This window comes from Acanthaster planci, linkage group LG16 (assembly GCF_054643075.1).
Source record: "Acanthaster planci isolate LZ-2023a linkage group LG16, COTS_SCS, whole genome shotgun sequence".
Lineage (NCBI taxonomy): Eukaryota > Metazoa > Echinodermata > Asteroidea > Valvatida > Acanthasteridae > Acanthaster > Acanthaster planci.
In genome coordinates this window covers 12,290,565-12,755,901 of record NC_141792.1, presented here as the reverse complement: position 1 = coordinate 12,755,901, position 465,337 = coordinate 12,290,565, and the positions used below count along the sequence as shown (strand labels likewise).

The 465,337-nt window shown below is 41.2% G+C and overlaps 26 protein-coding genes, 2 long non-coding RNA genes and 2 other non-coding genes across 71 annotated transcripts in view; 13 read left to right on the top strand and 17 right to left on the bottom strand.

Annotated features, from left to right (window-relative positions):
* The first annotated feature begins 9,788 nt into the window (after nt 1-9,788).
* Nucleotides 9,789-33,677, top strand: LOC110978964 (uncharacterized). 5 transcript variants are annotated; one of them, XR_002598163.2, is made up of 8 exons: nt 9,789-11,701; nt 16,814-16,895; nt 17,292-17,352; nt 23,721-23,864; nt 24,183-25,458; nt 25,864-25,932; nt 29,308-29,378; nt 31,478-31,974. XR_002598163.2 is itself a non-coding variant. In XM_022234355.2 (6 exons), the coding sequence occupies exons 1-6, from the start codon at nt 11,293-11,295 to the stop codon at nt 25,866-25,868; spliced, it is 1,977 nt and encodes a 658-aa protein (XP_022090047.2). In that variant the 5' UTR covers nt 9,789-11,292; the 3' UTR covers nt 25,869-27,090. The 5 variants fall into 5 exon arrangements, 2 of the variants coding, with proteins under 2 accessions (XP_022090047.2, XP_022090046.2); XR_015427981.1 differs by adding an exon at nt 33,541-33,677 and having other exon boundaries at nt 9,792-11,701; nt 24,183-25,932; nt 31,478-31,583; XR_015427980.1 differs by having other exon boundaries at nt 9,792-11,701; nt 24,183-25,932.
* Nucleotides 27,419-36,734, bottom strand: LOC110978965 (alpha-enolase-like). The gene is made up of 13 exons (XM_022234356.2): nt 36,615-36,734; nt 35,315-35,429; nt 34,698-34,852; nt 34,035-34,104; nt 33,570-33,703; nt 33,154-33,229; nt 32,754-32,843; nt 32,429-32,485; nt 31,972-32,117; nt 31,289-31,343; nt 30,335-30,536; nt 29,566-29,733; nt 27,419-28,991 (listed from the first exon to the last, which is right to left on the bottom strand). Exons 2-13 carry the CDS (start codon nt 35,397-35,399, stop codon nt 28,925-28,927), a joined length of 1,305 nt encoding a protein of 434 aa, XP_022090048.1. The 5' UTR covers nt 35,400-35,429; nt 36,615-36,734; the 3' UTR covers nt 27,419-28,924.
* A 163-nt stretch (nt 36,735-36,897) lies between these two features.
* Nucleotides 36,898-42,951, top strand: LOC110978966 (protein RER1-like). 2 transcript variants are annotated; one of them, XM_022234357.2, is made up of 7 exons: nt 36,898-37,066; nt 38,386-38,489; nt 39,308-39,436; nt 39,998-40,097; nt 40,183-40,261; nt 40,626-40,761; nt 41,098-42,951. In XM_022234357.2, exons 2-7 carry the CDS (start codon nt 38,403-38,405, stop codon nt 41,182-41,184), a joined length of 618 nt encoding a protein of 205 aa, XP_022090049.1. In that variant the 5' UTR covers nt 36,898-37,066; nt 38,386-38,402; the 3' UTR covers nt 41,185-42,951. The 2 variants fall into 2 exon arrangements, with proteins under 2 accessions (XP_022090049.1, XP_022090050.1); XM_022234358.2 differs by having other exon boundaries at nt 36,900-37,066; nt 39,332-39,436.
* A 481-nt stretch (nt 42,952-43,432) lies between these two features.
* Trnap-agg (transfer RNA proline (anticodon AGG)) lies at nt 43,433-43,504 on the bottom strand. The gene has a single exon. It is a non-coding gene; the product is annotated as a tRNA-Pro (tRNA).
* Nucleotides 43,505-43,761: 257 nt separating this feature from the next.
* Nucleotides 43,762-52,456, top strand: slc35f6 (solute carrier family 35 member F6). Of its 3 annotated transcripts, none has more exons than XM_087147227.1 (8): nt 43,762-43,859; nt 44,042-44,198; nt 45,122-45,232; nt 46,122-46,200; nt 48,058-48,229; nt 48,778-48,990; nt 49,707-49,817; nt 50,377-52,456. In XM_087147227.1, the coding sequence occupies exons 3-8, from the start codon at nt 45,156-45,158 to the stop codon at nt 50,886-50,888; spliced, it is 1,164 nt and encodes a 387-aa protein (XP_087003353.1). In that variant the 5' UTR covers nt 43,762-43,859; nt 44,042-44,198; nt 45,122-45,155; the 3' UTR covers nt 50,889-52,456. The 3 variants fall into 3 exon arrangements, with proteins under 3 accessions (XP_087003353.1, XP_087003354.1, XP_022090437.1); XM_087147228.1 differs by having other exon boundaries at nt 43,779-43,796; XM_022234745.2 differs by having other exon boundaries at nt 43,803-44,198.
* A 2,276-nt stretch (nt 52,457-54,732) lies between these two features.
* Nucleotides 54,733-61,708, bottom strand: LOC110979122 (triosephosphate isomerase-like). Its single transcript, XM_022234672.2, has 6 exons — nt 61,469-61,708; nt 60,253-60,461; nt 59,814-59,946; nt 57,464-57,549; nt 57,080-57,167; nt 54,733-56,157 (listed from the first exon to the last, which is right to left on the bottom strand). Exons 1-6 carry the CDS (start codon nt 61,581-61,583, stop codon nt 56,039-56,041), a joined length of 750 nt encoding a protein of 249 aa, XP_022090364.1. The 5' UTR covers nt 61,584-61,708; the 3' UTR covers nt 54,733-56,038.
* Nucleotides 61,709-62,111: 403 nt separating this feature from the next.
* On the top strand, nt 62,112-70,284 carry LOC110979161 (DNA damage-binding protein 2-like). Of its 2 annotated transcripts, none has more exons than XM_022234726.2 (11): nt 62,112-62,315; nt 63,577-63,728; nt 64,079-64,279; nt 64,644-64,835; nt 65,582-65,730; nt 66,137-66,236; nt 67,278-67,458; nt 67,625-67,767; nt 68,038-68,202; nt 68,365-68,410; nt 68,810-70,284. In XM_022234726.2, the coding sequence occupies exons 2-11, from the start codon at nt 63,585-63,587 to the stop codon at nt 69,025-69,027; spliced, it is 1,539 nt and encodes a 512-aa protein (XP_022090418.2). In that variant the 5' UTR covers nt 62,112-62,315; nt 63,577-63,584; the 3' UTR covers nt 69,028-70,284. The 2 variants fall into 2 exon arrangements, with proteins under 2 accessions (XP_022090418.2, XP_022090417.2); XM_022234725.2 differs by lacking the exon at nt 65,582-65,730 and adding an exon at nt 65,344-65,495 and having other exon boundaries at nt 62,114-62,315.
* LOC110979162 (uncharacterized) lies at nt 67,353-73,183 on the bottom strand. The gene is made up of 3 exons (XR_002598181.2): nt 72,865-73,183; nt 67,666-67,759; nt 67,353-67,490 (listed from the first exon to the last, which is right to left on the bottom strand). It is a non-coding gene; the product is annotated as an uncharacterized LOC110979162 (long non-coding RNA).
* A 460-nt stretch (nt 73,184-73,643) lies between these two features.
* LOC110979186 (carotenoid-cleaving dioxygenase, mitochondrial-like) lies at nt 73,644-95,419 on the bottom strand. The gene is made up of 8 exons (XM_022234780.2): nt 95,039-95,419; nt 79,804-80,204; nt 79,509-79,650; nt 78,751-79,214; nt 78,271-78,382; nt 77,861-77,958; nt 77,517-77,628; nt 73,644-77,260 (listed from the first exon to the last, which is right to left on the bottom strand). The coding sequence occupies exons 1-8, from the start codon at nt 95,127-95,129 to the stop codon at nt 77,112-77,114; spliced, it is 1,569 nt and encodes a 522-aa protein (XP_022090472.1). The 5' UTR covers nt 95,130-95,419; the 3' UTR covers nt 73,644-77,111.
* An 11,026-nt stretch (nt 95,420-106,445) lies between these two features.
* LOC110979210 (uncharacterized) lies at nt 106,446-109,981 on the top strand. The gene has a single exon (XM_022234817.2). It carries the CDS (start codon nt 107,026-107,028, stop codon nt 108,139-108,141), a length of 1,116 nt encoding a protein of 371 aa, XP_022090509.2. The 5' UTR covers nt 106,446-107,025; the 3' UTR covers nt 108,142-109,981.
* Nucleotides 109,982-112,602: 2,621 nt separating this feature from the next.
* On the bottom strand, nt 112,603-123,555 carry copb2 (COPI coat complex subunit beta 2). The gene is made up of 22 exons (XM_022234563.2): nt 123,452-123,555; nt 122,597-122,617; nt 122,248-122,364; nt 122,035-122,121; nt 121,610-121,736; nt 120,956-121,104; nt 120,459-120,605; nt 119,931-120,030; nt 119,528-119,670; nt 119,024-119,123; nt 118,690-118,789; nt 118,473-118,583; nt 118,082-118,170; nt 117,832-117,938; nt 117,437-117,580; nt 117,000-117,130; nt 116,398-116,716; nt 115,725-115,939; nt 115,411-115,503; nt 114,862-115,039; nt 114,341-114,406; nt 112,603-114,046 (listed from the first exon to the last, which is right to left on the bottom strand). Exons 1-22 carry the CDS (start codon nt 123,452-123,454, stop codon nt 113,807-113,809), a joined length of 2,787 nt encoding a protein of 928 aa, XP_022090255.1. The 5' UTR covers nt 123,455-123,555; the 3' UTR covers nt 112,603-113,806.
* A 169-nt stretch (nt 123,556-123,724) lies between these two features.
* On the top strand, nt 123,725-129,744 carry tmem107 (transmembrane protein 107). The gene is made up of 6 exons (XM_022234562.2): nt 123,725-123,834; nt 124,485-124,598; nt 124,722-124,789; nt 125,077-125,177; nt 125,558-125,654; nt 128,687-129,744. The coding sequence occupies exons 2-6, from the start codon at nt 124,512-124,514 to the stop codon at nt 128,751-128,753; spliced, it is 420 nt and encodes a 139-aa protein (XP_022090254.1). The 5' UTR covers nt 123,725-123,834; nt 124,485-124,511; the 3' UTR covers nt 128,754-129,744.
* casz1 (castor zinc finger 1) lies at nt 129,481-192,861 on the bottom strand. 7 transcript variants are annotated; one of them, XR_015427928.1, is made up of 15 exons: nt 192,689-192,858; nt 166,318-166,379; nt 156,799-158,107; nt 152,224-152,685; nt 150,112-150,721; nt 149,257-149,347; nt 143,597-143,761; nt 141,956-142,246; nt 141,005-141,521; nt 140,517-140,712; nt 139,136-139,258; nt 137,543-137,666; nt 136,672-137,235; nt 135,096-136,555; nt 129,481-135,041 (listed from the first exon to the last, which is right to left on the bottom strand). XR_015427928.1 is itself a non-coding variant. In XM_022234558.2 (14 exons), the coding sequence occupies exons 3-14, from the start codon at nt 158,057-158,059 to the stop codon at nt 135,422-135,424; spliced, it is 5,538 nt and encodes a 1,845-aa protein (XP_022090250.1). In that variant the 5' UTR covers nt 158,060-158,107; nt 166,318-166,379; nt 192,723-192,861; the 3' UTR covers nt 129,481-135,421. The 7 variants fall into 7 exon arrangements, 5 of the variants coding, with proteins under 5 accessions (XP_022090250.1, XP_022090248.1, XP_022090249.1 ...); XR_002598176.2 differs by having other exon boundaries at nt 129,481-135,023; nt 135,114-136,555; XM_022234558.2 differs by having other exon boundaries at nt 129,481-136,555; nt 192,723-192,861.
* Nucleotides 192,862-193,156: 295 nt separating this feature from the next.
* lrrc23 (leucine rich repeat containing 23) lies at nt 193,157-203,770 on the top strand. The gene is made up of 7 exons (XM_022234427.2): nt 193,157-193,390; nt 195,350-195,462; nt 195,716-195,969; nt 197,185-197,315; nt 201,416-201,629; nt 202,243-202,397; nt 202,774-203,770. The coding sequence occupies exons 1-7, from the start codon at nt 193,277-193,279 to the stop codon at nt 202,813-202,815; spliced, it is 1,023 nt and encodes a 340-aa protein (XP_022090119.2). The 5' UTR covers nt 193,157-193,276; the 3' UTR covers nt 202,816-203,770.
* Nucleotides 203,771-204,844: 1,074 nt separating this feature from the next.
* Nucleotides 204,845-223,715, bottom strand: LOC110978996 (type-1 angiotensin II receptor-associated protein-like). The gene is made up of 6 exons (XM_022234426.2): nt 223,522-223,715; nt 214,306-214,340; nt 210,401-210,512; nt 209,742-209,823; nt 209,055-209,103; nt 204,845-208,749 (listed from the first exon to the last, which is right to left on the bottom strand). The coding sequence occupies exons 1-6, from the start codon at nt 223,582-223,584 to the stop codon at nt 208,539-208,541; spliced, it is 552 nt and encodes a 183-aa protein (XP_022090118.1). The 5' UTR covers nt 223,585-223,715; the 3' UTR covers nt 204,845-208,538.
* A 1,003-nt stretch (nt 223,716-224,718) lies between these two features.
* nadk (NAD kinase) lies at nt 224,719-246,282 on the top strand. Of its 6 annotated transcripts, none has more exons than XM_022234348.2 (11): nt 228,823-230,732; nt 231,852-232,390; nt 240,040-240,126; nt 240,366-240,495; nt 240,962-241,070; nt 241,296-241,381; nt 241,538-241,640; nt 241,924-242,078; nt 242,560-242,817; nt 243,128-243,210; nt 243,626-246,282. In XM_022234348.2, exons 2-11 carry the CDS (start codon nt 232,284-232,286, stop codon nt 243,795-243,797), a joined length of 1,290 nt encoding a protein of 429 aa, XP_022090040.1. In that variant the 5' UTR covers nt 228,823-230,732; nt 231,852-232,283; the 3' UTR covers nt 243,798-246,282. The 6 variants fall into 6 exon arrangements, with proteins under 6 accessions (XP_022090038.2, XP_022090041.1, XP_087003318.1 ...); XM_022234347.2 differs by having other exon boundaries at nt 231,755-232,390; XM_022234346.2 differs by lacking the exons at nt 228,823-230,732; nt 231,852-232,390 and adding an exon at nt 224,719-225,201.
* Nucleotides 246,283-246,831: 549 nt separating this feature from the next.
* On the bottom strand, nt 246,832-264,807 carry ahctf1 (AT-hook containing transcription factor 1). Of its 3 annotated transcripts, none has more exons than XM_022234344.2 (37): nt 264,713-264,807; nt 263,404-263,554; nt 262,761-262,899; nt 262,473-262,590; nt 262,004-262,274; nt 261,379-261,559; nt 261,137-261,262; nt 260,673-260,757; nt 260,129-260,294; nt 259,602-259,743; nt 259,403-259,490; nt 259,047-259,202; nt 258,673-258,804; nt 258,192-258,282; nt 257,927-258,013; nt 257,644-257,784; nt 257,220-257,324; nt 256,654-256,750; nt 256,214-256,343; nt 255,924-256,043; nt 255,627-255,728; nt 255,288-255,478; nt 254,991-255,085; nt 254,657-254,841; nt 254,195-254,342; nt 253,898-254,045; nt 253,682-253,768; nt 253,151-253,294; nt 252,674-252,746; nt 252,366-252,495; nt 252,179-252,235; nt 251,614-251,719; nt 250,768-251,270; nt 249,935-250,654; nt 249,549-249,641; nt 248,960-249,356; nt 246,832-248,780 (listed from the first exon to the last, which is right to left on the bottom strand). In XM_022234344.2, exons 2-37 carry the CDS (start codon nt 263,525-263,527, stop codon nt 248,576-248,578), a joined length of 5,883 nt encoding a protein of 1,960 aa, XP_022090036.2. In that variant the 5' UTR covers nt 263,528-263,554; nt 264,713-264,807; the 3' UTR covers nt 246,832-248,575. The 3 variants fall into 3 exon arrangements, with proteins under 3 accessions (XP_022090036.2, XP_022090037.2, XP_087003316.1); XM_022234345.2 differs by having other exon boundaries at nt 263,404-263,557; nt 264,713-264,804; XM_087147190.1 differs by having other exon boundaries at nt 264,680-264,769.
* Nucleotides 264,808-265,426: 619 nt separating this feature from the next.
* LOC110979118 (uncharacterized) lies at nt 265,427-307,079 on the top strand. Of its 9 annotated transcripts, none has more exons than XM_087147050.1 (22): nt 265,427-265,659; nt 281,469-281,636; nt 282,208-282,296; nt 283,133-283,188; nt 283,821-283,877; nt 284,691-284,796; nt 285,281-285,452; nt 285,744-285,819; nt 286,251-286,644; nt 287,114-287,222; nt 287,448-287,531; nt 287,837-288,063; nt 288,577-288,726; nt 289,864-289,944; nt 291,145-291,204; nt 293,979-294,122; nt 297,617-297,866; nt 298,609-298,741; nt 299,412-299,583; nt 300,086-300,190; nt 301,343-301,465; nt 302,308-307,079. In XM_087147050.1, exons 1-22 carry the CDS (start codon nt 265,644-265,646, stop codon nt 302,320-302,322), a joined length of 2,787 nt encoding a protein of 928 aa, XP_087003176.1. In that variant the 5' UTR covers nt 265,427-265,643; the 3' UTR covers nt 302,323-307,079. The 9 variants fall into 9 exon arrangements, with proteins under 9 accessions (XP_087003176.1, XP_087003175.1, XP_087003181.1 ...); XM_087147049.1 differs by having other exon boundaries at nt 291,118-291,204; XM_087147051.1 differs by lacking the exon at nt 283,821-283,877 and having other exon boundaries at nt 265,428-265,659; nt 291,118-291,204.
* LOC110979117 (uncharacterized) lies at nt 307,080-333,760 on the bottom strand. 4 transcript variants are annotated; one of them, XM_022234660.2, is made up of 9 exons: nt 333,623-333,760; nt 315,308-317,400; nt 314,725-314,808; nt 313,498-313,724; nt 312,332-312,503; nt 311,743-311,893; nt 310,158-310,282; nt 308,668-310,059; nt 307,080-308,380 (listed from the first exon to the last, which is right to left on the bottom strand). In XM_022234660.2, the coding sequence occupies exons 2-9, from the start codon at nt 316,931-316,933 to the stop codon at nt 308,321-308,323; spliced, it is 3,837 nt and encodes a 1,278-aa protein (XP_022090352.2). In that variant the 5' UTR covers nt 316,934-317,400; nt 333,623-333,760; the 3' UTR covers nt 307,080-308,320. The 4 variants fall into 4 exon arrangements, with proteins under 4 accessions (XP_022090352.2, XP_022090350.2, XP_022090353.2 ...); XM_022234658.2 differs by having other exon boundaries at nt 333,457-333,674; XM_022234661.2 differs by having other exon boundaries at nt 314,743-314,808; nt 333,457-333,673.
* A 1,165-nt stretch (nt 333,761-334,925) lies between these two features.
* Nucleotides 334,926-348,416, top strand: LOC110979088 (high affinity cationic amino acid transporter 1-like). 3 transcript variants are annotated; one of them, XM_022234609.2, is made up of 4 exons: nt 334,926-336,237; nt 340,997-341,454; nt 342,907-344,167; nt 345,684-348,416. In XM_022234609.2, the coding sequence occupies exons 1-4, from the start codon at nt 335,949-335,951 to the stop codon at nt 345,872-345,874; spliced, it is 2,199 nt and encodes a 732-aa protein (XP_022090301.2). In that variant the 5' UTR covers nt 334,926-335,948; the 3' UTR covers nt 345,875-348,416. The 3 variants fall into 3 exon arrangements, with proteins under 3 accessions (XP_022090301.2, XP_022090302.2, XP_087003558.1); XM_022234610.2 differs by lacking the exon at nt 334,926-336,237 and adding an exon at nt 340,266-340,370; XM_087147432.1 differs by lacking the exon at nt 334,926-336,237 and adding an exon at nt 340,402-340,534.
* A 1,387-nt stretch (nt 348,417-349,803) lies between these two features.
* On the top strand, nt 349,804-366,874 carry slc7a14 (solute carrier family 7 member 14). The gene is made up of 9 exons (XM_022234446.2): nt 349,804-350,327; nt 353,286-353,666; nt 360,021-360,257; nt 360,678-360,886; nt 361,418-361,553; nt 361,863-362,082; nt 362,378-363,216; nt 363,595-363,716; nt 363,839-366,874. Exons 2-9 carry the CDS (start codon nt 353,402-353,404, stop codon nt 363,932-363,934), a joined length of 2,124 nt encoding a protein of 707 aa, XP_022090138.1. The 5' UTR covers nt 349,804-350,327; nt 353,286-353,401; the 3' UTR covers nt 363,935-366,874.
* Nucleotides 351,078-351,160, bottom strand: Trnal-uaa (transfer RNA leucine (anticodon UAA)). The gene has a single exon. It is a non-coding gene; the product is annotated as a tRNA-Leu (tRNA).
* Nucleotides 364,503-375,738, top strand: LOC110979020 (sperm-associated antigen 7-like). 3 transcript variants are annotated; one of them, XM_087147111.1, is made up of 6 exons: nt 364,524-364,635; nt 369,809-369,965; nt 370,230-370,314; nt 370,514-370,603; nt 371,212-371,368; nt 372,097-375,738. In XM_087147111.1, the coding sequence occupies exons 1-6, from the start codon at nt 364,614-364,616 to the stop codon at nt 372,210-372,212; spliced, it is 627 nt and encodes a 208-aa protein (XP_087003237.1). In that variant the 5' UTR covers nt 364,524-364,613; the 3' UTR covers nt 372,213-375,738. The 3 variants fall into 3 exon arrangements, with proteins under 3 accessions (XP_087003238.1, XP_087003237.1, XP_022090154.1); XM_022234462.2 differs by lacking the exon at nt 364,524-364,635 and adding an exon at nt 368,762-369,051; XM_087147112.1 differs by lacking the exon at nt 369,809-369,965 and having other exon boundaries at nt 364,503-364,635.
* On the bottom strand, nt 366,221-368,569 carry polr2d (RNA polymerase II subunit D). The gene is made up of 4 exons (XM_022234448.2): nt 368,399-368,569; nt 367,438-367,618; nt 367,009-367,104; nt 366,221-366,646 (listed from the first exon to the last, which is right to left on the bottom strand). The coding sequence occupies exons 1-4, from the start codon at nt 368,475-368,477 to the stop codon at nt 366,568-366,570; spliced, it is 435 nt and encodes a 144-aa protein (XP_022090140.1). The 5' UTR covers nt 368,478-368,569; the 3' UTR covers nt 366,221-366,567.
* LOC110979180 (uncharacterized) lies at nt 373,219-390,081 on the bottom strand. Its single transcript, XM_022234767.2, has 4 exons — nt 389,755-390,081; nt 385,361-385,462; nt 376,514-383,340; nt 373,219-376,233 (listed from the first exon to the last, which is right to left on the bottom strand). Exons 2-4 carry the CDS (start codon nt 385,410-385,412, stop codon nt 375,895-375,897), a joined length of 7,218 nt encoding a protein of 2,405 aa, XP_022090459.2. The 5' UTR covers nt 385,413-385,462; nt 389,755-390,081; the 3' UTR covers nt 373,219-375,894.
* Nucleotides 390,082-395,688: 5,607 nt separating this feature from the next.
* Nucleotides 395,689-420,595, top strand: LOC147796516 (uncharacterized). The gene is made up of 2 exons (XR_015427954.1): nt 395,689-396,181; nt 419,706-420,595. It is a non-coding gene; the product is annotated as an uncharacterized LOC147796516 (long non-coding RNA).
* On the bottom strand, nt 399,196-414,835 carry LOC110978942 (uncharacterized). Its single transcript, XM_022234303.2, has 4 exons — nt 414,682-414,835; nt 410,022-410,181; nt 402,063-408,937; nt 399,196-401,798 (listed from the first exon to the last, which is right to left on the bottom strand). The coding sequence occupies exons 2-4, from the start codon at nt 410,071-410,073 to the stop codon at nt 401,463-401,465; spliced, it is 7,263 nt and encodes a 2,420-aa protein (XP_022089995.2). The 5' UTR covers nt 410,074-410,181; nt 414,682-414,835; the 3' UTR covers nt 399,196-401,462.
* Nucleotides 416,633-426,994, bottom strand: LOC110978943 (uncharacterized). Of its 5 annotated transcripts, none has more exons than XR_015427951.1 (5): nt 426,814-426,974; nt 424,883-425,167; nt 422,991-423,142; nt 420,297-422,640; nt 416,633-420,014 (listed from the first exon to the last, which is right to left on the bottom strand). XR_015427951.1 is itself a non-coding variant. In XM_087147079.1 (5 exons), the coding sequence occupies exons 2-4, from the start codon at nt 425,138-425,140 to the stop codon at nt 422,536-422,538; spliced, it is 378 nt and encodes a 125-aa protein (XP_087003205.1). In that variant the 5' UTR covers nt 425,141-425,167; nt 426,814-426,994; the 3' UTR covers nt 416,633-420,014; nt 420,297-422,535. The 5 variants fall into 5 exon arrangements, 1 of the variants encoding a protein (XP_087003205.1); XR_015427952.1 differs by having other exon boundaries at nt 424,997-425,167; nt 426,814-426,972; XM_087147079.1 differs by having other exon boundaries at nt 425,020-425,167; nt 426,814-426,994.
* A 6,475-nt stretch (nt 426,995-433,469) lies between these two features.
* LOC110978950 (uncharacterized) lies at nt 433,470-457,529 on the bottom strand. 2 transcript variants are annotated; one of them, XM_022234312.2, is made up of 4 exons: nt 457,371-457,529; nt 446,174-446,386; nt 436,703-443,577; nt 433,470-436,340 (listed from the first exon to the last, which is right to left on the bottom strand). In XM_022234312.2, the coding sequence occupies exons 2-4, from the start codon at nt 446,223-446,225 to the stop codon at nt 436,005-436,007; spliced, it is 7,263 nt and encodes a 2,420-aa protein (XP_022090004.2). In that variant the 5' UTR covers nt 446,226-446,386; nt 457,371-457,529; the 3' UTR covers nt 433,470-436,004. The 2 variants fall into 2 exon arrangements, with proteins under 2 accessions (XP_022090004.2, XP_022090005.2); XM_022234313.2 differs by lacking the exon at nt 446,174-446,386 and having other exon boundaries at nt 457,371-457,515.
* Nucleotides 457,530-460,116: 2,587 nt separating this feature from the next.
* LOC110978949 (putative polyketide synthase 1) overlaps nt 460,117-465,337 on the bottom strand; it is a 15,953-nt gene continuing 10,732 nt past the window's right edge. The window contains exons 3-4 of the mRNA XM_022234311.2: nt 461,974-465,337; nt 460,117-461,455 (exon numbers count right to left, since the gene is read on the bottom strand). The exon at nt 461,974-465,337 is cut by the window's right edge and continues 3,508 nt beyond it. Coding sequence (XP_022090003.2) covers nt 461,120-461,455; nt 461,974-465,337 — 3,700 coding nt within the window. The 3' untranslated portion in view covers nt 460,117-461,119. The remainder of the gene's footprint in view (nt 461,456-461,973) is intronic.

Sequence of the window (465,337 nt, the reverse complement as noted above, 5' to 3'; positions counted from 1 at the left end):
AGAGAATAAAACATGTACTTCAGAAATCAAACAAGTACTTTTCCTCCAAATTGACTTGATGAGATGAGAAAACTTTTTTCATAACCATACTGACTGGAAAGATTCACACAGTCAGTTTGTACAAGCCTGCAAGAAACAGTCAACAAAGTGAAAAGGGGAAGGAAGATCACCCCAACCAGTCTGCAACTTGAAATAGATAAAGCCGTGTAACAGTGAAGGTATGTCTCGTGTACAGCGCCACCTACCGTCGCCTGGTGGTGTCCCAGCCCCTACACTTGCTCCTTAGCTCGTCGAATTTTCAACATCCGGGAAAATGTCATAACAACCCACGACGCACAAAATACGTACTTCAGGACATTTACATTTTCGATAATACTTCTTCAAAAGTACTCGAAAGATTCATCAAGATTGCAGAGACAGTTTTCCAATTTTCCCGATGATCTTGATTTCTTCTTCTGGGATGTCATTTAACTAGTGTTGTTCAAAGACAAAACCGGCGATTTTTAATCAAGTAATTGCGCCGCAAGAGTCCTACAGGTAGAGGTTTTTATGGACAGTGTGTCCCTATAGGCAAGCTGATCGTAACAAAGACCTCCACCTCATTTTGGCTGATTGAAGTCTGAAGCTGTTATTTTCCGAATCGGATGGCTACTTCTGCATGCAAACTTTCATCGTCTGAACTTCCCTTGACAAAGTAACAAACATCGCTTTCAAACTGCCATTCAAAAAAAAAAATTGCCTCCGCGATTCAAGATGTGACTTTTGCTGAAGTTCACTAAAGGATCTCGTTTGTGATATCACTGATTAGTTTTTATTTTCTGACTCTACTTCATTCTTCTTTGCCCTTTATCAAAAAGTGCGCGGACAGACCAAATGTCAATGACCGACGAACATAAGCACTTGTCACTGGAGAACTGTTACTATTATTTTTCAAATTTCATTGTTCTCAATGGTGTTCTCAATTTACAACTTAACATTTAAAGAGGCCTATTTTGATGTTGGCGTTTCTTAATACATGTATGTAAATTGGGTAGATATTCAAGGCAGACTGTGACTAAGTGATACATTTTCAATTTCCCCCTCCGTCTTTTAGAAATAGTTTCTTCCTATAACCCGTGGCCTTGTCATTGCATAAGATACTCAACATGTATGGACCTTCACTAAAGTAAAGTATAGAGCTTTGTGGTACTGAGAAAACTGACAACTGTTTTTCACCACACTTACTAACTTTCGATTTCACCGGCAAAAAAATTGCATTTGATCAGGGTTTTGTTTCCGGAGAAATGTGTCTATCACGCTTCTCTGGTGTTTATTAGTGTAGATTTCTTTCAATATCACTTTTGCTTTATCGCATTCGCTGCCCCAGTAGTTTACTTTTATCCCGATGTCCCTCCGGTCTTACTGTTTCCTGAAGTTCTTCTGAGAAAAAATGCTTTTATCCAAAATGCTACAAAGAAAAAACTTCAATTATTTATCCCTGCTGGGAAATGAGGATTTTCAGAATTGGCATAATTGAAAAGGAGGTTAACTTTCTTCATTTTGGCAACCTGGTGATAAAAATAGAACAGCATAAAAGTTAATTACAAATGAATACTAATTTACTCTGAAGAATGATTAAAACTTGTGATTAATGTTTTCAGCCACATAAAAAAATGATCGGGAGGTCACGTGACGTGTAGGATATAAAAGGAGACTGCGAATTTATAACCTGAATGGTTACTCGGGCTGTGTCCGAAATGGGCTTTCAGAGTTACGGCCACGTGTATTGTCTACGCGCCTCCGCGTATGTCCAGTGAGCGAAGACTTAGACCTAGCCCAAGACAACAGATCTGGATGCGACACTTCTTGGTTCTTGATATGGCTTGACTTGGCCTCGAGTTTGAGCGGGAACGTTTCTTTCATTTTTGGCTCATTTTAAAGTTCACATTTTATACCACGCTGCTCATGGGAACCAGCGAAGTCTCTGTGGCAGTGTTTTCAATGCTGACTGAAGAGGGACATTGGTCTGGATGTGTCGCGGGATCTTGGCAGGAGTCCACAGAGAAGTTGCGCTCTCTTTTTATGCATGTTATAAGCATGGAGAATGGCTTAGGCTTTAGCACTTTCGTCTGTTGTTTTGTTAATCTCTCCTGCTCGTGGCGTTATGAACTATTTTTGGTGGATGTCACGGTATGCGTTATACGTGTTCATGATGGCTATGGTGAGGTGTGGTTGTGAAGGCTGTGGTGAAGATGATAATGGCCTTGATGGCCTCTTCAAATCTTCTCTGGTAATCAGGTTAGTTCAGTCTCTTGGTCTGCCAAGATCCTCTCTGATGAAAAGCTGATGGAGATGGTCTGCGTCTTGTACGTCGCTCTCTTGCTGATATCTTGCAACTATCTATCTGTTCCTTCTGATCAGAGATCCTCTGTCCACGGCAGCACTGCCCAACACGCGATATACAGAATGCCCTCTCGAAGGCCTTGCAAAAGACGCAAAGATCGAGAGTGCTGTAGACGAGGGGGTCAAGGGTAGATCGAATCAATGTCATGACGGACGAAGCGAGATACACGTCGAGGAAGCTACTCCGGAGGGATTCTGGCAAGGTAAGCTCAACCTGAAGATGATCATCCCTAGGATGGTTCCAACCGGCTGTGCGAAGTTGATAACGAAGTAAGTACCTGCCGTAAGCAGCAGGAAAGAGACTACCCGATTCACCAGCTGTCGACGCTTCATAGACGCCCCACATTATCGCTGCAACAGTTGCTGTGCAATCCAGGAGTACAAGCAAGAGATGGACAACAATGTGACTACTTCAACGATGCCAAGGAAGATATAAACAGCTAATTTAAAGCTCCGTCCCTCGACAAAGCCCCAGACACCCCCACAGTTACTGCTACTGTCCAAATTCCTGTCGACAGAGCAGTGGCGGCCCTGACGTTGCTGGCTCCAGCCTCGTACGCTAGCGGTCGACGGACGGTTAGAAACCTTCTGAAGGCAGCAGCAGTCTGGAAGCAAGGCGAATCCATTACAGTCACCGTGGCAAATGCCGCAGCAACCTTGTGTGCTTTGTGGCTGAAAATTTCGTTTTTTTTAGGCCGCAAATGACAGGGATATCACTAGCTATGTGATATCTGCTAACGCTGCTTTGGAGATATAGATGCTAGAGGTATACGTCCGAAACGAAGAGGTAAACAGCATTGGTCATAAGACCAAAGGGCGCCACATACTTAACAATCTCTTGAAAAATGGAGTAGTTTGTCTGTGCGTGTCTGGGTAGCAGATTGATGTTTTCCTCCGAACAGTTGGACATCAAGTAGCTTGCCATTTGGTATGCCAAAAAAATTATAATAACTAAGCTTTGTGTGTTATAGAATAGAGGTCCTTTGCTGTAGGCAAAATTGCCGTATACAGCTTTTGCGCGTCCTTTTATATGCTAGCATCCGGTGCTATTTGTTCTATAGCAACAAAACAGAACTATTTCATGTCAAGACATTTAATATTCAGATATCCTTCACGAAACTGAAAATAAAAACGACAAAAGTCTGTGGAACTTCCCTGCCTGAAAATAATTTGTCCTAAATTTATTTGTAATAGAACTGGGGAGGGTGAATGCGCGAGGAAATGGTCAGAAATTTGACGAGAAAGTTGTCAAATTTATCAAGGGAAGCAGCTGTTCCATGAACCTGTCGTGAGATGCGAAACAGTATCGTGGCTTACACCAAAGTCAGGAAAACTTGAATTACGATTGAGTTTTCTGCTTTTGTTTTTACGGGGATTAAGGCCTCGTTTTCAGGAGGGGTCACTCAGTGGGATTGGACTTTGCATCAAATAATGCAACATTTCCGCTAAGATTCCGAGCGAGTCACAGCTTCCTAGCGAGACCCTTTTATATTAATCCCAAACCCGTCTTGTTCCAGGCCAGTCCAACAGAGCGCATGCTAGTGAGGGCGCTCCTTCTCGTCACTGCAGACAAACAGCCGGGGGGGGCGTCCACACCATACGTCCTTTGTGCACGAGCGGCGCTGTTCGGTTCGACACTACGGTCGAGTTCGGGCGGCGTGTTCTTGACACGGGTTTCTTGTACTCACGCTCGAACGGCGGGAAAACGACTCAAGAACACTGTTCTCGGAACAGGATCACACACCACCTCCTCGTCAGGGTTTTACGGGAACACACAGAAAAACTCGTGGGATTTTGGAATTTTTGAACAGCTGCAAAAAGTAGAGAGATGGCCTCCAAAGCCATAGACTATGTAGACAATGGGAAGTTTTGCAAAATTAACATTTATTATTTTCCGCAACACAGAAATGAATGTTCCTGTTTATATAGAAAAGATATCAGCCCATCCCAACCTTAAGTCTCAAATAACGTATATGGACGCCGCCATGTTGCATGTTGCTTGTGATAACCGGTTGTTTGTTACCGGCGTTCGAGCGGCCGACCCATGAACAACAAATCGAGCTGTTCGTGAACATACGGAACAAGCCGCCCGAACTCAGCCTATGGTAGCAGTTGTCTTCGCTTTTCGAGGACAGGTCACTAACATTTCCAGGAGGGGGTTAGGGAACCAGTCCCGGCGATTTCATATTTTCGGAACAAGTACTTCACATTTGGTAGTGAAGCATTCACAACCCAACTGTTGAAAACTATGGATGTGATTTTTAGGGTTAATTTTCGGGGGAAAAACTTCATTTTTGTCCAGCTTCAACCCACCAAACGCCCCTATACTAGCTTGACATTGGCGTGTGCAAATATCAATATGTTACTTTTCAGTATAAAAGCTACGAGGTTCAACGCTTTCCCCAAATCACCGCTCTTTAGTGCACACTTTCGAACAAAACAATACCCGTTCGCAAAACTGATTTGTCCTCAAATAAGCCCTCAATTACAAGGCTGTGACCGCACCGATTACCCGAGTTGTCCAAAGCATTTTCCTCAAAACGCTATAAATCTCCTTGATCTAAGTGAGTGTGTTGAGGCCTTCGAGGGCGCTGTCACCTCCACCTTATTAATTAATGGGGATTGCAGGTCCTTGCATCACTCGGTGGCAGTTCTCTCTTCTCGAGGTAATAAACCCAAGAGTAGTGATGTGATAGGATTTTATGATGATGCAGCCATGCTTGTTCCATGTAGAGCCATTGCCAACAGTACTGCAGCTTCGCATAATGATAAAAGAAAACAGACTATGTTCCCTTCCAGCCTCAGTTTGGTTACATTGCTTTAAATAGTAGGAAAGCAAGATGGCTTCCCCGGTGATTAAGGTCTATAGTTTGCTGTCCTTGATTCTACACACTGCGACAAATGATTTCCAAGCCGTAACGACCTCATTATTCAGAGCTCCATAGGTCGTGCGGTCATACACGCTGTGTTTAATGACACCATTTTCGTGGTACAATTCTTGCTATTAAAGTAACTCAACCAAAACGTAGTATAATTAATTTGTTTATACTGATTGCTTTCTGCAACCACACCGATTCTGAGCACAAGGTTAAACAAGTAACGTACCCAGCGGAAGGTGGGGGTAGGGCACCTGAAGACATGTAATGGTACTGTCACGTTTTGGGGGTGGGGTAATGACGATTCTTTTACGGAAGAAGATTTTAGAAAGCAAATTTTGAAAACAAAACCCATACCTTTAAGATGCTTTAACTCGCAAGATATTGTCAAAACTGAGGATTAATTTTATCAGCCCTGAATGACATGTTGGAGGGATTTTTCTTTTCCGAATGGTTTAAAGCATATCCTCCCGACCCATGTTGACGTCGCTCAAGACGTCATTACCTCATACTTTAGTTTGAGTATTTTCTACCCAAAATGATACTTCTATATTTTCCTTTTAAAAGCGCTCACAACCTAACGAGCACACAGTTCATATCGTAACTGAAACGCTGCTTAGATTTTTCCAGGGATTCAAGTTGGTGTGGGGAACAAACTAATCGAACGCGCCACGTGATAGGCAGAAGAGAATCTTTGATGACACTTTTATCTGATTGGTCGGCGTCCGGTTGTCGCTGTAAACACAAGCTATATACGTCAAATATGTAGAATTCGCGCAAAACTTGTTTTACTTCACGGGTTATCTTCCGTAAAGAATAAATAACCTACCAAACATCTTCATTATGCACCACTGACAGGTGTGAAGCTTAAGCTAAATTTGAAACTTCCTTGCGTTATTTGGGTAATTTAACAAAACATATAATTATGGAAGTGTATGCTTTCTTGAAAATAGCTTTACTTTAAGTAAATGTTTTATTCATTGGCAATGCTTGAATGTTGTAAATAAACTTATGGTGTACTCCGCATAGTTTCATCTTCGTCCACTCCTGGATGCTTGTTCTGAAATAATGGAGTCATTCTAATTTTCGTAGACATTTAGGCCTTTGTTGCGGCCCTGTGAACAAGATTTTAACTAAGGGGGGAACGTCTGGCTTGTAAATCTTGACAGAGGCTCCCATTTGCCGAAATACTTCAGAAACTACATTTGCTGATTAATTTATCCTACTCTGACGTTATAACAACATTCCACATCCACCTTGACATACAGCGATGTTTGCATTGGCTTGTTAAATCTGTGGATGAATTTACAAGCCCAATGTGACATTACTTATTCCAGTCTAAAGCTGTGAAATTTAACCGCGAATGTGTTTTTAGGATACAAATGATAACATAGAATGACCTTTCTTGGGTTAGTCAACAATTAGGTCCTCGCATCCTTATTGGTTGAGCTAAGGCTTAGCGCGTAGAGCGCACCTCTTCTCACCCATCCATAAAAGCTTGTCGGTCGCAGGTTGCGGTCATAATGGATTTGACATTTAACAAACAGGGATATCGTCTTGCGCCTGAACATCACGCCTGATACTCCAGCAGTACCTGTTTACCATGATGACATCAGACCACCGTCCGGGTGACGTCATGGTGCGCTAGTTTCTGTTGGAGCCGTTGTCTTGGAAACGCACGGTAATGCAAACAGTGGTCCCGTTTCTAAGGCCGTTTTGGACCTTGCCTTCGCTTGTTCTCATGGTTAATGCACGGTGAAAAGGGTCCCAACGGCATGCGATCTTAAAGGGCGAGTGTCGAATATGGTTAGAGGCGTCGCGTGCGTGACAATAAAGGAACCAATTAGCAATTAGGCAGCGCCCCCAACGACAAACTTACATATCTTGGAAACTCTAAAGCATTGAATGGTACGCTGCAAAAACTCTTTTGTTTAAAACAACACTTTTTGGTGTTATCAGATGACCGCACCAAAATGCGTTACTGTAACACCGCTGATGTTACTTTATACTCCTATACGTGTTACAAATGCAATGGGGGTGTTTGTTCGTTTGTTGGGGTGTTTGTTGGGTTGGTTGTTTGTTTGTTGGGGTGTTTGTTTGTTTTTTTGTAGTGTATTAAACAGACCTTCACTCGAGTCGGATAGCCTTTGTTTCTTCTTTGTGTTGATAGAGGGCGCAGCGAGTGTTCATGTGACACCAGGCTCCTTCGACGATGATCTGTGATGTGACAGAAGCACGATGTTGGACCCCACACCAATTACCAAAATCCCCAGGAGATCTTTCAACTGCAAAAGCATCACGCGATGACGAGTATATGGGGCATTTCAGATTTGACGGCCATTTTTGTTTCTTCCAGGCTACAATCCTCTCATACAGTTTCTTCGAGAAAATCGCATATGCAAGCAGGCAATCGCCAAACTTTGAAAAGTTCGACACATCTCTTTTCTAACGATGCCGTCGCCATGAAATATTGCTCACGTCCTTTCGGTCCAAGTTCAGGCCTGAATAAAACTTCCCCGAAATGAAAGAAATACTTATGCCCAGAGCGCACCTGTGACCAATTAATCAGCATAGCAAATATCTTTTCATCAGCTGCGCCCGTGTCTGGGGGATTGTTGTCAAGTTTCTTAGTCGAGATGGCCAGAGCATGCGGGAAAGACCCGACAGTTAATCATCCGGCTAATTGGCAGGTAGCTTGTATATGCACGACCCACGGGTCTTTCCGTTAATCTCGCTCCGACAATCCCAATGCTCTGCCAGAGTGTACTTTTGTGTCACCTTGGCTACCGAAAGACAAAAACCGCGCAGTTCAAAGTGAGGCGACGAAGGTAAGTCTCCTCCTAGCAAAAGGGCAAGAGTAGAAACCCTCATCAATGGAAGCTTTTCGGAGAAAAGTGCGTTAGTGAAGTGATTAAGTTTTCTAAGCTGCTTTTATGTCATCCCAGAGATGTGTTGGCAACATTCCCCCGTTGTTATGGAGATTTATCTCGGAACACGTTAAGTTTTGGGCACGCATGTACATGTATGTTATTTAATTCCCGTCGCTCGTGATACTTACAAGCCTCCACTGCACCGTGCAAGTGTTTGGGTTCCCTCAATAATATACTTGCGACAACTGGTCACAATTCTAGAAGATAAATTTGCCGCTTGCAGCATTTTGTTGCTTTGTAATTTGCTGATGACGGTTTCCGTTGCTGAAAATTAGCCTTCCTTTCTATAATTTTACCAGGAGGATGAATGTATTATTAAGCTTCCTAAACTATGTAAACCTCTGAGGTCATGTCATCAGAATGGAAACTTGTTACTCCCGACTGTAAACCTTCTTCAGGCGGCTTACTCGTCATGAAACTGGACTCGTGTTGGAAAAGAGACCTGTCCGGCGTGATTGAAGCTGCCTCGGAGAAGCGGATGAAGTCCATCCAGGGCACTGGATTTGTCGTTGGGTATCAATCCCAGGGTCCCAAACTATTTTGTGCAGACAAGTGTTACTGCATCCCAAATGGGGGATGTTGTCAGCGGAGATCTGCCAGGACTTCAAAGGGAGAAAATCCACCAGTCCTCGAGACTTTCATTTTCTTGACCTTTTGCATTTCGTCTCCAGCATCAACCTCTTCTTATATCCGGCATTATTTTGTTCAATCATCTGTCATAATCCTTTTTCTGTTCTCTTATGTCTTTAGTGTCAGTCTTTTTCTGTTGCCCCCTTTTTAATTCATTCACTGCAGTTATTGCTTGACTCATTTTGTTTGGTCGTTGGCTCCAGTACTACGTCTCTGGCTTCCACTGATCCGTGCTCCTTCTTCCGTGGATTTCCAGGCGACGTATTCCCTACATCATTTGAAACAAAAGTAATCCTTGAAGGGCAAAGCAACGGACGCGTTGTGCAACCATATTGTTTGTGGAAATGCGTCAGTTACGAAAGAGCTTTAAATCAGCAGATCACCTGAGAATAAATTACCGTTTCCTTCTCCAACTCCTTTTCTGTTTGGAGGCAAGCGTCACATCGTTTCCATTTTGAGTTTTTAATTAGTCATTTTGAAGACCCAAGAGGATAGTTAATGGGATCTGTGGTTTGGCGTGCTCGCTCACTAATCGTAAATACTAATACCATAGCTGTGTGTTTTTTGCACCCTAAAAATAGACAGTACAGGTGCCTGCTTGCTTGAAAAAAAAACTGTACCTAATTTCCTGAGTTTGTTTTATTCATTTCACTGCGGTATCCCTGTATTGCTAATTTTTCTCCAACAGACAAAATAAATTAAAATCAACTGCAAACACAGTGTTTTAATATGCATGCGATAGATTGCTTCTTCTAACACTAATCATTTTATCATCAATTTGTTGACGTCATTATTGCCAGCTCCATTCATCCTCCTCGTCGACGTCGTTTCCCCGTCACTATTAAACACGACATGGTCATCGCTTCCTAGCCCTCTGATTGGTCCACTTTCGCAAGCGATACCGTCTTTCCATGTTTCCTAGCCCTCTGATTGGTCCACTTTCGCAAGCGATACCGTCTTTCCATGTTTCCTAGCCCTCTGATTGGTCCACTTTCGCAAGCGATACCGTCTTTCCATGTTTCCTAGCCCTCTGATTGGTCCACTTTCGCAAGTGATACCGTCTTTCCATTCCTCCTCAAACTCTATACTTCCTTCCGTTTTAGTCTTCATTCGAAAAGTTTATTCATTCTTTAATGTCTTTTTTTTTTACTCCAACTTAAGTCCACTTACTTAAACTCACTAAATCATGCACTTTGTGTCAAGTCAGCTCTGACAGTGCCTTCGCTTATTTGCAAAGACCTTAGGCTTAACTAGTTCTGCTTCTGGTAAATTAGACGGAGGATTTTGAAATATGAGGCCCTGCGCGTTTGTTAATGGCGTTTTCAGCTACCTTCTCAGGCTTATCTGCACCAATAACTATACGTTTATTCATAACCTTTATTAATCAGCATCACATTACAGAGTTACGAAGAAGGTCCAGTTTGAAAGGCAAGAGGAAACCGGAGTATCCGGGTAAAACCTGCGAGAGCTCGGGGCCTCATTGGTGCATAGTCAGGAAAGAACCGCTACGCTAACCCGCTCCCCCGGCCCTGCGGTTTTTCACACCAGTTCCACTCACGCAATACTGCTTCAGTTCATGGCGCTGATTACACGCAAGCACGTCATACAATGACCCACCAAACGTTTTGGTAGCCAATTCGATACGACAAGGGATGATGTTACGTTGAAGCACTCACCATCTAGAATGTTTCCCAGCCTTGCTGGGTTTCATCCGGACCACACCTACAGTGAAGTGGCTGGAGGCCGTCAATGCTGAATGGTAAAGATGCTGAACAACGATGTCGCTTTGAGCTGCGTCACGCAACGGATCAAATCATTGGATCACCGAGAGCCACGTGCGATCGCAGCAGTCTTGCATTTGTAAACATTGCAGCTCTCTCGCGATCATGCGCAGTGCGCCACCAGATCAGGAACACGAACATCAATCCTGCTGACCAGCAAGCCGCGTGCGCTACTCATCACGCGGACGACTTCGAGGCCTTAATGGTTCTCCTTATTTTCCCAATTCACGTGTGTTTCACCCTCGTGGAGACTACCCTCGGGCAGATAACTACAGTTTCGACAAGATTGAGAGTCTCGGTGTAGTTGTCATGTTTTCTTTTCCTGTCGTGAAGTGGATTGGTTTTCGACTTTAACGCGTCTCAAACTCTGCACGTTGAGGCAACTCCATAAAGACTCGGCTTACGTGAATACGTGCCATACCACTCGTGCTGTAGGCAAGCAAGTCTACTGCGCACAGGTGAATATCACCATGGCCTGACGAAACAACTCATGACCAGGTAATTGCCATTTCGATTCACTCCATGTCTTGCTCGTTTGATTTTCTGGAAAATGAACAGTCAGTAATGGTCTATTACTTAAATCTGCGACGGATGGGCCTAGAGGATTGAATACCTTAATGAGTCAGTCTTCTGTGATCGACCCGGAGGTCAATGCTTGCATAGGGCTGGGGACGTAATACGTGCATAACGGGGATGTGGACACCATCACCTGTGACTTCTACAAATCAGAATGATCCGGAATCGCAACCATCAACATCTCAGGAACCAGTGGCCACAGCCCATACAATGTTATCATCTACCGAGGGTATCGACACCCTCCAGCCGACCCCAACAACTCCTAGTGTCGACCCCGAGTCCCAGTTCGACGAACACTGGACCGGCACGACGACTCCTTACATGGCGACCGACGCTGTTGAAGACACGTCCAACTTTCCAGCCTCGACGACGTTGTACAGATCGCGAGCAGACGACATATTTACCAGCCAGCAGGAATTTGGACGGAGCTCCGTCATCGCATCGTCCGTCGTCACGGCAACTGTTTCTGAGATCATAACCGAAAAGGAAGCTTCCACCACAACAGCAGGATATTTTACACCTTACGGTAATCGCTCTTATAATATTAAGATAAGCAATCAAACATAGAACAAAAAATACACTGCAAATTTTCAATAAAAGCAAAAACAGATGATTAATTATTAATAGGAAATTGTCATTGTAGGCCTGTAGTTCTGTGCTGTGATTTTTTTAATGTGCCTCTTGGTTTAGTTTGGGTTTAAGGGACTATCTAACCCGTTCTAATTCACTGCTTCTTAAGGTTATCTCCGTAGAGAGTTTGCCATCTCAGCGCTGTCAGGACTGCTTATTGACACAGATCTCCATGATGGGACAGGAAAAAGCAATACTTTACCCTTTTCCCTTTTCGCCCGATGATAAAGACTTGTTTTAATCAATCTTTTCCCTTGATCCGGCGCGAAAGTCCAAGTAGAATATTAACGCCCAGCGTACCATTCGAACAGCGCTGTAAGCAATATTACGAGACAACGCGACGGATGGGGAATCAGAAATAAAGAAACTGCTGAAATTTGATCGATTCATTTCCGCAGCACCTAATTTAGTTCTTCTTGTTTTTCGTATTAAAAAAGTGGCGATCACCTTGTCGCGATAACATATTAACCTGAGGGTACGTTCGACGCAGCCGTTGAATGTTACCCTACCGGTAAGGACGATAATTGATGATAGACTCAGTATTGTAGCGAGCAGTGCTTTGAACAGTGTGGTTTAATAACATGGCGGATTCTTATCCCAGAACTCATTTACATACGTCAATAATGTTTTAGTAAAACTGAAAGTAGATGCGTCTCGGTGTTGGCATTGTATTATTCTGTAATGTTTGGGGACCAAACTATCCAGGTCAAGGTCACCTTTCCTATGACAAACTCATACCTGTTTTGAAACCGGCAATTTTTCATCATCATTCAAAACTCTCAGAGAAACATGAATGCTTAAGTTGCCCCAGGAAATTGACATGCTAAAGAGAAACTTACCAACTATAATTGTCCGCTGGTACTCTGCTTGTTTAACGCTCACTTCTCGTGATCGTTGAATTTTAACCCATAAAAGCACCCGCACGCAAAATTTCACTTCTTCGTCGATTTGTTGGATGATTCGGCATTATTGCGGTATGATTTCAGGCAATAACTCAAACTTTCAAATGTTGAGACTGTGTAACCATTAGTAACAGCTCTGGGGAATAATTAAGACTGGATTTCAAGGAGACACAGCAGGTTGATGGATGAGACATTGGTAAATACGGCAAGACCTTCACTATAGTGATAAGCTACCCTGGATTCTTGCATTAGTTATGATAGTTTCCCACGCGTACGTATATTAAAAAGTCACTTGAGATTTAGATGAGACTAGAATATGGAAACTCTTGCATCGTCTCTCTGATGATGTCCTTACCCACACGTATAGTAGTTCACATTTCCATTAGAAGTGGTCGTGTTGTTTATCGTCCTTGGGCGTGTTTTCAATATCTCTTGTAATCAACCCGGATGACCTGTTACAATGACCAACGATCATCCTTCGCACACGCCTGTTATGGAATACATCCTCTGAGGGCGTCCGTTGGGACGCCATTATAGGGGGGCACTAATATCTCCATGATCGCAGATCATTTCTGCGTGACATCTTGCACACACTCAGTTGAACTTGCATTTACAGTGACGTAAGAATGACGTGGGAAAAATAGGACTTTGAAATCTAATGAGTACCTTGATGGTCGTTAAGTGGTACCTAGTGATAGAAACGATCACAATGTCAATGAAGTTATTGTATATTCAATACAGTAAAAATAATCAAACTCAAATCAAAACAAAGAGGGCAAAATAAATTCAAATTAAACACTGAAAACCGACACAGGAGAAACAACCATATGGACCATAGCTCTTAAGATCCTAAACGAGGACAGATAGCGGTGATGAGCCAAGCAACCTTGCCCCCCCCCAATCGGAGAGTTTCTAGTAAGAGAAATCACTCGCCCATGGGTATTGAAATTCTGATATTCGGTTATGAATTTGGTTATCAGTTTGTGCGCGTACTTGCAGGGTGATTATTTCCACGAGTAAGATCTCTGAATGCGATTTTTTCCCACTGCATAAGCAAGCATGCCTGTATATAGTGATTTTTTTTCTCGGTATGGCCAATTTTCCCAGAACACCTGTTTGGTAAGATTATGCCTTGAAGTAGTTTCTAAGTAATGCTTTTACGTATAACTTAAAATAAATTAAGACAAATTACAACATGTAAAAATTTTGAATGACTTACAATAAAATTGCCGAATCGTGTTCCTAGAATTACTGTCATGGTACTTTACTTATTACCACTTAGCTCAGTCGACAGGCTAGCAAATGACCATATAGTGCCCTCATAATCTGCTTCATTCAATTTATTATCTGTTCAACGGGATTCTATCAAGAAAGCGAAACCCTTTTCGCCGTAACGATGGGGAGAATGGATGAAATTTGCTTGGATGCATGTCCGGCGTAAATCTTGGTAATGCGTGCGAGCATTTTATAATGCACGACGTTGAGTTTGATATAACCGTCAGCTATTTTTCGACTCACCACATCTCGTTAAAAGATGACCTGTGAGAATTTAGGGTGGAGTGTCAATACGTTACTCCTCGCTTTGGTTTATGTTTGCAAAGCGCGATTCTTCGGAAGATTAAAGTCAGGTATGATCAAACGTGCATTATTCTCCATTTCAGCATTGGCAAATCTCATTGGACTTGCGCTGCATGTCTTTTGTTATCTACAGCGTCAGGGGCCTCCGTGCCTTTTGATTCCAGAGATTAGACGTTTACAAGCGAAATCTCTGTGTAGAATTATACGAGAAACGGTGCCAAATAATTAGTCAGTAACCACCAAATACGGAATGAGGTTCAAATGGCTTGAACTTGAAAAAAAACCCAGGGTGTTGTCGTTTTGAGACGTTAACATCCATTTCACTAAAAAGCCTTGGTTAAGAGTAGCGGCATATCCAGCTTCTGGTGTGGCGGGGGTACATTCAACAGCGAGTGTCGCTTTGGGCTCATTCAACATGATGTCGGGAGAGGAAACAATATCAGATGACTTATTCAGTGCCGGCATCCTTTCCATTCTTTCATGGTGTTGTTTTTTAAGGTTCTGATGGTACTAATATTTGACAAATACGTATATCGATTACTTTCTTTCCAATGAAGTAGTCTTTGTTTAAAAAATAAAATCTGTGGGGGGGGGCTTGCTAGATATGCCACTGGTAAAGAGTTTTCACGCACATTGTAAACTGTGTACATACATGTACACTGTACGCACATCCTGGACGCTCATAATTATGACGCTATGAATAAACATGAGTTCAGCTGACGACATTGCTATTGCGTGTGCTCTCCAGAATGTTTATTGATGAAGTTTTAATTACACTGCCAACGCTTAATCTATGATGTCATTTACATTTTGACAATCCATTATGAGTCGGACAGGGGAAAATTGAACCCGCATCTCTAAAAGGCCATATTTGCCCAAAACCGGGTGGGGTACAGTTTTTTTTTTTCAGTGTTCAGGTTGGATCCGTGCCGCCGTGCATTGATAGTTGTCCCTTTAATCATAATTGATTGGCCAAGGCGAATGCTAAATTAGATTTCTTTTCAAAGACCAAACGACGCCCTCAGGATTGCTGTCGTCGGCTCAATATGGTGGGCCTGCTCTTTTTTACTGAATGCAACTGAGCCTTTAAATGCCACAAACTGGTGTCCAAGATTGTTGTGACGTTGGTTTGGTATTTGGCAAACTGAGGGGGTAACATCGCATCGTCCCCCCAACATTGAACCTTGCTACACAGTGCGGGAACATGAATTTATTACGGGAAATAACATTTTCATAGGATAGTCGGCGCCACGCCATAGCAGCAGGCATATTAGGTATCATTCGTCGGTATCTTTTTTTTTAGAGACGCCCTGTTATGAAAAGGTGAGAAATATGGTGATAGGTGATGATAACAGACAGGTGGCCAAATTGATAATTGGCCCAAGATGAAAGATGCTGTGTATTACATTAACATAGTCGCTGCAGGATTTTTTTTTCACCGCATAGAGTATAGGGAACAGAATGAGCCAAAGGGTTTTTATTTCAAGTGACCGGAGAAGTGCAAACCTGTCGAGCAAAGCCTTCATGACAAGCCAGCTTTTTTGTTTCTGTGCTTACGCAGCTATTTTGAAAGGTTTAAGTCCCCCCCCCCCGGGCCTGAGACACATAGGCTTATGTTATGTTTGAGTCTACATCTAAATTTGACACGGCGGGCATGACTGGGAAAGGCAAAAGAGTTTAACTGTTGCGTGGCATTGCACATAATGCAAACCAAGCACGTACGACGAGGCTGCACCTTTGCGCAAACAACCGTGCCTGGAGACTCAGACATTGTGCGAGGAATGCCGCGCGATTCGTCAAATTGGACAGGAGAAAAATGAATTCCTGGATGCATGCAGGCAGTGGGACACTGCTGTGAGTGCAGTCTGCTGGGTTTTTTGTGCTACGTCGCAGTATATAGTCGGACTGGACTCACCAGACCCGGCAATGAAGGGGCGAACTGAAATTTTGTTGAAGACATTCTCTGGGGATTTAATGTCCGTTCTTGCAATGACGTCATGTTCCTTTTGGTCTTCAAGGGCTTTGTAGAGACATATCATTCTAAATCAGAAACACAGCCTGTTATTCAAATTTATTTGTTTCCAAATGAATAAAATGGCTTTCTTTCATAGTTGACCGTGCAGCTTTTACGCGCTGACTCGTACATAATCCGCCATGTTTTGTCCAGAGTTGATGCCTTGTCCCATTTACGGGAAAACTTTTTTGACTTGTGGAATGTGAATGTCGTGGTTTTAATCGTCTTTTCCTGTTTTCTTTCACACGCGGTTTGAACCTTTAATAATTACAAAGGAAATTGATCTTTACAGTTGACATCAAAGCGTCTTTCTTGGTTACCAAGGCCAGGTGAAAGCACAGGTGCACGGCTGATGCGAGACATGAAGAGCGACATCCTTCATTTTATAAATTGATTCGGTCTTTTGAGAATATCAATATTTCAGAAATTAGTCATGTCCAAGAATGTATCGTGCATGCCCTCTCTCGTGGTTTTATGATTGACGAGTTTTCGTTTCTTTCTTTGAATTTCACAGAACAATTTAAATTAGGCCTCATTGTGACGCTGTCGATTGTCATCGGTTGTTTTGCCATCACAGCGATTTCACTCCGCATCAGGTGAGGAACATAAGCCGAAGCATTCGTCATGGAATATTGGTTAATGCGCTCGTTTCTATCAATACAGTGTATTCCATTTCATCAGCCCTAAGACAGTTAACATAATATTATTACCCCTTGTGACTGTAATTTGACCATTAATCTCTAACGCCCAAGGGTGTGTGTAAAGTCACACTAAAATCGGAGGATTTCCCTGGGCTTAGTCTCGAATTATAGATACAGATAGGTGCAGTTCCATGTACAAGGGTATGTTTCATTCCATTCCTTCCAAAAGCCAGTAAAAACCATAAATGGTTTCCGTGGAAACATTTCCAATGTTTGCCTGGCAACAAATCCCCCCATAATTTGGCTCTGAATCTGCCCTTCTCCATATACCAACTCTTGTTACTTCTTCAGGAGCAGAATAAAGAAGAGGCGACAGGAACTCGAGTTAACGAGAAAAAGAAGGAAGAATGTGGTGAGAATTTGTGGAATATTTTAGGTTCCTAAATTTGCCGAAACCGAGGCTATGCCTGAATTCTTTGGATATATGCATAGCCCTAAACCCCGGGCGATGCAGGTATCCCCTTCACGTTTTGAGCAGAGGGATTGGCTATTGACTTATCTCCGTCTTTTTCGTGATGAGAAAAATTAAGGCAGATTGTAAAGAATTCTTCGGACTTCCCAACAACCAAAATATATTCAATCGCTCTCAAAGAGAGAGAACAATTGTTAAAAAGCCGTAAGTAGGCCCTACGCCGTTTTGAGGCAGTTGGGCGGCAAGAACGGATGTACATCTGTGTCATGAACATCGTCCTTTAGTGTCATATGGGGTCGTCACTCTCCCCCCCTTCCCACTTTCAAATTCCCATGTCCAACAAGTCACCCCACAATATCGCCAGTTCCTAACACCAAGTTACGCCACTGGCTATCCGCGGCTACAAATGATACGTGTACCTAGGGAAACCGCTAGCTGGCAACAGCCTTTTTCTCGTGTGAGGTACATGTACTTGCATTTACGTGGGTATTACCGTGCAGATGTTGGGAGTTTAACTTGCCAAAGATATTTGTGCGTTTAAGCAAGACTTATAGATAACTATAGGTTCAGGTGTACGAATGGATTAAACATTTCATTTTTGTTTTTCTGATTACACTGACACTCACTATACCCGCCTGTGGGTACTGGCGGGCATTGTCTTTGGCTTTTTTCAACCTACAAGTAAAGTTGTAGGTTGACAACATAAAGGGCACAGGGGAAAAGTTTTCGAGATGGCACTAGTTCTTTTCTCCAAGTAAGTATTTTCCCCTTGGCCATTCTGAGACCTTTATGGCGTTCACCTCTGGTCAGAAAGTTCCTGCGTATCTGTGAAGCAGGTGTCAACTCAGGGTGTAGTTTGCAAGCGCGTGACCTGCATAGCTACTGAATCTTGGGCCGCCATGCATCATGTAAGCACTCAGGAAAGAAGTCTTAGATTCTAAATTTTAGTTTAGGACGTTTGTCAACTCAGGCACCCACGAAGTATGGAACCAGCTTGAGGAGGCTTTGCTGTGATCCGCCTTGAGTAGAGGCACCCCCTTATCGGTGGAAATAAGCCATATGGGTAGGGACAATTCGTTTTATTGGTGGCCACGCGACCGTAACGTGTGCATTTCATACCCAGTCATGAACCGGCGATCACAATTCCCACCAAAGGAGCCTCTGTCGCTAGGAAAATTGCGCCCTCTCTTGGTCCAGCTCGGGGCGGATTATGGCCAGTATTCGTAACTAACCCAATCCTTTTCCAGACTATATTGGCCGTTTCGAAAACAAACCAGGTATGGGTGTGCAGTGAGTCGTTCGCAATCATAGCAGTGGCGTATCCAGCAAGGGGGGGGGAGGAGTTACTCCCCTGGAGACATACTGCCAATTGTTATTCATTCTCTTTTCATGAATTAAAAGCATTAGTGTTTCAGAAACAGTACTACCATCCACCGGGGGAGAGAAGTAAAGTTTACTATGGATGAAAAACAATTCGACAGTCATTCTTCGATAAATTTCCATTTGTTCCACTCCCCACCTAAGACCTACTCTGCCCTACCGACAAGCGCAAGAGGTAAACCAGTTCATAACGTAGAAAGCCGTGCTAGAAGCTCAAAATCGTTGATTATCAACCAGATACACCCATGTCCCTTAGGTCTCATTATAGCGGTGTCTTGGGAACCAGTGCATCCGCTTGTGGTTTCATTGACGTCATCCTGACGTCAGAAAATATAATTTCTGTTATCCGTTGATTTCTCCAGACCTTTTTAGTTTCGGTTTGGGGGTTGTACATAACCACCGGGTGTGCCAGTTAATGCTCAATAATAATGATAGCGTTCGTTGAACTTTTAGGTTGAAACGTGAATCTTATTAACGTTAGGAAGGAACTTTCCTAAGATTTAAGCCGTTGGATATTTTGCCAACTTCAAACATCGCATTTGGGGTGAGTGACGTCTGAATGTTTTCCCTGGACTAAGGAAAACCGTGTATTTTGATATGTAGTTTTTATCATAAATCAACCTTGAATGAAATGGATGTTTTGGTAGAGGCTAAAGCTACTTCCTTTTATTTCTTCACTCTCCTCCACAAATAAATTCGAATCTGAAGAGAAGACGAATGGGGTTCCAAACCTTGGCTTGGTCATCGGACAACATAGCACTGAGCCTCTCAAGTAAAAAGTACATGCAATGTTAAATCTGCCAGAGGATTCGTACGCACTAGTGGCCTTGAGATTTGTGGCCCATGCTTGATGAGTGTGAACCGAATTTACGACAAGAAAAAAAATGCTCCAACAGTCACATGCAACAAAGATCCGTCCCTCGAACCGATGCCGTGGCACAACCTAAACCAATCACCATGGTGACATCTTGTACAAACCGGGCTCCGTAATTAAAACAGTAAATCATAGCCATTACTTCTCTCTGTCCAGCCGCGTGGGGACATTTGATGAAGTTGCGTCATGGTTTTGACTCCTTGGTTTTGCGAAATGTTATTTTCTGTAAACCATTGAGTAAAATGTCCCTCATGCAGGCCAAGCGCTCTTCTTTCTGTGTGTAAGCGTACACCTAAGGTAAATGAAAGCATCATTTCAAAACACTGTTAGGACCTACCAAGCCTGAGTCGATGACTTTTCTTCAGTCAATGCATAAATTGTAGAAGATTAGATTTCAAGTCCTAGACAGCCAGCACTAAATGGCCATAAATATACCAATAACTCGCAGAGGACATGAACTTCAGAAAGAAATCAAACGCAATGGGCCTTGGTTCCAAGTACCTTTATAATATTCAATACCCCGACATTTTCTCTCAAGGTTGTCCAAAACTAATGCATGTACCAAGAAAGCGTATGTTAAAATATTTTGATAGGGGAATTTCTCACTTTCTCGCCACCAACTTGAGTCTATCTTTGGTGTTTAGATGAAAGTTGGCCCAGCTCAAATTTGACATTAAATGGCTATGTTTTTGTCGCCAGCCGTTGAAAATGTCATAGATCAGGAAGTGGCCATTATGCGTGTCTGTGTGATCAGACGAGGGTGTTTAGCGCTCATGATAGCAATTACAGTTGCTGTAACCATTGTGTAGCGTACGTGTGTTCATTGTGGCAGAGTGGACCTGCCTACTCAATCGGTGTTTGCTCACCCATATTCTAAACTTTATCCTGCCATTTCAGTTCGCTTTGATCCAGAACCTCTCGACTAATGCATTAGCGGTCTCTCTGATGTGCCGTCCCTTCGGGTGTTTTAACATTAGACCATAGAGCCATAGGATCAGACGAGGGCATATTTGGTTCTCAGTAGCATCTCGCCGAAAAGGGGCACATTGTATTCATGTAGGTTGCCGGGAAGCAATCAGGCCGGCCGAGGCAAGTCCGATAGGGGAAATAATGGAAGCATCATGTCGGGTTGAAGTAGTGTGACCCAATATGGACGGCTCCGCGAGTGGTAGCTCATCTCCCGTTGCCATAGCAGTTTTACTGACGAGGGACTCGCCTTTGCTTTTATCGGACAGCAACATCACGGTGGCTGCTCTGATGAGAATTTTCGTGATTAAATTTTGAGGATCATGTGAGAAAAAACGAGGCAAGATAGGATGGTTATTTTTCTATGACGAGGTTCTGACATTTCTTCACTCCTGCAACCTTTGACGAAATACTTTTAGATGAGTTTCCATTCACAAAGTCCAATTGAGCTTATTGGAAAACCAATAAACAGATAAAATTAGTTAATAGACGTGTACAGAAATTCAAAAAAAGAAAAGGAAAACACCCTCATTTGTCACAGGGAAGGACCCTGAATCACTGTTGAGAGGGTCAAACATAAGATTTAGTGACATCATTAGCCAATTACGATAGTGTTACTATGGCAACCAGAGGGGGGTTTCGTCTCAAGAGTTTTGAAATGAGATTGGGTGTGGGTTCAGAAAAGGAAGGCTCCAATCTGAATCCGGCTAATGATGTCAATGCACACTTCACTCATATAGTTTAATGTGTTGTTTCGAGGCCATGCTTGAGTTCTCGCTTCCACCCACCCTGTGAATGAGCCAATTCGGTATTCCAATTGCGCATGCCCCAAATGAAGCGCGTCCAGGGTCATTCCGATGCGCTTGCGAGGTTTGCCCTATCAGCGTGGCCCTTCAAGGACTTGCGCGCGTGCTCTGTTCCCGAATGACCTTGCTAGTTTTGAAATACCGAATGGGCTCCTTTTTTGTCAAAATATTCAGATTCCTGGTAGTCTTTTCACACAGAACACGCATCAGAAGGTACCGGAAGTGTATTTTCCTGGGAAATTTGTACCCCAAAATGTCCTAGTAAATGGCAAAACGAAAGTTGAAAATAAGTTTAACACGGGACATAAGAGATGCACTTACGAGGACTTTAAATTACATTGCATTGCCCTTTAAAGAAATCTTCCCGAGGTACCCAGGCATACTTTGTCCAGCAATAAAAAGTACACAGCTTTTAAGACTGAAAATCCAGCTCGTTACAGTTTGGTTCTAGTGGGGGTTGTCTAATCGAACAATAGTGCATGTTTCTCAGCGTAACTTGGCTTGAGTTAATGCAGCACCAGACACATCAATTTCAGTTAGTGTGGAGAGAGACAGGATACAATACCCGAAACCTGTGTCCAACCAACCCGTGGCACCACATCCCTCCTGATAAGAGTGATTTTATGCCAGATCAATCACGCCAAACCTGGCAAAATCACCACTCACGCACCACACAGACCGTCTTCCCGTGCCGCCCCGTCATCAAAATTCTCTTTCCTCCGTGTTAAGCGGGAGTTGCCATGGCAGCCGAGTGGGTCTCGTGTTTGAGAGCTATAGCTGAAGCATACTCGCACTGCGGAAGTGATTCCCCGTTCCCTTTAGCCAGTGGGTGCGTTTTTCCTTCAGCAAGGCCGCATTGTCGGTTTTAATCACACGTAATTCCCTGCGGCCCTTTCGCTAATGACAAAATGTTTTCTAATTCTTCGCACGCGAGCCTCCCTTTTGTTTTTAGCTACGTTTTTTATGGCAGAGCGTCAACGATTTTCCGCAGACGGACAATCAAGAGAGAAAAAGAAGTGTCATATTTTTGTCTTCTTTCCACGGGTTGTCCGAAGCTCTCTAAATTAAAGAAATATAAACACGAGAAGTCTGCAGCGTTTCGAAGAACTATGACGTAAACCAGCTCGGGCGCTTTCGTTAGCAATCAAAATATTCCATGAAGCGTGTTTACAAGCACTCTACATTGGTGTAGCTTATCCTTGGGTAGTAAATTTTGCATGCTGCACAAACGTTTTTGTCAACTTGGCATTTAGTACAGTCTCAATATTTGATCAGACCTTCTTCTGCTTCGGATTTTTTTGAAAGTTTATTATTGTCTTTATATCTGCCTTAATTTCAGTGAGTAGTTTCAACCGTACTGAAAATTCGGACTGAACCCCACCCGTGATTTTCCTTTAACTCAGTTGAGATGGTTGATATTATGTCGGTAATAATCTGGCCGCAAAATGACAGATTATCTCCGCTGGTAGCTTTCCCGTATCTTGAATTGTCCTTTTATTTCCTCACCCACTGCGCTCCGTGTTAGCTCTATTAGCTAGAGAAACTCATCCTTGTGTCCTGCCCCCCCCCCCATGGACGGGGATGCTGTTTCTCCAAAGGAAGCTGGGAGCACATGATGATATAAAAGGGGTGGCAGTTACGTGGAAGAAGAAGACATTATCTCCGATATCATACCTTATAATCTATCCAATCACAATGCCCTCTGGACATCCTCAACGAATGATTAACTTGTATATACAGTCCTCGAGAACATAAGGTGCCTGGAACAAAAAGGCATCCACAATTTGTGTGTATTCAGATTTGGAATTATTTTCATTCCTGGGGAGCCTTGTGTGCGCGCTGTGCAAAATTTATGTCATCCAGTTTCGAGGATGGTAAAAAATCGGCAGGATATACAGTCTTCTTGAATAGCTGTGATCATTGTTCACCATTATTGGTTGGCTGTTGGTCATCGATTTTGTTAATGGTTTAATAAGAGATAAGAAGCAACGTAATGATTCTTTCCTATGTTTAAGAGTATTTGGGGCCTTACAATGTTTCTCATCGTTAAAGTTTGTGGATCCATGTAAAAAGACACGCCAATAACAGACGGGTGTGACTAGATACAGGACCATCGCTGTGTGGACCCATGCAGAGAGACATGCCAGTAACATAGGCGTGTAACTAAATACATGATCATCACTGAGTTTGTGTGCGTGGACCGGTGTAAAAAGACATATCCACGTGATGGTTGGCTGTCGTAGTAGGTTGATTGTACCTGTCTTCTGTCGTGTGTCCCGCAGGCTGGCAACACCAACACCAAGCCAGCGGTGAAGAGAGTCACCATCCAGATGGGCAGGGACTCCAGCTCCAGCACCAAGAGGAGCAACAAGCGACCACGGAGAGGTCACAGTCCCTCCTTGCAATCCAGGGCCAAGATACCGGAGGTACGCCTTAGGAAGATTACTGGGATTATCAAAGATTTATCAGTGACGGCTGGGAGAAAGCTTTGATTCCCTCCCACGCAGTAATACTGTAAAATTATACTTCCCTTGAGATTTCTCTAGAAAAAGAAAAACACTCGCTAAAAAAAAAACCTTCACCACAAGATGACCTGTTGTTGTCATTTGAGGAGGATTTCAGGTTTCGTCGGTTTCCTCATGCAGTTGCACCGAGGCTCTAAAATCAGAAATTTACCTTTTTTTTAGCGTAAAAAGTAAGGATGGTGTGCCTTAGAATTAACTTAAATTTTTTTCCATCTAAAGGTTCACAGTGGGGGTGGTATGGACCGCAGTCGAACTTTGGACGCCCTCCTGGATGCAGGGACCTACGCCCCTAGTACCCCACTCCCTCTACAGCTGACACGAAATCGCACCAGGAGCGACGTCTCGTCCAGGACCGGTCTTGTCATGGGAAGCAAGTCTTATGACGTAAGTGAGCATGCCTACGATAACCCTGCAATCTCTTCGGCCGAGGAGATGACAACTGAGGTGTCTGTGCTCAGCGAAGACACCTGTCCGCCCTTGCAGATGAAAATTGATGCGGATGTTCATTGCAGTCACACGGATGCCTTGACGCAGAATGCGTCCGATTCAGAAGAGGGTTCTGTGGAGAAGGGCAACTTCATCGAGGGCTCTGAGACGGAAAGCCTCGGTGACGCCAGAAAACGATTCAAATTCAATCACTACTTCGGGATGCGGTCCAACCAGCGGAATGATTCCAAGGATTCTGGGTACGTTGAGAGCTTCATCTCTCAGGACAGCTTGCGTCTCAGGGCCATGGCGTCCCTAGAAGAAGGAAGGGCCTTATCAGAGGGGTTGAGCTTCGCTGCTGGGCAAGAGAGAATATTACCCAGGCTTGCTAACATTGAACCGTCCTTCTTCATGGCAAGTGTTGACGAGACATCGAACCTCAACTTGAACAGATCTAGCTCCATAAAGTCTGAGAACGATGGAAGAGCTCACCCCAAAGCCTACCAAGGCGGCAATGTTATGACAATGAGACAGTCCCGATACAGTGTTCCATCATTTCCAACCCAGTACCCACAATGCTATCCACGGAGCAAGCAGGTGAACCCAAGTCTGTACCATGAGCTCTACGGTGCCCCGTATCTACCTTTCAAAGCCACCATGCAGAGATACCCAAGCAGTGAAAGCAGTGCATACGATTACCCTTCTAACCAAAGCGACTATGGCCTGACGTCGCTAAGGAGCAGCACCGCCAACCGCGTCCTGCCGAAGAGCCTGAGCTACGAAACCACGGTGTTCAGAAGCCGGGACTTCGTCTCGCCCCAGCACAAACCCAGGACTCAAGACTACGCTCACCAGAAACGTATCAAACGCTTCGTGAAGCGCCGGAGCTTGGGCACACAAACCGGCGACAGCGATGACTTGAAGACAAATGTGCAGCCAATAGTGCAGTGGGATTTTGACGGCACGGGGAACCTTGTTGCCAAGCCTCGAGAAAACATAGGGGTCGACTTCATTGGGCCAATATACATGGCCGAGGAACTTGAAGAAATGGGTGTACCCAAGGCACAGTGTATCCTTAATATGGAAACCACCACAAGCACAACCTCCCTCTAACAACTGCTTTGTCAACTTTCAAACTCCAAAGAGCTCATTTAGTGAAAAATTAATTATCGGAGGTATCAGCAGTCAGAAAACTGATTGAAATTTTTCTCCACATTCACTCGCTAGCTTGAAAGAAAATCTCCCACATGAGATTGTCAAAAATTAAAAGTTAACTGAATAAGACTGAAATAATGCAGCGAGTCACTTTGCAATCGGATCGCGACACACAGGATGATTTGAAATAGAATTTCTCAGTCAATTCTGAGATCCACAAAATTTAAGGAAAATGTGTCTTTTGATGACATCACTTCTCCACCTTTTATCCTTCTTGCCCAGTTTACAAAGCATAAATTTTCCCTACTATCAAGGACAGTATAAGTATGAAGATTTGGTCGAGTCCAACCAAACCTACACTGCTTCTAAAATGCCTGTATAATCCGAGGTATGTATATTGCCTGGTTTTGATTTTCCTTTCGAGTTTGGTTTCATTTTGGATTAAACCGAGTTCCCACGAGACCCAAGGAAGACATTTCACCCAGAAAGCAGGGATATGAATCTAAAATCCTGCTTGGCAATTCTACGCCAGTGTTCTTCGTTCGTTTTGGAGATGTACGCAAGTCGGAGTGTTTATGACTCCATCGCTTTACCACAAAACCAATCTCAGACCAATTTTATGTCAACACTTCCATTCCGGCCCAAATCAGTTGCTGTGAAATGGTCTTTCCACATAAAAGGGACAGGAAATAAGTGAGAGTCAGAAATCTTACATGGCGAGTTTTCTTCAAGAGCAAAAGAAAGCAGGTGTGAAATTACCATCTCTAGATATCTGCAACTATGCACAAGAATTACAAAAACGGGCAGTTGACGGGAAGCTTAAATGTTCTTCAAGTCGCCTTTATAAATTGGTCTTCGATTTACAGTAATCCAGAATTCGTCTAACCAAATCAACATTTTGTTAACGATGTTGATGTGTATTTCCCATATTAATGTTGTCATATTTAGAAAGTTGTCTTTCTTTTTTCAAATTTTCAGATTAATTTTCTTTTCATGGGGAAGTTTCCCCAAATAACCCATTTTTAGTTTGACTAATAAGTACTAAGCATATGTGTTACTAATTCTGTCCACAATGCGCCAACATTCTGTTTAAACAAGTCTGTCTAAAGATTTCGGTAAAAAGATGTCACAGCTCTGTCGCTTTCAAAAAAACATTGATTTTCAGGAGTCATTTTCAAAGTAGGGAACTAACATTTTAATCACAGTCATAGAAATATGACAATACGCTTTAAACTCGGTTGCCTGTTAATGAAAAGTGAAAGTGCCTAGTGTTAATTTTACACATAATGTTCACTGTGCAATGAAAAATGTAACACCGTGTGTACTGCTTATCACATTCTGTATTTCAAACCTCGGTGTAAAGTGTCTAAAACGTGTCCGTGTACATATTTTACCTCATGTACAAATATGTAAGATAACTGAAAGTGTCCTTTAATTAATATATTTGGTAAAGAATCTTTCCATTTATTCCATTTGAAGTATTTCCAGTTCTATAATTTCTGCATCTTTCGATTATCAAAAATTAAAGAAACCAAATGATGAATCATTCAATGAGTCACACACAGTCCATTAATGCCTTTAACCCTAACAGTCCCAAATCCTCCAATTTCAATACGATTTTACATACACCCTAGGGGGTAAGGGTTAATGCACTCACTGTTGGAACTAATTGCGAACAGCGTGGCATCAGGGATCAGTGAACGTTTTCAGCACCGTGACGATATTTCTTGGATAATATCACACCTCCAGAGCCGGCTGCATATTTCATTTTCTGCATCGTTCCGAATGTCTTCCACCAGAATTCCTCCAGGCTAACCGGGCATAAAACTTTATCAAACGACAGCTTTTGAAATCACACAATCGCATGAGGTTAATCACTGTACATGGAGAAGGTGTTTATTAAGCTATTAGTCACAGTATGCAAAACATACATTGTCACTTCCACACAGACCAGATCAATGGTTTTCAAACTGGAAATGTGAATAACTCTATGCATTTGTGGCTAGACTTTTCCAACAATTTCACAGCAGATGTAAGACCAAAGAGGGTCTCCACGCATTCTATTTGCACTCTGTAGCAAATCTGTACCAGAATTCACATTCAACAAAAACTTCCCTTCAGAGTTTCAGACATTATTTCATCCATCCATCTAATTTATTTTCTGTTCAAATATTTCTGTTTTGGCTTTAGTAGAGGGAACAAAAATCTGCAAAATCCTACGTTGTGAAGGAAGATCACAGTATTAGACAGAATTCCAAAGTAAACAGATTATTAAGACTTTTAACCAGACCTTCACATTCCATTTGGAATCATAAGCCCAATTCCAAATTTGGCGGTCAATTATTGGTACAGCAATCATTGTTTCCAGCCTCTTTCATGATTATTTCAATACTTCACACATTTTTTAGAATGCAGAATCATTCTCAACTTTACACTAAAGTAAGTTTCAAATACTTCTACTATTTCTAACGACCTGTGGTATCAAAACTCCAGAGGTGGCAGCAAATTTACTCATTTTAACTAATCCCACTAACTTTCTAACACTTTTCCAATCACTAAACTGGATGTTAGCTTGCTTAACTGTCACACAAGACTTAAGTTACCAGTTACAGTGGAAAACAAAATACTTGTAGCTTTCTTTTCAACCAGGTTGTGAGAGTAAAGCAACGTACGTTAATAACAGCCTTCTCGGCAACCTTGTGGAACAGTGGTACTGTAGGACGATGAACTTCAATTGCACTCTGGTGCCCTACAGGGTTACTGACATAATCTAGCACTAAGTACAATCATGTGATTTACAGACATTCACATAGCTGCAATTTTGACTGCCTTGAGTGACATGCATGTCTATGGGAAGAGGCTCAACTGCTTGCCAGTGGCTGCCATTAGCACATGTGTTATTAATAGCTGTAGCCGTAACAGTTGCAGCCAATGACTGAGCTGTTTCCACAGTACTGATCCATCTCAGCTTTGACCTCGTCCCTGGCCCTGGAAAAGTTCCTAGTTGTTGCCAAGAGAATTGACTCATAATTTCAGTTTTATAATGTAGAATCTGATATTCCTTGTGGCGTAACAAGCTCACTGAGCAAAAACACAGAAATAATACAGAAATATGTGACCAAACAGCCTATCTTTAAGGCAATGGCCCGAAGTTCGCTTATCCCCACTCAGGAAGCCTGACAAAATTACTGCCATGAGATAAGTCCAACAAGAAATTTTTACTACCTTTCAATCATATATATAATTTTTAGGGTGGGATCTAATTTTTACCTCCTATCTCACCTTTATAGTGGTACAACCCAAATACCTTTCTGTAGATTCGAAATCCAAATACCTTTCAGTCTGGACTGAACCAATCCTCTTGGAGAGTGGTTTCATTTTTACTTCAGAGGGTGCCGGAACTTTGCACCAGCATAAACAGCGCCGGCTCCTAGCTCCTCTTCAATCCTACAAGGAAAGTGAACTTACTGTAAAAACTACATTTTACCGTTCATTTTACTGTTCGGGCATTTCACAAAAGTGCGCCACCAAGAGTTTGCGAGACGTTGGCCAATCACAATGCTCAAAATGCTTCAACCCTTCCAAAACACGTATTGCCGGTAGACATGCCCGGACGTGTCAACCCATTCAAATGTGAATTGCATACAGCGGCCACTGAGTTGCAAACTCGTGGCGGCGCACTATTGTGAAATGCCTGTATTCCACACTTTCACATGAGAAATGAAAGTAAATTGCTCTAACAACAATGTAACAACATTTTCAGAAATGCTGTAAGTGGAGGGACTGAAAGCAGTTTCCAAGTCAATCCATTTTGGAGTCAGATATGAATTAAAGGTAAGCGGACAAAAGCGTAGGGCGCAGCAAATGAAAGGATAATTCAGACATTTCTTGTATTCAGAACATCACAGCAAAGAAAGGCTTTCCAGACAAAGATCTTTGTATTCTTTGTTTAAAGTCGGACTAAACTAAACAAATGACTGACTTCAGACTGATTTGCTTCGAGTCAGATAAGAATTTGTACCTCAGCATCTGGTTGTATTTAGCCAGACGTTCAGAGCGACACGGGGCACCAGTCTTAATCTGGCCGGTGCACAGCCCAACCACAAGGTCAGCAATAAAGGTGTCTTCGGTCTCTCCGCTGCGATGACTAACCATCACACCCCATCCATTGGCCTGAGCAAGCTTACACCTGTATCAAAACGAACAGCAAAATTGGGGTGTCTAAGTACACAATCTTGCTAAGCACAGACAAATTCAGCTTAGCCAAAAAATGTTATCAGCTAAGATGTCATCTGATGTATAATGCTTGTGACCGATATTTCCCCTTTTTTGGCTCAGTGTGGAAATTCTGCTAGCAATATTATAACGCAGCTGCATCAAATCAGCCCTAATCAAACACATCTGATCAGAACAAACAGAATATCAAATCAATTGCTAACGGCAACAGTTGTCACATTCAAGATAAAAATATTCTCCATGCAACCAACGGACCGAGGAACTCAACAGGAATACCGAGAGCAGTCAAAACTTAAAAACCGGAGAAAAATGACCGAAAACGAATATGAGAAATAAAAATCACCACTGTCAAGTACTCTTACTAACCAAGCAAGACACTGTTTTTGTGGAATCCAATTCCTCAAATATTTAAAATACACTGAAAAACTACCAAGAAAATGAAAGCATAGAAACAAGTGAAACAAAATCTGAAGGAATGAGAACATTATACAGTGGAAAGTTGATAATCATGTGCAGTGTTGATACGTTTTGCCTGAATGAACATTAAGACTTACGCTTCAATGGACTCAGTCACGGATCCAATCTGATTAACCTTCAGCAAGAGACAATTACATGCCTTCTTCTCAACGGCGGTCTTGATTCGCTTAGGGTTAGTGACTGTGAGATCATCACCAACTACCTGGATGTCCACAGAGCCAGTGAATGCGCTCCAAGAATCCCAGTCGTCTTGGTCGTGACAATCCTCAATAGACACAACTATCCAATCAAAACAATGCAAAATAGAGCTGGTAACTATGATAGAAACAGCTGTAGGACTAATAACTAACCAATCCAAACAGGGGCTCATGACTGGGGCAGATCGAGGATTTACCAAAGGGGGGGTGTGATCCAGGATTTTCCACGGAGGGGAGCCGTAAAGCAGCAATGGTAACATGTCTGCGAGCGCGTAGCATGAAGCCCTTATGGCATAGGGTCTAGGGTCTGCTTAAGGAATTCTAGGATTGATTGGATTCTAGGCGCTCTGTGGTGTAATTTCAGACCCTCATTTCTCTTCTCCCTCTCTTTTTTTCTTCTTTTTTTAAAACTAATTAAGTTATTTGGTGAAAAAGTAGGGTGTAACCCCCCCCCGATCCATCCCTGTATGAAGAAATTGTCTAATCAAAACACGGCAAGTAATGGATAGAGACAACTATCCAATGAAATAGGGGCGATTCACAATAGTGTGCCACCATGTGTTTGCAATGCGTTGGCCAATCACAGCGCACGAAATTTGTCGACCCTTTCCGAACGCGCATGGGGTCGACTAATTTCGCGCATTGTGATTGGTGGCGCACTATTGTGAAACGCCCGTATTGGGGCAAACACAAAAGGCAAATTTGTCTAATTCAAACAAAGCAAAAATCACTTTACAAGGATAACTTTTTATGGAGACATCTAGAAGTAAATGTCCAGTTAAAACATGGATTAAATGAGCTTTGAAATTAGGAATTCACTGACAAGTGTCTCACCTGGGTAGTTTTTGATGAAGTCGCGGTACACGTCAGACAGCTGACCACCTGTCAACTGTGAACAAGAATAAGCACGGAGGTCAGGTACTAGCCCAAATCATCAGCATCAATACATGACCTACATTCCAAGTTCCCACTCAGCCTGTGATGATTTGTAACTAACCGAGAAATTTACCACTCTCTTTTCAGGTCATTTTCTAAAGCAGCAAGTGAGCCGACCAGTTAATGACCGACCAGCTGGGGAGTATTGGCAAAGCCAGCTTGACAGCCTGCCAGTAAAAAAACTAACAAGAAGGTGGGAACCAAGACCAGTCCACTCAGCTAGCCGACATGTTAAACACAGAAACGTATCTGACATTAAAACCACGAGTCTATCATATAGCAGCTATCTGCCCCGAGCTGAAGTGCACCCCCAATTGGCAAAAGAAAGACGTGATTACAGGTCATTAAAGGTGATTACAAGTGGTTCTTGCATGCGTTCTGCGTGTACGCAATAACCATACATGCCGGAATAAACTCAGTTACACGTACTCAGCATGCTCCATGTAAAGCGCACATACACTTGCGCGCCTCAAGGTGCGCCCATGCGGTGAGTACCAAAAAAACCACGCCCTCTATTGTTCCACTCGGAGTGGATGCTCTCGTACTTGCCCATCAACTGAATGAAAGCACAGCACACTCACAAGTTTGCTGGGGTCAGGGTTGGGGCTCTTGAAATCCAAGTCATATTTCCCATCTCGATAGAACTCCGACGCAGCAACATCCATGCCGATTTTCACCTTGTCAGTGTAGCCCGCCTTCTCAATGGCTACCTTCAACAGTTCAAGACCTAATGAGAAGCACACAAGAAACTGCCTGAATGGGACTTGAACCCAAGAATTCTGGATTGCAATTCAAGTGTACTACCAATCAGCTATCATGAAATAAGTGGTACAAACTCGTATTTGGCCACCACTTGATGTTGGCAGCATCCTCTCAGTGAGAATAACGTGTAATCTTACAACCACCCGTATTCCTAGCTAACGTCAAAGGTCCCCCTCTTGTTTTAAGATGCTTAGTAAGCAGACACATAAATAACTAAATGCTCAATCATTTAATAAAGAACTTTTTAAAAAGTTCTACAGATTATGCAGCACAAACCTTCACGATTGTCCTGGATATTCGGTGCAAATCCTCCCTCGTCACCAACATTGGTAGCTGAAAAACAAATAGTACAAGTCCTTGTTAATGCACAATTGCCTTGCAGACCTTAATATCAATTAACATAATCTCATCTATTCAATCTAATCTCATCTATTCAATCTAATCTCATCTATTCAATCTAATCTCATCTATTCAATCTAATCTCATCTATTTAATCTAATCTCATCTATTCAATCTAAAGTAACAGGATGAGAGGCCTTTACTGTTAAATCTCAGTGTACAGACAAACCATTGCGTGTACGTTTGTGGACTTCTTGCTTACCATCCTGTCCATATTTCTTCTTGATGACAGCTTTCAGGTTCTGATAGATCTCAGCGCCAATTCTCATGGCTTCCTTGAAGGAACTCGCACCTGCAGGAACGAATGAGTCGCAGAAATCACAAAACTGTAGCAAGACAGGCAGCTTAGCTTTTTTAAACCAATTATCTTTCCTGGATAGTAAATTTTACGTCTCACAATAAATAACAATCATCACAAAACAGTAAACTCTGGACCCCTCCCCAAGAAAAATTCCAATTAACTTTTATCTTGCTGCGAGATAGCAATGCCACAGTGAGGGTTAACCCTTCATTCCAAAACTCTGTCACAAAATAAAAATCAGAACCCACAGGCCGAAGAGACACTACGACAAAACAAACTCTGGAAAAAAAAACCCACCAACCTGTAGGGAGCAGCATGAACTCCTGCATAGCCAGTTTATTACCAGCATGGCTGCCTCCATTGATCACATTGAAAGCCTAGCAACAAAAGCAAATCATGAACTGTGATCCGTAACTTGTCACAATTTCTAGTTTTCAACCCACAGACATTAATGTGAGTTTGACTGATGGGACCTTTACACTCAAATGCTAAATAGCTAGGATTGCCCTGGCCGATCAAAATTCCCTATTTATCACAACAATGGAATTGTCATCCAGAAATACATAAAAATGTATGTTCTTCGGCAGTGCTAGTGGCTTTTTGAAAATTTCAGTGCAGTTGACAGTGGCAGTCTGCACATATTTACAAGTACTCCAATTTCCTCCCAAATTTTTTTTGTTTTTGATAGCACAAGTCCACTTTTAAAAGCAATCTCACCGGTACAGGCAGGATGACGCGATCATTTCCAGCCAGTTTAGCAATCCACTGGTAGAGAGGGACCCCAGCGTGTGCTGCTCCAGCCTTGCATACAGCAAGAGAGACACCCAGGATGGCATTCGCTCCAAGCTTGGCTAAAGTGAACCGCGAGTTGAGGAACAAATGAACAAGACTTCAAGACAACAACTATCTACTTTGGAGAGCTCTAAGTCCTTGTAGAAACAGGGACTTAGAGGGAGTTACTCATGAAGTTTATACCTTCAATATATAAGAGGAAAGAAACATAAAGCCTATTTTGTAGTACAAAAGAGAAGAGAAATAGAGAAGCTAAGAGAATTATCAAAAAAACATGTGTCCTAAAACAGAGTCTGTGTACACTTTGCAAAACTTCATTTAATCAAATAATATGTCTAGAAAAGAAAACACTTTTCAGAGATGTGAAAAAATCTGATGTTTTTAACTCACATTTATTTTCTGTGCCATCCAGATCAAGCATGATCTTGTCCACCTCTGTTTGTTTGGTGACATCTGGATTCTAAATAATAGGACAAAAATGAAACCAACCAAAGGTGTCAATTCAAATAATGAAGTTCTTTGGTCTGGTCTACCAGCCAAGGGAATATGCTCAGGGTTTGGTACAATGTCTAAAGGGCTAGCACTGACTTCTGATTAAGGATGGGAATTTATGTTTCATTTGAAAAAAATGTTCAGGGAACTTTCCTATACCATTTAAATGTTTAAATGTGTAAACGGCCCATCCTTACCACAGTGCCATTGGAAACTTTAAACACAACAAATTGTATACAATGTAGATAGTTGACACAAAGTTCTGGTGATAAATTCATGGAGTTCCTTTGATGTGACCGAGCAGTAAAGTGTTCTGAAAATCAGATTATCTTTTGCAAGCATTGTTTACAATATTGTGTCAATCAAAACGTCAATCCTCCAAAAGGGGTGGTTCCATTTAAATGTTTGGGAAAATCTGTGAACAGATTTGGAATATTTTTTGTTCGAATGTGTAAACGTTTCACCCTTAGAGCTGATCTGGAGTACAGAATTTTGTGGTAAGTAAAGCCTTGACAATGGGTTCCTATGACAATGGGTTCCTGTGACATTGCCCGATCTGACCTTCGCAATCAGGGCTGGCCCGATGATGTCGTTGACATTGGAGATGGCCTTGTCCACACCTTTGCCCAGGAATCGACTCGGGTCCTTGTCACGGAGTTCCAAGGCCTCATAGATGCCAGTGGAAGCACCACTCGGAACTGCTGCTCGGAACACTCCTGAGAAAAGCAACCAATGTCACAAACCTTTTATTATTTCAAGCCTCATATTTACTTAGTTTGAAAATGATATCACTCTGCCAAAACTGAAAATATACACATATATTATTATTCAATCTTAGACAAACACCAATAAGCATTACTAATCTCCTACAAGTACCCACAACATATAAAATACGTTTTCGACACTACTTGATAAGAAAGAAATGAACAGTTAAAGATGTCTGGCAACATCATTGCTCATATTTTCTGTATCTTTCTGTATTCATTAGAACTCTCCTTACAAAGATGCATTCTCAACATACATGTAGCTGTCCTGTCAGTCAAAACCAGTCAAATGACCCCTATGTGTCTGTGTACTGGGGCAAATCAAGTGGAAGGAATTTTGGACTGTCAGTGACTGTTACAGCAAAAGGAGGGCTAAATTAGTCTTTCTGTACTATTTGTTAGAATTGCTTTTACCCTTCTCAGTTGTTAGTTCAACTTCCACAGTTGGGTTGCCCCGACTGTCAAAGATCTGACGAGCAAAAATCTTGGAAATCGGCATGATGTTTCACTGGTACCTGATACTGAAGCTCTGCAAAGAGTGAATTATGGCATATTTAATTTTTATCAAATGGTAATAGCAAGAGACCAATCACCATGCACGTTACTCTTATTTTCCTTTCTTCTACCCAAAGGCTGTTTGTGAGAACTGTTCAAACATACTTTTTTCTGGAGAAAGCTCAGTTGTTTTTGTTTTTTTTAGAGGAAGGGGAGTGGGTTGGTTTTTTTGTTTTAGGAATGATTGTTCTTGATAACAGTTCCTGTTTTGTTGGGTTTTAATTATTTCTAAGAAATCTGGAACATCACCACCTCACGAGACATAGGCCCCACCCTAGCAACAGACCAAGGGCCTAATCAGAACACACAGTGGAGTTTGAAGAAACTTATAAGTACTGAAAGCAGAATGTTGTTTTTGTATGGGGTCCGACATTCACCCCGTGGGAGCGGGGCAGGCGTCAGACCCCACAGTTCTAGGGGTAACGTAATCCTACACAACAAATTAAACTGCACTGTAAATTACAATTTTGCACTTTGTATGGGCCTCACCTACTAAAAGCCCAAATAAATACTTGTTACGCATCAAGCATCAAATGACTGAACTAAAAATTACAGGCTTTATAACATGTATATAATACCATTCCATCATGTCCATTAAGCATGTCATGTTAAGCCTGTAAAACCACTAAAAAAGCCTGAATGAGTACGACCAGAGATTGTCCTGATATCGGGAAACAAAACTAGCAATTTAAACGTTAGAAAGTATGTCCACTGTGTCTTGAGTCTTGTCCTCAAATTTACGAACAGTCGCTGGAAAGATGTAAAACGCTCCACTTTTGAGGTACATGTAGCCTTGGCCTCAGGCTAGGACTACAACTTGAACAACTTCAGATTAAAATAGAACAATTTTCTAGAGTTATTGTCCTTCAATTTGCGGACAAGTATTAGGCATGAACAGTCCGCCTGTTCGTGCGTGCGCCCGTCATGCCCGTACTGATGATCTGGCGAGTGACGGCGTCCGCACGTCAAGCACGTACGCATGAAATCCGACGCGTCCACGGCCCATCCCCCATCAAAAACTTAGTCACGGCAGGCGCTGCCAAGTCACAAGGCCTATTTCTTGTAAATGCCGACCTAAACCTACAAATTTTGCACATCGTCTTACAAAAACACTGTCGCATCATGGTCGCACAACCTGTTTAAAGATAACGAAACTTACGCCGCCTCACACTGCAGAAAACCTGTAAGAATGTGAGCTATTCCGAGCAGCGATCATCCGATTTTGGGCAGTCAGAAACCGGCAGGTCACGATCTTTCAACTGTAACCTGTAAATTAATTTCGTGAAAATAGTGTGAAATACACAAAGACCATTAAACTAAATACTTTAATTTACATTTCAGATTAAGTTAAATATTAACATATATCTAGGGAATAGTTTGAAAAAGCTAGAGATAAAAATGAAGTCAAAATTTTCAGTTTTGCTGATTACAAGATTTAATTTACTGGAACGAGGTCACGACGTGGAACTGACGGACTGTGTGATAACCTTGGGTGCGATAAACCACTACAACCCCGATAAATCCAGATTTTGCCGGGTCATTTTCATTTACTTCAAATCATTCGGACATAGGACTGAAGTAAATCGGAGGATTTCTTGTGTTTTGGTGTTGGTAGGTGTAAAGTATTCTCGTTAGCACGTTATTCATCGTAGAAAAGGTGAATCAGATATAGTCGATACTACATGAAGTTATGGATCTTGGGAAAGCACGCCCTCCATCCATTGCTCTTTACCTTTCATGCCTTTTAACTTAAGTTTAAGATTAAATGACCAGGCCAAAAAAGTTGAATTGGTTCAGTATTTCTCCCAGAAATATAAGGTCATTGTAAACCTTAAACGTGGGAGCCGGGCGGATGTCAGACCCCACAGTTCTGGGGTAGGCCTATGTCTAGCATGTCTATGCTCTCTCTAGCCCCACTACTACTACTACTGTGTGGCACGGACTCTCACTCCTGCTCTATCCTTAACCACACATCCGTATAGGCAATTTTGTGTCGGCGTACTGAACATTTTCAGCGCACCCACTTATCCTTGTGGGCGCAATTTTTTTTGCATACAGAGATGATCCTTAGCCTCTCCACTTTCTTAACGCCATTTATTGAATTATTTCACTCACGTTGTTCTGGTATTTTCCAGTCTTTTTGCCTTCACCCATTCAATCTCACGGGCTCGCTCTCACAGTCGCCATCTTTAAAATAAGGTCGTTGAACATTATGTCACTTGACCCCTCATCGTCTCGACGGCTGTTCCATGTCAAGACATATCTAAACTGCTGCCCAAGTTTTGAAAGAGCCCATTGGTACATGTAGTATCTTATCGCTCAGATTTATATGCTGACCGTGGGCAGCACCATTTGAAAAACGAAGTCAGCGCTTTGTGCTTTTGGATTTCAAGGCACCCGACAGGCGCTCTGGTATAGGTTGTACCATACAAAACTGGTACCCCGTCACATCTTGCATGACAGATGAACAAGGAACCGGTGAAATTAAATTTAAATAACATTAATATGCATGTCACTGTACCATGCTACATGTGCTGTGGGCGTTCTGTCTATGCGCAACTTAGCTGTACTGTGACAACATGAATTATTCATCCACGACACCTGTCGGGTGCCTTGACTTTCTGCGCACAAAGCACTGCCTTCGTTTTTCAGAATGGCGCATATAAATATCACAGGCCCAGTTTTTCGAGGTGCAATACATCAGAAAATATGCAGTTTTGGAAAGCTTTAGGGTGCTCATATAAAAGTCCAAACTCTGACAAATATGTCAGTGTAAGTAAAATTGTCGAGTCATTCTCATTTCGGAAGATATTAGAATTCAAAGTCTGTGACAATCCTGCAGTTTGGATTTCAGGCATTAATTAAAGACATGCCTTGAACACGTTAAAGTATTCATTGTGTAATGCTGTAGTCTTTTTGCTTGTATCTAGTCACATCATCATTCTTCATGGATGGGACACCAAACAATGTGCCTGGCAACTCGGTCAGCAGTCAGCCAGGGTTTTTGGTCAGACTTTACAGAGGTATTGGCATGGTAAGTACACGTAGCTGGAGTGATCTGATCTACATTGTAATGTTGAACACTGTAAGTGTATACCTGATACATGTACCCAATTGTTAACACTGTAGGAGTCGCCATACCTTGGAACTTGAAGGGATAAATCTGTTATTCAAGCCCGACAGCAATTATTATGCTGCTGAGTCTGCTGAATCCAACCATATGATAGGAAAGCTTGTTATATGACGGAATGGTATTCTGTGGAAATTGATGTCAAGAAAGAAGTTCATTGTATTTTACTTTTAAAAATCAAAGCAAACAAGATAAATTTGTGAATATTGACAAGAATATAACGTACAATCAGTGCTCTGAAACATGTAATTGCTGAGCTTTCAGTAACTGAGTACCTTCTTCTGGGCAAGCAGATTCAGTTTTGAATGAACGCAGAAAAATCTACGGTCATTCCCCCTGGATTGCAGCGTTCTAAGTTAGAAAATGACGCGCTGCTCCAGTTCCTTACGCTGTACATCCGATGACGCTTTCCGCAGGATGCAGACGCTTACGTCACCAAGGGTATGTGGCGGCGCGCAAAAGTGCTGCGCAAGAGTGAGACCAGATGCTTGTTGGCGCACACTGCCCAAGTGTTCCGCGACACTGTGCTATGCAGCACGTCCATATTTCAAAGATAAATTTGGAACTTAGCGAGGTTAATGTACATCTAGTTTCATTTTCAAGTATTTAGAGAGGTTCTACCAACATGTAACTGCAAAATGTATGGACTTCCAAAACTGTCAGCATAATGGATTTTCTTGGTTTTTTGCTTTGGTTTGTGGATGCATGACTCTCCTATGCAGATTCTGTTTAATATTCCATTGCAGAGATATCAAATAATACTGGACAAGTCAGTGCCTCATCCCGTGGCCCGATGGTCACTGACGGTCATCCTGTGTCTTCTCTACGTCCTGAGAGTGATGCTTCTGCAGGTCAGCTCTCAATCTGTCACTCAACACCCTCAGCATTCAGATGTGGATGCAAGAAAATTACAGAAGTTTAAGGCCTTGATATGGCAGGCGCTCCTTAATTAGGTGGATTTGTAAGGGAGGCTGTCATTGTCTTTAACATGTGGACTGCTGCGCATAATTTCACAGGGCGTTCCTATTTGCTGAGTATTGTATACATGCGCGCACATTTAATAGGTGCCTTTCAGGTGTCTGTGTGAACATGAGCATTTTATAGATGTATTTCAACACTGCCAACAGCGCTGATGCCTGTGTGTTCAATACATTACAATAGCCTTTCATTTCCCACAAGTGCACTCGTAGCGGCAGAATCCGGTTCACCTGTTAGTATGAGTATACTTGTAGTCTGCAATCAACTTGTTAAACAAGTCATGTGGCAAACTATAAATTCCAATACATCCTTCCGGAGAAAAAAATTGTAAACATTGTTTTCAATTGTAGAAAGTTTGTTTGAAAACCTATTGGTCCCTTTTGATCGGTTGTGATGATTTTCTGTTCTTTTGGTTTGTGTATTTTTCTGCACAGGGCTGGTATATAGTCACCTATGCGCTCGGCATTTACCATCTCAACCTCTTCATTGCTTTCCTATCACCCAAAATCGATCCAGCACTGACAGACGACTCAGGTAATTGTATTTATGAGTTCACCCTGATACCGTCCTCTCAGCTTCACCTGAACAAGTTAAATAATCTGAGTTTTTCCTCTTGCAGAGGATGGCCCTGAGTTACCAACAAAATCCAATGAAGAGTTCAGACCGTTCATCAGAAGATTACCTGAGTTTAAATTTTGGTAAGCTGAAACCCAGAACATCTCGGCCTTAACAGTTATCAATCTGTCAACAGTTCATGGATTTGATTAGAGACTGTTAGGATTACATATTTAAGATTTTTTCTTTCAAAATGGAAGGATTTTTAGAAGGAGGTACAGATGATTTCTGATTCCAATCTTTACTGTTTGGTGAATGTTTTCTTGCTCAAAAATGCATCTGTAACAGTAAGTGTGTTGTACCAATTCATTGTATTTCTGAATTGTAAGATGTGAAATAAACCATATCTCGTCGTGTCTGGTGCGTGGCAGTTTACCCTCTAAATGAGACTTATAAAGATGTTAGAAATTCAAGTAATGTATCTTCTTATCTTTGATTGTCCTCTAGGTTGTCTGCTACCAAAGCTGTCCTGGTTGCTACCTTTTGTACATTCTTTGAAGTCTTTGATGTTCCCGTCTTCTGGCCCATCTTGGTCATGTATTTCATCATTCTCTTCTGTCTAACAATGAAGCGACAAATTAAGGTCAGTACTTTGTGGGACCCCGTCACCCCTAACAGTGTTCTGGTACTATTATTATTCTTATTTGAACTTGTTTTCTGTATTATACTTGCGCTGATGCTCATGGCAGTATACTTAACTATAGCACAGTTTTGTAGTACTTATTGCTCATAGTTGAGTACTTATTCCACACTCGTACTTGCACTCATGGAAGTATACTCAACTTCAACATAGTGTTGTAGTATTGTTGCTTGTAATTGGGTTAGGAAAAAAAATTGACCCCTGATTTATAGAATAACCCAAGTACTCTGAAGAACTTTTAGTTCCAAACTGTCTTCATTTTCTTGCTCTTTCCTGCAGCATATGGTCAAGTATAAGTATCTTCCATGGACCCGAGGCAAAGCCAAGTATCGTGGCAAGGAAGATTCAGGAGATGTCATTCGCTAAGAGTTTCAGCAACACCCATCCATACTTTAGAGCTCACTAGAGATGTTTTTATAGGGGTTAATAGTAGAATGGTAAAAATCCTGGGCGGCAAAATAAAGCATTTGTGATTGGTCATTAAAAATGCTGGACATCTCGGCAACATTCCATGACCACACTTCATTTAGACACTGTATGATTGGAGTATATGTGCACTTGTATTGTCAAATTGTGAAACTTTTCATGGGATGTTTAGAAATTAGAAGTTGGAAATTGTTGGCCATCAATTGTGACCAGAGGGGGTTTGCAATTCTGGTCTCTTCTGGCCAAAGTGGTCACTGAAATGTTAGTCTCAAAGACAGGTCCTCCAATATCATTGATTCTTTCCTTAGATTTACTCTCTGTCTTGATATTGTCCCTGCCAACCAACCATGTTGGATTTTGTTGCTGAGATTTTCTTGATAGAAGTCTGGCACTCATTAAATGCATTTCTGTTTAACTTTTAATGCGTTTTGTCCAGAAACACTTCTTGTGACTGCAAAGTCGCAAAGTTTAATTTTGTCACATTTCATGACTTTTGATCAGTCCTCTCGCAAAGCTGCAACAACTTATTTATTCCCGGAACCTATCTTCAATTCAGTTGTGTTGTATTATCCTTTTATAATTATTACTGTAAATACTTGTAAAAAAAACGGAGCACAATACATTGAAATTTGTCTTCAAGATTTCTTCTCATAAATGTATATTCTCTGAAAATACATATACGTATGTGAGAGTTTCAGTGAATCATACTTCTCATTAGAATCGTGTTGTTTCTTTGCAAATGCTTGAAATTTTCTCAAGAATGCTTACAGTATACATGTTTCAGAGGTAAGGAGGAAAGGGAAATTTAATTTGGGTTTATTTTGAGGGAGAGAAAATGCTCTTTTTCTGTGCTAATTCACAAACTTTTTCAACGTAATTCGTTTCTCAGATGTACTTCTGTATCAGCTTGAACTTCAAATTAGGAATATCACCCATGTGGTTCAGCACACATTGTTTTGGTGTTTTCTGCATACATGTGTGTAGAGAGGTATTCTTTTTATAAGGGGTAAGGGTCGATGAGTTGAGCTTCTTTTATGATTGGCACTGACATATTTTACTGATGTAAATCTTTGTGAACACACAAAGCTGAATTTACCTGTGAAATAACTGTAGGTTAAAGATCTTTAAAGTATGTAGTGCCATGTGAATGGCCCACCCCCAAAAGGGGAATGCTCAGTTTTTCTAAGCCTTGGGGTTTAGGTAAAAGCTTTCAAAGATTAGTTTGCATTTGGTATAAGTACCATTGTATCCCGTTGTTAAATCAAAGACCGATGCTGTGCATTTAGTGCATGGTGACAGACCGGCAGTTTTGTGTAAACATCGTTTTTTTCTAAGTAATATCTTGTTCTGAAGACCTGGGTGTTTTGTTGCCATCTACCTAACAGAAAAAAACTTGTGCTGAAAGATTTGTTGACACCTGTTATTGACATTTTGAATGCAAGCTGTCAGATTATTTATGCAAATTGATCTCCTTCATTCAGTGTGGTTGTGGAATGAAAAACTGTTGGTATATTTTGCGCTGAGGGGGGGCACTTAAAAAGTTTGTATATGTGAATAGAAATTGAAAATATGTATGTAGAAACTCGAGACCTGACGAATTTGATTAAAACGGATGAAACAGTGGGTTGCATTTCTTTAACTTTCTTGTGTAGTACTTTGAATAATTACAAAAGTATTGGTTTTTCAATAAACACTGTTACATATGTACATGTTGTTGATACCTAGCTTTAGTTTTTCTGCACGTCTGGTTTCCAATGTACTGCTTGTGTGGGAGAATTGTTAGGATAGGATGGCTCAACACTTCTTTCTGACGAGCATAAATAGGATTTTTTCCTGTGCAGATTTACTTATTTAAAGCCACAGCTTCCCCCAGAAAGACACGAGTCATGTCTTTTCCAGTGCGTAGTATGATATGGACCTAGATTTCAGTTGTCATGCTAATGAAAAGGGATAAAGCTTACAAATTTATAATTTGGTATGCGAAAAAGATTTCCTACCCAAAACCTGTTCAAGAATGTATTTTTTTTTGGTAACAGAGTATATATTATCTATGGAAGTACAAAAGTGTTTTTCCATGGAAACAAAAATCGTATAAAGGGAACAGTATGACGCAAATAAAGCAATTTCATAATGTTGCGCATTTTAAATACTGTTTTATAAAAAAAAAAAAAGGGACCAAAAGAAGACCGGGCCTGTCCGGGAATTGAACCCGGGACCTCTCGCACCCTAAGCGAGAATCATACCACTAGACCAACAGGCCAGTTGAAAAAGTGGTGGCTTCACATAATCTATATAGAATTGAATGGCGTATTGTTAACGTTTGTCGTGGAAATTTTGCCGTAAAATTTTTATTTTTGGTACAGTAGATTGTTTGTTCACATTTCAAATGAATTTTTAATCCATAGAGAATAATGGTTTGATTCTGTCAATCGATCGAGTTCACAATGGGAGTCACGTGATTTTCTAATCACATGGCACTGACTAGCGTGCAGCGCAGGCACGTTCGGAGGCCAGCCGAAGACAGAAATATTATTGCCACATCGCCGGTGCAGGTGACACAGGACACACGACGTGTTTGCATATGATACTGATATGTGATAGTGCGGTTATCACTGGTCATTAATATTCTTATATCTCGTTTCAGTCTGATATCTGGTCATTAAAATCGTTTTCGCTGCCTGTCCTGCCAGACAGCCTCTGGAGACTCCAAAAATCGGAGAGTTCTGCTGTAAACTAACGTTATTCGTATTAATCGTAATTCAGTCATGCCAATAAGTTAACTTTTTTGTATCGTTAGGCTGCCCGTGGAGTAAGAAAACTGGAAGACTCAAGCGAAATTATTAGCAAAAAAACGGAGCTGGAACTTTGCCATTGACAGATTGGAGAGCCGGACTTGCAAAAGTGACATTGCCAAACAACGCAAGTTTCCAAGCCGTCAGTTGTCATTTTCACTGGTGAGTGCAAGCTCGTGGTCGTTTTAGTGCTACGCTGTAGCCCCTTCTGCCGCTGCCGTGACTGCATCACTACCACGTGGCCTTCATACATGTACACTGTACATGTACATACATGTATGTACCTGTATGTACAGTGAGAGTAAACCTGTCAGGTTAAGGTAAACTTGCTGAAAATTTGCATCAGATGACAGGACACCCTTAAACGCATTGGGCGTGACAAACCCCATTCTCCTACAGGTTATGACAGGAGGCTTTTTTGCTTTAAATTCCTAAGGCCCTAACTTAAGGAAGAATTTACTTGCCTCTACCAAAATCTATTAGGAACAGCAACATCTTCGAAATAACTGTCCAGTTGTGTTCAGAATTAAACAAATGCTTGGCTGCACCTTCACAGGTAGGCTAGGCCTTCGTTTTGCCCAATTTTCCCTGGTTTTGCTTAAATAAATCTGGAAATGACAGATTTTGCCAAGCATTCAAGCCTGTAATGATTCTGAATACAACTGGATAGTAGTTTTTCTCAGCAATTCTGGTGGGTATTGAAGTGAAATATTCCCAGGCTTGAAGTTGTATACTCTCTGTATACTTCATACACTGACAAGTGTACCTAACAATTCAAAATTTCCTGTTTTTAACAAGTTACTGTATGTTGGTGTGTGCAAGTAAAGCCCTGAATGATCGGGCAATTTTTCTGCAAACTTGAAGTTCAGTTTTTACCATTTTAGTTCTGTATTGTAACTGTAACTGTTTGGGTTGGTTGGTTCTAGGTGAGGTTCCCAGGGAAAATAGGTTGTTGTGATTTAGTTTCTTGGCAAGCTTCTATTTACTCCAAATGACAGTTTTTCTTTGTTCATCTTCAATAATTTTGCACAGCTTTTAACTAATTATTCGTATTGTAATGAGAACTAATGACCTTGTATCTCCAGCCAAGAAACAAGACGTGTCAACACACCTGTCACTATGGGCTGGACTCCGTATCAATTCTTCTTGGCTGGTATGATGTTGGTTACCGGCTCAATCAACACACTCAGCACCAAGTAAGCCCATTGATTGCCATTTTCTTTATTGTGGACAATAACAGCCTGGCTTTTTACAATTATAATCCTTGCTCTTTCAAGGACTGTTGACTTTTCGCTCTCAAGTTGCAAATGTTGATGTGGAAGTTGTACAAGGGCAAGAGGTGTGAAGGAAAGACTTTTGCTGATTGTTAATTGAGGCATTTTATAAGCTTAGTTACTTTTCTAAGCTGTAGGCCTACATATACATTGGCATAGTGCCCATCTCTTGCAACACAAACCCGCATTCTTCCACCACCCCTCTTGGCCACCCAAAATAAGAAGGCAAAAATCATCCAGAAACAATCATATATCCTTCTGCTCACCCTTCCCTGGGCCCTGCGACAAAACCTGCATTTCCCATTAGCATACAGTAAAGTACTTTTTTACTTTGGGGCAGGAATTGGGAGAAGGGAGGTTGATGCGTCCCATCCAAAAAGACCAAGGGCTTTGGTTATGTCATTTACATTTATGGCTAGTTTATGGCTCTCTTACATGTACATGAACACTTACTTCCGTTGTTATGTACAAATGTGTATCTAAATAGTCAATGCCACAACATTCAGTATTTCCTGTCATTTCATATCATCTGGCCATTGCAACAATAGAGGCTTTGCATGGTAGCCATCTTGCAAGGTAGTTCTTTTGTTCCACAGGGAATCCTCTGTGCATACTCTGTAACAAAAGCACTGGCCTGCAAGATGGCAGCCATGCAGACCCTCTATTGCCCTGGAAATGTATGTGTACCAACCCTTGACATGTCCTGTTATCACAAAACTGACAACAGGTGTCCAACAGGTGTCTGACCTCCCTCATGATTTCACACTCATCACAGTCTAAACATGACCTCTGTCTGTCATTGTTACTCCAGATGGGCTGACCTTCAGAGTGCTGTGGGAGATCCCAAGTATGGGAATAATCCTCATTCATTCTACCATCCATTCTTTCAAGTAAGATGCTTTGTTATACAGTTGACTCTCATAAAATTCTGAGAGTTTGGATTTCTTGATTTCATGTGTTTTCTTTGCTTTTCTACTCTTTTTTGTCATGAAATCCTGGTTTTAACTTAGTAATTTGCCCCTCAACTTGTTATGATGAGATTCTAGTCGACAAAGTGTAATTCAGTGGTGACAAGGACAGGACAGGACAGGTGTTTTATTTAGCTGTCATTCCATCGCTTGCATTCATTTTAACATGAGTACATATACTGATGTGTGCTTCTCAGAGTTGTAAAGTTTGCGACTTGAGTCAAGTCATTTTAATGCAGTGACTTGAGTCATTCGGTAAAGAAATCTGGGTCGAGTATTAAACTAAAAACTGTGAAGTCAAGTCACTGACCCAAGTCATTACATCTCTTGATTCATCGGAGACATTCATATACCGATGGCTGCAGTAATCCAAGATGACATACTCTAATGAAGACCTTGTATTCATAATGGCTTAACCTTAACCGTTCCAAATCCTTCAAAGTTCTCCCGGCGGATTTGGAGGATTTTGGAGGATTGAGGCTGCATGGCAAAATTACATTGCTGGTGGCGAAGAATGCATTGTCACAAGGTTGTGGGTTAGACCTAGTGTTGTTTAGGTTCAGCCAGACATCAATTCATGCCCACATGTGAAATCCTCCTGTACTGCTGTAGGATGCCATTCACACTGCCCCAACATAATGAGAGGAATTGCCTAAGGATTTTAGAGGATTGAAGTTGTACCCGATTTTTTCATGGGGGCAGTTGGAGGATTTTGAAGGATTGAGGGTGTATCCTAGCCAAAAGGGCTTGGGTAGTTTTAATTTCACTTTGAAGTATACAAAGACATGCTCGGAGATTTCTCCTTTCATCTTGAAATCCTTCGTAATGACTGAATGAGAAAGAAGCAGCAAGAAACAAAGAGACGGAATCTTGTTGATTTTTCAAACTATCAAGCTACACTGGACAGCAAAAGAAACTTGCCACTTCTGTCAAAGGCCACACATAAAAATTCACTCCATAGAAATAAACAATTTTTGTACGCAGGTATGCTGCAATACCCCTAACTAATCAATGACTAAAATCATAAATCTATTAAAAGCTCCAGCGAGTAGGAATCACATTGAATGGCGCTCTTTATCAGTTATCTAAACTTTTTAGATTTCATACATGTACCTAAGCCTCAAAAATGAGCATCAAGTTAACACACATTCCTCAGAAGGTCAACAAGTGCATTGTGGGCCATCAAGAATGACTTTTCTGAATACACAGTGATAAATGTATTCTACCGTGAGTTTACTTGGATGTTTACAGTGGCTCGTTAGAACTGAATGTGCACCTGTCTGTAGTCTGAAAAAATTGTCCAAACACGGCAACATATTTCTTCACGTTTCCATACCACCTTAGAGGTGTGGCTTTACGCAGGTAAACGATAATGATGAGGTGATTTGCAGCCCTCACGTTTGAATTTCAATCACTCTTTCTTCTTTCTTTCTTTCTTTCTTTATGTCTGATGAAACAAACTAGTCCGTTCCCATTTGCGTTATTCTAACTTGTTTAATTTAATTATGCAAATATTGAAAAGCTCTCAAGTGGTAGCTGCAAGGATTCCCTCCTCCCATCTCCCCCCAAAGATCAAGATTTCAAATCTATGATACATTAGGAAAAAGACAACTCTTCGTTTTGAACTGTAAATATGAACTTCAGTTCATTCCTTTCTGATAATCAAAGATTTGTACTCATGGATATTCACCAGGAAGTATTTTTTTCATTGTGTCACCAGATTTACTATTGCGTTTTCAAAAGAGCAATGCTGATCAATACTGATACCTCCCATTTTAGGCCTCGTGCATGTTCCTGGGAGAGATGACGTGTCTCCTGGCATTCAAGATCATTTTCTACTACAACAAGTACAAGAAGACCAACAAAGATTTTGGCCCACAGACATTCAGTCCATTTCTGATGCTTCCTCCAGCCATGTGCGACATGTGTGCAACATCTCTTATGTACATTGGCAAGTATCAACAGTACTTTATTGACAAATGTTATATCCTCAGGGATGTTAGCTGTATGCATGAACTGTAGAGGGCAGTATATACATGTAGCTTAAGAGTGAGAGAAGTCAAGCCACTTCTGTTTTTGTGTAGAATAATCTATTAGTGGCATGCATTTATGGAGAGTGCAGAAACCAGGTACCCTGTTTAAATAAAAAACACCATAAATTTTGCAGAAAAAATAAGAGAAAAATAAAGATAAGAAATGGTGTTCAAATCGCCAACTATGTCATGCCCAGCAAACTCATCAACAACCTTTGGGCATACAGTGTTCATGTGAATTCTGTATTATTTTCCATTAAGCCAGGTTTTTATTTCAAAATTTCCTATAAAAAACTTTCAACCTTTTTTTCTTTGTCGTGACAGTTACAGAGTGGTTTGTACAGTGGGTTCTTGGTACCCAGATCAGTAATTTGGAACCTGTTACAGACATAATTGGTCAGATACTCAGACGCTGAACTCCAGTGCACAACTCTTCAAGTTCTTTTTCTTTTTGCGCTCTTGGCAGGTCTTAATCTGACATATGCGTCAAGCTTCCAAATGCTGCGTGGGGCCGTCGTCATTTTCACCGGTCTGCTCTCTGTGGCTTTTCTGAAGCGCAGGCTGGTCCTTCACCAATGGCTGGGCATGTTTGCCATTTTGGTGGGATTGGTGCTCGTGGGTACAGCAGACTTGACGGAAATTCAGTCAGGAAAGCGTGGCCTCAACAGCATCATTACAGGTGAACTCATGTCATAAATGTAACCAGCCAAACATCCACTTAAGCATCACTCTCCACCTGTTGCCTTGTCAGTAAGTTGCATTGGCATGGAGGAAGGGGTCAAGGAATGTACCTAACCCCCCCGGGGGAAAAAACTTGAAAACTGAAAAAAGAAAAAAGCGGGAAAGTGAAAGAAATTAAAAAGAGAGATGGAAAGCGGGTGAAGATCATCACTTTGCTTAAAAAGAACCTTCCAAGTGACCCTCACCCGTTGTTAATAGTTGATTATTTCATAGCTGATGAGTGCTTTTACCTTCTTGAATCCCTCTCCCCCGGAAAAGAACTGGGCAGGTTGTCAGCCCTGTCCTGATTTTTTCCTCTGACTTGTTCTGGTACATGTATATAGAAAGGTCTGTACATGTGCATTTAAACCAGGTGAAACGATTTTGTTCTGTTTTGCATTTGCAAGATAACTTGACATATTTGTTTTTTTAAATCTAGAGTCTGGGGTTCAGTTTCGTAACGAGAGCAACACTTCACATTACATATATGCTCAATTTCCCAGGGATCAGTACCAGTTTCAAGAAATAACATTAGCCTTACAATCAGGGGTAAAAGTAACTCCTTCGGAGCAACATGAAAACATGAACGCCAATGTGGTCACAAGCTGAGCTTAAGAAATGTCGGAGGAAAAGGGCAGTATAATAATTGGCCCAATAAATGTTCATTTTTCCCAGGTGATTTGCTGATCATCATGGCCCAGATCATCACGGCAACTCAGATGGTTGTTGAAGAAGCTTTTCTCTATAAGCACAAGATTCCAGCCCTGCAAGCTGTAGGTTGGGAAGGTAAGAGAAGGCCAGATTATTGGTAACGGAAAGGATGAGCTATTGGCTCAATGCAGGACAGTACGTGGACCTGTGTGATCTTTCATGAAAGGCCTTGGAGGAATGGCTTGGATCTGACTGGAATTAATCACACAGTAGCCATAGAGGACCAAAGCGAGACGTCACTCTGAAGTGTAGTACACATGAATAGAGCAGGTGTGGGCTAGTTCATGCGCAGGTTCTCGCGCGGTCTTTTACACACTTAATTGTGCATTTGACTTTGTCACTTTGGTATGAAGTCAGTGTCTGCCTTGCCCACATGTGTTAGTCTCAGCTGCAGTGAAATAATTCCGTTGCAGTAAAAACCCAAGCTAAGTTACACTGGTTTGCACACATGTGGCACAAAGTGTGTGAGAATAACTTCCCAATGATTTCTTACAAATTCATTGATTCCTTGGATTGGTAGTAAACCAACTTGTTTATACGATCTTGATCTGTGCACAAAGTCTGTGGCAGTTAAGTGCTTCTTAATTTCACCTGTTCTCTTAATTTTTGGGTTGTCGTTTTTCCTTTCTTGCAGGTGTCTTTGGCTTCTGTGCCCTCTCTCTCCTCCTGATTCCATTTTATTACATCGATGCCGGTGACTTCAGTGAGCTACCTGACCATGCCCTGGAAAATGCAATTGATGCCTTCCTGCAGATCAAGAACAATACCATCATCCTGGTGGGCACGCTAGGCACGATCATCTCCATCGCCTTCTTCAACTTCTCGGGGATCAGTGTGACCAAGCAGATGAGCGCCACCACGCGGATGGTGCTAGACAGTCTGCGCACGATGGTGATCTGGGCGGTGTCACTCCTCACCCAGTGGGAGACTTTTGCTTGGCGAGAGCTCCTAGGATTCCTCTTCCTCATCATAGGGACCTTCATCTACAATGATGCACTCTTTGCACCATTGTTACGAAGATACAAAATCCTCCCTCCCCTGGTCACGGAAGATACAGATCTTCGCGAGCCCCTGCTTGCAGAGGATGACATCAATTACAGTTCCACCAGTGAGAGAGTGCTAGATAAGTATCAGCCAATCAATTAGGAGCCGACAGGTGAGTTCAGAATGTCCAACTGCAAGCAGGTGCTCAGCTGAAGAACTTGTCAGCGGGACATTTTACATCTCAGGAGAGCTGTGGAATTTTTTGGCCTAGAAACTTTTGACAAGCATTTAGTTGGCTTGTTAAAACTCGTCATTGCACATTTTCTACACATTTTAATTCCACTTCTCTCGGTATGATATTAATTTTACCTAAATGTCAGCTTTTTCTCCTTTTTTTTTTTGGAGGGGACGTAGGCCCATGGGGCCAAATTAAAGATCTGAAATTTTGTTTTGTTATTAATTTGAATAGTCATTCCACTCATTTGCAGTCAGAACGTTGGGGTCCTTCATTTGTTTGTAATAGTATTGAATTTTAAAAAGGTATGAACAATGTACTCTGCATTTGTAAACCCAAAATGTGCTTAGATTCCATCTAAATTTGATGGTATTTATAAGTGGCAATTTTAAAATCAAACTTGATTGATGTTTTATTTTTATTGTGTGTTTGGAAAGTTGTCACAAAAGCTAAAGTCAAATCGAAGATTTGAGAACAAATCCGTATAGAAATGAAATGTATGCCAACTCCAAATTGTGTAACATTACAGTAATGTTCTCTGGATTGCGGTTTTCTGTACTCGATCATCTCTTTGACCCTAACCCTCCTCAATCCTCTAAAATCCTTCAGGTGGTTTGGGAGGATTTGGGAGGATTGAGGGTGAACGGCAGAAGTGTTTGGCTTATTGTGAAGGATGCCATGCATAAAGGTCGTGGGTTAGACCTTGTGTTGTTCTTGCCCATTTATGCATAAATTCAGCCCGATATTTCTTTTGAATCAACCGCACTGCTCAAGAATGCCATTTGCACTGCCTCAACATAATGACAGGAATTGCCGGAGGATTTTGAAGGATTGAGGCAGTAGGCACACCTCCAAGTAACATTTTCAAGAAATTTTGGAGGATTGAATCCAATTTTTTCCACCCCCAAATTGGAAGATTGAGGGCAAAACGGGCCTAGGGGTTAGGGTAACAGTATGATTTCACTTTACCTTGTGTTTGTTTTTTCTTTTTTTAAATGAATTTAGTACATACAAACAGGATTTGGTCCTTAAATAAGCATGTCTTACCTATGTCACATTTCAGATCATCAACTCCTGCATTTATTGACTCCAGCCAAATTTGCAACAAATTAAAACACAGTTGTGAACTCTACCCCACGACCAGGATTACACAAGAAAACTACAATTGTCTGATTATTAGTTGTGGGATCTTTTAGAGTTTCGTCAGGACATAAAAATCCACCTGGTGAATGTTTTCTTTGCATATTTTCTTGGATATAGAAATCCACCTCTTTGCATACAGTGGGCATTGCAAGGATTAAGCATGCTTTTTATATCAGCATCTGGTTTTAATGCATTTGTCTCTCGGAGTATCCAGTAAATAAGTTTTTACATGTGTTTATGGGAGAAATCTTGTAACTTAAAGCACATCAGAACCATACTTGAAAGCTGATTGATTTCATTGTAGTTAGTGAATTCATATTTTTAACTGATAATTAAAGTTGCTCAAGCCAAATACTGCCTGCATCATTGTTTTTGTGTGGATGCAAATTTTGTGACAACCAGAAAAATTCTCTGTACTGAATGGTATGCGGAAAATGAACATAAAGACATTTGATTTTGCACAAAAACCCTCTCTGGAAAGCAAATTGTTTTTGTCTGTAGAGGGCGCTACATGGACATGGAATTCACTAGACGATGCTTGATTGCACAAGGTCAAAGTTTACAGCAACAGAGAAGGCCTTCTAACTACCTTGCTAGAAGACCCTTGCTCTGAGGCTTCTATGGTCACACTGAGTTAACAAAAAAGAGAGGGCATACTCCTACCCAAAGTCAGCCAATGGGTTAAATGTTTTCCACATTCCTCCATCTGTATAGCAACTCCTGCCAACCTTTAAGTTTACCCTGCAACAAACCCCAGATGACTTGCTGCCCCCAAACCCTCTACACCCAGACCCTAATCTGAGTTTACCAGGATATTCCTCATTCTAGTCCTAGAATCCTTTCCCAGAGATTCAAGCACCATCTCTGCACTCTACATCTTATCTCCAATAGCTTTTCCCCCACCCACAGTAGATCAGACTTAAGACCCAGCATCAAACTGCAACATACTATCCAAGTCCCATCATTTACTCCAACCAAGAGTCCCAGCCCTCAATGTTCCACCTGACAGTCCTAATACCTCAACCATCCCAAGCCCTTGGCAACTCTCCACTCTTCTCATCAGATCTCAACCTCCCAGCCTTAGATTTTGGCTGAAAAATATTCTAAGTCCAAACAATGGAAGGTTTAACATTTAGAAACGAGCACATTTTTTCAAGAAAGTGCCATGGCATAGCGGTTAAGGACACTAACTGCAATGCACAAGGACCTGGGTTCAATCCCAGGTGGGCATGCACAATTTTGCTAAAAAACTTAGTAAAAAAAAAAAAAAAAAAAAAAAAACTTCCTTTTCCGGGAACCCCAGGTTTTGAACCGGGGTCCCCTCGGCCTGGCAGCCAGCAAGCTAACCACCAGGCCACAGGCCTCTTCAAGAATTTGTGTTCGGAACTTATATTTAAAGTTTAGATTGCGCAACTAAAATAAAAATGACCTCTGCCCTCATTTGAATAACAAATGTAGAAGTACAAATACCTACATATACTGTAGCTTTCGAATAGTAAAGTGTTTTTACAGCAAATGGAACTAGGAAGTCTCATATTTGTATTTTATGGGGTTTTTTCAATTTTTTTTTAAGCAAGCCACAATACCACGTTACTAAGCATTTGGTGTAAAAAATAGACCACTTTTCAGCTGTGTAGTTGGCATCTTGTATACATTTATGAGTAAATTTTGTTGATTGTAACAGCACATATGAACTAAAGACCTCAAATGCCAACTGAATTTTTTTTTTTTCAAATTCCAACTGATAGAATGTGAAAAACAAAACTGGAGAGGGAGCATCCTTGCCGAGCGTAAAATGTACAAATAACGACTACTTCAATGAACTAAACTTTAGTAACTGACCATATTGTGAATCAATCCATCGTTGACTATTATGATGTCACACTTTGACAAAACAGTAAAGTCTGCCAGTAAGCATGGCAGAAACACAAAATTTGTGTACAGGTCTTATTTTTTAAAAAATTAGCATGTTGCCTTAAATCATTCATACATGTACACGTATGTGTTCTCACTATTCCATTGATATCTTTTTTTAAGTATACATGTAACTTTTTAAGCAGTTTCAACTGTAAACAAAAATCAGTGCAAAGAAACTGAGCAAATGTAGTACTGCCCTTCAGCATTAACCTGATTGAAGTATTTAAGTTATCTTGTTCCGTAAATTGTATTTTTTTTATCTTCGGAAGCTGATAATGCACTTCCATGTACATGTGCTTCATTTCCTTGGATGTCAAATTGAGTAAGGGGGCATTAATCTATAAATTCAGTCGGTTAATACCTCATGGCTAAGATGATTATTCAGATAGAAGGGGCATTTGGCGTAAGTTTCATTGAGAAACATTTTGATTTTTACTTATTTGGGTTGTTTTTTCAACTTCCATTATCCTGTGTTCTGAGGCTACGGTATTTTGTATGGCCGTAAACCAATGTGCAGTCAATTTTTGCATAAAGATTTTGTGGCAGGAAATATCTAGTCTGGAATTGGACATTTGTATAAGGAATATTTTTGTACTTTTTGCAGGTCTGATGTGAAACTGAAAACTTTATGAAATCAATGTATCTTTACTGTTATATTTTAAAATTCTTTCTGCTTTCTGTTGGTTTACTGAATACATGAACTCAGAATAATTGAACAACAGGCTCTGTCGGTGTTTATTGCATGTTTGATTTTTTGGAACTGTTTTCAGTTTTCAGTATACTTTACCCAGAGTAGACGGGATACCGTACTTGCCACCTGTACAGTGTTTTGAGACATCGTTGGTACTGGGAAATATTTCCGCTCCTGTTAAAAAGACCCTTAAAAGATTAAATGTCTATGACAACAGTCTCGCAAGTCCAAAGTTTTACTCTTTAACTTTTCAATAGCTACTCTTATTTCCAGACATCAAGGAAGGAGTTCTGAACACGGTATAAGAGGGCATGAACTCTCAATCCAACTACATGAATTAGTTGCTAATAGCATTTTTGAACTACAAAATGTCACATTTTCATTTTTACAAAGAAAAGGAAATTAAAAATTTCAACTGAAATGAAATCACGGTTAAGCCTAAACTGGTAGTTTTTTACTATTCCTTTTGAGTACATGTACCTGTATTTCTGATTTTGTCAGAAATGTCAAAATGAATGTTGCAAGCCAATTTTGCATCTTGGGCTTTGTATCAAATGGTCATTTTATAGTGTACATGCACAAAGCTTGCTCTGCGGTCTTTTGAAGTACAGCCGAGGAAAATATGAAATGGGCAACTTTTCCACTTCCAGACCCTCGTTGTCTCCACTCGTTTAAGTCCAGAGATTTATCGCTCGTACACAAAATCTTTCACCAAGTTTTCACAAGTGAGAAAAAGAAAACAACACAGCCTCAGCTTACATAAATGCAAAACATGACCATTTGTTTTAACGCCAGATTCGTACACTTTGACTAATTCATACATTTCACTGTCATCTGTAACTCAACAGCATGAATATTTCATGTCCAACTGCTAACCTCAGTCCACAAAATGGTTTAAAATGTCTACATCAAACATTGGCAAAAAAGGTTGGCAGTGGAAACGATTTACCAATTGCCTGATTATTTTCCAAGTATTCACAAACCTAAGCCAACTGTTACAAATTCCACTCCAAATAGCTGCATTTCATTTTCACTACATGCAATTTGAAAAAGCAGCTGTCTTTATGTTGTCAAAAGTACAACTTTCATCTAGGCAGCATTTCCATTTAATGTCAAGTCCATCATAAATACCATGGTTATACATAGACCTACTCTCCAACTTTCTTGCGTACCATTCAAGAATTCCAAATTGGTTTCTACCTCACTAAGGTTTGACCTCTGGTTGATTTCACTCCTTATAAAACTCTGGGGATTCTATCACCACAAATATCACAGTATTTGTCTTACTCATGTCCAGCGAAGGGTGAGCGAAACTTTTATTCTAATTCAATTCTTGGCATTGATGATCTTGACAAAATCAGGTTTCAATGAGGCCCCGCCCACCAGAAATCCATCCACGTCTGTCTTGGCAGCCAGTTCCTGGCAGTTGCCCGCATTGACAGAGCCTGGAATGACAGGTCAAAGGTTACAGGTCAAATCTCATCAGAAAAGAGGACCTGATGGACATAAGCTATCCACCTTGAGCGGGAGCACTCCCTCATCAGTAGAAAAGAGCTTTGTTGGTTGGGAATGTTCATTTTGTTGGCAATGATGCGACCATAACAAATGCGTTTGGTAGTCCTTCATGAACCAGTGAAGTTTAGTGCCGACCAAAGGAACCTGTTGCCAAGAAAACAGCGCCCTCTCTTGGTCCAGCTCAAGGTACATAAAACCAGACAATTTGTATTACCCTTTTTCTGACCATTTGTCCATGGATATCGCTGACCTTTTGTAATTTGAGCGGAATGCACCTCATACAATGCTGGCGATTCACAGTAGTGCACCACCAAGAGTTTGCAACACGGCCAATCAAAACACACGAAATTTGTCGACCCTTTCCAAACGCGCACTGGGTCGACAAATTTCGTGCACTGTGACTGGCCAATGCGTTGCAAACTCTTGGTGGCGCACTACTGTGAAACGGCCGTATTGAAGACAATCAACTGTACCACCTTACCTTGCTCAGTGCTCTTGGAAGGAGCACTGAATCTATTTCAGACAGACTAAGTCAGCAGGTGTGTTTATAACATTCGCAAAGAGCTCCATGTATGGATGCCGCTTGACACCCTGTGCACAAACCCTATGAGACTGGTCTGAAAATTCGAAGCACTTTCTTAGTGAATACATGTACATCCATATTTTCACTGCTAAATTGGACTTTTGAGGACAAAAACATTGACATCAGATGGCTAATAGATCATTACAGGGACAAATTGGTGGCGTCCATATATGGAATTCTTTCCACATCTATGCTGTCACTGATTTTGGAAGTCTAAGTAAGAGACAAAAATAAGGCTATTCATAAGAACATTTGCAACTACTTCTTACCTCCGTAGATGATCCTGGTCTTTTTAGCCACTGCTGCGGAGACATTTTCAGCAAGCCAGCCCCGAAGCTGTTCATGGACCTCTTGTGCCTTCAAATAGACAAACAATTCAATACGGTTTCTATCACTCTTCAAAATAATCTTTGAATGGAAGGTAACATGGGCACCCTAAGCTTCAAGGAATTGAGTAGAAACCTTCCAGATTTAGGTAGTTTAAACTCAGCAACGATCTCCCTAGTGATTTCACACAACTCTAGAAGCTTAGTGTGGTCACCAGGCACAGGATACCAGTGGCATCTGAGCGTCACCCAAGCCTTTCTCTCTTTGTAATCAGTGAAGGGTTCTCGTACACAACGCAGTTTATACCAGTAGATTTGACTGGTTACCTGAGCTGGAGTGGCGGTAACACCTGTTCCGATGGCCCACACCGGTTCATAGGCAATCACGACTTGATCCCAATCAGCTACGTTATCTAGAAAAAAATGACATGATAAGGTAAGCTTCTAAAATACAGCGATCCCTGAGGCTGCATTATTGAAATTTTACAACAGTCCTATTGCACCAAGTATGAAATGTTTATGCAGGGTTTCTCCTTAGCGGTCGCCCGCTCAAAACAGTCATGGGCGAGTCAAAACACTTCCCTCAGTCGTCCGGTAGGCGAGTTAAAATACGTACACTTTCCTTGTTTTTCTGATGTGATTAAACAAACTAAAACAAAGTCTTGATTTCAAAGCCTTACCTTTTGTCTGTCATGAATGTAACTTTATTTAATTGGAATCAAATAAACCCCAACATCGCTTCTGACTCGCACCTGGAATCCTGTATTGTTTGCTGGGACTACGTGTACATTGTACCTAGTACCTATCATCAAGGCATCAACGATAGTTTCTCCAGTAGTCAGTGACCTCTATACATGACCAATATAATTAACATACAATTCGTACTGGGAACCAGATACCAAAAACCGATACTGCGTCCATAAACTGGTGCAATCCGGTTCGTAAGTGACTTTGTTGTACCACTGATCGCAAGCCCCTCATTGGACAATCATGCCGGGTGAGTGAGTAGGGAACGGGAACCAGTCTACCCACGAACCGCTATCATCCCACGTACGTGATAGCAGTTGATAGAAACGTCTTGGTGGACCAAACCTCTTAAGTCAAAAGCCTGCTTTAATTGTTATTTTTTTTCACACATTTCATGGGCTAGTAAAAATCTCTGTGGGCTAGTAAAAATCACAATTTACTAGCCCGGCGGGCTACTGTCAGAAAAAATAAAGGGCAAGCCCTGTTTATGGGTGTAACTTCCAGGAACTGGGAACAGTAGAGCACCCCTTAATCAAGTCCTTCAACAAGTCAATGGGGTCAAACAACGAAGGAGTGTCTTTGCCACTGGGTGAACAACACTGCGGTGATTGACAAGTCTTGATAGGATTGGTCAGTTCCACAAATGGGATTAGACTTAGAATACAAGTTTGATTTCATGCAACAGACTTTATTTACAGGGAAGCCATTTTGATTGTGTTCCCAGAATCTATCTTATTCCATGTAAATTATTAAATGAGGCGGTGCCAGACTAGTTTTGCTTCCATGCCTCATTTTCATTATTTTAGATGTGGCTATTAATGAACAGATAAAATTAATCCCGAAATTAAATTTAAATTGTTCTTCAGTATAAATGACAGTAATTTGGACTGAAATTTATTTTAGTGATTTCATTTGTATTTTCAGATGCCAAAATAAAATGGTAACCTCACTTTCAATTCAATACGGCCAACTGAAGAATAAGGCCAATTATGGGTAGTGAAAGGGGGGTCAAGGCAGAGTGGTGGGTGAGGGCAAGGCGGAGTGGTGGGTGGGGGGTAAGGTGGAGTGGTGGGTGGGGGGTAAGGTGGAGTGGTGGGTGAGGGGTAAGGCGGAGTGGTGGGTGAGGGGTAAGGCAGAGTGGTGGGTGAGGGGTAAGGCGGAGTGGTGGGTGAGGGGTAAGGTGGAGTGGTGGGTGAGGGGTAAGGCGGAGTGGTGGGTGGGGGTAAGGCGGAGTGGTGGGTGGGGGTAAGGCAGAGTGGTGGGTGGGGGTAAGGCAGAGTGGTGGGTGAGGGGTAAGGCGGAGTGGTGGGTGGGGGTAAGGTGGAGTGGTGGGTGAGGGGTAAGGTGGAGTGGTGGGTGGGGGTAAGGCAGAGTGGTGGGTGGGGGTAAGGTGGAGTGGTGGGTGAGGGGTAAGGTGGAGTGGTGGGTGGGGGTAAGGCGGAGTGGTGGGTGGGGGTAAGGCGGAGTGGTGGGTGAGGGGTAAGACGGAGTGGTGGGTGGGGGTAAGGCGGAGTGGTGGGTGAGGGGTAAGGTGGAGTGGTGGGTGAGGGGTAAGGCGGAGTGGTGGGTGAGGGGTAAGGTGGAGTGGTGGGTGGGGGTAAGGCAGAGTGGTGGGTGAGGGGTAAGGTGGAGTGGTGGGTGGGGGTAAGGCAGAGTGGTGGGTGGGGGGGTAAGGTGGAGTGGTGGGTGGGGGTAAGGCGGAGTGGTGGGTGGGGGTAAGGCGGAGTGGTGGGTGGGGGGTAAGGTGGAGTGGTGGGTGGGGGTAAGGCGGAGTGGTGGGTGAGGGGTAAGGTGGAGTGGTGGGTGAGGGGTAAGGCGGAGTGGTGGGTGGGGGGTAAGGCGGAGTGGTGGGTGGGGGTAAGGCAGAGTGGTGAGGGGGTAAAATATTTTCATAAAGGATTAGAGGTAGTGGACAGTTCATACCACATACCAGCAATGGCCTTCGTCTGGTGATATACAACATCCTGAGTTTGTCCCTTTTGCCTCTGGTCCAGGGTTTCGCCAATGCAAGCGATGACCTTTAACCCTTTACTCAGTGCATGCTGAACCTTTTCTCCAATGAGCTGCAACAAACCAAGTGATTGACATGTCTACAGCCTTCATCGTGATACTTTACTCAAATGTTGATTAGAGGTTGACTGTTTTTGAAACAAAAGGACTCAAATTTGATCTCTAACTGCTTCAATATCTGAAGACAAATGATTTCTATATTAAGCAGATGCACTGGAAATGTCCCCTGGGGAAGATCTTTTTTCTTTCTTGGGGGGGGCATGTTAAAAACATTGACAAGAATTTCTGTCTTCATGAAAGACAAACACTTTCCATACATTCTGAAAATGACAAATTCTCAGCACTTCACATCATCTCACTTGGTCAGATTCTCCAAAGACATGCCGCCTCTCTGAGTGACCCAAGATAACCCAGCTCAGGCCCAGGTCCAGCAGCATGGCAGGACTGATCTCCCCAGTGAACGCACCCTTGTCCACCTTGTAGCAGTTCTGTGCTGCCGTAGAAATTTTGGCCGGCAGGCGTTCCTGGACATAACTGAGGTACACAGCAGGAGGTGCAACAACAACATCTGAAACAAGTGGACATGAAACATTTTATGGGCTTTACGGAGAGGCAGAATTTTTTTAAAAAGCATGCAATCTTTGGCACAGGTAAGATGTTACTACTCCTACCAAAGAAGCTTGGAAAGAATCCAAAACACCTCCACTTTGATGCAAAAAAAGACACGTGGAACACCAGCAATTCACAATAGTGTGCCTCCAAGAGTTGGCAATGCATCGGCCAATCACAATGTGTGAAATCTGTCGACCCTTTCAATGCACATTGGGTTGACAGATTTCGCGAAATGTCATTGGCCAGTGCGTTGCAAACTCTTGGAAGAGCACTACTGTGAAATTCCCATATTGAAAAGCCTGATCTTTATTCATCAATTTAAAATGACCTATTGGGAATTGCTACAATCTGCTAGTTCTGACTGAGTTCAATTAGGCCTAATTATAGGCATTTAACTTTACAACTTGACTACATTCAGTCTAAATAACCACTCTAACTCTGAGAAGAGTGACGTAAAAGTTGTGACAGGACCCTGGGAAGAGTTCCATATGTGATCTATTAGCCATCAGAAAGCAAAACATGTCCAGAAAAGTTCATTTTAGGAGGGAAAAAACAAGTTGTTTACTTAAAAAAACACTACTTTGAATTGTTCAGACCAGTCTCCTAGGGTTTGCTCACAGGGTGTCAAGCTGCACGGCATATATGAAACTCCTTCTGGCCCCTGCTTACCATGCCAACACTAAAATGACCACAATGAACATGATGAAGCCTCCCAGTTTATGAAAAATGCCTAGAGCCTAAAGGATACACTCTGTAGACATTACAAACTCTGACTTTTTTGCCCTAGCCGCACACCCAAAGTACAGCGTGCCTCAGCAGCTCAGGTGGAGCCGACGGCAAGCCGACTTGTGTACAGGCACCACTGTTCAACAAGATACACGTAGGCCTACGTACGTACATGTACATGTATGATGTGTATCATGTACTGTACACTGTACATGTCTGCATGTAGGCCCTACATACCTGTATTTTCAGGGACCTCAGCTTCTTTCAAGAAATGCAATATTTCATTGATGCTGTCCTTGCTCCCGTTCATCTTCCAGTTCCCACCGACAAAGAAATCCCTGCTGCTTGCCATGATTAACAAAACTAGCTACTTATGCCCCCAAAAGAAGCTGTAAAAAGTTGGCACAAAAGCACCGTTTTTGTCACGTTCTGCTCGTAGAATGCCGCTCTGAAACGGTGTCTTGTATCCAGGCATTCTTAACCTTAGAGCAAAGGCATTTTTAGTCCTGCTAGAGAGCCAGTCTTAAAAAATAATTAACTCTTTCATGACTTCTTTTTATACTAAATAAGCGTTTGGATAAAACTTTGAAAAAAGGAAATCAAACGTTCTTTATTCTTTAAGTTTACTCATTGAAAACTACACATAATTCTTGTATTATACAAGAATTAAAACAAAAGACAACAGGCAAGTTATGCGCATATTAATGTCTCACAATACAAAACAGTCGTCGTTTATTACGATTATTTCCCTTGAGTTCGGAGGTCAATTAAATGTCCACAGCAATGATTTCACCCCAGCGTATAACGTCGAGCAGTATACATTATCACAAGACGGTGCTTAATGAAAACGAGGTTGAACCCGCGGGAACTTTTAGAAAACATTAGTCAGATACCTAAAATTCTTTTCAACTGGAGCTTAGACAAGAAGTGCAAGACGTCTAGGTGTCCTGCTCCCTCGTGGCATACTTTTACGTAACCCAAACAGCTACTTTGTGAGGGTGGTTGTGATTATGTCATTCCGTGATGAGTAGATAAAACTATAACCTGAAGAGTGGAAAACAACCTCAGAAACATCCGAACCCCGGTAAGTCACATGCGTATATCTGCTCTTGTTGTATTATAAAGTGCGACCGGTTGGCTCGCTAAGTAGATTAAGAGGCTTGGCCTTTAGCTTTGCACTGTTTTTTATGTTTGTTATAATAGGCCTATGTTGCTTGTCATGCATGTTGATCAAACTATAGAGGAAGAACACAGAAGGAGCTGCAACTCTGGCACTTCAGAATGTTCAATGATGGTCGCCGCCGAGTCAGACGAATAATAGAAAACATTCCAAAAATGCCTGATTACTGCCTGCATCTTAGCCGGATAAGCGGGGCCAGTAACTTCCTAGCAATACTTGTAGTTTTTTGCTGGCAATTAGGTACAAATTATTGCTGTGACCAGGAAATAAAGAGAAAAACCCCTGATATTAGACCAACGTTTGCCATCGTAAATAAAATTTTTTAATGTTGATACACTGTTCCATTATCCATGCAAAGCTTGTAATTTTATTCTCCTCCCTCCAATACATCAGTGTTCAAAGACTTGGTATGAATTTGGCTAAGACTGGCCAACAAAATGTTGACTTTTACTGGAAAGCTAAGTTCATAAAAACAAAATGTGCTATTTCATCACTGGGAGTGATCGTGAAATCTCATAAAATACGCTTTAGTACAAATAACATTAAAAAAAATGATTCAACCAAGACACAAAATCTTGTAAACAACCGGGCTATTTTTTCCCAAGTTAACTCCAGAAGAAGAGCTCATTAATGGCAATGACTGCACATATAGATTAAGGGCACGCAGCGTAATGCAAGCAACTGCACAAGCATTAAATGTGATGTTGTCATGAGAACATACCAAGCTCCAACAAAGGCATGAATATTCAATTCCCTATACCTCAGTGCACAAAGTTTTAAGGATGCAGATTACCGCAACAAATTGCGGTGACGATCATAGATACAAAGGGGTTTCGTGGTTGTGAAACAGATGGTGCATAGCAAGCGTTCGCTGCGCTCTGGCTAGGGACATACCAGGCATGCCAGAAAGCAGTAATTGGCCAGATGTTACAGCCCGGACAGTTCAAACTCCTTCTGTGTCCTTCCTCTATGATCAGACAGACATGTCAGTAATGGCCTACTTCCACTGACTATCCTAAATTCATCTGTCATTCATCTGTTAATGTTATCACTATCCGTTATGTCAGTGACTGAAAACGTGACTCTCACAGATGACAAAACACTCCCAAAAGTACTTGGACATGGCTTCAACCTGTTAATTGTTGCCAACCAAATTTTCCCCTAGCCCTTATCATGAAAGAAGATAGCCAGAAACCCAAAGAAAACACCATGTGCAAGCGTGTGCTTCGGCCTCGCACAGCAGCATTGACAAATCCCTCCCAGAAAACCAGTCATGGCAGAGGAAAGATGCCTACAGAAATATTTCCAGAGAATAAGGTATGTCAGAAGTTACTTATCTTACACAGATAAAAAGGGAAGAGTAGAATAATCTACTGAAATCTACTTGTAACTGAACAACTAAATGGTATAATTTTTCAAAACACTCAGACGTTATATTGCATGGTCAAGGTTAACTTTGAAAAGGTCAACTAAGGAGAAACTTACATTTCAGTGTAACTACCCAACTTTGAGATTTATGTACTAAGGTAACACATTGGTCTTCGTGTGTATATGTATAATGGAGTGAAATTCCACTCTAAAATTTTGTAGCTTGTTTTAACTAATTACTAGAAGAATGGAACACAGCTATTGTCCGTAAACTAAAAAATGATTCCATTTCCCTTTAGCCAACTCTAGAAACCTCAACCAATAAGCACCGCCTACAGAAGCCAGCAACAGATGTAAATGACACTGTTTGGAAGTTGCCAGAAGGGATGAAATCACCAAGCATTCCAGCTGTGAACCCATTTGGTCTTAGGAGTTGTAACATGGTACATAGGCTGTATCATGCTTCTTTGAGTATTTCGCAAGGCAGCAGGCTTAAGCAGGTATATAATAGACAAGGATTCGTTCATTGCTTAGGTGCTGTGTTGTCATTTAACTCTCTAAATTTAAGAACTGTTCTGTTTATGAGAGAGGTCTAGGAGTTTGGTAAGGAGATTGTATAAGTTCCTGGATATTCAGTGTGCACCTAAATTAAAAAAACAAACAAACATGCAAACAGAATAAGTTTAGGAGTAAACTTTTATCAATCAGTCAGCTCTTCATACAATGTCCCAGTTTTGGTTGTGTGATCACTTATTGTAAACCTAGTGTATCCCCATCAGTGTGTTTGAAATATCTCTACCTTTATTACAGTTTGAGTTACTGGGTTATTTCATTTCCTTTTTTTCTTCCAAACCCCCATTCTAGGCAGTGGTTCAGCCCTACATTCAGCAGCTCAGAAACTTCAGGATACAACACACAACAAGTCCATTTGACCGGCGGGTGACTGCCTTGGAGTGGCACCCAACGCTGCCAAAGACCCTGGCTGTTGCGTCAAAGAGTGGTGATTTGATCATGTGGAACTACGAGAATACTGCCAAGTTTGACCTGAGTAAAGGGGTAAGTTGAACTGGGATATCTGGTTAAGATCCACACCGGTACCTTGAAATCCAACAACTGGGGTATTTTGGGCTATGTAGATATGTCAGCAGGTTCTAGAGCTCAGCCTGGTGTAAACTCTTCAGAATGATTGGTTGAGCAGATCTTTACTTTTAATGATGAAAAAGGAACTCATGACCTTCCTTGACAAATACAATATCAGAACTTGTAAACTGTAGCAGGTAAATAAAATAACTTTATTTTTAGAATTGAGAGGAAAGGCTACAGGCCATTGAGTGATTGAAGCCAAACTGCAGCATAATTGACCCGATTGTATTGCATTTTAAAGAATTTCTGCAGCGATTACAGTGTTGAATTCATGAAATAAATTTAATTAATCAATTAAAAAGAGTATGTAGGACAATTATACCTGGGTATTTGCCATTGAAGTGGATCAGTTCTGTCTTGATTGTTATATTTTAGCTTTACACTGTATGTTATATGACAATGAATTTCATTCAATGATCAGATGGGCAAAGGGGGATCAGTGACCACCCTAACCTTTGACCTGGAAGACCCCAGCGGTATCTACACTTCCTCTATTGATGGAACTGTTTGCCGACAGTGCATCAGGGAATCTCAAAGCTGCCACCGTGTTTTCCTCAACACAGCTGACTGGAGGTAGGACAGAAAAAGCTCATGCTCCTCCCCTTTCATTCAAGAAATTTTTTTTTTCTTTCAACACATTGGACTACATGACTCACCAGGTCGGTAAAGGGGGAGCCATCACCAACATGACCTTTGACCTGATGGATCCAAGCGGTGTCTACACATCATCCAATGAGGGGACAGTATGCAGGCATTGCTTGGGCAAAGATGGCGATCGGCATATTTTTCTTGATACTCACAGCATGGAGTAAGTCCCTGCAAGAAATTGGACAGAAAAGACCTCTCCTTGGGGCTCAAGGTGTTTTCATTGATACAAAACTGAAACATTTAACATTAGATCAATTCCAACGTTTTTTAAATGCGTCGCTCCAATGAGCTTAGAGATATGTCACCCAAGAGTTTAAAACAAACTCTCACAGAAGTTTCTTATGGTGGCTCAGAATGGCCATCACATTCAGGAGCTGAAGGTTACTTTTTCTCTTTTTGTCACTTTTGTTACATTTTCTCACATTAAATTCTTGCCAAGATTTCTGTTCAAACTGTTTGGAATTTCCCTCTCCTTCCAGAGAACAAACATTTTGCATCCATAGAAGATCTGAAGATCCCCAATCCCGACCCATTTTCCTGAGTTCTATTCATCTATTTTGTTCTAGTCGATGGTACTGCAGCTTGAGTGCCAACTATGCAAGAAACCTGCTGATTGCTGGTGATAACTCTGGGAATTTGACCCTGATGGAAAGAAAGAGTGGAAAGGTAAGGAAATGATGAAGCTTGTTGCCAGAGGTGGTAACAAGTCAATTTTTGCAGTCCAAGTCAAATCACAAGTCATTTGGTCCAGTCACAAGTCAAGTTATAATTCATTTGATCACAGGTCAAGTCAAGTCACAAGTCAATTTGGTCCAAGCACAAGCCAGTCACTAGTATTTTGTCCAAGTGCAAGTCAAGTTGCGTGATCTGTGTGATTTCAAGTCACATTTCTGATTTCTAGTCTTGGTTTCATTGTTATTCCACAATCCGCAACACGAACCACACAGGAAGGTCTTGAATATTTTGTTTGACTGGGGGTAGCAACAGACTATTTTGGTAATAATTGTAAGATATGCATTATTCATATCACTTAAGCATATGCATTATTCTTATCACCTGTTATCACTTAAGTGATAACAGGTGGAAGTTTTTTCAGAACCACATGCACACATGCTCAGACAAAGATCCTAGCATGGTGCTACCGCAATTCTCTGTAACTAATTATGCAAATTACCTTCAACTTTTCAACACACTTTACATTCATGAACAACGTTTTCAAACTAAAACATCAGCCATAATGTGCGAGTCCAAGTCAAGTCACAAGTCAAAAACTGATAGGTACAAGTCAAGTCACGAGTATGTTGCTTCCATGAAATTGAAGTTTGTTTCATTAGCAAAAGCAGCACGGACTGCAAATTCCAGTCGCAGTCGGTCTGAGGACATACTTCTTGATGTAAAATTGAGAAACTTGTTGTCAAACTTTTGCTAAGCTGTTACATTGCACTTGAGAATCATTGGCAAAGGAAAAGAGCTTTCTGCATTTGTGTTTTCTGCAAACCTCAGCCCTCAAACATTTTCAACAAGAGGGTGCTTCACTGACAAAGGAGATATTTAAAGAAACTCAGAAGAATGCAGAACACAAGCTTAAGAGCTTGTTGTCTTTAATCACGTGAAACCAGAGATTTCAATCAATTTGTAGAATTCGCAGACTGGTCTTGATTGGTCAACTTGACACACCTGGCAACTTCCTTTTTTTCCCCTGTGAAGCGCCTGTGGACTCGGAGACTTCACAAGAGCAAAGCCACCCACTGTGAATTCAACAGCCGATGTGATTGGCTCCTGGCCACTGCCTCCACTGACAAGATGGTCAAGATGTGGGATGTAAGAATGATGTCAGACCGAAAGAGCGCCCTCTATATACTTCATCACAACAGACCTATCAACTCTGGTAGGTTGTAGCGTTTGCAGAGGTGAAGTCACCTGAAAATATTTGTCAGATGGTCCCAAAAGTCTACATCATCATACGTAATCATTGCCAAGAGGATGACAAGTCAGGTTACTAATTATGTAAGACAACAAAGTTCTGAAAAGTAAAAGATAATTTTTTCTTGCAGCATATTTCAGTCCTGACTGTACAAGATTACTCACAACTGACCAGTATGGGGAGTTGAGGATCTATGCAGGACCCCTGTGGGACAGAATGGAACGGTCCATCTCTCACCCACACCGATTCTTCCAGCACTTGACTCCTATCAAGGTAAGAAAAAAAATAAACAAACAAACATCAAGTTGATTTCAATCAGTCTCGTAAGCGTCTGTTCAAATCCAAAATGGAACTCTACCATCATTGAGATTAATGGATTTTCAGATCTCTTGTGGAAAGGGCAGGGTTTGCAATTTAAAAAGACTCAAGTCATTCCCAAGTAATATGCTACTGGCTACATCCTTGTTCTTAACACACTGTTGTGATTAGCCATAGCCACATACAAATTGTTTAGTCATCAGTGTTTCCAATTCTTTCCTGTAGGCAACGTGGCATCCTCTTTATGACTTGGTGGTTGTTGGTCGTTACCCAGACGAAAACTTTCCTAGTTACCAGGAAGAGGAAAGCAGGACCATTGATGTATTTGATGCCAATTCCGGTGACATGGTTTGCCAGTTACTGGACCCCAGTGTTTCTGGTATCATATCCGTGAGTGAAATCTTGGACATCTCCATGAAAAGTTTTTTAATTGAATATCATACAAGGCAATTCAACCAGTCAGGTTAAATAAGATGAGATTATTCTGAATTCATGAATACGAATAAAATGACAAATTATCAGCTGGATTTTTTAATTTCCCCCCCCCCCCAGTTGAATAAGTTCAGTGCATCTGGAGATAGCCTAGCATCGGGAATGGGTAAGTGTGACTTTTATTCTACTGACTATTGGAGCTGATCTCCCCTGTAGATTCCCTTTGATTATTGGTTTGGTTGTTTTGAAAGTCCAGTTTTACTCACAACCAGTTTTTTTGAATTCCTTTCTGCCTCTTGATGGAAGTCAAAGGGCTGATTGACGATCAAATCAACTTCAGCTTTAGATTTCATAGACATTCAGAACAGCGTAATTGTGTATTGTGACTCCGACACCTCCCTTACCGTTCAAAAGCTGTATTATATTTTCTGGTGTATTAAAGTGTCAGGCGTATTTGGAGAACACAAAAATAAAATGACGGATTCCAAAGCTTGGAAATAAGGCACATATAGTTACATGTATAGCATAGATAGAAAATGTACACTTGTTGTGGTATTTATACCAGGTTACAGTATGCTCATCTGGACGGATGTGGTGAGACTCCAACAAATCCAGAGCGAGAAACTGCAGAAAACCCCTCAAGAGAATGGTTCAGACTCTAGGGTCTCTAGACTGCCCTTCTCTAACCCAGCTCCAAGGAGACGGAGGAGGCGAAGAAGGGACGAGGATGACGACATTGGTGCCATGAAGCAGAGACTGAAAGGGAAGATGGCCAAGCGATAGCGAGAGACAGGAAATAAGGATCAGCCAAGACCTAGAGACAGACTACTGCGTCTTATTTTTCTGGCTGAATGACACAAGGTGCTGTTCTCGGCAAGTCTTTGGAATAGGCACAAGATGTTTTGTATTAATCTTCAGAATTTTTTGGAAGGTTTTTTCTTTCTGCCTTCAGTTTGGGAGGTACCTGACTTTCTCCCACAACTTTAAACTTGTTCTTGAGTCTCTCTTCCCTCTTGTGTCCTCTAGCTCCTCCTCTAAGAACTGTGTCAGTAGATTGACACTCGCAATCGGGGTACAAGCATTCAAGTGAGGTTACGCATATGAATGGTTGGAATACAAACCAGAATGATGACCTAAGTTTCTGTAGGAGAAATCAAGAGGGATATTCAGAAATGAGTCTGACACAGTTTGTCGACATAGCAACAATCATTGGGGGAATTAGGTACTTCGAGAAAAGTAGATATTTGGTAAGCCATTGTTGCTGAAACAATTTGTGCTATTTCAATCGTTTCCAAATCAAGTTAGTGAGTTATATCTCACTCTTTTTTTGACAACGTTCTGTATGAAGAAAGTATTAATGGAGCAAGGTGTAAAACGTATTCACTTGTATCTAATTAAACAATAGAATGAAGTGTACTTAAAGTTTAAAGGAAAGTCTGTCAAGCATTGAGTATTAAAGAGATACTAGGGAATGTATTTGCCTCACAGTCTGCATTTTTCCTAATTTTCTACATTTTTCTACCTGTGAGGTTTTGGGTAAAAACATTCCTAAAAGTTATATTTGAAGAAAAAATCATAGAGGGTCTTATTGTAATTAAACAAAAAATAAAGTGTCTTGTTCTTCTGGGTTATTTTGCAAATGTGGGACCAAAAAGTGTGACCCTTTTGGTGTCCCTGTTACACCTGACCTGTGGAAGTTGACATGGTAAAATCATCGTCATTGACTTACAGCTTCGTGTTTTTCTTTGGCAAGATATTTTGCGTTATTTAATCACTCTTAGAAATTAAAGACTGTCTTCTAAACTTACACAATCAGTTGTCAGATGTGACAGGGACACGAAAATCATTGGACCCCAGATAAATGGAATGACCCTTCTACAAGTAGTAATGTTTGTATTCGTTTGGTTATCTCTAAAGAGCAACGTTGTGACAAAACAATACTTGTACCTTACAAAAGTGCCAAAAATGTAAGGCTCACAAGCCTACAATGAGGCGTGTGTCCATTGTGGTTTGTTAATTTCAAATACAAATGCAAAAGTTGCCAGGCAGTGAAAACAATGTTTGCCTTATTTGGTGACGTGAGGGAATATCTTTTTTAATATCGTAAGCCCCTTTATTAGATTGCCTCCATATCCGAATCGCAACCCATCAAGATTGGTTAGTCATTCTCATAAACTTAGCAACACATTAACCTATTTCCTAAGGCAATCTAGATCAAGTCACTTGGTGATAATTGATTTGAATTGGAAGAAAAGGCAAGAGGAGGGATCGACTGAAACCAAGCCGGACAGCCAAAAGACGCTCGCTGCATTCAAAGCAAAAGGAGATGAAATCAACGCCGCTTTTATTACTCACTGCGTTACAAAATTTCTGTATTTCGTAACACAGTGACGGAAACGCTGTGCCCTCCTTGCAGATTTCATTGACAGCTAACCTTGAAAATAACGAAACACGGCTATCAGGAATGAAGTGACGCGACTCCAAGTTTTAGATAAGTTTCCGAGTTGGACAGTTGATAAATGACACAGGCGTGTCTATTCATATCCTCTAAACCTCGATTAGATTTTTTTCTGTACGTCTTGAAAGTATGAAGTAACAGGCACTTTGTTAGATAAGCCACGCGTGAGGCAGTTGATAAACGTCTATTCATGAAACGTTTTATTCCGGACCAGAGACTGACGTCCAGTGTTTTATTCCGGACCAGAGACTGACGTCCAGTGTTTGTGTGACTAAAGTCGTTGCGGTTCGCGTTTTTGTCGCCTATCATTCCCTACACGATTTCAGCGAATCTGCAAAAGGTTAGAAATACGGAAATCCACGGATTCCCACCCCTCTCAATTGCAGGCCTGTTTCTTGCCCACTGTTTCAGCAGATTTACTTGCATATACGGAACGACCAGGTTTAAATAAATGACTGAACATGTACAATCGGGGAAAACCCCATCGCTCTAATTCCGTGCACATGATGTGTGCACCAGGGGTGTGGCAAGGCTCGGTGGAGGGCAAGAGTTTCCACATGGGGTAGTTGTCCCCATGCGCCTCCCCCCGGCTACGTTTCTGACTTTTTACAATGAACAAATTTGCGATACAGATCAATGCTTACACTAAAGTAGGCTAATGCTTCTCAACACACTACAGATAACGTGTGACGCCCCCATCTCAATTTTCCGGGGGGGGGCACTGGGGGACATTTCCGGGGAGAGTTGCCTCCTTACCCTTCCCCTTCCCGCCTGGACTACGCCACTGCTGTGCATGGGACATCAGGTAAATGGTCAAGTGGACCTAAGGAGCGACTTCTATCATGCACCAACAACGTCAATTTGTTACGCATGGTGAGTGAAGTCATAAAGGACGGGTTGGCGTAACAGGGGTACATTTTCAGTTGCCGGGGACTGACATTTTGGGGCTCCAGGCTCGCGTTCTGGAGGGGACACTCAATGGGTTCGGACACGGCTAACAACTGACAAAGGCGGAATTTCACTAGATCTTTCCTTCTGTAAATTCAGGGGGGGCAGGCCACGTGCGGGGAGTGGGGCGTGCACCTGTGCCCCCTTAACCACGCCACTGCCTGTATATTTTGACTGGAAAGGATATATCTTGACGTGTTAGGAATTCGCATCCGCTCCTTCACGCCTGCCTCCCCTTTGTGACTACCCTGGATTTCCCATACGACAAAGAGCAAACCCACCCGAAGCCCACACGCGTAGAGACCTACAGCAACAGGTGCTTGTCGACTGACGCTCTTGCCGTCAAACTTGACACCCAGTAGTCATAAACAACACACATTAAAACACCTCAGTGTTTCTCCTGTCCTAAATTCCTGCACATGCTTCATGTAAGAAGACTTACTGCTCTGTTGATAATGAGTACATTCCTCAATAAATCTGACTGTTTCGTCATTTCTGGAATCTAAGGAAAGCCCCCCCCCTCCACCACCCTGAAAAATCTCACAGATCGGCAATCCCACGAGAGGAGCGGTTTTTGCTGACCAGACACTAGACTGGCTCTACTTTACCTCAAAACATCCGAGTATCCTGTGTCTAAATGAATGAAGAAAGTTTGAAAAAAAAAAGCCAATCGGCTTAATTATTCAGCAGGTTTTAGGCCTACTTACGCGCCACAATTTATCTTAAGAAACCAGTCGATAATGTATATAATACAAGGTAGAGAAAATGGTGCCCGTTTTAGTGTTGCATGTTGAAATGTCAAATATTTTCTTAATTCAACCTCCACTGTACCCAACAAGTAACGACCAAGTCCATCGTGTGACGTGTGGTTTTGCGCCATGACCCAATTTGACCTCTGAACTCAAATAAATCCAACAACAAGGACCCTTAACCTTGGCACTGAAACTTTGCAATGCTTACCTTTTAATGTCTTGACTGACAATGAAGCAGAGCTGTACTTGCGAAGTTGTGCGCCGGGAATTTTGCTTGGACAATGTACATATGCTTTTACACGATGTATGAATCCTGAGGCTATTCCTCAGGGCGATGCCCAATTAAGTAGGGTGATTTTGAATTTCTCGAAGTATACGTCTCACAGACACTTCAAGTCGCAACATTGACCAAGATGTCACGATTCACATTGCACTTTTACGAAACATGAGAGAATGGCTTACCGTACCGTTGCGGGCTCTGGTTTTCAAAATGGCGCGCTCTCTGCAGCAGGTCTCGCTCCCCGATACAGTCAGTGCAAAATGCAGTACAAAAGGCAAGTCTCCAGTCTCAACATTACAACACGTGCGGGTTGTTCTTTGGACATACAACTCATTTGGCGAATATTTTACTTACAATAGAATCCCATTCAGACTTAAGTGGTGGGAGTCAGTTGTGGCAACCGATTCAGAAGAATTAAGCTATGCGAGTAACCACAAAGTGGGAAGAAAAGGTATTGTTAGATTGGAATTCTGATTAAGTGAGATTGGTTAAGAATTGCTGTGTCTTCAATCAGGACTGGTAAACAAATTTACGCCCCAAACAGCGGGTATTTGGCGATTCCACACACAAAAAGGCGTAAATCTTCCCTCCATCTGCCGTATAAAGAGATTTACACCGCCATCCAACCTTGAAATCTAATAGCCATCCCGGGCTCCGCCCTTTGTAGTCTCGAACTTGACCTTTGACACGCGTTGGCCTTGACGGCGTTATGTGACGGTAATCTGGTGTATGTGGCGGGAGCTATCGGAACACTTGCGGAATTGTGAAAAAAAGGAAGCACACATGTTGAGGTTAGAGTAAAGATAACTTTGTGGCTTTCTTCGGGGAGGGGAAAGTACAGTAAAAGGCTTGGTTTCATGACAGTAAATCACTTACTGGTGACACTTTTTACGAACTACATGAAGTTTGCTAGTGAAGTGGTAGGCCTAGAACTGGCTAGGAAGCAGACAACGGACGCAAGTTTCTATTTGGTTTCGATACAAATTTATTGATAATATATCGACAAAAAAGCATGTAAATAATTTAAAGTGTTTATATACAAGACGCATTGAGACACCTTTTCAAAACTCAGATTCTACCGAATGAAACAACGTTGGTCACCGGTGGTCGAATTTTGCATAAAGTCCTTTTGAAATGCTATACCAATAAAGTTAATTCACAAATTCATATTATTGTCCAACTATATCAATGACGGTATCGATAAAAATAAAAATGTCCGCTCATTCTTACTGCGGGCATTAATTAGATATTGAGGCAGTGTTATTTCAGAATAATAAATAGCTTTAATTATTTACCTACAGTTTCTCCGAATTTATAAGGCACGTGGATCTTTGCCTGTTCCAATTCATTAAAAGGCCTTCAGTTAGGAATCTGTAAAATATGGCGTAATAGTTTGTCTTTATTGACACCTCTACAGAACTAATTTCTGTTTTTCAAAAGTGCCGTCTGCAAAAACCACCCGAATTAACTTCAAAAGTTGAAAATTCCGGTTTCTTTTTGACACAACAATGGTGTTCTTTAATGTGTACTGGCAAAGTTCAGTGACATATTTTTCATCGAGCACATCGATTTTGCCCAGTCTTCTTGTGATGAACTTGAACTTTGTTCTTCTAAACTTTACAGAAAACAATGACGAATAAATTACCGTTTCTCAGAGAGAAGAAATAAAAGACCTCTGCAATACAGAGTCATTATCAATGGCAATTAATCAACGCTATCGGAAAAGTAAATACAGATGTTGGACGCAAAAAGTTTTGCATTATTTTGTAGCTTCCTCAATGGAGCGATTAACATTCAGTTTTTTCACGATTTCTCTACATATTAAAGAAAATATTTAAGGCTAGTCCACGATGAATGAGTTGCTCGACCTATGAAATAAAAAAATGCTCGAATTTCTGTCACTACATCGAAGCCTTGGAAATCAACCTTTCCCATCAAATTAATAATACTTCTCCTGTAAAGTGGGGTTTCGCAAAGTAAGACACGATTTGGTAATTACCCTGGCAACACTAGGACCGTAAGTCGTACCGTGTCGACAATATTTCTGCAAAAAGACACAAATTAACGGACATCACCGTTGATAACCTATGGCTATAATTATATGCAGCATGTTACATGATTAGTAAAACAGGAAGACATAATTATACAACTATTTTATCGTGGACATGCTATAACCAATCACTATCCGTTCCCCATTCGCAGCATAAAAGTTCATCAAGTGTTGTATATTTTTGAAATAAATAACACAAAATAAGCACTCCGCATGTATACTGGCCTATATACGAGAGTTCTCTTAGCTAGCTTCTGAATGACTCCTTTTCTCCTTCGCCCTAATCCTACGTCACACAGATTTCATATTCCACCGGACGTGGAATGATCAATGAAGGAAAAGAAACAAAATCGTGGGGCAAATTTCGTTAGGCAACTCTGCCTTGTCTGAAAAAGTACTTCCAAAGCAGAACTTTAGTTGGGAACCGCCAGGACTAATACGTGAGATCTTAATGAGATTTATAAAAACATTTATGACCTGCTTTTTTCGAATCGCAATTCAGCCCCAACCCCTAGGTTGTATGTAAAAATCATTGAAACTGAAAAGATTGACGACTGTTAGGGTTAAAATCTGCCCCGTTTAACAAAAAAGGACAGATCTTGAAAATCAACTTTTCATTGGTTGTTTTCAATAACCCTTTCAAAAGAATAAACACTTGAAAGCAGTGTTTACATATTGTGTCACCATGTTCTTGTACACGTAGTTTTAAACTTTGCCTTACTGGTAAATATGTTATATCTGCAAATAAATAAGATAAGGCTCCATGTAGTAGTTTATACACAACCTAAGGAGGTATTCCACTGCTGAACATTTTGATAACCTCATGCTTAGGCAAGAAGCTTGCAAAGCTAACAGCACAATACAAGACAAACCTCAGAAAATTCATACTTCGAATTACACTGGAGACAGTGGAGAGCGCTCTGAAATTTGCTCTAGTGTCTTCCCGAATACACAAGCTCAGTTCTGTTGGAAGGGGTAGTGTGCAGGCGCCCTCCTCGCAGAAAAGGAATTGGACAACATTCAACCAACCTAAAAAAAATTTGGGCGAGGCCAAAATGAACTGATACCAGTGAGCTTTGCTGCAAAACCTCAGAACAAAGCTCCAAAGCATTATCGCTTGGCTAGTTCATCATAAGCATTTATAGCATTCTGTACATCGTTAAAGGGCCGATACCCTGCTTAACAATTTTATTTTAAAATAATTTCGTCGTTTGACTAACGACATAGCTGATAACCACTTTCCTAATTGAATTTATGTGTTTTGGCAGTGATATTTAAAAACAGTTCACTAATTAAAACGAATATTGCACATGACTAAAAAGCAATTCTGCAGCAGCAAAATGATAGTATTTGCTGTTATACACTATGTTTTTGCAATCCACAAATTTTGTGGAATTACACCCGTTGGTTTTGTTGTAGGAATATCAAAACGACTGAATAATATCTTTTCACGTTTCGTAGACCGAAACTATTAGGTGCTGAGCACCGCAGGGCATATTCCGTTGGTGTTGACTATTTCAGAGTAGAGTCTATGACCCACAGACTGGTTGCTCCCTTGCTGGTAGTACACAAAGCGGTGGTTTTCATTGCTATGATCAAGGGAACAAGACCCAGCAGGACACTACGCAAGTAGTGGATTACTGGAATCAATTTCATGGAGCTGTTCAACGGAAATATCCAGCTCAGAAATGACGGTGGCAAGTCGCAAGCTGCAGACACTATAGCTGGTCATTTTTGCCAAGCCACACTTTTCTTTGCCGTTTTATTTTCTGCGCTCAGAAACTCCAAAACATTGGTTCCTGGTGCGGTTGAGGTACACGTGTTTCGAGTCAAAGTCCACCGCGATCAGAAGCAGCGGGCTGGTGCGGGAATGATGGGCGGTGAATAGCGCCTGCCAACCCTGGCACGGTGAGTGGCGAGGCCCAGCGGTGCCTACCCCCATGACACCGACTATTTCAGTGAAAGTCACAATTTCTTGTGGTCAGTAGACCTATTTCAGAAGTGTTTGTCATCCTGCTCTGGGCGACAGGGGCACCTCATGGCACGGCACGACACGACACGACACAGTCCGATACTCTGGTCACTTACGGTTTTAGGAAAAGTGTAGTCGGGTTACTCGTCTCAGAAAACCCCCGTCAGTCGTTAACTGTCTTTCAGACCAAACCGTAGCTCGTGCTAAACAGTTTGTCCCAAATTATCCTATATTTCAGGGCTTATCACTTGCTCTGAACAAAGCACGAGGAGGCATTCCATCATTCCGGCAGAAGAGATGGAAGTTTGTACGGACAGCCAAGTAGTACAAAAACACCCCGCAGGTGGACACTTCGAATCGGTGATCATTTGCTGAGGCAGTACCGAGAATAGACGTGAGTGGGGTCCTCAGTGTATGAACTGGCCGTGGAATGATAGGGGACACTCGACATCCGCGGGTAGATTGGCACGAGCAAGTTCCTTAAAGTCTTTGGCATCAAGAACAAGTAGGAAGGCTCTGCCCGTTTGCGAATTGAGAACGCTTGAAAGAATGACACCTGAGGAAAAAGGGGAATATACACAAAAAAAGTTCTCAATTTGGACGTAACTGAAACTGGGCTGAAACGACAGTCAACTATGGCATCTTTAAACGTGGTAAGAGAAGTGAAATGAAGGACTCAATTTAATTTGAATGACAAGTTGCAAACTCAGTAATGCACAGACACTGGATAGTGCAATCAAACACGAAACCAACAAAACAAATTGTGTCGAGAAGCTATTTTGACAAAAGTGTCTTCGGTCAGAAATATTTACCGTCATCTTCCTTCACTGCGTTGGGAGCTTCGACAAAAACAGGCTCGGACGGATAGCAAAATTCCTCATGCCATACTAGGGTCTTTCTCGTCTTGACATCTGCCTTAACAATCTGAAAAATAAAACAAAGAAAGAGAGAAAGATTAGCGTAAACTATCATTTTAACTTTAACAAAGGCCTTCTATATTCATATAGTCCAATTTATACTGGCGGAACATTTAATACCAATATGAAATCAGGCTCTATATTAACCATTAATTGTTAGCCACTTCCTTTACTTTGGTTCCTTAAATATCAGTAACACAAATCGAAAATCACAAGAAAAGATAAGATTCTGGACTTACGGTGTTTACAAACTCCCCAATTTCCCTGTTACAGTTCCCGTAGGCATATCTGTACGGTCGCCCGTTGACACGTTGGTTAATATTTGGCATGTCAAAGCCTGTACATAAAATAAAAGACAGCAAGTTTTGTTCAGCATTTTCAACGATCAATGCACCTGACCAGCTGCAGACACATTTCATTTGTGGTGAGAGTTTGACCCAGGTCAATTAGACTATTAACACTGGTAAAATCTTCACACTGCAACCGACTCGGTTCATCATGATGAGCTATTTTCAACATGAACACCATTAGATTTTCTGTGTTGATTGAATTGTGCAACGTCTGCATGCGCCAAAATCTTGCATGTGGTTTCTGAGGTCTTAGGCAAGACGAAAGTGCTCAATTGTAAAGCGCGGGACTGACTACTCACCTACTGGCGAAATAATGTCGTATTTACAGAAGATGACGCCATCGTCTTGGAGTACTGCTGTTGCTGATGTGTTTGGAAGAGATACAAGGTTAACTCCGCGAGGGGTTGTCTTCTGTAAATACAAACAACCGTTTCAGAAAGTTGTGCACAAGTGGACAAAATCATTCTACCATTCAAACCACAGGATAGCAAACCCAGATGCAACCTCGTCGCACAGCTATTTTTACAACTCCGGGATATTTTTTGAGTGCTACTGTGCATGATTGGCCCCACTCCATGCTCTGTGGCCTGGCAAAGATCCAAGCCAGAGGGCTCTTCCAAGAAGAGAATTACAACTGCTTCCGAACATACCGTGTTGAGAGATTTTAGAGATCAAAATCGGCTGACATTAATCATGAATTGGCACGAATAACGGTTGCATAAATCCTCCAATACGGAATTGGCACCACTTGTCGTTCAGCATTCAACCTTCGTTCTCACCTGGTCGATGTTTATCGGCAAGACGAACCTCCGCACCTGGGCACGAGGAAAGTTTCTCTTCCCTTGCTGGTCTCCGTATCTCAGATACTCCAGATAGAACTTCTTGATGAGCGAGTCATCCGGGAAGCAGCAGATATCAAAGACAATCTGCCCGTCCTGCTCGTAAGAGTTGACGATGTGCATGCCGAAGAGCGGGCCAGCCGCAAACTTGATAGGGAGAATCTCCCCGGTTGTCTTCTGGATGACGTGGAAGAGAGACGTGTCTGTCGGGTCGTACTCCAGGGTCTGACAAACGGGGATCTTACGGAGCACTGAGGTGGCCAGTTTGGGAACGTTGATGAAAAGGGTCTGCTCCAGGAAGACGAAGTAGTTTTCCGTCATGCCGAAGCTGTGGTAGTAGGAAGGACGGGTCTTATAGCGGGCTGGGATGGTGCATACGATCTTGGCAGACCTGGTGGGATCCTCTGTCAGCAGAGAGAAACAGAGTTGTTGCCATGAGTTACATGTACGTACTGTATATGAAAACTTTTCAGACAGTACGGAAGTTACACCAGGAATTTCATTACTTCTAACATTATATAATTTGCTCCACATTTGTGACGAGCGAAATTACCTAATCAAATACATGTACGCAGTATAATACATGTCTTGTTTTCTTTCGATGGGATTTCTTGATTATGAAAAAATATATTACAATAAACACCTTTGTAATAAAGACCCTGACAACTGATTTAATAGGAATTTTACGAGACACTCACCTTTACATTTGTGGTTGAACTTAATAATGTTATAATTACATCCAGTGAAATATGACGTGCCTACATTGTACGTGGTCCCGTCGTGATCGACCTGCCCATGCGCAGTAGCGGTCATGGTCCAAAACGCACCAAACAAATCAATCTGCGATACAAAGATAAAAAAGGCGAAAACATTTTGTTTATGTCACCGGCTAAGGACAAAATGATCATTACTGTTCTATGCACAAAGTTCAAGGAATGGAAGACTGGAAAGATCGTCGCCTATTTTCAAGTTTTGGTCTACGGTCAAGCGTACCTTTGGGCCTGTACTGAGATCTTTGACATTGATTCTGATCGGCGTGTTGGTCTCAGAAGCGGTGTACAGTTCGTCTCCGATCCAGTAGAGGTTGATCAGATTGTTGTCGGTAGTACTAACGGGGATGAAGTGACTGACGAACCTCTCGAGGATGTTTTTGCAAGGGTCTGGGATGCCCATGGTGCCGAATTCTCCGTAGATGATCTTGTTGTACTTTTTGGCTTTGGTGTAGGCATCGCTACGGAGGAAACGGTTCTGGTAGGTGACCTTGCCCTTTTCGAAGCTGAATCGGTGGAGGAGGGACAGGCCGTCGAACCAGTGTTGGTAGGAGGTGTCACCGACTTCGAAGAGACCAGGTCCGTTCCGGATAAGGCTACCTTGTAGCCATTTTGGTAGTTTGCCTGGATAGGGAGTTGAAAAAAGGTTGTATTTCACATGCATGTGCAAAATGCGTGCATTGTATACTGAACTCCCTTCATGTCTATACTGCAGTCAATACGTCATGGTATAGACAACGGTGTACATAAAATGAAATAACTTGAGGGCATTTTAAGTTCTTTTTTTCAAAAATACTAAAAATTAAGGAATATTTACAAAGACAGTTCTGCAGCCATTATGCCTCGGGCTTGTCCTTTCCGAATATTAGATTTAATGGGACAGAAGTTAGCAAACATTAACAGTTTATATTTGACCTTTCATCAACAGGTATAACGACAAAATATTTGGCGGGAAATTCAAATTAGTGCAATAGGTTGCTAAATGCCAAAGCCCCCATCAAAACCTCCTTTTGATGTCAGCCACTCAGGCCACTCGGCACCCTGGTTTTTAACTTGTTTTCGGGTTACTGTGGCAGGACACCATCAGACGTTAAAGCTATCAAGCTGTCCAGACAACGAGAGCGGACAATCACCGTGCAAAGCCCCAAACCCTCCGGTAAAATGTCTGAGTCAGACGGCCTGGCTGCCTCTGGAAAACTAGGTAAAGAAGCCGGTGCCCGTAACTAGACTAGGTAACCCTCTGGACTCGGTGAGGAGGGAGATTAGGCCACCGAAGGGACAGGCCTGTCGACGGCCTAAATTTAGTGGATTTTCGTCGGATCCGGGAACTATAGCAGAGGTCTGCTGTGCTCCGCGGCCCGCAGGGTATGTCCTACATTGGACGGCCCGGTTACTGAGCTAAAATTGGGGCTTAGGCATGGTGTGTCAATGCACCCGGCCTTTAGCCTCTTGTTGGCCAACATTCATGGGTCTCCGTCACATGGCTCTGCGTAAGAACTTATCAGCTTTGGTAAAAACAGGAAGGCCTCATTTGATGGGAAATAAACCCAAAACGCAGAAAGCAGAGTTATCGGGGGGGGGAATGCAGTATCTCAAAGATGTCATGTTCAATAAATATGCTCATTTATACAGAAATCAGAAAAGCACACTATGTACAAGATCCAGGGTAAAGGGGATGTGTTGAGACTTAGCGGTTTTCAAATTGTAGCTAACACTTTTTAAGACTTCATCCTCTTTTGAAAATGGCGTTCCCTAGGGTTTACTTCACACCACCGTACTGAATTATTACAAAAGTCAAAAGGTAATTCCAATGCCACACCCCCGTAATTCAAGCAAAACATTTCAGTGACTGCCAACAAATATCCAAAAAGTGCATCTTCATTCAGACAATAAAAAAATGATAGCCTGGGAATGAGAAGTCACTAACTGAACCAAGACTCCGAGTGCATTGACCCAAATTGTCCGGATCCAGCAGTGAGGACCTTAACTTCATTAGCCCGCTTCTCAGGTCTTCATCTGTCCTCCTCAAATAGCATTTCAGACTCGGGCAACCAACTCCCGCCATCCTAACAAGAAAAAAAAATTGGTAGGAAAAAAAAACCCACTACCATGTGGGGCTTAAGTGCCATTTGATTATCACATAATATCCCAAATGAACGTCGCGACCCCTTAATCGTTCTACAAGTCTGGTTTCTGAGGGGTTGGGGGACCTCACATGTCGACCCGTCCAGGGTTGTTGCAAGTCTGGTATCTAGCGATCATCAACTAGGGTGTGTGAAGCTATATTTCAATATCAGTTTTCACTCTTCTTAAAGGGGCACTGATCATCAATACACCGCGGTTTAGTTTAGTAAGTTCAGGCTGCATCCGGATCTGTTGTCTAGAGCTAGGTCTAGGTCTTTACTCCGTTGAAAGTACGTGGAGACGCCCAGACAATACACCTAGCCGTAGCTCTGGAAGCCCGTTTCGGGTACGGCCTTAGTTAGTTATACATTTTTTAATACCATAAAAAGCCATTTAAATTTGCCTAGGTAGAACGATGAATGGTGTTGAATGAGATGTAAATTGCAAAGCGCACCTGTACTATGGGACAATATCGTTTTTTATATTCAAAACAACGACTCAAAAACCGGACTCTTATGGCTGCGTGAGATTTTGAACATCGAACCATATGAAACTAGGTCTTTCATGAACACTTGGCGGTATTTGAGGAATGGTGATCAGCTCAGTTTCACTACCCTTACATTGGGAAAATCAATCACGCCACATTTGAAACATCTTTCGTCCTACATTCTCTCCCACGGATCATAGATTTCTTCACAGAATTCATTGTCCACGTTTCTCTTGCATTGCTGCTTCCAACCCTACCCAAGGTTAGTGAATAAAAATAAAATGGGCTGAGTTTTGCCTAAATCCTTTAAGAGTAACCGCGGCGGGCCTGCCGCTGCCTAACCCGTCCCAAATCTCCCTCGTGATCACTTTACTCACCAGCGATACGCGCACGTACACTCAAAGTAGTCCTCCTGACCATTACCCGTAAAGCACAAGCGCACTATTTGTCACAGGCACGAATCATGCACACAAGACAGCGGGTTCCGAGGGAGCCGGCCGCCGAGGTCAATAGCACTTGCGGGTCCCGGGAGTTCCCAGCGAGCTCGCGGTGGCTCGACGGTAACTTATTACGAACTGGCGTCTACGAGACTTCGGCAGAGTGAGGTCTCAACGGGCCTATTAACGCGGACGGGTACTGCTGTGTCCTTGAAGTCAGTCAGCTGAACATGGTCTTGACTCATTCCAGCTAGTTCTGTACAAGTTCAAGTTCTTTTTCCATTGGCTGGTTACTAATAATTGATGACGCTACAGTGCTTGTGTAATCATACATTTCCTCAATTTGGACTTGGAATTTTTTTACTGCAACGGGACCGCTTTCAAATTACAAACTGCAAGCCATGGCAGCAAGGGGTGGGTTTATCAACTTCTTAAAAGCTTCCTCTGTGATTCCACGGCCAATTCATAATTTCTGAGCCAATGAGACAATTGTGAGGACCTAACTCTTATCTCGCCTTGACGATTTTCATCAAGCCAAGGATATGGCAACGATCTGTAGCAAAGATGACAAGTGCATGATTCACCGTCGCATGCTTACCATTGTCTGATGTGGGAGACAGGTGCACTAGGCCTATCAGCAGTAAAATGCTGCGGATAAATTTCTCTCCTGGTTACCAAACTATATGTACCGGTAACAGGTAATATGAAAAACCGAAATTACGACGGCGTCCACTAAGTGCCAAGGAAATTAAAGCAGCGATTTCAAGATTCAAGATTCAAATTTATTATTGTCCATGCAAAAATTCACATAGAAATTTAGTTTCCATTGGCCTGCTGCAAACAGTAAGTTATTGCATTCATCAATATAACAATTACACTCAATAACAAAGCAACAAGATTGCATAGTAATATAAATGGCAACCACAGTCTACAAAGATAATAATTTCCTGCGTGATATTGCATATTCTCACCCTTTTGGCCAATGAAAGTGTGTCGAGGGGTATCCAAATAAATAGTTAGCGTCTCACATTTGCATTATAACAGTGGACTTAATTTGGAAGAAATGACTGTCTGTATCGAAGCCGACGTGTGAGTGGGGGTGCAGACGAATCCCAGAAGGAGTGAACCTGTAACATTTGTTATGTGGATGGGGTATGTCTGACATTATCTCTTTTACTTTGGCCAGAAGACAAATGGAAAGGAGAGGTCTCCCACTGTAGTCTTCATAGCACACCATGAGCAACAGGACAACCCTGAAGCTAAATGGCCTTTAGCAAGGTCACCGATGTGTTCAAGTTGGGGAAAATAGCCATCAAAATGAGTCTGGGCAACAGTGACGTAACTGGGGTTGGGGTTGGGGTGGGGGGCGCTACGCTCCCCAATCCAGGCCTGTGTCTCCCCGTATGTCCCACTCAGACATTGGCAATGGAAACAATCTGGTGATCTGCCTTGGTCGGTGTTCTAACTGTGAGCCCATTGAGTGCCCCCTCCAGAAAATGGGGGTCCCCAAGTGCTCCCCTCCCTGCAAAATATATCCCAGATACGTCACTGCTGGGCATTTATCTAAAAAATGGCTCATTGTGAAAGAACCGTGAAGTGGCACTCTGGTGCGGAATTATAGCAGAACGAACTCATATTGCCAATACCAATCTCAACGCCAAACGGGGTTTTTGGATATCCTTACAGCAAATTCCTTGAACATCAAATTGGCGTCGTCAAAGTCACGCCACTGGTCCTACACTTATGAAGGCCGAAGGGGCCACTAGAGAGAGAAAGACCACGAGCGTGAATTGGCAACAGGGAGCCACGGGGTGGAACACTCTCAAACCTGGCCGGAAACTATGGCGGTTGGGCCACGGCGGGGCGGCTTTGTCCCGGGGAACAACTGCTCTTCGGGCGGTCGTTATTGCCGGCACAGAGCCAGGGAAGGTATCACGCAGCGAGCGACAAAAGGCGCAACCTGTCCACCGATTGATAAACATGAATCACCTGTGTATTTATACGGCGGAGTGCGCCAAAAATACCCGCACATCACAGGCACGCCGCCCACATTACAGCGAACCTTAAAACTTGAAGGTTATTCATTCGTCAACTGCTCCTATCCTGAGCCACGGCGTTAGGCCTACACATTCTGCTGGAGGATCACATGACAATTACATGTGTATGTTAATTATCGGACCTGTTTAAAAGTCAAGTGATTTCTACACCTTTACAGGCCGTCAGTGGAAGTCGATTTAATCCACATTTCAAATCCCTGGACGTCGCTTCTCACAAGCCTGAGTGATTAGACCCAGCCACGGTATAGGAAAGGCCCCTCGTCATGTCAGACCTTTTATACGGTACATGAATGTGAAATCACGCGGGTAAATGTGATACTCGGCGAGACTGCCCACATTCCCTGGGACTGCAGCACACAACAGCCAGACCGTCAGACTTAATCCGCAAGGTCTAGGTCACCGTTCAGGGTTGAAATTCTTACGTCTGCTTCCTGGCCACAAAGATTTATTGCTGACAAGTGACGGACAAGAACCACCTCATTCCTCGCTGTTCTTGAGAAATGTTCACAATGATTTGAAGAAAAAAATCAAAACAATGCCATGACTATTGACAATGTTACGATGACAAGCATTGGATCTGTTTTCTCTTCTGGAAAATGTTACTACAACAGTACGGACAGTTTGCACTGTTACCGTTTCATCCCCAAAATTGACCTGAATCTTCAGCATTTGAAAAACAATCAAGCTTGCGGCACAGTGGGTTTACGAGGCTTGTAACTTGAAGAGGAAAAAGTCTCGGGCCTTGGAAATCGATGACCAAAAGAATACATTTCCCTGTGCTTAATGATTTTGTTGGCCGAGTATTTAAAGAGGGCCTTGCTCTCTCTGTATATACATATAAAAATCACTTACACACCGGTTACAAATAAGATATGTAGTTCTGGATCTCAGCCAAAGTGGGTTTTTAGGTTTCGAGTCTTTTAACTTCCCGGCCTTTTGGGGTATTTCGACAAACCAACAGCAGAGAAAAATAAAGTAGGACGGTCGGGGTGCAAACCCCGAGAGAAAATGGGCTGGCCGCATTTAAAAACGCCGACCTAGACCAGGGGGATATGGGTAACTTTGCCTCTCTAACTCCCTTAGGGACTGTCGCCGGCAAAGCTCATAACCACCAAAATGTACGTGCCAGTCTGGCCTGCTCTGAATCTGTTTTGTTCATACGAAAGTGTTCGATGTGAGACAGGGAGGAGGATAGGGGAATGGGAGTCTAATAAATCTCACAGGACGTATCAACTTCTTAGAGGGACTGTGACTTGTGAGGTATCATGTTGGTTGTCTGATCTATGGATTTATGAGACACATGTTCAAGGGAAACGGACTGCATTTAAGCAACACAAAGAACGTTCAGTACACGTCAAAGGGAAACTTTAGATGATTTTTATGATAGTGTTTTAAGCACGCCAGCTGCCAACAAGAAACTTCTCAAAATATGTTCTCTTAGGCTCTTCTCAGGGAGTGGGGTTGTTACGGGGACAAAACTTTATTCAGTGTAGACCAATGCCATTCAAAATCAAACGCTGGGCATAAATCCACATCACAGAAGGCACATTTTATTCCAAAAGCCCCAGGCTCTAGACACTTGAAGCGTTCCACATTAACGGACAGAACTGTTGCCAGTAGAAAAGGTAAACCTCACAGGTAGAAAGCCACACAAAAAAAAAACGAAAGCGCAGAACTGGAACTCGGACAATGGCCATCCGTCAAATCCTGCTTCATTTTGCTCGAGGTCTGCATGATGACCGCGCGGTCAGACACCCAAGAAATTCTAGGCCTACTGCATTTCAAGTTCCAGAGTGGTTGAAAAAAAAATGTTTCGAGGGGAGACTAAGTAGGTCTGGAGGTTGACATTTAGGTTATTCACTAATGAATAGGGACCTGCTCTATCAACTCCCTGCCTGTTTGTTTCCTATCTGTAATCCTGGCGCCTTCCCTCCAAAAACTTAACCACGCCCCCGCGTGAGTTACCGTTCCTACCATTAAAACCCAAACCACACTCACCGCTCAAACACGAATCACAGGCTATAACTGTACAGCGTTCCTGGCAAGCTTTGACTGCAGGATAAGACTTGTTTTTTGTTCAGTGCACGAGTTCTTTCTTTATTTTGTTCACTGGTATATATGCAACAAATAGGTCACTTTGATTCTGCTGGGTAATGGACAAGGAATCTGTGATTGAAATCACAGTAACGTTACAACTAAAGCCAGACATCTGAAAGCCAAAATAATAGGAAGAAGGTCTGGAAATAAAAAAAATGCAAACCATTACTACTTTTCAGTGGCTCCACAAGACATTTGTTGACACTTTTTCGCCTTCGACAAAAAGAAACCTTCGCGGCGCAAAATTATGTAGGACAAAAACGTGCAGGAGAGCGCATACGTCCTTACGACAAAGGTCCTTCAATCGTCTAGACTCACTCAAGCTCATCGCCATCTCGGCTATTAACAACAAGCCATTGTGCGGCCAAAATATACTCCGATGTGCAGTTGCCGGACCCCCTGCCTTTGCAAGCTTTGTCAAAATACACAATTCCTCCAAATAGAAGGTTGGGCCGCAGTTATTCGGAGGCTAGGCATACGGGCAATTATTGTAGCCTTGCCATTTCAATCACTACATCGCGGCGCGTAAATCATTATTTTGATACCACAGAAAAGAAGGAGAACCCGGAAGTGATTTATTTTGTCGGAGGCACGTTCGCTGTGCGAAAATATGCGATAACTGGAACCAGAACATCTAGTGGCGATCTTACATTAAAGATTCTGGTACTTAGAGTGGAGAGAAGGTTAAATTTGGTTCAAAACAAGAACATTATTTCATTTAAAATTGGGAATGTGAATTACCTGAATGATAAAAGCGAAACATGCTAGCCCAACTTTTGAGGGTTATGAAGAGCTTGAGAACACATCTCAAACACGCAATCGATTACCCTATTTTGTGTCAACATCTTTCTTCCGGTTCTCAGATATAAATTTTCAAGAAGTGATTACCACTGCAGTGGAGCGGGCCGAAAACTTTGATTATTAATTCTGTACGTCAACCGCTGGAGACATCACGCTATGATGTAAAATGCAGGCATGTCTGCGTTCACTGCATGTTCCTATTTTTCCATTAGGAAAAGAATATAGGCCCTATCTAGGTATTTTGAATTGAAATTTTTGCCCAAAGTCATTTCATGACCAACAAGCAATCAAACTTGGCTTTTACAAGCCTCTTTCCCCTGATCTATATGTTCTTTGTGCCACCGCATGATTGCGGTGTCCACGTCGAAGATTTTTTTTTCTGTCGAACAAGTAACCTCTCCCCGCGGAGCGGGAAATGGCATGACTCTGCGCCGAATCAATCGACAATTTAACGGCGTCCATTCGCTCCCCGGAGATGGCTAGTCTGCGAGGTGCCAACTGGTGGCAAGGGGGAACCAAATCTGGGTTTTCCTTGACAGTACCTGGGATTTTTTTCTCCTCACTTTCACTTGCCAGTATGTAAAGCTTATCGCACCGATTAACAACTTATACGCAAGTTTTTTAAGAGTGTGCTATAGACACAAATACGTGTATATCAAGAAAAGTCAAGGTCGTTTACCTTTTTGCCCTAAAAAGTCTTGGCAAACATTGCGAGAAATTGCACACATCAATGTAGGATGCACATTTTTTAATCTGCTGTTAACAAGTGAATGCACTTTCCACGACACAAGAAAAACACGCGATATGTCTCGGGCCCACGTACGCACCCAACGGACCCCTAGCCACAGATGTTCGAATTGCAACATGCATCAGGGTCACAACAGTGTGGAATTACAATACATTCTGAAAATGTGCGATAGGGACTAGGGAAAAAAATTCTTGTCCTAACAGCACACCTTATGCAATGAAGGTTACCTTGGCAAGTGCAAAGGTCGGCATTGGAATTCTTCCATTTGAAGTTTTGATATCGATAAACTGCAAAACCTGCGATGTTAAAATTCACACATTTTGGTGTTATCAGATAACCACACCATACATAGTGTTACTTTAACACTTCTGGTGTTACTTTGCACACCTATAAGTGTTAAAGCGCACTGGAGGGTGTTAAAAGTAACACCAAATAACACCAACTTTTTTAACACCATAAAAAATGTTTTGTAGTCCTCTGATAACATCAGGGGTGTTAAATTTAACACCCCAATTTTGCAGTGTATCAACGGATCTCAGAGTCATATTCCGTTCCACTTAAAGTTAAGATTTTCTCGTCTTGCTTTGGGTACAGTTTCCCAGCACAATCTTGGTGTTGGCCTACATTACCGTAGCAAAGATATCAAGCGATAAACGTGATGAAAACTAAATACAAGTGGACATCGGAATTACATCACAGCCCAAATTTACAATCCCACTAGTAAAAGTCCCACTGAAGGTCAAGGAATGCTCTGGTCTTTTTTTTTCTCATAGCACTCTAGCAGTATGTGTGAATTGCAGAGTTTTTCGTCAAAATTGTAAACTTCTCTAGCGAATTCCATTTCTGAACGGGTTGATGACGTATTCAATTTATTCTCTGAAGCGCTCTCTGGAGAGACAAAAAAATCAAATGGTGACGTTGAAGATGTGAGGAATCATATTAAATGCAGACAGGAATTAAAAAAAAAGTTTATAGGGATATCGACGTCTGAGAGCTTGATCTTTGGGTCAGTGACGGCGCCCAATAAACCCGCACTGGGTGGTAACGAGACTCAGCTAGTATCAATTTTATGAAATTCTCACCGGCAAAATATATCATCGTAAAACTTGTACCAAAATGACTATGTTCGCCTGGTGAAACACTGTACCAAGGACTGGTGCATATGCATGTACAATTGGCCTATTTCGAGTTAACCGCAAGCTTGGTCTAGGTATAAGGTTATCACTGGTGATAAATCTGTGTGGATTCGGTTCACTCCCGTCAAGTATATTCAAACAAATTTCACACACAAGAGAAACACAGGACGTGTGTGTTTTTTAAATCGAGCGTAAATTCAGAAATTGAGCCTCGCTATACAATAATAAAAATAGTCTTATTAAATGCAGGAATTATCGCAAATCCTTGGTCGTCTACAACCGCAGGGAAAAGACCGATCCCAGTTTTTTCCCCACATTATATCGATAAAGCACGGACTGTATCCGACAGATTCTGTCCCCTTAAGGATGTCCCATGAGCGCTACACACCGGGATCTCCATAAGAGACACAATGTGCACAGAGGCAAGCAACATGCTCTCGTTCACTTGCAGGGTCACTAGAAGTCACGCAGGTATTGCGCAAACGAACAGCTCACAATTTGTTTCCTCTGGTTTTTCTGGGCTTTGTGGTTTCCAGACGTTATACTTTTTTCTGTGTTTCCTTCGAGCTTCCCCGGGGGGATTTTGGGAGATCTGGCTTATGACCAAGCCCCTTTTTCTTCGGTAAAGATGTGGCATACTTTTGGGTGAGCTGTTTCGTCTCCCCAAACCTAAGGATAATCCTTCCCGCGTCATGTTGCACTAGGGCTAGGCATGTCCCAGATCTATACCCAAGGCCCCATAGCGGTATCAGCCCCGTCTGGATACCGCCAAACACGACCACACAACGCGCCATAAGCCCAAACTCTTCCGCGCCAACCTCTCCGTTCGTGTGTGATTGAATTCATTTCCTTAGTCCGGACCGCAGAACATGTGCTCATTTTTATGGTGTACCAAGCCTGACACGAATAGCAATTTAAATGATGCTGCTTTGGTGATCCCCGTTGAATAATGCATTCAGTATAAAAGCTGTGCCAACATGTGCTGTATTTAAATTTCTTCAAATTTCTAAATCTAGCTGCTTGGCGTGTATTCCTTGTAAGCTTCCGAGTCCAACCGGTTAGATTATTCAGCCACACACCTCAAGCAAAGATACTTCAATCTACAGTACAAGACTTACTACGCGTTTTTCTAAACAATTCTACGCTCGAATCGAAACAAGTTGTGAGTCCAAAATTACAAATTCTGAATGCATGTCGTCCCTCTCCAGTCTCCACCCACCCTCCTTCGCCTTCCACTGCACTTCCAGGCCCCGCGTTCTTGTTTCACCAGCTGGCGCCAAATTGAATCTGAAAGACCCCAATCGCTGGCGCTGGGCTCGCGGGCGTAGTGACACCATTTCGCTGGATGGGCTAGCAGGGAGCGATCAAAGACCTTCGCTTGCTCAAAGAACGGACATCTCGCTCGCCATCTCCGTACTCCTAGTGGGCCTGCTTAGGTCTTAAAGGTGACGCAGTGGGAAGGAACGATGCCAAATTCTGTTGTCGATAAAAAAGGTTGTCAAGGCAAGTCTCCATAACCCAAACCGTCTGCACCGTCTAAGACTCATCAAGCAACTTGGCCCAAGTTATTTTCATGAAAATTTGACAAGATGGCTTCACAGTCAAACACAACAGCAAATCTCAGACAACAAAGGCTCTTTAAGGAAAACCGTAATTCTATTACATTCTCCGCAGAAGTGAGTAGGCTGGCACTTGAACTGTGATTGGCCGAACGCACATTATCCCGTTTTTTTTATCTGTTTTCTGTTATCAGCATAGCGGGAACCTACCAAAACGCCCACGAAAACTCCTCATAACACAATCCTCAAGCCCCTCATTCTGTTATAACTTGTCCACTTCTCTGTGATTGTCTCTTTGGATAAAAACTGCTTCAAGGGCGTACCGAGACCGACCTAGACGGGGGTATGGGTAGCACGAAGGGGTGCAAGTTGTTTTTGGTCGTAGAGCGCAATATTCACAAAACTAGAGGTTAAAGCTATAACATAAAACGAATGTTTCTGTTTAAAGCTTGCAACGCAATACGACCCTCACGCAGACAATTTTTGAGAACAGTTTACAAGTATAGCACATCACCGTAAGGTGGTCGGGTCTGAAAAATAGTGAGTTTTGCAGAAACTCATCGTTATCTTTCTGACGGAGATAAATTTAGGGGTTTCCCTCCTTTATACCGAGAGGTAAACCGCACAATTCGCCCAGCCGATCGTAATCTATATCCGTCTTTTCTTCCCACAGTAAGTAAACAGAGAGACAAACGTAGTAGCACTGAAAATGGCGGTACGTATGACCAAGGCGCGCTAACGATGAATGAATACATACAGATAACACAGAAATGAAGCACCAATACAATCAAAGCGCATTCCACAACTCGGGACGAAATCGTACCATCCTTAAATTAAAGACAGCCATTTATCGATATTGGTACATGCAGACCCGAGCAAACAATCCACGTATAGAGCAAATGTCACTGTTGGTGTCAGGCCACATGGTACACATAAGACGCTCCTACCTACGCTGATGGGTAGGGCCCCAGCTAAATATGGAGAGGGAAAAGTGTACATGATAAAGTGTCAACCGGTGTTGATGTCCAAGTGTGGTCAATTGTTGATTGGAGTTGCATACCAGAAGTGCCTACAGTACAGTACGCACTGGTCCAGCCCTTCAGTTTTGTCTGACACGAGTGTCTGTAGGATTGATGTTTTCAATCAGGTAGGCCTATATAGGGCGTAGTCCACAAACAAATCCTTAAAACAATGGTGATTGTGCTTCAATTTTATCAAAACGTCCGAAGCTGGAAATAATCTGTAGGCCCACCCATAGATAGAAAGAGTTGCGACATGAGGCCATGTCTAAATTTGGAACCAAAATGGTGGATTGTGTGTCAGTGCTTCGGAAAATAGAAGCATGCTGTATACTGCGAACACAATGAACAGCCATGTTGGTTCCCAAGTCTGAAATTGGCGTTTCTCTCCAATTAACAGCTCTGGGCCCACCGTGTTCCTTTAACGTCTGTCGATTAGGTGTATACGACCCCTCCCCACCCCTCTCACTTCACTGGCTTATTCATGAATGATCGAGTGCTGTCGTATGAAGCGCACCGGATGCTAGGTTCAAGTTCATTACTACGTTTCTTGGACTAGCTCCAAACCATATGGCAGCATAGGTCAGACAATATTTACTTTAAAGAGGCCACCTGTGCTACCCCTAGAAAGGTGACAACCCTTCGGTCAATGAAATGACGACAAAAATGAACGTCACATAAATTTACACACTCCACGTTGCACTGGCGAAATTCTTGTAATGGACGCTAATCTTAACGGATACAAACGTATTCAAGTTTGCAATGAGAAAAATGTCGTATGCAAAATACAAGCTTCACATTATTCAAATGTGATTATCTGGCATATCGTCGTTCAATTTGTGTGGGTGTTAGAAATGCACGTTTCAATCAGTACATGTATGATGCTTGTCTAGCACGTGTACCGTATATGCAAACAAGCCCCCACAACTCTTGATGAGAGCTGCATGTTTCGAGTATATACAGCGTCAAGTGCGACGTGCGACAACAGTCAACTCTGTCGCAACGAGATTAAAAAGTGTGTTGATACTATTTAAGTTCATCGAATAACTGAATGAAACCCTGCTTTAAGAATCTGTATCCAAATTTCGGTGTTAGTAGGAAATCGAAAAAAACTGTTCTCTGCATGAGCTACTTTACACGAGTGGGGTTAACATTTTTGGTTCTAAGTTCCCACAGATGCCCGAGGTTCTAAGGTGCATAATCCTACAGCTCAACTGAGGGTTTTGCTGGGGTCTCCCCTCCAACACTCTCAGACCCTGAACCGTGTGGAGTGGGAGAGGGAGTCGTAAATTCTCACTTCTCCAGGCTTCCTGGCCACATCCATAGGGGTAAAGGCGACGGCTCACCTCGGGCTGAGGTCAGCTACGTAATCTCGTCACCTTGGTTTTTTTTTTTTCACCCGTTATGTGAAACGGCGAGTCCAGCCCCCTACCCCACAAATCACGAGGTGATTCGGTTATCCGTAGATGGGTTTGAAGCGACCTACAAAATCTTGCAGGTCTTTTTGTTCCGCCGGGTAAAACTCAAGTCTGGTTGTTGAAGTTCAGAGATTTAAATGCAACCAATTTATCGAAACGACTGTCATTCTATTTCTATGTATCATGGAGGTAGGATGCCACAGGTAAGTGCTCCCCTTTCCTAGGGACACCATTAGAAGCCATTACTATCTTCCTGAAAATCTTGAAGTACATCAATCCTACAAAGTTTCAACTTAGGAGTTTGAAAGATCACAGAAATCAAGCGATTCCAAGCGAGTTTTACTATTGAAGCTTACATGCTATAAATAAAGCTGAACTATACGTATACTATAGTATAAATGCCCATTCAGTGAGTTCTCCCCGTTAACTTCATCACGTGCAACTTCTTTACAACCAACACAGAACTTAGTCTGAGAAGGTTGAGACCTTCCACCTCCTGAAATTAGAATTCATGATCACCTCAACCGAGGTGCCACAGAACCTTTCCTGGTTAATTATCAACGCTGATACCCCGCTGTGCACAAAAACCTTCAAATTCTGCCGTGTTTATTAGTTTGTGCTTTTTATAGACTGGCTTTATTGTATATCTGGAACGAAGTCCAAGATTACAGCTTATGAAAAAGGTCGAGGTCAACGTTAATGACTTCGACACTCTAAGCCACCCGGGGCCCACTTTCACGGTTTATTCGCGGTCAAGGTCAACCGCAGTCTAAAAATGAATGTTTCAAGATTCCTTCGGTGACCACTAAACTAGAACAAGTTGGACAAGTCAAGTTGCGCTGTGATACACATAACACGGCCGGAGTCATGAAGTACACCCGTTGTAACGCAAGTGGGCAAAACGAACTGAAGAAAAGATATCCTGTATATTATGATCCACAGAAAAGACGTAAACGAATACAGAACTACTCTCGAGTAGTATTCCTCCCTATACCGTCATAAATCGAGGGAGTAAATCAAACTGGTGTTTAATTAACAATTAGCCATGTCCTGACCTAGCTAGCTCCGGGCAGAAAACATCATTACCGCTTATGCAGCGGTAAATGTCAGGAATTTAAAATGGCTCACTTCACAAAAAGAAGTTACATAAGTCTTGTTCTTTTATGTTCTATAAATGGGGGGCCGACCACATTTGAAATCTCTTTCACAAGACGCAGACGCTTGTAGAAACAAACAAAATCTCACAGCCGCGTCCCAAGCGCGGATAGAAAAATGGTCAACTGTTCTCTCTATTGATTTTGGGCTATTATGTGGTTTTGTGTTTTGTACAAGTGGCTTTCAACCGCACCAAGAGCCCTCCGGAAGCAGCCACAATACATAAACGTTCACTCTATACCCACATGCTGCCATTCAACAAGCCAGTATTTGGCTATTAACAGACTGTGGTGAATTCTGATCATTGGTTGATGAAATAACTGCAAAAATAGAAACTTAAAATGATATTTCCACATGCTTTATGCAGACATATATTATACAAAAATCGTTTCCCTAGAAGTGACAGAGAGAGATCCCTACCTTTGATTGTCGCCTCGACCGGGTCTGGGTACTCCCTTTGTACAGACTGGAAAAGCTTGGCTATGTTAGGATCGTCCGCCTTACCGGCCATTTTTGGGTGAAACTATTACACAAAATCTATAGTATCCGAAAAAACAGAAAGCCGGTCGTAGGCAGAGGCTTGGGTGGGTGATGTGGTTTCTGCTGAACTTGACGGGGTGGGATGTGTGGTGTGCGGGCCGCTTGCTAGGCCTACTGACAGCAGTGTCGAGTTAGCGATGCTATTTATACACGTCGACGGAGGGTGACTCGCATCGCACGTGGGATTGCCCGTACGCATAGGATGGGATACCCCCAGCTGCCAAACGCACGCATTTCATAAGGCCGCGGTTGACAATGTGATTCACCATGACGAGACTCACGCGCGTGTACTTCAGTCTTGTGATAGGGATGGAGCGCGCTGATTGGCCAATCGGCACGACATCGGTGTCCTTGAAAGAACGTAGCCATGGCAAGGTACGCATTATGGATTCTACACTGGCAATCACAATGAAGGTATTGTGTGTGATTATCGCTCAGTAACCCAATTCAAGTGCAGTTAAGCGGGCCCGAGTTTGATGACCTTGCGACAGCTCAAGCACGCGACAATCTTTTTTTTCTTCTTACACAAAAAGAACAAAATTGGCTGCAGTGTTAGGGATTGCCCGCCGTTAGGATATCTTCACCGATTATCCGTCTCTGCAAATATTAAAGTCCAAATCGAAGTGCGCACGGCACACACCACTCTATGATGTAATGATGATATCACCACGCATCCAGCAGATGTCGGACATTTTGTTCCGCTGTTTTTACAGGTAGGCCTGTTTAAATTTTAAAAATACGTGCAGATGGTTATTTCTCCTGGCATGAAGACTGAATCACTAAAATTACGACCTCTACATACCTGTCAAATTTCGTTCTGGAAAAAACGCCCGGTACTCAGTTTTATCGTTTCCCTAAACAAATACATAGTTACAAGCTTGCTACCCTGCAATTCCTTCCATTGCAATTAAAAGAAAAGCAATTTTTAGAACTTAAAGTTCATCAAAGTTACAATCTAAAACTTTCATTGAGAAATATTAACTCGAAATATGACTAAAATATGACTCAGACTTGAATAGAACCCGGTGCCTTCAATAATGACCGTGTTGCGCGTTTATTAATAAGAGTACTTTGTTAGGGTTGTTAGATGTGGAGGCACAAACTATATTGAAACTCGCGAAATTTTGATAACTATCTCGAGGAACTTAAGTGGGTGTTCTGTACATGAATGACCTATACTGATGTGTAACTGAGATCATACCAAATGTTTGGAAATCATTTATTACGTCTCGTCTTTTCACGGATTGGCATTTCAATTTTTCTTTACTTAAGGCACCGACTGGAGGTTGCTCACAACCGACCAATGTTTGTGATGCAGAAACTGTAAATTTGAGATTCCTCGTCAGTAACCTGCAACGTGTAAGCAATCCTTGCTCATTATAAGATGAATGAGTGGTTCTTACGCTTGCGAAGATGTTGGCTTTGTGCACGGTGGTGTGACTGTCGAGGAGGAGTGAGGCACGAATTGACACCCCCGCGCGCTCCTTGCTCGAGGGCCATGCCTCCCACGCGCATGGTCAGAATTGGAGGAGGCGAAATCAGACCTTGCCTCGCTTCAATTCAGTTCCAGTAATGCACTGATTTTGTAGGCACTGTAACTATTAGCCACAATTTTAGAAAATGGGGTTGGGGTGGGGGGAGATTAACGAACTGTAGCAGAAAGGAAAATATACGGACTGAGCAATACAGGACAGGGATCCGAACTGGGATCAACTTTGAATGCTTAATCCATCATCATACAGTGAACCCCTACCATTTTGGGTATACATGCACTAAAGATATACGAGATGTAAGGTTTTACCTTAGAACTATGGCAACGTCCCTCAATGTAGGCTGAGAGACGGGTTTAAAAAGAATTTTTAATGGGTCAAGTTAAGAGAGAGACTATAGCCGTCGCTGCTGATTAACGTTATGTGATCTATCATTTTAAATTTCTGTTTGGAATCAGCAGAGTGCGTGATATATATAGTTTAGACTTGACAGAAAAAAACGGTCACTGACCAAGATATCACTCAGTGCAAACTGAGAACCGAAGACTGCTTTAGCAACGATTTGTAATTGGCCGCCACTCCTCTGCCAAATTTGACCCTATACTGAATCCCTAGAGTATGATAGGACTAAAGGATTTGGCTATGATATGCTTTTGTCGCTACACCCAACCTTCTCTACAAGTTAGCGGAACTAAGTGCTGATCTAACAGGATTTCGGCTAGTTTCTGCCGTGCCAGCTCGCAGGCCAAAATTTGATTTGTTCTCAAGAGCGTACCGTAAGCTTTAACGCAAACACCAACGGCTTAAAGAAGTCCAAACTGTGTCCCAAACTGGCCATATTCTCTGGTCAGATGTCATAATGGTCATAGGCCTAAGGCCCAAAATACCAGACTCAGAAGTTGACAGCAATTTGTCCTATCTACATTCTGTGTTCCTTTTCCTGTACTAAAATGCCCGAATTAAGCTGATGTGAAGCGTCTTTAGTTTTGATGTATCGATTCCGTTTCACATATTATTCTCAGATTACTAATCGTCCCAAACCTGATTCGCAGAAAACAATGCAGTGAATCACAGACTGAAATGAACTTAAAACATAAACTGTGTAGCTTGGTTAAAAAAAAAATCGCTATAAATTCAATTCCATTTAAAGTACAGTCATGTACAAATGACTGCAATCCCAGGCCCAGTTCTTTCTTGAATAATTCACCAAAGATGGATTAGAATTTAAAGGGGGGGGTCACTTGCCACTCAATCCAACAAAGTGGAGGAAATCTCGAATATCCGAGTTCCGTCACACTGTCTTGGGGAAACATTAACAGGTTATCTTGGATTTGTCGCGGGGCCACTGTCTTCTGATTCATGGATCTTTCTCGTGCCTAGAATTATTTTTATGAGGTTTATCAGCAGGCCTGCCAGAAATATTTGGTTACACAACCGTGCAAAAAACACCAAATGAAGTGAGACAGTCGTGAGGGCTCACACTATTTTTCGGACGGACTTGAAAACGTGCGGTCGATGACGGCTATGAAGGCGGTTTCCGTGCCTTAGTCACAAAGCAGTTATTATGAGTCCTGGTGAGTCGGTTTGAATTTCCAACAGAGGGACGACAGTTAAAGTGGAGAAGAAAAGAGTTTTTATACCCGAGATGGATTGTGTTTTAGGCGGGAAAAAGACATAATACTGGGGTAACGGTTTTGGGAGCTCTTTTATTTGCGACACGACGAGAGAAGTAATCAGTACACGAAAGTGTTGGATTCGAGCTCAATGGCGTCTAAGTTTTGTACAATACAGTCTTATTGTCATCCTGTGACACAGAACACCGGCAATCGGTGAAGTTTACGATTGGGTTACGACGGGCCACTTCCGTTCCCGCTCGAAACATAGAGTCATCGCCAGCAAAACACACAACAAAAGCGCGGACTTCTGCAAAGATAAACAGTGCGGTAACGAATGTAGGTCAATGTCTAATGCACGGCACCGTGCATATTTCTAAGCTGTTGCAGTTGGCCGCGTTTCACGAGCCAGGAACCCATCATGGGTGTCGTTGACCGTGGAACTTGGCCGGGCGCGCACAGACTAAGAAACGGGGATCGGCCGGGCCGTTTATTTGTGAAGGACGGGATTTCTCCAACAGCTCAAGTTAAGCCGTTAGAAAAGACCACCATAAAAGAGAGACCAAGCAGATGCGGTAGACTAAACTTAGCAGTGATCTGACAGTCTGCTTTCATCAGTGCAATTGGGCGCGACACACAATCTGTTACTGCGGCCCCCAAGTACAAACAATCAATTTCAATTTAGCTTGAGTAAAAGAGCCTACGGAAATCAGACTTGTACCTTGGCGTGAATCTCGACTCTTGACTTCAGGCCCCTCATAATCCTTTGGACTTTTAATAAGAGGGTGTTGGTGTCTTGCCAGGGAACTTTTCAGGCAGTCATGAATGCATATTAAAGGGAAAACGTGGAACTATAATATGATCAAACTTCAGTTCCAGTAGCGCAGCCTTCGCATGAGGTCGAACTAATAAACATGCTTTAAGTTGGATTTTTAGACACCTTTAACCTGATGTACAATGAACATAAATGACCATCAAACCAACAAGTTTGAAATCTATTTCGAATACAACGCAATAAAAGAAATGAGTTTTCAATCAAATCAAATCAAACAAAATCAACGGAACAAAGTCTGTCGATTTCGTTTCTTCCTATATCATTTCCGTATATAGGCGTCAACGTACAACCGTTTTTTTTCTTCGAAATGAAGACAGACCCATTCCGAACATTACGTCACGCACACACTACCAACGTCATTGGAGGTTCGGTATCTGGTTTAATTAATGGAGTGGGCTCCCTTATCTTGGGAGACAAAATTTGTACGTGAAAGCTTCCGGTTGGCAAGGTATTCATTGAATGTAACCATGAACAGAAATACAAAAAAAAACCCGCAAGCTGAGAAGGTGTCTGTGTGTATTGACTGAGGCCAAGCATAACAAACACACCAGACGAGTCCCCATTATGAACTATAGTTTATATTTGACGACAACCGGCGGTGGCTTCACGACCCTTGACACGAGGGCAGCCGAGTTTAGTGGGGTACCAAAACAGTACAGGTGTAAAACAGGAATTTTGGACTCATGATGGACCGCAGTTTTATTAGTTTTTTTTACGGGGGTGGGGCATTAGGGAGAGGTGTATGATTGAAGGACCTCCGACCGTACAGTTTTTAGACACCTCCAAAACTAACATTTCAAAGAACAGCCTTCGTAAGTGAGGGGTACGTCTACATGGAAACTCGTCTACAACGCTTCCGACCGAATTCTTGCACCGTACTTCCTTTAAAAAAATCATGGAGGTTTCAACCTTATGTAACTGAATTTGTCCTTTGTTCAGTTAAATAGTACGCAGTCAAATAACTTAATAAAAAAAGTCGGGTTTATTTATTTTTTCTTATTTATCATCAAAACCCAGGCCGTAATTAACGTTTGCCAGAAAGTATTGTGATTGCTGTGGCAACCGTTCACTTGTGGACTGACCTTGCTTTAAACCAAACACTGGTTTAACAGTGCTAAACAGAACTTACTATAGGAATATTGAAACTGAAGGTATATTTTAGAACTTTAGAACTCCAAGAGATATGCTCTTTGAAGCAGCTTCCGTTTTTTGGGGTAAAAGCGACGTGGCATTACTTAAACTTCAAAAATTACAATGGTGATCTGGGTTTTTTTTTTAGAAATTAATTTTGAATGGGACTTACTTGTCATAACCCTGTCATTGAAATGAAAGGTCACTCTTAAAAACCCACACCTTTTCCTGACAATAAGCATCCCCACCCCCTCTTCCTAACAATAAGCATCCCCGCCCCCTCTTCCTTACAATCAGCATCTCTGTTTTTTCCTTTTTATGACACGTGGTTGTTAATATATACAACGAAATGTACGACAGTATACGTCGTGAGAATTCTTCCAATAAGTGCCACTTAATTTGATTGATGATGATTAATAACATTGTGCACTTTGTATAGCAGCATTTGGAACACGAATATAATGCATTTAGGGCCTAGTACCAGTAAGTATTCAATGTTGGGTCATATCCCAAGCATTTAATCACAAATTTCTTTTTAGGCGTTACCACGGGTACATTAGTTTATGTCCGACTAAAAATGCGGGATCTTAATGCTGGACTTATCCGTTACGTAACTACGGAAACTATGCGGAAAAATGATCTCAGTGCAATTAAATGAATCGTCTGAAATTTAATTCAGTTCTTTTTATGTGTCTTTGCCCTTTTGAAAGTTTTCAAATGATTTTTGTTTGGAACTAATCACGTGTCATGAATTCAACAACACTTCACACTGACTTGTTTCAAATAAATTGATTATCATCTATAAGAACATTTTGTATTCAATTATTCAAATCCTGATTTCGAATTTCGAACATTTTGAATTTTAGCACTGACATTTAGACCGAAGTTTGGAGCAATACACCATACATATAATGGGCCCAAAACAAACAACTATCTTCCTTTGAATTTTTTACGAAATTTGCGAGAACAAATTGCAAGTCTATTTCTTCCATTCAATTTATTTAAGCTCGGCCCCATGTGGTTTTGAGGCCGAGGCAGGCTCCCCTGCATGTAGGGAATCAAACCCCCCTGGCAGGACAAGAATTCCGACTTCCACAAAAAATTTAAATCCAGAACTGGCCAATCAGAATATGCAGATAGTGCCGCAATATGCACATGTTAATCTATCGTGCTCAATTGCACAATACATCTGGATAGCCCCATCCCCGTTGGAAAGGCCAAATTTTGCGCCCGGATTGATGATAGAATTCTATCCTTGTCAAGAAGAAACTCTACATCTTTTATGGTGTTAACTGCAACAGACTTATTACTGGTGCGCCACTCACACTATTTCCTACGAAGTTTTGGTCTGCTCATTTTTCACGTCACTCAATCATGAATGAAACAGCCGTCTGTCTTTGTCAGTAATCCGACCCAAAAAAATTCATTTTGAAAGCAAGAGTTGTCGCACGACCTTGCAACAAGGACGAGTTTGTTTGGATCTCGAAGACCTTGCCAGAACCACCGGAAGCCGTTTCATTTTATCCACTGACGAGGTTTTTGTTATTGGACAACTTTCAAGGCAGCAAACTACGAGGTTCTTGAAGTCTTGCATAATCGGTGGAATGTTGGAGTCAATGCCGTGCAATCCGTCAATGGGTCGGACACGCCAGGCACTGCATGACGTCACATTTGACCACCTGTTTTTTGACAGGCACAAAAAATAATCAGTTTGAGTTCAAGTTCGTCACAAAGTTCATTTTTTAAAACTCTTTCATGATCTATTAATTTGTATAAAGTTGAATTTGGGGTTGGGGGGTGGGGGAGTTAATCTGTTAATTGAACAGTCAATTAGTCCATTACCTAAAATCGGTTTAATTAAGCCCAGAATCTTAGTTTCTAGAGACGATACTAAAACACTGAGACAAGCATTACAAAAAGTGATGAGGGACCTGTAGCTACCATCGCTCAAACCTTGTCAGTTGTCACAAGTTTTTGCACAGTTTTAACAGGCGTTTTCGGGACTCATCCTCGAATCATCAGGAAAACCTTTACGTACTTTCTCAAACAGTGATTCAAGCAAAGAACCAGGTGCATTTGACAGCGAGCCATGTTGCTCAGACAACTGCTGGAAAACATTCGATTCCGGTCAGGAAAAACGATCCATCAAAGTTTGCTTCGAACTTTCAGATCGAAAAAACGAGTGCATGAGACACTGCGACAACTCTGAACAAAGAAACACCTGTACGTTTCCACGAAGACTAGGAAATAAGCCTGATCGATTGAGTCAAAGATCTAGGCGTTCTTCAAGGCTTGAAGAATGCGCTCTTGCAGTAGATCGCCCTCTCGGACTAGTCTCACAGGCGAGTATTTTTCATCCACGAAAATCAGTTGGAAGAAGTACAAGAAGATCTTCTTCACTTCTTAAGAAAAGAACTGTTCAGAATTGTAACTAATGAACTGTGACGAATGAGCTACATTTTGCACTTTGGCCGCCAGCCAAACGGAATCTGGATGTTTTGATTGTTGACACAATGTGCGGAGAAAAAAATGTTCTTTTCACTGCATCTGTCATTCCCGAAAATCCTGCAATCCCCCAACCAGAGTACAATCACTTCCCTGCGGTACAGATGTTTGCCTACCTTGAAATTACGAATTACTTTCGCAGTTGGCGAGAGTCGGGACTGACGGCTGGGTAGCGAATCACTGTTCCGCTCGTCAATACGGGTACTGTTCCCAAGGGGGCGCTCTTTACGCCAAGGGAATAAACCTTGAAGTTACCCAAGCAGTGTCTGTGTACACTTTAAAAAAAAAAACAACCTTGACATTTCAGAACCCTTGATTGGATCTGCTGAGCGATATACCAGTTTTGGGGGGTGTTGAAATCTGCCGGGTATGTACACTGGCCACCCAAGAATTTTTAATCCTTCTATGTTTTTCTCCATAAATGAAACAGAGATCTCTTACGAAATCCAGTTTGGTTCGAGTCCAAGTTGCACAAAGTTGACACGATACCTGGTCATACACCTTCAGATTGTTATTCCAAATGCCATGTTCCAAAGTCACGCCAGACCATGGTAAATCTACTGAGGTGACCCATGGATAGCTCTCATCGTATGCTCCAAATGCAGTGCGTCTGGGGTCATTCGGGAACAGCAATACGCGTGCGTAAGGTCTGCCCTATCAGTGCGGCCATACGCCGAATCGCACGCGATCTTCGTTCTCGAATGATCTTACCTTTCTGCAGTACCAAACTGGCTCTTTGGCAGGGCTTGCTACCAAGAACCTCTTTCTGATATCTTACCAGTGTGGTAACAAGTCACTAAAGTTGGTGACTCGAGTCGAGTCATTTTAACATTGTGACTCAAGTCGAGTCATTAGGTCAAGAAGTCGGGTCGAGTTACTTTCTGTAGTCGAGTGGAGTCAAGTACTGAGCTCGAGTCAATTTGAGTCACAGTAAGAAAATACATGTACAATAAAAACACAACTATATTTGGTGTTTTTATTTTCATTTAGACATACTGAAAATAAATTAAGGTGACAGGTATCTAACCAACTACAATTTTACTTTTAATTTTTTTGAGACTCAAGTCTTTTAAGCTTGTACTCGAGTCGAGTCGAGATGGGAGATTCGAGTCGAGTCATTTGGTCGCAGACCCGAGTCAAGTCATTTACCTATGAGTGCTCAAGTCGAGCGCCAAAAATTGTGACACATGTCACACTCGAGTCGAGTCATTGACTCGAGTCACGACAACTCTGTATCTTACTCATAATGTGATTAAGGATTTGCATTATCATTGCACCCGCTAGCAACGTTGATGGCCTGCTCAAAGGCTTCTTTTCAGTTGTTCCCGCACTGATATATAATTCAGGTGAGACTTACGTATAAGCCTACAGTATTAAGGTTTTACTTTTTAAGTTCCTTTAAGTACATATGCACGTTCTTTTGGTAAATATAATTGCAGGTCCAATAAGATGGAAAACTGGAATTGAAGACTGGCCAAGGTCATCTTTATCCTTCTTGGAAACATGACTTTGAACATCCATAAGCGTTGGGGTAAATCCAGGTTGAGCCCAAGAGTGGTTTATAGGCTTAGTCGTTAAGTCATGTGTTTAACAGGCTCTGGAAGTAGTTTTTCTTTCCATTTTGCTATATTTGTTGGCCCAGGAGGTTAAATATAAAGGCCTTCCTTCGCGTAGATCACCCAGTGATCTCATTGCATAAATGGCCTTGAGAGCTGCAGTTATGAGCTGGTTTTTGATTCAGATGACTACCTGTGTCAACACCAGGGAGTAAAGACGGGTTCCCCCAACTTTCAAGGAGCTTTCATTGACAGGAATTTAGATGCAAGCTCCAAAATGGAGGACATCTAAATCCCATTTGGGAACGAGACGCGTGCTGACCTAGCTAATGCAAATTTTCAAATGTGGCGGCTCTTTCCTGGCATGATCTAATCAGTGGACGGTTTAAATCCGTGGGTCAGGCCTCGGTAAACAGCGCCCTCGTTTGAAAATAGAATTTAAACCTCTCAGGGAGGCATTCTTTCCCGACACTACCGAAACCGAGGAGTATTTGTGAATCTGTGTGCCCAGATCAACTGAAACAATTATTAATGACCACAAGTACATATATTCGGATTCTTCTACTGACCACTTTACCTGGGTTAGTTGTGTTGCCTGTCACATGGAGCATTATTCCTCCATGCACGGACAGTGTTGCCAGCTGGCAGATTGATGCTGCCCTCTGGCGGGGGATTATTGTCATAGCTCGACTGAAGATCGGAATGCTCACCATTATAAATTCCTGTTAAGACTTCCCTGCAGCGGTCAAAATTAAGGATCTGAAGGATGTAAAGGTGACGGAAGGCAAAGTGTGAAATAGACAACGTTTACGGCAAATGTATTCTGAATTTTTGCTTAATGTCTCAAAAAACAATAAAATGTGAAAACTTCTTCACTTGTTGCTTGTGGGCCCTGGATGTACATGCGAACTTACATTACAAGCTCAGTTTCACGTTAATTTGAAGAATTGCCCTTTCTACCTTAATTCCATGATCAGGCAGGTATTTTGCTTCCACACATCTTTTGTTATTTTTGAGGGGTGAAAAGGCATCACGCAGGCACGTGACCCAACAAAATGTTGTTAAACGCAGAGCTACCTGCGAAGGAATGCAATTTAAGCATAACCCCAATTTTCACAGATGACCCAAGTGGAATGCTTTTACCGAGGCCTCGTACATGCATTGGGATTTTGAAACCTAGCATTTAAATTTCAGCAACGACTCAGGCGGGGCCTCAACAACCTGTGCAGAATAGGGAATCGTGTGAGAAAAGGAATAGAAGTGAATTGAAGAAAGGAGAATAAAATTAAATGCTCGAATGTGTCCTACTTGGCGTGATACCTACACAGTAATGCACTATCTATTAAATTTAATTATTTATTTGTATTTAAATGTACAAATAAATACAGATTTCAAGCACTTTGAAGGCTCGCAGAGCCATTAACAGTTAGGGCCTACACAAATATAAACTCCAAAAGGCTCACTTGCATGCTTGCACGTTGCTAACCAACCAACCAACCAACCAACCAACCAACCACCAAACCACCAAACCACCCACCCACCCACCCACCAACCAACCAACCAACCAACCAACCAACCAACCAACCAACCAACCAACCATTTATTTTAAGTACATGTAAATTGATAGGAAGCACGGCAGAGTGTAATAAATTCTTTCTGCACCCTTCTCATTGTTAGAATTTACAAGTTGGGAACGTCAAGTCTATGCCAATGTTTATTCTATAGATTACTTATTTTGTTCCAAAAACCTTTAAATATTGTTCTTGCTTTATTTAGTCTGAAGTAAACGCTCCATCGACTTTGCAAAACAAGGTCCGGCGATCCACATCCCCGAAATTATCTGGTTCTAATTTTGGAGAGAAGTTCACATAGCTAGCCATCGGCTTCGATAAAACCATCGCAGCTTTGCAAAACAGTATTCTGTTTCCCAAACACAAACCGCAGAATGGAGAGCTTTAGCCGTGGGAAGAGCTTTTCCGTGGAGTCGATTGGTGGGTCCTAGCCGCTTAGAATGTGCGTGGCCAGATTTTTGTTTGAAAACAACAAATTGGGTTGGTTTAGTAACAATGCAAAATATTCCAGAATACTGGAAAACAAAACGTTAAAGTATAACGTGCCAAAAAAGTGCAGCAAAGAAAAGGTACCTCAACAGATTGGATCACTGAGGCGGGGCCTATGAGATTGGCTTATTACACAGAAAAATAAACTCAAAGGCCAAATTCAGTGATGGAGCATGACGCCATGATAGTGACCTGTGCCTTTGATGAAATAGAAAAGCCACACGAGATGGGAGATAATTTCGTGGTTGGCGGTAACGCTAAGACATCAAATTTCTAGGCGGGTTTCTGGTCATAGCCCCAGTCTTATGGAAGAGATGAAACATTTCGCGCGTCTTGTTCCCTGGTAGCAGGTAACAACTCTTCACAAGCAACTTGACACTTGACAGAGTTATCTTGATCGAAATCGGTGTGCCACTCAGCAGGCCATTAGTCTGTGGTGATACGTTTACTTCGGGTGCATGTGATTTTTGAATGAAGTAAAACATAGGGTCTCGCGGAGTGGTGTGGCTATTGTTCAGCTAATAACTGCAGGATTTTTTACGGAAACCAGCTAGTCACATGATCTGTTGACGCCAAGGTGAACTTTCCAGAGCCACCATTTTGGACGGCGTTTCGAACTAGGAAACAAAGAAATCTTGGCAAGAAATCCACACAGGCGACTTCAGAGTTTGCTAAAGATGGACCTGTATCATCATCATCATCACCTCCACCACGAGACTAGCAGGCCCTCCTTGCTTCGCACCGTGCCGCAGACGGCGAGTTACCCATCAGGGTGCGGCCCGTCAATTAAAACCGAACCCCGGGAGACCGTACCAGAAGCAGCGGCCGGTAATTGCAGCTCGCGTGGCGGCGGTGAGCAGAGATCGGACGTTCCGCAGAATAGCCGTGCGAGCGTCATGGAGGATTTGACCGTTAAAGAAGGCAAGGACACAGTGAAGCGAGAACAGGTTGAAGAAGTAGATGATAAACCAGACCCAGCCGATAAACCTCCCTACTCCTACGTTGCGCTGATCGCCATGGCTATAAAGGAGTCTCCGGACAGACGCCGAACTCTTAGCCAAATCTACCAGTACATCATCAACAAATTTCCCTACTACGAGAAGAACAAGAAGGGCTGGCAAAACTCCATTAGACACAACTTGAGCCTGAACGAATGCTTCATCAAGATACCGAGAGAAGGAGGAGGCGAAAGAAAGGGTAATTTTTGGACTTTGGACCCAGCCTACGATGACATGTTTGAGAAGGGCAACTACAGGAGAAGACGCAGGATGAGGCGGCCCCACCGAAGCCTGGACCTGGCCATGCTGGACAAGCCGTACATTGGCCCCGATCCGCAATATCCGTACCACCTTACCACGAAATACTTGCACCCTTCCTATACCAACTGGGGAATGTCTCATCACCAGCCACCTGTCAGTCAGTCTCCTCCGCACTACACCTACACGTCTTGCCAGGTAGCTGCAGCGGCTGCAGCGGCAGCCGCGGCAAACGCTCCCCGGGGAATGCCACTCAGCCACGGCGTCGCTTCGCCGCAGCTCCCGGTGACCGTTCCTGCCATCCAGCCGACTCATCATTACGGGCAGATCCACCACCAGCCGGTAGCGTTTCCAAACCCCGTGGGATCGCCATATTCAACGGGGACGCAGGTGGCTCCGATGCCGGCCATGGGACCGGGCAGTCCAGGGCCGAATCCCGTTAGTTTTGAAGACAATGGACTAGCTGTAAGTTACTCAACATCTTTCGCTAGCTATACTCCATGCAGACGACAACCCGATGGATTACCCTATTACTGAGAGAAAAATCACCCCCAATATGTTACTCTCAAAATAAAGAGGAAAAACTAACTTGTACTCAAAAGATACAAAACCAAACTAAAACAACGACTTTGCCATTAACTTGACGTTCATCGGTACAGTGGTACTAACATATACATGTAGCAGCAACAATGGTGACGCATTTTTAGAAATATGGATCGAAAGATTTGGAAATTTTTAGATATCGGGACAGGAGCCTTTTTTTGTGAATTAAGGAAATTTCTGAATTTGAGTTCAAGTACCAGAACTTGTGCGTTTCAAGGCAAACGCTTATTTTATTTCACATTTTTCAGATTGATGCTTTTAGAGTGTACTGACATGCATAATGCATTCATCAACGAGACACATTTGAAGTCGGTAAATTATTTTCTAAACTGGATGATGAATTAGTTTGTCTAGAAAGGCATCTACAATATAAGTTGTAAATGCTATACTCAAATGATTGCAAAACATCCAAAATTTGAAAATATAATCAGGTATTTTTGCTCAATAACTTGTACATTGGTTGGAATCAGTGCAGCATAACGGTTTGTGAAATGTTTTGGTTTTTATGAATCTTCAGGCATCGAACTGTGGCTGGATTTGATTTTTGGTTTTGATTTTGTGGAGCAAACCTCTGTATGAAAATGTATTGTACTTTTTCGTATTGAATGACAATTTCTTTTATGAAAGCAGAGAACACTTATGACACCTTTGTTTCACCTTATTTTTGCTATTTCGCACAACATTTGTTCCGATTTAACACCAAATTTTTATAAATCCTCATTGTTTTCAAGTTAATGAAGTTTCAAGTTACAAACACAGGTACTGATGAAAGGAAGCACCCAAACTATATGCGATTTTCAAATGCATCGTAAACTAAAAATATTTACGGTCAGTACTCCAACTTATATAGTAGTATTGTTTTTCTGCAAGTATCAACATTTTGTAACATAGCCTTAATCAAAATATGTTTTGCTATGATCTTTAGCATTCTGCATGAAAAAATATAATGGGATTAAATTGGATTGTTGTAAAAGATGAGTTTTAGACACTGTATACATGTTTTAGTCGGCAAATAATGTTTTGTCATCCGCTCCCTTTTTTTTCCAACGAAGTGGTGAATTCCACCCTCGTAATCCTATTCGTAGTCACTTTATACACGTATTTTTGGGAACCCTGCGTGCATTGTTTCGAGAAATTTGGCTTACTTTGGACGACAATTAACCAAATGCTTAAGCCATGTGCTAATCGCCTCTTAAGGGTACAATATTACAACTCAGCTTTATTTTATGAGCAGTACTTCCGCATGAAAATGGCCATTGTTCTATCAGTGTGGAATCCTCATGCGCATTGTACGATCAACATCTGTATATCTGATCCTTGAGTTTTGTAAGACCTTTTATGGAAAACATCGAAAATGTGGATCACAACAAACACAAACTGCCTCCATATGCTCAAGAATTACGAATGTTTTGATTGTTTCATTTTTGTGAAAAGTGTATTTTGAAAGGCCAAATGCTGCTGGTTACAATTAATAAAGTAGACACTGTTTTGTAATCTCTTTAACACTCAGTTAGTCCATGCACCGCCATTTATTCACAAAAAGCTGATTTTACACATAGGTAAAGCCGATCCCTGGTTAAGGGTTCGTTTTACCATGACTTTATAATCGTCAAAAAAGCAAGTCGATTCTAATCATTAAGTTGGTATAATTATACTTTTTAATGATGTTTGTAATCCAATATTCAGGTTGCGTTGTAGGTCTCCATTTTAAGATGTTAATAAATGCTTATCTTCAAAATTGTCACCTTATAAACTTGCCATTTTCGAAAGATAACACTGGAAAATATATGTGTCGTTTTTTTGTTGGAACGGATTGCACTCAGTTACAGGTGTGGTGTTGATGTGATGCGATGTGACAATGCCAATATGTCACCTGATGTGGCTTCCTTGAATTGCTTTCAGGACGCTTTTCTAGCTTTCCTGTCTGCAAAGACGTTACAACTTCACTCAGAATGTTGCTGATGCTCACTGTTTATGCCTCAGGTTTAGTGATTAAAAGTTTAGAAACCCACTGGTAAACCTTCGAGTTGATTTTTAAAGGTTACCCAGCATGGATGAAATCTACATGTAGCCACGACAAATTTGGCACTCTGTAAGTCATGGAGAAATGCATTTATTATTCACATAAAAATTAGACCAAGAGCTTAGCCACTGAAGACACCTTCAATTCCCCACACTGAATTCATTCAAACCAAATATTCCAATCACTTTGGCATACGCAGTCGATGTTTGCTTTCCTTTAAATCAGCCACACAATCAAACCATCAATATCAATAATTAGGACCAACGAACCGACGGGAGAGTGCACCCTGCTGGTCAGTATGTGATCTCCTGTGACCATAGGTCGTGTTTGAGATACCAAGAGTGTGGTCATGCATGGGAAAAAACCTTGATAACTCCAGGATAAATGGTTACTGACAGAAACTCGGCACAAGACCTACACTTTTTATTCAACACTTATAGGCCTGTAATGAAATTTTACTTTGGGCCACGCGAAACTCGGATTGTCAGTGATGTAGCCGACTGTTTGATCCTCTGGACTATGATACATAGGCCTATTAAGAGCCTTTACCTTACTAAACACCAAAAGAGAGTCCATTGTTGGCAGGCCCGGTTTCTTCATATCAGTTCAGCAGTCACTGATTTGAAACTTTGACGACATGCAGGGAGCTATCTGCCGTGTACCCCGAGACAGTCAAGATGCGGGCAAGAGCTGTGCATCTCAATTGCACCCTTGTTAGTCCTATATACCTCCATGGTTAGTCTGTCCAGTGTCCACATGGTCTGTGCGATTTGAGTGGTGTTTTAAATCAGTCCTTGGTTTTTTCCGAATGGTGCGAGTTACCAAGAATGTAGGCCTACATGTATTTGAGGATTAGAGATTGAACACAAAATTCATAATGAAATCAAAGTCTTACAAATTTGGTTCCCCGGAGTTTTTTGGCGCAAATCAACAAACTATAGGCCTAGGCCTATTTTGAAATCAGTAACAATGACGATGTGATGCCGATACCAAGTGAAATGTAGCACTTTTCGCACAGACACGGCTTACTTGCTACACTTCAATAATTACACAAGCACCACCAATCTTAAATTTCGTCCGCAATTTCGTAAAGAGACAACAACCATTACAGGGCCAACAACCAGGAATTTCCGATTTTCTTTGTTAAAGCTTTCTGAAATAAGGAAACGAGGGATACGCTTTGGATGAGAAAAATAACACTTAAACAGTGGAAGAGTATGAAGGCCTAATAAAAAAGAAAAAAAACGTCGTAGGAACCACCTATCAACGTAGGCCTACTACAGTGATGTTGAATGTTTACCTTTAACTTGAAATCCGCAGAGTTTGGAGCTCCAACAAATTCCCTTTAAAGACAGGTTCGTCGACGAGTGGGCACGTGCCCCACCCTTCCACAGCTTCATTTTTCACCCGTGAACAATTGTTTTGAGAGTTTAGCCAAAACAATCTCCAGTTTGAAAATTGGCGGTTTCGACGGGTCGACGGGGTCACTGAATCTTATCAGCAGACGTAATCGCTGGTACTTGTTTTTTACGTGCACAGAATGGCAAATGCACGGAACGGGTTCCCTGACGACTTTCATCAGAAACGAGCTCTGACCATGTGAGGCAACAAACTGAAGTCACCACGACCTATAAAAACGACCAATCACAATGGAAAGATTTGTCTTTGATAGTTTCTAGTGATCTGACTGGTCAATCTAGTTGGAATGCGTTTTACCGTGTTATGTGGGCTTAATTAATAATTATACGCAGCAAGAAGAAAGGTTCGAGAGGGAATTTGACAGATCAAGTTAATATCGGTAGCCCATTAATGACAGTTGGAATAATTTCCCGTGATAGACTATCAATTTGTATATTTAAAATTTAACTCTCTACGTCTCCCATCTTTTCAACCTCAAATTACACCACCGCTAAGTCCTCGCAAAACCTTAAGTATTTTATCATTAAACCAAACATACCAGGTTGACACGAATAACGGTTTGTTTTCTGGTGGAAGGTAAACATTTCCAGTGGTTCTCAAAAACAGCCCCTTCTTAGATATGTCAAACAAGACCTTTATCGTTTTGGTTTTCACAATCTAAATTCGATTAATCTTATATGTTCCAAGGTAGAGGAATATGTTTTGAAACATTTTAGTGTAACAAAATATCCGTGCGTAAATACTTCACATACTGGGCAGGGGAACAAATAGAACTTTAATACGTGTAATTTGAAAACCGGGGAATTTGAACTAAAATCAACATTTAAGACGGAATGACTGTCACCTAACAAGCCAAGTTTCAGATATAGCTGAAATAATTCCCAGACTAAACAAAAGAATTAATCTCCTTAGAACTGACCAATACTCAACTTCAAAAGGTGAACACCTGGAAGTCTGCTGTTTTCCTTTTTATTGACGGACATTTCAAGCATTTTCAATTTCATGATTGGAACAAAAACAGTCTTGTGATAAATTCTCCCGTTCTGTACACACGAGATCCAAAGAACTACCTTGATTCGCCAGGTAAAAGACCTTGAAACCTAAACTGAAAGCAAAAACATAGACATACATGTACAGGTTCACTGTATTTTTTTCATACAGCGTAACAGTCATTCAACACTTTTAACTTTGGGTTCCCTTGTCACCAAGTAATATTCGGAATAGAGCAGTATATCAATGCATCATACTTGAATTCAACTAGGCTACATATAAGACATTTTTGTCAGTTTTAAATATTAAACGATATCTTTAGCCTTGCTGTCATTTCAATGTTCCCTACTCATTTAACAAAAGTGGGTTCAAATTGCAAGAACTGTCTATCATCACATGTAATTCTTGGTACCATTTCGATATTTGTCCATTCTTCAGTACACCAGTTTCGATGAACAACCTCTTACAGCATTTATTTTAAAATCTCAATTGATTACTTTTTCCCCTTATGTGATAAGACAGTCCCAAACTGCTGAACAAAAATCAAACAAAAGAAAAGGGACGGGCAGAATGTGAAAGTTTTTAGCTCATGAGAAAGATTAAGAAATTCACGGAAACTAACTCGCCAGTTAAAGTTACATGTAATAAAATTTCCATTTATTGGGGGGAGGTGGGCTGCCACTTAGGCATAGCAGAAGTGCAAAAAAAAAAAGGATTATTTGAGATTAGTGACAAATTCAGCATCCTTTTTCCCCAGTAAGAATTTCTGTAAAAAAAAAAATCTGCGGAAAATCCTCTTAACTCTAACAATGAGTATGGAACATCAAATTTTGAAACTGCTGGGCAACGTAGAATGTACTGTACAGGTGGCGACAGCTAGATAACCGTGATCCAAAGGAAGTAGACTTCTTTTTACCTTCGTGAATTTTCTTTAAAATTCAGATTCTTGGAATGCATTGATACGTGTATGTATGTATGAATGGATTCCTGTACTGAAAATGTTTACAGGATGACGGCTCAGCTACAGGAAGTGCTGTCTGGACGAACATGGGAAGTCAATTTCAATTTCTCTCGAGCTGGTTGTGGGAGAGAAGAGAGCATTTGATGACATTCCTCTGGACACCTTTGAGAAGATCACCGTCTGTCAAGAAGCATTAGGAAATCTACTTAGGCATCTAAGAAGTCATCATCTAGGTTGATGTCCCCTGTGTCTAAATTATCATCGATGTTGAGGTCATCCAGGTCTAGATCCAGGTCATCGTCGGGGGTCCTGGGGCGTGGAGCTTTGGTAGGCGGGGCTGCGGGTGGGTCTGCTGCTGGGGGTTGCTTTGTCGCAGCTGGCTCTGCTGCTGCTGGTTGGTCAGCCTCCAGTTCGGCCATCTCTGGTTCGTCCGGCAATACTTGGTCCTGAGGGAATTCACAGACAAAATATTTCTTTACGGGTTCTTTCTTGTAACATTCTTTGACGACCCTCTTCCCCCAGATGTGATTTTGGGTTGAATACAGAAAAACTGCCTCAAGTGAGATTCTAACCACTGACCCTTGCAATGCAATACATGGGCTCTACCAACTAGGCCATCCAGTGCGGCACTGATGGAACTCCAGTTTGTACATAGGCCGTCAATGTAGGATTGGATAGCTCAGGTGGTACATTTATGGGTTATTCCTTCAATGGTTGAAGGAATATATCTCATTTCTGACCTCTGAAAATGTTCCACTTGCTGTGGCCTCTTCCATTTCATCCAAGATATCTCTATCTGAGTTGCTCTGCAAAATACGAGAAAAAAGAACAGTTGAAAGAAACCGTGTTCTCCAACCTCTTCCAAAACATGTCATCATTTGCATAAAGTACAGGAGTTGTTAAAGCGTCAGCTAAGACTGTCTATTTTACATGCCTGTCAAACAATTCCTGAGAACTAAAACTGAAAATGTCTTAATCTGATTTGATATACATTTTAGCATACATTAAGCATACATTGTAGGAATTTAATTTTAAGAAGTCATTTTCAGGTGGAAATTTTGAGTTTACATTTTGAGCATCTCTCTGTTACATAATAAGAATGAGGTAATGGCTTTAAACTGTCAAGCTGTAACGCAAAATCAAAGGTCTTCACACTTAAAACTGATTTTCAAACCCTAACTGGTTACAAGTAAAGGTTGTAGACGCACAACTGGTAACAGATTGATGAAGATTTGAAAGACTGCTCAAGTTGCTGACTTACAGGGAGCTTTGGGTAGGCTCTGGCTGGGTAGTTTTTCTTGGTTGCCTTGAGGTACTCTTCTCCCTTGAATGCCTCCTTGAGACCAACAAACAGGTTCTCATACTGGGTGGGGTCTGCCAAGGCATCAGCGGCTTTCTTGTTGACTTTCCCCAGACTTTCCTTCCACGATGTCACGATCCTAGGAGAAGTAAAAGAGAGAAAAAAAAATATTGGTGATGCTTTTGTAAAGGAAAAGAGACTCAGCTTGCGGGACTGGATTACGATGTCAGTCCAAATTATTACTCGGTTCAATTTTCACCCACACAAAAAAAATCCTTTTGGAGAACTCTAAACTGCATTAACCTTATGAAATGAAACTTGTTCTTTGAATTTTTCAAAACATGAAAATATCCTAAACATACAGAATTCTGGCAATAATTGAAGAGAATTGATGAACTTTTTCATAAACAAAACTTATATTTCCAAAAGAAGAGAGCTTTTGATGGGAAATGTTTAAGTCCTTGATGTCTTTTAAGTGGATGGACCATGGACAACTAATCTTATGCTTACTCTGAGATCTTGCTTGGCATGTAAGTCCTGGCAAAGAAAGCTGCCTCTGGGTACCTCCCCGACTTACAGAGTAGAGCCAAACACTCCTCAAGTCTGAAATAAAAAACAACTCGTCAGGTTTTTTTTAAAAAAAAAATCTACACCAACAAATGACACTTTGACACAAGAATGAAAAATGCACATTTGGGTTTCAATGGCTGGAGAGTGAGCAAATGGGAAATAACAGTGGTTCATGATTCATAAACCCCGACGACTAGTCCACACTCCCCTCATTTACACTTTGCCATCTAACTGTCACAGCTCATTTTGCTTACTTTCCCTGCATGAAATAGGCCAAGAATCCAACGTTGTTTTTATCCTTCTCGTCGGCGGTGTCGGCAAGCTTGCCGACCATGTCGGCATCTCCAGCACAGCTAGCCAATAGCAGCAGGCCGCCAAAGTCCTGCGCCTTGTGAAGGCATTCCTGGGCAAGACGGAACTCGCATTTGGTTGTCGCTAGTTCGGCGAGCTGTTTCCATTTCGTTTCAGCCTGTGAAGATGAACACCAATCACTCGATAAAAAAGGTGTAAATCAAAGTTGATATTTACTCAATTTGTAACAGCTTACTACTTGGCAAACTTTTTCAGTTTTTGTCATGTAGCTCCACAAATAATCAATATTTTCAAGGAAAAGTCTTTTCGGCTTCTGCCCATCTTCCGTCATCTCTCTACCTTCTGTGCAAAAAACCTCCTATCTTGATTGACCTGTGACACTTACCCGTGCAAATATTAGCTGGTTTGACTTCACAGCCAAGATAAGAGAATATATTCAAGTCCAGATGCTCCATAGTTAAGTCTAATATTTCCTGAGCTACATTTGTGAGCAAAATTTTAGTGAAACTTCCAAAACCTACAAATTCTGGGGGAAAATGGGCAAATCTCATTCCGGTTAAGGATCTTGAAAGGTGTTTTAATGGATTTAAGGAATTGGGTATCAACAGGACAAACCTCGGACTCCAAGGCAAGGTCATAGGCAATCTTCAGCTCTCCCAGCTGCAGGGCCAACTCGAACCGGTGCTCAGGGTCACATGACACCGCAAGGGCCTGTGACTTGAAACCTTGCTTCTCCAGGAAGTGAGCCACGCGCGTCCGCTGCTCCCGGGGCACTGTTGGTAGGACCTTGTCAGCCGTCTCAAAGTCGCGCCGCATGACGGCCGTCTGGTACTCCAGTACCGACAGGAGGACAGAGTAGCTGATGATGTTCAGCTCCTTGTCGCCAAGGTAGAGGCGGTTGTCCTTGGCGATGTAACCAAGGAGATACATCACTCTGAAATAGATAATAGCCTTCTGTTAAAGCCTTTGGTACATTCAGCTATTTAATCATCCCACAGCACAGAAACTATGCACCATCAAAGCTCTTACATTTAATCCATTTCTGAAAAAAAGTAAACTTAGCACCAAAGCCATAGCTCTAAGTGCTAAGCTATCAAAAGTAATTAAAGATCTCCACTGCTCAAGTCTTCTTACAAAAGAACCACTGAGGTCTACAGTTTGATGACAATATGACATTTAACTTTAATTGAGAAATACAAAACTTGAAGTCCACCAACCTGTCTAGATGCGAGATGGTGACAATCTCCCCTCCCACGTAGTAATTGAGCCTGTTGAGTGAGTTGGTGTAGATGAAGCAATCACCCACCCACAGACCTGTCTTGACAATCTCTTCAATCTCACCAACCACCTGTTGGGAAAGGGGGGGGGGTTGAAAGCCTCAATGAAGTATGGTTTACTTGAATTGTGTGAAAAACAATCAACTTCCTGTCAATCCGAGAGACCTTTGTGTAGCATTTGTCAGTAGAGGGGTCAGTTGGAATTGGAAGATAGATGGAAATCATTAAATTGGACTGTTTTTATTTATCTTTTTCATGTTCTGCTTGCCTTCCAACCAGTTTCTTTTTGCAAAACCAATTCTTGTCAAAATCAGAGAACTAGAATGGCAAACTTTCCAGAAAGTATTAATTTCTCTCATGCCAATTTAAAAACTCACGTCAAACGCTTCCTCTACGCCATCTTCTGTCACCCCTTCGTTTGTTTCCTGTGCCTTGGCCACGGCTTCTGAGCTGTACTTGAGAATGAAGTACGACTCGTCCGTTGCTATGCAGAGGAGATCGCCATTCTCTGACCAGTACACCTGATAATGGAATGATCCAACCAAATGTCATTAAGACTGTAAGCAGAACAAGTCACAAACCTACAGGAACAATTATGTCTGATTCTAGGGGTTCTGCCTAGGGGCGCCGACAGAACAGGTGCGAAAATGGCCCAGTCCCAAATCTTAACCAGGCACACTTGCCATTACCACTATGTCCTTTTTTATGCCCAAGTCTAAATACAATGGTTGCAACTGGTTTGCAAACTTCTTGAGAAATTAGGGGGGTTTACCTGTCTTGGAATGATTTCAATTCTTCGGATGAGCTCAGTGGAGTCCCAGTCATAGAATGCAAGACCACTACTTGAACGGACACCTAACAAGTAGCCTCCATAAATTCCTGCATAAGTTAGTGTAGATTTGCATATTAAAGCAAATTTGCATTTGAATAGCATTATGTAATCACATTTATGAATTTGCAATTCGCAAACTTCCTTCAGCAAAATAGGTCTTTGTGGATATTCTGGAAGTGTGAAAGCCTACCTTCAGCGCCAAAATCTGGCTTGAAAGATTTCTTTTCTTTGAAGTTCTTGTAGATCTTAACAAGAGTGTTGCTTTCTCGAGTCGCATATCTTCAGAGATAAAAGAATCAGCACCATTTTCAAGTGGATATGTTAAGAAATTCTGATCCATAAATCATTTCATATGGAGTACTTCCAGTTCTAAGCACACAGCCTCTACCTCAATAAAAATGTTCACTGACTTTAAAATACAGAGGCTTTACCAAAGTTTTGCTGACGCTGTGGATCATGAAGATTTCCTTTCCACCTAAATCTGACATATTGGTCATATCGATGCTACTTTGCTGAATCCTGCTAGACAGGGATTGCTCAAATGAAATTATTTTTCTTCCTCAAAGAAAAGTCAAACTTACTCAGATGAGTCATGTGACCAGACAAACTCCAGTGCAGAGCCAAAGCTCTTGTTACGGAGGGCCATCGCTGTGTAAATGATGTACTCTCCATCGCCACAAACAACCACAAACCTAGATAAAGGAACATCAACAATTCATCAACTGGAGACATGAATCGCACACACCAAGTCACTAAAACCAGCTTTGGGCATTGCTCTGTCAGAAGTTCTTTACCTACCTGCCGTTGGGATTGTGGCTGACTGTTTGTGGGTAGACATCGCAGCTGCCCATATCTTTGATGGCCAGAGGCAAACGTTCTCCATCCTTGATCTCCAAATCTACAGCACGAGATCAAAGAAAAGTTATGCACACTCACAAATTCAGAAAGAGCACTTTCTTTGAAAGAATTCTGTTTACATCCAACAAAGTGGGTGATTGTACCTTCCCTACTCTTCAAGTGCAATGTGCTTTAAAACAAAAAAGGAGCACCACATGAAATTATCAGAATCATTCATGTTGAGGGAAACTGCGGGAAAAGTGTGAGGTAAGACACTCTGTAAGATGCTCTTTACCTCCCATGGTCTTGAGGTTAGCCTGCTGTATCTCTGCGTGCTTGGCCCACAAGATCTTGCCACTGGAATCCATGGACATAGCTGGCTCCTCCCGACCGAGCTAAGACAAAGAACAAACACAAGTACTTCCATCACAGAACAAAAGAACTTTAGGAAAAACAAAAGGTCACAGTCGACATTTCCGAAAAATAAATAAGTCTGATCATTCTTGATGCTTAGATAAATTCAATTTTTAGTACAAGACAACTTTCCCCCAATCTTCCACTTCTATGATTTGAACTGAAATGGGGTTCACCTCACCAAATCTTAACATTAAGGTGACTGAGCTGCAGTAATTGAAGATTTTTTTTACTTTTGTGCATCTGAAAGTCTCTTGCATTGCAAAGGCTTCCCAAAAGCCCCCTGATTCATTAAACAAAACCCATGACTGTATTTCCTATAAACTTTTGAGAAAGAGAAAGCAGGCCGACGTCACTTGGAAAATTTCATTCTCTTTCCGCGCACCTTAATGATGATGCTTCCTTCGTCGTAGCCAAGTGCTATGTTGTTACTTCCCTTCATGTTGGCAATGGTCCATACTCTTTCCATTCCATAATTCAGTGTTGTCTCCAAACGATAAGTGTTGGCATGCCAGATACGCACGGTGCCTGCCAAAAAAACAAGTAGCAATACTTTCTGATAACGTGGACCACTTCAACAAGCAAAACGTGTACGATTAAAATTCCCAGATGAAGAAACTTGTAGGTGAATAATCCTGACATCTGGGAAATAGTCTGAGAAGCAACCCTGCCAAACCTGTGCAGCAGTTTTAAGAGCTTGAATGGCATATGTGGTCATCATGGAAATTAGCTTAAGGGAAGAAACGCTAAACCCTTGCTCATCGAAGCATGAAATTCAAAAGTCTCACCATCTTCCGATCCGGTCATAATGATTGGCAGCTCTGGGTGGTAGCTGACACAGGAGATGTTCTGAGCATGACCCTCCAATGTCTGGACACAAGTCTTGTTCTGAAAACGGATACGGCAAAATGATAAATGAAGTCAACAGTGGGGACTGATCTTTCTTGAGCATTTGGCAGGGTATCTAGGAAGGGACAAATGACAGATGGACTGAATAAGGAGAAATATATTCAAACCTGGAAAACTTATTTACAAGTCACCGGTGCCACTTTTGAGTTTAAAGCCTTTAAAGTAATTTTAAACCACACAAATCACTCAGAACTCTAAACAGTTTGTATCCATTTAAACGCCTTTTTTGTTACCTGGAAGTCAAACTGAGTCATATCTATACATCAAAACCAAAACTCAGTATGCTCTGAGAAATACTGAAACACAATTACTGCCCAAATGGACTTAAACTCATTTTGTAAGATCTAGTCACAGATGGTCTTTTGCTTTGGAAGGGGGGGGAGAGGGTAGGTCAGGAGAAGGCTTACCTGATAATCCCATATCTTGACCAACCTGTCGTCAGCCCCTGACACCAAGTATGGTTTATCTCCCCCGCAGTAGTAATCCACACAGTTCACACCCTTCTCATGGCCTTCCAGGGTGAAGTTGGGAGTGCTGGACCCAAGCTGCCACACCTGGTGTAACAAATGGTACAGTCTTGGGTCATGACCTAGGTCAACTTCAGAGTGGACTAGTTCTGCAATGCTTTACCTACGCTACCCAACAGGATAGAATTCTGGGATTTCCACGCAATGTCTGCTGACCAGGGTAAAAAAATATAAAAATTTGGCAACAATGCTGAATAAAATTTAACAAACTCTAACTTCCCTCCAGATTCCAACATTAAAGGAATCTTTTGCAAGTGAGTAGGCAGTTGTGGTGTAGGGATATCACATCTGTAGACTTTTGATGACTAACTCTGAATCTTCTGTAATACTTTGATGACAAAATACAGCAACTGCATCATCTTGGGACCAACCCTTACCTTGACTGTTCTGTCCAGGGAGGCACTGGCAAAGGTGTTGTTATCCTTGGGGTTGATGACAATCTGCATGACGTAGTGGGTGTGGCCATCAAAGACCTGGGCACAGTTCCATTTCTTGTCCCAATCCCAGAGCTTGATCAACATGTCATCTGCATAACAAAGTCAGACATTCTTGTCACACTTCTGTTGTTACGCAGGAGGCAGGCATGTCTCTCAGAAACAGCTCACTGAGAATAAATCCTTCCCAACAGCAGAGTTGAATCAAAATATTGCCTTCATTGTTGGCCAACATTTGCATATATTCTGAGATTCTTTATTAGCCAGATAAAATTGGCCAGAGCCAGATAAAATAAAGCCATGATAATTCAAAGATACAATTTCTTATGTAAGACTTACTTAAGGGATCATGTTACTCTTCAGGATCTGGTAGCTTTAGCTTAGGGGAATTTCAATTCAAATTGCATTTATTTCACAAGGCCAAATGGCTGATTAGTTTGTTAAGCTTTAAAACCAATCACTATTTCTTGCTTCATCATTCCAGAAATTTCATCTAACCCGTAGCTGGTTGAACACATCTTAAATCCGTTGATGGGCACATAAACAGATGTCAAATACGACTTCTGTTTTGCTGTGCCATGAGTTCATTAGACTCACCGCTGCTTGTAAGTATGTAGGGCTGGGTTGGGTGAACACAAATAGATCGGATGTAATCCGAGTGTGCCTCAAATGCGTGAACTCGCTCTAAGGTGTTGTAGTTGAAGACCCGGATCTGCATGTCATCCTGCAGTCAAAAAACCAAAGATGGCAAAAACATTAGTATGAATGACTCCTACTGAACAGCAATTGGCAATCCTTCAAAGAACCGTCTCTATTTTCAGGAAATGTGCTTATAGATTAATCTTGGTATTTACTCAAGTGGGCTACCAACTGTATATGTCATTTCAAATCAACAATTCCAACAAGTTTTGTGAGTGTGTTTCAAGTATATTGCTACCACTTCCAAGACTGATGATTTCCAAAATCTCAAAATGTAATCTACCACTACAAGAAATAACACAGCTGATTAACACTTTACTTACCGAACCAGCCACAACCCAATTTTTCCGGGGAACAAACTTTGCAGCCCGGACAGGCAAGTCACAAACTTCAAAGGACTTGACAAGTGTCTGTTAAAAGAAACATGTTCAATTTGGCATCAGAGGTAAATTATGTTAAGTCATGCACAACTGATCTTGTTGAAGTCAATGTTCGTTACCTTCAATATTTATGTGATCTAGGACCCTATTACCAACCTGGGATTCATGATTCCATACATGGACATTCCCATTGTATAAGCTAGCCAGCATCCACGGCTCTGTTGGGTGTAGATCGACACACTTGACACGGTCAGACCGTGCCGACAGTCTGCGCTGTAGGTGGAAAAGTTCAGTCGAGTTCATATTGTCTTCAGAGTGAAAGTTTTGCCAATAACTGCAATAATACTTAGCCTCTCTATACAGCGAAATGGTGGCAACAATGATGTGGGACATGTGGAAAAGGCATTCTAAAGAGATTATCTTTCTTATGCCTACTTACAAATTTACTTTGAACAAACATGCACGGAGTGATAACTGATTAACAAATAGTCGAACACTGTCTTACCTTTATATCTAGTCTGAGAGGCTGAAAGAAAAGAAGAGAAATATGTTTACACTGAAAAAATCCATAAATACTTGCAGAAATTCACTGGCCTTGCTTTATAGTTAGGCCTATCTATAGTTCGGGACCCTGTTCCTATAATAGAACAGAAACTTACTTTTTAACTTTTAAAAGTCACCTTACTAGATTACGCTGTCTTCATGCTGAATAATTGCACGATTAATTTTATGGAAGGAGGGCAGTGTTTGGATTTATGAAGGAAATTTTGGAGTAAAAAATGGTGGTGTGTCAGAGTTGGGAAAAAAGGTAAGAAAGACACATATTCTAATTTATTGATCAAAATTCACAAAAATACGGTCAGAATCATTAAAAGAACTTTACCCGAGGTTGTACTCTTTTGCAGACGGACCTCTTGTACAAATGACAAAGAACAGGGGGGTCCCAAAACTTACAAATGCTTTAACGTTAGTTAGGGCTAAAACTTTACAGTTTAAAGTTGCTCAACAACTCATGAACCAAAAACTCTAGGTACAATAATCATTAATTGTTTATACAGTACAAACTCTGCAATAAAAGTGGAATAATTTCACATTTAATCTCCCATTCAACATGTTCAACCGCTCAACATATAGTGTCGGAAATACACGCTTTTTAAAAGCATCAAAGTACTCTGCCACGTCTGAATAATAGCCTCGGTATCTTCCAGGTCGATTCACGGTAACTTCAAAATCACAATCGATGATCAACTTATAGACGATAACTTGAAATTATACAAACCATTTAGACAGAACAAACTCTTTAAAAGTTTGGGGATGTCAAGAATCGCAAAATGACATTTAATCGAGCTCAATTTCTTACCATCGTGTCCTACCGGTGTGTTGGTTGAACTGACGTGTCAAGTCTCGTAAAGGGATGCAAATCTCGCGTATTTTTCTTGATTTCAGAAAAGGAGCGCTCCATTTTATTAAAGGTGCCGTAGTTAACTATAGGCCTGGAAATAAATCAGTATGGAGATATTCAGGAAATCATATTATAGAACAAATTTGAAAACTGCATTATTTCATTTAATCTATCATTTTATTTGAAGTCCTAGTAGAACTACTTTTTTAAAAGGAAGTACGGGGGGGATTTCAAATATTTCCCCCTACGAGTTAATTCTTCTGGTCCAAAACATTCATCCACCATTTTCGAGTTGCATTCCATTTGGAGAACAGGAGAAAGCGCAGAAGTCATCGAATATTGTAAGAATTTTAATTTGAATAAAATTGAGAATTGTTGACATACGTCTTGAGAACACACCAGTTCTTGTATGGTTCACAATAGGTGCCTATAGCCAAATAAATGGTTTTAAGCAGTGGTGAAATGTGAGCCGAGTGTTAACTGCTGGGGACCAAACTATTTCAGTAATAATATTATTTACTGTCATAGACGTCGAGAATGCAGACATATTTCAGGGTATATGGGCCTGGCAACATTTATCAATAATAGGCCCCTAGGCCCTACTTGTTTTTTGTTTTAAAAAGTATTGCTAAAAATAGTTAAGCACTTAAATTCTGAATCATTAGCACAGGGAGACAATGTAAAGATAGAATGAAACTGTATAAAGTCTTTCATGTATCTTTGGCCTGGCTTGTAATATTTGTGACCACACACTGGTGACATGGGGCCTACATTTGTGACATGTTGGAATTTGCTTTAAAATGATTAAACCTCATTAACATAAAGTATGTGAAAATCCCTTCAGCTGTTATTTGGTTTTGCCATGGTCCTTGCCCATAGTCTGCTAACCCTTGGTTGACATGGTTGACATAAAGTGCATTTGTACATGTACCTCAGCAAAAGAAAGGTCTTTCCTAAGACCTACTTTTGTTTTTACCGTGTTTGTGAATAGAGAAGTTCAAGTGGATGAAGTTACAAGATGGCAGGTCTCACACACCTTATTCCAGCCAGATTCCTGTGTATCATTGCCCACATGGTAGTTAGCATAACCATTCTGTGGTCCCGGGTAAGTTGGTTATTTTGTTCAAGGTCCTCTTTTGTGATGCGAAGGTAGAAGTTTGTTGTCTTTTGATTGAAGAAAGGTATCAATTTCAGGGTTCAGTTCATTTCATATTATTTGTTCAAACAGGATGCCAACTTGAAAGCATGTTTGCCAGCATCTTATTCTCAAGAGCAATATGACAGTGCTGATAGGGGGTGAGTTTTGCCTTCTGAATCTGCCTGGAGGTGTGGAGAATTTGGCAGGGTTGAGGAATACGGAGCTTAGCCACTGTGACTTTAATGTTGGCTTGATTCTCCCTAGAGATCAATTTGCAAATAACATTTCACCGGTTTCTTTCAAAGTGGGAAACTTTGGAGGATTTGGAAAGAGTGTTGAGGGAGTCAGGGTTGAATTTGCAGCTGGTTGTGTTAATTCGTTGTCATGAGGGTCAGTTTCCATCGTTTGTGACATGAAAGTGTACTTTGTCTTTATTTTTTTACAGGTTTCTAGCGGGATTAATTCTGTCACTCATCTTCATCGTCATGGAGCTGGCTGGCTTCATGTCAGGGGTCACCATATTTGTCAACATGGAGTCGCTGTTCTGTATCCTTTTAAAGATTATTCATTGAGCTTGGATTGGTTGAAGGCTGGTACATGGTCAGATTTCGAACTTTTTATCCAAACGTGGTCACATTTAAAGTTTGGTTCTCTAGTACTTTCACTGTTTGAAGTCCCTGTAACATCGTTTTGCCAATCTCATGATTGTACAAAGAAGTGTTGAAATGTCAGTGGCAACTCAGTAGATAAAAATGAAAGATTTTTCCTTTTTTGCATCAACCCAAAGTAATTTTTGCGTATTTCAAAGCACCACCTTACCCTCAAATTAAAAATTATACTTGTGCTTCTCTTCTTTGATTGGCTTAATGCTTGCTGGTAGCAACAATCTACGCTTTTCTGTGTGTTCTTAACTTGGACCACTCTAGCCATCACTGCTCATTCCGTGGGAGCCGTATTTTTGTCCTACTTTCTCTTTGAAGTGTGGCCCTGTAACACTTACTGGTACATGTTTGGATGCTGCAGGTGAGTTACTGAATGGTCAAACTGCTGTGTGACTACATTCACTGTCTTGTTTAAAGTCGTCTGTCTTCGTTGTTTATGGGCCTTGAACTGGACCAAGAGAGGGCACGAATTTCTTAGCAACGGAGGCTCTTTTGGTGAGAACCTCACTTCGCTGGTTCACAAAGGAATATGAAATGCAGGCGTTGCGTAAGCATTGCTACCAACAAAACTTACACTTCTGACCAGCAAGGCTCTTTTCAACTGAAGAGGGGGTGCTTCTGCTCAAGGCTATCCGTCTGTCGGTGGTCATGTCACTGATAGCCAGATTTTCTCCATTCCGTTCAGTTCTGTGCCAGGTTTGCATTGATCTGTAGATACAAAAAAACCACAGAGTCAAATACGGTATTGTAACAGGAAATGGTATGGAATGTAGGGGTGTGCATTTGCGGGTATTTTTAGAACCGGGTACCCGTTTTTTGTTAACATCGGGTACCCGGGTACCCGGAAAAGAGATCGCCTGATAATGGCATTGCGCGCAACCCGGTGGATCATGTGCCCGAAACACAGTTCTTTTTGGTACCTAGGAAGCAAGCAGAACATTGTTTTAAACGTCGGAGATAATCTCTCCTACCTTTTTATCAAACGAAATTGTTACCTTCAGTTTTCAAATTTTGTGTGGGTGTATGAAACAGAAAAACAAATCTTCACGGGAAACGTCAGAAAAAAGAACAGGGCTGCAAACCACGTACATGATATACGCACCTGCAAACGCTCAAAGGAAATGTCCCGGATGCTGCATGACCACGGACACGCGGAACGCATGTGGCGTGCACGAATGGTGAGCGCTGGTCGTGTCACGTGCGGACCAGATCAGTGCTATGTACGTCACGGGTTAAAAGGCTCAAAGTTTTATGTACAAAAATACCACCGTAAGTCGAACAATGCCCACACCATTACATCCACTTATTTTGAAGTTTCTGATTCAAAAAACCGCCACCAAAATGCTTCAAACGGCGTTGAAAGAATCGGAAGTCTAGATAGGGTCAGGAGTCATCGCAAGTTCATTTCTTTCCTGACGAGGACCAGCACGTTGCATAAATCAACGTAGCTGCAACTGTGTAATGCTGGCTTTCAAGACGCTGAAACTAACCTGATTGTAACGCGGGCCCAATTGTAGTCCCCTTCAGGCAGTCCAATCGCTGACACAGCAGCAGCCATGTGACCGTAAAAAGAAAGGTCATGTGACCACACATAAGGAAGCCCAAGTGAAAAAAAATAGCAGCGCTCCACGTTGTTAAATGACTAAGCGATACGAAAGTTTTGCCACACGAAGGTACGTACCACGATGAAGTGGTTTAGTTTTATAAATACTTTTTCAGGATAACTCCATTCCCCTGAGGTTCAAATTGTCGAGATTTTAATGCATAAGTACTTCGACAAGTGATATTTGATTGGCCGACTGTATTATGACTTGCACCTGTCAACATTTCCTTTTTTTTCGAATGAAAAAATACTTGGATTTGAAATGCTTTAGTACATACAGAAAAAATCATTCCTGCTTTTTTGGTCAATTCCTCATCCACAGTTCCGCTGAATCACTGAGGAATTCAAGTTGCTTTAATTTAAAAATAATTTTGAAACGGAATATTTCTTAGTATAAAACTTAACTAAACTGGTTCTCTGACTCTTTGGGTTTGTAGCGCACATTTAGTGCTTTGATTACAAAAGAGGCCGATCAACCGCACAATTTGTGCGTGATCACTACTTACCGCACGCCGTGTGGAGTCCCAGTACCGCAGGAATATTACACAATCCGCTCTCGCTTCGTCGTCAATCCCGACATAAAGTAATTTTCATTCATATTGTTTTATTTGACAAAAATACTCTTAATTCAAACAGTAAGCACTACTTATTCTGCACAAAAGTCATTTAGGCCGACAGGGTTTGATAGTTACAAATACAGTCATGCAAGTGTACATCAACAGCGCTCCCCCCTCATAAGACAAAACTCCTTCGGTCTCTTGTTCATATAGGTTTGGTACAGTCATTTTCCTGCAGCTAAAAAATCCTCAAATTCGAGTGAAATATGGTCAGAAGTCAACTTTGTGTTTTGGATATACTTCAATTTTTTTTTTCGAAATCTAAGCTTTTATATTTGGATTCACAGGATCGATCGACGAAAGTGATGATGACACCTTTCCTAGTTCTGGATCGGTTTAGGATCGAGACAAAAACGTCTTCACAAATAAAAAGTAACCACACGAAAAATCCATTTTCAGCCAAAACCATTGTAAAAAGTTGCTTTTCTAATAGAGAATCTTTTAATTTTGAGAAAATTAGATGAAAAATAAGAATTCTAATGAATTAAAAAGGTAGAAATTGCGTACGGTTTGACTCGACTTTTAAACTGAACAGTGAGCTATCAACGTTATCCTCCCCGCGCCGCACAGTTGACGAACCCATTACGTCACATACATTTCTGCTGCGCCCGTGTAGTTGAGTTCGCAACGACTTTGCGTGGTAACGCCGCGCGAGCCGAGAGTGGGGAAAAGCTTGCAGTTTTCGCTAAATTAACAAAAACGGAAACTCTAAAAAAGTCATTTTGATTAAGCGGACATTAGATGCAAAGGTTTATATGACTATTCAATTTAAAGAAATCTTTAAAATCACACGTAGCGAGTGACCTATCGCCCGTGAATTTTAGTGTTTTTTTCGCTCTTGTGAACTAGGAAATTCCGGAACTAGGAAAACGACTTGCGGTGGAATGGGCGGAGTGGGTAAAAAAATTAGCTGTCGATCTCCAAATTCAAGTTTCATGTATGACTGCGGGACCGGATTTTCATCGGCACGGTGGTTTTCTATGAAGTCTGTCCTTCAGTAAGAAATTTCACAGACATTTTATGCATGAATGTTTGTTCCGAATTTATTTACTTTTTTACGGATACCCGGCCCGGAAAAATGGAACCGGGTTTTGAAATCGACGGGCGGGTACCCGGGTACCCGGCACAGGCCTAGTGGAATGTTTTTTTAAGTGTCTATTTGTATCTCTGCAGTGCCTTTCCTGCTGTGATAGATACTGGTGTGATCATTTCCAAGATCTTCTTCAACAAGTCAAGCTGATGAACCCAGGAACTCCAATTTCCCCCAAACAACCAAATGTACAGAAAGGTTATAAATATTATTCTCAGTTGTTTTCAACTCGCAGAAATTGCAGAACCGAAATGGTAGTTATCTTCATTTGCTTTGTAATTAGTCATGGCTGAAAGTGATCAATCTTGATGACAAAGTTGCCACTGAAACTCATTTGCAGCCGGTAGACTTGAAGAATTCAATTCCTTGCAGGGCAAACCAGCAAATTCCGTCCATATTCTTTTTTAGACCAGAAAACTGTATCATAGTTAATTCTCCCATTTTTGAAGTTTTGCTATAGTGCATAGTGTGCAAGTATTTTACAGTGTATAGTGTTTTGAAATACTTCATTGATAACCTTCATGTATAATTGAAAAACCTGTAAATAACTAATGCTAATTGCTTACTATTTATTGAAGTTAAATAATGTAAATAATTTGCTGTGTGAAACTTTGATCTTGGATTATATTGGTGTTTGCAAATGTTAAAAAGGGTGTTCTGAAAGGGGAGGGGCCAATGAAGCCATTGATTAGTCGATAAAAATTACTCTGTGAATTTCAGCAGTTTTGATAGCTGCAAGTAACGAGTTGAGAGTGCAGAGCAAAGGGGCACTGGCAGCAAAAGACGCAGTCCTTTTCCAAGAGACTTGAGGTATAATCAACACACTTGGATAGGGCTCACCCAGGGATAGATGACACAGTTATTAACACACTGAACATTTCTTGGTTTCTATGGTTTATTCAACTTAAAAAAAATCGACTGGGAAGACATTCAATTAAATATAGGAGAGATTTAAAGAGAAATATCAATTATGGTTCACTCTGAAAAGGAAATAGCAATGTTAGTATTCTGTACTTTTAGTTTATTAAAAACAAATACACCTGTTGCTAGAAGTGTTCCATGTGCATACCAATAATTTTATATGTATTTTACAGTCTTGTGCAGCTATTAAATAAAATTGTCCCTTCAGAGAAAAACATAATCTTGTCAGAGTCTAATTTTTTCAATTTGAATTTTTCATTCACAGATATAAACCAGAACAATCCAGCGTTAATTCACTTCAGAAATGTGAAATCAGTGCTCCGCCAGCCAGGCAACACTTTAGCTTGGGTCTCTTAATGCTAATGGCTTCAACAGAAAGTAAGCCCTATGCTTTGACAGAACAAGGCTGGCATGGTGCTGTATGCACAACACATGAAGTATCTGCTACTTCTGCCTACCTAAATCATATACATGTACATACATTCATTCAAAATCAAAATCAAGTCTCATCAAACTGGTCTCATACATGAGGAATATCGAAAGTACTGACATCACTACTCCTATGACACGTAGAAAAGAATTGGATAAAGTAATTTGCACTTCCAACAAAAAAAAAACTCATACAATTGACTCATATTTTTTCAAGCACTACTAAAACAGAAAAGAAAAGGGAAACATTTATTTTAAAATGTCCCTTTCATGATTGCCACTCACTTTTCAAATAAATTTCAAGCAGAAAAATCACATTAAAAACACATTCAACACTGCATACACAGACGTAAACTACAACTCGGCTACAGATAACGTACTACTGGAATGCACACCTTGTAAATCATTTTTGCACACTTTTTTTAACAAATTCCTCTGTGATTATTAAGGATAAATACTTGCTAGCACTGCAATAAACAGACGTCACACCTGCCAGGCCTTTTCCTAACAGGCAGCAAAATTGGAGGTCTCAAAAAAAAAGCTGCAACTGGTGCAGAAAAAACTAAATGCTGACTTTGTGCTCAACTTATTAAGCGCAACAGCAGATTAACATCAGTGTATTTTTCTTTTCTTTGTTTTCCTGTAAATAAGGTAAAAATCTGATTGAAAATTCTGAGAAAGTGACTGTGACATCCTTTACACTTCAACCAATCACAACCCTGTTTTGTTAACCCCATGCCTTGCTAGCCAATAGCAGGATTTGGTTTCTGACACTAATGACATCATCATACATTCCACCAATTGTCACAACCTTAGTTCGTGATGTCATCAAAGCTCTGGCCAATCACTATGGGCAACAATGTGCATTTACATATTAACTACAGGTATATATGAGGAAGTTCACAACAAAATCCTCTATATTAAAATCACACACGCCACAGTTATAATGGATTATAGTAAACAAAAACACCGAATACATACTTAACAGTCCAACTGGTGATGATTATGATAATTTTCAGAGAAATCTCTCTTGTACACTGTTAATTCTTATCACTCATGCAATTTGTGGAGAAACTGGGGAAAAAATTACATATTTTACAAATTCACAGAGTACGGTACAACTAGAATCTGTCGGAAGCTGCTATCATAACTTTACAACTTTTGTTTCCTTTATAAAATAATTCACAAATTTGTTGACCATACCTACAATAAATTACACATCATAGCAAAAGCAATATCCAGTATGTCTACGGGAAGTTATACAATGAAAATTGTCAACACTATGTATTTGAAACTTTATGCTATATGGTGTATTTTCATGTAAACAATTCTAAAATTCAAAACTTTACAAATATGTAAGAAACTTCATCTATTCATTATGTTACGCTCTACAGAAATATTCCAATGAAAGCACAGTGTTAACTTCATTTCACAGCAATTAACTTCGCATTCCACATCACGTACTGGGCAACTTCCACACGGGTATACAATATCGTCACCAATGCAAAGTATTTCTGGAAGATATGCCAAAATGAAGGGTACTAGGGGAAGGGCAATCTAATAGTCAGGGAGGGCGATTGGATGTAGTCTAGACAAAACCTCCACAACATTAAACTAGAGTGTGGAAATACTGACCTATCACGGACCACAACAGGGTGCTAGTTTTTGTGTCTGAACCCTCACAGCAAAGGTTGACGTTCAGCAATCTGTAGTTATGTGCACTTCAGTCCGAGGCCATTTTTTGACCAAAAACTCACAAAGTGAAAATGATCGAGGCAGTAACACATTCCATTACAATGGTTCTTTCACTGGCTAAACACACTTTCTCACCAACAAAAAACCCACATGGTTCCAAACCATATCAAACTGCCTTTTGGGATCTAACCTAAACAGTCCAAAAATGCTGCAAAGGAACTGAGTTCTTCCCCTACTATCAAATCCGGTTGCGTTTGTTTAACATACCCTGGTTGGATAAAACTTTTTCTTAAAAAGAAAGTTTACACATTTGATAATAATCAAAGCAGAATGCCCAAACCCTTGAGTATAAATCCAAATTGTTTTTGAAAGTGCCTGCATTTTTGCACAAGGTTCAGGAAGCATTCATGAGATCATCATCTTTTCCGTGGTGGTCTCTAACCTGGATCATAAATATCACCAATGAGTCAGATTAGCATCCACATTTCAATAGAAATGACACACTACAGGATCAAAGGAAATCAAAGGAAGTTGTGATAGCAAATCCAAAAATATTCTACCTTAAACAGCTGGTGCTGGCATTCCACTTGATTCAACTGGTATTTCTAATCAGTATAAGAAAAATGAAAGTGGTATTTGGGCCCTAGATTTTTTTTTTATTTTGAACTATTTTCCTCTTTTTTTTTGCAAATTTTCAAAAATATTCATTAGTAGTGTGTTACATAATGGTGTAAACAATGTCAAGTAATGACACATACACGTACAAAAACACCCTGGGAAAGTTGGTTTACAACAGTCACACTGCCAGAAATCGAATGGAGAACAAATTCACCAAACATTGCATAGAGATACATTAACTACGGTACAAAATGATAGGCTCTGTTTTGGTCAACAATAGTCTAACTTTAGTTTTCAATTCTCAAATTTTGATTGATGAAAATGTTTCTTTCGGGGATTTAAGTACTTGTGGTTTATCTTTCCATCCAAAGAGTAGAAAGATCACTACATCATTGATCAGTGTGAATGTCTACTTGGAGGGGAATATTCTTAGACTTTTGGTGAATATATTCCTTGAAATTTGATTAGTTTTCTGGAAGCCAGAACGGCACAACACAAAGGAAGACTAAACTATGTGTACTACAATGCTGTGTCTAAACTACGCATACACAATGTCTCAGTATGTTATGAGTTATTTAAAAGGAACAAGAAAGTGTACAAGTATTGATAGTTGGAAGAAAATATTACTACTAAGGTTTCAATGACAATGATTGCCAACAGTTCACAAAATATGCATTGATTAATGAATAAGGTGGAAGAGAGAGTTACTTTACAGATTTTTTGATAGATAGAATTTTGAGTTATTAATTACAGATGACACTGATAAAGAGAAAATTAGATTCAGATATTTGGAGAAGATTTACAATTTATACAAGGGTTATTGCTTTGAAGAAATAGTATTTAATGTTTTGATTTGCTCTTTCTGGCAAATGCCATAAATATTCAATACAAACAGTAAGTTGAGTTATCGCTTAAAGATTACATGCATGTATGTGTCTGCGATTAAATGCTGTCAGCTGAAACCAAATACACAGCATGATGTACTTTTGGATTTAAATTTGAAAGTAGACCAGCTCTTGCAGCAAAGCTATCTGCCCACAGACCAATTGCTAGAAAAATTTTGGAAGCTAACCACTTCCTTGATAACCTCTGGACCCACAGAAAACCAAATGTCTGATGCAAGCAAACTGTTGTGGCTGGAAAGTCTGGTAGTATTCAGAGACAGCTGGGAAGATGCTTCAGCAATGCAGTTTCAAAACATTGTCACAATATGCAGGAAAACTGGGTAACTTTAAATTAAATGCAACCTATTCTTGCATACCAGGTTTGAGGGGAAATTGTTCCAAGTCTAATAATAGGCATAACTCTTAAAACTTTTCTTCTCTCCAATGTTGGTTATAATTTTTGTTTCAGAATAATTAGATTTTGATAAAACAATAAAATCACTCTTTAATACTGTTATTTTTCTTCAACTTTTCCAGCTAACACTATTTACAATCGGTCTACAGTTTCGCCTTGATAATCCTCTGTACAATGTTATTGCTAAGATAAGCATTATCCATTCACATTTAATTCACATGACACTTATTTGTACATATTGCTCTATGTTAAAAGACTTCAAGAAGTACAACAGCATAATCATCACTGAAGATACAGAGACAAGAACAAGTCAATTATAATTTTTTTTTTCGATTCGTTGTTTGTCTACTACAGTTGAACAATCATTTAGACAATCTTTTTCGTTTCCAGTGAAGCCATAATTTCTGACACATCATAAGGGCCAATCATTCTGTCAAATATCACATGATGCATCACATAGATTCGTCGTGTGATGCCGGTATCAGTCACATGACCTGTTTTTCAGGAATTTACATGCTCATGATTAAGTTTTCACATAGAAAAAGGGAAAGTAAGACAGCTAAAGTAATGTCTCCATTTTGAGAGCTCATCAAATATAGTTTACCAAGTGTTGCTTGCCTTGAGATATGTACACTCCCGCAAGTAATTAAAAAACTGTCTCATATTTTTGGGTTTTTTGTAGGAAGGCCTTTCGGTTGGCACTTTGGATGTTTCTAAAATAATAAAAGCCATAAAATAAAACATTCTGGTGCAGAAGGAAGACAAGCACAGTTATGCTCAGTGCAACGATGCGAAATAAAAAAGTCTCTTTGTTTGTCAAAATATATTGTGACTTTATTTCTCTTTCTATCGGATAGACATGAAACTTAAACATATTGCTGGAATCTTCCTGTGTCAGAACTGGAACAAATCTTGAGTTTGTATTACTTCAAAATAAGCTGCCACAATGTGGAAACACTTTTAAGGGCATTATAACTTTACAAACTACTTGCATATACGACTTTCTAATTTAAGGTTGTATTAACTGGAGAAGACATTTTTGTACTATAGGTCATCTTCTCGTGCATATTTTATAAAACTTTATGGCAGTAGGGAGTTGTTAATATGCTGCTTCTGGGACCCCTTAAATTACTATAATTCATCGTTTTTCTGCGGAGGTTACATGGCATATCCAATGAGCTGGGGAGGTACTTCTAAATGAACCAGTCAAATGTTCAACCTTGCACCTGTGGCACACCTGTGATGCACCCGAGACTTGCCACTAACAAGCTTGTTCCACCTGTGCTTTTGAGGGACCACCTATGCAGCGAATGCCACCCCAGGCTACCATCTTGCCTGTCCTGCTTCATTTCAACACAACCCTGCTGAATCTTGATGCACCTTAAAGGCACCAAGTGAGAAGAGTGATTTATCTTTCTGCACCTACTAGGCTGCATGCACCTACTAGGCTGCATGCACCTACTAGGCTGCATGCACCTACTAGGCTGCACGCACCTACTAGGCTGCATGCACCTACTAGGCTGCACGCACCTACTAGGCTGCATGCACCTACTTTGTGATAGAACATCGACCGGTCATGCACACTGCATTATACTGCATCTGTGACTTACATTCCCCTACAATAAAACCAAACTATGCACCTAAGATACAACGCAAATGCTTCTGAAGAGTGCCTACTATGCAACTGAAGTGTACCTAAGATGGGCCTTAGGGATGCACCTATGATGCACCTATGATTCACAGGGAACAAACCAAAGTATCTAGGTATCTATGATGCACAGGGGTGACCAATGAGAAATGCGACTCGTGCCAGTTGACTTCACCTTGGATTGCACATGATCTGCCATCCCGACTCACTAGACGCGTACATTGAGCATGTGTCTCCGTCTGTGGGTCTCCATCTGAGTCATCCCGATCACACCTTGCGTGCACCCGTCTCTATTGCAGTGGAAGTGGGAGTACCTCAGGGTGTACTTGCAACCCATGAAGCCGCAGGGCTCGGCGCTGCTGTACTGCTTGAAGCCTGCCGCTGAGATGGTGTCCGTCTTGGCGTGCTGCTTGCGATGCACCGCCACCTTGCCCGAGTCCGTGCAGACGAAGGTGCAGCGTAGGCAGTGGAAGTGGGTGCTGTTGCCCTGGTAGGGACAGCTGTCCTGCTCACACTCGTGGTTGGCCTTGAAGCGCCGGAAGTCGTTCTGGATGATGCTGTTGACCCGGTCGTGGTGCTGGGCATGCTTGTACATCATGGTCTTGCCGGCGAAGCGGTAGGTGCAATCCTCATGGAGGCAGTGGTAGTGAGTGGTGGTCATGTTGAACTGACAGGCGTCCTCACCACAGGACTCGCTGCGGTCGAAGCGGCGGAACCGGTCCATCATCATAGAATCTAAAGGTCCCCGTTTATAGCGCTTGTATCCCGAAGGGGCTCCTGGGTCCTCCTCGATCAAATTTAGAGACCGCTTACGAGATGTCGGCACCATTCCGGCATACGCTGCCTCCGGATTCTTCAGAGCCAGAGATTGGTACTTGAGCTGAACCAGGTCGTCGTAATTCTGGCTGGTGCTTGGCTGTGCTTGGTTACCATTGACATCTTCGTCGTCAAGTGGTGACAGTGGGATCATGAATGGCGGCAATGGCTTGGAGGAACTGGTCGGAACTGTGGGATTGATCATTTGGATTGGTACTCCGACCTGATTGACCACCCCCATGTTTCCGACACTCATCAACCCAAGACTGCCGGCATTCATGATGGCTGCATTAGTTGATGACATACTGGGCACCACGCTCGGTGTCAATGAGGGTAGCGTAAGGATGGGCGCGGCACTGGAGAACATAATCTGGTTGGACACAGCTGACGAGAAGGGTACTGAGCTGGCCGAAACCATGGGTATGACAAGCTGCTGTGGACCTATCAGAGAGCCTCCGGGCTTGTTGAAGTGCTTGCCGTAGATGCGTCTCATGTGTTTCCGGCCATGGCTCTCCATCTGCTGAATCTACAAAGAGAAAAGATACAACAAGAAATGATGTCAATAAAACAGGTGGAGTGGAAACTTCACAAAATGTCCAATGTGTTTCATGGTGTAATGTAAGAGTATAATGTAATGCGCACCTGTAAGAAGGAGAAATTGCATCCCTGATGAAGACAGTGATAGTGCTTGTTGAGGAGGTTGTATTTACAGCCTGGTCGGCGACAGTCCATCTTACGACTCATTTGCCGGAAGCTCTGGAAGATGACGCTCTCGTTGACCTTGTGGTCTCTCAGCATGTCCTGGTTCTCAGTGGCAAACTGGCAATCTCCCCGGGTACAGTGGTAGTGGTGCTTGGCTCGGTGTGGGCAGTCTTCCACCGTGCAGACGTCGGGCTCGCAGGTGATGAAGCCTTCACCTGATGCCACCCCCGGGGAGGAAGTACTCGGAAGTAGATCGGTCACCGGCACCGAACCGGGGACCTCGTTAGCATCGCAGCTCTGGGTGTGAGTCGCGGTGGATTTGGAAGCTGGAGCTAGGGTGGTCGGGGCCTTGAGTGTGCTCTGGGCTTGGGCCTCGGAGAAGCTGACTGCTGAGATGTGAATGGATTCCAGCTCAGGGTTCATCTTGTGTTTCTCATAGTGAGGTTTCATGAGCGAGCTACCAGTGTGGACGACCTCGCCACAGTAGATGCCAGGTTTTAAGCTCTGTAAGACGAAAAGTTGAGTTTATTAAAAGTGCAAGAAACTTTGAACTACGGGTCACTGGGGTAAAAGTCTTACTCGGGACTGTTTATTGAAGCTTTGAATCAAGCCCTTCTGCAACTGATCCAGCTGCGGGTGTTTTGAGTTGTCAGCTTGCAGACGATTCAGCTCCAACAATCAACCCTGCTGTTGATGACGCTGCAGCTGATGTTGTTACCACTACCACCACGTATGATCTTGCTGGTACCCTGCTGCCATTACGACAACTGTTATTTTGTTAACTTTGCTACTGGTCGTCATGCACACTCACCCACATGCAGTGGTAGTGAGCCAGCGGACTGAATGAGCATCCTGGAAACAGCTCCTCGCAGCTCTCTCCTTGCTGGAAGTACTGGAACCCCAAATCACTGGCTTCGTCTGATAGCATGTGGTATCTGGGACCAATATGAAAGAATTACACTGCTGACAATGTCAAAAGGAGCACTTGGTACACAGCCAAAATAACTGCACCTATTCTTGTAAACCAATATCTATAAATGGCGTAGGGCGCCCTCTTTTGCTCTATGGTCAGCCAAAAAACCAAAGTTTGGTAAATATCATACACACACTGCATACCAAACTGAGATTACTTCTTTCCAGCACCGATTTGTGTACATGACAGCAATTTCTTCTAAATCTTTCCAAACAAGAGCTGGAGATTACTGCCAGTCAACAGAGGGTGCTCTGTAACGTTACAGGTGCGGGCAGCAAAGGTCAAGTTCAATCTGCAGCCACTTGCCAATCCCCAAAACAATTTTGCCACGTTTAAACCAGTACATAAAATAAATCCTGGGTACAAGGGAAAATCAACAGGCGATTGATTACTGGGCACTAATTGAACATGGCTGAACAGCCATGTCTACATAAAACGACACAGAATTCTACCGGGTTTTGGTAGAATTAATATATCAAACAAACTTAGTGCTCCAACGGTTCTACTGCAATTTTGGACATTGTAAAGATTCACAACAATCGAACAACCATGCAAGTGAAAGGAGATAAGAACTCACAAGACCACAAAACCATGAGAAACACTAGTTTGTTCGAAGACAAATTTCCCGATTTCCAGTTGACCTTCCTTGTCTTGTTTGGCCTTTATCAAGAGTTGCCAGGGTACTCTGCAAGCGTCCTTCTTCCGTGGACTCTGGTCTGAAGTCACATACGGAACACACACTCATGCAATTCACAATCTCACATCGTCCTACAAGACCACTTCAGTGCAACTGTGCTGTCTGTATCATCCTTTTTCATTTGTTGAAAGCACTCAATTTTAGCCGATTTATTTGTACACTTTTCATATCAAGTACTTCATGGTTACTTGTACTCTTGTTTGTTAATGCAGCTTGAAAGTTTGAGCTCCTATGCAGCGTGTTAGTTACATGTACATGCAGCTTGCTTGGCTTGTACATTGCCTATCATCTCCAGTTTATGCATAGCATGCTTGTTAGAGTCTGTACTTTCTTCTAAATACATGTTCATCTGCTCTGTGCATAACTGCAACTTAATAGGAGCTGGATCAATGATTTGGCTTCCTGCTTTGGCAACAGCACCATACTGGATCAGTTTTCGGTATAGTGAAGTCAACCACAGTACATGTGCAAAGCAATTCTAGCCCAAGACACATCTGCAAAAGTTTGGTATGATGGTTATGCTAGAAAGCAGGAGTTCCGTCTTTGCAGTTTGCATCTAATCTCATGTGGTGAAAATTTTGCAGTCCATCCATTAACAGCATACTGCAAGAAAATCCCCCTGGATTAAGAACAGCATTTCTTGACCTGTGATACTGACAGAAATCCCCTTTTATACACAAAGCAGATAAAGCATGGCTGATTATCTTTAGCCCCTTGTCTTTTTTTTTTTTTACCTAGCATGCTTGTTAACGCCCTCTTTGGACTTGTAGACTGCCCCACAATCCTCCACCTTGCAGTGGTAGTGATCTTTGTATAGCAGCTCACAGCGAGGTCGGCAGGGGTCATTGGCTGTGAACCTGTACGGACCAAACCAAATGCCGGGAGAGGGGGAGATTTCAAAGCAAATGCAATTTTCTTTTCGGCGTGATGTCTCTTTCTCCCCCCATGGTGGTGCATGTAGTTACAAACAACAATCCAACAAGGTACATGAAAGTAAAAGAATGGATTTCGCGATGTCTGGAATGAAGAAAATACGACAGAATTCCCCCCAAAAAGCTGGCGGTCTCTTTCACTAATGTATGCGGAGACAAGAATTCCATTGATGGACAAAATTGGGGGAATGATTTTGAAAAGCACCACTACATTGCAACTGGCTGTCCCACCAATAGTAAGCAACGAGTAGAAGCCATCTAATTTAAAAAAAAGTATCTATTCGTGACGGTTTTCAAGCTGACTACATGTTGGTTAGAGTTCGTTCTGTGCACCATGCAAAACATAAAAACAAATAATATGGCACTACCAAAAGACAACGAAATACACTACACTGACCATGAGCCTTTTATAATCCTCTTTACAGAAGAAGGCAATCTAACTGCATTATACGCTACAATGTGTCAGTTGAACGGAGCAATTTTAGCCAATAATGCAGACCAGCATTGACTCTATGGCCACCTAAAGAGAAAATACCATAGGCCCCAAGCTGGACCAAGACAGGGTACATTTCCTGGCAACAGAGAGGTCCTTTGGTGGGAACTGCACTTCACTGGTTCACAAACGACTATGAAAGCATGCACTGCGTGCGTGTCGATACCAACAAAATGAACACTCCCTGACCAGCATGGCTCTTTTCAACCGATGAGGGGGTGCTTCTGCTCAAAACAGCTGCATTTTGATTTAGTTGGCTCACTGGACATTCAAAGCCAAGTTAAAAACCAGCAACTGCAACAATGACTGATAAAGTTGGCGTTGAGGTCAGGCCATCCGGTGTTTTGAGTTGACTTGGCACTGTCTTTATGCACAATACGCAGCCGCAATGACCGGTGCAGTGATCACTAGCCAATGCTACGAAAATGCAGAAAAACTACAGTGTCAGAGCTGAGTGTCTCCAAAAAATGCACAAAGGATTATAAATGGCTCGTGGCAGGGTAAAAGTTATAGTGGTATAGACTTTATGAAGACATGTTACAGTGTTAGACCAATATTCTAGCCATGCAACTGTGAAACAAAATGAATCACATGACATTAAACTGCGGTACAACAGAATCAAATGAACGAACTCAATGATGAAGGGTGTAGGTCACTGCTCATCCAAGTTGTCGGCGACACCCTGCTTACCTCTTGAGGTACTTCTGCCAGGGTTCTTCCGGTTTACCCTCCTTGGTACCCGAGCTGCTGAAGGTGTTGCTAGCGGCACGGCCGGGAGCTGCATTGCTCTGACTGGCCGCTGTGGCCAGGGCGATGCATGCTGCTGCTGCTGCCGCTGGCGGGGCTGGGGACGAAGAGGTAACTGACTCCCTGCCCATTCCAGGATCTGTCAGTGTAAGGATGACATTTTGTGCCTGGATAATGGAGGGTTTTCATCGGGTGCCATGTTGGAGTACAGGAGTGGGTAATTGTTGGCCGTCATAGCTGCTCTTTAGAATTCTCTCAGTACACACAAACATGCATGTTACTTTGGGCAATGATGAACATTTCAAGAAAAAAAATTATCCACATCAAGCAAGTTCAAGCCAAAAATGGACCTCAGTTGTGACGAAAGATTTTCTGGGAATTCTGTTCAGCAAGGAAAACAGAAAAACCACCAAAATATGTAATTTTTTTACCTATTTGTGGAGGAGAAATGTGAGAGGCAACCGGCAAATTAAGGGAGTCACTCAGTCCTTCCTCTTCAGCCATTCCTCCTGAGCTGATGCTGACAAAAGCCGATGGAAGCTTGTCCGTCTCTGCAGTCGTCGTGGTTGTTGGATTACCGGCCACAGTGATGGGGGTGAGGGCTGACTGGGAGGTAGACGCCACCATGGAGGGAGACGAGAGGTAGTCCAGGGGCTTGACTCGCTGGGGCAACACCGATCCGTCCGCCTGTATCAGCACGGTCTCAGGGACGTCTCGGAGGCGCTTCAGGGCGGACATGCTCGGGGTTGGCTTGGGACGGATCAGCCGAAGCGAGAACCCTCGCTGGTGGCGGGCTGCCTCGTACTCCAGGATGCGCTGGCGCCGGTCGTGCTTACGCTTGTGGGACTGCATCTGGTTGGCCGCAGTGAAGACAAAGCCACAGTTCTTGCGGATGCAGTGGAAGTGGTTGGTGTTGTTGGAGTATTTGCACCAGTTATACTTGCATTTCTGAAGTGATGCAAAAAAGGGCAAATAACATCCAATAAACAGAAGTGCCACTTGTTTCCAGTGTAGAAACTGAACACACAATAAAGCTGGGGTTTGAAGCTAGACTAGAAAAGCAGTTGGAACATTACCGTCAAAGGTGGCAGATCTATGAAAATTTGAATGGATGCCAGAAAATTAGTCTTGAGCCTATCTTTCAGTAAGTTTGTTTCAGTTTGCATGAAAAAGAACAAGTTGAGGTCTCAGCTTCTGTTTATTATTCAGTTTGGTATGCTGATGGAAATGGACATTGTGTAGGAGAAAAATATGGAAGGTTCCTGACGATTTCCATTTACTAGGATTCTTTTTAAAGCCTGTACAACATAAAAGTGGCTCTGGCATCTTTTCACTCATTTTATTGGGCTGGCTCGAATAGGTGAAAACATTGGAAAACCAACCTCGTGTTTGCTGAATTTCTTGAACCCATCCTTGCGGTAGATGTCATCCTTGATGTGGTAGGTCTTGTGCTTCTCGATGTCGCACTTATTCTTGAAGACAAAGTCGCAGCCTGGGCGGCGGCAGTGGAAGTGTGTGGTCTTGTGGCCGTAGAAGGTGCAGGTGGGCACGCCGCAGTCCTCCGTGGCCCGGAAGCGCTGGAAGCCCTCATTGATGAGGGACATGTTCTTCTTGTGGAAGTTCTCGTGGGTCAGGACATCGGAGGTGCTAGTGTAGACCTTGTTGCAGCCACTCTGATTGTTTGTGGAGGTTGAAAAACAAAATTTAATAATATGCCTCAAACAAATTCTCAGATTATCTAATGCCATGAGACTTGAGTTCCACCACTTTGGACCAAGTGTAAGTCCAACCTAGCCTGACATGCATCAATGACATGCTTTCCATCATGACTCCATGTATTTCACTCTGTGGTTAGTTTTCAGGAAATACTTTTATCAGGTTTTCTTTGAAAGTCTAAAAGCAGACATTCTTTCCAGTCCAGGTATTTGTAAATGTATACATGTAGGAATGCCAGCTACACACTGGTTCATAACACCAATTGGTGTTATGAAGATCTTTAATTTCAGTACAGGAAATGAATAATAATAGATATATCAGTCCATTCCAGGAAAAAAAATGCAGGTGGTATTGTAACTAATCCTCCAACTTAACAAATAACTGGTGGTGACAAATATTTTCCTGGACTAAATGTTCCTGAAATTAGACTTAAACTTTGCTCTTTGAAGGGCAAGACAATTTTTCAGGGTCAAGGGCACCTCTGTTAGAAAATGAAATAATAGGGAGCCACTTCAAAAGGCTCCCAGGCAAACATCATTGGCAATGACGAGGCAGTCAAATGTAATGCCTCATTACAGTTCTACAAATGATCAATCTCAGCTGTTAAGCACCAGATACATATACCTTGCATGATGTTAACTCTTCAGGCTGCATGGTACCCTTTAAACACGAGGTACATTTCCGAGTTTGTGAAGGACAAACTCAACTCCCACGCCCAGTCAAGACTCCCTAGATGTATCTGTACCATGTCAGACAGCTGTTTACACAAATCATGTGATGCGTATGTGCCATGAGGTCAAAAATAGGGTTAAGGACCATGCCCCAACATAATATCATGGCAAAGCCGATGTGAACTGTTTGACTTGTTTTTTTTTTTACAAAAAAACCTTTGATCCTGACAGTATACTATAAAAAACCTCTAGTAACAGAAATTTATGCACAAAACACCCAATTAGTATTTAACAGGCATACAATGTACATGTACCGTATGTGAGCATCAGGTAATGTGACTTGTCATGGATATCAATGCACATGTAAATGAAGACTTTTAGATACAGGTGCAAATTGGAGAAAATACTTGCTGAGCAAAAACAGGTTACCAGCCAAAATGACATGCACACTACTTGTAGCTGCAGGTTCAAAGCTGATACTTACCACATACTGTAGGCCATGTCTGAATTAGCTTGGCTATAGCTTGAAAGTACACATGGCTATCATATACTCAGTGTAATTTCAAGCTGCAGCCAAGTGATACGGACAAGGCCATAAACTAGGTTTTTTGTTTTCACAAACTGTGATGAGCTTACCTGTAAGCAATGGTAGTGGGTATGCTTGAGGTTGATGGTGCAATCTGGGTAGTAAGGACTGCAGTTATCTGAGGGGCTGAAACGCATGAAGCCATGCTGGAGGGAATTATCGCGTCTCTTGTGCCAGTTATAATGACGGACGACATCCTCCTTACGTGTGAATCTCTGGAACAATGACCAATGAATAGTGCTGCAGCTTAGAATGATGTCCCAACATCTTCAATCGTACCTTCTTGATCAATGCTAATAAGTGCATGTACCGTATGGCGATTTGGTGCAATACATGACTTAGATTGGGTCTTGGTTTGGAGTCCATTTTGGATTAAAAAAGCCTGTACACCATCAGTTAAACAGTGAATTAATATTCTTGATTTTTGGTACTAATCACTTCAAACTGAAACTGTCTACGTGCAACTGGACATTATAAGCTTGGTTTATACATGTGAACAAGAATTGAATAAGAACTGATGTCATTCATCCTGAAGTGAAACGAAACCATTTCTATTTTGTATCTTGGACTGAAACTTGACTACAACCTGAGCCTTCACTTGTAACCTGTAACCTGACCAATGCTACTTGTGACTGTTGGAGACGAGACAGACACCAGAGGACTCACTGTTACAGGACTTGTACTGTGAAAATTTTTGACTACAAGCCCCCCCCTCCCCAAACTGACAATAGAGAGACCCATGTGGATAGGTTAATGTTGACAGTCACCTTTCATTCTCAAACGTTTTCTGATTTGGAAATACGTATCATTGTTTTCTTGTTTTTCTTGCTGTTTGTTTCTTTTCGAGGTAAGTTTTATGGCTTGGGTACGTGTGTATCCATGTACATGTGTTATGAATGAATCATTGATGACTCAATAATGGGTGATCTTTACTTAAATTTGAAAGCACGTTGTCCTTATTTTTAAAATTTACTTGAACATGAAATAACAGAGAAGAAATATGAAGCTCATGACCTACAAAATCACATGGTTTTGAAGTGTTCTTTCCTGAGGCATCGACTATTTTTGTTGCGATTGAAATCTGGCCAGAGACTGTTCAGCAAGAAATCGTTTGACTTCATCAAGAATCATTTTGTCTTTGGATCTGGGACACTGCTGAGCATGTGTAGATGTACATGTACATGTATGTCAGTATATATGCGTTCCTCATTACGGTTCTCAGCCTTTCTGGCCAAGATAACAAACTGGGCAGAGTTGTCTTGGGTTCCTAGCACAAGTCGCAATTCACAGGCGATGAACAAGAACAAAACAACGGGTGCCATTTTAAGGAAATGGACTTTCCACCAAATAATCACCACAGATTTTGAGGGCTGTAAGTAGCTTAGGGTCTGTGGTAAACAGTTGTGTTTGCCTCAAGGCACCCCCTAAATTAACTCTTATACAATGTACATAAAAACACCTTAATGGTAAACTCATACTTTTCCAGATGTAGGTTTGAAAAATCACGAAAGCTAGAAAATCCTGATGAAAAAAGCCTGAAATCAGGAAAATCCTAAAAAATCTCACGCCTTCCTTAACTACCTCTGTCACAGTTCTTCTGGACAGCTTGTGACTTGGATTCATCATTGGCTCATGGTGAGCTTTGGGAGGACTCGATTTGAAACCTCCAAAAAGATAATGTTTCTCATTTTCTCTGAATTCCTTATTTACAAAAACTAACTGAGGAAATTGTTTCAATTGACAAATAGCTACTGTTATCCATGCAAAGGAAGAATTCTTCGGACTTTGAAATAAGATCCACTTCCAGCTTTTTTTTATCAGGCTGGATACAACACCAAATATGGGGAAGCCATGGGGTTTTTGCAGATAGCACATTTCCTACTCGGTGATCCGCTTGACTGTGTAGCATTTCTAGATCCTGTTGGCATGCGGGCATGTTTTGAATTTTAGCTGAAGTTTTGGGTTACAATGTAACAATGGAATCTGCTCTGTTTCCTGAAGTCTAAGCTTGAACTTTAATCTTTGTCAAATACTTGCCAAGATGTCAAACGAGAGGTTAGATCAACAATGTTTTCATGTAGCAAAATTTGGTTTCAAGATTCGGATTTGTTAAATAGCACACTGGGCATTTTTCAAAGTTTACTGAGTATATGTCTTATTCCAAAATGGGCTTTTTTCCTTACTTGTAAACGCTCCAAAAGATTTGTTTTCCATTTATTTGAGTAAATACTGACAAAAACAACAAATACATAAGGTTTGATTCCTAAAGTCAAACTTTTACCTGTGCTTCTTGCATACAGGCAATGTACATGCATGTGTAAGCATGTCTTACATGGGCATGTACCTAAAGTCACTCTCATTCCCAGAAGTAAAAACAACTTAACAAACTCTAATCTTTCATGATCCTTCAGACTCCACCAGGAAATTTGGAGGATTTTGCAGGAAAGTATAAAGAACATGTCACTGGTTTTCCTGAACGTTGAATAATTTGGATGTTTTAAGAAGGTTTCAACAACAAATGTTCAGGAAATTACATGCAGATTTCACAGGGTTTTCACTTAGGAAGTATTCAAAATAAAATTCTAGCAAAGTTCACTTCCCTGTTTAAGAACATTGCAACACTTTTCAAAAGATGACTGCACAAATCACATGCTCACCGTCTCAGAACAAAACTAAGAACAGAAACTTATCTTAAAGAAAAATGTATCAAGGCTGGAGACTTTCTTTAAAATCACAACTACAGTGTGTGTATATGTACATGCCATTTGACACAAAAACATCTGGAGTTTTGTTGTAAGATTAGGCCTGGCAATTATTATCATTTCAACCAGACGTTCAGGCAGTGAAAGACAAGTTCCATCGAAGAATAAGTCCTAATTCAAACAGGAATTTAACTAAATGGCAAACAACGGCAGAACAAAAACAGGAAAAAGACTTAATTTCCTAAGCTGGAGAATCATAGAAACCAGACTCTCACTTTCACTACTGCTCTTTTTTTGCTCATATTATTTCGTTCCAAATCGTGTGGGAAGTCGACAATTTCCCGTCATTGTGCAGCCGCTTCCTTTCTTTCAATTTCCCCACAAAGCTACTCAAAAATCTGGCTCCACTCTCCAATCGCATTATTTGGTCTTGTTTTTTTCTGCCGAGTTGCACAGCAATCAGAGCTTCTGCTTTGATACTGGGAGGAAGTGGTATTAAAGGGGATAATCACTACTGGAAGTGACTGATGAAAAGCTGGCCTTTTTTGTCTAATTCCTCGGCAAAAAAAAAATAATAAATTAACGAACAATCCCCGAGAGGAAGATGAGGCATTCTGTGATTCATCTTTAAAAGTTTCTTATTTTTATGATGAACACTGAGAGTGCCTATTGTTCTCGGAGTGAAAATGAATGATAACACTGTTGACTCCAAGCAGGCCCTGTAAGTGGTGCAACTGAGCCTTCTTGCAAGAACCATTCAGTGCAGATCACAGTGCATTCACATACTAGTTTATCGCTACATGATGCAGAGAGCCAACAGCTATGGCTATGTCTAAATGCTATGGCTGTGGATGTACACTGTATATGCACCTATGGAAGCCCCATGGCTACCGACTGGGGGTGCTTCCCATGTACATACATGTATGTGTAGGAACCTGTACATGTACAGGGGGCATGACTATTTGAATGAGGCCTTAAGAGACACAGCAATATTTTTAGTTTCTTCGCACAAGTAAGACCTCAGTGTGAATGTACATGTCAAGTACAGTACAGTATATGTTCCAAATTCAAGACTTCTACTATCCGCTCCGAGCGGAACAAAAGAGGGCGTGTTTTTATTGGTGCTCACCGCATGGCGTGCCATGAAGCGCACAAATACCGGTACATGCGTGTTTGATGCAGAGCACGCGTAACTAATTCATTCCGGCATGTACAATATTGGTCTTTGCGTACACGCAGAACGCGTGCAAGAACCCGCTTGTAATCACCTGTCTTTCTTTTGCTGATTGGGGGCGCACTTCAGCTCAGAGCGGATACCACTACTTGCCACACAAAACTTTCTTTAGCTCTACCAGTAAATGTATTTAAAACCTACAAAAAATGATCACTCCATTTCCCAAGTTGTCTGTTGTATGCTTTTAAAATCCTCCATCTTTTCCATGCCAACTTCCCTGTCCCGAGGCATTTGGATTCTACTCAAGTCCCTTCCTGAATTTTTCCTATCAATATATCTGCACACTGTGCAAGGGGAAATCAAGCCATCTTATAAATGTAACTGCTGGTTTTAAACTTTTTTGTCTTGTGATTGGGTAATGTATAAGTTTCAAGTGTTTTATTGGTTTATTGTATTTTACTGGTATAATGGAAGTTTTATTTGTTTAATTGGTAAGCGCATTTGACCATAATTATGGAATTTGCACCCTACACGTTATTATTATTAATTCAATAGCTTGGGACTGAATCCTTTGAATGCTGAAATTCACGGGAGGGTTTTAGGTGAATTTTGGGCTACTTGGGCTGAAAAATGTCTAGTTCCTGGGACAGTTTGATATACCGGTACATTCACGTAAGTTAGCAACTTCTGGAGTTTTTGCAGCAACTTTATCCTCTCTTCTGATGGTTTCTGTTCACATCTACATGTAAGTTGTCCAAGGGCAATCGACTTGGAAGATGGACATGGGTAATTCCAGAAATTAGGGGTCCATTTTTTTTCATGTCCCTGTCACATCTGACATATGATTCTGTAAGTTCAGAACACAATTTCTAAGAGTGGTGAATTAATGCAAATTAGCTACCAAACAAATAGTAACAGTTTGAAATCAATTCTGGTGGTATTTCCATGTCAAATAACAAAGGCCAGATGTAACAGGGACACAAAAATGTCCCATTTTTGGACCTTTAATTTCTGGAATTACCCACATTTATTGCACATACAAAAATTTGAATAAGATATGCACCTAAATGTATAGGTTCTTTTTTCCCTTTTTAACACTACAACCTGCTGCATTTTGATAGCTATAAATGAGCCAAATAAATATTCCCAGTGAACACTAACAACCAATTGTCCAGCACTGTTGATATAAAACATGTCAACAAATATATATAACAGATGTCACACAATGTAAACCTCCATTAATCGTCCTATTTTCAAGTGAAAAAAAAAATCACGTAGCCTGTGGCAAAGGCAAAATGGGTGAGAAGCAGACAAAAACTGAAAGTTCCTTCCTAAGTGAAAGACAAATTTCAAGATCAGAATTACAAAACAGAGCTTTGTTTAAAGAAAATACCAGAGATGTTCCAGATAGTAGTCACGGAATGTGTTGTAAGAAGCAGATAATTGGTAGAACAAGTACCTGTGGTTGAGAGTGAGACTAAAGAGAGTGGACAAGAATAATTTGAAATGAAATATCTTGGATCAGAATTGAGCTTTTTCTTTTGATTTCAAGTGGTCGTATTTCAAGAGTAAGACAGGGACTCGGGGTAACATAGATTCGTGTGAAACACATTTGAGGTCCGCCTGTGAAACTTGCACTTTTCTTTCTTTGTTTTCAACTCAACTTTTGCGATAAGGAAAGTGAAAGCCTTAGATTTATTTTTGTCTAAAAGTTCTAGGAATGAATAAGGCACCCTGGAAGTTGAATACATTTGGTATAAAAAAAATAAAACAAAAGAAATCCAACGGACTGATAGTTGGTGTAAAAAGGAAATTTCCAACCGATGGTACTTACAGCAAAATTGCAGCCTTCATCGTTGCAATGGTAATGTTCTTTGTATTGGTAGACACAATGCAGATGGCCACAATGCGCTGAACCAGAGTATCTGCCAAAGGCCACAAGAGAAGGGTTACCAGTTGGAAGTAAAGCAGTGGTGTAGCTAGGATTTTACTAGTGGGAGGGAGGTACTGTACAAGGGGGGGCACCAGCGTCTTATGGGGGGCACCAGCGTCTTATGGGGGGTACCCGTGTCTTATGGGGGGTACCAGTGTCTTATGGGGGGGCACCAGTGTCTTATGGGGGGTACCAGTGTCTTATGGGGGGGGCACCAGTGTCTTATGGGAGGTACCAGTGTCTTATGGAGGGGCACCAGCGTCTTATGGAGGGGCACCAGTGTCTTATGGGGGGCACCAGCTTTCAGTGGTGTGCTTTTTGAGGGGCAAGTTTATGTCAGCCTTGTTCAATATCCATTCATCCGGTTTTTTTTTGGGGGGGGGGACCTGGGAGGCACCGGAATTTGTGGCGGGGACACGTGCACCCCCCCCACCGGCTACATCAATGGAGTAAAGTACCAGTGTTTTACAGAGCCAGTGATGAAGTAAACCCAAATGGCCATCCATACGTGAAGTTATTCTCAACCATCAAATTCAAAGGGACTTTGGATTAAAATTGATTTGGTGAACTAAAAAATTTCCTAATTGAGAATACTGTAAAACATTGAAATCAATGCACACATCATCAAATACCGGTATGATAATTTAAATTAAAATTCAAAAATTTCACCTGGCTGACACAATTTTTTAACAAATTCAACAATGGACTTAAAGCTTCACTTTGCATACATCAAAAACTGTGCCAACATACATGTACCTTGAGATGTACTTGCTGAAGACATTCATCTCTCCCGGCGTGATCTCATCTTTGACCATCTTGGCCAGGCCATTGGAGATGTTCCTCTTGCCTGTCCCTTCTGCAAAGGATAGCTCGCGCTGCTCTGGTTCCTCAGTAATGACCAGATTTCCCTGGTCCCCCGCTTGGCCAGTGTAGTCCAGCAGTGCTCCATGGCTGCTGGTGGACGGTGAGGGACCGCTGTTTGAGGTTGTCTCAGAGCCGGAGGTCGAGGCTGCGTTAGACAGGGTGATCTCGAAGGGGTTGACGTCGTCGCCTTTCCGGAGCTTGTTGAGAAAGTAGTCGTACTTGGAGGCATACTTGGAGGTCTTGATGTGGTTGTTGACGATAGGATTGAAGGCTTCTGCTGTCTTCTCACTCACTATTTCATTATCCTCCTCTTCATCTCCGGGTGCCCCATCACTGCCCTGTTCATGCTTCCGATGGATCTGGGTGCTAATAATGTCCCGGATCTTCTGCGACGCGCTCTGCCTTCGACCTATGACTTTGTGTATGGCCTCACCTGCTTTCAACTTGCGGATGTAGCTGTCATATTTGGAGATGCGATGGGCCGAATAGTCGATCGCTTGACCTGTTGGTAATGACACCATTAAAATATGCGATGTGCACAATGCTGGAGCAACATTTCTTTCTGTTACAAGTTATCCTCTTTCATTTATCAGGCATGCAACTTGGATGTTGACAAGAAACGGGGAAATTCCAATCTTTACAAGACTTCATACAATGCTTTTCAACGGCATGAGTGTGAAGTGATAAATGAGGAAATCAGCCGATCTGTGCAAAGTTGGATGCCTGTTTTATTAATCGTACAAGTACAGGATTTCTCATGCTTTACCCTCATATTAGCAGAACCCTCATATTAGCAGAGGCCATGATTGTTTCATTGTTTCTTTAACCATAACCCCCTAGGGTCTTGAGAAAAGTACATATACTGGTACATTACATGTATCTTTCACACTGGAAGACTGTAAAGAAACACATTCCCACAACAAAAATCCCCTCTGTGCATTTCGCAACAATTTCAACCAAAGGACAAGTTCCGATTCTTTGTGTTCTGACCTCAAATCAGAATGTACATTAAATGCCCAAGAAGAGTAATGAATCAATTACTTTAAATACATGTATATGTCCCAGGAAATGTAGGCCTTATGGAAAGATGGATTCATGCTAACTGCATAAACTGTACATGTGCATGTAAGTATAACTTTTATCAGAAAATGTTGCACTGATGACACAGCTGTGCAAGACAGTATTCCCGTCAGATTACAAGCGCAATCTTTTCCCACAGAAAACAGTGTTTCAGAACCAACTCATCAACTGTCATCACAACTGAGGCTAAAAAAAGGAGTTTCATCCCTTAAGCTACCCGTAAATGCATGGTAGCGCACCCAGCACAGTGAAAACACAACCCCTCTTTAACAATGCAACTATTCATGACTATTTTGGGGGATGAACTATTTGATATTTTCTAGGCTTTGTGAAACTTCCCTTTTCCTGCCTTTTGGAAAGGTTAAGTGGTAAAGAACGCTATCCCAACACAAGATAGGGTTCAGTGAGTTTTGATTTCTATTAATATAACATTTATGCTCCCGCCAGAGTTATCTTACATCCTCAGACCGGACTGCTGTTGGGCATTCTATGCCAACCTTTTCCCATTTATAACGATTACATGTAAAACTGTACTTTGTAGGAGTGCTTGATTACATGTTCGTACATTTCAGGACGTGGCAAGTGTATACTTGTGAACTATTAATTTCTTGGGTAACTTGATATTGGTTATACTTTGATCAAGTCAGAGCACTGCTACCCCTGTTCAGTGAGCCAAATACATTGTAAAAGATTTCTGAAACTATTGTAACAAGACATAAATATGGCCACAACGGATGCTATGCGTGCCGTGCATGAGCGAATGAGGGCGCTTCGTAATTGAAGTACCATTTCCTAAGAAGTGACATCATGCACGCATTTGTACACCTGCATGTATATGCACATGAATGATACAAAACATACTTTGTTACGTTTTCATTTGATAGTGCAAAAAACCGTCAGGATTTAAAAACATGAAAGTCGTACCTGCTTCTAAGCTCTGAATGAAGAAGTCGTACTTGGAGAACCGTCGCGGTCGGAAATCTTCATCCCCCTCCTCTAACTCTGCCCCTTCTTCTCTCCCTTTCTGCTCATTGATGAGGTCCTTCACGGTCTTTGTTGTCTTCCCCAACGGTGGGGCAAGTCTCATCTTAGACTGAGGCTCGCTAGCCTGCGGTAACGAGGCCACTTTGCCTCCGACGCCAGCTTGCGAGGCCAACTGTGGCGTGGCATCACTCCCGAGCAGACTGCCCTGGTTGGGGATGTCGCTACTGTCACAGGTACTCAGAGGCAATTGGGAACCAGTGTCTTCTGGAGAGGTGCTGGAGCGTGCTCCATGAAACCGGGTCAGATCTGGGACATGGAGGTTGGCGTGTCGATGGATGTACTTCTGGAGGGCATCTTTTTTACGTTCACTCGCATTCTTCTCTTCCATTTTCTGTATATTTTCTATGGAAAACAGAAAGTTCCAGCTTGTTTTATGACCTTATCAATTATTCATCCAACACCTGCATAATATCCTGTTTAGAACACAAAATGGGAAATATAAGAACTTTACGTTACAATACAAAGAAAACACTGAGAATCCAGAACATGTACATACATGTATATCAACCAAGGAATACCAAAAAAATGTACACCACTGGAATATCAGCTAACCACTGAAGCAGCCTGACATTCAATTTCCCCTCCAGGTCTGTTTATTAATCTGCCTCATACCAATCGGTCAAAATTTACCCAATATTCATAACAAACGGACAAAATGAGATTGCTCACCAGGCTGGGCGCAAACACACGCAGCTTATTATCCTTGCCATTAATAACAAGAAATAATAATCGCCGTTTTTTGTGCTTTCCTCCCTGCGCTGCCGACCTTGGGTCGGGCCATTCATTTACTGCGATTGGATTCCTTTAATTCCATTACGTGATTAGTGGACAGGGCCTTTTAGTGAAACTGATTCATCTTTTCTGTCTCCTTTTTTTTTCGACCAAGGGAGGCAGTGGAAGGGAATTATTTATGATGGTGCCTGAAGATGAACTGCAAGTATTTTTGTCATCTTTCCAAATTTGCTGCTCAGAAGGCCAAATTAGAGGCGTGAAAATGGCAAGCTGGGAATGAAGCTAAACATGTGGCACTCCAGCTATCTGCGTCCTGTATCAGCGTATACTGGAACCAAAACACGAAAACAATGAGAAGTAGTCCTTTATTTTGCTTTCACCGATGTCAGAGATCAACATATTCAATGTTCACTCACACATGTAAATATCAGATCCTGAAAACTTCTTCCTTCCTCCCGTCCTTCCTTTTGACATAAACTGAATCTACAGATTGATTCCAACCCTTTCCATCCTTGTAAAGTTCATTCACGTTGTCGGCATGCAGTAGTGATTCTCGATTTCTTTTGTTTGAAAAAGCAGATGCACATACACATGTACGTGTGCTTGTGCATGCACAAATGTACAGCACAGGCAGTGGAATTGCTTTTAAATTAAAAAAAAAAAAGGAAGACCGAAAATTGCAATGGTGCCTAATAGTTTTGTGAATTTTAAGCAGTTGACTTTGAAGAATTTACATCTAAACATCCAAGTTTTCATTCCAGGGCTGTTAAGGACTTTCATACATTTTTGTGATAGTTGAACTCTTCTTTAAAAAGTCCCAGTCCCCTTAAAAAAAAATAATCAACTGACCACGGTCAAAAATAGTTATCTCCATTTTCAGAAACCAAATGATCCTGAAAATGTCTGTTATCTCAGACATGACTCACAATCTCCCGGCTTCACACACACACACACCGGCCCCTGCGCTGGAAAAATTAACTTTGTCCTTTACTGCATACCAAACATGGTCAGTCTTTTTCGCCGTGGGAACGACAGCTCGCTAAGCCCACGGACGCAGAATGCCACCACTCAAATAAAAGCCACATCTCTATGTTTTCCTTAAGAATAGCAATTGAGGGATGAAAGATCTTTTCTCTGACAGATCTGGAAGGGTGTAAAGATGCAATGAAATTTTTAATATCTTTTCAGGTGATCTATTTTAATGTTGATATGAAGTTGGAGAACTATACCCTGAGATACTAAAATTCTCAATATTTTTTTTATCACCCTTCAAAAACCATACATGTACACAGAACACAAATACCGGTGAAACTAATCCACGGAGTACCATTACAGAGGTCTACTGTACATGTACGTGTGTTCCAGAATTACTTGTGCTGTTACTTTTAACGTGGAACAAGAAAATGAGCTTGTCTCCTGGAATAAAATTCATCTTCTGCACCAGGGACGAGTCTGGCAAGACAAGTGATCCTGTGCGGCATTTCACGCTGCGTGCAATTTGTGCAAGAACTGTGTGCAACGAACACGTAATTATGCATATTTGCTGCATACCAGTGGTTAAGCTATGAATATTTGATCAGTTTAAGACAAGGCAATGGACTAAATATCCCGCGGGTAAATGTTGGGGGGGAAAAAAAGGAAACCTTTTAAATGAGGTCTGGCACTGAACTACACGTGTCCATGTACATGTACTAATAGGCTTTCAGATTAAAAATCAAATACTTGTGCATGCATACGCAGGCTTAGGGACTTTTGAGGGTCATTCTCAGAAAATAAAACATACTGCACTCGTAGGTATCTTTACACTAAAATGCCCATGTATGCACAAGTGTGTACAACGCAATGTACAATACATGTACATTGTATGCGAAAGGAAGGACGGACTTACAGCGGTACATGTACATTCCAATGGTCATGTATTTACGTAACAGGTTAAGTGTGGGTATACTCATGCATGCGCGTAGCTCCATGGTATGCTACATGTAGTGTACTCTTAAAAATTTCAAGCCTGAAATTTTCAGTGTACACAGAAACTTGTAAATGTACCGCACATGAGCAAATGGCACATTTATCAAACTGGACACGAACACGTACCCGGTATGTTTCTTGAAGTCTTGTAAAGTGCAGCCCATCATGTCCATGTAAGAGTACAATGTATTTCTCAACTATTTCCCACCCCCCCCGAGTTCTCCTAAAATTGAAAATCATATTCAGACTGGACAAACCACAAGTGCAACAAACGAAGATCTACACAACGGTGCGAGCCAAAAAATACATGTATTTGTAAGAATATACTGCGTAAACACTCTCAAAACAAATACATGTAAATGCCAACAGAAAATGAGCTTCACGGGTCAAAATGCTTTTCCAATATGAGGAGTTGACAAATAGGGAATGGTAGTTCCACTGTTAACCAAGTAATGTACATGTACAGGTACGGGTCTGTAAAGTGCGATTTGATTACAAAACTTGACAGGAAGATTACTGTATTCGTCGATGGGATATTTACATTTACAGCCATGACTTGCATACTATACCATTTAGCACTTTGTGAGTGTTGAAATAATGGAGAGAATTTTTCTCTGCATTTCACACAAAGAGGAGGCAACCGCTGGCACAATTCAGTTTAATTATTCAAGTCTGGATTTCTCGAAGTGCATAACATCCTTGCTCTCTTGTCGGTAAACCAACTCCGTGTTTTCACAATTTGAGGACTCACGGGGGCTAGGCTTACATGCCCTACGGCCGTCTGTTTAGGCTACGGTACCGGACTCGAGACCCTCAGCTGGAGAAAGAGTTACACACTCTGCATGTGTAAGTGTTACGAGCTGAGGAGTCTGTGCACCAGGCAGGTTGCTTGACTGCCAACTCGGTGGAAGTAACTCTACCCGAAATTTGGGCGTTGAGTTTGAATAATCACAAGGTTTTCTTGGAGTTTTGAATGTTCATTTTGATGTGAAGTTTCTGGATATCACTTGGGGCACAGAGTTGTGGAGATCGGCACTGAGTGATGCAGACACAAAACTTTACAATGCCACGAGGTCCGTACATGTATGGTTACATGTACTAGACTGTAGATTGTGCAAAGAAGGCTTTGCAATACATGTACCCAAATGAGAATGCGCACTCAAAGCTAGGCTCCCGGGGCACCTGGGTGGACATGTACATGTATATTTGAAATGCAGCTTTACTGGAGAGTGGAAAGGGGATGCAAACCCCTAAAAATAATGATCATACGGTTTTCCACAAGTCTTAACACATGCACCAGTAAATATATACACGTACAGTATGTTCAACTAAAGTCTCAAGGAAGTTTGACTCTGTAACCGTTGAAAGGCTGAATACAGGCCAGTACAAAAGAAAAGTATTAAGGTGGAAAGCTTGCGGTAGCACCATGCAAGGATACGATCTCTTTGTGAGTCTGTATGGTTCTGAAAAGAACCGTGAGGAAACTCACTCACGAAAATGAGTTTCCTCACAGTTCTTTTCAGAATCATACAGACTCACAAAGAGATCGTATCCTTGCATGGTGCTACCGCAAGCTTTCCACCTTAGTTGTCTGTCACCATGAATAGCAAGAAAAGTATTGTTCTCAATGTCAAAAACTGCTCAAGAGCACAGAGAGAAAGACAAGATTAAGCAGCAAAAGAGACTGGGGTGCACACACTAATGTCATATCCAAATAAGCAACAAGTGCATGGACTTTACAGGAAATGTACTTACTAAAGCTGAAAGAATCTAATGGCACATCCTTTGCAATGTCTGGATTGGACCCCTCCTCAAACCCGTACATTCCTATGAGTTCATTCATGGTGTCACTGGCGTACTCCTGCACGGCTGATGGGTCGTACGGATTTCCATGCTTGTCCCTTTTGCCAATGACAGGTATCTTCAAGGGGATGGGCCTAGAGTCTGTTGGGACAGCGTAATCTTCATCATCTTTGTCCTCGTCATTGTCATTGGTGTTTTTGCTCATTGTGTCTAGGGAGGGCCTTTCCATCTCCTCCTGCATCACTGACGAGGGTTCTGCCTCCTCTGCTCCCCCTTCCTCGGCAAGTTCACAGATGACGTCGTTTGTAGCCAGGCCCTCCTCAATCGGCTGACCCGTTTGGTCCTCCGTCAAGCTCCGCTCGGCATACTCCTGTATTGCTTTCAGATTGCTCAAGTTTGCTGGGTTAGGAGCTGTGTCTAGCTCCCCCAAACTGTCCTCATCGTCCCCGTCTTCCTCTGGGTAGATGTCCAAGTAATCACTGTTCTCGCTTGGAGAATCGTCTGCGTACCAAAGCGGTGTGGCATCCTGCCCTTGTTCACCGCCTGGGCTTGATGGGTCACTGAGGGTGCCGTCGGCTGCTGATCTGTGAAAATAATTATTGCCTTGATAGTCCAGGTCCAGGTCCCGACGAGACAAAGAAATTTGCATAGAGGTTGAATCGCTTGTGTTACTTCCCTGAGATTTGTTGCTGCATCCTCCATTGATTGTCTTTGAAGACCCCGCACCTCTCGGATATGTTCTGTCCACCAGTGGTGAGTCTGAGTAGCCGTTCTCATGCGGCAGGTGAGAATCTGTCGAGTCCAAGAAACGGCGGGGAGCCAGTTTTAGCCTGGCCTTACGCTTGCTTGCACCACTGAGTACCTTGGTTGTGTCCACATGGCCATTGAGCAGGCCTGTCTTCATGGGTGTGTCTGTGTCCAGGAACCCATTTTCCTCGTTCCCTTCATCCTGACTGTTCACAGATTCGCTGTCCAGCTCATTGGCGCTTAGACAGGGCGAGACGCCACTCTCAGACCCGTTCAAGATCTCCTTCCTGGGAGAAGAAGATGAGTAATGTTCCGTGACGGGGACACCCCGGCACTCTAGTGACACACCGTTGATGGGTGCGCCATCCGCCAGAGGTCCGGCAAGTCCCTCCTTCAGCTTTGCGCAAATCGCATCCAGTTTCAACGTTAACTTCTTCATGGTGATTTCGTCGGAAGGGTGCAGCATCAATGTCCCAGGTGGTTGACTTCTGCCTCATGTTTTAGTGCATAGTTCCTGCAAGGGATGACAAAAATGACATCCTGAATTATCTCCTGAAAAAAAAGGAAGACATTTTCCTTTTTTAATTTAAGATGGCCAGCCTACACACAAACTCCCCTTTGCCTAAAATGCATGTACACATCATGTACCTATTTGTCCTTGATCACTTGCAAGTGAGCCAGTTCAGTTATTTAAATAAAAAAACACAGTCAATCCGTAATAAGGCAGACATGCAAGTCTGCGTAGGGCGGTGCTGATTGGACAGACCTTGCTGGCCCATCCCAATGACTTCGGGTACCGGTACATTTCATTTTGGGCATGCGCTGTTGAAATTCAGAACTGGTACAGTCAGTCTGTGCAATTCGATTCAACCATTACTCCAAAATGCTCACCAAAATGAAAACAGCTACAAAGCGTTTTTCTTGTTCTTTGTGCAGTTTTCTGTTTTTTGATCTATTAACCCTCCTGTGCTTTGATGCATTCTTGACACAGTTGTCATATCAGTCAAAATCAGTCAAATTTCCCATATGTGTCTTTGTTCTGGGGGAAATCAATTGGAAGGCATTTTTGACTGTGTTTGACGGTTAAAACACTAGGAGGGTTAATAATTATATATTATAAGGTCTTACACGTACATTTTTCGCTGACGGTAAATTGAGAATTGAAAAATTTGTTTTTTTCCCTTCAGATGGGGACAGCAACTAGACCAATGGCGATGTTTATATTGGTGCACATATGCGTATCTACCCATGTATGTAATAAAAGGAAACGGAAAAAATCAAACATGTACGTGTACATTAAAAACATTCTTCCCTTCCCACCCTAAAACAATTTTTTTTCAGAGAAAACAATGTCTACAAGTAATTAAACAGCACATGTGTTAGAAACAGTACATAAATGTGTATGCATTTTAAAAAAAATGACACGTACATGTACCGTACATGAGCAAGTAAAAGTTCGTAGGAGACCAAGACAAGTGTTTTAATAAATCCAGTTCAACAAGTTTTGTTTTTCTATGGTGGCCGACAGTTTTGTGAGGTTCTTATCCAATTCAACAACTGCTAGCTACGGTACTAGCCAAGCCGGTTCACAGCGGTGCGTGCTGGATACATTACACCTACACGTAGACGCTTGATGTCAGTATCAGAGAAAATGTGGTAATTATGGAATAACTGGGCTGGGGAGTCCGGTACAGGTACATGTAGTGGGTTTCTGCCTTTGCCGATAGGCAGCCCACATGGGTATCCCTCACACTTCTGTGCTGATTTGATGGATAATAAAATGGACATGAATAAAATGGTAATGATCCTGGTCCCACTGATCAACATATCAGCTTTACTTACGTTTTTGAATTGTGGTTTATCCTTAATTGAGAAAAATCTAATTTTACATATGCAAAAGATGAATAACTGCAGCAAAAATTAACATGCTTTCTATCTGGACGTGAACTGATCTGTGTCCACACACACTCACCAGCTAGGCAAGAACAATACCCTTTTAATTTCTTATCACAAATAAATCAATAAACTAACTGACAGCTTGATTGATTGATAGGGCAGAATTTTATTCCTGACACATGTCACCAATATTAACTGATACGAGCACAGCAGAGACACAGACTGAACATTTTGAAAGGGTAGGTACATTACAATGTACATGTACAACAATACACAAGTCTTACTTATCAAATGACAGAAACAAATTGGCTCTTTTCTCAATTTATTAGATAGTGAAATGGTTTTAAGATTTTCTACGGAAGAAATCCCCTTCAAGTGTAACTAAAACTGTAAGTAACTCACCTCCTAGGCAAAATCTCTATACATTGCACGTGTACATGTACACCTAACAAATCAGAAGTTATTGACAGTCCATTCAATGCACAACCGAGAACTTTGCCTAGTGTCAACTGCACAGTACGGCATCCCGAACCAAAATAGTACAGCCTGCGTGACTGTCTTCCAGAATAACCAGTCATGAATAATCCATGAGCTACTGACACATATGGGGATCTGCACACATACAGTACATGTACTCAAAAACCAGCATGATGCTATATTGGTGTGACACCTACTGTACTGACAGTGACCCTAACTCATGAATGATTCATTGAGATACCTCATCATAATGCAAATGAATACATCCAATATCATGCAAGAGAGGAATCCAGCTTCAGCTTGTTAGCTGCTTTATGGAATTCCACAGAATTCAGATATGCGCCTATGGACATTCTGTACATTTTTAGGGGCCCGTTCCAAGGTGAATAACTGTAGAAATTGGAATTGCAGACTGGACTTGGATTTGCCTGTAAACTGACCTACATGTATTTGTGTTTTTGTCTGGAACGAATTAGGATAAATCCAATAACTTCGGGGCAGTTTGTGCACCTGTATCTTATTTTCAATTTCAGAATATTTCAAAACGTCTCCTGAGTTGCTTTGACGAGTATAAGAATCTCTTCAAAGATAAATAATAACTTGATGAATAAAATGAAAAACATACCAAAACCAACTCAATTTTTTTCAGTGGTTTTGAAAAGGGTGTCGTTATCCAGAATTGATTTTCAAACTCTCCTTTCCAGAATTTTGCTTCCCAATTCTGCCTAAAACAGGGAAAGTAACATGTTGCCTTTGCACATTTAATGTACATGTACCGATACGTGTACATCAACATAAACTTAATATCGGAAAAGATTTTGCATTTCAGTGACTGGGTACAAAATTACACAACAATTCACCCATCAGCTGCTACACTCCCCCACTGAGCAAAATGGACTTACCCAGCCCCAAAAAATAGATTTTGCATAAACCAAATTTGTATCAAGGAGAATTTTTTCTCTGTGCAGCCAGGCTTAGGAATGTTGATATTATTCCTAAGAATACGGAGCAGCATGAAGCCACGAATGTAATCTCGAAAATGGGATGATAGGCGTAATGACCCATGCTTTCAGAAATGCCAAATGGATAAACAATTTAGGGATTATTATCTGTTGGTTTTAATGGAAAACTCCGGGTCCAAGCGGCCTAGAAAAACAGTTGTTATTGTGGCAAGTGGTGAGCCAAGGCTTAGCTTGGCTTGATTTATCGTCTTGCCAATTATTTATCACAGGGTGAATCATTTATGTACTGGGTAAAAGGTTGAATAAGTCAGGGTGATTTTTCCCTTTAGAATAATTAAAACAGGATGGTGATGAAAAAACAAAACCAACAATGTAATAATCGGTATCCCATACAAACCAGACTTTTAGCACATTTTCAATTGTGTGTAAAAGGACGTCCAAATATATTTCAAAATCGAGAATGGGGGAAATCCTTGTAGGAAATTTCCTGGTTATAAGTTTGCATGGCTAGTGAAATCAAAAATGCTGTAAAAAAGTACAGCTACAATGTAACGAAATGTATCAAAACAAAGTAATAAAATGTCATTCAAAGTGGCAAGCGTGCAGTGTGTTTCCTCCACAAAAGCCAACATTGCAAATTCTGCAAGATTTTGATATTTCCAACAGCACTACAGTAAGTCATTGCAATAAGCAAGTTCAACCCACCACTGAGCTTTTAATGACAGACGCAAGTGGATTTCATCTTTTTGTGTGTTTTATTCAATTCCAAACAATGTACGTGTATTAAGATAATTTCTATCCAAGATCTCTGTGAAGACTAACAGAACTGAAAACTCTGTCTCATTTCAAACACAACATGAATTGGGGACCAGCAAAAAATACTTGTTGCTCTTTCAAGAGCAGAAAGACACTAACATTACAACCAGTTTCTAAGGTGTGATTTCAAATATACATGTACCGGTATCATAATACAATACACTCTTTTCTACCCTCAAATATAAAAGAATTTGTGAAAAGTTGTGTTTTTTTTTCAGGTAAATGCAATCTTGGAGTTTCTATATGTGGGAATCCCCACACAAAAATGGAAGCGGTTTTGCGAGGTTCATATACGGTACTTTTTCTAAGTGTATACATGTACATAGAACGTACACATACTGAACACTGTGCATGTACATGTACATGTACATGTGTAGAGTACGGTAAATGTACTTCCCTGGGTACCAGGACATGTACAGAGTAAGAGTGAAAACAGAGTCTGGGTTTCACACATTTTTTCCTCAGAAATTACATGTACATTGTAGTCTTTGGCATAACTGCTACTGTCTCTACCAGGTACATGTACCAGTGCATCAATGGAAACCAAACTTCTGAGTTTCAAAGAGGGAATTTATTTGGGAATATTTCGGCAAAACTTTATACATGTATGAGCTAGTCCTTTTACATGTCATGTATATGTAACTATCAAAATCTGTAATAATTTAGAAAAAGAAAGTTGCACACTTTTTCAAGGAAATAATTCTTTTGAATGACTTATGCTTTTTCACTTCTACAGCAACCAAAAGTACGTGTGTATCTTACACAAGTATCTTGTAGTTTCAAAGTGAGGAAGAAAAACAAATATGGGAATTCCAGAGATATTCCAGCTAAAAACCAACTCAAACAGTTTAAACTCTTTGAAAGCACAAGGTACATCTTGATGAATCTTGGAATAAGTTTAAAACCGAAACCAAAGTTTTTCAACCTTTTCTTCTCAGAAAGAAGTTTTTATAGATATGATCTGGAAAGCCCCAAAATATCAATTCCAAATGAAATTCAGGATTTACATGTACACTGATTGAAAAGGGATACCTGCATTCTTCTCTCTCTTATCACTGCTTATGGTAAAAACATGTGCATGTACTGTACACATGTACATGTAAATGGACATGTACATGTTCATATCATAAATGTACATGTACATGGGCGCTGTACACATGTCAGTGGCATCTAGTACATGTACATGTATGTACATGCACATGTATGTACATGTACATACATGTACATGTATGTGCACGAGGTACTGCTACATGTACATGTGTTCAATGAGTATGGCTCTACATGTAGCCCACAATGAGATGTGAAGCTTAACTTATAAAAACTACATACATAATGGTAATTGACAAGAAGAGAAGTCAGGGAAGATTTCACAAGTTCTCACCTGTCTTCATTTGGGATTTGATGAAGTACATGTACTGGTAATGTATGTTAGGAGTGGATCCAACTTTTAACTTTTCTGGATCAAAGGCAGGAAGAAATCTAACACTTCAGATCCAGAATTTTGCATCAGATATACCGGTAGAAAAAAACACACACTTTTTTAGTGGCTTGTGGTACAAAATTATTGTTCCTGTGTTGGGTCAAACTTCAGAGATATCTATTGTTGTGTGCTTCCTTCCAGGAAAACTAAAACACATGTTGACTCAAAGGTCACTGGAAATCCCCAATAAATGGCTAAAAATCTTGGCATCCATACAGGTGCATGTACAGGAAAATGACACAAAAATGAAAATGCCATTTCCCAGGAATTTTATTGGACTTTCCCATGCTTTCACAGGTCCTAGGAATTCCAAATGCAAATGTAAACATTATGTAACAAAGTGTGTCCACATATTCAAACATATAATATCCAGTCCCTTTCCAGATGTACATCTGCACGTAATAATCTTTCTTTTTCCTTTGTTTGGGGACTTTAATGTGTCATCAAAGCGCATGAGATGATTCTAAAGCCCTTTCCACTAATTGCATGCATACATACAGTAGAAGTATGCATTAACTAATTACACGTAAATCTTTCAGATATCTGTGGCTTTTTTTTTCTTATCTGATAAAAAAGAAAGTGTTCTCTGAACTGTAAACATATCCTCCCGAACCTGCTTCAATTACTTACTTTCTTGCCCAACTATGGAAGCCGTGCCGGGAATGCCCTTTTTGAAATTCCAAGGCGGCGAGAAAAATTGTGGCATTTTCTGCGAGCCCAGCTGGTAGATTCTTTTCCACACATTACTCCAGTGACGCTTGTATACAGGTACTGTGGAAAATCGTGCCTAGAACTACATCGTACATGTAGCAGAAATTGACAGGCCCATTTGTTTATCAGAGTAACTACTGTACATGTATGCAACATGCATGTGTACATGTTCATATGTGCCATATCTCTTTCTAATAGAATCTCAGTCAACCGTACATGTACATGTATGTTCAGTAAAATCAGAAATTAATTAACTAATGGTTCAAATGTTCATCTACAGAAAATATAATGAATCAATATACCAGTATATATGCAAATTCTTAATGCATTCTCAATTTGTCAATGTACATGTACTGGGACTGGTAACTGTCTGCATGGAATTCCTCTGATTATTTTTGGTTTATAATAAAACTTTTGGAGATGTTTGTGATAATTTATCATGGCACTAGTAAAAAAAAAAAAAGCCACCCAAATGACATGTCCAGTGAACGTTCTTGATCAATGAGCATACGGTATCATCCTGTACAAAAAAATGGATGCGCACACTGTTCCAGACCTCAATCTTCTGGAACAACCAATGGCGGGGCCCTAATAAATACCGGCACCAAAGTTTTCACAGTGAATACATCTGGGGTTTCACAGAGAGTGATGACACTCAACATACATGTATGGATGTTGGTTGACCTTTACTTGTCACCCAGTATCCCCATTTTTTTTGAAGGAAACTCAGTGAGGATGCTTGCCAATCATGGCCATATTTGGTGGTTTTAGGGCAGGAAGTGGGGAGAGAAGGCCTTCATTTTATGCCAGAGTTGGATGGACAGATATTGGTATGGTGTCGAAACACCAACTTCACAGTTTCTCTCTTAATCATAAACATAACATAAACTGAACGAGAAGGCATCATGGTGAATGAAATTTGAGGCAAAAGATAAACAAAACAATTGGGAGTAGTCAGCCTACAAGTAAAAGACAAAATGTAAGAATACACTATAATGCATGGAACTGTTTATGTACATGTAGCCGGAGTGACACAAATATAGACATGTACCGTAGCACATGTAACTGGTTGGAAAATACATTCTTCGTACATGTACTGTTCATGTCTACTATTCATTGTAAACAACATACAGACATGACTATTTAATAAAAGAGGGGAAAAGTTTACTGCATGCTGTAAAGCAATTGCAACGACTCATTTGTCAGATACTGGATCACATATATGTACATGTATACACCATATGCACCATGCACCATATACATGTACATATATATTGAATATGTACATGTACATGTAATGTACATGTACTGTACACCTGTACTTGTGCTGACAGTACCCTGCACTTGTTCATGTACACTGATGTACAATACGGGCGATTCACAACAGTGCGCCACAAGGAGTTTGCAACACGTTGGCCAATCATAACGCACGAAATTCGTAGACCCTTTCCAAACGCACATTGGGTCGACAAATTTCGCGCATTGTGATTGGCCAACATGTTGCAAACTCATGGTGGTGCACTACTGTGAAATGGCCGTATTAAGTACTCCAACATGGTAAATAATCAAAGTAGACATATCAGTACAGGTACACTGATACAATACACTAGTATGACCATGTAAGCTTATCCATTTATTACTTACTGATGCAACTCAATGCAGTTTTTTTTTTATTGCATACAATTAACACTGTCATAATGAAAATACTGCCAAAAAGCAAAGTCTTTCAAATTAACATTACATGTGCATGTAGCTCATTCTGCCTATTACTATTAATACAAAGACCTCTTCAGCAACAAACAGCCTGTTCAAGTCGCCAATCTGAATTTGAAATGAGTTCAGAACATCTCAAATAGCTGCCAGATATTTCAGGAATTCTGACTCTCCCAACTCTGATGAAGTGCCAAATCTACCAGACAGGCAAAAATCTCTGACCTTTTTAATAATATCAGAGGAAAATCAACCTCTGTCATAATTGAGGATGAAACTGTTGACCTTCCAGTCCGTAATCGCGTGTAATTCGGAAAATTTGATACTGCTATAGCTCCAAGACGTAGCCAGCTTTTCGAGAGAGTCACGTACAGTACAAGGCACATGTACAATGTACATGAAACAATGTGAATGGAGAATATTGCAATAGGACCTACATTGTACACCTACCGGTATAAGCATGCATGATATCTATGGGCCTGACGTACATGCACCATACATAGACCTGAATGTGCATATATGCACCTGTACATGTATATATGTAAAGAGCAAGTTTTTGTGGTAAATGAACATGGGAAAGTAGGACAAGAAAGGCATAATGATATTTGTCCCATAAGTTCTGGTAAATTAATTTAAAACAGAAAAAGATCCAATGAAAAAGGGTCTACTTACCAATGCCTGGTCCTCCTGTGGCAATCATTGCTAATGCTTTGATATCAATATTTATCAGTGACCTGGACAGTGGATAAAGAGAAAAACAGACTACGATTACCAATTACAGAAGATTCTCTGAAGATCTTGACGTTTACAGATCATTCCAGTCAGAAACAAGTCTGCTGTATACACACATTCATTTCTTATTTTTATATGTACCAGTAGTTATAAATTCTTCCGCAGTATACAGTAACGTATGGAATGGGCGGTCCCAGCTCTGTAAAAACAGAGCACAAGTGAGTTCGTTTGGTGATAAAATGTAGCACATATGCAAGAATTCTATGCTCAAGATGTCAGATCGACTGCATGCTGGCACCCTGTATATGTACTAGTACTAAGCCAAAATTGCCTGACAAAAAGTATGCCACAAACGGCTAATTCTAAGGGGGTGAGGTCCAGGCACTTACCAGCTGGACTGAATTGGGTTAAACCAAAAACAGATATGGGTGCATAAACAGGCAAGGATCTTTCTGGCAAAAGTACAAAACACAGACCACTGCATTTCCGCTTGATATTCTATTCAAGCGGGAGAATAAAATGTAATGATAGCATCTAACATTAGCACAAGATGTCGAAACACGAACCCAAGACAAGTGAAACAAAAAGAAACCAGGTTTACACCATGACCATCTTGAAATACGACAGTAATTTGTGAGAAGCCCCTCGTGACAGGCGTTCCTTGTCTCATAAATCAACAGACTATATAATTGCCACATGGAAAAACATATTGCATTACCCAACAAACATGGCATACCCGGTAAATGTAAATGGACGTACATGTACTTTGGACGTGTATCAACTTGAGATGATGACTACATTGAATGATAAGGGGAAAAGGTCGTTCCTTGTTGCAAAATATGCCCATGTTCTTACAAAAAAATGAATAAAGTTTCACTTCATGGACAGGTAAAATGTTTCATTATCTACGTGTACAGCACCAGTACATGTACATTTGTACACATGCAGTTTATTTTACACCTGTCTGGAATTTCAAACCTTTCACACAGAAAATACAATGCACATGAGGTCATCGAATTCAATGACTAAACAATCCTAACCAGGTACTTCCAAGATTTAGAACACTTGTAGTTCATGCAAAAATACACAAATTATCCTGTAGGCCTGTACACTACAGCCAGGTACAATGCTGTTTCCGTCCATGTATGTGTGCTCGAGTTGAAGTACTGGTACATATGATTCTTCCACTGAGATCCATTTCATCAAACAATCATGAATTTTTCATACACAGTGCTTTAACGAGGAGTACATGAATGTACCGTACACGTATAGGCCCTTGAATCAACCTGACATATTCTTGAAAACTGTGACACTCCCACTCCGATGAGATCTTCGAGCCTCATTTGGTCAAAGGGGGAAATTATGTAAATTCTAAGCCTTTCCTCTCTTATCCGGTTAAGTGGTGGACCATAACTCTTCCAAGATCTTTTTTTTTCCATCCCTTTCATTTTGTGGCAAGAAACCTGGGGTTATTTTGTCTGCTAACTATGCACAGGATATTAGTTTTTTTAACGCACCAAGATAATTAAGGTGTACGCTCATGCATAAAAGAGATGCTGGTACACCTACCGGTATGAACACTGATGATTCTTGAAAAAGGTATTACATTTCAGAGAAAGGATGATTCGTTTAGTGCCCTGTCCAGAAAAAAACCCAGCCAGAAGAAGGGAGAGTAATGTAAGGAGAAACGAGTAACAGTGAATTTCTTGAAACTGTCTTCTTGCCAAACGGGACAACACCATTATGTGTAAACTGCACGAGCATGTATGTACATGTACACGTTTACATGTACATGTAAGTATGTGCACATTTTTTGAAATCCAATACTTGTCTTTCGATTCTACGTGTAACTCCTAGAGAAGTTTCCTTCTAAATATTCCAACAATTACATTTATCGGTATAGCCAGAAAATTTCACATTATGTTTGAATAAATTTCAGTGTTTCTTCCCTGTAGAAGTTAAGAGAAATCTAGTCAGATTTCTACTTCTATTTTGTTTAAAATGTAAGGGTACATGTACAGATACCTTGCAGCAAGGAAACACAATCAACATACATGTACATGTATAATGCACCTGTATAAATGATATCCTGGTTGGTACATGGAAGTAAAATTTGTATTTGCTATTTGAATTAGACAGGTGTAATTGGATGCTGCAGCGTGACCTAAATGTACATGTAGGGGTGAACAGGGATCACATTCATCAAAATTTTCTCACAAGTACATGTACACAATCCCTGCCAAGTTTCAGAAATTCCAATACGTGAGATTGTTTTGTCCGATTGAAACCCACGTCCATTGTAATGCATAATCATATCGTCACGTCATAATTTGAATAAAATATTCAAGGTGACGTCATCAAAACCAAATGAAAGTTAATGCATAAAATGCTTGGGATCTCTTTGGGGCTCGTTATAATTCTTAAAAAAAAATTGCAAAACCAAGTCACATCGCGATATGTTTTCAACTGTGTCGTGAGAATGATGTTTTCAAGTTAACATTTATACAAAATGTCAATGAAAAAAATTGGGAAAAAGTTTGAGCACATGGCCCATGTACTACATTCTACAGCGCCCGTCCACGAAAGAACGGAAAATTTATTGCGCGGCAGTACAGCATGCGTTACCGATCTATTTATGCTGCATTCAGATCTGTTGTTTAGGCCTAGGTCTAGGTCTTCATTCTACGCGGAGACACCGAGAAAATAGACCTAGCCGAAGCTCTAGAAGCCGGTTTCGGAGACGGTCTATACGTGGCGTGAGTCATCAGTAGTGCATAGTCGTTAGTCAAGGCGCGCGTGGCAACTAGCTCAACGTGTGTACTCAGGACGCACACAATTCACGAGCTTTGCCACTCGCTCTGCACAGCCTGTCTTCCTCGTGTGTGCGCCATGTGACCAGGTGAGCCTTGACTGAAGGCTAATACTGTAATACAGTGCAGTGCGCGCGTGCAGTACAGTATATAGAAAGCAAATTGATGCACGCGACCGACCTTGTTGTCCAATGCGTGGTTTTTGTGCTTTGTCGTCATCATTTGCAGAATGCGTGAGATTTTGAGCTTGATGCGTGTGAGCGTGAGATTTGGTCAAAATGCACATGTTACACGCCCAATGCGTGAGACTTGGCAGGTACGCTGTCTTCATATACATGTAACGTGTGCAGGTACAAGGTAGGATGTAAGGGTACATTTAGCCAGGTAACCAGTCTACATCAGTTCTTCAATCTTACCCATACGCATAGACGTACCCCAACTCTATCATTGGGCCACATCAGAAACACTTGGCTGTGGCTAGCTATAACACACGCATCTATGGGGAATGGCTGGAGCCACTGGCTTTCATACTACTGGTACATTTAGGCGAACCCATTATGGTGTTTCAAGCCATAGCCATGCATGCCTTATCTGACGGATTAAAGTGCGCCCTCTTGACAAGAAAAAATACCAACAGCAGCACAAAATCAATATCCGCTGAAGCAACAAGGAATTCCATCTACAAGTGCCCTACTTGAGTCAAGAAAATCTAGCACAACTGAACCTTAGACCCCTGGAATGCAGTGCAAACAGTTTACTGCATGAAACTCAAGGTGTACATTTCCAAACGGGCTCCATGAACAACCACTCCATCATCAGTGACAAACAAGCCCTGTCCGAATGGCTATGGCTTGATATTATCCATGTACATGATTCTATTGGAAATGGCTGCAGCAAAGTCCATAGACTCTGGCATGATTTCAAGCCACAGCCTGGTAATCTGGACATGGCGAGAGAGAGGCTTAAGCAATAGGTCAAGCCAGCATAATGGTTCTTTCCTCCCCTACCACCTCTGCGGTCCAGGTTCGAATCCCAGCTTGGTCCACGTGTGGATTGGGTTTTCAGTCCCTACCTGAATCTGTGGGCTTTATGCACAATATTCCTCTGGGGTTTTCCTCCCACCTCTAAAACTGCAACTGCTTGTCATTGTCTCCTCTCTACAGGTTTCTTCAGGCTTGCAAGCTATGTACATGTATGTACAGTGCCTAGGGGCACTGTTGAGGAATCCCTGGTGTCATTACCAGAAATAATACCGGTAAATGATAATCATAATAATAATTTTGAAACTGCTGCTGCTAGTATTATGCACCTAGTGGTGTACACTCAGCCTGATGCAAATAGAAGCAGGTACGAAGTGTGTTTTTTACCAATTGAACACACTAAATGCACTGGTGTACGCACACATGTACATACATACATGTAAGTTTATGTGTATTTACATGTACCGGAAGCATGGGACGCACGGAGCAAGTGTGATCAATCTCTGTGTGAATGTATAGTATTCGCATGTGGGCCCAACACGTACTTCCAACTGGCAAAAGCCTACCACAGACCTACTAGATCCGGACAAAGATTCTAGCATGACCATTGTCGCTTGGCAACAAAATGCCCTCTCTAGTCTACACCTGGTGACCAAAGGATGCTCAAGCATATATACCGGTACATGTACATGTATGTTGATCCAAGTACTGCAAAGAATTAAACGTGTCCCCCCTACAATATACCAGAACACAAAGTTTGTGCATGTAAACACTTGATACCCGTACGGTGTACCGGTATGTCTGAGACAAAAGGCCTGGGTAGATACCCTCTAATGTAATTATTCCTAAATCACAATTACACCACAAGAGTTAAAGGCACCAATAATTTACCTCACTGCATATTCACTTACATGTAAAACTGACCCGTCCACCACTGCAGACAAATCCATGGCGACACAAGCTCTTAGCCATTTTCTAATTTACAAACTTATTCCTATATTTGGACTCTTTTATTAATTTTGCCATCTGTGGGTTGGAGGCCAACACTGTCTATCCTTATTTTTTATCCATTTTAAACAACATGCACATTGATTTTTCTCCCTCCAAGGTTGGAGCTAATAATACCAATGGAATAATTTCTATCATGCGTACCCGTTCAGAGACAAATTTCACTAAAAAAAAAAAAAAAAACAAGAAAAAACTCTGCACCATCTGCTTGCAGGTTGTTTTACTGGGAAAAAGGTAATTAAAATCCTGGCTGATGAGTGTCTTTTCATCACCATGGCAAACAATTTATGGTAAAAACAATACTATCTCACCTTGAAAAAAAGCCAGGAATATTATTAATGGTCTGATGGATAATAGGATGTATTGTACAAATTTGTTATTTCTGTTGGAGTTTTCAGAATTTTGCCGTTGAATTGAGAAAAATGAAACGGAGTACGGCTGAATTACTTACAGTCTGCTGGGCCATTTCTCCTTTCTGGGTCTTCATTATTTTTCTGACCTTCAAACATATTACAAGGCAAACAGGTTTTTTTTGTAAAACAAGTGTTTTGATAGATTTGTGCATGTGTTCAGTGCATTTACATATAGCAATGCAGGTCCAAGGTGAACCATATGTACTGGTACAATGCGTGGACCAGTGACGTAGGGTACATGTATCTGCTACAGTGTGACAGGGCTTCCCCTGGGGTGCTGATACGTTTGAGGTGGTCCAGCAAATTTAGCCCAACTTCTAGCGCATAAAACATGAGCGAGTACATGCACCGGTATGTTCAGAAGGACTCAAATAAATTCTATATTCTACAAGTACATTTGCTCCAAATTTCCCCTCTAAAATGAACCCATCTTGTATCCCGTGTCCCTCTTCACCATTCTGAATGATTTGAAACTGATCTATTTCAAAAGATCTCAGTTACATGTATGTTGCTTTTTCCTTCCATCTTTGTCTATTTTAAGTGTGAGGTGGTAAAGTTCAACAGAAAAGGCCTAATGGGGTGGTCACTAAAATCAATGAGGTGGGCCGCCTCACAATTGAATAGGCAGGGGAAACCCTGCAGTACAATATATCCATATTCATGTTCATGCATGTTGGTGTTACCGGTACCTACCGCTCCATGTACATGTACACTACTTGTACCTTGTGTTTTCCTTTGTTTTTGTGTAAAAGTTTACGAAAACTCAGTAAAAATACTCATTTTTCTTGAAATGAAAATTCTTTGTTTTTAATGATGCTCTCCTTGACAGTTCCTCTGTACTTTGCCACCGATAACCCTAAAGCCAAAATGCCTAAAACTTTTTTTTTCCCCAGAAAGGGTGGTAACCTTGTGTGGACCCAGCTTAGTCCAAACAGGGTTCAAACATCCAGCATTATTGTTCAGAGGTCCACACAAGGTACTCATACACCCATGCCACAAATGCGAGTACCTGTACATGTCCCAGCAGGCAGTGCACCCAAGTTTTTCTCTCATGTACATGTACACATGTGTATGTACCCGGTACGTACATGTACAGTATACAGAATTGGTACATGTACATAAATTACCATGTGCCCATCATATCTGTAAAATGTTACAAAGTAACGACATCTATTTTACAAATAGTTACATACATGTACATTAGTGTTGACTGTTCTATGATACTGTTACAAATTAATAAATCAATAATACAAGTAATCATTTTTTAAACTGCTGTGAAAGATATGTATCTACAAATTTATCAGGCTAAAAACAAACCAGTTGAGGAGTACAAAACGGTGTACCTGGCTAAAAATGAATTCACATTTCTTTCTCAATAAACTGAATTGTTACGCATGGTTTGCATAGACTGGTACACATACATGTAAATGTATACACAGACGGATCCTAAAAATAGCAGTATCTAGGAAACAGAGACCAAGCGTGAGACTCTCACATGAATCTAATTCTCAGAACATTTGAATACATACAGCTCATGTGTGCAACTTCTTCAAGCACAGATTTAGGTCAATTGGGCCAGTAAAACAAACCTTTTACGCTGTCCCTTTTTTTTCTTCCAAGGATCTTCAACTGATTGTGCCAAGTCCCTGCTCTAAAACAAGAGCAGATTCTCATGCACGAAATGAAGTGTGGTTATCTCATATGATCACTGCTCCAAGCAAACGCATCCCTCAGAATACAAGTATAGATTTTTCAAGGGGAAAAAATAAAATAGAGTGGAATAGCCACACATCTTGGCATTAATTTCCTGTGGTGGCATTGATTTAACAGGGATGGTTTTATTACATTTGCATATTTATATGAGTAATGAAGTTCCCTAATGCATCTATCTAGATGTTTTACTCTCTGCACAGTACTTGTACGAACCCAAACATACAAACATGCATTAAAACATACACGTACTTAACAGTACGTGTACATGCACATTTACGTACATGTACTTATACAAAGTGTTTTTAAACATGTGTGTTGAAATCAACTGGAAGTAAAATCAAATTTTCACAGACACTTAAATTGGTAATTTCGTGAGAACTTTATAATCAAATTGTACCTTGAGCGCCTTTCGACATTTTGCAGTGCTAAGAGACCCCTATGCTGCAAAACACCAGGCTAAATTGGGCGACTGTCTGCGACATTTAAGATGCAGGACTATTTTGTTGGGAAATTTCTAATTCTTTTTTTTCGGGGGGGGTGTGTGTTTTGCTGAAGACAAATATATATGTTGACAACATTGACAATGTTGACATTATTTCTGTTCAAGATCTCACACTGTGCAATGTACATGAATACCGACTGTTCATGTATGAATAATGACATGTCATATTAGTTATCTCCAATCAACCAGATTTACCGGCATACACATCCAAGGACATGTACACGTACCATACTGCATTCCGTGCTCACTGATACTAAAAGATTTCACGTAAAACCAATAAAATGCTGGAATATATGCATACAATGGTCCTTTTTTATTTTCATGCACTTAATATCTATCTTTATCACTGATTTGGCCAATTTGTACTTTTAAGCCCTAAACCAAACTTTTATGTCCAAAGTCTACTTCAATAAACTGCCATGGAACAAATACATTAACAGTACACAATTCTTTGAAAATTCCGGAACGTGGGGAAAAAAACACAACTGCAGGTACATGTAATGCACCAAGAAGCCTGTCTTGGACAAAACATTGATGTTTTCTAAGTTGCTCTAGGGGCTTTAATCCACAGACTTCTAAAAGTGTTTCACCAAGGATTACTTATTGACACCTGGATCTTTCTTTGCTTGTCGACCTTGCAACTGGAGAGGGGTACAGGACTGGGGGCTTGAGCTTGGGAAAAAAAAAACCAGACTCTATCAAGGAGTACGACCCAGGTTCCATTGATTGTCAATACCGCCGCGTTGGGTTACCCAACACCGTGCTGGGACTTCGTTTGAGGGGAAAAACTCAATTTTGTAATTAAAAAGTTTCAAGATTGGGATCTAGGTTAAAGATCACTAAGATGCACCTCCTGGAACCAGTAGGCCGGTAATGTCTTGCCAATCTTCAGGCGATGGCATCTTGGCTTGAAAAACACATACATGTCTATGTACGTGGACCTGCACATGGTACCTGTACACGTTTATGCACGTACTAGTACACAGTACACATGAACCAGTCACGTACGTGATATAAACTTGCCATGCGATATGGAATGAGAACATTTCAAAGACATTTGTAACTTATCCGATGGGCAGCAACCCAAACAAACACATGTGTGCATGTATTTTCTGATGGGCAAATCTTTGGCTGGTGTGACAGCAGCTACAGTGTACGTCCGGTACATTTCTTTTGACAATGTACTGATACAGATAATGTACTAAGTTACGTGTACTTACATTTATGGAAAAAGAAAACAAAAATCCCAAACCATGATTGCATTCAGTATATTTACAGACATGTACCCGGTACATGTACATGTATGGTATGACAAGTGCATGATAAACACAATTGAACAAAAAGCAACTGCTTCTTGCTTAATACCTATACATGTACTACACTGTGCCATGTATAACGGTGATTGCTGCTCATGTCCGGTACATGGTAGGTACATTTGTACATGCATCCCTGAGGCATCAGACTCATCACTGAACCACGGTCTGCAGACCAATAATCCCAATTGGCTTGATCCACCTGCAGTCAATACACGTGCCATAGCTATGTTCTACCGGTCTACTGTGCATACCAACCTTCACAGTTCCCTGCACCAATACGTCCAACAAGATGAAGTTACCAAGTCAATTTTCATCAACATTTGTAGCTGACAAAAAAGCCCTCAAAGTCTCTGAGGGTCCCCCCTACATGTACCGGGACAGGTGCGATAAATGGAATATGTCTCTTTCTCTGAAAGTCGAGTACACTTGTTGGCCTTCAACAACAACACAAAGCACAATAAGAGCGTCTCAGTCCGCAGAACTTTCTGGGGGACAGAGTACGTCTGACTCAGACGGGAAGTTGTTCATTAGATGCAATATTCCCCAAGTTTCCTGGTTTGTCCTCTCCAGTCTGCTTAGGTGAGGAGAGGGGCGTGGAAGAGGAGGACAGACTACCTCCCTGGGCCTCCTGACAGTAATCTTGCCTACTGCCACACCCTTTTACACGTACACTGCTTCTCAATCTGTTCCATTTTGCTCCAACCCTTAACTTCTGGAAGGCCTGGATCTTGTTGCCAGTGTGGGGCTAGTACAAGTACAGTAGGTTTAACTTTAAAGACTACCGGTACATGCACCGGTACAGTATGCACACGTGTATGAGAAATTGATGGTGGGGAGGAACAGGAACAAGATCCCGATCCCAAGGTTCAGAGGAGGGGTTTAGTGAATCTGGAAAGGGGCACAGGTGGGCAAGGGGTGCAACAGGTGAGCATGGTATTGACATCAAGCCTCGTGTACAGTTGATCTCTCATTAATATAGAACTTTAACAAGTGGAATGCGGGAGAGTTCACAAAGAACCCCCCAGTATCAGCAATAACGCACTGGTGCCTTATATACAGGACTCTTGCATGCATGACTTGGTTGTACTGTACATCTTCCGAGCATCCTGACTAAGTTCAGTGAGGCGATCACAACTTGTCTTCAACAATCGAAAAGAAAACGATGTACGGCCAGCTTCTGTTGGAGTCTAACACGGAAACAGTAGACTTGGTTTTAAGCCGTTAGCAGAACCAGTTTTCTTGTCTGACACCACGTCAAACGTATCTTGCCGTGATTCCAGTAGATGTGCACATGTGCAACACGTGTACCAGAGCATGTGACTGTATGTATACACTGTAATTAACAGGTTAGGATGCTTGTTCTCCCTTAGGAGAATATGAAACCCACCAGTAAATGAGAATAAATGAACCAATAGGCTTGCCACTCATGAACAAAACAAAACAGTGTAACAATTTGACATCAAGTCAACAACATCAATTACATGGATCAGTACCAGTTGGGACCAAGCAAAAACATGTACCGGTGTAAGGGGCTCATTTATCTGTTGAGCACGTTGCCGCGACGCGCTAATTTATCCACCGTGCAGATTTTTTTAAGTTGCTTACGCACGTACGCTGTGGTACCGCATTTGGTGCGTGAGGTGGTGGCTTAGGCATATAAAGAAATGCTATGCAGATGAGACTGGGTGATCGAGGAATTACATGTACATGTACTTTGCTGCCTTCGCGCAAGAGATTTCTGATTCATGTACTTCGCGTAGAGCTATAAGTGCGGATGTGGAGAGGTATCCACGGTCAGTACAGTACATGTACATGTACATACATGTATGCAACCTCGTTCTCATTGGTACAATCTTGCAGCGCCATACACAGGTTCCTTACATGCCTTGAGCGATCTTAAATCACGCAGTCCATGCAGTCGAGGTTGGTAGAAGCTCAGCACACCCATAAAAGCAAACAAAACGGGACTTACTGCGCATACGTCCGGGTGCTAGCTCCGGTCGCTCGGCAGTGTTCCGTTGATGCCCAGAGATTTGAGCATGGCGGACAAATGAGACCGTTACACGTACATCGGGTACATATGTACACACAGTTTACACTAACTTTACATCCAACTGCACGTATTACACAGCACTGAATTGTTATTTCTTATTCAATTTTTGGGGGCTCTACGCTACATTTTTGGAACCCCACTTAGCCAGCTGGTGTATGAAAGGGAATTTAGGCATGTTAGGCGGGAAGAAAGAAACTGGGGAGTTGTTCGTACTACACAACCAATCCCTGCATATGATATGTACAGGTACATGGAATTAATTTCCTCTTGACCCAGAGACGAAACGATTAATAATCAGCTCTTTGTTGAACAGTTTATTGCATGTACTGTAAAACAATTGGCAAGTACTGTAGTGTAGTTGCTTCCTGTGAGGAAGGAGGTCCAATCAAGTGCTTCCAGTCCCCAAATTGCAACCTCTAATTTATAAATGCAGGTACCAACAGTGGCGTTGAAATTAAAAAAAAAAAAAAAAGATTATTTTTTCTCTCTTCTAATGGAAGTCTTCCTCCAGGAACTCGTGTACACGTATGTGGCAGGTTGTTATCTGCTGGCCTGTCATCAGCTCAGTTGCATTCCAGGGCTCCATGATTGTCTCTGTGACTTTGGAAAGGACAGGCTGAAAAGGCACTTTCTTCACCTTTGCCATTTTTTTTCTCCCCAACCTTAGCCTAGTCTGATATCTCTTGCCTTGGACAAGGTACATGTACAGTACCAGAAGTCATTACTATTAATGCAAATGAAGCCTAGGCTACCACCTGGAACATTATTCTGAGTTCAATAATTAGGGTATTTAAATAGGGGTGGTGGGTCAAGCCTTTCACAGAGTTTAATCAACTAATCAATACATTATTTTTCGGTGTCCGTTCAGTGTCTTCTCCCATGTTCCGGCTCTTAAACTTAATTCTTGAGCAAATAACAAGTTCTTGCTCACTATTTATAAATGCTCAAAGATTCAGGATCAAGCAAAACAGATCCTCATACATGTATTATTTATGTTCATGTACATCTTTAACAGACTGTGGACAAAATGTAACAATATTGGCCTCAGGAAATGACAGTTCAATAGTGAGCAAGTTTATCACTAAATTTATGTGCACTGCACAATCACTGTGTGGAACACACAATTTCCTGTTGGGATGTAAAGAAAGGATGTGTAAGAAAGTGTTTAAAATCCATTGTTCCAAAGCCTCCAGACTCAAGTCAGTCTGGGTTACCCCCTATTCTACTTGAGTTCAAGCAAACAGACCTTCAGATACACATATGGTTAATCATTAAACTAGGTGAAACTCCCTCGCCAAATTGACAATTTCTGGTGCTTTTCCTGATGGCAAATTACACATCTAATTCAGGGCATCCTGGTCTCCAAAATCGGGGGAGAAAAGATTGTCTTGCTGAAGAGAACACAAAAACAACATGTTGAGTGAAGGAATGAGTAAGTTGTCACACCACATGTACATGTATGCAAATAACACATTGTCGAGTGACGCCAAGAATAGGGCAATTATTTCCTGGCATGGAATGATGTACATCTGTACGTACATGTACATGTACATGTACTTCTGCCAAACCACAAGTACCGGGTACAGTAGCTGAAGTGAATTAAACCTATCTCCTTTTTCAATCATATGAGATAAAAGTAAAACTCCAAGACAGATTTTACAGAAAAATAATTTTTCATTGTCTCTCTATGTAAAATACATGCACAAAAGACACATGTGCATGTAACATTTTCCATTTTAATGTGAAACAGATTGTATCCAACAACATCTGTACATCAACATACACAGTACACTGTACTCTGTTTCAGATGACTGAATTCAAACAGAATTTGTAAACGAATCCACCACTTCCACAAACCAAAATGGGCCAGCAATGTGATTTACATGTACGGCACAATACAAAGGCTAAATGATTGCAAGCATTGTCCTTCTGTCATTACATGTACCGGTACATTCAACAGCAAAAGTACTGTAGAAGTCCGCTTCACGGGACTCACTCTTTTCAGATCAATCCTGCTTTTGGGCTTTGTTTATTTCGGGTGCTATGGCAACACCATTCTAAGCAACTCCATGGCAACGCCATAATGCTAAGGGTAAACTACACCGTCACAGCACTAGACTTTTTTTACCCTCTGCACAATGAACAAATGGGCAGAATCTATGTGATTCTTTGTAAAGAAATATCCAAGTCTTGTTCAAAGGTTGAGAATCCGTGTCAGTGAGGGCAATGCAGACGCATGTAGGGGGTGTTCAGAGGGTTACTTTTTGGAACAACATATTTTTATGTTGCAAAGGTGATACAATTTAAAGGAATCCAATGTCAACAGTTTTCAAGAACAATGAATAGAGACAGGGCTGGGAGAAAAGGGAGGAAATTTAAAAGACAGGTGTATGCATGTATATCAAAATAATATCTAAAATGAGTAATCATTTCCTTTGTACTGTACATTGCATGGCTTTGTGTTTCAACAACGAAAGAAACACTCTCTTGTGCTTTTTATGAGACAACCAAATTAAAGCTTCACAGTACAAAACTGGTTAACAGAGAAACCAAGCACATGTGGTCACAGGGTGTTTTCGCGTTAAATATTACTTTCATACCCACAGCAAAGAAAATGTAAAATGCCCATGTACACATGAACCGGCAGTGGTGTCCAGCCAAAAGGACTTTTAATTCATTTCGAAAGTTGTAACATCTCGCTTTTCCCCGTGATTTATTTCCCTACAGGTACCGGTACATTTACTGGCAGATTCCATCTAAATGAAATGAGCTATTTCCTGGTGTCTAATGACCCAGTGGAATCCCATTGGTCCTTTCAGGAATAAAAATCCCATAAAATTGTTCAGTAGATGCGTACACTTGTACAATACAGCACATACATGAACCCGTACCTTACTCTATCAAATGCTATGACATTATGTGTACAGTAATTTGTATCTCAACCGTACCGTACATCATGTACTGTTTACGTCTATAATTAAAATTATAATTAAATACATGTACAGTACCTAGCAATGATTATTTTTAATCTTGAACAAAGGTTTCAGCCTCTAGTAAATTACAAAATGCACATGCAAGTGCACATACAATGGTCATACTATACACTGTACATGTAAATACCAGTAGGACAAATGTACACCTACACATGTACATGTATTGTAGGTTATCATGAACCGGTACATGTACATGTAATCCATGAATGAATGTACCGACACATGCCATCAACACACAACTGGGCCCAATTTCATGGCGCTGCTTACCGCAGAATTCCGTGCTTACGATCTCCATTCTGCGCTAACCGCCATAGCAGAAAAATTCTGCGCTAATCCTTTAAGCACAGAAGCCTTACATGTAGTTACGGGGGGTACGCTTGCGCACAAGCCAAACTTCCTTGCTAACCCATGAAATATATATACATGTACACTGTAAGCGCAGAATTTTCTGCTATGGTAAGAGCCGGTTTTTTTGCTTGTGGTAAGCAATGCCATGAAATTGGTCCCTGGTTATAAATACAAACATGTACACGGACTCGTATGACAGGATAAACAACGGAAAACAAAAACACCATTGATTAGTCTTTCCATTTTCTACTCTAGAATGACAGATGCAGTTTTTAAAAAATCAATACATTTGGTATTAAGATGTGGCTTGGAAGTGACATGGCATAGCAAATGTCACAGGGTACCAAAAATGTGCCAATTTTTGTAATTAGAAGAGAACATCAATGTGTACAAGCAAACAAGATTCCCATTCATTTTGAACACATCAATACAAATTCTCTAAAAAAAAGGAAACGATAGGCAACATACCTGAAAAGTAAGAAAACAACCAAACGCAGCCAAAAAGATTGTCACTGATAGAAAAGTGCAATTTATACACTGGCACTGCACATACACGTACACGTAGCCACATTCTTCCACAGAGATGCAGTTAACTGATTTCATGAAAGGGCAATTATACTCCCTCCAATCTGCTGTCTGCATGACGTTAAAGCATTCTAATTATAATCCTTCTTAAAATAAACACCACAAAAGAAGGGCTTTACACACAGTCAGTCTATCCGTTACTAAGCAGTCTTATTATCTGTTCCAACTGCCATGGTTACTGTTTAGATTTGTTTACTCAAAGGGTCCACGTAAAAATACGCCTTTTGTGCTTGCCAAGCTGAATGTTAAATAATCGCTGAACATTGGAGTAGGCTAACAAAAAAAAATCAGGATGGGTCCAATTTGAGATGGATTATAGTCAAATTGTGGTTTGTTTGAGGGCTCAAAGTTCAAGCAAAACTTCCCAGTTGAACTGTTCTGCTTTTACTCTAAACAACTTTTGTTTAAACCAAACTGCCTTTTCACAGAACATGGAGGACATGTATGAGACAGGTAACATACTGTTTCAATAAACTGTATCAATAAAGTGAAAAAAAGACAAACATTGCCATTAGTTTCGAAAAACCACACTTTCAATTACAAAAAGGTCTGTTTAAAAGTTACTGGGCCATTTCTGCGAATTTTTATCAACAAAAAAGTGGCTTTCCCCACATGAATGAGAAGCTCGTCTACATTTCCAGAAAACCAACTCCAAATGTTTACCTTTCTGGTGGTTTTGAGTGATTTGTGATTTTGAAAAAGTTTTCCACATGTTTGAGGGTTCCAAACTTTAAAGTTTTGTTTTAATGTTTATTCACTCTGGTCTGCACAAATACTTTACACATTTCTGGGTACATAACGTGTACGAGTAATAATTCGGATTCTATAAATCAAACATGTATACAACACATTGGAAAATACACTTGGACCACTGAACATACTGTATGTTACAGTGGGCTTCTGTGTGGTGGGGTATACATGTACATGTATGTAATTCAGATGTAGACTGCCAGGAAAAAGACTATACCAAGATAAACAAACAATGGTTTTCCTCCAAAGCTGACCCTGACAAAAGAAAAACACTAGCAAATACTTGTCCATCACCGAGGCAACAGAACAATGGGTGGAAAATCTTGTATCGAAACCCTTAAATTTGTATGATTATGTAACAACATACACATGGCAAACAGACAGGGTGAACGTTGAATCAATAGGGTTGATCTACATGAATTGCACCTGTTTATGGAGCACATGAACACTGTCTCACCATAGTCCATAAGTCCAACGTGCTGAAATAAGTGAAGGACTCAAGGAATAAAGCATGAACTTTGTTCTAATTTGAATTTATGAAGTATTTGGTGTGGGAGTGATTTGAGGTGGTGTTTATCACGCTATGTTGATCATGAGTGATAAATGGGGATAACCATTCAAAGAAAATAATAAAAGGCACTATCACCCCCCCAAAAAAAAGAAATGTAAAAAAAAAAAATACACAGGGCTAGATACAAAAATGTCTCAACCCAAGTTTTGCCTTAACATGTATCTCAGATAAAATACATGCAGTAACAGATGTGTAAGTGCTTTGGTAAAATAAATCATATTGAACAAAACACAGGTGAAGAACTACATGTACATGTCCAGTAAGGTACCAGTTCCTGTACATGTACTTGTCATGTATATGTGTACACATGTATATATCATGTACTTAATGATGTACATGTGTACCAGTTGGTACACGTACATGTGTACCAGTTGGTACATGTCCATGTGTACCAGTTGGTACATGTACATGTGTACCAGTTGGTACATGTCCATGTGTACCAGTTGGTACATGTCCATGTGTACCAGTTGGTACATGTACATGTGTACCAGTTGGTACATGTCCATGTACATACAATGTTATAGATCTATACAAACCACCAGCCTCAGAGTGTAAAACTTGTCCTTACTCAGTTATAGGTACACATATATATTTTCATCTTTGGTAAATTCATCAAGAATGCAGATGTAAATGGTGCGCACTGTACAGGACATGTACTGATGGGCCGACATGTACATGTATGTATGGTGTACTGATGGGCCGACATGTACATGTATGTATGGTGTACTGATGGGCCGACATGTACATGTATGTATGGTGTACTGATGGGCCGACATGTACATGTATGTATGGTGTAATGATGGGCCGACATGTACATGTATGTATGGTGTACTGATGGGCCGACATGTACATGTATGTATGGTGTACTGATGGGCCGACATGTACATGTATACATGTATGGTGTACTGATGGGCCGACATGTACATGTATGTATGGTGTACTGATGGGCCGACATGTACATGTATGTATGGTGTACTGATGGGCCGACATGTACATGTATGTATGGTGTACTGGTGGGCCGACATGTACATGTGCATGTATGTATGGACAGTACATGTACATGTACATAATATAAGCATTTGTTGACACTGTTTATTGGCAGAAGATTTCGTAACTTTCACTTTGCACAAAAAAATCCAACAAAGTTCACCGTCTGCTGAACTTTTCAGTGACCGGTAAAATAAAATGACATAAATGGTGTACACCTCTGGTCAGACCCTCTGGATGAACCCCTTCACTGCCCAAGCAATGTCTGAACACAGCACCCAATCCACTGACCAATTCTCTTCTAGCAATACCATGCCCTAATTTGGAGAGGAAAAAAAATGGGCCAGAGAACTCTCCCCAGGGTCTGGGGTGAATAGCAGGAGTGTCACAGGAAACTGACACAAAATCACACAATAGAATGTGATTGTGTCTGACAGTTAGTACTGGCGCAGGGGGTTTGAGAGTGGGGGTATAAAGCATGATGTCATCCCTCCCCCCCTCCTACGACCCCTTCCCCTTTCCCATTTGGTGGGTCTGGATTGACATCAAGCCTTGTGCTGTGTGACATCTTGAAAGCATGTCTTGCAAGGGTTGATTTTCAGGGATGGGAATTTTCAATGTACACAAAAGTAGTCCAGAATGTACCGGTAGACAAGTGCCTACCAAAATGTGCCAAAAAATGTGCCAAAAAAAACCCCTGATCTGGTTCCAAGATCAGCTGCAGTTATCTGCTTGGCAAAGCATTAAGTCTTACTGGTACCAGATCAAGAATGTGCCCCCTAAAAAACTGAGTTACAATTGTACAATATGTGCCTTACAATCAAATAAATCTTACTGCAAGATAAACTCACTTCTAAGAACGAATTATTTAGAACCTAAAAGCAATTCGAAGAAATTGTAACAACAAAGGCCTTCTACAAAAGTTGATAAAATCGTCATTATGTGTGATACAGTTGTACCATGCGTGGTTCCGCAAAAGCTTTACTGTAATGAAACATGCTTTACATACATGTACGTGTAATGAAACGTACATTTGTACAGAGAAGTAAAGTACAGTATGTTCTATGATGTGCAGGTATAAATGTACGTGTGTCCATTGCTCACTCTAGTAGCCTACAATACCCTGGTACCTCTGAAAATTACAACGATCAAAGTCATCACATTACAACTGCCGTATTCTAACACACCAAGCAAATAAGCCAACATGCCACACTAAAAAAATACAGAAAATATGACTAAGCCCCTACGTTACCTTGGGTATTCAAAGGAGATTTCCAGGAGCCTGAAACAAAGCCAATATGTGATAAATCACTCCCATGCTCAGTGGCTGGCTGTGAAACAAGCACAGGGAGGGTTACTGAGAAAATAGAAAAAAACCCTCATGCCTTAGTCCAATTTTTCATCACCATCTCAGATGCAAATTAGCAAGCTCTTTGGGGCGTGATGTATGGATTTTATTAAGTAACATGGGGCGGCAAACAAGATCACTGTTTATTGGGTAACTCTGTGCATTATTTGCATTTGGCATTTTTTTTCTCTACCGTTCTCTCCCTTGGTCCAGCGGGCATTGTAATGTGTTTCCGCAATTACGGTGGACCAGTGTTTTAATGGACCCAAGCACTGACATGGTTAAATATCGTATGCATAAACGAAACTCCCTTAAATTAGTTATTTATTGGGTAGAGTGCTTTACGTCATGGAGCACGCACCACTGTGCTGTAATTAACGATTAAGTGATGTTGGGACTGCACACAATTTTAACTGCAGCTAAAGTGAGTCTATTTTGTCAGGCAAATCAGAACAGATGCGTGCACCATCAATTTGCAATACTAACATTTTGTTTAAAAAGAGAAAAATTTTAGCTTCTGCTCAAACCAACCTCATGAGTATGAGTTCAGGATATAAGTAGAAGTTCTCACAAATAACAAAATTGGAATTTGTTTTTTAAATTCTCTCACTATTCTGGGCACTTCTGTATATTAATGAATAGCACCAAGGGTAAATTTGCCCCTTTCCCGTGTATTAAAAGTCCATATTGATGTCATGCCCACTGTGAGAATGGTCTTAACCAAACAAACTTCCTCAACAGTGAATACATATAAATTTTTAACAGCAAAAAGTCTGGAACATATCCATATGCTCCCTAAAGTCTCTACGCACACATCCCCTTGAGTAGACATTGGACGTTTCTTGCTCTGATTGCGATTATCAAAAGACAGGCGAGTCGCATCAAGTACATGTAGGCACACAAAGTTTTGACAGGTCTGACTACTGGTTACTGACTCAACCGATTATTCACCAAAAACAAATTGTTTTTTGACCTTTTTTCCCCATTACAAAGCACTTTTATGATTGCCATCTGTCCAGTGTGACCATGTATGCACCTACCACAGGTTTCTCCAAATTGAGTGATAACACGCACTGAACAGGTACATTTGTACATGTACATGTCGTTTCCTGTGAACCTGTTATTGCTTATAAATACTTGATAAATGACAACTATTGGGAACAAAGGGATAAAAATGTTTCAAAATGAATCAAACAAAAACAACAGTTATTTTTATTTTGTATCAAATTATGTGACAGGGTACATTGCACATACATGATCCATGAACATACATGTGTAGGTGTGCTACAATACCGTCCATGCACTCAAAAGAATTTCTCAAACCATTCCTTTGAATGTCACTTTTGAAATTTGTGTTTTGCGAAGTGACTTGACACAAATTGACTCAACAACCCTTGCCACATCAAAACCACTCAAAATAAGAATAACATCTTCACACTCCTGCAGATCAAATGGCGATGCTCTCTAGTGGCAGCACTGTGTTACAACAACCGTGACACTCCCACCGCACAGCAAATTCCATGGGGCGGCCATCGCAGGATCTGGGATTTCTGATGCACAAAATGTTAATTTCCTTTCCTGAAAAAAACAAGGGCGATGGATCTGTCCCCGAAAATCCCTGCATCAGGAAGCATAAACAGCCTCAGACCAATGGAGCGCAGAGGCTCACCGACGAGAAATCAAAATTTTATCCCGAATCAATACACCACGGTTGGGAGGCTTGGCGCGTGGGGCCAAAAGAAAAATCGCTAGTGAGTCTCTAGGGTAACATCCCAGGGATCTTGGGAGGATTTTACAGCCTTTCCCCTTCTATCGTTGTGCTTTATTGAGTAATTTAAATTTCAATCAGGAGTGTCACTTGGGAGCCAAACTTGAAGGAATCCACATTAAAATCCGTCCCAAACCGCAATGGTTATTTCAACAAAGGTGCCAATTTGGAATAAAAATAACCTCACTCATTAGTCATGCACGACAGGCTAAAGAAAATAACCCAAATAAGAGTGCCTTGAAGCAGGGCAGTAGAAAGGGGTGTTAAAAAAAAAAGAAAAAAAATTCTGTTGGACCGGAGAGGTAATTTCTTTGTGCCGTGCACAAAATGAAACCTTTTTGAAACACAGTAACATTTGCAGCAACAACGACTGTTTGTTTTCTTTTTTACGACTTTGCTACGGTGCATGTAAAAAAACACTTTTGAAGTTGCAACAAAACAGCCCACCACTGCAAGCTTCAGATGGTCCATGGTCCATCTAAAACAAAATCACCACTAAAATGCCTCCACATGTTGTAACAAACCCTTATATCAAACAGCTACATGTACTTGTACATGCACATGTAGCAAAATGAAACATGGCCAAGATACTCTCACAACCAACACAGTTCAAGACTTACACATGTGCACTTAAATTTGTTCACTTGGTTTCATGTACATGAATATGAAGTGCGTACACATTCCGACAAAGGGATGGAGAGAGAGAGTGAAGACAAGGAAAAAGGAGGGAAACAGATGGGGGAAAAAAAACCAAAAATGTACACGAGAAACACTCTTCCTGGGTAATTTCTTTTCTTTGTGGAAGGTTTCCTAGTCAGAAACTATAATTTCCAAAGAGTGAATGGCAAGTGCCAGCACATCTGAGTCATAAACACTTTATGGGGGATAAAAACTAAATGGTAACCACTTAAGTTGAGAAGTGGGGGTACACAGATGTTTTATCTAATGAATATAATATCATGGAATAAAACTGCAATAAAAGTTTCAATGTACATAAAATATTTGAACTTTTGTAATCACACTTGTATTCCGGGGTCATATGGTAATAATACAAGAGTGATCTACTGGTACAGTAAAACTGGGCTTTTTCCTCACTCAAGGTAATCTGCAACATTTTTACGGACTTTTTAACCAATTTCTTGGTAACTTTATGAGTGACACAGTAAGTAATATCTGTGTCCTTACTCTATGGTAATGACAGAAGCAAACCTCACGATCCTACTCCGTAGTCCAAATCTAACGATAAACATACTGGATTTGTGGAGGGCACCAAAAGCAATTAACTTGTATCCTCATTACCTGGCAAGTCTTTATTACAACATGCAGCCGTGGGTTTTTAATTCCAAAAATCCATACACACATCTGGCCAGGTTTTGTAAGCCACACATGTGCACACACCATGCTCACACTCACAGCCTCATTCTTTGCCCAAATAAGCTGAGTTTCCATTGCAACACCTAGTTATGTCACAATAACCAGTGTATGAGTTACACATTTGCATACTCAATAATAAAAAAAACCCCAACCAGAACCTATCTACCAATCATAACAGTATTTGCTATGGGTGCTGGTAAGCCCCCCACTCAGCAACCTTCTGCACCTATTGTCCCACAGATCAATATATACACAGAGAATTACTATGACAACAGCGGCAGACATTGTAACTGGACAATGCCACCTCCCACAGACCACACTGAAAAAAAAGGCTAAACAGCCTTCTTTCCCCAGCGCACCAAACATTTGCTTGATGATTAATTCAATAGAGTGCATTATCAGGGGTTATGTAACCAAAGTTGATTTTAGCTTTGCACTAAAAAGCTTATTATTCACCCTGGAATATTCTCTCTCTCTCTTTTTTTGTTGAGAGTATGACGCGTTGGATTTCTAAGTATTTTTTAAGTGACCAGGCAAACAGATGTACGGTTACGCTTGAACAAAATTACTGGCTGTCACCCAATCTTTCCCCAAAAAGTCTACAATAAAACCACTTTTGATGTTTTGATTGGTACACTGTGAAGTACAGTATGCAGTGCTTAAGGTACCTGTATATCTGCACATGTATACTGATGTCATCAAGATACTTGCCACTCTAATTTTCCAGAAGGCTGACATGGCTAATGGCGGTGGATAGCGAGCGGAACTACAAGTATTCTTTATGGAAATGTGATACAGTTTCAATTTACAAGCAAGACGGGCTGAAACCGGGGGTGCTCTCTTGTATTCCACATTGCACCCCTCTCCTTTTTTCCTTCTTTATCCTCGGATGGTAAAAACAACAACCAAAATCAATGCATGAACACTGGAAATAATGTGCATAAAAATAGGTCAAATGCACTAGCTGTTGGCAGCATCACACCCCAGTGCATAGTCAGTTATTTCTGCCTTTTATTCAAATGACAAAATTTAATCTATCCTATCATTTGCTTCATACATGTACACACAGTTCAGGTTGACGTCAGAGAGCCGTTGGCACTACCCTTATTTAATGCACGTCCATAACCCGAGTTTTAATTACAGATGCTGGGTATAAATACAGGTTGATGTAACACAGGGGGAATGTATGAAGGCCATTACAGGATTTTGTCAGTATCAGCTAAATAATTAAATTTCAAATAAATGATATACATGTACATGTATATACATGTATATATCCCCGTATGCTGCTGCATGCTCTGTACACTGGCCATGAACCACATGTTACTGTATCGGTTTCTGCGCAAGATAAGACCCTTTTCAATTAATAGAAAAAATCCACTTGGGAAATCCTTGTTACTTCAGTGGACTTGTGTTATCACAGTAAACAGTTTCTGATAGTTTTGTAAAAAGATGTATGTTTAGAGAATTTCACATGTATGTTCAAGTCAAAAGAATTGTGTACATTTCTTACATATTGCTATTATACGTACGTGTATGTATTCTGATCATGTTATGGCAGTTTTGAAATGATTCACCAATCCACGACAAAGTCTTTATCTGCAAAACCATCTGTATCATATATGTATGCAAGATGAATTTGGAGTATGGTACATGTGCTCTGTACCAACAAATTAGTGTAATTCATCATTACAAATAACACAAGTTTTTCACATATGGACAATATTCTCATGCTTAACATACTTCATAAAAGTAGCCATTCAAACAGCTTCGAATCTTGGACCTGTGGAAGAATATTTCTCACGAAAATGAGATCTTTCATTCAATTCTGTAAAGAGCCTATTCAGATGCAACCAATACACAGTTTAGCCTGAAGTACAGTACCGGTTTTTTTTATCTTCAAGAAATGATTTCCAGAATGGGCAATAAATCTATACGAAGCACAAAAGTTGACTGGGGAGTTTATATTTGGCTGTACTAAATAGCGTATCTCCTTTTTTCCCCCCAATGTAACTCGACTGGTTCCATACTTTTATGCTGCAGAAGTTAAACTTCACCATCACTACTATTCACATGAATACGTGTGCAAATGTACACGTACACAGATACATGTATATGCAAAACAAACACTTTGTAATCACATAAAAGTTGTATTAGACAAAAAAATCTTGCAAGTTGTCAATGTAACATAACATAAATATTCGCATCACAGAATTTGATTAGAAAAAAAAAATACCGGGACATTTTTCCTGTTCAATAGCACATTGAGCCTATAGGCTATTTCGTAAGTCCAAAGGTGGATTTCATTATGGTTATTTTTGTCCATCCTCTGTTTGATCATTAAATACAAAATGTGAGAAGTGTCTAACAGTTGACCCATATGGTTTGGATTCCTAAAACTGACAGTTTGTAATTATGTGTACAAAGCATTATAAAGACGAATGAAGAATGGGACCGGAGTGGGATTTGAACCTGCAACATCTGGGCTACTATAGCGGTGCTCTACCAACTGAGCTATCCAGCCCTAGGCTGGTGGCTCTTTACATTTGTGAACATCTTTGTTCGGGAGGTGCTAGTCAGAAGCCATGTAACCTGATAGCCAGGGATCGAGCCCCAATTACACGATGCAACCTGCTGCAGAAAAATGGAGACCCTGCTTAACCATCTGAAATCTGATATTGTATGAAAACATTCAACACATGTAGTACCTGCATACTGATTAATTGCATGTAACAAAATTTACATTGTGTATCTCAGGTGAACGTACATGTACAAGGTATTGTGTACATGTACATGTATATCAAATACAGCACATGTACATACAATGTACATGTATATGTACATATACAACTCTACATGTACGTAAATGTGAATCGAACGACCCACTGTTAATGTACATAAAATGAGCTTTGTACTTGTTAACGGGACTGCATTTAAGTTTCAAGTTAGTGGTACCTGACTTCTGTCATTCCAGAGTCTGGGGTAAGAGTGGTCGCATTCCAAAAAAGCAGAAAACAGCCAGCAAAATGCTGAAATTTAGAAAGTTCCCATAATTTTGTACAGACCAGGTGTACCTGTACCAAAAAGCTAAAATTCAGAGCGAAAATCGGAACAAAAACAAGTTGAAATCAGCTTAAAAACTGGATTCTCACACACAAGTATGGTAGCCCAACTAAGCTTTACAGTTTTAACTTGTGTGGAAAGAGGGCTTAAGCAGACAATCAGAGGGTTACTTTCAAAAAACACAAAGCTTTTTTACTTTGAAATATTGAAGACAACATGGCAGGGGCCTAAGATTAATAGGAGGCAGAATTCCCTAGCAAGTCTTCTCAACACAAACACTGCATGTATACAACTACATGTACGGTATATCACTCACTGTTGCCTTTTTTTTGCTATCAAAAAGGATTAATAATTAATTAGAAGAATGGAAATAAACATGAAAATGAACCTTGTCTTGGCCACATGGAATGCTTAGTTTCCTCCCTTTGCTCAGTGCATCTTGAATCTTGCACAAATTCATTGTATTCCCTCCCGAGTTAAGTATTTCATTTTTCACGGGAAAATCAACTCAGGATGCAGTACATGTAGAGTGTACAATAAATTTATGCAAGATTCAAGATTGTGCCAAACAGCTGCACCTGACTATTTTAAAGTGAAGATATCTTAAAAAAACCAACAACAACCAAACGAACAAAAACACCTAAAATCCCCCTAATATTAGAAGACCATGTTGGAGGACTGCTTGTTCACATTGCCAACATGTGGTAGCCCTAGTCAACACAAATTCTGTCAGAAGCTATCAGTTCAAAAACACTGAAAGTGATGCAATTCTACTTTTTTCTCCTGTCCTGAGTAATTCCCCAACATACCGGGTTATACTTCCTGATGACAATTTTTTTAACTACTTCTGTTAACCTTGTAAAATTTTGCATTGCTTGCCTCCTTCTTCATGTGAACCAAGTAAAACAAAATACCAGCAAGTAGGGCCTACCGGGTACGTGTACACCTGTCTAAAACATACATGTAGGCCTAGGCCCCGAAATACATGTAGCTCAATTGCAGAATACCCCACCACCGCACACGATCAACCTCATAGCCAAATACAGATCAAAGTATAACACTCTTCCCAAGGGATTTTCACCTTGTACAGTTGTACCCACGTTACCAGTCACTCCAGGGGTCTTTTTTTAGAGTGGTGGGGTGTTCTGCAATTACTCTTCTAAAATATCTCAGGGCAAAGTCCTGTTTTCTGATTAATTTGCATGACGGTATTGTAGCCAGGTCCCTAATTTCGCCATTTATTGTTAGGTCTGATTGGTTTCCACAGTTTTTGGCGAAATAAGGGACGTGGCGACGATATCATGGTCATGCATGTTATATGTTACGCATTAGGACTATGCACGATTAGGCCAAGCCTACACAGTTTGCAAATTAGCAATTTCAAGTAACACTGGTGGTAAGCCTAGTTGTAAACCTGCCTGTTCACATTCCTTTCATTTCAAGTCTTAAAAGTAAAACAGAGATGTGCAGAAATGACGTAAGCCAGTATTCCCGATGTACACAATGTAGCCTAGGCCTATCAATCATGACTATTTATTGACAGGCTAGGCTAACTAAAAAAAATCACTCACGACTTCCCGCATGAAACTTAGGATAAGTTCTTTCGAAAGATCACGTTCCGCACGAATTAGTCAAGCATTGTTGTCAAGTGTATGGTACGGTGCTTAGTTATAATGACTTCTTTAAACAGGCATGTTAGAAAATGATTTCCCCGTCCCCTAACACTTACCAAATTTTCGCATTCGTAGTACTAGTAAACTTACTTCAGCTCCAATTACGCCGTCAGGTTAGTGCGTAGGCCAACACGATCGATCTCGTCTGCTCGCATCGCATGCATGCATGTTGTTTCGGGAGCTCTTGCTCTTGCGCTGTGGAAAATAACAATGATGATTTTCAGCTGTTTGACTAGAAAGCTAGTTCCGTATTTTGCTGGTACTCATCATTCCGGACATTTTCGTTGATTAGTACGTGTTCTCGATTGTGAAACCAGCGGGAAAATTTGCGTGATGTTAAAAAAAAGCAAAATTGAAATGGACGTTACTTTTTACTCTAGAAAGTATGTTTCATTTGAAGAATACAGTTTTCTTAAATACCCTTTAAAAATTATATATTCAAATTGTCTCTTTTTTTATCGTATTTAACTTTTTTTTCAGTTTAAATATCTAACATAAAGTGAACGAGGCTCTTTGGGCCACAGGTCAAATCTACAGTCACCATGTCAACCCGCCATCTTGCAGTACACAATTTTGCACTTTTTCTGGGCAGCGTCGTCTGGTCAAGTTTATAATTTTGATCGAACGCTGCACGTGTGATCATTATGTCTGACTACTCGGAACAGGAATATGACGAGGACCAAGAAGGAGTCGAAGAGCCCGAGATGGGGGAGGAAGAGGGCGGAGAAGAGGAGGGAGCTGAGCAAGAAGAAGAAGAGGTCGGTAACCATGAGTAAGGTGGTAGGCGAGGGCGTAGGCCCAGGCCCTAATTTAAGTTTGACATATTTGGACTTTGTCATGTTTGTTGTCTGCTCCGTTCGGAGGTGTTGGTTTGGCGGTGTAAAGTTGGTTAGGCCGAAGCCTAGGCCTACTTATTCCTCGTTTGATGTTCGACATTCAATGTTGAACAAGTACAAAAGTAGGCCTAACCGTTTGACATAAATGAATATTTGATATAAAATATATTTGATATAAAATGAATCCCAATATTACTACATGTACATGCATGTTTCCTTTGGCAATTTGGCTAAGAACGAGCAAATTGAGTGCAAGACTTGACTTCAATGTGGATGAAAAAATATGTGTCGTACATGCATACATAGAGCGTGTACATGCACACTGTACATGCACCCACATACACCACCCGCAGACCACGTGCTCATGCTTTCTTGCCTTCAAGAAGAAATATGTTTTTTTTTCGTTTCATTCTGGATGATATACATGTAGTGAGCACGCAGCACAAGCCCCAAAATGGTTATAAGTCAACCTCGTCCCCATGGACTACCTCGTGCGAGAGTGCAGGCGCAATATGGCGGCTAACGATTGCCATGGGAATGAGGTTGATTACATGTGTGATCGATCACTGGTGAACAAGTATGGCTCCCTGTATTCATTTTGTTACAAGTTGATAGATGCATGCTGTAGTTTATTATTTATAAGTAAGGGAACCCGCCTGCCGGTGTTGATACATTTGAACCAAACGTCTGAACCCAGTGTGCATGTACTTTACTGCAGTGTATTTTCTATTTTGGACTTGGTTGATGGGGGAAAAAGCATGGGAAAAGACTGCATTTTAGGTCAGATTTTATTTTCACATTTTTCGGGATCTACATGTAGCTTACACAAGCGTCAAATTAAGTAGTGCACGGCTTGATTTGCACTGCCAGGCCGGGCTTGAAAAAATGGGCCGTGATTTCACAAAACTGGCCGTGCGAAACAAGGCTGCATGGCTCACTAGCTGAACACTGCTAAGGGGCAACTCTCCTTTCACTTTGCACAGGATTTGCATGTTTTCCTCTTTTTTGCTGCAACTTGATAAAGATAACTGCGACGTTTTGGTACAGTGTTGGATATATTCATCAGTTTCATAGTGCATTACATGTAAATAGTGAAATTTCAGGCACATTTGATGTAAAGGTTAAGAGTTTAGTCAATAATTCAGATTTGTCCCCTTTCAGACCTGTCTCGTGGGGTTTCTGCCTAAAGTGTCAAGTGGTGTCCGTATATGAACTCTTTCCAGCCTACATGTACATGTATTGTCCATGAAATAAGTAGAAAGCCCACAATAGAGGGGCCGACCTCTGTTTTTACATTTTTTAAATCCCCCTCCCCAACCCCTCTACCCCTCTATAATTTTTAATTATTTTTCACCTTGGTGTACAAAAAGGGCCAAAAATGTGATGGCATTAAAATAAAAATTACCATGTCAAATCTTAGTCTGGGCCTGCGCCAACATTGTCCTTGTGACTTCGTATTCATGAGGTGGGAATCACACCATTTTACAATTGCAGACTCCCCCCAAAAACCCCAATAAATTACTTTTAAAAAAATCCCTCCAGAGTTCCATAATTTCCACATCCATCTGCCACCTTAGATTATGTGCACAAAGATTATGGGTCACTGACAGTATTTTTTTAAGAAAAGTGAAAGTTTTTTCACTCCTAACTTAGTGTTACGATGTAGCCTACTCCATTAGATTTACACTTTTACTTTAGGTAGCACTTACATGTTTGTAAGTCATCTCACGGAAGATTTCTGGTGACTGGGTATGGAACTCTTTCTGAAAATTTTAATTTTATGTGGACTTAGCCTACATGTAGTTTTGAATGTAATAAAAAAACAGTGTGCCTTGACCTAATTACATGTACTAGCCCCATTATGGTTATTATTACATCTAGAAAGTTCCAGAGAACCCACTCACTGAAGACGCAGTTGGAGAATGCTTGTCCTTACTGGCTAAAATTGGCAGTGGTCTGGCCCATGCGTATGTCAGATTAGACATCAAAGACAGGTGAGTCATAGAGGACCAGTCAATAACTGTGACAACATTATTAAAAGCAGACTTAACTGTGCTTTGGAAGTTTGTTTCATTTTTTCTCAATTTGTAATTCCTCAGAGCAACATTAGTTTATTTCCCTGTTATAATTTAGTTTCTTTTGAATGACTTCAAATTCTTGATTTTGTGCCATAATTTATAGTCAGTTTTAAGTAATTCAGATAGCCATATACATGTACATGTAATTTGTGATTTTGAATTTTTACAGGGAAATAACAGACATTGGTATTCTGAGTTCCTTCATTCATCTTCGTTACGTGGACCTGTCAATGAACATGCTCCGTGACATTTCACCTCTGAACTCTCTGACCCACCTGCTGACCTTAAAGTGTGAGCGTAACCTCCTTCAGTCAGCTAAACTGGATGAGTTGCCCTACCTACAGGTGGCAAGCTTTGCCAACAACAGGATTACCGCCACAGAAGGCATCAACCATCCTCTCCTGGAATCACTCAACCTGTCCTGTGAGTGAAAGTTCTGTCCTGTTTCATATCTCCTTTCTTCTTACTGTACTGATCCAGACTTTAAGTCAAAAAACAATTCTTTATTCTTTATTGTCCAGAAAACTTGGAAATTCTTCTTGTTCGATTTACATGTACATACACGTTCAAATACTTGTATAATATAGCATCACAGTATTAATTAATTAATTTGGGACAACTATTTTGATTGTTTATCCGTCATACATTCAATAACAGGAGTTTGTCAAGTTTCAGTTGATCAAAGTTTAAAAAGAGGATTGATAGTATTTAAGAATTTTACATTAGAGTGTACGACCATCGTAAGGTTAAAATTACCATTACGATACCGGTTTGGATGACTTGTTGAGGAGACGGATTGAGAGTGGGACAATAAATTTCTCAGACCAACATGGGGCTTTGAGGGGAAAAAATGTTGAACATATTCCACACTGATTTACAGACTCAATATATGTACGTGTAGCTACAGAATTTTCTCAAAGTCCCATAAATCAAAGAAGACTTTTGGAGTTTTTCACCACCCAAGTTGAAGATGGCAATTTGAAGTATGAATTGTGTTTTCTTAATTAAGCAGTGAGCATTTTCCACAGTAGCATGAAACCAAGTAGTTATTTAGTTGAGGCATTAGACTTGATTGGTGTACATGAAACTTCTTTCCAATTTGGACCATTGGTGGTTTAATGACATGGATTTATTTGGGGGGGAAGGATACCGAAAGAAACTTGGTACCATCATTTCTTTTGTCACACTATTAGAAATTTACCTTAAAGTCTAAAGTGTCCGTAAACACGTACATGAACTTTTCAGCGAGTTGGACAATTACCTAATCAGTCAAGTAAGAATATGTAGAGCTACATGTAAGTGTATATGTCCGTGTATATCACAACTCTTTGTTCTCGTTGATTTTCCAGACAATTTCAACAAAGTTGTCATTTTTATGTTCAGTCACTAGAAGCGATGTTTCAGTTCCATACCTTTCTGTGTCAGTATTATGATTGTTTCTCAACTAAAGTGATTTTGATGCACTGTTCAACATACATGTACCCGGTATGTCAGTTATAAAATTCTGTTTCCAAGTATTTATATTGCTGTCTTACGTGTACATCAGACCAACTCAGAACATGCATCCAAAAAATGCACGCTTTTTTGGGGGGGGAGGGTACTTTTTGCCTGTTACATTTGTGTTGTTTTCATTTCTAGTCAACGAAATAAGTGTAATCAGTGGACTGGAACCCTCCAGGCTTGGGCGGTTGCATACCCTGGAGTTAAGAGGCAACAAACTAACAACTACAGCTGGAATCTACCTGCCCAACTTGAAAAACTTATTTTTGGTAAGTTAACATCATGCACAAATCTGTCAGAAAAAGAATGGAAATCAGCACTATTGAATCCTAACCCAGTAAAATACTACATAATATATGCTGATTATGCTCACACCTTGCTTACAGAAGCAACACAAAGGAAATTCACAAGATTATAGTTTTTATAATGCTTGTATTTAACGACTCTTGGCAAACATTTTCAACCGTTTCTATTTGAAAGCTAGTGAAAATTTTGTACCGAACAAAGTGTGCCAAAACGTAAACCTTTTATGAGAACTGTTTCATTTATATCCACAGTTGAATAAACATAAATATGTTATGTTCAGGTTACATGTTGAAAGTGAAAGTCAATATGTAATAATGTAATACTATATTTTGTGAAAACAAGTTACATTTTGAAGATAATATTGACCATAATTTTGCTAGTCGCCTCTCTGGATCAGGCCAAATGTTATTTGGAGTCCCCTGTGAAAATCTCTGCCAGGGACCAATTTTGTGCAGGCAGAAAGAGGAATCAATGTCATTGAAACAAAATTCAAAACCAGGAAAATGTCACAAAGGCCCTAACACCAGTAAATGATACCAGTATGTTCCCGTAGAACAACACTGTTTTCGACCTTGTGTTTTACGGTTGAAACTGCTTTTCAACACTGTTAACATTCAGGGGTTTCACCCATAGTACCACGGTTGCAAACACTATCACTTTATTTCCTCCCCAAGTCATTCTTTCATTGAGCAACTAGATTTCAATGTGTTGTTGTTCTGCCTATTCTCACAGTAAACCTTTCTGATCGAATCTCTCCTGTACTTCCTTTTTTGCATAATCTGCAAAGTACAAAATGGCACCGATGTATCCTTGACATGTCATATATTTGACTTTTTCTTAGCCAAACTCAGCCTTATTTCCTTGTGCTGTTATGTAATCGACTTAGCACTTACTGAATCACCAGTTTTGAAAATTGGTATATTTAGTGTTCCTTGTGGCATACTTTGAGGGTGCTTAATCATCATTTCCTTTAGTCTTTGAAGATTGCTGGTCATAGTGTACTGAGAAACGTGTATCTCAAACTGTGACAAATGTAACAAAACAAACCCAATTATAGCCAGTGAGAAGGTCCATAAAAATAAAATTGTTCATAGAAGTATCCAATTGCTGTCAAGAACTCCTGATGGCCTTATTTTGGGTGGGTTCATGTTTCAAGTGTGAAATGTAAATGTAACCTCACCTGGACCTGCACTTTAGAGTATTTAATGTTACTGTCACCTGTCAATCAAATTCGACCATTTCAAAGAAAGTATCAATCTGCAGATAGAGTCATTATACGGTATTACAAGATCATGTTAACAAAGAATGTAGAAAATAATTAAGTGAATGCAAAAGAAATTCCTAAATAAAAACAAGCACATATACATGTATAAAGTCAGAAAGTGGTAAACAGAGACATTCAAGGACGTGCTAAGCTCATGGGGGCCAATTTCATAGAGGTGTTAAGTGCAGAAATAAGCTTAGCACAGAAACTATTTGCTTAGCTACAAAGTAGGTTACCAGCCAACATGCAGTGCACTGTACATCTACAAGGGGCTCCTTGAATTGAATCCTACTGGTAAACACAATCAGAACACTGGCACAAAATATGTAACAAGGAAGGAAGGTAAGACACAAAAAAGCCAGCTTTGGAGATGGTCCACATATAAGTAAACAGAAAATGATTCAACATGTATATTGATGATTGAAATCAGGACACAGAAAAAAAACTTGCAGTTGGAGAATTTCATCATTGGGAGTTAAGTTGAAGTACTGGCAATCACTTGTCATGAAATCACTTGACCCTGAGAATCGTTACATACATGTACATACCATGTATACCCAGAAGCTAAATTGCAAGAGATCTGATTTAATTTGGACTTCATTTCCTGTTCATAACACGCTACCTCTCTGTGTAGATACATGTTATTCACACTGGTATTGTCATAAAAGACATAGGAACCTGTAAAGGAAATAAGCGTTAAAAAATTATTCGCTTGCATTCTTTCCCTGATTGATAGCAAAGGAAATGAGATAACCGAATAGCTCATTTTAACAAGGATTGAGAATTTGTCCCTTTTGAAATAGGCTTTGTACATTGATATTTTACTGAATATGTTTCATACACCAGTACTTATTTTATGCAAGAGTTCTTCACATTTGTTCACAACTCAGTCATTCAGTTTCCTTAGCAGTAATGCGAAAATTATTATTATGATTACTATGGTTTATTTGATTGTTCATAGCAGCCTGCAGGCTGAGTTGAGAGCAGCTTACACAGGATATTAAAATGACAAAGGTTGTAACACCGAAATTAATATACTTCTAATATTACCATAAAAATTGTCAAATAAAAATGTGATTGCTCATAAAAGAATGAAAGAAATACAACCGAAACAGATTGCACTATCACAACAGGAAAAGCCAAATAACCTGATTAACAAAACAGACTAGAGGACAAAAACACATGCCCCACCTAGAAGCCAACAAATCAAAACCTGACATCACCAACCAACAAACATATACATACAAAGAAAGCCAGTCAAAAAAAAACGGGATGGGGGGATTACAATTACACTTACATAGACATTGCCTATAGATAAAGATTACTTGGTGTTAGATGGCAGGGGTGGAGCAGATGAATTCAAGAGTCAAGGAAGGTAAGGAATTGGGCTGTCATTGAAATGATTGGTTTTACGTGAGCATTCTTCAAGTTTTCTGCTAGATCTAAGATTCATTATATTTCCAGCATTTACTCTGAACATGATCTGCAGCATTATAGAATATTACAGGGCCAAGTTGAGTGCCCTGTGGATTGAACACCACCAGTGAGTGTTTGCCACTCTGAAAGGGCTTGTTTGTACCTTGACCTTTGTTCATGGTCAGTCAAGAAGTTTGTGATCCACCGAACAATAATGGGGGCACATGATGGCTATTTCATGGTTCACACCGTATCAAACGCTTTTGTGAAGCCTGTAATTACAAGCGTGGATATGTTATTAGGAACACCAGAAAGTCTGCTGAAAGTAAACGGATTCAAAGTGTAGGAAAGGGATTCAAAGTAATTTAAAGAAAATGCCAGTGTTTCAAGTCATTCAATTTAGAAAATAAATCTGATGTTAAGTTCCTTGCAAGTTACTCTCAACGTACATTGTACATGTCGTCAATGAAATGTACCCAGCCAAAGGTGCAGCTTTCTGTCATAGAAAAAAAGTGTCCCTTAAGTCTGACATTTTAGCCGTAATGAAATCACGCTTTCATCAGATTAATGAATTCATGGTGATTTAATAAATTCCCTAAATTCCATTCAGCATTAGGCCCACTTTTTTTCTCTGAAAACACTCATTTGTAATTACCAGGCAAATATCCTTGGGGCACCTGAGAATTGTGCATGGACACGTCCATGTTTTTGATCCATTATGCAAATATCCTCCCCACTAAACCAAATGACTGAGAGGCTTACAGTCTCAGGGTCCCCCCCTCAAAAAAAGCTAAACACGCAATCATAGCCTTGTGCAAATTGACAGTCTAAATCATGTTAGAAATTCACAAGAATGGAAGGCACCAAAAGATGGGAATGCATAATCCTATTTCCCGGGAGGCGGATGAAATCTAGCGGAAGCCAGGAATGTGCTTTCAAATTAATATTCTTAATTATCATTGTGCACCCTGTTTGCACTTGGGCAAATTGTCATTGTATATGCTTATTGCACAAGCATTTGATGTAAGGTAGATTCTGTAAAGGAATTCAATTTATGTCCTTACTGTATATTTTGCTTTCTTTTCTTGTCTTTGTTTTTTTAATCCACACAAATAATTGTTGCTGGAAAGGCTTCAATCAAAGTTAAATTCAATTTTTGTCAGTGGACTAATTGATTCTGTGATTTTTTTTCTTTGTTATGCTAGGTGTTGCATCATTTATTCATGTGACTACTTAAATTGATGAATCTGTGAATGACCTATTTGGGCGTCTGGTTTGAAGGGGTGTAGTGCTAATGATGACCAAAGTTTCCAATTTTCAGAGCTTTTTCTATTTGTTAGATTGCCTTCATTCTAACAAAATCTCCTTGACTTCATTTTACAGGCTGGAAACCTCATCACCAAAGTGGAGGGGCTTGAGCGTCTAGAGCACCTGACCACGCTGCATCTCCGTGACAACCAGATTGAGAAGCTGGACGGCTTTGCAGAGAGCATGAAGCAGTTGCAGTACATCAACCTGAGGGGCAACTCAGTGGCTGACGTCAAAGAGACGGCCAAGCTGAAATGTCTACCCATGTTGAGGGCGCTCATCATGTCAGGTGTGTGACCTTTTCTCCCCAAATGTCAAATCTATCTGTCTTGGGCATTTTCTGAAATGCTCCGCCATGGCTTTGAAGTGTTTACAATGTTGAAACCAGATGGAACTGAGAAATCCAAACTGTGGCCGCGGATTAGCTGTGTTGAGCTTAAGGGCTACTAATCAGGGGAATAAACTGTGCAAAATTGAATCCTACTCTAGAGCATTTGGCAAACCCCTTTCTCTTGCATCCATCAGTTCAGTGTTGGGGGAACCGTCAGTTCAGTGTTGGGGGAACCGTCAGTTCAGCGTTGGGGGAACCGTCAGTTCAGTGTTGGGAGAAATTGCAACAAATTGGTCCGTAAGGAAAGTAGAATTGGTAATATGGACATAGTGAGCAACGCAGTGTTAGAAGATTACAGGACACTCAGTAGTGCACATGCACCGAGCTTCCAGTTTCAGTGTGCAGAGTGATCAAAGTTAGTTTTCAATTGAATGAGCACAAATGAACTCCTTACCAAATGAGAACAGAAATGAGTACAGGCCCACAGTGGAAGTGCAGTGTGTTAAACCACCCCACAGGAAGGGCCAACTGTTAGCATCTGGGTCCGTTTTTTTTTTTCTTACTCTGGTAGAGTGTCCCTGTTCAGATGAGGATGATTACAGGATGGAAGTTCTCATCAACATCCGACGCGTGGAGAGACTGGACAAGGATGAGTACAATGAGGAAGAAAGACAGGAGGCCGAGGAACTGTATGAGCAAAGGAGGGCGGAAGAGTTAGCTGCAGAGGTAAGATATAGATCCACGGTTAGTCGGGCACTTTGACCGAGAGCTGTTTGTGTATTGTGCTCATGAGCCAGGGCTCGACCAAGAGAGGGCGCAATTTTCCTAGCCTAGTGCATGCTCTCTCTGGTGGGGAACTGCACTTCGTTGGTTCACAAACGACTATGAAATGCACACATTATGGTCACGTCACTACCAGCAAATCAACACTCGCCATCAGTGTGGCTCTTTTCGATCAATGAGGGGGGTGCTTAGGAGGGGGAGGAGCTACATGAGCTGTGGTGGGTGGGAGTTAGCCTCAGAGATTGGTATTGGTAACTCATAAAAGTTGTCCCACTAATTAGGTGTATGCCGTTTGGTTTGTTCATCTTTTTATGTCCAGGGAACGGAAGAGGTCATTCACTCGGACACTGAAGATGCATGAAATATTTTTTTTACTGATCGGCACGTCAAGTGCAACTTGCATCCTAGTTATTAAACTTGGAAGGCAGCAAAAATTATGCATCTTCTCTATGAGATACTAGGACTTTGGTGGGATCGTCTTTCAGTGTGATTAAAGTTTTTTTTCCAGCTTTGTAATGAATTCAATCCCTGAATAAGAGTTATTAAATACTCATTCTCCTGTGGAGGTGACAACGTGAAACTACCCAAAACTCACCATGACTTAGTGGTAGTCATAAAGTGAGCCCTCTTGTGGCCAATCACAGAAATTTAAAAGTTAGCAAGCATTGGAGACTGGAATCACCTGTACATTTGTGGACATGTGCATACCTTTTTATAAAGAAGCAGACACTGACTGCAACAGCTTAACATTGCTTTTGCTACATTTGTGTGCCGTATATCTAGGGTTGCAATTTACAAGTATTCTTGCTCAATATACGCTACTCCAAAAAGTTAACGACCACTTTTTTCGTAACTAGTAGTTTTTTCCAAGCAATGAGGGGGGTCTCGTTCTTCCATTTTTTGTTTGTCCAGACGGTGTTCTCATTGGAATAAAATTTTTTACAAATGTTTCTAAACATCAAATGCACATTTTCAGTAGAAAAATATCTCGCATAAAAAAAAAGCATACACAAAATAAAAAGTGGTCCTCCTTTTTCAAGTAGTATAGAACTTTCAGTGCACCAGAAAGAGCAGAAATTTAACGAAGCCATTTTTCAGTGAAGATTGATATTTTGATGGATCTTGAGACAGTTTTTACACATCTTCGATTCTGGTCTACAGCGCGAGAACATAGCTCCATGATGATCGGCATATATAAATTATTGCTTTTTGTACATAATGGTCTGTAAATACATTTGACAATGTTTGTACCTGCTCCTGATAATCTGTTCTTACCATTGTGAATATAAATTAAATTGGAAAACTTTTTAAAAACAGTTGAACTTTCATGAGTAGTTTTTAAATTTGCTTTTCCAGCCTGAAATTTTTCAAATATGTTTACAACATTTTAGGACTGCAAAACCGTGCAAACATTTTTTTAATGTGTAAGTGCCATCTTTATTGGGGAAGAAACATCCTTTAGGAAGTCTACAGATGACATATTGTACGACTCTTTACAACTTACTAGGGGTATTAGTAGCATTACTTTTCCCTGTCTGACCACCAATTGTTTTTGAGATTTCTGACCTTGACCCCTGGGTTCAGTTTTAAAACAAAATAATGCATTGAGCAGGGTTTGGACTAATGGGTTTGCATTAAGAAGGGAGGAAGATTCTACACCGCCATCGTGGAGCAAAATTTGCCTGAACCAGCAAAAAAACAACAGCCGACGGGCTGAAATGAACAATGCAAAAACTTCATTAAAGAAATCGCAGAAACCGCCAAGGTCAATTCCAGGCTGCACAATGGTGACAAAGTGGAGTTTGAACCTACACCTTCTGGAATACCACATGGGCACCACGGGGCTGGAAGGGTGCTTGTCCCTGTTCCCCCCCCCCCCGAAAAATATGGGAGGGGGGAAGAGGTGAAAGAACTGAAAAAGAGATAACGGAATAAAATTCACAAATGCGCAAGGGGGAGAAAATTAAATTGGGCCCCTTCATCTGTCAGCGGTTTATCAGTTCACTGCTGATGAGTGCTTTGCTGGCCCCCCTCCTAAAAAAAACCCTGGTGACACTGATGTGTCAGTAGTCACGCTAGCACAAGCTTCTGTCCACACAGGACTGATTACATCAGTTCAGTGCTCAAGAGGGGACAAATTCACAGCCTGTTTTGGTCACTTTTTTTTTAGAACCACGTCTTAAAAGTTTATCTGTAGGAATTCATAAAAATGATGTAATATTCATTACAATTTTAAATCCTTTTTCCGCGGGATCATCTGATAAAAAGGAAGTTGGTATGTGACAAAGGTCATCCCTTGGATCAGCACAATCTTGCCACACCTGCATCAACCAACTTGCTTTGGCAGGCTGAATGTTCGTGAAATAAACACAACAAAATGACAAAAATCCTACTTTATACAGAATACACTTATATTTCACAGTTCAAAAATGTACATTTAACATAAACTGATGTAATAATATAAATGCACGAAAATACCTGTTGGTCTACAGTCTTCTCAGACAAAATCCTTGTCTCAGACGAGTATGAACAGCCAAACATATTGCAGGAAAATATGTAAAGAATATTTCAAATTGAAAATCTCATGTTGTACGCATGCAAATGAAAATGATACAACCAATTTGTTGACACTGTCCATTACTCAATCAAGGCTACCCTTCCCCACCCTGGAGCACTCGTGAAGTAGTTCTTGAGAGTTAAATTAATGTTAGATACGTTTGTCTTTTTCAAGCATGTCAAGTGTTAGACTCCTTTCCAGCATCTGTTTCAATGTCTTCATTTTTTTTTCCTGCCGAGTATGGAGTTACATTCTACATTGGCAGACACATGCAAATACTTACAAAGGGTACCCAGGTGACAACTAGTTCCCAGACTGTCCAGGTTCTATTGAAAATATCATGATTCTGTTATAATCTATCATAAGAACATCCATTTACACAATCTCCAACCATCACATGGGATACGTTTCATTCTTCAACTCTGAATGCCAATAATACATGGATAGAAGTTCTTCAAATGTACAGAGTACATGATTACAGCTTGCCCCAAAGCACACTTAACAACTAGTCATTCACACATCTGAGATGGTCACTTTTGCTAAGATTTACAATCTCTAAGCGGGCAGGAAGCCTATATATGTCTGGGTTTTTTTTCCCATTGGCTGCAAGTTCATGCATATATATGCAAATTACCTACATGCATATCCATAACGATACTGGTTCCAAACCTTTAGCATACATACACAGCTACATATACGTGTATGAAACTCTAGCAGACTACCAGGGGCAAATTTCATAGAGCTGCTTAAGCACAAAATTTGCTCAAGCGTGAAAAAATCTTGCTTAAAAATAAAGGTTATCAGCTCAAACTCAATCTGATTGTCGTGCTAACCAAAAGACAGCTACGTACGATCCCAAAACACCTGTTTACCAGTGGAAAGCAATAGGCAAATGATCAAAAAGAAAACCTTGTAAAACCAGTATTAGGTATGTTTCGGACAGCGTCTTGGCTAGAATTTTGGCTAGTTACCTGATTTATTAAGCAAGATTTTTTCGTGCTTAAGCAAATTTTGTGCTTAAGCAGCTCTATGAAATTAGCCCCATGTGAACTGCAAGGTCAACTTCGACAGAAACGTAAGCAACTGATCTGCTTTACTCAGAAAAGTCAATGTACTGGCAACCGGTCCTTCCATGTTTGATTCAAACTAACTTCTTTAAGAGCCCCCAGCTGGACCAAGAAAGGAAGCAATTTTCCTAGCTCTGTTGGTTGGAACTGCACTTTGCCAGTTCACAAACAACTATGAAATGCATGCGTTACAGACACATGGCTGCCAACAAAATGAACACTCCTGACCAACCTGGCTCTGTTTAACGGATGAGGGAGTGCTTTTGCTTATGGTGGATACTTACCTACATGTCAATTACATGTACCCGCAGAGCATAAGACATCAATAAGGACTTTTAATCAATTAGCACTTTTTACAATTATAAAAGTATTTTATACATTTTTCCCCTCTACTTACTTGCAGTTCAGATATAACAGCTCATTTACAAGCGTGTCAAACTTGGATTTCATATAGTTTCCTCTGGAGCTAATCAGGTTTTCAAATCAGGTGCAGCAATGTGAGATCTTGCACAGTGCAGCTCCCACTGAGGCAAGTCTGTGGATTTGGCTATGGTGGCCAGATGTCATGGCTGTGGCTAGAAATGACAAGTGCACCTATGAAAGCCACGAGCCACAAGCTAGCAGCTTCAGCTAGTTTCCCACAGAAATACGTTACAGCAAGCCCACGGCCAACTTATTCAAGCACGGCCTTGGCATGAGTAGAGCCTCCGTTCTTTGATCATTGAACCCTTGCAGGAAAAACACAGTGCACAAGAACTCTATGCATTAACCCTAACACTCCTCAGTCCTCCAACAGGTGAAGGATTGAGGAGGGTTAGGGTTAATGGACAACATTCACACCTGTTTACTCAACAGGGTGTGGCAGTCACTGAAGAAAATGTTAAGCATTTTTCAACTTGGACACTTGAAATCTAAGCCATTCCAAGCTGCAGTAAAATTGTACAATTTTTTCAAATTGTAATGGAGCACATGGGAAGTGCAGGTACATGTATAAAACAGGAAAACCAGCAGATTTAAGAAGTCACACGCCTGCTTAGATAGTGAACACGCTACAGGCATATACCGCTTCCTCTTCACATCTGGCCAGGACAGGTAATTTTCCGCTGAATGTCCACAAACCTAGTGTATTGTGTATGCAATAAATATGAGTGAGCGCCGGTTTTAACAGACTCAATTAACGTTCCTTTACACGGGCATTCCTTGATGTTGGGAGTAGCTCACAATTGGAAAACACTGAGAATGCTCCTTCAATTTCTGATCATGATTTCCTTGAAACTCATCTCCTCTTTACATTGCCACAGATAAACCCAAATCTAAAATACCTCTTAAACTGTTTTTCAGAAAGTTGCTTACCTTGCATGGACGAGTGTAAGTCCCAGTCAGGTCTTGTGGACCTGTTTTGCAACCTACATGTGCAATAAAGATCCTAGCAAAACCACACAAGTACTTTAGCAAGGGGAACCAGAGAACCGCCACCACCTCAACATGAAATCCTCGCCTATGCTCCCAGCATTTACCCACTTCCACCCAACTGTCTCCTCTAAGACCCACTGGTAAAAGAACAGCATAACTTGGTTCTAAACCAAAACACCTAGCCCGTTATCTAAGAAAGACCATCTGATACACTGACATTCTTATTGCTTGAGAATACAAATGGAATGTTAGACAGGAAAACTCTTCTCAAGCTACGTACAGTTTCCACTTTCTACTACAAATCTTCGTAAGCAAAATACAACAGTACGGTGTACATGTATGTACATTCCTACATCACAACCGTCTGGCCCCCAGCAACCAACCAACCAATCCCTGATAATTAATATTCATCAGGATCGTTTATCCAAGCAGATGTATTCATGAGTGCTGCTCGTTTCTCTTGCAAACATTTCGCTCAGTTCTACAAGGCCCTTGAGTACAAGAATGATTTCTGTGCAATTAATTTCAATTCCCCTTCCAGAATTTTGCCATTTTCTAGGTATACATGTAGATCTCTCTCATACATGTACGATGCCAGCTTCGTAGGAATATTATAACTACGTACCGAAGGCCATCAGGTGCATGTGCGTGCAGTGTGCAAATGTTGATCCAAAACGCTTGCGTGTCATGAATTTGAAGCCCCACTTGCGGATGCACGTGGCAATTTGTAGGAAGTGATGTCATTTGAGAGACACCTTTTAGTTTAGAAGCACAGAACATTTGGAAGGATCTTATAGAACTGGATCGAGACAGTATTATCCAAATGAGATCCACGACTCTCGCATGTTTGTCAAATCACTACTCACACATGAAAAGCGGAGTTCATTAGAATATTCATCACAGCAACTGTACAATGAATATTCATAACCCAAATAAGATAATATTATGAATATTCATAAATGACAAGGACCCCCAACGTACATATTCATGAGTACTGCAGTATTGGTATCTTTTTCTCACATAGCTATTGCTCCGGGAGGCGTGTCTTCACTGCGGTAGGTAGGGTTTATCCAATGCTGATTGGTGGGGCTGGGCAGCTTCCACCTGCTGATTGGTCGGAATGGGCTGGTCGATGTTCTCATAGCCACTGGATCCGGGATGACCCGGGAAGCCTGTGTAGGCTCCACTCCTCCGCCGCAGCTCCATAAAGAGGAAGATGGCGCTAAGTGGCTTGATGATCAGGTTAATGATGGCCATCCTGGATGTTTGGGAGAAAAAATGGCCCAATTATCAAAGAAATTCTGATATCTTGCCATCACTACCAGCAAGGAACTTTTGGGGGAATTCATCTAAGACTTGGCTGGAACCAGGCCAAAATGTCCAAATGCTATGGGTTGCTTTTTCTCCTTCTGTCCTCAAGATGCCACACTGCGTAATGCATCAAAAACACATGAACTTTGTTTGCTCTTTCTAATGCAAATTAAAATAAAAGCTACTGACAAAATGGCCTCAAGCCTCATTGTGAGAAATCTGGTCACATGGTCATGTACGGTATTACCATACCCTGCACTGAATCGGAAGTTGCTGCAAGCAGTTGTTGTAATTCCACTACCTGTTGAGATACCAAAATAAGCAAAAATGTTACAATGGAGTAAAAGAAATCAGAGTGTGTTATGTACATGTGCCTGTAAAGGGGAGTACAATGTATGCAACAATTATGGAATACGTTTGAAACTATCAGTGAGTAGTCACTGCCAACCACTTGATTTAAGTGGGTGAAGTGTGAGGGTACATGTTTGATCAAGGACCATAATTAACCATAGTTGGACTAACTCTCATCGAACGCACACTAGTTGACGATGGGTGGACTAATCTACTCAACTATTTGCGACCAGCTTATCGAGGTTGGTCGTGTCGTTGGTTACCATAAACAGTTTTAATAGCACAGTGCAGAGAGGACCAGTTATAAGAAAAAATGCTGGAAAAACAGTACAAGTTTGCTACTAGTGCACGACCATTTTCACTTTTATTTCTGCTATTTTGTCCTTCCTGCGGCCACTTTTTCTCCCTTCGGCATAATGACCTGATGACGGTTGACTTGTTCGCACTTCAACTTTACTACACATGTGCTAGGTACGTCATGAACCAACCAAAAGGTAACTAGTGGTCCTTGATCAAACTTGTCCAATGTAAGCACAGAGGAAAATGAACACTAAGCAGACGAGCAGAAAACGGCAGAATAGCACTCACAGAGGCTATCCTGAGATGGTCCAAAGAACACGCCCAGGAAAATGATGTCTGTCAAAATGCTCATGAGGTGGAAGATGAAGAACTGGAAAGAAAGGAAGAAAAACTATCGATAAATCCAACAAGAATTTGGTTATCCACCACAAGATTAACAAGCTCTAGAACTGAAAGCTGGGATTCACTCTCAACTACGTACATAGATGTATCGCTGTAAATGGCACCTGAGTTGAATCCAAGACAGCTGACAGTGTTATCATTAAGTGACATTTTTAACGTCCATTTCATGATTGACACCGTATGGTCATAAGAGAGTTCAGAAGATTTTTCTATCTTGGGAAGGGTAAGGAGGGATTGAGTGTTTGCGCATCGCTTTACAGGCAAGGGATGAGAAGGCACTTTCCCCCGGTGTAATTGGAAAAATCCAAAAGGAAAAAAGCAACAGAAATGGGAAGAAAAGGTGTAAGGGGTGAAAATCACTGATTAGCTTGAAACAACCTCAAAAACTGTTAATTAATAGGAGGGGGCCAGGTTTATCAGTTCCTACTGAGGGGTGTTCCCCAAGGAAATTTTCCCGCCGGAAAAAAAGTGGTTCTCTCCTCCCCTCCCCCCCAAAATATCCTGGCCACACCCATGACTTGGATCAACATGGACAAGAATCTTACCATGTGCATACTATCTTTGCTCTCTGGCATTGCTACGGCCCACAGGCCAGTCAGAATAAGGATGATGTTCATGTACTCGTATCCACTTGGGAGGAAAACCCCAAGTTGCGCCCTAATCAAGAAGAAAAATGAACAGCATATATTTAATCTTCAAGACAATTTGCCCTGCTAAACAAAAATGGAGAAAAAGGTCTCAAACATCTTTCTCAGATGTCCTTCACTTTCTTGAAATCCCATACGTCAAGGCATTTCATTTCCTGAAATCCCTGGTAAATGTATGTATATGTAAGTGTTTTCATCAACTAGAGTTGCATCAACTTGGGGCTTTCTGCATGTTTTTAGGTCTATTTCCCTTAAGGATCGTGGCCTGAATACATGACATGTACATCATGTACTGGTTTGCAATATTGACGGATGTTTCTTTCTGAAAATCCTGACACAAATTTAACTTTGCTTGAATCCAAAAAAGAAAACCCAAACAACGAGTTGATTTAAAAGCCATACTCATATGATTCACTTCAAACCAACAAAAACCCAGATCAGGTATCTGTTGACGGAAGAGTGAAAGGGTTTTTTTTCCCCGTCCTATATTGTTTGACCCACTTGTCAGTAGAGTGTTGTTGGACAAACACTCACCATTCCAGCCCGACACAGTTTTTCTTTTCATTCAAAATGCATGACATCACACATGCAGCGATGTCCGAAAGCACAGGATGGATGTCGGAATAGGGTTACGCTCTCACCGGATTTTGAGGCGGCGTTCAAGCTGTGTAAATGAACTTTAATCACCTCCCATGATGCTTCCAACGCATCCAGACTTAAATATTCTATACACTAATTTGTAAGAGTTTGTCAGATCCAACGTTCAGTTGTTATAAGAGCAGAAACAACTGTGTACTTTTTGGGGTGGGATATGTATTTACATTTTACCAAGCAGAAATCCTTTCTCAGTATTAATTCCTCTTCAATATCAGTGATCATGGTAGATCAACAATGTGACATAAATTTTGGCTCAGAGCTTAAAGAACCTGCATATTACAATGTACATGTACATGCTGTACACTGCACAATACATGCACACATAATTACTGAAGGTTTGATAGAGTGCCAACAGACTCATGCATGAGTTGCCTGTGTACATGTATTGTACATCATCAGGGATCTTACTGTAGTTTCACAAAATGTCACAGCAAAACTTTTCAGAGTATGCCCCCAAAGAACTCCTAAACCTACCGGTACTAAGAACTAAAAAAGTGAATACATCTCCGTAGGTGAACCTGCGGAAGGATCTTTACCGAGCAGAGAGAGCGCCCCTGTGCCCAGCCGGCCCCCTTCTGTCCCCCGAGGCGGGGAGGCATGTATGTACTGTACATGCAAATGGAGTCCTTTTTCCCAGTCATTTCAAAAAAGAAAAAAAATGCAACCCATTTGACAAGTACATAAGTACATCTATATGTATTTCTCTTGTGCATAGGATCTATTTTGGTATGGCTGAGCAATACTTCCATGTCATGTACATGTACATGTCCAGTACCTAGACATGTACATGTACTATCCAACTGACTTCATCTTATCCGACAGGTTTTCTCTGATAACCATGCCTACTTCTGTCATTAAACATTTTTAAAACATAATGTTGAAGCAGACCTCCCAACACTGGCCATTAAGAATTCGGAATCCTTCTCAAAATTCGGAATTTTTCATGAAAAATCGGAATATTCTCCATATTAACATGAGCAAGTAAAAATCAGTGCTGCATTGTAAAGGGGTTGAATCCGTGTCCGTGATGATGTACAGTACCGCACATTCTCACCAATTCCACAAACTGTTGATTTCCACAAGAGTTTACATCATCTGCAATGGTCCGCAAGAAGTTTTCATCTCCTGTATGTGTTGATTCACTGTAAAGTTCAGCATGAAATTCAGCGAAAAATGCACTGTGTGGTGCTTGCACACTTGATGTGATCGTGGTCGATTTCGCAGTCAGTGCTTAATCTTGGATTCGAACATTCTTATCTGCCATTCCTAGTGAAACTGGGTGCCACGCGACCCATACAATCTTAGCTACAATGTACCGGTAGTTTGTTGATAGAGGGCTGTTTCATCCATGAACGATTTTGGTATCACATCCATGTATCACGTCCATCTTGTGGCTGGTATGCATCAAAAGAGGGCGCTGCCACGGATGTGGCTCATGCAACTTGCACTGCATTGACCGTTGAGGTGGGTCGGATAAGTTGTATTACAGTACATGCACAAGATACACGGTCAGTTTCTGGTAATGCATAGGTGCGTCAAAATTTTGGAGGAATTTTTAGGGGCAACATCGGAATTGCTGAAACAAAGTGAAAAGTGGAAATTTTCCGCCCAAATCAGGAGGGTTGGGAGGTCTGCTGAAGGTACGTATGACTGGCAAAATCAAAATGAATATCATAATAGCTGGATCAATCTGAAGATCCTTACGAAAATTGTAAGTAGGAAACTTTTTTCATGATATGAAATTCTTCATCAAATGTGTAGGTGGTCACTTAGAATCAACAAAATTTTTATTTTCCATGGCCGGTGCGGGACTACAGACAAGGAAGAAGCAGGGTCTGTTGTCTTCCTTTGCGTCCGTTCCAAATGGCAAAGAGATCAATGTTAGGAGGACTGAGTTTGCCAGTTGACGAGTGACGCATTTACATGGCAATCAAAACCTCTCCTCTCTTGAGTTATGGAGACAGCCAGTCTTAATCAAGATAATGCAAGTGTGGACAGCCAGATTATCCCTCGTATTCCATTCTTACCAAATGTCTCTTCTTTCAAGGAATGAAAAAGGTGGTGTGAACTTTTCATTTCACCTTCTTAGCATTTGTAAGCAATTCTTTTACAGTTTACAAAAAACATGTTTGTTTTTCAATTTAGGACCAATTTTGTGTGATCTTTTCCTTCAAACATGATGAAGAGCATAGCTCCATTTCCAAAATGTTCAATGTGTAAACACAAACGCTACACTCCGGTAAATGAGCACTGACCAAGACGGCATGGTCCTTGACTTTCAACATTTCACAACCTTCAGACATGGAACTAGAAGGTACAGTACACGTATCACAGAATTAAATTAAGCAATGCAAAAATGGTCACGTTTCATTTAAAGAGCATTTCACTTTTACTTTTACAAATGTACACTGTACATGTTCCGATATTTCACAACACAACTTGAAACTGAAATTTTGTCGAATGGGCATACAAAACTGACAACTAACCAGGAGAGGCGCTCCCAGTGACTGGATATGTAAAGTACAGTATACTACTTGTGTCGGTAATGCTACAATTGGTTTCTGTACATTAAACTTCACATGTGACAGCCGGCCACTGTGATGACTTCCTCTAATGACTTTGTTGAACTCAGGTAGCATTAAATGTAATCTCTAACTTCAAACGTAATCAACATCAAGGATAGAACTGAACAAACCAAACAAAAAAAGGAAGGATTTCGAACTAAGGTGCACACACGCAACGCAGACCTGTGCGCGTTGATGAACGCGGGTGCGAATAAAACTTAAACCAACTAAATGCGCATCAACATGAATTTAGTCCTTACTTTCACAGAATGACGCGTGTATGCCTCACTCTGTCACAATCTACATTCACATGAATGTGGTCTGCCTAATGACATTCAACTTCATGAATGCATAAACTGTCAAACCACACATGTACGTGTGGGCGTGAGGTTTTAGTTAAGTGTCGCTCGCAGAAAATTCAGCACATTGTTGGGATGCATGCCAATCCTAAATTTCTCATTTTGACAGATTTGTTTGGCCTCAAGTGCCCTCTTTGAGGGCTGGAATGATCCAGGCAGTCTTTGCTCCCTGGGGTACAATAGTGAGGGAAAAAAAAAAGAACCCAGTAATCCATGCACTCACCATACTGTCAAGAGGAAGTGCGTTGCCACAATGATCTGTAGAAGAGGAGGAAAAAGAGAAAGAGAAGATGGGAAACCTTGGAGAATAATTCAAGATTTTCATTCCACTCGGTTGGCTCTGCAATGTCTCATACATGTTTCTTTACAGCCAAGGCGCAAAAATCATACTGAAAACTTCCTAGAAATTGTGGGCATTCAAATTGCTTACTTTTAGGTGTACACATGTACATGTACGTGTTCATGTACATGTATGTACTGTACATGTACATACACGAACCAGCAGGTTGAAAGGCTCATGTGACTCATGGACTGTACAAATATGTACATGTGTCAAACATCAACATTACACAATTACAAAATGGTCGTGTACATACATGTACAAGCACATGTGCATACGTGTACATGTGATAAGCATACTGTACATGTACATGTGATAAGCATACTGTACAGGTATATGTACACTGTACAGTGTATGAACAGTTAGCAAAATAACTCTACCCTAGTAAGGACTATTTAGAGTCATAGCTAATTCTGATCAAGTGAAATTGTTAAATGAATTGAGAATGCTATTTAAATTGAATACTAATCAATTATGAAAATGTGTACATATGCAGACATACATGTATCATACTGCCACATACACCTGTGCATGAAGCACTTTAAATTTCATTAGTAAACTACTGGCTTGTTCACGTCAATAAACATGCCTTCAATTAGAGGGAAGAAAACAACTCAAAATTGCCAGGACTCTGATAACGACCTACACATAGATTGATTCCCATGGCGATTTGTGATAGCTCAGTGAGAGCTTTACAAAGGTTATGAAGCAGCCCTCCTCCTTTTGATTATTGGGCCACAAAAGAATTAACTGATGTAGTCATAAGAGATTTCCTTTGATGTTATTTCAAAGGATGGGGATGTGATACCTTTCAAATTCTAAATTTTTTGGGGCAAAATTTATATCCCACGGCTGAGTCCTCTGAAAACCTGATTTTTCGGGGATGGAATATTATTAACGCAGAAAACCAAAACACACCACTTTATGAACAGTACATGCATAATTTGCAGGTAATCTTTGGTACCAACTGCTTTGATGATGCTTCTGAAAATTCTGTTGATTAATTTTTCTTCTCTTTTCTTTTCCTTTTTTGAAGGGGGGGGAAGGTGCCATTTTGAGGCAACTTTTAGTGTTCACTGAGTACACTAAACCTAATTTATTTTGTGTCTGGCCCCAGGACCCAAACCAAGGCACAGTTTCAGAAAGGAGACAGATTGTCTACTAACTACAAAACGTGTTTCTTCTAAATGGATGTCTGCAGCCAGCAGGTAATAAATAATTACAACTTGAAAGATGTGACACCAAATGCATTTGTTCCTGTACATTTTCAAGTGCCCATTACAGACACTGGGCTTTGTGTAATGACTGGGACACTGCAATGAATGTGGTTGGTACTGTGCGAGTACATGTACCCGGTATGCTTACTAATCAGCTTTGTAATTAGCTGTTTTGGTGAGACAGCTCTTGTTTTCCTTATTCACACTTGAGTTTACCTCTTTCCCTATCCCGCCTTAAAAGTAAATGAATTGTAAATTATCAGAGGCCAAAAGATTAACTTTCTACGGCATTTGCTACAAGAATCACCGATGAAAGTTCTAAAAGAAACACACAACATTTTTGTATTTTCCAAACACAACATCTAAAAATATTGGAAAAAAAACTACAAAACTCTACGCAGCTTCAAGTCGATTTTCCTTGTAAAACCACTAAACTTTTTCTAGCGTGCAAAAGACATCTGAACTTTCGCCTTAAAGCTTTTTCTGTACAAGCTTTTCCAAATGTCACCACAATCAATGTCCCTCGGCAACATGTAGGCATCACATTACTTGTCAAGTATGTATCCACCTCAACACTACTGTGACATTTACCCCAGTATAAAGCCTACCCGGTAACATTCAATCTAGTTCCCCAGTGGCAGAAAAGAAGTGAGAAGGATTTTTAAAACGTGTAAAAGAAATAAGAGCAGGTTGAGAAAAGAACATTACAGGTGCGTACATGTACATGTAGGTAAGTTATTTAAGGAGAGCATACATTAAGTACACGTATACCGGTACATGTACATGTACGGGTACATTTGTTTCAAATTACTGTTAAAGTTAGACCATACTGTACATGTATCTCAAGCTTTATAATTATTATGCTGTTACAACAAAAGTAGATAACAGATTACAGGACTGCAGGAACTTTTGATTTTCCACCGCGTTCACTTTCTTTTTTGATCAGTTTAAATGCATGATGGGTTTTACATGGTTTAGGCCAAGAATTGCCTAAAGTTTTCATGCTTTTGCCTCGCCTGCGTTCCCCCTCCCCATATCATCCAAGCCCTCCACTTCCCCCTCCATTTCCCACAACCAGTAGCCCAGCGAAAGTCTCTTAATTGTGATCCATCAAAAATGGTGTGAGCTCTCCCAAGGCAATGCACGATGCGCACACCGCGTTGGGTTGGGATACCGCAATCGCATTATGCAGTGCCCTGATACAAATTAAGTCAGGGAGAAGAGGCAGAGGGTTGAGACATCCATGGTCTCATCTCACTTTGGGGAAATCAATACTCACTGACCCACGTTTGTTTCAGATACTGTGTTAGAGGGAGGGAGGCTCGAAGGCTCCGTGGGCCAGCTCGCCGCTGCAATTCAATTTGCTGACAGGCTATGTGGGGAGGAAGAACCAGTCACACAGGACACCGTAGGGGTAAAACAATCCATGCATATTGGGGAAATTTAACAGAGATAGAATTCCATATACTGGTACATGTACACAGTTCTGTGTGCAGAGGAAAGCAAACATTTCATGAACAGCACAACCATGTACGATTAGTGTGCTGATTATATCTGTCAATATAAACCATTAAAAATCATCTTTGTAAAATGACTTCAGATATGCAGTCCCTGAATGCCTTTCGCAATATGCACAAGCAATATCTTTTTTAAAATAAAATACCAATGAAAATAACATAAAAAATCAAACTATGTACAGTTCTGTACATGTACACACTACATACATGTACATGTACATACATGTATATTGTAAAGGGGGTACCGTGAATGTTCTGAGCACTTGTACCATGCTTGTACCGGTCAGTACCCGCGTTGGTGCTCAGATAAAATCTCACACAATCTGGTTTTTATGCACTTTAAATTTCCAACCCAATGTAAAAAATTTCCAACTATACCGGTACGTTTGATACAAAATGTACATGTACATAGTGTGACAGGCATTTTCCTAAATAATGTACTTAAATGTGAGGAGAAAAATTGCATTAATGTTGTTATTTTTGTTCAATTCCAACGATAGGCACGAATACCTAATTAAATGACAAGCACACTGCTGTGTGTGCGTGTTGTCTTTTTATGCGATTTTTGACTTCCCACCAATCATGTTTGACCATCCAGAAGTTGACGGAATTAGGAGTTGTGTGCAAATACATGTACAATTTTTCAAAAGTACAGCAATTCATTTCGTGGCTCTGTTTATGCACATGTACCGGTAAGCCTATGTAAAGCTTGTAAATGTATGGTACATGTACATGTACGTACATGTACGCCAGGACATGCATTTTACAGTTCTGCACTCAAACCAATGTGACAAAATATACATCATATTGAGCACACTGTACGGTGTACTGGTGTGTATGCTCAAAGGCCATCCATTCTCGCATGTGCAAGTGTACTGTAACATAAATTTTTTTCTTTCTGTCAATGTCAACGAGCTTCCCGTTTCTTTCATTCAACCATCCTGCCTCAAGTCCCGCTCTGCTTCAGTTAAAGCGACACAGGAACTACAAACAGACGGCGCTCTGCAAATGATATCCGAATATTGATTAATTTCCAGGTGTTTATGTGCCAAAAGGTACGAGTTAATCGATTTACAGATACGCGTTCACGAGCACGCCACACAATTTGACAAGGTAATTATACATGTACATGCAATAACCACCAACAATAAGTATACCATTCACCGTGCATGTACTTCCTCATGTTACATGGAGGAACCGGTAGTGGATCACTTGGTTTACAGGGAAACAAAAAACAAACAAACAAAATGCATAATCATTGAATTAGATTCTGTACGAATATACAGCTCTGCTTCAAAAACTGCTAAAAATTTATCAAGTGTTAAAACAATTGTGTTTTTATGAATTCTAAAAGGATACATACGTTGTACATGTTTAACGCTTCAGTAAAAACAATGGCACATTAGATAAAAGCCAGCTAATAATTGACAAACACGTACACATGCCATATGCGCGTGAGTACAGGTATCACATGGTACAAGTCTGTTAACTACATGTACATGTAGGCCTAAGGTATGTAAGCAGTATGATTTATATTCACTGTATCAATTAATTGGCTATTATTATTTTTTAGGTTGTGTACATGTAAATGTGTACCGTATATATATTGCACACTATCAAGTCCATTTTACCTGTTTAAGTGGCCGACAATTAACAGTTTAAAGTCTGGCCCTGGCCAGGCCAAAAATTAATTATACACAAGCCAATATCCTGCTGGGGGCATGGTAGTATCCAATCAGGCATGATGAATGGAGCCACTGAACATCTGTAATTGGTGTTCAGGGTCTCTGCTCATCACAGACACAAGTATGATCTGGGCTTATATGCACAGTATGACGTAAATGTACCCCACAATCTGTAACAGCACACTCCGAATTTAACCCTAATAGTTCTGCACAAAATTTGGCTTGCAGTACTCAGTACTACAAAATACTAAATAGCAGCCTGAGCCTGAAGGACCTAGCGCTACAGATGACTACTTCTGGCTAGGACACTTCCACTGTTACTCACAGAGAGAACAATAAAGTCGTGCATTCATAGTGCTATAACACTGTAGTATACGGTACATTGTCTTATCTATTGTACCAGTATTTTATGGCTTCAGAGAACTATAAGGTCATGTACATTTATACAAGCGACAGCGCTGTATGCTTCGTTTTACTACTATTGGTACTTTGTAGTATTTAGGGCCATTGGGGTAAAAAGATTGAGAATGATCTATGAACAGTCCGCAGAGGTGGCACAACATACAATGTAAATTATAGACTAGAGTCCACTAACGACATATATTCAAAGGAATTTCACTTTTTGCTGGTACCTAGAGAAATGTGGTCAAGTATCAACATGTTTATGCATTGCAACCACTACAATCGCGCAAATGGCTAGTCACAGACAAAATTGCATTGGCATCGTATCTCATTGACAGCAGTAGCAAAATATTACCTGGACGTCTTTACAAATGGAGGTGACGTTTCATTCCCTCAGACCTCAACTGCCTTTATTAATTAAAAGACTTTAACTCTCATCAAGCACCTCTGAGCAAAGTGTGCTACAGAACAAGCCTGGATGATGGATCAATGCCTCTGTCAATACAGTCAAGTCCTTGAGTAAAATCAACTCACGCGTTCACACCCTGCCAGCTCTGCTAATTTTATCCGTGGGGCCTACATTGGCAAACATTGGTTTAGTGCTGCCGGAGTACACGAGACATTTGTGATGGATGGCTTGGCTACTGCAGAGTGGCAGAGCGCAATGACTGGGTCTTTAACAAGAACAAGTCTTTAATTATGGCATGTTAAGCGACTTCACTCACATTGTTCTGGGGAGTCTGCCTACGTGAATAACCTTTATCATGGGGCAGCCATCATGTCTTTCTACCACTGGAAGCAATGTAATCAAATTGAGGATGGAAGAAAAACATTTCTTTTGTCATCTGGCACACAGGGTCAGGACAAAACAGAGCAGCATCCCGATAAAGGTCAATACAGAATGTCACAATGGTGTACAATTACCAATGAGAAATGGGGGAAAAAAGCCCTTCACTTGTTTCTCAATTAATGTTTATGATGGGTGGGTATTTCAGAAGGTTCATGGACAATAATCACTCTCCATTTCTGACTTATAGACCTTATTTGCGTAGAATCCATTTTAATCTAATTCCTTGAGTCTGTTCAGGGAATGACGAGGCAAAATACCAGCACGTGCTCACTGGCATGTGATCTATCACCAGGAATTCACCTTTCACCCTTGTGCCAAATAACAAGGCTGCAAACAGTCACGCACGGACATACAGGTACCCGAACACACAAACCAGTGTGTGTGTGGTTTAAATTTGTGTTTTTGAGCTTATGGCTTAGACAAGCATACATGTACATGTACATGCACATGTATGCATTTGAGGATGTAACTCCTGCTACAGGCATGACAGGGTGAAAAATCACATTTCCCACACCTACACTGACATGCATACTAACAAACAAACAAACAGCTCTACTCCATATGGTGTGCCTGATACATATGTACATGTACTAGTAATTTGCAATTCAACATGTTTTATTCAAGTTTGAATGCTACATGTATCATACAGTGCTTGAGACCGATAAATGACGAGGTTTGGTTTTCATGTTGAGGTTTGACCTCTCTTGCATGTGACACTGTTTCTGACCCGGTGTCAACCGTAGCACAGTAAGCATTTTTAAAATGTCATCACCCTTACCAGTGGTTATCCTAAATTTTGCAATCAAAAACCTTTGCACATTTCTGGTTCCCAGAATGTTCCCCATCTTTCAACCAGATAAATCTTAAGCACACTCTGTACATGTACATGTATACATTGTACATGTACATCTTTTATAAACAAAGTAGCACACAGCACAATCCTGACACACATCCCTTGAACTAGGAAGGTGTGGCCCAATAATATTGAATAAAACCCATCCATTCTGAGCCTGCCGTGACATTTCAGAATTTGGGTGAGTTTTCAGGGAGGTGTGGGAAAGGATTTTAAATTCTGAAGAATGCGACTTCATGTACATGTACATATGTACCTGTACTGTACATGGATATGTGGCCTGTAGAACCTATATACCAGTACATGCATTAACATCTCCGACCCCAGGGCTTTACATGTACCATTCTTGTGGGGAAACTTCTTCAATCAGGGCAATCCAATGATATCTCCCCCACTGATTAGAAAACCAATCTGGATGCCAACTCAACTCTTCAACCAGTTTGAACTTTGTCAACCCAAATTCAGGAAGGTATGGTCAACCCAGATTTGATTTTTCAGCTTTGTTTGTAAAAGAGAAAACAGACTACCCCTAGACTGTGTCTGCAGCCACTGAATAAAGATCACAAACATTCCATTCATTCCAGCCTTCTGAGGGTCATGAAAAAGATACATGTAGATTTACTGTGAATTAATTACATTTTTCTTTGATCGACAGTGATGCACATGTAGTATAACCAAAGGAAAGAGTCAATTAAAAAAGAATTCGGCTTTCTGGGATACACAGTTTTTGCTCACGTAAATTCCAAAATTCATCATTTCATTCCAAACTGAGAGGTATTATACTTTAACATTCTTCTTGGTTAGGGTGTAACGAGGCCCACACCATGTACAGTACAATGTATTTCAAAACAGTTCCATAATTGCTTCATGAATGATGATAACTTGATACCTTGACAGGAAGAGAACATATTTAGTGATATTAACATTACTGGCCCATCAAAATGCCTGAAAAGGGAGGGAAAACCCTGCAATTTTTATGCCGTGTGTTCTTCAGAACTGTGAGGTTCTATGTCCGCCGTGCGTGTGGTGGGCGCCAAATCCCACAGTTCTGGGGAGCACGCGGATAGCATGTGTTCCACCTCCAAAAATGGCAAATCTCCCCACAGATGAGCCTCTAATGCTACATATTTCCGAACAGCCTACTAGACTAAGTAACTCTAAGTTTCCTAAGCTCCCATAAACATAGCACCTGATCCAAGTAATTGCCTTTTTTAACATTTGGACATGGTCGGGCAGACTACATGTACCTTTAACACATGGAAAAACAACTTGGAAACCCAAAAGAGTGGTTGTTGACATTTTCACTACATGCCATCATGGTCATGGCACGACGCAAGCATGATGGTGAACATGATGGTGAACATGCTTGTGTGCATGGCAGGGTGACCAGGCGTCCCATATTTTATGGAATCGTCCCTTATTTTGCCCTTATGTCCCGCGTCCCATACTGACCCTTCCCAGGATACATTTTTTTCCTGTATTTTGCAATTTCAACAAATTATATGAAACTACAAAGAAATTACATGTACCCAGGTGCAATGTTCTCAAGATCGCAGGCTGCTCAAGGTCGAGCCTCCCACGGATAATATAGCTCGCTAGCCTGCAGCATGTACATGTATGTGCACTCGGCATAGTCTGGCATAGTCATACCCAACGATTCCAACTATTCTTGTTGAATTTCGTCATGATAACCGCGATTGATAATGACCAACCTAAAGGCCGTGTCCAAAACAGGCTTCCACGGCTATGGCCAGGTCTACTGTCTGTGCATCTCAGCACAGTTCTAATGAAGCAAAGACCGAGACCTAGACAACAGATCCAGGTACTGTATAACTATAAGATTTGGGGTTGTCGGTGGTCGTCACTCGTCAGGAAATCTTTGGTCAAGGAAAAACTTGTTCCAGATTATACATTCTTAGAAGCTGCATAGTTTTTCTATCGGAGTTTCAGAAATAATCAGGAATCAGAATTTAATGATGGCTTCAAGTTCAAGAGTAACCGATTCTAATAAAAAAGGTGAAAGGTGAATGTACGTTCAGGCCAGAGTCAGCTCTTCTATTAAATGAAGAGTAAATGTAATAATCCTCTTTTGCAGTGCAATGAAACGATAAACACTTTTTAAAGTAAGTCAAATTGCATGATTTGACCCTCCAATTCAACAAAAGTTCTTGACAACCCCTAAGGCACTCCACACCCTTGCAATGTGTGCTGTTGTGTACGTCGTTTTCTAAAATCTGGTCACCCTGGACCTAGTAGTACATAGGCAGATGGACTGGGTTTTCCAACCTGTTCACGGCCGGTCGTGCTAAGTCATGCTAGTCATGCTAGTGAGAAAACCAAATGAACTGTTAGGCATAACACACTGCCACTGGCTTATTTCAACAGACAATCCGACTTTTGGTTCATTTCAGCTAAAAATAATCCTCCCTTTCTTGCGTTGTTTTACAATGTTTTAGATCCCCAACATGCCCAACAAACCTTCACATCGATTTTCTCAAATGCGAGCTCACTGCACGCCCTATAAATTGGAACCTGCACGACCAATAACCCCAAAAACCTCGGAAAATATGCTCACCTTCAAAACCCACTTGTCCATTATGGAACCGAGCGGCAAATTCAACGGATTGGGACTGCTCATGGTGAAAGCTTGTCGCCTCACTCCCCGGTAAGTAAAGAAGAGCTCGACGTCGCACTGCTCTCGAGGTTAGTGCTTCATCAGGAAAAAAATTAACCAGCTACTGAGCTAGCGCATGTGATGATGAATAAGATCATCATAAAATCTACATAAAAGTATATGGTCTGGTCCCCTTTTAGTCTGAGCGAACCGTCCTTTCGTTACACGTGAAAAAACTAAACAACGGGTTTGCGCAATCTTAACCAGACTACAGAGAGTCAGATCAAGTGATTCACCTTTGACCTAAATATTGGGCTGTTATTTTACCGTCGGGAATAAAATCTGAAAAATTGGTACTTTTGTAATTAATGTAATAAAATTAGAGGTTTGTTGATGTCCTGATTTCTGTGTGGAGGGATTTTGTTAGTGATTGGTATGGACTTCTAGAAGTAATATTCAGTGTGGCATGTTTGTGATATACATTATGCATGAGTGTAAATCCCTGGGGATGTGAAATATATCCCCACTATTTTTTCGGGGGGGGGCTACTGAATCACCGCCTCCCCATTTTTTGTGATGAGCAAAAACACATAAAGCAGATTCTGAAGAATTTTCAGGATTTCCCAACTACTTAAATGTTTGCAAAATCACTAAAAAAAGAAATCCCAAAATTTCCAACACAGATTTATGCCACTGACATCATGATTCATTTTTGTTCTTAAGCAAGACATTTTGGTCCAGTGATCCTTTTTCCCCGACGATTCTCTTTGCCTGTGTCCTATCAAAATTAACTTTATTCCAATTTAACAGGTGGGCTGAAGTACATGGAACAAAACTTACATCCGGCAAGCCATCTTTTGAAAATGAAAATTTGGACAGCTCTTCTTTGCACTCAATTTCTCTTCATATTGAGAGTAATTTGCTTTGAAAAGTCCAGAGCAAACTGACATTCTGCCCAAAAGTACCAGACCTCATCACATTTTCGACGTGACTGTAAACAAGGCGGAGGGGGCGCCCTGTCCAAACACTGTTCGCGGTTTATTCGCAACTCGGTTAAATTCTCAGTGGGGCGCCAAACTGGTTTCATTATTACTTGACCTATTATGTAACGGGGTGACAATGACGCGCGTACCAGTCACCAGGCAAAAGTTGTCGCTAACTAGCATTCGAGGCCCTTTGAGAATGGTCATTCAACACAGCGCTCACACACGTACACAGGAATGAGAAAACTTTTGAGAGAAAGTTTGGTACTGTTGAAGTTCCAAAGTCCTTCCTGCGCAAGTTTCCTGTAACAATTCCCGAGTGGGAGTCGATGACGAGTATTTCCTGAAGATCACCAGTGTGTATGCATCAGGCAAGAATGGGAGAAATAGGACAGAATAAAGGAGAATTTTCACGCTGTATGTCTGGAGACGAAAACAACGGTCTTCTCGATCCAGACGGCATGGACTCACCAGACGCAGCAGTTAAAGTTGACCCGTCGTCCGCTTCTAATCTCGGCGCCCAGAGCAAACGACATCCGTTAGTGAAGCAGACCCGGAGTATCTCCCAAGATCATGCTAACGAGTTTCACGATGGGCCCCCTTCAGAGCTGACGAAAATTCGCAGGAAAAGTGATTTCCAAAGAAGGCCTCCAATGCAGTGAGTTTTCAGGTTTTCGTTTTAATTCTCAAGGTGGGCAAAAAAACCAAAATGTAAGATAATATTAATAAAGAAGTTTTGCTGAATAGGAAGGTTCTCGTTACCATGCTTCTAAACCGGTAGATTCTTTTTGTGGGCACTGTACAGTAGGCCCTACTCTTGAATTAATTTTGTCATTACATTTCTTTAAAACTGAAAACATGGAAAACTTGATAGGGACTTTGACATGAGACTAAAATTTCAGTTTAGCTTTTAAGCCTTTTCTTGAACAGCAGCTTACAACATACATGTAGGAAGGGCCTATGTCTAATACCATTGGCGGCAAGGGATGTACCATATTAAAATGAAACTGTAAGAATTTCTCCAGGAAAGAACTGATTTTCTCTAAGAAAGTATTTCAAGCTGATTTTAAAATAAATTTAAATTTGTACAAACTCTGAATGATTTTGTTAGATTTCGAGAAAGCATTTACAAAGACAAAGTATATGTTTTATGGTTAACAAACTGGTAATGTATGTCGAGGAATGAAATAATTTGTGCCTTGGTTGTGATAATGAAATACATGTACATGTACATGTATGTCAACTTTCGAGATGATGTCGGGTTGTGACAGAATGGCAAATACATCATACGCTGGTAACATGCATTTGATCACAGTTTGCAATATATCAAATGTAAAATCTCTTTGTAGAACTTTCTGCAAAAATGTTTCAATTAAGAATATAGAATACGTTTGTACAGTGAAACAAATTATGCAATATGACTTCCGTTTGTTTCCAAAGAAATACCTACAAGTGAAGATGATGACGAGAAAGTTGTGATGCACGATAGCTTGTTGGTATTGATTATTCTGCTGTTAAATTGCAGATAGTGCAAGATACTATGTTAAAATTGTTACTACGTACTGCACAACAGCAAAAACCAAAAAAACAAACAAACAAACAAATCCCCCAAATCAGGCTTGTAACATAATTCAGGAAAAACCCTCCTCTCTTTGTTTTTTTTTAAATCTGCTCCAACGCCCTCAGGAAACTTGAAAATCATGGTAGAAATTCTGCTGAAGGAAGCATACTTTCTGTTAGTGAACAAGTCCTGAATAGGCATCCGATCATCCAACCATTTCCCATTGTCATATGACCTCAGATCCCTTGGCCTTTGACAAATGCGGTCATTTAAATTACAATACAACTAGAACCATTGATTGAAATTGTTTAGCAAGAGGCAGAACTACAGTAGTATGTTTTGAAATCCCACAAGGCCTCCTCCATTGAAGGACAGGATTCACGCAACTTGGAGGCCTTCTCTGTTGCATTTCAAGGCTACTTCAATTTCATTCACCGGTACTTTAACCTTGCGTAGAGCAGGTTAATCAGATAGGTATATGTACGTGTACATATGAAAAGAACAACAACAGGGGATGAGTGACAGATGGTAGATAGACTGTACTCTACACTTTGGCTCCACTTTTATTTGTGTTCCTCTTGCTTTTGGCTTTCCCAATGGAAATATTCCTCTTAATCTCTCGTTGGCATAGAGTTTACCGTATTTCAAGCTAAATGAGGGAGAAATAAGTTTTTTTGATGCATGTATACGTGAAAATGCATCGTGCGGAACAGTTGGAGAATGGAGACTGTAATATGTACATGTAACATGCAGTGTTTTTTCTTCTCTGGTACCCTAATCACCATGCTTGACCCATCTCAATTCTGTTTTCCCACACACATGTCCATGTAGATCTACTGGCAGCAGTAAATGCCAGTGTCCAACATGTGCTTGGTTGACTTTCACATGACATGGACCAGTAGTACCGTAGATAGTGCAGCTTACATGTACTGCAAAGAGAAGGACGCGTCCTGATAGGCAATGGCAGTGTCTTATTCTCATGTACTTGGTCAAGTGGATGTACAGTTCTGGAAAATATTATTAGACCACTATCATTTTTGTGATTTGATGCCACTCAGAGCATATTTGTGACTCTGACATGAGCTCAGTTCCTCCTATTCCCATCATTTACTATGAATGCAAAGGGGGGAAAAGGTAAAGTAACGTTAATTCATATTTGAACTTCCTAAGACATCAAGCATTTTACCGATGTGCATGTAACCCTTTCTCCATGATGTACCGATAACGTAGCCACTTCAGTGAATCATTGATCACTGCACATGTACATGTAGCTGGTACTCGGAGCGCAATACCACATATGATTGGGGAGAAAATTCTCATGAATTCACATACATGTAAGTTGTGTGACTTTTACTTGCAGCCGTAGTTGTCCAAGGAAAAACCAATCAAATAGGATTGGTCCAGCTCTCGCAATACGAAGTGCTTTTTTTTTGCTTGAGAATTTTCAAGAAATTTGTATTTTGTTATTTCAATTGCCATAGATGTCTAAGATGTGTGCAATGGGGGTTCTCAGGGGAAGGGGGCTGATACAGTCACCTGCGTTTCATCCCAGATTTGTCTATTTTGTGCAAATTGGGTCACACTGTATTCAGCAGTGCTATCTACACATAACCTGTGTTTACATATACGCATGCACAGGTACATGTATACAAGTGCACTAAACCCTTACAGATTTCAAATGACTTTAGGTAAAATACGCTTATTTTATACACTTTATATCATAACAAGAATACCATGAGATGTGACGTGTGTACATGTACATGAATGTGTGTTCCAGTTCCTAGAAGCAAACTACTAGTATCAATAAAAACATACACTGCACATGTATAATAAAAGCCAGTTTGCCAATGATTGGTTTGCTTTTATCATCAAGAGCTACAGAGTAAAGTGTATTGTTTGGGGTCAAGATACAACCATGACTCAACAGTTTGCAGCTACCGGTACATGTACATGACTTTTGTGTTTGTCAGGAGAGCCGTGCACAATACGTGCAAAAGTAAAAACCTGGTACTTCCAAAATCTCCATGACTACACCAGTTTTCTTTTCTTCCAAAGAATGACCTGACACAAGCTGTCCACGGCGTCCACGCACAGCTTGTGTTATCGCACCAATTCTGTCTGGATTATTGTCCAAACAACGACTGCCCTTTATAATGGGAACTTGTTTAATTCTCGGTTTCCTCATGCTGGCTGGAACAACAGATGTGGCCTTTCTCCAGTAACAGTGCACACACAATTTGGCTAAACCTGTCCTAGGAGGTCGGTAGGAGCTTTAACAGAGAATTTTCGAGTCCTTGGTTGACCCAGCACAGGCATCTAGTAAAGTCCTTGACTGATACTCAGCAGTATTCATCCATGCAGAAAACCTGACAGAACTAGTTGTAAACATCTGGTCTCCTGTAAATTGTATGCAGTGAAAAGTAATTTATTTTTGCATATTGTAAGTACGGAAGGCAGTCCTAGGCATGACCACAGTTGGGTTAGCCTATTTTGTGGGACTTCCGTATCGGATACATTCATGTACAGGATTTGGGCTGAAGACTTCTCAGGTGGAACACTGTTCTAGTTGAGATTCCAATTCTGTACGGGAACTTTCACCTGTAATGGGTTGCAGTTTAGATGTGGCAAAGACACACTGGGAGGAGAGTCATTCCAGACCCACCGCACCCACTAAATCGTGCCGGAAAAGGTGAGCTTTTAGCTAACCTGTACAAAACCTACCCATGAGCGTAAGACCATTGAACAGTTTTGCATGGAGGTGACATACATTTTAAAGTCTTGTTTATTTCGTACTCGGACAATGACACATTCATTTACACTCGCCTGTCCGCTCTGAGCAGGAACAAAAGAGGATGTGTTTTGATATGAAATTGACAGTCCTTTGGTACACATTCACTGCATAGGCGCGCAAGTCTATGCACGTTGGACGCGGAGCATGCTGAGTACAAGCAATGAATTTACAGATGTAGTCTGGAATGTATGGGCTGCCCGTAAATACTGAGCGTGCGCAAGAATCCGGTTGGAAAACTTAATACCATCTGTCTTTCTTTTGCTGGAGAGGGTGCACTTCAGCTAAGGGCGGATTCCACAAAAATGGAATCATCTCACAAAAGTTACCTTGGAAACGGATAAGAAAGTGTTCAGATATTTTTAGAAAGGACTTTAAAATTAGTAGGTTTATAAATAGGCACCTCAGCCCCAGTTATTGCTAAAAATAGCATCAAGTGCCTTATTTAATTGGCAGTTCGAGGGTAGTGTATTTATTGTGCTAGATAATATGCGGACATTGGCATCATTGAAATTATAAATAGCCACATGGTGATAAAAAGAAAGAAAGGAAAAAATAGGGTGGAATTGATGATCACGTGAATAACAAAGGCACCCAGCGGGGTATGGATGAAGCTGTTTTGACAGAAGGGATCATTCTACAGGCAGACCATATCTAGTTCCTCTGCAGACAGGACAGGGCGAGGTGCTGCTCCAGCCATCTGCAAACATCACCCATCTCCAAGCAGCCATCTTCCCAGCATATTGCACAGTGAGAGAGAGAGGGTTGCAATAACTACTGCACTGGTGCATGTACCTCCATGAATGAAGGACAGTCCTCCCACTCCCAGGAGATCTGTTCGTCCAGGAATCAGGCCCACAGTGGCCTTGACACAGGAAACGTGATTGAACACTTCCAGATTTGGCCAGTCTCAATAGATAGACGTACCGCTAAAACAGAGCAGTGAACTTGAAGCAGACAGCTAGCTGCACTCCACATTCTGAGGAAGATTTATACTGTCTTGTTAATGCTGCAGCACAGTGCCTCAGGATGTTAGAGCATTCATTGCAGAATATTTTGTTGGATGCCATGTACATGTAGATGTACAGGGCACCAGTACATGTATGTATACTCACCTTGAATTCCTCTGTGGACCAGTCCTAACTTGCAAGATCTGCAAGCTTGAGGGTATAGTCACTACAGTACAGTAACAAAGACACTGGGCTAGCCCACGGAAGTCAGAACACACAATACAAACCAGGCACCAGTCTAATGTGGATGCACATTGTGAAAGTGTAACCCTCACCTTTCTCCGTTGCTCCAGTGCCTGTAGGCTGTACAGTTTCATTCATCTCCTGAAAAGCAGAGACTGCTGCATGGTGTCTTCTGGAGACAAGACCAAATGCTGTTGAATACCTGACAGATGCAAATACTAATACTATTCTGTAATGGTATTGCTTTCTCATCTGCTGACTATCAGAGATGTATTTCTGCTAAGTCAACTTGAAATTCGACTCGTGACAAGCGATTTTTTTTTTTGCTTGGAGTTCAAGGATATTTCCTGGTAGCCATCTTTACGTCATGATGTCCAGTCTTTTTCCTTCCATGAACAGCATGAAGGTGACATTAATGAGCATGGCATGCGCCGAGAGTGACACGTTGCTCATTATTGGGGATGCGTTCATCATTGTTGCCATGGCGATTGTGATGGTTGTGGTGTTACTGAAACATCTGATGAGCCTGTAGGCTGCTGAGTCGCTCACTTACCCAGTGAACGACCAAATATGCTAGGTGTAATCTGTGACCTGATGGAATGCAGTGTGTGGCCACGTACATGTACATGTAAAAGAGTTGACCCCAGGTAAGGTCATAAGGGCACTACAGCAAGCGGACCCTCCTTCTGCTACGTGTAAGGCACACAGGCAGTGTTCAAACTGCAATCACACTCGGCGAAAGATCCCAAACAACTATTGTACTCATGAAATTCCTATTCCTGTGAACAAACTGAAACTATCAAAATGTTTAGTAATTTTACGTGATGCTGTGACAACTTTCTGTCTACTCATGTGATTCTTTGTGCAAATTTCTTTTTAATCAAAAGATGGTAAACAAATATTATTTGGTTTACCTTTGACCTTGGAGAACTTTGTCGTCACCGTCTTTGGACTTCCACAAGACGTCAAGTATATCATTTCACTGTTAGTCAGTCAACAGATTGTTAAAACTCTTCGAAGCTCACAAGCTTAAAAAATCTTCATTGTTTGCCAGAAAGATTGGAAGAACCTCAAAGGGCTCTGACTTGCATTTGCAATGTGTCATGATAATTAGCTTTGTGAATCGTTGTAGTGTTTGATATGGTGGCATCGTCGATGAAAACAAAGAAACGTTGATTCATGAACACATAGGCAACTCTGTCTGAAGTTAAGACCGCCCCTTGATTTAAATTTGTGTGCAGCTGGGGATCCACCAGTTCTTTAGAATTTGAGAAATACAGTGCATCTTGCACATGCACATAAATCAAGAAGTTAATTTCTTTTTCACATAGAAAAAAGAGATGTTACAAAATTCCGATTTGCTGAGAAACATCTATCATCCAGCTTTGTTCCATGTATTATCATCAGTCTGATACGCTGCTGAAACTGAGTACATGAGGTCATCTAGCATTACGCAATCTCTGCTAATCAGCTGTGGTCAGGGGATACACAAAGTGGTTGCAATCATAAGTCAACTATCCATTGATTAGCCTGATCACACAGCCCTGCCTCCTGACCATGCAATTTATTGTATAGTCAATTGGTATTACCATTGCTGGTATTTACACACACAGTACTGTGTGTGTACAAGGTTCAACCGAAATCAGATCTGTTTCTCTCTCTCTCTGAGGCCAAGTCTCTTGTGGTGTGCATTCATGGTAAAATGTGCAAGACTTGGTGTGATTCTTATCCGTCAAGTCTTCATTTGTCATCTTTCCTGGAACCAGGGGGAAGGTACCAGCAAGTTTGATGATGAATTATGCATGAGTCGCAAACCTCCATCCATGAAGAAATGTGTAGCAGAACGGCAGTGTCAAGTGCAGATTTCACTGTGAAGTAAGCTGAATTGTGTTGCAGACAGACGTGTGTACATGTATGTGGGTGTACACAAGTACATGTAGTTAAATTGTAGTTGAACTGAACATGTATTGTAAAGTGGCAGGACTGAATGATTTCTTCAGCGTCGATGTACAAACGGTACATGTACACACTGTACTTTAATTAAAATATCTCGGAGCAGTTTTCCACTCGACTTGGTTCTTTAAGTTAACTGATCTCAAGGAGTGACAGTTGATTTTGGATTGAAGGGCTGTGAAGTCTGCGTCTGTCAGATTTGATTGATTTTGGAGCGAGGCCATCTGTTTTGATTACCTTCAAACATGATCCCAAGGATGCAGTTCACTAGTCACTGTGCGTCTTCCTGCATGGATGGCTGTTGTGAACAGTGCGGGGAGGAGTTTGCCAACTGTGTCTGCCGTCACGCAAGGTACGTGTAAGGCTGACAAATAACAAAGAGTTTACAGTTTTTGAATCTCCAAATTCACAAAGTAACAAGATTACAAGTACATGTAGTTGAATAGAGCTGTATGATGTATTGTTAGGGAGCAGTGAAACATTTATATAGGAATGTGCTATCCCTTCCCAGTTTGGTGAACTCGTGTACGTGTTCAATTTAAAGTGTAGCTGCAAGGAATTTTTTTTGCCACAATTTTCCTGCATCTTTGCACTTTTCTTCAGTTTATGAAAACTCTTACACACTCCTATTTGGTTAAATGCACGGAAAAGTGCATGCTTTTAAACAATTAAAATTATCCATGCAACTGAGGGCGCTGTTGCCGTGACATCATCTAAGGAAGACATGGTTCAGTGCACACAGTAGGTACACAATGTACCGTACCTACTGGAAACACTTCTGAGAGGGAGATGCTTTCTTGTTGCCATGCACATAAACAGCAGTGAATCAGCAAACCAATGTAACGTTGAGGCGTCTTCCTGAGATGACATCACAGTTTTGCTCATGAATATGGAAATGCTCATTAGCATAATTTTAAGGCATTACAGTACCCTTTGAAATAATGAAACAAGCTGAAAACAAGGTTAACTGTGGCAGAAAAGTTGCATTTTAGAGGTTTGTAATCACAAAAATCTATTGCAGCCTGCCTTTAAAGTTGAAAGGGCTTAGTTATGCATCTATGGCAGTAAAATGTAAAACCGTAAACCAAAGTACTAGTACATGTACTTCTTCGTCAAATAGATAGTGCTGAGAGTTAATGGCGGCATGCAACTGGTCATGTCTGTGGTGCTATAATGTCCTTGGTATAAAGTTGCCTAAGAGGTCCTATTGGAAAAATATTGTTGTAATTGAAACATGAAAGTCGACAAGAAGATTGGGGGGAAATTTAAATATATTTGCCCCCAAAACTACCACTGCACATGAAATTTAATGAATAATATACTGTACATGTAGTCTGGATTACATGTACACCTGCTTCAGTGATGTACTAGTCTTCTTTCATGCCTAGAGTAAGGCCTTGTACCCGGTAGTATTTTCCAAAATTACATGTACATTGCTGACGTATTTTAAAGAACTTTTTGTAACACTTGTCCAATGAAATGAAAATTGTGTGTGTACGTACATGTAGACTACGCCTCCCTTGAAAGGATATTGAAGCCCATATACCAGCACAAAACCCACAGCTCAATTTTGATCTCTCCAGAGAAAATAAAGCCATGTGCTGACTAACACTGGCTACATTGTATACATGACTAACACAGGCGTCTTTTGGAAGTGGTTACAGCCAGTAGCCTGTGCATGTACATGTAGACCTCCAAAGACACATGCATTATTGCTAGCCAAAGCCATTGAGATGTGTCATGCATGTAATGTTCCAGTTCAAGCAACATTGGGAGGATTTTTTGTGATCATTCATGCATATGGAGTCTTCGGATAGGGAGGTCCCTCTACATTGTACATGTATGTATGCTTGTCATACATGTAGGTCTGCAGTAACTTTACGTCAATTACATACATGTACCATGGTTTACATGTTGTTACCTGCTTGCAAGATTAATTCATTTAATCACAAACCACCATGTGTCTAGTAGAAGGGCATCTGGCCAAAGGTTTCTCCACACATTTTAGTTTGCAAACAGTTACGCCTTTTGCCCGTCAGCTGACCAAATTATCTGTGGTTATGTTTGTAATCCTTTCGCTATGTATGGGTTGATTGTACACATTCAATATGTAGTGCATACGTGTACATGTACGTGTTTATTTAATGCTGGTAGTGTTAAGTTGTCATTTACATGTATAGGTCGGTATTTCTTATGCCGACATACATTTCTCCTTCAACATGTCTCAGGTAGTTTTATCATAGAGGAAAATTGCTGATTTCATGAGGGACGGACTATGGACCAGCTAGGTCAAATCTCACTTGAGGGCTGGTATTAAGGGCTTGATTATGAATGTGTCCTCATCATACAAATTTCTCCTTCAACATGGCTCGGGTACTTTTATCAGAGAGGAAAACTGCTGATTTCATGAGGGGAAGGACTATGGACCAGCTAGGTCAAATCTCACTTGAAGGCTGGCATTAAGGGCTTAATTACGAATGTGTCCTCATCATACAAATTTAACCTCATCTTTTGCTCCTTGTGTACCCGCAGTGTTTAACAGGTGTCGGAAAGGGCAAGTGCATGATGTAATTTTGTCGAGCACTCAATGGATGGAGTTCATTTGACTGGACTGGACTGCATGGCAAACCATGCATGCAGTGCTCCTTCAGCAGACCTCCATTTCCCTTGAATTTGATTTAGATATAGATACTACATGTACATGTATCAATATCAACCCCAGAACTGTGGGGTCTGACGTCTGCCCCGCTCAGTGTCGGACCCCACAATTCTGGGGGTGTGTCAATATCTGTTCTGTTCAGTGGAACAATTGATCCCTCATGGTTGGTAGGATTTTCAAAGAAATGTTTTCTACATGTAGTCTTGCTAAGGGATTCATGTCTTGTACATTCACTGCACAGCCTGAGAGAGCAAGCAAGATACCAATACATGGATGTAGGTTGGGTTTCTCGTGAATGGTAGCATTGTATGTACCGTATAATCTCCCACCCCCCCTTCCCCAAATTCTGTCCAGCCTTGCTCCCACTTTCACCTCCTCACACCGTACGTGTACTTCTCACCTTCCAAAGAACATGTGAATATACTGTACATGCACAGGTGCCTGTAAGGGTATACATGTACATGTGAATACTACCGGTAATTTCTGAAGTTCAAGGAAAACAATTTTATAATACAACCCAAATTTTAGCGTGAAGGACGGGGGTTAGGTCAACATTGGCCGGATGGTAAGCGTGAAAAGGTCACTCACACCAGTTCAGTGGACTGAAGAGCCTGGGAACAAGAACCTGTCCATTGTACAAAGCAGATCCCATCCTGCGATTGTCTGTCAATTCAAACCCACTCAAGAGTAACCATCCTGCCCTGACCCAACAATATGTCATGCAACCTTCAGAGTTTTAAACCACTTTAAAAGCCTGATGTAAATCTCTGCCAGCCCATACAGAGCCCAGCACTTTCTCAGCTGGAATTGAATACATGTTTTTCAGTTATGTTGATTTGTATTCACTCAACTTTCAACATCAGGTGATTTACATGCACCTGTACCTAACACTATTGGACGGGCTTCCTGGCTACATTTAGGCCTATGTGATTGTAAAGGTAGGTCATTCAGGTGGACTTGTACAGTGCAAGGTGTCAGGTTTGGTGGAGGGGTGAACATTATCACTGGCTTCCTTGGGTGAATGTGTATTTGGATTGTTACCGAGACGTGAGGTCCGGTATTATACATGCACACTTAATATGGTACTCTACATGTACATGTAACTCTCAGCATTTGTGGAATAGCAAGTACATTTGTACATGTAACGCCAGTCAGAGTTTGAGGAGTCAGACTCTGTTTGAGAGAAACTCCTTAAATTTCCCTGTTGCTGTTTTGACAGACTGAGAGGCCTGTTACATGTACCTGTATGTGGACATGTGCGCCTTACAGGTCACATCTTAGCCTTTGCAAAGTGAGAAAGGATTGCTCGAACAAAATAGGCATAGATGTTAATTCATCCTTGCTGGACTTCAGGGGAAAAGTTTATTTCTATTTCTTTGATCTGGTCAGTTTTTAAAGAAGGACATTCCGAGTTTCAACTTTTGTATCGTCCGTTGAATTCAGAGAGGAAGCCTTGGGTGTAATATGCATGTACATGTATATACCAGAACTATATACTCATAACTCAGCATTTTTTACCCAGAGCAAACAATATTATTTTCTCTGGAAACTTTTCTTTCAAGACAAACACACGTATGCGCCTACATCCTGGTTTATAGTCAGCTGCATGTATCCTGCCCATTTGCAAATAGAACTGAATCACGGCAACATGAGCATGTTGTTCCAACAGGTCATGTTTTCCGACACAATTTGTCTTTTGAGTCTTTTTCCTACTAGATTTCAGAACACAAATCATACGTCTGTTAGGGTACTGAAATTTAGAATGACTTCCTTTGGAGATGATTCTAAAATGTCAACCTGTGGGTGTTTTGAGTAGTCTATCAGTGATACATAGATGTCCGAGTATGTAGACACTTTGTCATTCCTTAATCAACAAAATGACATTTCCAAGTTTGTGGATAAAAGTATTTATCTGTCCTCTAGGATTCATAACCAAGGACATTTATGTGATGACTGTGCCATCATACTACGGAGCCCCTAAAGGGACATCCCAATTCTTTTATCCCATGGGCACGACATATTATCTCATGCGCAGGACTTATTATCTCATGCGTAGGACTTACAATAAAGCTTTACCCAATCACCGAGGATAGGAGCCTGGTGTCCTGCCCACCTGATGCACTGTATAATGCTTGCCCCATTGCACTGCATGCAGTAGGGATTTCGGTGGCAGTACATGCATTATGTAACATGTGCACCACGCATATGCGGCACTGTTATTTGACAATAATACCATGAGTCGTGCGCACGAGATAATAAGTTGTGCGCAGGAAATAAATACATATACATGTCGTGCACACGAGATTAAACAAAAAATTGGGATGTCCCTTTCGGGCTCCATGGAAGAGAAATTTTGAAAATTACTTTTTAAAAATTATAACCCCATAGGATCAGGATGTCAAAGGTACTGGCATTGCTGCTTTTGCTGAGTTAGAGATACACTTCACTTCCAGAAAAGAAAATTTTCGGGTGTCTCCCTGTCTCCAAAAGAAGACCTCAGCCTAGGTCAAAAACAAAACTAAACCAGACAAAACAAATGCGCTGTTCCTGTTCCATACTTGTTCAATAAAACGGAAAGTTGCTGCATGACTCTTGCAAATTCATGAATTCATGAATAATTACAGTGTTCAGGACCAATTTGTAAGACCATGCAGCCCTGAAATCTCTTGAACAAAAGTGTGGACCAGGAAATATCATGGGTGCGTGATCGTCTTCAATAGTCACACAGTACATCTATTGTACATGTAGGTGCTTTAAATGCCAGTGTAATTTAAACAGATGTTCTTGGTGCATGTGGCCACATTGGTAGTCACCCAAAGACATGTACATCTTTACATGTACATTGTGTTGGCCCACTCCTGAAAACCTGCTGGGATTGTAAAGTGCGAACTTGTTCAAACTTGGTAAGTGTGTGTGTTTTTTAAGGACCTATATGTACAGTAGATGCAGTCTAATGTAAGTTTTGAATGCAGCCGCTGAATATTACTTTGGTGCCTTTCTTAGAGATTTTTGCATGAAATTCCAGTATGGACATGTACATGACACAACACCATACCGATACATGGAAGTTGTACTCATCGGTGACCGAGTTACATTTAACCCCACCAACGGAGTTACAGGTACCGGTCACCAAACCCACTTAGTGTTAATTAAAGGCCTACATGCACTTGTTTATGTGTAATGCCATACATGATCCGGTACTTGCCCTAACATTTGCCTTGTTGACTGTGCTCATGTATTGTACGGTACTTGTTCCCATTGTGGATACTGTATTTATGTTCAAATGTGTACGTGTACCCGTATGTGGGGGCCAAAGCCAAGTTTTGGCCTCCAACAACCCTGTAGACTTTTCTGACAAAGAAATTGTCCCCTTTACGCACTAGAGGCTTAGGCAAAACCTCTGGTTCCTGGTATACGTACCTGTATTTTCCGGAATTGTATATCCCTGTATGTACTCTTGTCATGTACACAGACATGTACGTATTTTGGTCTCTTGATGCTGACCAGTATGCTGGGACAAGGAAGTGCAGGAACATGCACACGTACATGGTTGTCCCAATTGCTCAATAGGAAAGGGCTTGGTTGCATAGCCAAGTGGAGGGCAAGGACGGATCCCAAACCAAATTTTTTTTTGGGGGGGGGGAGAACATGTTTTTGGAAGGGGCCAAAACTTGGGAAATTTATCATGGATCATTTAATGGCCTGGGAGGGTTTGGCTGCTTTTGGGGACGTTTGACATGCCTTTGGAAGGGAGGGAAGTGATGCACCGGTTCATGTGTATGTACATAAAATGACCTTTCTCTCAATATTTTTTTTAAAAATTTTTCTTGGGGGGGAGGAGACATGTTCTCCGTTGGCCCCTCCCAAGGAGCCTAGTGGCACATAGCAACAGGATGGAGATTATGAGAGCAAAAAATGAGAAAGTTGCTAAGCAAAATTGGCACCCTCAAATCAAACATGTACGTGTGATATGAGAATGATATTCACTAGTAGCCATATGGAGTACCACTAGTTCTTTTCAGAACCGCAAATACTTCCAACAGAGATACGTCCATGGTGCTACCGCAAACCTACTTTCTATTATAACTTTTCACCGTGCAAACCTCCAAGACTTATCTGGTAGCCATATGTTATAATTGAACTTCAATGTGGAATAGTCATCTATTTGTACATGTACATATGTACCTGTTGTGTAAAGGTGTACATTATCCACTTGAACCGGTAAGTGCATGACTTTTTATTGAATGAGTGTCACTTATGAAATATACCGGTAGATATTTTTATAGGAAAGATTAAAATACATGTACAGAAACAATAGCAAAAGCATGCAAACCAATATGTACACATGTACTAGTGCTGGTACATGTATGTACATGTACAGGAGCTTCATGTTACGTCCGTCTGAATCCAGGTTCATACATGTGCATGCATATCATACATGTGAAATAAAAATTGTTGCTAGGAAGATACATTGTCCATTTTGAAAACCAGTAAACCTTTTTCTTCCTCTCTTTTTTTCCACGTGCAATTTTCAATTTCTCCGAACTCAGTTGATGGTTTGCGTGATGGAACCTTTTGCTCAGTAATCAAGAAAGGCTGTAGTGCATCGTGCACTGGTTTTTATAATGAACGACAGTGGTCATCAATTGACCTCCACATTTCTAAGTACACTGGTCATAAATGGCCGTATGCTGTGAAGGCTGCAAACTGTAATCAGCCGAAGATGGCCTAATGCATTTTCAGCATGGAGAGTAGTTAACTGAAGTGCACTGTACATGCGGCTCAGCGCAGTAATACAAACGGCACTCGATTATTCAAATTCTACATGAACACGCACAGGTATCTGTAAGGTTTGTAGTATTGAAGCAAACTGAAGTTACAGATTTCAAAATCAATGTTGTTTTCAGTTGATTTTGAAAAGAGGTATTCAGAGCCAGTAGAGCCCATTTCATTGAAATTAGGATGGAAATTTTCTATGTTGTCTGGCCTTTCTTTATGCATCCCTCACCTTTTGTGGCTCCTGAGTTGGGCCTTATAATGGGTGACAGTTATTTCCGGAAAAAAAAGAAGAAAATATATGGCACCTGGGGCGTGAATGTACATGTATTTACGTACATGTACCAGTTGGAAACAAACAGAAACATGACATTAAGATCATTACCATAATCACCACAATTTGCAAGGGGATTCTGACATTAAATATCAAGGGTGAGTGCTAACATCCCAGGGTATTCCCAATTACATGTGTGTGTCGGTTCATTGGTCTGCAGCAATGCATTGATTGTTTCTACAGTTGAACTCGCTTGTACTCTAGCCTGACCTTTCGGTTGCTTATTTCACAGGCGAACACGGTCCATCAATGCGCCGTCACCGTCGCCATCATTTGGGCCGAAGGCGCAGCTGAAGAAAGTTCCTCCGTCTCAGATAATGTGAGTACTGTTCTGTAAATTCCGAAGTGTTTTGTTTTGTTGTTGTTGTTTTGGTTGTTTATCTTGTGGAAAAATGTGAAGAGCACATTTTGCAAATGTCCTTGGCGTGCTGCCCCCCCACCCCCATTTCTCAAAGTTTTTGCCCGTAGAAAGCGTCAGGTTTGCAGTTGGAATTTTTTCTTTTTCTGCGCCTGAGATGTGCACATTTATTTTGGTTTGTGAACTTCCCATTTTGGCAGGCATGTGACTGACCCATCTGGTCAGAAATTGGTTTGGAAATGCCCTCCCTTTTCTGTCCTTGTCATCAAGAAGATCATGGATGACTCTGTCTTGGGACCCTTCAAGGAACTCACGCGATGGCTTTGTGAGGTAAGTGCACGTTGACCTCTAAGGGTTTAGCTGCCGGCTCAACAGTCAGGAGACTGTGGGATAGAGTCCTGTTAGCATAATGGGTATGGGCTTTGAGCTGGACCAAGAGAGGGCGCTATTTTCTTAGCAATGGAGGCTTCTCTGTTTGAAACTGACCTTCGCTGGTTAGTGAATGACTTGGTAATGCATATGGTATGGTTGTTTGGCTACCAACAAGTCTTGATGAACCCTCCCAACCGACATGGCTCTTTTTAACCCATGGGGGATGCTTCTGCTAGGGGTAGACACTGGGAGTATTTCAATGGAGCTGACAACACGAGTTACGTCAGAGGTAGTGAGATACACGGTTCATCTACTTTAATAGCCTAAGATCAGGTGGTTGCGGGTTCGAATCCCACCTGCATCAAAATGTTAGCTAACATGGACATTCATATACAGTATGTTATGTGCATTTCCCACAACACAGGAGAAGAACCTCTTGATCTACATTGAATCCAAGGTATTTGACGACCAGGACCTACTCAACGATCAAGACTTTGCTCCGGTCCGAGCCAAGATGAAGACCTTCAACGAAGGTAGGTGGGAGATAAGACACTGTATTCCGACATCTTTCAATGACAATCAAAGGAGGAGGAATGCACAGTCTCAGTCCATCAAGATGGCTGACGAGAGACTTCATACATCATCTGCAAACCGTTTGTAGAAGTAGCAGTGTTCAAGTTTATCTATGAAAGTAACTGTGGACGATTAAACTTGACAGTGCCAATGGGTTTAACATATTTGTGTAATTTTTTTTCCAGGTGCGGATTTGAGCAACAAGATTGACTTCATTCTTTGCCTTGGTGGAGACGGCACATTGCTGTATGCTTCATCTCTTTTCCAGGAGGTAAGTAAAGAAAAAGATTTCTTCGCTCATTGGATAACTTTTGGGGAAAAAGTTGGCTTAACGGTTGAAACGTACAAAAAATGACAGCATAAAAAATTTGTTTTATAGATTTATTTTCTGAGTAACCTTGGTGTTTGTTTACTTCTCTCCTTACAGGCCAGTGTTCCCCCAGTCATGGCATTCCATCTGGGCTCTCTCGGTTTCTTGACGCCATTTGAATTTGAAGATTTCAAGGAATCTGTGAATACGCTCTTGCAAGGTAAATGCTGTTCTTCCTCAAAGTTTTTGTTAAAATTAACCCCAGTTAAGGACTAGACAAAGATTTCATTGGATGACTCAATCAGAGAGTGCAGTGGGGAATTTTTTGTTTATATTGTTACACCAGCATGCATGTTTGTTATTCCTGCTGCTGAAATTTGCAGGTCACAAAATTCTATCAATACTTTCATGCATAGGTAGATTTTAATGAAACTCTTCTGCATTCCTTCACACAAGGCTAGACACAACTTTGATGGACGCTGTCCTTTTGTTTTCCAAACTAGGTGATGCAGCCGTAACGCTACGGAGTCGTTTAAAATGTCTGATCTTCGATAGCAATGACATCCCCAATGGCTTTGACAATGACCGTAACGGCGACCCTCACCAGATTATACCTGCCAAGAAGCAAGACCCGCCCAACCTGAAGTTCAAATTCCAGGTGAGAGATTGGGTCAGGGGTCAGGAGGTCACGACCTAGAGTTCACTAGTGTGGAACCAAGTTAACACAGACACGAAGGTGTCATTTCTAACCAAGACAAGCAAGTTGCCTACAGTTAAGTTCTTGTTCAACAAATGAATCAGTAATGCATCTTTTCTTGGGAAGATGGATTGGTTAGTTTTAGGGAGAGCTTTCCAAATCATTCAGTTCCACTTTGAGGGGAGGTGTATCCTTGACTTCCATTTTGTTATTGGCAGTGTATCCTTTCCACACCCAGCCTCTCCATTCTTTTTCCCAGTTACTAATTCTCGAAAACTGTTTTGTTACTACAGTTTTACCGTTTTCCCCGTCCCACTGCATTGTAAATTTCTGTTGGAGAGGACAAACACGGCAGTGTCATCAAATTGTATGGGTTCCATATCAAGAAAAGCCAGACTGTGCTCTCCGAATGACAGAGCTTCTTCTGTTGGTATCCCCTTAGGTGCTGAATGATGTTGTCATCGACAGGGGCCCCTCCCCGTACCTCTCAAACATTGATCTGTACTTGGACGGTCGGAAGGTGACGACCGTGCAAGGCGATGGTTTGATCATCTCCACACCGACGGGAAGCACGGCCTACGCTGCGGCAGCAGGTGCCGCCATGATGCACCCTAACGTGCCCGCGATACTCATCACCCCTATCTGCCCCCACACGCTGTCTTTCAGGCCCATCGTGGTCCCCGCTGGAGTGGAACTCAGGGTAAGCCGAGCCCCGCCTGAAGCTTGCATCTAGGGCTAGGGCTACCTCTAAAATAATGTGAGCTCACGCTGTAAACAGTCGTAGCCATAGCTCTGAAATACTGTTTGAAACACCGCCCAAGTCTGTGAATTTACAATGATATCCCAGTAAAGTTGCATCCTAGCCATACAACATGCTAAAGGATTCAGCACCTGGTGTGGTAATCTGTGCACTGTGCCATATGTTCAAGATTCCTCCTTTCATATTTACAGTCATTGACACTCAAGGGTTTTTATCACAGTGTGAATTTGTCATTTGCTTGGCGTTGCAGTTAATGGTTGCCCCAGATGCCCGGCATACAGCTTGGGTATCGCTAGATGGCAGGAACAGGCAAGAACTTCACAAAGGATGGTGGTAAGATAATGGATTATCTGATGTTTAGTTTATGAAAATTCAAAAGGCCAACTAGAACAGAAACAGGTTCTACCACTTTATTTGGTCAGAAGCTGAAGGAGCCTTGTGTCTGGTTAAATTTTCCTATCTTTTGGCACTGTAACTGTTATGAAATTAAACATTGCTAGACTGTTTTATTCCTTACATGTTGAAATTCTGAATCTCCTGCTGTCTTCCGAGATATTTAAAAATGAGCGTCTTGGAACGGGAATGAGTTCACTTGAAGGTTGAGTTGAGATATCCCGCCTTACACAAGCAAACTTGTCGTCTGATTTCTTTATTGGTGTTGTCTGTGTAATAGACTGACCCGTTATCTGTATTGGCTTGAACTCATGGATCAAACTATTTTTCCCCTTATATTTCCCTCTTGGTGTAGTCTTCGGATTACCACCTCAGTCTTCCCAGTAGCTTCTATCTGCAGTGCTGACCAGATCAGCGATTGGTTTGATGGCCTGACCGAATGCCTACACTGGAACACCCGCCAGCAGCAAAAAGCCCTGAATGCTCCCAGGAAGGGCAATAAGAACGCAAAGCCAGTCAGTAATTGAATCTTGTCCCGTCGGCAGGTCAGTCTTGAAATATTTGCCAGAAAGGTTGTGATCAATGTGAGCTATGCAAAATTACGCTTGAATATGTAAATTCTGGAATCAGTGCACAAAATAAGCTTTCACAATCGTGAAATATTTTTGCACCCTTTGAAACAGTTTCTTGTGGTAAGGCCAGGGCTTAAATGTTTCGCATTTTCAGCTAGGTTTTGAGCTTGTGTCCAAAATATTTCCACATGCCAATATACAGAACATACAATCATCGGGAAAGTTTACTTCATTTGGAAAACCAGTTCATATAAAGTGTAGAAGTACAACTTGAACTGTCTGGGAAGAATTTCTATTTGGGAATTAGAGTGAAACTTGGACAGCAAATACTGTGCAAATAGCTTTCCGAAAGTAATAAAACTTAATTCATGAATATTCAAATTTTGCGTGGTGCAGTTTTGAAACATTCATAGTTGCATGTACTTCAATATGGCTGTTTTGGGGGAGAAAGTGGTATCCCCGTTTCCAAGGGGAGTTCGCATTTCCTTTGTGTTTAATGAATTGAAGTCAGGATTCATGGATTTCGATATGAAAAGCTTAAGCAGAAATCCGTAATTTTCAATGGCATGGAAATGACTACATTTTTAAAGAATTCTTGTAAGTACCCTGCCACTTCCAACATTCAAATCTTTCCATATTTCCATTACAAATAAACTGGTGAAACAATTTTGTTATCACAGGAAAAATATTTACATTTCCTGTAATTTGTTATACAAATCTTGGCCCTATATGTATATTTGTTACATTTTAACTTGTGAAGCACTTTGCATATATCTTGCTGTAAATTTTGTGGTGCATATATTTCCCCACAATGGTTTGAAATTCAACCCTGAATCTCTCAAAATGTAATTGCAGTTCAGGCATTTCCTCGTCAAGCAGAAATATCAAAGATTTTTGGAGATTCGTGGCATGGAAGTTGAAAGGAAAATGTGCTGTGTGTCTCTGCATACATGTACACGTACCTAGGACAAGTAGCTGCACTATATTTACTTTGTAATAAACTTGCCAAAGTAGGAACTTGCAATAGAGATGTAAATGTAAACCGTACCACTTGGACCTTGGCACAATTTTTTAAATTCTGAAATGAATGTCAATCTGCCTACTGCTGGAAGTGATTACCCTTTATCAAAGCATGAGGATAATTATATTTATTTTTTTGAATCTTTCACTTGGTCATTTCTTTTAATGTTTGTGTAAATATCTTCTCTACCAGAAAACACATTTCAAATGCATTGCACAAAACTAACTTTCATATTGTGGGATACTTAACTCAGATTTTGGAAATGAAGTTGTATAAGAGGAGAGGAGTTATGCAGTTGATAGTTGCAACAAATCTTAGATTGAGCTCAGCTTCTTTTTAGAGGCTGGCTTGCGACAAGGGCAACTTTACTTTTTTGTATCCACTGAAGTGGATACTTTTGACCACGAGCTAAGAGCAGGGCCCAATTTCACAGAGCTATGCAACAGTTAGCAGAAAAATCGTACTAACTTAAGCAGAAAAATCTTGCTAACCTTAAGCACTATTTCATGGCTGTGCTTGGTGTGGTGGTGCTAACGGTTGTACGTGCATTTCTGTTATAACCTCACCAAGTTTAAGACAATTTCTTCTCCAAGGTTAGCATGCCTTTGGCTGTGCTTACTGCTTACGGTCTCCATGAAATACGTGGAGCCTCAGTTAGCATGAAATGGCGTGCTAAGCAGCACTGTGAAATTGGGCCTACATCTATCAGTCAATCATTCTGAGTATATGAAGGCTATGTGCAGGACAAAGCTAAGGTTTAAACAAGCATGGTTGCAATAGTTGTGTTACTGACAACAAACAGTACTGCCGGTATTAAATTGGAGCTCTGCCGTTATCTCAAAGGGAAAAGTAATAAATTTATGGAGGATTAGCTGCCAAGGAGGATTAGCTGGAGGATTTGCCTACAAGAGACATGGCAAAGATATCTCTCTAAATCCAAATTATTTTTTGGAGCATTTCTGTGTTATTTCTGATGTGAGTTGCTTAAAACACTTTTGGGGTAATTGCACTGTTGGGATCTGTCAGTAATATCATCATAGTTGAGTCATCAAAAAGTCTACAAATGTAATCAGAATTCTTCCCAAGTACACATTCTCTTCAGACTTGCATGGAAGTACCAGTTTTGTAATGATCAGAGGATGGACTCTTGTCCAGGACTCTTTGTGTGGCTTGGCTGTAAAAAGATACTGATGGAACAGTGTAAAAGTGAGAAGTTTTTTTCCTAGTGGTCACATATCAGGCTGCGGAAGAGACTAGTGAATTTTTTTACAATGTTTCCTGTCATGAATATAGTTACTTCAATTCCGACTCGACAGTTTTAATATCTTGGGGTTTTTATACTTTGAATTGTAAATACCAGTATTTTTGTATCAAGTAGGATTTGTTCAGTCTTTAATAAAGCAAAAGCTGTTACCTGTATTTCTATCGAGCTTTCTGTCCTTTCACAAAAAAGCCACCGTTCACTTTAGATAAATTTGGTGTCCCCCATAATGTGAAATTTGAATCCCAAGAAAAACAGACTTTATGTATGACCACAATGAATGCAAGACAGTGACAGCTTGTATGCTCATGGTAGGCAGCAGGAACAGAAAACAGAATGTTACTGTCCAGGGGTTTCACCATTGGCATTGAACTTGGAATCTGAAAGGATCTTTTTAACTAGTCCTCGTCAGATTTTCTTTCCTGAAAAAGCTACTGGGGGGATTTTTTACCCACAAATTCTTCAACATCGTAACTGTACTTTGACCCAACCAAGCACGGTGCGTTAATATGTCAACCGCGGAAATGAAAAGTAGAATTTTTTAACGAGTGTGCATGTCCTCCCTGGAACAAACAAGGAAAATTGTGTGTTTACATGTCATCCGGCGTCAAGTGGTTAGGACTATTTTTGTCTTTTGTGTCCAACTATGGAGAGGACGGGAGAGGTTGTCAATGCATGATGATGCAAAACCACTCCACAAAGCACTAGTTTTGATTAAAGGCCAGCTGTTTTATTTTGTCATCCTGTTTGATTATAATGTAGGTTTGTGGAATAACGCACTAGCACAAAGGCAGGTTTTACAAAACTTATAAGAAAATATCAATCATTTCGCATAAAAATTAATTTATAATCCTACCTTGTAAACAAGTTAATTTTTATTAACACCATGTGAAGAACTTCTACAACAAAATGATATCAGCACAGGGCAATTTTTGTTTCAGAAAACATGTATGCATAGTAAAGGTTATTTTTAGTTAATCAACATGTACACATATTTCTAGAAAGTCATTTCATTCTTTCTGACATTTTGACAGCAAAAACAGAAAATGAATCAATACATGTACGTGCATGAGTATCTATCTGATTATAGACTAGTCAATAAGAACTAAAAGGAAACATTTTGCCAGAAGCTGTACCAACCGAGACATTCGCTCTGGTCACCAATTATTTTTAATCCATGGCTTATATTGTAATAACCATTCTAAGTTTCCAATGGATGTGACCATACTATATAGTCAGGTTCACAGAAAACAACTTTTGGTGACAACTTGATGGTCACATTTCTTCTCCATACTCTTGGCATAGGGCTCAAACCAACATCTGAATCTTTCCACTTGAGAACACATTGGAGCATTCCTGTACAGGCCATCTTAAGCAAGACAAGTGCACATTTCCATCAACGACAGCCCCCACATCCCCCCTCTCCAGTCCATTTTTACCTGACAAATCCAGCACAACTTGACAAAAAAAGTTGAGTTCAATTTTTCCATTTAACAAACAAAATTGCAGAAGTGAGAGAATTTTCACCCTCTGAAAAGCTATACCGGTGCTGTTTCAACAGCAACACCCTACGGACTGTGTGTGGGGTGCGAGGCAGTTTTGTTCCCTTCCGACAGTGCCCCGTGGCGGTCTATTCAACACACTGTGTACCATTCCCTACATGCAGTGTACAGAATGTGCCATCTAAATACACATAGAAACCAATAGACCTTTTTCCTGTGATGTCACAACCGTGCTGGACCGCCATGTGTTGCGATGGTCAGGAGTGCAGTGTTGTGATGGTAATCTACCTGTTCAAGATAAACTAGTCAAGCATGCAGCGTTCGCATTTGCACGTGGTTGAAGCTGCCCGTAGGAATATATGCCATCACCATGGCCAAGGCGGTCCACACCTGGTGGTATTGTTTACATTTAGTGCAATCCAGTCACGTAAGTGAAAAAGGTCTCTAGGGTCTTTGCTGGGGCATTGAGCATTGCGGTAGCAATGGTTTTCAAGTCTTAGCCCAATCTGTCTCCCACCAACGACAACCCATTGTGCCAATATCTCATTTTGGCCAGTAATCCCAGTGTGGTATGGGGGATTTTCAGTTTCCCGATTTTTGACGGTCAGCATTGAATTTACATGGATGTGCGCAGAAATGTGCATGCCTTTGAAGTCTCTCATCATTCAAGTGTACATGAAACTGCCAAAAGAAATGCTCAGATTTGAAAATGCACGCACCTCCACAAACACGGTGTGCTTCCTGAAATGCCTTTTCCCGTCATGTTACGTCACGTGAAAGCCCTCTATTCAGATGGTGTTAAGTTCAAATCCCACCACTGTAGGTTTGCTTTGTTAACAAAAAAATTAACTGCAACTGAACCATGAGGGTTCATCACTGAAATAATCTTAATGCCAAAAAAATTTCATTTCTAAAATATTACCTTACTCAAAGTAACACTAATGCAATATTACCACAGTTTGATGTTTCGAGAGCGTGTTTTGCGTTCCTGTGGCGTTCGCAGTGTCATGCTGTGGGGCGCGATACGTACAACTCTCTTGGGCCGGCTTGGTTTGGTTGTTTGTGTTGTGTCCATGTCTTCCTCCAATGGGGAGAGGAGAGCCACTGGGCTGTTTGTTGGTGATTGGTGCGGAGTTACTAGGGACCTTCTAGACCTGCAGAATACACAGACAGAAAGATATGTCACGCAACAGAGTTCAATATGAAGCGTTGGTTAATGTTTGGACTGCCATAATTAAGCCGTCTGGTGAAAAATGGAGGAGATATTTTGAACAATCCTTTTCTGATGCTTTATCTGTTGCTCGTTATCATCTGGTCTAAATCTGCTACCAACCTTGTAACTGGTCCCCCCAGTTCCGCTGACTTAGCCTTCTGCTCAGACTTCACCACAGGGGTGACACTCCTGCGTGTAACGCGGGTGCTCCCTGTTGTTTCCGAGGTGTCTAGTTTTGGCGTGTGGCTCCTCCTTCCCCTTCTTGTGGTTCCCGGAGCTGAGCTAGGAGTGGCACCCCTGCTTTGAGCACTGCCTCCGATGCTGGAGGAAGTCAGATCTAAGCTGGGAGTGGGCCCCACCGTGGGTAGGAGGGGAGTTTGGGTCATGGGGCGAGCCAAAGGGGTCATGACCTCCTGTATGATCTTCTGGGTGTGGCGTCGTGTGCCCGTCCGGGAACGGGTGTGGGGTGGAGAGAAAATAAAGGACAGGGCTGGAGTGGATTGAGTGCTCTTTCGCCCTGGGAATAAAAGAAGAAAATACTGAAATGAAAAACTCTCAACTAAAAATGCAAGGACCACAAGTTGAGTATAACTCCGAATGAAGCACTGCAGAGACGGCAATTCTAAATGGATACCATGGCTGCACTTGCGCAGCAAACCAAATACAAATTCCTCACTAAATGAAATTTTCAGTCACCCGCTCTACCTACCTCGTTTCTTTTGCACGGGCTCTTTTTTTATTTGAACCTCCTCCGCCTCCAAGGTTTCCATGGCAACATCCATCTCCTCAGAAGGCTGGGTACCTAGACACATAAATGAATTTTTAACAATGCTGTTACAAGAAATGCTGAGCCTGCCAATACACGCATTGCAGCGCACCATGTTCAAAGACTCCACAGATTTCAGATAAACTTAATTCTGTGCACCAATTGGGAAACAAACTAGTGTGCGCACACCATTATGCCAATCCTACCTGATGCCGTTGCTGTGAAGAAAAAGCTACCTGTCCCATGTAGGCAAGCTTACATTGCAAGGAGACAATTTGAATCGGATCAAGTAACTGCCCAGGACAAACAGTCAATGGGCGTCCAATTACCTGGTACTGTTTGTCCCTCGTCTTGGCTGGCAACTTGCTCCGACGATGAAGACTCCGCAGCCGTCTCCTCCCCACTGGTGGGCGGAGTCATGGGCTCCTGCTGGAGGAGGGAGGACACTAGTGACGCCTCAAATGGGACCCTGGCTGGAGTGGCCCCACCCTGTCGCAGGGCCAGCCCGGGTGTGGTCTGCACCGACATCTCCTGGTGTTCCGTCGAGGCGATTAGGTCCATGGGCGAGGTCTGGATTTCAACAGATTCTGCCCCAAGTTTCTCCTCAGAGTCCTCTCCTGCATCTTCAGAAAAATTGGACAAGGATTCCCTTCCCTCCTCAGTGGTAGGCAAAGGAGGCGAGGGGGAAGGGAACTCCATCCCTGCATCTGGTTTCTCCGGAGTCTGTTGAGGAGTGACAAAATCGTCCTCCTCCTTCTGAGTTAGAGGGGGCGATGGGCTGGGCTGTCTCAAAAGCAGCAGCGACGGAGTGAAGTGAGAAGTTGTGGGTATGGAGCGGGGCGTGGCTGTGTCAGGGGCCATGCGTCTCAATGGCGGGCGTGGTGAGGGGATCAGATCACTTTTTGTTAATGGTCTGAGTTCCTCATCTTCCTGTTCTTCTTCTGCGTCTTCCAAATCCTCTTGTTCATCTGTCGTTTCCCCTACATCCTCATCTTCCACATTAAAATCAGCAGCAAATGACATCTGATACTGCGACTTCTCTGGAGATTCTGACAAAAAAAAGGAAACACTCGACAAACTGGGCCAGACTGAACCACAAATTTAAATACTCTTCAACTTGTTCCCAGAATAAAAGTTAAGTGTGATCACTATTTATTTTTACCTTCCTCAGTTGTTGCTAGATCTTCCATATCCATTTCTCCCTCCAAATTCTTGAGTGTTCCAAAATTAAATGTGATCTCATCATCAACTAACATTCCTGTTCCCGATGTGATTTCAAATTTCTCTGTAGGGGGACTTGTTCGTACACTGGGTGACACGTCTAGCGATACATCAAATCCCCCTTGGGTGGTGGCTGCATTCGGGAAGTCAGCTGACTGCTGGGTGAGGGATTGAAGTCCAGGTGGAGTGGGTTGGTCTGACGTGGTGCTTTGCTCAGGGCTGGTGGAACTCTGCTCAAGGGGTGGGGATGCTTGCCCCATGGGTGGGGATGCTTGCCCCGACAGTGGGGAAGGTTTCCCAAGGGGTGGGGAGGGCTGTGCAAGGGTTAGAGAAGCCTGCACAGAGGGTTGGGACATTAGGTCATTAAGGCTGGGGTAAACAGAGGGCGACTCAACAGGGGGTGGTGTGTCAAATGAAGCTTCTGTGTCCATCGGGCTTGGTTCACTGTTGGAAAAAGATAATTTCAATCCTTTATTTGATGTTTCAATTTCTTAAACAGTCTTGGTACAGTTATTAAAAGACTCATCAATCTCAATCAATGTGAAACAAAACTGTTCTGGCAAACTTCTAAATCACTTTACAATCCTTCATTAAGAGATGAATATAACTTTAATATTATATCCCTGCCCAGATCCCTGATATCCACAGTGACACTTTGGATGAGCGTGCAAGATTGGCTAAGGGAGTCAGGAACCATGGAAGTTAAAGTGCACAGGAATCCCTCTTTGGGAAATTTGGGATGTGCAATCTATCTGTCATGAAAAAATCCAATGTTCTTGAAACGCACATTTTGACAGCTACTGGAGATGGTGTTCTGGCTTTCGTGTCGTCTGCAAAGCTGATCCGCTTGGGCAAACCAGGAGGTTTGTCAGATTGGTGTTCTGATGGCTTGGCTATCCAAACAAAAAAATCAAACTCATTGATGTGTCAGTATCTCACCTTATCCAAAATGATAGCAATGTCTGAATGCTCATTGTCCCGTCTACTTGGGTTGTAGTTGCCTCGGTAGGGAATAGGCTCTCCTCTAACCTAGGCCGTGTCCGAAACGGGCTTCCAGAGCTACGTCTAGGTCTATTGTCTACGCGTCTCCACGCATTTCTAATGGAGTGAAAACCTAGACCTAGCTCTAGACAAGAGATTCGGAAGCAGCCCTGGTTTCTGTAGAATTATTTTGTCAATTAAAACCCTCCTACGCAAAGATGCATTCTCAACACAGTTGTCCCATCAGTCAAAAACAGTCAAGTGACATGTGATATGTCTATGTACTGTGCAGGGGAAGTGGAAGGAATTTTGGACTGTTTTCTGACCGTTACAGCAAAAGGAGGGATTAAATTGTAAATCTCTATGCTTACCATATGCACTCTTTGTCAGAGATGGGGGCGTCGGAAGGTCTATTTCAAATTTGGTTCCTGAAAATACAAAGATAAATTGGATTTAAAATCCTTTTTGAACATTCAGAAAATAGCACAGAAAAACTCTGAATCAGTCACTCACAATGACTTAGTTATCTACTGATATAAATTCTACAGATGCACTTACTAGAGACATTTTTCTTGGATTTGTCCTCTCTGACTTCAGTGGTAATTCGCTGGCTGGTACTCCGCACTTTGAGTATGGATGGTATTGAGCGCGTAGACGGTGTCCCGTCATTCCTCACTTTGCTGGGAGTCTGCGGCACAAATGTGGATGGATGTTAAAAGATACCATCTCAAATTTAACATAAACTAAAAAAATTGCTTGTCACCACAGAAATACACTAGTGCACTCCTGGAAGACATTTCTGTATGTCTTCCTAGGAAACAAAAACGAAAATGGTTCAACAGACAGAGAGAAATGGACAGACTCACCCTTGTAACGGAAGGCGTCTGAAGCAAAGAGAGAGCAGAGGCACTGGTGTAGTTTGCTGGAGCTTTGGAAATGCTGTCAAGACGAAATCCACAAGTGCAAATTAACAACCCAAACGTTTACTCTAGTACTCTACCAATCCATTTGAACAAACTCACAGGAATTTACCCACATGTATCTGCTATCGTTGGTTGAATGAGAGGCTATTACTTTGGCAAAAAGCCCATGGCACACACTCTGTTGAATTTCAATGAACATGAAGAATCACTGACGGTGGGTGTGTCGCAAGAGCTTACATGGAGCGACCTTAACCTAAGGATGGCTGTGTGTGTGTTGTGTCAAACAAGAGAGAGATAAAGGGGAAAAGGCTGAATCCGAGTCAACTTGTGGAAGCTAACTGAGCACACGAAGTGATCGTATCATTTTGTTGCTGCTTTCTGGAAATCTGGACATGAAAACTTCGAGAAATCTGTTGATACCTTGCAAACTTCTCTGTGACCCTGATCGAGGTATCTCCAGCCAGCGTTTGCAGGTAGGGCCGTGTCTTCGTTGGTGATGGTTGACGTTTCCAGGGGCTGATGTCCCGCCCTGTGACCTCAGGGTAGATAACGCTGGACATTTCACTACAGGGGCAAATTTACAGGCACGGTAAGTGTATAAATAGAGCTTTATATTCAATACTGACACAAAAGCAATCCAGTCTTAAATCACATCTTGTTTGAGGATGGTCAAGCACAGGTTGGTGTAGTGGTTCCAGCCTTGCCTTCCACTTCTACGGTCCAGGTTTGATTCCTGGCTCAGGCTTTGTCCACATGTGCATCAGGTTTTTATTTTGTGGGTTTTACCCAGAATATTCTTTTGGGGGGGTTTTCCTCCCACCTCTCAAACTGTAACTGTCTCCTCTCTACAGGTTTCTTCAGGCATGCAAGCCACATGTAGAGTGTCTACGGTGCTTTTGAGGAATCCTCGGTGTCATCACCAGAAATAATTAATAATGAGAATAATAATACCCAAATCTTGATTTTGCTCGTGGGGTGATGGGAGTGCCCACAAAAGGTTCCATTGAAGGCAAATCATCTTCCAGCTCCTCAGCAACACTGAGATAAAAACCAAGGAAAAAAATTCTTAGAATGTGTAGGTAAATTCTGTGAATGACCTTTTTTGTCTTTCAATTTCAATTAAATAATTGTAGTGCTGAGGCCAAAAAGACAAAGACTTTCCACTACCTCATTTTTATTGGTGTTTCTTCCTGCTTGGTCTGGACCCTCGCCTCTGCAATGCGCTCTAGCACAGCATTGATGAGCATGGCATTGGAGAGCACTTTAGACGTCTTGGCTGGATTGATAACAGCAGACAGAGGTTTGGGTCTGCTGACTGTAGGAATGAAATGTAAACAAACAAATCAGCAGGTCTTAGAAAACTTATCCATTTCCACTGGTTAAGCTCACAAAACAAAGTCCTAAAGGAAAAAAAATCTATACAAATCTTGAAGAGCTCTAATATGCAGGAACAACTTGACTCACTCTCTCTGCGGATGAGAGTTGTTCTCTTGGTGGACGTTTCTGGGCCAAAGGCCAATCTGCGTTGGACTGGGGGGAGAAGCCTTGCATAGCTTTCAACGATGGCATTCCTGGCTGTCGCCCTCTCTCGGGCAGCTGGATCCATGTCGGCCTAACCCCAAAACAAAGAGAAACAAACTTAAAAAGCTTTGAGGTGAAAAACCCTACCTAAGTACCCGACATGAAATGTTACAGTCATATATTTACATCATAGGGCGGTGATTATTCTAGAAGATTAAGGAGCATGTGTCCTTAAGCAAGGCAAACTGCAGCAATTAATTCTATCTACTTGGAGTAATGGCTGCATGTTGAGAAAAAGCAGAAGTGGTTACACAGACGAGAAATATGGGGGTCTTAACTGTAATTTGGTTTACCTAAATTGCTGTCTGAAAATAACTAAAATCAAAAAATTAGAATGACACTCACCATGAGTCCTTGTTGTTTGAGTTTCTCATTCAGCCGTACAGCCTCCACGTAGCGTGCCCGCTGGAGGAAGTGCATGACGAGTAATTCCTGTGAATTAGGCTCAGTGGACTCTTGCAGGTATCGCTCCAGGGTTGCCTCCTCCTCGTCATCGAAGGGAAGTTTGAGAAGCTGGTCCACTGTCTTGGCTGAAGTGTTCAACATAAACAAATTACAGTAAAGTTAGAATCTTTTTGCAGAGGAAACACTGACAAGGGGAACTGGGGAAGGAGTGAGTGGACAAAGGGGAAAAGGGATAGCTAGAAAGGGTCTTCTGGTTTGAGGCAAAGCACCTTACTTTGTTGAGAGCCCAGAATGAGATGAGTAAGTAACTCCTCTGTGTTGGCTTCATCTCGATACTGTCGTTGGAAGTGGAATGCCTCAGCGGTCAAACTGGAAGATAACAAAGGGTCAAAGGCCACTTCCAGTATTAGTGAAAACAACTGCATCATGTAAATGCTACCAAATAAAAGCCCTCTTGGAATTAAACCTTTGTGATGTAACAGTAAAGCAACCAACAGGACTTGGGACTAGGAGGAGTAAAGTTGGCAATCCAGAGGACTGTCTACAGCTTTTTTTTTCGCTCAAAACTCACCCATTTGCAAGGAGTACCGTCAGGTAGAGCTTGACATCATCTCTGGTGGTGAGGGGTGGACGGGCCGTCCGGACATACTGCAAGGCTTTCTTGCTCTCGCCCTGGTACAGGAGGGCTTTGATGATGTGGCGGTGTTGCCACGGGGCAAGTTCAAGGGTCGTGGTGGGGTCAAGGAGCATGTCAATTGCGTTCTGGAGAGACATCAAAATATAACAAATTGAAAAACGGGGCAAATCAAAAACAAACTTAATTTTATGGAGCAAGAGAGATCTCTTGAATTGTTTTACAAAATCTACAGAACTTAGTTCTCAAAAATGGAACACATTAACACTAACTTACATCAAATTCTCTCCTGTCAAGCAGCGAGAAGCCATGTAGGAGTTTTATCACACCAAGAGGAAGGGAAAAACTTTGAAAAAATTTGTCGATCCTCCTGCCAAGCTGGTAAGAAAAGATGGAGGTATAATCATTTTTTAAATCTATGTGAAAACCTACATTAAACAAAGTGCTTTTATTAGTCCAAATCATGTGAAAATGTTTAAATTTATTTCTCTAAAGTCTAAAATCAGTGACTTCAATTTTTCATCAGTCTGTAAGACTTGAAAATGACATTTATGACAAAATCTAAGAATCTACCTCTTCTTTTTGTGTACTTGGCAATGGCGACACATGAAGAACATCCATCAGGAAGTATCCCACAATGCAATGCTTGGTTATCACGGGAACAGTGTCAACCAAATACATGTCTAGCAGGGCCTACACAGAAAAACAATTATATATCAAAGAATCAGAAAAAATGTACCATTTGGGGAGATTTATCTGTGATTCTAATGGTTTCTGTCATGAATTTCCTGTGATGAAATTGGAAATTCTTAAGCGTCGACGCAATGGGTCAACCGATGGATATATGCTAAGGTTCCACTTACGTGAAAACTTGGGGGCGGGTACAACCCAGTGCCTCCCTCCTCCTTACGATCCCAGAGGGCGGTGAGCTTGGAGCCGATCTCTGCGACAAGGCCGTCGATCATCAAGATATTGCTCTCACTGCTACTATTCCTGTGAAGATTCAGAGATGGCAACCGACTTGAACCAATCAAAGTTTACCTCCCTTCCTCCGTCTGGAGTTGAGATGCGATGACAACACTTTTTCAAATTGCAAGATTTTATAAACATGTTCAAGACAAACATCGCTTAGCACCAGAAATGTAAAAGCAGACATCTCTCATCAGTGACATTAAACTCTCAACACTCATTTCTGTAACTCGTCTTCATGCTGGTAAAAGGTCACACACACAATGCTTGAGTTTTTAAAACAATATTCTGATGCAACTTGGCTCAAAGTCCATTTCCAAATACAGACACTCACAGGCACATTTTCTGGAGTTGTAACCTTCTCCGAGCATAAATCTTCCTCAGACTGGCGGCCGGATAGTAGAACTGGCCCTCCAAGAGATCGCGCTCGTCTGTAACATCCAACACAAGTAATCAATTTACAGTAAGAAAGTGGCATTATTTTTGACGGACAATAACATAGTTCAGTGGATCAACCATTCACATTTCGTAAACAGTATTCTTGTGAAATTTAAGGCTCTCCATGGCATACGACACCAACACAGAGAAGGTTCTTGACAAACTTTGTAAACTGACTAACTCTAAACTGCAGAGGAGTTTTCAAGATAATTAACTTGATATCTTGGTCACTATGCCGTGACTGTCATCAGTCTTTCCATTTACAATAGAGTATGGAGCCGAGCAGATAAGCAATAAGAAAATTCACTAAACTGCTTTTCAACTAGATGATGGCATTACAGTAAAATTCAAGAAAAGTCGAGAGTCACAGGCCAAACAAGGCATACAATGGATAATCAGCTGTTTGAGGTTGTGATTCCGGGACAAGGTTAGGGGTCAAAGGTCATGATCTATGAAGCCTACCTAGACACTCTGGGAGCAGTCCACTCCTAACAAACCAAATGACAGCTTTAAGATGTTGATGGATGAGGGTCACGACGTTACATTTGGTTTCCAGATCCTTCAAACCTAAGACAAAGTTATCAACCAAATAAAAGGCACAGCTAAGTTGATTTCAGAGTTTTTAAGTATTTTTGATTTCCCAGACCTTCAAGAGCAGCTACATAAAGTTGGGAATCCAAACCAATATTTTCGAATTTTTCAAAAATAATTTCTTTTGATTGTTGGGACAATTCTATGCAATTACCTCTTTTAGTCAAATTTCTAAACCATGTGTATTTTCTTAAATATAATTTAAATTGATGAAAACTTATTTATGAATTTTTCAATTACTGAGCTTGTGACATCTGGAAATTGTTGAAAAGCAAATGCTCATTAATGCGCATACCTTGTTCTGTAGTGGTTGCTGATTGGTCAAGCAGCGACTGGATGATGGTGATCATGTGACCTAAGCGCACTGCATTCTGGTCTAGCAGTCGTCGATTCCTGTCATCCACATGGGTGCCTTCACCATTGTAAAATGGAACACCTGAAATCAAGTGTGAAGATTAAAATGATTTCTACTTTGAACTTTCCAATTCCATTCAAAAGAAATGCTACTTTTGCAAAATTTGTGCCATGCTTTATGTTGAATGTATCACGTACATCATAGTCTGGTCCTTTTCACTTACATATGTGGTCAATAGACTGTTTAATGCTGGTTACCAGTCCCCATGCCCAATCAAGGATGGTTCTCAGATTACAACCGGAGGGAAAATCTGAAACACAAAAATCAAAAAGAAATTATTCACTTTGCCGAATTTTAAATTTTATTCAAATACACCATCCAAAATGTATGCCTCGCTCTGACGATATTTAAAGGTTTGGGGTACAGGTGCATCTTAAAACAGACAGACTGATATTTTGAAGTTTGAGGAAACAAAATTCATGAGATACCTCCATGAGTCCAGCTGTTGATACACTGAATGACAAAGTTGACCATGTTGTGCTCCACAGTGACAGTAAGTAAAGCCTCACGTTGATCTTGCTGCAAGTCAGTAATGGGAGCAATGTTACAACTATGTCAAAACTTTCACAAAGCCACCAACTTGAGACCAATTTGAGTCTGACACCAAGTATGTAAAAGGCAGTACTACTGGGGAGATGTATAAAAACACATGCAACCAAACTTTAAAGTTAACATGTCAACCCTTAAAAGGGACAATCTTTGGAAGGAAATCTCTGTTTACAATTATATTAAGGGCCTAAACTATTAATGTTTGACTAAATAAACATATGATACACATTCAGGCTGAGAGAACCAACCGAATATAAAACAGGCAAGAACTGTAACATTATTTGCATGTCATTGACTAATCCTCAGAAGCACAGACAGACAGGCAAGCAGGTGGCCAAACAGACAAGCAACGTGACTCACAGCCGTGGCATTGGCTGGTCCCTGGTCTGAGGTATATTTCTTCGGAAGCAGTCCAGCCAGCCAGCACCGGGTGAAGAAGAACTTGGGCTCTCGCAAGGCTGGAGGTCCTTGCTGACAAAGATCTGCCAACACCTGGTAAAATATAAAAATAAAATTAAATGTTCACCGCCAACAAAGGTGTCCAAGTTTTCCTAAAACGTTCTCTGTTCCAAATATGATCATTTATGGCCCAACCAGGCATAATATGTCAACTGTAAATATGGCACCGAGGGCAAATCGTCACTTATTTCAAAGGAGTCATCAATGTATAAAACCACAGGGCAGCTTCTGACAGCGCCCAAGGTGGTAATTAGCGTTCGCACTGCAGCCATTACCTGTTTCTGTTGTCCCAGAAACTTAGCTGAGACCAGCCCGGCTTCCATAAGACAGACAACATCGAAGCTGAGTGCTGAGGGTTGAAAGTGTAGCTCTGGAGCTGGTACGTGTGAGGAGACGTAGGGAACGACGGACGCTGGGTTGACATGCAGGTCCTAAGATATAAAACGAGGAAGTGTGATATTTATTGATTTGTGACGTGCTATCTCATCAGTGGCTGTTTCGCATATCAACCCTGATAGTGTGCATGAGTGGTGGAAGACGTGACTTGCATGATTTGAGGATTTAGACTTTGGCCAAGACAGACATGGGTATGGTATTTTGACATCTAGGCACGCGTGGAAATGGTTTTTACCGTGAGGAAGTCTGGAGATGCAGCCTGAAGGATGGAGTCCAAGGAATAGAAAGCAAAGAAGGAGCACCCTTGTTTCCCTGGCAACATCCTAGCAACAACAAAATGGAATTTAATAATCAGTCTGAAGAACGCACTGCTTACCTACCCTACAAAGGTAACAAAACGCCTTGGAGAAGTTTCCATCCTCGTTTCAACTTACCTTACTGCTTTGGGCATTTGTGCATGGTACCAACGATTCAGATCAAACAGACCCAGAAAGCAGCTACTGGTCTCCGGCCCATCTGCTGGGTCAGATCGTGCCTCCCACACAAAGACTGCAAGACCAATGTCCAGATGGTCACCTGGCAAAACAGATAAATCCCCAAAGACTGCGGTCAAGGACCAAGCAAGCATTATTTCTTGTTTGAGATCATGACCTTTGACCGACCATGACATCAAAGCCCCACATCGTACTGAATTGAAACTTCACGTTTGTACTGATAATGAATGTCTTTACAAGTGACAGCCGAGTTCAGTTCAGCTGTGAGATGGTCCAAAATAACCCAACCCTTTGAGGGTTGAAGACTCAATTTTTCAGCTAAATGTTGAACTTCAAAACTTGAATCCAGTTCGCGGTAGCTCTATTGGGCCAATTACTAGATGAGGAACGTGGGTAGAGTGACTATCTTGCAAGGTAGCTTTGACGAAAGGGAACCACGTTGGGTAAAGATGTGACTAAGCAATCACCTTCTTCATCACAAGTGGAGTCTTCCTGCTTGATGGCACCTGGTGCGATCTCTCTGGCCAGTGGGAAGCAAGATATGATGCGACTGCCCTCCGAGGCCTGGTTCACAACGTTGAATGGATCCACGGTGAGGCTGTGGAGGAACCGGGCTTCACAGCTGATCAACTCCTGGGGAAACAGTTGACAAGTACATGTGGATATACTTTAGTGGATGGATTTGTGGTTATGGTGGATATTCATTGTGCATGTATTTTAGTGGATGATAATCTGGTTGATTTATGGATAGGTATCTTTACTGACGAGTTTATGGTTGATCTGTGGATCTTAGTCGATAACTTTGTGCTTGGTTATTGGATGTTTACTTGAAAAGCTTGTGATTGATTTGTGCATATTTCTCAGGGGAGAATGATTGTGGTTGATTTGCGAGATTTATCATTTGAAACATAACTGATGTAATGGTCAGTTTTGCATCGTGACCTATTTTTTTTGGAGTTGTAAACAAAGATAAATGAATATATTACTGGACAATTGCAGCAGAATTCTTACTTTGTAGAGGTGTCCGTAGTTGTCATGGACTTCTTTCTTTGTATACATCAGTTGAAAGAGATGAAGATTGGTCGGGACATCTTGGCTGCAGAAAGATAAATGACAAAACAAACAATGAGCCACCTTGTGGTGATACGCAATAAGTCTTGATACTAACCAGAGGTGAGTTTTTATCAGAGCATCTGGGTCAGCCTCCTCCAAAGTTCCCTTGATTGGTGGATTTGCAGATGTACAGGTCTTCCCACGGTGAGACATGATGACGTTATGGATCCCAGCCTTTGCATCAACTCATCTGGAGACTTGTTTTTGCTGATCTGGGATTTCACAAGTTGCACGCTGACTGAGCACGATATGGATTCTGGGAACAAGACCTGATAAATTATTCCCCCCCCCCCGCTTCCAATAGACAGCCCTTGACTACAAGAGAGCTCAACTTACAAACAGGCCTCCCTTCCATCACTTACTCAACATCTGTGGCCTGTGGTCCTCGCCCCACCCACAGGTAACCAAAATTCTCAGGGTCATCCTCTGGTTCCTGGTAGGCAAAGTGGGTGACTGGGGAAGGCTGTGTTGATATGGTGCTGCTGTACCTGTGAAAAGGAAACAAGTATTTAATCCTGAGTTCCCAAGATAATCGACCTGCCTGATAGCTTTCAAATACTCACAACGTTTCTAGGTTTACACACAGGTTTCTAGGTTCACTTACTCCAGCACTGGCACCGACAACTCCCACAGCTGGAAGCAACCAAAGCTGAAGCCGATGACCAAGGAACCAGTCTGTTTGAGATACGACAGACTAGTAACAGACACTTCACTTGGGTAGAAGCTCTTCAAAACGGAGTGGTCTGGTTTCCTGAAGTTGAATGACCGGAAGGAGTGACTGTCCTCTGTAGTAACAATCAAATTTGATATCAACTCATGTTATGAACAAACACTTGGTTTAAAAATCTACTGACAAAAAATATGTCGGTTAAATGCCAATAATGAAATGAAATTCTGATGAATTTTAAACTCTAAAAGTATTTTTTTCGGTTTTCAATGCTTGTCTTTTTCAAACGGAAAACCACCACTGCTGAAATCCCGGCAACAAAGTAGTTACTAAAAAAAACCTGTCTGATTGGGAGATCACTAACCCTAGGCCAGATAAAGGAGTGCAGTAGATACTGACCATACTGTGGGGTTTTAAGTCAAGAGGTCGCAGGTTTAAATCTCCTTCATGTCAATTCCCTCCTTTCATCCATCTTTTTTCACCGAAAGTTGTTCACCTGAGCCACTGAGGCCAAGAAAATCACAATGCAATGATTGCTAAAAGAAGAGCCAGCCAGACCCACCGTCCAAATGTAGACATACGTGCTCCCCTTTCCTAGTTGCCTTCTCTCGGATTGTCCCAACATCTGTCGACCTAGGCGATATGACCTTTGATCCCCTGGCCGTAACCTCATCGCAGCAGTCACCATCGTCCACTCGTACGTCCAGGAGGTAGGTGTGGCCCCCTTCTGTTCCCACAGCGATGATGCCAAAAAAGAGGCGGAGATGGTCCCCCAGTGCGAAGTTTGGAGCTTTGAGGCCGCCTTCGGAGGTTACAGGCTCAACTGATGTTACCTGAAGTAAAATAAGCGGACGAGAAGATGAGATCATCGCTTCAAACATGAGATTAAGTCTATCTGTATCAAAATCTACTCATTGGTCATATTAGACAGAAAGCTTTCAATCAGTGGACATAATTTGGTCGTAACCCATTCAGGTGCAAATTGATGTCCAGTTGGTTTGCTCGAGCACTGAACTTTCATCTGTACTTACACCCTGAGGAATATCAACAGCCAGGACAACTTTGGAAGTGCGGGGGTCAAATATGCACAGCATTCCATCACTGGAACCTGTCTTCAGTCCAACTATAAGGCTAGTAGCATCCTTGTACCTGTAGAAACAAACCCAGTTAGGCAATGGCTAAGTCTGAAGATTTTATTATTTGATTCCTACACCGTGATGGATTTTACAGGACTCAGGGTGGCTTGTTAAAACATATTTAGTGAGCTAAAAACAAAAGAAGCACTTAAAATTCCCCCAAAATAGAACAAATTTACAAACCTGTACTCCTTGATGCATGTAATCTGTACATCATTGGCACCGATTGCACGGCCAAATTGGAAAGCTGAACGTCTGTTTCCTGTGACATTGTCGACGACTTCTAGGACAGAGTTTCGTGCCAACCATGACCAGTGGCCGCCTGGGAGGATCAAACCAATATATCAAAAGAAACACACAACTGTCCAAAATTAATCAATCAATTAATAATCAATTCCTGATTACAATCTGATCGATAGCAACAACTGATAATTTGTAAATGCTGCTATTAATTAAAATTGAGTTTAAGCTTCGGTTAAATGGGAAATAAAAAGTTCATCTTTATAGCAACAAAGCAAGTGTTTAAAATTCTTAAAATCCACGTATTTTCAGATCATAAACCACCCACTAGCAACAAACAAAGATTTTGGGTATGTTACAAGAAAGTGTATAGAGCACCACAAGGACCATCTAGAACAAGAGACATTTTTTTAAAAAATGGCCAGTTTCTAAAACTGAATCTGCTTGCCCTGAAGAAGGTACTCAGTTACCGAAAGCTCGGCAATCACATATTCCAGAGCACTGATTTGATATTATATTCTTGTCAATATTCTAAATTTTCCTTGATAGGTTGAATAGAAGTGAGTTGTGAAGGGTCAATACATACCACTAGCACAGCCTCCAAACAAGCAAGGCCGCCCGGTTGACACAATGCCTTGAAGCGCTGTCAGACTAGGAGTACAAAGTGGCTGGACAGAGGAAGTCCAATGTGGGTTCATGGGTTGAGCCATCAGGTTGAACCAAAACAACTCTACTCTCTACTGAGGGAAAAAAGATTTGCATTTGGGATTATTTTTGAAATTTCTGAATTATGGTGGAAAGTAACTGCAAACAAATCTGGCCTAAAGGTAGCTCAGACTTGCTCAAGACTAAAAAAGATGTAACACCCTTTGAAAGTTCCCTTCACGGTTATCACGACACCCTAAGCACAAACTCAAGGAGACTGGTCTGAAAAATTCTCAGTGTTTTCTAAGGAAAAACCTTTCCCTATTACATCCATTCAACTTTTTAAAGACATGTTATCATTTTCTGATGGCTGACAAGCCACTGCAGGGAGAAATTAGTGATGGGGCTCTTTCCCAGTCTTCCAAATTTGTCTGTGACTTGGAGTACATGTGGGTACTTTGAAGGAGCTGCTTCCAAGACGACTGATGTAGGCTACAGTACAACTCTAGAGAAGTGATTGTGCCACAAGTACCAGATACAATTCAAGGCATGAACTAGTGAGAAAGGATGATCAACTAATTTCATCACAATCAACAACTGCCGGGCTGCTCGATCAACAGAGTGGGTGCAGGTCTACCGATTGCATCAAAAATTCCATTATGACTCGTACTTTGTAGTAGTAGCTAGTAGGGCCTACTAGGTAGGTGCGAACGCGTACCTTAGGTGTGTCTACGTTGGAGTTGGAAAGCAATCAGTTGACAGGCCTATTGCCCGAACTTAAATATGCAACTTTGCATGATCTATTCAGTCAAATTTATTACATGATTTGTTGATAATTCCACCATCAGCCATTCATGCCAAATGGCCAATCGCCTACTCTTTCTAATTCACTGTTATGAAAGATCAGTTCAAAAAAGGGAAGGTAAGTACAGTTTTCATGCAGGATCGACCAGTCGCACAAACAAAGCAATAGGGCGATCTTATATCGGCCAATTGAACCCTAGGCCTATCTGCCTATATACAGGCCAGTGCGAGGACCCACCATCATTTCCTCAACATTGTGTCGGAAACACCATCCATAATCGTAGCATCTTGCACAATAATGCGTTCGCTTTGAATACTTCCCTTATATTATTCTATTTCTGGCATTTTTCTATGAAAGTTGACACACTTTTGTAAATGCAGTGTTTGATTTGCTTGTTTAGTGAATAATCTACCTTTAAATAAAGCAGCTTTACGAATAGTCTTACCGAAATAATCGCGAAAGGTTCTAGGTTACCTCTGTCTGTTCGCCATGAACCGATCTACTACTTAATTGTAGTGTAATTCACGCAGCGCTAGCTATAGCTAGCTCGCGATCGCGTGAACGCGTGCGCGCGTAATAACTGTTTTATGTTTCAGCTGAATAGGCCTACCCACACATTAACTATATCAAGCTTAACAGTAATTATTGTAATATCACTATGTCAAAAAGTTTAAATTATGATTATTTGTACACTGACTGTTGGCGTTTCATTTGATAATTATCGGATTTTTGTGTTATTTGCACAAGGTACCAGAAACAACTTTGCACTTGAAACGGCCGTTGAAATGGTTTTGGCTGCCTTAATAGGCAAACTTTGGTCACAGTCCTAAAAAGGATTAAGTTTCTGGCATCACTTCTTTAACTTAACCAACTACATCTACAATTAAGAGCAGAAAATGATATTCTTCTCATCTTAATGATAATTATTCCCCGTTGCAAGAACAAATTGTGAGCCGAAAAAAGTTAATTAAGCCATATACTAACAGGTGGTCAACTGATGGCGCTATTTCATCACACCATAAAAAAACGAAAAATCGTTGGGCGTTATTTTGGGCCAAAATACACGCACGACTTTGACGATAGCTCGCTTAAATTTACAAAGAAATTTGGGCTTGCGGTTTTGCATATTGGGCGCTTTGCATGTTTATTATCATTGGAGTGCGCAAAAAAGCACAGGGTGTCAAAAATAGAACCATGTTGACGTTTTCCGCAGTGTAGTGTGGCCGGAAAACATCATCTCATCTCTGCAACCATGAGCAGAATGTAAGGACTTCAAACCGCAGATGCTACCGGTATATGTGAAGTCAGCCGATAAAGTAACTCTGCCTGCAGGAAGTTGAGCATTTGCTGCGAAATCTGGGACCGAAACGAACGAAATGGAGAAACTGGACGGTAAGCGTGCGAGGGGATGCGTGGAATATGTACCGGGTGGGCGGCGGGTGGAAATCTTTTCTACCTGTCATGCATACGGCGTGGGTACCGGGGTGTGTGTCACTCAGTGGTTTGTGTTTGTTTTTGTCGTTTCGTGCTCTCTGTGAATGTGATCATGGAGGAATAACTCACGATGCGTAAACTTCATCCCTAGTCGTGGATGCAGCCTTTCCAAGTTTTGGTCATGTGTCAAATCATGCATTTTTTGCCGTGCATTTTTATTTTAAGGAGGGTCACGGTGTGTGGATGCTGATGGAATGAGGCTCATGTATTGATTACTAGGCCCTATTTCTAAGTTTTTACAATTTCTGAAGTGGTTTCTGTCAGTATGGTTACTTCAAACTGGCCCTAGATTTTTTAAAAATAAATTTGTACTACATGTACATGTTGTAACATGCCTGACGGTATAGTCGCCAGGTCCCTTATTTTGTCACTTACTGTGAAAACCAATGAGACTTGACAATACACATGTAGGTGGTGAAATTAGAGACCTGGTGATTATACGGTCACACACGTATGTTAAGGGCTTAAGTCTGGGTTTAAGGTTTTAATGTCCATTCAGCGCAAGCTCTCGGACAGAGAGGAGTCACAGTTTTATCATGGAGGTAGGAAATGATTTTATGTAGTCTCATCAACAGAGGACAAAACCAAGGTTGAGGCTTCTCATTCAAGCACTAAACTTCATTTTGTGCACGATGCCTACATGTCTCTGCCTACCTTCTTCTTTTACATCGCATCAACAAAATCTTTTGTGAACTTCCTCAAAGTGAAAGTTTTGAGTGGAACTACATGCACATAACTAAACATTTTACTGTGACATTGCGCTAACTTTTTTTCCTTGCTAGCCCACTGGGCTAGTTAACTGGATATTTTACTAGCCTGTTTAGAGTTTTACTAGCCCGTGTATAAAAAAATGATCGCCCTGTCGCGCGAGCATCACATTTAAAAAAACACAAGTAAAAACACATCCACAATGATTCGGTTTTTGCAATCTTATATTTATTATCACAAAAAGCATTATATATTTTTATGAAAAGTTTAACAGGTAGGCTTATTCTGAATTTTTCACAAGCCCACCGGGCAACCAAGGAACCAAGTTAAGGTAGCCCAGAGCATTTTTCACTAGAATTTGTACGCCGGGCTAGTACTGTTCGAGGCCTCTACTGGTATATCTATACATGTACATTACAAGTACAGTGTTTTATTACCCAAGTTCGGGTCTTTAAAAACTTTTTCTTTCTAATTCACATAATTTACATGTACTTTAAACACTGTACATGCCTGGTATGGACTTGGAAGAAGTGTTGATATTGTAAGAGGTACATGTACATGCACAGGTGTTGGTGAGTTGTACCTGTACAGGTAATGTACATGTACGTTTGCACATTTTTCATCCTGTAGCAAAACAACATGTTAGGCACATGTACATGTACAAAGTACAATTGATATGTACAGAGACTTTACATTTGTTGCATGTATGATCCGTATCAGCAAGCACTTTTAGTTCAAGTCAACAGAAGGACCTGGGACTCTTCACAAGACTTACAACGTAAAAGGGAATTACCCGAAGGTCCACCGCTTCAAGTTATTCAAACGACATATTAGATATGTACCTAGCTGTTTACCTGTGTTAGTTCATGTAGTTGATAAAGTCATCAAGATTGGTATTCGATGCCTCGTTTGTCTGTACAGTTTTATCGCTTGCTGCATGTATTCATGGTTTGAGAGACTTCGGACAGTCAGGGTTGTGGAGATATTTCTTGCTTTGAACCAATGACAGATTAACACAGACAGTCAAAAAATCCTTCCACTTGCTTTGCCACAGTTCATAGACACTCATTGTTATTGGACTGATTTTGATGGACAGGACTTTGTCAAGAAAGGCCACCAGAATTCAGTGCCAGGTTTCGGTGCAAATGTACCGCTATTTGCATGTATTGGTACGTACATGTAGATGTTGGAGGTCCAAACTGTACATGTCATCTACTGCCCAAACATTATAACATGGTTATACATGTAGATACTTGTTTACATAGCCTTTGGCACCAAAGGAACAAACTCTGGCATGTTTGTTTTTGTTCTAAAGTATTTTTTCACTTTCAGTGCCACTTCTTGTCAGTGCTTGATCAGTTACAGGCAGAAGCTTGAAAAATGGCCAGGTGAAACCAAGACACTGTGTTTGTACACATAGTTTGCTTCCATTTCGAAAGAACAGAAATATTGCTTCATCAGCTGAATAAAAACCCCAGCCATATATGTCTTTTTACTCCCCATGCCTTGCCCGGCATACTGGTACACCGGCACTGTCTGTTGCAAGGTATCAGGTATCACTGTCACTTCTCTGTTGACTTAGTTGATAACTTGGTTACTGTTCTGATGTTCTCAGCTTTCATGCTTGGGCATACTCAGACTGGCACACTTTTATCAACGGTCTCTGGTGGTGTGGTGGTGTCCGTGGTGTGGTTCTCACCCCTCAAGCTTGGTGATCTTGGCACACCCAAGGCCAGCAAAGACCTGGGCATACAAGGATATTGCAAATGTTCAGCAGGGCCAAGCAAGTTGCAAATCATGACAATGAAAGCTGAGGCCTTACAGAATTGGACATGACAAGATTGGCTAGATTGGACATGGAACATGACAGGCACATTGGAGAGGACTCATACAAAAGTGAATGCATGTACATTATATCAAGAACCTTACTCCAAAATCTTTTTTTTGGGGGGGGAGGAGCAACTTGCCCCCCCCATATGCCACTGACATACCTGCACATATATGTCGATGAGGAAATGGCCCCAACCATCAGGAAGCAATTCACTACTGAACAACTTGAGATTTGACCACGCATTTACATCGACTTGTCAAGTTGCCAAAATGGCACGTACCATAGCTTCTTTGAAGTTACCAACAGAGAGTGTTGTGACACACTACTGATACATGCCACTGTAATCAGGATGTGAGAATACAAGTTTGGAAATGTTTATGCATGCCCGAAAGTTTATCTTTCTGAAGGATGACTTATGGCCCTTTTGATTGTAGTTTCAGTTAATGAAACGTGTTAATTGTTTTTACTGAAGGTTTGATCAAGCAAAGAAGCAGGCAAGTAGTCTGTGTTGAAATCGGCAGAAGAGTTGCCTACATGCACGGCAGTCACTGGCATCTTTTAACTAAGTGGCTTTGTCCTTGTGCTTTCACACTGTTTCTGGAAATGTTCCTGGAAAGTTTTATTTAAGTTTTTGTTGTTGTCTTGTGCCTTCTTGAAAAAAATTTTTTTTCAAAGTGGTTTCCACTTAATACAACTGAGGATTACAGAATCACAAACATATTAATTGTTTTTCCAAATCTTCCGATGACCATTTCTGAAAACTGAGCTGTGGCACAGCTAGCACTGTGCATAATGATACTGTGTCATATCCTAAAGGTTTTTCGCCATAATGTCGGTCTTCCCTGAAACCTTGCCAAACCTTTCAAATGACTATTGAAATGTGTACACCATCTGGAGTTTATTTTTAACTGTTACATGTACATGTTATCTTTTTGAAGTGACATTTTTTATCTATTAGCCGAAATCCCTCCATGTGGCTGTTTCATAATAGTGCACCATGCAAAATATGTCCACTCAGTACGTGTTTGGAACAGGTCGACAGATTTCATGCATTGTGATTGGCCAATGTGTTGCAAACTCTTGGCGCACTATTTTGAATCACCTGTATTACTTACCGGTAGATAAAGACTTCTTGTACATGTATGTACTTTACCGTCGTAGTTCCCAAAAATCAAGCATAGTTCAACACTTGGTACAGCAAGCCAGACACTGCACACAGTGACCCTAATGTGTCCCAACTCATACAGAATCCAACACTATCACCCTGGGCCTTTGATACCAAGTCCAACAAAATTCAACAAGAATTTAATTGGGTGTGGTACCAAACCTGCCAAAACCTAGCAAGACCTGCTATTGGAGTTTGATGGATACTGGGTAGTTGGGCTAACCCTAGTTCCCTAGAGTGATTCACTTGAACCTTCTTCATCCTTGCAAATCCAAAACGACACACCAGTAGTAAACTGCACAAACACAGTTGGACTGCTCATTTTTGGCATGCCTAATCCTCAATGAAACAATGTCAGGTTACCAATGCAGTACCCATCCTAACAGATTCCAACAAACCCTGGTGTTGGAATTTGGCTGGTTTGGGATCATTAGGGTTAATAGATCATTCAACTGGATGAGGGCCGAGTCAGATATGTTGATACATGTAAGTAAACAGGCTGTGAACTTGTCCAAACATTTTCTCAGCCTTGCCTTGAAAAATAAATGCCTCCCCTGAACGGAAAGGGAGAGCTCACGATGAGTATGCCCCCAAAACAGCCACTTCAAAGTGTCCAGGATCAGGAATGAACAACGTTAGTTTGTATTGTCTAATATCCAGTTGAACTACTGCACAGTGTCAGGGTCATAATACTGGTGCCATGTGGGCCTTCATCCAAAAATATTCATTGTTCTCCTGGGGCTTGTGCTACATGTGTGAATATTCCTGAACAGCCTTGTGCAACTTTTGGAAGGTTCTGATGCAGATCATAGTCATGAATGAAACATTTTCTAAATTTCTGTTTCATCTACCTGCATACATGTACATTTGTTGGTGCCAGAAGATACATACATGTGGACATGTACCCGGTACCAGTACTGTATCGAGTGTGCAGAGGAGCGCTCATGTACAGTACGGGGTTCATTATAGATCTATAATGGAATTTGTAGCGTCAGATGAAGGAAGGATTTTTGGTATAGACTTTTTGGTGACGCACATGTACATGTAAGCTCTAAAATCTTGCTGGTACATGTACCGGTACCTCTACATACAAAAGTTGTTGGGGCCCCTGCTTTATTGTCCTTGCTTCTGTGAAGAACAGAAAAGAAACTTTAAAAATGCGTCGTTTAACACAAATGAAAGGGTATTCACAAATTCTTGTGTCAACATGTTGATGTGCATGTATACATATATATACATACAGTTTGCCAAATGCAAAAATGCCTTCTATTCAGTGAGCAGTGATTGACTAACCACACATCCCTACTTCTGCAGATCAAAACAGGTTTCCAGTAATACATGTATCTGTAGAAAAGAAAGTTTGACATGAGATCTCTCTCCCACTGAGTCAATCAGAGCAACGATAATGATTAAAAGACAAACCGATTAGCTGTGAATGCCCCCCCCTACATTTATCACCTGTCCAATCAATTAATGATTGGAATTGCTCTGCCATGTGTCCACTCTACTTGGATTCATACACGTACATGTACATCCTAATGCCCTGCATTGGCTGCCCATGTAATTTTGATTCTTGCTGCATTCAAGATAATATTATGCGTGACATCCACTTGTAACTCAGCACATGTACTTTTTGTGTAAACAAAGGAAAACGGTTTAGTAAGAGATGAGTGGCAGCAGCATCCGGTGCAGGAAATTTGTCAGGTTTTTCAGATGAAAAAGTCAATTCCTATGTCAAAGATGTCTTTAAAACACAAATGAACATACTGTACCAGTATTTCTGGAAATTTTTCAGGAAAATCTGTAGTTCTTGGTATAAAATACATGTACATGCATGCAAACTGTATCGAATGATAACATCTGTAGGAAATGGCCAAAAATTAAGACATGCAGCCAACAGATTCGTGATTTTTAATCTGTACTCTTGTGTTACCTAAGGATACAATATACCCTTTCGGAAATCTGTAGCCTGACGGAGACGTGGCCTTGTTCATACATGTACATGTAGGTACGTCAGCAGTAGCGAAATGATTTTGAAATTGGGAGGGGAGGGGCAGTTGTTAGACCATCAGGCATCAGCCATTTAGTAGGCCGACCCATTCCACCCATTAGAGGTCCTGCAAAAAGTGAGGGGGGGCATGGGCTTCCCTGGTACCCCGTCCTCCTGCTTTCGCCCGCTAGTGATATACATGTGTGTGCATGTGGCATGATGTACATGTATATAGTACCTAGTGGGGACCCAGGAGAATGGGTTGAAGAGGTCTCCACAAGGATTTCACGAAACTGATATTTGGAAATCGCTCAAAAAGGAGAAATTTTGTGTATAGGAGCCTGTTGCAAATTGAAATGTTTCATTCAGTCGAAACTTCAGCCCTGGAGAGTGATTCATGTTGAAATGGGAGCATTTTGATAATAACGTTTCACGTGCGACCATGTTAGTACTTGATTGTGTGTAAAAAAATTTCAACATTGCGGCAGTGTCCCCCCCAAAATTAAGATTTTCCTTGACAGTAGTACTTTCTTTGTTGTGTTTCTCTGCGTAAAATTACGTGTGCATGTAACTTTCGTTTGAGTTACCGATACAAGCTGGTGTATCAATTTGTTTGATAATACAGAACACTCACCCTTACCATGCTTACTGGTACCTTGAATTACCACAGTTCAGCATGTACGTAAATTTCCCTAACATATTTGACTGAGGCAGGAACATTCATTCCCCCTTAAAGCATTGATTGCGTTGATATGCAAATTGTCTTTGTCCCCGGGCTAGTTTGTGATACCCTACCGGCCTCTTGAGAATACTGTATTCCCTAAAATGAAAATGAGCTACATGTAACGGCACACTACAGAGGTAGAGCGAGGCACCACTTTGTGTATGCATGGAATATTAATTACCGCAAAAAAAAAAAGGTATCGGAAACTCTGTGTGCTGTGCGATGGGCAGAACCGACTTTCATACATAGGAGCACATGCACAGTCTTTTTTTTTTTGATTTCCTTATTTTGGGGACCAGAAATGTCGCATTATCCCAAGGTTGAGAGTGCATTGTGTACGTGTCTGTAGTGAGAGAGAAGTGATGACACAGGATGAGGGAACAGATGTGGAGCTGCCGTGACAATTTGATTGCTCATCTGTCCACTGCACAGGGATAATGACATCAGACTGTGTCTGGCAATGTGATGTCTTGTCATGATGTCATCGTGCATTCTGGGATGTTTTCAAGGAATCAAAATTGTGTTGTTGATGGTACATAAATACAGACATGCTGTACATGTACCGGCCTATCATCAACAGAAACACAATAGTTCATTTTCCAATCCTGGAAAGGTACTGGAAATGTGTAAAAATCAGACATTTACAGAAATCGTGATAAAGTTAGGAAATTTGTAAAGACCAACTGTGTACGTGTTTACATGTACCGATAATTCTAGATTTAAACTTTTTAAACCGCAATCAGCCTTTCTGTTTTTCACAGGTCAGGGGTTGCCTGTTAATTTACTTACATGTAGTCCGTAGCCTGTAAACTGAGCATACACATGTACGTGTACATGTCCAATATGGCAAACTGTGCATGTGCTTGTACCTACATGTACATACATGTACATGGTGTACACTTTGCATACATGTACATGTACACCTGTACATTGTAGATGCGTACATGTAAATGTATGATATTGTATGTACACTGCTTTTAAACCGTTTCTGAGAACACAGAGAAAAGCATTGAATTTATGCACCCGTCTGTGACAGGTTTGGTATTTGTCACACATGCAGTGAAGGATGGTGTCATACCCATAGTGACACACACTGTTATATTTCAGCTCTTTATAAAAGTTGCACCTCTCCTCTTTTCATTATTTCCCTCTGCAACAGAATAATTGGGCGCTATTGCTTCTAGCACGGGTTAGTGTACAAAAATACATGTACATTGTATCTTTTTTAACTGTGCATGTATAAATTTATTGTATATCGTTATAATTTTTAAGAAATGCATTTGTTTGTGAGGTTATGATTATTTGTAACATTACAACTAAAGTTTGGCTTTTGCTGAATTGAATTCTGGCTGTAGTTGGGAATTATACATGTCTGTGGGAAGTAGTTGAAACCACTAAGGTATTGCCTATTGGCTTCTATAAGTGGCCATGTTATCCTCAGCCTCAGCCCTTGTGAGTGTGTAAACATAGCCTGAGCAGTTCACCCCTGAAGCCAAGGCTGAACTCTCTGGCAGTGACTAGGAAAGTGTATTTGATTAAACATAAATTTGTGCTTGGAAGGATGTGAGCCCAAACACTTGAAGAAACATTGGTGTATTGTTCACACCCACTGACGCATCATAGGGGTAAGATCGTTTTGTCAGGTGGACAAAACTGACCCTTTGGGCCCATTGTTATCCTTGCATGTAGATACAATGTTTGACTTGCTGCATAATACTGGCACATATGTAATTCTCTTGAGGCTTAAAAGCTTTTGATCTCACATGTAGCCCTATGGAATACCTATCGTCAATATTGTTCTATTACAGCAATACTAGTATGGGCCAATTATTAGTCAGAAATTCCTGATATACATGTACATATTGGCAAGGACAGGCTGACCCCAGAGAGCAAATAGGTCCTGGTTGTCAAGATTGAATATTTACTTTCTGGCTGCAGTATGTACAGTGGACATGTACCGGGTACCGGTTATCATCACGTATGCGACTTTTTTTCAGTGACTGTGTCTATTCATGTACCGATTTTCCCAGCCATTGCAGGGAATGAGTACCAAGTGGCATGTAAGAATCTCTGACCATGCTTGTTTAATGTGACATGAAATGTTCCTCATTTCAATGCCTTGACCTTTCTACATGTTTGGTTTATTAGTCTCTACCTGACTGAATCTGGATGTAGACATATTACTGATGCTTGTACCGGTATGTCGGCTTTCCAGAAGTGTGTCATAAATTTTCAATAACAGCAAACACACCCCTCAATTGAAGTACCATTAGATGTACACATTTCAAAAGGCTCTTTCATGCACCCGACTATTGTTCCTCAGTATACGCCTTGCATTCTGGGCCTCAAAGGAAGACAACTAGATGCTATGGCTTCTTTTGTTGGATTCTTTTTCCGGCATCCCGTGAAGGCGGAAGTACTACGAATGTACAAGGAAGAAAATGTTCCCCTTAGCTTCCTGTTCGTTCCCACTATTTTGGTTTACTCAAAAAAGTAAACCGAAAAGAAATTGAAAGAAAAATAAGTTCATGTGCAGATTTCTGTCTTTTTTTGCCAAATTCGAAAGGGGGAATTTGTTTTTGTGGTGGAATGTGTCAACAGTAGAGTGCCAAATGACACAAATTGGTTGGCAAATTCCCTGTCAAAATGATGTTCTAGCATTTTGGTCTCTCGTTACGTTCCACATTTACATGGAGTGTCAAGGAAGCTTGTGATATAATTCTTAAGATGTAAAATGGTGTGGTACCATGAATAAACAAGGAAGAAAATGTTCCCATCAACTTGCCGTTTGCTTCTGCTGTTCTGGTGTTAAAAAAATATTCAGATAGAAATTGAGAGAAATATAATTGGGTGGGAAAATTTCTACTTTTTGCCCAATTCCCCCAATGGAATAGGGTCTATATTATGCTTTTGCTAGAAGAATGTACTTTCAGTAGTGGAATGTAAAATGACACAACATGGTTGGCAAACTTCCTGTCCAACCGACGTTCCAGTGTTTTATCCTTTATTGCCTTTCCACAAGCTGGTCTGCATGTACCTAGCCTGTAGAATGTCAGGAAACTTAGTTTCCTACTTGTACGTTGGGTGATTTCTTCTGAATTGGATTGTTTTGGCAAAATTTTGCAGTCTGCCCATAATGTTAAAGGTCAAACATGCAAGTTGAAAGGGAGAAAAATATTCCCCAGATATGCTTACTGCTTTGTAAACACTGCTATAAATAAAATCCCAACTTTTAAGGAAACATTAAAGTGCACACTGTACCTGTTGTAACATTTACATGACCACCGGTACATGTATTCATGGGCATTGTAAGGGGAAGGCAAGAGGGGGGCATTTGCCCCCCACCCTTTAAAAAATGGGGGACCATTTTGAAAAACATGGGAAAAAACGAAGGAAATGGAAATAAGAGAGGAAAAATGTCACCCTTCCACCCTTTCGTTTCACCAGTATAGGAATAGTATAGACCTATGTGTAGCTTGCCCTCAGGAAATTTCCCACCCCGTGGGGAAAAAATGGTTTGCCCCCTTGGAAAAATCCTGGTGATGCCCATGCATGTATTCTAATCAAAGGAATAGCAAACTATTTAAGAATGGTGTCAAAGAATCTTTTTCTCACCCCTTTCAAAACTGAGCAGAACAAAGTTGCCCTGTTTGGCAGATGATGAAAAAAGGTCCAAGCAAAAACTGTGCCGAGAATATCAGGTTATGATTGTGTGGCTTGGCCCTGCACTTTCACTCAGGGAAATATCTCACTCCCCGTTTCTGCTTGTGTACGTATCTGTCCTTAAAATAATACGGGTACTTTGGTATTTGATGCTACTCTGAGCAAAAAGATAAAGGGACGGAAGAGGGGGAGGCCTTTTCTGCCTTTCAGTATAACCTGAAGCACGGCAGGTAGCAGACGTCGGTGGTGTTACTAAACATGTACATGTAGGTTAAAAGGAAATAATGCAATAACAGTGCAAAAGGGAGTCAGTAACAAGCTTTCTGCCAGGAACCCTTGAGCGTTTTTGTGTTGTTTATTTGTACATGTCCTGTTACATGTAAATGTGAATAATCCTTACAAAATGCATGTTTATATGCAGAACCGGAAAATTCTTTGGCTCCATATTTTCTGGATCCTTCGTTGAGTTTCAATGTAGACCCATCAAATTTGGCTATGTTTGTAGATCCTCTCGGCATATTCCTCAGGCTTCTAAAATCCCCCAGGTCCAATTCCATCAGACACAAGCTTGATGTTACTCATCCATTTCAGGGAGAAATTTATCTTCCAGATTCTCTAAATGTTAATTTGAGTCAAACAATCGAGATAGATCTCATCTCCCGAATTTTTGATTAAAACTTACGTTGTATTTGTAATTGGATGTTCAACACACACGCTGACATAAACTGTGGAAAAAGATTTGTACATATGCACACAAATGTACATGTACATTGCATCCTTTGGTGTCATAAAATGACCATGTTCTGCCAAATTTATGCGTGATCCCCGAAATTGCATAATTTGTCAGCTTGATGAATAGCCAGCACACACAATATACAGAAACGGATCACGAGAGAAGGGACTCCGGTTATTAGCTACAATGTACATTTGATACGTAAAGAAGTACATTTACATGTTGCAATATCATCTTGATTTTTTTTGTTGTGAGAAAAGAAGGGAGCATTCAGCACAGAAAACAAACAAATACATGTACATACCGGGTAGATTTAGTTGTACATGATGTACATGTATTCATATGCCAAATTTTAGCAATTCTATAAAATTTGTAATTTAGGGGATACAAAATTATTCTATTTTTGTGTAATTAATCAAGAATGAATGTTATTTTACTGTATTATTGTTTCCTAAAAGTAATACATAGGCTGCATGTATTCATTTTGTAACTTAAAAGATCTCCATGTTTATCTCTCATTTTGTTTGGCATTATTGCATGCATTCTAACCATTCCAATCCATCAAGTTTTCATTATCTTCGTCATGCCCATGTTTTTCTTGTTTAGGTCTAATTGCAGCTTAACCACCCCGGTATTCCAAACACTGAATTATTTAGATTGTGGTTGTATGTATGCTGGCGCACCGGTCAATATGTGGTCTTCTGTTTCAGGTCTATTGGCGTTGGGTGACCTCGTTACAAAAACGTGTTCCACGTGTGACGCATGCTACCGTAGCAAGTGCACATTGTGATCAGCCCGAATGTACAAACACATATGCATGTATCCTCAAAGAATGATGGGACACCTTCTTTTCATTTTGGATGAACAATGACGATGCTATAGGATGTTCCTTTTTCACTTCTGTACAATTTTTAAAAATCTCTTCAATACACGATTTGTGCTTCAAAAATATTGTAAATGGGATGAAGATGTTATTACAAGACGTGCCTTTGTCAGTGTCATTTTAATGTTCTCTTCAATATACTGTGCATGTACTTAAATAAAACTGATAAACACTGTATGTGTGTAATTGCTGGAATATTGGTATTCGTAGGCCTACATGTAGATGTACCTGTACCCCGGTATATAAAATGGCCCCATGCCATCAATTTGGTGTGAGTACGGTTGTGTGCATACACGATGTACAACATCAAGAAAGCAAATACATGTATATTGGCACATGTACAAGCACTTCAAACTGGTCTCATATGCATAGATCTGTGTACACTTTGTTGATTCTTCAGTTCTTTTCATGCAAGAAAAATGTCCGAACTTCTTTCGTAGCAAAGATGCTTAAGTGTACTACATGTAGTAGGCAATAGGTACCATACATGTACCCGAAATTTAGATATCAAAAAGAACAGAACTGAAATTTCAACAGTGCCAAGTGCTGGCTCAAAAAATGCACTTTTATCTGATGTACATGTGTTAAAGTAAAGTGAACAAAATATGAACAATCCTTGCAGAAAGTACTTTTCCATGTACGTTCTAATTGAAAACTTGTATAGTAGTACACATAGTATGGATATTTTTCAGTTTTTAACTTCCGGCAGAGTGCACATACATGTACCTGAAATTTAAGATCTAAAAAGAAACAAAATAATGCAAATTGTTGGTTACAAAAAAGCACCTTATCGTATTGAAATAAATTGAAAAAAAAGTGGACAATTTTTGCAGGAAGTACTTTTCCAAGTATTTTTCCAATTGAAAGCTTGTTCAGCGACAGTAGTGACTTTTTTTTTTTTTTAAACTTCCGGCAGATAGCCTGCCGGTGAGTGCCTACTGCCTTTGGCTGTTTTCCATACAATTCTTGATACTGGTAGTTTTATCCAGCGGGGACCAGTTCTACAAAGCTCCCAAGCAGTTTGTCAGAAACCAGGGACCAATTAATTACAAGGTGCATTGTACATGTACCTTCAACAGCTTTTGTACCTTGTCAAAGTGCACAGTTTTTCTCTCTGTACCCAGTACTGTATGTATGCACATGTACGCATGTATTATCAGGTGGTTGATGCATGTGATATATTGTTTGTTTACAGTCATTGGTATACTATAGCAGTTTCGTATGGTTAGGAACTGGTTTCAGTATTGGTTGTTTAAACTCCTTAGTACCCACATGTTCATGTACATTTTATTATAAAACCAAGATTCTTCACATGTGTACATGTATAAGAAAGCTGGAATTCCCACAAGCCATCTTCTCAAAGTTTCGTTTTAATTGTGCCTTCCAACAAGTCTTCAGGAGACTGCACTTGTCTGTAAGACTTTGCCTGGTGCCTTCCAACAAGTCTTCAGGAGACTGCACTTGTCTGTAAGGCTTTGCCTGGTGCCTTCCAACAAGTCTTCTTCAGACAGCACTTGTCTGTAAGACTTTGCCTGGTGCCTTCCAACAAGTCTTCAGGAGACTGCACTTGTCTGTAAGACTTTGTCAGGTGCCTTCCAACAAGTCTTCTTCAGACAGCACTTGTCTGTAAGACTTTGCTTGGTGCCTTCCAACAAGTCTTCAGCAGACTGTACTTGTCTGTAAGATTTTGCCAGGTGCCTCCCAACAAGTCTTCAGGAGACTGCACTTGTCTGTAAGACTTTGCCTGGAGATGTCTAGAGCATTGAGTTGGATTGAGGTTCATTTTTAAACCTTCCTTCATATTATTGCCTCTATAAATCCCCTTTGTTAGTGATACATGTACATTTACAAAGGTGTATCTCTGATGGATTGTGAGTACTGATATCGGCAGAGCAAAAGTTTAAACACCAGCACATTACATGTACATGTACGTGATCTGTTTCCAATCACGTGATTAGGACATTGTGACTATTTTTGGACATCAGCTAAAACCTTGGTCCAATTTCCCCATATATACAGTGTACATGTGCAGCTGCTAATAGCACGGTAATCTGCTAAGCACTAAAGATACAGCCAACACAGGTAACCAGCCAAATGCCATCTGGTGTACATGTACATACACTGCCAGTGACTGGTTCCCAGCTGCTTTTGCTTAGATTTCAGTTAAGTCGGAAATGGGCAGGTTTAGTCTGCCTGCACCGCCAAGTTTATTTATAATAAACAGTGCAACCTTGTCGTCAGTGTGAATGTGCGTCATCTACCAGTCATGTCAGAACGTTGAACCACAGGCATACATTAAGAGGACAATTCCACACCAACTGTGACATATTTCTATATATGTAATGTCTGCAACATAAAATGTAATGTCCGTAACAGCTTTAACCCTCCTATGCAGAAGTCACTCTTTGGGTCACTTGGTAAACACCTCAAAGAAGCACAGCTGTGTCGTGTTGTGCATTGCACCAACATATGCACAAGTGCCCAAGGTCACTCTCTTGCACGTTGGTGCAGTGCACAACACAACACAGCTGTGCTTCTTTGAGGTGTTTACCAAGTGACCCTAAGAGTGACTTCAGCATAGGAGGGCACAGTGTTTGTTGATATTGCTAGAGCCGGGGAGGACAAGCATGACTACCTGAAGACTTGATTGCAAGTCTTTTTTTTCAGCAATATTAGCTTAGCATCTGCTCAAAACTTTGTCCTGGACTGGAAAAACTTTTTGATAGTTTTCTGAGGTCATCTTTTCTCCTTCTACCTACTGATGTCAACATCTATACATGTAGTGGGAGTACTTTCAGGTTGAAATCCACAATTTTTTTTGTGGCCACTTCCTCCTTCCCAACAAAAGTGTCACATGAATTCAAAGCCTTTTGGCATTTGAAAGCCATCTGGGTAAGATTTAGTACACGTGTGAAATGTATACCACAGGAACAATGCCAAATCCAGGATATGAAAAAGTTCAAGTTTGTTTGTGCAGCACAACAAAAAAAAAACTTGTATCGAGAGTGGCTATGAATGGTTACTTTCACCTGGAATTTCCCCAAAAGAGCTGTGCGAAGTGTGCATGTACATGTTGTATGTTACTGGATTTTTCATATGTGCGTTTAAAATCTGTATAAAGGGTGAAAAAGTGAAGCGTTTTGATGAGTGAAAGATTTAGAGGGTTTGTTAACATTGAATGTGTGCTGTCTATTTCGAAAGCCTCAATTAATGCCAGTCTTTTGTTGCTTCATATTTTGGAAAAGATGGAAGCGGCTGCTGGTCCAGCCTTACTTGTACGTGCAGGTGAAGAACTCATAAATTCTTTGCCATTAATTAAGAAAGATTTGGTGATCTTTGTCTTCAAAAGATTCTGCTTATAAGATCAATGTGTCAGGCATTTCCACTTTTGAAACAATTTATTACAGGTCACTCTTGCTTGGAGATTAAATTTGTGCCTTTTCATGCCTATAATTCTTTTGGTTCGTACCAGGGTAATTCCAGAAATCAGGGGTCCATTTTTTTTCGTGCCCCTGTCAAATCTGACGTATAATTTTGTAAGTTCAGAACACATCTTCTAATTTCCAAGAGTGATGAATTTATGCAAATTACCTGTCAAACAAATAGTTATAGTTTGAAATCGATTCCGGTGATATTTTCATGTCAAATAGCAAAGGTCAGATGTAACAGGGACACGAAAATGTCACACTTTTGGACCCCTAATATAGAGCTGCTTAAGTGCAAAATTTGCTTAAGCGCAAAAAACCTTGCTTAAAACACAAAGGTTACCAGCTCAAAAGCTGCGTTATTGTCATGCTAACCAAACGACAGGTGAATACCGTTCCAAAACAATATACCAGTACATCACCTGGGGTTTTGGCTGGTAACATGATTTGTCAAGCAAGGTTTTTTCATGCTTAAGCAAATTTTGTGCTTAAGCAGCTCTATGAAATTGGCCCCTTGAATTACCCACCAGTATACATGTACGTTGTATATCCGCATATTTTGTTCAATTTTTCTTTGTTTTGCAGCTTTGGAGGAGCTGTTGCCTGGCTTCCAGCAGTTCTTGAGTGATCTGACCACTTGCAAGCTGACCAGTGCCTTGGAGGCTCAGGTGGACAAGTACAACCAGAATATTCAAGACTACATTGAGCAACATTGCACCATTCCAAAGTCTAGCCCACCGGATCCTCCTAAAGGTGAGTTCAAGTTCTTCCCACTGGCCCCCTCTCCCCCATCCTCAAAAAGGAAGAGGCCCAAGATTTGGGTAAAGAACAGCAGAGAATTTTGAAGGGAATTTTGAAACATTGGGATTCAGTTTCCTGTATTAAGTCTGGGATTATCCAGCTCCGTTGTCTATATCAGGTACAGCTTCATTACATTATCTTTGTGTAAGTTAAGGCCAAAGATTGGTGCATTTTCTGTTGTTGTTCCAACAGGTGTTTCCGAGACTTTGAAAATGGCCTCGGATTCAGTTGCCATGGTTTCAAATGTTAGATACTGAGAAGAAGAGCAGGGAAACTGAAGTGTACCATTCAAACCTTTACATCAATATGGGCGATTCACAATAGAGCGCCTCCAAGAGTTTGTAACGCGTTAGCCAATCACAATGTGCGAAATCTGTCGACCCTTTCCAAATGCGCATTGGGTCGACAAATTTCACACATTGTGATTGGTCAACGCATTGCAAACTCTTGGAGGCGCACTATTGTGAAACGCCCCTATTGATGCGCAGTGGATGTTGCTTTCTCATTTTCTCCCTCTCCCCAGCTCAACTTTTAAATGGAAGTCTGACTGATTTTGCCGCCGAACAGCGGGAACTGGCAAGGAAGGCCCATCATGTACCAGAACAACAACAGGTAAGAGTAACCCGAGGAGGGAGGGGAACTGGCACATGGCCTCATTCATTCTCAGCACCCTTCTCTGCCCCCCCCCGCCCCCGCATTGCAGCCTTCAGAATAGCTGTTCACACAGCAACTTATGCAGAGTTAATCATGCATGACATCCCTGCTCGTTAACCCTGCTGCTTTTCGACCGATTGGGAAAAAAATGCCTGTTAAAATATAGTAACCATGCTGCCCTCACAGGTGCCCATTCACTCCTAGATGGAGAGAGGCACATAGGGGTAAAGTGACTAGGCCAAATCAAAACATGCTTCCACCAACTGGATTCGAACCCCCAAACTTATGATCGGAAGCTACATGTACAAACCCAAACCATTAGGTCAAATGCCCCAGACATTATAAACATTGAAAGCATTATTACCCAATCACCATCAAAACTGACCAGATGGTAAATCATTTACTCTTAGGCTCCCTAACAGCAGTGGATTTGGGAATATTTAAGAAGATTTTGAGGTAAAATGTTCAGTCAGTCACAGTCAAGGCACGTAAAAGTGCCTCTTCAAAAATTACTAATGTGGTTGGCTGTAAGAACAGGTCTCGATGTACCACCCAACAATGGCAGAAATGGAGAATTTATGTAGAACGTTATCCAACTCAAGTGGACCATGTTGGAATGTACTTGAAGTGAAGATGGTTCCTTGATGAGGATAATTTGTCACAGTTAACTTCACAGCAACAACAGATGTCACATTTTTACAGTCCTATGCCGACATATGTATGAACAGGGGCAAAAGGAACTGAGAAATCTAATTAGCTGACATTCTAGCGATAATTTGTTTTCCTTTCTGCAGGGTGGTATTTATTACAATGAGACCATCAGTACAGATACCGTCAATGCGAACAACGGGTGAGGAGCGTAATTGATTCTTTCAAAGCATCCGTCCATAGAGGAATAAACACCGCTGACATTTCCATTGGCATTAAGATGGGATACACAGGCCCAAGATGATGATAATGGGGCCGAAAGCTTAAAAGAACAGATGGGCCATTTCTTGACTTCTGTTCTGTCGGGACGTTCACTGTGTTTGTGAGAGTTTTGGTTTCAAGATTGGTTTCTCGTGACGGCAGTGAATAAAGTAAGAAGTATGCAGAATTAACGGAAAGAAAAAAATCAATATTTTGCAGAGAAAAGTCACCATCATCAGTGACCTTCAGTCTGAAAATTCAGATTGTCTGTAGCCACCAGTGTTGAAGCTGTCCAAGTCCTGGTGTGGTGCAGAGCAGGACCAGTTTTTGATGAATGGCTAGTTTATTCTTGTCTCCTAAACTGGAAAACTGTAGAAAAAGATAAAAATATTCACAAGTTTACAGTTGGGGTTCCAAATGCTCCATATATGTAGGAAAGAATTCAGAACAAGTGTTTGGATCGAATTTCAATCCACTGATTATCTCCAAGGTATTGCACCAAAGATCAGAGTTCACTCGTGACTGATGTACATATACTTTTTCATTTCTCCATCTCTATCAATCACTCATCAGCATTGGAATGAGGCAGCGCTGGTCACACAGCTTCCGATTTCAGAGATCCTCTCTCCAGTGAAGTTTTGCTCATGTTTTCCTGCATGTTTGTGTGTTGGAGTAGATTGTGATTTCCTCAATCCTCACATAATCTCAACTCAATATTTCAGAAAAGTAATCTTGTCCCTTTTCAGCGGAAATCAGTCCATTAAATGGACAGAAATGTCAGTCCGAAATCACAGTTTTGATTGGTCAGGATGTTACATCAGGCTCAGATTGATGGGTCAGTTTAAATTCACATCTGCCCCTGAGTATCAGTCAGGAAAGCAAATCACTAAACCCTGCAAGTTCAGGAGTTCATGTTGTTTTCAAAGATCAAATTGATTGCCAGTGCACATGAACATGTTGTCAAAGCCAGGTGCCGAATCGTAGACTAACACAGGTTTTCAGAAATGCTCCGGGTGAACAGTTTGTCTGAAAGTGACTTCTGCCGAATCTTAGCCGAAGAAATTGAAATTGACTTTTATCCTTTTGTAGGATTAGTTGTGTGGACTTGTCGTCTTTGTCAGTTTTGTACACATTTATTTTGCACATGCAAGAAAACACCAGCTTCGTTTATCCAATTTGTGCATGATTGTCCCTCATCACTGGTGACCGATTTAGAGGTTGCATGTACGTGTAGCTTACCAACTAGTTTTATTACCGCAGGGCCATTTGCCCGGTGCCCATTTCCTTGTTGCTTTCTCCCTGTTTCAAACCTTTCTGTCGATAGTTACTCTTACAGAATGTTCAGTAAATATTTTGCTTTGTACAGTATACTTGTTTGTTTGTTGGAGGCTTAGGTTTAGATTTCTCCTCTTTAAAATCCCTTCCAATTTTCCTAAATTTTAGAATGGAAACTTATGAGGAGCCTACACGATCACCTGCTGTACCGACATCTAAACGACCACCACAGAGACAGATCCAAGATGACCTGGAAGTGTATGAAGAACCAGATGTAAGTAATATCTCATCCAGCTACACTGTCTACCTGTTCTGCAGACAGGCAAAAATTACAGAAGACAGATTTTTTTTCTCCTACAAAATTTACAATCCCCAATTTATTATAAAAATCTTTATATTTCAATCCAGAACACTGGACATAATGGAATTACTGTATGGGCTCAGATAGCACTGAGAGATAGCAGTTTCACAAATTTTCCACAAAGAGGTTTGGACTACAATGCTGCTTTATGGTGAAGGCTTACTTACGTAGGCACAAAGCAGACAAAAAGGAACTTACCAGGACAACCATCCTCTGACCCAAGTGTGAAAAGGTTGTCCTTCCTTTCCTTCTCTGAGAAATGTCTGTCCCTATTCTTGGAAGACCAGTCTCTGGAGCACTGGAGCAGCTATCCAGCGGTCTCATGTTCCAATCCTGCATAGCCCGGTTTCTCTCTGTTCACGTCTACATTGTTCCTCCCATTTTCTTCACCACCAAGGATGCTCCCACCATAAAGCCAACGGGAAAGTCAGCTACCTTGCCACTGCCTTCTAGGCAGGCCTTCACCGAGGCCTTAGACAGTGGAGGAACCACCGTATCTTTCAACTCTAGTTCCTCATCGCAGCAATATGATGAAGGAGAGGTCTATGAAGATGTACCGGATGCCATTGGTAAAAAAGACCGAGAGATCCTAAATCCTTTGTTTTCTTTGAATTCGGTGAAACGGTAGACCCAGTACTTGTTTTGTTCCCCCATGTTAGACAGTCTTATTTTTCCAGTACTTTGAAGTTTTCTTGACTTTGGACGGCTCAGCTTTCAGAAAGATGGCATGATACTTGGAATTTCTCAAAATACAGTAAAAGGAGGTGTTGCCTCTTGATACAAAAATGTAATTTCCTGGGTTGAAGACCTTTCTTGGCAGCAGTCCAGTACATTGGTTTTTTTTTTTTTCTTTTCTCCAGATGAGTTTGACGACACCTTTTTCAGTGGAACCGATTATGAGGATTACGATGAAGATGAACTAGAAAAGAACCAGAAGTAAGTGTTTTTTCCATTCAGTTCTTTTTTTTTCAAGACTTGCAATTTAAGAAGACACTGAAATGTCTGTTTCAAGATATTTGGTTTAAATTACTGATGTCTTTTTTCATCTTTTGAAACTGTCTAGTAATGATTAAGCTAATAGTAACATGGTGCAATAAGCTCCGCCCCCTTTTGGGGCATTGAGTGTGATTTTCCATTTTCACCTGTCTTGATGGATTTCTATACATTGTTGGTTATTGAATAAATATGCTTGTCTGGACATTTTCATTCATTGCTTGTTGAACTTTTTAGGGGGTTTGGATAATTGTTTGAATTGTGAAGAATTCTGTTGAGATTGGCATAGACCGTGTGGACAAGAGTGGTACGCCCGAATTTTTGTAAAGAGTTATTTGCGTTGGTTAATTTCTCGCCATATTTTGCGTCAACAGGGTGGATTCCAATGCCAACAAGGCTAAGAAGTCCAGTGACAAGTCCAAGATGGCGAAGGAGGACAAACTGGCCTTGTTCAAGGGCCAGCACGAGGGCGATCCGAAGGTGGACCACCTAGGACTCCTATACATCTCCAACAAGGTGGTGACAGTCTCCAAGAAATCCATCACTAAGTGGGACAAGCGATACTGCCTGGCCAAGGACCTACACCTACTCTGCTACAAGAACTATGGCTCCAAGAAGCCGGCACAAGACTTTGTGCTCTTCGGCTACACTGTTACCTTCGTTGGGCAAGAAGGCAAACAGCAGAACGTGTTCAGTGTCAGCCATCCCAGCCGTGGTACAGAGTACTTAGGCGCCGAGACTAAAGAGGACGCTGACAAGTGGATTGAGGTTCAGTGCAAATTTGTTCCTCTTTTTAAGCACAAGGCTAAAGGACCACACAAAGTTCAGCATACAAACACTAAGAAATACAGAAATCACAATAGAAGATTTTGCTTGAATCATGAGAGATTGTAGTCGATAGGAAAGCAGGTTATAGGTTTTCAAAGTGACATATGATTGGATTAAATTCTAAGATTGCTGTCGTATTCAAGCAGGCATTCTAGTATGCATGCTTATGATGATAAGTTAAATTCTAACTCATTTTGCATTGGATGTCGCACATGGTTCAAAGATGCGCAAATAAGTGCCACATAGGTAACCCATTTGAGTTGAATGACTGCACTAGTAGGTAGTAGGTCATGGGTTTGAATCCCTCCCGTGTTATTTTCTAGCAAGCCCTTGGACTTCCTTGTGCGGCAAGAGCCGTGAGGGGAAGAACCAGGTAACTAACCAGACAGGTGTATTACTGTGTTTTCAGGTGCTGCAAGGCTATGCAACTATGAAGAATGAACTCACCCCATCATCGGGCTTTGTGGAGAAAGAGGGCCAAGGGCAGACTTCTCACACGGAGGATATCACCAAGAAATGTACATATCTAGACTAAACGGATGAGACACTATTACCGTAGTGCCGCCTCGCTCATGCGCATTTCTTAAACTTAAGCTGTACCTGCATTTTGGCAAGCGGCAAAGACCGGCTTTTGAGCATTGCACCACCGCAGTACTGGCTTATGATTTGGGCAACTTCAGCCCAGGAGTATCAAGATGTCTCGGGATGACTTTGACTTTCCTCTTTTTGTCTTCCATCCTCAGTCTTGGGCTTGTTCACCAAGCGGGACAAGAAGTCCAAGGATAACAGCCCGCAGCTTGCCGTCGACAAGAAAGGAGTTCTGTCAGGTGAGAGATTGAAAGAACTGATGGGGAGGCCAAAGACGTCAACCTAAATAAGACCTCCAAAGGTCTTCTGATGCTGTACTGAATGAGCTCGGCTTGTTGGCTGCAATTGTTCTGAGAAGAGGGAGGGATCATTTTTATATTAAAAGGGGGCTTTTCAAAGGTCAGTATGTCGCTGTTGTGAAAATGTCAGTTTTAAACCAAGAGCGTGGAAATAAACATAAGCAGCAGCGTGCCACTGGCTTGCAACGTCCTTGGCATTTTATCTTCGCAGACGTTGGGTAAAGGTTTAGTTCTTTTCCTCACAGGCTACATTAACATCATGGGGAGTGCCAATTACGGTGAACCCAAGTGGCGCAAAAAGTATCTGGTAATCCAGAAAGGCGAGTTGGAGTGCTATTCGGAGGACGGGGAAAGGTTGGACTTTCATTTTCTCCTGAGTGGGACAGATATGGCAGAACCGGACTCCAAGGCTGCCAAAGGGAAAGCTGCCATGAGAATCGTTCGTGGCAGTGAGACTCTAATTCACATAGAGGTGGGTCCAACTTCGTAGACACTCTTACCAGAAACCTTCCTATTTGCTGAAGCCAATCTTGGCACCCTAATGTCCAATTGGTGTCCAGTTTGGAGAAGTGAGTCTCTACCTGTACCCGAAATTGACTACTGAAAAAATGTTGGAAATTCTCAGCAACTTGGTCTTTTGTTCCAAGTACAGTCTTTTATTAATGAGGCCTAGCTCTTTTGTCCGGTTTTGGGCAGCCCGGCATTAGGTATAAAGAAAACAAACCCAAAACCAGGTCCCCTGTCAGCAAGTGGTTAAGCCACACACTTTATTTCATCCCTTTATGAAACATGTTGTGGTGGTTTTAAACAGAATTGCAACACTGCCAAATTTTATTTTACTTGCAATATGAAAGACAAAATATTTCTGTTGTAGAGAAAAGCATTGTCTCTCGAGCCCTGTCCTCGACATTGTCCATGGTCCTTAACATCGTCCCTGTCCTTGGCATGGTCCCTGACACTTTCTCTTTAATATCTTGCCTCATAGACTCTCAACATCATGGACTTGGGGCCTCTCCTCAAGAAGCTTCACGAAGAAATGGTGCCTGACCTGAAGAAGGATGCCTCCAGCTCCTCCAAGACGGGGATGGTGTCCAGCCTGCTGAAGGCATTTGAGATTAATGAGCCGGGGGACCAGGTAAAAAACTCTTCCATTTTTATTGTTTTGGGCTACTTCTACTGGAGGTTTCTACACATTTACAAGATGGTGGAAAATGTAATGGACTGTTTTTATCTGGTCGTAGCTTTATTTCAGCAAGGATCGAAAGATGTGACTTTTTTTATGCTTCGCAGTTCCACTCTTTTAATGGAAAGGCATTTTTTTTGTGCTGTAACATAAGCCCATCCTCAACTCGTAACTGATTCTTTTTCTTGTCTAGAGATTCTTTTTCCTGTTTAGTTTAGGCAGTGAGGATTGGCTTAGTGGAATGTGTCAGTGTGCATTAACCCTCCTTTGGTTTTACAGCACAAATGTGCACAAATGCCCACAGTCACTGGTGAGCATGTAGTTTCTATATGGAAATCAAACATGCACAGGTTCAGTGTGTACACAATAAATTGCCAGCACAAAATGACCCAGGGTCTTTTGTGCAGTCCTCTTCACTGCATTTGGTTTACTGCACAATTATGCACATGAAACAGTGAAGCACAGTTGTTGGGCAGCACAAAAGTGCAATCTGATATTCCTGTGAGGGACTGTTGGCGCAGTGCACAACAGGACACAGCTGTGCTTCTGTGAGGTGTTTACCAAATGACCCAAAGAGTGACTTCAGCATAGGAGGGTTAATCAAGAGTTTATAATGTGGAAATTTGAGTTACTTTCAATTGGTCAAAATTGTAATAATAAACCCACAATACAATTGTCAGACCCTCTTTCCCTAGACTGCTATAGAGGATTTTCACGTGACGTCACATGACAGGCAAAAATATTTTAGGACGCCTTCCATGTCGGTAGAAGTGCGTGCATTTTTTAATCCGTGTATGTCTATTAGCAGTTTCATGTACGCCAAAGTTGCAAGACTTTGAAGGCGTGTACATTTCTGCACGCCTCCGTGTTCATTGGACGCTGACCGCCACGTGAATGAAAATCATCTGTGTAGCAGGTAGCGTGTTCACAGTTCCAGAGTTCTTATGTGAAGGGTTCTAAGTCTGGACAAGGGCCCAGCCATGCCGGCTTTAATACCCCCCCCCCGAGTTGCTAAAACAAATGATGCACATACATGTACTAATGGGAGAAACCATTTAATGTAAGGACTTTTTGAATGCTGTGCTTCAGACAGAGGAATATGATGATGTAGCAGTTGGCAGTGGAGTATCACCAAAGGGACCGCCACAGGCGTATTATGGAAACTTCTCTGTGAGTTTTTTAGAACATTTGCTGAAGCCTCGCTTCAAGTCAGAACTAACACCACTGGTTCAGCTCTGGCTTAAATATGATGTGACTATGTGGTAGAAGGTCATATCTTGATGTCTGACTCGGAAGTTCAGAGATTTGTTTGATGCCGAGAAGGCTTACAACATCCTTGTGTGTGTGTCACACATGAAGGTCACGTACATGACCTTTCTCCTGGACATGACCTGGTGGATATGAAGATATGACCTTGAGGTTAGAAATTTGACATCAAAATTTTTGAGCTATGTGCAACGTCAAAAGTGCCGTTTTTTCCAAGCTGAGATCTCAAAAATCTCCCGACATCTTGTTTGTGTACCGTTTTGAGGAAGTATTTCGGAAGGAAATCACTTAGCTCTGAGATAGTTTGATTTTGAAAGCAGCAACTCTTTTGCAAGAACATCAGATATATACATGCATGTTAGGTTTAACTTGCTGACCAAACATTTTTCTGCTTGTCACTTCTGAGACGTAGGGTAAGGTTAACCCATGAACTATGACCTGCAAATTGTTATGTTGAAAATTAACCTCATTGGCTTGAGAGAATGACCCGAACCACTCGGTGCCAGATGATGTGTAAACACACATAATTTTCTTTATTTGTTCCATGGAGGACGTGTACACTCGTTAAGAATTCTTTTTTCATTTCCATGGTTGGTGTATTAATGCGTCGTACTTGGTTGGGTCAAAGCACGGTTGGAAGTTTGAAGAATTTACAGTTCAAAAAAAATCCATCCCCGACAGTTTTTTGGGGTAAGACAATCCAACATTAATCGGTTGAAGGTTGAATCACTTTCCAGCTCCCGTCATCTGAAGTAAGACTTGTACTTGTACTCGATGCTTGAAGTTTGACCTCTGACTTTGTGATCTTGAAAGTCAAATCACTTGTCAGTCCAAGACCTGTTGGTGGTTTGTTGAAATTTGGCCTCTTCAAGGTTGAATCAACTTCCAGCCTAATCATCCCGGAATATGACCTGTGATTGTGTGTTGACATTTGAACTCTGACCTTATAGGCCTGACCTTGGAAGTTAAAATCAGCTCTCTGTTTTCTGTCTTTACCTGTCTCACAGCTTTGCACCATGTCATCAAGTCTTGTGTCTTTTTCCCTGTAGCAGATTTCTTCCTCTTTTTACTCAAAAGCTTTCTCCTCAGCGATCTTTTCAAAAGAGAGTTTATAGGGGGTTCAATCGAACAGCTGCAGTGTTATCACCAAGACGCTTCAGGAAAGTTAGTTGCCAGGGATTTTGTCAATCATCAAATCTCAAAAAGTTTTGCAAAGCCTTTTTAAATTTGTTTATGTTTGTGAGCATTTGCTATTGATTCATATTTGTTTATATTTTTCTGTGGCTATTTGTTTATTGTCAGCATATGTTCATATATTTTCACATTTTCTTTTGTTCGATGAATGGGGTTTCCCAAAGTTGTTATCTGTAAAGAAAATTTTGAACTAATTTGAAAAGGATAGAGAGGGGTAGTCTTGGAGGAAGAAAACATGACTTAAAATGCTCCCTACTAAGCTTTTTTTGTTTACAATTTTCTTGGTTTGTATTCCCACAGTGGAATCCATCCTGTGCAGACTTTTTTGTTCATAAGTTATTTGAAGGCATTCAGAGATGTTGACTTGGAATAGATTTTGCTAATCACTGTTTTTAAACTATCTTTCTCATGTTAACTGCAGTCCTGAATTTATTAACACTTTCAAACTGCATTTATCTACAAGTCCATGTGACCGGCTCCAGAAATATGGGAAAAAAGTCGCCAGATTCAGGTTATGAGTTTTTGATGTGGCTTGATTCTGTCCATCAAAAGCTACAATTTGATGTATGATTGACCCCTGATGATTGACCCCTGTAGTGTGCTACGTTCCAGAGATATATAGACATTTGTATATCCACATTTTTGGATACGGCGCTTGGAAACACAATGCTATATAGGATTTCCTACTGAATGATCCATTTTTCATCTTCATTCATCAGTATCCATGTTTGTAGTCACAAATTCTGAAAATGTAAATATTAAAAAAGCTATAAAGGAAAAAACACAAAAGCACATTTTTGAAGAAAATGTGCCCTCTCCAAATAGAACATGCCATTACATGTTTTGGCATTGCCCGACTTATTACCCTTTTTTGCAGAGCGGGTCACATATAACATGTCAATCACTCTAGTGCATGTAAAAGTGTCTGCGCATTACTGATCTTGTGTGGTCTTAATAGAATTCCAGACATGCAGAATTTTCAATGTTTTTGTTGACACGTCTCACACATTTGTCAAACATCATACGCTCATCTCCGGCGCATCGCTACTATCCGGCGAATGCTTACAAATCAGGCAGCCGAACAGCTCATTCATGCTTTCATAACTTCCAGACTCGACTTCTGCAACAGCTTACTTTCTGGTCTCTCTAATAACACGCTCCGTCGCCTCCAACTGGTTCAGAATGCTGCTGCACGCCTGCTTACTGGCCATAAGAAATCCACACACATCACCCTTATTTTTCAAGCCCTTCACTGGCTGCCTATCCAGTATAGAATACAATACAAGATCATTTTGCTCACATTCAAAGCACTTCACGGTTCCGCCCCAGACTATGTACAATCACTCTTACGGGTTCGCAGCTCCAGGTCAGGCTTGAGGTCATCAGGAAAGTCACTATTTGTTCCTCGAACCCGCCTGAGCAGTTATGGTGACAGGGCCTTTTCAAGTGCCGCCCCCCGTCTTTGGAACTCCCTCCCGGTAGATCTGAGAGAAACACATAACCCCACACTCTTTGCCCAGAGATTAAAAACCCACCTTTATGTCCTAGCTTTTCCTTCTTGAGACCGAGGCTCTTTCATCAGACCGGCGCCTTTGAATGGTCACCAGATACAGGCGCCTTATAAATGCTGTATTATTATTATTATTATTACACGGTTTTACGCAGTTTGTTTACTTATTTTTTTTGGGGGGAGGGACAACGTTTTGCATTCCTGTCTGTGTAAGTTCATATGAACAAAAGTTCTTTCGCTGTGGCAATCTAATTTAACAACTCGTGTGTTTTTTTTACCATTTGGAGTTAGCACTCAGCAATTAACAACCTTAATAGAACTGATTGTATGGGAGAGGCCTTGAAGTGTTCGTGGTGCATTGTGTATAAACACCTAAACCCTGCTCGTTTTCTTAATTTTGTTAAGAGTCATATGATCATTGTAAAATGTTGCTATCAGGCACTTCAAAGTTCTCCCCAATTTTGTTCTTCCCAGAAGTGATTTGTTTTGTTCTGGGTTTATTTCTTTTAATGTGTTATTTGATAATACGGGCGTTTCACAATAGTGCGCCTCCCAGAGTTTGCAGCGCATTGGCCAATCACAGTGCACGAGATCTGTCGACCCAATGCGTACATGGAAAAGGTCGTCAGATTTCGCACATTGTGATTGGCGAACGTGCTGCAAACTCTCAGAGACGCACTATTGTAAATCGCCCGAGTTTGGAGGAGAATTCTCATAAGTCACTTCCTATAGTTCGATGTGAAAAAATACAAATCTTTGGTCTTGGGCTGGTCCTTATAACAGCAAGGTTGAGAAAAGCCACTGTATGTATCACAGGCACCAATCTGCTTTAAAGCCTCAGAGCTAAGAAGTGGATCACAAGTACAGGATAGAAGATCCACTCAACACCACCCAATTTTGGTTTTTCCAGATGAGGCCAAAGGGGCCTCTTTGGAACCTTCACCTTGGCCCCTCCTTCCCACCTTTTCTGTCCCTGAAATTCAACACCACGAAGTAACCCAGTGTGATTTCGTTTGCTCATGTACCATCAAATCATACAGAAAGTAACAGTGACTTGATACCATCCTCCCCTAGCCTGCAAAATCCCCTAAACCTGTCAGATGGATTTTGAAGGATGTTGGTTATCTGATCTGATAGTACCGAGAAATGTGATTGTTCATGTGATTCTCTGTTGACAAAGTCCTAGAGAAGACTTGATAACATGTGTAGGTCATTAAATCTTGTTCAATTGTAGCAAAATCAAAATGACGACGTCATCTATGAAGATACCGATGTTCCCATTCGCCAAAATAGCAACGACAGTGTTTCAGATGACAAAGAAAAAGAAAAGTCTGCAGGGAAGAACTCCCCCAGCTCCATTTACCAGAACTTTAAAATTGTGAGTTGTGTCTGGCTCCTGTGCTGGAACCATTTGAAGCTTGCATCTGAGCTAACATCTGAAAACAAAATACTCACGTAGATGCTGCATGCTGGTACCGTAATTGACCACCGAAGCCACTGATAATTAAACGCTTTCCTTTTTTGGTTAATTTGTTTGTTTTTTTGTCCTGGCAGTGACAGATCTACTGCTTTTACTTCTTGAGTGAATTTTTTTTAGAACTTAACCTGCACATGTACCTTATTTTCAGGTTCCAAGTTCTTCACTCCTCTGCCTAATTGTGTCACATCTATTTGCCTCAACTTTCACTAACTGAACATCTTGAGACACTGGAATAACAAGCCATATTTTCATTAAAATGCAGATCTATGCAAATTTTGAGATTGTTCCGTCAATCATGATCATGTAGTGATTCTTAAGAAGCCTTTACCATAGCTTAGGAAACTGATATGTTAAACCGAGGACATCCAAGACTGAGGACTCTCTCTCTCTGAGGGGATTCTGCTATCTCAGACCATACCGGTCTGAGAACTGCCCAAATACCTTAGGAACCATCCCAAGACTCGTCCAGGACAAGTTGTGGGTGACAACATTGACTTCACCCACAAGAAGCCCTGCATTTGTCCCGTACGAGTGAATGGCTGTTTATAGTTGGCCTCAGTGCACACAACAGGTGGCTCCATCTAAGCTGTGCTGTTACAATGTTTTCTGCTGGTACAGTAGACACACAGTGTGTCTTTGAGAGCCCAGCCTTTGATCCAAACCCCAGAAGGGGGACATAATGTGAACAAAGATGGTTAAGAATCCCGCAACTTAACCCTTAATAATGTCCATGGCTTTTCTGCAACTTGTCCTGGACGAATTTTGAGAGGACTCCTTAATTTTAGTCTTGCTTTTAAATGATCTTCCTTTTAACCAGGCTCAGTATATAGAAGGTTTTCCTCATTACCGTTTTATTTTCAGTGCATTTATCAAGGGAAGGTTTGACGTTCGCGAAGAACCAAGGGTTGCGGACACCACTCCCTGTTTATTGTGTTATTCGTTCTTGTTAATATAAACCACATCTGGTTTTCATTTCTATTCAAACTTTCAAGTGCCACTGCTTTAACCTAATGCCAACAATTTTGCTCGGAGGCTAAAGAGTTTGAACCCAGTAGTGCCAGCAATCAGACTTAAGCAACAGTACGGAAAAAAAAAGACGAGAAAAAGGGACAGGGGAACAGTTCAATAAAGAGGAATATGAATGGGAAACTAAGCACAGGATGGTTGACAAATGTACAGCCGAGTAGCAAAAAATCTCAAATCAGATTTGTGCACAGGGCATCAAACTTGGTTGCCTAAACTGGGGTCAGTTTGGGCATGAGTAATTGATTGGCATGGTTTTTCATATTCACTAACTATTCTCAAGAGGCCAAGTTGCCATAAAGAATATCTTGTAGGTACCAATCAATACCTGCAGTACAAGTACCTACCAGGCTTTCGGGCTTTGGAAGCTTACTAAACTTTTTCCTGTTTCCCAGTTCATGTCACCTGCATTTTGTCTGCTTAAAAGTTGCTATTTTTTCTGTTGTTGTTTCAATTTGCTATGTGTGCTTGCTGTGTTTTGCTGTCAGTACATTAACATAGCCAAAACCGTACATGAAGACCTGTACCTGGAGCTGCTGGATGATTTGGAGCAACCTCCAATCCTGTCACCCAAAGAAAAGAAAAAGAAGAATCATTTTGGTGTGAGTGTGGTGTGAAGCTGTACTTCAGCAAGACATTTCAGTGAAGAACATTTCTCAATGTCATCTGGTCCATTAATAGTTCATGCCGTAGACTTTTCAAAGCGTGGTACATTGTTTATTGTACCTGCCTTAGTTCAGTGTGTCATGTGATTCACTTTGTGTTGGTCCTTTGTCAACATTCTCGTCCATCTGTGCAACTGAGACATTTTGCTTAAAGTCCTTTTCGTATCCACCCTGAGTTGAATTGCGCCCAGACCGGCAAAAGAAAGACCGACGGGTGCGATGTTTCCCCTCTGGGTTCTTGCACACGTTGGCATGCGCTCAAAGACCATACATTCCAGCGTAAATTTGTTTCACATACTCGGCGTGCTCCACATCAAATGCGCATAAACTTGCGCACCTATGCCTTGAGTTCATACCAAAAGACTGTCAATTTCATTTGAAAACGTGCGCCCTTTTGTTCCAGCAAATGCAAAACATACGTGTAGTGTCAGTGTCACTTTCAACGTTAAATATAATGAATAATTTAACATTCAAGTCATATTTGATGGTAAATTGACTGACATCATGAAAATAATTTTTTTAACTCATACATGTAATCCATTTTTGATAGGTAAGCGGAACTTGAGGTTTTCAAATCTCATCGAAAATATTGTAAATGTACTAATTTCCATTTAATTTTATTTGGTACAGGTGATACTAACCCTGAAAAATAATTGCCCCTTGTAGTTTAATCCTTCACCAGTGTTCTAGCAACAGTGGGCAGTGCCGGGCGGCACCACCCGGTACTGTAAAATTCTGCCTGGCTCTTGGGTTCAAATGGACTGAAATATTGCCGAAAATTTACCAATTTGATCAAATTTCAAGTTTACAAAGTCACAGTTTTGCACTATTTTGCAATTTCAAACAAGTAAGTAAAGACCTAAGAAAGATATTTCTCATTTTCTTCGTATCAAATCAGCCGTTGATTGGGAAAGCATTATTGTAAACATGCCTTCACGATGACATGGGGGAAATCCCTTCTAGGATTCCCCTAAAAACCCAGCTATGGGCTACGAGAGGTCCAATCCAAAAATTTAACCGGCACTGCACTGGTCCTAGCTTGAACACTGTCCTTCACATTTGCAGGGAATTTTACACAGCACTGTAAATGCCAAATAGCACAATCACAAAACCATTAACTGCTAACATTTAGCTGAAAACAAACAATGCCTGTCCACATTTTCATTCTCAAAATTTCTATCAGACTTGAAAATTTGGTCTTTAAGTTTTGAGAGTGAGCTCCAAGACATTTTCAATTTGTAAGAAACTGTTTGGGATTTTTGTGATGGCAGAGATAAGATTAGTGAACTTTATTGAACTAAAGTTAAGTCTTTGCACCTCTAGATCACTAGCCTGCAGACAGATACTTCAAGTGCTCCATTGTTTGAACAGCATTTCAAAACTGCCTTCTTACCCCATTGCACCCCTGCTGCTCCTAAACGGATTCCTCTCGATACCAAAAAAGAGTTGAAGGAACCTCAATGAAGCAGTTGTGTGATCATGGTGATTTTGATGTTGATAATCACATTGTTGTATGAAGCCCTCCCGCTATGTTCTTGGGAACCATAATGCAGAATTTTGAAGGTGCAAGATCTCAGGTAAGTCTCTGCAAAGTTCTGGGGCAAGCCAAATCAGGAAATGACACATTCTTTCAAATGAAATCTTTGTAGGTATTACAGGCATTGCGTCACGCTAGCGCCTCACAGTTGTTGTTGGATTATTCAGGTTCTCCAGCGGGATGGAAAGAAGAAAAGCGAAACCCTTCCTGCAAAGATCGGCAAGGCCTCGGAGGATGCAGACAGTGGGAAGAAAGACAAGAAAGCCAAAAAGAAGGAGGAGAAGAAGCAGAAGAAGGACAAAAAAGGCAAGGGGAAGGAGGTTGAGGTCGTCACCAAGGAGGAAGAGGTCGTTGCCAAGGAAGTGGAAGAGGCTCCCGGGGAGAATGTTGGTGATGGTGGGAAGAAGAAGGAATCTGGTAGGATTGCAGGAAGTTTCATGAATGCTTGCAGTTGCCCCTTATAAAGGGAAAATGGGCAGATTGTTTCACCAAGAATGATGAGGAATTTTGATGCTGGAGAAGGGGGAGATAAGGAGTATGGAAAGTCATATGGTCCATACTGCAGGCAAATCTGACGTCACAAAAGCAAATTTGACGTCACAAAAGCAAATTTGACATTACAAAAGCAAATTTGACGTCACAAAAGGAAATCTGACGTCACAAAAGCAAATCCGACGTCACAAAAGATTCGCAGCAACATTTCATTTGCATTGAAATGTGTAAAACTTCAAGAATTCGTAATGGGAATATTTTACCTGATGTCGTAAATTCATGTTTGCTTTCATGTGAAGTATGAAGCGGGGAAGCAGGAAGTGTGGAAAGTCTTTGTATATTATAACTTGCTCAGGCATTGGGAAATTTTCCTGACCTTTAATTAACGGCTAAAAAGCAAAGAATCTGAGAAGGTTATGCCATACAGGTAGGCAACTGTGATAAATAATATAGACATTAGAAGTGATATTATTTAATCAGGAATTGTATTTCCTCTTCGGGAAACAATGTGGATTGTTTTTTGAGGCCAATCAAGTTTGTTTATTTGAATGTGGCTGCATTAAGCTTTCTTGAATGCAATATAGATATTGCTTCAAATTTTGGAGCTCGCTGTTTTTTTAAGAATCTTAATTCAACTCTATCCATCTCTTCCTTTTTTTCCCCTCAGTCCGAAGGAGAACAGTGTCTGCTTTTGAAAAATCTGACAAGAGCCATCTTCTGGATGTGGATCGCTTGGAGATTGAAAGGAAAGAAGTCGAGGAAAAGCGACGAGTGGTGACCAAGCGGAAGATAGATCTCAGGTAATGCCGACAAGAGCATTGTCAGGATCCTTAGGTCCCACTTCCTTCCTTCAAAATTAGCCTCGAGGTTTTGCAGGATTTTTGAAGCATTACAGGTGTTGCTTCACACCCAAGCCATGGATCAACTTGTTACCTTTTTTGGGACTTCGGTAATCCCGTACACATTGTAAAACTCTGTGGACTAATCTGCCGACCTGAATTTGAAGCGGTTACTTTGGGGCAGCCATATTTGTTTGCAGGCAGTACGCACACGTGTCATTCGTCTTCAACAGGGTATTGTGACTAGGCAAAGTGGGCGAGCTGACTCAAGTTAAGAATGCCTGCATGAGTATAATGCTACCTAGTAATGGCATCTCCTGGGATTAGTCTCTTCACTTGTACAGCCTTTTTTTCTGACATCTTACTTGCGTGTGCATTAGCCTTTTTGAAGCATGGCGGACACAATTGGATGGTGCTATTTGAAGTGGGTAAAGTTAGAGTCAACTCAAAAGATTTCATTCAAACCAAGTAGCGCCCTCCTCAAATAGGTTTATAGGACTTGATGCCCCCTTGTTATTCAAAAGCACAGAGGGCGTCACTAGTTTCCTGAACAGGGAGGGATATTGGAGAAGTCATGGGAGGCTCAGGGCCAAATGAACACTGCCTCGTCATCTTTTGTCTCCATTTCTAGAAATGAAAGGCGTGAGGCTACCGACCCAAAACAGAAGGAACTTTTGGATGCTGAACTGCAGAAGGTGCAACAGGAATGGAGCACCTGTAACAACCGTTTGGCTTTCATCAACTCTGAGATAGAGAGGTTTAGCAAGGGCGGCGGACCCGACACAAAAGAGGAAAAGAAAGAGGTAAGAAAAAACTTGGATTGAAGGGGGTAGAAGTTAGTTGTCATTTGGGAGGATGAGGGGGTGCTCTGAATGGGCTTTGTTTTATGCGGCTACGGCTATTCACTGTAATGCATCAGTGGCAAAAACTTGAGCCATAGCCATGGAATGCCAAATGTGGACAATTTCCGAAAGTTGAAATGTCATTGCACCTGTTTGTCTCTTGGTTTGGGTGGTAGACGTTGATTTCCAAATTGTATTGTAGTTGTTTTGTAGGTGTTTGAACCTTGCACCCCAATACGTCCCAACTAACTGGAGAGGTGTGTATTAAAACTGTGGTTTGATTCTCTGCATCTTTTCCTGCTTGAGACACCAAAAACGACGTTTTTGACCAGTTACAACCTAACAGAATGACCGGTTGCCTTGGATGGATGAAGGAATGATGTCCATATGTAATTAATCCATTTTGCACCCCACTTTATGCATCGCACAATTACTGGATTGCATTACTGTGGCAACCTCGTAGAGATTACGTATGTCCATTGTCGAAGAAATGTCGTTTAAGGACCCCATGATGGTGCGCAGGACACGAGACCGCCTCTCGCTCTGCGCCTCAAGAAGTTGGAGCTTAGTAAGTTAGCTACAAGATGGAAACAAATGCACAGAAGAACTTCTTTGGTGACAAGTTTGTTTCTTTGGTAAACGTTTTTGTTTCTGCACGGTTCCATATGCTGTAATGTTGTGAGTCACTAGTTTCCACCCCTGAGCAAATTTTCTCCTCAAAGTGACATACCATACTGTGCCATTTTGGTCGTAAGTAACATTGCTTTTTAGTGAGACTCATATAATGGGCTTGACTTAAAGGGCCCATTCAGTGTGAATCTTTTTAACGCAGTCCTTGGGTATGCATTTATGTGTCACACTTATTTTCAATTTTCGTTTTGACACAAAAGCATTTTGGTGTTTTTCATTTTTATGCTCATGTGAATTTGCATATCCGTGAACAAAAGCCTGATTTCATTTCAGGAGGAAAGCTCAGTGTGACAGCTTCTTCAGTTTCTTTTGAATTGACGTCACAGCAACAGCACCCTCATTTGTACGGAATAGCATGAAAAATTGGAAATGTTTATAAAAAGTGCACCTGTCATGCATACCTGCCAACCTGTCGTGCTCCTTCCTGAGGTCAGGCATCACCACATAATAGATTAGAATTTGAAATGAACTGAGGGCTCATTTAAATACTTTTTGATCTATTGTGTGGTAATGTCCGACCTCAGGAAGGAGTGTGACAGGTTGGCAGGTATGGTTCCTATGAAGACTAACCAAGAAGGGATGTCAAATTGGTTTTGTACACACAAAAGAGGACTAGAAAGTTGCACTAAGTAGAAATCCGTGTCATCACACTTGTAAGCAAGTAGTTTATAGGGCAAGCTTTGCATGATTTGTGTTTGTAAGGATTTAGTATGGGAGTAGTGTGCCTGCAATTTTGTATGTGGTTTTGTTACAGACTGTCCATGATTAAAATGACATTGAGAGCAGGTGGCTACAGAATTGTTATGTGGAACACCCTCGCTTGTGCCCTTGCATGATGATTACGTTTTGCATGAAGTTACTGTTAATTCTGAACATTGAGTAATAAGCACCAGCAGTTTGTCAGTTTGCCGTTGCTGCTCCTTATTCGTCCAGCACATTACATTAATTGCGATTTTGTTCCCAGAATTGTAGCTGCATATTCTACTCTGTCATACAGTGATTGACTTGTAGTTGAAAATCATTTTGTCAGGACTCTGCATCAGCTGAAATTGTCCGCAAGGAGATTTCCAGCACTCAAAAGAAAGAACAGCTAGGAGCTACTTCCCCTGGACTGAAGGTTGCACGGGGTGGAAATGTGTCAGATATGCGTAAGGTAAAGAGACAGAAACGTAGCACATGCATCTGTAGAAAGACAGACAGCCTGACAGACAGCCTGACAGACAGCCTGACAGACAGCCTGACGGACAGCCTGACGGACAGCCTGACGGACAGCCTGACGGACAGCCTGACAGACAGCCTGACGGACAGCCTGACGGACAGCCTGGCGGACAGCCTGACAGACAGCCTGACAGATATACAGACACTGGTATACAACTTTTCCTTCGGGTCAGCTGCTTTCCCTGTCTTCCGCACCACACTCATGCCTCTGAAAATTGAAAAACACTGTACGGAGTCTTGTAAAGTTTGGAATTTCCTTGTTTTTGTCAAAGCGTAAGTTGCATGCCTACAGACAATTTGATCAACAATGGAAAAAGATGTTGACAACGATTCACACCAAATGTTGTATCAAGTTATTCTAAGCATACATGTAGGTCTTGTAGGCAGTGTTGTATTCAAGTCCATTACAAGTCCCTGCAAGTCCATGTCCCTGTCTTTAGCCAAGTCACAAGCCATTCAAATGAGCCGTGACAAAAGCATTCCTTTGTCATTGTTCACCCTGTATACTTATGACTGGCCCTGGTAAAGGGACTTGTGACAGGACTGTGAAGGGACTTGTGATGAACTTGAATACGACACTGCTTATAAGGCAGGTTAGGGGCAAGGATTCACATTCCAACTGTTGGGATTCCAAACACAGAAACATCCTTGTTTTTTACTTCCTCTGCACTTTGGAAGTATTATGTTGTCACTGTCTTGAAGTTCTTGCTTGAGCATTTTACGTTCACAAGCCTTCACCATTTCACAAGCCTTCACCATTTATACTTTCATTTTCAGATGTTCGAGAGATGAATAGCAAGTGTCCATCTTTTCAAGAGGCCATTTCAGACCATAAATTAATATGTTGATGACAATATTTTTGTACAGAGCAGTTGTAAATTTCTACGCTTCCTGTATAAAGACCACCAATAGGAAGCACTGTTGCCAAGCTGTATATCTGTTTGGGCATTAAGTGGTGAGACTAAGACTAGGACTGCGGCTACGTCTGTTTGCGGTCTGTGAAGACAAAGATCTAGCCCTCGATTTGGATGCAGTCCTATTCTGGATGCTCATGAACAGTGCTACCTATCGGTCGTTTGCATCCTGCAGCTCACTGTCCCGTTTGTCTGAAGCTCTTCATAAGATAATATGCCTCATTAACTTAACAAGGATAGTAAACTAGAAAATATGTAATGTTTTTGTATGGTAAATCTGGTTAGGCAATGGTTCTAGTTGTATTAACCGAGGGAAAAAGACACTTTAGAAATTGAGGAATTCTTGTCGGAGCTCTTGAAGACAGGAAACGCAGTTCATGCAACTAAAACCAAGCAGCTGACAACAGTAGTCCGGTGCCTCAAGGAAGGGTTGATCCTAAGTATTTGAGGGGTGCTGTGTATTCAGGAAACATGACAAAGATGGCTGATGACACACTGTGCCAAGAAATTATAGTACATTAGTACTTCAGATTCCTACAAAACAGAAATGATCCTAGATGCTTAAACATATTCCCTACTTTTTCCAAGTTCATTTATTAAAAATGCATTGCCTTATCTGTATAAATAAGCTTTTGATATTTCCAAGGGTGAAATTCTGCAGGAATGAGATCTAGTTTCCACCTCAGTGTGGAAAAGCACGAGATGTCTGTGAATATTTAATTTTTCATGTTCTATGTACGTGTATATTTAAGATTCATGTGAGCTTCGTTGTCAAGGCATGTTTTTGTCAAAGTAAAAATGACCACAAAACCATTGATCATTATAAATATTATTGGCCAGGTCACCTTTTCAGTGGATGGCATTCCTAAATTACTTTTGTCCAGTGTTTAAGAGGGCATTCAGAATCCAAGCACACTTGGGAATTCTTGGGTAACTGAGAATTATGTGGATAGTTTTGAACAAGTGGGGAAAAAAGAGTATTCCTGAATGCATTTCACAAATATTTAGAAATATTGCCAGTCTTGGGAATTTTGCAAGAATATTAACATGGGCAATTTGGTTTCATTTGTTCATGTTTCTTTATCTTCCCAAGGAAGAATATTTGTTGAGTTCTACCTTTGCAGTTTTTAAATTTCTATATTTGTTTCAGAATGACTCTGTATATTGAAGATCGCATTTTAATTGAACATTTTGTTTAAACATGATATATTTGTAGATTTTTACTTTGCTGTAATTACACAGAGGTACTTCAGCTGATTACGTGATAATAAAGTTGGTCTTGGTCATTCTAAAAATTTTGGGTACAAGTTTTTTAGAGTTTAGCACACACTCTTGAAATGCAAAGAGTTATAAAGTAATGCATGTTACCTGCCAAACAAATCAAAATACCAGTCGGTTGAAGTGAATTTCAATGATTTTTCCATGTCAGATTACAGACTGAGGTCAAATATTACGGACAAAGCAGGTTACATTTCTGGACCCTAAATTGATAGAATGACTCGTATGTTCAGTTTTAATTTAACTGAATTGAGACCTAATTTAGATTTTTATACAAGTCTGAAATAATTATAAAGATGAACAAAGTCAACTTCTTTGTTCATCTTTATAATCATTCATAAGCACCTAGTCAGTATGATTTGGTTCTTGATTTAAGTCTGAAATAATTTAGAATCAGGCTTCATTAGACAAATTGTATGCTCCGAAATTTAGGAAAAGAACTGGTTTTTTATTTGAGGTACTGACAGATCGCATATTCCTGTCTCACAAGAAGCCAAGGCAGGGATTCCAGTTTCAGGCAAAAACCCAATTTTGGGCTTTTTCATTTAAAAGGTTGGCTAATTTCAGGTCTTAACGAGGTATTGAGGCTTTTTTGGTCCATTTCAGGCTCTGGACAAGAACCTGGCTCACATCCTTCTGGTGGGTTAATCACAACCTCAGCATGTCCAAAGCCTGGTTACCCCTCCAGCTCCATTTTGAGGCTTCAAATTTGTGAGTTATCTTGTCCAAGAGAAAATGATCAAGCCATGGGATCCATGTGTTACCCATGCAGCTTGTAAGTCATGTCAATATAAATACAAATTGTACATTTTTAGAATCATCTAAAATATGGTGCTGTCCAGAGTTTTTAGAATTCTGCAGTTGCACAGTTGGTCACTTTCTTTACAATACACTTTCAGTGGAATTCCCCATCTTTAAGTTAGTCAAGTAATTGTTGCCTGATTCACAAGTGTAGTGTTTGTTTTAATATTGCTTTTTTAAAGATGTTTGTGTGTTTGGAGGTCATGTGTATGAAAATGTTGATTTTTTTTTTATATTTTCCAATGTTGTATCTCCACCAGTACATGCTGTGCATGTAAACAATGAGTAGGTACGTGTTCGATCAGTAAATATTATGATGTTTTGGACAGGTTGTGATTTGGAAAACATTGGCTACATTGTTTCACATCTGTTTCCTGCAGGCTCAGGTGTGCACTGTCAAGATTTGCTTATAGGTTTGTTATAATTTGCATGTAAATTGCTTTGAGTTTTATTTAAAGTTTATTTGTTGACCGTACCCATATAATTTTCTTTGATTTAGCTTTTTTTTCCACACATTGAAACTAGTGCTTTCTTTCATGACAACTTGAGCTGTAAGGCGTCAGCAGATGTTCATAAATCCTTTATCAGAGAAAATTAACATGTTTAATGAGGCCCACCATAACAACCCTCAACCCATAGGATACTCAGATATTTTTGTAATTTTTCTCTTAATGTTTGTTGATGCCATTTTTATGCAACTAGGGAAGTGCAACTGTATTTTATTCCACAATTGGAATGTTTTCCGTACGAGTTATCCACACATTTTGTGGTGTTGCTGACTGGAAATTAACCATAAAAGAGAATTGGGCATCTGTAGTACTGTACGGTACAACTTTGGTCTTGTTAATGTTCTTGTAGATTTATGCAAACGTACAGAGTTTTCATTGGCTGGTGCCAAAAGAGCCATTGAGATGTCAGCCAATCATGCACTCTGTACTGTGCAGGGAGTGTGAATCACTATGTTTCCATGGTTCCATGCATGAAGTACTCACTGCAAGGAATTCGAGTGGGGCAATTGAAACCACGTTAGAAGCTGATGAATTGTACTGGTGCCAATTATGTGTTTTGGTTTTGCTTGCCTTTTGGAATTTTTGGAAGTCATTTAAAAAAAAACCCAGGCATTGAGAAACAATCTGCTCAAAAGTTACAGCCAATCCGAATTCATTATTTCTCCACCTTTAGGTTTACACTTGTACTTCCACAACATACATCCATGCACCTGCGTCTCGTCTGCATGCACTGACGATGACCTACTTACAATGTATGTGTATGCAGACTGATTTTTGTACAGATTTACATTATTTTAGTGGATTTTGGGGCATGAAATTGACGTCTTTCAGTGTTATGTGGTAAGTACCCAGTAATGACATAATTTGTGTAATAAAGGCATTTTTTTATATTAAGTGTTACCATGTCAATGTTTCGTAAAAAGTTCGTGTTCGGAGAAGCAGCCTCTGGCATAAACGTTAGGCCTAATTATAATCTTCTTGTCACCGCATGGTGCTACTTTGGCGTGCTTGACTTCCTGCAAACAGTATTGCCTTACCTTCGCTGAGGAGGTTCAAAATCGCCCCTTTGAATATGTACTGGTACGGTTATCGTGATAAATATGCTTTGGGAATTATGAGGGAAAATTAAGTATCGAAACGATCCCGTGATTTTGTTGGGAACTTCCTGTTACGGTGTCCGGAAAGTGGGAAAAATATCAGAACATAATTCTATCATGGGAGAGGTTGTTTGGCGCTGTTTTTATTTGTAGGCCTATAATCTGCTCTGGTATGAAATAACCTTGGAAGCTCCAACAGCCCTATTTTCACATTGGAAATGTTTTATGACTTGTGTGAAAGAGTCTTAGAAAATCATGTAAAATTTTCACCGCTAAACTCACCAAGGCATGCACTCAGGTATCGATATAATTTAGCCTACCATGCCTACCTTCGTTACACTGCTCATGGGGCTATAATAGCTCAATGCTCTACTTAACTTTCAATCTTGGCAGGCATTTGGAATGCAGAATTCGGGGGGGGATGCATTTACCCCCCCTGTTCAAAATGAAATTGGGTTCACCATTTCAAGATTGGCGTACTGTACAGCAATAGAGCCCAAGTACGAATTGCAGGCAATATTTTTAAATGTATAATTTGAAATAAAACTCTCCCACACAGGACTGATTTGAAATGCCCTTTGGGGGGATGCCGTGCATTAGGTGTCGCCAGCAAAGGCATGTATGATCCCAGCTTCACCTCAGTTTTTTCAAGGTCATTCTCAAATTTGTTAAAAGTTTTCCAGTGAGCATAACAGGCAGGGGCACCGTATGGAGATTATTTGCTTACATTAGCCAAGGTTTACTGAATATGGGAACAGGCATCCATACATGTACACATGTGTATCTCCAACTTAGAAATTAGATTTTCATATACACAGTGGGTTCCTATGTACATGACAGTGTAATTGCTCAGTACTTTGAAGTACGTTAATGCATTAATTAATTAATAATGTACAGTGCAACAACTCCAGCTTTTGTACGTAAAATAAAACCAGACAAAACTGACGAAATAGAGTTTGTAAATCAATCTTGTTTTAATCTAATAGGTAGAAAGGCTTTATCGGTTTAATTGGCTTTATCTCCCAGCAAAATATAAATTACAAACTAAAGCATACATTAGCACAGCTTGCAGACTTGGCAATTTTGGTGCATGTTCTCTTAAATGTACTTCAATTTAAAGGAGATTACACAAAATATATCACTCGGCACTCAGCTAGGTAATATTAGCATTTGAGTATAAAGCAATACAAATATCATTTCTTTAAAAACAGACGCATACATTTAACGAATAAGTATACAAATAACCCCCTTTGCACTTTTTAAGTTATTCCCTATTCAAAGTGCATAGATCTACAATCGCAGGACATGACTAAAGCACCTTTTTTTCCCTACAAAACACTTCGGAATTGTCAAAATCTCATGCAAATAAACGGCAATGTTGCGATCCAAATTAAAAATGCAGGCACTTTTACCCGTTTTAACTCTAAACTGTCTGCTTACATATGAAAGCCCATCCGGATAAGATAAATGATTCTTAGAATATTGACTATGAGTAAAATCCTTTTCATTAAAAAAAAAATCACTGAAGATCACCTGGTCGTATTTTAACTATTTTTTGTAATTGAAATCTTTGCAACATCAATGAGGTTGAGTGCTTAGGTGTTACATTAGAAGAATGCTGGCTGTACTTCTAGTTATTTGAACCAAACCTGCCATTCAAGTGAGCATTTAAATTTGTAAAAAAGTCAAGGCAGCTTTCCATTTGTGTATGTTTTTAAGGTGTGTGGTGTATGCGATGCATTCATGCGTTTCACTTTCACGAACACAAATCCACTCCATTAATATAACACTAGAGTGTGTTGCGTTTGACTACGGAAACACAACACATAGTGCAAGTGTTGACGCACATATGGAAAGGCACCTTAAGACTGTTTAAAAAAATGAGGAACTGATACATTGTAAATGACGAGAGAGAAAAAAAATCTCTTTTTGCCCACGTTCTGGTACCGCAGCCAGTGCCAAAAAGTTGAATGCTGAAAGTTGTTTTCTATTTGAAACAGTTTTATGCCTGTACTGACCTGCAGGTGGCAAAACTGTAACGGAGAAAAGTAGAGATTTACTCATGGTAACCTCACAGTGATGCCTAAATGCATTTGAACTTGAATAACAGTGCCGTCAGTGAGTAATCCACAGTGTGGATACATGCCAAGATGTTTCACTTGAACGTTGTAGTCTCGTGTCTGAGGCAGTGTTAGGCTCGGATGATCCAGCCAGCTTCCAGGAGAGCCTTGCGAGCCATCATTTCAAACTCCTAAGCAAACAAAAGTCAATTTTCTGGTCAGAAATTAATCAAAGTTTACTCCTGACAAGGACAAGTTGTGTGAATTTTCAAGGTTTCATAATTAGGCTAAGAGTAAAAATGCCATTTCTCCTCAGGAAGCTGCAACTTCAAAGTGATTATTGAAACAACTAATTAAACAAAACCAAAGTGTCCTCTAACATAAAAAAAAACTTCCTCACTACCTTCTCAGATAATCATGCAGGCCTAATACCTTAAGCATTGTTTTTGAGGCGGGCTTAGTAAAACATTAAACTCACCTCAATATCTCGGAGAACTTCAGGGTCTATTTCATCTTTCAAAGCAGGCTGCTTGGTCTGCGAGTTTTCCTCTTGAGTTTTTTGAGCTTGAGCCACATTCCCATTGATATCTGTCGAGTCGCTTGGCGAAGAAATTGGAGCTCTGTCAGCACTGGCACTGGTTTTAGACACTGCTCCATTGTCCAGTTTTGGGGTATTGCTGGTACTCGCCTTCCGCTCTCTCTCCTTTTTGGAGGGTGAAGAAGAGAACAAGTTGTCCATCGATGGCATTTTGATAGGAACACTGATTTTACGACGTCTGTGCGGGCTTGGTGTGCTGGTCTCCTTTCCTTCGTGACCACCCACTCGCCTCGGGGATGGACTTTCTCTTGAAGCGGAAACACTCAGGTCTGTGCTTGATGAAGATTGTTTCAAGGTTGGCAGAAGTTTTCCTACACTCAGTCCCTCATCAAATGATGCAGACGATTTCATCCCTGTGCTTATCTTACGATTCTTGGACTCTTTCCCGATCTGAGTTGGGTCCGGTGCCATTTTTGAGCCGAGGCTAATTTTTCGCAGCCGGGCCAACGGACTGGACTTTTTCTCAGAGGGGGCATCTGTTCTTTGGCACGAGTCAGCCGCTGTTTGCGACCGGAGACGTTTTTCATCTACAGGATTACTGTCAGACTGATAATATTCCTTGGATTCTGTTGATGTAGTTGGCTTCTCTCCCTTTCTGTAGGGCAGACTGGGCAACAGTCTCCTTGACCGAGTTTTGGGGGATCTGGGTGGTGAAGTTTCAGCCGTGGCCCTTGGCAAGGCCAAAACTGTCTCAGGATGCCTTTCTGGCATTGATGAGCTATCAGTCTCATCGGCTTCAACTGCTGACTGCTCCTTGGGAGATTCTCTGGAACTCTTGTCTACACCCAGTGCTGCGCACCCAACATCTGTCGAGCTCTCTTCCTCCAGCCCTGCTAGGGCACTGTGAAAATCTACACCACCCTGCAGTGCGTCCTGAGCAAGTCGTCGATAGCGTGACAACCTCTCCTGCTGCTCCAGCAGCTGCAGCTCCAACTCCTTCTTCTCCTTCAGAGCTTGGAGGCGATTAGTCTTCTGCGTGCTCTTGGCTTCTATGTCAGCCCTGATGCTCGCTAGCCGGGCATTCAAGATTCGGATCTGATCCTCCATAGCCGATTCCTCTACACTGCCAAGCCTCTCCACCCTTCTCTTGGTCTTGTAACCAATGGTTTTCTCAAGATTGTCCTTCTTGACCTGTGCTGACATCCGTCGTCTATTCTGGATAGTCAGATACCTAACTAATTCCTCCTCTTCCTCGTCGTTAGCCTTCTGGTACTTGGCAAGAATCTCGGCTTTTTTCTTGGCAAGTTGTGGATCATCCTTCTCTGACGATCCCTACCAAAAAAAAAACAAACAAATTGTTTACAAAATGAGAAAAGAAAGGAACACAAAATCCAAAATCTTTCTTTGGAGCACCCAAATGTCACTCCCACCTCTAGATTGTCTGGTGCCCCCTGTTCAATCTTGGACAGCTGATTCTGTTGGAGGACTTCCAGCAGTAGTCTCTGCTTGTGAAGCTCTGCCTGGTTCTGGCTAGTGTGCTGCTTTCCACTCAAATCTGCATGGGAAAATACACAAAACAGAGAAGCCGAAACATTCATGACCTTTTATGGGAAAAGCATGCAGGGGTGATCTATTATTGAAGGAAAATGAAACATCACCAATCATCATCCGAGGCTCTGGGGTCCTACAGTGCTTGTATGCTCTGTGATACACATCAGTGCTTGTCTGAGGCATCCCTTAAAATTCTTATTTCTTGTGTTGTGCATTGATAACTTTGATACATAAAAACACCTTCATGGTAAATGCAGGCTTTTCCAGGTTTTAAGGGAGGTAGTTTGAACAATCCCAAAATGACGAAATTTCTGACAAACCTCGTCCCCATCATGATTGAATAAGGAACCTCAAATTGTCCAGTTTGTTGTTTAAGCTAACCAACCCCACCCAACACAGTAGAGTCAAGAGGATTGTACCTGTAAGAGCTACATGTAGGGGGTCCATTCCAGTAAAGAGGCCTCAGATAATGTGCTGTCCTTCAAGAGTACTGACATACATTACCAGTGCATTATCCCCTCCAACCATTATTCGTAAGAGATTAACGCCCATGGGTAGACTTTACGATTGCATTGATTGCAATCTCAGAGTGCACTTAGTCATGTCAGTTTACACATAAGGCAAATTTTCATGAGATTAACCCACCAATGCGAGGTACATGATGGAAATTAGTTGACATGCTGTTTCCTGATGTTAATACGGGCGTTTCACAATTGTGTGCCTCCAAGAGTTTGCAACGCGTTGGCCAATCACAGAGCCCGAAATCTGTCCACCCAATGCGTGTTTGGAAAGGGTCGACAGACTTTGTGCATTATGATTGGCCAACGCGTTTGCAAACTCTTGGAGGCGCACTATCGTGAATCACCCCTATTTTTCACATATTCATCAATAAGGGAGACGCTTCACAAAAATCATACCAGCATTCCTTGGATTAATCCCCTATCTGCACTTGACAATACCTTCACAGTTTCATCAAACCCTGCAATTACCCAATCCACCTTGACCCTGTAAGAAACATGCACACCTAACAGGTGCTGCATGGTTAAGAGAGGTACATTGTAGAATCCAACAGCAGACCTTATTCTTGAGGAAGTCATTTCCATATCGTTCCTGGAATCAAATGTCTTGATTTGGATGGTGCAGGTACATGTACCAGACTATTTATCAGACTGCCTCCCTTTCAGTTTCTTCAAAACCTGGCTTAAAATATTGAGACATGTTTGATTACAAATTTTAAATTATTCATCAGAGTTGACGGCGACTCATTTGTCAGGAAATTGCTTTCCTTTCTACTCAGAATTTCCAAACAATGAAAAGTTGACCTCACTTTCAATTTTAATACAGTTGGCCCACGTCTATTTGCTACAAAGACTATGCTGTTGGGATTCTATGCAATGGAGGATTTTTTGAGAGCCCAGTTAGGCTCTGTAAAGTTTTCTACAGAGTAGGGAATTGATTTATTACCTAATGGTGCTAGCTGGTGTGAAGACAAACCACTCTCTAAATTTAGACCATCCAGTGTCTTGCTGTGCTTCTTAGAGTGACCTTTCAACTTCTCCATCCAGGCTCTTGTCTCTTTCTCCGTTTCACCCATCATGATTGTACGCTTAGACCCCTATGAAGAATATTGATTTGATGCATTTAAAATGAACCCCTGCAAAAGCCCCTCTATCTCCCTCCCCCAAACAGTGTACATGTGCTTTGCAATTCCATACTATTTATGTTCTGATTAAACCTAGCAGTAACAGGGCTAGCAGTAAATGCGAGACGCATTTTTTGTCTGATTTTAATGAAGAGGACACCTACATGTAGTTTTCAAGATTGCCGATGAAAACCATTTTCTGCAGCAGGTCTGTCTTTTGACCTGTATTTTTGACCTATTTTTCTCTTATCCCAAAATGTGAAAGTCTGCATCTTCACATTGCTGGCTTAAATGGTTTCATACAAAAATCCCATGAGCTTCATAGGTTCAACATTTTGCTCACAAACTTTCCACTTTGTCCTAAGCATCTGTGCCTTTGAGAAATGTTTATTTCAATCAAGTTATGCTCACGTCTTTATGCAGAATGCTGAACATAAATTTTTGGCTGACAAGTGGAGTTCCGTCATCCACAGAGTGTTCTCGTTGAATGCTGTAGTTTGGCAGCTCAACAATGTCAGAAGTTGTTGTATCTGTGGGTTTCTTGTAAAAATAGAGCCAATCGTCTTTCAGGACAGCCCAAGACCTGATAAAGGGATAGATTTTACAGATACTTTTTAATGTAAATATGAACACTGTTTTTTTTGTTTGTTTGTTTGTTAGCAGCAAAAGACTCACCATTACTCTCAAAAGGTTAAAACTCTGAAGAACAAAAACTGGGTAACTTAGGATAGGAAGGAGGAAAGATGGGGCTTAACATCTTTCATACACAGGTCACGACATGTACATGTACAAATGTAAATGAAATTTGTCAGACAACAAATTTTAATCGACAGACAAAGGTGATGCTTGTACTGAAGCACAGTTCTTATTTACCCTGTAAAATTACATACATTTGAATGTGTCTTGTGTAAATTCGACTCCGGACTGGATCAGTGAACAAAAAGTCAACATACAGTTAGTTGGCTATCGATCTGCATTTATTTGATATCTAAGTTATTTTTAGAAGTTCCAAAAAAAAATCTTGAATTGTCATCTAACAAACCATTTCAAATAATGGGTTTCAAAAGCCATTGTAAGTCATTATAATAAAAACATTTCGAAGCTTCTCCCAAAACATGACCTAAACAAATAAAGAACAATCAACAAAACAATAACAGCACTAAACAATGGGACACTAACACCAGAATTCTAGGATGGTGCATACGGTGTGAGTAGTTAAAAGCCCTACCTGTACAGTGTACATGTTGGCCTATTCGAAGATTTGACGTACACACGTGTATCAGAGAAATGAGGTCTAGTGTGAACTTATATTTCCACCAAGGCCCCATACATATTTTCCAGCAAGGCAAAAATCATGCCAGGTGTCGTTCCCTTTCTTTGACAAGTTTAGCTTGTCGCACAACCACAATGTGTTCTACTGCATGCAACCACATGTAATAAATATGCCACAATCACAAAAGAATGCGTTAACCCCACAACAAGGGACATTGGTAGAAAGGGTCCCAAAAATGGATTGTTGGTCTTAATAGTAGTTTCCTTTTACTACCAGAATGAACATATCTGTAAGCAAGACTTACGTTTTCCAAGTTCCCTTGTTCTTTAAAAACACATGAAGATTCCCAGATAATGTTGGATCCACGACGTCAGACGCAGGTATGGGCATCTGTTGCATACTCCGTTTAGACTTCGGTGACAATCGGACAGAGCGTTTGACCATACGGAGGGCAGGGTTGGTCTTTTTGTGCGTCAGGTCCAGATCGTCAGAGGACTGCCAGGTGGTTGCCGATGACGGTGAGGCACTCTCCTGCCCAAACAAGACCAGAGGATTACAAACCAAATATATACATAGCCACCAACCCGTCAGTTTCTGTGAGTGGTCTGCCCGCTTTTGTCCCAGCCCCACCTCCGAAGGTCCCAGAAAAACTGTGACCTCCCGAAATGAATGGATTGATATGTTTCGCTCTATTGTGATATTTCTTCTTTCAAATGGAGCGAAAGAGCGAGTCACTGTTGTACATGTAGGCCAGGACAGGGAAATTCCCTGCGGCTGATAATTCATTGCCAGGAGTTGCTAATTCTAGACAGCAATGCCTGCTTTCAAATTTGGGATAGGGTTACAGGGCACCGGCACCATGCCTATTCAGACAGTTTGTTCAAAAAGGTTGCTATGCCAGTGATTTCAATTGTCTGGTGCTGATGAATATATATACCTGTGTACTCAGTGCAGGGAATTCCTGAAGTATGTACATATACTGAAATTAAACTGAGACACAACCAAGGGTTTCTTAACTAACCTGGGGCCAATTTCATAGAGCTGCTTAAGCACAAAATTTGCTTAAGCAGGAAAAAACCTTACTTGATAAATCAGGCAACCAGCCAAAATTCCATGTGATGTACATGTATATTGTTTTGGGATTGCATTTAGCTGTTTTTTGGTTAGCATGACAATCAGATAGAGTTTGAGCAGGTAACCTTTGTTTATTAAGCAAAGTTTTTCCCGCTTAAGCAAATTTTGTGCTTAAGCAGCTCTATGAAATTGGCTCCAGCTGGCAGCAAGTGTGCAAAAGTACTTTGGCTGTAAGAGGTTCCTGATCTTTGAAAGGAGAAGTATGTGTGTCAGGTAAAAATCCCTGACGCCCAGTTTAAAGGAAGACTAGCACCGTTAATGACAATCTAAAACCAAATAACCCTAGGCAGGCATGTCAGTGACTGTTACATGAAATCGATGACAAATGACATGACAAGCGTAGGTGCCATATCTACTGCCAGCCTTCATTTATACGTTACTTAAACACTATACTTACGAGCACCAATGAACTTACAGCATCTGAGAATGAATATGATTTTGGTTTTTCCTCAATTGAAGCACAACTTCCAGAGCTGGAACCCTGAGGAACAATGGAGAAGAACTAAATTACAGCCGTCAGACTACAGGGCAATACATTCAGGATGTTACTTGGTTCACTGTCAATCACACACCATCCAAGCTCATGAGAGCTATTTTTCTTTAAGTTTAATTAATTAATTTATGCTGAGACGATTCAAAATTAGCTCAGAGTCAGTCATGTGTACTTCAAATCTCTGATGGTTGCCTGGCAACCTGTTTCCATGGTTTTAGCAAAACATTTCTGCACTTTGACAAGTACCATAGCAATTTCTTTATTTTTTTACAAGTGGGATTGTGATATTCTGACCAAATCTGTAATTTAATAAGTAACATTTTGATTGAAGTGAATTATTTGTATATTCTAACAGACAGTCCTTTAATACTGGATTGAAGAAACCCCAAAAGTTACACTAAAAACTAAACAAGTTTCTTCTTAGATGAAAGTTAATTAAATATTTAATTAATGTTCAGGATAGCAAACTCATTGATAAATGCCTCACCTGTTTTTCTGCCTTTTCCAATTCGGTAATTGCATTGTGAACAGCATCCCTCTGGGCTCTGAGAGAACTCTGCCTTTCAAAGTATCCATAACTCTCCTCAAAGCTCTCCCGAGACAGTCTACTCAACAGGGAGCCATGACCTTGGGAATCTGGATTAGAAGATGTTGATTTTTGACTGTCTGATCTTGAGGCTCTGCTTGAACTTGCTTGTTGGATTGCCTCCTCAAGATAATCCAACCACTGTTGAGCTGTGTCCATGTTGTTGATAGAAAACAGCACCTTCTTCCCAGAGGAATGGGTGAGTTTCAGCAGACCAATGGATTGCCCATCCTCTTTCTGTTCTGTTGCCAAGGCAACCGAGTATGAGGACAGGTCGATGATAGCCTCTGCCTCGGCTTCGGGTGAGTTGTTCTTGAAGCAGTACAAACATGAATCACTCAAAACAAACCAGCGTGTCTTGCCTTTTTTACGCATCGGTCCCGACATTCTGGGCTCAGGGAGGTGACCCAAGGTCAAACCTGATGTGACCCGTGGCCGGCGGATCAATGCACGCTGCACCAACTTGGACACTTTGCTGATGACAGTCCTGCTCTGATCCAAGCGAAGTCCTTCGGTTACATCCCCAGTGGAGCTCACGCTTGACGCTGTGGGTGGACGGGGAGAGGTTGGAGCTGAGTCTCCATCGCTGACAAGACAGTCTGAATCCTTAGACTCTGCCCAGATACTGGCATCCAGTTCTTGAGACCCTCCTAAAAAAACACTGTCACTGAGTGAGCGCCTCTCCCTCATCTCTGAGTCCGCAAATTCAATTTCTGAGAGGTTGACTGTGCTGTTGTTGTCACCAGACATGCTGTCGCTGATGGAGTGTGAGTCAGTGAGATCATCATTTGTCGCCAGTGAGGACATAAACGAGCTTCCTCTGCTAAGCACCAGCTCAGTTCTGTTCTCAAATTCTCCATCACTCTCAATACTCATCTGTTTTGGAATTCTGGGAGTACTACCAGTTGAGTTGCTGCCTTCCCTCTTGAGTAATCTGGATGCACACGTATCCAAGTCATCACCCAGCCCACTGTCCACTCTCCGATTCTCCTCAAAACTGATTTTCTTCTGTCTAGCCATCCCCTGCTTGTGTGGCATTGAGGTTTTCTCGGTAGAACTGTGAAGAACTTGGCTCCATAATGAGAACTCCTTCTCTGTCGGGACAACGAAGGAGAAAATTCTATCTCCTGAAACTGGTGTCAATTCCAAGGTGAATTCCTTGCTCATTAGTGGACAGCTTGATCTCCTGGTATCGGAGACACAGCCCTCAGAATCACAGTCTTCTTGGATGTCGCAATCTTTGATCAACGCTTCAAAGTGAAAATCACTCAGTGTCAACACTTTCTTTAGTTCATCACCTTCGGGTGAATCAAACAATCCCAGCATGTTACTGGCTGCGACACACCAAAACTGTTTCTTTGTCCTGCTTTCTGTCAACCAGCCTCTGTGGTCTGGCAACATGTCTGACTTTTCAAAGCTGTCGAACGAGACCAGTGTACCATCACTGCACCTGGTATTGTCGCAGTCAGTGACTGGCTCATTCAATTCCGAGCCTGTTTCTGACTGGCCGGTTCCACCTTCAGCCATCTTTGCTTCATCTCACGGGTTCAACTACTGAGTACACAAGATGTGTTTCATTGACAGTAAGGTATGAGAAAGCAAATTTCCGCCACAAGCATAATTCATATCCACAAGTAGTTCACAGACAGTCAAATGTAGCCAGCAGTAAGGCAAAATCTCTAATAAAACGCAGATAAAGGATGCCTTTACCTCACGATAGGTGCAGCGGAAAGAACACTGTTCAAAGTCTAGACTCTGATAAAATCAGGCTAATGCAGGACTTGCAAGTTGACTGTTAGATTGCACACTCACACTGAATATCACTTGGCACTGCTAATGCCAAAGGCTCAGATCATAAAAAGAAAAGACAAGCCAGCCTTTCTGTTTTGGTGCCAGAGCATACCGAGGGTCCTGCTGGAAGTTATTTATGGAGCACACGATACCTTAAGCCCACTGAATGGATTGTTCTCGCTTCAGTAGTATTCGAACAATACCTGGGTAAAGAGAAGTGAAACAGGAAGGGAAAAAACCAATTAATAACTGGGCTAGCAGGCAGGTTTGTTGTTCAAAGGAGGACCCTGAATAGTGTTTGATGAAGGAGCCAGCAGCAGGGTCTAGACTCTTTACTCTGGGCAATGGTTCTCAAGGTTACAGCCAAAAAAAGTGAATCAGTTCAACATGCCTCAAAGGGAAAGCTCAGCTTGTTTACAAAAGGCACCAAGTCAAATGGAACATACTTGCTCAATTAAACAATTTTTCACTCAACATGAGGTAATTTGCATGCTTCTATCATTTGATCTGGTGAGGCTAAAATGGAGAAACAATTCCACATCTTTGTGAATGATTTTACAGTTTCAAGTTTCCCAAGCAGGCAGGATGCCTAACAGGAAAAATATAAGTAAATGTGATTCTGCCCTGTGTACTTTCCACTTGACTTGGCTCAAACTACAATAAGCCTTTCATTTTCTTTCTGCTGGGTCACTTTGGGGTAGTTAGAGAAAAATGCATACATCTGGTTTTAGTCCAAACAGAATAATAGAAGTAGACTTTGGTCAAGCATGGTAGTAATGTGATACCAGTGTGTTTCCAAATTCAATTCTGTCAACTTTCAAGCTTTCCCTTTCTTCTCTATTCTAAAATATTTCTAGCTTTTACAGAATAGAATTCACAGAGGATTGAATTAAAAAATGACAACTCAATGACATCACCAACTCTTCAAACAGTAATCTCACCAAATACGAGCTACGATGTATATGTAACTTTGGGCAAAGAATTCTTAGCCACATCATTGTGCCAATCCACAGACCAAACTAGTGAGACAACAGAATACGGTCCATGTACCTTGAACGGACCTCAGAACTATTACAAAGAGAGACTGAAAATTGTGTTTTGTTCTATACTTCAGTTTGTGTAACAGAAAAAAATGAGTTCTGTTCTTTCATCATGATAAGGTTATCAATTGTACATGTATATGAAATCGACAGGTCTGTGTACCTCTTGCGCAGGTGTAGTTAAAGTAAAGTATCTACCTGGTTAAGGGGGGAGTAAATGTACAAATATCAAATTGCCCGATAAAGTCCTTTAAGGGCAAATGGCAGTTGATCCAAAGGGAACATATTTTAGTCTCTGCATTAGGTAAAGATTTGCTTTAGAAAATGTATGAAAGTTATGTAGCTATATGTACACATGTATCTAACAAAGATTTGACCTGGTGGTACGTTGTACTTCCCTGGGGATATGACAATCAAGCACTTTGGTTCGTGGCTGATAAACAATTACCACAACAAACTGCCTGCTGGTTTGTGCTACCCTTTCATATGTAACGCCTTTTCTGATAACTGTTCATTTGAAATTAATGCAATTCTGTAGTAATGTAAAACTGATAACCAACTAGCCTTCTCACATGAATCAGTTCTGAATCATTGCAAAACTGAAACAGGAGTTGGAAAACCTCTCAATGGGGAACCACTTTAAAGACCTTCAAGGCAATTCCTGAACCTTTCAAGACATTTGGAAATTCCAGCAACGGTCCATTAATCAACAATTACTCCAGGCTGTGTAATATTACACATACTCATGGACCTGGGCAAAACAAGTCTAGGGTTCTGGTTGCCAAGGATAAAGACACAACACAGTGGGATTTCAATTTTTTTTTTCACTTGTCTTCTTTTCTGTACCATAGGAACCAATTCCAAGGCTTCCAAAGCCACAACTCTCAGCAATGTGGTGGTGACCTGGTTCTAGAGTTTAGTTAGGCCTTAACCAACTTGGCAACTGAGGTAAGAATGGTCAACATATTGAAAGTAGTTTCAGTGTTTCAGATTCAAGTCAAGTTGTCAAAATACCTTGGAGCAATAATACATATCAAGATTTATACAATCATATTTATTCAAGTCACTGATGTAAATTTACACTTTTTCAGTCCTCTTTCAAAAGCACCATTTGAATTTTTGACAGCAATGTCCAAGTGAGATGGGAATTACCCATGGACACAATGTGTTTTAGGTAAAAGGGTGTGACACATTTTCATGTAAATCACAAAGCAATTTTAAACTTCTTGCAACAAGCAGCATAATAAACAATTCAACATAAATTATTATGATTAGTTATTTCTGATAATGACACCAAGGATTCCTCAAGAGTGCCCTAGGCACTGTAGTTGCAAGCCTGAAGAAACCTGTAGAGAGGAGACAATGAGAAGCAGTTACAGTTTTAGAGGCGGGAGGAAAACCCCAAAGGAATATTCTGGGTAAAACCCACAAAATCTAGTAGGGACTAAAAACCCAATCCACATGTGGACCGAGCAGGTGGAAGGCGAGGAAAGAACCACTGTGCAAACCCGACTACATGTACCTGTACATGTAAATGACATCTAAATGAAATTTCTCCTTGGAAGCATTTGGGCTTGCCCGGGTTCAACCTGCCTTGAGAGGCTCTGTTGTGCAAGGCCTTAAGAATTATTCTCAGATCATTCAACTACATGCAAGTCTAGCATTTTGACGCTAGACTAATACTAATTGATTCACCTGTAACTTAGGATTAGACCACCATTTAGCGGTCACATCATCGAAAGTACACATCCATTCACTAACTGTGTATGAGCCACTTCAAACACTACATGTACAACATGCCTCTGCCATCAGCTTCTGAACAAAAAAAATCCAACAGCTGAAATTCTCAAGTGCCTTGAACACGCTCCCAGGCCCCCTTTGTGTATCTTGTCACAACTTCTTCATGACAAAGCAAACACTGCAGTGCCCCGCTGACAGACTGGCAGACAATATCCCACAATTCCAAACCAATATTTCTGGAGTCACCGATGGGCAGGGGCATAATTATATTGCAGGACTCTTCTAGCAGTACCACTGCACAGGTGCCTCCCGGATGTACATGTACATTGTACATGGAGTTTTTCAGTGCTGAGCCTCCAGGAAGCAAAATGTTGTTGAATGAAGCCAAAATGTATGCACTTTGCTGCAGCCCTAAAATTTGCATGAATATAGTCCTGTAATTCCCACATTCAACCCTCAAGAAAAAAAAGAAAAATTATTGCTAATGCTTTTATCTGGAACTGTTCAGAACATACCATTCTGACTGGAGACAGAGCTTAAAATGGAACAGTCCATACACTCACTAACGTAACTTACAGCCCTCCATTTCCAATCAAACAAAACCATGAAATATTTTTTTTTTAGTTTTAGTTGCATCATGGACATAAACACTCAAGTTGACGGTACTAAATGGACAACCCTCAAGAAGTTAATCCCCTAAATGATGACACATTTTTAACAGTCCAGACTGCAAATAAACAACCATCTGTTTGAGTTTTCCCCATTCCCTGGAAAAGGCATTTACTAACAATGAAGGATTTACACACAATGGCAAGTTAAATCCAAGATGTTTTGTCGACCTTTAACATTTTCCAAACACCGTCACATAGAAACAGATTTAATGATTGATCCAGTTACCGGTACAAATCTAAATCATTAGATTCATATCTAATCTAAAGCTGTATTTGCAGTATTATGAAATATTTTGGGGCAGAAAAAAGTTTAGGTCAAATCCAAGTTGGATATGTTTTGCACAATTTTGGCTGCTGTCGCTGGTGTGCCACTATCAAAGACTAAAGCCTCAATCAATTCCAAAATGGACTTCCCAGAGATGTTAAATACAGCATGTGGACAAAAAAATACTGACCCAGCAGATAAAACTCATTACTTCCAATTTTACTCATGTCTTAACAGGAAAAGCTTATCATTACCTAAAGTCTAATCCCCTTTTGGAGAAGCCCCTTGAAGATGCCCAATTTCCCAAGAGAAGCCCTGCGAAGATGCCCGATTTCTGCACACAAACACCATTCGACACCAATCTTTCATTGCTCTCGGCTTACCGGTACATCAAACACTTCTCATGTAATGTGACATCACTCCAACATTTGCATTTTCCAATAAAAGAAACTATCTCCAGCAAGCAAGCAGCCTCCTGTCAATCTCATGAAGTCCTGGGAATGATTTAAACAGGCTCTTGTACTCAGGTTAGCTCCAGGGCAAAGTACATGTACTTTAGTACCAGCGTCTGGGATTTAAAAACTGCTTCCACTTACGCTGTACATGATGCAAGTGTACATGTACAATGTACACATCTTCATGTGAGGACAACACGCATGCTGAAACAATAGATATTTGGGGGGCCAAGCGCATTAAATTTTGTCCCCATAATCAGTCTCAACTAGTCAACTTGTTATCCCTGATGCCATAACAGCCTGGGCCCTTGAACAACCAAATAGTTAGTATAATATACGGTGCATTGAACATGTATATATACATGTACTTTCCAGAAAAAAAAAGATGAACATTTGCCAAAATTGCCTCAGCAGTGGGAAGTTGCAAGACCTGAGACTCATTTATAATTTGTGTTCGGAATACTATACCCGTAGTTGCTTCAATGGTCAATCAAAAAACTAACTGCAATCTGACCAATGGGTACTTAAACAAAATTGCTATCTGGTTGAGAGTACCCTCACAAAAACAGATATCCTTGTATGGTGCTCCCTTTGAAAAGCTTCAAAGCTTATCTTATTCATGGTTGAAATGAAACAGAGAGGATATGTAACATAAAACAACCATCTTAACTGCCTTGTCTTCCTACTTGTCTTCAACTGCTACACGGATATTAAATCAAATCTCATCAATAAGACGTTGCTCAGACTGGGCAAATTACCTTGTCATGATAGGAGCCTTGTTTCATCAGAAATGAAAACAATGAAAAACAAAAGGATCGGGACCTAAAAACGTCCTTGTTATAAGCAAACTGTTGTATTAAGAGTGCTCTTATTAATGAGGTTTGACTGTCTTGTGTCTCACAACAGTAGACTCCAGATATAAAAAACATGAATCTGACACATGTGTTAAATAAACTAACACCTTCCTGGTACAGTATATGCATTGACAATGCTCAATCAATGTCTTACAATGTGTGCAGATCCCCAACAAGTCACTTAGTCCGGCCAGAAATCAATAATGCATTGAAACCCCAATCGCCTGAGAAATTTCCTCATTTACAGCAAAGCATACACCGGCCTCTGGACTCAGTGGAGACAAAAACAGCCACAAAGGCAAATCAATGAAAGTTAAGATGTAAACAAATCCAGAACCAAACACAAACACACCTGCTGGTCAGTTAGAGTGTGTATGTATTTACCAGAGGGTCTGCTTTCAAGGGTATACTGCTACATAATGAAGGACATTAGCAGACAAATTTCTGCCAGGTCTATCTTATCCAGAATTCAGGGAGTTCATACCTGGCATATACTAACCTCCATGACAATATCTGTGTATATGGTTGCCAAGTCCCTAATTTTGCCACCTATTATCAAGTCTGATTGATTTATCAGTAAGTGGCGAAATAAGGGACCTGACAACTATATGGTCAAAGATGTTGGAGGCAGAAACATCCTACTTCACTTATAATGCGACCGTAGTCTGTCCCCACACGTGACATAGATTAGCACATCGACACATACATTACGGATGCGAGGTTCCAACACTTTTAAAAGAAATCTAAAGTCTTTACTAAAACAGGTGAGCTTGTGTTGAAGTTGTGAAGTTTTTCCCCGTCTCAGAAAGCACTGAGTACACAGAGTGCTTTGGCATTGTGAAAACTGAAGATATTAAAGATTCAAGAACATGTATCTAACATAATCATTGTTCAGGTTCAAGGACCAAGATGAACTTCAGAGCTTTATGGATGTACAACATTTCCACTTACATGTACATGTACCTCTAAAGTTGGAACTACAGTAGCCAGTATCAAAACACCAGAATTTAGAAATAAAATGAAAAGCATCAAAAAGCCACACAGGCCAATCAATACTTACCACAGCTAACATAGGATACACGAGCAAAATGTAACCAAGCTCCACCGAATATCTGGATTATAAAGTGAAGGTCACTTGACTCACTTCACTTGCTGCCTGTTTGTCACTGTACATGAATAGTGCCTACCTAACTGCTGTTATGCAATATGCTTTGATTAAGTGGAATGGCTTTAACTTTCAGGTGGACTATTTACAGCACAGCTTGCTTCACCACTGCGTCACGTCACGTCACGTAGACAGTGCGTCAAATAAACAAGGATGTGCAGGAACAGGTGACTAAATTCCTCACATTTCAAAGGAAATACGTTATATAGGTAGCGCTTCCACCATACTTCATGATCTCATTTATCAAACATTGCAAGAATCGACCACTCACTTATCCTACAGACAAATGAATCATGTTCAGAGCCACGTTGACAGAAATCTTCTGGCAATGACCAAGTGTTCTGTCTGCGAGGTGTGGAGCATTTCCTTAAGTGCAACCATGGTGTGACATACTGACCACATATTTGTTGCAAAGAATCTTGGAATGCATGAACTAACAACTCCACATTTTTCTCTTAATCAAAGCTGAGTGGCTATTTCTGTTCTTAAAAACGTCAATTGAAAGATCCCCAAATAACTCTATGACTACAGAATGTGTAAGGGATCAGGAGTTACGATCCCTGTCCAGTCTTTTCTGACAAAATATTTCACATGGACCCTTTCCACTTTACAAGTGCACTAGTACACCAGCCTTTAACATCAACCCCAGAATAAGGGTCCACAAGGGATTTGCAACGGGCACTATTGTATATATGATCCTTGCTTACCACAATTGAACTTAAATTACTCTCTGACCTGTTAATAGCAGGCCAACTTTCAATTATTCACAACTTCAAAAGTTGATCCACAAGTAATTCTCAGTCCATCAATTCATGGGTCAAGTCAAGTTGGCTGTTAACAATTGACTGAAATTTAAAAAGAAATGACTGTACTACACTGTGTCTGGCTTTGATCACAAACGCTACAAAGTGCTACATGTATTCTGTTGTGATGTTCTGATGGCAAACTCATCATGTTTTCTCCATAGGGTGCTGTTAACTTCTTTCCGTTTAGATCATAACTGTGAAGATGGTGGAGAATAGGGAGAATCCAATAGAAGAAATAGCAGGGCAGTGAGAATTTTGGTGGGGCAGCAAAACTTTAGCATGGTGGTCTAACATTTTGGTAGGGAGGCCCCCCTGCTAAAACAAATTGTGGAGAACACTTATTTGTCACTGAGACAAAGGACCAAATCCAGAGCCCTTTTTAAGGGGGGGGGGCAATTTGTTTATATCTTCCTTTTTACTGTATTTTTGAGGTGTGAGGCTAAATATCCTGGGAAACTTTTTCAACTTGTACGTTGACCTTTAGTATTCTGGTATATCTAAACAAATTTATCACTGCACAATGAGAAATCCCTCAGGAAATTGTTTGGCAGCTCACGTTTTGTCTCGACGAGGTTTCTGCTTTATGCTGTGGCTTCATTTTTTTCTTCAGTATCCTACGGCACATGGTTTATGTGAAATGGGGAGGCACACAAATTCAATTCCGGGTTAACCCTCCCTTGCAGTACAGGCTCCTTGACAACAGGGTGCACAGACCTCTTGGATGAGTTCCTTGTAAGAGGCCTACATTAGGTGAGAGGGATTACCCCCTGTGAAAGGCTTGACTGAACAATTACCTATCAAGTCATTTGTACTCTTATCGCTTCAACTAATGAAGATTACTGAGGGGATAATCCAAGGAGATAATCCCTGAAGGTCAAACTTAAACACATTAGTAGTTTCCAACTGCCTCTGGATTTTGAGAGCAAGAAAATATCTTAAAACTCCCCTGTGACTGAAATCTCGTTAAATATTGTTTCAAGATGAAATTCCCGAGGGTTACACAATAATTGATTGCCAACATACCGGGGACTGAATAATAATAAGCTTTTTGAGAGTTAAATTTGAATAAAATCTTTTTAATTGAAAACAGTGTATTGGTGCAAGGCACCTCTTATGTAACTAAGCAAAAACTTGCCCCGAATCACAAAGTATATCAACAGTGTCATCAGTAAGGAGAATTCAACTGTTATGTTCATGTGAATTTAAAGAACTCGGTGTACAAGTTTCTATTCAAATTTAACTTGCAAAAGACTTATTGCAAGAAAACAAACTGTGATAGAGTCTGCTCTATTGACTTATTATTTGCAGTTTGCTCTTGCAAGTCTGCAGTTAGGTATCAGTTTTGATGACTGAAAGAAAAAGGAACAAAACTTGTCAACCCAAGTAAATAGGAAACCTAGGCCACAAACCCTGTGTCCTAGTTAAGTTGATAAAAATTCATACATGTATCATAGCAACCCTTGAGTTTGGTTGATTTCATCTTTGGACCTCTTGACAACTGAAGCTCAATTGTCAGGACAAGTCAAGTAGGGGGAATTTGTTGACACGTTGGATGAATATCATGGAGCCATTTCCTTCTAGATGAGGAATTTTGATTAATTGGTTGTCAGAAAAATATTCGTGCTCAGTGGGGGTTGGTTTTATATTCTTCATATAAATTTGGAACAACTGGGATATCCTAGTGAATGTATAACTTGAAAAGTGGAGTTAGAATTATGGGAAATGCTGGGGAAGGGAATTAAATATCCAAGGGTTACTGCTGAACATAACGAAACAGAAACCGAAATCCTGACAAAGCTTATACATACATGTACATGTATGTTCATGAATCGTGGAGCTACGGGTACCGAGCACAGAAATTCACAAAGCCACTTTTTCTATGTTTAGCCAGACTCTGTTACCAGCCAAAATGTCTCTGACTGCAAAGGAAATTTTGTATGCAACTGGTGCCCAGTTACTTTTGACTGAGCCACCAGCAGAGGAAGAGGGGATATGGGGGGGGCGGTGACCTCTTCGTGTTTCAACTCATGCCCCCAGCTTTTGATGGGTCCGATAATAGGGCGGAGCTAACGGATCAATCTATGAATGGCTAATGCCTGATGGTCTTACAACTACCCCCCTTACTTTGAAAATCATTCCAACGCCACCACATAGAGGTGCCTTTTAACTCTTTCTTGAAAGCTGTAACCGCTTTCACTGCATACCTGCCACTTATCCTCAACTAACATCAGTTAGTCCTGTTGTTGACCTTTTACGTGTAGCTCAATGCCTGTATTAAATTCTGGTTTGGAAACAACACAATTCCATCTCCAGCAAAAAAAAAATACTGCGAATCTTTAACAAAACAAAAGAATGTTCACATTTGTTTTTAATGTTCAGGAGACAAAATTATCATTGAGAGCATTTTCATTCCATCCAAAATCAATAAATTCTTGTCCTAATCCTCCCGATAAGAATGCATGTTGTTGATTCAACTCCATGCCACAAATCTTTTGGCAAGATAACACTGTCCTCAAGCTTGCTGTGGCTTGTCCAACAAGGTTGATATACATGTACACTGTATGAACTTTGACATATGGGTCACTCCACGAGATTGGGGCACAAAGGTGACCAAATGGGTTCCGTAAAAATGAACAGCTATTTCCCTGCAATGACTACCCTGTATGTGGATTCCCAAATACATCTTGCGAGGCAGAATACAGAGGTACGGTGTGTGATATTTTTACAGAGTAAATGACCTACTCTACAGGTCATGACAGGTGGTAAAAGTTACCCATGTAACAAGGACACTGTCACAAATTGTGCCCCAACCTAATGGAATGACCCATACACAAAAACTACCATTAGCCGGTTGTTTCAATGCACTTGGGGTAAATTGTATGCAAGAGAATGTTACACATTTTGAAAACCTTGCATGTAGATTCTACTATTTCAATAACTGCAAAATCCTTCCAACATTCAGATCACATCAGCCTTTATTCTGAGATTTGATTCTGGCGGGCTGTTTTATTAATACATGTACATGTAGTACCTGCAGTTACGTTGTTAAAACTGATTAACTTTTCAGTGTTAAATTTACATATTCCTTATAATACAGAGAATGATTATATTTACCGAAAATGGGTCACTTGGGAGATATTCCCATAAGAACGTGCACAAACTTTACTGTCCTATAATTAAATATTCCCTAATCTGATCTGAACCAAACTTCGTATGTTTTCAACTTAGACACTAATCTATTATATATCTCAAAATTTGGACAGTAAAATTTGGCCTCCTTCTGGTAGCCAGGTCATTAGGGAGACAATTGTCCCCTTAATGACCGATGTCTCCCTAAGGTTGAAAAATTTACCACAAAATGTCTCCATAATGACCCATTTGTAAGAATTTACACATATCACTAAGAGATGGTACAGATAAAGTCCAATCATTTATGATCAGTTAACTGATAGGAAGGCATTTTAATTGTAGGCCATTAACCCACACTCAGCTCTGATCAATTTTGGTTCTGACATGTGTCAAGGCTGATGAAGAAATATTCATTATTTGGTGTTGTTGACCCACACAAAGACTCTCATCCACAAATAACAGAACTGACCTCATTAACAATTCCTTTTGACTGGGATAGGAATTCAACTACATTCATCAAACTTGTGTTATATTTGTAAATGCTTAGTGTGTACATTGTATATTAAAAGCAGTTTTGTGCAGAAACACCACCAACTGTCAACACAGTCCCACACACTCGTCACTCAGTGTACTAGTAAGTCAGGCCTTGTTACAGTGGTTCCGGGTTGTTTGTCTTTTCTTTCAAAATAAAAAAAAGAAGTCACTTTCAATGGCTAGAAGCAACTGTAGGGCTGAGTCAATTGGAAAAATTCACTAGTCAAATAATCGACCTTCAATTCGATCGCATATCTCAGTATTCGGTTATACCAACCGGCAGACTGTTGCGGAACAAACCACACATCAATTGTAATAATGCACGCAATTTTACATTATAATCACTATAATAGCTTCTCACGTCTAGGAGTACATGTACCGGTATCTCCAGCCATATATTAGCAAGATTAAGAGACGAACAATACTCCTTGCCCTGTTGAAAATTTCTATTCCTTTTAAATTGTGTAATGAATAATTCACATTTTGAATCGTTTCTCATTTTGAGTCTGCTTGAAAAAAGCCTCCATAGTACAATTTTTCTAATTTAAAACAAAGGAAATTCCTTGGTCCTTTTCAGGAAAATTGCATTCGAATATTCAAATTTGGAAAATAATATTCAAATATTTGATAATCGATCAAATATTTGGATATTTGGGTATTCGGCACAGCCCTAACCAACTGCCTATACTAGATAGGTTTATTTTCTCCATGTCAAGTGAGATTTGGGAATCAGAGCTTCCCAGATTGTGGACTACATATTTTTATGGCGAAATTCACTTGTACAAGTTGGGTAAAGAATTTGTTTTATCTCTCGAGAAAGTCTGATCTCACAGTAAGCTATAAGAAATGTACAATGTACACGAACAAAGAAAAACAACTACTTTTTTTCCACCTGTGTGTTTCCTTCTCTCTAAGGACCTCATCCGTGATTGGCTGTAATAATGAATGACATCATGCTGTGCGAATGGCAATAGAAGAAAAAAAGATGATCTCAACAGGAAGGACCAGCTAGTGAGTGAATAACTTCCTGCCTTCATTGTACCCATCACACCCTTGTAGGGATATGGTTTTCTTCACCAAGCTCCAGCACAGCAAAATGTTGATGCCAGAATTTTGTGATAATGAGAAAACGTCTGTTTAATTGTGCCAGCCCAAATCTACAACCAACAAGTGCCTGGCACATCTTGGAAATAGTTGAATCCTGACTTTAATAGAAGACTTCAACGCAGAGGGCATCTGAGAAACAAATACAAATTTCAGCAGTTCACTTTGTGAGAATTGACAAAAATCAAAAACAGGTTGAAGTGATCCTTTTTCCTTCTCAAAAACATGCATTTTTTTCTTACAGTCATGCCAGTGGCCACCTGTAAATTTGTGTTTGTTTAGACATTCGACAACCTGTAACCATCACACACACACAGGTCCATATAATGTAGCTTGGTTGCAGATTTATATGTGAGACATGGCCTCAGCTGGCCCAGGTATCCCAAAGGGAACAGAACTCTTAGCAAGGTGGAAGTTCACTCCCCTGATTTCCACAGTTTGTGGGTGGATGTGGTCACCAACCTGAAAGTTAATTATGACATTTCAACAGGTGCAAAACCTGACACAAACACAAAAAACCCTCACAAACAGATTAGACCAGAACAATGAGTTTTACTGTTCGCTGAGGTAATTTTAGTGTGGTTTTACCGGTATGTAGAGAGTGTTTCTTTTCATTTGTTGGGATACAGATTCATGTCCAGAACAAGTTTCACACCATGTGCATAACCCCAACCAATAGACCCCTCTAAAAATATTCCTGAACAAGGAAGATTTACTCTGCACATGTACAGGTACGGTACATGTTGGTCCCCTTTGAAGTCAAGAGTCATAACTGATAAGAACTCAGTCATTATTACCATACAAATATTGATGATAATTGGAGTTAGCTTTGTCCAATACTCAGCTGTGGACATTTATCGATGATGAGGAAATCAATTGTTTATTAATTACCAAGTTGTATCCCTGAGGATATCTCATCGGTCAGTTCTGAGCCGTTCGGGATCTTTGATTTCGGTGCCAATAAACAAGGAGTTAAATATTAAATGGGTAATTCTGGTAGTTGCTTGGTTACTACTGACAAATTCTGTACTCGGTGGACAAAAGAAATTGATGAAGGGTGTACTGTTGACCCAGTGGATAAACAGGTGTCAGTTCTGGGACATGTGGATGCTTCAGGTTATCCAGTTTAGAAGTTTTTCTTGTTTTGTTTGTATTTTTTTTCAAATAAAAATTGACATTTAAGGCCAAAAGGTAAAATTGCACGCTTGTGAGTTAAAATGTAACAACTATAAAATGCTTCATGCAGAATTCAAATCAAAATTATGAATGCACGTCAGTTACATTTGCAGTACTTCAGAATTTTTGGCATGTGTAATTGAAATTTTCATAGCACATTTCCTGTTCATTGTTCAGTGCCTACATGTACAAAGTCCTTCAATTAGCCCAAGCTTGGGCAACTCCAAGCCCTGCCCTAAAATTCAATCACAGACTGTCCCCACATGAGTACAGTGCCCAGTGTAATTAAAGTGGCTGAATGGAGGCCTACAGTGTACCTATTATGGCCTTGTGATCAAATTACATCAACATCTGGAGAAAGTCACTGATTGTACAGATTTGGGGTTAGCCCTGATAATTCAAACCCAAACCAGAGGAACATAGTAATTCTTGTTGATCCAACTGCTTTTATCTCTGTAGGCATGGTAGGGCAAACTTTCAATCAACTGTTTGGGGTGGCTGTCAGTGAGTAAATGTACATGTATGATTCTAGATCAAAACAAAACTTAACATGAGCTTCAAAATCTTTTAACACACTGTTTTTTTTAGAATGTTTGGCACACATGACACAACAGCACTTGCAAATTGATGATGGTTAAACATCTCAAATTCAGACAAGAGTTTCAGTGAGTTTTCATCATAGTCTGGAAATATTTCCCATGAAGTGAATTTCTGGAGTTACTCTCTCCTGTTGAGTACACTGAACTTGATTCTCCAATCAAGGAATAATCACTGTAGTCAGTGTATGCACATGACCTATATGTATGGTGTAACCTAACATTTAATAGCCCCTAAAATCTCCGCACAGTGGGGCATGCCTCTAATGGCAGGATAAATGCTGGTTTTATGATAAACTCTTGACCCGTAGTTCATTATTATTTGTACTATTAGCGCTGACAAACAGGCAAAGCGCAGTCGGTAGAAATTCCACAACTTCCAAGGTCGACGTGACTGTCATTGCTGAAGATCTGAAAACATACATATGTGTTGACAGTGATACTTGGTTTAAATCAACAAGCAAAGGGTTATGAGTCATGCAAAAGTTACGAGGGGCAGTCATTGATGTGAATCAATCATATCTTCAATCATCTTCTTTTCATTCAAAATCGGTATCAGCACACTCTGGGGGCTTCCAGATCACCGTGCAATGGTTCATGCAGGAAGAATAACAGGACATGAAATGTAACTACATACATGTGGAAGGAAATGTAACACTACACGTAGCCCACAGCAGCAACGTCAGTGCCTTATTTGTGTTAATTCACCTGCTCTGCTGCTGACCGCTCATTGTTATCAAACCATGACATGCTCAAATGTCTTCCAATACTCTATGTACACGTACAGTGTTTTTTCAAATACAATGTAAGCCTATTAAATATTGTTTAAAAACTCCTGTTTCCCCTCCAGCATTATTTCATAGGCATAAATACCTAAAAACGCCTTCTTATGTACATAATGCAAGTCTGTAAATGACAGGAAGTGACATATTAATGGGTATGACTGTTTGCAGTAATTCTTCATTGACAATGTTTGCTTTTACCTTTATGTACACTGCACACAGCACTGGTACATTCTGAAATAATTGACTGTGTGTTGTCAGTAAAGTGCAAAAAGATTAAAGTCACACACTGGGAAGCTACCATATGGTGAACCTGGCATGTACTTCTGTCTGAAAGATATATATTTGCACTTTGAATGAGAGATGAAACCTGGGTTCTGGTCTCACTTAATCTGTTCACATTCCTGATCTGATCTTTGATACCACCACTAAGTGATGCAGCCATTTGCAAGTATTTCAATTCATTGGCATGCTGAGCTGTGGGGGGGGGCTTGACTCATCTTTGTCTGCTGTCAGTAAACGTGTCAATAAGCTGACAGCGCACAGTGACAGGTTCTTTGAGGGAATTTGGAATGATTTGTGAGCTGCTCAAATCAGTTCTGCTTTGCCAAGTACTCCTCTAATCCAGTGGTGTAGCTAGGATCTTACTATTAGGGGCAGAAAGGGGGCACCAGCACCTTATGGGGGGGGCACCAACTTTCAGTGGTATGGTTTTTTGGGGGCAAGTTTTTGTTAGTCTTGTTCAATAGCCATTCATCTGCTTTTTCAGTGGGGGGCAATGGAAATTTGTGGGGGGGAGGGGAATGTTCCCCCAGCCCCCTCCCTCCCCACCACTTGTCTAATTATTGTAGACCCATATGGCTGCATGCAGAGGCCCCATGATGAGGATTAGAAAGACACCATGCTGACACCATGGCTTTTGTGGTTTTCACACCTTGGATAGGTGAGATGGGCTTAAGGGGCCTGACTACTTTAAAAAGGAACCTGTAAAGGAAACCGATTGGAAACAGGAACAGATGTAGCACAGTCAAGGTATGCCTGAGGTCATGCCTGGTTAAGGTCACCCAACTGGCACAGATAATGTAGTAGGAAATTTTAATGGTGTCGAAGGATATCATCATTGGTTGAGCAGCGGTGTAATATGGTCTAATATAGTTGCAGGCTACTCCATGTGATACAATACTGTAATTAAGATTCTCATTAAGTCACTCAATCGTTGCAGAGCTTTGTTTCACATTTCACTCTTAATTTGGAATGTCGCTTTCCATTTTTGTAAGGGTCACAAATAAAAGTGGGAAGAATTAAACTTTTTTTTTTAATTAAACAATTAAATTGAAGAGAATACAGAGCAGTGTCTGTGTTCCATTTTACCAAACACATGTGTGTATCACGCATAATTACATGTAACATCCAAAGCAAGACAGGAATATACGGAAGTACTTTGAAAAGTTCAGGAAGTTGAAACAGAGAGGAATACAACATAATTTTCATGGCAATGTTTCTTTTTTTTCCTCTGATTTACAACCATGACAACTGACGAAAATATAGATTTTGTAGGCAAGCTTTATCAGCTTGTTTTTAACCCAATAATCTTAGATATTTACTGGACACTGAACTAAAGATGAGGTCAGTCCCTTTTACTGTGTTCAGTCATGGTTTATCTGCTCATCAGCCAAACTGTTATGACTGACTTCTTTCTTAATGCAAACATGGAGAAAGAGAACAGCCTTCGGCCACTTGAACTTGAAGTAGGCCTAGACCTACTTTTGAATTAATTACTAGTTTATGCCATTCTCCGGTCCCATCCATTACAACCTGTCACCATAGGCAGATCCAGGGTGAAACCCACTGCTACTAACATACATATGTATATCGCTTCGTGCTCCGTCCACAGGCCACACCCCCTCCGCCCCCATTCCCGACCAGTTTCAACCAGACTTACCGGTACCGTCTCGCCTCTCTCATCTTCATGTACTTTTGATCTAGGCTACTTCCATGACTTCTGAAAATGTAACTTCGCCTTGACGGCAGACAGTGTCGTACCTTAACAGATTGTCTTTAAGCCCAATCTTTCTCCCATCCCGTGGGACTACCAACACCGATCTTACCAGTTCTTGGCATCTAACTGATCGCGCGATGCAGGCCTCTGCTTCGTCAGTGGTTGATCGTGCGTGTGCACATGGTTCGCGCTTGGCACAGGTGGCGGCGCCCTCCTGAAATGCATGTTGGGTCCGGTTTGGTTGCCGGTTGACCGTGGTTGGATATAGCCATCATCTGGACCATTTTTTTCCTTATCGACAGAGGGGGCTATGTAACTGTATTTTAGAATCAATGAAGCCTTCCATGAGCGTACACGTACATGTACAGGTATAAATAAAAACCACTGTAAATAACAGGCATAATTTATGCGTGGTGAGTCGCGTTCTGAAATTCTAATCTGTTTGCCACGAGTTGTACAACTCCTAGACGGCAGATGAATAGCATAGCTTAAACATTCTTTACAAATTATTTATAGAAACAGAGTGATAACTGTTTCAGGGAAATTACACCTCGTAGAGAAGACATAGAGATGCACTTTAGACCATTGCTTATAATATTGACGTATGTAGCCGTTTAAGTAATCATCCAGCATTCTATTGAGACAAAACTCTCAAAGCAAATATAAGTTGACCCTGTTTCAAGAGATGTTCTTTTATATAAATTTATCCAGGGTTGCATTAATTAATCACATCATAACGGCAAACTACCTGTTGGCGCGCTTTTTAATTAACCAGATGGCGCGAAATAATTGTTTATCAATACTGTGATGAAGTTGCACGCGTCCCTGGGCAGTTTTTTACATTTGATCTGACACTTATCCGCAGATCGTCTGCAGCCCAGGGTCGCGCAAAATGGAGTGATGTCGTGAGCGGAATTTTACGTGAAGTAATTCAGACGTTATGACTGTCACTTGAATATCTAAGATAGGCAATGACTCTTATACCGCTCAGATTTTTTCGAAGATCTGTAGGAAAATATGAAATAACAACTGGCATTGAGTTTAGATTCTTGAAAATATTTGCAATTTTCATCAACATTAGGCCTATTAGGGTTATGATTAGCCACATACCCTACTTGTGAAGCATCAGCAAAAATCACATTGATTTTCGAAAATATCACACAACAGCCGTTGTTTCGTGTATTATGTACGAAGAAGACCGCTCATTATCATCATGCAGACGCGCGTGTTATGGAGAGCAATTGATACCTATGCCATATGGTATGATGTCTCCGTGTACTCATGCATGAGACAGTATACAGAAACCTTCAACTGTTGTCATTTTGCATAGCCCATAATGTTGGCAAATTGCCAGCCGGCTGGACTAGGTGTGAGCGAGATGAGGAGAAAGAAACTCCTTAAAAACGGGGGGAGGAGGGGTTGCTCATGAATCGTGAAAAGTTGCCATAATTTAGATCTTGTTTCTGGAGCTGATTAACGAAAACTCTTTTAGGGCATGATTTTTGACTTTGAAAAGTGCATCAGACGTCAGTTCCACTGTACCGTTGCCATGCGAACGAGCATTAATGAAGTGGAACGATGGTGCATTATGCAGCGCGGTAGATATTAAACAGTCTTTTGATTAATACCAAGCAAAAAAAAGGTTAAAATGTGTACCCCAGACACAGATTTAACTTTCTTGTGATGAAAGAAAGAGGTGCTAGATGTTCAAGTGCAGGAAACCGCTTAACAGCATTTGCGCTGTTTTCTTAGTGTGCATGCGCTCCAGTGTTTGCGTCGTTTCAGTGTTAGTTTCCCAGCAGTAAAATTAAGTACCATGATTTTTAACAAAGAGATTTATAAATGCATTCAGTGTGTTCAGACTTTGTACTAAACGCGAAGGCTAGCCAACATCTGTGTGTGAGACCAGCTATTCACAAAACCACCTGTAGCGAAAAAAACATTGTGATGGCTTGTCTGGGTAATCTCTGAAGTGGAGGCAAACTCACAAGCACCCAGTTGGAGGGTCATGCCATGCAAACTCGGCAGAAACGCAGATTGATGACAACACACGAAGTTTGTGTTTCTAAAGTGGAGCGAGTACCGGTATTTGGTTAGAAGCCGTAGGGAGTAAACCTGGGGCGTTTGGAGTCTGGTGTTGTGATATGCATTTGGAGCTCTGGACTTGATCGACTCCAGGTAACCGGCTCAAAAATTTGTGGGCACGCGGAATTGCGTCGCTTCTGTTGAAGTACTTCACTGTGGTGTGACGATGAACATTCAGTTCAGTAGGCGGATAGTGACTTCGCAAGCGTTCTGCGCCATACATTGAATATGCGGGTACGGTGTTAACAACCCGAAGGTAATATTGTCAGCTGCAAACTGTGACTCACAGACGAAAATCCCCCGTGTAGCCATATTGCATATTTGCACTGGAGCAGTTGGCAACCTGAACGATGGGCGATTGCGCGGGAAGCGCCGGGCAGTTCTGCCGGAGCTTCTTCGCTCGACTGTCCCGGACCAAGCAGGTCCAGCAGACCACCCTGAGTGCCCGGAGGCAGGAGCGGCCCTCATCACCGGAGGGGGCACGATGTGTCCCCTGCAAGCTGGCTCGGTATGGAGTGGGGCACGGGGGCTCGCTTGCGGTGGGTGTGTTCGTAATTGTCGGGTATGTGGCTGGAGAGTTGACAGGCCCCTCGGCACTGTTGAGCTTGGTGATAGCTGTACTTGCTTGTTTAATCACAGGTAGGTCATTTTTTTACTTTCAAATGATATCTTTTTGATGGTGCATGTTGCTGCAGTGATGTAATTTGTGTCCCTACCCCCATTGTGATTCACGGAGATGCTCTCAATCTCTCCTTTTTAAAGGGGCTCCAGGAATGGGGTTTCGGAAATTTAGCCGGAAAGTGTTCCATACATTTGCTTCACACGTCGACACCCTCCGCACAAGCCCTAGGAAAAATTCAAAGTTTCATTTTCTAAGTAAATACTTCAACATTTCCACTGACCTTTTATTTGAGGACATTTTATCACTTTCTGATGGCTAATAAACTATACTGCAAGGAAAAATTAGTGATGTCCGCATGTGGAACTCTTGCCATTCGGCCTTCCCACGCCGTTAGAACCAATTTATTACCGTATTCCACCTTTTCCTTTTGTTGTACGTCACTGTACTCATGTATTGTGTTCTAAAACCTCTTCTTAACCGAACTCATATTGTCGTAAACAGTTGCTTCTCACTCTGTTCAGCCATCCATAGCTTCAATACAGTATGTACCCGGGGGCCCATACCCGTTCCTACCACAGTGTTGTACCGACAGCATGACGCGACACTTGCAAGAAATTGTCCTCAGAACGCGTTTATCAAACCTCCTGATGCTATCCAGCAACTGAGCAGCTGCTGTGTGTTTCGCATTTTTCCTCCCAAATTCTCAGAGACAACATGGCTGGTTTTTTTTTTTTAATCGATTATAATGACTGCTTGCATTTCAAAGTCTTATGCGTGTTGAGATGGAGAGCAGGCATAAAGTTGGTCATTAACTATCGATCCAACGCGAAAGGATATTTATTATCATTTCGGCGTATGGTGTATACCAGAAGTTAATATTCATGGGCTCATAATGTATAGTTTCAAATCGAGTGGTAATTTTCGATCATCTCAATTCTCAATCCTGCGAAAGGAGAGACAGCAGGGAAAAACGGCCTATGCGATGCGGATTTAATTTTTTTTTAAAGTTTCATTGTTTTCATGAGGAGGCCGTGGATGTACCCTTCAAGTCTTTTAATACTTTCATGGCTGTGTTACAAAAACGTTATGGAAAGTCGCTTGAAGAAAAACTGCGTGCACAGCGCGTCCATGTTCCCAAAGGAAACTTAATGCTATATTCAAAAGGGGGAAAGCGAATATTCGTTTAATCTCATGCAACAAGAGTCCACTCATATAGTCTTCAAAGCGGCTCGAGGCTTCGCCGCTCATAAAATCCAAAGTCCAAATCCAACGAGTCTATAATTCGAAAGTCCTGAGGCGTTTTTGTAACTTTTTGGTACCAGAAATCGCCAGACTAAGCTTGCATACGTGCTTATAAGATAACAGAACACCCCTGGCTGTTCAATAAGCAATACATTTCCTGGTTCATTGCAAAAAATGTGGCGTTAATTGAACACCCTTGGTGTCATTAGAGGACAACACCTACTCTGACATAATCCTTTGATTACACTGAGGATGTTGAATTGACACCAATTTAACACCACAGTTTTTGCAGTAGTTACTACCAATTTGTCCTCTCTTGTAGCGCTACTTCCACTGCATCCACGCACAGGTTCATCGTGGATTATAAAGCAACAAGGGGATTTCTTTTTGTTAATCCTAGAGCACCCAGTGGCTCTCCCGGAAATGTCATTCAATTGAGAGAGCTTAAACAATATTACTCTGGCTTAACATCCCATGGTCAGAACATTACCTTGATAATTCATGCGTATGTAAAGGATTCTGACATAAACTAGATATTTGATTTCCTGAACATCTGCAGATTTATCATACACAAAACCTGAGACGCCTGGTCTTCCCTTGCTGACATCACTTTATGTGTGTAATTATTCTTGTCAGTTTTTTCGCGCACCTTGCAATGTAAACAGAACAAAAATACAGAAAAATGTGCTGGTATTTCATCAAGTGGCACATTGGTCGTCATAGAATTAAGTATACCCATTTGTTTGAAAAGGGCGAGGGGCCCAAGAGACGTTATTCCATTCAATTCAATGCAACATGTATTTTGTTTAGTTGGTGCTGCTGAATTCGCGTATAATTGGCCGCATTGCACCGTATATTCGTTGGAAACCAAGAGGTGAAACGTAATACCCCGAATCCACAGGCGTAAATCCCCGGGGGATGGGGGTATATATACCCCCAGGCTTTTTTGTGATGAGCACAAAAATTACAGCGGATTTTGAAGAATTTTCAGAATTTCCCAACTATTAGAATGTTTTCAATATCACTGAAAAGGGAAAGCAATTTTAAAAAGTCTAACTATACCATTCTGATGTAGGATTCTGCATGAATTTGATACACATTACAGATGTACATTTTTATCGTGAACATCACCCCCATACAGTGTGTATGGTGCCCCCTCCCCGTTTTTCAAATTTCCATGGCCGGGAAAGTCATACCCCACCTCCCCCCCCCCCCAATTTCCAACACAGATTTACGAGACTTATTGCATGGTGCCAAACCTCAGAACAACAAAAGCTGAAATATGAAATAGTGATCGATGCAAAACAAAAACAAATATGTCATTCTGCTGCGGTTATTATCGTGAGAGCTTCCTTTATTATGCTAGGGCTACACCATCTGCGTGCAACAGTCTGTTGGCGTCGGGTACCATTTCGCATCTTCGGTGTTTCCTAGCTGTATGATACCAAGTTGGGTCGTAGGGTCATGACGTATGTGCCACGTATTCAGGTGTAGTTAAATGTTGCTTCTGAAAAATTCTGTTGCGAAGATGTAAATGTGCACCATTTTCTAGCTATCAGGCTTTTCGCATTATTTTTTTGTATTCAGAACCGTTTATTTTGCATGTTATACGCGCTCTGTGTTCGGCTTTTTGTTCAAATAAATGCTTCTTTATGACTATTCCGTTCCATTTGGATGAAGTGTTAACTCAACCGAGATAAAACAAACACACACGTTCTTAACACAGTGACATGCGGGTGAGAAAGGATACACCATACCCTTTCATTGCGGTCTAAAGTAACGCTTGCGTATCGTCAATGGCCATGAGTTAGCTAGTCATAAAAAACAGAGGCAAAGCCTAAGCTACCAGCACATGAAAGAAGAAAACGAATTCATTAGCCAAATGAGCCAGTTCTGCTGGCTTATATCTCACATATTAATAATTAAGGATTAATGGACACCCTTCAATGGGTGCTTACAAGAACGTCGTCAGGGGGTTAAGACCTGGCCTGACTGACTCCTCTGCTGAGCTCCGTCTCCCTACACGAAGAAATGGTAGCACACGAGGAAATTTCACAGCGGTCATTGGAACACTGGCAGTTCTCTGCTCATGTGCATGCACGTCAGTGTTTGATTTGACAGAACCCAGTGAATATGCACGATATTCATGAATTAATCCTCAATCCATTTTGGCCGCGGGTTATTTGTTAAACCCACCGTGAAACCACTTGGCCTCTGGAGAAGTGGCACAACCTCTCCGCTCAGTTGGTTCTTCAATTCCATGGTTTAAGGATGTTAAATTCATGTGTGTGTGTTTTTTTCAGACTTGGGGTGGATTAAAGTTTTTCTTTATTTTCTGGTCAATTTGATTCATATTTAGTAAAAACTGTTGGAATTCATTCGAAGTTAAACTTGAAAAATCTTTGTATCAAAAACATTACGTATTTGTCATGCTTGATCAACTGACTTTTTTCATTGGGCGAAAATTTCTCGTTCAACATCAGATATTTCAGGAAACTCAATTTTGCTTAAATTAAAATAAAATAGCACGTGATATGATGTAGTTTAAGCCGCAACCTAATCTGTTCATGAATAGATATTTTTAAAACAGCATTGTCCATAATTCTCTACTAATCCTGCACGAGATGGGTCAAACATTTTATTTTTAAAAGTTCTCTCAATAAGCGGTGTTTCCAGAGCTGGATTTTTAAAACATAATAAAAGTGTTTTCATGATTATTCTCTGAATAACATCATTTTAATATGCATGCGCATTATGCATTTGCTTAAAACCAGACAGACGCAACAGCTGCTTCGCTGTCGTGCTATATTTAGCGACGGCTATACCTTACGTCATAAACACAGAACGTCAACCTGCCGTGCGCCTACAGTGTTACATTTGTAATGCATCCCCGGGCATGGTGTCGCAGGTATATTGGGGTGTTTGCTTAAGGAAAACGTGTATTGGGTCATGCTGCAATTTGTTTGAGTATCCCTCCTTCATTGATATGTGGCCCTTTAAAAATGTAACAGAGAGCATATTGAATTACTTTTGTCGTGGTTATGCCTAAAATGTGCTGGAATATTCAGTAAGGTATACACTATATGCCAATGCCGTAACCAGGACAACTTCCTCGCCGCGATTCTGTAAACGCACATGATGATTTGACAAGAATCGAGCTTTAAAGTCAGTGATGCAAGTCATTTTTTTCAGCTGTCCTCGACCTTTTCCCTACAAAAAGTACAGCTGAGGTCTACGAACATGTTTGACCTTATATCTGACAGACAGGAGCTTGCAGATCCTCCAAGAACTTTGAAATTTGCAAAGACGTGTTTTGCTGTCTCTGCAGACTAGAAGAAACTTTTCTGTCTTTCGTCGCTTTTGTCTCAGTAAAAGGGGTAGATTTTAGAAGAAAAAAAAATCAAGAAGAAGACTTTTAAAGGGTATCCGTTTGGTTTCAGAGGCTCTTTTACAAAGAAACTGAAATTAAACAAAGCATTTGGTAATTAGGCAGTTATTGTGAATTCTGGATGTCCCATTGTTTTATTTATGCAGGGTATTGCTACGCCGAATACACGTCGCACTACCCGACGAGATCAATGCCTGCCTCGCCGTACCACTATATCTACATGCTGTCAGGAGAGTTTCCCGCCGTCGTGGGGTGTTGGTGCCAAATTTTAGTCTATCTCACCGTCTCCGCGTTGCTTGGCCGATCCATCAGTTCCAATTTCGATTACATAATCGGCAACCCGATCCAGAACTTCACAATTGTTGCGCTGGAGGACACTGCCGCTTCGGTGTACATTCCGGAGCCTGACTTGTTGGCCTTGGCTGTGGTCGTGGTAGTTGCGCTGCTGGTGTCCGTCGGTGGGAAACCATCGTCTCTCTCCAACGCGATTTTCAGCGTGGTATCTTGCATCTTGGTGTTGGCGATTATTGTTTTGGCGGGAATCCAGTTGACCAATCAGCGCTTTCAACTTACAGCTAACATATTTCCCGAGGGACACAAAGGGGTAAGTTGAATGTGTAAATTAGTAGTTTTTATGTTGTTTATGAGCGTATGATAAAATATTTTTCATCAGGACGAGTATAATGATTGCGGAGAATATTTAGCCAATGTTGGTGCTACCGCTTCGTGTACTAGCAACTGCGAGCTGGCGAAGACCTCTGCCTGGTTGTAAACGCAAGATTTGCAGTGGCGCGCCCTAATATTCATTTTCCGAGCTAAATTTTAACAAAATTCATACTAGTCGTAACAGTCCATCAAGGCCAGATTTTTTAACCATTTGAAAATCAAATCACATCCTGTTTGTTCACAGAAAGGTATAACTCTCTAATCCTCCGATGGTTATAAATCCATTCAGATCATTTGTGGATGATTGCTTCGAAGCGTAATCAGAGGGAATTCAAATGCAGTTTAGAATTCAAAACGTGGAGATATCAGTTGTTATACAGTCACTATAATAGGATATTCAGTCTCCAAAAAGCCAACCGTTTCAAAAGGACCATTCGTGCACTGCCAAATTGTGGATAGATACTTAATGGTTTGGCACGTACGTGCCCGCAAAAAAAATGACATTATGTAATTAGTTGCGTCATCAACCGAATTTGTCCCACTCGCAAAACACTGCAATTCTTTGAAACAAGTAGTCTTGGTAACTTGCCAACCATCATATTTGCAATGCCCGCATTTTTAACTGCTGGAAGAATGTGCACCGCTGCCAAAGTACCGACGGAGATAAATTATTTCCGAATTTATTAGATGTCGACGGTCGGTAAAGAAGATATGGTATTTGTCAGGATCATTTAACATTTGAAAGAAATCTATAGATTCCTGTTGAGAATGCACACCTGAACATTAAACTGACTGAATCCAATTCATTCATGAACGTGTATCTAAAAAAAGGACCATGCTGTTTTGAGTGCTTGTTTCAAGGATCGTGTAGTGTGAGGCCGGTAATGATGTCCGCCCTGCGCTGAAGTGCACCGTCACCGGCATGTATGTTCACCTTTTTCACTTAGTTTGTGCGCATGCGCTAAAATTCGGCAAAGTCATGGTCACTGTCTATTGCTTGTTAAAATGTCGACGCCAGTCAGCAAACAACTATACCAAAATCCATTTGCGGTGATCTTCCGCACTGTGTAAAAGTTTGCTGAATTTATACCAGAGAAATATAATCAGGCTTCAGATTTCATTTTATGATGTGTTTCCTGTTAATCGTAAGTGACATTTGGGAGAAAATGGGGTGAAAGTTGTTTGTGTGTGTCACATTTCCGAACGTAAAAAGAATTGTTCTCCAGGTTTTCCACACATGCTGCGTATCTTTATAATTGAAAAGAGTGTAATTCGTTAGTTCCTTCGTTAGTCCTATCAATTTTAACTTTGGCTCTCTTTCGAGACACCAATCCAAGGGGTACTGCCGTTTTGCCTAGTGATTCAACTTGTTTTTTGTCTCTCACAACAGGTGTTCCGTGGGGCGGCAGTTTTAATTTTTCTCTTCAGTAGTTATGACGTCATTTCAACGTCATCAAAAAGCTCGGGTTCGTCTTCCTCCCAAATTGCCCACGCCCTGGCGTTGTCGTCCATAATTAACTTAGTTTTCTACTTGGTGCTGGCCATGTTTTGTGTCTTAGTGGTGCCGTTCTCTTGGACGAACGAGGAGCCCATTATGGCAAGACTCTTTGGTATCCAGTGGGGGAACTGGGCCATGTATACAGTCGGGATAAGTGCAATACTCTGTCTGGGCTCTGCCCTTTTTAATAACATGTGCTCGCTGGTGTACAGCGTGTTTCTGCTAGGAAACGACGGGCTTGCGTTCCGATTCCTGGGTAAACTCGTCTCCAGACTCCAGTCGCCATTTTTAACGGCTGTCATCTTTGGGATAATCTGCGGAATAGTGGCAGTTGTGTTGAATCAGGAAACGCTCCTGGAATTGATGGCAGTAGGACTGTTGGTGAAACAGCTTCTCGTCTGCGCATGCACCCTTTCCCACAGGTATCAGAAGATTAAGTTCGACGTCAATGAAAACATCAACCTGGAAGACATCTTGAGAAACGGCGAAATGACAACCCCAGAAACCGAGGGCAAGACGGAGCCCGTTCAGAGAAACGGTGGTCCACATCACCACGCCAAACGCAAGGCACTGCCGAGGCCCGAACCCGAAGAGCGGCCCTCAGCGGAGGGAAAGACCGAGAAAGGCAATTCACCTGCGGTGGTTGACGCCTCACAGAGCAACGGAAAATCGGTGCGATTCCGGGACGAGACGTCGGACAGCTCCGGTGGCTCTGACATCGAGGAGACGGACATTGACGCCATCGTGGAAGAGTACCAAGACAGGCTGCGCTTGGCTTCTGTTAAACATCTCGAAAGCCCGCACAGCAGCCGCAATAAAGTAAAAAGTCCCACTATGTTCACCTCCAACATCGCAGCTGGATTTTCCCTTCTGGTTTGTCTCTGGATAGCCGTCATGGCCGCCATTTTGACGCAACGCGTTCCGTACGTGCAGGAAGTGGAACCATGGACCATATCTGGCTCGTTTGTCGTCTTGGTCGCCATCATTGTTTGTCTCGTGGTGATTGTTACCCAACCACGCAGGGAGGTGAAACCCATCTTCATGACGCCACTCTTTCCCCTCCTGCCGCTTTTAGGGATTTCAGCAAATATTTGTCTACTGTTCTTTGTAAGTGCCAAGACCTGGCTTATCTTTGTGGTTTGGCTCATCCTTGGTAAGTGAGAATAAATTATTTTGTGTATATTCAGAGCCACCCAAGCGTTTCAATATAACCCCGTCAAACAAAATCCAATCATTTTTCCCCACAGGTGACCCAAAACGCCCTTGGGGAGACCCTGGCTGAAAACTATTTTCAAGTTGATTTTTCTGTTTGTGCACGTGTACCGTAATTATTGCGCTTGCAACCCAGTGAGCCCTCGATGTAACGACCCATAATACCCACCTCACGACTTATCCTCTGGACTGAACCTAATTCGACTTTTCTTACTACGCCAATAACAAACCCCACAACATCTGAGCATATCCAGTTGATTGAACACAATCAATTTTCCTATCCGATCGTTCACAAAATATTAATGGAGCATTGGAGTTAACACTGACCTTTGCTAAATACTTAAACAGGTGTCGATCACGCACTAAAGTCTTACCTGTGAAAACAATTTGAGGATAGGACTGGCCTATAATAAAACATTTAAAATTCAACACAGAGGTCATTGTTCGTCCATATCGAATAACAGTGGTCATTGTTACACTACACAATACGGACTAGGAAAACGTGATATCGGCGTTCACTGAAAACCACCAAAGGTCAGTTGGTCTGTGGATCATAATCGATATCGACCTTCAATGACTTTATTGATTGGGTAACAGTGTCAATACATTCTATATTTAGATCACCGACCTTGCTGAAATGCAGTAACGTCATTCTTCTGATAATCCCCTGGTGTAACAAATCGAATAATTTCTATCAGTTCCTTGTGGGACTGTGGTCCTAGTTTCTATCAACTAAAAGTGCAGTTTGTAATTATATTTGACGAGTGAAGTGATCGACTAATTTCTATCAGTTCCTTGTGGGACTGTGGTCCTAGTTGCTGTCAACTAAAAGTGCAGTTTGTAATTATAGTTGACGAGTGAAGTGATCGACTAATTTCTATCAGTTCCTTGTGGGACTGTGGTCCTAGTTGCTGTCAACTAAAAGTGCAGTTTGTAATTATATTTGACGAGTGCAGTGATCGACTAATTTCTATCAGTTCCTTGTGGGACTGTGGTCCTAGTTGCTGTCAACTAAAAGTGCAGTTTGTAATTATAGTTGACGAGTGCAGTGATCGACTAATTTAGAGTTATCGGTACCTGAACATCATAGACTGAAACCCTGGTCGAAGCTTGGACTGGAACTAAGTTGTTGATATTGTGAGCGCCATTACTAATTGCCGATTTAATTTCGATGTAAACTGTCTTCGTTTACCTCATACTTGTGCCGATTTTATCAGGGTGGATGAGCCCTTATCAATGTTAAGTTAGAAGCTACTCCTACACACGGACGGCTACACCTGTTTTGGTTTGTGCCTTGTCACACTACTGAAGTCTGACTATATTTCCCCCCATTTATAACTTTTGCAGGCCCTAGTTTTTTTCGGCATTCTCGGTCGTTTCATTTAGTCCAAAGATCAGCCAATACCTCTTCACGTTAACCGACTTTCTAGCATTCATTCCTTACTCCGTGTGCATAGGTCTGTGCGTGTACTTCTGTTACGGTATTTGTCACAGTGTGGAGGCGAGAAGATATTCTTGCCGACTGCCCGATGAGGAACGCATTCTTCTGCCGTCTATTCCCGAACAGGCTATGCACCAGGAATTCGTAAAGGGACAGATGCCGAAGCGCCAAAACATTGGGTATAAAGATTTTCATGAGACACCTTAGTCTAACAGCTGAGATCGGCCTGTATGATGACTGTCCTCTTTAAGCGGCGGAAATTGGGCAAAGTTGACCAGAGCATTTCCGTTCTTACACTAAAGTTATGTTCTTCCAAAGTTTTTTGTGCTTGGAATTTGCTGTTATACATGTACTCTTATAGGCCCTAATGCTGGTTTTGTTGGTTTGTTCTTGACATGAGTTTGCATTTTTGTTTTGCACGAAGCAATGCTTGATGATTTTATTCCTCCAAAATTTAAACTTTTTATTCTGTTACCAGAGTTCGTGCATTTTTTATTTTTGACTTTTGCATCAATATACTTAGCAAATTTGAAACTCACGTTGTTCATTTTCGCACGATAATATGCACCATGGGTCTTCCACTTAGTTTAAGCGGAGAAACATTTAGAAGTCATGATTATATGAAATTTTGAGAATTTTGTTTTAATGTACATCAGAGCACATTTTCAACTGTGCCTTTATGACTGTTAATGTGAATCAAGTTGTTTGTATTTAACCTAAAAAAAAGTCTCTTCGAAAATTGGTTGAAGAAGTAGAAAGTGTTTATCAGTACCAATATTAAAAAGGCATATTGTGTGGAAGTTATTTGTACAAAATGTTGTGGTAAAGTGTTTGGAGTTTCGCGTAGCAAGCTATGTGGTCATTTGAAATTTCTGGCGTTTCAAGTGTCGCGTATGTACCATGCAAATGCCTTTTGTTCCGTTCACGATTGCAAAATGCTTCTCCACTTCCTTACTTGCAAAATATTCTTGAGAATGTATTTTACATTATTGCCAGATTTGAGCTATTGAGAAATTATATGTATTAAGAATTATACAAAAATATTAATTACCCTAATTTTAGAACAAAATACCCATTTTTATATAAAAACCATATTATTTGGATCAAACGAAGATGTACTACGACTTAAGTGAAAATTGTGAGATCATATTATTATTGTATGCACTGAAATCGACTGATTGATCGATTGGTTTAATGATTAGTCGATCAATCAGTAAGCCGAATCGAAGCCATCTAAAAGCCGTTAACCATTGTTGCAATGTTAAGACTTGGTTCTTAAGTCTCTTTTCATCAGTTATCTTTTAGTTGTCAGGTTTATTGTGTTGAGTTTTAGTGTATACCACCAGAGCTAACAAACGTTTTTAGAATTCTGATTTTTTTCGTTAAATATTTGTTCTGGTTTGTCATTCCTTCGAATTTCATTCGTAGTTTTCTATTTGCTTGATGTGACGATTTTGTAATAGATTTGCGGATATTTGGCAGCAGTATTAGTTAAATATTTCAGATTTAATGTTTATGTGTAGTACTTCTTTCTGAGGAGAAATGTAGTGTTGCACGTGAAGAATTCATTGTCACGTGACTCACGTCACCGCGTTGCGACTGTGACATATCTGTTATAAATTCAGCGCTGGGAAAAGTGTGAGGTTGGTCAACTAGCAATTTTATCTTTACGAAACCTTTCAAATCAGTAAACAGATATATTTGTAACGTTTTGTTGCTGTTGTTTCCTTCCAAATGACAGTTGAATTCAGTTTGGTAAGTATGAATTCATCACAGTTTTCGTACTTAGTTTTTTACCGTCTTAATTTGACAAAATTTTCTTGAATAAGTATTTCTTGAATTATTGGATGAAGAGGGCGTTGCTCATTGTTTAAAGTCGCGAGAATAGGTCGAAAACAAAGACTTCAAAATGCTGATCTAAACGCCACCGTGCGACAAGGGAACAAAAACTGAGAAATACAGACAGTGTTTGAGGCGTATAACACATTCTGACAAAGTTCTAAATATACCAGACATTCATTCATTATTTATTTATTTCATCAGGAAGATTAAACAACTATATACACAAAACACAAAACTTACAAAAATTACACAGTTACTTTGAAAGGACCAAAAAACATTAAAAGACTGGAATAAAAACTCTAACGTCAAAATTAACTATGTCCCTGCGGGATTGTTAAGAAGTAACCTTAATACGGCCGTTTCCCAAGAGTGCGCCACCAAGAGTTTGCAATGTGTTGGCCAATCACAGTGCGCAAAATTTGTCGACCCAATGCGCGTTTAGAAAGGGTCGACAAATTTCGCGCGTTATGATCGGCCAACGCGTTGCAAACTCTTGGTGGTGCACTATTGTGAATCGCCCATATTACTTTTTACACTCTACCTTAGCATGTATCACACTCTATATTGTACAAAAATCTATAAGTAATGCATAATTCAACATTAGTTCGGTAGAAATCGTTCTGGTGAAATACGTTTATCATTTCTGAAGTATGCAAAAGGTCTCCAGCCAGCCACGTGTTCCGTCGATACTGTGTTTTCATTCACAGTGAACAGCGCCCTCTTGTTTCTGATTTTCGTGTTCATTGTGTATGTTTTTAAAATTTCCTGAATTGATTTCACACATTGTGTACTCTTTTAGATTAAGCCGCACACGCATTGTGTAATTTACTCGGAAGGTGCTAAGGGCATTTTTTCGTATTTGAAATAAACGATGGCATTATCTTGTCTTTTTTTTTGTTCGAGCGAATATGACGTGTTGCATTAGTGGTTTCTTGCTGAGTCTCATGGAGTCCCAATGATGAATACCGGGCTAATAAGCCACTTGCGAGTTAAATTTGAATAAAATCTGGTACACTGTGTTATCCGATTGCACAGAAACGTAACAATTTAAATTCCCCAGACTGAAAACACTGTCGCTATGCATCGTGATTCGGGGTAAGCTTTTACATAGTGACCACCATCTCTGGGCTGGTTCCTTTGTGCCGTTCCTAACCACTGAGAACAGCGTATTGTTGCAAGGCGTCTCTTATGTAACTAAGCAAAAGCTTGCCCCGAATCACGAGGTAAAGCAACAGTGGTTTTAGTATGGAGAATTCAAGTTTTTATGTTTGCGTGAATTTAAAGAACTCAGTGTACCAGATTGATTCAAATTTAACTCGCAAATGGCTTATTTGCAGATGTATCAACGCCCGACGCAAACAGTCATGGAGTGATACGTGTTCAGATACATTACTCGTTTTCTTCTTTCAGTATTCGGAAGCTGAAGGATGCCATAACCTACAGCCGTTGATTGGTATTTCGCCTGTCTTGGATTTCGAAAGTAAAGGTTTGCAATTGCATAGTTCGTGCTAGTTACTCGAAGTGGACCCATTCACGCATGTATGGGCGAGCGCCGCAAGCTATCTCCTCTCCTTACTCATATTATTAACGACGACTGGATGTGAATAATTTAAAATATATGAATATTTAAATAGGGTCGTAAAGATTCTATATTCAGCACCATGCAGGAGAAAAATGGCGGGGCAACTATTGAACATAAATTATCTGCCATAATCTCCTTTCTGTTGGGACGTGGAAATTTCAACCCATTCGGATTCTCGAACACAAAATGGCGACGTCTAATGGAAATCAGGTTCATTACTAGGAAAAAATTACGTGGTTGTGTTGAGTGGTTATAAATAGTGCAAAGGGGTAAAATTGAACTAAATGTGATTACCGTCCTTTTTCTTTATAAACATGTTGGAGAACTAAAATTACATGTACATGATGTGTATTGAATTGGGGAAATAGCAAAGAAATTTAGAAGCACGAAACAGCCGTTAAGGGTAGATCTTTTGTTCTGTTAACCTTAATTACGACTCCAAACCATGCACAGACGGCACTGGTAGACATCTTTGATTTTACCTCAGTGTGCTTAGCAATGTTAGCCAGCACACCAACGGAACGAACGTATTAGCGGCTAATGTGCGAGGTTCACACACTCAAAAAAATCCAGCTTATCCTCATCAGCGGCAGCCAAAATTAACCAAGGCATCACCCGTCTCATCACGCATGCGCGTTGCCTTGGTGACCATTACTCATGTCGACAAGAATGATGATGATCATACACTGGTTAAGGCGCGTGCATAATTTTCTGGCCGTAATTGACTACAGCGGTATGAAACGCCGACAGGGGTCCCCGTTGAATTCTTGCTCCCGAGAAACCCTTGGGATGCCTTGAGGGCTTCCTTTGGAAATTGTCACATCGCAAATCTAACATCATGGGTTTCCCTTTTGTTTGTCGAAACGAATGTGACGGGGGCTCTTAGACAACGGAGAAATTCAAGACAAGTGATATTGACTCATCTATTTAGTTCCTCTGTGATTCGGAGAGATCCCTGCATGATTAGGCGTGTGGACAGAAGGAGCACGGAGGCACGGGGAGAAAAAGAGGGGGAAACCACTAGGCTCCTCCTTTTCGTGGGAGGATGGTGAATATCTAATGCTCTTTATTTTGGTCAGGTTTGCACTTCTTGCATGCATCCCATTGCATTGTGCAAGGCGTTTACGTGCACCAGCTGTAGGAATTTTTACGCTGGGGAGTGCGCACCTTGGAAAGTCTGACAGGGAAAGACGAAGGATTTGATGAAGAAATCTCCTGGAAATGGCACCGATATAGGTCAGTGAGAATATTTGTCTCCCTTGTTTCGTGCAAAATAATGTGTAGATAAAAAGGAAGAACGATTTGTTGTTGAGTGAAAGAGAGATTTACGTCCACAGATAGCGAGGAAACAGGTGATGTGACGGGGTGCCAATGAATGCACTCTCATATCTTTAGTTCCTAATGGCAAATAAAGAAAGCAGTCAAGCATATCAGAGATAGATTCATTGTCGGTTATGATACGAACAAGAAAAGTTGACAGTCCGCAGAGTGGGGAGAGGGGTCATGCCATTTGTGGATGGAAATCACAACACTTGTCTATGCCATGATTTATACAGTTTTGTGTATCTGGAGATGGTTGACCCAGTGAGGGAAAAACATGCCGATGTGGGGCTCTAACCGACGACCCTGGAATTAAGGGTCCCGTGCTTCTACCGCTGAGCTAACCGGGAAGATGTTTTCGGGAAAATAGATTAATTTAACAAATTTGCTCTAACGTTATTGAACTCGCAAAAAAAAACTGTATATGAAAAATGCTTGTGGTGGTCTGATGTGGGGCTCGAACCCACGACCCTGGGATTAAGAGTCCCATGCTTCACCGACGCCAAACCAGGTTGATGTTTTGTATAGTCGACAGGCAAAATAATTTGCCCAACTGTCTTAAGAATTGACTGTAGAAACAAAACTTGTAGCCGCCAAGCGTGTATAGGGCTGACCACATTACACCTTTTCATGTCCATTAAAAAAAAAAAGTCTAACCATGATGATTACCAAGGGTGGGGTTCGAACCCACGAGGACTGCTGTCCATTGGAACTTAAGTCCAACGCCTTAACCACTCGGCCACCTTGGTTCTGGTAGAAGAATTTAATGATTTAATGAAAATGAAAAAAGCTCAATCAACGTCTCCGGCTTCCTTTTTGCAACTGCCATTTGTTAAATGGAAGAAGCACCATTTTCAGGCCTGTTTTAGAACTTGGACCAAAAACCACCTTGAAATAAAGATTCTCATAATCTATTCTAGAGTGAACAAGCGTAATGTAAAATTTAAGAATAGAAATCCCGGAACCAAATCTAAAAAAGAAAATGGCCAAGGATAGGGTTCTTGCTCACGTGGACTACCATCCACATGACCTTATAAAACCAACGCCTCAAGCACTCGGTCGCCTTGATAATGTGAGAATTGCGTGTTTAAGGTCCATTTTGATTTCAGACCAACATGTTTTAATTCTGCAATTTTGCTCTTTATTTCGGGCAAATGTTAGATAAGACGCTGTATAGTGTTTTTTCCTGAATATTCGAAAACATGAAGAAGCCACTATATCATATCCACATTTCTTTTTTAAAAAGTTTTCAACCCAAACATTCAAGTCAACCGCAACTAATTTGAAAGGTTGACAGGACGTCCTAAAGCCTGTATCAAGGTCTACCTGTTTGGAATATTCCATCTATTCAAGTACACACTTACTATTTTCTAATACAAAGTGTCTTGCTCAGTAAGGCTTAATCAGTTATCCGTGTTCTTGGAAAGTGCAATCGGGGTTCACATCCAGCCTTCAACCAGGAGAGATATGTGAAATCGTTGAGTTTTCAACAACAACCATCTGCTGGCACTCAACAAACGAACTGGATATCTGAAAACGATCAGCTAAGTCAGCCACTAAACTTTGTCCATCTGCAGCGTAGCAGACTAGGTACTGTTGGTGCATCACTCGCCACCATTTTGAAAATGGTGTTTCAGTGTAATTCGTACACCCCTTCCCTTGAAGCTTCCCGTCGATCGTTGCATGAACTCCACTTGCAAGATCTCAGTGTAATTTTTTCCCCTGAAATTCAGCGCTGAGATACGTTGAGTAAAACTCATTCAGTTTGATTTATTTTAGGCCTGCAACCGTTATCTCGATATGTGATCTGCGTGTCATCAATTTGAACAAGCTTCTTGCTGACTCAGTAATGCTGACACATTACTGGACGCGTAACCGATTCGGTAATATTCGATTACCTGTCTCAAGCAGGATTGTAATTACTTCAACTTTCGCAAAGCACAGCCAATGCAAATCGACGGGGCTATTTTTGTGAAGTCGATTCCCGAGGGAACAGCGAATAATCGATGTATTCGATTGTATATTCCCACTGTGCCCTATATTTGCCGAGCGAGACAAATCGATTTTAAGGCGAAGCCTCAAACTCCGTCAGAAGATGCTACAGAGTTGATCTATTTTGGCTGGATGCATGATAGGTGTGCCGTAAACGATTATTTAGTATTTCAGAACTAAAGGGACGCTAGATACACTGTCTTGGAAAATAAACCCACTATCCAACAATATAATGACGTTTCTTTGATGACAAAATGTTGATAATTATCGGAAAAAAACTGCAATTCCTCTGTACAGGCAACTGTTAATTGTATCTGAAATGATGCACCATGCTCTCTTACAAACCCTGAAAAAATATGCACGAAGACATCGACGTTCTTAAATTAATATAACAGACTATTTTACGCAAGCAATTACAATCATACTTTCGAACAGTAGTTCCTTCTAAGACTGATATGCCCAGAATGATGCTACTCTTCTCCGTATTCTCTCTTCTCGGCGTAGACCTCTTCAAAATCATAAAGAAAATAGTGGTTTTAGCGTATAGAGTCAGCTCAACCAAAATGTGCAGGGACGCTTGGGCTGTTTTAAGTTTTCTTCCCCAATCACGAGGAAGCCATCTCATGGGATGATGGGAGTTGTGGTTTTAATTTTTAAAATTCTCATTCAAAGGGCCAAACGGCTGTGTGTATTCGATGGTCAGTAAAATAGCACAAAGCTTTCATACATTGATGAGCCTATCTGACTTGCAGAAATATTCTTCTCTTTCAAGTGTGAAGTACAAGGGCAATATCATCAGTGACAAGATTTTATTCTCGCATAATAAACTATTGTTATTGTTTTAATTGACTTTTCCCCTCCTTTTCGAAATCTCATTTGCAGTGATAACGTAAAGTGTTCATAGGCACGTCTTTCTCTAAGAGCCGGACTCACGACTGTCGGGCTTGCATACAGCACACGTAGTGAAGCCGAGGGATTGCTCAGAGCCTTCCGTCAAAATGGGCTTCCGGTCTGCTGTGGACAGCGTGGTGCGCCGCTTGGTGCGGGTCAAGTCCCTTGACATCTCCGGCATGAACATCCGCCGCGATTCAGTGCCCGGGAAGTTGTCCAAGTGTCTGTCGACCCTGGATCTCGTCTCCCTTGGGGTGGGGAGCTGCATGGGGACAGGCATGTATGTGGTCTCAGGTCTGGTCGCGAGGGAGATGGCCGGGCCAGGTGTTATTCTGTCTTTCATTGTTGCAGCTTTAGCGTCTATTTTATCAGGTAAGTCTTTAGACATTTTTTGAGAAGGCAATTAACATGCATGCAATGACACGAACTAAATATCTTTCTCTCAATTTTTCAGGGGATACCAAGATGTGCTTCAAATGAATGAAACGATAAACGGCATGCTTAAATCTTGTAAACATCTCTCTGTGTAGACATCATTATAGTAACATTGATGAAACACGCACCTTTCAATTCATAGACAATATAAAAGTGATGTCCGTCACGGTACACTGAATTGTGTGGTCGAGGATTGAGTGCCTTGCAAACACCACTGCCTTCTGGAGAGTAAATATTAATACCAAGCCAAATGTACCTGCCCGACAGGGATTGTGACTTTGTCACGCCGAAAGATTAACTACACTGTGAGCTAGTTTTCTATAAAGGGTAATTTAGCAGGTAGTGATGTGGTACCAGAGCCAAGTAGGGGCGTGGTCACGCTACGGGATGGTTATTGGGGCCAAGCTACAGAATCAAGGCACCCAAACCCAATTCAAGTCGATCCAATAAAATAAAACCCTAGGTTTACATTTCCGCCCAAATATTATCCTGAGTCCAAATCAAAATGCGATGCTGTGTGGGAAAAGAAATAAGTCACACTATAGTCTTGGTTTTTTCGATGCGATTTACTTCACCTGAATTTACATCGATGGGAAACACGACCAGTTTTAACGCGCTGACGATAATCACATCTGATTTCATTTTTGGATGTTTCGGTAAATATTTGTACATGGGAGTTTTGTAAGACAGAATCCATTTGTAACCCAGCCTTTTCCCTCGGCTTGTGATTCGGGGCGCCACATTGATTGCAGGGGCAGAAAGACTGCACAGGCAGTGTATCGCCTTCAATTGAAACAAACAACCTTAAGATGAAATTTTATCTCATTTTTTATTTTCCGCCTCAAGGACGCTGGGTTTGCCAGCGCTCACTTAACGCGTCGGTGCAGCGGTATTGGCGGTGGTGTTTCAGGGACGATGTCTGGGCAAAATCGCCAATTAGCGGCTGAAGCCACCATTCCAGGCAATAGTACAATTACGTTAATTATGTGTATAAGGCGATATGAGAAGAGATGCAGTCAATTTCAGTTAAGAGGTGATTGGTAGATATTTGAGCCTGTAACGAGACTTGTGTACGCATTGTATTTTGACACTAAAGTGTAATTCTTGTTTACAATAAAACAAACAAACCAAAAAGGGAAACATATGTGCGACTCAAAATATTCCTCTTTTGGCACTGCTTTGTGTCTACGAGTAAATTCATTCCTCATAAGGGGCCCGATCGGGGAAAACAAGGAATACTTCATAGTCACAATAAGAAAGAAAGTAATCGGTATATTTATTTATCAAATATTAGCACTAAAACCCTATGGAAACAAGACCAGAATATAAAAGCAAGGATGTAGAGACTGTCAGTAAGGCTATTTAGTTTTTCTTCCGAACAGCATGTTGAATGAGCCCGAAGCCGCATTAGTTGAATATGCCCCTACTGGTACCACTGGTTAATTTTAATTTACGATCTCGAGTGCACAGCAGACGAAAACAGAAATGTTGGCTGCAGACGCCAACGTCAGCTTCTGTTTGTCTGTTTTTTGCCTCAAACTGCTTTTAACACCTCTGGTTATGAAGCGTTAGGATGAACACATTTTGGACACACTGCTGCTCGAGGTTACGGAAGAAAATTTAACCTGTTTTCGTGTTGTAGATAAATTGCCTGAAAATGCCGGATTGAATGTCTTATGCTTTCTTACGTCAACGAACTAGGAATTATTTTCAGGCTCTCAAGGAAAATTTCGGCTTTTTCCCATAACATTCATTAAGTAAGTTGGTTGCATATACAGGCGCAGGCAAAAAAAAAATGTCTGCGACTCATCACGTGATTGATGCTACTCTATTTACAGTTTTGTTTAATGCTCGTATGCATATGCCTTGTGCGAGTGAAAATAAACGGGAGCCGTCAGCGATAACAACTTCAATGAAAGCCTCCCGAGCGAGGGTAAAATACACGTACGACGAAAATGCCCTCGGCAATTTATTTTACACGTTACACTGTTTATCTGACAACCGAAAATTGCACTGCTGTCGGGACTGGTATGAAGTCTAAACTCTCGGTCTGCATGCGTCAAGCGTACGTCAATGTGCATCTCTAAATTTCTCGTCCAGCTATCGTGCAACGCGTCTTGGAGCGTGGGTGATGTTTTAATTTCCGGTAATATAAGAAATTCCATTTTTTAATCATTAATCCTGGGTTCAGTGCTCGACGATAGTATTGCTTACAGCCAGGGTTTACAAAGTATCTTTTTTAAAATCTGTTTACGGATTATTTTTTTCTTTATTTATTGACACCACTAATCCAAGATAAGTTCAAAGTGTAATCAGCCTAATAGAATATAATTTTGATCTTAGTATACTCTATACATTTTGAATGATTATGGATTTTACACGAGTTACTTTAATTTCTGTGGTTCAATGATTTTTAAGTGGGGAATTGCGATTATCCTTAAATTTGTATGATTTTGCTGCCTATTCCGCCAGCTTTTCACCTGGAGTGTCATTGGTTCATGATTTCCCAAGAGCGCTGGGTTGCAAATATTTTTTTTTCAATTGCAAAAGTTTTCTTTAAATGCACGGTAAAAAGGTGGTTGTCGAGAAGTATTATTTTGAAATGACAAACTGGTGGGAAAATGCCGTGTATGATTTTACCTCATTACATGAATTATTCAGATCAAAAAATATAGACCATCAGAAGGGAAGATTCACATGAGACTTTCGGTGCACATTTTGTCCAATGTCTATCAAAATATTAACAGCAACATTGTTAGCAACAATTGTCATTTTTAATTAAGACCATGACGTTTATAACGTACCGATATTCTGTTCTTATCTAAATAGCAACTTTCAAATGACAGCATCCAAAATGAAGTCGAAATTATGCACACCTCAGAAAAGACGGGTATTTACACGGCCTGACCACCAAAGTGCCGCTGTGACTTAGTTGTATCACAACTGAAGAATTATCGGCTATAAGCCATTATAAATGGCTTGAATAAAAATGTCATCTGCTTTGCTGAAATTTTATGCACAGTTTTACCACTCTTTAGGTGACATTTTGTCTTCATGGCATGATTTTGTGTTATATCATTACCAAAGGGCGGACAAATAAAATACGGTGAACAATACCGTGGTTCATCATTTATCAAGTCAATGATGTTTGTTGAAACTATATGAAAGATTTAAGTCTCCAACAGCGGAAATTTCAGTAGTGCTATGTAGTATACTTTATTATCGACCATGCATTAACTATACAGGTCCAGCTACATGTCGTATGGTAACATGTTCTTGCAGGTTGATCCCTCTTTCAGGCAGAGCATCAGGTTGGATTTCAGTTCCTCGACCGAGAAGATTTTCCTTTTTTAACTCCATCTGAAAGAATGGTATTCTGGTAACTTAAGGAGAAAAACAAATCCTTGAAAGATAAATCCTTTTCAGATATCGTTATTGCAGATATACCTCATCTTGACGCCTAAAGAACAGCTGCCTTCAAGGAGGGCACTTAGTTTAGTTCCTCAATCAATTTGTCCGTAATCCACCTCCACTACCGTCTCCCCCCACACACCGCCCTCAGACTCCCTGCATGCAGGCTGCGAACACAGCCCGCTTGACATTTCCATACGGGACTGAGCTTCGTATGATTCATCTTGGCCGACCAAAGAGAGAATTATTTATCTTCAGTCCCGGAATTTTCTAAGAGTGTGTTTCGAGCTTTCCAAATGAATCGGGACTCGTTGATTGCCCAAGAGACGCAGACCTTCGAATGTAGCCTACAGGAGTAAACAGGAAAACATAAATTTACTTTTTTGACAAGACGAAATCAATTTATGCTTTATTGTGTTTTAATCTCTTTATGAATCAGATATTTATTTCAAAATGTAAAAGATGCTGACAAAAACGAATTCTGATTAAGACTGTGTGTCATAACAAAATGTGCCAATAAAACGTGCCCAAATATTACCTCAATAATTACATAACTTATTCATTACAAAAAAAATGCAAAGCACTACCACGTGATACTTGACGTCAGCTCTCAACAACCTGTTTGACCTGATGGCATGTGTAGACCATGGTTTAGATTCCGGGGGGAATGGGGATTATTTACCTAAAATAATTGTCCCTTTTCTCATCAATAATAGATCCCATCCTTATCCAAAGGAGGGCTTTTATTTGTGAAAGGAAAATATCTCAAGGGAGAGTTTAAGATGAATCCTTGCCTCTTTGAATAATAATAATTTTAACACACCTTTCAAGAGAAACCTCTGCAGTCTAAGACTTAAAAATCAATAATAGATTAATCATCCGTCCGAAAAGTGCAAACTAATATTTATAACCAAAATAACATCAACCTATAGCTGTATTAACAAAAATTAAAAAATTCCTAACTGCCGAACCCGATAGTTATGTGATGTATACTTACAACATCCACTATAATGTAATTGGAAACCCACGTACGGGACTGACCTGACGACAAGCAAAAATTGAATTACGGAACCTGATCTAGTATTCTATCAGAACACGCACCTGCCGTGAAAGAGTTGCTTCAGTCAGAGCCGTAAACGTCGTCATCTCATTTATAATTCTCATATATATGTTATTTCACCGTTGCGAAATAAATGTTGCATTCTAAATTTTGCTAAAAGAGGTGACGTATATAACTGATAAATTATTATGTCGTGAATTTGTGTTGTTGGTTTTCTCAGTGTTGAAGTAAAAGGAAAATTTGTTCCTCGAGTTGATATTTACACAAAACTGATCTCATTTGATTGGATTGAACTGTAATATGTTTTACATTTGTTTTGAATGTGAAATTGTGAAATTCTTACTTTAACGAGATTCGAAAAAACGCAACTAGGACCACAGAAATTGAACACATTCCATTTTGTCTTGTTGTGCTGCCGATTACTTAAATGAGGCACGGTCGGATCACTCTATCGGATTATTGATATCGCATTGTCCTAAGACCTCCAATCAATTACCGCGAAACATTGGTTAATCAAAGCTGAGCCACAAAAAACAAGCCAATCGTGGGTGATTAAATGGTAGGTCTAGTTCTTTAGGGCTGACTTGATGAAGAAGCCTTCATCGATTTGCTCTTGTTAGTTTGTACCGTGGCGATCAACTCTTGCATTTTCCTTTTGCTGTGAGGATAGGTTTGGAGGGCCAACGGAGGAAAATATGATTAATTTAAAAATAAACAAATTTTAATATACTTTTCATTCACGCAGTTTTGATTTTTTCATAGTAATTCGTATCCACCCCAGCAACCACTGTCTCTAAATGAAAAGGAAGATATCTACGAAAACAAATAGCGCACATTAATTTACAACTGATTCTCCAGTCAGCTCAGAAAATCAAACGAACCTGGAAAGTTGGTAAATTAAATTATAAAGAGGATAGGTGTGAATCGCGCTGTTTGCCATCGTATCTTGTATTCAGGTTAATTTGCATACCTCGTGGGCACGAGCAATGTTTCTAATCATGTATTTTCCTCTCTCAAAAATGTCATAGTTAATCCTCTGTGATTTGATACTACATACCACTTCACTAATGAATCACAGTTCATCAAAAAATGAAAAATAATCAGGGGACGGGAGACTTTTACATAAATAATTTGATAACTTTGATGTAATGGCATAATAGCGTTCAGGACAAGTACGTCAAGCTGTTTTACGTTTATTCTCATTTTCCTCCGTTGGCCCTCCAAATTAAATCTATAACATACGCACAGCAAAAGCAAAATGCCAGAGTTGATCGCCACGGTACAAACTGGCAGGAACGAATGGCTTCGTCATCAATTCAGCCCAAACGAACTGGACAGACCATTTTAATCACCCATGATTGCATTTTTTTGGCCCAGCTTTGTTTAACTAATTTTTTTATTTCTCTTTCTGATAAGTCCGATCTGTGTCTGGCCATTTCTATTTTCGTATTTAACTTTAATTGAATAGTTCAATTTGACCAATCCTTCTGTTGTGCAAAAATAATTAGGAAACTGTGACTCAGTTGTCTTGTTCAAGTTGTCTGAGAGACAGATCACGTTATCAGGAGTAAGTGACCGAGTGTTGAAACTGAACACCAATAGCGGTAAATACTGGAGATAGATCATCAAAATGTGACTTGCTGTCATATTGTCAGGAAAAATTAAAGTTTTATTTTTGACTACAGACAGGCATGGATTACAGAAGTGGATGAAGCTTATTTTTATTCTAAGCTGCCTCATTGTGATGCATGTGCAATAACGTTTCGTAGACAAAACGATGACTGAAATTCAGTCCATTTTTCTCCGGCACACAATATCAGGTGTTTGCTATGGCGAATTCGGAGTAAGGGTGCCAAAGACAACGGGATCAGCCTACATGTACAGCTACGTCACCGTGGGAGAGTTCACGGCCTTCGTGATTGGCTGGAATCTGATCCTGGAGTATTTGATTGGCACGGCGGCCGGCGCAAGCGCACTCAGCAGCTGTCTGGATTCACTTTTCACCAACAAAATAAGCGAGTTTATGATGGACCATGTGGGAGGTTTCGGCATCCACAGTGAGTAGCTTGCCATAATTCCAGTCTTTTCCCAAAGTCAATTCTTTAATATATGTATATCTTAAAATTTTATTCCGTGTGCATTATTGTCATCTTCCTTATCCCCCGGTAAACCATCACTCAAGAGTTGAATCGAAGCCACCACGGATAAATTTTAATCCGTCGTATATAGCCAACAAGAACTGAGTCGCCATACAGTGTCAAGTTATAAGCTATGAATAGAAAAACAAATGATCCTGGTACTGTCGTCCCTTGACCTGACCTTAGTTTGGACTTGAAACTGACCTACCCTTGTCTAAATAGGTTACGACTCTCTAAATCCCTCCGAACATGGCCCAAATTCAGGTTTGCTTTTGAAGTTTTCCCACCTTAGAAGAGAACAGCTTGATTAATTTCATCCCTTTACATCTGTCTCCACAGCCGAAACCTATCCAGATCTAGTTGCCATGGTAATCGCCATCATCATGACCTTGATCGTGACGGCAGGGGTCAAGAAGTCGGTGGCTTTCAACAACATCTTGAACGCCATCAATTTGGCCGTGTGGGTCTTCATGATCGCTGGAGGGCTCTTCTTTCTAAATGGAAACAACTGGAGCGAGAATGGATTCCTCCCGTTTGGCTTCTCTGGGGTAGGTCAGACGAGTGGCGGCAGCAGACATGCTGAAATCATGCTATCTTGGGATTTTAATGCCCGAATTATATATTTGACTGCGACTTGAAATAGTAGCTGCATCCACATTCTATCGAGTCGTGCGCAATTTCAACTTCAAGCGCAGACAAGTAATTCAGACACAGTCTTGCTTTTGTCTTCATCTCGGGTTTGGGTTCTGACATGTAAACCACTTACCAAAATACTTCAATCTTTCTATCGATAGCATTCAGTTCAGATATCCCCTATAGAAAAACATCACTTGTTACTGAGCTAAAACTCCAAATTGTGGAGTAAAAATCAGGCGGAGCTGGAACTCAATGCAGATTAAATAAGGACTGAACTTGTTAAAATTTGGATCTCAAGACTAAACTTTCATTTAAATCATTTGTGTATCATCTCAGTTTATTCCGTAGTACGTGTCGAGCAAGCTACGTGGTTACGAAATAACAGAGGAAACTCGGAGCACCTGCTCCGTTATTTTTGTAATCTGTTCGTTTCGTTTCACCAGGTAATGACCGGTGCAGCCACGTGCTTCTATGCTTTCATCGGGTTTGACATCATTGCAACGACAGGAGAGGAGGCTAGAAATCCAGCCAAGGCAATCCCAACAGCCATTTTGCTCTCATTGCTTATCTGCCTCGTGGGTAAGATTAGTACGCACACTGTCAGAAGTTGGCGAAGGTGTAAACTCACGCTTTAAACCATTCTGGAAGCTATCAGGACGAACTTTTAAATTTACTTCAGAACATGCATCATTAATAGAAGTTACGTGTCAGAATCAAGATCTAAACTTGACAGATTATGATTTATGAAAACAAACATGTTATAATCATATTTTTCTTGTAGAGTAAGCATGGAGGAAAACGGCTGTAGTCTGAATTCTTTACCACCCAAAAAGGAGTTTAAAAGTACTTTTTAAATACCAAAAATTGAATTTTGCTTTGATGACAAAGGTTACGTCTCGGTGAGTTTTGTACTGACTCTGGCCGTTCCGTACTACGACATCGGCCGAGAGGCACCGCTGATGGACATGTTCGTCCAGAACCACGCCGAACCCGGCAAATACTTCGTGGCTGTTGGCTCTATCGCTGGCCTGACGGTCAGTCTGCTTGGGTCACTATTCCCCATGCCGAGGGTCATCTACGCCATGTCCACTGATGGCTTGCTGTTCAGGTACAGATTGGGTTGCTCTGAGTTGGAACAACTGCCTTTGTTCTTTGCCCCATTAATAAGAAATAAAAATGCGCCTAAAATGGTCGCAGTATTGAAGACACCGATACAATTTATTGCCGTAGTAATGACACATTTTATGCATTCATTATAGAGTGGGATCTTCACGTCGCATTTTCATCCAAACTTGTAAATTTTGGCAAGTTGCCAAAAATGGTAATTTTAAGTGTTGTTAAATGCCTTTTTGTTGTAGTCTGTAAAGTTTCGTATCATCAACTGATTGTTATATCTTGGGCAGGTTTTTGGCTCGAGTTAACAAAGTCACCCAAACGCCTGCTGTTGCCACGGTCATTGGCGGTTTTCTGGCCGCTATCTTGGCCCTAATGGTGAGCTTGGCGGACCTGATAGAAATGATGTCCATAGGTACACTCCTAGCTTACACCCTGGTGTCCATGTGCGTCCTTATTCTCCGTTACCAACCCCACTTGGATCTGGAGCGAGGTATGAACGAAGGTCTGCCTTATGACACCTTCGAGAACGAGGATGATGAAGATGACGTCACCACCGAGGGGTCGGTGGAGGAGACATTGGAGACGAAGCCAACTTTGGAAGAGGCGGGTCCTGAGCAGCTTCTACCGAAACTCCCAAGCCTTGATCCCGCCACCCGCAGCTACGGAGCCGTAGACGGCGATCCGGAAGCGGATTCCTTCCGGAACTACAACAAGTGGCAGTTCTACAAGTCGCGGGCGCGCGAGTTTCTCTACGACCGCTACCAAAGGCTACGGGTCTTCCTCCGTCTTCCAGACAAATCTGTGCTCCCCACCAGCGCCACTGGCAGCGTGGTCACCATGGCAACGATAGGTCTCTTCTTCTCCCTCTTCATCCTCAACGCCATCATCATCTACGGTCGGCAGTTTCTCAGCCAGTGGTGGTTGATCATCATATTCCTGGTGGTGCTAGCCGGCGTGTTTGGCTTAATACTGAAGATTGTTCAGCAGCCCCAGAATCCAGACAAGCTGCCGTTCATGGCGCCCTGCGTCCCCTTGCTGCCCTTCTGCGCCATCTTCGTCAACGTGTTTCTGATGCTGAAGTTGTCACCACTCACGTGGGTGCGTTTCGTCATATGGATGGCAGCCGGTAAGTTGTGTGCTTGACTTCAAGCCTTCCTGACTCAACTAATGATTCATTAATGTGAAGTAAATTTGGGTCTCAGTATTTTATAACAGTTCGACAATGATGATAGAAATAATTATAAAATGCTGACACCACTTGAACCTCGTCCCTCAATTCTCTTTTACACATAAAATCTACAACCATACTCAGAAATAGTTCTTTACGAAACAATATTCTGAAAGGATAGTTTATGCCTCGGAAGCTTCAGGAATATAATATTGTGAGAAGAATATGTCGATTTATCAATTCACGACGAAAGAAAATTGTGCCTTATAACGCTTAACGTCAGTGAATTATAACTGCGAAAGCGAGACATGCCGTCATTTTTTTTCCCCATTGCAGGCCTCATAATCTATTTTGGGTACGGAATATGGAATAGCAGCATTGAAGCTAGACACCATGACGTCAGTAGGAGAACAACTGAAGGGAAAGAGGCAATCATAATGGACGCCAAGGGTGTCGAGGTGAAACAATGCATTCAAATACTTTTTAAGTGCAATCTGTCCTTACCAATGTCAAAAGAGAGGGCTGTGCGTGAACTTCTTTCTCAAGTTTAACTTACCATTTATATATCACGTCCATTCAGATGCCGACTGAAACCAGTATGGTGCCTGCCCACGCCAAGAGCGTTCCGAAACCTGAGGAAGACAGGGAGCCAGTTGCCGATTTAGAGTCTGACTAGGGGAAGTAGAGGCGTATTCGAAATGAATTATAATAAACCCCATAACATAAAACTGGGGTTATCAAGACAGTGGAAATTAGATTGGTTAAAAGTGCGAATTAACCTCTTGCCTCACACAATGATTGATCACCAAAAGTCGATGATCGGATGTTACTAGAGAGCGCCATGCCTCCATTGATTGCATTCCCAAAATATTATCCTGACATACCAAGAGATAAGGTAATAATACTTCGACAGTCGTAAGCCAGATGAGTCGAAGAGGTCAGTATCAATTCGCATTCTGTGTTTAAAGTGACTAAGTTTTTAAAGTTTGTATCCGAGATGTTGTTTTGATGGGGTCTAGGTTCTTCTATTGCACTCTGAGATTTTTCGAAATAGATGAACGATAACAAAGGAAAAATCCACATGTAATTATGCATAAAAAATGAGCCTGGAACGTTAATAATCATTACGAAACCACGACGAAAACGGGTACCGTAGATATATTCAGACTTTATTAAACAAGGCTTGTATGGGACGTGCTGTAAGAAAGTTGAGGGCGCCACGCCTAACCAGTTGTCAGCTGTCATTTTGTATCAGCAAATGAAACCAGTCGAAGCAGATCTGCAGGCAATGAATGTCAACGGTATTGGCCCCATGGGGAAACCTTGCCAAGTTTTTCAAAAAAGTATAGTGACTGATGGTACAACTTACAGAAAGAGGTGAGTACATGTTGCAGACGCACAATTTACCCCATGTAATCACAACATAATTGCTGGACCACCGATAATGCGCGGGAACATTGAGTCTGAAACGCAGGGGCGGTACAAATTCGTCAAACCCCGACAGCCAAAGTTATAACTAACAAAATCCTTGTTACTACGCAACCATGCTCGTCTGGAAAAAGTCCCAATCAAAATTTGGTTAGTATAACTCAGACTTAGCGCATTTGCCTATATTGCCGATGCATAAGGGTTTTCCCACGCGTAGTACATGTAACTATAAGCTCGAATCCTCGCTGCATAAATAAATATATAGGCCCTACCTGTTCTGCATCTCTTGCGTCCATGCTGCACGACATTTTTTGTAGAGATGAGGCGTTTCCATCCGAGGTGTTCAGCAGTTTTTCAAGCCATCTAAATCCAACGTGGCTTGGAGAATACCATATGAGGCACTTGAGGTGGTTATTAATAGGTCCAGAAAATATTCCAAATTGTTCGTGATAGTACTTCGTGCAATATTGTTGACAAAATAGCAAGACAGTAGGAATATTCTATTTAGGTATATTGAATCTCATATAAATTTTGTCAGTGTATATATAGCTTACAATTGTACTTGGTGTTGAAAATATTGCCGCAGTCTATGATGTACCCTATAGAGTACCGAAGTGGCTACGTCACGTGCACAATAAGTGTGTAAAAGGCATTAGCGCACTCCATTCGTTTGCACTGCACTTTCTTGTTCACAGTGACGTCACACTTCGGTACTCTATAGGCTGGGTGAGTCAAGTGTAGTTTCCGTGTGTGATTTTACTTTCTATATTTTGTAAACAGCTTTGAATGCAAAAAAAGATCATTACAGGTATCCTTATACATGTATTGTGTTTGAAATAAGAAAATTCTAAAATTCCTACTCATAAGCAAAGCATTACCAACGTGGCGTTCGTTAGGAATGATACAAGATTCATGTATGTGTGTTCTTGAAGGGCATGAAAAGGAAATCTGCAACCGCGAAACGATTTTATTTAGAAATTCCAAAGATGAAGGTTGAAGGAAATTTCGGCTTTTTGAAGCAGTATTTTGTGAAAACAATTACATCAGCTGAAGTTTCTTTTACTGCTTCCGCACAAAGCACCTGGCGAAGAAAAGCCACTCGCAGATGTTTCAACCGAGGATGCAAATTTGAAGAAATGGTCCTCTACTCTAATAAGAAAGTGGCACCGTTTACTTTGTTTGATTTGTGTGTGAGATGTAATGTCCGGCAGAATGACTAAAGACGTGTTACAGTTTAGAAGCAATAAACGGTTACCTTCACGATGTGCTGTCTTTGAAATACGTAGGATGTCTTGATGACTTTACTCATGACCTGTCACATTTTCAAAATACGCCAGCTTACAGGAAAAGGAAAGGGCATTACTCATAAGGTCAGATATCCATCACAGAAAGTTGACAGGAACTTTTTCTAGCATTATGGTGTTTCAGGACACCCATCTTTAATAATACTATTAATTTTATTTCAATTGCGGGCCTTAGGTTTCTATACCTTTTTAAACAAAACTGAGAAACACAGATATAACACACTGAAAACTCATTTACCCGAAACTGTTTATTATATACACACAGAAAAATTTCATGTTTCTTTCCAACAAAACCTACTGCTTTCTGGTTAGATATTTACAAACACTTCTGATAACATCTCCCACACTAGAACCTATTCGTCCTCCAAAAAGTTTCCATAAATAATGTATACACAAGCGGTTGGAGAAAAGATTAAAGGTTAGCATATAAATGAATATCAAATAGAAAAAAAAAGGGGATCGCTGAAGCCTCCTCCCACTAATGCTTTGATTCTTTTGGAGGTTTTTTTTTTGCTTCAGTTGTAAGTACATGTACACGTACTTCGTTGTAATTTGGGCATAGTGGAATGAGATGGTATCAATACTGAAAACTCCTCTTGGTCTGAATGTTGTCCAAGACCTCCTGTAGCTCGTCATCTTCAAATCTCCCTTCAAGGCTGAAAGAGGAAAAGAAACAAGGTAGACTAATAAACAACATCCCTCAAATGGTTAACTCCAACTTCTCAGGACTGATGAAATATAACCGAAGAGATGGCATGCCAAAAAACCAACCACTTCATTATTAGAAGGGGGAAAAGTGTGTTCTTCATGGATTAGTTTTAAGTTACAGAATTAGTTTGTTTTAGGAAAGCAAATAAAACAAAGAAGCAGAAGCAAAAACCTGACTTTGAACATTTGGAATGAGTTCACTAAAACTGTTTTATGTTGATTGAATGTTACTGATGCAGCGGACAGCAATTTCTTTAACAAGGGGTTTCACCTATGTTTGAAACAAGTACAACCAATAAGACAGGTGTACCTTGGGGTTAGTGCCTTGGCTTCTTCTGCATTCTCAGGGCACAGGTTGGCTAAGGAGGCCAGCTCAAACTTGTGCAATTTCTGCTGCTGCAAGAGCCTGCAAATTCAAACAGAAAAGCACAATTAAACACCAGTACTTCACTAAATGCATTTACAATAAGTAAACCCCTCATTCTCTGGGCATTTTGCCATAAACCCTTCTGAATACTCCCAAACTACCCATTTTACAAGAAACCAATGGCATATTTTTAACATCAAAACTTTTACAGGCCATCACACCAGACTTGAAGTACCGTAAATGGAGTTTATCAGGCTGCACATTCCTCAATCCACCTAAATCCACTGAAACAATAGGTGGATTTCTAAGGATCTTGGAAGCTTGTTTGACCCTTATATTCTTTAAGCAAGTTTTGTGAAATCAACCTCTCACCCTCGGACATCAGCTATCGTCTCCCTATTTTTGAATCTTGAGAAGCGCTCTGTGTAATTCAGGGTCTTCATGAAGACTTCGCTGAGCTCCTGTTCCTCCTCTTGGCTCTCATTTTGTTGCTTCCGATGCTCAAGGAGCATGCGTACCTCAGAGTTCAATAACGTTTCTGCTTGTTCAAACTCTGGAAAATATGAGGATGCAAAAGCTACAAGTGGGCCAGGCTAACATAAAATTACAAACAGCGACAGCTGTAGGAGCATATCATAGGAATTTACAATATGGTCAGATACAGATTACAGAACAAATTGTTAACCCTAACTCCCAAGAATATGTGAAAATCATATTTTTGAATCAGAGGATTTAGTCATGTTACAATGATGGTTAAAAAACCTTTCTGCCATTTGGGAAGGTACACACAGTTTGACATGTGCTACATCTGAATCTTACATTTGAACACTGAATCAAATGAAGCCTAGGCCTACAATGCATTTACAGCATGAACAAATCATCTGATTGTAGATTCATGAACATATTTAATAAATTAGCACGACTAACGGAAAGAGTTCCACATACGGATGCCGTTTGACACCCTGTGCACAAACCCTATGACAGTATGAGACTTGTCTTAAAAATTCTTAGAAAATGACTTGGTGTTTTCTCTCCTAAAGTGATTTTTTCTGGACATGTTTTTGCTTTCTGACAGCTAGCAGGTCACTGTAGGGAATAATTACAGGTGTCCATATGGAACTCTTTCCCTTCCACAGTTCCAGAGATGAGCTTTAAACTTAAACGCACAAAAACCCGTTTGTCATGTCATAGTGTCGAAAATACACGGATAATAGTACACACTATCTAAAATAAGCACGGGTGAGTTCACGCACACCATGCACACATAGGCCCTACACATGTTCTGGCAACTCCTCTGTTTAAACGATTCAAACAAATGGTAACTTCGTCAAACCTTTTGGGAATTTCAGTTCAGACGCATCTTCCTCAATCTCATCTTGATTTGGCAAGGCAGCAACACCCGATGTTGCCATAATAGCTGATTTTGAGAACGGGAATAACAAGACCGGGACATTCACAAACGCGATGGATCTTGTCTGTCTAGACGTCTGACTTCCCTTTCTCCGAAATACTGATTACATGTACAGGTGGGAACGGTGCCAGACTATTGACAAAATAATTTTCGGCTCAGACAATAATTATAATTTCTTTACAGCAATTATAAACAACCATTCTTTTAGTCTTTTACTGCATAATTCTGCCAAAAATAAATTATGTAGAGGCACTTAAAGAATAAATACAATTGTATAGGCCGTTAATAATATTGATATTTTGATTTGAATCCTTGTTTCAAAATAATTCGGAAACTTAGTTCATAGAATCATAGCGCAAAGATTGCGCTTTGGTTCAAAGGTACAGGTTGACGATGTCTGTGCTGAATTGAATTTGAAGTTTTGACTTTTTATTATCTTGGTTATTAACAAGCGTAGCAGTGCAGCAGCGGATGATCTAAAAGACAAAGAAAAATGGCAGATTTACTCGGCAGTATTTTGGGATCCATGGAGAAGCCTCCTTCGGTTGGGGACAAGGAGAAAAAGCAGGCGCAGGGTAGGAAACAACAGCATACATGCCTAGCCTAGGCCTACGATAGCGTCAGTCAAGTTCTACACGTAGTTGGGACTGTCCCAACTGTAGTGCTATACAGTAGTTGGGCCGGTCCAACGACTACAGCACAGCGGTCCAGTGTGCATGTGCCAAACTCCAAAGTCGCATTGTTTACAATGTCATGTATCTATTGTGCAACTCATTTTAGTCTAGTAGGACTTACATCCTATTTAACCCTAACACTCCTCAGTCCTCCAACAAATGAAGGATTGAGGAGGGTTAGGGTTAATATCTGTTTTAATGCAGTAATTTTTAATTTTTTCTTTTATCTATTTAGCCTATATCACTGTCACTTACTTAGGCCTAACTTTGATAGACAATTCAGTTTACATTTTTTAAAGCATATTTTTATCACTTAGGCCTTATTCCAAATTATTTATTTGTCAATTGTCAAATCTAGGGCTGGATGAACAGACGTTCGAGTCACAGTGCCCGTCACGTTTGTTTGCCCTGGCCACCATTGGTTGGACTGTGCTTGGTTTGTGTACTACCCTTCCCCCTTCCTCTCATCCTATAACCTCCCTTACACCCCCCACACCCCAACTTCCCTTTCGAAAAACACGATCATCGTTATTGATTGACCATTGTGGCTGTACCATGTGTACAGTTGACTAAGTGTACATCGGTAGATCCCAAAGGTGCACCCAACTTAAAATGCACACTTTCATTACAGCAATTAATTCTGCGACTTGTTTTGCAGAGAGGAAGAAACGCTTAGAGAAACTACAAACAGAAGAAAAGAAGAAGAAAAACGAGTTCAGGGAGAGGATTGAAAAAGAAGTCAACGAGTTCATCAATGACAGCAGCCGGACAAGACTTCGATATGAACCCATGGAGAGAATATATAGATCTATTGTGTTAGTGCTGTTGTGTTTGGAGAATCTTTAATGTAAAGCAGGTTGAGGTTAAATGTTTGACATGGAAAAGAGATTGTTTCTGGCTGTTTAGCCCTTACGAAAATGCAAAGGCATTGGCTCAAAAACCTCTATGTCAGTGGCATATGTCAGACTAGCAATTAGCTGCTTTTATGTCAGTTGTTCTAAGCATTATGGAAGTAAAATGACTAGAGCTGAAGCTGAACAGTTAAGATTTTTGACCTGAGATTTATTTCTGTCCTGCAGGCACGATGTGGCAGAAGTAGCAGGCCTCACATCTTTTTCCTTTGGTGAAATGGATGACAATAGGTTCATCATTCTTTTTAAAAAGGTAACTTTTGTACCTCCCAGCTTTGTTTTTTGTTTTGTAAGAGTAATACACAGAGTAAAGATGGTTAGCAACTTAGCATAATGCTTGCATTTTGATTGGTTACTGACCTAAAAATAGGGTAATTGGTATTGTCTCTTTTCTTTCTGTCGGATACGGTTACGAAATTGTAAGATTCAAAGTTATTAATGTTATTGTGCAGGAGTTTGCTCCAACAGATGATGAACTTGATGCTTATCGGCGAGGAGAGACGTGGGATGCAGAGAAAGCAAAAGAACTTGCCAAACAAAAGGTGATGACCGAGGCATTGTTGCTTTTTTTCCTATAAGATTAATGTCATATTGTGTTCCATTTTCATACTAACACTCCAATACACCTTGAATTTTCTTTGAATGTGTCTTGTAGTAGATGGTAAAGAGATTGTAAATTTTTTTCAGCGATGATATTTTAAACTTCCTGGAAACTTGCTCACGTTATTTAACGTGAAGAATTTTATCTGAAGTGCTTTTGAACCTGTAAAATTCTCCCAATAAAACATGGACATTTTGTATGAGTGCCTGAAGGATTCAAATCAGAATGAAAATTCCCTTTGTTCATTTGAGAGTGGACACAATGTCCTACTCAGCCTAAGACATATCTGACGATATGTCAGACGTTGTAAGCTATTGGCGCGGAATGAAAGAGATTTATACCGTCTATAGTAGTAGTATGCTATTATGTCTTAGGCTGCATAGGACCTTATGTCCACTCTCAAATAAAAGAACATGACCATTTTGTATGGTTGCCTCAAGAATGGAAACCGAAATGAAAATTCCTTTTGATTGACCACACAGCACTTATCCTCCAACTTTATTCCCCTCAACATTCCAATTACATGTAACTCCTCCGGACAAATTTCAGTTATTAGCAGAAGAGGACCAGAGGCGTCACCAGGCCAGCAATCCTCATGTGTTCACCCCTGCCTCAAACTACAGGGATAAATACAAGAGTATCATCGGTGAGGAGAGTGCTAAAGACGCTGCCAAGAACCTCACACCCAACAAGCAGTTTGGAAACGGTTAGCATCCTCTATACAAGACTTTTTAATTGCTATTTTTCCTTCTGAAAACCAAAAGAAAAAAGCAGCGAAAGTTTGCATCAGGTGATGTTTATTACAGCGGCAATACATTTTCCCTTCATTTCGCCTTTTTAAAAGCACTGTGGATTTGCTTCAAAGAAATAGAATCTTCAGAATCTTGGTTTTGTATAATTTCGTTGCTGAGCAGTGAATAAGGTCTGTATGCAACTGAAGCGTTTACACGTTTAAACAAAAGTTCTAAATCCGTTTACAGATTTTCCCAGTCTTTAAATGGAATTTCCCTTTTAGAAGTTTGATGTTTGGATGGACGCAATTTGGTGTTCATTTTTATCGTGAATGATGCCTGTTACGTACTATTTTTTCCTTTCGTCATCCATGTACTTTTTGAGAAAAAAGTGGATTCTGAAACAAACATTGCTTGTTTTAAATGCCCCAACATTAGTCTACATTTTTACGTAGGTGTTGAACCATGTGCATTGTTGAACTATGTAATTATGCACATATATGAAAACACTGAGGTAGGCAGCGGCGACGGCCTCTGTAAAGTGTTGGCTAAACGTTTAAACGGTGTGGGAAAGTTTTCTAAACATTTTTGAAATTAAATATAAATTCCCACCCTTAATGAACTAAAAGATTTTTTTAGTTTAGATCAGTATGGGTTATATTGTTACAATTATTGTTACAATTTATCCATTCATTTTTGACAGTTCCCAGTGAGAACAAGATGGACAAGAGATCAGTTGAGGAGACCTTAGATGCAATCCGGCAGAAGAAGAAGCAGAAGATAGGAGAGCAGGCAGCTTCCACCAGCCAAGACAGATGACCTGAAGGGCCCACCTGTCATCATCTTCCCTTCCAGGTGTGTCGTGCTTCATTTCTTTTGAGCATTGATGTCGCTGATGAAGATCCGATTAATTGACTGGCCTTGAATACAGTGTTGTAGTTGAGACCGTCACAAGACCAGACACAAGACCATCACGAGACCAGACACAAGATCATCACGAGACCAGACACAAGACCAGACACAAGACCAGACACAAGACCAGCCACAAGACCATGCATAAGACCAGTCAGAAGTAACAGGGTGAACAATGACAAAAGAAATGCTTTTTGCTTCAGTTCATTTGAATAGAGTGTAACTGGAATTCAGAGTGGAGGTCTTGTGCTGTTCTTGTGTGGATCGTGTGAAGGTCTTAAGTGGTCTCAACTACAACCCTGCTTGAACTATTAAAAATGCATTGAAATTGCATCTCTGCCAACAAATCATCTCTAGGAAAGTAAAGGTGGTGATTTTTAACTCGTTTTTAGTCTCTGATTTTTGGTTTGCATATGATTGCAAGTGAGCTTGTAGTTGGTAAATCAAGCACAGAATGCTTAAGTCTATGGCTTTACACGAAGAGCGCCCACGTGTTGTAAATGCACAGAAAGGATCCATCCTAGCTTAAGACATACAGGTTTGATATGAGGAGGCTTCATGAGTAGGTATCGGAGAACTTGTGTCTCATGAGCCACTAAACACCTGCATGCATCACTCTTTACCTTTGTCCACTCCTTAGAAGTCTCGTGACCATTGATTGTTACTGACACAAGATCTGTGCACATGCGGCAGTCTTGTGTTACAAGGAACGTAATTTGAAGTGAACCCACTTTTCCATTTCTTGAATTAACAAGACTATTTCCAAGAAATTTTCAGATTGCGTCAGTTTCCAAACAACACCTTTCAATCGAAAGCTGAAGTAAAAGTGCATTTCTACAGAATTTGTTCTTTTGGTGGTCTCCTATTTTCATAGGCTTTGCAAAACTCAGTAACTATGTAAAAGAAAAGTAAGTACATCAACTAAAGTGCTTTTATTGGTATTGTATCTCAACTTCACTCAAAACTTGAGAAATCCTCTGGTACACTGGGCGTAAATTTACACATTATTTCTGAGTGGAATATACCGGTATTATTACACAAGTACCTGTGAACGGTTGAAACCTTCAAGATGTGTACATCTGTCATTGGTCTCGAGTACTGAAACTATTCAGCAACACAAATTTCTGGTGACCGTTGGAATACAATGTCAACATGAAAGATAAAAATATCTCTCGTTCACAATTACAGTAATTACATCATCAGTGTATAAATAGGACACATTTGATCACTGTGGACACATCTTACTTTTTATGTTCTATTTGTGTGAACAAATTATCAAATAAAGGTGTCTTTTTTAGCATAAAGTAACTTTAAAAGATTTGATCACTAATCTGTAAAATGGTTCCTGACACAATAATTTGTTGTCATTCATGTCCATTTTATAAAGCTGAAAATAAGCTTGCTACATATGCTTGAATACTGCAACTGTTTGAACCACTCTACTGTAGGATTCTCTTTAAACCACCACAGCACACACAAAAAAATTCTTGAATTTAACAATACACATGTATTAAGTTCAGACTTAGGGAATTAGTCTTTGATGAATGGAAGGTGCTTGATTTTAAAAGTTAATTAAGCAGTGACACTTATACAAAGCTAAGTATAGCAAAAGAGCTTAGGGGAGCATGTGGTTCCATAAATACCAGAGAGAGTTTAGCCGTTCCTTTTGGTCAAGAGCACAGCATGTGACCTCTCTTAAACAGTCTGTAAAGCACCAGCTGGCAATTGCCCCACCTTGCGCATTATGAGCCATTCGCACACCAATTACCATGTAAGGAGATTGTTATATGACTACTTGTGAGAAGGACAAACCATTACATGGCTAGAGAGGTGTTTAAAGAATTATGGGGACAAAATAGTCTTTTGAAATCTTTTGAACTTGGTTTGACTTCGTGACTTTAAAGGTATTTATGAATGGAAATAAATAAGTGCTTGGCCACTTGTAAACATTCATTTAAGAATGGTTCCGGAGGAAAGATGCTGATACAGTCCCTCACTTTCAGCCTGGGAATTATAATCATCCATTCTCCTTATCTGATCTTAAATGAATGGTTAAGACTGGCCAAGTATATTTATTTAGTATTAAACAATTTGATAATTGTAGCCTTTACAACATGTTTCTCAAAATGACTTTGATTTTAGAGATCAGAGACTTCAGGCTGTCTCGTTCTGTTGCAAATGACTGTAACAATTACACTGTACATGTACACGTATATTGGTATTAACTTTTTGAAAGTAAAATGTTTTGAACTTGCAAATCATTCTGCCTTTGACGTTCATTGACATCTACATGAAAACTACAAATACACTATTTCTGAAATGACTAATGAAAGCTCTGGGCACCAATATATCAACAACGCAACACATCCACTCTACACCAACCACATTATTTGTCCCTCATAACCATCAAAGTACAAAACAGGCTTTTAACTAAATCACACAAATACTGTAATTAGTGTATAAAAGACTTCTCAGTCATTTTCGGTGACATATACTATTGTTCAGTTCCATAATAGTAATGAAGTTTTGGATTCAGTTCCTTTTGTTATCAACTGTGTTAAAATAAATTAATCCCCAAAAGGGATTCAATTTCAAATTTTTGATACCAGGATCATCAACCAAGTTTGAGGAATGTTTTCAAGTCTTACAATGAGTCTTAAGTACTTTATTGACACACAACTTAACTCTTCACAAAAATCCTTGGCAATTGTTTGTCCCTTTCAATGGCATCTTTCAGTACCTTCAATACGCAAATACTGTTGGTACAAAACACCTGTCATGAAATTCGTATAGCTCTTAATGAAGCCGTCTAATATCTAAAAGGGCTAATCCCTTGTATAACACATAAAACACATTAACAGCAAAGACACATATATATTAATTTGCTTTTTAACTATAAAATGATTAGAGTAATTCAATCCAACAAATTATATTCGGCAGCAGTGCAATTTGAACCATGTTTGTTTGCTTTCCAGATTTATTTTTAAAGATTCAAGTTGAAATTTTACACACAGATTAACCTTAAGTAACTAACCTTAAGTAATTAACCCTAACCCCTCCTCAATCCTCCATAAATCTTCATGTGGTTTTGGAGGATTTTGGAGGATTGAGGGTGAACGGCAAAAGTGCTTGGCTTATTGCGAAGGATGCCATGTGTGTTTTTCTTGCTCAGTAATGCATAAGTTCAGCCCGATATTTCTTTGAATCATTTGCAATGCTCAAGAATGCCATTCGCACTGCCTCAACATAATGACAGGAATTGCCAGAGGATTTTGAAGGATTGAGGCAGTAGGCATATCTCCAAGTAACGTTTCTAAGAAATTTTGGAGGATTGAGGGACAATCCATTTTTTTCACCCCCCCCATTTGGAGGTTTCTGGAGGATTGAGGAGGGTAGCTAGCAAAAATGCCGTAGGGGGTCAGGGTTAATGTATCATGTAGGACATTTTGGCCCGTAAAAAAAAAAGTCTTTTTTTTTCAGTAGTTGAAGTTTGATAAATTTTGATGCACAATTCATAACTTGATAAATACAGTTAAAGATTTGTGGCCTCGTTCAGAATCAGCAGTCAAGTGTCTGTGTGATAGAATACCTAGTTAGCTTCAGTGGCCTTATCAATCAGCTCCACTGTCGTCATGCCACCCAGGATGTCCAGCTGGGAGATCTCTACTCCAAGTTGATGCGTTGCCCAGTTGGCAATCTCCAAGGCGACCAAGGAGTCCACTCCATAGTTAACCATGGGCTGGCTGATGTCGATGGCTTCCTCTGACATGCACAGGAGCTCGGCCATCTTGGATTTGATGCTGGTTTCCAAGTCAGCTAGTTCCATTTGCTGGGTTTCTCCCTTGGTTGCTGTGCCTTTGCTCCTTGTTGCCAGGTGATGGAATTTCAACGTGGACTTGTGGCAGGTGGTCTGTGTTATTCCCCAGTCCTGTAATTTAAGAAATCAAACAAACTTTATATATGACAGTTGTTCACTGTAGTGGAAACAGAAGGTCTCTCAAGATCGGCTTTGCTGCTGGCCGTAAAACAGTGCTCTTGAGAGTTAAAGATAAAGTGGAATATCTTAGCAAAAATTTACTTTGTGATGATAAAACTCAGCTGTTTGAAACACTGGATGTTCATGAATTTTATGACATTGGTGTCATGCTGTTGATGTCAAAATGTCTCTTTGGCGTATTGAAAGATTCATCACTGGACTATCCACATACCTGATTTGCAAATGTTACAACTGGGAGATCTCGCCTTGGCAGCAGCTGACTAAGCACCTGCAGGAATTCATCCACATGTAGTTGGTAGCATCCCTTCATGGCCAGGACTTTCACTGTTTGTCCCTTGTCCTCCAGGTACCCAGCTCCTTTGACTGGTGCCAGCTGCACGGAGAGAGCTGGCAGTCCTCTGCTGTGTCTGCTCTCAGCCAGAGCATCAAGGTAGGCGTTAGCTGCACAGTAGCAGGGCTGTGCTTGGTGGCCCCAGGTTGTGGAGATTGAGGACAGCATGAAGAAGATTTCCAGGTTGTCATCTTGAGTCAGCTCGCTCAAGTGTTGAGCTCCAAGGGCCTTGGCTCCAAGGATACGATCCATCTGGTTTGGAGTTACCTCAGAGAGGCTCTCTTCATCAATGACTCCAGCAAGATGAAAGATTCCCTTAACTGGTGGAGTTGTCTTATTTTGTCGTAGTGTTCTCAGTAGATCCTGTACACCGGCTTTGTTTGAGATGTCCAGAGGAAACTCATAGATATTGACTTTGTTTTTCTTCAGGAAGTTCAGTGTCCGCTTTGCCGCTGCTGTCGTTGCTCCTCTTCTAGATACGAGGGCAATATGCTTTGCTCCATTCAGACACAGCCACCTGGAGAGGGCTTGTCCAATTCCTCCATACCCTCCAGTGACAATGTAAGTTGCGTTTGACTTGAACTGGCAGAGAGAAGGTTGTACATCCTTTGGCTGGAAATTTTCAGGCACCTCAAAGACAATTTTGCCGATGTGAGATCCTTTGGACATGACCCGGAAGGTTTCCTTCAGGTTTTCGATAGAGTACACGCTAGTTGGAATGGGTTGCAGAGTTTTATCTTCAAACAGTGAGACAACCTTTCTCATGACACACTGAACCTCTTCTGGACGCTGTTTCATCAAGATGTCAAGCTGACAGGAGTGGAATACCTTGTTTTCCAGGAAGAAATTCATGGGAAGACTAGAGCTCTGTAGGATGTCCCTTTTTCCAATTTCGCAGAATCTGCCTCCAGGACTCAGTAGTGAAAGACCCGTCTGTAACAGCTTTCCTGACAGAGAATTAAGGACAACATTCACTCCCTTGCCATCTGTCCACTCCATGACATCATCATAGAATTTTGAGGAGCGAGAGTCACTGACGAAGTGCATGCCAAGTTCGTTACGAAGGTAGGACCGTTTCGTTTCAGTACCCGCTGTGCAGATAATCGTAGCTCCTCTCATGCGGGCAATCTGAATTGCTGCCAGGCCAACACCACCACAGGCTGAATGGATCAAGACTGTCTCACCCTTCTTCAAGTTGGCTCGATCTACCAAACTAAGGTATGCTGTTGCAAAAATGACTCCAACACTCGAACTGTCCACCCAGCTTAAATTCTCTGGCTTGTGGACAGTCAGTCGGGAATCACAGACTGTATGAGATGCAAAACAGTTCTTTCCAAAAGCCATGACCTTATCATTGACTTTCAGGTCAGTCACCTCACTTCCGACCTCAACGACCTTGCCAGCACACTCCAGACCAAAGGATGGATGCACATCACTTTCCAGTCCCTCAAGGAGACCAAGTGCCATCATCACATCTTTGAAATTTAGCGGAGCTGCCTTAACAGCAATCTTGACATGACCTGAAGGAATTTCTAGATCAGGAACATCATGGAAAGCAAGATCATCAATGGAGGCATTGTTGCTCCTTGGACCTTTGAGATCTTGCTCCACACGCCACGTCTTAGACTGTACTTTGCTGACTTGATGAAGATCTTGATGGATAAGACGAGGCACATGTTTTTCCCCTCCCCTGATGATAATCTCTTGCTCACCGGGTTCATCGTCATTCATCAAGCTCAGCAACTCATGTACATTCTCATCAACTGTAGAAGAGGGGTCAAAATCAATGGCGAATATTGGAACCGTTGGAACCTGATTGCTGACAGCCCTAGCTAGACCAACAGCTAAGGAGGCCTGTGGATTTTGTGAGCCATTGTTGCCACCTGTTGTTAGAACCCAGACACGCTTGACAGCCTCAGGGTATGACTCCACTGCCTGGAAGAGTCTCAGGAGAGCATAAAGCTTGGAATCCTCATCACTGTAGATGTACATCACCTCGGCTGGAGCTGTTGCATGCTCACTAATGACATGACTGAAAGATGTGACCGTAGAGAACTTGCAAATCTCTGGCTTTCCTTTGTAACTTTGGAGAAACTTTTTTGTGAACTGACTATTGTCATTTTGAATAATGAGGAGTTTGTTGTCAGCTTTTTTCACCTGAGGAGACACTGCTGGCTTGCGACCTACAAACACACTGTAGAAGAACTCTTGTGAGGTAGAAGCAGATTTAACATCTTGAAGCCCAACACTAACTAGGGTATCAACCCAGCCTTGTCTTGAGAGGAGATGCGCTTCCTCAGCAGCCAAAGAGAAGAAATCAGCCAAGATGTGCATGCTGGTGTTCTCAAGGATGAACATCAAGCCATCTGGACTTACAAGGTTTCTTACGTTTGAAGCACTCTGATGAATATTGTTGGTAGCATGCAATGCATTGACACAAATGGCAAGGTCAAAGCTATTGGCAACAAAGTCTTGCTCTTTAGCATTCTTCTTGATGTCCAACTGCTTATACTCTATGAAGGAGAACTCACTCAGATTGTCCTGAACCTGCTGAAGCAATTTCTTGTTGCCATCTGTGAAGACATACTCCAGCTGCTCGGTGAGACCCATGTCCTTCAGAGGTTCAACAATCATCCGTGTCAGGCTTCCACTTTGACCCCCTAACTCAAGCACCCTTACAACTGTCTTGTGTTTGACAGCCTCACGTATGGATTTGACAACAGCTTGGGATGTGGCCTTGTAGTACAGTGTGGCGCTAAGTGACTCGTGAAAGTACTTGTCTAATGCTTCTTCTGGGTACAAGACAGACAGTCCTACTTGTGGATCTTTTAGTGTGTCGGGCAACGTGTCTCCAAAACGCTTCACCAAATTAACCTCAGCATTCAGCTCTGGTGCCATGTTGAGGACGTTTCTGAGGACCTCTGGAATGTCGCGGTAGGGGACGGGCTTCGTCTTAGTGTTTGCCAGAATGGACTTGATTCTTGTGATGTATTTGGCGACATTTTCATCTATCTCCCGAGATGGAACTTTAGCCAGGGCATTTTGGACGTAAGATACACACACTCCTTCAAGATCCTTAAGGACTTCTGTAGCCCTCAGGAGACCGTCCATCTCATCAGGGCAGATTTTCTGCAGGTTTGATTCCTCCATGGCCTCAGAAAGTACCGATGTTGGCAGTGTGTGTGCTGAGGCAGGCTGCCATTGAGTCGTGTAAACACATGACTCGATAGGAACATCTGATTTGTTGCCACTGAAGTTCTGGGCCAGGAAACCTTTCACGTCGACCAACAGTTGTCCATCAAGCGTGAGCATGGCAATATCTGCTCCGATATAAGTGCTGTCGTACTCATGGATCTTGGTGTAGGCGAGAATCTTTTCACCAGATGGGATAGTCTCAGTTGTCATCTGTAAGGAGTCGATCCGTACTGGAAGATACATAGCACTGAATGGGCCCACAGCGGAAAGGACAAGTTGGAAAGTGGCGTCAAAGTGAGCAATTTGGATCCTTTGTTTGTTGTCTGCCACCGGATTCAAGATGGCTAATGCCTCACCATCTCCGAGAAACATCTTCTCCACTGGCTGGAATGCAGGGCCATATTTGAGTCCAACGGCTGCCAACCTTGAGTAGAACAGTTCACTGCCGACCTCAGTGGTACATCTGGCTTGGATTTCCCTCAGTGGGAGGCAGGTTTCCGAAGTCTTACTTGACAAAGACTCCATCTGGGCATCGCTGTGCTGATTTCCCTCACAGGTAACGTGCATTTTTGCTCCATCTTTCACCAGCCCAAGTTTGAGGGTACACTTTTTGGGGTCAGTGTCCTCAGGCCAAGGGAGGACACGTGTAAAGTTTATGTTCTTAAAAGCTGGTTGCTCTGTCTGGGAAAATCCCATTTGAATCATGAACTCGACATAGCCGGCACCTGGAAAGACAATGCGGTTCCCAACTACATGGTCAGCCAGGAAGGGGAACATATCCAGTGTGAATTTGCCGTTCTGGCCTTTGATGGTACGATCATCCAAACCAAGGCGACGTTTTTGCCTCTGGTCTGTTTCTAGCCAAAAGGACTGGTGTTGCCAGGGATAAGTTGGAACTGGAGCCCACTCTGCTGCATTGTCTGTTATCTTGCACCAGTCAAGATGGCTACCATTCACGTATATAGATGCAACTGCTCGCTGCATGTTCAGTAGATCGTCCTTGTCTCGGAGACTGGAATTGATGATGACAGGTGGATTCTTTGGGTCGAGGGCATGAGCAATCTGCTTGATGGGTGTCAGAAGAGTGTTGGAAGCTGCAATCTCCAGGAAGATGTCTGCCTTGGTTTCCTGCAGAACAGCCTCGATAGCAGGCTGGAAGAGCACAGCACTCCTGATGTTGCTCCACCAGTAGTCAGTGCCAAAACTTCCAGCGTAGTATGCACCCGTGACAGTTGAGTAGTAGGGTACGTCACGCTTGCCACTTTCACTGTTGACTACGCCTTTCATGGCTGCCATGAATGGCTCCTTGATTGGATCCATCTCAGGAGTGTGGAAAGCACATGTGACTCGCAGTTGTTTGGCCTTTCCAGGATTGTTCTGAACCACTTCTGCTATGATGTCAGTGTTCCCTGCAAGTGTCATGGACCCAGGTGCGTTGACGGCTGCTATGTACAGATGCTCATGTTCTTTGCATATTTCTTCAGCTTGTTCCTTAGTAGCTCTCAGTGCTGCCATCCTCCCAGTTCCTTTCTGCTTTGCTTGCTCGTGACTTCGGTGGTAGATCACAGATATTGCCTCCTCTAGCGTCAGTCCTCCACAGGCATAAGCTGCTGCTATTTCCCCAACACTGTGGCCTACAACGACATCTGGATAAACCCCCAAGTGCTTCCACAGATGAAGCAATGCAACCTGGATGAAGGTGATGGCTGGCTGAACGACTTCTACTTGATTAAGTGCGTCGTCAACGGATGAGTATGGGGAGGTTTTGGGATCGATAGTGTTGCCGTTGAACAAGCTGCATGTCTCAAGCAAAGACCACCCTGATATCTTCCGGTAAACGGAGTCACATCTGTCAATACTCTCCTTGAATACACTGTCAGCTCTGTACAGTTTACGGCCCATGTCTACCCACTGTTGTCCTTGTCCAGGGAAGACGAAGCAAATCTTAGGCTTGGCTTGAGGAGCTGTTCCAGATATCACTTTCTCTGACACTGCGCCTTGAAGGAATCTCTCAAGACTCTGTCTGCAGGAAGCTCCCGAATTAGCAATGACAGCCAGGCGGTACGGGTGCTGATCTCTTCGTGATGCTTGCCAAGAAACAACACCGAGTGCATCATTGTCACATTCAAACTCCAGCCATTTCTGTGCCAGGTCGTTAAGGGCATCTTTGGACTTAGCAGAGAGGGGAAGGATGATTGGCCTCCCAACTTGATCGGCATCTCCAAACTTCCAGTTAGCTTTGGGAGTCTCCGACTTCTTTTGACGCCGTGGTGCCTCTTGGAAGATCATATGGGCTACTGCTCCAGAGAATCCAAAACTGTTAAGACCAATTGTGTACAGACCTTCGTCGTCTTTAATTGATTCAGTCGTTGTCTGTACTTCGAGATTAAGACCTTTGAGGTCTATATTTGGATTTGGTTTGTGGTGGTTGATGGTTGGTGCTAGAGTTTTCTTGTCCAACATCAGAGCTACTTTGATGGAGGAAGTGATACCTGCTGCGCACTCGTTGTGCCCAAAGTTGCTCTTCACCGATCCGATTTTGACAGGGGTTTTGTCTTGGGTACCGAAGATACGTCCGATAGCCTCCGCTTCGATGGGATCACCCACGGGTGTTCCTGTGCCGTGAGCCTCAACATAATGCACTGAGGAGGTAGGAATGCCAAAACGTTCATATGCATTTCTCATCACCATCTCCTGTGCTGGGCCCGAGGGCATGGTCAAACTCTTGCAGGAGCCATTAGCTGCAATGGAGCTACCACTGATAACGGCATAGATGTGATCGTTTTCAGCTACTGCTGCATCCAGAGTTTTTAGAATGAATGCACCAAAGCCCTCACTACGGACGTAGCCATTCACACCGTCGGAGAAAGGGCAACATTTGCCCTCGGCGGACAGAACACCGAGAGCGCTGAACCCCACAGTGGTCTCTGGGATGAGCAGGGCATTGCAGCCTCCAGCAACTGCATGGGTGCATTCGCCATTCCAAATAGCATCACAGGCCAAATGCATTGCTGTTATGGATGAAGCACATGCTGTCTCGACAGCGAAGGAAGGTCCACGCAGGTCAAACACATAGGAGATCCTATTGGCTACAGAAGAGTGGGCTGTTCCCGTGTGCATGTAGGGACCAATCAGAGAGGTTTCTGTGAGCATCACCGCATAGTCCATCATTCCCACGCCGATATAGACGCCACAGGATTCTCCGAGATCAGTCGGGATGATACCAGCATCCTGGAAAGCCTCATAAGTGACCTCAAGGATGTGGCGCTGCTGGGGGTCCATGGAGCTTGCCTCTCGGGGCGAAATCTTGAAGAAGGTGTTGTCGAACTTGTCTATGTCATGCACAAAGCCGCCGCGGCGTGTCACCATCTTGCTGTGGTTGGACTGGTCAGGGTCATGAAAGGAGTCCAAAGACCAGCGGTCAGCAGGTACTTCGCTGACCATATCCTTCTGCTTGATTAAGACATCCCAGAAGGATTGGGGAGAGTCTACTCCACCTGGCATCCGGCATCCTGTAAATTGTGAAACAAAATTAAAAAATGATATATGATATAGATTCGATAAAGCCGTCCATTCGGTTAGAGGCTGTGAAGCGTAAATAAAATCTGTTAAGAAAACAAGCCCTTACAAAAGCAAACAGACAGATAATAAGTAATTGCCTTTGCATTAATTTTTTTAGCATTAATCCTTCAGAGGTGATTGAAATGAAACTCTCTTTTCTCCTTAAAATAAGCAGATTATCGATTTGACAGACCTTGACTATTCAATTTCATAATCAGGACTCCAAGTGTTTACGGTTTACGCACATTGTCAAACTTTTCTGTTCAAAATCATAAACGGTTAACTTCAAATTCGTCTAGAAAAATCCAAATGTTTCATTGTCCCATGTATAAAGAATACGGTTCCGGTACCAGCAACCCAGACATCAAGTGGTTAACTTCGTCTTTGTCGCTCATATTTGCACTTTTTAGTTTATTATGTGTCTGTTACGTATGCTCTATAACCCTCTTCAAACAAAATTAACAATTTGATGACCATATTTATTTGTAAGCCCCTGTAGTTCTTGACAACTTTCTGCGTCAACAACTAGAGAAAATAAGGCCCATGCAGAGGCAAGTGAAACCTTAAAACTTCCACTTCGTGCAAAAAATAAGAAGGCGTATACTAAGTCTTGTGAAAGGCAAAATGTATCAGTATTTTCACAAACAGTCGATTCAGTTCTTATTTTTTGGGTTGGTTGTTCGAGCTTCAATTTCCCGTCTTGCAATATATTGGGCGCGGCGAAATACATGTCTGCATTACTCTACGCCATCCGATGAATTTGATCGAAAAATTCTTAAAATCGATCGAAGACTAATTCAGTCCTCACAATTATGTACACGATCACCAGGATTCCATTGACATCTGACGAAATCGAATAAACAAAATAGAAAAAGATCAACCACTGATCATTTCGAATGGGTGGCAACTACTTTCGTTGTAACATTTGCGTGTTCCAGTTTTGTCGAGACGAATTGGAACGAAAGAAATCCTGACAGTATGCGGGAAAACAAGTCGGAAAAAAATATTTTTTCTATACAGTGTCCTCGAAGCTCCATTGAATGTCTAAGAATCAATTCGCCAAGCGTATTCCTTCGTAGATATCGTAATATGTGCTCACTGAAAAGAGTTTTTCTTTCAATCCGTTGACATTCTCCTGCTTACAATATTGCCCTGTAAATATCAGTCTTCTCAAAATATTTTTAATAGATTAATTTTATGCAGTTTCTCTTTTCAAAAGTCAGCTTATCGAATACTGACGAGTTGCTTACATTTCCACCCCATAAACACACTGTCTCCATCGCCTGGAGTCCTTTTTCCTTTGTCATCTTAAAAAACTCAAAGTTTAACTGCACCTAACCTATGGGCTCACTGAAAGTTAACTTTTCCGAGCCATCCAGAAACTTTTTTCCTACAGCTGCGGGCATCAAGGAGGTTGTTGATAAATGACTAACTGAACTGCTCTGGGGACCTTAAAATATAATTTGAAAATTATGGAGTGTTGCGCGTTTATTTTCTCCAAATATTAGAGTCGAATTTAAAAAACACGGGATAAAAGTTTCCTCTTTCAATTTATAAAACATGGAAAGAGTCCTTTTCTTAGAACTTCATGTACCTGCTATGTATTCCGTAGTTTGGGAATGACTCAGAAAGCGTAACCGGTGTGAGATTTGTCAGGAGTTATCCCGATTTCAGGATTTTTCATCAGGAATTTCTTGATTTCAGGATTTTTTTAAACAATCTCTTTTGACATCATGAAAGTCCCGAATTTAACATTAAAATGTTTTAAATACAAAAAGTGATATACAACGCAAGAAATCGCCATGTTAAGGGGTGTCTTGAGGCGAACACAAATGTAAACCACAGACCCTACACTTGTTTGGGGCCCTCAAAACCTCTGGTGGTCATTTCATGGATATTTTGTTCGTCTCCTATTTCGCCCCAGCAAAATGCACGTCGACTGAAGATGAACGGTTGTGGGATGTAACTTACCAATGCCGACTATAGCGATTGGAGTCTTGGGAGTTGCAGGTGGCTGTTTCATGTTGGCCGGTTTGCTGTGCGACTCGGTGATAACCAGACTTATCTTGCTTCCTTCAAAATATCCAAACCAAAAGCACAGTTTATGAATAATGTACTGCCATCCAATCTCCTTAATGCGACACATGAAAATCAGTTTTAGAACACTCCGAAGGTGTTTTTAATTCGGTATTCAAAATGTACAGGGATTTGGTTTTCTTTCTCAAATTTCTAAATTCATTGTGGGGCGACACAGCTGGGTCATCCTATAACTTCGGGGTCCAAAAGTGTGACTTTTTGTGTCCCTGTTACACCTGACCTGTGTAATTTGACATGGAAATATCACTGAAACTTATTACTAACTGTTTCTATTTGTTTGACAGTTAAGTTACATTAATGTACCACTGTTGGAAATTATAGAATATGTTCTGAGCTTACAGAATCGCATGTCAAATGTAACAGGGACACGAAAAAAATGGACCTCTAATTTATAGAATGACCCAGCTGTTGAGACGAGAAGGTCTGAGGTCCCTCCACGTGACCACGGAGGTAACGCCGTCGATCTTCAAAGGGTAATAACATTACGTTAAAATGTAAGACAGCCTTCCCTAGGTTCGCCCTTCCTGTTCCATAAAGATCTTTAAAAAACGACCAAATGATTTATACCTTTTCAAATCAAATTTTTGATCGATGTGTTTGCGAAATACAGTACACACATTGAATAAATGTATATACATTTATGCTTGTGCTAGTCTTTGCTAGCGCTAGTTTTTTATGTTTGTAACATCAGTCTCTAGACTCTTTGGAGAAGTGCGAGGATCAAAGATTATCGCAACATCGACAGCATTTGTCAAACTCTATTCATGGTTTGCGGTTTTACAATGATTACAGAGGGGTCGATGGTGCGCTCGAGGGGTTCAGTAAAAGAGCGAATTTGTACGGTAGATCATTTGAGTCAGTTTTACGAGTAAAATGGCAATTATTACCACATAAGCCAATTCCATCATAGTCCTATTGAAACTGAAGTGACGCACGAAATGTTGCCTGTCTGTGCGGACCAGCAAACAGATATTGACCTCACAAGGGTCCAGTCCACTAATTCAAGCCCCATTGAAAACAGTGTAAAATCAGCACCGTTCAGGGCCCAATAGCATGCACGCCAACATCCCTGAGATTTCTGAAACACAAATGAAATTCTTGTCTGGTCACTTATCTTTCAATTTCTTTTCAATTTTTTGTGGGTTAACTAATTACATTTTTAATTATTCCCACAAAACAAAATCACCCCCAAAAAAATGATTTTTCCGAAGTCTGATTGCAGCCATTTTTCAAGTGGCAACCCTCAACTTTCTCGGGCACTTAGGACCATTTTTCAACCGTAGTTTTCAGCCCTTCTGCCCTCATATGAAAGCTCAAAGACCCAGGGAGTTGATCCTGGCGACGATTTACACAATCTCACCATTTTGGGGGCCAAACAATCTCTTTTTTCAAAAGATACTGTGGGGGCACTTTTAATGCTAATGAGCTGGTCAGAAATTCTCACTTGAATTAGTGGTCTGCACCCACAACGGTATGAAAAAACTGTCGCCATAGTTACATATTCAACCAGCCTCACTACATCGGTTGCATGCTAACAACGTGGGCACTATAAAAGTCTAACAAATGATTTGAATGCACGTGCCGTTACTCAATTTAAACGTAGTGTAGAGGTGGTTTTTTTACAAAGAATAATTTTAACATGGTCAGTGGTTCAACAACTTGGCTTCAGCGGGAACGGTAACATTTATGTATGTCTGATCATCCAACAGCGCATTTGGCGAACAGGATGATGATGATGATAAATGAAGACGGGAATGAAGAAATGTTCAGTTTTAAAATTTAGCGGTGGGAGGAAAACCCCGAATACAGGTTTCGGGGACAACCTATGGACTCAGGGACTGAAAACCGAATTCACATGGGGACCGAGCTGGATTCGAACCCAGGCTCTTATAGAGGTCGAAGGTGGGGAAAGAAACACCACGCCAATTAGACGTGGTCATTCATCAATGACCAAGTGACAGTGGGGGTATCAACTCTTTCGTTCCATTATTTGGGGACAGGCTTTGCTTAACAAGCTCAGTCGAAGAATTTTGGAGGTTGAAGTGGAAATTAAAACACTACATTTAAACACCGTAGATTTCCAAAATCTGTTTTGAGAAATTTTGAAATTTGCGCACAATACATGTATTTGAATTTGAATATATTAACCGATTCTCTTGACACAAAAGGAGTTAAAATTAGTTGAAGTCAGGGCAACAATGGATAGTTCTTTACTCGGAACAAATCATTCAGTGGTGACAGGACTCTTCATTCAGACATGTACATGTCCTGAAATTACTGCCAGCAAGAGAAAGCCGTAACCTTGCCTTATTCATGCTTTACGTTAAAGCTTCTTAGTATTGACACCCTGAGATGACGGATTAGAAGATGACTAAAAAACGCCGACCTTTTGGATTAAGGTAAAACCGATTAGTTCAGAAACTTGCTGCATGCTTGTCAAAACCAAAAACCTGCTGGCAATTATTTCAAAGTCATTATTCGGCTTGGGGAATCAGAAATATGAAATGAACAGTGCAATATTGACTATCCCGTCACCGTCTCTTTTCTCTTCTGGCAACTCTTCCGCGTGTAAAAATTACCAATGGCGCCCACAGACACACATGAAACTGTGTAACAAAAGTGTTTGAGTTGAATTCGTGACCTCGTGGGCCAGTTTTGGGGCACAGAACTATCTTTATTGGAACTATTTGCTGATTTGTCAGTGGAATAGCTCACGTTTGGTTTAAATTAAGAATGAGGCCTTTACAGATCTGACTTCGAGTGTAAAGGCTTTAAAAAAAAATAGGTCATGTGCAAAGTGCACTACTCTTCGGCTGTAATTCTTTCATTTTCCACGACCTCAAAGAAATATCGTACTTTGTTACTTAAAGAAGTTTATAAAGGATATTTTTACACGCTTTTTAAGGATTAGTTCAGCACTCCTACTTATAAACGTACAGACAGACATTTGGGCATGAATTGTCCTATAGCAGGAATTCATTTTAAAAGTGTCCAAAGTAAGAAAAAAAATCAGAGTTTTGTCTTTAAAGTTTATACTTATTTTAGGCGGTAAATTTCTTGACATCTATTCTTAATTCATCTAACTCTGTGGGTGTATTTTGTACAAACGGTATTGAATTTTTTTTCACAAGAGTATTGAGCACCAGTTTACATTCGAAGCAATTACTCTCTAGTCTTGTCACATCCTTGAAGGATTTGAGTTTAAAAAAATATTGAAAGTGTTCGAATAACGTTTGTTTTTGAATTCTTTTTCGGGGGATATGACACAATAATCATTGGTGGGATGTACTATACACTGAATATAGCGTGATACGTGCTGCAGTAAGGTGCATGTTTAGCACAGATGGGTCAAGTGGGCGGCTGTGACTTTACCCTCCCCCCTTGGGAAAATCTGGACTGGTCCCAGCCCTATAGGTTTGCAGACTACGTACGGTACGGAAACCAGTCTAGGGAAAATCATGCATAAGCTAAGCAACATCACAGGCTTGGCTTTTAAAAGGGCTATTTTTCTGGCTGCAAAGTAGTTCATCATTTTAAGCTATCCGACCCGATTCAAGAATACAGGTACTGCGCCTCCAAGCATTTGCAACACGCTGGCCAATCACAATGCGCAAAATCTGTCAACGCAATGCGCGTTTGGAAAGGGTCGACACATTTCGTTTATTGTGATTGGCCAACAAATTGCAAACTCTTTGAGGCGCACTATTGTTAATCGCCCGTATAAAGAAAGTTCGTTCTGACTCCTTGTTCAGTGGTTGAACAGAATAATCCAATGATAAAGAAACCTTTTCTTGTATGTTTGGAATCTGGGTTTGCGATTGCAACCCAGAAATACTGAGGTGAAAAATTTCAAACGGGCACTTTAAAAAGACATAATCCAGACAATCGAATTCAAATTATGATATTTTGATATATATTACTGAAATGATTTATGAATAAATACCATGATCAAAATGTATTAGCTGCCTATAATTTTGCAAACTCTATCTCTTTTACTTATTCTGAACGTCGAAAAATCATTGGCATTAAAATTAAGTCCATGTGTGATACAACGACGCATAATTTACAAGCTCGATCGGATTACGGGGCCTACGAGGCATCAAGGACACATTAACGTCCTGAAGAAAAGCCAAACGTGATTTCGTTCTTTTTTTTTTGTTGAAATGTTGGAATGGGAAACCCTCCTTCGATTTAAACGTAAAAAAAAGAACCCACAAATTTTTAGATTTATAACAAATTTTGATTGGGGAGGCGAGATATTCACTTACCCTAAAGCCCGTGTATCCAGAGACAACATCCGATTCTGTGCTCAGCAAAAACGCGAAGCTTTGAGATGACAGTAGAGCAGTGCAGTGGAGACTCAAGCCGTCCGACTTCAGCGTGAACTGTCGAAATCAAGTGGCTTAAAAGATCCCTTCTCTCCTATATATCCCCGTATATAGGATGAATTTTAAGTAATTCCATGTAGGCAGGCTGATACATAGGCCTGCTGCTGTAGTTCGTACGTGCGATCTTATTGGCTAGAAATTCCCCTTCACGCGTGGTAATATCTAACTTCTTAGCCAGTTGTGGCCACTCTACGAACAGCCTTGTGTAAAATGTGAATTAAAGGTGGCTTGTCTGCGGCGCCACGATCACCTCAGACAAACCGACCAATCAGCAGCACCCTGCCCCGAACAGACCATATTTCGTCGCAACACGAACCACGCGTGAACTACACGTTCATGGCAAGGACGGGCCGCCCTTGCCCGCTGCATGCAGTGTCCACGCAACACGACAATAAAATGACAACATCACACCACCATGTGTATCATTGAAAACTGAAAAGTGGGGTCAAAGATCTGAGGATGATTTCATTTTGCTTCATGGATGCATTTCGAGGCTTATCTGCGTGACTTTCTGTTGTCACCCTCGTGATTTTTTCTGTAGGGATTTGTTGCACCAGGAATCCATCATTATTAAAGTACGTCGAACGGTTTCAGAACTACATTTCCGGGTGCCAAATGTGTTTTCGGGGGATTGAAATGTATCCTTTTATGTCCATTCGGAGGAGTTATGCATTTTGGGGCCTTTTATACACTTTTTGAAGGAAAGAAAATGAATGAGACCAACAACTTCGCCTTCTTCTCATAAAAAAGCCAATAATTAAATTGTTGGGGGGGGGGGAGTAGCCCCCGTTGTCCTCCACGAATCCGCTCTTGTTCCAACGGGAATACATTTTGGAGCAGAAAAGGAACAGACGTGAGCGGCAGTTGCACAAGTTCTTTGGTTACTTTCAATTCGTCATAATACCGCTGCCTTGGCCTTGGATTTCTCAGGCCCTAAAGTAACTCAAAAGCAAAGCAAAGCATAAAGAAAGGTGACCATAACGAACATTTCAAAATGATATACGGTCATATCTGTTCCTAGCTCGGTATTAAACTCGGCAGGTCATCCAAAAAGAGGACCTTCATCTTGTGCATCACACAAAAGATGAGCCTTCCATTGTAACCCATCTGCATCGGATTCACTTGCCAACGGCAAGTTTAATCACAGGGTTCTACTCGGCCTCAGTGACTAGTGATTTGACGGCGTCGTGGCCTTATAAAGCCACACATTGCACATGATTATGGCAATGATGTAAATAGTGTAGACGTATTTGATGACGTGACACAGACCATACTCCATGGCCATTGTAACAATATTTTAAACCTTTCGCGCCACTTAATTTCTCTAATCTTGTAATCGTCCTTCCGGGGTTTGAATAAAACATACTTTCGTCTGTTGAAAGAGAGGATTAACATGTTGGAATTTTTAAGCATCAAAAGAAGATTCCGCCATTTTTATGGGTATTTTAAATTTAATAAATAAATAACCAACTGTGAAGGTTGAATATAGCTTAACGTGACTTCTTTGAACAGTTAAATTTCCAGAAAGACCGCTACAGAATACAGACATATTGTTACTTGACACCAGATGCAGAAACGTTTAGCTCAGAATACCGAATTCTTTTGAAATTGGAGTGAGATTTTCAAACTTATGTCTGCTTTGTCCCTTCTCATTCCAAAACAGGGCGACAGTTGTTCTGTCAACATTATTGGAAATTTCGTTGGCTAGGGGCCTACATTAATCGCAAATGGTCTGGTTCAATGCATTTCAGCAGCAAAGATTTGGAACCACGAGTCGCATGACGACATACATGTAGACTCAAGCTTGTAAAGGTAACCCCTTATTGTTCATGCGTACGTCTGCATCAGGCGATATTTTGAGTTCAACAAACTTTTCCCTATTGTAGTACATAGGTCATTTTATAAATTTGGGGTCCAGGTTTTCCTGACCTCAGTAATTACCATCAGGCGTAGGCCCCATGATTTTTAAAGTTGAGGACACATTTCTTAATTTAATTTCCAGGAGTGATTAAGTAAGGCACATACCTGCTGAGCAAATAAAAATAGATTGGAGACAATTTTGATGATATATTCCGTCAAATAAAAAGGTTGCCGGATGTAACAAGAACAAAAACATTTCAAATGCTGGATCCCAAATTTATAGAATAACCCAACCGCATGCACAAGACTATACGTCAAACGGCTCGGTAAATGAGGTGAACAAATTGTAAAAATCCTGTCATAAATCGACCCGGAAATGGATTTTGCTATAGGTAATTCTTGCACATGCGCTGTTGTTTGAGTTATTCGGGTTTGAAACCTTCGCTCTTGTGTTTTCTTTCTGGAATTGATCAAAATCGAAAATTAGAGTTTTTACAATTAATTTAAAAAAATGGAAGTGTAAAGAGAAAATCACATTTTCACTAAAATCGTTCGGATCCGCTAAGCCGAACCTTTGTTTTATTTTCTTCAAAATTTTCATCCTGGTTCAGTGATTGTTAGGGCCTCATTCTCGCCCAGAATTGTGTCTACACACCCCTTTCCCTCCCTAACCGATTACATCCTGGCTACGCCCACATTATTGTATGGCTGGCGGGTGAACTTCAAGCAAAAGGTTGGGAAACCTCCTCAGCATACAGTATACAATGCATGTAGATGCAGAGTTCAACCAACTTTTCTACACACTCGTTTTATCAGCACGGCGTCTCACCTTGCTTTTGTACACAGCATGCTGACACAAATACCATCAACAACGTACATGTACGTGTATGGACCAAAACTACCAGTCGAGCTGGTCGCATGGTGTTGAAGGGTCTGATCAACGCGTGTAAACTGACGTCACCTTGAGTAGACTATAGTACATGTGATTATAAATTCGTGCAGTTAAGGGTCTCACGCCACATCACGCGTGCCAATAAAATCGGTTCAGGTATCGGCTTTAATCTTTTGGTTGCCATTTGTAAATTGTGGTCACACAATCACAGAACGTTAGCACGAATTACAATGCCCCTACGACCACGATTAGAGTTCTCAGAACTTGAATTTGTTCGGTTATCATAACAGATTTTCCGTCACTGATGCACCCGCCCAATCCCCTATCTTAACGTGTCGCGGCCTGCTTCAAGTTCACTAATGAGTATGTGTAGTATTTGCCACGTTAAGGCGTCTCGGGTTCCCTTTTCAGACCATAGAGTTAGGATCACAGACCAAGTGTCGCTCCGACAGAGAAAAAATCCTTTTATGCCGACGACCCTGTGTGGAATTTCCTACCTGGAAAAAAATGAGAAAAAATGAGAATCCTTAGGACATTTTACCCCCTTTTCCCCTACCGACCACCCCCTCGTCGAAAAACTTTGAACACCACGGGACATTGACACACTCAGAAGAAATGAATTAAAATTATATGATAATGTTTAATGATTGTCACTGAAATATGACTTGAGCACATGGACGTTCGACCCAGCAAACTTTTATCAAGTCTTGAGCAACTAACCGCGAAAGGTCGAAAGATCGACAGTTGCAGTTATTTGGAATAACCCTGGAACGCCTTGGTCTTAGCCTACGTTTCTCTTCCCAGGAGCAGAACTTAGTGCAAATGTGTGTAGATGTATGGTAATTAGAATATCTAATTTTTGTTTTATGTGCAGAGAGGGTCTTCCGTGACTTTGTCACCATAATTTATAAGATAGTAGAGTTGTCAAAAGGTCTGCAATGTAATGAGTTCTTTTAAAAAGAAATCTATAATTTCCCAATGCGTGAATAATCAAGACTATTTCCCATAATGGTCTTAACGAAAAATTAGATCGCGTACCCGAAAGTGGTGCGGGCCCTAACATTAGGCACTTGGAATTTTTGCTTCTAACGTTTGTCTATGCAGCAATATTTTACTTCCAATTTCACAAAAGGTGAAATTTCATCCAAGAGGCGTGACAGCTAGCCTCCTCTCAAGACTGACAATAAAACCATTTCCTATGGGAAATTAAAGTACATGCATGCATGCAGGATGCCTAAAAATGCGCCGATGGAGATCAATGGTTACATGCTGTGATCTCCACGTTCCCGTGTGCATGAGGAATTGGCGCATTGCTGAGAGGACTTGGAGCCAGTCGAACCGAGACAGAGTATAGTAGTAAAGGTATAACTAGACTTGGTTCAAGTCGGGATCTCCATGACGTCTTCGCTTATGCTTTTGATATACATCGAAGCTGCGCGCTGTTACTTGCTTCTTGCCCTCTTGTGTCCACTTATTTCACTAGTTCAGTTCAGAAATCCCGATTTGACGAATTTGGTAGCAGCCAGTCACATTGCAGGACTTGCTTTTACGTCGTTCGAACTTGCATTATCCGGTTCGTAAGCGACTTCGTCACAAAGGCGGACGCGCCACGATTTTCAGGCTCCCGTTAGATGATCGCTGAAGTCGGTTCCATGGTTCCATGTAAACGGCGATCAATGCATGTAACTCTGTGTGCAGTGGGCATGGTTTAAACTGAAGTGACGTCACGCTTACGAACCGGATATTGAACGAGTCTACATTATACATTATGCCAGATCATCATCGACGGGGGGGGGGTCCGATTGGCTTACCTGTCAAGTCGGACTTACTGACTGGTGACGTACATGACACTCGTTGTACAATATAGGCTATCAAACGAGGGCGCCTTATAAGGGTTATGCGAGCTGCAGGGCGGAGTTACACGACCGGAGTGCGTACAGACTGAAGGGGTGGTTGACTGGGAAGAGCCACGTAAGTTTGACTTGATTCAAGTCTACTGTATATTTACTCAAGTTGTGTACGTCAATTTTGCCATCAAACCATATGAATCATTTGCATTTTTTAGTTTGTGAATTTTTGTTTCAAAGTTCGTTAGTTTATGCTTGTTCAGAAAGTTCCAAAATGTTAGTTCATGTGCTTGTTAAGAATTACAAGTGGTTGTAATTAGTGTTGTAGTCGAGACCATCACAAGATCACACACAAGACAAGAGGCCAAGCACAAGACCAGTCATACAGTGTGAACAATGACGAAAAAATGCTTTTGTTGCAGTTCATTTGAATAGCTTGTGACTGGAGGTCTTGCGTCGCTCTTGTGAAGGTCGTAAGTGGTCTCGACAGGCAACTACAACATTAGTCTTTGCCCCAAGACTTCGTTTTACTGATTTGGTCGGTGCATCTTGTGCGCGGCGCGGCGGCATGCACTAACACTCGACAGCCGAATAGCACTACCAGTAGAGGGCGCTATATTCCCAAGAGACGACCCGCCGGGATGGCAGTCTTCGAATCTGGGGGGTGCAGACCACTAATTCAAGTGAGAATTTTTGACCAGCTCATTAGCATTAAAAGTGCCCCCGCTGTATCTTTGGAAAAAGGAGATTGTTTGGCCCCCAAAATGGTGAGATTGTGTAAATCGTTGCCAGGATCAACTCCCTGGGTCTTTGAGCTTTCATATGAGAGCAGAAGGACTAAAAACAACGGTTGAAAAATGGTCCTAGGTGCCCGAGAAAGTTGAGGGTTGCCACTTGAAAAATGTCCGGAATCAGACTTCGGAAAAATCATTTTTGGGGGGTGATTTTGTTTTCTTGGAATAATTAAAAATGTAATTGGTTAACCCACAAAAAATTGAAAAGAAATTGAAAAATAAGTGACCAGATAAGAATTTCATTTGTGCTTCAGAAATCTCAGAGATGTTGGCGTGCATGCTATTGGGCCCTGAACGGTGCTGATATTACACTGTTTTCAATGGGGCTTGAATTAGTGGACTGGACCCTGGGATGCTTGCCCGAAAAATTCCGAGCATACCCCCAAGTTCATGAATAATAATGCGCGTACGCGCTGCACGCCTGCCATGCCGGCTCCGAAATCCGCACCCATGCAGACAGCGGTTTTCGGCAGTGCGCATGAGCAATTATTCATGGTAATTTGAGCGCGTAAGGAATTTTTCGGGCCGGGTAAGCCCGCCAGATTCTACAAGACTGGTTTCTTGGCAGGTCGTCTCTTGTTAATATTTAATATAGGGCGCCAGCGCATGTTGCCGGCACGGTACACCGGCCAAAACAGTGAAACCAGTCTAATTAGGCAAGACTACTTTGGTTGCAGTACTCATGACTCTGTTCCCATGGTCAAGTACGCGCGTGATCCCGAAATACACGCTTGCTGTGTGATCTCAACTTCTTCTCCACCTGTTGTTGAAATGGCTCAATACTGAGAGGATTTGGAGGGTACATCTGAGGAGCTGGAGATCATAAGTACTTTGATAAGGCCTAGCTGTGCATGCTGCAGATATGCACAACGTGTTCGCCAACGGATGACGGAACAACATGAATATGAAGCAAGGTATGGACTGAATTTTACTAGTACGATTTATATCGTTGAGAACACAGTAAAGCAGATAGCTTATAGGCTTTCATAGAAACCACTGAAGAAATGGAACTGATATTTGAGGGGTTTCCGGTGGTAGGTAGGGCCTACTTATAGGGAGACTTGGAAATTTTTTAACTACATGTTTTTTCCTGTTTTCTTTTTGAAGTGATGTCATAAAACATTTTGATATAAGTTTGGATTCCCTCGGACTCTGCAAAGCAAAGAGCAACTGATTTGGAGCAGGAATATTTTGAGATGTTTTGGGACATTTTTTGTACATGTGTAATGCAGAGCAAACTGTGATTTTTTGTACAAAAAAATGAGTGTGGATTTTGACTGAAAAGGTTAAAATTCACATTTCCATAAAATGTTTGTTCTCATTTCTGTCATATTTCAATGAATTAAATGCTGGCTTTGCTTGAAATTTCAAAAATGTTGAAATTGGAAATTAAATAGAGGAGCTAGAGCGTGCAGAAAAAGACAAATTATAATCACAATTTCCTGTTTACAAGAATGAGTTCCCAAATGCATGTCCCTACATGAGCATAGAGCGAGGAAACGGGTGCGGGGGGGCCTAGGCCCACTAAGTCATAGTCAGGTGCACGCGCTTGTACAACTTTCAACATACATTGAAACTATGGTTCATGGCGCATTTGAATCATCTCCATGCATGACCATAGTTCCTCTATCATTGGGCTTCAAACTTCATGTGCACCAACCAGTGAACCAGCTAGTCGAGCGTTAGTTAAATTTTTCTCTCTATCTCAGATTTGTTCAAAGGAGGCCTAGGCTTAGGCACCTGTCTACCTGTGACAGTTGGATTCTCAGCTTATTTGGTGCTAAGAAGACATGAATATAGGATTGAAAAAAATCCAATTTTGCTAGGAAATACTTAGAAATATTCTTGACTTCCCAGAGACATATTGTATACAACTGCTGGAAAGAGTTTCATGTATACAGACAACACTTGATGCCCCTGTGCACAAACCTATGAGACTTGTCTGAAAAAACCCCAGTGTTTTCGAAGTAAATACTTTGGAATTTTCTCAGCTAAATGTCACTTTTTGGGACATGTTGTCACTTTCTGATTGCCGTTTTAACATTTTAAGGGAAACTTAGTGCTGTCCATATGTGGAACATTTTCCACCTGGAGCTAGTACTCAACTTGGTTAAAATTTTTAAGGCTTTTAGGTAAAAGAGAATTGACATCAGAATTTTTTTTAAGCACACTTGGGCTTTATTCACAAAATGGCCATTTTGAAACCTGAAACCTTTATTGATTGAATGAGCACTCTTAAAACAGGAAGTACCTCAGCTATTTTCTATAATTATAGGTATTGTCTTACTTTGAAAAACAGTGTTCATTTGGACAGTAAAGGTTAAATGGCTCTTTCTTTCATAGTTTAGAACAAGAGTGGTGTTTGCCCGTATCGCATCTTCTTCGATCCCACACATATTAAATTTTTGTAAAATTTTTGCAGGAATGCCTGGACAACTTACATTTCAAAATAGCGTAAGCGTAAATGTAGTTGTAAACAGCCCATACAAATTTCCAGCATCAGGTAAAAGAGTGGCTACAGAACCAGCTAGATTGCAGATCACAGATCACAAGAACAGTAGATAAATTGAATGCAATACTTTTTGCCAATGGGGGCCCACCTTCTTGCCACAGGTGGGATGGACTTTGGAGGGGGTTGCAGGCAACTGGCCTGGTGCTCCACCTCGATCTACTGCCACTCCACATTCTAAGCATATTCTGCCTTGTTATTTAGTGTTGCTCCGCTCCTTCGTCTGAGGTTGCACACCGATAAATAAACTACCATAAACAACAGTGATAAATCCCCCCACTTCTAAAAAGCAGGGATAAATAGAAGGTTCTCAGGGGTTCAAGACCAAAATCAATCAATAAATCAAATTAGAGCTCATTCCATCTTCTTTCATTTTTCTTTCAATTTGAAGTGGCTTAGCCAATGTCTTTCGAAGATATTTTCGAGGATAGGTAGCTTCCATCCTTCTTTACAAACTAACCAGTCCATTCGCTGTGAAACTTGGGCATTAGCAGAGCATTTGACAGCACACAAATCATAATTGGTGCGCACAGGCATTTTTTGGGCCTAGTTATTACTGGCTGTCAAACCTAGCTGTGATCCGCCTCGGTCAGTTGTCGCTCCTGTCCTTGTTCTCAATGCTGCTCTGCAGCCCTGCGGCCAGCTTCAGGTGTAAGGGGGGGCAGTACTAATATGGGGGCAACATCACAAGAACAAAAGGTAATTTTGATGCTTATGGATATGCTGGGGGAGGGGTCTGCTTGCGGGGGGGACTGGTCTTTGTCACACACCCCCCCTTTGGCAATGGAGTTGGTTGTGAATAAGACCAAAACAGTCCCCAGGGCAACCTAACATACATGTAAGTTACAGGTACCTTCATTTTATTTTTTAAATCACTTTTTGTCTTTCAGAGATACTTGAAGTTAAGTCCTGTGTCTTTGTTCAAATTAACGTTATAATCTACTTCAGCATCAGAGTAACACAACATGAATAGAGTGATTGTGCCCACTACAGTGGGTATCAAACATCAACAAACATAGCGTCCTCCCATAGCAAAGTGTAGTACTGAGCACATCTGTAGTATGAGTACTTTACTAACTCTCAGCTTTATAATTGGTAAATGACACTTATGATACACGTTTTTGTGGTAGGATGCCGTGTCTGTTGATGTTTGATACCCACTGAAGCCGTGCGACCGACTCATTGGCATGCAGTCAGTCTATTGTTTGAAAGATTAAAGCAGGTGATAGACTTTACCTGATGTAAATGTCGGAAAGATTCATGGGAACAGAACTAATTCCAGATGACTGATTTATATTTCAAAAAACTATAAATTCAAAACCCTGAACGGGGACCATTTAACATAATTTCTTCTTTTCCTTAGAGAAGGCCACAATTTTTTTATTATTTGACACAAGAATTGAAAAAAAAAGGTTTAAGTTTTGTGATTTAAAACTAGACCTGTGGAAAATGTGCCTACCTTCCACTGGACTATTTATTTTTGAACTGTTCTGATTCACTGTGACTGATTCATTCATAAAGGCATCCATATGAAACAAACTATAGAAACAGATTTCAGACTCAGTACTGCAGTGCAGTATTACATGATACTATAAATGAATGAATATATATTTTATTTATTTAAAATGAAAATGAATATAACGTAATGATATATATTATTTAAAATGAAAATGAATATTACGTAGTGATATATATTATTTAAAATGGAAATGAATATTACAAAATGATATACATTTCATTTATTTAAAATGTAAATGATCGACAAAGTTTTCTTAAAAATGTTGGTTTTTCTTGTGTGTCTTTTGCAAATGATGTTTGAAATACCCCATGTCGGGGTATACTACCATACTCAATTCCATTTGCAGTGGATAAATGACTCAACTTGTCGCTGTGAGTATACATGTATTATTCAACTTGAGTCACAATTTAAAGTAGCTACCATAATCAGTTCCACTTGCAGCGGGTGAATGACTCAACTTGTCACTATGAGCATATATTCAACTTGAGTCACAAAATTCAGTGATGAGCTAGGCGTACATCCAGTTAAAGTGGCATTAGCCTGATAGCAAACATTTTTCAAAGACTTTAATCACAGTTCCACATTATTAAATCTTGCTTAGAACATTAATTCCCTTTTTGTGTTTTCATAAACAAACTTCACCTTTTTCAAATGTAACACCTGTAGCGGTAAATTCTGTGTAAAATAAAAACCTAACTTCCTTGAAGCATAATAACGGATATTGTGAAACATGTTGACTGAAACATATTTCTAAAGACTTGTAGAAGTCAAAATCCTAATGGGGTGGGGCAAAACCACAAACGTTTCTTCCTTTTCATAGAAAAGACCTTCATCATTTTTAACATTTCCAGTACTGAAATAATAAAACTTTTTACATTATACATTTTACAAAAAACCCTAACACGTAGAACCATATCTAACTGAATACACAAAAAATCTGCAAAATCTATAAAATTTGACTGATAGGTTTGAAATATTTTTAAATCTTTTTTCTTACTAAACCCTCCCACTTTGAGCCATTTACTCATAAAAGTGTCCATATCAACTGAAATTATGGAAACAAAGTTTTATCTTCAGTATCGCAATATTCATGATATGTATTTTTCATTAAAATGAAAATTGATCTGAGATGTTCATTTGAAAATTTAGATTTTTCCGGTATTTCTTTAAGGCAAATGGCATTTGAAATGCCCTTGAAGTATTTCTACACCAGGCTATCACTTGAATCATGAAAGCGAGTTGAATGACTCGAGTCTCAATTCTGAGTGACAACCTGATAGAATTTGCAATGCGTGAGTGATTCAACTCGCTGGCAAAGTACTCAACTTTAGCTACAGAATTCAGTGATAAATTACGTTCAGTTGCTGGGAACTGTGCTTCCTTTGTGTAACTTCATAAGTTGTAGAAACTTCCTTACTTTAGCGCCGGCAGTTAACTCTGACTAGAATAAAAGCTTAAATTTCCCAATACAGAAAATGCACACTTTCTGCACAGTATGATACATATAACAATTTTCTGATTCAAGCTAAATTTAAAATAGCGCGGCTGTTTTTCATGTTTGGAAAATAAACTTGAATTATTTATTCCTGAATACTTTATTGGTATTTGTTAATGCTTCAAAGAACATTATATCTAATCTACTCTTTAAATAAACAATACAAAGCAAAAAACATGAAGACCTTCAAAAGCAGGGACACTGCTCACATATTTTCTATCTGCATAGTAGGTACACCATAAAATACAAATTTCTTACTACGTGTTCATGGTTATCCATTGAAAACAAAATCTTGTGGAAAAATGAATTCCCTGACTTTTGACACTTCTGTATTTTAACTTTTGATTTTATATATGAATAAGGCATTTGTGCTTTTATACGTCAACTTAAGTAATATTTGACCAAACATATATTCATAGGGTATTTCTATTTTGTTTAAACTGTTTTCAATAAAAGCTCCGGTATAATTTGTGTACATCGATTTTGTCATTTATCTCAAACATTCTAAACATCCTTCATTTTCAAAATTTTAGTTTGTAAATTTTGGTTTCAAAGTTCGTAAGTTCATGCTTGTTCAGAATTTATTGTGTTTGTCTTACCTCAACAATAATATACCTTTAGAAAGGACACAGTTAGCCCTCTTTTACCAGTACACATGACTTTCAGTTCCATTTAGATGGGCTCTGTTGCCATCTCCAGCAAACCAGCCGTAGAAATACCACCCAAAATGTCCAGTTGAGAGATGGTTACTCCTAGCTGATTGGTGGCCCAGTTCACCATTTCCAAGGCAACCAGAGAGTCCACGCCATAGTTCACCATGGGCTGAGTGACGTCAATGGATTCCTCTGGCATGCAGAGAAGTTCAGCCATCTTGGATTTGACGCTGGCTTCCAAGTCTGCAGCATCCAGGCAACAAGCCTCTCCACTGGATGAATTTGAGTTGTGTGCCGCCAAGTGGTGGAATTTCAGCATGTTCTTGTAGCAGAACTGCTGCGTCGCTCCCCAGTCCTGAAGGTGAGAAAATGTAATCATGTTTCTCACATTTAATAAAGTGACCAACATTCCTGGATTTCTATACGTCCCACAATTATGTCTTTTCTGCTTGTTTTATAAAGCTTTTTGATGTCTCGGCAAAGGATTTGAAAATGTGAGAGTTTTGCAAGTTTTGTGGATTCCTTTGGGGTAGAATTATGACATGTACTGTAATTTCAGTGATAAATTTAATGTGTAATAAGTTTTTGAATCAAACAATTTAGGGATTGGTGTACTGACCTGATTTGCAAGGCAGATGCAAGGGAGATCTTTCCTGGGTAGAAGCTGGCCCAATACTGCAAGAAACTCATCAATATGCAGCTGATGTTTCCCCTTCATGGCCAAAACTTTGACAGTCTCTGCCTTGTCTTCTAAGTAACCTGCACCTCTGATTGGAGCCAGTTGCACTGACAGTGCAGGCAACCCACAGTTGTGTCTCTTCTCAGCCAAGGCATCAAGGTAGGCATTAGCGGCACAGTAGATCGGTTGTGCTTGATGTCCCCAGGTAGTGGAAATCGAAGACAGCATGAAGAAGATGTCAAGTTGGTCCTCTTGAGTCAGCTCATGGAGGATTCTGGCTCCCTTTGCTTTGGCACCCAGAATGCGGGACAGCTGGTCAAATGTTATCTCTGACAAATTTTCCTCTTCAATGACGCCTGCCAGATGGAAGATGCCTCTGATTGGAGGGACTCTCTTGTCATCTCGAAGATTTTCCAGCATTGACGCAACACTCTGCTTGCTGGATATGTCCAGTGAAAACTCGTGAAGATTTACATTGTTGTGCTTCAGGTACCTCACTGTTCTCCTCGCAGCTGCTGTCTTTGCCCCTCCTCGTGACACAAGGGCAATGTGCTTAACACCATTTTGACATAGCCATCTTGAGAGAGCTTGCCCAATGCCGCCAAACCCACCAGTGATTATGTAGGTGGCCTTTGATTTAAACTGATTAATGGCAGGTTGGAGTTCTGTTGGCATGAAATCTTCCGGTACTTCAAACACGATCTTACCAATGTGTGCACCCTTTGACATCATCCAGAATGTTTCCTTGAACTCATCAATGGCTTTTATTGTGACTGGTATAGGCCTTAGCTTCTCCTTGCGAAATAGTCCAACAACCTGCTGCATGATATTCTGAACAACATCTGGCTGCTCCTTCATCAAGACATCTAGTTGACAGGAATGGAAGACCCTGTTTTTCAGGAAGAAGCCCATGGGGAGATTAGAATTCTGCAGGATATCCTTCTTTCCAATCTCACAAAATCTTCCACCCGAAGCCAGGAGTGTGGTACCTGTTTGAAGGAGTTTGCCAGAAAGAGAGTTCAAAATCACATCCACTCCCCTGCCGTTGGTCCACTTCATAACATCATCATAAAAGCAAGGTGAACGAGAATCACTGACCATCTCAATACCAAGCTCCTTCTGTAGATACCTCCTCTTCTCTTCTGTACCAGCTGTGCAGATGATCTTGGCGCCTGTCATTTCAGCAATCTGAATTGCCGCTAGACCTACTCCCCCACATGCTGAGTGAATCAAGACAGTCTCACCCTTCTTGAGGTTGGCACGTTCGATCAAGCAAAGATACGCCGTCACAAAAACCACCCCAACACTGCTACTATCCACAAGGCTAAGATTTTCAGGTTTCAAGGCGGTCAGCCTTGCGTCACAAATCGCATGGGAACCAAAACAGCTTTTTCCAAATGCAATGACTTTGTCACCAGCTTTGAAACCACATACCCCGGTTGCGACCTCTTCCACAACTCCAGCACATTCGAGACCAAAGGATGGAGTTGTTTCACTCTCCAATCCCTCCAGAAGACCAAGTGCCATCATGACATCTTTGAAGTTGAGAGGAGCTGCCTTAACTTTAATCTTAACGTGGCCAGATGGTATTTCAGAAACACTGACATCATGGAAAGCAAGATCATCGATAGAAGCCCCTTTATAAGTCTTGCCTGCTAGATTCTGCTCCATTCGCCATTCCATGGACACTATGTTCTTGCCCTTATGCAATTCCTCATGTATAACCCGTGGAACAAGCCTCTGATTCTTTCGGATTACAAGCTCCTGTTCCCCAAGATCTTGATCCTTCATCAGCTTCAACATCTCTTGAACACACTCGCTAAAAGATATTGTGGGATCTAAATCTACAGAGAAAACTGGCACGCCTGGAATCTGATTGCTGACTGCCCTGGTTAAGCCAACAGCCAGGGATCCATTTGGACGAAATGAATCCATATTCCCTCCTCTGGTCACAACCCACACACGCTTTGCAACTGCTGGGTACGATTCCACTCCCTGGAAGAGTTTCAGGAGAGCATGAAGCTCAGAATCCTCTTCGCTATGGATATACATCATCTCCATAGCTGTGTCTTGCTCACTGAGCAAACGATCAAGTGACTTTATCTCAGAGAACTGTATGATCTGAACCTCACCATGATAGTAAGGAAGGAACTCTGTCAAGAACTTGTTGTTGCCATCTCGAACTACGAGTAGCTTGTCTTGCTGGATAGTTGTCGTCAAAGGTTTATGTTCTGAGGTGGAGGGCTTCCTACCAACGAAAACTGAGTGGAAAAACTCATTTGGAGTAGATGCTGATGAGATATCTCTGAGCCCAACCTTTTTCATGACATCTAACCAGCCTTGGTGAGTCAGCCAGCAACGATCCTTACGGAAATCATCAAACACGCAACAGACCTCCAGGGTTCCAAACATAAGTTCAGTCAAGTGATATGACTTAGTTGCCTCAATTATAAACATCAGCCCGTTTGCACTGAGCAGGCTTTTTACGTAAGCCATGCTTTGGTGTACGTCTACTGTTCCATGTAGGGTGTCCAGACAAACTACTACATCGAAACTGCCTGGAACAAACCCCTGATCTTGTGCATCTCTTTCAGCATCCAGTGGTTTGTACTGGATGAATGGGAACTCCTGGAGATTTCTTTGAGCCTGCTGGAAGAACATTGTCGTTGCATCAGTAAAGAAGTACTCCAGCCTCTGTTCAGTCCCCATGTCCATAAGCTGGCTAGCAATGAAGCGAGTCAAACCTCCGTAACGAGCTCCCAGCTCCAATACCCGGACAACTCTCTTGTGTTTGGCAGCTTCTCGAACAGCCCTGACAACTGTTTCAGCTCCAGCCTTGTAGTAAATGCGAGTGGTGAGTGAATCGTAGAAGTAACTCTCTAGTCCTTCAGCACCAAACATGATAGAAACAGCAACTTGTGGGTCACGAAGTGTGTCAGGCAAGGCTTCACCAAGGGTCTGCATCAGTTTCATTTCTGATTCAAACGCGGGTACATGGTGGAGGATCTTCTTCAGCAGTGTAGGTATTTCGCTGTACTTGACGTTTTTATTTCTTGCATTTTCAGCGATACTTTTAAACAGTTTTATGTATTTGGCATAGCTCTTACCCTGTGCATGCTCTTCTATTGGTACTGTGTCAAGGGCATGTTTGATGTAAGAGACGCACACAGCCTCTACATCATCAAGAACCTCCTCAGCCCGATCAATTGCTTCCATCTCATCCTTATATGTCTGACGAAGATTACTTTCTTCAAATACCTCTCTAAGAACTGTAGTGGGCAACGTATTGGCTGAAGCTGGTTGCCACTGGGTGGTGTAGATGCACGATTCAATTGGAACGTCAGAGTGGTTACCGCTGAAGTTCTGTCCTTGGAAGCCCTTTAAAGTTGCCAGGATTTTACCTTGGTCTGTAGCCATGATGATGTCAGCTGTAAGTGTCACGGTGTCACAGTCTGTAATTCTTGTGTAGGCTAGAATGGGTTCTCCAGATGGAATAGATTCTCTGGACATCTCAAGGGAGTTGATGTGTACAGGAAGGTACATAGTGCTGTTGGAGCCCAGAGCTGACAAAGCGAGTTGGAAAGTTGCATCCAAATGGGCTACCTGGATTCTCTGTTTGTTGTCAGGAACAACATGCATAAAAGCAAGTGCCTCTCCATCACCAAGGAGCATCCTGTCCACCATCTGGAAAGCTGGCCCATAAGAAAGACCAATACCTTGAAGCCTGGCGTAAAACTCCTCACCTGTTACCTCAGTTGAGCATCGCTCTGTAATTTTCTCAAGAGGGAGGCGCTCTTCTACATCTGTTTTTTTTGGGATACTTCTCTGAGCATTGCAGTGTGGATTGCTGTCACAGGTGACTTGGACTCCTGTCCCATCTGCTACTAGCCCAAGTCTTAGGGTACTCTTTTTGGAGTCACTGTCTTCTGGCCATGGTAGGACACGGGTGAAATTGATGTTCTTGAAAGCTGGTTTTTCAGTTTCCTCGAAAGTCATCTGTGTCATGTACTCAATGTAGCCAGCACCAGGGAAAATGATTCGGTCGCTTACTACGTGATCAGCAAAGAAAGGAAACATCTCCAGGGTGAAGTTGCCGTTTTGCCCTTTAAAAGTTTGGTCATCCAAACCAAGGCGACGCTTCTGTCTCTCATCTGTCTCCAACCAGAAAGACTGGTGTTGCCATGGGTATGTTGGAACTGGTGCCCATTCAGCCGATCCATGAGTAATTGCCACCCAGTTTAAAGACACTCCATTACCGTATAGACTGCCCACTGCTCTTTGGATACTTTGCAGGTCGTTCTTGTCTCGGAGGCTGGAGTTGATAGTGACAGGTGGGTGCTTGGCGTCTAAATCACGGGCAATCTGTTTCACAGAAGACAGCAGTGTATTTGAGGCTGCAATCTCGAGAAAAACACTGGCCTTTGTCTCCTGCAAAACAGCTTCAATGGCAGGCTGGAAAAGAACGGCACCTCGGATGTTGCTCCACCAGTAATCAGTGCCAAAACTTCCATCATAGTATTCGCCTGTCACAGTGGAGAAGTAAGGCACATCTCTCTTGCCGGGCTCACTCTTGACAACACCTTCCATGGCCTTGGCGAATGGTTCCTTGATCGGGTCCATCTCTGGAGTATGGAAGGCACAAGTAACCCGGAGCTGCTTGGCCTTCCCAGGGTTCTGCTCAACTACTGTAGCTATGACATCTCGGTTGCCAGCAAGAGTAATTGCTCCAGGTGCATTAACAGCTGCTATGTAAAGATTCTGGTGCTGCTGACAGATCTTTTCTGCTTGTTCTTTTGTAGCTCGCAGGGCAGCCATTCTACCAGTGCCTTCTTGCTTTGCTTGTTGATGGCTTCGATGATATATGACAGCTACAGCTTCCTCTAAGGTAAGACCTCCACTTGCATAGGCTGCAGAGATCTCTCCAAGGCTGTGCCCTACTACAACATCAGGCTGCACTCCCCAGTGTCGCCAAAGTTGGTAGAGTGCCACCTGGATAAACATGATGGCAGGCTGGATGACTTCCACTTGACTGAGGGCATTTTCTACAGATGTGTAGGGAGAGATTTCCTGCCGGATGGGATGGCTACTGAACAATCCACAGCATTCAAGCAGAGACCACCCAGACATCTTCTTGAAGATTTTGTCACAAGTATTGATAGTGTCCCTGAAGACACTCTCAGCCTTGTAGAGTTCCCGGCCCATGTCCACCCACTGCTGCCCTTGGCCGGGGAAAACAAAGCAGACTCGTGGTTTTTCTTGAGGAGCTGTTCCTGTTACTACAGACTCTGATCCAGCATCTTCAAGAAATCCCTTAAGGCTGTGTCTGCAAGAGGCAGTGGAGTCAGCAATGACAGCCATCCGGTAGGTATGATGTTCTCTGCGAGTTGCCTGCCATGATGTCACGCTGAGGGCATCTTTGTCACATTCAAACTCTATCCATTTCTTGGCAAGATCCTTGAGAGCTCCTCCCGATTTCGCTGAGAGTGGCAGAATAATTGGGCAGCCAACCCTTTCATCGCCAAACTTCCAGCCGGCGGATTTTGTCTGCTTTATCCTCTTGATTACCTTAGGCCCTCTTTGGAAGATCATGTGAGCAACTGCCCCAACGAATCCAAAGCTGTTAAGGCCAATGGTGTATTCGTCATCTTGGTTGGTCTCTATTCGCTCATTTTTTGTCTGAACTTGGAGATTGAGCTCCCTCAAGTCAATATCTGGGTTAGCACTTGAGAAGTTTATGGTGGGTACGAGCATCTTGTTCTCCAACATGAGAGCCACTTTAATGGCAGCGGTGATCCCAGCAGCACACTCATTGTGGCCGAAGTTGCTCTTCACGGATCCTATTTTGATTGGAGTGTCTTTCTGATGGCGAAAGGTGCGACCGATAGCACCAGCTTCGATGGGATCACCTACAGGCGTGCCTGTCCCATGTGCTTCAACATACTGAACAGAAGACAGCGGCACTCCAAAGCGCTCATACGCGTTCTTCATTACCATCTCTTGGGCAGGTGCTGATGGCATTGTCAGACTCTTGCTGAAACCATTTGCAGCAATGGCACTACCACGGATGACAGAGTAGATGTGGTCATTGTCAGCCAGCGCTAAGTCAAGTGGCTTGAGGATGAAGACGCCCCAACCTTCACTTCTTACGTAGCCCTTTGCAGTATCGGAGAATGGACAGCACTTTCCCTCGGGTGATAAGACGCCCAAAGCGCTGAAACCAACGGTGCCCTCAGGGATCAGTATATTATTGCACCCTCCTGCAACCGCAACAGTGCACTCACCATCCCAGATAGCATTGCAGGCACTGTGCATCGCTGTCATGGAAGAAGCACAGGCTGTATCGACAGAGAATGAGGGACCACGAAGATCAAAGGCATACGAGATACGGTTAGAGATAGTAGAGTGTGCGATGCCTGTTAGCGTGTAAGGGTTGATGATAGATGTATCCAGCAAAACCACTGTGTAATCCATCATGCCAACACCGATGTAGACACCGCAGGAATCTCCCAAGGTGCTCGGGACAATCCCTGCATCCTGAAACGCCTCATAGGTGACCTCGAGGATGTGACGCTGCTGGGGGTCCATGGCGCTTGCCTCTCGGGGTGAAAGCTTGAAGAAGGTGTTGTCAAACTTGTCGATATCATGGATGAAGCCGCACCGTCTTGTTACCATTTTGCTGTGGTTAGATTGGTTAGGGTCATGGAATGTTTCTAAAGACCATCTATCTGGAGGAACCTCACTGATCATGTCGTCACCCCGAACCAAGACATCCCAGAATTCTTTGGGGGAGGTGACACCTCCAGGCATGCGGCATCCTGCATTTAAACAAAGTTAGAAAGTGATGCAAGGTTACCTTTTACCGTTTTCACCCAGGGTCTGCGTGGTGTAATAATATACTCAGGGCCTGTCTATTGGTTTGGAATTAAATTCACTTGCTGTAACATACGTGACGAAAGCGCACCTTAAACATCATTTCAGATGCTCTTATTGGATGCATATTTCCAAGAAAAAATTCAGTTCCTTATGATGACACGAAAACACTTTAAAATAGCCCTTAATGTCAAAGTAGTTATTGTTAATCAGATAATTATCTGAAAAATGTGCATACGAAAGTATGTCGGGAATTTTTATGTCTTTACTTTTGATGCTTTATAAATAGCTCAAAATTATTTCTCTCCACATTTCAGGTTCACGTTCAGGTTTATATCCATACTATAAAGTAGTTGAATACATATAGGCAAGAAAACCTTTAATTGAACTTATTGAATAGTATTGAGAGGTCATACAAAAAGCAGAGACTTGTACTGGGTCGTCTCCCCCAGGAGAATACATGATGTTTGTGTAATTCGTGATCAGGAGAAAATGATAATAATTAGGAGAACATATAAGAAAGTAAACTTATTGAATCCGTGATCTAATAAAATTAAATGAATTGATCATCTTTAATTTTATATTTTGACTATTGTTCACGGCTTTAATATCTATTATAAGTTATGTTGACGTCAGTTGAACGAATGATCACATTTGGTTCTACAGTGGGGGTACCTTGTATCTAACAGTTGAAAGGCGAAAGAAAGTTGTAACTTTACTGACAGAGACGGATTACGTTGGTTGTTAGCCAGATTTTCTTAATTGGTTTTGGCCTGTGTCTAGTTTGAAAGAATTTCTACAGGCTTTCAAAATTAATAAAGTAAATGACCGGAAATTGGTGTTGTAAAAGCAACTAGGGATGATCTAGTTTGACTCTTTCTACTATTACATATGACTAGTCCAAGTTGCAGTGCCATTTCCTTCTGTTTTAAAGTCTGTCAAAATTAAATTCTTTTAGGGCGTGTATTTTGTGGTCTCGCTACAAGTATTTTTATGCTCCTTTAGGGAAAACAAATGTATGTCACTCACCGATTCCTACAACTGCAATCGGAGTTCTTGCAGAACCCGACGACTTGTCCATGCTTGCTGTGCTCGATGACAGTTCTGAATCAACTGTTTTACTTTTGCAACCTTGTGGTTCAGTGCTTTCTCTGCGACGTTATTTTCCTGTGATGAAAATAATGTCTCTCTGTAACGAGAACAAAAGGAAACAGAAAGTTAATGTTTGGTTTCAGAAAACATATGCATTAGTTTTATGACTGCAATTAATCCAGTTGAATAACGCCGTGGCACTTGGCCCCTTCATGGCAATGACGATTTTCAATTCTGATTGACAATTCACGATACAGGTGTGAAATCTTGTAGTACGTAATAAGTTAAAGATTGTTCCTCTTGCGAAGTACGTTCAAATTTCCGAAAAGATTGGACCGAACCATACATGTATTTTATGTCAAACTCAAGAACAAAGTACTGTCTAGTAATCTTGTTGGCTTCGGCAAATCTTGATTAGGGTTGTGGTCCAAACATTTCTGAGAGCTTTTGCAGTACCGCTTTGAGTACTTACATGTAGTTGGTCATTCCATGAGGTTGGGGTACAAATTGTGACGGTGTCAATTGTTACATGGGTTTCGTAAGAATGAACAGCTATTTCTCTGCATGTGGATTCCAAATTAACGTCATACATCTTGCAAGGCTAAATACAGAGGTGTGTGTTATTTCTACAGAGTAAATGACCTACTCTACTGGTCATCATGACAGGTGGTAAAAGTTACCCATGTAACAAGGGCAGTGTCACAAATTGTGCCCCTAACTCATGGAATGACGCAGTTCACAACCAAATATTGACCTGTTACCTGCTAATCGTTACGACCTAATTGTAACTTTTCCGATTTTCAAATTTCCAAAGGTCACCTTCCAATTTCAATAGAATGGAAATAAATAAATAATGAATGAAAAGATCCCGGAAAGGAGGGCGCTGTTTGTGAAAAAAGAAGGCACTACTGGTTATGTCAAAATGCCAGTGTGACACGTAAATGTTCATACATGTAAACAGCTTCTCACGCACGGCTGCTTGTTTTACTACGCGCGCTTACGATGGGTGTTCCCATTTCGGACAGCAAGCTTAAAAAATTAGACCAAACAATTTTTTTGCAAACGATCTAGTTGAAGTATTATAACATCCCATGTTTTGAGATCTACAAACAATTTAGTAGTAGTATTACAACATCCCATATTTTTAGGCCCGTAAACAATCTTGTACAAGTATTATAACATCCCATATTTTGAGACCTGCAAACGATCTAGTACAAGTATTATAACATCCCATGTTTTGAGATCTGCAAACAATCTAGTACAAGTATTATAACATCCCATATTTTGAGACCTGCAAACAATCTAGTACAAGTATTATAACAACCCATATTTTGAGATCTGCAAACAATCTAGTACAAGTATTATAACATTCCATATTTTGAGATCTGCAAACGATCTAGTACAAGTATTATAAAAACCCATATTTTGAGATCTGCAAACAATCTAGTACAAGTATTATAACATCCCATGTTTTGAGATCTGCAAACGATCTAGTACAAGTATTATAACATCCCATATTTTGAGACCTGCAAACAATCTAGTACAAGTGTTATAACAACCCATATTTTGAGATCTGCAAACAATCTAGTACAAGTATTATAACATCCCATATTTTGAGACCTGCAAACAATCTTGTACAAGTATTATAACATCCCATTTTTTAGGCCCGTAAACAATCTTGTACAAGTGTTATAACATCCCATATTTTTAGGCCCGTAAACAATCTTGTACAATAATGAATGAATTTAAACCGGAAACAGAAGACCAGAAAGCATTTGTCTACAGCTAACTTGCATTACTAAAGTGTCGGGAGTAATGTGCCAAAAGGAAGAGAACGTTTTCGCCTAAAAAGCGTACAGATTATTCTTGAGCTTCAAAATGGTAACATCGTGAGAAGAAGTCAGAGATGATTTTTTTTGCACTTAATTGAAATCTTTTACTCAATACAAAACAGAAATGAAAATGTGTTGTGTAAACTACAGTAGCAATAAGATTTCTAAAGTCAGATAAAACCTTCGGCGAATATAACCTGTACGAAGAATACAGTATTGTTACTACAATGAGTGGGACCCTCACCACTACCCTGTAAAGGCCCCCCCCCAATGGCGTCCTACGGTCTATATATTTATACTGATACGTATAACATTCATGTTCACCAGTTTTTACACGTCATTGGAACGCATGGCCTCTGTGGTCACATTGCACCAACCTGGCGTTTAAACAGACCTACTAGAAATAGAGTATAATTGAACCGAAGTAAAACAGCATGATCACTGGTAGTGGTTATCTGCATTAAGCAGGATTTATGCCTGACTTTAAACTGTACTATATAAACTGTACGGTGAAGTATAACTTCTTATTACACTGGAATGCAGGGCGATATTTCAGGCTTTTTGTTTGTTTGTTTGCTTGTTTGTTTGCTCCCGCGTTTGAAAAGAGTGCAGCTAAACAGCCCACACGGTTGCGCCAAGCCATTGTAATATACAATAAACTGCTTATGTGCAAACAATATTTAGCTGCTCGCGGCTGTTGTGGCCGCCTAGGTAAATTCATGTTCTGATACTTCCGTGTATGTTTTCAAACTTAACATAAGAGTGTCGTCTAATGTGTTCAGCTTTAAAAATCACAAAAGTCCGAGAAGTCAATTTTAAGTTTGTACAATGAGCAGGAACAATGGAACAGTAATATAAAATCTCCTGGAACCACTTTTGCCGTTCCCGTGGCTACTTGATTAATAGCAGATTGTGAGCTGTGATATTAAACAAGCGGACTCAATTTAATGTGCATGGACGCGGCCATGTTGCATGTTGCTTGTGATAACCGGTTGTTTGTTACCGGCGTTCGAGCGGCCGACCCACGAACAACAAATTGAGCTGTTCGTGAACATACGGGAACAAGCCGGCCGAACTCGGCCAAAGACCATACATTAAGGAATAAATTCGTTACGCGTACTCAGCGTGCTCTTCGTTAAACGCCGCTATTCATCCCCATTGTAAACGCGCGTCAATGTGCTGGGTACTAAAAAACAAACAAACACGCCCTCTTTTGTTCTGCTCGGAGCAGACACACAGGCTAGTGAATACGGGCATTTCACTATAGTGCGCCACCAAGAGATTGCAACGCGTTGATCAATCACACTGCGCGAAATTTGTCGACCCAATGCGCGTTTGGAAAGGGTCGACAAATTTCGCGCGCTGTGATTGGTCAATGCGTTGCAAAGTCATGGTGGCGCACTTTTGCGAATCGCCCCTGTTACCTTTATACTTCTCATTTCGTACACGAGATAAGTAGACATTTTCATATATTTCCTGAACAGTCGACTTGTCCTTCGTATTGTTTGTTCAACATTTAATTCTTTTCTTGCATTAATGTACACCATCCGATGACTCGATTGAAACTTTCTTTAAATCGAACAAAACTAAGTAAGTCCTTACATTACGTACACAACCTCTGGGTGAGGCAAATTCTGCTAAAAAACTAATGATTTCGAATGGACAGAATTTGATGTTGGGAAAGAACCACCGCTCATCGTTTTGATTGACCAATGTAGAAATTACATGTCGCAGGTGCTCGTCTTAGACTCTTTGTAACGAATTTGAAGTTAATTGGTAAATGAGTACGGGAATGAGAAGCCAGCTTTTTAGCTGATTTCTGCTTTTTTTTGGTTTAGATGCCTTGACGCTGAATTTCAGCTTGTTTGTACACCTGATCTGTACAAATGTAGGGGACTTTTTACTTTTCAGCTTTTTGCTAGCTGTTTTCAGCTTTAATTTAAGTGACCACTCGCACCTCTGAAATAAAAAAGATTTGAAAAGGTGTGGGAAATCTGTAATGTCATAACCAGAAAAGGTCAAGGCTCTGAGTGAGTGTAATGAATGTGGTACGGATTTTTGCATTGCGGTGTAATTTACAGCGTCACTTTTAGCGTCACGGCCTGTTCAGCCGGAATACTGTGGTGAGGACCCGGTGGCCATATTTTGCCAAAATAATTTAAGTCGAATTTTTTGGTAAATATAAATTAGAATGATATCCCGGTAATATGAGGCCGCTATTTCTGATTCTGATTCTCAAAATGAAAAATCAACTGTTGACTGTTGAAACCTATCAAGCGATAAAGCAAGTTTAACATGCTTGTATTTGCAAATCTTCCCCTAAAAAAACATTTTTAATTATCCATAAAATATGATGATCGATACACAAATTTTAAAATAAAAACAGCTTCAGTCTTCAAAACTTAAAGAACAAAACGGCGAAGGTCCAATTATGTTTTTTTTTCAAAATGTCCTTAAATTGTGATACATCATATTGGGCCGTCGGGTGCCTGAAAAGCACTGGGTTCATTTTTATGAACAAAACTAATATTTTAATTACAGCATTTCTCTAAACGCCTGAAAAAGTACCTTTACCTCAAGCCATATATTGAGGAAGGTATTTTCTATAGGACATGGAATGGAAATGAGCCTCTTTGTTTTGCTCCTGATACAATTTATTTCAAGTTGACCAAATAAAGTAACGATCGTCAGGTTGGTTCACACATTATAATAAAAATTATTCAATCTGGTTAAAAGAAATAAACTAAACAAGGTAACAAATTTACCTGGGTTAGGTGAAGGTTCCCTGCGGCTGAATCCAACTGGTTGGTAGCGATTGCACTGAGTATTGATTACTTTTGATCTGACTTGCCCTCTGTCCAAAAATCTTCGGTGTATGTGTCTTTGTAACAACTTGCAGCATCTTTTAAAGGCGCGGGAAGTGAATAGGTGACCACCAACTTGTCCGCATTACTCACTGGCTAATAGTTGCCGGCTGTACTGATTGGTTGAAGATGATGTCACGCTTGCATGCTGATTGGGGATCCGGGATTGCCCGAGTGTTTTCCCCAGTAGACGGAGAATTTTTGACTATTGTTTGATCAACTATACATGCCGCTGGGGATTTAGACGGAAAGCAAACAGCGCCTCCGTTGATCTTAAAGGGGTGTTTAAGTTTGTGCAAGTGGTTTGTAATGAAATCCGGGTTTCTCTGTTGGTGACAAACAAGTTGTATGAAAAGGGCAGTCCGGACGTTGAGTGCGGACGCACAGATCGCGATTGGCGACATTCGTATTTCTATTGTGTTACGTTGTATATGGAAACGGTTTTTGTCAAGTGAATCAGCCAATTATAAATGCAGACTGAAGGAGCAATGCATGGGCCATTTACTACGGTTTGGTAAACCGCACTTAAGTAATGTACATGTACATGTACCAGATGTCTTTGTGCTTTGCCAGATGGGAAATAGAGGGCGGTCAACAGGGGACATTTTCATTTCCTTTCATCCAAAACACGTTTACATACAGGCCCACCTGTTGAGCCTCACCCTCAGAAATACCATAAATGGCTACGTGAATTCCCGGCGAATTCTTGGCTCCCTAGAACAAGGCCCCTGAAAAAGTTGGTCCTGGAACCGACTTTGCGTTTGAACAGGTTTGTTAATTTCTTCCTCCTGATTGGTTAATAGTGTTTCGTCAGAGGATTTGCTTTGAGCATTTGCTTCCATCTTCTATTTTAATGGAGTGTATAAGCCAGCGCACTTAACTGGAGTGGCAGCAGGGAACAGCGTTGGACACTTTTTTTCAAAATCAGATGATAATGATAAAGTACTTTCTACCCAGGGAAGTACCACTGTAGTTCAGATTATTTTAAAGGTTACTTAAACTAAATGAGGCTTTAAAATAGCGAGGTTCACACACTTCAGATCAAGAAGATAGCGTCGCGGTACTTTGTCAAGATAAAACCGCGGAGGTCCGGTTTAATGTGTAACTAGATCATTATTATACAATTATTTGGGCATTGTGCAAAGTTCAGGTCTACAAATGAAATAAATTTAATACTGCATGGTTGTTAGTGAACAATTGATTTTTCTTTGCTTTTGTTTGCGGGATGGCTTTGGTTTGATTTTATCAGATGGAATAGGTTTTTTGTGTGGTAAACTCTTTTCGATATCTTTTTTTCGTGTTTTTCTATTGTGAGTGTGAGGTAAACGATTTCTTCAACTTTTAAGTACAAGATAAGATGGATCAGCTTTCAGCTTCAAAGTCATTTGGTGTTAAGACGGAACTGAAATCCCCAGTGGTGTAAATTTGTGCCGGAAATGGGGGCATGGGGAAGGTGGGTTAATGACTTGCCCGGCTATGAGTATTTGACAAGCCGGGGGGGGGTTGACACCATGTGGCAGTATATAAAGATCGATGTTCATGATGTCGATGAATGTCTTACATTCATGCAGAATCTTACTTCAGAATGGCATATTTATGACTTTTAAAATTGTTTTTCATTGTTTGAGTTTTATTGAATGCATTTTTAGTCGTTGGAAAGTCCGAAAACTTCTTTACAATCCATTTCATTTTTTTGCTTACCATGCACAAAAACGCGTTCGTGTGTGTGAGAGAGATGATTCAATAAGCCCACCCCCTCCCTCAAAAAAGGGGAGGGATGTATACCCCAATGCCCCGGGATTTACGCCAATGGAAATTCAGTAAGGGATTAACTTCACGGTAACCAAGAAAATCAAGATGTGAACACTGTTTATTAATCCATTTATCGCAAAGAATTACCAATGGTCATGTTGATTCGCCACCCAAACAATAACCCGGAACCCTAGTTGAAGTCAACATTAAAAGCTTTTAGAAATAATCCGTGGAAAAAAAATCTGAGATTGAATCAAGAACTCTATCGTTCCTGGAACATGTTGGAACGTATTGACACTCCTACGCAGGTCAGAGGTGCCGGTGCAGGGCTACAGCTTGCCATTATGCGCGATTCTATGGTACTTACTGCAGCTTCTTTCCACTGAGTTTAAAGCCGCAACCAAGTAAGTCGGACAAGACCGTTCTTATACACGCTCACTTTTCAATTCAACCAGTTCACTTTAATGTAGCACATTAACTGCCCCTTTTCCCTCCAAAATCAGCCTTTCAAACAGTGTTGTGATTCGCACCATATCGAAACCCTCAAAAAGAACGAAGGTTTTAATGACTGTCTTTTCATGGTTGTACTGTCTAAATATGAAAGAGTGAAAAGGCACTCTTTGAAGAGCCATGACTCTGAGAGACTACTCTTTCGAAGGGTCATCCACTCCTTTAGAATGAAGTTTGCATCTTTTTGAGTAACATGCCCTTCTGGCTCGCAGTGACAGCCACTCGGAAATAGTGAAGCAACCACCACTCTTTCATTTGAAGAGTCACAGTATATAGGGACCACTCAAAATATTTCTAGTGGTACTTTTTACTCGGTTCCATTCAGAGAGTATTCTCTTTAAATTTGAAAAAATAAACACATTGGTTTTTTCGAAGAGGAAAATCGTATTAAATAGCTCGATGGTCTTAACTTGGTTCCATGCCAATTTTAGCAGTTCCTGCTATTCAGAGCAGCCTGCTTTCAATTTTTTCGATGCGTACATGTAACTTGACTAGCGGGACAATATTACACCAATGAGGCGAACGAGCGTGTGGTTAAGTATTTCTTACAACCTTTAAATTTGGGAGAGAATTTGGGATACGAAAGTATAAGATAAGATGAATCAGCTTTCAGCTCCAAAGTCATTTCAAAAGTTTGAATGAGGAATTAACTTCTCGGTAACCTAGAAAATCAAGATGTGAACTTTTTTTTAAATTTTTATTAGGCCTACTCCATTTTGACAAAGGTTAACAGTGGTCATGTTGATTCGCCACCAAACAATAACCCGGAACCTAGTTGAAGTCCAAATTCAAAGCTTAAATAGAACTGATCCTTTAAAATGCAGACTGAATCAGGAACTGTACGCGTTCCTGGAACATGATGGAAGTAAGTATTGATACCACGCAGGTCAGAGGTCCTTGCATGCGACTTGAAATTGAATACGCACAATTCTATGGTGCTGGCTTGTGCCTCTTCCCAAACTGCAACGTATGATTTAAAGCCGCAATCAAGTAATTCGGACACGGCCGTCCTTACAATTTTCACTTTACAATTTCACCATTTCTACTGACGCCTAAAACTGCCACTTTTGCCTCCAAAATCTGCCTTTCAAAGGATTTTTTGATTCACACTTTATTCAAAACCTTTCAAAAAGAACGAGGCTTCTAATAACCGTCTTTTAAAATCTTACTGTCGAAACAGTAAAACATCTTTCTTTGATGAGCCATAATCATAAAGGCTACTCTCCATCTTTTTGAATGATTTTTCTCTCTGGCTCACAATGACAACCACTCGAAAATTAGTGAAGCAGGATTTCAATTTTATCTATTCCCGGAAACCATATTTCCTCAATTAAGACCTCTACTCTACTGTAGTACCGTATTCACTGGTGAATGCAAACAAAGTGGATGTGGTGACTGATATGCTATACGGAAAAAAAACGGTTGCGAAGGGTGTGCTCCACTCTACCAGTTCAAGATTATGTCAACTTCCTTTGACCACTTTACGTTGCAGTGGAAGTACCTGTGTTCGTGATGTGAGTCAAATAGGTTTTTGGCATATTAAAGTTATTTCCTAAAAATGGGCGGCCGAAAATTAATTCCTTTCCGGATCACTGGCGGTGATTCCACACGCTCATCGAAATTACGACTGTTGATGTATCTTGGCAACTGTAAATTATGATACAAAATGACCCCAGCCTCGTTTAAACTATATATTCAAACTCAAACTTTATGATGTCTTTGATCAGTATCGTGTATTCGGGCGAAAGAACCCATTCACCAGTTTTATCATTCGTTGTCAAGAATTTTAAATTGCTGTTTTATATTTCTCAGTAATTAGAAAAATGTTTAGGAGTTTCGAGTTAGTTTTTCAACACCAAATCATGTCTGATGCAAAAACATGTACACGTACAGCAAAAATTGAAAATTACATTTTTGAAAATAATTTCTCGCCCTACTTCCAATGAAAAATTTGCCCTTTTTATATTCTTATTTTTATGAAGACGTTTACCACTGAATTATTGAAATGTTCCTATTTTTGTATTGCCATGGCTGAGCTGTGTTTGTATTAAGAGCATGTAACTGGATTGTTCATGCTAGACTTATTCTACCATCCGATAGTACAACAACAATATTATGTACACATAAGCATAAATAACGAACAATTGTAGTCGGGAAAACATTTCCAACTCCCAGCATTACTGGCTACTCCGTTACGTCTCTTCCTACGTATATGCGTCTACACACTTGCCTAAATCGCTTAGTGATTTCAAACATCCCATTTATGGTAGAGTGAGAAAAAAATAATAATGCTTATGTATGTATGTATGTATAGAGCCAAAAATATAAAGATCTGCACTGTGCAGAAATTAAGCTTCCAATACCGGATGAACCCACTTCTGATTGACTAGTACATAACAAGTTGCATAGCTGAAGAAAAAGTTTTATATTTTACAGATTAGGAATACAAAGTCACTTCCTCGGAGAAACGCGACGTCCAGGAAAAAAATAGAGATAAAAAATTCTAAAATGCTCTGAAAACCTGTACCCCAAACAGTCAGCGCTCTCCTCCGTGATACAACAGGAAACTCTGTACTCCACACATACTGTAAAATACTGACTAAGTAAAGGACTGATTTTTAAATTCACTTCCCAATTTGATTGGTTTGGATTGCTTTGTCCAGCAAATCAGCAGTGTTTATGCCACCCAAGATATCCAACTGGGAGATGGTCATCCCCAACTGATTGGTCGCTCAGTTTACCATTTTCAAGGCAACCAGAGAGTCCACGCCATAGTTTACCATGGGCTGGATGACGTCAATGGATTCCTCAGGCATGCAGAGAAGTTCTGCCATCTTGGATTTTACCCTGGCTTCTAGGTCTGCGGCGTCAAGGCAACGAGCCTCCCCACTGGCTAATTTGGAGCTGTGTGCCGCCAAGCGGTGGAATTTCAGCGTGTTCTTGTACCAGAATTGCTGTGTCGCTCCCCAGTCCTGAAGGTGAGTGAAAACATCAGTTTTCCCACATTAGATAAAGTAAAAAGCACAGCTATAATGTAAGTCCCACAATTTTTGAATGACCACCTTCTTGATAGCATTTTTTTGGGGGGGATAAGAGAAGGTACTTAATTGGAACTTCCCTATTGACCTTTCAGCACGAGATATGCTCACTCTTTTAAAAATATGAGAGTGTCCTTTTTGTGGATTATTTTCCGGTAAAACGTTAATGTTAAATATGTAATTAGTTAATAAAAAAAGGAGGATTTGTCAACTTACCTGATGTGCAAGGCAGATATACGGGAGATCTTCCTAGATAGAAGCTGGCCCACTACTACAAGAACTCATCAATGTGTAGCTGATGTTCATGGCCAGAACTCTGACAGTCTCTTCCTTGTCTTGAAGTTTAAGGGGCTGTCTTGACTTTAATCTTAACATATCCTGATGGGACCTCCCAAACAGAAGCCCCTTTGCCTGCTTTGCTTCCTAATGCTGCTCCAATCACCATTCCATGGGTTGTGTGGTCTTGCCCCACTAGGTCTTGATTCATAACCCGTCGAACAAACCTCAGATTCTATCGGATTACAAGCTCTTGTTCCTCATGATCAGAGTCGTCCATCAGCTTCAAAACTTCATGGACATTTTCTGCTAGAGAGTTTTGAGGATTCAAATCTACAGAAAAACGGGCACGCCTGGAATCTTCCCTGCCCTGGTTTAGCCAACAGCCAGGAATCCATTTGGACGAGATGAATCCATATTTCCTCCCTTTGTGACAACCCATATTCATTTTACAATTGTAGAGTTTGATTATATTGCCTTAAAGAGTTTTAAGAGCGCATGCGGCCGGGAGTCGTCTTTGTTGCAGATGTACATCACCTCTGTTGGGCTGTCTGTATGCTCGCTGAGAACACGACCCGGAGAGTTGGCCTCGGAAAGGTTGCTGATCTGGACCCCGCCATGACAGTGAGGAAGGAACTCTGATGAGAACCTGTTTTGCTGTCTTGCACTATAAGCATCTTGTCTTGCTGGATGATCATTCGGTGATGCTGTGAGACTGAAGGCTTTCTTCCTACAAGGACACAGTGGATGAATTCATTTGGCGAGGATGCTGATGAAATTTCTCTGACACCAACTTTCTCCATGGTTTCCAACCAGGCTTGGCGAGACATCCATCAGCGCTCCTTACGAAAGTCATCAAACAACCCAACAGACATCAAGAGCCCCAAACCACAGATCAGTCAGGTAGTGTGTGTTGGTTCCCTCCATGATAAACATCAACCTATTTGCAGTGATTAGGTCAGCCATGAACCCCATGCTTCGCTTGAAATCTGTATATGCCTATAGGGTATCGATACAGACTATAACATTGAATCTACCAGGGAAAAAATGCTTAATCTTTGACATCCTCCTCGATGTGCACCTGTTTGCACTGGATAAATGGAAACTCCTGGAGGTTCTCCTGAGTTTGCTGGAAGGTGGTACTCACATCAATGAAGACTCTCCATTTTCTCTTCAGTTCCCAAATCGTTTAATGAATCAGCGATGAAGCGAGTCAGTCCTCCAATCTGCAGCCTGAACCACCATGACTCGGATCTTGTGCTTGGCAGCTTCTGTATACTCGGCAACTTTGCTGCTAGCATTCTTGACAATGGTTTGAAACCGATTGTTCCCTTTCCTCAGGTGGTACTGTATCAAGGGCGTGTCGGATGTAAGAGACGCAGACACCCTCAACATCATTAAGGACACCTGCTTGATATCAGTGGCATCCATCTCATCCCCATATGTCTGACGAAGATTGCTCTTCTCAAAAACGTCTGAGACGATTGACGTTGGCAGTGTCTTTGCTAAGGCTGGTTGCCACTGGAAAGCGTAATTGATTGCATGGTTTTATTGGAACATCTGACTGTTTTCAAGATGTATTTTTGCGTTGGGGAGATGTTAATTATGTATATAACGGGTCCCACCCGAGTAAGCTTGTGAGGTTTTTTTTCGCAAGCTCTCTGACAAGCACTGAGCATACAGTGTTTATTAATATACATTGGGTAAGGGCAAACCCGTTATATATATAATTAACATCTGACTGGTTACCATTAAAGTTCTGAGCCTGGAACTCCCTTCAATGTCGCCAAAAGTTTACCTTGTTTGCGCGCGGCATGATGATATCAGCCGTGAGTACCATACTGTCACAGTCGACGTTTCTGGTGTAGGCAAAAATAGGTTTTCTGCATAAAATAACCTCTCTTGACAACTCTGACCGCACTAGTGCTTGTGCGTGGCAGTCATGGACGAAGACTAGACTGTGTCTATACTGCGTAGGAGGGACCACGAAAATCGAAGGCGTAAGGGTATGCAGTTGGCAAAAGCAGAGCGTGCGATGCCCATGTAAAAGTTGACAAGGGAACTTGCTTCTCAGGTGAAATCGAGAAGAAGGTGTCAAGCTTGTCAATGCTGTCGATGAAGCCACCTTGTGTTTCACCAGCTTGCTGTGGTTAGATTCATCAGGGTCAGGGAATGTTTCTTATTGGCATCTATCTGGAGGAACCTCGCTGATTATGTCGTTACCCCGAATCGAGACACCCCAGACTTCCTTTGGGGGAGTTGACACCTCCAGTGGTGCGACACCCTGCGTTTAAACAGTCACAAAGTGATTCAAGGTTATTATACTATTACCATTTTCGCTCAGTTTTCTGAGGTTTTGCCTTGTGTTTGATGTTACTCATTAAAAGGAAATTTTTAAAATTCACAGCGTTTTCCAAATATAACCAAGGGGACAGTATCATTTATCTTTTTTTACTATGTTGTATGTAAAAGTACAAAATGTTGGTCGTTTTTAAGTTTGTTTACAATTGGGAGATAATTATGTCCTTCAGTAACGAGCGTGTTTGTATCGGACCCTCTTGTTTGTGATTTTGGGCTCTGCTTCGAGCATTCAGAGTAAACAGAACTGTTTATAGGCTACGTCATGCCACTTACCAATTCCAACAACTGCACTGGGGGTGTTAGCTGGAACCGGCCACTCTTCAGTTTGCACTGGTTTGCTGTGCATCTTGCTTCCCGAGTTTTTATGAGATTTGTAGCAGAACTTTTGACTGGTCGATGAAAAAATTGACTCTTTCTTCTGAAAGCTAAGAAAAGGAAAATGGAAATAAATTTCGGATTTCAGAACATAGTTGTATTAAGTACATCTTTAATTTATCAGATTGGTTATAAGGTGAGATTGAAAAAAAGAGCTGAAAAACAACAAACGACCATTGCTTTTCTCCATTCAAGGATATTGCAAGGTAAGATGCGAGGTAAAAAAAAAATAGGGAAGAGATGGGATAAGATATGAAATTAGACACAAGACAAGAACATCATTTCAAAGGCATTAATTTGCACCTTTTTGTTGTCAAAACTAAGTTAGTGACTGGGAACTCTAGAATAAGTTGGCATACAAGAGTAGATGGTTACAAGCTAACGGCATCAGAAGACAAAACTGCTACTTTGTGACAGGCTCGCTAGTGTTGGAGGCTGCGAAATCAGTCGGATTAAGAAACTGAAGTTGCCTGGAGAGGACCTGAATTGTCCAGGAGACAAGTAAAATTAGTTACATGTAAATTAAGTCATTAACAATGGCCTAGTTTGACTAGATTACAAAATATTTCGCCGTTAGCAAAACAACTTGTGCTTGTATTTGAACGACTTGTAAATGCATGAAGCCCAGCGTTTACTCCGCCCTTCGAACGTCCTTCAACTCATGAATAATATTGTTTGTCCTCCTGTTTCATAGCACGTATTGATTACACCGCATTACAGTTGCACTTTCAAGTATGGAAAATCGCTTCCATCGAGAACCCAAGACCATCAGAACCATCAGGTCCCTATAAATGCTATAATCCGCAGTATTTTACGGGTCCATGAAGTCAAATTCTTCTTGGGTACGTGCTGTGTGGAATGAGCTACTCCTTTTAAATGCAAGAATATATCTGACTTTTGTTTTTGGAAATTCACGTTTTGAAAACCTCTAATTTTCCATACTTTCCCGACAAATAGTGTCGGGTGCTGCAGGGATTAATGCTTGACCATTTGGGAATTTTCGGTTGAAACTGGCAACTCAAATTTTCTCATTGGACAGTTTTTTATTTAAAGAAAACCCTGCGCCTGGGTCTACAGCATGTATTTTGAAGTGACATTACAAGCTGCGAACAAAAAGCACAAGAACTACACACAATGACGTGAACATTGCACTGGCCTTTTGTGTCCAAAGTTCTTTAGCCAATACCCCGATAAAATAATGCTACTGGAGGTCAGTTAAGGGTCTAGAACTAAGTGGCTAGAATGCTACATTTTTTCGTTTTCAAGCTCAAAATGTGGAAAAACCATCCTTGAAAAGAGATCTTACTGAAGGTGCTAAAATGCTCATAAAATTACTGCTCTCTGCATTTCTTCCTCGGCATGATGAATGACAGCTTCTATTTGTGACCAAACCAATTTCATTTTTTTTTCGTTGAAGAGTGGATGTGACAAAATTAATGCAGCATGAATGTAATATTGGTTCCCCTGTTTTGATTGCTGACAAATCTTTAAGTGACGCTGCTCCTGCGGGGCCACTGTACTCTCTCACCTGCCTCAACTTAAGCGCGCGCACACTCTGGCCGCTCACGGCACCCGATCGGGCGGAAAGGAATGCAACGCGCGCGTGTGCGCTTGAAAGGGGTGCGTTCGATTAGCTTCCCTGAATACACCAGTGTTACACGCAAGGGAAGCCACGAAATGAGGCTGATCGAACGCTGCTGTGTATTTGCCAAGGCATTCTGGGAAAAAGTCAAGCCCCCGCCTCGTTCCATCATGTCCATGCTCGACCAGTCCATCAGTGATATCATTACCCTCGGGCAGCCTCCAGAGAACCGCTCGCCAGCCGGGGTAGTGGTGGGTGACACCAGGGCGGGCACGAAGATCACATGATGGCTAAATGAACGCTCTCGTGTAAGTTGACTTACACGTGTAAGCTAATCGAACGCACCCATGATGGCTCCGCGGTAATGGCTTGTTATTCTAGATGCGGTGGCCAGTTCACGTGGATTTCCATTTAGCCTCCCGCTGCTCCATATGCAGTGTGTCCTTACGGAAGCGATGATGGACATGATTCCCCTTATAACTTACGGTGTGACCTGTACCAAGAGGTCAAAAAGCAGATGGTTGGTTGAAAAAGTATATAATATAATTAATTTTAATATAATATTTAAAAAATATTTATCTCGGTCAAAGTCAAATCAGAACTCAAAAAGTGTCCAAGCTGTTTTTCCTGAGCGACTGGCCCTATCTTGATACCACCATATTAATCAGAAGCTCGTTTGGAGGTGCAGTTTAGTCATAATGCTGCATTTCCTTACACTTGTGGATCTTTAAGTTGTTCATGCGTAAAAATGATTAAGATTGCATAGAATCTAAGCTGCAATAAAAAATTATAGCACGCGCATGATCTAATACTAACTTCCATGCTAATCTGACCATATACTTGCATGAAAGTTACAATAAAAAGAAAGTGAAAAAGAAAGGAAACGATCAGTTAAAAAGACGTTTAACGTTCAAATGTGGTTGTCATCAGTGTTTAGTAATTCCGGTTCGACCTGTATCAGAACTAAACCGTAGTGACGGTAAAATGCTCATTTCCAAAAAAGACATACAGTTAGAGAAGTGAAGAGAATTATCACAGTTTTGCAAATTTCCAGACCCTAGCCACCAATTGTCAATACGAGGGTATCGCTACCATCGGTTGTTTTTATCTGAGCTTCAGGATACAAGGGTCCATGTAATGAATTTTTCTTGTATTCAGAAATTATCACGTTTTATAAACGCCTGGGACAATTTCCTTGTTATTGGTCCAAACGCGTCACGCCACCGTGTAGTAACATGTGATAATGCCCGCTGCGTAAAATGGGCTGGCACCTGCAATCCTGGACAAAATTGTTGGTACACCTGGCAGTATAGCCATACGCTCAAAAGCGACCTCCCCTACTGCCAGGTCAATGTGGTCATTATCATGTCCAATCGGAGCGCAGACCGCGCGCATAGACCCAACATTGAAAAGGGGGGGGGTCTGGGTTGGAGGCCCAACGAGATTTGTCCAGGATTGTCTGAGCTGGTCCCTAGCATAACATGTCGTCCAGGAGGTGTGTCGTGTAGCGACTCGCAGAACTCGCTACGCGCGCCAAGTCCATAAAATTGTTAGGGGTGTTCGGTAAAATATGAAAATACAATTCTTGAGCAAAATCCTTGGAAATGTATCGTCTAATGACTTGTTTTGACTCTTTGACTAAAACGGTATTTGTAAATTGGAATAAACATTGAGCTGGAATTATTTTTTCGGCCCACAAAAATACATAAAGTACCGGTAGAAAATAGCATAAGCCAAAACTTAGTCCCGCAGTGGGGGTATGGATCTACAAATTTTGAATGAAACGCTGTAGCCCAGAGCTTTGCCGATCCAATCACAGGGGGTGGAGGGATGTTGAGATTAAATCATAGCTGAAAACGTGTAATTAGATGATGCTAGCCGTCAACCTCCAGACCAAAGAAAATTCTGAATGGAAGTTAAGGTTGAATAAAATCGAGTCTCACTTCCGGCCAGTGTTTGATTTCTGAAGAACGACAAGTATTAACGTTATCGGGGCATAGAAACACTTCATTCTCAAAACCTCAGACACACAGTCGAAGACTGAGGCAAGAACCGATGAAAATTCTGGAGATGTGCCGTAGATGCTGAAAAATACAAACAAATCAATAGCTTAAACAAAAATAAAAACAAGAAGCTTACCCAAATTTGTGAAAAATTCTTTGTAATGAAGTCCAACCGATTGGTTGCCCGTGTGCAAATTATTCAGCAGCTTGTCCCGACTTGTGTTTCATCCAACACTCTCTGAATATTCTGTCCTAGGAACAACTTTTGGTTCCTTTGAGAACTTTCGGAAAGATTATAAACGATGCTGCAAACTCCAACTCTTGGCCAATCAAACGTCGTCATTGAGTTTCGAGGGCCTACTTGCGATGACGATGATTGGCTGAAAACGATGTCATGCATCGGTCTGAATAAGGGACAGGCGCGGTATTCACCCGCCACGTGTACTTCTGAGTATTGTTGATTACCTCGAGGCATATCCGGGCCTCTGGAAAAAAACTGCAATTTTGATGTAGCTGTTTTGGATCGTCTGATTGTCAGATGACTTCTTTGATTGTTCTTGTTCTTTGATTTCAAAAGAACATCGAAGTTTGCGAATAATGACTGTAATTTAGTTCATTCAGTACGTTTTTCCAGTGCGAATCAAGGCTTTTTCAAGAGCGGAATTTAGCTGACACGTTGAAATGAAAATGGCCGTCAATCATCTGTGTTGTATCCTGATATGGTATATTTTCACAGGTGCTGTTTGTTTTCGTCCGGATTTTCCGGTATGGAACTATAGTAGGCCTATAGGTTTTCCCGGCCAATTTTACGTGGAAATGAATTAACGATACCAGCATTCGTTTTCGAGCAAAATAGAACGAACGTTCAAATCCCTCCTTCTATTTAACAAATAAAAGTCCTATTTCAATGCTATTTCAATGAGGGTGCATTGGCATTCATGTTTACGCAAAATCGAATGCACCTGTGCCATCCCGCATTCATCTGCATGTGAACTCAATCCATTTCGGAAAATGTGCAGGTGATTTCGCGCGAAGTGTTTTTTAACGTATACCTGGTCAAGAGTTAGAATTCGTTTGTGTGTTAACAGAAGTCACATTGTTAGAAGTGTTTAGTTAATTGGTTAAATCTTTGAATATTCATTATTGAAATAAACGATTTATGTTGTCATTGGAATTTAACATATCTACAATTGCAGTAAACCTATAAAAATGGTGCTGAGGGAACCTCCCTTCGTGTGCTGCGTTTCAATCATAAAAACCTTATTTTTTTACAGTTTGATAAAAAACTCACAGTAAACATTCATGAGTAGAATGTTATCAAAGTGGCGTCAGGATTTGTGTAAAATTTTATATTGTTATCGAATTGAACGTATATTCTGCAGTTATAAAATTACAGCAAATGAAAATGAATATTCACTTCACGGTAGAAGACAGATTTTGTAGCGAATAAGAATGCATACTGGTTGTAATTGACAACGAATACGTCAATCCGAAATCCCAGTCGCGTATCTATAACCTTTTTAATATATCGTAATGCACATTCATTTATTTGAAGGATGCGAAACGAAGTCTAATGCTTGTTATTGCGAACATGAAACCAGGTTTTAAGTCGTATTCAAACTCTTCGAGAAATCTTCCAAAATTGGTTGGAAAACCTTTAGTTTGAACCGGACATGGTGAACTGGGGTCTTTTCCCTTAAAAAGCATTTGAGAGACGCGGGAAAGTTTTTGCCTGTCGCACACTTGGATTAGGCGCGACGTCAATGGTGTACGGTGGTTTGCTACCCGTCCACAGGGAGGGGAATTGTAAGGCTTCTGGTCCAGGGGGGTATCCAAGCTTTATGTCAGGGGAAGTGGGTGGGGGAATTGTTTTCCTAAAAATGATCTCCACTCTGAAGGAAAGTACTAATTGACCAAAGCACTAAGTCTAAAAGAAGTAGACACTTCAGAGCTGAACTTGCTCTGAAGCTTTGCCTTCAATTCCATGCCTTACTGGCCACAGCAGACCTGTTATTATTTAAAGGCTTTTGTGACACTATTTTCTCCCATACCAAAGACTACATAAAAAAGAACAATTTAAAAAGAAAAATTTGTTTCTGCAGGTTCAGTTGACGTCAGGATTGAGGAGCATTACGACATCAATAATGTTTAATCGATAACATATCTATCTTTGCGACTAACTTTGAAGGCGGCGTACGATATTTGCAGACCTGAAAAACTTTAAACTCACGGAAGTGTCATAATGGATTTTGATATATTCTTATCTTGATAATTTGTGACAATTCCACAGTGCGGAGGTTACTCAGGTGATGCGAACGTCAAACCTACGTGTTGGATTGTGGACGCACGCACCCTGAGACGCTACATATGCGTGCTGAGAGTGGCACTGTTTTGTTAGCAATGATGTCACACTTAAAGGGACAGCCCCTATAAAATACAAGACTAGACCCCCCCGGCTGAGTTTCTTCCTGCGGATTCATCTGGTTTCGCCACCTTGTTCCTCCGATTTCGGTAGTTCTCACAATTAATATTTCAACTTTGACATTTGCAATTGCCAGTCGCAGTTCCAACAAAACGAGAAATTTTATCACGTGTTTCACCGCACGCGATCGATAACCGATGGCCCGGTATTCGGTTGCGGGAACTTACTAACTACAGGAGCACTCATGGACACAGTGCGTTAATGGGGAAGCCATTGTTACGCATACTAAATTTGGGTTAAACTAACATTTCCATGAGGCCACGGGGACAAGTAAGAGTGGACTTTATTCCTCCGATTGTGTGTCATTGAGTGTGAGAGGCTGGATAGATACTCAAACCGGAGGAATATTTTGTTCACGTTTTTTCCCTATTCCATGAGACTTTGGCCGTCTGCGAGATGGCTTTACCCACTAAAGGCAAACAAGAGAAAACCTAACCCTCAAGAAAGAGTGAGACCCTTATAAATCCACTTCACAGTATTGGAAACCGCTCCGAAAGGAGTGAAAACCATTCCAAAGAAGTGGCATTCACTGTAAAAAGAGAAGCCAATAAAGGACAACTCTTTTTGAGTCGTCCCGTAAACATGGCTCCTTGGCAAAATGGAAATTTCACTCTCTTGGAGCGGTTTCCCCCCTCTTTTTGGATAGCTCTTTTCATCCGTTCGGAATGGCTTTATTACAGACTCGGAGTGAATTTTTTATTTTAAAGAGATCACCGCATTTCCTGACAATTTTGAGTGTCGTGTACTTGATATTTTGGGGCGAGTAATGAACAGGCAGCTTTAACAGAAATCAATGCTGCTCAGAATTTTCTTGACTGTGGAAACGCAAATGAGTCCAACTGTATCTCTATCTGTAGTGATAACCAGTTAATGAACTTGATTAGATATATTTGAGTTTCGCTTATAAACACTCAAAGGCAGTTTGTTTTAGAAATATGACGTCACGCACTGCTTGTTATCACGTAGATTCGTACATGTACATGCGCACGAGAAGCCATCTAAACAGTGATCGTTTTGTTCTCTTGCTCTATGACTTGCTTTTAATTATGACAGCTGAACATTTTTGTAAAAAAAAATGAATTAGGGTACGTGTATAGGCCTACATGATTAAACTCTCCTACATGTACGATCCTCCATTCATGGAGAGGACAGCTCTGATGCAGTTCCGCCCGACGACGACCGACATCCTGTGGTTTCTGTATGTGTTGGCCACATATATTGCATCACACATAAAATTAAAGAGACACGGTGCGCTTATTGGCTAATCTCCGATTGTCTTTGACGAAATAAAGGAGGCAGTATTTACGGTTGGTACATGTATTACGAAGTGTAAACTCCCAAACTTGGTGTTTTGACGAAGATGCAACGCACCTCTCTTATACCGATCTGAATAAAGTTCAGATTTGATCCATTTAAACCTGTTTCCATGTACCCAATCAAACAAAATGAACCATTTCATGTCTCAAGAAAGGGCTTGCGGTAACACCGTGTGGATAGATCTCTTTTGGAAGAGGTATTGTTCTGATAAGATCTGTTGAGTGGGGTTAGGGTTAGGGAACTGTAGGCCTACCTCTGGGGTTAGGGAACTACAATGCAAAGCTTCAAGTTTTATCCCCTTTTATGTCCTCAAAAAGATTAAAGAGGGACATTTTCTTAACATAAAGAACATGAGATTAATATCTTTAGCTTCTCATTTATTTAAAACAAAACACGTTTTGAAAGAAAAAAATTAAGAAATTACACAATTTCTAAAATTCCACGACCTAGCTCACTACGTATGCATGGTTCAGAGAATCATGCAAACGTAGCAAATGAAGGGAAGGGCATTTGCGGTTGTTCAGCGCTGACTGTCCCTGCTCCTTGCGTCATGAGAGTTCCCAAAATGAACAAATCATCAAGTAGACCGGATTCAGAAGGTTCCCGGTGCTGTGGTTGGAGTCAAGCAGACTATGAGCAGACACATCTGCTCCGACCGGGAACTACATGAACTTCACCGGTCCGTACGTTGGTGAGTTTATGGGAACTCCCCGGCCCCTACGTGTAAAAATTGTTTCACATGTCCGCTGGGCGGAAACATGAACCTCGTTGAAAAAAATTCCCACTAACTTGTCTCACTTTTATCGTCGAGAGAGCGCTTCAGCTGAGGGTAGATAATATAACATACCAGTAAGCCTTTAGCCTGATCTAGTTCTTTTCTTTTTTTCTGCTAACCTCGATCCTCTAGGACCTGTATATGTCATGCATAGTTTTCAGGGGGCAGCACCACATGTCAAGTCTCACTACTTTGTGTCGAGCGGGAACACCTGCATTACCCATGTACACAGTGCATACAAAACGACCTTGCCCCAGAGCTGCCGAGTAGTGCCACATGCTTGTGAACAATCTGTTTCCAGCCAGAAATGAGCCGTTGAGTATCCCCTACATGTCCAATCCCTACAGTCTCCAGACTGTTGTCACTTAACAGACACCCCCCCGGGCACAGACGTCTGAAAAGAATTCCTGAGATTCCAGTAAAACAATGACCAACACAAAGCCGGGGGGGTTTCTCTCCGTCTCGTATCTGGCTTCAAATGTACATAACGGCCACCCTCGCTAAATAATAATGCACCGGGATATTGGCGCTGATTAAGCGGGGTACTGACTCTTATATAGAACGGAAAACACACACCATTTCGTCCTTGATCACGTTCACAAAATTCTGCCCCCCTCCCAAGGATCATGATATGTCTTTGATTGATAACCCATTTTAGGAAATAATGTTTTGAGGGTGTCACTGGAGAGGCGATTATACGTTGATTGCATTCTACTGTATTCAAATGATGGTAAGGTATGCAGTATTCGCTGAATAATATACGAACGGAAACTAAATGCTGTTCTAGAATCATCTGAAGTCTGCCGGGTGTGCACACGTTTTACCTAGAACGGAAGTATAGTATCCTAGTACTTATGGGAAAATATAAAGAATTTAATGTTGAATAAAATGCTGCTTTTGTTACAATTATTATTCTGCACCCCCTTTCTTTACAAACGCACTCAGCGTCGCCCCTTCCGCCACACTTCCCCCTTAAGGGTGCACTGTCCAACTTAAGGGAAATTCTTCAGCAGGCCGAGGCGCGCAAAAAGTACCCCCTACAGTTTCTTTGAAAAAGAGGAGATTGTGTGGCCCAAGAATTTATGGGATTGTGAAAGAATGGCCCAGAATGAACTCCCTAGATTCAAGGGCTCCCATCCCAGGGCGAAGCATAGAAAAATGCCACTGAAAAATTATCCCAAGAGCCTGAAAAGGTGGAGGGATGTCATTTGCAAAATGGCCGCTGGCAGGCTTGGGAACTTTCACTTTTTGGGAGGTGAGTTTGTTTTGGGTGGATAATTAAAAATTCCATTGGTTAACCCACTAAAAATTGAAAATGAATTGAGAGCTGAATGACCCGAGAACACTTTGTTTTTTGTTTGAAAGGCCTGAGGGACTTCGGTTGCCTGCACCGGGGCCGCAAACGTGGTCGATTTTACATTGTCTTCAATGGGACTTCAATTAGTTCAGTGCACCCTTAAGGGCACCTGGAGAAACCATGTTTGGGACCCAGGGTCAGGTTCCTGGGGGGTCTGGCGCCATATGCAATTCCATCTGACACATTTATATGGCTAATAATCACAATTTATCTTGAGCCATCAAGATGTTTCCCTGCTGAGACTTCTGGGTTTACGGTAAAAAGCATGGCTGCCTTCCTGCGATTTGTATTTGACCGTGTCAGTTGACAACGTGTGGATTTTTTGATAGATTGGGACATCCAATGCAAGCGAAAGAAGGAAAAATAAGTAAAACTGCCAGTCGAAATACACCGACGAATCTTCTTCCCTCTCTCCTGCCGGAGAACTGAATTTGTCCAACCATGTCCCACAATGCACAGCGAATTTTACCTTTATTTGCAACGTCTTGGTATGGTGGCACATAATAATAATCACAAGCTTTACCGGTTTGATCCAGCTTTGTGATTGGAGGAAATGCTGAGCTTGTGAATCGGCATGCAAGGAACACTTCCTCATGGGTGCCGGAAGGGGGGGGATACTCCGCCAAATGTGTTGGAATTCGCCCAGTCCTTAATTTTTCCTACGGTCTAAGGGTAGCTGTATTATCCAGCCTTTTCAGACCTACCATTGCAGGATTATATGTTTTAGTTTCAGGACACTGTAGTCTGAATGCCGCTCCACGATTACTTCCAACTCTGGTCTGTTCAGCTCATAATGGTTTGCTGATCAGCCTTGGTGTGCCAGTCATTAAAATGATATAAAAAAAAGATGAAAACGTTACATCTATTTTCTAAAAACATTTCATTATTTATTAACTTCATTGAAACCAGTCACCCGAAATCGTCTTGCTGCGTTGAATATCTGAGTACATAGGGCCTAAAAACTCGGCAGAAAAATTTCTTGCAAAAAGTCTGTACAAAATTAATCAATAAAATTGGCGGCTCCATCCAAAATCGTTTTCTACAACCACCTACCGCCTTGCCATACTCCCGGGTTATAATAGTTTCTTCCAATTCACACTTTCATTTTAGCAAGTAATATGCACTTGTTATGACCAGTTAAAGAGATGGCTCGAAAACTAAGATGTCAAAACAATTCTAACATCCAGTGTTTCCATTTAAGAAGAGTTTTGCAGGGATCTAAAAAGTAGAAAACACCTGTTTGAATATGTTTTGCGAAACGACATATTTGGAACACTTTGAGAAGGCATTTGCCCTTCTGAAAGTAAAGCAGTTTTTTTAATCACGATTCGAAAACAGATTCAGTTAAGATTGATGCTATCTCAAGAACGGTTGAAATTCACATTCACACACCACATTAAGTCTCGGTGCACCTAATATGTAAATACATATTCTGTAGCTAAATATCTTTCCATAATCATATACAAAAATATTAATATTGACATTCATGCAAAACCGCTTTCGGCAACTGCCTACTCTCCAGCCATTCTCCCCGATGGTAATTGTACCGAGGTTCACACTGTTACGGAGTATATAATGTGACCCACCCTGTGGAAATGAGTTTGAAGTCGCCAGAGCCACTTTTGGAGTTTACATTTGAACTGGAAAGAGCAAAGTGAGTTTTTGTTTTAATGTATCACTCAGTTTGGCATCCTGATGAAAGTGGACACTCCATGGTGACAGATGCTGTGGGTTCCTATTGAATTACACTGTGCAAAATTAGTCTAAAGGACTTTTTACTCCAAAGTGACTCTGGCGACTTAAGACTCATTTTTACAAGTGGGTCACATATATAAGAAATGCTCATGATTAATAGCAATGGCTTGAAACTATAACTAAAATGCTCCATTCACCCGTCATCAATCTATTGTACATCAAAACTCAAATATCCAATATATGTCTATGAAAATAAATCCTGCAACGGCAAACAAACTCTGAGTGTAATTGTTGTAAGATTCACACTTTTCCTGAGTAGCCTATAAACAAAAATTGCTCATGATTAGTAGCAATATTGCCCTGTTTACCCGTCACCAATCGATTGTATGTAAAATTTCTTATATCCAATCTATGTCTATGAAAATAAATCCTGCAACGGCAAACAAACTCTATGAGTGTAATTGTTGTAAGATTCACACTTTTCCTGAGTAGCCTATAAACAAAAATTGCTCATGATAAGTAGCAATATTGCCCTGTTAACCCGTCATCAATCAATTGTATTTAAAATTTCTTATATCCAATCCATGCCTATGAAAATAAATCCTGCAACGGCAAACAAACTCTATGAGTGTAATTGTTATAAGATTCACACTTTTCTTGAGTAACCTATAAACAAAAATTGCTCATGATAAGTAGCAATATTGCCCTGTTTACCCGTCATCAATCACTTGTATTTAAAATTTCTTATATTCAATCTATGCCTATGAAAATAAATCTTGCAACGACAAACAAACTCTCTGAGTGTAATTGTTGTAAGATTCACACTTTTCCTGAGTATACACAAAATTGCTCATAAACAATAGCAACCGGGGTTGAAATCAACCTCGGGATTGACGCAGGGTTCGTGCGGTGTTGAAAATTTTCAAGTGTGAATCGTCGCCAGTTTTCAACCCTGCGTCAACCATGCATCAACCCCGAGATTTTTCTAGCGTGAAAAGGCCTTACGTTATGCAACAGAATATTTTAAGCCTATTCTCAACAAGTGTTCCGGGTTATTGTAGTCAATTATTTCACAGCTCTCCAAATTACACGTGCTTATAAGAAAGTCGTCACACAGGTTTTCTTCTTTTTTTTCATTATTCTGTGATCACTTACAGTTTTATATTCTATACGTAAGTGAATTGTTGCAAAGGGATGATTTTTAAATATCTGCCAACAGGGGTCACGGTAGTGCATTGAATAATTTTAGCTGTCCTTAAGATGTATGTACTCTCAATGAAAAAAGTATTTAACTTTGAGATTTTTATTTCAAGAATTTATAGGCCGAGACTAATGTATTAGCTTTTTGTAATTCATAGCAACTCTAGATTTTATGCCGACGTTACCTCTGCCTTGTTCAAGCTGTGCAAACACCGTAAATGTACATGTATTTTGATAAAGAACTGCATTTTTTGTAAGTTTTGCCATTGAATTTTGGTTATCATTCATGCGATAGTTATTTAACAATATCATTTCAATTCGGAATTTTAGTAATTTCGTTTAATTCTGCCTTATCATTACCCCATCTGAGTAGTTTTTCTTTGAGTACTGCATCGTTAGCTAAACTAATGCCTCTTTACTTCCATCTTAATTTTTCTTTAACAGTGTACACCATTGATTTCCTTGCCGAATAGAATGAATTTCTTTCTTTTACTTTCAGATTTATTTGGTTTCTACAGCTTTGTCCAACAGAGCAGCAGTAGTAATACCACCCAAGATGTCCAGCTGAGAGATGGTAACCCCCAAGTGATTTGTCGCCCAGTTTACCATCTCCAAGGCAACCAAAGAGTCTACGCCATAGTTAACCATGGGCTGAGTGACGTCAATGGATTCCTCGGGCATGCACAGCAGTTCAGCCATCTTCGATTTAACGCTGGCTTCCAGGTCTGCAGCGTCCAGGCAACTGTCCTCCCCACTGGATGACTTGGAGTTATGTTCTGCTAGGTGGTGGAATTTCAGCATGTTCTTATAGCAGAATTGCTGTGTCGTTCCCCAGTCCTGAAGGTAAGCAAATTTTTAAAATGGACACAAGTCAAAGCAACTTTATTTACCTTATCATGGTAAACAACGCTGTCTAATTTAAGCGGATGCCTCAGTGCGTTCTAAACAGATCGTGGTGTGTGTTTTGCTTTGGCTGTTTTTACTGAACAGTGCTGTTTTGCTTAAATTTGTAGCTCCCTTGTGGAATAGATAAACAGGTAACATGCACTATCACTTTATTCTCGTCGACATTTAAAGTGAACTCTTTAAATGCATGATATTCAAATTAATTTTGTATCCTCGTGGCGGATTTTAAGGTAAACTTTGATAGAAATAGTCTTCCCCAAAAGCCTCTTTACATGAACATATAATTGACATACCATATTCGCTAGACAGACGCATGGCAGGTCCCTCCGAGGCAAGAGCTGACCCAGCACTGTAAGGAACTCATCAACATACAGCTGGTAGTTTCCCTTCATGGCTATAATTTTGACTGTCTCCGCCTTGTCTTCCAAATATCCGGCTCCTTTTATCGGAGCTAACTGCACCGACAAAGCGGGCAGTCCACCGCTGTGTCTCTTTTCAGCCAAGGCGTCAAGGTAGGCATTAGCAGCGCAGTAGACAGGCTGTGCTTGATGTCCCCAGGTAGTGGAAATCGAAGACAGCATGAAGAAGATGTCAAGTTGGTCCTCTTGAGTCAGCTCATGGAGGATTTTGGCTCCTGTTGCCTTGGCACCCAGAATGCGGGACATCTGATCGAAAGTTATCTGGGACAAATCTTCCTCTTCAATCACACCTGCTAGATGGAAGATACCTTTAATTGGGGGAATGCTTTTGTCATCGCGCAGCTTTTCCAACATTGCTCTCACACTCTCTTTGCTAGATATGTCCAGTAAAAACTCGTGAAGGTTCACTTTGTTGCGCTTAAGATAGCTCACGGTCCTCATAGCAGCTGAGTTGTTGGCCCCTCTTCGCGAAATGAGAACAATATTTTTGGCACCATTCTGACAAAGCCATCTGGAGAGAGCTTGCCCGATGCCACCGAATCCACCAGTGACTATATAGGTAGCGTTTGGCCTGAATCGGTTTAGTGAGGGCTGCAGTTCATTTGGCTGGAAATCTTCAGGTACTTCAAACACGATCTTGCCGATATGAGAGCCCTTGGACATCATCCGGAATGCTTCCTTGAGTTCCTTGATGGGATGGACTGTGACTGGAATGGGCTTGAGCTTGTCTTCTTCAAAGAGGTGAACCACCTTCTGCATGATATTCTGAACAACATCTGGTTGGTGTTTCATCAAGATATCCACTTGGCAGGAATGAAAGACCTTGTTCTCGAGAAAGAAGCCCATGGGGAGATTGGAACTCTGCAGGATGTCCCTTTTACCAATCTCGCAAAATCTTCCACCAGGAGCCAGAAGGGATGTACCCATTTGAAGCAGCTTACCAGAGAGGGAGTTCAATATTACATCCACCCCCTTTCCGTTGGTCCACTTCACAACATCATCATAAAAACTGGATGATCGAGAATCGCTAACCATCTCGATACCAAGCTCCTTCTGTAGATACCTCCTCTTCTCATCTGTACCCGCTGTGCAGATGATCTTGGCGCCTGTCATTTCAGCAATCTGAATTGCCGCTAGACCTACTCCCCCACATGCTGAGTGAATCAAGACAGTCTCACCCTTCTTGAGGTTGGCACGTTCGATCAAGCAAAGATATGCCGTCACAAAAACCACACCGATACTTGAGCTGTCCATGAAGCTTAGATTTTCCGGTTTCAAGGCAGTCAACCTTGCATCACAAATGACGTGGGAACCGAAACAGCTCTTTCCAAATGCAATGACCTCATCACCAACTTTGAAACCCTGTGCCCCGGCTGTAACCCCTTCCACAACTCCTGCACATTCCAGGCCAAAGGACGGTCGTGCCTCACTTTCCAATCCTTCCAGAAGACCGAGTGCCATCATGATATCTTTGAAGTTGAGAGGGGCTGCCTTGACTTTAATCTTGAGATGTTTTGGTGGAACTTCAAAATCATGGACATCATGGAAGGCAAGGTCATCGATGGAAGTCCCTTTAGCAACTTGGCCTCTTACATCTTGTTCTACACGCCATTTTGTGGACTGGATCATGTCGCCCTTGTTCAAATCTTCATGTACAATGCGGGGAACAAACCTTTCCTTCTTTCGGATACTGAGCTCTCTTTCACCCAGATTGGCTTCATTCATCAGCTTTAGCATCTCCTGGACATTCTCTGCAAGAGAGTTTTGAGGGTCAAAATCCACAGAGAAAATTGATACTCCCGGAATCTGATTGCTGACAGATCGAGTCAAGCCGATAGCCAGCGAACCATCTGGGAGGGAAAAGTCCATGTTCCCTCCTTTGGTCACCACCCACATGCGCTTGACCACATCCGGATATGATTCCACTGCCTGAAAAAGTTTCAAGAGAGCATGAAGCTTAGAGTCCTGATTGCTGTAGATATACATCACCTCCATTGGGGGATCATTGTGCTCGCTGAAAACACGATCAAGAGACTTGGCCTCAGAGAAGTTGCTGATCTGAACCTCGCCATGGTAATGAGGAAGGAATTCAGAGGAGAACCTGTTGTTGCCATCGCGAACTATAAACAACTTGTCCTGTTGGATGATTTCTCTGCTTTTTTGTTCTGGGACTGAAGGCTTTCTTCCCACAAATACAGAATGGAAGAATTCGTTTGGTGAGGATGCTGATGAGATTTCTCTGAAACCAACTTTCTTCATGGTTTCCAGCCAGGCTTGGCGAGACATCCAGCAGCGCTCCTTGCGAAAATCATCAAATACCCAACATACATCAAGAGCCCCAAACCACAGTTCAGTCAGGTAGTGTGTGTTGGTTCCCTCCATGATGAACATGAGCCCATTTGCACTGACAAGGTCACTCATGAAAGCCGTACTTCGCTGGACATCTACAGCCGCGTGCAGAGTGTCGAGACAGACTACGACATCGAAGCTACCAGGAACAAACGCTTGGTCTCTGATGTCCTTCTCAATGTCTAGCTGTTTGTACTGGATGAAGGGGAACTCCTGGAGGTTCCCCTGGGCTTGCTGGAAGAAGGTGGCGCTCACATCAGTGAAGACATACTCCATTTTCTTTTCAGTTCCCAAATCCTTCAGTGGATCAACGATGAAACGAGTCAAACCTCCAATCCGAGCCCCAAGCTCCAGGACACGGACCACCTTTTTGTGCTTGGCAGCTTCTCGAACAGCCCTGACAACTGCTTTAGCCCCAGCTTTATAGTAGATTCTTGTGCTGAGTGAGTCATAGAAGTAACGGTCCAGCCCCTCAGGACAAAACATGAGGGGAACGGCAACCTGCGGGTCACGAAGAGTGTCAGGTAAAGCCTCACCAAGTGTCTTTGTTAGATTTATCTCTGATTCTAACTCGGGTACATGGTGGAGGATCTTCTTCATGACTTCAGGGATCTCTTCGTATTTGATGATTTTGCTCTCTGTGTTTTTTGCAATGGTCTGAAACCGATGAATATACTTTGTGTAGCTCTTACCCTGTGCCCTTTCCTCAGGTGGTACTGTATCAAGGGCATTTCGAATGTAAGACACGCACACGCCCTCAACATCATCAAGAACTTCTTCTGCTCGTCCAATTGCATCCATCTCACCTTCATAAGCCCGACAAAGATTGCTTTGTCCAAAAACCTCTTGGAGAACTGTTGTAGACAGTGTATTGGTCGAGGCTGCTTGCCAGTGGGTAGTATAGATACAGGACTCAATGGGAACATCGGATTGGTTGCCATTGAAGTTTTGTCCTTGGAACCCCTTCAAAGTTGCCAGGATTTTACCTTGGTCAGTAGCCATGGTAATGTCAGCTGTGAGGATCATACTGTCACAGTCGATGATTCTGGTGTAGACTATAATGGGGTCTCCAGATGGAACCGCCACTCTGGACATCTCAAGGGAGTCGATGTGAACAGGGAGGTACATGGTGCTGTTGGGGCCCACGGCAGACAAAGCGAGTTGGAAAGTTGCGTCCAGATGAGCCACTTGGATTCTTTGCTTATTGTCAGGGACAGCATGCAGTACAGCAAGTGCCTCACCATCACCAAGAAACATCTTATTCACCATCTGGAAGGCAGGCCCATAGGAAAGACCCACGTCTTGGAGCCTGGCGTAAAAGTCCTCACTTGTTACCTCAGTTGAGCACCGTTCTGTTATCTTCTCAAGAGGAAGACACTCTTCATCATCTGCTTTGCTGGAGACGTCTATCAGAGCGTTGCTGTGCAGATTGCTTTCACAGGTAACTTGCATCCTTGTTCCATCTTTTGCAATCCGTAGCTTAAGGTTTCCCTTTTTGGAGTCTGAGTCTTCAGGCCATGGCAGGACACGGGTGAAATTGATGTTCTTAAAAGCCGGTTTTTCGTTTTCATCGAAAGCCATCTGTGCCATGTACTCAATATAACCGGCACCAGGGAAGACGATGCGGTTGCCTATCACGTGATCAGCTAAGAAGGGGAACATCTCCAGTGTTAGGTTACCGTTTTGCCCTTTGAAAGTACGATCATCGAAACCAAGGCGACGCTTCTGTCTCTCCTCTGTCTCCAACCAAAAAGACTGGTGTTGCCATGGATATGTAGGTACCGGCGTCCACTCAGCCGATTCATGAGTTACTGCGGCCCAGTCTAATTCAGTCCCATTTGCATACAGGGTTCCCACTGCTCTCTGGATACTTTTCAGATCGTCTTTGCCCCGCAGGCTGGAGTTGATAGTAACAGGAGGGTGCTTGGGATCCAAACCACGTGCGATCTGTTTCACAGAAGACAGCAGTGTGTTTGAGGCAGCAATCTCGAGGAAAACATCGGCTTTCGTCTCCTGCAAAACAGCTTCAATAGCAGGCTGGAAGAGTACGGTACCTCGGATGTTGCTCCACCAGTATTCAGTGCCAAAACTTCCATCGTAGTATTCACCTGTCACAGTTGAGTAATAAGGTACACCTCTCTTGCCAGGCTCACTCTTAACAACACCCTCCATGGCCTTAGTGAATGGCTCTTTGATTGGATCCATCTCTGGAGTATGAAAAGCGCAAGTTACTCGGAGCTGCTTAGCCTTTCCAGGATTTTGTTCAACTACACTAGCTATGACATCTCGGTTGCCAGCGAGAGTAATTGCACAAGGTGCATTGACTGCTGCTATGTAGAGATTTTGGTGTTCCTGACAGATCTTCTCTGCTTGTTCCCTTGTGGCCCGTAGGGCTGCCATTCTACCAGTGCCCTCTTGCTTGGCTTGCTCGTGACTTCTGTGATAGATAACGGCTACAGCTTCCTCAAGGGTCAGTCCACCACTGGCGTAAGCTGCGGAGATCTCGCCGAGGCTGTGCCCTACCACAACATCAGGTCGCACTCCCCAATGTCGCCAGAGATGGAGGAGTGCCACCTGAACGAACATGATGGCAGGTTGGATGACTTCGACTTGATTGAGGGCGTTCTCTACCGACGTGTATGGTGAAGTGTCGAGATTAATAGAATGGCTGTTGAACAATCCACAACATTCCAGTAGAGACCACCCAGACATCTTCTTGAAGATTTTGTCACAAGTGTTGACAGTGTCCCGGAAGACGCTCTCGGCTCTGTAGAGTTTCCGGCCCATGTCCTCCCACTGCTGCCCTTGGCCGGGGAAAACAAAGCAGACTCGTGGTTTTTCTTGAGGAGCTGTTCCTGTTACTACAGACTCTGATCCAGCATCTTCAAGAAATCCCTTCAGGCTGTGTCTGCAAGAGGCAGTGGAGTCAGCAATGACAGCCATCCGGTAGGTATGATGTTCTCTGCGAGTTGCCTGCCATGATGTCACGCTGAGGGCATCGTTGTCAGATTCAAAATCCACCCACTTCTTAGCAAGATCCTTGAGAGCTTCTCCTGATTTTGCAGAAAGTGGCAAGATGACTGGTCTACCAACTCTTTCATCACCGAACTTCCAGCCTGCAGATTCCACGTTCTTGGACATTTTTTTTGACTGTGGCGCATTTTGGAAGATCATATGAGCAACTGCTCCGGCGAAACCAAAGCTATTGAGGCCAATGGTGTATTCATTATCTTGGTTGTGTCTTATTGCCTCGACTTTTGTCTGGACGTGGAGGTTGAGTTCCTGGAGATCAATGTTGGAGTTGACATTGCTGAAGTTGATAGTAGGCACCAGCATGCTCCTCTCTAACATGAGAGCCACTTTAATGGCAGCTGTGATCCCGGCAGCACACTCGTTGTGTCCAAAGTTGCTCTTCACAGATCCTATCTTGAGTGCAGCGTCTTTCAGGTGACCGAAAGTGGAGCCTATGGCACTTGCTTCAATGGGATCGCCAACTGGAGTTCCGGTACCATGTGCCTCTACATACTGCACTGAGGACATTGGAACGCCAGACTTTTTATAGGCATTCTTCATTACCATTTCCTGAGCAGGTGCTGAGGGCATCGTTAGACTCTTACTGAAACCATTCGCCGCAATAGCGCTCCCTCGGATGACAGAGTAGATATGGTCGTTGTCGGCTTGTGCCAAGTCAAGTGGCTTGAGGATGAAGACACCCCATCCTTCACTTCTTACATAGCCCTTAGCAGTATCAGAGAATGGACAGCACTTTCCCTCAGGGGATAAGACGCCCAAAGCGCTGAAACCAACGGTGCCCTCAGGGATGAGAAGATTATTGCATCCTCCTGCAACAGCAACAGTGCACTCGCCGTTCCAGATAGCATTGCAGGCACTGTGCATTGCTGTCATGGATGACGCACAGGCAGTATCAACTGCGTAAGAGGGTCCACGGAGATCGAAGGCGTATGAGATTCGGTTGGCAACTGCAGAATGTGCCACACCTGTATGAGTGTAGGGATTGATGAGTGACGTGTCCATTAGCATAATGGTATAATCCATCATGCCAACACCGATGTAGACACCGCAGGAATCTCCTAAGGTGCTTGGGACGATTCCTGCATCTTGAAACGCCTCATAGGTGACCTCGAGGATGTGGCGCTGCTGGGGGTCCATGGAGCTTGCCTCTCGAGGTGAAAGCTTGAAGAAAGTGTTGTCAAACTTGTCGATGTCATGGATGAAGCCACATCGTCTTGTCACCATCTTACTATGGTTGGATTGATCAGGATCATGGAATGTTTCTAAAGACCATCTGTCCGGAGGAACCTCGCTGATCATGTCGTCACCCCGAACCAAGACATCCCAGAATTCTTTGGGAGAGTTGACACCTCCAGGCATGCGACATCCTGCAGTGTAAGAACAAGTGAATAAACGTTTTTAATTTTAGGCTCAAATAATCCAAATAGGTTTCAGGAAATGAAATATTTCCTCAATATTTCACTTCTAACTTTTGACAATTTTGGCTGCAGTGTATTCGCTTAGAAATTTCCCGATATTTGAGCGCGGTAAAAAGCATTTTGTGAAATTTTACCGGAATGGTGAATTTTGGACATTCGGATATTTTGTGGAAACTTGGGGAATCTAGATGTGTCGTTGTACTTGGATTGGATTTGAAAATTCACAATAGTTTAATAAATATTGTAAACGAAAGTGTGAATCACGTTTTTATGCTATCAACAATGACTCTATGTGAATAAACATTTCGTTTTTTAAATTGATTGTGTCTGCATATTCTAAATATATCACACATTGAAATTTACCTGTACCGGAAGTACATCTAACAATATTAAAATGATAAAAAAAGTGCAACTAAATAAGGTCATATTAAAACACACAGCACATTAACTTATAAAAATATTCCAATAAACATGCATAATTAAGAAAATCAATATAAAAACACACGTGTGCTATTGAAAACATCATAACATGTATCACAAATGTAATATACAAGGACCACCTAATTAAAAACAAATAGAATTAATGGTGATTAAAGCAACAAGGGAATGTAGACCCCCCCAGCTCTAACAAACTCTGCTGTCAACACTCGAGGAAAATATACCCAGCAAGAAATGAGAGCGAGGGGTCCCCCCCCCAACATGTCCAATCCCTATACACATTCCAGACTATCGTTACTTAACACATCCCCCCAAGATGTCTGAAAGGAATTCCCCAGATTCCTGCGAGACAATGACCAACACAAAGCAAGGGGGAGGGTTCTCCGTCTCATACCTTGCTGCATATGGAGGAAACCAACGAAAGGAAGGTATTCGAGATAAAAGTTCATGTACATCTGAACAGGTGTATTCGTCTAGAAATTACGGTCATGGCGAAAGAATCACAAATGTATAGATTTTGTTGTAGCCACTTGAGTAGCATCTGCTTAAATGTTTCGACATTCGTAATGGCCTTAAACTCCCCACCCAGCTTGTTCCAAATTGTAGCACCCCTGTAGCTGAATGATCTCTGACCCATGGCTGACATATATCTTGGTGTGTAAAAAGTGTTAGCCTGATTGTTTCTTGTGTGATTAGTATGAACCCTCTTGACCAGAGTAAACAAGTCCTTCAAATATAAAGGAACAGTACCATGGACAATATTGAACATTTGCAGAGTCTCAAAATACTCAATTCGAATGCCAATAGGTAACCAGCCAAGTTCTTCCAAAGGTTGGACTGTACAGCTTTGCCTGACATCCCTAATATCTAGTATACTTCAGGCATATCGTTTCATCATTACATGCATGGATTTTAAGTATTAATTCTTTCCTACAGTTGCCCCAGACAGTACATCCATAGTCAATAAGTGGTTGCACTAGTCCTGTATAATAATCCTTTCTAGCTTTCAAGGGAAGGAGGTATTTGATTTTATTTAATATGTGAAGACGCCCTGTAAGCTTAGAACACACAAACGTGTATTCAACATGAGTTTCCCATGAAAGGCAGCTATCAAAATGAACACCAGGAAGCTTGTGTGATTTCACACAACAGGAAACCGATCAAATGCACAGGAAATCTTTTTACGAGATCGAATCAACATACTTTCAGTTTTGTTTATTTTAAGAACCAACCGATTATCATTTATCCATTCAGAAATGGGATGCATTTGGCTTGACAAACTAGTATTGATTGCTTCTACATCTCTATCACTTGTAGTTTAATACAAATACCATCTGAACCAGTAGATTTGGAGTTGGACATTTTCAGAAGTTGGTTAAAAACAAATTTATCATTCATCAGCAGTATCCTAAAATCTGATCGCTCTCCTGCTTCCTGCTATCGACACAGTAATGCCATTTTAGTAAAATTTTCTCCGACTCTGGCAAAATGGCTTTAAAGTCATTTGCAATGTTGTTAACATCCAGGCTATCAGATGATGTAGTGCTGGTAGACATTTTTATTTAGTTTGGGCCACACGGATGAAGTTGTGTTCTTGGCCGACTTGACTATGTCCCGTATTGCTTTGGAATTGTTGACATCATGAAAAGTTTACCTGCAGAATTTCTGTTTTGCAGCCCTGATTAAATAGTTCACTTTGTTTCTTGCTTTCTTGTAAGCAGGTAACAGCGTATCATCAGGGGTTCGGCTGAGACGCTGTTTGAGGGTTTGTCTCTCGTACGCATTGTTGATTGAATAACGTCACTCCACCATGGTGGTTGTTGGAGAAACTTAACTAGTTTCGACATAAAAGGAGCATGCTTAATAACAACATAACCATGCATCTCGCTCCAGAGAAAGAGACGTTCATTGGGGTCAGTGATAGAATCTAAGTTATGCCAAGGAACGTTAATCAGATCCTGCCTGAATTCATTTGCATTGATATGGATGGTACGGTGCATATCAAACCCCGCGTTACGCTGCTTTTACGCTAGAAGCGCCAAATCTGGATTTGCATTCTTCCTTGTTTTGATGAAAGTACTTGTAGTATGTTTGACAGCTCACTCACCAATGCCGACAACTGCAATGGGAGTCTTGCCTGAATCCAACGTCTGTTCCATGTCTTCTGTACACAACGGCTGTTCTATGGGTGCTGATTTACTATGCCCCTTGGCACAGTCTTTCCTGTGAGTGAAAGTGACGAAAAGACCTTCTCGTGTTTGATTCCCCCGGGTTTAAAGATTCTCGGTGAAAACGAGTAAGAAATGAAGAATATCTCTTCCTGAAGAAAAAAAGAAAATACGATTGTGAATTATTAGTTTACAGGTTTCAATTGAGCCCAGCAGGAAAGTATTAAGGTGCTGTCCGTCTATGAATCGATATTACTCGACTTTCGATTGTAATTTAAAATCGGTTTCAATTGAGCCCAGCAGGAAAGTATTAAGGTGCTGTCCGTCTATGAATCGATATTACTCGACTTTCGATTGTAATTTAAAATCGGTATTCCTGACATCTTATTGTTTATCATTAGGGAAAATCTCGAAATCATGTGGAAAGCACTTCAGATCATTGACAAAATTTATCTCCAGTAGGGGTGTTTGTGTTAATGTGGTTTGTAAATTATTGGTGATGTGAGCAGAATGGATCTGCAAGCAGGCGCGTCTGTGTAAATACAAAATGGTCGCAAAATCAAAAGCACCTGCCAAAGTCTGACTGTTTTCCCATTTCACCATTAAGGTCAAGGCATCGCCACCCAAGAATCACCGGAAGCAAATCTTTGCACCTTATTTATTTATTTATTTCATTTTATTTTACCAGGGTAGCCCCATCAGTTATGGAAGAACTGCTCTCTCAGGGGCCCTGGAAGAGCAAAATTAAATTTTCTCACGGGTTGAAAAGTCCCAGACATGGACGCGCACAGTGCGTAATGAATATTCCTGTTGGCTTATGAAAGCCAACTTTTCATGGCAACGAATATTCACATGTCTGCGTGTTATCTTTAGCCGCTTAGGAAACTCAAAACAAAGTTTGATGACTTTTCCAGAATTTTTCATGACAGTTGGAACCATTGTTTCTGCCGTGCGCTTGAAGTCGCGGCCTCATTTGCCTGTCGAAATGTTGAAATAGACTTTTTTGAGTAATTGTACAGTTATAGTTTATTTTTCAGTCTGAATGACTTTTTTGTAATTGTTACATCTGTCCTTTCTGAAGCTATTTACTCATTACAGTGAAAGAGTCAAACAGGTTGTATAATTTTTTGTCGTTTTGCATCGGTATGAGCGTGACCTGCCTCTCCCGAACTGCAGATTGCATCTGCAACCGGCGACAGCGATGAGTCTAATTCGACAGCCAGTTTTCCTGTGTGGTCATCACAAAAAAAAACCCTATTGCTGGACAGCAGTAGACGGTCAGGCGACTTGTCCAATTACAATGCTAGTGTACAGTGTGAAGAGCAGCCTGTGTCGCTGCGTCAAAAGACAAAGTGCGTTGGAGAGTACTGACGAAAAAGGGTTTTTTTCGTTTTGGTCAAACGGAGGCCTGTGGTTCCTTGAAGTTACAGAGTTGTTTAATCTCATCGGGGAAAACTGAGATCTGAGTTTATATCCGAGTTTGAGTCAACGAGAGTTTACTGTACACGGGGAAAACTGGATATATTGAATATATCGATGGATTCCTACACATGTATGCCTATATCGATTATCGATTTATATCGGTAACCGACCAATATGATACCGACGGACCCTTCATGAAAAGACATTTTTCAATACGGGCGTTTCACAATAGTGCACCTGCAAGAGTTTACAGCGCGTTGGCCAATCACAGTGCAAGAAATCTGTCAACCAAACGCGCGTTCAGAAATTGTGAAGTGCCCAAATTGTCTTTTATCGATTTTCTTTCAATTGAATTGGCCATTCCTGTTTCTTTATTGTAATGCAGTAACTATCACGTCAGCCACGTGTGTATCACTTCATGCTTAATGATAAAAGTAGAGGCCTATGTCTAAAAGACACGGGTCATTGCTAGAGAGGTTAGTCTAAAATTGTAAAGATTGTTTGTTTTTGTTTTTTGGTTTTCAAATAAAAAGAAAGGTGGAAATTATGCAGGAACTGTTACACTTTTGATGCCTTAGTATTATCTTAACCAGGCATGCTTGCCTTTCAATCGTTCTTTATGGCTATGTGAGTAAATGTTTGTTAAGAACGGCAACAATTTATGATTATTGACGAGGACAGAATCCCAAAATGAATGAAAATTGCTCTTTTCGGAACGGGAGGGATTCCTCCCGTTTTGGTCATGTGACATTGGCGACTGGCAGACCTACACTTCTTCAAAAGTTTTCGAATCCTTTCTCCCAGGTACCTAAATTTTGAAATGAACAATCCCCGCAGGTTGACTCGTTTTGTCGGTGAGTGAATATTTCAATTTAGATTTGATTATGATAACAAGCCTCGAGCACACTCTCATGAAGAATTTAATTTTAAGACGCGGGCTTGGCTAGTTATCAGGAGTTGAGCTGAGATCAGCAAAAAACCACTGTAAATGCTGAGTATTTCCAGGGGCCCCCAAATGCGGGTAGCTCCTGTTTTATGCATCTGACGTTGATGATAAGTACCAGCGTCTTTCCATTCTGCGCATGCATTCATAACTCAGTCTCTACCCAATCTGTACGTGTTAGGTCAAACAAGAGCCATGGAGCTGCAAAGCCTTGTTTGTACAATTTGCCATTGTAAATTTTTCGTATTTTCGGCAAACAGTTGAAAAAAAAAAAGGATTATTCTCAAAGGGAAATAACCTGGAAGCTGTCGAAACACTCCACAATAAAAACTTCAGGTTTCCCTGGCTTTTAGACATTTTCACTCCAATTCATCTGGTTCATCATGCAAGACGAATTTCAGGTCCCATTTACCTTTCAATTTCAAACTTTTGTCAAAACGGTTGAAAAACGGGTCTATTCAAATTAAAGTCATCTAAGCTGTTTGCCGAATGGCGTTTTACAAAGATCGAAATCATCTTCTATCAATCACTTTAACACTAAAAGAGCTGGATTTTAATTTTGGACGGTCTCACTGACATCTAGGCAGGGGTGGGGACGGATTCTACCCTCCGGGTCTCAAGTGTCCTGTGCCCATTGTTCTTCATTTTATAGATGGTATATAAATTATGTAAAGATACACCCGTAGCAGTACAATTGTGGAGTGTCAACTCAGTCTGGCCCATAGTTTTGTTTTTATGGTCTGCGGAAATCTGAGGGCCACTGAGGATGAGCTCGCGGGCTGGCTTTGGGGCTTGGGGCTTGGGGGACAGTATTATTAATGTACATTTTTGTTTGACCTGTCTCAAGAAAATTTGCACCGCACGAGTAAAATATGTTTGATTTTTCACAAAACTGGTGTCAATAACTTCAGAAAGTTATTAGAAACACTCCTTAAAGTTTAGCTCTTGAAACAAATTCGCTGTGATGATATCGTAATTTGGCCCAAGCTCTTTTAGAGTTAAAACTTTTGCAAATAAATTAGTTTTGCGGGTGAATTGTATTTCCCGTGACCTCAAGAATAATGCTGCAAAATATATCAACAACAAAGATGAAAATATTAACAAGAGATCCAATTGTATACAGTTCTACTCGTTTTGACAGAAAACGAAGAGATCAATTGAAAGCATTAACTTGTATCGACAGCTTTTGATAATCCTGTTTGTGTATACACTGTAAAAAAATCCGTAAATTTTACTGTAGTGTGACTGTAAAGGTGTATGATATTCCACAGTTCGAAATAAACGACACAGTACCGTAAAAACTAAAGAAAACGGTCGCCTGTCGGTAAGAAAGTCAAACTAAGCAACGACGCATGCGCCTAGGCAGATTTCACCTCCATGCTGGCGCCTGATAGATCGATTCATTAAGCTCCACCCATTTGTGTTCTAACCAATCACAGCCTTGATTCATGTACACATGCGTGCACAGAGAGTCCGACATGGGCACACGCGTTGATGCGCGCGGCTGGAACACGCAGTGTGGCCTTGGAGAAGAGCTCGTGCGCAGTAGGCAGGGCTTACTACATCGGTTTATTCAATGCGTGTTTCGAGCCGAATCAGAAGAAAGCATATTCATAATAGATCCTGCATCACTGCCTATCCCGTCTACTGCAATTTGTTTATTGAAATTGAAATTCAATGTCCACAGCAGTTGAAGTCGCTGCGAGGTTATGTGATCCACTTGAAATATTTATTTATTTTTTTATTCCATTTCTTTACCCAGGGTATGCCCAAACAGTTACAAACTGGTTTCCATCGGAGCCCTGCGATCATTACAAATTAATAAGATTGTTAGAAACTCACGACGAAAAGTAAATTTGACAAATACGACAAACATTAATATTTACAAATACAGACCACTAAAATATCACACACGTGAACATTTAAATAATCAAGGCATTAATTAAATACTGATCACGGGATGGGCGAAAACCCCGCAAAAAACCTATGGGAAAAATAACACGGGGAAATTCCCGATCCGGCTCGAATGAACATTGGCAACCAATTAACAACTCCTTAGATCAGCATTTGGGACTACACGGCATTGGTCATGGCCTTCCGTAGTTCTGATTTGAATGTCCCTAAGGAGTCTATACTTCTGAGTTGCTCTGGGAAATTGTTCCATATTTTGGCACCTTTCACCGCAAAACTTTGAGCGTGTCATTCTTTTTTGGCTAAAGGGACTTTAAGTGCCATGTTAACTGAGTATCTTGTTTCACGAATCTGTGTGAGTGGAATAAACAGATTGATTTGTCATATACATAGGAGCCAATTTGTTTAGACATTTAAAAACCAAGAACAGTCTTTTTAGATCTAACTCTCTCGGAAAATGGCACCCAGTTCAGTGCAGCAAACATATTCCCTGAGGGGGTGAGAGAGATGCATTTGAGGGTTATCCGTGCAGCTCTTTTTAGACATTTGTTAAAAGTGGTATCGTGGACATGTACATGTATCTTCCTCATACCGTGCAAAGGTATTCTAAAGTTGGCATAACTAAGCTAATGAAAAGTGTGTGCAGGCTACCTTGTCCAACATAGTTCCGGATTCTGTTTAACATACCTAATTTAGATGAGACTGTTTTTCTTACGTAATCAACATGTGGGTCCCAACATAGTGTTTCGCCAATAATACCTCCCAAGCATTTGCAAGAATTTTTTTGACAATTAGGCTATCAGCAATGTAGAGGTTCAATTCTGTATCGGCGGTTTTCTGCCTTGCGCCAATGAGCATGCATTGGGTTTTGTTTATATTTAGTTCAAGTTTGTTTCTTGAGCACCAATGTAGAATTCTGTCAAGAGCTACATTCAGATTCCTGTCTATTTCATTAGTATTGGAAGAGCTGCACTTTAGAGTGGAGTCATCTGCATACACATGGGCCATTCCATGAAGTTTGGGCACAGTTTGTGACGGCGTCCCTTGTTACATCGGTAACTTTTATTGCTCTCTTTATTTTCTCATTACATATTATTCATATTATTCAGCAAAGATGAAGCACACCACTACAAGAACCTAGCAAGATTTAGAACAATGTCAATTTAGAATTCACATGCAGGGAAAAAAGATGTTTATTTTCACTGATGTAACAAGGGACAACGCGCCGTCACAAACTGTGCCCGAACTTCGTGGAATGACCCATAGACAAGTTACAATTTGGTGGGATGCAGGATGGCAGATCACTTGTGCAAAGAATGAATAAAAGCGGTTCTAATATCGAACCCCGTGGGACACCAACGGTTAGTGGCAGAGCCTTTGATATCTTACCCTCAATATTTACCGACTGACTACGATCACTTAGGTATGATTTAAACCAACCGATTAGTGAAGTAGACATGTTAAGCCTTTTCAATTTTTCCAGAAGAATTTCATGGTCAACACGATCAAATGCTTTACTGAGATCTATAAATACACTACCTGAAACTTTTCCATGCTCCATAACCTTGAAACACTTATTTGTCAAATCATGTAGGGTGGGTTCAGTTGAGTGCAAGGGTCTAAATCCTGACTGGCAACTAGGAATGAGTTTATTTTCTTCAAGATACGTGTATACTGACGAGTGCACCCACCTTTCCAAAATCATAGGGACAATTGGCAGTATAGAGATAGGACGATAATTGCTCACACTACGTTTGTCTCCTCCCTTGTGAATTGGTGTCACCAGAGCATGTTTCCAGTCTTTGGGATATCTCCCACATGTGATGGAGAGGTTAAAAATATGTGTTAGACATTTGACATGATATTTGCTTTCGAACAAATTCTTCTGTAATGTGAGGTATCACGCATTCATCGTCGAGGGAATCATGGACAGGAGAATCAGCATAATCGTCTTTTCCAGGCTTACCACGTTTTCCAATTGTAGAAAAGTGTTCGTTGAATATCAGCAATGTCAATAGGATCGTCATTGTCTTCTCCAACCTGGACTCCCACGCCTCACCGAGCACGCACCTTACTCGGTTGGAATCACTCAAGTTGGAATCCAGCAGTCTTCTGACGACGGAAGGCCAGTTGAAGGCCGGTTCATACTCGCTGCGTTTTCACTCTGTACGCAGCGCGAAGGTCTATCTTGAGATGTCTGCAGTGCCTGATCGGAAGCGCAGTGCGTAATGAAAATGCGCGCCCTTGCACGCAGTGGGTAAAAATAACGGATAGTGCGTACGCACCAAATGTATGCGTAACGTTTGTCGGATAGGCACACGCAGCCGAGACTTGAGAAAAGGTAAAGTATGAACGTCACGAAGCGTTCACGTTACGGGCTGCGTGTGTGCAAACGCAGCAAGTATGAACCAGGCCGGAGAGAGCACTCACTGCCCGAATCGTCGAGTACTGGTTCTTTTCAGAACCACACGCACTCACAAAAAAGATAATCCACATGGTGTCTCCGCAAACCTCCTACCTATCGTAGATCCACCATGCAAACCTTCAAGCATTAAAGTAGGGACTGCTTCCGAAATGGAGAAACACCTTCAAATTAAGTGTTGGGCTAGTTTTTTTCAGGTCTCACCCAACCGCACTCCCTCCTGAATTCAAAAGTATATGCACAAGCATACATTATTACAAGAATACTTTTCCTCTGCTACGTGTGGAAGGGGGGCCATTTACAAATGCCTTGAAGTTCACACTAAAACTATGTGGCGGTTGTATAAACCACGGAATACTTTAACAGGTGTTTTCCATTGATTCGAAACAAGAACAATAACAGCAACAACACACTGAATGGTACTGCATATTATTCTGTTGCCAAATTTCTAGCCAACCTTCTTAATCCACTCACTACCAATGATTATGTGTTGAAAGATTCCTTCGATGCTGCTCAGCGTATTAGGAACATCCCTTCTCACTTGCATACTGATGGATTTAAATTTGTTTCCTTTGATGTTGTTTCATTGTTCACAAATGCACCTATCACAAAGGCTATAGACATAATCCTTCATCGAGTCTATGACAAAAACCTGATATCCACTGATTTAAAGAAGAACACCCTCCGCAAGCTACTGAGGGACACTTGCACCAAAACTGTATTCTCATGTAATAATGAATTGTACCAACAGACTGATGGCGTTTCCATGGGATCACCACTAGGACCAGTCTTAGCCAATATATTTATGACCGAACTAGAAGAAACAATTATCCCTAAGCTTGAAGATGAAGGTATTATCAAGTTTTACACACGCTTTGTTGATGACACACTTATCCTTGCTAAGCTTGTAAACTCTGACAGAATCCTGAAAGCACTCAATTCATTTCATCGGAATTTACAATTTACATTTGAATCATTTGAAGGAACTAGCACTGTTCATTTTCTTGATCTTGAATTTAACTCCTGTGAAATGGGCATTTATCGTAAGAAAACACACACTGGGCAGTATGTTCACTTTGATAGCTTCACCCCCTGGAAGCAAAAAATCTCCTGGATACGTAGTTTATTTTCTAGAGCCCATAAGATCTGCACTCCTGGACCTCGTCTTCAACATGAACTGAACACACTTAAACGATACATGTCCTGGAATGGGTTTCCGCTGCATACAGTCAACCGCATCTTTAAGAAACTACACCAAAACCTGTCTAAAGCCGTTTCACCCCAAATAAATGAGGATGCGGACATAGCCAAAATCTGGTTATGGTTACCTTTCACTGGAAAGGTAGGCCAAAACATAGTCCATAGATACATCAACAAGATTAATCGACACCTAACTAAGAATGTCAAAATCATAATTATTTGGAAGTCTAAGAAAGTGATGAATATGCTGCCAACTAAGGACCTGACTCCCAAAGAGTACCGTAGTTCGGTTGTATATCACTTTAAATGTCCAGGTTGCAACAACGATTACATTGGTAAAACTGACAGATGTCTAACCAACAGAATCAAGGAACACTCAACTGGGCCCAACAGTGTAATTTTTGACCATATATCATCATGTGAAGGCTTTCACCACATCCTGGGGCTACTTAATCTTCCTATTCTTCTGGATACGGGCAAACAAGACAATTTTCAATTTTCCACCTACCAGTCATTGATACTTAGCAACACTAGCGTTATTGATTATTCTACACATTGGCTGGAATTGTTATTTAAGGAAGCTTTAGCCGTCAGTCGCTACAAGCCATCTCTAAACACTGGATTAAGGGCCTCTAAAGAGCTTGCTTTGTTTGGCTAACGCTGCTTATGGGATGATTCAACACCTCACTTCTCCTTTGTTACTTTACTGCTGGCCTGCTAACACCTTGTTACCACTAGTTTATAAGATGATGCTTTCTTTGTTTACTGTTTAGACTCTCTGATTGGCCAATTACTCCCCCTCTGACTCATGTTATAAGGTTACAACTGCATGGCTTATCTCATTCCTGAAGATGTTCTGAATAAAGAACGAAATATTGAATCAAACATGGCTTTCATTAGTCTTTATGGAGTCTGCATAATATTGAGGTACACTGAATGTTTTGGCCCCATTTGAAGGAATCCACCTCGTATACATTTAGTGTATCTTCGGATTGCCAACATGATGTCAGCGACACAACGAACTAACACACACGCGTGTATATGGGCCTAGTTCGTGAAAATTGTGTTACCGACAGCTTAAGTTTCACGATTAAATTATATAGAAACAGTTGGTAATACCGCGCGCACATCGTACACTGACACCCAAGCATGTTTCGGGGACTTTGAACAGTCCACTCGAATTTTCCATCCGTATACTTGAGGTCCCGCACAAAAACCGAATTAAAAACCGTTACAACTGGTGAAATCATTATTGGTTGTGTCAACGAAAAGAAGGCGTGCTTGAGGTGCTTTATTGTGCCGGGGGATAGTTTGTGAAGATGAAAAACCTGATTCCTTAAACTTCTCGCCCATGTGTGACACACTGAGTCTAAACTGGCCTTTCTCATCACAATAATGTCACTGTTATTCCATTGTTAACAATTGGTCGTTAATACAATGTAGTCACCGTCAACTTGTAACGTAGCTTGCTTAGAATAATCTCCTATCATAATACCCAAAAAGAGAACGTTAATTTCGCTCGCCTGGCTGCTATCAAACGGTGATGGCATACCAATTTCTTCTATGCAAATTATCCACACATAAAAGTGGATTTTACGCTTTGAATGTGTAACGGGAAAAATGGCACACTTCAGATGAGAATAAAAAAAATAAAGAAGAGACTTGAAGAAAATAAAACACTTGGGGAACTCGCAAAAAAAACTTTCAAAAGGATCAAAAGGGAGGAGTTGCATGAAGTCTAAAAGAATAGGGATACGGAAGCTGAAACTTGATTCCAAGAACAAAATCTTTTATTTCTTCTAAAAAATATCCCCCCAAAAAGGAATGCAACTGGAGAACTAAAAAAAAAAAGACTAGGTCGAAAATCAGAGAATTGTAGAAACCAAACCTAAAATGTAGGAGAAATATGACCAAGACCAAAATTAAATTTAGAAATTAGACCAATCCTAGACCAAAGTAAATCCGCAACAGAATCAAGGTAAGGCTTAACCAGTCTAAAACAAGACCAACCCAAACTGAAAAGAAAAAACCAAGAACCAACAAAAACCAACACAGCACCTAAGAAAAGTTACAGATCAATTCAACTCAAGCGTTAACTACCTGTAAGTCAAAGGAAAAGTAATAAAAACCATATAAATACAAGTTGACGACAAAGAAATTATCCAATGCACAAAGTACTACTCTGCACATCCACAGTTGCTCAATCTGCATCATAAACTTTTCTAGCTTCAGTAACAAACATGTGCAGTAAGGCTGAGACCTGCCAAAACTCGTGAATATCAATGAGGTAATAAACAAAAGGTCTGGCCACTTCCAAGAAGGCAGGCCACACTAATCCTTAATCCCTGCAATTACCTAAGCCTCCTGCTGAAACATGTGCACAAGCATATGGGAGTCCATAAACAAAGAAAACTGACTTGCACAGGGTGCATAAACTGGCCACATGGTTACAAAATACATGTACATACTACACACAGGTAAAAGCACCAAAAAATTGACTTCAAACAAAAATGAAAAAGTTGAAGTCACATTTCAACTTGTTCATTTTATCTCTGTAAGGAAATTCCAGACGTTAGTTAAGGAATAGCGGCCATGAAAGGGGTAGAAACTCTCCACATTCTTACATTCATTTTTGAGTCTGTCTTATCGGCTGTAAATAAATTGTTTTCGATATCCGCCCCAACAATTTTGACTGATACGATTTTTTTCAAATCACATTTTATCTTGCCGGCATCATTTTCGTAGATTTATGTACCACATTTCATTGAAACAAATGGTAAATGTTATCGAACATGTGCCCGATCCATCAGTTTCAAATCTTAGAAATTGAAAGTAATGCGGATTATTATTATTATTTTTAATCAATCCTTGCAGAAAACAATGGTCTTCTGGAGCAGTCATTCCTCGTGGATATCTGACTTCTTCATTGGGCATACAGACTCGAATTTTGTTTAAACCTCAGCAGTTTAAATTTGACTTTGAACAAGCCTTGAAATCCTATTCCTTGGTTTTCATTCAAAACGAGCGGGCTAGAATCTAGCGTGTTTTGTCGATTATTCCAAATTGCCGTTCCGTCATGGTACACTGTCTCAAGATGGAGATGATGTTATTTTAGGAAATTAGGGTGGAACTTTTGTAGTCCCGCTCAGAGGCTTCTAACTCAATTATGACGGATAGTCTTCCAAAAATTTACAGTTTTTAGAAAAGTAGATGTAGGAAAATATAAAGTTCACTTTACCTTTATAACTTGTGAAGAATTGAATTGTCAGGAACCAGCAGACGATTAACTCCACGCTCTTTATGATTGTTATGGCGAGAATGAAACATTCAGAACGGTGTTAGCTTTCCCACGGTAAAATGTTGCATTTTCTGTGCTTTTTGGCACTTTTCACATTTCTTATAAAGTCTCACGAATGCCAGAGGCCCTAACACAACGCGACGTAACCAATTAGAACGGGCAATTTACCGAGAACACGTGATCATATTCGCTGTGATTGGTTGACGATGATGTTACAATCTCATCATGGTGGTGGTCAAACTTACTACACTGGTGACCCTGTCCGTCGGCTCCCAGCCGGATGTAGGGACCACACTCCTAAAATTACCAAAACCACACTGACTATATTATGCTCATTAATTAGAAACCTGCATTGCTTAACGAACTTCCGAAGCACAAAACAAAGGATGGTCCTATCTAAACTCAGTGCGAATTCGCCGAAATGTGGAGTTTCCTTTGAGTGGATTTTGTTACAATAATGTTATTCCTGAAATTCGTATAAAAGTAGTCCCTTAACCAAACTCTGCATGGCTCAGCGATAACAACAGTGGGACGATGTGAACTTCTGTGATTCGAAAAGTGAGCCAGGTCACACCCTATCCGGCTCTAGCCCTGAACTAATGGACAAGAGGGCACGGACAATAGACCAGGATCTCAAACCAACGTCCCACCTTTTTTGTGTTCTTTGTTTGTTTTTTTTTTAATAAAAGCGAGCCCATGAAAAGAAATGTACTGCGTATTTAACTCGTCCCACCGAATGGCGTTAGTGTTGACGTCATACTTGTGGAGAAATATTGCCCTTACGAAAGTTAAAGTCCGCGTTCCCCAGAATCAAAAACAGCCCCCGGCATTCACTGCACTGTTTGTGAAGTGAATTGTTTGCCCATCAAGTTGCGTCCGTCCCGAGAACCGCACGCCGGGTCAGGGTTTGCCCGTTGAAATGAAGTCGACCTACACCTACAGTCGAACGCCAATAATAAGAGTATTATAAATGCAACATCCTGGTTTTGAATTGAGAAACTTTGGGTCCCGAAGTCCTTGTATTTTCTATTTCTTCCACAGAATTTTATTCTCAAACAATGACCTTGTTATAAAGGTTTCGCGACTGTACGTTGTTTTTTTGTAGAGTCCTTCTTTATGGACCAAAATTGGAATTATTGGTCCCCGGATATCGAACCGCACAGGGGCTGTGGTCGACTCCTGGCACTGGATAGAGACAAATATTTAACCTGTGAATCGGTTATCGATAACCACGATACGAAGTCGAATGCTTGTCATTGCGAAAATGAAACCAAGTGTTAAGTCGTTTTCAAAATCAACCCTGAATCGAATTTTTATTTGACTAATTAAATAGCACATTTTCCAAAATTGGCAGGCAGAAACTATAAAAAAACTGGTGCCATTACAGGGGATTTTGATTCCTATAATGTTCGTTCTTTATATTCACTTTCATATTTTTAACTCACACGAGCACAGAGTTTTGTCTGCCGAAGCAAGCACACTCGCGACGGAATTTTGCTTTGCTGCACGCACACTACAGCCGCATTCGTTACTGCGTTCCGTAATTTGGGTGTCACGGGTCCTTTCCAAGAGGACACGGGTACGTGTACGTGCCAGGTCAGTAGGAATGTCTCATGACCGATCTACAAATCACGTGCTCTTCAACTTTGTATCTTTTCTATTTGTGAACTACTTTACGCCTGATTGTTAGAAACAGCAGTCCGGCGAGTCCAAAAACGTTTATTGTGAAAAAACTGGACGTTCAGCACGAAGTTAAGAATCCTGCAAAATGTATCAAAGTCACTTAATATATTCAGGAAAAAAGTTCTCTACGATGTCAGGCTTCTGGAAAATTTTATATACATTATCATATTTGATACAGGTGTGCAAACGTTTCGTGTATTGTACCTTACATTTTCATAGAAGTGATTTTGCATTATTCTCGCTTAGAGCATGGGGCCAGGCTTTTGACAAAATACAGTAAAATATTTCAGTCAGAAATTTACAAAGCCGCATCAGCTTTATTACAAGCACCAATGCGCCACACCACACGAACTGTCAAGAAGCTTGAGTGAGTGTTCTCGGCTAATCGAAACTGAAAACCAACAACCCCGACTTGAAATCATATGGATAGTTATTAAAATCACAAGTGTAGCCACTGCAAGTTTTGTTCATGAATATTAAGTTTCCTGACATTTGAATTCATAAAAATGAGTCTACACTGCAGTATAGACGTCTACATGCCCGCTCTCTGAACTGTGTGCGTAAAGAGCAAGAAAGTGGTCCTCGCACCATTTCCCATTGGAAAACCTGCCCAACATGCATTTCTCTCACCGCCTATAATAACCCTGTGATCGCTGTGTGTGTTTCCATTCGTTCAAATGGCGTAGCATTCACAATAGGCCACTGTAATTATAAGCTTGGCATTCCAACCAGCGCTTGCCCAAACTGAAGCCCGTGCGAGACTGTTTTGCACACTGTTGTATCAGCAGTGTGCCGATCCGATGAGCACTTGTACGCAGGTGCTTTGTTCCCGAAAGACCTTGCCTTGATGAAGTACCCAACAAGCTCATGTTTAACACGTAACGCGCAAGTGGCCACTCGGCCTTAATCACAAGCGGGATTCTCCATATTCAGCCTTAGGAGAGCCTCTTAGCCCTCCGAGGTCAATATTCATTTTGTGAATAAAGCGCACCATTAGTTTAGATTTCTACACTACACAGCAAACCCTTTTTTAATGCGCTATCCAAAATGCTGTAAATATAAATACAATTTAAGAAATAACAGAGTAGTTTTAAAATTTCAAACATATTTCTAACTTTCAATCTCCTCTATCTTCTCATGAAAGGAAGTGTTGTTACTTTGGTTGTTACTCAGTACAGTGTTAGTATAAAATACCAAGAGAAATGTCATATTGTGTAAAACGGTTTGAGAAATATTTCAAGGCAGATTCCCTATTGTTGCCAAGATTTGTTAGGTGTCCTTTTTTAAACAGTAACGCTGAAACCTGTTCTAGTCGTTAGCAAATTCAATTTTTGGTAGGGCTCCCTATGAAAGACCGCGTCCCATACAGTTACATAGAGCTTTAAAGGATGAAAATGACAGATTTTATTTGAGTTGGCTTCTTTTGTCATATTTGTGCATCTTCTATAATGCAGTTTTTATCTGCTGTCAATCATGTACATGTTTACTGTAAGCTCTTTGCATTTAACCTTTCTCTCTTGCAGTACATAAAAACATCATTTAAATACTCCTGTATAAACAAATAGTTATTAGTTTAAGCATAGTTTAAAAAACACATCTTTTCACACGAGTAACTGGTCTCAGTTTGGCACAACACAACAAAAACATTAAAACAACCACACAGTTCAATTTGTGTTTCAACACGGTGTATAAATATCGCAGAATTTCAACTCAAACATCAGTTTTCAACCACTTCTTACAAGTTATGCTGTCAAAAAGTGAGTCGAGTTTGTGAAAATATTCAATTCTTGTGAAAACTCCTCTTTTGAAAACAAAGTGTTTGCTTCTAAACAAGTTAAATTTCAGAAGATAAATTCTAAAAATCGTTTCCAATAAATTTGTGATTTATATTACACGTTCTATAAATAATAAAATACGTCACAAAAGACACGACGCGAAAGAATATGCAATCGGCAGTTTCTTGATCCATTTCCTGCGTTAAGCCTTTGTTTTTGTCTTTTGCGGATTTAGTTTGCCTCCACAGCCTTCTCCAATAGAGCGGCTGTAGTTATACCACCCAAGATGTCCAATTGGGAAATGGTAACTCCCAGCTGATTGGTCGCCCAGTTTACCATTTCCAAAGCAACCAGAGAGTCCACGCCATAGTTCACCATGGGCTGAGTGACGTCAATGGATTCTTCAGGCATGCAGAGAAGTTCTGCCATCTTGGATTTTACACTGGCTTCCAGGTCTGCGGCGTCAAGGCAACGAGCCTCCCCACCGGATGATTTGGAATTGTGTGCTGCCAAGTGGTGGAATTTCAGCATGTTCTTGTGGCAGAATTGCTGTGTTGCTCCCCAGTCCTGAAGGCGGATAAATGAAGTTGAAGATAACATTAAGTAAATTTAATACGTGCGTCATGGGGAACTTTGTATAGTGTGTTCAAATATTTGCCTGATAAAGAAGCAACGGGTTTAATGCATATTCAGGCAGTGTGTTCAGGTGTATTTTGTGATGCAAAATCGCAAATAATGCATAACATGCACAATATCTAAAAGGAACAATCGCATAATGTCAGATGCTTCCTATAGGAAGGTTTTTTTTTATTTCTGCTGCTTTTCTGAGAAATTAAGAGGAGTTCTAAATTTTTGCAAGTTCTTTGCAGAAAGGCAAGATAATTAAGCTGAAGAGTTCAAGGATGTAAAATCCTTTTTATTTCTTGAAATATTCGTTTAAGGTTTTAATGAAACTTAATTTTCATCGATTGAAATTGAGCATTTTTGTTTTTTTATCACACATGGTTTATTTTTTTTTGTCTCATATTGTCGCTGAACCCAAATAGCTGTAAAAAAATGAAAAGCTTATGTTATGAAGGACTCACCTGGTTTGCAAGGCAGACACACGGCAGATCCCTGTGTGGCAGAAGATGACTCAGCACTGCAAGGAACTCATCAACATAGAGCTGGTGGTTTCCCTTCATGGCTAGCACCTTAACTGTCTGTCCCTTGTCCTCCAGGTACCCAGCTCCTCTGACGGGTGCCAGCTGCACTGAGAGTGCAGGTAAGCCGTTGCTGTGTCGCTTCTCAGCCAAGGCGTCAAGGTAGGCGTTAGCGGCGCAATAGACGGGCTGTGCTTGATGTCCCCAGGTAGTGGAAATCGAAGACAGCATGAAGAAGATGTCAAGTTGGTCCTCTTGAGTCAGCTCATGGAGGATTCTGGCTCCCTTTGCCTTGGCACCCAGAATGCGGGACAACTGGTCAAATGTTATCTCTGACAAATTTTCCTCTTCAATGACACCTGCCAGGTGGAAGATACCTCTGACTTTAGGGACTCTCTTGTTATCTCGCAGCTTCTCCAACATTGACGCAACGCTCTTTTTGCTTGAAATATCAAGAGAGAACTCGTAAAGGTTAACTTTGTTGCGCTTCAGGTAGTTCACTGTCCTCCTCGCAGCTGCTGTCTGAGCCCCCCTTCGCGAGACAAGAACAATGCTCTTGGCACCATTCTGACAAAGCCATCTGGAGAGAGCTTGCCCAATGCCACCAAACCCACCAGTGATAATGTAGGTGGCACTGGACCTGAACAGGTGCAGTGAGGGCTGTAATTCTGGTGGCTGGAAATCTTCAGGTACTTCAAAGGCGATCTTGCCAATGTGAGAGCCCTTAGACATCATCCGGAATGTTTCCTTAAGTTCCTTGATGGGATGGACTGTGACTGGAATGGGCTTCAGCTTCTCGTTCTCAAACAGGCAGACAACCTTCCGCATGATTTTCTGAACTGTTGCTGGACGCTGCTTCATTAAGACATCTACTTGGCAGGAATGAAAGACCTTGTTCTCCAGGAAGAATCCCATGGGGAGGTTGGAACTCTGCAGAATGTCCCTCTTACCGATCTCACAGAACCTTCCACCTGGACCAAGCAGGGATATACCTGTTTGAAGCAGCTTGCCAGACAGAGAGTTTAAGACCACGTCCACTCCCTCATCATTGGTCCATTTCATGACGTCATCATAAAATTGAGATGACCTTGAGTCACTAACCATGTCGACACCAAGCTCCTTCTGTAGGTAGGCCCTCTTCTCCTCTGTACCAGCTGTGCAGATAATCCGGGCACCTATCATTTTAGCAATCTGGATAGCTGCTAGACCAACTCCACCACAGGCTGAATGAATCAAGACGGTCTCATCCCTCTGCAGATTGGCTCGCTCGACGAGGCAAAGATAGGCAGTCACAAACACCACACCCATACTGGAACTGTCTACGAAGCTGAGATTTTCCGGTTTCAAGACAGTCAGTCTGGCATCACAGATGGCATGAGAACCAAAACAGCTTTTCCCAAATGCTATGACTTCATCACCAACTTTCAAACCCTGTGCCCCAGGTGCAACTTCTTCTACAACTCCAGCACACTCCAGACCAAAGGATGGGTGTGCCTCACTTTCTAATCCTTCAAGAAGACCAAGTGCCATCATGACATCTTTGAAGTTGAGAGGAGCTGCCTTGACTCTAATTTTCATGTGGCCTGGTGGGACTTCAAAATCACAGACATTGTGAAAATTAAGATCATCGATGGAAGCACCTTTACCTACTTGACCTCGTAAATCCTGCTCCACACGCCATCTCGTGGACTGGATCTTGTTGCTTGTGTTCAGATCTTGATGCATTACTCGTGGAACAAGCCGTTCCTTCTTACGGATCACAAGCTCTCTTTCCCCGAGATTAGGATCATTCATCAGCTTCAGCATCTCTTGGACATTTTCTGGAAGAGAACTTTGTGGGTCAAAATCCACTGAGAAAATTGACACACCTGGAATCTGATTGCTGACAGCCCTGGTTAGGCCAACAGCCAGAGATCCATTTACACGAGAGGAGTCCATATTACCTCCCTTGGTCACCACCCAAATTTTCTTCACAGCGTCGGGGTACGACTCCACTGCCTGGAAAAGTTTCAAGAGAGCATGGAGCTCGGCGTCTTCTTCGCTGTAGATGTACATCACCTCCATTGGGCTGTCTTCGTGCTCGCTGAATGTACGATCCAGAGATTTTGCCTCAGAGAAGTTGATGATCTGGACCTCGCCATGAAAGTGAGGAAGAAATTCTGATGAGAATCTGTTGTTGCCATCGCGAATTATGAGTAGCCCCTCTTGATGGATGTATCTTCGGTGATTTTCTTCAGTCACGGAAGGCTTTCTTCCCACAAACACAGAGTGGAAGAATTCGTTTGGCGAGGATGCTGATGAGATTTCTCTGAGACCAACTTTCTCCATGGTTACCAACCAGCCTTGGTGATTCAGCCAGCATCGCTCCTTACGAAAATCATCAAAGACCCAACATACATCAAGAGCCCCAAACCACAGTTCAGTCAGGTAGTGTGTGTTGGTTCCCTCTATAATAAACATCAACCCATCTGTACTGAGTAGGTTTGTCATGAAGGCTGTACTTCTTTGAACATCAACAGCTGCGTGCAGGGTATCGAGACATATTACAACATCGAAGCTGCCAGGAACAAACGCTTGGTCTCTGATGTCTTTTTCAATGTCTAGCTGTTTGTACTGGATGAAGGGAAACTCCTGGAGGTTCCCCTGGGCTTGCTGGAAGAAGGTGGCACTCACATCAGTGAAGACATACTCCATTTTCTTTTCAGTTCCCAAATCCTTCAGTGGATCAACAATGAAGCGAGTCAAACCTCCAATCCGAGCCCCAAGCTCCAGGACACGGACTACCTTTTTGTGCTTGGCAGCTTCTCGAACAGCCCTGACTACTGCTTCAGCTCCAGCTTTGTAGTAGATTCTTGTGCTGAGTGAGTCATAGAAGTAACGGTCCAGCCCCTCAGGACAAAACATGAGGGGAACGGCAACCTGCGGGTCACGAAGAGTGTCAGGCAAGGCTTCACCGAGACTCTTGATCAAGTTCACCTCTGAGTCCAGCTCAGGAACGTGCTGGATGATCTTCTCCAAGACTGCAGGAATTTCTTGATACCCAACGACTTTGCTGCTTGCATTCTTGGCAATGGTTTTAAACCGATTGATGTACTTAGTGTAGCTCTTACCCTGTGCCCTTTCCTTAGGTGGCACTGTATCAAGGGCGTGTCGGATGTAAGAGACGCAGACGCCCTCAACATCATCAAGAACATCTTCTGCTCGATCAATGGCATCCATCTCATCCCCATATGTCTGACGAAGATTGCTCTCTTCAAAAACGTCTTTGACGATTGACGTTGGCAGAGTCTTTGCTGAGGCTGGTTGC

Bases quoted from the DNA above. Each gene is read 5' to 3' on its own strand.
- LOC110978964 (XM_022234354.2), top strand. From the start codon at position 11,293: ATGTGGACACCATCACCTGTGACTTCTACAAATCAGAATGATCCGGAA. The intron at 16,896-17,291 runs GTGAGGAACATA...TTACTTCTTCAG, and splicing joins GCGATTTCACTCCGCATCAG to GAGCAGAATAAAGAAGAGGC. The intron at 17,353-23,720 runs GTGAGAATTTGT...TGTGTCCCGCAG, and splicing joins GAAAAAGAAGGAAGAATGTG to GCTGGCAACACCAACACCAA.
- LOC110978965 (XM_022234356.2), bottom strand. From the start codon at position 35,399: ATGCCGATTTCCAAGATTTTTGCTCGTCAGATCTTTGACAGTCGGGGC. The intron at 33,704-34,034 runs GTGAGTTAAAAA...GGTTCACTTTAG, and splicing joins GGATGGCACAGAAAATAAAT to CCAAGCTTGGAGCGAATGCC. The intron at 32,118-32,428 runs GTTTGTGCTGCA...GCTTCTCATTAG, and splicing joins TATCCAGGACAATCGTGAAG to GTCTTGAACTGTTGAAGGTA.
- LOC110978966 (XM_022234357.2), top strand. From the start codon at position 38,403: ATGGATGGGACACCAAACAATGTGCCTGGCAACTCGGTCAGCAGTCAG. The intron at 39,437-39,997 runs GTCAGCTCTCAA...TTTTCTGCACAG, and splicing joins TGAGAGTGATGCTTCTGCAG to GGCTGGTATATAGTCACCTA. The intron at 40,262-40,625 runs GTAAGCTGAAAC...ATTGTCCTCTAG, and splicing joins TTACCTGAGTTTAAATTTTG to GTTGTCTGCTACCAAAGCTG.
- slc35f6 (XM_087147227.1), top strand. From the start codon at position 45,156: ATGGGCTGGACTCCGTATCAATTCTTCTTGGCTGGTATGATGTTGGTT. The intron at 48,230-48,777 runs GCAAGTATCAAC...CGCTCTTGGCAG, and splicing joins AACATCTCTTATGTACATTG to GTCTTAATCTGACATATGCG. The intron at 49,818-50,376 runs GTAAGAGAAGGC...CCTTTCTTGCAG, and splicing joins GCAAGCTGTAGGTTGGGAAG to GTGTCTTTGGCTTCTGTGCC.
- LOC110979122 (XM_022234672.2), bottom strand. From the start codon at position 61,583: ATGGCAAGCAGCAGGGATTTCTTTGTCGGTGGGAACTGGAAGATGAAC. The intron at 57,168-57,463 runs GTAACCAGTCAA...GTCTATTTGAAG, and splicing joins TTACCGCCACTCCAGCTCAG to GCACAAGAGGTCCATGAACA. The intron at 56,158-57,079 runs GTAAGAAGTAGT...CTGTCATTCCAG, and splicing joins GACCAGGATCATCTACGGAG to GCTCTGTCAATGCGGGCAAC.
- LOC110979161 (XM_022234725.2), top strand. From the start codon at position 63,585: ATGAAAGAAGATAGCCAGAAACCCAAAGAAAACACCATGTGCAAGCGT. The intron at 65,496-66,136 runs GTAGGACAGAAA...ATTTTGTTCTAG, and splicing joins CTCAACACAGCTGACTGGAG to TCGATGGTACTGCAGCTTGA. The intron at 66,237-67,277 runs GTAAGGAAATGA...TCCCCTGTGAAG, and splicing joins TGGAAAGAAAGAGTGGAAAG to CGCCTGTGGACTCGGAGACT.
- LOC110979186 (XM_022234780.2), bottom strand. From the start codon at position 95,129: ATGGCCGGTAAGGCGGACGATCCTAACATAGCCAAGCTTTTCCAGTCT. The intron at 77,959-78,270 runs GTGAGTAGTCAG...TTTTATGTACAG, and splicing joins CGACATTATTTCGCCAGTAG to GCTTTGACATGCCAAATATT. The intron at 77,261-77,516 runs GTAAATATTTCT...CTTTTTCCTCAG, and splicing joins CGCAGTGAAGGAAGATGACG to GTGTCATTCTTTCAAGCGTT.
- LOC110979210 (XM_022234817.2), top strand. From the start codon at position 107,026: ATGGACCTGTATCATCATCATCATCACCTCCACCACGAGACTAGCAGG.
- copb2 (XM_022234563.2), bottom strand. The intron at 122,365-122,596 runs GTAAGACAGTGT...TTCCACCTACAG, and splicing joins CTCTCAGACTAGATATAAAG to CGCAGACTGTCGGCACGGTC. The intron at 119,124-119,527 runs GTGCGCGGAAAG...TCTTTGTCTTAG, and splicing joins AAGGAAGCATCATCATTAAG to CTCGGTCGGGAGGAGCCAGC.
- tmem107 (XM_022234562.2), top strand. From the start codon at position 124,512: ATGGCAGGTCTCACACACCTTATTCCAGCCAGATTCCTGTGTATCATT. The intron at 124,599-124,721 runs GTAAGTTGGTTA...TTGTTCAAACAG, and splicing joins TAACCATTCTGTGGTCCCGG to GATGCCAACTTGAAAGCATG. The intron at 125,178-125,557 runs GTATCCTTTTAA...GGACCACTCTAG, and splicing joins CAACATGGAGTCGCTGTTCT to CCATCACTGCTCATTCCGTG.
- casz1 (XM_022234558.2), bottom strand. From the start codon at position 158,059: ATGCTGCACCCTTCCGACGAAATCACCATGAAGAAGTTAACGTTGAAA. The intron at 149,348-150,111 runs GTACATGTATGT...GGCCTTTGGCAG, and splicing joins TTCAGCAAGTACATCTCAAG to ATACTCTGGTTCAGCGCATT. The intron at 143,762-149,256 runs GTAAGTACCATC...TCATTGTTCCAG, and splicing joins ATGAAGGCTGCAATTTTGCT to AGATTCACACGTAAGGAGGA.
- lrrc23 (XM_022234427.2), top strand. From the start codon at position 193,277: ATGTCTGACTACTCGGAACAGGAATATGACGAGGACCAAGAAGGAGTC. The intron at 195,970-197,184 runs GTGAGTGAAAGT...TTTCATTTCTAG, and splicing joins GGAATCACTCAACCTGTCCT to TCAACGAAATAAGTGTAATC. The intron at 201,630-202,242 runs GTGTGTGACCTT...TTACTCTGGTAG, and splicing joins GAGGGCGCTCATCATGTCAG to AGTGTCCCTGTTCAGATGAG.
- LOC110978996 (XM_022234426.2), bottom strand. From the start codon at position 223,584: ATGAGCAGTCCCAATCCGTTGAATTTGCCGCTCGGTTCCATAATGGAC. The intron at 210,513-214,305 runs GTGAGTGCATGG...CTTCTTGATTAG, and splicing joins CACTTCCTCTTGACAGTATG to GGCGCAACTTGGGGTTTTCC. The intron at 209,824-210,400 runs GTAAGATTCTTG...CTTTCTTTCCAG, and splicing joins GCAAAGATAGTATGCACATG to TTCTTCATCTTCCACCTCAT.
- nadk (XM_022234346.2), top strand. From the start codon at position 224,906: ATGCATCAGGCAAGAATGGGAGAAATAGGACAGAATAAAGGAGAATTT. The intron at 240,496-240,961 runs GTAAGTGCACGT...CCCACAACACAG, and splicing joins TCACGCGATGGCTTTGTGAG to GAGAAGAACCTCTTGATCTA. The intron at 242,818-243,127 runs GTAAGCCGAGCC...TTGGCGTTGCAG, and splicing joins CCGCTGGAGTGGAACTCAGG to TTAATGGTTGCCCCAGATGC.
- ahctf1 (XM_022234344.2), bottom strand. From the start codon at position 263,527: ATGGCTCAACCCATGAACCCACATTGGACTTCCTCTGTCCAGCCACTT. The intron at 255,729-255,923 runs GTAGATTCTTAG...TTTTCTTACCAG, and splicing joins CAAGTACACAAAAAGAAGAG to CTTGGCAGGAGGATCGACAA. The intron at 248,781-248,959 runs GTTGGTAGCAGA...TGTATTCTGCAG, and splicing joins CTGGGGGGACCAGTTACAAG to GTCTAGAAGGTCCCTAGTAA.
- LOC110979118 (XM_087147049.1), top strand. The intron at 284,797-285,280 runs GTAAGTAATATC...TTCACCACCAAG, and splicing joins AAGTGTATGAAGAACCAGAT to GATGCTCCCACCATAAAGCC. The intron at 287,532-287,836 runs GTGAGAGATTGA...TTTTCCTCACAG, and splicing joins CAAGAAAGGAGTTCTGTCAG to GCTACATTAACATCATGGGG.
- LOC110979117 (XM_022234660.2), bottom strand. From the start codon at position 316,933: ATGGCTGAAGGTGGAACCGGCCAGTCAGAAACAGGCTCGGAATTGAAT. The intron at 314,809-315,307 runs GTGAGGCATTTA...ATTGTTCCTCAG, and splicing joins TGGAAAAGGCAGAAAAACAG to GGTTCCAGCTCTGGAAGTTG. The intron at 312,504-313,497 runs GTAAGTCTTGCT...TCCCTTTATCAG, and splicing joins AACAAGGGAACTTGGAAAAC to GTCTTGGGCTGTCCTGAAAG.
- LOC110979088 (XM_022234609.2), top strand. From the start codon at position 335,949: ATGGGCGATTGCGCGGGAAGCGCCGGGCAGTTCTGCCGGAGCTTCTTC. The intron at 336,238-340,996 runs GTAGGTCATTTT...TTATTTATGCAG, and splicing joins ACTTGCTTGTTTAATCACAG to GGTATTGCTACGCCGAATAC. The intron at 341,455-342,906 runs GTAAGTTGAATG...CTCTCACAACAG, and splicing joins TTCCCGAGGGACACAAAGGG to GTGTTCCGTGGGGCGGCAGT.
- slc7a14 (XM_022234446.2), top strand. From the start codon at position 353,402: ATGGGCTTCCGGTCTGCTGTGGACAGCGTGGTGCGCCGCTTGGTGCGG. The intron at 361,554-361,862 runs GTAAGATTAGTA...TTGATGACAAAG, and splicing joins ATTGCTTATCTGCCTCGTGG to GTTACGTCTCGGTGAGTTTT. The intron at 362,083-362,377 runs GTACAGATTGGG...TATCTTGGGCAG, and splicing joins ACTGATGGCTTGCTGTTCAG to GTTTTTGGCTCGAGTTAACA.
- polr2d (XM_022234448.2), bottom strand. From the start codon at position 368,477: ATGGCAACATCGGGTGTTGCTGCCTTGCCAAATCAAGATGAGATTGAG. The intron at 367,105-367,437 runs GTGAGAGGTTGA...TTGAATTTGCAG, and splicing joins ACGATAGCTGATGTCCGAGG to GCTCTTGCAGCAGCAGAAAT. The intron at 366,647-367,008 runs GTACACCTGTCT...TTCCTCTTTCAG, and splicing joins GCCAAGGCACTAACCCCAAG to CCTTGAAGGGAGATTTGAAG.
- LOC110979020 (XM_022234462.2), top strand. From the start codon at position 368,970: ATGGCAGATTTACTCGGCAGTATTTTGGGATCCATGGAGAAGCCTCCT. The intron at 369,052-369,808 runs GTAGGAAACAAC...CTTGTTTTGCAG, and splicing joins GGAGAAAAAGCAGGCGCAGG to AGAGGAAGAAACGCTTAGAG. The intron at 370,604-371,211 runs GTGATGACCGAG...GACAAATTTCAG, and splicing joins AAGAACTTGCCAAACAAAAG to TTATTAGCAGAAGAGGACCA.
- LOC110979180 (XM_022234767.2), bottom strand. From the start codon at position 385,412: ATGAAACAGCCACCTGCAACTCCCAAGACTCCAATCGCTATAGTCGGC. The intron at 383,341-385,360 runs GTAAGTTACATC...CACAATTTACAG, and splicing joins AATCGCTATAGTCGGCATTG to GATGCCGGATGCCAGGTGGA. The intron at 376,234-376,513 runs GTATGTGGATAG...CTTAAATTACAG, and splicing joins TTGTAACATTTGCAAATCAG to GACTGGGGAATAACACAGAC.
- LOC110978942 (XM_022234303.2), bottom strand. From the start codon at position 410,073: ATGGACAAGTCGTCGGGTTCTGCAAGAACTCCGATTGCAGTTGTAGGA. The intron at 408,938-410,021 runs GTGAGTGACATA...GTTTAAATGCAG, and splicing joins GATTGCAGTTGTAGGAATCG to GATGCCGCATGCCTGGAGGT. The intron at 401,799-402,062 runs GTCAGTACACCA...TCTCACCTTCAG, and splicing joins GCATCTGCCTTGCAAATCAG to GACTGGGGAGCGACGCAGCA.
- LOC110978943 (XM_087147079.1), bottom strand. From the start codon at position 425,140: ATGTCCATCATCGCTTCCGTAAGGACACACTGCATATGGAGCAGCGGG. The intron at 423,143-425,019 runs GTGCGTTCGATT...TCCTTTTCTTAG, and splicing joins TTACCGCGGAGCCATCATGG to CTTTCAGAAGAAAGAGTCAA. The intron at 422,641-422,990 runs GTAAGTGGCATG...GTTTAAACGCAG, and splicing joins CAGTGCAGTTGTTGGAATTG to GGTGTCGCACCACTGGAGGT.
- LOC110978950 (XM_022234312.2), bottom strand. From the start codon at position 446,225: ATGGAACAGACGTTGGATTCAGGCAAGACTCCCATTGCAGTTGTCGGC. The intron at 443,578-446,173 runs GTGAGTGAGCTG...CTTACACTGCAG, and splicing joins CATTGCAGTTGTCGGCATTG to GATGTCGCATGCCTGGAGGT. The intron at 436,341-436,702 runs GTATGTCAATTA...GCTTACCTTCAG, and splicing joins GCGTCTGTCTAGCGAATATG to GACTGGGGAACGACACAGCA.